This window comes from Stegodyphus dumicola, chromosome 10 (genome assembly GCF_044657685.1).
Source record: "Stegodyphus dumicola isolate Sdum_Otavi_A_Nest chromosome 10, ASM4465768v1".
In the NCBI taxonomy this organism is placed as follows: Eukaryota; Metazoa; Arthropoda; class Arachnida; order Araneae; family Eresidae; genus Stegodyphus; species Stegodyphus dumicola.
This window is the reverse complement of record NC_140777.1, coordinates 133,522,077-134,098,792: the sequence shown is the minus strand read 5'-3', so window position 1 is coordinate 134,098,792 and position 576,716 is coordinate 133,522,077. Positions and strand designations below refer to the sequence as shown.

Below are 576,716 nucleotides of genomic sequence, written 5' to 3'. Positions count from 1 at the left end.
AAGTACTTGTGCACATGTTGTGCTAGAACTCAGAGATTACCAGCGACCGAGGCTCCTGTGTCTCCGTCCGTAGAATAAGTAAACTTTGAACAAATGAAGCACTCGTGTGGTGCCATCTATTAGTAGGGATGAAAAGGATTTTAGTTGACTGGAGCTCTGGTGGCGCTATCTCTTGCAGGATGTATTGTAAGGCATTTTTAAAATTTCATAAAAATTATTGTTCTGATAAGCAATAATTGGCATGAAGTAAAATGATGAAAAACACAATTTGCAGTACATTGAAACACGTTTCACAAGAGTAACAACCATTTACACACAAAGTCTGCCTGTTTTGGCAGGAACAAAGTCCATAGCGCTTTGTAATTTGATATGCAAAACTATAACTAAAGAAAATGAAAAAAAAAAATCTTGGCTAAATAAGAAGAAAACGAAAATATATAAATTACCACCGACTATTATGGTAAATAGTGCGGGGCATTTTGTGACGTTGTTCAAGTATGAAATCATAATTTCCTAGTTTTTTGATGATATTCTTAGGGTGACTGTCACATTTCGTAAAAAAGTTATGAGAAGCTTTTAGAATTTCAGAATCCGTGGGTTTAATTTTTGAGTTATTGTGAAGAGTGCTGTTTCGTACGAACCAAGGCGCATTTGTAATATTCGGCTGGCCTTGTTTTGAATTCTTTGTATTTTTTCGGGGTGAGTTCTTGCAGTTGCAGCCCACGCTGGGAAAGCATACAGTAAAATCGGGCGGATCAGCTTCTAGATAAATAACTCTTTTTGTAGCGAAACTAAGTTTAGAATTTCTCCCTGTGAGTGCATAGATACTGCCTATTGCTTAGTTGGCTTTTTTACAGATATTTTCGGTATGGCTTTTGAAGGTTAGTTTTTGACCGAGGTAAACACCTAAATATTTAACACATTTTTCATTTGGGATGGAGATATTATTAATTGTGATATTGTTGAAATGTCTTCTGGAGGGTTTTGGAAATATATTGTAGTGGATTTGCTTTCACTGATTTTAATTTTCCAAACGTTAAACCATGGGAAGATATAGTCTATTGCATTTTGGAGGTTTCGGATGACTCCTTGCGGATTGATGGATTTTCTGAGAATTGCAGTATCGTTTGCATAACAGACGATAATGGCATCTTTGTGGCTGGAAAGGTCATTTATGTAGATGTTAAAAAAAAAAAAGGCGAAAAATTCGAGCCCCGAGGAACACCTGCTTTCATTACAATGATATTACGTAGATATTCGTAGATAGCTCGTTCTTAATATGAACTTGAAAAGTTCTTTTTTCCAAAAAACTTGAAATTAGGAGGATTAATCCAGGTGGAAATTTGTTTCCGATAAGTTTGATAAGGAGGCCTGGGTGCCAAACCTTATCAAACGCTTTTTCAATATCAATGAAGATCCCAGCAACTGTTTCTTTTTTATTAAAGGCTTCACCGATGATTTCAGTAATTCTTGTAACTTGTTGGGTGGTGCTAAATCCAAATTGATGTTCCTTAATAATATTATTGTCTTCAGCGAATTTAGTGAGCCTATTGATGACTAATATTTCAAACAGCTGAAAGTAAACTGATAGGTCTGCAATCTGAAGTTGAAGATCCATTTTTCTCAGGTTCATATTATACCTCAGAATGCATAAAATTTATATCATTTGAAGAATTATCTAATCGTTGCCACATGTCCTATTCAAATACCATAATAAATCTAGAACGATGTATAAAAGAAATTACGCAAACAAAACAAAAAAGAAAAGGATTTTCACAGACGATTCAGTATTTCTCATTCAGTTAATTCAGTTCTCACTTTGCGACAAGGCAAAAATATATAAAAATTCAAAATATCTATATTAGAAATTACGAAGCAAATCTTAAACACTTATTTCCTCGAATAAATTCCAGAAAGGATTAGCATGATTTAATTCGCAATAATAAATGAAGGTGTTATCTTTGTTCTTGCGAAGCTTAGTCTCTCTAGATTGGCAACAAATCTACTATTCTGCTGTTTCAAATGTAAACAAATATGTCCGCCATGTTATTTAAAAATTAGGCTTAACCGCACCCAAACAGATTTTAAATTGTTGATTAATTGTACAAATATTGCTTGCATATTTACTAAAGGCATAAAAACCTTAACCGGAAGATAAGAACAACATAATTCAATCATTTTTAAAGCAAAAAAAAGCACCCAACGATTAGTATTTTACTGTGTTTTATATTATACATTTTATTTCGCGTGTAGCCTAATTTTTCACCCTTCAATGTCATTGTTCTTTGTTTTGTTTTTTTTTTTTAAACTGTGTTGAACTTTTTCTTGGAGCCACAGTTCCTGGTAACTTTTTGGCGAGCTAACTACAATTTATCTTCTCATTTCCTTAATTTTGCAGCATATTGCGCAAAAATTTTTTAGACCAAATTGGTCTTTTTATATAGTACTTACTACCTAGCATTTTAATTAAATAAATATATTTATATACGTTTGGTGCGGCCGATTGCTACCAAAATACGAGATGCATATCTACATATTATAACAATCCTACATACAAAATTTCAATGTTCTGAGGCTACTCGTTTTTGAGTTATGCGAGATATGTACGTACGTACAGACGCCACGCAAAATTCTCTTCAGAATTCATTTTAAAGCAGTTTTATAATTTTTTTTTGGGGGTGGGGAAAGAGTCTTTCATTCTATTTAATAAAGACACCTTTTTTTTTTTTTTTTTTTTTTTTTTTTGTTGTTGTTGTTGTTGTTGTTGTTGTTGTTGTTGTAGACATTTAGGTAAACTTATGCTTCATAAAGTGTCACAATACTTCATAAAGGGTCATTTATCTCCCGCTAGTTCTTATACAAAGTTCTACAAATAGTTCTGCCTTGAGCCACATGTCTTGTCTGGTAAACATAATGTTTTTTAGATTTTTAAGCTGTTAAATAATAAACCGAGATTAATCTCGGTTTATTATTTAATTTATTATTGTTACAATGTATCTAAAGAGTTTGCGATTGATTTCTGCATCGGCGGAATCTCTCTTGTTACCAATAATTTAACTTTAAAAGCATTAGGAACATTTTATACCTTTTCAAAGTATTCGTTTGGAGACTTCTTTCCATGTAGAAGAAATGATTAACGGTTTTTCTTTTCTGATTAATAGCGTCACTTATTCTTCACTTAGAAATTTTAATATACCATGCATTTCACAACATTTTAAAATTAAATAATAATAATATGTCTCTTCGGAAAGCGCAAAATCATATCCTTCAATCCACAGCTTGTTTACATTCGAAATTTTGAAAGAAGAATAAATTTTATAGCAAGCGAATATTTCTCCTTTCAAATAATCTGTTGCCAGAAATTTTTATTTCAAAACATTTGCTTTGCTTAATTCTTTATTGAAATAGTTCTAAAAATATGTAAATGCCCTCTGTAGTTGTATATATATATACATCATTGCAATTAAAGAACTAACCAATAACTGTGTCATAACGCCTATTAATTTTAGATGTCTTAGCCAGTTTTTCGAAATAAAACAAATTTCATAGCTTTCTGTCTGATGCAATCTGCCTAAGAATGAGTGTATGTAAACACTCAATTGACACCACAATTGATATTTTTTCATATGCACTAAAACGCTTTAAAAGTACAGGCCAATTCTATCACATCAGGTTCTTCCTGCTTCTCACATTCCTTGTTTTGGGAATAGTTTTAAAGTTTCCAGATCTTAGGCAATCAAGGCATAACTGCAAAAGTTAGCTACTGTATTTGAATTGGTCGCAAAAGTAAAAAACTGGGCTTCCTATGTTTTCATGTAATCGATGGAAGGGTAAATGAATGCAGAATCATTAAAGCAATTGACAATGCAGCATCCAGTAATACACTGACTACTAATAAGTATTTGCACACCTAATGCAAATGACGATATCTGCGGTCCTAAGGTACGTCACGGACTCCGTCGGTATATATCGTGTAGGAAACAGCATCGGCTTTAGTCGCATGCATGATGCCTCGCAGTTCGGAGCTCTCTGATTTCGAGAAAGGTATAATTATCGGGTATCACAAATGTGGCCGATCCTTAAGGGACATATCTAGCGTTCTGAAGTACACAAAATCGACAGTGGCCTACGTGATTAAGAAGTGGAAGGTGAGCGGTGATTGTCGGAATGTGCCCCGAGTCGGCAGACCAACGAAACTGGGAGATAGAGATCGACGAGTGCTGTCCAGAGAAATTCAGAAGAACCGCACCCAACCGATGGCCCTCATCCGCGAGGAGTTTCAACAGGCATCCGGGAGTATTGTTTCAATGAATACCATCCGTAAGGAAGCACATCTGCTTGGTTTTCATGGTCGGGTTGCTGCCCATAAGCCTTTGATCACAAAGTCCAACCGCGCTGTTCGGTTAATGTTGTGCAAAGCACATCGAGATTGGACCGTAGATCAGTGGAAACGGGTTCTTTGGAGTGACGAATCAAGGTTCACCCTTTTCCTTTCGGATGGCAGGGTCTGGGTCTGGCGTCTACCTGGAGAACGTCTCCTGCCAGAACGCATTGTGCCAACAGTCAAGTTCGGCGGAGGTAGAATTATGGTCTGGGGGTGTTTCTCGTGGTATGGGCTGGGACCCTTGGTCCCCATTCATGGTAAGCTCAACTCCGATACCTACTGCACTATTTTGGATGACAATGTGCTTCCTACGTTGTTGCAGTTTTACGGGTTGGACCCCTGTTACTTTCAGGATGACAATGCCAGTTGTCATGTTTCGACGTTAACCAAGGCTTGGTATGGTACCAATGGAGTTCATCGAATGGACTGGCCTGCCCAGAGTCCAGACCTGAACCCTATCGAGAACCTCTGGGACGAGTTGCATCGCCGAATTCAGGGGTGCACTACCCGTGCAAAATCGGTGAAGGAACTTCTATGTCTTCTCCAAGCCGAGTGGAAGAAAATACCACTAGCTGTCATACAAAGACTTGTGGAAAGTATGCCCCGGAGGGTCCACGCTGTAATTACCTCACGTGGAGGCTCTACCAACTATTTATTTTGAATAAAGTTAGTTTTTCTTTTCTATCACACGTGTCCAAATACTTATTGGTAGTCAGTGTATAGCACATAATCATTGATAGCTGATAATAATGTTATGTCATATTTTTATTATACCCCATCGAAAATAAATACAATTGCAAAGAACCACTTATGTTAATACGACTTCAAATTCTGAATTGTATCTTGATCCATTGTATCGACCGTTGCATAATAAAGACATTACCTGGTTAGTATTTATTACAGGTAATATAAACTTGAAATGATCTATTGGAACTTGATGCCTTATCAAATGGTAACGGAAATTTCATCTTTAGTACGAAAAATACATAGCTAGTTCTTTTAACCAATTGATGCTGATTTCAGTCATAATTCAGACTGTAAGATTTGATACATAATTGACATAGAATATTATGTATTTAAGCACTGTGGATTTTCAGTCTTACAAATAATTAGGAATTTAAGCTTTTCAGTTCCATCTGTGTTGACAGCTGACATCACAGTTATTCTATGTTACTAATTTTACCACTTGCTACAGGTCACTTTTGAAAGTTGAAGTCTTTGGGGAGGAAACTTAGAAAACAAGACTGACATGTTTGCCCTGTGTTAAACACATGCCTTACCTATAAATTAATTTTAACATCTTTTTGTGAAATACAACACAAGAAATTACAACGATATTAGCGATCTCATACAATTTTATATGCAATGTTATACTGTGGTTTGAAACATATAAGCCCTTTTACACTACATGTGTATGTTCATTTGCTTTGACTCCTGAAACAACTCAGTTTATCAGCAGGTTTCTTGCTCAAGCGTCTTAAAAATACAGCCTGCATTAAGTCTTTATATACCCCTGTTTTCAGATGCTTTGTTCTGTAGAGAATGTTTCTTTACATTAAGATCAGCGCTGTTTTTGAAATGAGACATTTATTTTTATTTCATACTCAATTGCGATCGGCTATGTTGCACACTTTTTAAAGTTTTGTGACTTATCTCTCTCAATCAGAAAAAGTCTACGAACTTCATCATTGTCAAAGGTTCTGGCTGTTGTTGGATTAACCCTTGGGTCCCCAGGTCAATTCCAATTTTGGAGAATTCCTCTGGGAGTCTCTCCAAGGCTCTCCTAAGCCCCCTTCTCTTTCCACCAGCCTCTGGAGAGGAATTTATTCGGACAGTGTTTTAATGTCCTCATATTCCAAAAACATTATGCACTTACGAACATCCCTACCATCTTTGGAATTCTAACATGGGCCCTAGGTTATGATAGCTGGCTTCCCTATCACCATACCAACAGTGCAGCCGCTTTTTTGATAACTTTTATTACCATTTAAAGGTAAAGATTTTGTATTTTTCAATTTATTCCAGATTTTGTATTTTGTTTCTGCATTTGGTACAACTGTGCCATATTTACAAAATATGATTTCCAAGGACAGAGATAATTTCCTTGGAGAAAGATTAACTACTGAAATAGAATGTCAAAATTTAGCTATTAAGTAAATGAAAAGCTGAAGCCATTGAGATTTTTTCATGAGATTCAACAATATTTTTCTACAAAGAACTCCTGCACTTTGAAGAAACTAGAGATAAACTTTTTTGATAACATAACTGGATGATCTTCTGTATTGCTGGTGTAAGATAATACATTTTTGATTAAGTCTGTAAAGTTTGGGAATCAAGATTTGGAATTTTTAGAAAAATATTTTAACCATACGCAAGCCAGAATTGTGAAAATCCTTTGGAAATAGTGTATTTTTTTTATGTTTGATGACTCATAACTGCTCTGTTTCGGAGTGATACAATGATATCACTTTTGGTGGAAAGATAATTTAATTAAGAATATAATGCATCCAAGTGCATTCAGTTATCTATATTCCGTCGTAAGTTACAGCCAAATAACCAAAAAAAAGAGCAACTTTCCTAGTTGTTTCGACAATGAGACAATCAGGTCACAATAAGATTCAACTAATGACGCTGTTTCTCAAAGAAAGACATTTGTCAGTACTTTAAAAAACTGCTATCAAGTTGGTTGGAATTTTGTGTTTTTAATTTAGTGAGCTTTAAAACATAATAAAATTAGAAAAATGGCGCAAAGAGTTGACTGGTCACCTAATAAATTGTAAATGTGAACAAGGCCATTCATAGTTCTAAAGAAACTCGAAAGGAAATTTGTAGAAACTTTACTATAGGTGGCATTTCATAATTTTTGAAGAGGTATAAGGAGAATCAGTCATTATAAAATCAGAATTGAAAAGGTTTAAAAAAAGGTTCATAAAGAGAGAAGAGAAAGTAAAACATAAATTAGGAAAAGCAACACACTTCTGTTTGGTATATATTTTTAATCAAAACACTATCGATTTCGAAGGTGAACAGGTGCAGGTTGCTCATCATTAGGGAAAAAGAAATTCTGCAAAGCAGGAAGCCATGTTTATGCCAAAGGTGTAGTCTAACTGCATGACATTAAAAGGTATCCAAAAATATAAATAATATAAATGCCACAAAAAATATAAAATACGTATATGGAAACGCCCAAAAATACATAAAATGAAAAATCTTGAGCTTTTGCAGATGATTTTTTTGAAGATATGAAGCATCTATATTTAATTTATTTGAGGATTAATCACTTAATCAATTGAGGATTTAGCCTCAAGTAATATTACAAATACAAAAAATTATAAAAACCAAAAAAAAAAAAAAAAAAAAAGTTATACAAAAAAATCAAAACTTTTGACTTAATGATTTTTTTCCTATACCTAAACTCTCTCGAGCTAATGTGGCTCCCTCTAGCTTACATCAAACTAACTACTTATGCAATTTTCCTTTTCTGCTCACTACTTGGGTATTTTTATGATGTAAAGATACATAGTTTAGAACCATAGGCACTCCGAAATACTTAATCATTGGCATTGGCAAGTGATATAACTATTATATGCAAAAATTTGTTTCAAAATAACCATAACCCATTGTTGAATGGTATAGAAAAATTCCAGGCCTTCATCCCATCATTGAAAGTCTATAAAGCCAACTAAAAGAATTTCAGCAGAAAAAAAAATCCAGTTAACAAAATAATTCAATCTTGGTTTTGCATTATGACAGCAACAGACTTAAATAAACGTGGTTCACTCTGGGAAGTCGTTATGAGTTTATGAATAATGCTTAAGGTTGCCCAGCTAAGTATTAAATGACATGGTAAGAAATTTTTGTATATTTCATTTTCCTTCTTACAGCTGCTGTTCTGATGAGAAAGAATCCTTCATAAATGTCATTAAATTATATTCCCATTAACGCAAAATTTTATGATACTACTAAAAAAATCCTGATGTGTGGAATGACTTCCTTGTATGGAATATTAAATTAGCTAATCTTCACTGTACAGTACCCCTTGGTTTTTGTCTGAAAAAAATCGCCAAGTGGTATCGGTTGTTCGTAAAATCTGGAAACCCGCTGTGTGGAATAGATTTTTCGGTGTTTATAATGTTGCCGAAACTAGCTTTGGAGGAATTTTTTTAATAGTTTTTGTTATTAAAAAAGGGTTATTTCTGCAAATATCGCCAATGTTGTAATAAATTTAGATTTTGGTTATTTTTTGTAACAGTAACCTTTCGATGTTGATGGGATGTGATGAAGAAACAGCTTTCACATACTATTCAGCGCTGCTTACCTAATACGCATACACTACTCGTAAATATTCTCCTTTGTCCGAAACAAACTGGCAACAGTATTTTCTGCTAATATGAAACACTTACTTACTCGAATTACATTAGAGATGTATTTCTGATTCAATGCATTCAGTTCTCACTTCGCGGCAAGGCAAAATTAATAAAAACACAATATATCTTTATTAAAAAATTAAAGATATAGAAAAACATAAAACACCAAATACAGTTAAAACAAATTAAAGAACAATTTTTACAATTAAAATTACAATTCCCAAACAAAAACAAGCAATTCGGTCAGCGGGCAAGAAGACAGATTTTTTGGTGCAAAAAACTGAACGTTTACTTTTGGTCTCACTCGGCAAAAAGACAGTGAAGGTGTAGAAACTGATTTAATTTGTTGTGGATGCTATGCTGAGTCATTATATATGGGATAATTTAATAAATTAAATGATAATTCTAGAATGGATTAAGCATAATTTAATTCGCAATAATACAAGAAGACATTACATTGCTGTTGCGAAGCTTAGTTTCTCTAGATTGGCAACAAATCTACTATTCTGCTAAGTTTCAAATATGGTTAAAAAAATGGTAAAAAAAAAAAAAAAAAGGCTAAGCCGCACTTAAACAACTCTTAAATTATTGATAATTCTACAACTATAATATGCAGGTTAACTAAAGGCATAAAAACCTTAACAGGAAGATAAGAACAACGTAATTCAATCATTTTTAAAGCAAAAACTGCACAATTTACAAACATATACGAATAAAGAAACTGAGCTCACTGAGCAGGGTAACAGAGTGGATATATATATATATATATATACAAATTTAAGAACAGGTTTGCTAATCTCTATGCACTTCCAAAGTTTCATAAGACTCCTGTTAATTTCAGATACATAGCTAACAGTACCATAGGTTATTTAAAGGAAATGGATTATCTCTTTGTGCAAAAACTTTATCTCATTCAAGACGTTATCAATAATTATGATTTTAAAGGTCAGCATTGCAGCTGGATGATATCAAGCAACGAACAAATTCTTAAGACCTTAAATTCACTTAAAATAGAACATATCCAATGATATGACTTTGAGAACCTTTATACTACTTTACCACTTGAAGAAATTCATAGCAGCTTGCTTACTCTTCCTAATTTATTTCCCAAGATTACTACAATATTATCTACTGAAGATTGGCAACTTTTTCTTTCAAGCGTTCTTTTTAACAATTATATTCAATTTAATAACAACATCTTTAAACAACTACAGGGAATACCTATGGGCGGCAACTTTTCAACAGAAATCTGTGAATTATTCCTTTTCACAAGAATTAACTTCTGTACGTTCACTAAAAATTGAAGATAAAAAATATTACCAACACATCTTTCGTTATATTGATGATTTAATTGCCTTCAACAACTACAACAAAATTGAAAAAGCTAATATCTACTCTTCTTGCCACGAACTTAATACTACTAATACTGTTCAAAATGATATAGTTTACCTTGATTTGCATATTTTAGATTACAATTTTTTGAAAATCTACGATAAACGCAGAGATTTCAACTTTCCAACATTTAAAGTAACTAACTGGAATTCCAATATTTCTAAAAGGGTCATAGGCAATACAATTAACGCACAACTTCTTAGAATTAAAAGAATCTGTAATAATACAAAACACCTCCAAGAAACACCTATATATATATAAATATACAAACATTCCACTCTTCAATTTATATACAGCTTCCAAATATGACTTGAAATTTTATAATTAAATACCTCATTCGATTTTTGCTGTAGAGAAGTCACACTTTTCATTTGGACAAATGAAAAAGACTGGGGTCCATATGAAAATTTTAGACATCATTTTAACAAAATTGACATTTTTTACTTGTTACGAAGTTTGTGTACAAAGTGTTTGGCCTTCTTACGAAGAGTATTTGTATTAATTTGAAGGGCATCAAATTAACACAGAGCGGCATATACTGAATAATTTTTGTTTTGAAGAAGCAATATGAAAACATAAAATTTTAAAGGTATTTCACAACATCTTGTATATCAGTGATAGTATCTAAAAACAGGATTCTGAAATGATGTACGTACTTCAGATTTAAACAGATCAGATTTAAATGTCAGTACTTCAAATTAATACTACGTACTTCAGATTTTAAAAAAAAAAAAAAAATTGTGCCATTTAGAACAAAAAGAAAAATCGACAATAATTTAAGTTAAAAAAAAATTTATTCATTACTCTTCTTTTTACTTAAATAGCAGTCACATTTTAAAACTTCTCTGACAGCCATGGTAGCATAAGATGAGGATGGAAGTTTCAATTCTAGTTTTAGAGCTTTCAAGGAGCCATCTGTGAAAAAAATTACAAAATAATTTAAGTGTTCATTTAGTAATGACAAAACTATTTCTTAAAAAATAAAGTAATGTGCTTTTAAAAATTTTTCATCATATTTTATTTTAAAACAGGATACTCTATCTTGTCATAATACTCTATCTTATTGCACTTGTAAATTATCTAAATCAGTTATGAATCAAAAACTAGCATCATAAGAAATCATTTAAAAACCTATTAAGTAAACTACATATATTATTATAAAAATGATGTGAAATATGACAGCCAATATTTTTATACTTACTTATTGGAGGATCACATAGTGTCACTCCTTGTAAAACATCCAAATCACTAAGAGCCAAAGGTTTACTGACATCATCATATGGTAACAATTCCCATTTGACATCAGTTGGGGTTATTATAACTTTTCGATATGCCCCACTCAGAGAATAAGTTCTAGAAAGCAAACAGATGCAATGATTTTGTTAAATATGCATTATGAAATGAACCTACAAAAATTTTTACAAAGCATTCACACTTTACTAATAAAAACAAAATATCAAATTTTAGATGTTTTATTTTTAACAAAAACAAAAAATACAAATAATTGTACATGGAAAAGGAAAAATTTTTAAATTAAAGAAAATTAATTAATCACAAAATATCACAGAAATTTCATAAAACAATGAGAAAATTTAATTGTGAGGCATAATTTTTGGCAAAAGCTACAACACATTATCTTTTTTTCTTTCATATCAAATGATCTATGAAATTTTAAGGTTGAGCAATGACTTTTTTGAAAAGTTTTTACATAAGTTTAGGAGTAAATTCTTTTAAAGATTTTTCATTTATGGAAATTACCATTAAAGATCTATATTTGGTAAAACAATTTTGTAGCCAACAATAAATTTATTGAAAACAAATGGCATTTCCTGACAATTGCTTAAATATTAGGTTATCTACAATGCATTAGCCAAATTTAAAAGAAACCAGACAAGATCTTAATTCTCAGGAACAGAGAGCTTAAAGTCAAAGCAACTTTATGGAATGTAACACATGCAGATGTCTTGGAATTAATAAATAAGCAAACAAAATGAAAACGAGCTCACAAGGAGACAAATTCCACAAAGGGATAATGTAAGTCCATAAAGCTCACCACTGGTTAAGACAATCATTACTTAAATTTAATCATTTACAGTAACTTTTTTGTAGATATGAGATCTCTCTACCTTTTATACTGATTATTTTTTGGAAAATATTTTGCACTCTAATTTTTTAATGACCTAAAAATATATGTTATGACTTGAAGGCTATGAAAATAACAGAACATACATTTATTAGAGAATAATAGAATAAGAATTACTAGATAAAACAATAGGGCAGATATGATGGGAACTTGACATACTCTACTCTCCATATCTGAGCAATACAGCAGTGAAGTATGAATAGTAAATATAATCTGAATGATATTGACCATAGATTCAAAGTTTCACATATAAAAACTGTGTGTAACACCAGCACTTATAAGTTCTAGAACCTAAAGTAGCAGTGACAAAAATCAAATGCATAATTAACAGTTTCAATATGCTTTCAAAAAAATCTTGAAGTACATGAGACCCCAAAATTTGGAACTTCACAAGTAATAAATACATCATTGAAACAGGTTCAGAAATATAATTCCTGCCTCCCACAATTTTGAAAATTTATGTATTTATTATACATACAGCAAAATGGTGCACACCAGTACTTTAAGAGCCTCTCCAAGTTTCACATATAACCAACATGTATTCAGTATGTTTGGGCTTGATACTGCAGCAGACTTGGCAATCTTAGTCTACCTGTTCATTTTGCATGACATTGGCAACCAAGTCTCTTAAACTTGTACCACATATGAATAGCTTAAATTTTAAGTACTTTAAACTCTGAAAGATTATTCATATACTGCAATGCATTTTTTGCTGTACTGACTATGGTTTTTGAACTATATATTTTCAAAACCCTGGAGAGAATTCTGAATCACCCTGTATATTAATGCTTTTTTTTTAAACAAAAAAATCAACATATACTGTTAGAATTAGAGTTTGAAATTAAGTATCCTGAAATCACAAAACTAAATATTTGAAACTTTTGCACAATCTACAAGAAGAAACTATTTCCCAAGAAGTTTTCAGATGGCTGCAGTACACTATTCTTCAGGAATCCTGTGTATCTATGCAGGGACAGCCTCTTGAAATTCTTCCTTGCTGGTAAATATTCAACCACACACACACATCTTTTTCAGCTCATTAAAAAGTGCATAGTTCATAATCCTCAGCTAAAAAAGTTCTTAGTAAAATGTGAAACAATTCCTAGCATAGTGTCACACACTGTTACTTCTGTATGTTAGTGAGTCTCTGATCACATCCACTGAGCACAATTTTTATGCATTTTCAAATCTTTAGGCATGAGTACAGTTCCTCTGCTAATACCATTCTCATGTTGTACCTCAGCAAAGGTAATGCTATGAATTGTTAATGTCAAACTGGGCATCTGCTTTACTCTGTATGCCTCACTACCGATTAACCGCTACTTATTCCTTTTCCTACATTTTCATTTCTTGTGTTCAAGTTCCTAATAATACAATTAAATAAAAAGCTTCATGCAGCAACTTATTCATCACATCTAGCAAATACTTGCTGGCAAATCTGTGATGCTGACTGTCCCTCTTTCCAAAAGAACACAACACAGTCTACTTTTGACCATGTGCATTGCTCCTCATTGAAATATGTGTACACTTGTTCACAGTCTTTTGCACCATTCTTCATGTTATGAATCACTAGTACTCTTGTATAGGAACTACGCAAACTGTTTTATGATAGAATGTTGAACTCATATCACCATCTGAAACAAACTTTGCCACAATGTTCAGCTGTTTGTTACACAGGAAAAGTAGTGTCCAAATCATTATGAAACATACTATTAGAGTCTAACCCCAGATATAATTAATGAACTTTTTTCTCCTGTCCAATTTCCTATACATTTAATGTTATTTTATACTACTATAATGAACCTCTGAAGGTATAAAAGGTATCGAATATAAGAAACAGTGTGGATATCTTCAGTCGAAACATTTTTTAATAATATTCACATTTTTTTAAAGAATTTCTGAAAACTTTAACAAAAAATTTACTAATCCTTAAAATCATCCACATTTAGGATTTTAGAATCTGCATTTGATCCACAGAAAATAAAATACACCTTTGTGTTACTTCTCTTTTATTTTACTTTATTCTATTTTTAATTTGAGATAGTAAAGATATGTTCGGAAAGTGCACTGAATTTTTTATCTACAACGACACTAAAAGTCCTGTAAAATAATATGTAAATCATGCATTGTATGATTTAAATGAATTGTAAATATAATCCATTTAAATTTTAACTAGACTCATCATTTAAGTATGCTATCTCTTATGTAGTTTTAGAAACAAGATAAAACGCTAAATTATTTGCTGGCAACCTTGGAAGAAGACAGGTAACAAATTTTACCTGATTAATTCAGAAATTAACAAAGAGCTGCAATTCAGATTAATGGGACACAGTACCAAATCACTGATGTTAGAGGGATAGCATTTTGTGGGCAAATTCAGACTCTGTAATTTATTATCATAAATACAAATCAACATCAATACCTTAGTTCCTACAATAAAGTTTCATGTAAGAAACAATATACACAGTAAACAGCATAACTTTTAAGAATAAATTAATGCCACTGATCCTTCTTTTAATTCAGATGAATTATCTATGATAATAACAATAAAAACTTTTTTGGGGGGAATTAATGAAATCCATGCATTATTAAATTATGTATATTAAAGAGAGTTCAATGAAGGAAGGAAACACAAATCAGTTAAAATAATTCTGTTACTTATTACACTGACAATATGCTCTGTCAAACTTAAACTGAAAGGTGCCAACTTGACGCAAGACATGTAAATGAGACAGTTAGCCATATAGCAACAAGAATGAAAGTAATATCAAGAATAAAATTATCAAAAATAATACTGACAATGCTGAATTTTAAATTATCACAAATAATGCTAACAACAATTGTTAATTTCAACTGCATATTTTAAAGTTATGTTTCAAAATTTAAAACTAAAAATCATAACTTAAAACTTCAAAAATTAATTTTCAATTTCTCATAGCTAATACGGCACCTCTTTTGAGGCACATACCTGACTTGTCCTGCTCACCTTGCAAGTCACAGACAACAGGGGGAGCAAACAAACAATAGAATGTGTTGCCATTTATCAAATGTAGGCTCACGACCAGACACTGAGCCACGAAAGCAAAACGCAAGGTACCAAATAAACTTAATGAAATTACTAACCTTACATATTAAAGTAACATGAAACTATATAATAGTTTGTCAATAGATGACATTAAGATTTAGTAATTTTATGTCTGTATAGATAACATATGACATGACACTTTTAATAACTTTTTTTTATGTCTTTATAGATAACACATGACATGACACTTTTAATTTCTGAGTTTAGCTCAGAATTTAATGTTATCTGCAGCATGACCGAAACTTGATTATGCTAGACTATAGCATGGAAGCAGACCCAACCAATATTTCAGTATGAGAACTACAACACCGAGTCTCAACTAGAGCAGTGGCATAGCCAAGCCTTTTCCTGACACTCTCAATGCATACCAGAAAATAAAATCTATAAAATATTAAAACAACATATCAGGATATAAATAAAAGTTATATGTTATTTTTTTAAATAAAACTTTAATTCCAAAATATTAACCCTTTGATGGTTATGAATGAGTTCAGCTCGCAATTGAATCGTGCTTCATAATGCACGCAAACGAGTTCCACTCGGGAGTCAGATTTCGAGCATTACGAACTCTCGAAACGAGCACTACTCGCGTAGTGAAATTTTCCCCAAATGAGCGCTGACGAACTGAGCTCATTCGCCAATATTATTTTGCATTGATTATGTTACAAAGGAATCCTACTCACAAAATTTAAGTAGTTTTACTGTCTACAGATGGCAGTATGGGTTCCATGAATTTCTTTTCATAATGAAGGGGGAACTTTTTTTACCTTGTTCTTTTTATGCATATTTTGGCACGTTTTTTAGGGTGTTTGTAAAGTAAAATGGTTCAAAATCAAAAGTTAGATAATTATGATGGTGATTATGATTGTGATACAGAAAGCTTATCAAGTTTTGAGTGCACTGAAGACTTTGTTCACAGTATATCAAGCTCAGAAGACGATTCAAACGATGAGGAAGATTTTTCGAATGTTTGACAGTGGTGTAAAATTGATTCAAGTTCTCACGTTCCTAGCCAATTTACTTTTACTGGTTAGTTTAGTTTATGATTTAGTTTTAAAGTATATCACACACAAAAAGATTTTTAGGTAATTACTGTATTTAAATGCTTCCGAAAGTTTTACATTAGTTGTATTTATTTAGTCCTTTAAATTTAATATTTGTCTCATATTTATAATTAGCTATTATTATTTATATAATTGATTATAATCATTTATAATTTACTATTTAATAATTATTATTTATTAATTATTTTAAAGTACGTAAAAACTGTTGTTTGTGTACTACAAATACTTTAAGAAATTTTTACATTAATTTACTATTTAAGTTATTACTAAACATTTAATTAATTTACTATTTAATAATTATTATTTATTAATTATTTTAAAGTACGAAAAACTGTTATTTATGTACTACAAAAACTTTAAGAAATTCTTAAAACGCGTGAGGCGAGCTATCTACGGCATCGCCGGAGAAGGATGACATTTTCGGAAGAACGGCGGGGAAAAACAGCTGCCACTTTCGACTACTATTTACTCATAATACTGTGTGAATTAAGTAAATGAAAACTGCTCATTTCCTTAAACGTCAAAGGGTTAAAGTACTATTTTGCTTGTTTATCTTTAGCTGAATCATAAATAACATTCTATCTTCTCCAGACAGCAAGGTGTTCAATTTGGTCTTAACGTGCTTCTTAAGTGATTTATATCCAGGAAAACTTCTCTCACCACAAGTAATACTTATATAGTGTCAAGAAAATTCAAAACAGAATTATATTTAGAATTTCACTTTGTAGATTGTACTTAAGAATAAGCTGGAAATACTTAAAGCAACTCCTATGTAAATTATTCTAAACTACTGACATTGAGCTGTGCGTTCAAACACACAACTCAATGTAAATAAAATTGTCTTCTTAATTCAATTTCACATTACAATTTAACATTTTGTGTTTCTTCATCTCACCAGTAACAGAGTAGATACGATACCTGAATATTAGTAGTTTGACTTAGAGTCAAACAACAGGCTGGCTGCTTTATGTTGCTTCATAGGATATGTAACATTGTATTCATGATTGCATGCGCATGCGGTGGCATAGCGAGCCACTTCTCTTATTTAAATTCTCTTAATTTTGCACACAAGTGATGTTTAGTTAGGCACAAGTTCTGAAAATAATATTAACAAATGGCTGCATGAGGTATTGTGCATTACACATACAAAAAGAAAACATTCAGGATTTCACAGTATTCTGATAATGTTATTTTTTATTTTATTTTATTTTTGTAAAAGATGTTGATGAAAAAAACGTTGCAGGTTATTTTAAACATCTGAGCTACAACAAGCCTAGAGATTTCTTTATATATAATAAGAACAAATAGCTAGCTAGCAAATACAAAATTAGGCAAAGCAACTACCTTCTTTAGAGTGAATATTTTAACCAACACTTTACCGATTTTGACAGCAACAGGTTCAAATCCTTCATCATCAGTATAAAAGAAATTCTACAAAGGAGGGAACTGTATTTATAAAAAAAGCAAAAGAGTAAAATAAACAAGAAGGTAGCACCATGTATCCATATAAATAGTAATGAAAACTGAAAAAGTTAATAGAATTTTAGAAGCATTAGAAAGAATTGGATTTGAATTAAAGTTATTAATTAAATAAGATAAATCTTTGTGAATGTGAAATGCTTCAAGAAAATCCAAATCAATTGAAGAAGCCTTTTAAATAATTTTTACAGACCCAATGTCTCTGCAAATATAGATTTAGTGATGTTACCTGGGCGATGAAATTGCATTATTTTTATGACACTTTTTATTTTTTAATTGCTTTGCAGTTTTCCTCGAGATGTACCTGTCACTTTGGAAATATTGTCAGTAGTTTAGAATAATTTTAACATAATTCGAAATAATTTCAAAAGGCCATCGGAAATGCACAAATAAATTGTATAAAATATGTATATTATACACACACACATATATATATATTATATATGTTTATGATTATAAAGTTATGATTTCAAAACACTCTAACTTTAAAACTACCAATCAGAACTACCAGAACAATTGTGAAGCAATGGAATTTTGTTTGTCAAAAAAACAAAATAATTCCAAAATGTACTGATAAATGGCACTGTCAGGGTAATGTCAAGGGAAAGACCTAAAGGGATTCTTTAAACACATATATGTTGTTAGCCGAAAGGAAATGATAGACTCCAAGGGTTTACTACAAATGTATGAGCAAAAAAACAAGAATAGATGATTATGGCAAAAACAGTGATAGTGACAAAAAAAAAAAAGAGGAGCTTCATAAAGCAAACACCTTACAGATGAGATTACCGTAAATTGTTCAACATGGCCTCGGCGTTGTTCCGCTAATAGTTGGAAGCACAAAATGTCATGTTTCACAACAGACCTGAGAGTATCTGTGCTGATGCTATGAATATGATATGTGATGCTTGCCTTCAAGTTGGCCAGATTCGCAATTTGCCCGCTGGAAACGACATTCCTCAGGTATCCCCAAAGCCAAAAATCATATGGGTTTAAGTCAGGGGGAGTGTGGTGGTCATGCTGTTGGAAAGTGGCAGCTTATGATTCGATCATCTCCAAAATGAGCAATCAGAAGCTGCATCACACGAGTAGCAATGTTCTTAAGTAAATATTGCACGATCCACACACTAAGGCTGCTGAAGTGCCGGATGGACATGGTTATGCAAAAGTGCTTCATATCGCTTGCCAGTAATGGGGTCCGCAGGCTTGATCTCCTCGAAGAACAGACCAATGACAAAGCTTGCTTTTCCTTGACAATGACCTTTTCAGACTGAAAAGTAGATGTAGCCAGAAAAGATTCTTGGTCACCCATATCCTGCAATTTTGCATATTTCAGAACCTTACAAATGGAAATGGGCTTCATCAGACCACAGAATGCTCCATGGCCATCTATTGTCCACTTCCATCCAGGCAAGAAATCATAGTGCAGATGATTCATTTCCAATCGGATGAAGATTGGACGAAGAAACTGATAGTTTACTTATTTCATACTAATAGCATTGTACTTAAATTTTATTCATATACAGTCAAAAGTCCTTAATCTGGACACCCATAATTCGGAATGATCTATAATCCGGCGTTGATGCATGCGCGTATTACCTTTACGCATGCGCATATGCATGCGTGTAATACGTTTACGCATGCGCGTTTAATGTATAACCGACGGTATAAGCTAAGCTAAAATTATCTAATTATCTATTTCAGTTAATGTTGCAGATTGCATTGTTCCTTAATCTGGCTAATTATTTTTTTCAGACTGTTAGAGCAATTTTATAAAAGTAAACTTGAACTTTCGATTATGTCAAAAAGAATTTCCGATTCTGGAGCTAAAGGATCTACAAAGCAAAAGCATGTTTCGATGTCCATCAAAAAAAAAGTAGAATTGCTGTAAAAAATGGATAAAGGCATATCCTTTGATTCTCTAATCATTCCGAAATATGTTTATCAATTTCACGGTGATCTGCGGAGGGGGGGGGGACGCACATGCAATGAACTGGAAGTTGATCTGTCAGCACTATCCTTATCTTCAGGGCAGATGTTTTTATTTTATTCGGGTTATAATTTCTTACTAAATGTAGTATTTCATCTCGATGTACTCTGTCTTTGATATGATTTAAATCAAATTCCTCGTCATTATAAATATCACGAATACACATCAAATAGTTTTCTGGATGCAGTTTTCTAATTTCGACTATGCATAATGTATGCTTTACACATGCGCACGTTGAAAGAAATGTTTAATAAAGTAAACAAATAAATATTAAGCTTTTTTTTTTTTTTTTTTTTTTGTAAATTTTGATGCCCTTTAGATCATAATTGCTCTTTATTTCATAAATTACGGTTTCATATTTTTAATTTTATAATTTCTGCATGCTATCTTACCAGATTTAAACTGATGATCTATAATCTGGAATCACCGAAGTCCCGACGAGTACGGATTAAAGACTTTTAACTGTATTAGATCCTTTGGTATTCTGGAGAGAATTGTAAATATTGTCAATTACTCTGATCACCTGTATTAATGCATCACACTGCACATTTTGCAGTGGATAATTGTGAACTAATTCTCTGGCTCATGGTGTGACATCAATGCTACCAAAAATAATAACAACAATAAAAATCTGAAAGGTTTCAGATTTTAAATTACGTCCAAAGGGACTTTTTTTAACCTTTTTTGTGTTACCTTTATTTATTAAATATCATGTTCTTTGCACTTAAACCGTAAAATTCAGTTCAATAGCAATGTCCCCAAATAATTTTAAAATTAGCATATCTTTAGAATTTCCGATACACAGTTTCGTGCGCTGGAAATAAAAATGTCCCCCCCTGGCAGAGTGTTGCCATTGCTCGATTTGAAATCCTTGAGTTTGTTAATCAAAAATTCGTTAAAGTTCCACAAAATATGAAATCGATAATAAAACAAATTTCAAATTTGGTCTTCCACATGCCCATATTCGCCGGGGGATTACATCATTCAAAATTTGATGGCTCTATGTACCGTTGTTTTATTACAATGCAAGAAATATACATACATTTATGCAGATTTTTCATCACTTAATTTCTTCAAATATAATGCAGGACTCTAACATTTGTAGCAAGAGTTTGAAAAGTGAAATGGACATTTATAGTCATTCAACGCAAAATCACAAAACGAAAACAATAGTTCCTTCAGGAACAAAGCCCCTTTGGACACAAAAAAAAATATCTGGCGATTATCTCCTATGAGTTAAGTTACATTCAACTTTTTAGTGAATGTAATAAATGAGAAAATTAGTTTTAAATAAATACAGAAATTTAGTAAGAAATACTGCCAGTTGTATGGTCATATTAATACATAATTCTTAACAGTTCCACACAGTTGAGATATTTTACTATAACAAATTTTTAATTTTAATCAAAAATCATTTATTCTTGAGTTATAGGTAAAGATTACCAAAAAAAAGTAAAATAAAATGCTAACCCCCCAGAAAAAGAAATAAAAATTTTAAAATGCAAATATAGTTTTCTGAAAATATCATACTTGACTTTTGATTCAAAATTATTCCAACTCATTCCATCACTTTTTAAGCAGTCTTCATACCAATCTTTTGCTGAAGAATAAATAATAATGATAATAATTAAGTATTTCAATGTACTATATTACACCATCAAGAACTTTCAAAAAGACTAAAATATAATTCAAATATTTAAAAACATTTTAAGGATTTCACAAATACTTTCACTCTATTTTTTAAGTATTCTTTGTGAAACAAATAATGAAGGTTATTCAAAGCAAGCTATAAAAAGAAAAATACTTTACTAAATTGTCATATAACATCTGCTGTAAGATCTCATAGCACTTAATATCTACCTTTCTAATATCTGATACAATGCCCTCAAACAGCTAACTTCCTTTAAATTTTCATAAAATATTATAATAATATGTAAATCAAATTAGTTTTAAATTTCATATAATAGGAACCACTTTTTTTTTATTTAACTAAAATTTAAAATGCTAAGAATGATGAATAAAAAATTGGTATAAAAATAATAATTATTAAAACAATACGTTATGAGAAATTACAATATTAAATAATAAATATATTATAAAAATTAAATCAATCATGAAACAAATCTAATATAAGTAAATTAATAATTTGATGGGTTACAAAACATAAAATGCAGATAAAACCGTTTTTCAGCCCTAAGTTCCTCTCAGGCAACCCAATAATGTTCTTGACACAAATAAAATATTAAAATTTTCAACAGAATTATTGTAGGAAATATCATTATGATCACAGCAATTGCAGAGGTGGTCACCAGTCATGTCAGGCAGGCCACATAACAAGCACATTGGTGAGTTTACCAAATCCATACAATGGAGATGTTTTTGCAAATAGTAAAGACCTGTTACAGCTCTAGCAAAGTTATGAGGAACTAGCATTTTCAATTAGAAATACCAGGATTTCTCCCCAATGAGTTCTTCAGAGAGGTTTTTTCAATACAGACTGATGCTGGAGTCTATTGTCAGGATAAAAATAAACAAAAGAATGTGGTTGAATCAACTCAGAACCAGCTTTGGCCATGCCAACTGCCAGGCCATTTTTAAACATGCTACAATGTCTGAAGTTCCATTATAAAATAATACATCATCCACTTTTCAAAAAAGAGTTAAGAACAATTGGCAGTCATAAAACTTTTTTTACCACAAAAGGACACAGAAAAAAGTACCTTTATGGTAGCCTGGGAAAGATAACATCTGATTTCATTCTCTTACCAGTTTCCTGAAGAGCTAAAAAAACAACAGTTATTTTGTCATCAGAGATTTTTCAGACCTTACCAACAATTAAAATATGTTGAGCGTATTCCAGCTTCAGTGTGGTTTTAAAGGCATTTACAGAGTGGAACCATCCAAGACAATTTCAGGGAGGGTACTTTTTAACAACTGCAGCAAAACCAGCCATTTTAAGATCAGTATCTGGACAAAATTTCTTCTTTATGGCAAGAATTAGATTTAGTCTACTCCGGTTAACTACACTGATATGTTGTCAACAGATGGTTGGATTAAGTACAAGATTCCTAGTAAGGATAGGCATGTTAAATTTGACTGCTAATTCTTTCGTTATGACCTAGAAGTTTTTCTTTTAATCTATGCTGAGCATGTATGCATGTCAGCAAAAATAAATTACCACAGCTCAGAAGTTTTTCAAATAATTTCAAAGCAGATCGTTGCTTTTGTTCAACCAGTGGTTCCAGACCAATTTACAGTTGCATAGCTGCAAATAGAGTGAAGTGAGTACCAACTATGATTATTCAAGGACATGGTTTTGAACAGTTTTTAGCTTTCAATGGGTGGTCTCAGATGCAGTTATTAATAGCTCAGCTCCATATTCAGTAAGAAGTCTGATGTAGGTCTTAAAGAGGCGACAAAGCAAATTCAGTGAAGTGAATTCTTGCTTATCTCTTCAGTAATTTATTTCTGCAGGTACCAATATCCACAATCTTAGGAGAATACCCACTGGATTTAACCAGTCAGTTCTATTACAGTTTGCATATACTATAATATATTTAGGTTTTGCAAACAGAGTAAAAACTTGGATAATTAGTTTTATTAATATTTATAATCATTTCATTCTTTCCAGCTCATGCTAAAAGACTGCTAATGTCCTCATTCCAGAAGTCCTGGATTTTTTATTTTTATTCCTGTCAATGGACCACAGTACCAGATCAACTGTCAACAGAAAAGCCTCCACTGCATTATCTAATTCATAACTATGTGAACCATATCACTAGTCATGATACTGAACAGGAATGGACTTATTCCAGCATTAAATATATGAGCTCCATGACAATCCATACCGATAAGCCATCAAACATGGTTCTGATAAATTAGGACTCCAGGAAGGATTTAATCCAACTATGCATATTTTCACATATCTCAAACTGATCATTTTAATTTTCTTACAATGATCTTTCCTCCACACTCAATTAAAAGAGTTTGAAAGTCAATAAATATAGCTACACAGCTCTGTAAAGTCAGTTTTAATTAATTAGCTATTTAAGCCACAATATTTCAATTGTGGGATTGAAGTCAATCTCCTACTCATGGTGGCCCTAGTTTTATCAAAGTACTGATATCTGTTACCTTGCGCAGGTCTTATTGTCTTACAATGTCAAAACTGAAAAAAGGAATATTTTACAATGTATTTAAAATAATTTTAATTAAATTAGTAATTAATTTTATTACATAACATACAATGTATTATAACGTATTTTATATATAAAATACAATTAATGCAAAATATATAATAAAATATGCATAAGCCAAAAAATCATGTTTGTTTACATGGAAATTAAAACGAATAAAAATTCAAAAACACTTTCAAATTGATTTGTCATGTAATAGGAATGAATCAAAAAGAAGAAAATAAAATGCTTACTTTCATTATTTGGATATACTACACTGTGGCCAGGTAATGGCATCAAAATATCATTTATTGTCAATCTGTTTATATCTTCATCTGAAACAAATTTGACCATGCTAGAAAGTGCATGTTTCTTAGGATTCTCAGACCTCATAGCTTCAGATTCATCATCCAGGAATTCTACTGTTTAAAATAATACAAAAAACAACAAAATTAGAATAAATACAGACAAAGTGAGAAATTTTGAATAAAAACAAATTAAAATGAAATTTTTATCAGAAAAAATTTTAATTACACATTTCATAAGAATGCATCCCACATATAGTTTTAGAATAATACTAAAAGAATACATTTTGATTTATATTTATTCTAAAGTGAAAGTGATAATCAAATTTTTAATTCTGATAAAATGAACAAAACTCCCATGTTGTTTGATTTGCCTCAAATTACATTGTTATATATTAAAGGTTCTAAGATCCTTTTTTATGATAACAACAGGTCACCATGAAAGCCAGCTTAAAGTGATTTTGCACTGTATGGCATGATGAACCTTTCACTAGCTTCAGGTAACCCCTCCTACAACACGGCATCTTGTAACACGATTTCGCTATAGCACGATTCATAAATTGCGAGAACCCTCCTACAACACGGTTTCTCTCTAACATGATACGAAAACTGCCCAAGCAATATGAAAAAATTTAATGAACTCCGCGTAAAAATTTTCCATATTGAGCGAACCACCCATATAGTCATTTAACACATAAGAATGCTTGTTTCGTAAATTCTGCCAGTTGTCTTCCAAGATCCTGTACCTGTAAGTACAAATGTCCTCAGGGAAATGAGCCACGTGATGGAAAGGAGTGAAATTTTAACTGGTAACGGATTAAAATAATTTCCTTCTACGACCTTCAAAACACAATTGCACAACAGAAGCAATACCCAGTTTCAAGAGAGCACAATCACCAGATAAGAATGAAGAAACCTCACTATCACAGAAGGTGAACAACATGAGGTCACAATAGTGCTCTAAAATGCACAACCTGCATGTTTGGCTTCCAATATTCAAATCCTCATCTCCATGGCCTGAAAACAAAAGTGTCTCATGTTGTTGGTCGGCAGTCTGCTTCTAGCCATGGTGTGTTAAAAAATAACTTTTTCATCTTTAAGACATTAAGTTCAGTCCCAAACCATATCTGATAAAGATAAAAAACAATGTTTACGAGGAAATTCATTTCTTTAGAACAAGATACAAATTTTGCATCGTCGTTTAAACAGAGAAAAGGCATCTCATATTGGAAAATGTTTTAATTTGAATGAAACAACAGTCCAGGCCATTAAGAAAAATGAAAAAGAAATAAGAAGTGCAGTTGCTGCAGCATCTTCAACATTCGTAAAATGCGTAGCTCCCCCCCCCCCGGTGCAAATAATTGAGAAGATGGAAAAGGCCTTCAGCATTTGGATTGATGATAGCTGTCAAAAAGAATTTCATTGGAAGTTTATATCATTAAATAAAAAGCACTCAAAATGTTCAAGCACCTTAAAGAACATGGAGAATTAATCTGTCAATGCGGATTTTCTGGTAAGATAAGGTTTGTTCGAAAATTTCAAAAAGCACCTTGCAACTCATAAGAATTCAAGGAGAATATGCATCGGCTGATTATGAAGCTGCTAGGGCATTGATTATGAAGCTAAAGTTTAGCTTTTAAATTGCTTTTTGCCAGTCTCTGAACATTATTTAAACCAGAAAATTTTTAGCTTCAAGGCTGTATTACTATTAGATAATGCTCCATGTCAGCCACAAGATTTGAATCATCCCAATGTCAAAATACCGTTCCTACCACCTAACACTATTTCGTTACTCCAACCATTGGATCAAGGTATTATTTATACCCTTAAAACATATTATTTAAGAAGAGCATTACACTGGACTTTAGACATAACCAATTCAAAATCAATTAAGGTAACAGAAGCTTGGAAGACCATTTTTCAATCAAGCACTGTATCGACATCTTATTTTTGTCTCTGAAAGAACTGAAAGCATCAACGTTAAATGCATATTAGAAGAAGATACGACCCTCTTCATCTGAAATAGAAAACGTGCTCGAATCATCAGAAAATGAAACTGCTGGCTTATTAAAACTTGCTAAATCAATTGGAGGCGAAGGTTTTGACGACATGACTATTCAGGACATTCAAGATTTATTAGCGGAAGAAGAAATTGACGAAGCAGATTTGATGGAAATGACATCCGAAGTTGTACATCAAATCAATTCTGAGGACCCTAGCCCTGATGAAGACAGTGCAGTTAATAATTTAACAAAAATTAAAAGAGCTTAAGCTTATCCGAAAAACTCGAATTATTTTTAATACAGACCCTTTCGCTGTAATAAGCCGAAAATTCAAAAGAGAACTGCAAAACTATCTAGCTCCATATCAAGAAATTTACAATGACCCGGTAAGAACTAGTAAGCAAATAAAATTACAGCTTTTTCTATATATATGATATTCTATTATTATTTCTGGTATATGTTTGATTCCATCAGCAAGATACAAGTTTCACCAACATCAGATTTTTTGTTTTGTCAACAAATCAGCAATATAAACAATATTGAAAATAAAAGAACTCATTTTCAAAAGACAAATAACTTATTTCATTTAAAATTTATTTTTTCATAAGAAATATAAACTTAAAAAATTTTAAAAAGTGCAATATTTGGCGATATTTGCCAATTTAACACCTGTGCTTGGCTAACAGAAAGGTATCTATGTTTCTGGATTAGTGGATCCACATATAAGGCACCCCATGTAATTTAGCTTCAGAAATAATTTGCAAAACTCTCAACTTATACACAGAAATATATGGTATAGATAAGCATCACAACATCTACGCTTTCCTTTGATGTAACCCCGATTAATTCTTCATAAGGTAATGTTTGTTTTTACAACCAAGGGTATAAATTAACTATTATTTTGCTATATTTTTTGTTTCTTGTATTTTGAAAAAAAAAAAAAAAAAAAATTAGTTTGATGGCTGTAATTTGTGGCTACACCCTAGTTCAATAACAGCTGATCGAGAGAATTAACATCTGTCGAATAGGGGGAAAAATTAGTTTGATGGCTGTAGATTCACATTTGTGGCTACATCCTAGTTCATTACAGCTGATCGAGAGAACTACCATCTGTTGAATGGGGAGAAGTACAGTTGGGCTGACAAAATGGTAACAGACTGGAACAATCATCTGCAGGAAGCTTATACTGTTATAAATAGAACTTTCAGTTAAATCCAAGAGCCTAACAAAATAGTAGAAATTGATGAAAGCCTTTATATGAAGTGCAGAAATAAAGTGGGGCAATACTTCTGCAGCAGTGGCTACTTGGTAAATTGCATAAGGACGAACATAGGCTTCATTGTAACAGCTGCAGATAGAAGTGCAGCTCATCATTCTGCAGAAACGACTGGTGCAGTTTTGGTGGGATCTCAGCCAACTTTCATCGTTCAATGGTTGCCAAATTTAACAATTAATGGGATTATATGTAAGAGCCAAACTTTCTATACCATGATCTGGCTCAGACTTATGCTATGTGCAGGATAGGTTAATGTCCAAATGTTCTTCAACCCTATATAGAATGTGTTCTACCGTTTCAAAAGCTGCAATGGAAGTGTGAAATCTACTGGCATTGTATATTCCCATTTCAAGTTAGCAGTACAAACATATTTTATAATCCTGCACATGACTAGTGGGAGAGTAATTAAGAGTATAATTTTCTATCTCCACTGCAGTCCTCCTAATAAGTTGTGCAAGACAGCTTTTTTAGTATTTGTAAATCAATCAAACCCACAGAAGTCAGTGTTGTGATTGATAAGGTTTCTGAAAATACTTGTTTATAAAGAAAATCATAAAAAACTTTCTATTGCTTCTTTCTTTGAGTTTTAACTGTGCATCATATTTTTACAAATAAAATTTGAATACATTTTACCACCACTTAAAATCTTATCCCTTAAATTGAAAACACTCTGTATATATGTTCAGATTTACTCAACATCATATATAAGACATATCGTACCACATCATATATAAGAATCAATCTCCCTTAAAACAATTACTATAAAGATTAGTATGAGTTCATTGAAAAACAGTTTAACTATTCTTTCTTCCATATTTCAAGTGTGCTATATTTATATTATTTTAAAAACTCACCATTTATTTTACTCACCATTTATTATTAATTTATTCCAATACTTACAAATAAAATTGATTTGTAATAGATTTGCTAAGTAATAATATATAATATAAAAAACGGGACAGTTTCAGTCACAATAAGTTTTATAAAACATAAACTGCATAATATTCACCATTTGGTACTTTTGATATTAAATCTCCCTTTAAAACATTTAATCCATATTTCTTGATTCGTCTGGATACAACTTGATTCCATATAAAGCTCTGGTAGCTATGAATGTACATTAGACGAGTGTTACGAGGAATCTAAATATAAATGAGGATATACAAAGCTACATTTAAAGAATAATATATTATTAAAATCAATATATATTTTGGTGTAAGCGCATTTACTAGCACATATACATCCATATTTGCATCAGTTTAGAATTCACACATACATTTAAACTTTTCTAAATCTGCAAATCTGAAGTTTAGCTGAAACTAAATTAAATTAAATTTTAATCCAAAATCTAAATTCCATTTTAATATCACTTGAAAAGAGGCCATGATATTCGAAAAATGGAATAATTTGGGCAGAAAATAAGAGGGAAAAAATAACATACTGAATCTAGGTGTAAAACAGAACTTATGATTCCAAATGGAAACAATGTTATGTCTGTGGCAACTAAAATGAATTTTAAATACCTAGCCTGAATGATGGAAATCAGAACTGCTGAATGACATGCAGTGTGGCAATGGACTGATATCAAAATACACAACTAGAAGACATTCTCATTTAACAATCAAATACTTTGCAAGAGAACAAAATTGCCTAAAAATTTGTGTGTGAATAATGCATGTGTGTCTAGAAAAAATAAATGAAAATAACATCCTGTAAGATGGAAAAAAGATCTACATTGCTTATTAATTTCCTTATAATTTCATATTATTATAATCAATGTTTAAATAAAATTAATTTGAAAAGTTGGAAAAAAGTAAAATACTGTTTGAAAGTGATGAGTTCAGCAAGAAAACATGAAAGGTAGTAACTTTATTTAATTCTGAACTAATATGCTTTACCTGCATCCTTCTCTAATTCTTACAAAGGTATTAACCACTTTACTAAAACTGTCTTGATCTTCACAGAACCCTAGAAACTACTCTCATTTGCAAAAAAAAAAAAAAAAAAAAAAAAAAAAAACATTACACAGAATGTGTCAAACTGAGTCAAGTTTCAGAAAGCAAATCCCCCCCCCAAAAAAAATCAAGACCGAGTTGCATTAGATCATTGAACATCAACAAAATACACTAGGGTTATTTGGTTAACAGAATGGATGCCTTTATGGAGGACTTTTCAAGGGAATCTGGCCTATATTTATTTTACTATATTTCATTTTGAAAACACAATGCAGACAGTACATTCACTAATTAGGAACAATTACTACATGCTTTAGCCATTCAGTCATTGGTAGGCAGAAATAATATAGCACTAAATTAATGCTAAACTATGCTACAGACATTTCTAAAAGACAAAATTAATCATCATTCAATTTAAGGAAAGATGGAGATGACCATTTACATTTCTCTTTCCAGCAGAACATCACGAGAATTGAAAAGCTAACTTACAGAAAATGCAAAATATCCACTTCAACAGATGATACATTTAATTAAAACCTTTAAATTTTAATGCTTTTTTAAAATTAAGCAATGATGTGTATAATGACAGGTTTTTCTAATTAGGCAGAGTACTCTTGAACTATACAAATTTTATTAAATATTTTATATTTCTTCTAAGCACCCAGAAATTCAAAAATTAGTTGCATTTGTCAGTTTAATGCCAGGGATAATAATAAATGTTAAATAAATTTCTAAAATAACTCAAACATAATATTTAAATTAAACACATTTTATTCTTGTCACTGCAAATAGATGGTATGTTAAAAAAAAAAAAAACTGCTAAATATTACAGATATTTGCATTTGCTCTTCTTTACTTCCTACTTTTCTAATACAAACTATGTTTTGCATAATAAAGATACCATTATTTTTACATATCACAGTAATAAAGATGATACATTAAAACTTCTCAACTCATACTCATTAAAATTACTATAAATCAACTCAAAATGAATTACCAAATGTAAATATTCACTTCACAATACTTACAGCATTTAAAGCATTAACCAGATTATTTTCTTCACTCGATGCAAGGCCTTGGAGTAATTTACCTTCAATACTTGATTTATGCCTCAAATTTTCTAGAGCTTTTCTTGCATCATTTGTTTCTTGCCAAATTCTTCTAGACTCTGATAAGTTTTCATCTCCTAAAATTTATTATTTATAAGGCAAATTTAAATGTTTAATTCAAATCCATTTTTAGTGTATATGCATACTTATTATAATATATATGCAATGAAAGAGACATAGCAGTGTTGATGATGGAGAAAGTAGATCCATACTGAACAGGAAACTTTGCAGTTAAGTAAGAGTAAATAAATATTCAACTTTATATCAATTGACATTCGCAACCATAATTTATTTGGCACTCTAATCATGCCTATTAAAGAACATTTACATTTTTGATACTGTTGTCATAGGAAGAGAGCACAGTGAAATAGTGTCTTAACAAGAAGAGAAGTAGACGCTAAAGTTCACAGTTATCCAACATGGAAACTTGCCAAGAGAAGATTTAAGTTGCTTATTAGGAGAAGGTTTCAATTCTCAAAGTTCTGGATTAGCTATATCCTCAGCATTACGCAAACCATATTATGATATAGATTATCTGGAAATGATGCAGACCAGAAAAAGGCCTTACTATTGTCAGAAGAGAGAGGAGGAATATTTGCTAGTTTAAATTATAATTTTGATTTGCATATTTATCATATTTACATCCATATTTTTTCTCCTAGCCTTTTAGTAGAAGTTTCTAAAACATTTTTAAACATTCACTTAATTTTCCCCTTCTTTGAGGCAATCAGAGAGCGAGCTTTCCTGAATTTCAAAATTAATTCATCCCTATAGTGGTTGTTTCCATCTTACTAACTGATTTGCTCATGGATTTTGGGTGCATGTGCTTTGATTGATGAAGCAATTATAGTGAAGAGCTTCAGAAAAATGGAAATATCTAATGCTCTTGATAGTTCTGAAAACTGTTGCATGAAAGAAGACTGATTGAATGGTGATAAAGACAATGACAATGGTGACGATGATGACAGCTTTCAAGCTGCAGTAAATGACAAGGACAGCAGTTCTAGCAGCAGCCAATAATTAATTTGAGGCTAGTAGCACTGGACAACAATAAGAGCAAGTGACAGTCAAGATGCAAGGAAGTAAAAATGGAGATATCTTATTGGATATCACAATGTTAATATAATTATGCATTCTTATTGAAAGTAGGTTTCTTTTAAATAAATAATATTTTGATAGCTGTAGGTAATTTTCCCATAAATACTTTTCACTTGTTATGTTCTGCTTCTTCTAGACATCAAATTATTCACATGGTAAAATTAGTAAAAAAAAGGAGAAAATACACAAATGTAAATATAATATATATTTTTTCTAATTTTTAAATGCACTTCCGAATCATTAAATTCTAAAAGCAGTCACTAAAATGAGATCAGCAACTATTACATTATATTTTTTTTAGTCAAAGTTTAATTATATCATAATGAAATAAAAGTAATGAGCATAACAATCTGCATGAATACACATGAGGTCAATAAACAAAATATAATGTTCCTCCCTTTGTTTTTTAATTAAAACTGCTAACACTAACATATCAGATTATAAATGCTTGCAATCTGTCAGCCTAAAACATGCACATATGGAAATAGAGGTAATTAAAAGAAAATTAAATATGTCAGAATTTTAAAAAGAATGAAAAGTTTGGAGAAACAACATTTATATGGCAATAACAATATTAATTACATTCATAACAACTTTAATTATATTTATAACAATATTAATTACATACTCTAATTTATTAAAGATGAATATATTCAAATATTGCTGCTTGAAACATTTTAGGATGATTCATGCTCTAAAATTTACATTCTTGTCAATTAAGAAATAATACCTATTTAAGTAAAAGAAGCAATACTACTTAAGAAGCTTAGAGTTGCCTAAAAATTTTCTTTCATACCTTAAAATCTATATATATTCATATATTGAAAAAAATTAATACCTTCTAATCTTGGTTTCAAAATTAAGTTTATGGCAGTCTTCCAGTTTCCCATTAAGAGAGCTCTAAAAAATTTTTCAAAAGATTATTCAAATTACAAGAATGTACAATTTTGATAAATAAGAATACACTAACAAACCAACAACTGCAAACATCATGATCGTTCCATAATTAAACAAATGAAAGCAATAAATGGTAATGAATATTACATGCTTGAAATTTTATAAAATATTCCATATGGAGCTTTTTTGTTTATAGATATTTTTCTTATTTTCCAAATGTGAACATCAATAAATCACAAAGATATTCAAATTACCAATATCTGATATGACAAACCTGTTAGTCAGCTGTTAAGTTACCTTTACATCAATTATCTACAAGATGTGTGCTTGTTGCAACTCAGTAACGCCAGAGATGAGCAAAAATCTCATAATAAAATGAGATAATATGCTATGATTACTCATTTTAATGCTAACAGTGAAAGTAATATGTCTCAATATACAAGCATATCAATCTTTATAGAAAATGACCTCATACAGCCACTTTTCATATTCATGATAATCTTCACATTAAAAGTAATTAAAAACAAACAGGAACATCTAAATTGGATTTAAATGATTAGTAAGTCATCTAATCCACTGAAACTTGCTATTGATTTTTCCACTAAGACAGCCAGATATATGCAGACTTTTGTTTAGTCATGCAAAGGAAGAAAAAACAAATTGATGAAAGAAGTATGATATGTGATGAGCTATAGAGGGTTCATGTGAGCCCCTTTTTTAAATTTGCTTTAAATTTGCAAGTCTCTTGTTCTTGTTATTTGAAAGCCTATTTGTTCCAAGAAAAACATACATCATAATCCCACTTTGGCAAACAATAAATTTTATATTAAAGCATGTAATAAAAATAAATTATTAATTAAAATAATTATTAAATAAATTATTTTTTGATAAAGAATTATTAACTATTTATTTTGCTTTTTATTTCCATAGACTTCCACTATTTATGATGACAGACTGTTTTTTAAAAAAATAAGAAAATAAAAATTTTAAATAACAACATGGTCTATATTAACCCTTTGCAGTACAGTGTGTCCGGTCTGGACACACCAAAAAATTTCCTTCTGTATGCACAGAAAAATTGAATGAAAAAAAAATTATAGGTTACTATAAATTAAACTAACCTTCTTTATTTATAATAGATGGCAGCTCAACACAAACCAGTCCATATATTTTAGCCATGTTTAGTTTTTTAAGACCCTCATTTTTCAAAGAAAACTTCCAAATTTTTTTAGGGTATAAAAGGAATTGTTTGAAAAGAAATTTCTATGTTATTTTTTCGGCTGTATGCTAATCTCCTTATTCTAGATTAGTTTTAAATTTTTACCTTGAAATCTAGCCTAAAATCAAACGGCGAACCCTAAGTGTGCCCAGACCGGGCTCACCGATAATCTAGGATAACTGAGAGTCTGTATTCTTTGTTTCTCCGCATCTCATCGGTCAGTTCATTGACAATAATGCTCATTTCAGCACTCTTTTTGAAGCTCTATTCAATCAGTGACACTCCCAGAATTAAATCTATAAATTAATTTGGGCACACTCACAGAATTAAAACAATAAGTGCTATTTTCACAAAATTTTACTTGTGTACTCCTCTAGGCCTAATTAGACTGCCTACCTTTTTTTTTTTTTTTTTTTTTTTTTTTTTTTTAAATAAAAACTCCGACTTTAAAAGGTAACATACTGGAAAGGGTTAAATCACAACTTTCACAGCTGGATACAGGCCATCATTAGAAACTATGACTAGATATTTTAAATATGTTTATTATTTAAAAATGAACACAAATTTAAGAGATAGGAAATATATCATATGATATGAATTTAAAAAAATAACAAATATATTCTACCTGCCAATAGAATGTGTAGAGATGGAAGATGTTCCAAATCTTTGCATCCCATAATAATTTATAAAGCCTTTTGAAGATAAGGACTCTACTGCCTGCTCAACAGTTTTAGTATCGCCTTCAACCTGTCTAAATAAACAAAGATGAATAAATAAGTAAATATGGACTTTCTAACAAATGATTCTACAAATCTAATTAACATGCTGACTAAGGATTCTTGGAGGCGTTAAAGCAATAAGTATCAACATAATAGTATTTGCAGGATTTACGATCACAATTCCAATCTGCCTTTATTCCCAGTTTTTAAGGAAATTATTTCATAGCTGTTTTCCTTTTTTATGAATAGATGGTGCCAGTATTTTGGCTTCCTTTCTTTCATTCTTATCGCTTGAGTACAGGCTTCTCTTTCATCATTTTCACTTTAGCAGCTGATGAAGCAGGTTTGATATTTATACCTTCAAAATTAGTCTCTAATGCTCAGTATGCTGATTCTGGTTGCCTTAACACCTCCAATAAATAGTTCTAAAGCCCATACTTCCCCTAAAGAAATTAATGCAATGAGTTTTGATATTTCAATTTCCAAAACTCCCAAAGAAAATTGTTTTAACACATTTATAAACTTTTACATGGAATTATTACATGGAGTTGAACATTTTAAAAGCATTTTATTTGATGCCTAATCATCAGTGAATTTTTATTATAAGTTTTTAAAATTTATTCTAATCTTCCTTCTCTTAAAGTTCTTTTTTTAAAAAGTTTTGTTTGTTTTCCCCTTTCTTGATAGATAATATGTACACCACATTATTAAGCACAAAAGGCAATATTTTTATCTCAGTAAGATATATTTTCTAAAAACTATACCTCTAATAATAATAATAAAATAATATTAATAATATAATATTAATAATAATAATAATAATAATAATATTAAAATTTAAAAAATATTAATATATTTTTTAACCTTATTTTTTATATTAAAAGAAAGCAAATTTAGTTTTTAAATGTAAGAATTAAATGCCAGCCTTTTCCTGAGAAATACGTAATTTTTCCTCTTCTCTCAAGGCTAATAAGCAAACAAATTTAAGGACAATTACTCCCAAAAGCTTCCTAACACAAAACTCGAAACCAGTTTAAGAGTTTATGCTATACTGAAACTCAACCTCCCTGGAAGTTAAAAGAAAGTGCAAAGATCCCAATGACCATTCATTCTGGCTAGCAGAGTTGCATACAGTTGCATGTACAAATCAAAGATAACATAAATCACAAAAGCTCCTAACCATTGTTGACAATTCCTAACGAACGTGATGCCAGCAGACATTCATTGTTGATGAATTAAAATTCTATGGAAAAAAGGGTAACATTTAGTTCATATTAAAAAAGTTATGTATAATTTACACAAATTTAAATATTATCGTTATTAAAAGGGGAAAATGGAACAAATGTTTATTGAATGCATTTTCTATTATTGCTTAAAAAGACGGTACATGACACAATTATTTTTTTTAAATAGCTGGTGATTTTTTTCTTTGAACAATGTTTGATGCAACTAACGAAACATTTCATGATTAAGGAGTGCAATGTTTTTTAGTACCCCTCATAAAGTGTCTTCTTGGGACAATGTCTGACACAACTCGTTAAACATTTCCTGGTAAGGAGTGGAAAGTTTTCGATACCTCTCATAAACTGTCTTCTTTTTTCTTTGTTTGGATCAATCACTATTATAAAATCAGACAATTTTGGCACATTTTTTTCCCAAATCATTTAGCTTCTTGTATGTTAAAAGTTCTTTTTCACTATCACTGCTTTCACTGTAGACTGGTGTTATGAGATCACTCAATTCTTCATTTATCATTTTACTACTGTCATTCTTCACTAATTTTTTTTTTTTTTTTTTTTTTTAATTTTTTCTTTTTCTATATCTGAAAATTCTTCACTGCCAATTGCTTACACAATTTTGTATGATTCCCTTGCCTTCATTTTCAGTCACTGGAAATCCTTTAAAATTGTTGACAACTCCTAACCAACATGATATGAGCCAGCAGACATTCATTGTTGATGAATTCACTTATTGCCATGAGAGTTTAATCATTTTTATGCAGTGTCTTATGTTGAATAGCTTACCAAATGTCATTTGCGTGTTAAGCTTTCCTTAATCTAGCATTTTATTTGCAGAGATGTAAACAAGTTAACATAAAAGGTTTTGAATTTTTTTAGGATTCATTGATCCATTGGTTGGATTAAAAAAATGATGTTTACCAGAAGGAATAAAACCTCTACATTTGGCTGCAATGCTGCGAGGGCTTCAGTACCATGTTCTAGAGCATTATCGAGAATTAGAATTTTAAAGCTCAGGTTTTTTAAAGTAATTTTTGACCTTTTTAATGAATTTTCAAACCAGTTACTAAAGAGAACTATGGCAACACAGCCAACATTCTGCAGCATGCACCATAAAATTGAAATTCTCACACTGGACAAATTAAATGCAGACAATTGAAAAAACATGTATATTCAGAATCATTCTGCAAGTCCACATTTATTAAGGGTTTACGGTATAACAACTGCTTTCAACTGAATATACACTGTGTTTATGATGTTAGTGTATCTGTATGTCTTTTAAAAAAAATCAGATGTGTACACCACGACTTCCTTGTATGAAATATTAAATTATATGCATTCTTTCTTGCATTTCATTTAAACTTACTGGATTGAATTAAATCTACTTCGTCGATAGTGCATAAACCACAATAGAATAAATGCACTCTTTAAAATTCATGATATTTGTTTACCATAGCAACACTCTGGCACTAGGTTCACTTAACAGCATTATATTTCGCTCATATTATAGCTCAGAATGCACAAAATTTATATTATTTTAAGAATTATCTAATCGTTGCCACATATTCTATTCAAATACTATAATAAATCTAGAATGACGTTTAAAAGAAATTAAGCAAACAAAACAAAACAAAACAAAAAAACAGTTTTTCACAGACAATTCAGTATTTCTTATTCAATTAATTCAGTTCTCACTTCACAACAAGGCAAAAATACATAAAAACTCAAAATATCTATATTATAATTACGAAATAAATCTTAAACACTTATTTCCTTGAAAACATTCCAGAAAGGATTAAGCATGATTTAATTCGCAATAATAAATGAAGGCGTTATCTTTGTTGTTGCAAAGCTTAGTCCATCTAGATTGCAACAAATCTACCATTCTGCTGTTTCAAATGAAAACAAACATGTCCGCCATGTTATTTATAAATTAGGCTTAACCGAACTTAACAGCTTTTAAATTGTTGATAATTCTACAAATATTGCTTGCAGATTTCCTAAAGGCATAAAAACTTTAATCGGAAGATAAGAATTTACAAACATATAAGAGTAAAGAAATTGAGATCACTGAGCCGGGTAACAGAGTGGATATACAGGGGTTGGACAAAAATATGGAAACACCTTTAAAAAAACATGTTTCTTTGCTTAATATGGTGTAGGAAACCCGTTGGCATCCAAAACAGCTTGCAGTCTTCTCGGAATGTCAGATAACGTCAGATAACGATGACGTTAGATTCTCGTCAGATAACGATGTTGGCGGTGGATAACGAGAACGCACTTTCCGTTCCAATGTAGACCACAAAGGTTCGATAATATTCAGGTCTGGTGACTGTGGTGGCCAGGGGAGATGGGACAACTCATCCTTGTGCTCAGAAAACCAGTCCTAGACAATGTGAGCTGTGTGAACAGGGGCTTTGTCGTCTTGGAAGACACCATCACCATCGGGGAACAAAGTTTGTACCATGGGATGAACTTGATCGGCCAAAATGTTCACATAAGTCTTGGCAGTCATGTGCCCTGACACAGTTATTATGGGGCTAGCAGAGAACCACGATATGGCTGCCCAAACCATAACAGAACCCCCACCATGTTTCACTCTTGGCAACAAGCAGTCTGTATTATAGGCTTGAAATGGCGTTCTCCAGATATAAACTCGGTCAGAAGTGGGAAACAATGTGAAAGAAGACTCGTCAGACCATATTACTCGCTTCCACTGCTCTATAGTCCAGGCTTTATGACTTAAACACCACCTTTTCCTGTTACGGGCATTAGCATCCCTGATGAGTGGCTTCTCAATTGCAGCATGGCCAGCAATTCCCTGTTTATGAAGCTCCCTTCTAATTGTTTTGGTACTCACAGGGTTCAGTAACACAACATTCATTTCAGCAGTAACTTTTGCAGCTGTGGTCTTCTTATTTTTCATCACAATTGCCCTTAATGATCGTCTGTCGCGATCACTCAGGACACACTTTCGTCCGCGCTGTGATTTAGCAGATGATGTTCTTCCTCTTTTCAAATATGCGGAATAAATCTTCGATACAGTACCTCTTGAAACACTAAACACTTCGGCTACCTTGCTTACGGAAGCACCTACCATACGTGCTTCAACAATTTGCCCACGTTCGAAGTCTGTTAACTCTGACATAATGCAATGACAAACTCACATAACAGTACTCCGACAACAACTCAACTGTTTAGCACATTTACGAAGTTGTATAGGTGGTGTCAGTAGTCAAAAATGCCAGCGCCACCTACATATTTCATTAAAATCAATCTTTCTTTTTAAACATGCATTTCACAAGGTGTTTCCATATTTTTGTCCATCCACTGTATATATAAATATATTTATATACTAATGATGATCTTTATTTGTTATGTATTTATTTGATACATCACTTCAATATAGTTGGAGCAAGCTAGCTTGAATGCATAAAGGTGTATATTCTACAGATAATGTACTTCATAAGATGTTTTAGCAGAAAAACTTTAGTTATTGTGCATTATTTAAAGAGCTATCAGCTAATGACAACAATGAATCAGTTGATCATTAATACACACACACATGTATATATATATATATATATATAATATTCCATAAAAAATTGCGGTAAACTAATATTTTGGTGCGGCCGATCGCTACCAAAATACGAGGTGCACATCTCTATATTACAGCAGTCCTAAATACAAAGTTTCAACGTTCTGAGGTTACTCGTTTTTGAGTTATGCGAGATACGTACGTACAGAGATCACGAAAAATTCTCTTCAGAATTCATTTTAAAGCAGTTTTATAATTTTTTTGGAGGAAAATAGTCTTTTATTCAGTCCTTGTGTACAGATGTCATGCAAAAACATCGCATTCGATAGCGGTCAAAGTGGATATTTTCATTGAAATATGCTGCCTGAAACTTTTTGCGATTACAATACTTCCTTTTTCCTCTTTTACTTCATACAAGAAAGTAAAAATGTGTAGATAATATTTAGGTAATATCAAAATGTGCAGATTATTTATTTGCAGATGAGCTTCTAAATAGGAGATTTTATGATCGCACGAATAAAGTATAATCCATCTTTCATTTATACAATAGTTCACCGTTTCAGTCTATTCATAGAATTTCACAAGTGGATATGCATGATAGGTAACACTGGAATGAAAAAAATGAGTCTTGTAGTTGGATCTGATATCGAAAGCACTAACTGTAAAGGAAGACAACTTAGAGTTAGGTTTCTTCCAGGACACTAAAAGAAATTAACAATTATGCACCCGTGGAGCTAAGTGAAGGGGATAAATTTATTAGAACAGTTTAACTTATTTGAAAATAAATGTTTTATTATTTCTGCAATAAAATGCAACATAATTTAATAACTTTCTTCAAAAATTCAGTGAAAATAGCGGTAGAATTCTTATTTGCGTGTTGATGTCATATTTACTTCATGTTTTTTTTATCAACCATAAAGACCCAATAAGAAATGGCTATGATTTTATGATTTATAACTTTTAAAAAAAATTAACTTTTTAAAATTTGTATATTTACATATTTTTATGAATATTTTAATGTTCTAGGCAAACCCCAATTTACACAATATTTTGTTTTGCTTCTTTTCTTTGTTATTACATAATAATGTAAATATTAAAATTTATTGGTAATGTAAGAGTGTTATACAGTCAAAAGTCTTTAATCCGGACTCGTCGGGACTTCGGTGATTCCAGATTATCGATTTTTCCAGATTATAGATCATCAGTTTAAATCTGGTAAGATATCACGCAGAAATTATAAAATTAAAAATATGAAACCGTAATTTATGAAATAAAGAGCAATTATGATGTAAAGAGTATCAAAATTTACAAAAAAAAAAAAAAAAAAAAAAAAACTTAATATTTATTCTTTTTTTTATTAAACAGTTCTTTCAATGCGTGCATGCGTAAAGCATACATTACGCATAGTCGAAATTAGAAAATTTCAACCAGAAAACTATTTGATTTGTATTCGTGATATAAGGATAGTGCTGACAGATCAACTTCCAGTTCATTGCGCGCCGTGATGTCCCCCCCCCCCGTGCAGAGCAGCGTGAAATTGATAAACAGATTTCGGAATGGTTAGAGAAACAAAGGAGACTTTATACATTTTTTTGCAGCAATTCCACTTTTTGTTTGATGGACATCGAAACATGCTTTCCCTTTGTAGATCCAGCATCGGAAATTCTATTTGACATAATCGAAAGTTCCAACTTACTTTTATAAAATTGCTCTAACAGTCTGCAAAAAATAATAAGCCAGATACAATCCGAAGATTAAGGAACAACCGAAGTAATCTGCAACATTAACTGAAATAGATAATTAGACCATTTTAGTATAGCTTATACCGTCGGTTATACATTAAACGTGCATGCGTAAACGTATTACGCGCATGCGTAAAGGTATTACGCGCATGCGTCAACACCGGATTATAGATCATTCCGGATTATGGGTGTCCGGATTTACGACTTTTGACTGCATATGAATAAAATTTAAGTATAATAATATTAATATGAAATAAGTAAACTATCAGTTTCTTCGTCTGATTTTCTACTCCAGAGAAGAAATTCACCAATCCTGTCGAAAATACACCATTTTCAAAATCTTAACATCTCCCTAATGCAATTTGCAATACATTAAATCTTCTGTGATTTAAGAAGATCTGTCATTTCTTAAATTTCACATGAACTATGTATGTAACATATAATTGAGATTGAGGTTCAGCAGAATTAAACAGGGGAATTTTTCTCATCTTTTGAATTTATCTATTCAAAATTGCAAAACAAGTTATTGCATGCAATAGAAAAAATTTTTCTGTCTGTCTGCCTTGTTACACTGGTTTTTTTAACGACATGTTTCAATTTAAAATTTTTGTCTTTTTTAATTAAATTCCCATGTCTGTTCATTGTAAACAGTTACATTACTTTGAAATTCCTCTTGTTTAAATAAAATGAAATTTCAAAATCTATCTAAATTTACCAAAATGACAGCAAATTTCATAGAATACACACACACATGTGCAAATATAAAGGTTTAAAGAAAAATCAGGTAAATTAAAATGGCCTTTAATTTTATACAGTCCTTTGACTTTTTTTAATTTAGTTGTTTTCCTCTTTCCATCCTTAAAACAGTAAACTGGTTCATTTCAAAATTAATCCTTCTCTCAATCTTCTATAACACCAATACTCACGTAATACTGAGAAAAATTTTATATTTGCAAAGGCAAAATCGCGGCATGTATGTACATACAGAAGTGATGAGAAATTATCTTTTGAATCCATTTTACAATCTGTTTGGGGGTAAAGATTCCTTTATTCTGTCCATACGTACAGATGTCAAGCAAAAACATCATTAAATTGCATTCAATAGCACTCAAAATGTATATTTTCATTGAAGTATACTGCCTGAAACTTTTCACGATTACAATACTTCCTTTTTACTTTGTACAAGGAAGTAAAAATGTTGACATTAAAACTGAATGGTGTGTTAAGCTCTCTTTTAATATTCGTTTTCCTTTCTGTTTCTTTCACTAATAAAAAAATTATATATATATATATATTGCAGTAAAATTTTTATGGTAATATTATATATATATATACACATGTGTGTGTGTGTGTGTATTAATGATCAACTGATTCATTGCTGTCATTAGCTGATAGGCGAGTGGCGTTCGGACCCCCGAGGACAAATGTGCAGAATCAACCACGTAGCGGGAGGAGAACTGGCGTTTGATCTAAAGCCCGAACGCCGGTTCCTGACCCGGGAATGGATGTCCGGAACCGGCTGGAAACCACTGTAAGCAGCATGAACCGTGAGCAGGAGATTGTCGTAAGCAGTGGCGGAAGGCAGGAGACCTGGCGTTTGATCGATGGGCAGGGACTGTGGGAATGGCTTCAAGCTTGCCTGTTTGCATCTCCCACAGCTCAGCGTCAGACTCCTCGTGGCCCTGCTGGAAACTATACGATGCCTTGATCTAGGCCTTGGCTCATATAGGCTAATGACGCTGAGCAAACCAATCCCAGGGGATCGACTGGTGGGAATTTCCGGAACTGACCATTTATGGGAGGAGACCAATGGTTCTCCCAGACCACTGGCTGGACTTGTGTCCTGCCAGCTTCGATTTGTTGGGTATATAATTGGACTTCACAAGACTAGAACCATAGATCCATCCTATGGTAGGTGTGGGCTTGACAGGGACGTAGTGGTACTGTCGTGTCCATTGCCTTTGTTGTGGGGACGCTCTCATGTAGATATTAAGCACTGTGCCGGGGGGCGGCTCCCTGCACAACCCTCAGTGTGATGAATTCTGGCGATGAACATGAGAAGTCCCTGTGGGCTGTTTGGTGGGTTGGCGCCCCGCTGGCACAGTCGTCCGAGGGAGTATGTTGAATCATGTTAAGGCGCTCTATAAGCTGCCAGGTAATGTAGCCTGACTTGGTTTTAATGTCATTAGCTGATAGCTCTTTAAATAATGCACAATAACTAAAGTTTTTCTGCTAAAACATCTTATGAAATACATTATCTGTAGAATACACACATTTATGAGTTCAAGCTAGCTCGCTCCAACTATATTGAAGTGATGTATCAAATAAATACATAACAAATAAAGATCATCATTTTGTTTGCTAGTTGAAAAACATCCAGACATTCATGTGGAGAACAGTCATTCAATAATTCAAATAATTTGGATACTATATATTAGCAGTTGAGATTGCTAATATATAGTATAGTAGTTAATAATAACATATAAATTTTTGGCTTTATGTTTAATTTTATTAAAATGAGTTATTATAAAGTTCATATTTTTCTCATATTTGGCAAAAAAATGCATTATTAAATAATAGTAAGCAACGGTTTTATAAAATAAGAAAGAATATAATTTTGAAATGAACAAAATACATGAGTTGATAATTTCTTTTAAACTAATATTACATACATTTCACTTTAATGATAGTAAAGATTTAAAATATGTATATTACCTGAGAATAATGACAAAGGAGTTTCCTAATAAATCACCCAATTTCATTTGATCATTTTTATACCTACAAATATGAAAAATAACTCTTATCTAAAACACAAAATGAAAATAAATAATAGCCATACTAATTAAATAATGATAATTTAACAATTTTTAGCTACTTACACAATATTTCCCACTTTGATCATATTGAATCTTTTATTCACACTAAGAAGTTTTTCTGGAGCCAATCTGTAAGCAGAAACAAGCTGACTTGTTTTACCTCTCCTATCTTTAGAACCAGCATAAGAAAACACTTTTGGTTGAACCCTAAGAGAAACAGATAACAGATGTTTCTTTTTGAAATCGCTAATAATCATTCTATTGATTCAAAATCAGAAAATTATTACAAGTTAGGAACTTATAAGCACACAATAGCATTTACTAAAATAATTTACAAAATTTAGGGTAGGAAACAACTTAGATTTAGAAGTCCATATTAATTTACAAAATACCTCCTAATTAGATATGTAACAAATAATACACAGTCAATGAAACAAGGCAAGTCTAAATTGCATGGGAAATATGCACCCCAAAACAAAATAAATTACATCGCTCAGCCATTGCACCAGTTTGTCTTAGGTACAACTAAGTGAGCAAGTTTAACATCATATCACCATTTTCAGAAAATGGTTAGTCATTAAGATTAATCACCGAATATAAGAAGTGAAGTGATGATACGGTCAGACAATATTTTCACCAGCAGTTTTCCAATGAAGCTTGTTGGCATATATACGCTGACAAATTCATAATCTGCCATTCAGAACCTTTAGCCTGGATTTAGGCTTGGATGACATGTGTGCAAAAGACACACCAAATGTTCTTCACTCCATGATGATATAAAGCAGATAAATGCAGAAATGAGTGAGACAACAGAAATTCACCATTGGTGGTACAAGCACAGTCCCAACATACTAAATGCACAGCTCTGCCTAAGTTTTGAGGGAGAAAACCATGGAAATGGATCCAAAGAACTCCCACCCCTCTTTCCCAACCACTTGAGAGGGTTTTCAGCTACCCAGTATCTTAAGTGACACATGCCACAACAGACACTATATGTTTTTAAATATCCAGGCCTTCTCTGGGATTCAAACCCAGGCTAAAGAATGTGGCAACCAGCATCAATGACCACTGCATGATTTATAATGGTATTGTTATGGAGGTGTTGTTTTAATGCATATCCTATCACTCCAGGTGTTACCAAATGGAAAACCATTATACATGATACTCAATTAGTAATCCTTTGCAGTGATTTAATAGCCCAAAGATGTATCAGCTACATATTGCAATTTATTATTATACTGCCAATAATGACATCTGCAGAGGTGAATATTTTCAGAGAATGGCACTAATCATGCTTGCAAGAATAGGTTTTAATGCATAATAACATCCTAGGTGAGGAAGGTTTTTCTATAACTTTTGTTCTAAAAGTATAAAGTTTCCATTTCTGTAACTTCTGTTGATGACAATGGCATTAAATGACATTGTATTTGTTTACTGAATAATTCTTTATTCTTAAAAGAAAGTAGCAACTGCTTAAGTCTGCAGCTTTGTATTTGTTACTTTAGAGCACCAAGCAGTTCATCTATATCTATTCCATATACAGTTTTTGCTAATTTATATAATATTTCCCTACAGAACAGCAAGGAAGCATTTAATCTGAAATTTTCTTTTTAAATATGCTGCAATTTTTTCATGTGTATCTTTTCTTCATGTCTATGAATAGACCTGTTATGTTAACATATTTTATTCCGAGTCCATGGTTTTCAAAAAATACTGCAGAAAACAGATACAGCACTTTTCAATCACTTTATTCTCTCTAGAACCAAAACAACAAATAGTATAATAGCTTTCATATATACCCAGCCATATATATGAAAGTTTCTATATCACTACTTCTATAAGACAAGATATAGACATTTCATATATACCACTATAGCAGTATACGTTAAAGCTTCTAAACCAGCAGCTTTTTTACCACTAGAAGCCTATGGAGGTAGAAAGTATAGCCATTGCCCTTAGTGCTTCCACATGTTTTCTCCTCTTTAAAATCATTACCATGTACCAAAAAAGTATATTGATCACTTGAGAAAATTAACACAACACTTTCAATCTGAGTCATTTGTCACTCTATATACTGCTTAATTTTCCCCTATTACTAGGCTTTGTTTATTTAGCTGTTAAAACTAACAGACCTGAACAAAATTAGTTTAAGGATTATAATAATATCTAAATAACCAAAGTACACCAATTTTCTTTATATATTAACTCAGAATGATAATTACAGAAAGTGAAAATTACGCTGACTTCAGCAACCTCTAAATATAGTCAAATTAACATGAATTTTTTTGCAAAATATATTTAGATACACCAGAATAATATAGAAGGATCAGACAATATTTCAAAACTAAAAATAAGGATTATGTTAATATACATGTAAAATAAAAAATACGAAAAAAAAGCAAACTTTTAAATTTAATTCACTATAACTTCTTTTATTTTTTATTTCATTTGGAAACTTCATCGCTCTGTCCTAAAAATAGCACTGTAAGTCTAAACTGCTTCATTCAAATTAATTATGCAATCTTACGTAACCCTTAATGCAGATGCCTCTTGACTAATCACCAAATTGCAAACGACAACTTTTCTCCTCACATGCTTCCATCTTGAATAACTACGTACTTCAGCTTTGCTCTCTGCTGATCTAAGATGTAATTTCGCTGGCTATCTCAACAATATCAAAAATGTAAATCTTCTTTGGAAAGGCACAACTTCAGTAGAATTTAAAGAAATCACAGATTTGTAATCTTGAATGAACCTCAATTATTTTCTTCTTAAAACATAGCGCTGGCTTAAGAATGGCAACTCATCAAACACAGCAAAACCTCCAATTTTACCTTCCTACGTCAAACAAACATCTACATCATTGGAATTTCAGTAACTCCCTCTTAAGCTCCAAGCGCACGCTTGGAGCTTAAGAGTGAGCCCTAACTAATTTGCGTTCGCACTATCTCTCATCTCAGTAACTAAAAATACAATTTGCACAACATCAAACAAAGTGCTTTAGTAAAAAAAGCAACTGCAGGATGAAATAACAAACATATAACAAATTTTATATATATTAAAAAATTTTTCTTTGTTCCCATTTTTATAGCTAAACTATTCAGAACACTTAATCTTCATTTACCCAATTGAACTGGTTTGTGTTGAAAACTGTAGAAATATGAAAAAAGGAAATTCTATATACAGAGTTTTTAAACTAAAGAGATTCTTATATATATTATGTGTATAAAACTAGATATCTTAAATAGATCTGTGTGCATTTGTTATTAATAGCAATAAAAATGTGGCAAGTGGATTCATATCAGGTATAAATGAAACATTTCTGGCACATAATACATAGAGCCATTTTTAGCTGGAGTGCACCAGAGCTCTAAATAAGATGAGCTCCGATATTTCTTTTTATAAAACTGAACTACTGAAACTGAACTACTGAAAAAATTTAGAATCCCTAACATTTTAATTTAACAATAAGCAGATTTTGCAATACTCTATTTCCCTAGAAATACGAACTCATGAGAACATGAGACGTTCGAGTAAAGTCTCCTCACTCACATGCAGAAACCTTTCCCTTTTAAGAAAAGCAATAAATTTGGGGGAATTTGTTTAGGAACACGTAAATTTCTCACACTACCATTCTATCTTGTGTATTGTTATTGATGCTTACAGTTAGTTATCCTCACAGGAAGGAAAATTTGTGGTATTAAATGTGCGTTAAGTGACAGCGAGTACAATAAGAGTGAAATACTGATATAAACTGCCCGAGCACGTCCTATACATGGTCTTCCCACAGTATCCACTAATGGGGGGAAAGCGTAACCAGCAACTTTACATTCATCCTTAGGGGTCAGATTCAGGACTCATTTTACCCCTTGCACATATCTGCTTGATGGCTATAATTATATCAGCAGAGAGCCGTTGTCAAAGAGAACATTCTCTCTCACCAAGATTCCCCTCATTTTTTGCTTCCACCCACTCATACCCTCATTCTGTTTCACCCTGGAATTTTCATCAGCTATACTTTAAGTATATTTAATTTTTGTGATGATAAAAGAACTTTTTTCCCACCTTATGATCAGAGCTTAAATTGGGCCAGAGCCCACCAGATCTCGGCTCTGGTGCTTCTTAGTTTTTGTAATAAATCATAATTCTAGCCAGAACGTGCCGGAGCCCTGAATAAGAAGACTGCAGCACTTCTTATATGTAATTAAATAACAATTTCAGTAGAAATTTTATCTCGCAAATTTTATTTTAACAATAAATTAAAATTTAATAACAATAAAATTTAATTTCAATTTATCTTTTTCCATTTTATTTAATTACTTCCATCTTTTAATTATTTCAATTAATAATAATTAATTATCTAATAATTATCAATTAAATTATAATTAATAACTTATCTAATAATTATTGATTAAATAACAATTTATAAACATTGATTAAAATAGCTATTAATTAATTTAATAATAATTAACTATTGAATTTTAAAATTATTAATGAGTTTAATACTCATTTTATTTGTTTATTTACTCTTGTTCCTCTTTGCTGACAGTCTTCCATAGGGCTCCGGCACTTCTAATCTTAAAAATTAAGCCCTGCACTTAGCCTGTAAATAGTTTTCCAATATCTTTTCTTTTACTGCCTAATTTTCTAAAGATTAGCAATAACAATAAATTAATCTTAACTAATATCCTCCTGATATTTAAAGAAGGTTCTCAGCATTTCAATGGTCTTCCCCACTTCATTTCTAACAGTTTTCAATCAGCCTGCCAGTTCTTTTATTTTATGATGTCTGTAAGCATTCTATAAAAAGATTTTTATGAAATATCTATATTAAATCTATTCTTGACATCACTCCACTTCTCCAAATTTACTTCATTCACTTGTAATTTATGCACTGTTTCAATAGTCTTTTATTGCTCTTCTTCAGTGCTTTTATGCTTAAATCTTGTTTTCAGGAAAAGGTTCTTCACTCTCTACAGTGCAATATTTTTCTCCAAGCAGTCAGCCATCTTTGTTGTACCCAAAACACAGAAGATGAAAAGGCCTTTACAAGCAACTTTTCAAAATTTCTCATTTATATCCCACACTTACACTTTGAATAATCCTTTATTCAAAGGACTACAGATAGATGTAGTGCTAGGAGTAAAAATACTTTAATATATTTTTTAGAGTAAGAAAAGTAGAGTATTTGTAGGTAATGATGGAAAGAAGAAATTTTTGCTTTCAAGCCCACTCTTTGATGAATTCATTTCAACAAGTCAATGAAGATTTCATTTGTTATCCAAACTTTAGACTTAATTTTGCAAATTATAATAATAATTTCATTTTATAGAAAGCAGCTGACTGAGGAGTTTTTTTTTTTTTTTTTTTTTTTTTTAGTTCAATGTATGGCATGTAATTCATTTAATCCTCCAAATGGCATAGCTTTTTGGATCTGCTCATCAAGAATTATATTTAAACTGTTTCTATTAGCTAAATTTTTACAATTACTTGTTTTAATCTGTGTTTTCAAAAACTTCTGTTCATTAAGATGATATTTACATCATTAAAGAAAAGAAAATAATTTAAATTATAAGCTAATATATACCAAGAAATAAAAACTCTAATAACTGGATCATGGCAGTTCTTCCACTCATCCTGCCACATATTAAGCTCAGTGAAGCTGTCCTTTATGCAAACCCTTTTTTAATTTAAAAAAAAACTTCAAAAATGCTGGGTTCTCTTGCATGTCAAATTTCTCATATTTATGCCAGCATAATTTATCCTACTTTTCTAGGAAAAAAATGCCTGAAAACACTCTTTATGCAACAAATATAAATGAAAACAAAAAACCAAACCCTACATAATGTTTTTTAAAATGGCATTTCTTGCATCAAAAAATATTTTAGTTAGTTAATTCTAGTGTTATCTAGATAAACAGCAGGAAAAAAATTTTCCAAAATTATCTCAATGTGACAAAATAAGAAATTAAAAACTATGTTTTTGTGAGATTTCCCACAGTACCCATACAAATAATATTCAAAATAAAGCTCCACAGTAAACTTCAATGTTGTTATTATTAAACCCTTGAAGATAATTTCACTTTTAAGTATAAACTCACCTTAGAAAGGAAGAAATTGTATTTATTGTATCCATTGTATCTTTATTTTCTTTGTACAATACAAAGTGAATATAATTTCCTAAAGTAGATGGCTTAAATCTTTTACCTGAAGAAAGAAATAAGAAAATGCAATATCTTTTATAACATTAAAAATGTTTTAATAACAATGTAGTTTAAAAAATTAGATAAGATGATTAATTAATATTTACTTAAGAATTCCCAACTATTCACAAAGCAAATCGGTTAATTTTTAGGTTAAGAACAACATCACAAAACATAACCTTAAAATAATTATATATGTATGAATTTTTAGATTATAAAAAGCTTTAAGTGGTACTGCCTTAAGTAACAAACACCAAAACTTACTTTGTTACATATAAATAATTAAAACTAAAAAATGGCTTAAATATATTACACTTTAAGCAGAAATAGTTCTTAAGCCAATTCATTAGAATCACAGCAAAAAATTAATAGCTTCGACAGAACATATTTAAATATTCATACAATAATATGGAATCATAAACAAACCTTTAGCTTTGGAATCAAGTTTCTTAACCACTATGACTTTCCTTTCTTCTCTTTCTTCAGTACTAGATTCGAGCCCTTGAAAGTTCTGCCTTATTGCAACATGGATTTCTTTTCTAACATTCTTTTCTTTATTTGTAACCTTTTACACAGGAAAACATTATTACAAATATTCAAGTAAGTTTTAAAGTAAAAAAGCTGGTGAAAAATATTTTATCTGACTAATAGAATTATATTCTTATTAGACCTACATTCTTAAATAACTTAAAAGAAAAAAAAAAACATAGGAATTTAGTGGCTTTTTAACATGCTATTCATAATTTTTTTAACTGCAGTTATATTTCATTACAAAATGTATACATGCATTAATATTTCCTCTTCCATATTAATCAAATTAATCGTACAAGCAGAGCATATTAAATGTATAATCGGTTTATTAAAAAATGCATTTAATCATGCATAAGTAGTACATTATCAAGAAACAAACCTGCACAAATATATTGCATTATTATCAATTTTTATTTATTTATTTATTATATGCTCTACCATTAAGCACTACATGGAAAGGGATAATATATTTTCCTTATCAAACTAGGTATAGCAAACCACCATTTACAGGAAACTAAACTTCCAATCCCTTGAAATTTGTTACAATGGCATTCGTCTGTAACATTGTCAAAAACTGTTCTTCCACACAATGAGAATTATTACCTCTATTATAACTTCATGACATTCATCTGTGTTAACAAGATCTTGCAATTTTTTCACTGTATCTTCATCCAGAATCTCCTTTACTTGGCAAGTATTTTCTGAAATAACAGGTTTATCCATATTTGTAAGTCTAACAATATTGCCCTGAATGTCAATCTCGTTCACTAAAAAATCGGAATACCTAAAAAATATCAAATATTTTATTACAAAGAAAATACTTTACCACAATCAAAATAAACCAAAACCATTTCTGTATGAAAAATACTTTCATTTTTTGTTTCACTGTCAACCTCAGAGTCACTAAATAGTTTAAAAATCGCTAAAGTTTTTACTGTTCTCTGAATCTATGGCATAAATGATTTGTTTGCACTCAAAAATTTGAAAATTTAATTTACAATTTTCTACATTTACCCATTCCAAAACATCATTCTTTTAGCCTTGCAAGCATATCTATAAATTAATTATCATTTGGAAGGGTTCTCATTTTTTATGCATGTAAACCACAATTTTTACCTGAATTTACATAGCAAGGCCATTAAATGAGCTTTGTTACTTAGAAAGACCAAAAGATCAATCTTTGACAAAATTTGTGACTAGTTATTTTCATTGTATTGTTATTATATTTTCCCAATACCTTTTTCAAACTGACTGCCAACTCATTTAACAGAGGCCTCACTTGATAAAAGTTGGGTTAATAGAGATTCTACAATATTTGGACACATTGATTACCTATACTCTATACTTGTTTTAAGACCCTTTGTTCACATTTTCACTACTTGAATCAAATTTGATAGCCAGATTTGGAATTTTCTAAATAGCTATGCTCATCATCAGATTAAGAAGAGAAAAGCATCACCTTTAGTTCCTTCAATGTATAATATACAATATTAATCTGCATGCTGAAAAAATCAGAGGAAAAAGCACTTTAGGTGAACTATTAAAGGATATGAAGGTTCAGATAAATAAGAGTTGAAATTGCACTTATTTATCTATCCTATAATAATTCATCTTACATAATACATAAAATAATAGTTCATCATTGTGTCAAAATTGCACTTCAAGATCTTATAGACTGTCAAAGTTGTCTTGAAGGTATTTTAGGTTTTCTTTTAATGCTTTTGAACTTATACAGAACAACTTATATATATAAAATAAATTTAATTATCAAAATTTTCTAATACACATTATTCAACATCAGTTCAATTCTAATAATATGGCATTTAAAATGATACCAGTTGGCATGGTGTCTCTTTAACAGAAAAGTACTCATATAAAGGAAGGATTATTTATGATTAAATTAATCCTACTATTAAATTTAACGATATTTTTTTAAAAATAGAAAAAAAAGTATTTTATTTCATATAGTACATATTAATGAATGCAATATGGTCAGCATAATATGGCCAACAAAACAGTAACAGATTGGAACAATTAGCAACAGGAGGTTAGTACCCATAATGTTCTAAGCAAAGCTTCCAGCAAAACTGGACGGCCTAACAATACAGTAGAAATCAACAAAAGCTGTTTTATACAGTGCAAAATGAAAGTGGGTTGGTTATTGATTGTTTATTAAATAAACAGGTGTCAGTCCGCAGGAATGATTGACGTAATTATGAAGACATCTCTGCCAACTTTCATGACCGATGGTATAATACTTACAGCATGCAAATATGGATTCAAAATGACCACTATTTCTTCATAACTGAATATAAATAATCTAGTAAAATATTATTTTGAAATAGATATTCAACACACATTTTGTTTTGTTATTTGAATATGGCAAAGCCAGGAGGGCTATCTGCCTAAGATATATTCTGACTCATATTCTCAGTACACATTGGAAAAAACACCCAAACTAACCATGCAGCCAGGCCATTCATCTGAGTTTAAACACAAACCAGGTCAAACTAACAATATCCATTAGTCTTGATTGCTCAGTTACTGGTACGGCCAGCATTACTTAAAAATTTATTAGCAAAATTTCTACACAAAATAAACCTGATAAATTAGAAAATAATACCTATTATACAAAATATTTTCAGACCAAATTACAATATATTCTTACCTTTCTTTCATAACCGCATAAAAGCCAGATAGCTTACTGACATATTCAGTTATACCCACATCTTCTTCAGTAGCTTTAGTACTGCTATCTTGATTTTTTGCAGTATTATTAATTGCTTCAACTTCTATTTCAGTACACTTTTCACCACAAAATCTTTTCGTTTCTTTACTTTCAGTATTTTCACTATCAAAGCTCCGCTTCTGGAGTTCATTCACAGCTGCCATTTCTTAAAAAATTGTTTGTGAAGAGTTTCACGCAATTGTAATATTGATAGGAAGTGAAACTTAATAATAGGAAGCTCTAATCCCACTTATGCTCAACAGATTTCTTAAAAAGAAAATTCTGAAAAAAGAAATACATTATGAATATATTATATACTTCATATTAAAATTCTCATATAGATAATATACTAAGTTTTAATAAAACAAATACATATTCATAATTCTCATTACAATTTTAAAAAGTTCGAATAATATTAATAACATAATTTTATAACAAATGGCTAATATTTTTTTTAATTCTTCATTCATTCAAATAACATAAATATATCACTAATGGATATTCTGTAAAACAGCTAGATAAAAACTAAAAAAACCTTTCAGTTTATTTAAAATATGATATACGTAGGGACATTTGATACTACAATGCATTTAACTTTGCTTTGAAAGGTTTAAAATCTTCAAGTTGTTGAAATCTAGAATGTTCACTATTACATCAGTATTCTACTCATTTTAAAAATCAATAGTATCAAATTTTTTATGAAATAGAAAATCTCAGAACTTTTGCAATAGATGCATATAAAATTTAATGTTACTTAGTATTAGTTTCAATAATAAAAAGATTATGAACATCATATCTTCAACAAAGAACATCTTATCTTTTGAAGCTCACTTTAAAAAACATCGCAAAAACTTATAAATCAATCTATAAAAATAAAATTTACGTAAATTAAAATAATATGTTATAAATTAAAATCAAATATCTTCCTTTTTATAAATAACTGATAAAAAATAATATTTAGATAATTTACAAGTTAATGCCTTTTCTTATACACAAATTTTGACTTAAATGTTGCTTACAAGTTTTCGATAAAGAAACACAATGGGTAGTGTAAAAAACAAACTGCACAAAGTCATTAAATAAAGTTGATAATAGTGCATAATTTTACTGCAAATTAAGATTTTTAGATATACAGCTCCTTGTAAAAAGCTATCTCCATAAAGATGCTGGTACTTTTACACCAGAATACTGTTTTATGGAAATAGAATATATAGCAGTACTCCAACAGAGATGCTAGCAAGTTAAAGAAAACAACGATTTATTTGATTTCTTCAATATGGTTTTGAGATATTTACTTACAACTAGGAGAAATCAGTTATTTATGAAATTCTGTTCTTAGGAAAGACCATAAGAGTAAAAGTGAATGGAAATGACATCCATCAGCTGGTAAAGCAAAATGTGAAGACCTAATTGCCAGTGAAATTGATTTGTATCCCAAAAAACAGCAAAAGGTTATAAGGGCAGTTTTGTTTGTTTTTTGTTTTGTTTGAGAAGGATAGAAAAAAAAGATAAAGAAATCCCTTGATTTAAATGAGATTAAGGAGATGCATAAAATGTGAAAGTTTTGTTGAAAAGTAGCACCTGAATAAGGCTATAGCAGTGCAAACAAATGAATTCGCTTATAAAGACGATGTATCACATTTCCCCCAAATTCTATAAAGATCGCAAAATCGTCATTGGGTAATTGCTGTTATTGGCAAGTCGCAGACTCAGAAAGACTCCATCGACTCAGTAGACAGCAATTATTTTAGTTAGGCACGAATAATGTTGCATGTAAAATTTAAAGTAATGTTTGTGTATCCTAATGCATGTTCTGTAATAATTTTTATATGAATATTTTCAGCTTGTAAGACGAATCATATAAGTTCCATTATTTCTTACAAAGGAATCCGCTGTGCCATGCAACTGATTTGAATTACGAACACGTTTCAGGAACGAATTATGCTCGCAAACTTACAAAGGAATCCGCTGTGCCATGCAACTGATTTGAATTACGAACACGTTTCAGGAACGAATTATGCTCGCAAACTAAGGCACCAACAAACATCTAATAACATTTCTAACCTTTCTTAATATTCGATAATAAAGTATGACTCTATTTTTAATGAATGCTAGAAATTAATAAAGCAGAAATATTTAAACCATAAATAACAATTCAGATGACCAATCATTATTTAAAGCAGTAAGAAAAAAAGTGCTGGAAAAAGATGTAACCATACTAAACAGAATCTGACTCTTTTTTTCGAGGGGGGGCAGTTTTTTACCAATATGAATTTAAAAATCACTTAAAAATTAAGTATGTCATTCAAACGCAAGCTGACATTCACAATACTTTACATTAATAATTCCAGAAAAAGAAATACTTACTAAAATCACATGTTTTGGAACTGTGATATGTGATTTGCCTAAGTCTTGATATTAAAAATCACATAGAAATACGCAAATATTTGTATTGCACTGCATTAAAAGTTTTTATATGGTGCGCAACTTAATTTCTTAATTACGCAACTTAATTAAGTGTTTAAAAGTGTATAGCACGAATACTACACTTCTTGCCGAAAGGCACATGTTAGTTTGTAAACAAACGTTCGATACCAGTTATTCATCGAATCGAGGCAGGGGGGGCCCAAGAGCGATGCGCAGTGCAGGGAGAAAGTTATGCCACATATGCATGACGTCATGTGGGTGACAGAGTTAGTTCTTGGCGTTTGTTTACTTTCGTTGCATCAACAGTTTGATTTGATTTGTGTTGTTAATTTGCTATTATACCTAAGCGGAAGTGGCAAATTGTGCTATAGCGTTGTGTCAGAATTATACACGTTAACACTTTTTTTGGCGGAAAACACTTTTTACAATCAGATAAAATAACTATTTTTTTAATGAATTTATGTAGTTTTCATACATAACTGTGATGCAATTTTACATTTATTTTTCATTTTACTGCTATTTTACATTTAAATTGAAAAATTTCTCATTTTAAATCATTTTTTATCATAATCTTCATTTTGTGTATGAGACTTACATCGTAGTGAGATATTTAAACTCAGTGTCATGTTTACCAATACTGAGTACCTAAATGATTAGTTAATAAATTTGCGTATCCAACTTCATTCACATGTTTTGGTTACTTTCTTTACATCCCAAACGTAACTCTATGTATTGAAGCAGCGTCTGGGTTAAGCTTTCGAACTAAGTAAACTAATACATGCTTCACCGTGAGGAAAGGACAATTTCTCGACCACACTATGCTGCAAACATCGAATGAGTGAGTGACATATTTCCTTCAGTGTTATTTAACTGATGCATACAGGTATGTGTGATGTAATTTAATTGATATAACTTACACATGCTTGAACCTGAAGGAAAACAAATCTGTGTATAATGCTAGAATACAAATAGCGAAAGAGAAAGTAAGATATTCTGTTCAGTGTTATTTAACTGCTGCATATGTTTTAATTTTGATTCCATATAACTTGTTTTTAATTATAAGAGAAAGAAAAATAATTCAATATTGAACACATATTTCGAGTATAACAAAAGTATTTTAAGAAACAAGCTAATAAAAATACATTAGTAATTAAAAATATTTAATTTGTGTACAGACTGAATTGAAATTAAGATGTGGTGGTGTATTTAATTATGGCAAAGCACACTAGGGCTATCTGCGTAATAGGTGTGATGCCTTCGTGGAGGACTTTCTCAGGGAAACTGGCTCGTATACACGTTACGCATGAGGAAAACCACGAAAACACCCATGCAGCCAGCCCGTTCGCGGGATTCGAACCGAACTACTCAGTGTTCAGCGACTTTACCGCTCGGCCGCTGGTGGGCCGAAACTAAGATGTAAGGCAAGTTTATTATTATTATTATTGTGTGTATATGTGTAAGAAAATGTATTTTAATTGTTCCATTTTTAATGTATGAAAGGAAGAATAGGATGCCAATATCGAAGATTATTTACTATAGCAAATAATCACGTCAGGATAAATGTTATATAGAAATCTTGGGAGTGTAGGGATTATAAGAGTACTTTTAGATTATACTGAAAATATACGCACTTCTGCTAAAATCTGAAGTGAATCAGTATGAAGTGACTTTTCACTTTAAAAAGAATGTGATAAGTATACTATTTAAAAGTATAATGACGGATATTAAGAAATTTGTAGAATTTTATGGTATTTAAATATGAATTTGTTAAGTCAAATCTTTTTATATATATTTTTGCTTGAGATATGTAATTTGAACTGAAAATCACGATCATATATTTCTCATGGAAAGTGCATGAGCAATGAAAATAAATAGAATAATACTTTTTGATTATGTTTCTACCATGGTCTTAGCAGTTATGCCATCATGTGTTCTGTTCAACAAGATTTATTTAGTGCAAACAATACTACGAAAAATATTGAAAAATACCTTGCTTTACAATATTTATTTCCCTTAATTAACTTAAATATCGTTTTTCATTTTCTAATGCTTTCCTTTACGAAAAGAATTTAATGTTTACAATTATTTTCAGCATTCGTACGAATTCTGTGCATAAAATAAACATTTTTTTTAACAAAATACTTAATCGGAAAGTATATACCCGGTATTTCCGGTATATCTACCACATATAAAATGATCATTTTGCTTTAGTTTACATTTTTTCCATTACCAAAATCATGTAGCAGACGCGTCGGCCGATGCGTCTTGTCTCCCGGGTGACGTCACTACCAGCAACCAATGGCACGCTTTTTCCGTTCCTGGCCTAACCTTAGTATATTAAAGAACCTTGGAATCGAGGAATGAAACTCAATCCTGAGGCTTTGTAAAATTTCGAAGCAGTTTTTTAGTACTCAAATAGTCCTTTACGGAAGTGGGTAAAATTGTCGAGAAAACTTCTGTATAGAAAATCTAGGCGCTTATATGAAAACACTGCAAAAGTTTCTTTTTATATAATTTTCTCGCAAAAGAAACACATTATCAACAAATGAGATACATTCCGCAAGAGAAGAAGAGGAAAAATGTGGTCACGTGGTTTAATACAAGTTACAGTGGAGTCGATAGCATATATTCCGCTGAAATTAGTTCATTTTAGAATTTAGAATTTTATTTTTGCAGGACTAGTTTTTATAGTTTAAATGCAGAGCCACCTACTTCAGCTGCCTAAGTGCAAATAAACGGGCTAGAATATGGTAATTAGAATGACTAGAAAGAAGTCAAGTTACTGGCATCTTCTATTGATGAAACAAGAAAAGTAAAACATAATTTACTTAAAGACTGGGGTTAAAGATGCATTAGAATTAGGGTCGTTAACTAGAACAGAAAGATTTTTTTTTATGAAACACCTCTAGAAAATCTAATTCAACAATGGAAGATCTTTTTGAATAATTTTGGTTGCAGAGGAAAGGAAAATGTGATCTTCTGTCCAAACAGTGCTGGGCAACAGGGGATTTCTGTTTCCTAACCATATGCTATGTTCTTTAACGCGAAATTTTAAGGCTCTCTTAGTGTGACTAATGCAAATTAAATTCCAATGGCAAAGAATCATGTAAATAACCCAGGAATTTATATTCGGAATGGAGTCCGTAACTATGGAACTGAGAATTTTATTGATAGAAAAAAAAAACTCGAAAGTTAAATTTCTGTAAAATACGTGCAATTTCATAGCTAAACTTGCTCAAACTAAGACAATCTTAAAATTTCGCTTAAAGAATATGAGGTATATGTTAGGGAAAAGGAAGCACAGAAATCCAGCTTTGCTCAGCTCTGTTTGTCAGAAAACCCCACTTTCCGTTTTTCTGCAGCCAAAATTATTTAAAAAGCATTCTGCATTGGTGAATTAGATTTTCTAGAGGCTTTTCACATTAAAAAGAATTACTGTTCTAGTTAGCGACTCTAATTCCAATCCATCTTTACCCCTTAGCCTTTAGGGAAATTATATTTTAATTTTCTCGTTTCATCAATAGATGGCCCCAGTAGCTTGACTAGTCATTCTTATCACCAAAGTCTATCTCTTTCACTTGCACTTAGGCAGCTGAAGAATATGGTTCTGTATTTAAACCGTCGAAACTAGTCCTGTAAAATTTACAAACAACGTTGATTCTTGTTTAACTTCTCCAACAATGAGAAGGTGTTCTTTAATTCTTTCTTCATGCAAATTTCAATTTAACTTTATTGTTCATATATTAGGAAATTCAGATGTAACACGGATATCAAACTTTTAGATTGTTTGAGTGCATGTATTTAGTTATTTTGTCATTAGAAGTATTCTTGCGGCCTCGCCTTCCAGTGGTGGGTTTCTTCCAATGTGTTTGAAGCATTCCGTTTCGTTTGGGATTGAAAGTCCGGTTCGCTTATGGGAAGACCCTAAATAATGATTGGCAGCTGACTAATTTGCATTTGAGTTAAGTTGCAGACTACTTATCACTTATCAGATCAGAGCACTGCGAAGTCAGTTTTAAAAGTAAACAGAATAGCAAATTATGCATATTCAGCATCATAAACTAACTAAAATAGTCAAGTTACTATCTTCGTGGAATTCAACACACTAAACAACTTTCGTTCAAAGCTTTAAATATTCCACATCTTTCGATTGCCACATGCAAGAAACAAAAATTTAAACAATAACTAAATAATATTAAATGAAAATATTCATAAATTATAAACTTCATGTCATATGAAATCCAACATTCTCCCACCAACAGCAGCTTAACCTTCTGCAAATATTTATATAAATATAATATTAAACATATATATAACAATAATATTAAACAGTGGAACTTTTAAAAACAAACACAGTATTTCAAAATTAAATTTTTAAAAAAATCCGGTTACACTAAATTCGCGCTCTTACAGTTACCGAAATAAAGCTCTAGGTTTGCCACAAGAAAACATACAGCCGGAAACCACAACCAAATTAAAATCGCGCTAAATAAAAAACTCTCGCCAAGCTTGGCGCTCACCCTGATTACGGAATTTTAACCGCAACCTGAATATTTTAGTTAGTTTATGATGCTGAATACGCATAATTTGCTATTCTGTTTACGTTAAAAACTGACTTCGCAGTGCTCTGATCTGATAAGTGCATACATTTATTTACTCAATAATTATTTACAAGAATTGTTCATTCTACTATTTTATGATGAATTACACATATATAGGGCTATGTTTTTACTTGCAAAGCTGTTGGACTTTGTTTTACTCATCTACTATTTTATCATCTCATTTTACTACTCTGTTTACATAAAATAACGACGTTTCACTACTGCAAAACTTAAAAGTTACTATTCTGTTTACATTTAAAAATCACATTTTAGTGCTTTCATTTAGTGCGCCTAAAAAATTCACCAAATTTTGAAGACCAAAATAGTTTGGCGCCAACTTAAACTGCTTATGGAATTTTAGCCAATTTTTCTTATGCATGATGCTTTCCAGTATTAATAATGTTTTCATTATGCATGATGCTTACCAGTGTTAATAATGTTTTCATTAAGAATATTAAGTGTATATCAGTTAATTGAAAACTATTTCCGAGACCTTGAATAACGTTTCCTAAACTTTTAAATGTAAGTGTAATAATAGTATATTCATACTTTATGAATAGTTGTTGTAAATTACTGAAATAGCCGAATTCGTGCAAGATCTGTTTATCTGCAAAAACATAAATGCAGAGCCAATTTTCTGTTATTAGTATTAATTATTGTCATAGAGTATTTTATGCAGCTAAAATTTTATTAATTTCATCAGGATATGTTTTAATATTTTAGCTATTGTAATTCGTTTTTAATGAATACACATAAATATCGGAATGTTAATTTTTTAATACCTTCCATTGTAGATATTAAGGATACCAATAGTTGTAACATTAGAAGCATCAGTAATACTGAAACATTTTAATATAAAAGGATGCTTTTATAAGAATTTGTACTGAATTCTAAATTTTCATGGGAGATTGCTGAGTTTTTTAGTTTAAATATTAAATTACCATGCATATTTAGTCCTTGAAAATCAGTGGTTGTGTCAGTCCTTAGTTTGAGATAACATGTGCCTTAGGTATATGCATTAGAATTACACTAGTCTATTTCCTATGGTAGATCTTTTCAATAAATACACTTGAAAATCTTCTTGAGTTACATGATTTTAAAATAAAAAATTCTGCACATAAATTATGTAACTTACAAGATTAAAAATAACTTCAATTTTTTTTTAATATTCAAAATGTATACAGAATTTTTTAATATTTGATATATATTTTTTATTATTTATTATTAGAAAATGAAGAAAAATGTATTATGAAACTTTTTGACACTTATATTATAGTATACAAAATGTGTTAATTTGAAGTTTATACTATCAATAAGATAATAGTCAGTTGCTAGAAATTACATTTATACATTAAGTTGTATAAAAGTATATATTAATTCTGAACTGCGCAGAACATTGGCATCGTTTTCCTTACATGATTTAAGGACCAACTGCATTTACAGTGCTCCGGAAATTTGACTATTACGATTTTCAGAAACCAACTATTTATATTTACTGTTCTGCATGTTAAACTGATAAAATTATGACTTAAAAATATTTATAGTAACTTTCTTTTCAGTGTAGAAGAGCAATCTATGTAAAGATGATTTTATGCATTTATTTTTACATTTTTTATAAATGAATTAATTATCAGATCAAGTAAAGAATTCATAAATAAATATTAACAATCAACACCTGGTAAAGCGGCGAACAAAAGAGTATCATGAAGATATCAATAACATATAAGAATTACCAAAATTATACTAAACAAATGAATGAACAGTTAATTAATGGATGAAATAATAATTAAAGATGAAATGCAAATTTCACCACTAATTAAAAATAAACAAAATTTCCGAATTTTCAACACATCTACCACAGCACAAGCTTGTTTGTTTACATTAGCAGTTCTTACATCACGTGACCTGCGACGTTACTGGAATGTATCTCATTTAAGTTGAGTCAAAGTCGCGATAGATTGCCTTCATTATTTTGAAAGAATGCATCAAACAATTTTCTAGTCAAAATACAATTTCCTGTCAGACTTTCTGCCATAACTAGGTAGCTTCAATGGCTATGAACTTGATCATGATTTTACTGTGTTTCCTTTAAAAAATCTATTTTGTAAAACCCATAAAAATTAAAATTGGCCTATTAGGTTAAAATAATCATATAATAATAATAAGCCTGCGGAAAGGGGAGGAACAGAAAATGTTCCTTCCCTTTCCGCAGGCTAAGACTCCAAGGGTGAAGGTAATTATTTCTTCCAGTCATAAATAATTCTGTTGGTCGATTTCTCGTAATTAACAGCTGGTACATTTCGGCTGGGTTTTAGATTGCTAGTAAGTCTAGTCCACCCTGACTAGAAAGACCGTGACTGTTTGCTCACGGTCTTTCTGATGGAAAAGGAAGGTAATACCCGAAAGATATTTATCCCGAAATCTTACCAATAAGTTTGATAGACACTGATGAAATGTGTCGTCAAATATATACAACGCATTTTGCTTCTCGAAAAGCTACTCAACTGAAGGACAGGCGCTAGGCTTTTTGCCTCCCTATGCAAACACTGCGACTCCAAAATTCGCCCCCCTTCGATGCTGTATCTGTACTATTAACTACGAATACTATAGTAGCTATCCCTATTCGTGAGCTATGAATCATTTGTGTTTGCAAGTAATACAATATGAAGGAGGATTCACCTTCTGTCAATAGCAGAATGTGTAATTCCACTCAAATCCAAATCCTAGTTGCATGGCCGTTTTGGGCGTTTTACGCTAACATAGCATGAATAGGAATCATTTTCTAATAGAAAACCCTCCTCAAAGACACCCTTCAATTTAGGCAGACAGCCCTTGCGTTTTTTAGTAATGAATTGAACAAATAAACCTGAAAAATAATTCACTGTATGCATTCAATATTAATGATGTTTGCAGTGCTTATATATGAAATTAAAAAGCATAAGGTGAATGCATTTTTATATTGTGTACTTATAAACTGGGAAGCTTGTTTAAGTTAAAATAACACTTCGATTAACGATTATTGGAGAAGTTAAACTACAAGGATCAGTGTAATGTTTGTAAATTTCGCAGGACTAGTTTTTATGGTTTAAATGCAGAGCCACCTACTTCAGCTGCCTAAGTGCAAATGAACGGGCTAGAATATGGTAATTAGAATGACTAGAAAGAAGTCAAGTTACTGGCATCTTCTATTGATGAAACAAGAAAAGTAAAACATAATTTACTTAAAGACTGGGGTTAAAGATGCATTAGAATTAGGGTCGTTAACTAGAACAGAAAGATTTTTTTTTATATGAAACACCTCTAGAAAATCTAATTCAACAATGGAAGATCTTTTTGAATAATTTTGGTTGCAGAGGAAAGGAAAATGTGATCTTCTGTCCAAACAGTGCTGGGCAACAGGGGATTTCTGTTTCCTAACCATATGCTATGTTCTTTAACGCGAAATTTTAAGGCTCTCTTAGTGTGACTAATGCAAATTAAATTCCAATGGCAAAGAATCATGTAAATAACCCAGGAATTTATATTCGGAATGGAGTCCGTAACTATGGAACTGAGAATTTTATTGATAGAAAAAAAAAAACTCGAAAGTTAAATTTCTGTAAAATACGTGCAATTTCATAGCTAAACTTGGTCAAACTAAGACAATCTTAAAATTTCGCTTAAAGAATATGAGGTATATGTTAGGGAAAAGGAAGCACAGAAATCCAGCTTTGCTCAGCTCTGTTTGTCAGAAAACCCCACTTTCCGTTTTTCTGCAGCCAAAATTATTTAAAAAGCATTCTGCATTGGTGAATTAGATTTTCTAGAGGCTTTTCACATTAAAAAGAATTACTGTTCTAGTTAGCGACTCTAATTCCAATCCATCTTTACCCCTTAGCCTTTAGGGAAATTATATTTTAATTTTCTCGTTTCATCAATAGATGGCCCCAGTAGCTTGACTAGTCATTCTTATCACCAAAGTTTATCTCTTTCACTTGCACTTAGGCAGCTGAAGAATATGGTTCTGTATTTAAACCGTCGAAACTAGTCCTGTAAAATTTACAAACAACGTTGATTCTTGTTTAACTTCTCCAACAATGAGAAGGTGTTCTTTAATTCTTTCTTCATGCAAATTTCAATTTAACTTTATTGTTCATATATTAGGAAATTCAGATGTAACACGGATATCAAACTTTTAGATTGTTTGAGTGCATGTATTTAGTTATTTTGTCATTAGAAGTATTCTTGCGGCCTCGCCTTCCAGTGGTGGGTTTCTTCCAATGTGTTTGAAGCATTCCGTTTCGTTTGGGATTGAAAGTCCGGTTCGCTTATGGGAAGACCCTAAATAATGATTGGCAGCTGACTAATTTGCATTTGAGTTAAGTTGCAGACTACTTATCACTTATCAGATCAGAGCACTGCGAAGTCAGTTTTAAAAGTAAACAGAATAGCAAATTATGCGTATTCAGCATCATAAACTAACTAAAATAGTCAAGTTACTATCTTCGTGGAATTCAACACACTAAACAACTTTCGTTCAAAGCTTTAAATATTCCACATCTTTCGATTGCCACATGCAAGAAACAAAAATTTAAACAATAACTAAATAATATTAAATGAAAATATTCATAAATTATAAACTTCATGTCATATGAAATCCAACATTCTCCCACCAACAGCAGCTTAACCTTCTGCAAATATTTATATAAATATAATATTAAACATATATATAACAATAATATTAAACAGTGGAACTTTTAAAAACAAACACAGTATTTCAAAATTAAATTTTTAAAAAAATCCGGTTACACTAAATTCGCGCTCTTACAGTTACCGAAATAAAGCTCTAGGTTTGCCACAAGAAAACATACAGCCGGAAACCACAACCAAATTAAAATCGCGCTAAATAAAAAACTCTCGCCAAGCTTGGCGCTCACCCTGATTACGGAATTTTAACCGCAACCTGAATATTTTAGTTAGTTTATGATGCTGAATACGCATAATTTGCTATTCTGTTTACGTTAAAAACTGACTTCGCAGTGCTCTGATCTGATAAGTGCATACATTTATTTACTCAATAATTATTTACAAGAATTGTTCATTCTACTATTTTATGATGAATTACACATATATAGGGCTATGTTTTTACTTGCAAAGCTGTTGGACTTTGTTTTACTCATCTACTATTTTATCATCTCATTTTACTACTCTGTTTACATAAAATAACGACGTTTCACTACTGCAAAACTTAAAAGTTACTATTCTGTTTACATTTAAAAATCACATTTTAGTGCTTTCATTTAGTGCGCCTAAAAAATTCACCAAATTTTGAAGACCAAAATAGTTTGGCGCCAACTTAAACTGCTTATGGAATTTTAGCCAATTTTTCTTATGCATGATGCTTTCCAGTATTAATAATGTTTTCATTATGCATGATGCTTACCAGTGTTAATAATGTTTTCATTAAGAATATTAAGTGTATATCAGTTAATTGAAAACTATTTCCGAGACCTTGAATAACGTTTCCTAAACTTTTAAATGTAAGTGTAATAATAGTATATTCATACTTTATGAATAGTTGTTGTAAATTACTGAAATAGCCGAATTCGTGCAAGATCTGTTTATCTGCAAAAACATAAATGCAGAGCCAATTTTCTGTTATTAGTATTAATTATTGTCATAGAGTATTTTATGCAGCTAAAATTTTATTAATTTCATCAGGATATGTTTTAATATTTTAGCTATTGTAATTCGTTTTTAATGAATACACATAAATATCGGAATGTTAATTTTTTAATACCTTCCATTGTAGATATTAAGGATACCAATAGTTGTAACATTAGAAGCATCAGTAATACTGAAACATTTTAATATAAAAGGATGCTTTTATAAGAATTTGTACTGAATTCTAAATTTTCATGGGAGATTGCTGAGTTTTTTAGTTTAAATATTAAATTACCATGCATATTTAGTCCTTGAAAATCAGTGGTTGTGTCAGTCCTTAGTTTGAGATAACATGTGCCTTAGGTATATGCATTAGAATTACACTAGTCTATTTCCTATGGTAGATCTTTTCAATAAATACACTTGAAAATCTTCTTGAGTTACATGATTTTAAAATAAAAAATTCTGCACATAAATTATGTAACTTACAAGATTAAAAATAACTTCAATTTTTTTTTAATATTCAAAATGTATACAGAATTTTTTAATATTTGATATATATTTTTTATTATTTATTATTAGAAAATGAAGAAAAATGTATTATGAAACTTTTTGACACTTATATTATAGTATACAAAATGTGTTAATTTGAAGTTTATACTATCAATAAGATAATAGTCAGTTGCTAGAAATTACATTTATACATTAAGTTGTATAAAAGTATATATTAATTCTGAACTGCGCAGAACATTGGCATCGTTTTCCTTACATGATTTAAGGACCAACTGCATTTACAGTGCTCCGGAAATTTGACTATTACGATTTTCAGAAACCAACTATTTATATTTACTGTTCTGCATGTTAAACTGATAAAATTATGACTTAAAAATATTTATAGTAACTTTCTTTTCAGTGTAGAAGAGCAATCTATGTAAAGATGATTTTATGCATTTATTTTTACATTTTTTATAAATGAATTAATTATCAGATCAAGTAAAGAATTCATAAATAAATATTAACAATCAACACCTGGTAAAGCGGCGAACAAAAGAGTATCATGAAGATATCAATAACATATAAGAATTACCAAAATTATACTAAACAAATGAATGAACAGTTAATTAATGGATGAAATAATAATTAAAGATGAAATGCAAATTTCACCACTAATTAAAAATAAACAAAATTTCCGAATTTTCAACACATCTACCACAGCACAAGCTTGTTTGTTTACATTAGCAGTTCTTACATCACGTGACCTGCGACGTTACTGGAATGTATCTCATTTAAGTTGAGTCAAAGTCGCGATAGATTGCCTTCATTATTTTGAAAGAATGCATCAAACAATTTTCTAGTCAAAATACAATTTCCTGTCAGACTTTCTGCCATAACTAGGTAGCTTCAATGGCTATGAACTTGATCATGATTTTACTGTGTTTCCTTTAAAAAATCTATTTTGTAAAACCCATAAAAATTAAAATTGGCCTATTAGGTTAAAATAATCATATAATAATAATAAGCCTGCGGAAAGGGGAGGAACAGAAAATGTTCCTTCCCTTTCCGCAGGCTAAGACTCCAAGGGTGAAGGTAATTATTTCTTCCAGTCATAAATAATTCTGTTGGTCGATTTCTCGTAATTAACAGCTGGTACATTTCGGCTGGGTTTTAGATTGCTAGTAAGTCTAGTCCACCCTGACTAGAAAGACCGTGACTGTTTGCTCACGGTCTTTCTGATGGAAAAGGAAGGTAATACCCGAAAGATATTTATCCCGAAATCTTACCAATAAGTTTGATAGACACTGATGAAATGTGTCGTCAAATATATACAACGCATTTTGCTTCTCGAAAAGCTACTCAACTGAAGGACAGGCGCTAGGCTTTTTGCCTCCCTATGCAAACACTGCGACTCCAAAATTCGCCCCCCTTCGATGCTGTATCTGTACTATTAACTACGAATACTATAGTAGCTATCCCTATTCGTGAGCTATGAATCATTTGTGTTTGCAAGTAATACAATATGAAGGAGGATTCACCTTCTGTCAATAGCAGAATGTGTAATTCCACTCAAATCCAAATCCTAGTTGCATGGCCGTTTTGGGCGTTTTACGCTAACATAGCATGAATAGGAATCATTTTCTAATAGAAAACCCTCCTCAAAGACACCCTTCAATTTAGGCAGACAGCCCTTGCGTTTTTTAGTAATGAATTGAACAAATAAACCTGAAAAATAATTCACTGTATGCATTCAATATTAATGATGTTTGCAGTGCTTATATATGAAATTAAAAAGCATAAGGTGAATGCATTTTTATATTGTGTACTTATAAACTGGGAAGCTTGTTTAAGTTAAAATAACACTTCGATTAACGATTATTGGAGAAGTTAAACTACAAGGATCAGTGTAATGTTTGTAAATTTCGCAGGACTAGTTTTTATGGTTTAAATGCAGAGCCACCTACTTCAGCTGCCTAAGTGCAAATGAACGGGCTAGAATATGGTAATTAGAATGACTAGAAAGAAGTCAAGTTACTGGCATCTTCTATTGATGAAACAAGAAAAGTAAAACATAATTTACTTAAAGACTGGGGTTAAAGATGCATTAGAATTAGGGTCGTTAACTAGAACAGAAAGATTTTTTTTTTATATGAAACACCTCTAGAAAATCTAATTCAACAATGGAAGATCTTTTTGAATAATTTTGGTTGCAGAGGAAAGGAAAATGTGATCTTCTGTCCAAACAGTGCTGGGCAACAGGGGATTTCTGTTTCCTAACCATATGATATGTTCTTTAACGCGAAATTTTAAGGCTCTCTTAGTGTGACTAATGCAAATTAAATTCCAATGGCAAAGAATCATGTAAATAACCCAGGAATTTATATTCGGAATGGAGTCCGTAACTATGGAACTGAGAATTTTATTGATAGAAAAAAAAAACTCGAAAGTTAAATTTCTGTAAAATACGTGCAATTTCATAGCTAAACTTGGTCAAACTAAGACAATCTTAAAATTTCGCTTAAAGAATATGAGGTATATGTTAGGGAAAAGGAAGCACAGAAATCCAGCTTTGCTCAGCTCTGTTTGTCAGAAAACCCCACTTTCCGTTTTTCTGCAGCCAAAATTATTTAAAAAGCATTCTGCATTGGTGAATTAGATTTTCTAGAGGCTTTTCACATTAAAAAGAATTACTGTTCTAGTTAGCGACTCTAATTCCAATCCATCTTTACCCCTTAGCCTTTAGGGAAATTATATTTTAATTTTCTCGTTTCATCAATAGATGGCCCCAGTAGCTTGACTAGTCATTCTTATCACCAAAGTTTATCTCTTTCACTTGCACTTAGGCAGCTGAAGAATATGGTTCTGTATTTAAACCGTCGAAACTAGTCCTGTAAAATTTACAAACAACGTTGATTCTTGTTTAACTTCTCCAACAATGAGAAGGTGTTCTTTAATTCTTTCTTCATGCAAATTTCAATTTAACTTTATTGTTCATATATTAGGAAATTCAGATGTAACACGGATATCAAACTTTTAGATTGTTTGAGTGCATGTATTTAGTTATTTTGTCATTAGAAGTATTCTTGCGGCCTCGCCTTCCAGTGGTGGGTTTCTTCCAATGTGTTTGAAGCATTCCGTTTCGTTTGGGATTGAAAGTCCGGTTCGCTTATGGGAAGACCCTAAATAATGATTGGCAGCTGACTAATTTGCATTTGAGTTAAGTTGCAGACTACTTATCACTTATCAGATCAGAGCACTGCGAAGTCAGTTTTAAAAGTAAACAGAATAGCAAATTATGCGTATTCAGCATCATAAACTAACTAAAATAGTCAAGTTACTATCTTCGTGGAATTCAACACACTAAACAACTTTCGTTCAAAGCTTTAAATATTCCACATCTTTCGATTGCCACATGCAAGAAACAAAAATTTAAACAATAACTAAATAATATTAAATGAAAATATTCATAAATTATAAACTTCATGTCATATGAAATCCAACATTCTCCCACCAACAGCAGCTTAACCTTCTGCAAATATTTATATAAATATAATATTAAACATATATATAACAATAATATTAAACAGTGGAACTTTTAAAAACAAACACAGTATTTCAAAATTAAATTTTTAAAAAAATCCGGTTACACTAAATTCGCGCTCTTACAGTTACCGAAATAAAGCTCTAGGTTTGCCACAAGAAAACATACAGCCGGAAACCACAACCAAATTAAAATCGCGCTAAATAAAAAACTCTCGCCAAGCTTGGCGCTCACCCTGATTACGGAATTTTAACCGCAACCTGAATATTTTAGTTAGTTTATGATGCTGAATACGCATAATTTGCTATTCTGTTTACGTTAAAAACTGACTTCGCAGTGCTCTGATCTGATAAGTGCATACATTTATTTACTCAATAATTATTTACAAGAATTGTTCATTCTACTATTTTATGATGAATTACACATATATAGGGCTATGTTTTTACTTGCAAAGCTGTTGGACTTTGTTTTACTCATCTACTATTTTATCATCTCATTTTACTACTCTGTTTACATAAAATAACGACGTTTCACTACTGCAAAACTTAAAAGTTACTATTCTGTTTACATTTAAAAATCACATTTTAGTGCTTTCATTTAGTGCGCCTAAAAAATTCACCAAATTTTGAAGACCAAAATAGTTTGGCGCCAACTTAAACTGCTTATGGAATTTTAGCCAATTTTTCTTATGCATGATGCTTTCCAGTATTAATAATGTTTTCATTATGCATGATGCTTACCAGTGTTAATAATGTTTTCATTAAGAATATTAAGTGTATATCAGTTAATTGAAAACTATTTCCGAGACCTTGAATAACGTTTCCTAAACTTTTAAATGTAAGTGTAATAATAGTATATTCATACTTTATGAATAGTTGTTGTAAATTACTGAAATAGCCGAATTCGTGCAAGATCTGTTTATCTGCAAAAACATAAATGCAGAGCCAATTTTCTGTTATTAGTATTAATTATTGTCATAGAGTATTTTATGCAGCTAAAATTTTATTAATTTCATCAGGATATGTTTTAATATTTTAGCTATTGTAATTCGTTTTTAATGAATACACATAAATATCGGAATGTTAATTTTTTAATACCTTCCATTGTAGATATTAAGGATACCAATAGTTGTAACATTAGAAGCATCAGTAATACTGAAACATTTTAATATAAAAGGATGCTTTTATAAGAATTTGTACTGAATTCTAAATTTTCATGGGAGATTGCTGAGTTTTTTAGTTTAAATATTAAATTACCATGCATATTTAGTCCTTGAAAATCAGTGGTTGTGTCAGTCCTTAGTTTGAGATAACATGTGCCTTAGGTATATGCATTAGAATTACACTAGTCTATTTCCTATGGTAGATCTTTTCAATAAATACACTTGAAAATCTTCTTGAGTTACATGATTTTAAAATAAAAAATTCTGCACATAAATTATGTAACTTACAAGATTAAAAATAACTTCAATTTTTTTTTAATATTCAAAATGTATACAGAATTTTTTAATATTTGATATATATTTTTTATTATTTATTATTAGAAAATGAAGAAAAATGTATTATGAAACTTTTTGACACTTATATTATAGTATACAAAATGTGTTAATTTGAAGTTTATACTATCAATAAGATAATAGTCAGTTGCTAGAAATTACATTTATACATTAAGTTGTATAAAAGTATATATTAATTCTGAACTGCGCAGAACATTGGCATCGTTTTCCTTACATGATTTAAGGACCAACTGCATTTACAGTGCTCCGGAAATTTGACTATTACGATTTTCAGAAACCAACTATTTATATTTACTGTTCTGCATGTTAAACTGATAAAATTATGACTTAAAAATATTTATAGTAACTTTCTTTTCAGTGTAGAAGAGCAATCTATGTAAAGATGATTTTATGCATTTATTTTTACATTTTTTATAAATGAATTAATTATCAGATCAAGTAAAGAATTCATAAATAAATATTAACAATCAACACCTGGTAAAGCGGCGAACAAAAGAGTATCATGAAGATATCAATAACATATAAGAATTACCAAAATTATACTAAACAAATGAATGAACAGTTAATTAATGGATGAAATAATAATTAAAGATGAAATGCAAATTTCACCACTAATTAAAAATAAACAAAATTTCCGAATTTTCAACACATCTACCACAGCACAAGCTTGTTTGTTTACATTAGCAGTTCTTACATCACGTGACCTGCGACGTTACTGGAATGTATCTCATTTAAGTTGAGTCAAAGTCGCGATAGATTGCCTTCATTATTTTGAAAGAATGCATCAAACAATTTTCTAGTCAAAATACAATTTCCTGTCAGACTTTCTGCCATAACTAGGTAGCTTCAATGGCTATGAACTTGATCATGATTTTACTGTGTTTCCTTTAAAAAATCTATTTTGTAAAACCCATAAAAATTAAAATTGGCCTATTAGGTTAAAATAATCATATAATAATAATAAGCCTGCGGAAAGGGGAGGAACAGAAAATGTTCCTTCCCTTTCCGCAGGCTAAGACTCCAAGGGTGAAGGTAATTATTTCTTCCAGTCATAAATAATTCTGTTGGTCGATTTCTCGTAATTAACAGCTGGTACATTTCGGCTGGGTTTTAGATTGCTAGTAAGTCTAGTCCACCCTGACTAGAAAGACCGTGACTGTTTGCTCACGGTCTTTCTGATGGAAAAGGAAGGTAATACCCGAAAGATATTTATCCCGAAATCTTACCAATAAGTTTGATAGACACTGATGAAATGTGTCGTCAAATATATACAACGCATTTTGCTTCTCGAAAAGCTACTCAACTGAAGGACAGGCGCTAGGCTTTTTGCCTCCCTATGCAAACACTGCGACTCCAAAATTCGCCCCCCTTCGATGCTGTATCTGTACTATTAACTACGAATACTATAGTAGCTATCCCTATTCGTGAGCTATGAATCATTTGTGTTTGCAAGTAATACAATATGAAGGAGGATTCACCTTCTGTCAATAGCAGAATGTGTAATTCCACTCAAATCCAAATCCTAGTTGCATGGCCGTTTTGGGCGTTTTACGCTAACATAGCATGAATAGGAATCATTTTCTAATAGAAAACCCTCCTCAAAGACACCCTTCAATTTAGGCAGACAGCCCTTGCGTTTTTTAGTAATGAATTGAACAAATAAACCTGAAAAATAATTCACTGTATGCATTCAATATTAATGATGTTTGCAGTGCTTATATATGAAATTAAAAAGCATAAGGTGAATGCATTTTTATATTGTGTACTTATAAACTGGGAAGCTTGTTTAAGTTAAAATAACACTTCGATTAACGATTATTGGAGAAGTTAAACTACAAGGATCAGTGTAATGTTTGTAAATTTCGCAGGACTAGTTTTTATGGTTTAAATGCAGAGCCACCTACTTCAGCTGCCTAAGTGCAAATGAACGGGCTAGAATATGGTAATTAGAATGACTAGAAAGAAGTCAAGTTACTGGCATCTTCTATTGATGAAACAAGAAAAGTAAAACATAATTTACTTAAAGACTGGGGTTAAAGATGCATTAGAATTAGGGTCGTTAACTAGAACAGAAAGATTTTTTTTTTATATGAAACACCTCTAGAAAATCTAATTCAACAATGGAAGATCTTTTTGAATAATTTTGGTTGCAGAGGAAAGGAAAATGTGATCTTCTGTCCAAACAGTGCTGGGCAACAGGGGATTTCTGTTTCCTAACCATATGATATGTTCTTTAACGCGAAATTTTAAGGCTCTCTTAGTGTGACTAATGCAAATTAAATTCCAATGGCAAAGAATCATGTAAATAACCCAGGAATTTATATTCGGAATGGAGTCCGTAACTATGGAACTGAGAATTTTATTGATAGAAAAAAAAAACTCGAAAGTTAAATTTCTGTAAAATACGTGCAATTTCATAGCTAAACTTGGTCAAACTAAGACAATCTTAAAATTTCGCTTAAAGAATATGAGGTATATGTTAGGGAAAAGGAAGCACAGAAATCCAGCTTTGCTCAGCTCTGTTTGTCAGAAAACCCCACTTTCCGTTTTTCTGCAGCCAAAATTATTTAAAAAGCATTCTGCATTGGTGAATTAGATTTTCTAGAGGCTTTTCACATTAAAAAGAATTACTGTTCTAGTTAGCGACTCTAATTCCAATCCATCTTTACCCCTTAGCCTTTAGGGAAATTATATTTTAATTTTCTCGTTTCATCAATAGATGGCCCCAGTAGCTTGACTAGTCATTCTTATCACCAAAGTTTATCTCTTTCACTTGCACTTAGGCAGCTGAAGAATATGGTTCTGTATTTAAACCGTCGAAACTAGTCCTGTAAAATTTACAAACAACGTTGATTCTTGTTTAACTTCTCCAACAATGAGAAGGTGTTCTTTAATTCTTTCTTCATGCAAATTTCAATTTAACTTTATTGTTCATATATTAGGAAATTCAGATGTAACACGGATATCAAACTTTTAGATTGTTTGAGTGCATGTATTTAGTTATTTTGTCATTAGAAGTATTCTTGCGGCCTCGCCTTCCAGTGGTGGGTTTCTTCCAATGTGTTTGAAGCATTCCGTTTCGTTTGGGATTGAAAGTCCGGTTCGCTTATGGGAAGACCCTAAATAATGATTGGCAGCTGACTAATTTGCATTTGAGTTAAGTTGCAGACTACTTATCACTTATCAGATCAGAGCACTGCGAAGTCAGTTTTAAAAGTAAACAGAATAGCAAATTATGCGTATTCAGCATCATAAACTAACTAAAATAGTCAAGTTACTATCTTCGTGGAATTCAACACACTAAACAACTTTCGTTCAAAGCTTTAAATATTCCACATCTTTCGATTGCCACATGCAAGAAACAAAAATTTAAACAATAACTAAATAATATTAAATGAAAATATTCATAAATTATAAACTTCATGTCATATGAAATCCAACATTCTCCCACCAACAGCAGCTTAACCTTCTGCAAATATTTATATAAATATAATATTAAACATATATATAACAATAATATTAAACAGTGGAACTTTTAAAAACAAACACAGTATTTCAAAATTAAATTTTTAAAAAAATCCGGTTACACTAAATTCGCGCTCTTACAGTTACCGAAATAAAGCTCTAGGTTTGCCACAAGAAAACATACAGCCGGAAACCACAACCAAATTAAAATCGCGCTAAATAAAAAACTCTCGCCAAGCTTGGCGCTCACCCTGATTACGGAATTTTAACCGCAACCTGAATATTTTAGTTAGTTTATGATGCTGAATACGCATAATTTGCTATTCTGTTTACGTTAAAAACTGACTTCGCAGTGCTCTGATCTGATAAGTGCATACCTTTATTTACTCAATAATTATTTACAAGAATTGTTCATTCTACTATTTTATGATGAATTACACATATATAGGGCTATGTTTTTACTTGCAAAGCTGTTGGACTTTGTTTTACTCATCTACTATTTTATCATCTCATTTTACTACTCTGTTTACATAAAATAACGACGTTTCACTACTGCAAAACTTAAAAGTTACTATTCTGTTTACATTTAAAAATCACATTTTAGTGCTTTCATTTAGTGCGCCTAAAAAATTCACCAAATTTTGAAGACCAAAATAGTTTGGCGCCAACTTAAACTGCTTATGGAATTTTAGCCAATTTTTCTTATGCATGATGCTTTCCAGTATTAATAATGTTTTCATTATGCATGATGCTTACCAGTGATAATAATGTTTTCATTAAGAATATTAAGTGTATATCAGTTAATTGAAAACTATTTCCGAGACCTTGAATAACGTTTCCTAAACTTTTAAATGTAAGTGTAATAATAGTATATTCATACTTTATGAATAGTTGTTGTAAATTACTGAAATAGCCGAATTCGTGCAAGATCTATTTATCTGCAAAAACATAAATGCAGAGCCAATTTTCTGTTATTAGTATTAATTATTGTCATAGAGTATTTTATGCAGCTAAAATTTTATTAATTTCATCAGGATATGTTTTAATATTTTAGCTATTGTAATTCGTTTTTAATGAATACACATAAATATCGGAATGTTAATTTTTTAATACCTTCCATTGTAGATATTAAGGATACCAATAGTTGTAACATTAGAAGCATCAGTAATACTGAAACATTTTAATATAAAAGGATGCTTTTATAAGAATTTGTACTGAATTCTAAATTTTCATGGGAGATTGCTGAGTTTTTTAGTTTAAATATTAAATTACCATGCATATTTAGTCCTTGAAAATCAGTGGTTGTGTCAGTCCTTAGTTTGAGATAACATGTGCCTTAGGTATATGCATTAGAATTACACTAGTCTATTTCCTATGGTAGATCTTTTCAATAAATACACTTGAAAATCTTCTTGAGTTACATGATTTTAAAATAAAAAATTCTGCACATAAATTATGTAACTTACAAGATTAAAAATAACTTCAATTTTTTTTTAATATTCAAAATGTATACAGAATTTTTTAATATTTGATATATATTTTTTATTATTTATTATTAGAAAATGAAGAAAAATGTATTATGAAACTTTTTGACACTTATATTATAGTATACAAAATGTGTTAATTTGAAGTTTATACTATCAATAAGATAATAGTCAGTTGCTAGAAATTACATTTATACATTAAGTTGTATAAAAGTATATATTAATTCTGAACTGCGCAGAACATTGGCATCGTTTTCCTTACATGATTTAAGGACCAGCTGCATTTACAGTGCTCCGGAAATTTGACTATTACGATTTTCAGAAACCAACTATTTATATTTACTGTTCTGCATGTTAAACTGATAAAATTATGACTTAAAAATATTTATAGTAACTTTCTTTTCAGTGTAGAAGAGCAATCTATGTAAAGATGATTTTATGCATTTATTTTTACATTTTTTATAAATGAATTAATTATCAGATCAAGTAAAGAATTCATAAATAAATATTAACAATCAACACCTGGTAAAGCGGCGAACAAAAGAGTATCATGAAGATATCAATAACATATAAGAATTACCAAAATTATACTAAACAAATGAATGAACAGTTAATTAATGGATGAAATAATAATTAAAGATGAAATGCAAATTTCACCACTAATTAAAAATAAACAAAATTTCCGAATTTTCAACACATCTCCCACAGCACAAGCTTGTTTGTTTACATTAGCAGTTCTTACATCACGTGACCTGCGACGTTACTGGAATGTATCTCATTTAAGTTGAGTCAAAGTCGCGATAGATTGCCTTCATTATTTTGAAAGAATGCATCAAACAATTTTCTAGTCAAAATACAATTTCCTGTCAGACTTTCTGCCATAACTAGGTAGCTTCAATGGCTATGAACTTGATCATGATTTTACTGTGTTTCCTTTAAAAAATCTATTTTGTAAAACCCATAAAAATTAAAATTGGCCTATTAGGTTAAAATAATCATATAATAATAATAAGCCTGCGGAAAGGGGAGGAACAGAAAATGTTCCTTCCCTTTCCGCAGGCTAAGACTCCAAGGGTGAAGGTAATTATTTCTTCCAGTCATAAATAATTCTGTTGGTCGATTTCTCGTAATTAACAGCTGGTACATTTCGGCTGGGTTTTAGATTGCTAGTAAGTCTAGTCCACCCTGACTAGAAAGACCGTGACTGTTTGCTCACGGTCTTTCTGATGGAAAAGGAAGGTAATACCCGAAAGATATTTATCCCGAAATCTTACCAATAAGTTTGATAGACACTGATGAAATGTGTCGTCAAATATATACAACGCATTTTGCTTCTCGAAAAGCTACTCAACTGAAGGACAGGCGCTAGGCTTTTTGCCTCCCTATGCAAACACTGCGACTCCAAAATTCGCCCCCCTTCGATGCTGTATCTGTACTATTAACTACGAATACTATAGTAGCTATCCCTATTCGTGAGCTATGAATCATTTGTGTTTGCAAGTAATACAATATGAAGGAGGATTCACCTTCTGTCAATAGCAGAATGTGTAATTCCACTCAAATCCAAATCCTAGTTGCATGGCCGTTTTGGGCGTTTTACGCTAACATAGCATGAATAGGAATCATTTTCTAATAGAAAACCCTCCTCAAAGACACCCTTCAATTTAGGCAGACAGCCCTTGCGTTTTTTAGTAATGAATTGAACAAATAAACCTGAAAAATAATTCACTGTATGCATTCAATATTAATGATGTTTGCAGTGCTTATATATGAAATTAAAAAGCATAAGGTGAATGCATTTTTATATTGTGTACTTATAAACTGGGAAGCTTGTTTAAGTTAAAATAACACTTCGATTAACGATTATTGGAGAAGTTAAACTACAAGGATCAGTGTAATGTTTGTAAATTTCGCAGGACTAGTTTTTATGGTTTAAATGCAGAGCCACCTACTTCAGCTGCCTAAGTGCAAATGAACGGGCTAGAATATGGTAATTAGAATGACTAGAAAGAAGTCAAGTTACTGGCATCTTCTATTGATGAAACAAGAAAAGTAAAACATAATTTACTTAAAGACTGGGGTTAAAGATGCATTAGAATTAGGGTCGTTAACTAGAACAGAAAGATTTTTTTTTTATATGAAACACCTCTAGAAAATCTAATTCAACAATGGAAGATCTTTTTGAATAATTTTGGTTGCAGAGGAAAGGAAAATGTGATCTTCTGTCCAAACAGTGCTGGGCAACAGGGGATTTCTGTTTCCTAACCATATGCTATGTTCTTTAACGCGAAATTTTAAGGCTCTCTTAGTGTGACTAATGCAAATTAAATTCCAATGGCAAAGAATCATGTAAATAACCCAGGAATTTATATTCGGAATGGAGTCCGTAACTATGGAACTGAGAATTTTATTGATAGAAAAAAAAAACTCGAAAGTTAAATTTCTGTAAAATACGTGCAATTTCATAGCTAAACTTGGTCAAACTAAGACAATCTTAAAATTTCGCTTAAAGAATATGAGGTATATGTTAGGGAAAAGGAAGCACAGAAATCCAGCTTTGCTCAGCTCTGTTTGTCAGAAAACCCCACTTTCCGTTTTTCTGCAGCCAAAATTATTTAAAAAGCATTCTGCATTGGTGAATTAGATTTTCTAGAGGCTTTTCACATTAAAAAGAATTACTGTTCTAGTTAACGACTCTAATTCCAATCCATCTTTATCCCTCAGCCTTTAGGGAAATTATATTTTAATTTTCTCGTTTCATCAATAGATAGCCCCAGTACCTTGACTAGTCATTCTTATCACCAAAGTCTATCTCTTTCACTTGCACTTAGGCAGCTGAAGAATATGGTTCTGTATTTAAACCGTCGAAACTAGTCCTGCAAAATTTACAAACAACGTTGATTCTTGTTTAACTTCTCCAACAATGAGAAGGTGTTCTTTAATTCTTTCTTCATGCAAATTTCAATTTAACTTTATTGTTCATATATTAGGAAATTCAGATGTAACACGGATATCAAACTTTTAGATTGTTTGAGTGCATGTATTTAGTTATTTTGTCATTAGAAGTATTCTTGCGGCCTCGCCTTCCAGTGGTGGGTTTCTTCCAATGTGTTTGAAGCATTCCGTTTCGTTTGGGATTGAAAGTCCGGTTCGCTTATGGGAAGACCCTAAATAATGATTGGCAGCTGACTAATTTGCATTTGAGTTAAGTTGCAGACTACTTATCACTTATCAGATCAGAGCACTGCGAAGTCAGTTTTAAAAGTAAACAGAATAGCAAATTATGCGTATTCAGCATCATAAACTAACTAAAATAGTCAAGTTACTATCTTCGTGGAATTCAACACACTAAACAACTTTCGTTCAAAGCTTTAAATATTCCACATCTTTCGATTGCCACATGCAAGAAACAAAAATTTAAACAATAACTAAATAATATTAAATGAAAATATTCATAAATTATAAACTTCATGTCATATGAAATCCAACATTCTCCCACCAACAGCAGCTTAACCTTCTGCAAATATTTATATAAATATAATATTAAACATATATATAACAATAATATTAAACAGTGGAACTTTTAAAAACAAACACAGTATTTCAAAATTAAATTTTTAAAAAAATCCGGTTACACTAAATTCGCGCTCTTACAGTTACCGAAATAAAGCTCTAGGTTTGCCACAAGAAAACATACAGCCGGAAAGCACAACCAAATTAAAATCGCGCTAAATAAAAAACTCTCGCCAAGCTTGGCGCTCACCCTGATTACGGAATTTTAACCGCAACCTGAATATTTTAGTTAGTTTATGATGCTGAATACGCATAATTTGCTATTCTGTTTACGTTAAAAACTGACTTCGCAGTGCTCTGATCTGATAAGTGCATACATTTATTTACTCAATAATTATTTACAAGAATTGTTCATTCTACTATTTTATGATGAATTACACATATATAGGGCTATGTTTTTACTTGCAAAGCTGTTGGACTTTGTTTTACTCATCTACTATTTTATCATCTCATTTTACTACTCTGTTTACATAAAATAACGACGTTTCACTACTGCAAAACTTAAAAGTTACTATTCTGTTTACATTTAAAAATCACATTTTAGTGCTTTCATTTAGTGCGCCTAAAAAATTCACCAAATTTTGAAGACCAAAATAGTTTGGCGCCAACTTAAACTGCTTATGGAATTTTAGCCAATTTTTCTTATGCATGATGCTTTCCAGTATTAATAATGTTTTCATTATGCATGATGCTTACCAGTGTTAATAATGTTTTCATTAAGAATATTAAGTGTATATCAGTTAATTGAAAACTATTTCCGAGACCTTGAATAACGTTTCCTAAACTTTTAAATGTAAGTGTAATAATAGTATATTCATACTTTATGAATAGTTGTTGTAAATTACTGAAATAGCCGAATTCGTGCAAGATCTGTTTATCTGCAAAAACATAAATGCAGAGCCAATTTTCTGTTATTAGTATTAATTATTGTCATAGAGTATTTTATGCAGCTAAAATTTTATTAATTTCATCAGGATATGTTTTAATATTTTAGCTATTGTAATTCGTTTTTAATGAATACACATAAATATCGGAATGTTAATTTTTTAATACCTTCCATTGTAGATATTAAGGATACCAATAGTTGTAACATTAGAAGCATCAGTAATACTGAAACATTTTAATATAAAAGGATGCTTTTATAAGAATTTGTACTGAATTCTAAATTTTCATGGGAGATTGCTGAGTTTTTTAGTTTAAATATTAAATTACCATGCATATTTAGTCCTTGAAAATCAGTGGTTGTGTCAGTCCTTAGTTTGAGATAACATGTGCCTTAGGTATATGCATTAGAATTACACTAGTCTATTTCCTATGGTAGATCTTTTCAATAAATACACTTGAAAATCTTCTTGAGTTACATGATTTTAAAATAAAAAATTCTGCACATAAATTATGTAACTTACAAGATTAAAAATAACTTCAATTTTTTTTTAATATTCAAAATGTATACAGAATTTTTTAATATTTGATATATATTTTTTATTATTTATTATTAGAAAATGAAGAAAAATGTATTATGAAACTTTTTGACACTTATATTATAGTATACAAAATGTGTTAATTTGAAGTTTATACTATCAATAAGATAATAGTCAGTTGCTAGAAATTACATTTATACATTAAGTTGTATAAAAGTATATATTAATTCTGAACTGCGCAGAACATTGGCATCGTTTTCCTTACATGATTTAAGGACCAACTGCATTTACAGTGCTCCGGAAATTTGACTATTACGATTTTCAGAAACCAACTATTTATATTTACTGTTCTGCATGTTAAACTGATAAAATTATGACTTAAAAATATTTATAGTAACTTTCTTTTCAGTGTAGAAGAGCAATCTATGTAAAGATGATTTTATGCATTTATTTTTACATTTTTTATAAATGAATTAATTATCAGATCAAGTAAAGAATTCATAAATAAATATTAACAATCAACACCTGGTAAAGCGGCGAACAAAAGAGTATCATGAAGATATCAATAACATATAAGAATTACCAAAATTATACTAAACAAATGAATGAACAGTTAATTAATGGATGAAATAATAATTAAAGATGAAATGCAAATTTCACCACTAATTAAAAATAAACAAAATTTCCGAATTTTCAACACATCTCCCACAGCACAAGCTTGTTTGTTTACATTAGCAGTTCTTACATCACGTGACCTGCGACGTTACTGGAATGTATCTCATTTAAGTTGAGTCAAAGTCGCGATAGATTGCCTTCATTATTTTGAAAGAATGCATCAAACAATTTTCTAGTCAAAATACAATTTCCTGTCAGACTTTCTGCCATAACTAGGTAGCTTCAATGGCTATGAACTTGATCATGATTTTACTGTGTTTCCTTTAAAAAATCTATTTTGTAAAACCCATAAAAATTAAAATTGGCCTATTAGGTTAAAATAATCATATAATAATAATAAGCCTGCGGAAAGGGGAGGAACAGAAAATGTTCCTTCCCTTTCCGCAGGCTAAGACTCCAAGGGTGAAGGTAATTATTTCTTCCAGTCATAAATAATTCTGTTGGTCGATTTCTCGTAATTAACAGCTGGTACATTTCGGCTGGGTTTTAGATTGCTAGTAAGTCTAGTCCACCCTGACTAGAAAGACCGTGACTGTTTGCTCACGGTCTTTCTGATGGAAAAGGAAGGTAATACCCGAAAGATATTTACCCCGAAAACTTACCAATAAGTTTGATAGACACTGATGAAATGTGTCGTCAAATATATACAACGCATTTTGCTTCTCGAAAAGCTACTCAACTGAAGGACAGGCGCTAGGCTTTTTGCCTCCCTATGCAAACACTGCGACTCCAAAATTCGCCCCCCTTCGATGCTGTATCTGTACTATTAACTACGAATACTACAGTAGCTATCCCTATTCGTGAGCTATGAATCATTTGTGTTTGTAAGTAATACAATATGAAGGAGGATTCACCTTCTGTCAATAGCAGAATGTGTAATTCCACTCAAATCCAAATCCTGGTTGCATGGGCGTTTTGGGCGTTTTACGCTAACATAGCATGAATAGGAATCATTTTCTAATAGAAAACCCTCCTCAAAGACACCCTTCAATTTAGGCAGACAGCCCTTGCGTTTTTTAGTAATGAATTGAACAAATAAACCTGAAAAATAATTCACTGTATGCATTCAATATTAATGATGTTTGCAGTGCTTATATATGAAATTAAAAAGCATAAGGTGAATGCATTTTTATATTGTGTACTTATAAACTGGGAAGCTTGTTTAAGTTAAAATAACACTTCGATTAACGATTATTGGAGAAGTTAAACTACAAGGATCAGTGTAATGTTTGTAAATTTCGCAGGACTAGTTTTTATGGTTTAAATGCAGAGCCACCTACTTCAGCTGCCTAAGTGCAAATGAACGGGCTAGAATATGGTAATTAGAATGACTAGAAAGAAGTCAAGTTACTGGCATCTTCTATTGATGAAACAAGAAAAGTAAAACATAATTTACTTAAAGACTGGGGTTAAAGATGCATTAGAATTAGGGTCGTTAACTAGAACAGAAAGATTTTTTTTTTATATGAAACACCTCTAGAAAATCTAATTCAACAATGGAAGATCTTTTTGAATAATTTTGGTTGCAGAGGAAAGGAAAATGTGATCTTCTGTCCAAACAGTGCTGGGCAACAGGGGATTTCTGTTTCCTAACCATATGCTATGTTCTTTAACGCGAAATTTTAAGGCTCTCTTAGTGTGACTAATGCAAATTAAATTCCAATGGCAAAGAATCATGTAAATAACCCAGAAATTTATATTCGGAATGGAGTCCGTAACTATGGAACTGAGAATTTTATTGATAGAAAAAAAAAAACTCGAAAGTTAAATTTCTGTAAAATACGTGCAATTTCATAGCTAAACTTGGTCAAACTAAGACAATCTTAAAATTTCGCTTAAAGAATATGAGGTATATGTTAGGGAAAAGGAAGCACAGAAATCCAGCTTTGCTCAGCTCTGTTTGTCAGAAAACCCCACTTTCCGTTTTTCTGCAGCCAAAATTATTTAAAAAGCATTCTGCATTGGTGAATTAGATTTTCTAGAGGCTTTTCACATTAAAAAGAATTACTGTTCTAGTTAGCGACTCTAATTCCAATCCATCTTTACCCCTTAGCCTTTAGGGAAATTATATTTTAATTTTCTCGTTTCATCAATAGATGGCCCCAGTAGCTTGACTAGTCATTCTTATCACCAAAGTTTATCTCTTTCACTTGCACTTAGGCAGCTGAAGAATATGGTTCTGTATTTAAACCGTCGAAACTAGTCCTGTAAAATTTACAAACAACGTTGATTCTTGTTTAACTTCTCCAACAATGAGAAGGTGTTCTTTAATTCTTTCTTCATGCAAATTTCAATTTAACTTTATTGTTCATATATTAGGAAATTCAGATGTAACACGGATATCAAACTTTTAGATTGTTTGAGTGCATGTATTTAGTTATTTTGTCATTAGAAGTATTCTTGCGGCCTCGCCTTCCAGTGGTGGGTTTCTTCCAATGTGTTTGAAGCATTCCGTTTCGTTTGGGATTGAAAGTCCGGTTCCCTTATGGGAAGACCCTAAATAATGATTGGCAGCTGACTAATTTGCATTTGAGTTAAGTTGCAGACTACTTATCACTTATCAGATCAGAGCACTGCGAAGTCAGTTTTAAAAGTAAACAGAATAGCAAATTATGCGTATTCAGCATCATAAACTAACTAAAATAGTCAAGTTACTATCTTCGTGGAATTCAACACACTAAACAACTTTCGTTCAAAGCTTTAAATATTCCACATCTTTCGATTGCCACATGCAAGAAACAAAAATTTAAACAATAACTAAATAATATTAAATGAAAATATTCATAAATTATAAACTTCATGTCATATGAAATCCAACATTCTCCCACCAACAGCAGCTTAACCTTCTGCAAATATTTATATAAATATAATATTAAACATATATATAACAATAATATTAAACAGTGGAACTTTTAAAAACAAACACAGTATTTCAAAATTAAATTTTTAAAAAAATCCGGTTACACTAAATTCGCGCTCTTACAGTTACCGAAATAAAGCTCTAGGTTTGCCACAAGAAAACATACAGCCGGAAAGCACAACCAAATTAAAATCGCGCTAAATAAAAAACTCTCGCCAAGCTTGGCGCTCACCCTGATTACGGAATTTTAACCGCAACCTGAATATTTTAGTTAGTTTATGATGCTGAATACGCATAATTTGCTATTCTGTTTACGTTAAAAACTGACTTCGCAGTGCTCTGATCTGATAAGTGCATACATTTATTTACTCAATAATTATTTACAAGAATTGTTCATTCTACTATTTTATGATGAATTACACATATATAGGGCTATGTTTTTACTTGCAAAGCTGTTGGACTTTGTTTTACTCATCTACTATTTTATCATCTCATTTTACTACTCTGTTTACATAAAATAACGACGTTTCACTACTGCAAAACTTAAAAGTTACTATTCTGTTTACATTTAAAAATCACATTTTAGTGCTTTCATTTAGTGCGCCTAAAAAATTCACCAAATTTTGAAGACCAAAATAGTTTGGCGCCAACTTAAACTGCTTATGGAATTTTAGCCAATTTTTCTTATGCATGATGCTTTCCAGTATTAATAATGTTTTCATTATGCATGATGCTTACCAGTGTTAATAATGTTTTCATTAAGAATATTAAGTGTATATCAGTTAATTGAAAACTATTTCCGAGACCTTGAATAACGTTTCCTAAACTTTTAAATGTAAGTGTAATAATAGTATATTCATACTTTATGAATAGTTGTTGTAAATTACTGAAATAGCCGAATTCGTGCAAGATCTGTTTATCTGCAAAAACATAAATGCAGAGCCAATTTTCTGTTATTAGTATTAATTATTGTCATAGAGTATTTTATGCAGCTAAAATTTTATTAATTTCATCAGGATATGTTTTAATATTTTAGCTATTGTAATTCGTTTTTAATGAATACACATAAATATCGGAATGTTAATTTTTTAATACCTTCCATTGTAGATATTAAGGATACCAATAGTTGTAACATTAGAAGCATCAGTAATACTGAAACATTTTAATATAAAAGGATGCTTTTATAAGAATTTGTACTGAATTCTAAATTTTCATGGGAGATTGCTGAGTTTTTTAGTTTAAATATTAAATTACCATGCATATTTAGTCCTTGAAAATCAGTGGTTGTGTCAGTCCTTAGTTTGAGATAACATGTGCCTTAGGTATATGCATTAGAATTACACTAGTCTATTTCCTATGGTAGATCTTTTCAATAAATACACTTGAAAATCTTCTTGAGTTACATGATTTTAAAATAAAAAATTCTGCACATAAATTATGTAACTTACAAGATTAAAAATAACTTCAATTTTTTTTTAATATTCAAAATGTATACAGAATTTTTTAATATTTGATATATATTTTTTATTATTTATTATTAGAAAATGAAGAAAAATGTATTATGAAACTTTTTGACACTTATATTATAGTATACAAAATGTGTTAATTTGAAGTTTATACTATCAATAAGATAATAGTCAGTTGCTAGAAATTACATTTATACATTAAGTTGTATAAAAGTATATATTAATTCTGAACTGCGCAGAACATTGGCATCGTTTTCCTTACATGATTTAAGGACCAACTGCATTTACAGTGCTCCGGAAATTTGACTATTACGATTTTCAGAAACCAACTATTTATATTTACTGTTCTGCATGTTAAACTGATAAAATTATGACTTAAAAATATTTATAGTAACTTTCTTTTCAGTGTAGAAGAGCAATCTATGTAAAGATGATTTTATGCATTTATTTTTACATTTTTTATAAATGAATTAATTATCAGATCAAGTAAAGAATTCATAAATAAATATTAACAATCAACACCTGGTAAAGCGGCGAACAAAAGAGTATCATGAAGATATCAATAACATATAAGAATTACCAAAATTATACTAAACAAATGAATGAACAGTTAATTAATGGATGAAATAATAATTAAAGATGAAATGCAAATTTCACCACTAATTAAAAATAAACAAAATTTCCGAATTTTCAACACATCTACCACAGCACAAGCTTGTTTGTTTACATTAGCAGTTCTTACATCACGTGACCTGCGACGTTACTGGAATGTATCTCATTTAAGTTGAGTCAAAGTCGCGATAGATTGCCTTCATTATTTTGAAAGAATGCATCAAACAATTTTCTAGTCAAAATACAATTTCCTGTCAGACTTTCTGCCATAACTAGGTAGCTTCAATGGCTATGAACTTGATCATGATTTTACTGTGTTTCCTTTAAAAAATCTATTTTGTAAAACCCATAAAAATTAAAATTGGCCTATTAGGTTAAAATAATCATATAATAATAATAAGCCTGCGGAAAGGGGAGGAACAGAAAATGTTCCTTCCCTTTCCGCAGGCTAAGACTCCAAGGGTGAAGGTAATTATTTCTTCCAGTCATAAATAATTCTGTTGGTCGATTTCTCGTAATTAACAGCTGGTACATTTCGGCTGGGTTTTAGATTGCTAGTAAGTCTAGTCCACCCTGACTAGAAAGACCGTGACTGTTTGCTCACGGTCTTTCTGATGGAAAAGGAAGGTAATACCCGAAAGATATTTACCCCGAAAACTTACCAATAAGTTTGATAGACACTGATGAAATGTGTCGTCAAATATATACAACGCATTTTGCTTCTCGAAAAGCTACTCAACTGAAGGACAGGCGCTAGGCTTTTTGCCTCCCTATGCAAACACTGCGACTCCAAAATTCGCCCCCCTTCGATGCTGTATCTGTACTATTAACTACGAATACTACAGTAGCTATCCCTATTCGTGAGCTATGAATCATTTGTGTTTGTAAGTAATACAATATGAAGGAGGATTCACCTTCTGTCAATAGCAGAATGTGTAATTCCACTCAAATCCAAATCCTGGTTGCATGGGCGTTTTGGGCGTTTTACGCTAACATAGCATGAATAGGAATCATTTTCTAATAGAAAACCCTCCTCAAAGACACCCTTCAATTTAGGCAGACAGCCCTTGCGTTTTTTAGTAATGAATTGAACAAATAAACCTGAAAAATAATTCACTGTATGCATTCAATATTAATGATGTTTGCAGTGCTTATATATGAAATTAAAAAGCATAAGGTGAATGCATTTTTATATTGTGTACTTATAAACTGGGAAGCTTGTTTAAGTTAAAATAACACTTCGATTAACGATTATTGGAGAAGTTAAACTACAAGGATCAGTGTAATGTTTGTAAATTTCGCAGGACTAGTTTTTATGGTTTAAATGCAGAGCCACCTACTTCAGCTGCCTAAGTGCAAATGAACGGGCTAGAATATGGTAATTAGAATGACTAGAAAGAAGTCAAGTTACTGGCATCTTCTATTGATGAAACAAGAAAAGTAAAACATAATTTACTTAAAGACTGGGGTTAAAGATGCATTAGAATTAGGGTCGTTAACTAGAACAGAAAGATTTTTTTTTTATATGAAACACCTCTAGAAAATCTAATTCAACAATGGAAGATCTTTTTGAATAATTTTGGTTGCAGAGGAAAGGAAAATGTGATCTTCTGTCCAAACAGTGCTGGGCAACAGGGGATTTCTGTTTCCTAACCATATGCTATGTTCTTTAACGCGAAATTTTAAGGCTCTCTTAGTGTGACTAATGCAAATTAAATTCCAATGGCAAAGAATCATGTAAATAACCCAGAAATTTATATTCGGAATGGAGTCCGTAACTATGGAACTGAGAATTTTATTGATAGAAAAAAAAAAACTCGAAAGTTAAATTTCTGTAAAATACGTGCAATTTCATAGCTAAACTTGGTCAAACTAAGACAATCTTAAAATTTCGCTTAAAGAATATGAGGTATATGTTAGGGAAAAGGAAGCACAGAAATCCAGCTTTGCTCAGCTCTGTTTGTCAGAAAACCCCACTTTCCGTTTTTCTGCAGCCAAAATTATTTAAAAAGCATTCTGCATTGGTGAATTAGATTTTCTAGAGGCTTTTCACATTAAAAAGAATTACTGTTCTAGTTAGCGACTCTAATTCCAATCCATCTTTACCCCTTAGCCTTTAGGGAAATTATATTTTAATTTTCTCGTTTCATCAATAGATGGCCCCAGTAGCTTGACTAGTCATTCTTATCACCAAAGTTTATCTCTTTCACTTGCACTTAGGCAGCTGAAGAATATGGTTCTGTATTTAAACCGTCGAAACTAGTCCTGTAAAATTTACAAACAACGTTGATTCTTGTTTAACTTCTCCAACAATGAGAAGGTGTTCTTTAATTCTTTCTTCATGCAAATTTCAATTTAACTTTATTGTTCATATATTAGGAAATTCAGATGTAACACGGATATCAAACTTTTAGATTGTTTGAGTGCATGTATTTAGTTATTTTGTCATTAGAAGTATTCTTGCGGCCTCGCCTTCCAGTGGTGGGTTTCTTCCAATGTGTTTGAAGCATTCCGTTTCGTTTGGGATTGAAAGTCCGGTTCCCTTATGGGAAGACCCTAAATAATGATTGGCAGCTGACTAATTTGCATTTGAGTTAAGTTGCAGACTACTTATCACTTATCAGATCAGAGCACTGCGAAGTCAGTTTTAAAAGTAAACAGAATAGCAAATTATGCGTATTCAGCATCATAAACTAACTAAAATAGTCAAGTTACTATCTTCGTGGAATTCAACACACTAAACAACTTTCGTTCAAAGCTTTAAATATTCCACATCTTTCGATTGCCACATGCAAGAAACAAAAATTTAAACAATAACTAAATAATATTAAATGAAAATATTCATAAATTATAAACTTCATGTCATATGAAATCCAACATTCTCCCACCAACAGCAGCTTAACCTTCTGCAAATATTTATATAAATATAATATTAAACATATATATAACAATAATATTAAACAGTGGAACTTTTAAAAACAAACACAGTATTTCAAAATTAAATTTTTAAAAAAATCCGGTTACACTAAATTCGCGCTCTTACAGTTACCGAAATAAAGCTCTAGGTTTGCCACAAGAAAACATACAGCCGGAAACCACAACCAAATTAAAATCGCGCTAAATAAAAAACTCTCGCCAAGCTTGGCGCTCACCCTGATTACGGAATTTTAACCGCAACCTGAATATTTTAGTTAGTTTATGATGCTGAATACGCATAATTTGCTATTCTGTTTACGTTAAAAACTGACTTCGCAGTGCTCTGATCTGATAAGTGCATACATTTATTTACTCAATAATTATTTACAAGAATTGTTCATTCTACTATTTTATGATGAATTACACATATATAGGGCTATGTTTTTACTTGCAAAGCTGTTGGACTTTGTTTTACTCATCTACTATTTTATCATCTCATTTTACTACTCTGTTTACATAAAATAACGACGTTTCACTACTGCAAAACTTAAAAGTTACTATTCTGTTTACATTTAAAAATCACATTTTAGTGCTTTCATTTAGTGCGCCTAAAAAATTCACCAAATTTTGAAGACCAAAATAGTTTGGCGCCAACTTAAACTGCTTATGGAATTTTAGCCAATTTTTCTTATGCATGATGCTTTCCAGTATTAATAATGTTTTCATTATGCATGATGCTTACCAGTGTTAATAATGTTTTCATTAAGAATATTAAGTGTATATCAGTTAATTGAAAACTATTTCCGAGACCTTGAATAACGTTTCCTAAACTTTTAAATGTAAGTGTAATAATAGTATATTCATACTTTATGAATAGTTGTTGTAAATTACTGAAATAGCCGAATTCGTGCAAGATCTGTTTATCTGCAAAAACATAAATGCAGAGCCAATTTTCTGTTATTAGTATTAATTATTGTCATAGAGTATTTTATGCAGCTAAAATTTTATTAATTTCATCAGGATATGTTTTAATATTTTAGCTATTGTAATTCGTTTTTAATGAATACACATAAATATCGGAATGTTAATTTTTTAATACCTTCCATTGTAGATATTAAGGATACCAATAGTTGTAACATTAGAAGCATCAGTAATACTGAAACATTTTAATATAAAAGGATGCTTTTATAAGAATTTGTACTGAATTCTAAATTTTCATGGGAGATTGCTGAGTTTTTTAGTTTAAATATTAAATTACCATGCATATTTAGTCCTTGAAAATCAGTGGTTGTGTCAGTCCTTAGTTTGAGATAACATGTGCCTTAGGTATATGCATTAGAATTACACTAGTCTATTTCCTATGGTAGATCTTTTCAATAAATACACTTGAAAATCTTCTTGAGTTACATGATTTTAAAATAAAAAATTCTGCACATAAATTATGTAACTTACAAGATTAAAAATAACTTCAATTTTTTTTTAATATTCAAAATGTATACAGAATTTTTTAATATTTGATATATATTTTTTATTATTTATTATTAGAAAATGAAGAAAAATGTATTATGAAACTTTTTGACACTTATATTATAGTATACAAAATGTGTTAATTTGAAGTTTATACTATCAATAAGATAATAGTCAGTTGCTAGAAATTACATTTATACATTAAGTTGTATAAAAGTATATATTAATTCTGAACTGCGCAGAACATTGGCATCGTTTTCCTTACATGATTTAAGGACCAACTGCATTTACAGTGCTCCGGAAATTTGACTATTACGATTTTCAGAAACCAACTATTTATATTTACTGTTCTGCATGTTAAACTGATAAAATTATGACTTAAAAATATTTATAGTAACTTTCTTTTCAGTGTAGAAGAGCAATCTATGTAAAGATGATTTTATGCATTTATTTTTACATTTTTTATAAATGAATTAATTATCAGATCAAGTAAAGAATTCATAAATAAATATTAACAATCAACACCTGGTAAAGCGGCGAACAAAAGAGTATCATGAAGATATCAATAACATATAAGAATTACCAAAATTATACTAAACAAATGAATGAACAGTTAATTAATGGATGAAATAATAATTAAAGATGAAATGCAAATTTCACCACTAATTAAAAATAAACAAAATTTCCGAATTTTCAACACATCTACCACAGCACAAGCTTGTTTGTTTACATTAGCAGTTCTTACATCACGTGACCTGCGACGTTACTGGAATGTATCTCATTTAAGTTGAGTCAAAGTCGCGATAGATTGCCTTCATTATTTTGAAAGAATGCATCAAACAATTTTCTAGTCAAAATACAATTTCCTGTCAGACTTTCTGCCATAACTAGGTAGCTTCAATGGCTATGAACTTGATCATGATTTTACTGTGTTTCCTTTAAAAAATCTATTTTGTAAAACCCATAAAAATTAAAATTGGCCTATTAGGTTAAAATAATCATATAATAATAATAAGCCTGCGGAAAGGGGAGGAACAGAAAATGTTCCTTCCCTTTCCGCAGGCTAAGACTCCAAGGGTGAAGGTAATTATTTCTTCCAGTCATAAATAATTCTGTTGGTCGATTTCTCGTAATTAACAGCTGGTACATTTCGGCTGGGTTTTAGATTGCTAGTAAGTCTAGTCCACCCTGACTAGAAAGACCGTGACTGTTTGCTCACGGTCTTTCTGATGGAAAAGGAAGGTAATACCCGAAAGATATTTACCCCGAAAACTTACCAATAAGTTTGATAGACACTGATGAAATGTGTCGTCAAATATATACAACGCATTTTGCTTCTCGAAAAGCTACTCAACTGAAGGACAGGCGCTAGGCTTTTTGCCTCCCTATGCAAACACTGCGACTCCAAAATTCGCCCCCCTTCGATGCTGTATCTGTACTATTAACTACGAATACTACAGTAGCTATCCCTATTCGTGAGCTATGAATCATTTGTGTTTGTAAGTAATACAATATGAAGGAGGATTCACCTTCTGTCAATAGCAGAATGTGTAATTCCACTCAAATCCAAATCCTGGTTGCATGGGCGTTTTGGGCGTTTTACGCTAACATAGCATGAATAGGAATCATTTTCTAATAGAAAACCCTCCTCAAAGACACCCTTCAATTTAGGCAGACAGCCCTTGCGTTTTTTAGTAATGAATTGAACAAATAAACCTGAAAAATAATTCACTGTATGCATTCAATATTAATGATGTTTGCAGTGCTTATATATGAAATTAAAAAGCATAAGGTGAATGCATTTTTATATTGTGTACTTATAAACTGGGAAGCTTGTTTAAGTTAAAATAACACTTCGATTAACGATTATTGGAGAAGTTAAACTACAAGGATCAGTGTAATGTTTGTAAATTTCGCAGGACTAGTTTTTATGGTTTAAATGCAGAGCCACCTACTTCAGCTGCCTAAGTGCAAATGAACGGGCTAGAATATGGTAATTAGAATGACTAGAAAGAAGTCAAGTTACTGGCATCTTCTATTGATGAAACAAGAAAAGTAAAACATAATTTACTTAAAGACTGGGGTTAAAGATGCATTAGAATTAGGGTCGTTAACTAGAACAGAAAGATTTTTTTTTATGAAACACCTCTAGAAAATCTAATTCAACAATGGAAGATCTTTTTGAATAATTTTGGTTGCAGAGGAAAGGAAAATGTGATCTTCTGTCCAAACAGTGCTGGGCAACAGGGGATTTCTGTTTCCTAACCATATGCTATGTTCTTTAACGCGAAATTTTAAGGCTCTCTTAGTGTGACTAATGCAAATTAAATTCCAATGGCAAAGAATCATGTAAATAACCCAGAAATTTATATTCGGAATGGAGTCCGTAACTATGGAACTGAGAATTTTATTGATAGAAAAAAAAAAACTCGAAAGTTAAATTTCTGTAAAATACGTGCAATTTCATAGCTAAACTTGGTCAAACTAAGACAATCTTAAAATTTCGCTTAAAGAATATGAGGTATATGTTAGGGAAAAGGAAGCACAGAAATCCAGCTTTGCTCAGCTCTGTTTGTCAGAAAACCCCACTTTCCGTTTTTCTGCAGCCAAAATTATTTAAAAAGCATTCTGCATTGGTGAATTAGATTTTCTAGAGGCTTTTCACATTAAAAAGAATTACTGTTCTAGTTAGCGACTCTAATTCCAATCCATCTTTACCCCTTAGCCTTTAGGGAAATTATATTTTAATTTTCTCGTTTCATCAATAGATGGCCCCAGTAGCTTGACTAGTCATTCTTATCACCAAAGTTTATCTCTTTCACTTGCACTTAGGCAGCTGAAGAATATGGTTCTGTATTTAAACCGTCGAAACTAGTCCTGTAAAATTTACAAACAACGTTGATTCTTGTTTAACTTCTCCAACAATGAGAAGGTGTTCTTTAATTCTTTCTTCATGCAAATTTCAATTTAACTTTATTGTTCATATATTAGGAAATTCAGATGTAACACGGATATCAAACTTTTAGATTGTTTGAGTGCATGTATTTAGTTATTTTGTCATTAGAAGTATTCTTGCGGCCTCGCCTTCCAGTGGTGGGTTTCTTCCAATGTGTTTGAAGCATTCCGTTTCGTTTGGGATTGAAAGTCCGGTTCGCTTATGGGAAGACCCTAAATAATGATTGGCAGCTGACTAATTTGCATTTGAGTTAAGTTGCAGACTACTTATCACTTATCAGATCAGAGCACTGCGAAGTCAGTTTTAAAAGTAAACAGAATAGCAAATTATGCGTATTCAGCATCATAAACTAACTAAAATAGTCAAGTTACTATCTTCGTGGAATTCAACACACTAAACAACTTTCGTTCAAAGCTTTAAATATTCCACATCTTTCGATTGCCACATGCAAGAAACAAAAATTTAAACAATAACTAAATAATATTAAATGAAAATATTCATAAATTATAAACTTCATGTCATATGAAATCCAACATTCTCCCACCAACAGCAGCTTAACCTTCTGCAAATATTTATATAAATATAATATTAAACATATATATAACAATAATATTAAACAGTGGAACTTTTAAAAACAAACACAGTATTTCAAAATTAAATTTTTAAAAAAATCCGGTTACACTAAATTCGCGCTCTTACAGTTACCGAAATAAAGCTCTAGGTTTGCCACAAGAAAACATACAGCCGGAAACCACAACCAAATTAAAATCGCGCTAAATAAAAAACTCTCGCCAAGCTTGGCGCTCACCCTGATTACGGAATTTTAACCGCAACCTGAATATTTTAGTTAGTTTATGATGCTGAATACGCATAATTTGCTATTCTGTTTACGTTAAAAACTGACTTCGCAGTGCTCTGATCTGATAAGTGCATACATTTATTTACTCAATAATTATTTACAAGAATTGTTCATTCTACTATTTTATGATGAATTACACATATATAGGGCTATGTTTTTACTTGCAAAGCTGTTGGACTTTGTTTTACTCATCTACTATTTTATCATCTCATTTTACTACTCTGTTTACATAAAATAACGACGTTTCACTACTGCAAAACTTAAAAGTTACTATTCTGTTTACATTTAAAAATCACATTTTAGTGCTTTCATTTAGTGCGCCTAAAAAATTCACCAAATTTTGAAGACCAAAATAGTTTGGCGCCAACTTAAACTGCTTATGGAATTTTAGCCAATTTTTCTTATGCATGATGCTTTCCAGTATTAATAATGTTTTCATTATGCATGATGCTTACCAGTGTTAATAATGTTTTCATTAAGAATATTAAGTGTATATCAGTTAATTGAAAACTATTTCCGAGACCTTGAATAACGTTTCCTAAACTTTTAAATGTAAGTGTAATAATAGTATATTCATACTTTATGAATAGTTGTTGTAAATTACTGAAATAGCCGAATTCGTGCAAGATCTGTTTATCTGCAAAAACATAAATGCAGAGCCAATTTTCTGTTATTAGTATTAATTATTGTCATAGAGTATTTTATGCAGCTAAAATTTTATTAATTTCATCAGGATATGTTTTAATATTTTAGCTATTGTAATTCGTTTTTAATGAATACACATAAATATCGGAATGTTAATTTTTTAATACCTTCCATTGTAGATATTAAGGATACCAATAGTTGTAACATTAGAAGCATCAGTAATACTGAAACATTTTAATATAAAAGGATGCTTTTATAAGAATTTGTACTGAATTCTAAATTTTCATGGGAGATTGCTGAGTTTTTTAGTTTAAATATTAAATTACCATGCATATTTAGTCCTTGAAAATCAGTGGTTGTGTCAGTCCTTAGTTTGAGATAACATGTGCCTTAGGTATATGCATTAGAATTACACTAGTCTATTTCCTATGGTAGATCTTTTCAATAAATACACTTGAAAATCTTCTTGAGTTACATGATTTTAAAATAAAAAATTCTGCACATAAATTATGTAACTTACAAGATTAAAAATAACTTCAATTTTTTTTTAATATTCAAAATGTATACAGAATTTTTTAATATTTGATATATATTTTTTATTATTTATTATTAGAAAATGAAGAAAAATGTATTATGAAACTTTTTGACACTTATATTATAGTATACAAAATGTGTTAATTTGAAGTTTATACTATCAATAAGATAATAGTCAGTTGCTAGAAATTACATTTATACATTAAGTTGTATAAAAGTATATATTAATTCTGAACTGCGCAGAACATTGGCATCGTTTTCCTTACATGATTTAAGGACCAACTGCATTTACAGTGCTCCGGAAATTTGACTATTACGATTTTCAGAAACCAACTATTTATATTTACTGTTCTGCATGTTAAACTGATAAAATTATGACTTAAAAATATTTATAGTAACTTTCTTTTCAGTGTAGAAGAGCAATCTATGTAAAGATGATTTTATGCATTTATTTTTACATTTTTTATAAATGAATTAATTATCAGATCAAGTAAAGAATTCATAAATAAATATTAACAATCAACACCTGGTAAAGCGGCGAACAAAAGAGTATCATGAAGATATCAATAACATATAAGAATTACCAAAATTATACTAAACAAATGAATGAACAGTTAATTAATGGATGAAATAATAATTAAAGATGAAATGCAAATTTCACCACTAATTAAAAATAAACAAAATTTCCGAATTTTCAACACATCTACCACAGCACAAGCTTGTTTGTTTACATTAGCAGTTCTTACATCACGTGACCTGCGACGTTACTGGAATGTATCTCATTTAAGTTGAGTCAAAGTCGCGATAGATTGCCTTCATTATTTTGAAAGAATGCATCAAACAATTTTCTAGTCAAAATACAATTTCCTGTCAGACTTTCTGCCATAACTAGGTAGCTTCAATGGCTATGAACTTGATCATGATTTTACTGTGTTTCCTTTAAAAAATCTATTTTGTAAAACCCATAAAAATTAAAATTGGCCTATTAGGTTAAAATAATCATATAATAATAATAAGCCTGCGGAAAGGGGAGGAACAGAAAATGTTCCTTCCCTTTCCGCAGGCTAAGACTCCAAGGGTGAAGGTAATTATTTCTTCCAGTCATAAATAATTCTGTTGGTCGATTTCTCGTAATTAACAGCTGGTACATTTCGGCTGGGTTTTAGATTGCTAGTAAGTCTAGTCCACCCTGACTAGAAAGACCGTGACTGTTTGCTCACGGTCTTTCTGATGGAAAAGGAAGGTAATACCCGAAAGATATTTACCCCGAAAACTTACCAATAAGTTTGATAGACACTGATGAAATGTGTCGTCAAATATATACAACGCATTTTGCTTCTCGAAAAGCTACTCAACTGAAGGACAGGCGCTAGGCTTTTTGCCTCCCTATGCAAACACTGCGACTCCAAAATTCGCCCCCCTTCGATGCTGTATCTGTACTATTAACTACGAATACTACAGTAGCTATCCCTATTCGTGAGCTATGAATCATTTGTGTTTGTAAGTAATACAATATGAAGGAGGATTCACCTTCTGTCAATAGCAGAATGTGTAATTCCACTCAAATCCAAATCCTGGTTGCATGGGCGTTTTGGGCGTTTTACGCTAACATAGCATGAATAGGAATCATTTTCTAATAGAAAACCCTCCTCAAAGACACCCTTCAATTTAGGCAGACAGCCCTTGCGTTTTTTAGTAATGAATTGAACAAATAAACCTGAAAAATAATTCACTGTATGCATTCAATATTAATGATGTTTGCAGTGCTTATATATGAAATTAAAAAGCATAAGGTGAATGCATTTTTATATTGTGTACTTATAAACTGGGAAGCTTGTTTAAGTTAAAATAACACTTCGATTAACGATTATTGGAGAAGTTAAACTACAAGGATCAGTGTAATGTTTGTAAATTTCGCAGGACTAGTTTTTATGGTTTAAATGCAGAGCCACCTACTTCAGCTGCCTAAGTGCAAATGAACGGGCTAGAATATGGTAATTAGAATGACTAGAAAGAAGTCAAGTTACTGGCATCTTCTATTGATGAAACAAGAAAAGTAAAACATAATTTACTTAAAGACTGGGGTTAAAGATGCATTAGAATTAGGGTCGTTAACTAGAACAGAAAGATTTTTTTTTTATATGAAACACCTCTAGAAAATCTAATTCAACAATGGAAGATCTTTTTGAATAATTTTGGTTGCAGAGGAAAGGAAAATGTGATCTTCTGTCCAAACAGTGCTGGGCAACAGGGGATTTCTGTTTCCTAACCATATGCTATGTTCTTTAACGCGAAATTTTAAGGCTCTCTTAGTGTGACTAATGCAAATTAAATTCCAATGGCAAAGAATCATGTAAATAACCCAGGAATTTATATTCGGAATGGAGTCCGTAACTATGGAACTGAGAATTTTATTGATAGAAAAAAAAAACTCGAAAGTTAAATTTCTGTAAAATACGTGCAATTTCATAGCTAAACTTGGTCAAACTAAGACAATCTTAAAATTTCGCTTAAAGAATATGAGGTATATGTTAGGGAAAAGGAAGCACAGAAATCCAGCTTTGCTCAGCTCTGTTTGTCAGAAAACCCCACTTTCCGTTTTTCTGCAGCCAAAATTATTTAAAAAGCATTCTGCATTGGTGAATTAGATTTTCTAGAGGCTTTTCACATTAAAAAGAATTACTGTTCTAGTTAGCGACTCTAATTCCAATCCATCTTTACCCCTTAGCCTTTAGGGAAATTATATTTTAATTTTCTCGTTTCATCAATAGATGGCCCCAGTAGCTTGACTAGTCATTCTTATCACCAAAGTTTATCTCTTTCACTTGCACTTAGGCAGCTGAAGAATATGGTTCTGTATTTAAACCGTCGAAACTAGTCCTGTAAAATTTACAAACAACGTTGATTCTTGTTTAACTTCTCCAACAATGAGAAGGTGTTCTTTAATTCTTTCTTCATGCAAATTTCAATTTAACTTTATTGTTCATATATTAGGAAATTCAGATGTAACACGGATATCAAACTTTTAGATTGTTTGAGTGCATGTATTTAGTTATTTTGTCATTAGAAGTATTCTTGCGGCCTCGCCTTCCAGTGGTGGGTTTCTTCCAATGTGTTTGAAGCATTCCGTTTCGTTTGGGATTGAAAGTCCGGTTCGCTTATGGGAAGACCCTAAATAATGATTGGCAGCTGACTAATTTGCATTTGAGTTAAGTTGCAGACTACTTATCACTTATCAGATCAGAGCACTGCGAAGTCAGTTTTAAAAGTAAACAGAATAGCAAATTATGCGTATTCAGCATCATAAACTAACTAAAATAGTCAAGTTACTATCTTCGTGGAATTCAACACACTAAACAACTTTCGTTCAAAGCTTTAAATATTCCACATCTTTCGATTGCCACATGCAAGAAACAAAAATTTAAACAATAACTAAATAATATTAAATGAAAATATTCATAAATTATAAACTTCATGTCATATGAAATCCAACATTCTCCCACCAACAGCAGCTTAACCTTCTGCAAATATTTATATAAATATAATATTAAACATATATATAACAATAATATTAAACAGTGGAACTTTTAAAAACAAACACAGTATTTCAAAATTAAATTTTTAAAAAAATCCGGTTACACTAAATTCGCGCTCTTACAGTTACCGAAATAAAGCTCTAGGTTTGCCACAAGAAAACATACAGCCGGAAACCACAACCAAATTAAAATCGCGCTAAATAAAAAACTCTCGCCAAGCTTGGCGCTCACCCTGATTACGGAATTTTAACCGCAACCTGAATATTTTAGTTAGTTTATGATGCTGAATACGCATAATTTGCTATTCTGTTTACGTTAAAAACTGACTTCGCAGTGCTCTGATCTGATAAGTGCATACATTTATTTACTCAATAATTATTTACAAGAATTGTTCATTCTACTATTTTATGATGAATTACACATATATAGGGCTATGCTTTTACTTGCAAAGCTGTTGGACTTTGTTTTACTCATCTACTATTTTATCATCTCATTTTACTACTCTGTTTACATAAAATAACGACGTTTCACTACTGCAAAACTTAAAAGTTACTATTCTGTTTACATTTAAAAATCACATTTTAGTGCTTTCATTTAGTGCGCCTAAAAAATTCACCAAATTTTGAAGACCAAAATAGTTTGGCGCCAACTTAAACTGCTTATGGAATTTTAGCCAATTTTTCTTATGCATGATGCTTTCCAGTATTAATAATGTTTTCATTATGCATGATGCTTACCAGTGTTAATAATGTTTTCATTAAGAATATTAAGTGTATATCAGTTAATTGAAAACTATTTCCGAGACCTTGAATAACTTTTCCTAAACTTTTAAATGTAAGTGTAATAATAGTATATTCATACTTTATGAATAGTTGTTGTAAATTACTGAAATAGCCGAATTCGTGCAAGATCTGTTTATCTGCAAAAACATAAATGCAGAGCCAATTTTCTGTTATTAGTATTAATTATTGTCATAGAGTATTTTATGCAGCTAAAATTTTATTAATTTCATCAGGATATGTTTTAATATTTTAGCTATTGTAATTCGTTTTTAATGAATACACATAAATATCGGAATGTTAATTTTTTAATACCTTCCATTGTAGATATTAAGGATACCAATAGTTGTAACATTAGAAGCATCAGTAATACTGAAACATTTTAATATAAAAGGATGCTTTTATAAGAATTTGTACTGAATTCTAAATTTTCATGGGAGATTGCTGAGTTTTTTAGTTTAAATATTAAATTACCATGCATATTTAGTCCTTGAAAATCAGTGGTTGTGTCAGTCCTTAGTTTGAGATAACATGTGCCTTAGGTATATGCATTAGAATTACACTAGTCTATTTCCTATGGTAGATCTTTTCAATAAATACACTTGAAAATCTTCTTGAGTTACATGATTTTAAAATAAAAAATTCTGCACATAAATTATGTAACTTACAAGATTAAAAATAACTTCAATTTTTTTTAATATTCAAAATGTATACAGAATTTTTTAATATTTGATATATATTTTTTATTATTTATTATTAGAAAATGAAGAAAAATGTATTATGAAACTTTTTGACACTTATATTATAGTATACAAAATGTGTTAATTTGAAGTTTATACTATCAATAAGATAATAGTCAGTTGCTAGAAATTACATTTATACATTAAGTTGTATAAAAGTATATATTAATTCTGAACTGCGCAGAACATTGGCATCGTTTTCCTTACATGATTTAAGGACCAACTGCATTTACAGTGCTCCGGAAATTTGACTATTACGATTTTCAGAAACCAACTATTTATATTTACTGTTCTGCATGTTAAACTGATAAAATTATGACTTAAAAATATTTATAGTAACTTTCTTTTCAGTGTAGAAGAGCAATCTATGTAAAGATGATTTTATGCATTTATTTTTACATTTTTTATAAATGAATTAATTATCAGATCAAGTAAAGAATTCATAAATAAATATTAACAATCAACACCTGGTAAAGCGGCGAACAAAAGAGTATCATGAAGATATCAATAACATATAAGAATTACCAAAATTATACTAAACAAATGAATGAACAGTTAATTAATGGATGAAATAATAATTAAAGATGAAATGCAAATTTCACCACTAATTAAAAATAAACAAAATTTCCGAATTTTCAACACATCTACCACAGCACAAGCTTGTTTGTTTACATTAGCAGTTCTTACATCACGTGACCTGCGACGTTACTGGAATGTATCTCATTTAAGTTGAGTCAAAGTCGCGATAGATTGCCTTCATTATTTTGAAAGAATGCATCAAACAATTTTCTAGTCAAAATACAATTTCCTGTCAGACTTTCTGCCATAACTAGGTAGCTTCAATGGCTATGAACTTGATCATGATTTTACTGTGTTTCCTTTAAAAAATCTATTTTGTAAAACCCATAAAAATTAAAATTGGCCTATTAGGTTAAAATAATCATATAATAATAATAAGCCTGCGGAAAGGGGAGGAACAGAAAATGTTCCTTCCCTTTCCGCAGGCTAAGACTCCAAGGGTGAAGGTAATTATTTCTTCCAGTCATAAATAATTCTGTTGGTCGATTTCTCGTAATTAACAGCTGGTACATTTCGGCTGGGTTTTAGATTGCTAGTAAGTCTAGTCCACCCTGACTAGAAAGACCGTGACTGTTTGCTCACGGTCTTTCTGATGGAAAAGGAAGGTAATACCCGAAAGATATTTACCCCGAAAACTTACCAATAAGTTTGATAGACACTGATGAAATGTGTCGTCAAATATATACAACGCATTTTGCTTCTCGAAAAGCTACTCAACTGAAGGACAGGCGCTAGGCTTTTTGCCTCCCTATGCAAACACTGCGACTCCAAAATTCGCCCCCCTTCGATGCTGTATCTGTACTATTAACTACGAATACTACAGTAGCTATCCCTATTCGTGAGCTATGAATCATTTGTGTTTGTAAGTAATACAATATGAAGGAGGATTCACCTTCTGTCAATAGCAGAATGTGTAATTCCACTCAAATCCAAATCCTGGTTGCATGGGCGTTTTGGGCGTTTTACGCTAACATAGCATGAATAGGAATCATTTTCTAATAGAAAACCCTCCTCAAAGACACCCTTCAATTTAGGCAGACAGCCCTTGCGTTTTTTAGTAATGAATTGAACAAATAAACCTGAAAAATAATTCACTGTATGCATTCAATATTAATGATGTTTGCAGTGCTTATATATGAAATTAAAAAGCATAAGGTGAATGCATTTTTATATTGTGTACTTATAAACTGGGAGGCTTGTTTAAGTTAAAATAACACTTCGATTAACGATTATTGGAGAAGTTAAACTACAAGGATCAGTGTAATGTTTGTAAATTTCGCAGGACTAGTTTTTATGGTTTAAATGCAGAGCCACCTACTTCAGCTGCCTAAGTGCAAATGAACGGGCTAGAATATGGTAATTAGAATGACTAGAAAGAAGTCAAGTTACTGGCATCTTCTATTGATGAAACAAGAAAAGTAAAACATAATTTACTTAAAGACTGGGGTTAAAGATGCATTAGAATTAGGGTCGTTAACTAGAACAGAAAGATTTTTTTTTTATATGAAACACCTCTAGAAAATCTAATTCAACAATGGAAGATCTTTTTGAATAATTTTGGTTGCAGAGGAAAGGAAAATGTGATCTTCTGTCCAAACAGTGCTGGGCAACAGGGGATTTCTGTTTCCTAACCATATGCTATGTTCTTTAACGCGAAATTTTAAGGCTCTCTTAGTGTGACTAATGCAAATTAAATTCCAATGGCAAAGAATCATGTAAATAACCCAGGAATTTATATTCGGAATGGAGTCCGTAACTATGGAACTGAGAATTTTATTGATAGAAAAAAAAAACTCGAAAGTTAAATTTCTGTAAAATACGTGCAATTTCATAGCTAAACTTGGTCAAACTAAGACAATCTTAAAATTTCGCTTAAAGAATATGAGGTATATGTTAGGGAAAAGGAAGCACAGAAATCCAGCTTTGCTCAGCTCTGTTTGTCAGAAAACCCCACTTTCCGTTTTTCTGCAGCCAAAATTATTTAAAAAGCATTCTGCATTGGTGAATTAGATTTTCTAGAGGCTTTTCACATTAAAAAGAATTACTGTTCTAGTTAGCGACTCTAATTCCAATCCATCTTTACCCCTTAGCCTTTAGGGAAATTATATTTTAATTTTCTCGTTTCATCAATAGATGGCCCCAGTAGCTTGACTAGTCATTCTTATCACCAAAGTTTATCTCTTTCACTTGCACTTAGGCAGCTGAAGAATATGGTTCTGTATTTAAACCGTCGAAACTAGTCCTGTAAAATTTACAAACAACGTTGATTCTTGTTTAACTTCTCCAACAATGAGAAGGTGTTCTTTAATTCTTTCTTCATGCAAATTTCAATTTAACTTTATTGTTCATATATTAGGAAATTCAGATGTAACACGGATATCAAACTTTTAGATTGTTTGAGTGCATGTATTTAGTTATTTTGTCATTAGAAGTATTCTTGCGGCCTCGCCTTCCAGTGGTGGGTTTCTTCCAATGTGTTTGAAGCATTCCGTTTCGTTTGGGATTGAAAGTCCGGTTCGCTTATGGGAAGACCCTAAATAATGATTGGCAGCTGACTAATTTGCATTTGAGTTAAGTTGCAGACTACTTATCACTTATCAGATCAGAGCACTGCGAAGTCAGTTTTAAAAGTAAACAGAATAGCAAATTATGCGTATTCAGCATCATAAACTAACTAAAATAGTCAAGTTACTATCTTCGTGGAATTCAACACACTAAACAACTTTCGTTCAAAGCTTTAAATATTCCACATCTTTCGATTGCCACATGCAAGAAACAAAAATTTAAACAATAACTAAATAATATTAAATGAAAATATTCATAAATTATAAACTTCATGTCATATGAAATCCAACATTCTCCCACCAACAGCAGCTTAACCTTCTGCAAATATTTATATAGTGGAACTTTTAAAAACAAACACAGTATTTCAAAATTAAATTTTTAAAAAAATCCGGTTACACTAAATTCGCGCTCTTACAGTTACCGAAATAAAGCTCTAGGTTTGCCACAAGAAAACATACAGCCGGAAACCACAACCAAATTAAAATCGCGCTAAATAAAAAACTCTCGCCAAGCTTGGCGCTCACCCTGATTACGGAATTTTAACCGCAACCTGAATATTTTAGTTAGTTTATGATGCTGAATACGCATAATTTGCTATTCTGTTTACGTTAAAAACTGACTTCGCAGTGCTCTGATCTGATAAGTGCATACCTTTATTTACTCAATAATTATTTACAAGAATTGTTCATTCTACTATTTTATGATGAATTACACATATATAGGGCTATGTTTTTACTTGCAAAGCTGTTGGACTTTGTTTTACTCATCTACTATTTTATCATCTCATTTTACTACTCTGTTTACATAAAATAACGACGTTTCACTACTGCAAAACTTAAAAGTTACTATTCTGTTTACATTTAAAAATCACATTTTAGTGCTTTCATTTAGTGCGCCTAAAAAATTCACCAAATTTTGAAGACCAAAATAGTTTGGCGCCAACTTAAACTGCTTATGGAATTTTAGCCAATTTTTCTTATGCATGATGCTTTCCAGTATTAATAATGTTTTCATTATGCATGATGCTTACCAGTGATAATAATGTTTTCATTAAGAATATTAAGTGTATATCAGTTAATTGAAAACTATTTCCGAGACCTTGAATAACGTTTCCTAAACTTTTAAATGTAAGTGTAATAATAGTATATTCATACTTTATGAATAGTTGTTGTAAATTACTGAAATAGCCGAATTCGTGCAAGATCTGTTTATCTGCAAAAACATAAATGCAGAGCCAATTTTCTGTTATTAGTATTAATTATTGTCATAGAGTATTTTATGCAGCTAAAATTTTATTAATTTCATCAGGATATGTTTTAATATTTTAGCTATTGTAATTCGTTTTTAATGAATACACATAAATATCGGAATGTTAATTTTTTAATACCTTCCATTGTAGATATTAAGGATACCAATAGTTGTAACATTAGAAGCATCAGTAATACTGAAACATTTTAATATAAAAGGATGCTTTTATAAGAATTTGTACTGAATTCTAAATTTTCATGGGAGATTGCTGAGTTTTTTAGTTTAAATATTAAATTACCATGCATATTTAGTCCTTGAAAATCAGTGGTTGTGTCAGTCCTTAGTTTGAGATAACATGTGCCTTAGGTATATGCATTAGAATTACACTAGTCTATTTCCTATGGTAGATCTTTTCAATAAATACACTTGAAAATCTTCTTGAGTTACATGATTTTAAAATAAAAAATTCTGCACATAAATTATGTAACTTACAAGATTAAAAATAACTTCAATTTTTTTTAATATTCAAAATGTATACAGAATTTTTTAATATTTGATATATATTTTTTATTATTTATTATTAGAAAATGAAGAAAAATGTATTATGAAACTTTTTGACACTTATATTATAGTATACAAAATGTGTTAATTTGAAGTTTATACTATCAATAAGATAATAGTCAGTTGCTAGAAATTACATTTATACATTAAGTTGTATAAAAGTATATATTAATTCTGAACTGCGCAGAACATTGGCATCGTTTTCCTTACATGATTTAAGGACCAACTGCATTTACAGTGCTCCGGAAATTTGACTATTACGATTTTCAGAAACCAACTATTTATATTTACTGTTCTGCATGTTAAACTGATAAAATTATGACTTAAAAATATTTATAGTAACTTTCTTTTCAGTGTAGAAGAGCAATCTATGTAAAGATGATTTTATGCATTTATTTTTACATTTTTTATAAATGAATTAATTATCAGATCAAGTAAAGAATTCATAAATAAATATTAACAATCAACACCTGGTAAAGCGGCGAACAAAAGAGTATCATGAAGATATCAATAACATATAAGAATTACCAAAATTATACTAAACAAATGAATGAACAGTTAATTAATGGATGAAATAATAATTAAAGATGAAATGCAAATTTCACCACTAATTAAAAATAAACAAAATTTCCGAATTTTCAACACATCTACCACAGCACAAGCTTGTTTGTTTACATTAGCAGTTCTTACATCACGTGACCTGCGACGTTACTGGAATGTATCTCATTTAAGTTGAGTCAAAGTCGCGATAGATTGCCTTCATTATTTTGAAAGAATGCATCAAACAATTTTCTAGTCAAAATACAATTTCCTGTCAGACTTTCTGCCATAACTAGGTAGCTTCAATGGCTATGAACTTGATCATGATTTTACTGTGTTTCCTTTAAAAAATCTATTTTGTAAAACCCATAAAAATTAAAATTGGCCTATTAGGTTAAAATAATCATATAATAATAATAAGCCTGCGGAAAGGGGAGGAACAGAAAATGTTCCTTCCCTTTCCGCAGGCTAAGACTCCAAGGGTGAAGGTAATTATTTCTTCCAGTCATAAATAATTCTGTTGGTCGATTTCTCGTAATTAACAGCTGGTACATTTCGGCTGGGTTTTAGATTGCTAGTAAGTCTAGTCCACCCTGACTAGAAAGACCGTGACTGTTTGCTCACGGTCTTTCTGATGGAAAAGGAAGGTAATACCCGAAAGATATTTATCCCGAAATCTTACCAATAAGTTTGATAGACACTGATGAAATGTGTCGTCAAATATATACAACGCATTTTGCTTCTCGAAAAGCTACTCAACTGAAGGACAGGCGCTAGGCTTTTTGCCTCCCTATGCAAACACTGCGACTCCAAAATTCGCCCCCCTTCGATGCTGTATCTGTACTATTAACTACGAATACTATAGTAGCTATCCCTATTCGTGAGCTATGAATCATTTGTGTTTGCAAGTAATACAATATGAAGGAGGATTCACCTTCTGTCAATAGCAGAATGTGTAATTCCACTCAAATCCAAATCCTAGTTGCATGGCCGTTTTGGGCGTTTTACGCTAACATAGCATGAATAGGAATCATTTTCTAATAGAAAACCCTCCTCAAAGACACCCTTCAATTTAGGCAGACAGCCCTTGCGTTTTTTAGTAATGAATTGAACAAATAAACCTGAAAAATAATTCACTGTATGCATTCAATATTAATGATGTTTGCAGTGCTTATATATGAAATTAAAAAGCATAAGGTGAATGCATTTTTATATTGTGTACTTATAAACTGGGAAGCTTGTTTAAGTTAAAATAACACTTCGATTAACGATTATTGGAGAAGTTAAACTACAAGGATCAGTGTAATGTTTGTAAATTTCGCAGGACTAGTTTTTATGGTTTAAATGCAGAGCCACCTACTTCAGCTGCCTAAGTGCAAATGAACGGGCTAGAATATGGTAATTAGAATGACTAGAAAGAAGTCAAGTTACTGGCATCTTCTATTGATGAAACAAGAAAAGTAAAACATAATTTACTTAAAGACTGGGGTTAAAGATGCATTAGAATTAGGGTCGTTAACTAGAACAGAAAGATTTTTTTTTTATATGAAACACCTCTAGAAAATCTAATTCAACAATGGAAGATCTTTTTGAATAATTTTGGTTGCAGAGGAAAGGAAAATGTGATCTTCTGTCCAAACAGTGCTGGGCAACAGGGGATTTCTGTTTCCTAACCATATGCTATGTTCTTTAACGCGAAATTTTAAGGCTCTCTTAGTGTGACTAATGCAAATTAAATTCCAATGGCAAAGAATCATGTAAATAACCCAGGAATTTATATTCGGAATGGAGTCCGTAACTATGGAACTGAGAATTTTATTGATAGAAAAAAAAAACTCGAAAGTTAAATTTCTGTAAAATACGTGCAATTTCATAGCTAAACTTGGTCAAACTAAGACAATCTTAAAATTTCGCTTAAAGAATATGAGGTATATGTTAGGGAAAAGGAAGCACAGAAATCCAGCTTTGCTCAGCTCTGTTTGTCAGAAAACCCCACTTTCCGTTTTTCTGCAGCCAAAATTATTTAAAAAGCATTCTGCATTGGTGAATTAGATTTTCTAGAGGCTTTTCACATTAAAAAGAATTACTGTTCTAGTTAGCGACTCTAATTCCAATCCATCTTTACCCCTTAGCCTTTAGGGAAATTATATTTTAATTTTCTCGTTTCATCAATAGATGGCCCCAGTAGCTTGACTAGTCATTCTTATCACCAAAGTTTATCTCTTTCACTTGCACTTAGGCAGCTGAAGAATATGGTTCTGTATTTAAACCGTCGAAACTAGTCCTGTAAAATTTACAAACAACGTTGATTCTTGTTTAACTTCTCCAACAATGAGAAGGTGTTCTTTAATTCTTTCTTCATGCAAATTTCAATTTAACTTTATTGTTCATATATTAGGAAATTCAGATGTAACACGGATATCAAACTTTTAGATTGTTTGAGTGCATGTATTTAGTTATTTTGTCATTAGAAGTATTCTTGCGGCCTCGCCTTCCAGTGGTGGGTTTCTTCCAATGTGTTTGAAGCATTCCGTTTCGTTTGGGATTGAAAGTCCGGTTCGCTTATGGGAAGACCCTAAATAATGATTGGCAGCTGACTAATTTGCATTTGAGTTAAGTTGCAGACTACTTATCACTTATCAGATCAGAGCACTGCGAAGTCAGTTTTAAAAGTAAACAGAATAGCAAATTATGCGTATTCAGCATCATAAACTAACTAAAATAGTCAAGTTACTATCTTCGTGGAATTCAACACACTAAACAACTTTCGTTCAAAGCTTTAAATATTCCACATCTTTCGATTGCCACATGCAAGAAACAAAAATTTAAACAATAACTAAATAATATTAAATGAAAATATTCATAAATTATAAACTTCATGTCATATGAAATCCAACATTCTCCCACCAACAGCAGCTTAACCTTCTGCAAATATTTATATAGTGGAACTTTTAAAAACAAACACAGTATTTCAAAATTAAATTTTTAAAAAAATCCGGTTACACTAAATTCGCGCTCTTACAGTTACCGAAATAAAGCTCTAGGTTTGCCACAAGAAAACATACAGCCGGAAACCACAACCAAATTAAAATCGCGCTAAATAAAAAACTCTCGCCAAGCTTGGCGCTCACCCTGATTACGGAATTTTAACCGCAACCTGAATATTTTAGTTAGTTTATGATGCTGAATACGCATAATTTGCTATTCTGTTTACGTTAAAAACTGACTTCGCAGTGCTCTGATCTGATAAGTGCATACCTTTATTTACTCAATAATTATTTACAAGAATTGTTCATTCTACTATTTTATGATGAATTACACATATATAGGGCTATGTTTTTACTTGCAAAGCTGTTGGACTTTGTTTTACTCATCTACTATTTTATCATCTCATTTTACTACTCTGTTTACATAAAATAACGACGTTTCACTACTGCAAAACTTAAAAGTTACTATTCTGTTTACATTTAAAAATCACATTTTAGTGCTTTCATTTAGTGCGCCTAAAAAATTCACCAAATTTTGAAGACCAAAATAGTTTGGCGCCAACTTAAACTGCTTATGGAATTTTAGCCAATTTTTCTTATGCATGATGCTTTCCAGTATTAATAATGTTTTCATTATGCATGATGCTTACCAGTGATAATAATGTTTTCATTAAGAATATTAAGTGTATATCAGTTAATTGAAAACTATTTCCGAGACCTTGAATAACGTTTCCTAAACTTTTAAATGTAAGTGTAATAATAGTATATTCATACTTTATGAATAGTTGTTGTAAATTACTGAAATAGCCGAATTCGTGCAAGATCTGTTTATCTGCAAAAACATAAATGCAGAGCCAATTTTCTGTTATTAGTATTAATTATTGTCATAGAGTATTTTATGCAGCTAAAATTTTATTAATTTCATCAGGATATGTTTTAATATTTTAGCTATTGTAATTCGTTTTTAATGAATACACATAAATATCGGAATGTTAATTTTTTAATACCTTCCATTGTAGATATTAAGGATACCAATAGTTGTAACATTAGAAGCATCAGTAATACTGAAACATTTTAATATAAAAGGATGCTTTTATAAGAATTTGTACTGAATTCTAAATTTTCATGGGAGATTGCTGAGTTTTTTAGTTTAAATATTAAATTACCATGCATATTTAGTCCTTGAAAATCAGTGGTTGTGTCAGTCCTTAGTTTGAGATAACATGTGCCTTAGGTATATGCATTAGAATTACACTAGTCTATTTCCTATGGTAGATCTTTTCAATAAATACACTTGAAAATCTTCTTGAGTTACATGATTTTAAAATAAAAAATTCTGCACATAAATTATGTAACTTACAAGATTAAAAATAACTTCAATTTTTTTTTTAATATTCAAAATGTATACAGAATTTTTTAATATTTGATATATATTTTTTATTATTTATTATTAGAAAATGAAGAAAAATGTATTATGAAACTTTTTGACACTTATATTATAGTATACAAAATGTGTTAATTTGAAGTTTATACTATCAATAAGATAATAGTCAGTTGCTAGAAATTACATTTATACATTAAGTTGTATAAAAGTATATATTAATTCTGAACTGCGCAGAACATTGGCATCGTTTTCCTTACATGATTTAAGGACCAACTGCATTTACAGTGCTCCGGAAATTTGACTATTACGATTTTCAGAAACCAACTATTTATATTTACTGTTCTGCATGTTAAACTGATAAAATTATGACTTAAAAATATTTATAGTAACTTTCTTTTCAGTGTAGAAGAGCAATCTATGTAAAGATGATTTTATGCATTTATTTTTACATTTTTTATAAATGAATTAATTATCAGATCAAGTAAAGAATTCATAAATAAATATTAACAATCAACACCTGGTAAAGCGGCGAACAAAAGAGTATCATGAAGATATCAATAACATATAAGAATTACCAAAATTATACTAAACAAATGAATGAACAGTTAATTAATGGATGAAATAATAATTAAAGATGAAATGCAAATTTCACCACTAATTAAAAATAAACAAAATTTCCGAATTTTCAACACATCTACCACAGCACAAGCTTGTTTGTTTACATTAGCAGTTCTTACATCACGTGACCTGCGACGTTACTGGAATGTATCTCATTTAAGTTGAGTCAAAGTCGCGATAGATTGCCTTCATTATTTTGAAAGAATGCATCAAACAATTTTCTAGTCAAAATACAATTTCCTGTCAGACTTTCTGCCATAACTAGGTAGCTTCAATGGCTATGAACTTGATCATGATTTTACTGTGTTTCCTTTAAAAAATCTATTTTGTAAAACCCATAAAAATTAAAATTGGCCTATTAGGTTAAAATAATCATATAATAATAATAAGCCTGCGGAAAGGGGAGGAACAGAAAATGTTCCTTCCCTTTCCGCAGGCTAAGACTCCAAGGGTGAAGGTAATTATTTCTTCCAGTCATAAATAATTCTGTTGGTCGATTTCTCGTAATTAACAGCTGGTACATTTCGGCTGGGTTTTAGATTGCTAGTAAGTCTAGTCCACCCTGACTAGAAAGACCGTGACTGTTTGCTCACGGTCTTTCTGATGGAAAAGGAAGGTAATACCCGAAAGATATTTATCCCGAAATCTTACCAATAAGTTTGATAGACACTGATGAAATGTGTCGTCAAATATATACAACGCATTTTGCTTCTCGAAAAGCTACTCAACTGAAGGACAGGCGCTAGGCTTTTTGCCTCCCTATGCAAACACTGCGACTCCAAAATTCGCCCCCCTTCGATGCTGTATCTGTACTATTAACTACGAATACTATAGTAGCTATCCCTATTCGTGAGCTATGAATCATTTGTGTTTGCAAGTAATACAATATGAAGGAGGATTCACCTTCTGTCAATAGCAGAATGTGTAATTCCACTCAAATCCAAATCCTAGTTGCATGGCCGTTTTGGGCGTTTTACGCTAACATAGCATGAATAGGAATCATTTTCTAATAGAAAACCCTCCTCAAAGACACCCTTCAATTTAGGCAGACAGCCCTTGCGTTTTTTAGTAATGAATTGAACAAATAAACCTGAAAAATAATTCACTGTATGCATTCAATATTAATGATGTTTGCAGTGCTTATATATGAAATTAAAAAGCATAAGGTGAATGCATTTTTATATTGTGTACTTATAAACTGGGAAGCTTGTTTAAGTTAAAATAACACTTCGATTAACGATTATTGGAGAAGTTAAACTACAAGGATCAGTGTAATGTTTGTAAATTTCGCAGGACTAGTTTTTATGGTTTAAATGCAGAGCCACCTACTTCAGCTGCCTAAGTGCAAATGAACGGGCTAGAATATGGTAATTAGAATGACTAGAAAGAAGTCAAGTTACTGGCATCTTCTATTGATGAAACAAGAAAAGTAAAACATAATTTACTTAAAGACTGGGGTTAAAGATGCATTAGAATTAGGGTCGTTAACTAGAACAGAAAGATTTTTTTTTTATATGAAACACCTCTAGAAAATCTAATTCAACAATGGAAGATCTTTTTGAATAATTTTGGTTGCAGAGGAAAGGAAAATGTGATCTTCTGTCCAAACAGTGCTGGGCAACAGGGGATTTCTGTTTCCTAACCATATGCTATGTTCTTTAACGCGAAATTTTAAGGCTCTCTTAGTGTGACTAATGCAAATTAAATTCCAATGGCAAAGAATCATGTAAATAACCCAGGAATTTATATTCGGAATGGAGTCCGTAACTATGGAACTGAGAATTTTATTGATAGAAAAAAAAAACTCGAAAGTTAAATTTCTGTAAAATACGTGCAATTTCATAGCTAAACTTGGTCAAACTAAGACAATCTTAAAATTTCGCTTAAAGAATATGAGGTATATGTTAGGGAAAAGGAAGCACAGAAATCCAGCTTTGCTCAGCTCTGTTTGTCAGAAAACCCCACTTTCCGTTTTTCTGCAGCCAAAATTATTTAAAAAGCATTCTGCATTGGTGAATTAGATTTTCTAGAGGCTTTTCACATTAAAAAGAATTACTGTTCTAGTTAACGACTCTAATTCCAATCCATCTTTATCCCTCAGCCTTTAGGGAAATTATATTTTAATTTTCTCGTTTCATCAATAGATAGCCCCAGTACCTTGACTAGTCATTCTTATCACCAAAGTCTATCTCTTTCACTTGCACTTAGGCAGCTGAAGAATATGGTTCTGTATTTAAACCGTCGAAACTAGTCCTGCAAAATTTACAAACAACGTTGATTCTTGTTTAACTTCTCCAACAATGAGAAGGTGTTCTTTAATTCTTTCTTCGAATGCAAATTTCGATTTAACTTTATTGTTCATATATTAGGAAATTCAGATGTAACACGGATATCAAACTTTTAGATTGTTCGAGTGCATGTATTTAGTTATTTTATCATTAGAAATATTCTTGCGGCCTCGCCTTCCAGTGGTGGGGTTCATCCAATGTGTTTGAAGCATTCCGTTTCGTTTGGGATTGAAAGTCCGGTGCGCTTATGGGAAGACCCTAAATAATGATTGGCAGGTGACTAATTTGCATTTGAGTTAGGTTGCATACTACTTACTGCATATAGAACTAAAAACCTATTTATTTAAATATACGAGAACATTTATTAAGAATACATTTAGAACAACGGAAAATTAATATCGAATGCATAGGAACAATTAATATGTAAGTAAAGTTACTATCCTCATTATGAGAGGATTTCATGGATTATGAGAGGTTCTTCTCTGTCTTGCAGCTTTTATGCTGTTTTTAAAAATATTTTTAGTCCAATGTGGCGTTAGGCCAAATGCTCTGGAAACGTGTAAATGAGAGGGGGAATAAATAAAAGTCTGACGGTTTCAGATTTTAAATTACGTCCAAAAAGGCGTTTTTTTTTTTTTTTTTTTTTTTTTTTTTTTTTTTTTAAATTTTGTCTGTTACCTTTATTTATTAAATATGACGTTCTTCGCGCTTAAACCATAAAATTCAGTTCAAGAGCATATCACAAAATAGTTTTAAATTGAGTATATCTTTAGAATTTCCGATACAAAGTCTCGCGCGTTGGAGATACAAATGTTTTTTTCTGTACAACGTTGCCATTACTCGCTTTGAAATCCTTGAGTTTGTTAATCAAAAATTCGTTATAAAGTTTTACAAAATATGAAATTCATAATAAAACAAATTTCAAATGTGGGCTTCCACATGTCCATATTCGTAGGAGGATTACGTCATTCAAAATTCGATGGCTCTATGTACCGTTGTTTTATCACAGTGCGAGAATTATACATGCATTTATGCCGATTTTTCATTATTTAATTTCTTCAAATATAATGCAGGTCTCTAACATTTGGTGGCAACCGTTTCAAAGTGAAACGGACATTTATAGTGAGCCAATGACCCCCCCGGGGGTCGACGTAGAGAACTCTGCGAAGCTACTGGCTAGGATCTGTACCTAGGCAGTCTCGGCCACGGGGGTATAAAATTAATGAACTTGGTGGTTCTGAAGGCTCTGGGAAAGGTCACTTATTGGCCGGCCTCGGAGTCTGGCACGTCCTAGCGCGGCGTGGTGCTAGTAACCCATGGGGTTTTCCCCCGGGGTCGCTGGGTAATGTCCCGCTGCGACGGGCTCGCCCGAGCGACTGGCAGGAGCAATTGACGACCGGTGCTGCCTGGTGACGTATCCAGGTGGTGCGCGGCTCTGCTGGAGGGTAATAGTGGAGGTTGAACCTCCACGACGTGCCCGAAGGCAGAGTCGACCTGTAGTGAGATTTAGTTACTCGGAACAGGGAAGCCGAAACCCATAGTGAGCCAATGCAAAATCGCAAAACGAAAACAATAGTCCTTCAGAGACAAGCCCCTTTGGACTTATATATATATATATATATATATATATATATAAAGTTTGGGCGTAATTACAAAATTTGAAAGCTTTCAGATTTTTTTTTTAAATTTAAATTTTTAGTTTTTTAATTCGTATGTTACATTTAATTAACACAAAGGGACTTAGCCTAGAAGACTTTCGAGACTAATAAACTAGCCCAGAAGGTTAGTCTATTAATCTCGAAAGGAGTATAACCCAGAAAAATGAAATAAAGTAAAGCACATTTATAAGGAATGTAATCTATAAGGAGTATAAACCAGTAAAATAAAATTTATGCACTAGGGCCTCTTACAAATGTAGGAAAAATAAAGGTACAATTTTGCACCCACACCCGAAGGCGAAATGTCCAAATGTGACAAAGTCAAACAATTAAATATTTATTTAAAATTGAAAATTCCATGCACAGGCAAAAATTCAAAATGCAAGACGCGGGGATCCAACCCATTTTGCGTCCAAGAAACGGCATTTTGCGTTGGCTCACTATAAATGTTCGTTTCACCTTTCAAATTGTTGGTACCAAATATTATCTCCCTGTATTATATTTAAAGAAATTAAATAATAATGGAGAATCTGCCTGAAAGTATGTTTGTTCCTCGCACTGTGAAAAAACAACGGTATCTAGAGCCATCAAATTCTGAATAACGTAGTCCTCCATCCGAACATTGTCAGAATCGGAACATGGAAGCTTGAATTTTGAATTTAAAATCTGTTTTATTATCTAGTTCATATTTTGTAGAACTTTAACGAATTTTTGATTAAAAAGCAAAGGCAACACGGTAGGGAATAAAATATCCTTAATGCCAGCGCGAGACAATGTTTAACGGAAACTCTAAAAGATATGCTTTTTTTTAATAGTTTGTGATTTTGCTGTTGAATCCAATTTTATGTGGCGTATATGCATCCTGCTATGCTGCTTTCAAAATTTTTGTAATTTTGCTATTGAACTGCATGTGGCGTAAGAACGAAGAAAATGGTGCTTAATTATAAAGCTAAAAAGACAAAAATAAAGTATGTTTCTTTTTGTCTTTTTAGCTTTATGATTAAGCTAAAAAGTAGTTCATGGCTCTGTTAATAGGAGTGAATGGAACAGCAGGCTAGTAGACTGCGAGCTGAGCGACAGCGTAAGAAACCTCAACAAACCCCTCTGGGAGATTGTTAATATCTGAAACCTTCCAGATTTTTTAATTTTATTTAATTTCATTTTTAGTTTCTTAATTCAGTATGTATGTTACCTTTAATATTCCATTTATTTTCATTTTAAATTTTTGTATGTTTTTTGTTTTTGTATAGCAAGAAAATTAATGTCTGATTATTTAAATATCGACTTGCAATGAAATAAAATTCATATTAATTGTGTATCATAAGTTTCTGGAGAAATACAGAGTAAAATTTCTTTTCTCGATAAAGGACAAATTCGGAAAAATATTAACTATTAGTCCAAAAGCTGCATTTTTGAGTTTTGTGCAGAACTAATACACTAAAAGAAGAAAGAACTAAGTCATTAAGAAATTGCCCTAATGAATGATTCTACAAATAATAACATTCAGTTTTTTCAGACAAGACTCAAACATAAAAAAGTAGTTACTTGAGATTTAATGAAATTATATGAGATTTAGACCCAGATTCTAAATCGTCCTATAAACGTTTTTAGTCCAAAGGTATTTGAATCCCGAAGGACCATTACTTTCGTTTTGGCATTTTGCGTCGGACTCCTATAAATGTCGGTTCACTTTTCAAACTGTTGCCACAAAATGTTAGAGTCCAGCATTAGATTTGAAGAAATTAAATAATGAAAAATCTGCATAAATGTATGTATATTTCTCGCATTGTGATAAAACAACGGTACATAGAGCCATCGAATTTTGATTGACGTAATCCTACTGCGAATATGGGCATCTGAAATCTCAAATTTGAAATTTGGAATTTGTTTTATTATCGATTTCATATTTTGTAAAACATTACCGAATTTTTGAGTAACAAACTCAAGGATTTGGAAGCGAACAATGGCAACAATCTACGGGGGTTGGGGACCCTTTTATCTCCAGCGCGCGGAACAGTGCATCGGAAATTCTAAAGATAGGCTCATTTTAAAATTATTTGGGGACATTGCTATTGAACTGAATTTTATGGTTTAAGTGCAAAGAACACGATATTTAATAAATAAAGGTAACACACAAAACGTTAAAAAACCGCCCCTTCGGACGTAATTTAAAATCTGAAACATTTCAGATTTTTTTTGGTAAATCATGTAACATATTGAGTGGAGAGTAAGCTTTCCAGTGAATTGAATGAATAAAAATGTTAACTTCCGTTAGGTTTGCTTCAAAAGCTCCGTTAGCTCTGTTTCATCCTGTTAATTATCTGGCATACTTATAAGGTATTTCTCCCGCCGTCTTCGCATGCCCCTATAGTGTAGTGGTCAGCACACTGGGCGCGTATTCCAGAGGTCCGTGGTTCGATTCCCGGCTCATTTTTCATCTTTCCTTCTTAAAAAATAATCCTAATGTCTCTATATAATATAAATTTAAAAAAATTCCTTTAAGGAAAGACGTTCTTCTCCGAAGCCTATACCAAGCCTCAAGGTATGTATCAACAGCGAACAAAAAAATTAATAAAACTGTTCCGCATTAAAGAGATACTTATAAAATTTCATACCAGTCTAGATATCAAATTCTGCAAGATAATTAATCGGAAAGCTACACAATTTGCAAGAACAATTAGAATTTCTCTATCAATGTTTCAGGCATTTCATATTTAAAAGGCAATTTTAGGCTTTGTATTATTCAAAACAACTCTGCCTGTTTTGAAGGAAAATTAAATTATTTATACATATTATTCTTTTTTAATTTAAAGTCCTAAACACGCATATGTAAAATAATATTAAAGCTAACGCTGGTTTTAATTTTGAGAACACAAAGCATAAGATCTTGCGAGAAAGGACCAAATTTGATCGCAGTCTCCCCCTCCCTCCTCCGACGGATAAAACTGAGTAAAAAAATATAAGCAATATTATCTGCTCCCCTCTACCGAACTTTTCCCTCAAATCTCGGACAGGATGACTCGGTAGCAATTGCATGGGTTGCAGTTTTGATTTCCACCACTGGCATCGAATTCATCTCTAGCACCAGACTCTTGGTTTTGAACTCCCAGGTCATTTTCCTCTCATTTTCGACCTCAGCATCCCGCGATTCCGTTGGACAGAAATAGCGACAGATGCTATCAGCGCTCGAAATGCGGAACAAAAGCCTGATGTTGAGATGACCCGTCTGCGCCCTCTTATGGGGCTCTTGTTTACATCATCAGTGGAGTCGACCGTCAGATACAGATGCGCGCTCTAAAGTTATGCCTTCATATATTTATGTTATCTTCAAGTCAGTGGGAGGTTATGCCTATACAGTGAACACAGAATTGCAGCTGTCTCTAATAGCGCCCGCATTTGTTAATTCCTTCTAATTGGCGGTTATCTTATAACTGGCAGTTTTCCCTTTCATTTTGATTTTTAATGAACTTGAATTCATATTATTCGACTACAGCAGGTCAAATTAAGACGAAAATTGGACATCCAGATCTTGATCTAAGCCAGTGGTCTTCAAACTTGTCGACTGACGGAACGCTTAGAACTGTAAGGTTTTTCGAAGAACCCCATCCTACCCTTAGAAAAATATGTCTCAAATTAATATTTAAAGCAAATCAATATGTTATAGGCATTTTTGGGGACGCCAGGGACTTCGTCGATGAATGTATGCTTACCCGGAGTGCAAGAGAGAAATATAGAAATAATTTTAAGGAAGAATTTAAAAGGAACTATTCAAATTTGAAAGATTTAGCAGAGACAATAATGAAGATTATAAATACGAACAAAGACAGAATTGGAATTCGGCACTGAGACTCAGATTTTAGACTTTTTGTCCCTGAAGGACTATTGTTTTCGTTTTGCGATTTAGCGTTGAATCACTATACATGTCCGTTTCACTTTGCAAACTGTTGCCACCAAATGTTAGAGACCTTCATTATATTTGAAGAAATTAAATAATAAAAAAGCGGCATAAATGTATGTATGTTTCTCGCATTGTGATAAAAGAACGGTTCCTATAGCCATCCAATTTTGAATGACGTAATCTACTGCGAATATGGACATCTGGAAGCCGAATTTTGAAATTTGTAATCTGTTTTATTATCGATTTCATATTTTGTAAAACTTTAACGAATTTTGGAGTAACAAACTCAACTATTTAAAACCGAGTAATGGTAACACTCTAAGGCGGGGCAGGGGGGAAACCTTTTTATCTCCAGCGGGGCGCGGAACTGTGAATCGGAAATTCTAAAGATATGCTCATTTTAAAATTATTTTGCGACATTGCTACTGAACTGAATTTTATGGTTTAAGTGCAAAGAACACGATATTTAATAAATAAATGTAACACACAAAACGTTAAAAAAACGCCCCTTCGGACGTAATTTAATGTCTGAAAAACCTTTCAGATTTTTTATTTTATTTTATTTTTTCTGGCTAGTCCCATTTTTTGATCATACAGCCAGCATGTGCCGGCTAGTAGGATCAGGACTGTGGCCTTATATTGATAATGGTAATGTTATAGGCACTTTATGTAAAGACAAAGAAAAATTATTGCATTTTTTAATAAAAAAGTAACTTAAAATTAATATAATTTACTCATTAATAGCGTTCTCCAGGTATCACGTACCATTGCATCATACTGCAGTATGTTTGCAATTTATACATAAACTGTCGAAATCTGGTTCTACTGTTGTTATCTGCAGTCGCATTTTATATTCTGCATTTAATTTGTTTCTACATTCTGTTTTTGTTGTCATATAGGTTGAGAAATATTTTTCACTTAAATACGTTGTTCTAAAAGGCACTAAAATTTTTAGAAGCTATGTGAGAAATTCCTGAGTATTCTGAATGCATGAATTTAAGAGCCAAAAATTTAAGATCTGCTCTTTACCTTCTTTCATTTAGATTTTAACATCAAATCTGTTGATATGTCAATTAGTTTTCCCTTTCCATCGTTGGCAAGTCTTTGGATTCATCACAGCACTTATTAGCATTATTATTTATTACGTCCTCCTCCATTTGGCACTATAGGGAAATGATATACCTTTTAAAGAGAAACTGATTCGTAGCCACGTTACACATGAAGAAAACAAATAACAATGAAAATACCCATGCAGCCAACCCGTTCGCTGGGACTCGAACTCCGAACTACCAGTGTTCAGCGGCTTTTACAGCTTGGCTGCTGGTGGGCTCATCACAAAAGTCGAATTTTTTATCCAATTATACTTAGTTTTGTCTTCTGGAAAATATTCTCTTATAATTTTCTTCAACTGAAAAAGCTGACCCATTAAATCCTCATACTGTGATCTATCATAAATGTAATACGTTTTCCACTAGAAAACTGCTTAGTTTTGCAAATTATTTCACGTCATTCGCTTTAACATGTGTCGAATTCTATCTTGGCTTGCGGAACCCCAAGGACAGATTTGCGGGACTCCGGGATTCTGCGGAACACAGTTTGAAGACCACTGACCTAAACCATATTATTAAAATTGAGTTGAAATTGGACATTGAGTTGAAAATGCTAGAATACAGGCTTAAAAAAAAAGTTTTGATAAAATTATAATGGTGATTTCAACTATATGAAGTAAAGCATGAAATAAAGTTAAAAAAATAAAATTAAGTGGTTTAAAAAAATAAAATTAAGAAATTTTTCTTATTAGGATGAAAAATAGTCCATATAATATTTTAGTACTGAGTAATACTGAATATTTATTACTGAATTTTAGTACTGAGTAATACTGAAAATTTGTTCGAATTCTTATTGTGTAAATTGCCGAAGCAGGAAACATTAAATGTGTAGTGCCCTCGTTGTGATTCGAACTCTAGATTTCCCGACTGGCAGCTGGACATGTTTCCAGTTACAACTAGTTAAGAGGGAGAAAATACGTTACATCCTCCCCTCTGCTTAAAGCACGACAAGGAAGGGAGGGATAAAATCGCCAAATCTTGGTGATGATGAATTATTATCACCAGCATTTTCATTCAGAATAAAATTTCATTTATAATTTTTTTTGGAGGCAGGAAATGCGAAAAATCAGCTTTGAAATTCCGCTGCCGGTTGCTAGCTTGACATGCTTCCAATTACATCCCAAAGGCACATGGTACGGAGCGCGAAAATAACATGCATACTAATATTTCTTAAAACTACAGCTGGAATTCAGTGATATGCAAACTCGGCTGGGGTTCATTTTAGGGTGTAGCAAAAGCTCTCCAACTTCTGCTTTGGCTAACAGAACATTTATTTCGGGGTTACATAAAAGGAAAGGGTATGAACAAATATTCTGAACATTTTCTCAAAAATCAGTTGATTCTAAATTTCTTTTGAAATCAACTGATTAACTGATTCTGGGTAACAAAAGTACAAACACTGAGTTATAAAAAACATTCCCGTGCTTTTAGTTTGTTGCATTATAAAAAGTTTAAAAGCGATGCTTTTTTCTCATTCTAGTAATGGAATGATGAGATACTTCCCTTCCACTTCTTTTAAATTAGGACGAATAACGCCAATCTGCGACTTAGTGGGTTATCATTTTTACAAGTAATCACATTCCAGAACAGCCAAGATAGCGACTCGATCATAAATACCTTGGGATCTTTAAGAAGGTCTGAAAATTACGCTTGTTTGCAATGAATAAAAAGACAAACATATATCTTCACAATATTTAAAAATTTGGAAAGTATTTAGAATGTTTGCAAACACAGAAATACTCTCTGAGGCGCTATAATTTCTAAATAAAAGAATAATGTAGTGTCAAATAAAAGAACGTGAAACTGTGTCAAATATCGGTTTATTTTCAATGAATATCCAAAAGTCTACCAAAAAATTTGGATCCAGAATTTGTATTCTGGAAATTAAATATTTTCACCGCTTCTGGAGGACAGCTTGAATACTATTTTAATGACATAAAGGTGATGCTAAAAAATTAAGAACATTATTTAGCTCGTTTTATGGAAATCATGAATTTTTATAGATGACATATGCAATGTAAATATATTCACATTTTTTTTTCTACTTAAAAATGGAAATTTATGAAGCGTTTACCTTAAGCTGTTTCACAGTTACCAATTTATTTAATGATAGCTTCCTGACAAGCAAATCGAGGAAACAAAATTCTAAGGCAGCTAGTTGTCGAACGGCATGCTTAGTCTAAATAGAACTTCTCTGACCTGATCTTTAACATTGTCGCATAATATGTTTTCTTAGATATGTTTTAAAAGGTACGCACTTGAATTCATTTGCAGCAACCATTATTATTCGTACTCGCCTGAAATATCTCTCCTCATTCGTTTAAGTATCTCATTACATCTTAAGAAGTGTGATACTAAAGCTAATCTGCAGCTCCCATTTCTGAAACAACTGGGAGTGTCTGAAGATAGAAAGTGCCGGGAGCAAGGCATCATCTACATCTTCTCATTCCCAGTTATTTCCTGTGACCACAGTGGGGCGCCACTTTGCTAGTTAAGTGGTCCAGAAAATCCCTTAGGTAAAAAAAACCACCCATTTTAGCACTTTTCTTCTCCATTTTCTATCCATCACCATTACAGTAGCTATGCATCTTGCAATCAGTTCCGGGAGAGATTCACTTGCATGGAGGTAGGAAGTAAGGCCTTTTCCTACCTCCATGTTCACTTGAGGGGAGAGGAACGTCATTATCGATTCTTTAAGGTTGTTCTTATGTAGAAAGATCTGTATACAAGTAAAAACACTTCTTTGTTGAACTGACATGTCATTCATTGTAATTTTAATTTAGTAGATGTCAGAAAGAGTCTTTTTACTCAGCATTTTTTGAATGCCTAGTGTTATATGCGTATGTAGGCTCTGTCCCCCCCCCTCCCTCCAAAATGGGACAATTCTTTGCAAACACAGAAATACTCTCTGAGGCGCTATAATTTCTGAATTCTCCTGTTCCGCTAGGCCGATTGATGTTTAATTTGGGTTTTTCATGCCTCAAAAGCTTGATATAGGATATATATTATGTTTATATATATCTGCATAAGTATTCTGACCCAAAATCGGACTTTCCTGAAATGACATGCCGACTCTTTTTTTCCATTTTTCAGTTCTATGTCTCGAATTATAGCTAAATATTAAATTTTGTAAAATTTGGTGAGAAATTTCATAATTTATCTTGTACACTTTTTCCAGTTTGTGCCGAGAATAACGGACGTCGCGAAATTCTTAATTTATAGTAACCTATTTTCCCTTTCATTGTGCACGAGTAGAAAAAAAGGGGCATCGTTCATTTTTTTCAAATAATTTTAACAAAGTGAGCAAACCACATTTCGCGTTATTATCCCATATAAAAATATGCCAACTTCACGTATATGATGAGAAATTTTGAATAAAAATCTGTAATATTTTGCAGGTTTACGTAGAAATACATCCACTTTAAAGCGGAATTTTATAGTTTATAATTCAAAATTTCTTTCAAAAAATTTACGAAAAATTACCCAAAAATAAAAAGTTAAAAAAATAAATCAGAAACTATCTGAGAATTTTATTTGGATTGAACCTAAATTCGAAGAAAAGAATTGAAAGAAAGAATCAAGTAAGTTTAATAATAATAAAAAATGTATTAATAAATATACCATATTCAATTAACATTTAGGAGCTAATTTTTTAGAGCTTATTTTTTAAAAACTTCTCTTGAGATTTTAAATAAAACATGACAATTTGTCATAAGTTCAGTAGCAAACTCGAAATACGTAAAAAAAAATCGGTGAGTCCTTTCAGAAAAAGTCCCCCCCTTTTTTTTTTTTTTTTTTTTTTTTTTTGTGTGTGTGTGTGTCAAAATACCAACGTTTGATCAGTGCCAGGTATAAGCCTAATATATTTCCTAAGTTACGCTTTCGAGACATCAAAAACGCAAGTTAAATTTTGGCAATCGACCCAGTACAAAAAAGATATAGAACTTTTTTTTTTTTTTTTTTTCACATATAAATCTATATTTGTGACGCTTTGTGCTCATTGTGAAAGCAACATGGAGCCTTCGAAAGCACTTTCAAGATTGCGTTTGACATCAGTGATCTGTTTCGGCTTATAGCTTGCAGCAGTATATGACACTAGTTTGATTTGATTTATAAATGTTCAGTTTTAAAATTATAAATATAAGTTCAAAGATGATTATAAATAATAATGAAAAAGTCATTTCCGCTTTAATATTTTGCGTAGTGACTTTTACAAATTGTTCATTTTTCATCTCTCCTGCTTTCAAAAATCCTAATGTCTCTATAGAGTTAGTGGTGATTTTCAAAAATACTTGATGAAAATAACTGTGCAGTTTAAAATAAGTAAGAAGTAAAAATTAAAAATTAAAAATTAGCGGAAGTAACGATGAAAGCTTCGCTGACTACAGTTTCGTTAGAAGTACTCTAATATTTTCAAAGCTTTGTGGTTTATCATAAACACAGTAGAAATCATAATGCTTCACTTGGAAGTTGGAATGTTAGATCGAAATTAGAGACGAGGTGCAAAGACGTTTTTTTCCCTCCTCTGATAGGAACAGACTGGAGGCTATGTCATTAACTAATTGTTGTGCAAACAATTTCCGAAACTTCAAGATTATCTAAATTGAAAGGGGAGTAATTTTAGTTCATTGTCAAAACCATAGTTTTCGAAAATGGAAAAATGTGGTTTTTATCCCACCATTAGGAATCAAACACTCTTATCCTTCCTGTTATTTCCCACATCTACGAGATCGCTTCATATGCTCCTTCCCCCTGAAATTTTAAGATCTGCGAATTTGTCCTAATACACAATACCGCACTTACAAGAAGTTTTATACATGCCCCAATGAAGTTACAGTATTTCGTCTTTTCAAATGAGAAATTGATTTTGTTGATAAGTTTAAAAGAAACTATAAAATCCTCGTGTTTGAAGCATTTGGAAATTTTTAGGGATAAATGGCAGGTGATGAAATTGAAATGGCTTTTTGTAAATAGGACTAACCCGCAGACCTTTAGAATTTACTATAGGAACGCATTAGATATGTGAAACAAAAGGAAGTAAATCTGTCTTCAAGTGACCTCTCGAATGGCTGCCAGTTCCGCTTAGAATGCTCGGAGTTGATTTTAGACCAGTCTGTAAACGAATTCGGGTATTCGGTTTCTTCTTGTCTTTCGAATCTATGGAATTTAATTCTACTGTCGGCAAAATGCTAGATGGCCGTAGATTATACGGCCGTGATTTCTTTTTGTATTGACTTGGGATGAAAGTTTGACCTCTGTACTCTAATAGCTGATTCAATTTTATCATCCTAGTGGTTTCTATTTCTGCTCTGAGGTTAAAAAGAATTATACCCGTTAGAGCGTTAAGTGCTACGTTTATAAGGTATTTTCTCCCTCCTTTCTGCATGCCTTCGTGGTGTAACGGTAGCACACGCGACGCGTGTTCGAGAGGTCAAGGTTCGAGTCCCGCTGAAGGCACTGCTAATTTTTTACTTCTCCAGTATTAAAAAAAAACCCTATAGACTCTACACTTTAGACGTCGTCCGAAAGGCTCTAGTAATTTGCAACAGAAAAGGCATTTGAATGCCGCGAAGGTTTCTTACTTTTTTTGCATTCATGGGTAACGCCCATATTGCGGCACCACATGTTAGCATTTTGGTTATTGCTGTTTTTAATAAAATTTTTATTATATGAGGGTTCAGTGTTTAGTTGTAACCTTACATGCGGCGCAGTGGGAATCCTATTGTTGCAGTACGCAATTTAATGCTCTGGAGATGAGGAATCCAAGATAATTTCAGGTCGATAATAATACAAAGATAGTTTATTGTTTTAACTGCTTTGGTTTTATTGTTTTCAATATTGAATGCAATAATGAAAATCTTCAATGTGGAATGTTTGATTCTATTGTATTCAATATTGAATGCAATAACGAAAGTCTTCGGTATAGAATGTTTGATTCTAATGTCTTGAATATTGAATATATGTTTTTGAAAATCTTCTTGTATGGTTTATGTATAATTAGTACTGAGACTTCTCGTGAGGCATTTTCAGCTTTTGTGCCATACAGAGATTGCTGAATTTATGGAGCGTTTCGTGGCTTTTACTCTGTTGCCAGAGGTCACGAATGCTACATCGTTCACGAAAACAAATATTCTAGAATGCACTGATCATTGATGATCAACTATGCTAATAAATATGATGTTCCAAAGATCCGCACTCATGAAAGATTCCTGGGGACATCCTCCTGTCTATTCTCTGGAAAATATGTTATTATTTTGTAACATTATGCTTTTCCTTTCCTGTAAATAACCCGCTATTATAAGAAAAGTGTTTTGGGGACCACAAGTGGTCCTGCAAGCGGTTCACACAAGCGGAACTGCGGACCACAAGAGAGACTCAAATGCACACTCTAAATCCAGGCACAAAATAGTTGAATGCAGCTGGTTTATATTGTTCGATATTATTTGCTTCAAGAGCGCGTTTACTATAAGAATTGTAGAGAACTGGTTGTAGAAACTGTATTGCACCAGATGGCGCTGTGTGCGCTTGAATTCTTCGGACTAGTTTAGAACCTTGATGATTGCGAAAGATGTAACACCAACGCGAAATATTAACCAAAGTTTATATGTGCTTCTCTTTGTTGTAAATATATTTAATTGTGTCGTAAATAAAGTATGTAGAAAATGATAAAAGGCGAGAATGCGTTTGACAGGTGAGATTTCTTTATATTTTGATTTGAATGAGTTTTAGCGACAAGGAATGTATATGCGTATTTACACTGGTTTCTGAAACCATACTAGTGGGCACTATTGAATACATTACTGTGGAAGGGATATTTGAGTTTTCCTGCTATTCCTTTTGCCAATATTTCACCAAGAGCTGGAAGAAAATTTATTGACCGATAGAAATTGGAATCGTCTGGCCTTTCATTCTTTTTGGTGAACAACACAATCTGACCAACTCTTAAACTCATTGAGAACTGTATGTAGTTCAAATCTTTTGCTCCAAAGAAAGTTCAAAAGTCAGTGATTAAATTATTGCTGCCTGCATGAATGAGTTTCATAATCTGGGTATCTAGTCCGTCGGGCCCCGGTTTTTTTTTTCCTGGTTAGACACTTGATTATGTGCGATATCTCTTTTGTTGGGAATGGAACCTCGTCTGCAGTCTCCGGGATGGTTTTGCAATCACGTATTTCTTTCTAATCTGGAGTGTCTTCATTACGAACATCCTTAGTGAATACTGTGATAATGTGGTAATTTTTGATTGCTTGGAAGATGAGGCTGTTTAAATTAAAAAACCTCCTTTAGCTGCTATTTTATATAATAAGTCATTTATAGCTTTGCTGTTTGTACATCACTGACAACTCTTAAACTTTGCTTCTGTTATCATCTTTTTATAGTAAGCTCACTGTTTATTGTAATTAGTCGAAGTTAAATTTTTTCTTTCCTCATCTTTGGTTGATTTTAGTTGTCTTCTAAGGGATTCCTCTTATTCTTCTGGGATCTAAGCATTTTAGGCCACCAATTAATTTTGCTGATTGAATTATTAGTTCTGGACTTGAACGTATTTGAGCATATCGCCTGAAGTTTTGCTGTCGTTAGTTCATTTGTATTCTTCATTGTCGGAGGAGTTGTTCATTAAGTTAAACAAATTTTTAGATTCTTTTCTCATTAAATTAATGAAAATCGGCTATAAATATGAGAGAAAAGGGACAATAAATTCTGATTACCACATACCTGAATTTTCATGATGCGTTTTTTTTTTTTTTTTTTTTTTTCCTCCTCACATTCCTTCAGTATTTCAGTTCCGTAGTAGCCCGGCTCTCTTATTCAATTCCTAAGAGAAATTGCCATTTCACCTGGAATGCCCCAGTAACATCAAATGAGATGGGCCGTAGCATATCTTTGAGATTACATTGAATCAAACTATAAAATTCAGGTATTCTTATAGTATTCCAGTTAGCTCTTAGCATAGCTATACTAGCTCTGAATCAATGTTTCATTTTCTCCAGAAGGGCTTTGAGACGTGTTGAATGCTTAGGGCAGCGGTGCCCAACCTTGATGCTCATAGATCGTTTCGTATGTGCTCTCCAGCCAGATTAAGTACTATGAACAAAAATTATTTTAAAAATAACCATTCATTTATATTTCTTAATTGTTAAAATATGGTAAGCATTTAAAGTCGTAAGAGATATCTTGCAAGACGTTATAAAATTATTGATTGCTAACTGATGGACTTGATAGCGAACATGGAATCTTATTACTTATTACTTCATTCCGATGTTAGATGGCTCAGCAGGGAAAAAGTACTTCAACGATTTGTAGAATTTCTTTCGTCAATAAAGCAGTTTTTGGAATCCGGAAACGAAAGCTATGAAGAATTGAACGATAATAATTGGTTATCTGATCTGTATTTTCTCACGGATATAACAGCTAAACTGAACACACTGAACGAAGATCTCCAGGGAAAAGAAAAATACCCTTTTTCAATTCACTGGGACTGTAACTGCTTTTCAGATAAAATTTGTGGATAAATCAGATGAAAGAAAAATATTTCACGCATTTGCAGAATTCATCAAGCCGTATTAATAACCACAAGGCAATTGAAACAGAGAAATACTCGGAAAACCTAAATGCACTGAAAAATAATTTTGAACTCTGCTTCTCTGATTTCCATAAAGTTCAACTAATACTATTATTCATCTCAAACCCATTTGCCGAAATTAATATTTCAGATGTATCACATAAGACTGGAAATATGCTTAACAAAAATGTTGATGTTTTGGAAATGTGCTCGCGAGAGGCCAAAGGTTGGGCACCACTGGCTTAGGGAATGAAAGAATCCACTCGCATGTCGGAAATGTAGTATTTACGAAGCGATGGAAATGCAGTCTTTCAGTAGGGAATGCATTGGAGGTCAAACGAAACTGTAATCAATCATATCAGACGGGCGTATTTTTAGATTACATTTCCTTATTCATTGGTATTTTTATGTTTATTTCATAATATTTTATAATGGCATACAGATAAATTTAACTCATTTTAAAAGGGTTTTGAAAAGCGGCTGCCTTCTTTCTGTAAAACTGCTTCATCCCTGCTTAAAAAGTTCATCCCGGCAGTAAACTATAGAAACTGAATTATTTATCTTTTGCTTTTTAATTTTTAAATTAGCGTATGGCGAAGGTTTTGCATTTCTTTTGAAATCTTTGTACTCATAATACATTAAAAAATAAGTTACTGCTTCTTAAAAAAGCAACTCGCAGTGCAATATTATCTTTAATTGTATTTTTAAATTAAACTCATACAGACTATTAGATTTTTCGCAATAAGAAAAGTGAAAAATCACCTGTGTGGGTGCTGGGGATTCGAGCTGTGGATTTTTCGATGCTAGCTGGATGTGTTAATCATTTACATCAAGGCAGCATGCAACGAAAAATGCTATAATCCTTTATATTCTCTTGTTGGCCAAATGGGGAGAAGCACAAGATCCAGTCGACGAAATTCTAAGTGAAGGTGAATTACTGTAGATTGCAGTTAAGTTCAGGTGACACTAAAGAAACTCATTAGATTTTAGAGAATAGAAATCATGAGGAGATTCAAACCATAGATCTTCTGAGCGCCGCTGGATGTGCTATTTACTCCAAGGGGGAACGTGACACCTCTTTTTGAAAGTTGCTTATATTCATTTCAGCTGCGTTTAACTTCACAAAGAACCTAATTTTATTCAGGAAAGTTACAGAATTTAACTTAATTTTAAATTTGGAACTGGTATGTTTATTTTTCATGCATTATTATACCCCCTCCATTATCAGTAAACATATTGGCCTATAGAAAAGTTAGTTTTTATTTAATTAAGTATTTTTATGTAATAAAATACAATAAAACTCCAATTATTCGGATCCAATTAGGTAGAATTCTGTTTATATTCAAAGTGCTTGTTAAATGATTTTTTTTTTTTTTTTTTTTTTTAGAAAATGTTTTTTACGACTAGTAACACTTATGGCAATGGAAAGGGAAGTTCGCAATACTATTGAAATATTCAGAACTTTTTTTTGAGATTATATTTTAGAATAAACTGCAAAAATTCAAAAGAGCTGTCTTTTCACGTTCTTGTTTCGATTTCCCTAGAAAGGTCGAAAGTAAAAGTATGAACTATATCTTCCTTAACAAGGAATTCCTCCTTGTTTATGTCGTAGCCATCATATTTTAGTTGATATTCGTAATTTGCATTCAGAAGTTTCGAGGAAATAAAAAAGGTAAAACAATGAGTCACGTGATGATTTTTGTAGAGTTTCACCTTCTTGGAAAGCATAAACTAAATCAAGACTCAAGCTGGAACTCAAGCGACTTATCGTTATGTCCAATAAGAAGACAGAGAACATAAGGAGAGTGTAAACGATTCTTTTATTAAGAACTCATTTAATTTAACAAAAGGTATTCTTGTGCTTAAAAAAATCCAGCCAGCATTTATGGCGTAACTCACAATGATAGAAATTCAAATTAAAACTGAGTTAGCCCAAAGGCTACGCAGAAATGATTAACGCGCAAGTTGGCTCAAACGGACACCAGCGTGACAAGCACTGTTGCTAAGAGTAACGCAGCGCTGAAGATAGACGGCTATCTTTTAGAATTGCAATTAGTAACGTGGTTTTCAGCATGCGGGACACACTCTGATTAAATAATCCAAAAACTTAACTTTAAATACCATCTCTTTTTACCCCATTTGAATAATCGCGAACTATAATTAGCAGTCTGCAGGAAAACGGAAAAGGAGAATACCACTAAAGCTACTAAACATGAAATAACTGGTTATATAAAATAAATGAATAATTCACAATTTCTTTGGACACTTTATTTATACTAAAAACACTTTTCTTCTCGATTTAATTCCATATGACAATTTAGAATCTAATTATTCTTCACCTACCTCGACGATCTACCTGACTAACGTCTATAAAATAAAATTTCAAGCAAAAAATGCAGCCCCCTAAAAATGTGCCTCCCCTCATGATTCAAACATGTAGTTCAAGTAAAAAAGGCAATAGCTTAAAATTTATTTTAAAGGAGACATAAACAAAAACTCCGTTTTAGATTTACTCTTCAATCAGAGATATTAAACATAGCAACGCAGCATGTCATTCTGCTTATTCAATTGATTAAATTAACTCTGGTGTCTTTCTCGCCGTGGCTTTTTTGACAGTTGTAGTCCCTTTCTTTTTGACCGCACCTGTTTCGGAAAAAAGCAAAGTGAAATACTTCTCCTTCTCAAAACACCGTTCTTGGAATACAACACTTTGTCTTCCCCATGGGGCGGGGGGTTGCAAGCACTTTACACATTGCAGGGTGTAACGGCGTCTTTTCTTAAAAACTGCTGTTTTCCGTCTTCAGTGGTGTATTAGGGGCCGTAACTGATATACAACGAATAAGTTTTAGATCTAGGTTCTGTAAATAGAGCAGATTAAAACATGAAACTATGAAACAAAAAAAAATCCAAAAGCTCTCAGATTTTATATTACACCCAAAGGGACTTTTTTTTATTGTTTTGTGTGTTACCTTTATTGATTAAATATCATGTTCTTCGCACTTAAACCATAAAAATCAATTCAACAGCAATATTACAAAATATTTAAAAAGAGTATATCTTTAGAATTTCCGATACGCAGTCTCGCTCCCTGGACACATTTTTTTTTTTTTTTTTTTTTTTCCGTACACTGTTGCTATTGTTCGCTTTGAAATCGTTGAGATTGTTAATAAAAACTTCGTTAAAATTTTACAAAATATGAAATAGATAATATAATAAACTCCAAATTCCAAATATTGGCTTCCAGTTACCCCTATTCGACTGGAGGACTACGCTATTCAAAATTTGATATCTCTAGATACCGTTGTTTTTCCCAATTGGAGAAACATACATACATACATGCAGACTCTTCATTGTTTAATTTCTTTAAATATAATGCAGGGCTGAAATATTAGATGGCAACGATTTGCAAAGTGAAACGCCGTTTTGTTGTGGGAGACGCAAAATGGCAAAACGAAATTAATAGGCTTTCTGGGCAAATTGTCCCTTTGGGCTAGTTGCAAATTTAAAGCAGAATTATTTCATAGATACCGTACGATTTTATTCGTTAAAATCTAAACGATAAAGGGTTAAATGAACCGTGGTTTCATATTTTTAGGAAACAGTGTAATGTTCTCTGATAAAGGATTTAATAAGTTTGTAGTCAAAGTAGGCAAGCAGCTTGAGAAAAACGAAATCCTGAACGAAAATGAAATTATATTACATATTGATTCTAGAAAACTATAGGGAATGAATGACGTCAAATATATATATATATATATTTAAAAGTAAATTCTTCAAGCTATTGCCTATGAGCTAAAGTGATACTGCGGTTCCTTTGCAAAGTAGTTTAAACACAAAGTAAAGATCCAATTGTAATTCATATTGTAAAAACTTGGGATCTTTTTAATAAATAAAAAAAAAAAAAAAAAAAAAAATTGGCGATCAATATCAGTTTGCTTTCTGTTTGACGAAACGCGTTCTGGAATTAGCAGAGTTCGAAGCTCACCATGCATTTTCCTTGAGAAGTCCATGGTGCTATTCGAATTAGGCTAATTTTCCATTTACCGCTGCTTTGTTGTTGTTTTTCAACATGATGTTTTTGTAGTATTTTTTCTAATATGTTTTGTGATAGTTTAAACTTTATTCTACATGCATATTAAGTTAAGTTTGAATAAAGTTAAGCTTTCACGTTACACATACCCATATTATACTCCGCAAAATTAGAAAAGCTATTCCTGGTCTGTTGAAGAAGGATTTAATATTTAAAAGTAGGGATTAATTTACGCTTTATAAGATAGGCTCTGAATGGAATGAAAGCGTAGAAAACTAATATTAATGCAAACTTTTATCATGTGAATGAAAGAACCGTTATGAAAGAACCACACTACATGATTCCATGCGTTATTCTTTTCAGTTAAAACGTATGATGATGGGAACTGATATAAAAGAAAATGAATGAAACAAAACCACTCAATTTCAAATTAAAAAACTGAGCGAATTTCAGACTTAGACGATTTCAGTTTTACGAAACATTTCAGTTTTACAAAGCAATGCAAGAGAAAAACATCGTCATATTAAACATCGTGAGAGAAAAGAAAGCAAGGAGAAAACACCGCAGTTCTAAAACATCGCAATGTAAAGCATAATAAGTTCAAAAAAAGCAGTAAAATATTTCGCCGTTTTAAAAAGTCGCCTTAGATAATATCGTGGTAGGAAATAAAATCCCCTCTAAATCATCGTATGATGATAACAGCGCAGTCGCGTATTTTCAAACTTTAACAGTTTTAAATGTACGTTCGCACTAATCTAACTTTATAAAATATTACTGTTACTTCAGCTTTATAAAGAGATTAATTAAATAATTACTTCTAATATTTAAGCCCTTAATTGTAAAATTTGATTAACCCCTATGCCATGTCGCATTAATATTCCACTCATTTTCAGTTTTTGAATACTTAAATTTCTTTCTTGCTTTTTCAGTAAAAATGCATTAGTTCACCCCCCCCCAAAAAATGCAATACAGAGGCAAAAATATTCCTTATTTTTTCTTATGTTTACAAATCATTATATGAACATGCATTTAAAACTTTTAAAAACACATCTGCGATGACTTAGAAATACCTTATTTTTTAGCACGGTATTTTCCACCGCGATATTTTAAAACTGAAAGTTTTTGAACCTCTTTATTGTATGCAAAGGTGTTGTACATCACGATGCGATTTTTTATCCGCCCGTTCTTTTCTCTCAAGATGTTACGTACGATGATGTTTTCCCCTTGCTGTGTTTTCTTCGCGATGTTTTCCTCTGCGATGTTTTTGCCTCGATAACAGTAAAACACATAAACAAATAGTTCTATATTTATCGGGTTTGGATAGATTCCGTGTTAACGTACTTTGATTTAAGATATGATGCTTATTGTTCGGAGTTGTCTTCGAAATTTTCATGTAGCAGTTTTATATTTGGTGATTAGTTGTTGCGTTGAGAAATACTTTATGTAACCTAAACGCTTCATGTAGTGACTCAAAACAACTTATATTATTTCAGTTAACCTAACGACTTAGACCTTTTCATTAATAAATGAATAAGATTTCTCGAATTTAAGAATAAATGAAAATTTCTCGGATAAATAAATGAAGATTTCTCGGATTTAAGAATTCTTTTTAAAATACATCAGAGTTGTAACATCGAAATTTTAATTATTTCTTCCTGAATTTCTTATATTTCTCACGCAGTAAAAACTTCGAATTTCTTTAAAATTGTGACAGAGTAAATAAATGTAACTAACTAGCTGAAAAAACGAAGGAATTCTATTTAATTAACATAAAATGTTGAATATAAGAATGTTTAGAATGTAAGACGAAGCTTATATGAATGCCACTCGCTTCCTTTCAAAAAGATCTACTTCATAATTTAAATTAAATTAAATCAATCAAGGAAAATAAACTTCTTGTAATTTCTAGTAAATACAAATAAATTTCTAGTAAATACAACAAGAGGCATTAAGTTACTTCCGCTCTAAAAATGTTACAGTTTGCAGTTTCTTAGAAAATATTAACTAAGCCTTTTTCGTTCATTAATTCTATAAAATATTCCAATATTTGTAGAAAGAACTAGTACCATTTTTGTCGAAATAAATAAATAATAATAAAAAGATAATTGGACACGATGGCTCACAGTTAATCAGAGTATGTTAACTAATTATTTAATACATATTTCTATATTACATTATTTATCGTTAAGGCCTACATTTGAAAATTATTGAATAAAAGAGAATAAAAATTAAGTACGTTTTTCTTTCGCTAAACAGTAAACGCGACATTTCATTATATTTCCAGAATTCTCTAATAAATAGTTTGTCATCAATCAAGCAATTTCTCTCGCCGAACTTTACGAAAAGCCATATTTTACGAAGTTCGCGAAAATTATTTAAAGGAAATCAGTGTTTGCAAAGTAAAGATATTTTCCATATACATACAATTTAGTAAAAAAAAAATAATAATAATAATTGCGAATAAACATAAAGTTTCTTTCTTTCTTTTTTTTGGGGGGGGGGAGGGGATTCTTAATTTTACACAAGGTCTAAAAATAATTTTCAAACATTCATGTGTCTTTACGCAACTAGAGTGTAAAGGGAAGAGGGATTCAAGCAAAATATTCAATCGGAAAAGAAGCTCATATTACGAAATCGGAGAAAGGTGGCATTTGAAATGCTTTTAGGAATAAAAGCATCTGGCCGTCACTTAGAGGTAGAGAGCAGAAAGGAGATTAGAGGCAGGCGGAAAATGATCGGATGTTAAATCTGTCAGAGTGATGGTGGAAGAATTTCGGAGATAAATTTGACTTCCGCTCCTTCAAAGAAATAGAATCAGAAGCGCTATGGCCAGCCGACAAACACATTCAACAGCAATGAAGCGGAATTTATATAACAACCGCATAAGAAGTAATTTTCACTTTAATAAAAATAATTTAGCGTTTGTTTTCTACGTGGAATTATCGACGGAACTGTTTTATCATTTGTACGAGCACATTTGTATGGAATTTGTATGTACATAGAACTGTTTTATCATTTTTACAATAAGAAGTTGTAAGTAAAAGGGATAATTTACCTTTTCTGTAATATAACACAAAAAATTACATGTGTTAAAGTTAATCTTAACTAATATTATATATCTTTCATGCACAAATATGATAGAATCCTTTATAAAAAAACCGACTTTGCTGCATATTTTTTTATCATTTAAGCAACTTAAAGGCTTAATTAGAGTTCAAAAAGAAATTTAAAAAAATATTTCAGCAGAAAATTTCAGATACCTCGAAGAGTTTGCCTTTTAAGTTTTAAAATATTAACAAAATGTTTAAGAATTTTAAAAATATGCGAGACATAAAAAGCTAAAATTAAAAAAAGTATTCTAAAGGCTATTTCCATTAGCTTGATTCGTATTAAAAAGCATGAAATGGAATAATTATATGACTTCTCTGTTACAACACTCAAAAACTGCAGTTGCTCTCAACATATTTAAATTTATGTTAAAATAAATATAAAGGTATTAAGAACAAGTGCAATTTTTTCCTGCAAATGAGTAAATTCTAAAAAAATTAAAATTTTCAAAATTACATTAGGAAATTTTCAACCTTTCGAAGAAATTTTGCCCTTTGTAATAAAGCTTGTGCCGATAAAAGAGATGTTGCTGCCAATCGATGATGCTCACAATTCAAGAAGTTGGGAGAAAGTTAAAATCACTTAAAACCGTCATTTTCTTTGCACTCTTTAACAACATGTTCAAGTGTATTAGCCCACAAGAGCGTTAGCCCAGAAGGGCTATTAGTCTCAAAACGGGATTTTGTGTTTTGAATCACTATAAAAGTCTGAAACATTTTTCAAATTGTTGCCACCAAATATTATCGGCCTATATTATATTTAAAGAAATTAAATAATGAAAAATTTGCATGAATGTATGCATGGTTTTCGCACTACCACCCGAATATGAACACCTGGCAGCCCAAATTTTGAATTTGTTTCATTGCGTATTTCATATTTTGTAAAACTTTAATGAGTTTTTGAATAACAAATTGGCCGATTTCAAAGCGAGCTATGGCAACACTGTACGGGGGGGGGAAGTTATCTCGTTAAGCTGTTTTTAATTTTTTTAAGAATTTAAACATTAACTTAAGGAACCAAAGGAACATTAACTTAAAATTTTTTTTGGAAACGTCTATGTGTATGTAAATGAAAAAACGTCCTTTTCGGCGTAATGTAAAATTTTCTTTTCTTATTTTTAATTTGCACTCTTTAGTAACAACATGTAAAAGTGTTACTCTATATTATTTACACTGAAAGTGTTACAAATGAGGTAGGTTTCTAGCATCCCGTATTAGGCCAACTGAAAAATTTTACTTCCTGTATATACTAAGTCTGCATTGAAAATAAAATATAGCTATCATGCAAAAATTTTACAGTAACATGTAGATAAGTAGCCTGTGTAATAATTTATTTATTTTAAAATTTTATTTAAAGGGTATAAAATTTTTTAAACTTTAGTCGTATAAAGAACTTTTGCCTTATCACTAAGTACCTGCGTGGTATTAAGTGGTATAACATCCTACTGGCATCGGAAGTTATGAAGTTTGAATCCCGACAAGGACATAGCTGATTTTCCCTCGTTAACTCGATCTAAGAATACTAAACAGAATCTATAGTCGCGTCCGTTTAAGATTAGTAGAACAATAATTCATCACCACTTGGATTTCGTCAGTAGATTTCTTCTCTTTCCAATCGCTTTTAAGTGGAGAAGGAATTTCGTCCTTCTTTACTACTTGCCCTCGCGGTGTAAGTGGTAACACATCCAGATCCGTAGTCGGAATCCCAGCCAAGGCATAGCTGATTTTCTCCCGTTATCTCGCTTTTAAAATTAAAAGTAAATTCTACATTGGTGCCTGACTAAAATTCAGTTCAAAATAATTCGTCATTCCCAGGATTTGGTGTTTTTCCGTCCAGTAGTCTAAGTGGGGGAAAAGTATAGGAAACTTTCGCCTTCTTTTCTGAGTCCCTTCGTGGTGAAAACGGTAGTAGTTCTTTCAACTGTTCTAATTCTGGTGAAAGCATCGATGATTTCTAAAATTTTTCACTGAAAAAATTCTAGACGATGATTATTTTTTTTTTAGTCATCGTATAGAATAATGGATTTTTCTCAATAATGGCAACTTTTTTTAAAAGTATTTTCATCTATTTTTGTGGATGCCATTTTTTAATCAAAGAAGAAATGCAGAAGCTTTTAAAACAGAAATAACTTTTTAGCTGAGTTTTAATTTTTATTTTTTAAGTCCAGGTGATAAATTGTAATCTAAAATTTCTAGATCTCATGTTTTTATTTGAGAGTGTGGAGGATTAAAAATGAAACGGGAGAATATAAAATTCTTCTTTCAAGACAAAACTAAAAGGAAACCAGGCAAAAGAACATTTTAGCCATGTTTTTATACACAGAAGTAAACATATTGTTTGGCACGTTCGGGTTCGCAAAAGATTTAATACACACAGGACCGATTATAGGTTATAAAATTTATTTTATCAAAAGAAACACTTCAAAGTTTTGGAATTTTCCACAGAAATACTGGTACAAGTGTTCACAGTGTCACAGAGTACAATCAATAGTTACACTTCAAACTACTAAGAACGTTAAACACAACTCAAACCAAAGCGTATCTGAACAGAAAGCTAATCCGGGGATATCTCAGCACTCTGATCTCACACTGAACTAACAAATCGCAACAATAAGAACAACTAGGAATAGATGCTCTCTCTGGCCTTATTAATAGTTTAAATCCGCCCCCTGAGATATTTTTAGTACTTTATGCTTTTCGAAATTATTGGAAGCCCATATGAGTGTCGAATTACTGTTGCAGCTAATATAGTGATCAATTGCATTTATTCAGTTACAACACTTATTTCGATGATACAGGGACCGGACCCCCACGCAGCCAAATAGTCGCCACCTGTGTGCGACTTCTGGCGATTTTTCACCAAATTTGGGGACAAAATAAGTAGCCAAAAACCATTGCAAGTTTGCCGATATCTCGTTAGATTACCGACATATCCATTTACTCAATGTTAAATGGACTTGCCCCTGTGTTCTTATTTCTTTAGCATAGCTTTTCTCTGTAGATTTTTCATGTTATATTACCCAGAAAAATACAACAATATCACATACAACTGCAGAAAAGTCATCTCTTTATGTACAAAATTCGCACCATTGCCTCCTTTCCAAGGACTGCACGTCCCGGGCAGTACAATCCCTGAACAGGAAGCCTTCTTTACAACTTCAGTAAATAAATATAAAACAAATCAAATACTAAATCGACAAATGAGGGCACAAATTTACAATTTAGAAACAAGTAGGATCACAATCTTAGTATCTATTTACATTATATACATTATGGGGAGTATGTAGTATGGTCATAGTAAGGCCATAGGCTTAGAATTCGGTGACTTAACGGATCCGAACAACGACGTCGTTCAGGCTATTTAGGACTGCGCAAGGATTGTAGTTCAGAATAGATCCCAAGGTGACTTTAACGCCATTGTGAGAGCTCCCGACCTAAGGGTTAACCTAACGGGATTGTAGCTCCCACAACGGAAAAGGATGTACAACTCTAGCTATCCCAAGGTGACTGTAGTCCAGGAGAGAGTCGTTTCCAGCGAATCGGATTCCGCAACCATATCTTGTCAACTTCGTTGAATTGACGTATTGTAGCTCTCGTGTCGTATCGGGTCTGCATCTTCTCCGACTTGCTCTCGTGCAAAATTGTGCATCGCTTCAGACCGCGCCTGGACATCTTGGATCTACTCCTCAGGCGTCGAAGGCGCATTCGGAGGGGGGGGAGAAACGAGAGATCACAAGGAAGACGAAGATTACGACGGAAGAGCATTTGGATGAGGAGCAGCCGGTAGTCTCGTTCACAGCACTGAGATAGGCCAACAACAACAGTGGTAACTTCCAGCCCCAGTCCTTTTAGTTTTTGGAGATCACCAGCGTGATGTTATTAAAGATGGTTCAATTAAACCTCTCTACCATACCGACTGGGGATGTAAATGTGTTGTTTGAGTTTCGTCAATGCCAAGTAGCTTGCAGAGTTTCTTAATTACAGCCGAGATAACATTTCTTCCTTGATCGGAATGTAACTGAAGAGGCGCTCTTAACCTGGAAATTTAATGCTATATCATTACCTCTGTTACCGTGACGGCCTCTTGATCAGGAATAGGATACGCTTTAGGCCACTTGGTGAAGTGAACAATGACAACGAGGATGTATTTGTTTCTATCATCAGTTTGTGGCAGAGGTCACAGGATGTCCAAAGACGATGCCGTTCAAAAGAGTTGCCTACATTGTAATGTTGCCCATTTCCTCGGCTGCGTTTCTTCCGTCCTTTCCGACCCGCACAAGCATCGCAAGCTTGGCACCATTTTTGCACCTCATCCGTTGCATTATTCCAGTAGAAACGCTCTCGAACACTCTGCAAAGTCTTCATTATTCCGAAGTAGCCTCCTGTAGGGCTGCTTTGTAGTTCTTTAGGGACGTGCGGGATCCGGAATCTTGGAAGTATCAGCTTTTCCTTCATCCGATTCGAACTTCTGGAACAAGACGCTGTTTCGAATATGGAGGGAGTATTAGAGAGGCAAGTATTGTTTTTTCGTAGGACTATAGGTGGAAATCTCCTGCCAGGAAAGTAAGGAAATTCTAAGGCATTTCTAATGAAATTCTTATTTCAAGACACCATTAAACCAGTTATGAGTTTAACGTCGCCGTCTTTCAACTGGTCTTTCCTAAATTCTTCGTCCCTTCGGCAGCTTTCTGAGCAGTGCCTTCCAGACAAAGCGTCCGCATTTTCCATGTGAGGATCCCATCCGATGAAGGATACTTATATCCACAGAGGCTGACTGCAATTCGTAAAAGTCCAAAGAAAAATCGTATTCCTTTAGAAAGTCCAATTCGAATATGCAACGATCTGTAATATCTGAACAAGTGCTGTGTGATGGTAGACGGCACTTCCAAAAGTAATGTTTAAGCTTAACTTTTCATCAGTTTCGATTTTACCACTACAAGCATTCTGAAGGGTGACGCAGGATGGCGTCCAAATGAGTTTACCTTTAAACTGTTGAGCTAAATCTTTCCGAATGAAGGTAACATCGGCTCCTGTATCGATGGTCATATTGCAAGGAACTACAATGAAATACCCCATGATAGAGAGTCCGTTATTACCGCCACTCACTACAGAAATCCGAAGCGTTTTAAAATAGGGGTTCTCATTATCTTTAAAACTCCGCTCTGCGAGATAGCCACTAATTTGTTTCTTACGTCCTTGTTGGGGAGTAATCTTCTTATCGATGCTCTGGGGTGTTCTGAAGTCCTTCGTACGTGGCCTTCAGTACCGCAGTTTTTGCACTTTGGGATTTGTTTCTTGTCATTTCTATTCCGTATCAAGGCATTGACTTGTCTGGTTAATGCGTCTAGATGATCTACTGGTTCTTGGACTTAAGCAGCTCTGATCGGTTGGCAATCTCTATGAGTTGCCTGCTGGGCTGCCTCGAATGTCATGGCGTACACTAGAGCGCTTATCAAATCTTTGACGTCAACCATTCGTAGAGCTTTCTGTATCTCAGGATCCCTGATGCGTCGATTAAGTACTGCAGGTACAGGACATCCCTTGTTTCTGTCGGACACTCCGAAAAGGCGAGATGAGACAACCTTTCAACATCTGTGACGAGCTCCTGGCTTTCTGCTGACGTAATTTTGGCAAAAGCCAGCTATAAGCATTTAAACACTTCTCTCCAAAGAGCAGCTCCATCGCATTGGATAGAACTTCGAAATGTATTTTCGAAATAAAATATTTTTATCTCCAGGGCGCGAGACTGTCTATCGGAAATTCTAAAGAAACGCTGTTTTTATATATTTTCAGCCCAAAGTGGCGTTAGCCGAAATGCTCTCGGAACGTGAGTCTGTTTTTAAATGAGGGAAAAAAAAAAAAAAAAAAAAAAAAAAAAAAAAAAAAAACACTCGTTTGGGCATAATGTAAAATTTGAAAACTTTCAGACATTTTTTTTTTTAATTAGTTTATTTGTTTATGTTTTTATTCGGATTAAAAATGCAGAATACTGCCCATTACTTTTGTCCGTCTCTTCTCGTCCTCTCATGCTGAATACCAAATTCATAAATTTAATTAATATTTCTGTGTAAAATGTTATACATTATTTGACTCACTTTTCCAAACCATTGTCGCCAAATCTGTAATCGAAATTTTCTTCAGCAGTAAGTTAATGTTTCCCTAAAACCGATTGTTGAATTACGTTTTCTTTCTTGTAAAAGAATGTTAACCCATTTTATTGCGAATTAGGATATATTTGAGCTTACTCTTGAGCTCTTATTTGAGCTAAAAATACAAATGTTGTTATTGTTTTAAATTTTCTCACTCTTAAATAAAACATTTTTGTTAAAAAAATTTTCCAAAACACATTTTTATTGTTTTCGAAAGTTGGATTAGGTGTAAGATATTTTTTGTTGAGCCTAATTTACCTTTTGATTATCTTTTCCTTCAAAATCTAGAAATATGTCTGTATAGATCAGGGGATCTCAACCATCTGGGAATTTCATACTTTCAGAAGGGGATGCGGTCAGCCTTTTATTTAGCCGGTAAGCATTCAATTTTAGTTTATGAACATAAAAAAAATATTTTTATTAAATTTTTGGTATTTATCATAACTTTCTATACTTTTTCTTGTTAAAAATAGTCTATATTTAAACAAATATATGTGTATTTTTCGAGTTTGGAAAGGAAGGAGGGGGTGAATGATCGTCTAGCAATGATGAAACTGATGCATGGTGCAAAAAACGGGGAGAATCACTGGGATAGACTTTAAAACGATTGAAAATTTGTATCAAGAGTTTAAATTTAATCGAAATTTAATGAAATCGAAATCGTATTCCGAATATTTTTCCTTATATCTTGATATGCATTTCTGTTACTAATAAAAAAATATTTTGAAAAAACGAAAGTATGACATTTTATTGGGTATAGCAGTCTTTTTAATTTTAAATAAAACCCATTGGGTAAAAATTCTAGTATACTGTAGAAAACCGTTATTATTTTACTTCATTACGTCAATAAATATTAAAATAAGGAACGCTAAATTTCATGACTTACTTGTAACAATCGTTAGCAATTACTATATCGTATTTACATATAAAAGAGTCTAACTGTTGCTGAAGACAACTCACTTTTAATAGCCATTGGCCAATGAGCGCAACATTGTTTACATGATTCAACAAAGAACAATAATAAGAAAAGGTTCCTTCCCGAAATGTAGCAAATTTACTATTCTAGCAGCCTCCTTAATTATAAGTAAATTGAAGGACTGAATACCAGCGTCATTGAAAAATATTGAAATAAAAAAGTAAATTTACATTAGACGTTGTTCTTTTTTCTGTTCTCATTAATTCCAACAAATAATTAACCGTAATAAATCTAGGATATTTCCCGTGTGCATTGTGAATACGAGCCAATTTCTACTTAAAAGTTCTCCATGAAGGAATCCTTCCAAAAGCTTATAGCCCTGACGTACTAAGTTGATGTTATTACCAGTCTCACTTGTCTAACAATGGTCAGTACAAGCCTACGAAATCCATCGTGGCAAGAAGTTAAATGTTGGCAATAGCCTTGAACACCATGTACTGACAGCCCGATTTTAGTTCATTTCCGCCAGTTATTTTGAGAAAGGGGGGGGTGTCAGATGGTCTCTCACCTTTCTTTCCGTACAAACAACCTCTTGAGAGGACTTTCTGTTCGCCGCATATTTAGGGTGCTCCCTTGCTACATAGACAATATACATTTACAGATATCCATAACTTCTACGGGATTCGAAACCGAACCCTTCGGTACGGAAGTCAGAGTCATTAACCACTATCACATTGGTGTCCACCGAAAACATCGCCGGCGAAAACGTCCCGGAAAAAACAACAAGGAGAAAACGTCGTGGAACAAAACATCGTGTGAGAAAACATCGCAAAGAGAAAATATCGCAGTTCTAAAACATCGTGGTACAAAATATCGCCGTCGGAAATAAAGCGGTTCAAAAACTTCGCAGTTTAAAAACATCAGTTTATAGTTTGTATTTTGGATAGTACCTGAGTCTCAGGCAAACACTAAAAATGTTACACACAAACACAATTATCTTTTTTTGGAACATCTTCACCGCACTATTTTGAATATCGTCCTAACCGTTGGCTTTTCCGGAATTCAGCGTTTTAATTAAAATTCTAATTTCACTTGGCTTCGTAAAGTGAAGCTTATCCGTTAAGCACAATGAAAGACCCTTCAGAGGCATACTAAGTAGAAGCTGAACCTTCCCCTGATTGCTTCCTCCCTTTCCTTTTATAAGCGAAACAAAGCTGCCAGTGTAATCTTTCCTCCCAGAATCGTAAAATACGCGACACAGATCGCTGAACGTAGCCGCTAGAAACCTCCCGTTCAAACTAATGCTGAAAGAAACACGTTTTTGGACAAATTTCTTGTGTTGCGCGTCACTAAGTCTGATAAGGCCATTAGAGAATGTATAAGGTGCCGAAGTAAAATGTGGCGGACGATAACTCGCCAGTACATAGATTTTTTTTGACTGTATTTCGTTCTTTTCCCAGACGACTTTTAAATGGGTAAGAATCTAATTAATTACGCATTCCCATCGAACGTAATTTGGTGTAGGTGGTTAGTAAAAGGAAAATTCGTAGTTTGAAACTTCCAAAAATATCTGCATGTTTACTTAATTCCTTAACTTGGTAAATTCAGCACTGCAGTGAAATTTAAGTCACTGCTCTTCGTGGTTGATTTTTAGCATGTTTATCATGATCTCGCAAACTGTAAACAAAAGTGCGCAATGTAACAACAATCCTGCCCAAAGAGCCTTTTTTGCTGAGGAGGTGCTCCCAGCCACCCAACCAGGATAGTGATTAGTGACTCCGACTGCCGTACCGAAGGGCTCATGTTCGAATCCCGAAGAAGATATGCATGTTTGTAAATGTACAGTGTCTATGCGGCATAGGGACACTCTGAGCTAGAGTTGGGCTTTCACCTATATGGTACTCAAGGCGCATTTGCTGTTCCTAGCTAAGATGAATGTCGTGGGCATATGCTGACCATTGTCAAACAAGTGAGAATGGTAGCAACAGCAGGAATTGCTTCCAAGAATAAGAGAAAAGACAAGGCATTTCAAGTAGAAAATGAACTGCTTATTTTATTACATGCAGCGGAAATTTTTAATGCCACAGTGTTTCCAGGTCTGTGCTGAACAGATTTTACGCCGATTATTCATATGATGATTCTTTATATGAGATAGGTTACCGGAAAGCAAGATCTAGCGTAACATTCGATTCGATTGCTTTGCTAATATTTTCAGTAACTCAGTTGCTTTAAAAAAAGAAGCCTGAAAAAAATATGTGTATAAAAACTGAAAATTCGAACTAAGACATGACATCCATAATACTCAAGCTCACAATTTCTTTGTGGTGTTTCCCTTGTGGTATCACTATCCTTTTCTAACCAATAACTTATTAAATGTTAATTTTAATATAAATGTGATTTAATACGCAGTGTAAATTATTTTAATGAATTCAAGTCATTTTTTGCTACCTTCGCTAAATTTTCATTTACTGAAATTTTCTTAATATCTGAAAGATTAAAATATTACATTATTCGGTTCTCAAATTAAATACATCTTGCAAGTTTTTTTAAATGTAGCTTTTATTTATTTGGTCGATATACCTTCCTCCTCCTGAAACGACTTTATCTGGGCATTTGCATAAAAGTAAACGTATTGTTTTCCCATGTGCTTTAAAAGATTCTGCGCTAAATTTTCATTTATTCAACTTTTCATATGTCAAGGGGCAAATTACTGTTCTGTTCTAAAATTACGAATATTAAATAATTAAGTGAATAATCCAATAAAGCATCATTTACTTATTTATTTTTACATTTCCTTTAATTTTTATTAGCCCGGCTATTAGTCTTGAAACGTGATTTTACGTTGTTTCACTTTTTATTCGAGTCTGTTGCCACCCGGAAAAAAGTAGGATATTATTCTCTCATAATTTATCTCTCTGTTATTAATTAACAAACTAAAAAATTCAAAAGCAATATACACAGTTCTTAAGAATTTTATTATTTTACTTTTTAATCTGATTGATTTAAATTGAAATATATTTAATTCGTCATTGTATATCTAATTAATAAACATGAAATATATTTATGGATTAAAATCACATATTTTTTCACTTTTTACATATATAGAAGATATATAACCTTCCCACGCTAGTCTAGATGAATATTCATTTAATATCCTATAAAATGTTTCACTGTTCCACCTGAGCCATTTCTATAGATAACCTCTGCCGATAAACCATATCAAACTTTATAAGAGCTCTTTGGTCGATCGTTAATATCTTAACACTGTTCTGACTATTTTATGTAAATTTTTCTATTTTTAGTCCTAAGGGGCTTTGTCCTTGAAGAACTTGTTTTCGTTTTGCGATTTTGCGTTGAATCACTATAAATGTCCGTTTCATTTTTCAAACTGTTGCCACCCAATGTTAGAGTCTTGCATTATATTTGAAGAAATTAAATAATGAAAAATCTTCATAAATGTATGCCTGTTTCTCGCATTGTGATAAAACAACGGTATCTAGAGCCATCTAATTTTGAATGATGTAATCCTCCTACGAATATGGGCATGTGGAAGACCAAATTTGAAATTTGGAATTTGTTTTATTATCAATTGTAAATTTTGTAATTGTAAAATTGTAAATTGTAATTTTGTAAAACTTTAACGAATTTTTGAGTAACAAACTCAACGATTTGAAAGCGAGCAATGGCAATAATCTTACGGGGGGGGGGAACTTTTATCTCGCGCGGAACTGTGCATCGGAAATTCTAAAAATAGGCTCATTTTAAAATTATTTTGCAACATTGCTACTGAACTGACTTTTATGGTTTAAGGGCAAAGAACATGATATTTAATATATAAAGGTAACACACAAAACGTTAAAAAAATGGCCCCTTGAACGACATTTAAAATCTGAAACCTTTCAGACTTTTTTTTGGGGGGGGGGCTTCTTCATTTATTAGCCTAAAGAGACAATTTGCCAGGAAGGGTTATTAATTTCGTTTTGGCATTTTGCGTCGTCCAATATAAAACGGCTTTTCACGTTTCATATTATTGCCACCAAATATTAGATCCCTGCATTATATTTAAAGAAATTAAATAATGAAGATTCTGCATGAAAGTATGCATGTTTCTCGCACTGTGAAAAAACAACGGTATTTAGAGAAACTTATGATGTCCTCCACTCGAATATGGGCGTTTAGAAGCCCAAATTCGGAATTTGTTTTATTGTCTATTATATATTTTGTAAAACATTAACGAATTTTTGATTAACAAACTCAACGATTTCAAAACGAGCAATGGCAACACTGTACGAAAAAAAAAAAAAAAAAAAAATTATCCCCAGCGCGCGAGACTGAGAAATTCTAAAGATATGCTCTTTTAAAATTATTTTGTGATATTGCTGTTGAATTGAATTTTATAGTTTAATTGCGAAAAATATGATATTTAATAAATACATACAGCACAAGCGCCTTTAGGCGTAATATAAAATCCGAAAGCTTTCACATTTAAAAAAAAAATTTTAATTTATCTTTTCCGATTTTCATTCATTTTTCATTTTTAATATTGGCCGATATGCATTTTTTTTTTTTTTTTTTCGTAATGACCTCCGGCTGGGTGTCTGGATAAAAGCAGACATATTGTTTTCGTACTTGCTCACTTGCCACTACTAGATGATGCCCGCGATGCTTTCGAATCTGAGGATGTGTTGTAATTGTACAGTCGGTGTGATGCCTATCTGCCTAATTGGAGTTCTGGAGTAATGCTGTTGATTTGCGTTTCATGTGTTCATTATGCACTCATAATGCCATTGATTAAATGGATCGAGTGTCGGAGAAACAAGGATTTGTTATCTGGGTGAGGAAACATTTAATCTGAATTCTACGAATTGATCTAAAGCGCGCTAAATCCTTAAACCTGTCGTTTGAGAGATGTAAAAAAGAAAACTCCTTGAAAAGTGGCTCGTTAAATTTGCCTTATTCTGCTCTATGTTGAGACGGAAACAGTATCTTAATGCAAACAAACAGCAAATGTTAACAAAATCTTTCACTGTACCCAGTAATGTTTTTACATACTAGCAATGGCACTTTGTTTCACAATAGACCCAGTTCACGTCCAAGTTTAACCGTTCAGTCCCCACAGTCCGAAAGTGTCATTTATCACTCATGAATGGTCCCTCGGACAGTGCGATGTTTTGTCAGAAGACGGGCAGCGTACTAAGAAGCCCCGCCCACTGATACGGCGAGCGGCGCGCTCGTTTCATTCAGGTTTCAGTTATCGTGGAGTGACGGTTCGGAGCGGAAGGCTATAGTGGAGATAGGAAATGCTCCGTTTTGGTGGTTCCGAGTGGCTTTGGATTTTATCTGTGATCAGCCTGTTATCGGTGGCATTGCCTCACGAGAAAGAGCAGACATACCTCGGTGAGTAATCGTCCATTTCCGTTTCGATCATTCTGTCATTAATTCGTTTAGAATTGTGACAGCTATTTTAATATTAAATAAGTCGAACGTTTCACGTATTTTATTTACGTGGTTATTGATATACTGACATATATGATTAAAAGTGAATGTCAAAAATAAAACTGTAAGTTTCTGTTTCATAAAAATGTCTAATTAATATTTCAAGAGTTATTAAAAATGTGGCAGTGTCTTGGAATATATATGCATGAAATGTTAATTTTTTTATTTATTTTTTAATTTTTTTTATTAATTTTTTTTTATTTGCTAGGGAGGATAAAGATTCTAGAGAGTTGCTATGAAATTAATTTTAGCAAATTAATCTTAAATTCGGCCTGAGCCTGGTTTAGGTATATTTCTCAGTTTTTGAGTTAAATTGTATTTCCAGACGGTAAAAAATAAAATGAGTTGGTCATTTTCATGCTACTCAGCTATTTATTATCAATTTCTTGTTTTTTTAATAACTGTGAATATTTTGATTGCTAATATCCAGCTGTCGATTTGAGCATAACCTGTAAACACACCTGTACAACTTCACAAAAACAGCTTGGAGGATTTCTTCAAATTGAAAGCTGATTTACTGTGTACTAGGTTCAGAACATCGGAAATTATTTAAGCAAGCATCGTTTCCGTATTACATGACAAATTTTCGCGAAAAGTTTTGATTTAAACTTTCGATCTAAGCAAAGTAAAATTAATATATATACATATAAAACAGCTTAGATATCTACAAAAAATTATGGAATTTATACCAGGAAACAGACAGATACAATAAAAGAGAGAATCATACAGATCGGACTTCACGTAGCAGTAGTAGAATGAGCAAAATATTGAAAAAAATTACAAATACTGGATCACTTAAAATTAATAAAATGTTTTGCCCTATAAGGTATTTCTCCCTTCTTAGCGAGCCTTCGTGGTGTAGTGGTCTGCACGCTCAGCGCATTAATGAGGGGTCCGCAGTACGATTCCCGGCGAAGGCGTTACTAATTTTTCATCTTGCCTGCTTCCAAAATACCTAATGTCTCTACAACCCTTAGGATAAATTGTTGAGCAGAATTTTAATTAAGAATTCATGTGAGCAATTAAATAAATTTTAAGAAAGTACTATTAACATAGTGAAAATTGGCCTGAATTTAAATATTGCTCCTATATAATAAAATTCAAAGTGGAAAGTATTTTTTATTACTTTTATAATTTATTTTTAGAACAAAGTAAAAATCGTATCAGACATGTTTCTGCTACTGTGCGATGAAAAATTAGCAATCGCCTTCGCCGGGAATGGAACCACGGACCTCAAGGCACGCTCGGAAGGCGGGAGAAATACCTTATATACTCTCCCTTTTAAAGGGCGACTGCTCCAGTCACCCTTTAAAAGGGATTTTAGGGGACCCAATCACCAAATCCCGGGTAAGGAGAATCATCATCCATCACCCTTTTAGTTCGGGCGCCATTGTAGAGACATTAGGTATTTTTTTGGAAGCAGGAGAATTGAAAAATTAGCAACCGCCTTCTCCGGGAATCGAACCACGGACCTCTGGAATACCGGCCCAGCGTGCAGAACCACTACACCATGACGGTACGCTAGGAAGGCGGGAGAAATACCTTATATGTATACTAATTAATAATATATGTAGTCTCTCAAAAGTCTATTTTTATATTTGTTAATTCTAAGCTTATTATTTATTACGTTTCGAAAATACGCATATATGTTGCCCAAGTTTAGCGAAATTATCAACATAGATCCAGAAATATTTGCCAACTACACACATGTGCTACATGCTTCTAATGAATGTTCTATTAAAATAAGTAACGGCATTTCAAGTGGCCTTTGTACATAGAATAAAGGTGTTTGCGGGTCTTCATCTTAAAACCCAACAGTAGGCGTGATTAAAGCCATCGAGTACTGGTAGTTTTGTTTTGTGATCAATATTTGAAGATATATTTTCTGCAAAGAAATTTTTGTGTTTTTATTGGTGTGCAGCTAAAGAATACAGTTATTTTACATAGTTTAATCACAGCATCCAGGTCTAATGAACAGTGTTCAGTTTGTTGTAATCCATTACCTCTTTTATTTTGTCTTTAAAGAACAGGCAACACTTTTTTTAAACTTCTGTAGAAAATTTCATAATAAATTTTATATTTTTTCTCAATAGCCATTGCTAAAGATGCCTTCTATACTAAAGCCAATTTGAGCATGGTATTTTAATTGGATAATAAACATATAATTTGTTCATTCTGTTGCAAAAGAATTACGATAAGCTCTATAATAATATTGCATTTAAAGTTGCAAAGAACTAAAATAAATATGTAAGAAGAATTTAAAGTATGAATTCTGTACATTTATGGCCGTTATTGGCATAATGAAGATTCCGATATCTCTGACAAAGTGTCTGGTTGCATAAATTTTTTTTTTCCCCCAATAAAAGGAATACAGCTTAATTTCTGATGATTTCTGCTCCCTTTCCATCAAAATTTCATGATAGTCTGAAGGATGGCATGTCTTTCTCTCCTTTTTCCTGTTGCGCTTCGCTCCCAGCCGCCAGTTTATCAGTAAGTTTATCTACGTCTATGAAATGCCCTAGAGATCTCTTGTCTATGTTTCCAGTAAAGGAATATTTTATCTTTCTTCTTTCCCTTTTAAAGTGTGCGTCAATTCTTCAACCTCTTAATTAGAAAGAGAAGCCACATACGTTTTCGTAATTGTAACATCATTAGCATTTTCTTATTTCAGTTCGATCAAATCTGTTCTTGTGTTATTCTTACTCGACATTCTACATTGGTAAGAATCGTGCGGAGAAAATAAGCTGTTGCAGAAGTTTGTCCCTTTTCCCATTCAAGCTCGTTACGGATCCTCCCGAGATAATCGGATTTGAAGAAGCATGGTGATCCTTGAATTGTAAAACGGATATAGGAGCTTCCAAAAACGGCACTAGATAAGTATTTTGAATTCTGGGAAGCTCTTCTCGAATTACCAGAGGCATGCGAGAAATAGAAGAAAGGCATTTGGTTGACAATTCATTCACATGACAAAACAACACGCAGTTGGAGGGAATGAGGAGTTAGAAGATTTTAAATCCGCGGGCTTTGGAGAACGATGCGCTACGATTTTGCTCTGGGAATTTTGGAGTAAAACTACGAAATTTCGTATCCCTAGGCATTTTGATACTTAAAACTTTGTAACCAAGCTAATCTTCCTTTGGATTATGGAATTTCTCTTATTAAGAGGAAGTACTATTTCAACTCCAAATCCATCTTGAATTTTTCTAGTGTTTATCTATTAGTCTTAGTGGAAGGTTGATCCTGTTCAACCTATCACACTGTGTACCTCAGAAGAGATAAAGCTAACAGCTTGATTAATGCTATTTCAAAAGAAGTATGATCTTTATTTTGCGAATACCTGTCTGGGCGTTAGTATAACTATTTAACCATCTAACTGTTAATTCTAATACATGATTTCTGAGGAGTAATTAAAGACTAATCATTCAACTAAAAAACATGTATTTTTAGACTTAAAATTAAATATAAATTTCTTCTGAAATTGAAACTCGAAATCCTAACGATATCAGCGTCATAACTCGGCGAGAAATTCGTCACCGACGAGCAAATCAGTCTAATATACCTGACCCAGAATTCCGTATCTGAGTAAATTCTGTAGTAAAAGACTAATGAATACAGAATTAAAATTAATGAATTCAGAACTGAAATTAAATAATAAAGAATCTGCATGAATATATGTATGTTTCTTGGCATTGTGAAAAAATAACCTAGTACCCAGAGTCATCAGATTTTGAATGAAGTAATCCTCCGGCCTTGGACCTGGAAGTTCGAATTTGTTTTATTATGTATTTCATATTTTGTAAAACTTTAAAGAATTTTTGATTGACAAACTCAACCATTTCAAAACGAGCAGTGGCAACAATGTGCTGAATGAAACATTTTTATCTCCAGTGCCGTTCGTTTGTCTATTGGAAATTCTAAAGACATGCTGTTTTTAATTTTGTGATTTTGCTGTTAAATCGAATTTTATGTGACGTAAACGCTAAGAATGTGATGTATAATAAATAAATACACATAACGTTAATAATAATAATTATAATAAAAATGTTTAAAGCCGAAAACTGCACATTCATGTGATAAACTGTGAAAAAGACTGCATCGGGTATTCTAAACGTGTACTGCTATGCGGCTTTTCAAATTTTTATAATATTGCTATTGAATTGCATATGGCGTAAGTGCGAAGAAAGTGGTAAAGTTTAAAAAAGTAAAAAAAGTTTAATAGGGGGAAGCGTAACAGCGGACTGGTAGATTGTGAGCTTAGCAAGAGCATAAAAACCTTAACAAGCCCTTTTGGCTGACCGTTAATATCTGAAACTGTTCAGTCTCCCCCCCTTTGTGTATGCGTGTGTTAATTAGTGAACAAAACTGCTCGCATAATAATGCCTGCAGGTGTATGGAAGTTGCTAGTTTCAAATTAAACTTGGCATTCATAATTGATGACAGCTCTTATGACGGGATGCAGTTATAAAATAATACCTTATAAGCTATCCTATTTATTCTCAAAAAAGGCAAACAATAACATCATTTATCATTATGAAAATGTCCAAAAGACTATGCTTATTGTAAATATTTCTTTTAATCTCTTGAAAATGGGATTTCGTTAATCATATCTGTGGCAGAAATATTTTAAGTTCTTACGCAAGATTTCTTGTATCACCCAAGCCTTTCTGTGTAATTTTTAGCAAACTGATAAGCAAAGCTTTATCGAAGCCTTTTTAAACGTGAGATGCAGATTATCTTCATTTCAGGCTAATGATCTCAGCTGTGCTTTCGCTCGTGAGGAAGAGATTATGTCATGATTTATGTAGTAAATAGGTGCTGTTGAAAATAATTGGTAATTTAATAAAGAACGAGCAGTATACTGAATTTCAGTGTGCCTGAATACCAACAGTCAGATTTTGTAAGGATTTAAAATGACTGCTGTGCTTGATAAAAACAGAACAATGTACTGATGTACAATTGTAAAATTCGTTGACTCATCTTTTGATAAATTTGTGTCGTGTTTAATGCATTGCGTGTTTACGTCTTAAAATAAGTGCAGATAAAAGTGTATTACACTAGCAGTTGAAAGGCCCCAAAATGGGGGAAAAACAAAGCAAAGGGAGAAAAATTAAAGAATTAGAATTTGCGTAGTACCGTGTTCTTAAAGAAAAAACGTGTAAGAATTGAAAAGCTTTACGACTAAGATGAATGATGATTTGAGTCAAGTTACGAAATTAAACAATTACTATAGTTCTCTGCCAAATTTTAATAGGCGTAATATTAAAATAATTTTTTGTATGATATTATGAAAAATAGAAGTAACATTTCGAGGTATTCCCTCCCTTCTTCTGCATGCCTCTGTTGTGAAACTGGAAACATACTCGGCGCGTATTCGAGAGGTTCAAAGCTAGTCCCGGCGAAGGCACTGCACATTTTTCACCTCTCCTTCATCCAAAACCCTAATATGACTCTTCACTTTGACTTATAAACTGAAAGCTTCCACAAACAGAGTTCCCGTCTTTTAGAGTTTTAGAATCAAAAATTATTTTGAAAGGGAATGGTACTTACTGACAACAATTTTATTTCTCAAGAGAGTTTTTTTTTTCTTCCTTTTACCAATTTCATTTGGAAAGGTTTTCATTTCTGCGCTTACCACAAAGGGAAGAAAGATTCATTTAGTCGATAATGTTGCCAGATAATCCCCATGACCGGAACGCCCAGGTGAACTATCGGATGTACCAGCAGCTGGTATTAATTACCGAGGGGACCGCGGTTCCGGCTTAGCAGCAGATACAGTAGAGTGTCATCTGAAGCGACATGCGACCGCACGATCCTTCACCGCCACCCAGAAGAATAAATGGATGACTATTCCTTTGGGTATGGTAAAGTTTCCTTTGGGTATGGTAAAGATTTAAAAGAATCTTTTCAAGGATCGAATCTACCAACTGCCAAGATTGATGGTAATGCATGAGTTTTATGGGGTTATTTACAATCACATGTAGTTAAAATACTTTTAGAATGAAACACGTTAACTCGTAAATTTTAGGTAATCGATTATACTATTAGCAAACTAGATTCAAGAGCAATCCTTTTACAAAAATAATTAAAAAACATAATGTTGTTTATAATAAATTGCAAATGGAAAGAGGAAATAATGAAAATGTTTAATACACTTAAAACATTTCAAACTGAATTCAAGAATTCGAATATTAATCATGCATATGAATTAAATTCTGAGTTTTATTTTCATTTTCAAATTTACTGCTCTTTTTTATGTGGAAACTCAGAAACTTAAATAGTTTTTATGTCTAGTGACACTCTGTTAAGTTATTTGCTTAGTTTTTAAAATTTCTTGGACGTAAAAAACGCTTTCGTACTTGTACATGGAGCACTTATTATAACTCTGCATCTTTTACCCACTTTGGAAATTTAAATTGCACATCTAACTTCTCTCCTCCAATTTCTCAAGATTCGCTGTCATCTGTTGTTGAACGAGGCGAAGTATTATAAATATTCGGATCAGGGTAAGCCTATTCAGAATATTTAGCTCATAATATCTCATTACAAAGAAAATCAGTTGATTTTGGAATCGTTCTCATAATTTTGTATGCAAAATTGCAGTTAGCTGAATAGAAATTTACTACTATTTTTATTTATGATTAAGTGTAGCAATTGCAGGTGATATTATAGAGACATTAGGCTATTTTGTAAATAGATGATGGGGAAAATAAACAATGCCCTCGCCGGAACTCGAACTTCGGAACTCTCGAAACGCGCCGAGTGTGCTGGCCATTATACCACGAAGACATTTTAAGAAGGCGGGAGAAATATCTTACATACTCTCCGTTTTAAAGGGCGACTGAGGATTAGGGGATCCAATCGCCAAATCCTGCTGGTGGAGAATCATCATCCACCAGCTTTTAGTTTGGGCACCACTGTAGAAACTTAGGTTATTTCGAAGCAGGAGACATGAAAAATGAGCAATGCCCTCGCTGGGACTCGAAGCTCCGGACCTCTGGAATACGCACCTAGTGTTCTGGTCATTACACCACGAAGGCATGCTAAGGAGGTCAGACAAATGCCATATAATATTACTAGATAAACGTGAAAATTAATTGTCTCAAGTGTCTTCTGTGGGAGAGGAGTAATGTTGACAAATTCTCTAGGAGAAATCGGTATAGACACACGAATGTGAAGAGAATACATTATAATCAAACGAGCATTCCGTTTCCATTCCCGTTTGTTTACCACTTTTGACTTGAACACTCCTATCTCTGCTAATCTAAGGGGGGGGGGAAATGGAATTAGACGGATTTTCTATTTTGCATTTAATTTATTTAATATGCTTACATTGTTATTATGTGCAAATCATTATTATTTTTAAGACCTTTTTTTATTGTTATATGTCTGGCTTGTGCGTTACTTTATATTGGGTTTCTATTTTATGAGTTTGAATATTTATTCATTCGCTATTGTTTTAAAATGTCTGTTTTATGTAACACAAATCTTTAATTAATATCGTAACACACTATTTTCATTTCTCCAATTTTTGGTCCCATATTTATTTATTCTTTTCAGTCTCATCTTAAGAATCATTATCTTACTTCCCTACATATCTTCCTTTTCTTCTTACTCTCTGATATACATATGTTGATAATTTCCGCAGAGTTGTTTTTCTCTTTATATGATCGTCTTTTACTTTGATACCTTTTTCACACCATTTAATGAGCACCAATATACTAATAAACGAATGTGGTGTCATTATCACCATATCCCCCTTGCCAGAAAGCGCTTAAGGTAATTAATTTCCATGTTTGTCTAGCACAATCTAAACTGGCTTTATTAATATGGTAAATAAATTTCCAAACTTCTTCCTGAAATGAAACATTTCTTACATATTATCCAACTCATTCTCTTTAATAAGACATAATAAATAGCATTACTCAATATCACTTTTGTTCATATTCCATTTTCATTCCTGCAGCCTTATTATGGATAAAAACACCTTGAAAACTATTTCCTATAAAAGTATTCTGATCAAAGCACTGTTTTATTCCTGTAGAACGATTTAAAATTTTATTTTATCATTTACGTGCAGGAAAAGCTGAGTTCAGTTAGATGTACGGATAATGTGCTGCTTGTAAAAAGTTCTTGAAAGCTTAAAAAAAAAAAAAAAAAATCTAATTCAAAATTCATTTCATTTTTTTTTTTTTTTTTTTTTTTTTTTTTTTTTATATATATATATAAAGTGAAGAAGGACAATAAATGCGATGAAAAAGTGTCCACTTAACATATCAGGTAACCAAGAAAGTTCATGTGGTATTGAGAACAGTTACTTTTGGAACGTTTGGTGAAAATGTTTTGGTCAAATTGATTCTGATGACGTCATATGTTTACATTCAGAGTTGTTCAATGCATCGCACGTTTCGCTATCAGTTCTGTAGGAACTGTAATCTTAGAAAATACATATCGTTGGAAAAGGAGATTTTGATGCCTAATTTGCGAGTACAAACTAGGAAACAAAACTGCAGAAGTTGGCAGATGCTTTGCGGTTGGAGAGACGTCAATGAGTGAACGGACTGCTCAAAAGGGGTTCAGCCGATTTTCTTCCGGAGACGAGAGGCTTGAAGACAAGCCTTATGTTGGTCGTCCAGCCGTCCTCGACAAAGTTCATTTGGAAGAGAAAATCACACAGAATCCTCATCAAACTTGCCAGGAACTTGCACACAGGTTTGGAGTATCTGACAAATCCATTCAATCATATCTTCATAATTTTCGGACGACATGGAAACTATGCATATGGGTTCCTCATGTCCTGTCGGAGAAAAACAAGCTCCAACAGTTGAACATCTGCTTGTTGTTGTTGTCGTGCCATAATAAAGCTACTTTCTTGGACAAATCTTGATATGTGACTAAAAATGAATCATGTATGATAAGCAGAAGATGAAACATCATTATTGGTCGACCTCATTGGGCGTAAAACCGGACATTCACCAAAAAAAAAAAAAAAAAGGTAATGCTGCGTGTTTGTGGACCAGCGCTTAATATCTAGAAAGCAAAAACGCCATAACAGCTGAGGTCTGCTCGTCACAACTGCAAAGAGTTTCAGCTGCGCTGCACCAGAAACAGCCAGCACTGGTCAACAGACGAGGAGTTCTCCTCAACGATAATGCCAGATCTCATACGTCAAAAGCGATTAAAGAAAGCATCAAAACACTGGGCTAAGAAGTTCTGCCTCTGTCACCCTATTCCCGAGGCACCTTCCCATCAGTCTAATTACCTGTTTTCGGCTATGGATAACCACTTGTGGGAACGAAAGTTCCGAAAACGCTACGATGTCACAATGCCTCTTTCACGATTTTTAGACTACAGAAAACAAGAATTTTTCAAAAAGGGCACTGATGTCTGATTGGAAACAGGTAATTGAAGCCAGTGGTGATTATTTCGAAGAATAAAAAGTAATAAGGAAAGTTTTGAACCCAAAGAAATAAAACAACCCTTGGATTTTGTATATACTGATTCTTCTCCTTCCTGTTGTATACAATAAAAGAATGAGTAAAACAATTTCGTATGAGCTGAGATTCGGTAGAAGATGAAGTACTCGGGAAGGTCGACGATTATCCAAGAGATAATAATAGAAGATTAAAAGACAAGGAGACAGCAGCAAGACTGGAACTATCTAAAGCAATGGCTTTGCATATTCTACTTGAACAAAGTCTTTGCAGGATGAGCACCCGACTTTTTTCAGCAATTCAGAAACAGCAGTGTCGGTTTAAGGAGGTTGACTATCCTCTTTACAGACCAGATTTAGCTCCTATTATCTGTTCCTGAAACTGAAATCTGAACTTCGTGAAAAAATATTTAATGATGATAGTGAAGCGAAAAGAGCAGTTATGGAATATATGAAGAACAAACCTTCAGCTTACATTTTCAGGAACAAAGAGCTGCTTATTAGACGCCGTGAAAAGTGCATCAAAGTACAAGTAAAATTATCTGTATTTATTCTAGAAGCACCTTTAGGCCGGAATTTTTTTCATCTATGTGCTTAAAAAGGTTAAAGGCAATAGGCGTGAGCATTGAAAAAGGCAAATAAAAAAATTTTACAGTTTTACCTGAAAATTTTATAAAACAGGTCTACGTTTTCGGTTTCAGCAGGATTTACTCATTGTAGAAGTAGCCTTCTTAAACGTAGCTTGCTACGGTTCCAACAGTTTTCTAAAACACAGAATCAATAGTCGTATGCAGATTATACTAGATATCAACATGTATATATTAATTGATTTTTATCGGCCATATAGCTATTGTAACCACTCATCACTGTCTTGGCTATAGCTGTATCAGTTGAAAGACACATAAAATCTAGCGAAATTTTAATCTTCCGATCATTCAAGTAAAGACTAATGTCATATATCGATAGCTGAATATTCAGGTAGCAAAACATCGAAGAGATATCGATTGAAACTTAAAAAAACTTTTTAGAAGAAAGTAAAACTTTGAAAAATAAAATGTTTAAATAGATATATTTAAGCGTTAAGAAACTAATAAAATTTCACAAAAGTACGAATACTTTCTATCATCAGATTAAACTTCTTAGGTCATAAGTCTTAAAAAGCGGAAACTTGAGTAAAGTTAGTGTATATTTTAGGAGTTTATAAGGTATTTCATCCCTCCTTTTTGCATGCCTTCGTGGTGTAACGGTAGCACACTCGGCACTTCGAGAGGTCCAGGTTCGAGTCCCAGCGAGGGCATTGCTTATTTTTCACCTCTCCAGCTTTAAGATAACCTAATGAATCTACAAGTTTTATCCCGGAGCTTTTAAATTCCAACTTCTCAAAGAAGTAAACTACTTATCTAGGTCCTACTGTAGTTTGCTGATAAGGCATTTTTTGGGGAGGCGGGAAAGGAATAAAAACTACCTATGTAGACTACTGACTTGTATCATTGCCTCAGTTCGTTACTGATGCAATATGTTTGAAAAAAATCTATTAGGCCGGAATGTAACTAATGGATTATTTTGAATGTATCATACAAAGAAACATCGCTTTGTACAGAACGTGATGTGAAGCAGATTCTGAACTTCTGAGGCAGTTTCATCAAAAGCAGTCACGATCACATATTCCTTCCTATTCAGATTGCTAGTATGTTTACTACATCTGAATCCATGCAGCATTTAGCTCTGGGATCTTGTAAAATACTTCATCTTTTGGACGCAATTTGTCTAAGGGATTATATGGATAGCTTTAAAACAGATGTGGAACAAATTTCTAAAATATAGATAATTATTACAACAAAGCATTCAATGACTATTTCTTTAAGAAGAGAGGCCTTCGTGAAGAACCATCTTAGGGGAGTATAGTCCTATTACATTTCAGGAAAACTTCGAAAAGCAATTTAGGCAACCCATTTAGCCATTATAGAATATAATCCATTACGAACTACTAAGTTCTACTTGGATATTGGTCTTGTGCATTGATTTATGCACAAACCCAATGGCCGTTGCGAATGTATTTGTCAGCTGGCGTCACATTTCTACGAATGAGTAACATTGTGCTGTGTTGTGCCTTGAACAATGCTATCTGGTAATTTTGGATACCCATTACAAACAATTTCAACTCGATTAATACCTTTAGTTCACATTAGCATCAAATTGATCTTAACAAAATCATGATACTCTATTATTCGTATTTGATTCTAACTACTTTTCTCACACTGATTATTAGCGATTAGTAACAGAGCTTAGCTGATTACACCAAGTCAGTAGCCGATGTTTAAATATAATCAAGGTTGAATGACAGTAAGTTAGAGAACTAATTAGCATAGATTCTGAATGTTTAGTATCTTTGCAATATAGCTACTGGATTTTTTTCCTATCTCCTTCAAATCTCTTTTGAGTCATCTGAGACGTTTCGGTACACACTTCACATTTTTCAGCGTTTTGCCTACTAGTTCGAAAATACTTCGCTGTTGAAATGAAGTAAGTTTAATACGATTCTGCAAAAAGTAACTGTGTCATAGATTTATTAGTGATTTAAATAGGCTTTTCAAATTGCACAATAGAAAATATTTTCTCAAAGTAATTTCTTTTAACTACTGCCGAGCAATGTTTTCAATAGATTTTACGATTTGAAAGGTTACTAATGAATGAAAGTCTCAGTAATTCTTTAATTTATGTCACTAATATTTGTTTTCTAGGGAGCATCACTCGTGCCGTTTACTTCTCTACGTCACGATAAATTACGTAAAATCAGCGATGACCGAGATCCTATCTCCTACTGCAATAAATTACTTGCAGACAGCGCCAATGTTATCAGAGCAATACTGTGTTATCGCGTGGTCCATAAATATAGTACGAAACTACTGTCGTCATTTCGGCACACCCTTAGGGGTATAAGGAGGCCAATCGCTTGAGGAAATTAGTCACTATGTAGGGTCGAAATCACTGGTCTTTAGTGCGTGAGCGTGCGTTTATTTATTCGTTTGGGACGCACAAGATCGTAAAAAATGTTCTGAGACGTGGTTGCTACATTTTTATGATTATTTAATGTGAATTAGCATGATGAATCACTATGGAGTACAACCTCATTTAAACATTTTTAGCTGGATGGGAATACATAAATAGGTCTCCTTATCTCTCAAGATTCATAACTTCCACGATAGACAGAAACTCAGTTTTGGGTCAAAAATTATAATATAAAATATTTTAAATATTATTTCTTTTTAATACTCTGCTGAAGCGTAAACAAGCAATCACACATTCATTTTTGAGGGTTAATTTTATGCTTTCACAAATCAATGATAGCAAATAAGAAATTCTTCTGTCCGTATGTTATCTAAGTAATATATCTTACGTAATTGGCCCTATATACTCTACCTGAATATAAAGTGAAAAAAGCTGATGTGTACGCAACATAACTTCCTTGTACGGAATATTAAATTATGCGCATTTTTTCCTGCATTTCATTTAAACTTATTGGATTGAATTAAATCTGCTTTGTCGATAGCGTATAAACCACAATATAATAAATGCACTCTTTAAACTTCACTATATTTATTTACCATAGCGACACTCAGGCCCTAGATTCACTTAACGGTGTTACATCTCATTCATTTTATAACTCAAAATGCACAAATCTATATCTTCTGAAGAATTATCTAATTGTTGCCACATGTTCTATTCAAATACTGTAATAAATCTAAAACGATGTATAAAAGAAATTAAACAAATAAAAAAGAAAGAGTTTTTCACAGATGATTCAGCGTCGCTTGCCTAATGCCTATGCGCTACTAATTAATTCAGCTCTCACTTCGGGGCAAGGCAAAAAAACAAAAACTCAAAATATTTTCATTAAAAATTTAAGGATATAGAGAAACATAAAACACCGAGTACAGTTAAAACAATTAAAAAATTATTATTAAAATTACAGTTTCTGAGCAAAAACAAGCAATGCGGCCAGCAGGCAAGAAGGCAGATTTTTCGGTGCACCAAACTAAAAGTTTCCTTTTGATCGCACTCGGCAAAAAGACACTGTAGGTGCAGAAAGAATTAATTCACTATTCCGCTAAATTTCAAGTATAAACAAATATGGCTGCTATGGTTAAAAAAAAGGCTTAGCCGCACTTAAACAACGTTTAAATTAATTTAGAAGTTAAACAACAGAAATCAGCGTTATATTTTCAAATTTCACTGAAAATTTGAAAATATAACGCTGATTTTTGTACTTTGATTTCTAAATTAATACTTGTTCTGCGTATTAGTGTATCTTAACGTTTAAATTGTTGATTAATTTTACAAATATTGCATGCAGATTAACTAAAGGCATAAAAACCTTAACCGGAAGATAAGAACAATAGAATTCAATCATTTTTAAAGCAAAAAACGCCCAGCTTACCAACATATAAGAATAAAACCTGAGGTCTCTGAGTCGAGTGACAGAGTGGGATAGCTATATATATATATATATACACATCTACATGGTTACACCAGTCCTATATTCAAAATTTAACGTTTTGAGGCTACTCGTTTTTGAGTTATGCGAGATACATACGTATATACGTACCTACAGTACGTGAAAAACATCTCTTCTGAATCCATTTAAATCAGTTTTATATAATTCATTTGGGGAAACAGAGTCCTTTATTCTGTGCTTCCGTACAGATGTCACGCAAAAACATCGTTAAATTGCATTCGATAGCGGTCAAAATGGATATTTTTGTTGAAATATCGTACCCGAAATTTTTCCTGTTTACAATACTTCCTTTACTTCGTAAAAGGAAGTAAAAACGGAATGTTTCCATTCCCAAAATTTCCTTATTTTAGTTTGAAAAAGTTGTGTGAAAAAGTCCTTGATTTGCATTGACTACCAGAGAATGATCATATGGTGGTACCTAATGCGCATGGATTTGTAAATCGAATTCTGATGGGAATCTGTCAGCACTCAATTTTATCTCATTTTCTATCATTTCTCTTATCTTTCTCAGTCAAATTTTTTAATGTATTTACATTATAGTGTCTTTAGGGTTTTTTTTTTTTTTTTTTTTTTTTTTTTAAAGCAGGAAAGATGAAAAATGAGCAATACCCTCGCCGGGACTCGAACCTTGGACCTCTCGAATACGCGTCGAGTGTGCTACCGTTGCACCTCAAAGGCATGCTAGAAAGAGGGAGAAACTACCTTATAAAGTTACTTTATCCGACTGAGTTATCCGAAATTAGTAACTTATCAAATATTTTCGACTTAAAGGATGAATTCGGAACAGTTTTTAAAATTACGTGTGTCTTGATGTTGGGAATATAATTCCTCAATTTAATTCACTTCGCTGCTGCTAAATTATGCGTTCGCTCGTTATTTAAATCAGGCATAATCTAGTATATTTTGGTGCGGTTGACGGAAGAAATAGAAGTTAGTCAAAAGGATCAATGAAATATAACATCTAAAATAAACATTATAGGTAAAAATTTTCATTTCACTAAAATTTTCAGAAATTTTTTCTCAATATAAATCAAGAAACATAATACATGTAACGCATTTTAAAATGCTCTAAATTTTTTAATTAAAGAATAATCCAAAAGTATTTATTAGAATAATTAGTAAAGAGAATCCAATTCAACATGTTTTTGACAGATTTGCAATAAAAAGAGAGCAGCAGGTCGAAGTATACAAAGCAAGTGTGTTCTTCTCAAGATGAAATCTTAATTTAGACTCAGTTAGTTGGTTGTCAATGCTTTTTGATTGGATAATTAATACTGCTGTAAAATTATTATTCGCTGTTTGAGTTTTACTTCCATTTACATCATTAGTGTTATGTAAAAGTCATATGAAATGAATTAGTTCTTGAAATGACACAGTGCAAAAAGTGGTTATTATTTTTAGAACAGAGAATGGAAATCAATTTAAGCATTAACAGGCTATTGTTAATTTAAATTATAATTTATCTTATCGTATAAGGTATTTCTACATTACTCTTAGCATGCTTTCGTGGTATAATAGTCAGCATGCTCGGCGCGTATTCGAGAGGTTCAAGGTTCGAGTCACGGCGAAGGCATTGCTCATTTTTCATGTATCCTGCTGAAAATAATCTAATGCCTCTACAGTGGCGCCCGAACTAAAAAAGATGGTGGATGGTGATTCTTCTCCACCAAGATTTGGCGATTGGGTTCCTTAATCTCCAGTCTCCCTTCAAAATGGGGGAGTGTATAAGGTATTTCTCCCGCCTTCTAGCATGCCTTCGTGGTGTAATGACCAGCACCATCGACGCGTATTCGAGACGTTCAAGTTCCGCCGAGGACATAGCTCATTTTTCATGTCTCCTACTTAAAATAACCTAATGTCTCTACAGTGGAACCCGAATTAAAAAAAAGGTGATGGATGATGATTCTCCACACCAGGATTTAGCAACTGGTTCCTCTAATCTCCAGTCGCTCTTTAAAAGAGGGAGTATATAAGGTAGTTCTCTCTACTTCTTGGTGTAATTGTCAGCACGCTCGGCATGTATTCGAGAGGTCCGAGGTTCGAGTCCCGGGGAGGACATTGCTAATTTTTCATGTCTCCTGTTTCGAAATGACCTAATGTCTCTACAGTACCATGTCCTCGGAGAATTGAGTATCTAAACTGAGGAATACTGAAAAGGACCAGAAAATGGAGAGAAAGCGCATGGTGGGGACACTGCTATTGAGACCAAGTGAAAAATGCAAGGAGGAACTTGCTGATACTAGATCGAAGGATCTTCCTACTTGTAAAGGAGCTTGCTTCTGTTTGGTCGTATCGGACATGAAACTCCGTGCCTTCGAATTCCCTAGGACGAGAATTGTACCACTAAAGAGGTCGCTCGAGAGCAAGAGAGAGGATGCTAAAGAAGAGGGCGCTTATGGAAGCCGCTACCTCATAATAATGAAAAATGAAATATGAAATGTGTTACCGTGAAAGACCGAAATCGGAGAATGTCGACTTTCACCGGAGAATGTCAACATTCACCAAATGCGTCGGTGAAAGATCGAATATTGCATTACATTCTTGTACATTCGGACCTTCACCGGTGTATGTCGACAATCACAGATATACTGTGGTGTAGGTCGAAAAGATTGACTCAAATTTGGTGATACTTAACGAATACAAGTCCCTGATGTCGACCGTGGTCGTACAGATAACCGAAAAGTGTTAGCGGTTGTTTGGATAGAAGACTCCGACTTCTATAAACTTGCAAACGAAAATGATGTCCTCAAGCAGTTTTACACACGTAATCAGTTCGTAATTTGAGAAGAAAAGTTACTTTCCATAGATGACATTTATTTTCAAGAAATGTCGCTGAGAGAAGCAGCTGCAGCTAATTCGAGAAGCGGTGGGCAAGGCTATACACGCTGTCATTGCAAAAGGAAGTGTTCCACAAATAAATACAGATGTAAAAGTAAGGGCCTCTTGTGCAGTTCAAAGTGTCGTAATAGTTTAAGTTGTTGCAATAAATAAGATTTGTATCACATAATTTAGTAAATTTTTTGTTACTATTATTTTATTTTCTCATTTAGAACGTACTGTATCATTGAATAATTTTTTAACTTCTATTATTTTCCTTTCTCATTTTGAATGTACTGTATGTTTTAAGTTCTTATATTCTTATTTTAAGTATCAAATGTGTTTTTTCGTGACTGAATTACGGAGAAGGAAATATAATATTCTTATATGTTCAACATTCACCATTAGTACATGGTGAATGTCGACATTTACAGGTGTAAGTCAGAAATAAGAGTATTTGGAAAATATTTCTGACATACACCAAACGACTATGTGAATGTTCCATTCACCGGTGAAAGTCGACGTTCTCGAGATTTCGGTGTTGCACCGTAACATATACACGACATATATAAAAATCATATGAAAAAACAACTGTTTGCTTTCGATTATTAGCGTTAAACATAGCAACTTGATTCTTAACGGAAACGAATGGATGGCACAAACTTCCTCACATTTTTTGCGAAATAAATCTTAACTGATTTTTTTTAACATGATGTTCAGATTGAGTTCACAGTAGACTTGAATATCAAAATTCATGTTACGTATTTTAGTCAAATACAGATACCAGCTAAAGTTATGATCTTCCAATCCTAATAGTCATCTTTCTTGAAAAAGTCAGGCTTAAGAAGTGTGAAAATCTTCATTATTAACAAGCTCGTTTTGTTAAAATTCTTTTTCAATTATTTATAAGTCGCTAAATCGAGCAGTTGAGAGATTTCCTCTTGGAGTTGTCCAAAAATCCTCCTTTGTTTACATACCGTCCACTTCGCTAAAAATACAACTAGGAACCTTGAGAACCAGCAGACGCTCTAGTGATCACATGGAATTTACAAGACAGTAAGGTTTTTTCCAAGAAGCACGAAAATGAACTTCTTTCTTGAATTACTAAAGATAAATAAAAAGTGAGGATTTTACCGAGAACTTTATTCAAATTAGGAAATTAAGAACACTCGTGTATTACACTACATTACACCAAATTGTTGTTGCTATTGCTACAAATAACACAAATCTCAGGAATTCTTGCTGATAAGATACATATATCAAAATAAAACTTCGGGCATTGAAAATGTAAAATTCAGGTAGAATTTTATCGTATGCCTCAAAACGTGCAGTGGAATGAAGGCGATGAGGGTTGATATTTATTACGTCTGCGTTAATTTTGAAGAAGCTTCATATTTGAGTTCGTTTCCAATTGCTAATTTATATATAGATCATCGGGATTATTTCAGTTTTGACATTTAGAGCAAGAGAAGAACTTTCACTTCATTTATCCATTGAAGAGAATTAATTATTTTCTTATGGAATTATTTTTTAATGATATATTTAATTAGTATTTCTCACAAAGCATGGTACTTTTATTGAGCTTATTTATAATTAACATTAAAAGCTTCTCTTCATTAACTACTTCACAATTAGTTTAAACCTTGGAAAACATTATTCTGCAAAATCTGTGTTGTTTGGATGCACATTTCCATATTTACGGGGAACTTGCATCTTCCCCCCCCCAAAAAAAATCTGAAAGGTTTCAGATATTAAATTACGTCCAAAGGGGCGTTTTTTTAACATTTTGTGTATTACCTTTATTTATTAAATATCACGTTCTTCGCATTTAAACCATAAAATTCAATTCAAGAGCAATATCGAAAAATAGTTTTAAACTGAGCATATCTTTAGAATTTCCAATGCACAGTCTCGCGCGCAGGAGACAAAAATGTTTTTTCTGTACAACGTTGCCACTGCTCGCTTTGAAATCTTTGAGATTGTTAATCAAAAATTTGTTCATGTTTTACAAAATATGAGATGGATAATAAACAAATTTCAAATTTGGACTTCCAGATGCCCATATTCGCAGGAGTATTACATCATTCAAAATTCGATGGCTCTAGGTACCGTAGTTTTATCATAATGCGAGAAACATACATACATTTATGCAGATTCTTCATTATTTAATTGCTTCAAATATAATACGATAGTATTGGGTGGTAACGATTTGAAAAGTGATACAGCCTTTTAAAGTTTTCAACGCAAAATGCCAAAACGAAATTAATAGTCCTTCAGGCAAAATTGCCCCTTTGGACTAAAAGAAAAAAAATAGGTAATTTATAATGTGCCTCTGGTAGTCTTTGCTTCAAGGTTTGTTTCGAAACACGTATAAGAATTTAAGCAACCATGGGTTGTGATAGGTTTTTGAATAAAACCCATGTTCCAAATGAGATTTTTTTGTTTTTGTTTTTTGTGCTAGTTTTCTTCAAATCTTACTTTTTTTTTCCTAATTTTTTAATTTTACATTGCCAAGTTCCCTTTCTAGCTTGACATATATGAGCTTTGAAAATGCGCTTAAGAGGATATGGGGTTTTATCTTAATTTTCTAGCAGTTAATTTTATTTTGGAAACAGCCTTTCCTTTAAACTCATATTTTCCAACCCACGCTTTCTTATTTCAGTTTCACGCTTTATGCAAATTAGGATAGGAAGCTACTATTTAAGCTGAGGTTTGAATCGCTTCAAAGGGAGCTTGTTGACTGCGTGTTTACTTTCGGCCGCAGTTGTTTTGCTTCTAGTTAAAGCTTGCTATTTTACGGTACTGGATATTAATTGCCTGTTAGGCCTAAGTCGGGGATATTAGCCAAGAGCCAATTACGCATTAAATAGCTCTGTGCAGTTTCCGCTGATTATTCAATTTAGATTTATTTTTCATTTTGCGTTTTATTTTTGAGTTACCTGTTTTTGAGTTTTAAAGTGTTGACGCGATGCTGTAAGCACGAGAAGTGCGTGCTGTGAGTGAATTTAAGTGTTTTGTTACCCTGTAGTTGCTATTGATACAATAGAACTTGGCGTATAGTCGCTTCACAGTTTTATAGTAAGTTCTAGCTTCAAGTAACATTAATTTGTCTAGAATCTTTTAAGGAGAGTAAATGAATATGTATGTATAATTTTGGAAAAAGCTAAGCAAAAATAAAATGTATTAAAAATAGATCCTAACTTCAAAATATTTCCTTAATTTACTCATGGAAAGCACAGCGATTGAAAGAAAGCATAAAATCAGTAATTATAACAGTTCAAAAAGGAAAATGAAATGCGAATGTGAAGTATAGATCATTCTTTATACTTCAGATTATTTCCTTCCAATATTTACACTTTTCTCTTAATTATATTATAAGGACAAAAATAAAAGTTGAAAAAACTTATGCTGATACGCATTCTAAGTTTAAAAAAAGTTCTACGACTTTTATATGATGCGAAAAAAATAAGATAATAGTTTCCCTGTTCCCTCTCGGAGTGAGGCTTATTTGCTTAAAACATGCTTTTAAGTGAAAGAAAAAAGCCCTGTTTTTATCAGCAAAAAACAAATTGCTTAAACAAGCTAATAGATCAAGTTCTAAAAAAATGAAAATAAAAAAGAACTTCCTTCCTCCCAGTTAACATTTAGATGTTTTCTATTAACATTTTTCTGTTAACAAAACATTTAGATGACGAAATTTTAGTGTCGCATTTTAAATCTCGAAAAATAATCCTCTTTTTTCTTTTTTTTCTCTCTATTTCTTTCTTCTCTCCATACCATTTAGATGTGCTTCTACAATTATGGTCACTGCTTTTCAGTATCGAGAAAAGATTACTAACCTTTTTGATTTTTGTAACATTATTCTAGCCATAAAGACTAACTTTATGGAAGCTTACCATATTAATGCATTGGAAAGATCGCTCAATTTAATAGCATATCAGATGAAACAGGATAAAAAATTAATTTAATGATATACTAAACGAAAGAAAGATTAGGCTTAAATTTAATATCTATACAAAAACACGTTTGGACTGAGAATTTTTTCTGAATTTTATCTGTACTGAATAATAAAAAGCATTTTAATAATTTTTTTTTGTTAGTTTTTAAATAGATTTCTAACTGGCAGTGCTATAATTTATGTTATAGTCATTTAGTTACTTTAGAAATTATATAAATTCTAATAATTCAATACTTTTAAAATAATTTAACAGCACATAAAATTTTTTCATAAAAAATGGTCAAGGACGTATCGAGGCATGCTGGAGTAAATGTCGACCTAAACCAGACAAGATTGTGTCACCAGAATACTCCGCACAGATCATGCATCATTGACTTGGCTCTTGAATTTCAATAACATCGAAAGCCAAAAGCCAGATTAATACAAAGACTCCAGGAATATGACATCATTATTATCATCGGAAAGGATCATAACCTTTCCACCGAAGCCCTGTCAAGAAGGCCCTATCCGGGAAGTTGCCAATATTATTTCAGGGTCGAAATGAAATACCGAGCTCCTTAATCCGGTCACACGTCAGCATCATTTAACTCAGATCCGTAGAGCGGCGAAAACGTCAGAAGATACCAGTCGGTAGATGGCTACGGTAAACCCATAATTGAATTAATAAAATCTTCAAATAGGAAACATATCGGGCAGAACATTTTGATCTATAGTCCTACGGCAAAACAACAGCTCTCTGGGACGCACGAAATATTCAAAATGGCGTCTTCTACTGGAAGTTGGAATCGGATGATGGAAAGACATTTGAATGGCAGCTAATATTTCCAAGATTCCAGATCCCGGACGTTCTTAAAAACCTACTCAGTAGTCCGATAGGAGGCCGCTCCGCAATAATAAACACTTGTTCGAGAGCGCTGCTACTGTATGTAAGGCAAGGGATAACTTGTAAAAGTGATGCCAGTCTTGCGATGCCTATGCGGGCCGGAAAGGACCGGAGAAACGCAGCCGAGGAAACTGCAGCTTTACAGTGCAGGAGCGCCTTTTGAACGCATCGCCTTGGATATCCTGGGACATCTATCTCAATCTTCTAATGAGGGAAAAAAAATACATTCTTGTTTTCAATTGATTACTTTTCAAAATCGCCTGAAGCGTACCTTATTCCTGATGAAGAGGATGTCACAATAGCAGCGGTAGATACCGCATTGGATTTCCCGGTTTATTCCTTCAGTTATATTCCGATCAAAAGAAGAAATTTTATCTCAGCTGTAATTAAAGAGCTCTGTGAACTACTCGGCATAGACAAAAGCGAAACGACACTTCCGCAATTAGACGGCATGGTAGAGAAGTTTAATCGAACCATCTTTAAGAACCTCTCGCGGTTTCTAGAAACCATCAGCGAGCTGGCCTGGGATCAGAATTGACCTCAGCTCTTACTGACCTATCGCAATGGTGTTCAGGAGACTATTAGCTATTCTCCATCCCAGATGCTCTTCGGTCGGGATCTTAGTCTACGTTGTGTTCTGTTGTCGGGTCACCCTCCGGATGCTCCTTCACCATCTGAGGAATAAATTCAAAATCTCCAGGCCCGGTTTGAAGTGATGCTCAGTTTTGCCCGAGAGCAAATCCACTTTGAGACGGAGAGAATGAAGAAACGTTGTATACAAGAGCTATAATACAGCGATTCAACGAAGGTGACAAGGTGTGGTTATGGAATCCGATTCGACGGAAGGAACTTTCTACTAAATTACAGTCATCCTGCGATGGTCCTTACACAGTCCTAATCAAGTCTGAACAGCATCGCAGTTCGCACAAATTCTAAGCCTAAAGTCGTTCATTATGACAGGCTAGCCCCTAACTATGATCACAGTACCCCATTGCGTATATAATATAAATAGTATATTAAAACCATGAATCCTATTTGTAAGTTCATGAATATATATTTTGATTTAGTATTTAATTTGTAGTATGCTATTTATTGAAATTATTATTTTAGTAGTGCATTGCTTGTAATGCTTTCCAAGCTTCCTATCAAGAATTATACTGTCCGAGACGTCCAGTCCTTGGGAAGGGGGCAGCATTACGGATTTTGTATAATGTAACCTGAACGGCCTTATTTACCCGAAAAATAAGATTACAGGGGATAGTCTATTTAGCGTTGAAGTAAATGGATATCTCTCGAAATTGATGAAATATCGCCAAGCTAGCGATGGTTTCTGGCGACTAATTTTTGTCGCTAAAATTGGCGAAAACCGCCAAGAGTCGCCAAAACTGGCGACCATTTGGTGACATTTTGTCCGGTTCCTGTATAACTGTAATTGATTCTGTAACTGAATAACTGTAATTGATCCCTATAACTGTATGCGTCATTGCTATCATATCCGGCCCTGATATGTAACTTTGCTCGTATAGTATACCTTCCAATAATTTCGAGAAATGGAAAGTACTGGAAATTCCTGTGCGGGCCGGGGGAAAACTATACAAGACCGGAATGAGTATCAGTTCTTAGTTTCCGGTTCACAGTTGACTTCGGAGTGTTGAGAGATATTTGAGCGAGTTTTGTTCTTTAGTTGCTCTTTGCATTGAGTTATGTTTAACATTCTTAGTAGTTTCAAGTGGTAACTATTGATTGCGCTCTGTTATACTGAGAAGAGCTGTACGAGTGATTGTGTGGAATGTTCCAGACTGTTAAAGCGTTTCTTATAAATTTTATCGAACTATAATCGGTTCTGTGAATATTTGGTCAATTACGAACCCATACGCATGCAATAAATTGATTTAGTGATAATTAGCGGATTGAAAATTTTGCATCACAGAGGGGGAATTTTGCTGTGTAATTTACATTGAGAGTACTATCGCCATTTTAGTTATTTTTCATGATACACAATTTTATGCTGTGGGAAGTATTGTTTTCTTTGGGTCATGAGAGAAATCAATTGGTAAATGTTACAAAGTGCCACATTCTAGTTTTAATTTACACTAGTGATCTTCAATGTCTGGTATGCTCACTTCTTGTGGCTAAACGGTAAAATTCTGGGTACTCAATGACAGCTTTAAGATCTTTAGATATAACAAAAGAGTTTCTAAATGCCGGCATTTGACTAATTAATTTCTGAGTCTCGTTCTTCAATTTTAACTTCTTAAAAAAATATGTAAACAGGCTGGCTGAAGATAGCTTGAAATTCTTCCCCAATAAGGATCCGGATAGATTCAGCTCCTAAAAAATTTATCTAAGTCTAAATAAGTTAGCTATTTCACAGATTACTCAATAAGATGATGATAATTTTAGAAGGTTTACTAAACTTTGTTACATTGTAGAGACATTAGGTATTTTTTGAAGTAGGAGAGATGAAAAATGAGCAATGCCCTCGCCGGGATTCGAACCAGGGACTTCTCGAACACGCGCCGAGTGTGCTGACCACTACACCACGAAGGCATGTTAAGATGGCGGGAGAAATACCTTATAACATGATATTTTTTCGTTTATCAACATATGCAATTTATAAACACACAATTTAAAGTGTATGTACATTTTTTTAATTTTAAGCATCCGTTGTTATACCGTGTAACTAAAGTCCAATTTATCTATGGTAAGGTATGCCAACTGTGCACGTATTTTTAGTTGGTATGCAAAGCAATGAATTTTAAGATCCATTAGACCATTTCTAGACCAAGATTTCTGCATAATGTTTTCTGCTACCTACACATTAAGACATCTGATGTTTCTTTGTTATTCCTGAAACTCTGAAGAGACACAATATTATTTTATGACAAGCTTGAGATTTTCTAGTGTTTATCTTGGCCTATAATTTTTCTGGACACTGGCAGTGATGTAATAATGGCATTACCACGATGTAGAACTAAATCAAAACTTTTATCTCTTTATGGCGTTTTCATGTTTACCAAAGTAACGCAGAAGCAATATCTTTTCCATTTATCCATTCAAAATTGTAAGCAGTGAATACAAATCAATATGTGATTCAATTATTCTAAATCAGTGGCGTAGCTAGGGTGGGGCAAGCGGGGGCATCTGTCCCTGGGCGCAGCATCCAGGGGGCGCAAAATTGATGTTACGAAATTTTAAAATGTTTTCCATTCTTGGCACACAGAAAGGGGCGGAAATTCTTCAGTTCCCCCCCCCCCCGGGCGCTGAAAACCCTAGCTACGCCTCTGTTCTAAATGCTCTGAATAGTTAATAAACGACTGTACTTCAAAATAATAATGGCGCTACAGTGCCGTCAAATATTCTTGAGAACTTTTCTCATGGATCTTAATCTATTTCTTTACAAATGCTTCAAGATTATGCAACTGAAGAGGAGGTAAGATTAGATTATTATTTAAGGTTAGAATTCCAGTCGTTAAATGGAGAAATTTGTAGGGATTCATTTAATTTATCTAACAGCTAATTTTATTTTTGAAGCAACCTTTCTATTATTTTCGTTTCCAACCCACGCTTTCTTGCCAGAATGAGTTAGCCCGCGTGTATTCAAATGAGGCAGAAAGAAGTTAGTATTAATGGGAAGGTATTGGAAGATGAATTCAAAAACAGGGAGTGTGTTCTGCTGAAGGCTACGCTGCTTTAATTTACTAGCGATTAGATTTCTGTGACGTTGAGCGCTTCAAGCCATTAAGCCTGTTTACGCCGACTTTTACGAGTCAGAGCCTGCTTGAGCGTTGAGTAACATGTGAAAGGCCGTTAGGCTAATTTAATTCTATGTAAGTTACTTGTTACCTTTTGACTTAAGCCAGAAGTATTGGTTTTTGTAAGCACGAGTCGGTGCCATCTGTGAAAGATAAGGTTAATAAAGGGTTCTTTACATCCTTCTGTGGACTTCGTCGTACTTAAGACTTGAGGATGATTCCTCACACAGTTTTCTAGCATCTCATTAGCTTATGCTTGCTAAGAATATGAACCACTACAAGCTTTCTCTTTGTACACATCTGTCATGATTTATTTTATACGAAACCGTTTGACGCATTTGTCTTTTAAATGCTGCAGCATTTCTAAATGAGTATAACTATACATTTTAAGGCAAGAATGAAAACTTTAAATTGAAAAATACATGTTTTGTTACCCATGATCAGAAATAAGATTTTTTGTACGTGTCTATCGCATAGAAGTCATATTAAAGTTAATCAAGGAAAAGTTTCTCAATTTATTGAATAGGCAGACAGATGTGGTGGAATAAGAGATGTATTATTATAAAAATAATACCTAAAAATATTTTTTTAGCTGCGGAACACCATATAATTACATTCGATAAGTTGAATTTTTCCTAAATATTATTTGCTTTTGAGGAATTCCATTAAAATGCAATTATTATAGGTAATATTTAAACTGCTTTTAAAGAATATCACTGTTTGGAAGATTTTCATTACGTTATACTAAAAAGAAAATTGTCTCACTCTTATTAAAAGAATACCAAACTAAAACTCATTTTCAATGTTTTGTAGAGATTTGATCAAACCTTTTCCAGGTTGTAATATTAGTTCATTCGTAAAATTACGCGTTTTTTTTTTTTTTTTTTTTTCCATCTGTATAACTTGCTTTTATAAAATATAATTTTTGCCTTATTGTCACTCAGTCAAGAATAGAGAATAATTAAAAATAAATTTATCTATAAGTGTATGTGTGTTTGAGTACTTTATTTCAGACTAGAATTTTAAGAAATAAAAAAAATCTGATGTGTACATCACATGACTTCCTTGTACAGAATATTAAATTATACGCATTTTTTCTTGCTTTTCATTAAAACTTATTGGATTCAATTAAATCTACTTCGTCGATAGCGCATAAACCACAATAGAATAAATGCACTCTTTAAAATTCACGATATTTGTTTACCATAGCGACAATCTCGCACTAGGTTCACTTAACAGCGTTATATTTCGCTCATATTATAGCTCAGAATGCACTAAATGTATATCATTTGAAGAATTATGTAATCGTTGCCCCATGCTGTATTCAAATACTGTAATGAATCTAGAACGATGTATAAAAGAAATTAAGCAAACAAAACCAAAAAGAAACAATTTTTCACAGATGATTCAGTTTTTCTCGTTCAATTAATTCAGTTCTCACTTCGTGACAAGGCCAAAATACACAAAAACTCAAAATATCTATATTAAAAATTACGAAGTAATCTTAAACACTTATTTCCTCGAAAAAATTTAAGAAAGAATCAAGCATGATTTAATTCGCAATAATAAATCAAGGCGTTATCTTTGTTGTTGGGAAGCATAAAGTTTCTCTAGATTGGCAACAAATCCACTAGTCTCCTGTTTCAAATGTAAACATCAATGGCCGCCATTAAAAACAGGCTTAGCGGCAATTAAACAACTTTAAAATTGCTGATAATTCTAAAAATATTGCACACAGATTATGTTGTTCTTATCTACCGGTTAAGGCATAAAAAACCGGTAGATAAGAACAACCGGTAGATAAGAACAACATAATTCCAACACTTTTAAAGCAAAAAATGTACAATTTACAAACATATAAGAGTAAAGAAACCTGAGGGGGTAACAGAGTGGATATATGTATAAATATATTTATATACGTTTGGTGCGGCCGATTGCAACGAAAATACGAGGTGCACATCTACATGTTATAGCAGTCCCTATATACAAAATTTCAACGTTCTGAGGCTAGTCGTTTTTGAGTTATGCGAGACACATACGTACGTACAGACACCACGAAAAATTCTCTTCAGAATTCATTTTAAAGAAGTTTTAAAATTTTTTTGGAGGAAAAGAGTCTTTTATTCTGTCCTTACGTACAGATGTCACCCAAAAACATCGTTAAATTGCATTCGATAGCAGTCAAAATGGATATTTTCGTTGAAATATGCTGCCTGAAATTTTCGCGATTACAATACTTCCTTTTTACTTCGTACAAGGAAGTAATAAATATTCCCAGTTTGCTATGATTTCTATGCGATTCTAATAAATTTGGTAAACTATTAATTTGTTTTATCACTGCATGAGATTTTTCAAAGTAAACATTTGTGATCACGTATTTAGAAAATGTCAAAAGTGATATTTTGATCTACCTCCAGTATACAAATGCATCTTAAAAAGGAAAATCAACTTTTGGTTCACTGTGTAATATTATGCGCATTTCAGATCAAGTAAGGTGTAAAAAAATTTAAAGTAACGTTTTCGAAAACATAAAATGAAAGGATTTATTGTGTGGATAATAAGAGGTGGGAAAATATACATGTAAAAGTAAATATTAAACTGATTGATTTGTAGTTGTCCGTTACCCTTCATTGTCATATCTTAATGATTAAGAAGTTATTGTTATTCTCCATATTTTATTCTTTCTGCTCATTGAAATTTGGCAAATTCTGGTTGATTCGCTTGATTTATAAGGGCTGTTTCACAGAACCTGAAACCTTTCAAAGTAAGCTTCAAAAGAAGCATGAATTACTAAGAAGTCTTCACAATCACCATCGCTTCTGTTAACAAAGCATACTTTGTGTGAAGTCGGCTTCATCAATCATATCCACAACAACAAACAAGCACAGCTGTATAATTTCTTTACGTGCTGTTCCGATGAGAATGGTAGTTACAAGCCACGATTTCTTTTCTAGCTTTTCTTTTTTTCTTGTTCGCATCTTTCATCAATCTAAAACATAACTCGACTATGATTTCATTTATCACCTCAGATATTTCTAAAGCTGAAATTCTGAGTAATATTTTCGTAAAATTATTATTAACCCAAAGGGGTATTTAGCCTAGAAGGGCTATTAATTTCGTTTTGGCATTTTGTGTTCGTTCACTATAAACGGCGTTTCTCTTTTCAAATTGTTTGCCACCAAATATTAGAGTCCTGCATTATATTTAAAGAAATTAAGTAATGAAGAATCTGCATGAATGTTTGTATATTTCTCGTAATGCGAAAGAACTAAGGTGCGTAGTGATATCAAATTTTCAATAACGTATCCTCCACTCGAATATGATCATGTGGAAGCCCATATTTGTTTTATTATCTGTTTCATATTTTTTAAAACTCTAACGAAGTTTTGATTAAGAAACTCAACGATTTCAAAGCGAGCAATGGCAACACTCGACCTTTTTGGAAGAAGTAATGAAATAATTTTCTTATTGTAGACTCTATAGCGTTTTTGATGCTGTAGACGTGAAAATGAGCAATGCCTTCGGCAGACCTAGAAGGTGAACCTCTCGAATACGCGCCGAGTGTGCTAACGTTACACCATGAAGGCATGCTGGAAGAACGGAGAAAATACCTTATAGCATAAAAATAAACTTTATTTCTTAACCCATAATATTTTGTAAAATACTAAAACAAAATACTGAAATAAATAAATGATGTTAAAGCGAATGTCGTCAGGTCGGTATGTTTTTAAAACAGTTTTAAAAGTCGAAAGAAAAAAAAATAAAGTGTATATAAAATGATGGAAGTACGCGAAAATCTTTCATCGGGTTGAATGAATTTTACCCTAATCAATCAGACACCAAAGGAGCAATGCCGTATGTGCACGGAAACATTGAATAGTGGCATTGATTAAAATTGTACTATCGACGGTTATTTGAAAGAATGTAACAAAATAGTATTCGGAATTAAAGAAAAATATTAGTCTCATGTTAAATTATAAACCGCTGGTGGATCTGTAAGTCGTATTATATGCTCATACAAAGAGTGACTTTCAAATATTTATAACCATGAGAAAATTGTTGCAATCCATGCTTACAATGAATGATAGGATGGAGACTATTTTGATAGTGAAGGAGGAGAATAAAGGTACGTCATTAAATTCGTATTAAAATTTCTTCGAACTTTGGGTAGCCTTCATATATCGCACATAATTAAGTCATAGCACGACCTTTACTTTTTTTTAAAGCGGAATATGCTGCATAAGATATATCAATTGAGAAATATGCTAGCATGAATATGATAAAAAAACTGCTTACAAATTCGAATTCGGTTAACAGTAACTTAATAAAAGTATAAGAGAATATTCACACCAAAAAGGTAAAGTTTTATTTGCGCAAATGGATAATTACTGAGTTCAAGAAAGACTTCACAGAGTCGCACTATTCATTAAAGGGGAAAAAAAATTCATCTTCTGGCTTTGAGTAGGAAATTTCAGATTGCTCTTTGTCTGATGAAATTGGCTTGCTGATACATAAGCATTTATCACTCATTCCTGGAAATATAAACTAAGAGTATAATCCACGTGGGTAGAACAGTTACGCCTCTGGTTCTCAACCTTAGTTGCCTCATGCACACCTTTCTCCATTGTTAGACGGTCATCCCCGCTCATTTTCAAAATTTGAAGTTCCCTGAAAGCCTGTACTTTTCTAACAAAATGATATCTATATGGAAAATTTTTCAAATTTGTGGATTTATCTACTCTTTAGTGATACGACAGTGACAAACACATAAGTCTTAATCCACCGGTGCGTAATAGTCACTTAAGGAATGAATATACCGACAAGGCGGCCTTTCTTTTCAGAAGTCCAAAAATAAAATCCAAAGCACCGTCGAGGGAGAAAAGTTTTCCTGTCTTTCTCAGTGCCGACATACATCGTCAATACACGAAAACCTGTAACACAAATCTGTGGGCCAGATGGGGTCGAAAACAATCTTCAGTACGTAATTCTCTTTACTGTTTATCAAAGCCTGGCATATTATTTTACTTTATATGATATATGCACCAGAAGCTATTTAAAGGGATCAAGGTATACTGACGTGTTGCTAAATATAATCTGAGTACCCCTGAATACGGGAAAAAAGTCTGAAAAAGGCTGCTGAATTTATTTTGTAGAATCTAAATTATGAAGTTTTGCTTTGCTTTAGTTTCATTATCGAAAAGCTCACGAGGACTATCTGCTTAAGGCAAGGAATGTCTTCGAGAAGGACCTTTTGAAAGGGAACAGGTTCGCCTTCACATTACATACGTGGAAAGAAATGAAAATTATTAGGGAATGTCAAATATCTGCAAATAATATCCCCCCTCCAAAAAAATGAAATGTTTCAGATTTTAAATTACGTCCAAAGGGACTTTTTTTTAACATTTTGTCAGTTACCTTTATTTATTAAATATCACGTCTTCGCACTTAAACCATAAATTCAGTTTAAAAGCAATATCGCAAAATAGTTTTAAATTAAGCATATCTTTAAAATTTCCGATACAGAATCTCTCGCGCTGGAGATAAAAATGTTTTTCCTGTACAACGTTGTCATTCCTCGCTTTGAAATCTTTGAGTTTGTTAATCAAAAGTTCGTTAAAGTTTTACGAAATAGGAAATCGATAATAAAACAAATTCCAAAGTTGGGCTTCCACATGCCCATATTCGCAGTAGGATTATGTCATTCAAAATTCGATGGCTCTATAGGTACCGTTGTTTTATCACAATGCGAGAAATAAACCTACATTTATGAAGATTTTTCGATATTTAATTTCTTCAAATATAATGCAGGACTCTAACATTTGGTGGCAGCAGTTTGAAAAGTGAAACGGACATTTATAGTGATTCAATGCAAAATCGCAAAACGAAAAGAATAGTCCTTCAGGAACAAAGCCCCTTTGGACTAAAAAAAAAAAAAAAAAAAAAAAAAAAAAAAAAAGCAAATCTGCTGTCATGATATTGTTAGCTCAATCAGCTGCTTGCTAAATGAATATTAAAAATTGACGAATTTCTTGAATTCAAATAATTTTTTGAATGACATTTAAAATTTCTACAATCTTTCAAACTTTGTTGAAAGCTTCCCCAGATACTAAATCATAAAAATGAAAGCAATGCTGTCTGTGATTTAACGAGTAATAGCGCATTTTTCCGTGTAGTTCTATATTCAAAAATTTTTTAAAATGGCGCAAAGTGAATGTTTCGTTTTGAAGAAGAATGTTCGTATAGGAAGGATGTGAGTAATAATTTAAATAACTGCATAAATTTACAACATATGCTCTGATGATAACGATAACAATCTGCTTGACGGCAAAAGAACGCTTTTCCTTGCAGATTAACCTATTTTACAGTGCGCGGTTTGAGACAGACCATATAAGACGATAGCTTTGGAAGAAAGAATTCTAGAGTAAAAGAAGATATACTGAATTATCATTCATCAGGGACAATAGACACAGAGGCGTGTGCGGGGGCTGTTGAAAGGCGGATGCAGTTTTGTATCAGTTATCTCAGTTAAACGTTGTTGGAAAAAGACTTCAACAAATTCTGAATAAACTTATTCATTTTGTGAAGTGCTCTTTTCCTCTTCCGATACTTAGGAGTACCTAGAAAATCGAAGCAAAATTCTGATTTCTGTGCGGGATCGAATTGCGTATGAATTTGAACGCAAGTTCTACTGAAAAATATCCTCAGAATTTCGCAGTTAAAATTTCATAAACAATATAATTTGGAGCTTTTAGTAAAATTATTCGAAAAAAAAATATACGTAACTCTGCCTATGACAATAATGCGCGAATTTGCGATTTCTTCATGTATATTTTTCATTGATATTAATGTTAAGGAACTCGTGATTAGTAAAATTCGTGTAAATACAGTGGTGAAAAACTATGAAGATGAAACTGCATTTTTTAAGCAATAAAGTCACATGCATCAGTTAAAAGAAAACTTAGAATTAGCATTTAGTGAAATCAATTGCATGGTATTATAATTGCAATGAAATATTAAATTCTACTTTTAGAATCACCCGACGACAAAAAGTGATGAAAAACTTCTCTTACATGGTGTCTGCCTCGCTGATTTTTAATAACGTTTCATTCCAAAACAAATCCAAAACTTTTTGCCCAAAGGCTATTAATTTTGTTTTGGCGTTTTGCGTCGATTCACTTTCTGCGTGCATTCAACTTTTCAGACTGTTGCCACCAAATATTACAGCTCTGTATTATATTTAAGGAAATTAAATAATGAAGAATCTGCATAAACGTATGTATGTTTCTTGCACTGTGATAAAACAACGGTACCTAGAACCATCAAATTTTGAATAGCGTAACCCTCCGCCGAATATTCGCATCTGAAATCCCTAATTTGGAATCTGGAATTTGTTTTATTATCTGTTTCATATTTTGTTAGGCATTAAAGAATTTTTGATTAACAAATTCAATGATTTGAAAGCGAGGAATGGCAACACTGTACCGGGGGGAGACACTTTTATCTCCAGCGCGCGAGACTGTGTATCGGAAATTCTAAAGATGTGCTAATTATTTGCGATATTGCTGTTGAATTGAATTTTGATACTTAATAAATAAAGGTAACACACGAAACGTTAAAAAAAAAAAAAAAAAAAAAAAAAAAAAAATGTAATGTAAAATGTGAAAGCTTTTAGATTTTTTTTATGAGATGAATTTTTTTTACTTATTATTCTTAAAATATTATGCTTTCATTTTAGCCAAAAACTATATATTTGCTATTATTACTACTTACATTTTAATAGCATGTACACAATTATGATACTATGATCGTACTGAGTTTTATGTACAGGACTGCTATATGGGGTTTTATATATACGGTTGTGGTATAGAGTTTTATGTACACTATTCGTAAAACTGTGATCACTACATCGTTTTGTCAACGGAAAGAACATTAGGCAAACGACAGCGTCAATTTGAAGAACAGTAGAAACTAAAATTTAAGGAAATACTACTCAGCGATATTCTTGTTCTTCGCGTGGGACAAATCGCTGACTTATGCAAAGTTTGACAAAGGGTAGCTGAATATAGGCGTTTCTTAGATGGCAAGTAATTAAACTGAAAATTTGGGTTTCTTTCTAAGACTAATCTCTTTTGTCTTTTCCATTTGAGTTTTTGTCCTTATTTTTATTTCCTATAACACCTTTAAAAGAGTTTCTTATTTTAACATTCTGAAGCAACGATCAAGGTCAATAGAAGTTACTTAAATAACCATGAATATTTTATATGTAGATATCCTGCAGTTAGTTATATGAGCGGGAAGTTAAAACAGATGCACATCTTCATAGAAGAAAGTGCTTTTTAAGTGTAGGTAAATGTACAAGCTGGAGAAAATGCTAGTTCTATGTCTCATCCATAACCTGGACTTTACATAATTAGAAAATCGTATTTTTCACAAAAGTGTTTATAATTCCTCAAAATGAAATGTGAAAAAATAAAAAAATCGTTCTTTAATAAATTTCAGTTTTCTGTATTTGTAAGCTGAGATATTTCTGAATATGAAAATTGTCCGCTGCATGTTCTATTAGTATATGACACTCTTAAATCTTATTTTGTAAAGTATTTAAGAGCTGTACGTACTTCATTCTATGTGGAAGAATGTCTTAACTCGTTTCCTTTTTACTAATAATTTAGAGCAGTGATGGCGAACCTCTAGCACGCGTGCCACAGTCGGCACGCAAAGCCTCATTAGCCGGCACGCGATTAAAATATTTCTTCCTTAATCAATAATCATAATAAAATGATAGTGTGTAATTTAAATAAGTGTTTTAGTCTGTTCTTGAACGTTTCATTACTTACTTATCGCATAATGCCACTGGCATAGGGCTTAAGCCTAGATATAAGATTTTCATATATCGCCATAGAAATTATATACATATTTATTGACCCAATTTAAGACGTTCCAATTGTTTGGGCCAATCATATTACCTGTTACATGGCGCAGAATACGCCAAAGGTGAAGCAGATAATGTTTCTAAACGAATTCAGATTTATTGCAGACTTCCGGTGATTTTTAATACTTTCATTTTAAATAGATTTCAGTTTTCAGATCTAAGCATTTTTAGGTAACTTATGGGAAAAAAAAAAAAAAAAAAAAAAAAAAAAAAAAAAATCTGAAAGGTTTTAGATTTTAAATTACGTCCAAAGGGGCCTTTTTTTTTTTAACGTTTTGTATGTTACCTTTATTTATTAAATATCATGTTCTTTGCACTTAAGCCATAAAATTTAGTTCAATAACAATTTTGCAAAATAATTTTAAAATGAGCCTATCTTTAGAATTTCCGATAGACAGTTCGACGCCCTGGAGATAAAAAGGTTTCCCCCCCCCTTAAAGTGTTGTCATTGCTCGCTTTTAAATCGTTGAGTTTGTTACTAAAAAATTCGTTAAAGTTTTACAGAATATGAAATCGATAATAAAACAAATTCCAAATTTCAAATTTGGGATTTCAGATGCCCATATTCGCAGTAGGATTACGTTATTCAAAATTGGATGGCTCTAGATACCGTTGTTTTATCACAATGCGAGAAATGTACATACATTTATGCAGATTTTTCATTATTTAATTTCTTCAAATATAATGCAGGACTCTGACATTTGGTGGCAACAGTTTGGAAAGTGAAACGGACATTTATAGTGATTCAACGCAAAATCGCAAAGCGAAAACAATAGTCCTTCAGGGACAAAGCCTCTTTGGACTAATAATTCTGATTTAATATCTTAAACGGAATGGCTTAAACGCCCATTCTATTTTGGGCACGCAGCCCCTAAAAGGTTCGCCACCATTGGTTTAGAGGAATAATTATAAGCAAGATATTATCACACACTCCTGAACAGGTACATGCGAACTAAAATATTACTCAAGATATAAAATTTTCGCAAATATAAAATTTCAGCTTTGCTAAAGTTATGTATGTCTATATGTATAAAGTTATGTATGTCTATATGTAAAAAGTTTGGTCATACTCTTAGCTATCATAAATTGTAACCAAACTTTAGATAGACTGGTAGAGAATTATCTCTAAGTCTTGTAAGATTCTAGCTAAATTAATTTTACTTTGCTGGCAAGACCTTTACTTGAACAGTGAAGCGACTATTCGTTAAGTTCAAACTGTATCAATGACAAGACGTAGGAAGGCTAAAAAAGACCCTTTTATTCAACTCAAGAACAAATTTCCAGGCGGCACTCCTGGTGCTTACAAACTTAGCCAATACGTTTGGCTGCAACTGAGAAAGAAATATGAGGTAAAAATTTACTCTACGGTACCCCTTGGCGCATCGTTTCTTTTTTGACGCCAAGATCGGCGCCAGAAAAGATCGGCACCAAGTTCAAGATGGGCCTTACGCAAAACCAAAATAAGAAGTCAAAGAGTTGCGCAAACTCGGTGTCCATGTACACATCCACCTATTTTAACTTAAAAAAAAAGAGAGAGAGAGAATTGCACAAACTGGGCAATGCGCACTGCCTTAACTTTGTCCATGTACACATCAATCTATTTTCACTGAAACAAAATTAGGAAGCTAAAACAAAGTTAAAACTATCATGGTAACGAGAAAAAAATTCGCCGCTGTCTTAATACACAGAATGGAATAAATAACCAAAAATATATATTTCCCAACATAAAAACATTAAACAGCAAATTTTTTAACAAAAATTAACACACAGAGACAAATAAGTAAATGAAACGTCAGTTTTTTAACATACCTTTTTTTTCACGTGCATACGTTTAGGCTTTCCACCACCATCTCTTCCATCCTCCAGGTAAGCAATTCAATTAAATTTTTCGTCATTTCGGCTCATTCATATCTATTCGCAATTAAACCAGCTTTCATTCAAAAATCAAACGTCTTTTGTCCATCATCAAGCCCATACAAAACCTCAAATTCACAATTTCATCGTAATCCAACGCATCAACATTCATCCTCTTAGTCACCTCAGACATACTCAAATGATGGTAACCACAGCAAAATAATAGCAAGTTCAAAAATACAAGACCATACCAGGCACCAAACACACCAGTTGAAAAGAATGGTAAGAACCAAACACTAGGGTCCATACGAAAGGATTACTATTACAAAAAATAGCCAAAATCTGAATTTAATCACAATATGTTTGGTGATATTCGCAGAAATACCCCTTTTCAATAACAAAAACTATATATTAAAAAAAAAAAAAAAAAGTTCTCCAAGGCTATTTTTGCCAACATTAGGATTACCGAAAAAACTATTTCGTGCAGCGAGCTCTTCCATATTTCACGAACAACCAATACCACTTAGCGATTTTTTCAGACAGAAACCAAGGGATACCGTACAGTAAAGATTAACCGAAAATGAAATTAAAACTAAGTTAAATAATCAGCCGAAGCTGCGCAGAAATAATTAACGTGAGTTGGCTGTTAGCCCTACCACCAACGTAGGCAAACTGGCAATTAATATGCACGGCTAGTATCTTTCTGCCCTTCTTTGCATATCGCGCAAAACTGAAATATCTTTTTGGCTGGAAATGAAAACGAGGAAAGATATGAAAGATAAAAAGATAAATAACTGAACAAAAGTGGTTAGTTTAAGATAAAGTGCCTTTTTTGCAGCCTAAATTAACAACTGAAACTTGAGTGTAAAAGACCTTTTTTTTAAAAAACTAAGCAGAACAGTAGGGGCATATGATGCAGCACTTATAGCGAGATAACTCAGAATGAACAATCAGATGTAAACTTTAATTCAAGTAGCTAGTAGCCGAAGACTACACAATTCAATTTAATGCGAAGTTGGCTCGTAAACCAAACCGGCGTAGATGTTCAAATATCGACAATTATAATATAAAGCTGAAGACTACAAATTTTATCTTAAGCTAGCAGCAACTTAGTAATGTGGGGCCTAGAGAGGCAAAGCACGCTATGACAAATAACGTGTGCGCGCATTTAGCGAGTTCTCTTTTCTCATGAGAAAAACCCTGTCGTTACCGGATAGCGCTAGATTAGGCCAAGTGAAGCTAATCGAGGCCGATTTTTTGGACTGCATCCCGTTTTCTCGTTTTGTAACAGAAGAACAAGGAGTCGTCTGAAAGATGCCGTTGAAGTAATATGCGTCTTACGTCAGGGAAGCTTTTGACTTTCCCTTGTTTAAAAATATTACTGTAACGTTTTGCATGCTAATACTAACCTTGTTATAAGCTAGAATTCACTTGTTAAGCTTTAAAATAAATCTAAAAAAGCAACCTGTTTTAATGTCTTCCACCCCGAGAGTTCGGCGACTTTACAACGCTTTGTGTTACAATCTAAAAACCTTACTTTTTAAATACACGCGAGCTAATTTGCATTCTGGCGTGGAAACGGAAAGAAGAAGTGACAGTAAAAGTCTAAATCATAATAATTGGTTCATAAATATTATGGAACCTTACGTTTCGCAAACAATAAAGAATTATTTACATAATAATGGCAACTTTCTTAAACCAACTAAAAATTGCCGCAAACAAAGAAAGATATTATTCTAAGATTTTGTTGATTGCTTTGTAGCTCTACAATCCTAAAATAATATTTCGTCACTTAATATCATTTCTTCACAATTAATATCAAAATACGGTGTTAGTCAGTTAATATCGTTTTTTCACAAAGCTAGATTAGACTCTTTATTATGATCTGTTTTGTTAATTTGTGGGCTTTTTCATGCAACATGCTTTCCTTTTTGAATATTTAGAATTATTTTTATGTGGTTTTTGATGCTCATTTGATAGACTGTCAGCATACAATTAACTTTTAAATAAAATACTTAGAACACTTTTTAATAAATTTTTTCCTTTTCTTTTTACTTTCTTGTACGAAGTAAAAAGAAAGTATTGTAATCGCGAAAAGCTTCAGGCAGCATATTTCAACGAAAATATCCATTTTGACCGCTATCGAATGCAATTTAACGATGTTTTTGCTTGACATCTGTATGTAAGGAGAGAATAAAAGACTCTTTTCCTCCAAAAAAATTATAAAACTGCCTTAAAATGAATTCTGAAGAGAATTTTTCGTGGCGTCTGTACGAACGTATGTACGTATCTACGTACATATCTCGCATAACTCAAAAACGAGTAGCCTCAGAACGTTGAAATTTTGTATATAGGACTGCTATAACATGTAGATGTGCACCTCGTATTTTGTTTGCAATCGGCCGCACCAAACGTATATAAATATATTTATATATATATATATATATATATCCACTCTATTACTCGGCTCAGTGATCTCAGTTTCTTTACTCTTATATGTTTGTAAATTGTTCATTTTTTGCTTTAAAAATGTTTGAATTATGTTTTTCTTATCTTCCGGTTAAGGTTTTTATGTCTTTCGTAAATCTGGAAGCAATATTTGTACAATTGTCAACAATTCAAAAGCTGTTTAAGTGCGGTTAAGTTTTAAATAACATGGCGGACCTATTTGTTTACATTTGAAACAGCAGAATAGTAGATTTGTTGCCAATCTAGAGAGACTAAGCTTCGCAACAACAAAGATAACGCCTTCATTTATTATTGCCAATTAAATCGTGTTTAATCCTTTCTGGAATTTTTTCGAGGAAATAAGTGTTTAAGATTTACTTCGTAATTTTTAATACAGATATTTTGAGTTTTTATGTATTTTTGCCTTGTCGCGAAGTGAGAACTGAATTAATTGAATGAGAAATACTAAATCGTCTGTGAAAAACTGTTTCTTTTTTGTTTTGTTTGCTTAATTTCTTTTATGCATCGTTCTAGTAGTTGAATAGAACATGTGGCAACGATAAGATAATTCTTCAAATGATATAAATTTTATGCATTCTGAATTATAATATGAACGAATATTAAGTGAACCTAGCGCCAGAGTGTCGCTATGGTAAACAAATATAGTGAATTTTAAAGAGTGCATTTATTCTATTGTGGTTTATGCGCTGTCGAAGAAGTAGATTTAATTCAATCCAATAAGTTTAAATGAAATGCAAGAAAAAATGCGCATAATTTAATATTCCGTACAAGGAAGTCATGTGGTGTACACATCAGATTTTTTTATTTTTGCAGCTACCACGTTTGGTCTCAGGTATTATATAAGGAGTCATAATTCTCTTCGGACTTCGAAATTTCACAGTACATAACTTTCAGAAATATATAAAAAAATAGCACATTTCAGGTACATGAAGAATCTCTTTAAGTTTCTGTTACTATGCAACTGTTCAGTATATGCATAGTTAGTGAAGAAGTAGACTTTGATTACTACTGGTTTGTTCGCTTTGCATAACAGCACGCAATTAGTTTCATTACACTTGCTGTACAAAGAACAAATTTTCTAATTTATAGGTGTGTAGGTGCTGCTGTTTGGTATTTTATATGAAATCTACGTTTATTATTACAATCGACTGATGTTTATAGAATTCTATGATACAGTAAACTTTCTGTTCACCAATGTATTCTGCCAACTAGCGTTATACGGCTGTATTTACATTATAGGACCTATCATTGGTAAAAGATTCTGTATGTATTAGAATGCACCTTTTCTCTGTATTTGTTATAGCTACTATACTGTAAAATTTCGAAATCCTGATGCGAATTATGAATCAACCGGTGCTGTCCTTTATATATTTATTAACAGCGCCCGATGGGGAATGGTGGTCAGTGACTCTGACTGCCGTACCAGAGGGCCTGAGTTCGGGCTGGGGTTTCCCCTTGTGTGTTCTCCTTAAAAACTGGGGGCAGAACTGAGCAAAGTCGTACTGTCACCTGCCGTGGTGCCCAAGATTTTTTCCAACGAGAGGTACAGTATTGCCTTGTTGCCACGATGAATTTCGTGGGTAAATTAGTCACATAGTCACAGTAACAAACATATTTATTAACAAATTAAAGTGTTTTCCTGTAATTCCTGATCGGCCCTCGGATGTTACTTTGTTATATTCCTTGTACATTATATATACATATATGCATTTATTTATATATAAGTACTGCATGAGCTAAATGTTACACTATTTATTTTTCCCGCTTGTTTCGCTTATCATAGACAAAGAAGCACATGTACCTTTTTGTGAAATGATGACGAAATGAGTAAAAAGTATACCTTTATCAAAAACAAAACATCCTGATATCTCCTTTCCCCTATTTTCTTAAGCATCTCTGAAATGTTATCTCGATCTATAAATGCTGTTTTCGTGTCACTGAACTTTGAAGTTTCAGGTAAATGATATCGCTTCTGGACAGGCGCCTCATCATCTTGGGTACATAGTGTTTGAACCTTGTTTTTATCTCCCTTTTGCGTCTGCTAGACTCTGAACACTTAAGCAAATGACAAGTGGGAAGGCCTTCTCGATCTTCAACATATCTCAACAGTTATTCATTCGCCGCAGATTCCAATAATTACTTAGAGAATGTTATTGGATTGATGCATCTTATGTTACCATCTTGTGATATTCATTACATATACTTTCTAGTATTCGATAATAGTTCTGAATAGCAATATAGTGTAGTGCCTATGTTTTTATCATTGGTAAGATACCTGCTTCACAAAAGCGAAACAGAAATGATGCTAACCCTAATTTCTGCTTTGAAAGTTCAAGAAATTAGATGCCTTGTTATTATGTACACAATATTGTCTCAGGTGATTAAGACTTGGAAGTTAATATGCATGTATTACAAATTTATATGTAAAATAAGTTCTGCCATGTGAATTCGTTTGAGAAAGAAGCAAGAATACCGCATATAAAAGGTGCCGTCATATTTGCTTTCAGAAATCAACGTTGAAATTTAATTTTAGAACAGCAGAGAAAGTACGGACTTTATGTCTGAAAATTTTCTTTCGTATACTAACAATATGTTCTCTCTCCATTTCAGTTCAAAATTTAGTTATCGACATTTCTACCTGAAAACAGAAGAAACTGCGTTGTTCATGTTAGCATTTACACTTTCAATAAACGAACTGAAAAAAGGATTCATGCGCTTTTATAATTATAGTAGGCCATCCTCCATTCTGCTAAAAATAATAACAAAACGTATAAGCTATAAATGAATTTTTGTTACATTATAGGACATATGATTGTTTACTCCAATTATCTTGTGATTAGAGCTCATTTCCCAGCAATTAAATTGTTTAATATGTATAAATCAGTTTATATTATATCGTCTCGTAATTTCTATAGCATAAACTGTACGAAACGTCGAATTGTCACTATGGCTTGTAAAGTATCGTAGCGACAGGGAAAGGGTGCCCTTTCATTTAACTCAAATCAAAGAAAACGAATTTGACTTAACTAAGTAAAAGATAAGTTAGCTTAACAGCTACAAAAATGGAGTAACGCGCGAGTTGGCTCTGACTTAAGGTCGGCGTGACAAGCCTAATGGCGAGAATAACACAGCGCCACAGAATACTACTCTCAAGAAAAACAAATTAGCAAAGTGGCTATCAGCGGGCAGAACACGCTCTAATTTTATCTTCTAAAACCTTCCTTTAAATACTGTGTCCTTTGTACTTCACTTGAATAGCGCGCGAGCTAGAAATTTACACTCTGGCAACTGGTTAATAAACTAAACGAGACCTTACTGCATGACAGCAACTAAACTGTAATGATGCCATCCAGTCAAATCATTTTCACTTGCTCGTTACAATGTTCTACAAGAAATCATTTCTAATTGATGGATAATATAGAAAATTTAGATTTCGTTTACTTCAAAACTGGTCTTAAGTGCTTAGTTTGATTATTAATATACCAGTTTTGAAAAATAAAATGTTTTGCTGTTAGAAACAGCTTTACGAGAGTCTTTCCAAAATTTTTAAACTATTAATTACGTTCTGGAGCTCTGGCATGCATTTTACTGTAGCTAGTAAATAATACGAAAATGTAAATTTTAAAGAAATAATGCAGATGTTTGGTGACCACTTTTGCATATGTTCCTAGATTCCTAGATTAAAAAAAAAAAAAAAAAAAAGTTTCAGATTTTAAATTACGTCCAAAGGGGCGTTTTTTTTAACATTTTGTGTGTTACCTTTATTTATTAAATATCATGTTCCTCGCACTTAAACCATAAAATTCAGTTCAAGAGCAATATCGCAAAATAATTTTAAATTGAGCATATCTTTAGAATTTCCGATAATTTTAAATTGAGAATATCTGTAGTCTCACGCGTTGGGATTTTAAAAAAAAAAAAAAATTCTGTACAACGTTGCCATAGCTCGCTTTGAAATCCTTGAGTTTCTAATCAAAAATTCGTTAAAGTTTTACAAAACATGAAATCGATAATAAGAAAATTCCAAATTTGAAATTTGGTCTTCAACATGCCCATATTCGCAGTAGGATTACGTCATTCAAAATTCGATGGCTCTATGTACCGTTGTTTTATCACAATGCGAGAAATAGACATACATTTAATGCAGATTCTTTATTATTTAATTTCTTCAAATATAATACAGGGCGATAATATTTAGTGGCAAGAGTTTGAAAAGTGATACAGCCATTTATAGTGTTTCAACGCAAAATCTCAAAACGAAAACAATAGTCCCTCAGGGACAAAGTCCCTTCAGACTAAAAAATGAGCAATTGATAAATGCATATCGGATTTCTTAAATGATAATTAAACAATAAATTTGGATCTAAATATAAATTTTTACAAATCTAATTTTAATTTCGGTACATTTTTTATGCAATTATGTGACTTTTTTCTTCCATATTCTTTTTCTCAAATAACTCTCTGTTCTTAAGAGAGGGTGTCATTTACGTAAATTTTAAGGTCCCACAGGTAATGAATGTCAAATGATTAAAAAACATATTTAAAAACTATTTCCATTGATGTAAAGGAAACGATGTCTATATGGGATTGTGCTTGTAACTAAATGTAACTTGTGGCAAATCCTTTAATAAACGTGTAAGCGACTTACTTATCGCTATGTATAACTTGAAATAGAACTTAAGAAGGTTGTAAAAGACCCTATCATTCAGAACTCAAAATAATTTAACAGAAGGCTTTTCTTTTGATTACAAACCAGCCAGCATTTATGGCGTAACTCAAAAGTAATGAATTCAAAGTGAAATGACTAACGCGCAAATTGTCTCAAACCTATATCGGCGAGACAAGTACTATTGTCAAGAATAAACGGAACGCCGGAGACAAACAGCTGAAGACAGACGGCTAGTAAAACTGCAACTACTAATGTGGCCTTTATCAAGCAGAACACGCTCTGATTAAACAGTCTAAAACCTTCCTTTAAATACTATCTCTTTTCTACCTCATCTGAATATGACCGAACTAAAAATTAGCATTCTTGCAGGAAAACGGAAAGTGCGAATGCTAGTAAAGATATTTAACATAAAATAACTAATTAGGTAAAGTTAAATAAATCCTTACAACTACAAACGTAAAAAAATTAACGCAAAGACTTATAATATTAAGTCTCTGTATGTGTTTTAAAGCTTAAGTTAAAGATTAAAAACTTTCTATCACTATGAAGAAGCTTAATTTGATAAATTAATTTATAATTTTCGCTTGTGCCCTTTTGTAAATAAATTAAAATCATAAAATTAAATATTTCTTAGATATCATGATATCATCTTATTGCATATTAAATGAGTTCAAAATAATAACCACAATCTTCTGGACGATTTTTCTTCTTCTTTCTTCTCTGAAAAAAGTACTAAATGATTAATTCATTTTAACGAAACATCGCAATAAGATATAAAATTTGTTCTAGAATTTATGTATATGTTTTTAATTACAATTTCATTTTGTTTCACAAGCAGATCTTTATTGTAAGCCAAGTCGATATGACTCGTGTTTTAAGGGCCGCAAACATCTCCCTACGCTTTCTCATATTCTTGATTTTTCTTTTGTAAAAGCGGAGAAAGTGAATGTTAGGTGTTTCGGAAAGAACATTATATTGAACACTCGGCTTCTGTAAGTTAATTGCAGTATTGAAAGACAGATATGTTCTGATAAAAATTGAAAACCTTTTCTTTCGATATATAATGATATTCTTAATGCGTGTTTAAATATCTTTAGTATCATTTCAAAAAACATATTTTGAATTTTATTTGAAGCGCATTTTTTCTTCTTGAATTCTTCCGTTTCTCCTTCTGGTAGTGAGTGATGAAAACTTCTTCAACGGAACATGCGGACGCCTTGTACGGCTTTCACTTTTTTTCCTCCCCAACTCTCATTCGAAATACATTTCTTCATTTTAGTTTATGAAGCTATCAGGAACTGCTTTGTTTTACAGAGAAATAAAGCAAATGGCTGTCAAATCCGAGAAACAATAATAAGAATGCTGTTCAGAGGGAATGCGCCCTTTGTATAATCGGAAACTGTTGAGCATCGTTATCTCGGAGTAGAAAGCAAAATATTAGTTTGACATAGAACACTGTGAGGCATTGATACTGGTTTTGATGGAAGTGCTCTGTTGGTTTCACACGCGGAAAAACACTTTTAAAAAAAAAACTGAACAAAAGCCTTGATATGGAATAAAGAATAAGAATGCTATCTGTACGTTTTCTCATTTTTATATGTGCGGTGATTTTTTACTTTCGAGTTGGTTCAGTTGCTTTCCCACTGAGAATTTCTGATATAAATTTAAAATGGCGCCAATCCCAACCCCCCACAAAAGCGGGCACTAGCCATTATTAGGTATTGACCACTACTAATGCCGGAAGCGGTGGTCATTTTGTAGGTTAATTAGTTTTTTATGCTGGAAACTTGAAAATGTGCACTGCCCTCGCCGTGACTCGAAGCCTGGACTTCTCGAATACGTGCCGAGTGTGCTACCATTACACCACAAGGGCATGCTGGAAGGAGGAGGGAGATACCTTATAACCTTATTATAGAGGCACTTAATAGGTAGGCCACCGCTGCCTCCTATGAAGGGACAAATAATTTACATCCATGCCTACTCCGGGATCCGAACCCGGGCCTTTCGATACGGCCTTTAGAGTCACTAACCACTTTCCGATCTGGCGGCGTAAATTTAGAACCTGTATTCGCTTATATTTATCTTCCATTTGTTTGGATTTCTATTAATAATTTTAATCCAGCCCAGACAAAATTTGGGTTGGCTAAAAAATTTCTTGTTTCAGTTGCTCTTCATGTTCAAACATAAGCTACTTAATTTGTGGTTATTATTAATATAAATTTAAATTCTATTTATAAATGTGTAAAACATTCTGTATAAATTCGTTTTGTTTAATGTATTGAAAATTACTTTATTTCGAAACATAATTTTGTGGTGTATCATGAATTATGCAGGTAATATGTGCAATACTTTTATTATTATGATCGTTTATTACCGTAAATATATATTTTAATATGAATAATTTCCCTCACCTCACAAGTTAGTAAAACTTTAAAATTTAAAAAGATAAAAGAAAAAAATCTGTAAGCATTCAGATTTTACATTACGCCCTAAGGGGCGTTTTTTTAATGTTTTGTGTGTTAGTTTTATTTATTAAATATCATGTTCTTCGCACTTAAACGACAAAATTCAATTCAATGGCAATATCGCAAAATAATTTTAAAATGAGTATATCTTTAGAGTTTTCGATAGACAGTCTCGCGCACTGGAGATTATCCCCCCCGGTACAGCCCTTCCTCGCTTTGAAATTGTTGAGTTTGTTAATCAAAAATTCTTTAATGTCTAACAAATTATGAAATAGATAATAAAACAAATTCCAAATTAGAGCTTCCAGATGCCCATATTCGGTGGAGGATAACGTTATTCAAAATTTGATTGCTCTAGGTACCGTTGTAGGGACATTAGGTATTTTTTAGAAGCAGGAGACATGAAAAATGGTCAAACGCCTTCCCCGGGAGTCGAACCACGGACCCCTGGAATACGCGCCCAGCGTGCAGACCACCACACCACGAAGGCATGCTATGGAGGCGGGAGAAATACCTTATACCGTTGTTTTATCACAATGCGAGAAACATACATACATTTAAGCAGATTCTTCATTATTTAATTTCTTTAAATATAATACAGGGATGTAATATTTGGTGGCAACACTTTGAAAAGTGAATCAACGCAGAAAGTGAATCGATGCAAAATGCCAAAACGAAATAAATAGCCCTTCTGGGCTAATGGTCTTTGGGCTAAAAATATATTTTTATTATATATTTTAATCTTTCTGAGCTTTTTTAAAAAATGAGCTTTTATTTGATTTCATGATGGGTCTTCTTTACCGAAATATTTCGCAGTCGCTTCAGCCTTAAAATGTTAGCAGATGCTGTGGTTTCATTTGCTGAATATGCAGAAGGGTCGTACTGGAAACACTGCGATCATCTATAGAGGGGATATAGAATGGATTTCCTGAGTACTCATTTCGATAAATCATTCTTGTGCACTTCAACACGAAATTTTATGAATCATAAGGAAACTTACACATTTCGCATGCAGATTTATCTTGCATAATGCAGACATTTCAACTGAGAATCGGATAGTTGGCATTCGTTAATTATGAACCTATAATCATAATTACGGGTTCTTAAAACACATTTTGTACAGTCCAACTTCCTCGAAAAGTACGAAGACTCAACGATGCCGTCGCCGGGTTTTGAAGAAAAGACTTTCCGACTTCTAAAGGGACACGCTTCCACTTACACGCGAAGGTAAGCGAAGAAGAATGAGAAAACTCCTTATGATTTAAACTCGTTTGTCACGGCGAAACATGTGATGGCTGTCTATATAAGCAAACGAAATACAAAGCAAAAGGATGCCTTCGTGGATACCTTCTAAGGCAAACTGGCTGGTATTCATGTTACACACAAGGAAACTACAAAAACGCCCAAGCAGTCAGCCTGTTGATGGAAATTCGAACCTGCGTCAAGCTACCTGTATCCCTGTTTAAACTACAGACAAAAAGTTTCAAGTAAAACTTCCTATTGAAAAGAAATTTAGGAAGGAAGATAATGAAGCCATTAGTTTAGGAGTATACAAAGGCTGCTTACATATTTTTTAGACGATTTTCATTGTATTTACAGAAATATTTTATAAGTTATTTCTCCTACTTTCTTAGCATTCCTTCGTGGTGTAGTGGTCCGCACGCTTGGTGCGTATTCGAGAGGTCCTTGGTTTGAGTCCCGGCGAGGGCATTGCTCATTTTTCATGTCTCCTGCTTCGAAATAACCTAATAGCTCTACAATTGTACCTAAATTTTTTGCGTTTTAAGCTTTCTATTTGATAATCCTAATTATTCACTATCATTCTACGTAATTTCCAAGACAATAAAGGCCTTTTCCGAAGGAGATATTTTACCCCATTTCTGTAGAATAGCTTTCGAAAGTCCAAAGATGATTCTAGGTCGATGTTTGGACAATCCGATTTTTTTTAAAGTCCGAAAGCGGTTCAAAAATCCGCGGATTTAATAAATCTGTGGACAAAAATATCTTTGCAACATCAGAAGATTTAGTATTGATGTGAGTAAAAGATGTCTTTGATACCCGTTTCTTGTTCCCCGTTTTCCAGGAAATTAGCAGTGAATTTTGGACGTGTGGTTGCTGGCTCTGTCTTGGTGCAGTTCTAATGATTGATAGCACTGTGGGTAAAGAGAAGGTATTACGTATTTTAAAATGGGTATATAAAATATGCTTCTGGTAATATGCGGAGTTACGATGTTAGCATTTTTCTCCACTCTTTTTGTTTTTAATTTGCCGTTATATGAAAAACCAGCAACAATCATAAATCTTTTTGAAAAACTTTCTTTGAACCATGTTTTAAGATTTTTTTCCTCCTCTTTGATGATAATAAATGGATCTCTTTTTTTTTTATTTCTTTCTTTTAAATGCACCAAAATTCCTCCATTGTGACAACATTTTCTCATTTTTGTCCGGATAAAAGTTCCTCATAAAGACTTCTGCAGTACGTTCTGCGTTCGGCGATATATCGTAGAGAAAGTTGACAATTTTTCTATTTGAAGTCAAACTTCGAATTTCTTGAGCCTTTCTTGTTGACAGTATTACCCATCTTTGCTGTAGATATCGAAAAACCATGTCTTTCAGAGCGTTTTTAATAACTAGATGCGAATAATTTTCTTCGGAAAGAGCACAAGCCTAATCTTCCATCCATTGCTTATTTAAAAGAGTCATTTTGCATGAAAACAAAACTGTAAAGTAGAAGACGATAATTTATACTTTCTAAAATATAGTTCCAATTAAAAAAAATTCCTAGCAGACGATTTTTTTATAGCAAAGCAAAATCATTTAAAAAATGTACGAACAGCTTTTATATTTATGTACTATGTAACCGTGTGCTAAGAATAAAGTGATAAATAGGATCGTTACCTATAACTCTCTCTCTTTTTCTATTACATATAAAATGGCATGAAATATATAATGACCTCAGGTATTATGTATGATCATCTATTAATCAATTAGTTACATCGTATGCAACTTAAAGCTAGTTTATATCAGTGTGTGACAAGAAACGAGTATTGTTCTGAAAGTGCAAAAGCAAATTTAAATATATTTCGGAAAAAGAAATAGATAAATTATACGTGATTTGTAGCTGTATTCTTCACATAAGATATCAAAAGAGAAATTTCTATTGCGGAAGTTCTTTAACATATCTGTAATCGTCATTTCGCCCACCACTGTTTCGCCTACAGCCGTTAGTTGCTGTTACTCGCTCGGAATCTTAGCTCGATAAGAATTCAGAAGTAAAAATTCTACCTGAGTGTCGCAATGGCAATTCATGTCATGACCAAATCGGGGATAGTAGGTGAGTTGCGAAGGAAAAGTCAACAGGTTCCTTGTGGAACGTGGGCGGAAATCAGCTCTTGCTTATGCCCCAACATAGGAGGCGCCGCGGGGTGCTGCTTCATCCAACACATCTGTTTAGAATATTCATTAGCGTAACTCAAATTTCGCTCGTTAGCAGAATTTCTCTCAATCCATCGCCACAGAAATGTCAAAAATAAATTGTATGATCTCTGTTTTAATTTCTAAATTACTGTTAAGCGACATATATGGCAAAAATAAGCGTTTGTTTTGTTATCCAGGTTAATGCTCTGTAGCTTTGATTTTAAACTTCCGTGTTGTGAATAAATGCCTACTTGCATTCACTTGCGTCAATAAATTCAGTTTTGAACGAAATTCAATTGTTTTAAAAAACTATGTCATGAATACTTTGATATCATTAATGAACGGTGAAACTTATCATGCAACTTAACTCTTACTAATTCAGAAGTCAAACAACAAAAATCAGCGTTAATTTACAAAATTTTCACAGGACTAGTTTCGATGGTTTTACCGAACCATCATCTTCAGCTGCAAAACCGCAAATGAACAAGATAGGAAAAATCTTCAGCTGCAAAACCGCAAATGAACAAGATAGGAAATTTTCCTATCTTGTTCATTTGCGGTTTTGCAGCTGAAGATGATGGTTCGGTAAAACCATTGAAACTAGTCCTGTGAAAATTTTGTAAATTAACGCTGATTTTTGTTGTTTGACTTCTGAATTAGTATTTATTCGGCGTGTTATTGTGTCTTAACTCTTGTTTAAGTTCCAACTTACAAGGAGCAGCGAAGTGATTTTTTTTTTTTTTTGAAGAGCAATACCCAAAGCGGAGTTTCTCATACAAAATAAATAAATAAATAAATAAATGCTTATTTTTAGTATCCATTGAATGCAGTTTTATGTCTGAGAAACAGACTGCTGTAACTGTAATTAGTATTAAATTGACAGAGAGGTCATTAGTTCATTCTCCCCTTCCCTAAAATGTATTTATTATATTTAATTATGTTTTGCTAAAGATAGGGTATAGTTTTGTTTGATGGCTTCTTGTTCAAATTAAATCGGCATCGATGGGAAAAATTTCTTTGGGGTCTGATGTCTAAAGTTGAGTCCTTTTATTTATCATGGCCTTTTGCACTCACATAGTTACATTAAGTTACATTGTTTTACTAGAGTGCCAGTTCATGTGGCATGAAAAAGACAGTTCCCATACTTGTTAGCCAGTGTTGAGATATTTAGATCCTTAATTTATCTTTCTTGTATATCGTCAGTTTTAAACTGCTGCTTATCTTCGGTTGGAATGTTTTTATTATTATTATTATTATTATTATTATTATTATTATTATTATTATTATTATTTTTCCACTAATAAAAATAAATTATGTATCGTGTGACAAACTGAACCTCTCAAAAAATAATATGCATACTACTAAATTACTTTTTGCTTTATAACGTCTCGTATGCTTTGGTAGCATAAACTAAGCTCTACGTTGGAAGACTGTATAGAGAATTATTCAGTAGTAAAGAATTGTATCTGCCATTGTTCTCGTGACTCTATAGTCACGAGAAAGTTGTAAAGAATCCTTTATTAACTCAGATAAAAGTTTACGGATGGCACCGAATTGTGCTTGCAAAAGCCAACACTTTTGGCTTAACTCAAAAAGGTAATGATTAACTTAAAATGGAGTTAAGATTAGCCTTACGGCTTCACAGAATACTTAAACGTGCAGGCTGGCTCTGTCTCGTAAAAGTCGACGTAAACAAGCCTAATGGCAAGAAGTGCTCAAAGCCACAAAAATCTAATTGCTAGTAAATCAGAGATAGTAACGTGGCCTTCAGGTAGCCAGAACACGCTCTAAATGCACCTTTCAAAACCTTATTAGACACATTTTAATTTCTGTTATGTGTTCAAAAAATCCGAAATGCCTGAAACATATTCTTCACAAATCATCTGGTAAAGAATTTCTAAAGATATGCTGTTTTTAAATATTTTGTGATTTTGCTTTTGAATCGAATTTTATATGGCATAAGCTCCAAAAATATCATATATTCAATAAATGAAGTCAATACGCAAAACATTAGTAATAAAAAGACAAAAAAAAAGTTTTGCAAGCTCATCTTAGTAAGTAAACAGAACACTGATATGATAACATTAAACTGTGAATGGAAAAAAAAAAAAAAAAAAAAAAATGTATACCAACATTTAACGCTGCATCGGGAACTCTAAACGTATACTGCTATGCTATGCTATGTAATTTTGCTGTTGCATTGTATATGGCGTAAGTGCGACGAAAATTATGTTTAGTAGTGAAGCTAAAAAGACAACAACAACAAAAAATGGGTTAGCAGGAATGAATGTAACAGCAGAGTGGCAGACTGCGAGTTCAGCGAAAGCGTATAAAACCTTAGCAAACCCTTTTGGGCGGCCGTTAAAATCTGAAACCTTTCATACTTTTTTTTTAATACTCTCAAGTTATTCAAAATATATTCATAAAACTGGCAGATACAATGGTGAAGAAGTATGTATTTTAGCCTTTTTGGTTGTGTTCAAGTTTTTTCTTCTCTCTTCTCCCCCCCCTTCAAAAATATTTATAATTGTTTAAGTTTAATATTGTACGTTTCTTAGAACAAATTATAAACATAAATTGGTTTAAAAATTTTATTTCAACGCCCTACAGTTTTCCCCTTGGTAATAAATTAATCTTTCTCATATCTGGTCTAGTTCTGATAGTTTCTGTAAACAACAGTACATATAATAAACAAAGCCAGTTAAAAAGATTTTAAAAAAAATCATATTATTTTCTTATTACTTTCATTGCATTTAAACATTCCTCTCCTCAATGTTGCAGGCTAGACTGTTACTACATGAATTTGTGAGACTTCAATAATATTACAATAAATACGCCGTAGATTAAACACTGACTAAATGCAAAGTCATTCTTAATTTCATTCAGCTGCACGATACCGAAATGTAACGAAGAATGAAGAATTCGTGTGATCAGTTATTATGCAAGCATCAGCTATCTTGAATAGCTGTTTCCTTGTAACCTCAAATAGTCCCAGTATGTAAAGTGACGGAAAACAATAAATCTTTATTTGCATTCTCAAGGAGTGAGAATTAAATACCGAATGTATTTCAGTTTACTTGAATGCCAACTATTTACGCTAGTTGTCCAATAGTAAAGGAAAGTATGTTTGCACAAAGATCATCTATCTCAGAGGAAGTCTGCTGGCTTCTATTTATTTTGTCTACAGTTTTGAAAGTTTCACAACGACACTGATACTTGTTTTGAGAATTGTCTGAGTCGGAATTTCCGCAGTTAGAAAGTCAATCAACAACGATAAGAATCGAATTGCTTGCAAAATAGTTCAAATTATGAATATCCTACAGAAATTACGCCTTTACCTCGTGATGGAACGGATTTTAATCACTCCGACAATATCATAAATTTTCAGTAAGAGTGATTTTGTTTCATCTTCGCTATATTCTCTATTTTAATATGTTATGTTATAACGATAAGGAATGGTCTCAAAATGACGGCTCCGGAAACAGTTTTATTCGGGTCTTATTTGGCCTAATATTCGGAAGATTTATTTCATTCCGGGTTTGTTCGGGCCTAATTCGGGACATTTCAATTATGTATTTGTTACAGATCCGACATTGCAAAGATTTTAAGATTTTAGTTAGCCCGCGTTTCTGTTATCTTCATTTCCATGAATAAGGCACCAGAGAATGCGTTGACTGAATTAATTAATTTACAGCTTGATAGAAATCTTATTAACAGATTTGAAGATACAGAATTTTTTTTAACTCGGCTTTATTAACATATTCGCTCTTACTACTTCAGAAGTCAAACAACAAAAATCAGCGTTATATTTTCAAATTTTCAAAGGAGTAGTTTCGATGGTTTTACCGAACCACCATCCTCAGCTGCAAAAACGCAAATGAACGAGATAGGATCTAATGATCAGATAAGATAACAAAGCCTCGACAGAAAATAAGCTAGTGGCGCCGTCTGTTCATGAAACCAGAACTAAAACATAATTTTTTTAAAGGCCGAAGGAAAAGATGGATTGGAATTAGGATCGTTAACTAGAACAGAAAGATCTTTTTGAATGTGAAATGCCTCTAGGAAATCCAGTTCTCCAATGGAACATGTTTTTTGAATAATTTTGGCAGCAGAAAAATTGCAAGTGTGATTTTCGGACCAACAATGTTGGGCAACAGAAGACTTCTGTTTCCTTTTTTCTAACATATGCCTCATGTTCTTTGACGCGAAATTTTAAGGCTCTCTTAGGCCAATCCATCTTTGCCATCGGCATTTAAAGAAATTATGTTTTAGTTCTGGTTTCATGAACAGATGGCGCCACTAGCTTATTTTCTGTGGAGGTTTTCTTATCTTATCTGATCATTATATCCTATCTCGTTCATTTACGTTTTTGCAGCTGAGGATGGTGGTTCAGTAAAACCATCGAAACTAGTCCTGTAAAAATTTGAAAATATAACGCTGATTTTTGTTGTTTGACTTCTGAATTAGTATTTGTTCTTCGTGTTATTGTGTTTTAATCATATTCGCTCTTGTCAAAAAATAAATGTTACGAATTTTACACTAAGAATAATCGCTTTGTTTGGGAATACATTTATATGTGAATATCCCCCCTCCCGACAGTTGAAAATTAATGAGACCCGATTCATGGATGAGTATTTACTACAATCCATGATGAAAATAATTTTTATCCAATGTTACAAAGTTTATCGGAATCGAGACGCCATAGAGTGCCAAGCTATAATTCAAAATTATTTAACATAACATACAAGCATATGTATTTTTATTCATGCATTAGTGAAAAATTTAATAATTAAGAGAAAAAAAAAACTGGTCTTCTATTTATTCTCAAGTTTTGCTCCCCTTGGTAAAGTTTCTCTGAAAATGCCGAAAGTTTTCATAATTTGTTTAATTTTAGTTTAAAATAAATTATTTAATATTAATTACACATGTTAGTATTATTTGAAAGAAATGTTAGTATTAATCTGATATTTAGCTGTCAATATATTTGAACTACAAGGTGTATCCAAATGTGTAAAACCAAGCAAAAATGTCTTACAGCTACCAAACTTACATTTCAGATAGAAAATAAATTTAAATTATGTTTTTTTCTTTTACGTTAGTATTATTATCAGTTATGTATGTTTTAATAAATGCCTAGTAAGCGAAATTTAAAATTTATTTAAATTATATTTACTTCTTTATACAAAATCAGTGTAGTACAATACAGAGTAATACAATACAGTGTAATCGCGAAAAATTTCGGATATCACATTTCAGCAAAAATATCCATTTTGATCACTCTCAAATCTATTTGAATGCTTTTTTGCGTGACATCTGCACGTACCGACAGAATACTGGATTTTCCTTTACAAAACAGATTGTAAAATGGATTTAAATGGATTCAGAAAGGATATTTTCGTGACATGTGTACGCCCGTATGTATTAGCCGTCGTAACGATTAGCCATCGACTGTTGAAATTTTGTATGAGGGACATGCTATAACATCTAGTTGTACACCTTCGTTTTTCTTTCTTTTCAATCGGCCGCACCAAACGTATATATACACTCTTAAACATAATAATAAAAAAAATTATATAAAAAAAAAAAAAAAAAAGGACGCGCCAAGAAGAAGTTATCCGAATGGGACGAAAATCGGTAGAAGTGATGTACATGTACAGAAAACAAATTATTACAGTTTGAGAAAAATTGAAGGATTTATTGAAGTGATAGAGCTTCACAAAGTGAAAAAGGTCAGTAACGCGTTTGTCCACCAGTTATTCAGCTTGGCATCAACTAATAGAGATTGCGGATGTCCTCCTGAAGGATATCGTACCGAATTCTGTCCAACTGGCGCGTTAGATCGTCAACATCCCGAGCTGGTTGGAGGGCCCTGCCCATAATGCTCCAAACGTGCTCAATAGGAAAGAGATCCGGCGACCTTGCTGGCCAGGGTAATGTTCCATTTCGGGAAGCAGTAGAAACATGTGCAGTGTGGGGGCGGGCATTATCTTGCTGAAATGTAAGATAAGGGTGGCGTGACATGAAGGGAACACAACGGGCCTTAGAACTTCGTCGACGTACCGCTGTGCTGTAAGGTTGCGACAGATGACAACCGAAGGGGTCTTACTATGAAATGAAATGGCACCCCAGACCATCACTCCTGGTTGTCGGCCTGTCTGCTGGAAGACATTCAGGTTGGTATCACACCGCTGTCCGGGGCGTCTCCAGACTCGCCTTCGCTGGTCATCGGGGGTCAGTTCAAAATCTCATCACTGAAGACTATCACTGAAGACTATTCTACTCCAGTCAGTGACATTCTAGTGCGAATGAGCCCGATACCACAGCAAACGGGCTTAACGTTGTACAGAGGTCAATGGTAGTCGGCGCAAGGGGCGCCGTGACCTCAGCCCCCTTTCTGTGAGCCGTCTATGAATGGTCCTTGCAGTCACTGAAGCACTAGTTGCACGTACAATCGATGATAATGATGCATCTGGGGCTGTGAGTGCTACTCTGACGATTGCTCGGTCTTCACGTTCTGTCATTTCTCTAGGCCTACCGCTTCCTTCTTGACTCTGTCTGTGGCCATGGTTCACTCATTCCTGCCAACATCGTCTAATAGTGTCATCGTTCCTGCTCAAATTTCGAACTATTCGCCGATAAGACCAACCGGCTTCTTTGAGCCCAACTACACGACCTCTCACTCAAATTCTGACATCTGCGCATATCGTTCGCAGTTGCGCAGATCAGATGCACTGTAGCGACAACTGTTCATTCATTGGCAGCCAAAATGTAAAATTTTGCATTTTCCGTCGAAACCTGTATGCATATCAATTTGTGTCCAATTTGCTTTACATCCTCTCGGTGCAACGTGGTGCGTCGTTTTTTTTTTTTTTTTTTTTTTTTTTTTTTTTTGTCTAAGAGTGTACATATAAATATCATCCACCCTCTTACCCGGTTCGATGAGCTCTCTTTTTTTTATTCTTATATGTTGGCAAATTGCGCACTTTTTTTTAAAGCGATTGAATTATGTTGTTCGTATGTTCCGGTTAAGGTTTTTATCTTTTAATTAATCCGTATAGTCGTAGAATTATCAACAATTTAAAAGTTTATATGGTACTAAGCCGAACGTCGTCGCCATTTCTTTACATTTCAAACTCTTAGTAAAATAGTGAATTAAGTCAGTTGGTGCACCAACATCAGTACGTTTTTGTCCGGGAACAAAAAATTAACTTTCAGTTTTGTGCACCGGGAATTTTGTCTTCCTGCCTGTTGACCGAATTGCTTGTTTTCCCGCACAAACGCTAACTGTAATTATGTAAAAATTGTTTTTTTTTTAACTGTTTTTAACTGTAATTGATGACTTCAGTTTTTCTATATTTTACAATTTTTAATGAAGATGTTTTGAGTTTTTATGTATTTTCCCCTTCCCACGAAGGGAGACCTGAATTGAATGAATGAGAAATATATCTCTAATGAAATTCGGAAACATTAGTTTACAGTAAACAAAATACCAGGAATTAAACAAATACCAAGAATTAACAAAATACCAGGAATCTTAAAACATAAGTTATGATACTACATTTGTGTCATCATTTGTATATTTTGAAAATTATAAATAATTTATGACACTTTTCATATTTTGTTAAATTTTCTGTAAATTCCTATTGTTTCTTTCCTGCAGATGAAGATATTTTGCGAGGATTGTTTCCCAATGTCTTTAATCTCGCAGCAACCTCTGTTATCACAGTTAATGCCACCTGCGGAGAAGCTGGTCCGGAAGTGTATTGTAAACTTGTGGAACACGTTTACTTAAGGTTAGTTTTATTTTATTGTATGGAAATACAGAATCCATTACTTTCTAATTTTTCTAATAAAAAAAATTTTTTGCATGTGATAAAAACATTTATCATCAAAAGTATTTAAAAAAAAAAAAAAAAAAAAAAAAAAAAAATTAAAATAATTTATTAAGATTCGTTTCTAAGGGCTTTCAATTGTTTTATCTACACAGTCGTGCATTTCTGTTTCAGTATGTTCGAAACCAAAAATTTTCTGCAAAGAAAAATTTTCAAAAAGAGAAAGAAAATTTCATGGTCTCATTTTATTCGACCTCAAGCTGACATTCTTATTTGAAATAATGTTACGGTAAGGACCATGGGTGAAATTCCTTGACTGCTAAAGCCCGAAAATGTTAAAATCTCGGCCTCAAGCAGAGTAAAAGTAGCGGAAGCGTTTACTTATATGTATTTATGAAATATATTAATAATTTATGCCCTAATGAATAATATATTAGCTACACATACATAACTGATACTAAGTAATAACTAAACACCTATCTGTGGTACTAACTGATAAAATATAAATGATATATTAACTAAGTGACATATTTATCCGTAAGAATTTGTATTCTGAATAATTTGCAACTGTGCAATATCCCTTTTTGTGGCAGCTGACCAGACCGGAGAGACATATGAAAAGATGTGCCTTATCATATCCGTGTATATATGCCCTTTCTTATTTATGTCGAGCTTCGAACATTTACATAGTAGGAAATTTAACCTGCTACTAACGGCCTTCCTCTTGACAATCTTGATGCGACTGGTCCAAGTCAGAGATTTATTAAAGACTACTCCAAGATAAGTAGTTTTTTGCACGATTGGGATCTCCTTGTTAAAAAGGTGTAATCACTCAAAAAATAAGGTATTAGGATGCCTACGTCGAATGACCAGTAATTGAGATTTATGCGCATTTATTGTTATTCTCCAATTTTGGCACCATTCTTTCCAAATTCGGCATGATATTTTGTAGTTTATGAATCGCATAATTTAGGTTTCTTGATTTTACAGCAATAACCGTATCATCGGCATAACAACCAAAAACGTGGTTGTGGTCTATATGCAACTTAGGTAGGTCAGAAACATAGAAAGGATAAATTATGGGACTTAAAATCGACCCCTGAAGCTGCGTTCAGACGGAGGCGTAAAGGGCATTAAGTGGTTAAAGCCGAGCTCCGTTGCCAAGGCAACCAGTCTGTGCTCCGTCACAAAAATCTCGTTTAGGGCTCGTGGCATAGGAATAAGCCGAGTTTGGGATAAGCGTCGACCAATCAGAGCGAAGCTAAAACGAAGCGGCGTTCTGCAGAAGATTTCGCTGTTATAAAACAAGCAGAGCGAAGCTAAAACGAAGCGGCGTTCTGCAGAAGATTTCGCTGTTATAAAACAAGCAGAGCGAACGCGGGAAATCAATCGAGAAGGAGAACAGCGCGGGAAAGTTGTAGACACATCCAGGCATTCACAAATTTAGCTTGTCTCATTGGCCACGGCTTATACCCCTTCTCGCAGGTGTGAACGGAACTCCCGTATTTTATACCCTTATGACTATGCCTCTATGCCCTTTACGCCGTCGTCTGAACGCAGCCTGAGGGACGCCGGCCCTGATAGGCTTCTTGTCTGAAGAGTCTTTTCCAATACTAACATAGAAAGTCCTATTTTCAATAAAAGATCTGAAGAGAAGAATCATTTCTGCAATAAAACTGATTTGAATAAGCTTATAAATTAGCCCTTCATGCCAGACGCGGTCGAAGGCTTTCGCCACATCTAGCATGAGTAAAGCGACACATAATTTATTATGGAGAGCGCTCTCGATAAACTCCATTAATCTCACGAGTTGCTTCGTGGTAGAAAGAGAGCGTCTAAAACCAAATTGTTCCTCAGGGAGTAAACTGAAATAAAGCTACAGTCCTGTGGGTATTACTTTTTCAAAAATTTTTCAAAGGCCTGCAAACAGGCTGATGGGCCTGTAACCTTCTGGAGCAATTAAATCTTTTCCCTGCTTTGGCAGCAGGATAACTTTGGCATTTTCCCATGTACTCGGAAAGTATGACTTTTCCAGGCAGGCATTTAAAATTCTCGTAAACTTTGTAATTACATTCAAAAAAAGATTTTTTGTGACAAGGTTAGAAATGGTATCGTGCCCTGGCGCTTTCCTGTTTTTCAATGTTTAATAAAGTTTCTAACTTCACTAAAAGTAACGAAATCAGTCTTATTCTTTACAGTAGGTGCTACAAGTATTTTTTAATAAAATTGTCCACGTACTGGACGAAATCAGAATTGCATGGGTTCTCATTAGCTGAGAATTGCCGTTCTAAATAACCAGCCAAGACAGATGTTTTATCCTTATTATTGAGTGCCGGTTTTCCGTCAGAATAAATAGGTTTGCTGATAGTGAGCTTTCTTTTCAAATTACGAGCGAACGACTAAAAGTCATCTTTATATTCATTAAAATTTAAAATTTTGTCTTCCCATTTTTCACTTCTGTAAATTCTAATGTCTTTCTTAATAGCTCTAGTTAAAGCCTTTAATCTATTTTTTAAGCTGGGGTCCCATGTGCGGCTCCAATGCTTCCGTAACCTATTACGTGTATTAATTTTCTCCCTGTTATGAGAAGGAAGCCTGTCAGCGTATTGATCCATAGGTTTAGTTGCATTAGCAAGTGCAGAGCTAATTTTTCTCAGCTAGCAGTCCGACGGCATCATCTATGTCACTGGTAGTTTTAAGGCTGAGAAACTAATGACTCCGGTCTTATATAGTTTTCCCCGGCCGTGGAGAAGTTTCTAGTACCTTTCAGCTCTCGAAATTACTGGAAGACATGTGAGAGCTGAATACGGTTACAGTTACATATGGGATCAATTACAGTTATTGAATTACAATACCCATTACTGTTATACAGGGACCGGACCAAAATGCCACTAAATGGTCGCCAAGTTTGGCGACTTTTGGGGATTTCTCGCAAAGTTTGACGACGAAAATTAGTGCCAAAACCATCGCCAGCTTGACGATACCTCACCAATTTAGTGAGCTAACCATGTACTGAATGTTAAATAGACTTTCCTCTGTAATTTTATTTTTCTGGTCGAGCAGCTTCTCGTTCAAGCATTTCATGTTACATTATACAAAAAAATACTACAATTCCATATATAATTTTGCTAAAATTGTATACATATGTACAAAATTCGCAACAATAATACACATTACTTGAATGCAGTATTTGAATCAAGCGAAAGACAGGTGTACTTAACGGAGTTTGGCATAATGACTAGAGAGAAAAGAGTATTGGAGAAAAAAGAGTTCAGAACCATTCGTCTAGACTTCAAGGTGGTAACGAAATGATCTACACCGAAAGTTTTCAAAGTTTACTCGACTATAAAATATTTTAACAGTGTTTGAAAGTATAATTTAAAGTAATTGCATGTGCAATCAAATATTGCGTTGGTAATATGCATCAGAAATCAGTTCATTCTTTTTAACATTTAAAAAACATCCGAAGCGTCCTGCTACAGACTTGGGCTCAGGTTCAAATACAGAGAAGGCATGATGGTTTGAAAATGAATAATGCTTTTGCGTCGTGAAAGCACAGAAAATACTATCGAGTCTAAATGCTTCTCGAGAAGTTCGTAGTAAAGAAAAAGAGATACCATTTTAGGTGGGACGGAGCATTTTCTTTCTCGAAGGTATAATTCGATATCCTCCTGTGGTGTATTCTGAATAATATTACCGGTGATAAAACGGATAAATCACCGACGAATTCGGCTTTTAGATTAAGTGTTCGATCATCTGGAAAATAGTAACAATTTTTAAGAAAAAACCAGTAAACAGTGGTTAGCAGTGTTTATTGTGAATTTCAAAAGTGTTAGAATTGATATGAAACAGAGATAGTTGTTTGATGTTGTAGAAAACCGAAAACATTTTGAGAATTTATTAATTTGCTTATGTGTTGTTTTTCAACTTTATTTCATGTATTTAAATATTATGTAGTTATTCATTTTTTGTTGGTTAACTCATTGTAATAACATTAGTTTAAAAAAAATCTGATGTGTACACCACATGACTTCCTTGTACGGAATGTTAAATTACACGCATTTTTTTGCTGCATGTCATTTCTTTCCTTGAATTTCATTAGAGATATATTTTTCATTGAATTAATTCAGATCTCACTTCGTGGAAAAGCAAAAAAACATAAAACCTCAAAATATCTTTATTAAAAACTGTAAAATATAAAACACCAAATGCAATTAAAACAATTAAAAAACAATTTTTACAATTAGTCTCTACGGAAGAACCAGGGATTCGGCCAGCGGGCAAGAAGGCAGATTTTTCGTTGCACAAAATAAAGAGTTTACTTTTGGTTCCAATCGGCCAAAATGACACTGAAGGTGTAGAAACTGACTTGATTCACTACTTTGCTAAGTTTCAAATGTAAACGAATATGGCTACTTACGTACGTACAGAAGTCACGAAAATATCTTTTCTGAATCCATTTTAAATCCTTTTGCAACCCATTTTGGGAAAAAGAGCCCTTTATTCTGTCCTTACGTGAAATGAGGTGAGGATGAGTCTTCAGTCTAACGACTTTTACTCAGAAGTTATTAACCTACGGGGTACGTTGTAGTGAAAAAATAAAACTCCACTTTATAATAAAAAGTGAAAAATTCTTGTGTTTTAGTTGCTTGGTGTTCTTCCTTGGGGAAGATAGATGTGGCGCCATCTTCTGATCGTGGCAGGAACTATTGAAGAAGTAGTCAGCTATTGAGTAGTCGCCATCTGTTGGTAGGTAGGATAAGCGTAATTTTGAAGAATCTGAGCAATTGAAGTAGGGCATAATCTAGATGAAGGTAAAAACAAAGTCAAATAGAGCAATCTTAGCGTTTAAAGAAGTCCGAAATAAACTGCAGTCTTTAAAATAAAAGGTAAAAAATTGTTGCTGCCCGACCAATCGTAAAGTGCATAGAAGTCACGTGCCTCGTATTCAAAGTTCGTCTCAAATGCTACTATCTAATAATAAATGAATATCGGAACATTTGAAGAGATTAAGAGATTAAACTTAATTTTCTTCAGCAAATTTCAACATTATTTCTGCTGTTCGAAATGCTAATAACATTTTTTGAGTGGTATTTCGAGAACTGCGGATTTTCTGTGTTATTTCTGTGAGAGTATTGATGAGTCATAAAACTTTGGGGTCTTGAAAGATTTTTTTAAATTGATCTTCAGGTTTAAGATTATTTTGCAGAGCAACACTGTAGGAAAATCTTCTGCCATGGGTGATGGAGGAATAATTTTTACATCTTCTGTTTTTTCAGATCTTTTCTTGCAAATCTTACACCTACGATAAGAACTTACGTGTTCTTCCGAACAAAATAGACACTTAGGTTTCTGATTTTCTTTGAGGGTACATGTGTTACTTCTGTGGTAATCTGTGCATTTAACACATTTTACTTGGTTAAAACAGTTAGCCTGAAAATGTCCAAACCCTTGACAGTTGAAGCACTGTATGGGGCGCTTTCTGGGTGTGTATTTTTCGATGATGATATTAAAATCGAATATATTATTGAGTTTATGAATATTTTCGCCTACTGGGTTGCTGTGGAGTTCCAGAAAAGATTTTTTGGTTGTCAATTTTCTTAGAGAATTGGCGCACTTAATGATGGCAAAGCCTTTATTGGAAAGATTGTCTTGAATTTCAGATTCATTAATGGTGTTAAAAAGTTGAATATTTTTGCTGCTCGTGGACCAAGAAATAGGTTAATAAATAAATTAATTAAATTGAAATTTAAAAACTTGCAAGACGATTAAGCATAGCTTACAGTGTTATCAAATATATAAATAAATTAAAGAAAGTTGCAGGAAAAATAAGCATAGCTTACAGTGTTATAAAAAAATTATGAAAGGTTTCAGGTTTTAATGATCGCCTAAAACAGCTCTTTTAAAGTATAATTATGGCTTATCAGCAGAGATTATCGATAGAGATAGTCCAAGTGGGATAGTGAAACATTGTAGAGGATATTAGACGAATATGCATTTGGACTACCATAGCAACGTTATATATCATCTGTACATTTTAAAAGGGAAAAAAATATGCGATGTAATTCTGTAAAACATTTAATGCTTTTATTTAGTTATGTCATGAATTAATTACTTTTTTATTTACATTAATCTAATTCAAAAGTAAATAAAATATGTTCTTAAGAATTTCATCTATACTTTTTAAATAGTTTAATTTGTTCATTAATAACAGATATACCTATAAACTATACCTCACAACCACGTTAACGAATGTAGCGGAGAAAAAGGTCGATCCTCTAATTTGCTAAATTCCCTGTGCGCCGTCATGACAGCACGCATTGCGATTGTAAAGAGGGGAGGACTGCTACGACCTTGAAGCGCTATTTAAAAATAATCGACTGTAGTAAAAGTCTTTATAGTCTGTTAAAAAAATAGCACATTGAGGTCTTTTCAACCTCCCTTTTTTCGCTTGACGTCGTCAAAGCACAGCATTTATTTTCTCCCCTCATTTGAAACTAAAGTCCTTCCTTCCTGCCCTTTTCACGAAGCAAAACACGCTAACTGGAAACTACATACAAAAACGTACAGTTAGGGAACTCGACCATCTGACGCAGCTATCATTGCCATGGTTACGAGATAAGACAGGCGGAGGAAAATTTCCTTGAAGGCGGAGGAAAATTTTCCTTGAAGTACTTCTGGGAGGTTGTAAGAGCAAGAATGAAAATTTGTGGAAATATCTAAAATAAAATGAAATATAGATTGGAGTGTATGACTGAGTGGGAATGTGACCCCCAACTAAAACTGAGAGAAAAATGGACTATTATTGTAAGAACATGCGAGACAATAATGAAATTTGTTTATGTCAAAAGAGTGGTAATAGCCGGGTATGCATATTTTTCTATCGGAAAGGATGTGCTCTTTTGAATAGCAATCAACCAGTTTTTATGATGTTTGGCAAAGATAAAATTTGATTGCATTGTTCCTGATACAGTTATTTATGTACTGGATTTTCAAATGTTATTTTTAAGTGTTTATGTATGACAGAGTTCTTGATATACCAGGAGCCGATTGTAGTCTATCACGAAAACTATTCTTTACGCGTATGTACTGGAGGAGGTAGCCATAGTAACTGAACGTATACATTTCAAGAAGGAATGAATCAGATGAAAGATTTATTGCTATTTTCAATTTTGGCTAATGCTGGCTGCGGGAAAGACAAAACAATGGTATAGCGACTGTTTTAATTAAAGCAGAAATCGAAAAGCGTATATCGCCATTTCGTCATTAAGTACACCAGGACGGCAAACTTAAATGCATTTTTCCAAAACACCGTATGAAAAAGGGGTTAGGGCTGGTTTCTGCGGCAACAAATAGCTGTGGACATTCTCTCAGAAGGCTTTTGTGGTAGACAGACAGTGTATTCTTGTATCAGTGTGCCAAGACAAGTTATTTATGTATCACTTCTTTCTCTCACGAGATAAGCGTAATAATTATTCCATGTAAAAACAGTAAAATGTAGATTTAGGAAAGTAGAGGAAAGATAGCAAAGGAAAGGTATATTTCCCCCTACCATTTTTTCATGTTTGGGATCGTAAAGTATCGCAGTGGCTAATCATACCGACGGTGCGAATAGCTAAAACCACCTACGTTCGCGCACGCGCACAATCAGCCCAGGTACCATAATTTTACGCCGATTTCCGTAAGGCGAGCGGTAGCGAGAGCGAAGGTTGTTAACTCTAACTCTACAATAGAAAGGGTTGTTAATAGTTCACCAGCAAGAGAATAATTTGAAAGTAATAATTATCAGTTACAAAGACAAGTTCAATCTATATACATGATAATGTTCAGGAAATGATTAGATAAAATAGGGATTTAATGATGGTTCTAATTGCAAGCGAGGACGTGTAATTAGTTAAAAAAATCTTTAATGTATAGACAAAAAGGCTACAGAAATTACTTAAATTCTTTTATTTAACAGAGGAACTTTTATGCAAACTTAGATCCTAGTCTTATAGCATACAACTGTCAGAATTTATTATTCAATAAGAAAACGTATTGAAAATTATAATATTCTTATATATTCATTACTTTTTCAGTATCCACACATGTTTATAGGTTCAAATGCCATATTTCGAAATCAAAGTTATTTAGGAAATAAAACCTTATAAAATCTGATAAATCATTTGTGTGTGCAAATTTTGAAATCTAAATCTCTTACATTAAATTATATCTGTCTTTTAAATTACATCCCATTATTTATTTCAATTTAATTTATTAATGTGTTTGCACTAAAATTTCAAAGTTCTTTGAAGTACTTTTTGTGCCCTGAAAATGCCAAGTATTTCCATAAATAAACAGGCATACAGAATTGTTAATAACCAGTATTATATTATTAATTGTTTATTTAATAGTTGAGTTAATCGCTTTTAACTTATTTCATGTCTAAATTTTCTACACAAGAATCCTCTGTCTAATTTTTATTAACTTTTCTCGGACGAAAATTTTCAGAGAGGAATGAATTAAAGTCTTGATTGCGCAAAACACATCTTTGAAGCTAAATGCGTTCTAAGCAGTACAAAAAATGTAAGCAAAATTTTGTCCTCCCCCCAAATCAGTCATTTAAACTATTCCAACCGTTCAGGAAAACGATAAACATTACGAACATAAAAATCTGCCTTTTTTTATATATACTTTAATAAAAGGAAATGTGTTCCTTCTTTTTTATAAGAAAAGGAACCCATGTTCCTTTCTAAACTTTTGAAAGTCGCCAATGCTTAAAACATATATATATATATATATATATATATATATATATATATATATATATATATATAAAAGATTCACTACAACACTTAGGCAGTTACGCGTACGTAGAATCCGTTTTTTTTTTCGATTGGGTTTAAATGACGGAGGCCGCCCAACCGGTATAGTGGTTAGCGTTGCTGACTGCCGTGCTGAAGGGTCCGGGTTCGAATCTCGGAGACGGCATGGATGTTTGTAAATGCTTAATAAAAAGTTGTAAAAACGTTTGTTGTTAATTTCAATATTAATCCTCACGGATTAGAGCAAATTGCGTTCGCCAAAGTCCTCATCTTCTTGCTTAAAAAGCAAGATAGATACAGATACAAATGACGGATCTGACACCTCAGTGCGCATGCTTGAGGTGTCAGATCCGTCATTTGTCATCCGTTGTTGTAATGTTGGTGGGAATAGCATCGGCTCGTAAAGTAAAATAATTTTCTGTAAGCAAGGTATAAAACAACTCAACTTCTACAAAAGATACAAAAATTCGCGCCAGTTCACAAAAACGTAAATAAAAGTCAATTTTTTTTTTACCTGTGATACCTTATAACTGATCTTAAATTCGTTATCTGTTGAAATAGGGAAATTGGAAGCACTTCGGCAGAGAACCCGGTAAATGTAAACATCGCCAACTTTAGCGATAATAGTTCAAACCTGGTAACCCAGCCGATTTATCGTTTTCGCTTGTTCGAAGTTTGCAACCATTTCTCTTGCGTTCATTTTGTTGAAATATCACTGTTGTTGTTCGCATTTGCAGATTTACATTATTCTTCTCTTTTTTATTATTATTTTTTCTGAAATTTTAACAACGAATAGATAGAAATATTTTCGTAGATAGAGACCAGTTCTCGGAAAGGAAGAAAATACGGCGGGAGGGGTGAATGCTAATTTGTAACACGGCTGTTCACGTTGTGTGTTCTTATTATTAACAGCTTTAAGAACCATGAGGTTTCCAACCTCTAAAATAATTTGTTTCCGTAGGCCGCAAAAATATGCATGTGCATTTTAAATAATTAAGTAATGCTTTATTTTTATTATTGGTTATTGTCATCTAAAATTATGAGAATAAATCAATTTTTATGGCGTAAAATTTTAACAAGATAATATATTGTTAATGCTTTTCTAACAATAACCTTTCAGAGGGTGGTAGGTGTGACATAAATAGATGATTAAATTGAAATAAAAAAATATTATTGATTATCTAAGATGACAATAGTTTGATGCATCACCATGGTCATCAAAATTAGCAAACCACTGCTGATGTAAGGAATATATTGTTTTCTGTGTTAATTGGAATTTAAGACAAATTTTTTTCGTTTCTCACGTTTAACCGGTTAATTTCAATGCATTAATACTAATTTATAATTTTAAATGAATTTTTATTTCCGTTATAAATGCTTATATATTGTCTTATGCTTAATATATTCTTTTCTGTGCTAACTTGAATTTAATTCAAATTTATTTTCGTATATCACGTTTAACCGGTTAGTTTTACATCTACATGCTTATTATCTGTGAATTTTTACTACCATATGCTTGTTTTGTCTGCTAACTTGAATTTACATGCACTAAAAATCACGTTTACAAAATATCACATTTACGGCTCGGCTCATCGTCGAAGAACCGCGAGCTTGGCGAGTAAAAATGCAACTGCGCCAACGTATTCTTTACCGAAGCGCCAACGGGTTCTTTGCGGATGAAAACTCGGGAAATTTATTCAAAATATATGTGAATCTTTCAGCCTGAAAAATGACTGTAAAATTGAAAACAATCGGGATCAAAACGTTTCAGTACATTAAAGCTGTTCCCATTAAACTTTTCGCGATTCTTTGTGCTGTTGTGACATCAGAATAAAGTTTTTCTAATTTTATATTACGCAGTCCTAAATCATTTCATCGTTTTGCAACCATAGGAGTGGAGTGGGAATGTGTGTGTGTATATATTCCCACTCTGCTAACTGCATTTTACCATTTACAAAACACAAATTTGGATATTACAAAAAATTGTATTATTCAGCTTTATAAGAATGTAAAATAAATGATGATGAGAGGTTTCAAAATGATGATTTAAAACTTTGTGTTTAATCCCAGAGGGCGAGGGTAAGCAAAATAAAATCATACAACCTTTAATTTTTTTATATGAAAGTAATAAAAACAAGAGATATAAACATTACAAATTCATAGAATCCAATTTTTTTCATCCGTCTCCTTCAGAAGTTTGTCTACTTTCTCCTGTCTTTATAAATTTGTTAATTTCAATTTCTATTAGTTTTGTTTCTAAGCAGTAAGTCTAAAAATTATCAAGGTTATTTTTCATATTACACATTTGGAAGTTTACACCTGTAAACACTTATTTAGAAATGTTCCCTTTTTCAAAATGGGGCATAAATGTTTGACTTCAAGTATTTTCTTTTCTTTACATATACAATAATTTAAGTAATTTTTATTTTCTTTTTATATGACTTTCTTGAAAACATTATTACATAGTTATTTTTCAGTCTTTGAACTTTCCAGATTCTATCATGTATTCGAAATCTCTAATATAATCTCTTCGTAAGAAATTTATAAACCTACCAACCATTCAAGAGTTGACAACATTTTTGGAACAAGGCAGCAAGACATATTTTCTTGATTATATTCATAAAATTTTGTGTCAGCTTATATCTGGATTCTTTTCCTCATTTTAGGCTTCTGTGATGGGGTTGAACACAAATTAAACACACATATTACATGTATACTATAAAGATATTGGGACAACTATTATTACTCATATGTATTTATGACTTGAAAGTTTAAAATTTAATTGGTATCCAAGTTTAGTTGATTTAAGAGTATTATTTTTTTCTTTGATTATGCATTTTAATACCATATATAAAGTACATTATGTGTTTTAATCAATTTTGCAATCATTAGCATTATTCCTAATTAAAAATCATTGCCTAAATTTTATATTATCAAATTTCATCATAAAATAGTAAATAATTAGGAATTTAATGATAAACACTAAAAAATAAAGATTGAGTATTTCTTAGAATTTAGAAGATAAATAAAATAACAATACAAACACATCAATGCTTGATTAATCTTTGTTAAAATATCAATAAACTGTGCTGGAAATGTGTGAAATATGCAATCAAATAATGTGTAAAATAAATAAAATAATATATGAAATATGCAATAAAATAAAATATAGGTTTCCTGGCACAAAATACATATATATTATTGCAAACTATTAAATATAATTTATAAATTGCCCAATCTAAAATTTTTATTAAATTTTAATATATATGATTGTTGAATTTTGCTGGAAAATTGGCGATAAATTGTATGCTAATATTATTCACCGAAAATTTCTGTTAACCAATTAAGCATATCTTATGGAAACATATCTTATTTTTGTTAAAGGCTCATTTGTAGTTGAATTGATATGATCATTGAACAGTCTGATGTGGAGTCAAATTCTGATGAATATTCTGGCCTTAGGTATTTACATGTTTTTCCATGTATAGTATAAATATGAGCTAGTTTGCCTTAAGAATTCCTGCACAAAAGCATTTTCCTTTAGGCAGCTAGTTCTTGTTTACTTTGCCATAATAGAAAGCAAACAAACTTATGTCAAAATATTTATGTCAAACTTATGTCAAAATAAAAAGTCGAGAATATTAACACTAGCTATTTTGAATTTAAAATAACACAAATTTTTCGCTGAAAATGTGTAGCAACATATACAAAAATAGTATATAAAAACATATATTGTTGAAAGAAAAGAAAATTTTTAAGTAAGAAAATATTAAAATCATATGTGCTGTCATTATTCCTATGCACACACATTGTTATAAAGATTGAAGATCGATAAAAACCAGCTGGATTTTTTAATAAGACTGAATTGTATATTTAACTTTAATTTTTATGTTGAATTATTATGTTGCATTTTTCTGCTGCATGAAAATTACTTTATATGAATGTACATTACATGATATGATTATCTAAATGGAATTGTATATCCATTATAGAGAAAATGTTAACACTAAACGTAGTAAAGAATCTCAAGAACAGTGTGGAGTATGTGATGCAAGAAGTTCTGACAAAAAGCATCCGATTGAAAATGCAATTGATGGAACTAATCGTTGGTGGCAGAGCCCTACTCTTCAAAATGGGAAACAGTATGAATGGATTACCATCACATTAGATTTAAAACAAGTAATACTGAAATTTTTTGTGTTTAATTTTTCTTACATACTTATTCATCAAATAATAACTTTATTGCTTGATAACTTACTGTTTGATTTGTAAAAACATGAAATGATTAAGGAATTAGGAGAGAATATATTTGCATTAACAAGGGATTTAGTAAATTCTCATTTTATCTGTTATACAACTGACAATAAATGTACAGTCAAAATAAATTTTAAGGCTAAAACAAAGCTGTTAATTAAAGAATAATTTATTAATCCAAAATATAAAAGCAATATTAATTTTACAATAGGTATATTTCATTAGTATGACTTAGTTTTAATTATTTTTTTCATTTATCATATATTACAGTTGATTGGATTTAAATCTGGAATCTCAGCTGCTACATACTTAGATGCACTTGATTCCATTACTGAAATTTGATAAAAATTTTCTAAAATTCATCTTTTCTTAATTTAATAAAATTTGTCTTTTAATTACCATTGCAGTATTTTCTGATTATTTGGACTTGCAATGAAAAGCTGCAAATAAGGATTGGTAATTCTGATACTAAACAGTATGGGAATACAAATATGCATGTGCAGTTTCATAGTTTTCAGCAAAAACTTGGGCTTAATTTTCTGCATGCATACATATGGTCAAGGCCGATCCTTGTGTGAAGCAGGACAGTGCAAGGTATGTGGGCAGCCAAATTTAAGGGCAGTGAAATGATTCTAAATCAAATTATATTTCTGTAAAAAGGGCAGTCAGTTTCGATTTGCACATGAGCAGCCAACAGTCTGCGATCGGTACTGGATATTGTTCACTTAAAGCCATATGTGCCCTTTTTTCCCCTTCTCATTTTAGCATTTTATTGCTGAAGTTGTGCATGATGCCATGTGTTTTCTTAGCAAGAAAACAGATTGCTGTGTATGTGGGGAAAATAACAGGGTGAAAAAACAAAAAGGGTGCATGTCTTGTATGGAAAAAGAAGGTAAAAAATAGGTGGCACTGGATGCATTATTGAAATAGGCATAGAAAATACAAAAATTTCTCTACAAAATCTGCTACGTTTGTAATGTTTTTGGTAGGGGTGCAAATAAACAGAAAAGAGCAAGATTATAATACTGTATGATTCAATAAATTGCAACAGATTACAATTTAAACAATGATTAAAAAAATTGGTTTATAAAATGATAAGAAAACACAGATAACATTAATTCCAGACCAAATTGTAAATGAATTGATATCCATACAGCATTAAAGTGAGGTTAAATAATTTATTCCAACTTTATATGAATATAAGCTATTTAAGCTTTGTAAGGGTATGTTTCAGGGAGGATATTTAATCTTACTGGGTATGTTTTCAGGGAGGATATTTAAAGAAAAATTGTCACCGATTTGTAGTACACATGGAAGAAATCATGAAAAGCTTATTTAGTACCAAGAAACAAAAACAGGATTGATTATTTATATTCAGTGTGTTTAACATTTAAGTGCTGTTCCAGAACTTTGATGATCAGAAAGTTTAGCAAAAGGTTGTCATGCTTCTAGATATTAATGATCAGTCTTGAAACTGGTATCGTATTATCAGTTATACCTTGATATTATAATAATATTTCTTAGGATACAAATTAACGCAAGAAGTAAAATAAGGTAATCATGAACAATGTCTCATTTTTATTCAGGCCCACCAGCGGCCGAGCGGTAAAGTTGCTGAACACTGGTAGTTCGGTCCGAGGTTCGAATCCCGTGAACGGGCTGGCTGCATGGGCGTTTTCGTGGTTTTCCCCATGTGTAACGTGTATACGAGCCAGTTTCCCTTAGAAAGTCCTCCACGAAAGGCATCCCTCCCTTTAGGCAGATAGTCCTCGAGGCTTTGCCATAATCACACACACACACACACATTTTTATTCAATAATGTCTCATTTTTAGATTGAGTTTATACTCCCTGCTGCAATTATGTTCCCCTTATACTTGCAGCATTGATGTGTTAGAAGATATATCAGTTGTCCTTTGAAGGTGACATATAGCCACTGACTAAAATTATATTACATTTCTTTAATACTAATTGCATTTGAACTGCATCAAATTATGAATTAAAACTCATCATGAAAACTGAAATAATTAAAAGATTTCTCAAAGTATTTATAGCAATGAACTTGACAAAACATAAAAAGATTTCAACTACAGAACATGCAGTGGTACATACTGAAAGAAAATGGTCCTTGTGTGTACTGTCAACAAGTATTGATTTGTGGGCACACTTTTAAAATATGAAAATGACAATCTGTAATTTATGCTCCGTAATAGTAAACGTATATACAATTTAATATTCAAAATGTAAAAAGTGGATTGTCTATAATATGATAAGATTTTTGTTATGATGCATAGTTGTAATAGTTATATAATAAAGGGAATGTTTAAATGTTGCTTTAAAAATGTGAGGTCAGCATAACTTTTTAAATACTATACTTTTTTGTCCATTTGCCTCTGAATGCATCGTTACTGACCCTTAGACTTGTAACACTTCCTAGAGCTCTTCAGCAGTGACACTGGAAAACTGTGGTAAAAAGGATTTCCATTTTTCACTGAATTCTGAAATCTGGCATGCCTAAAATTATCTAATTGATGGTGATTTCTCCTTATGACATTAAATAAGAGCTTTTTCAATTAAATTGTTGACCAATAAAGAGTTAATTTTGGCAATAATGTGTAAAACTTTTGCCATGATTATCCCAGTGAGGATATCAAAATGTGAAATTAAAATAATTTGATAAAAATAAACTAAACTTTAATTTGTATAAAACTCTGTATTTTATATAGATTTGAACAAAGAAAGACTTCTTGCTCAGTATTTAATATTTGTTATCAGTATTAAAAATGACTCTGTTGTATTTCTTTGAGAGCATCATTAAATGCATTTTAATAGGACTTTCTCAGTTAGTATCATTGTCACATTAATTAAATTCAAAATTATGCAGGTTTATCAGATAACCTACATCATAGTAAAAGCTGCTATATCTCCACGACCTGGCAATTGGATATTAGAGAGATCATTAGATGGCATCATATACAAACCATGGCAGTATTATGCTTTGACCGATAGTGAATGCTGGGAATCCTATGGCATAAGACCTACTGTTGGAAAACCACATTATAGAACTGATGATGAAGTTATATGTACATCATATTACTCTAAATTGAATCCACTGGAAAATGGTGAAGTATGGAGTCAATTAAATTATTATTTTTTAATAACTGGTGTAAATATTATTTTAAGTTCATAAATTTTGAGCACTTTATTTTTTATTACTGAAATATATTTGATAAAGCTGAAGAAGTTTGTTAAACATAAATTTAATGCTTATCTTCCAAAGCAATTTTATGGTTTTGATTTATTTTACAACAGTAATTTATTTAATAATTTAACCCTCTGAGTAGCATGACCAGCTTTATCGTAGCATGAGTTTTTCATCAGTTTGGTATATATTGGCTTAGAAAGTAAGGAAGCAAAATATCTTAAACTATAAGATATAAATTATAATGTAAATGTCAACTTGATAAATGTAATTTTATGAAAATAGAGACTAAAGTTATTATAAAATTTAGCTAATAAATGCTATTTAATAGAGGTCTTCATGACAGAACCAAAAACTTGTACCATTCAGAGGGTTAATAATGGTGTAATTCTATTCTGTGGCATTAAATATCCTGTGATTTAAGATGCTGATACACTTTAATTTTTCCTCCCCCCCCTTTTTAATTTTTTTATTGTTGTTTTTATGTGTGTATTGCTTTGTTGAATTCTCCTAAGAATTTGATATTACTGTAGAATTTATTTGTTTGTCTTACAGATTCATACATCTTTGGTTAATGGAAAACCAGGTGTGGATGGTCCTAGTATGAAACTTATGGTAAAATTTTTATTTCTTACAAGATATTTGGTTACTGCTTTTAATTGTATATTCGTTTTAGTTTGGAAATTTTTGTATTATTTGTTATATTTTCTGAAAATTTTATATTTGTTTTATTTTATTTATTTTTTGTTTATTATTTTGAATGTTATATTTGTATTATTTTTCATTTATTTTAAATTATGCTTATTTAAAGCATAATTTAAAATAAATGAAAGTTGAAAATAGTTACATTTGCATTTTGCTATTTTTTTTCATTCATGGCACATATTTGAATATTCTTTATCATAACACGATGACAACAACAACTGTTTTTATCAGGTTATTAAATATTTGCTGTACATGTTTAAATATCATTAAATTTTTTATGATCATTTAGCAATATGAACTGATTTTTATTTCTGTTTGAATGATGTCTTTTTAGGACTTCACCAAAGCTAGATATGTGAGATTGAGACTTCAGAAAATTCGTACTCTGCATGCAGATTTAATGAGTATGAAAACTGACCCTGAAAGCATAGATAAATCTGTCACCAGAAGAGTAATTTTAAAATTATTTTTTATTTTATTTTAATCAATTTTTTTTTTTTATAATTACAAATATGTCCAGAGTCTTTCATTCATTAAGTGTTACCTGAAAATGCTTCTGCTGCATTTTTGATGACACAGAATATTAACATAGTTTCATTATGTAGGCATAATATATACAGCACAAAGTCTGAGATCTGGACCCATCGAGACTTTGGCGATTTTGGATATTAAATCATTCTCTGTATTGTTTCAATCTAGTAAGATCACATGCAGAAATTATAAAATCAAAAATCTGAAATAGGGGTTTATGAAATGATGAAGCATCTATAACGTTAAGGGAATCAAAATTTACAAAAAAAGGCTCAATATTTATTTGTTTGCTTTATTGAACACTTCTTTGAATGTAAATTGTTCAAACTGCTTCATTTTTTGTACTTACACTTTCTCTTTAATTCTGTAGACAGACATAGTTTCTTATTCAGTTACAAAGTTCTATTGTTTGTCTTGTAACGGCCATATCAAGAATTCAAACTAAACTATCAATCAAAATTTTTTCATTCTCAACAACCTCTCTATCACTTTCTTCACTACTGGCAGCGATATTTTATGGATTTAGAATCATACTACAGATTTCGCCATCTGTTAGTTGATTGATGGTTGGGGCTTTATAATCACAATGAAAAACTTCTCTTAAATCATCATTTATTACCACTTCACATTTTTCACAAATTTCATTAATTGGAAAACTTTGCTTTTTGTTTGCAATGCCTAAAAACCTTCAAATTTGAGTTAATCACCATAAAGCATAGCTAGCATCTGCTGTACACTACTGGGTATGTATCATGAAACTGGTGACAAAAGGTATTTTATTTCGCTAAATTTTGTCTTGCTTCTGAAAAATTAAAGCCTGAGTTATTTATTATATTAGTTATTTATTATACTAACACTATTTCCTACGCATGTTTAAGGCTTAGCTGAGTCCTGAATAAATACATTTCCACATATGCTTAAGGCTTATTCAGGGCCTTATTGTAATTAGGATGGAAAAATCTAAATCATCCTACTTTGAAAAGCAAATTGTAGTGTTATTTAAACTGTTTAAACCACAAAATGCTGTTATTCATGGTAGAGCATCTTTGCAACATACCTGGTGCGATATTTTCTTATTCTCCGATGGCAGATTTCCAAAGACACGGAATTACAAAGCTGTATATTGCTCATCCTAAATCAATCTCATTTTCCATATGTGATGACTGTTTACTTATGTATTATCTGTGAAATGTTGCCATGTACATGTATAGGTACATTTACAGTTTTTCTCTTATTTGATTCTATGACAACCTATTGTTTTGCGAAAAATTATTTGCCTTTACATAATAATCTTAAGCTGCAAAGTGAATTCATTCTTGTTCTTGTTTGACTTGTCTACATATATTTAGTTTGTAATCAGATAATCAGAAAGAAATCCCCCAAAATAATTGCATGTTGTGAAGTAATCATTCTAAAATAATATCATTCAGTGTGCATACAATTGTTATAACTGCTGAGCTTATAATGAGCTTTATAATATGAAAGAAAGATAGATAGCAGCAGATACATTTTTGGATGAAACTGAGCTTTGATTTTTATAGAAAGTCAGCTTCAGTTAATTTAATGGATGAAGAGAATTATTGATTGGTTAAAAGTATTGTCATATGATATCATCATCATTTTTATAATGAATATAAATTAATCTAGTCATCAATATAATGGGAGAAATTATTTTCATCCACACCAAAAATGTGCTTATTTTACTTGAAAAGCTAAATGGTAGGATACATTATCCTTTAATACTTATTATACTTTACTCTGTTATTTTTATGCAGTGAAATTTTAAGCATTATTTTCTTTCATACTAGGCTTATTAGTTTTCTTACATAATTTATTATTATTGTTATTTAACAATATATCTGGTTATAATGAAAGTTTTCCACCAAAAAACATTCTTAATAAAATTAGAATAATAAAAATAAAATGAAGGAGTTCATTTACTGTGGGTAGTAATCACCACCCAAATTTATGACTCTCTGCCAAAATTTTGGTAGTTTTTCAAAGCTTTTGGCCAAGAAACTTGGTGGCTGTGAGTCCAAAAAAGTACAAATTTCCAAAAAAGATCCAGAATTTTGTCTTTGCATTGATATTCGAGCAGATTAGTGCAGGCCCGGACATATCTGTGGTTATCTGCATAAGTCACCTCGTACTGCTCCCAGAGATTGAATTTTGATTTGTCAAGTTTATGTGATGCATAGCATGACTAATGGACATTAAACTAATGCCTAACTTCTTAGCAACCTCATTAGTAGTTGTGTACTGATCCTTTTCACAAGTTCTCACAGGCAGGCCTCATAAGCATCAGTAGGCTGGCCAGAGCACTCTGCTTCTTGAATGTCATAGTCCTTGTTTTTGAACTTTTGGTATCAAACCTTCACAGTGTCAAATTATAATTTCATACACCTTGTACTTAATGATAATAGTATTTTTTTTACAAATTTCACAATACAGTGTTCTAAAGCAAGTATCTTTCTTTCAAATGCCAAAAATCGTTTGACAAAATATGACTAAACACGCCAATGTGAACTGTTTGCACAGATGATATTTGGGGTGCTGGGAAACTTTCTTTAAAACCTGATATTAATAATATATTGTTAAAATAATATATAAAAAAAGAACGTTTCTTTGTTTTCTTAGTTATTATTTTACTGTTATTTTCTGTGTTTATTTAATTTTTTTATAACTTCTTTTTTTTAAACTTCTTCTTTCAAATATGAAATGCAAATACATAATTTTGCTTAAAACTGTAAGTTTTTAGAAAAAATTCACATGATTCTTCTTAATTTTTAACCTATTAAATGAACAATTTTAAATGTCAGTAATTGAAGTGTATGTTGATACCTATGTGTGGATAAGCTTAAAAAATTTTCAAGCTCTAAGTATGTTTTAATTTTTTTCTGCTATTGCATTGAAAAGTCTCTGACATGTTTTGTTATGATGGATTAAAAGAGAGCAAATAATATAATTTAATTCCATGTTTATAGAAGACTATTGCAAAAGTATTGATTGCTAAATGAAAGCATTGAGTTGATTTATTTTATAAAAAATGAGTTAATATTATAATTATTGAATTAACTTATTAATTAATTTCCTCTTTAGTATTTTTACTCCATTAAAGACATTTCTGTTGGGGGCCAGTGTGCTTGCTCTGGACATGCAGCTAGTTGTGAAACTGATCAGAAAACTGGAGTATGCATTTTAAATCTTTTTTTAAATTATTGTTATAATCATCAAAACAGGTATTAGAACTGTAAGTAATAGAATTCGACATTTTTATAGAATCAAGACTATTGCAGTGTAATATGTCTCAATGTCATTGATTCTGATATTTATTTTTAACCCTCTTAATTACTTTGTAGTGCTTACTGGGCCAAAAAAGGTTTCTTGTAATTTATCCTTTTAAATTTAAAAAAAAAAAAAAAAAAATTTTTTTTTTTGGACTTTATTGCATTTTCAGCTTTGTGCAGTTTAATAAAACAGCTTTTAAAAAGTATTTTCCTGCTGAAACAAATATGTACTTTCTAATACCTCTTAAAATTGGACTTGCAGGAATTTTGAATATATATGGACAGATCTGTGTGATATTTCATATGTACATGTTTATATCATTAAATATATAAACAAGAACTAGTTTTATGTGTCATTTAAAAGAGGAAATTGTCACTTTTGATTTAATATATATATTATTCTGCAATGTATTTAACTAAAAATAGTTTGATATTTTTTACAGCCAGTTTTGCTTTCTGCTGATGGTTTGTGGTAGTAATTCTTCCATCATTCCATAATAAAGAAACATAATTTTTTTTGACATGGTCAGTGCAAAATCATCTCTAATACCTAGTTAATCCAACTCTGTGAAGCAAGTTAAAAGAATTGTACAACTGTGCAGCTTCATCTCAATGATTGACACAACATTGGAGCTTACTGCGGGTGTATTATTATCAATTTCAACAATTTAGTGATATCTGCTTGGCATGGATTGCATGCATGTGTTTCTTTGCACATGATTTCCCTGTTGGAAAACCATTAGATGCCTGTGTCTACAATCAGCTTATTAATGCAGCCACTGGCACGACAACTAGCAGCAGGTCATTTTCCTTGATAAATCTCAATTTAGTTGGAATATAATGATGGTCAACTATGAGTTAGACAATAAAGAAGTGAATGTTTTTTCTGAAGTACGTTATTTAATTTCATTCTTCATAATTTCATTCTGAATGATTAATAAGCAGGATGTCAGGGGCATCATCGAGTGCAATGCGCAATCTCATCTGATAAGAATTATGAAAGTATTCTTGCTAACCAGGGCTGTGGAGTCAGGTAGATTTTTGGGTAAGAGGAGTCGGAGAAGTCACTAAAAAACACGTCGACTCAAACTCCAGTTTTTGTTGAACAGTTTAAATTTAAAATGAAGTTAAAGTGAATTGAAAAAAAAATAATGACAAACTGAGTTAAACTAGTTTCTATTTTATTGACATGTTAGTAAATAAATATAAGGGAGCAGGATGGATATGATATTTGCCATTATTGATTAAACTGATTTATTTAGTTACTAATCTCATTGGTGAATTTAGGCAAGCAGCTTAGAACTCCCAAAATTGATGCCATTCATAGGAAGCGAGCAGGAAAAGGAGCAATGCAATGGAGAAGTACATATTTGATGATATAGTGGTTGTTAGGATTAAGAACTTTTTCAAAAAATGTAAATAACCCTAATATTTTGCTAACAAAAAGACTGTGGAATGATCCTTTCAGAACTGGAAACCCTTCTTTCAACACTATATATAGCCACAAAAAAAGCTGCAATCTGAAGAATTAACAGGAGACAAGAATGTTAGAAGATGTAAATAACCCTAATGTTTCACTAACAGAAAGACAGTGAAATGATCTTGCAGAATTGGAAACTTTTCTTTCTATACCATATATAGCCACCAAAAAGCTACAATCTGAAGAATTAACAAGAGGTAAGACTGGAAGAATGTGATGTTTGTTCTTCCTGAAATAGAGGGTTTATTGCAGAAGGAATCATTCCTTCAATGAAGAAAAGAGAAACTAGTTTGCTAGACAATAAGATTGGGCTAGGTTCAATATATGTAGATCCAAAATGCTGAATTTTGTTGGATGACAAACAAATTAAAAAGGCAAAGAAGGCCATATGTGAACTTTCATTAAGAATGAAATTATTATCAGAACAACTGGAGTATTCAAATCAGAACAATCAAACTGCAGATATTGCAACTGAGTCTCTATCATCCTCTTCCACTGATGAATTAGATTTTGAGAAATATTTGGATAATATTGAAAAGGCTAAGGCAAAGCGAATGAAAACAAATAACCAAGAGCCTTTAGATATAAAAATACAAACAAGATTTGTACATGGCCTTTGAAGAAATATATAAATATGATTGCTCTTGCAAGACACCTCTTTTAGAACTTATAAAAATCTATCCTGAAAAGTTAAAAGAAGAAGCCCTAACAGTAACAGCTCTTTTTTCTACTCAAGTCATTGTGGAAAGACTTCTTAGATCTGAAGTTTATCAAATCGAATCTATGGTCCTCTAACAAAGAGGATCTTGCCGAAGTTTTACTGTTTCTTAGAAATTACTAATGCCAGTTTTTCCATTTCATAATAAATGCTTAATTAATATAAAAAAAATTTGCTATGCATCAATTTTTTTCTGTAGCATCTATTACTTTTTTATATTAAAAAATAAGCTATACCCATCTGTATATGTTTACATATATATGAAGGATTCAAAGTCGAAGTCAGAGTCAGAGTTGGAATCGTTAAAATGCCAGTAGTCGGAGTCAGTCATTTTCCCTACTGATTCCACAGCCCTGTTGCTAACAACCGCTACATCAGGGAAGATGCGAAGCTTGAAGTCATACTCTTCATTCAACACATTCTTGGCGGTATATTTCAACAGAGCTGCACTAATGTTGTTAGAAATATTTAAGACTTCTTAGAATGCTGGGTAATTCTTCTTTCTTAGCTTTTCTGTTAACCAAGCAGATACTGAGCATATCTGAGATTTTGTGGGTGGGAACCTTGCTCATGGCACTTGTCCCACAACTAATATGAATCAATTTTAGGCTCAGATAGAAGCAACATGGAATCTTATTCCTCTGGTACACATTCAAAACCTGTTTGTTTACAATGGCATGATGAGTGCAAGTTCTTCTTTTAGCGCAGGGTAACTTTACCCAATATTGATTTTTAGCATTTGATATTCCTTCTGTAAATTTAATAAATTTTATTTGGCATTACAAATCATATCTATCATAGTAAAGTGCATTAAATTCTGGTGGTTGCTTCATGGTGTTGCAGGTTTCACAAACAATTATGATGTGACATCTTCATGTATATTGTAACAATTTTGTTGCATTTATATTGCTTAATTATACATGCACTGATTCTTGGTTGTTCTTTCATTATGATCAGCTAACATCATTTGAAACATTTAATTAGAACACCATTTGAAACATTTAATTAGTAAAACTTTTAATAAATAATATATTTTTGCATTTGTAAATATTGATTTAATTGTATAGAATTAAAAAAGTATTTAAAATTAATTATTGCACTAGTATAAATTACTTTTATTGCATTTGAATTTTTTTTTAATATGTTATCCATTTAATTTATTAGCCCAAAGGGGCTTTGTCCCTGAGGGACTATTGTTTCGTTTTGTGATTTTGCATCTAATCACTCTGAAAGTCCCTTTCACTTTTCAAACTGTTGCCACCAAATATTGCCCTGTATTATATTTGAAGAAATTAAATAATGAAGAATTTGCATAAATGTATGTATGTTTCGTGCATTGTGATGAAACAACGGTATCTAGAGCCATCCAATTTTGAATGACGTAATTCTCCTACGAATATGGGCAGGTGGAAGCCCAAATTTGAAATTTGGAATTTGTTTTATTATTGATTTCATATTTTGTAAAACTTTAATGAATTTTTGTTTAACAAACTCAACGATTTAAAAGCGAGCAATGGCAACACACTAGGCAAGAAAAAAACCTTTTTATCTCCAGCGCGTCGAACTGTGTATCCAAAATTCTAAAGATATGCTCATTTTAAAATTATTTTGTGACGTTGCTGTTGAACTGAATTTTATGGTTTAGGTGCAAAGAAAATGATATTTAATAAATAAAGGTAACACACAAAAATGTTAACAAAATGCCCATTTGAAAGTAATTTAAAATCTGAAACCTTTCAGATTTTTTTTAATGATTTCACTTGAAAAATTATTAATTATATTTTATACTCTTTTGTTCTATTTCTTGCATTACCAAAATGGTAAGAAAACACATCAAAGCTCTTTACTGTGTTTAAGAATTTAAAAGACTCTGGAAACAAAAACAACCCCCAAGCTTCTAAATTTAAGTATCAAAAGGGAAGATTTTAGTAACATTTAAAAAAAAAAAATAATGCATTAGTGAAATGTTTATAGAAAGTGTAAGTAACATAATTAGCATTCACATAACAATGATATTTATCATTATTGTACATGAATAGGGAAAGCATCAGAATGCTGTTCTAAAAATTAAAGAGTTTCCTTAAGGTTTTGACATGGTTAATTTCACATTATCTATTTTTGTTTTATTATCATCCTCAACATCTCTATAATTTTTATTTTTCTCAAAATCTATGGTGCATGTGATTTCTTTGCCACTTGAAACTTGATTTGCTGTTTTCTGAATTTAAAATACTATATTGAGGGATGTCTTTGCATTATTTTAGTCTTTGAAACATGCCTGTGAAATCATTGTTAACTGGTGTCTGATTATTTGCATTGCTTTCATCTTCAAGGCATGTAAACCGTGTTTTTTACTTTAGCACACATTAAGAAGGTCATTAAATGACTCATCACTGATAAGAATGATCAAAAGATAAATCGCTGATAAGAAAATTCACAAATATTACTAACTTTTGTTTACCCTTTCTAATATTACAATATTTGCCCTCTGATTTCTTTAAAGTGATTGCTGACTCAGTTAATAAAGACCTTGATTCTTGATCAATAGAGGCTCAGTTTATGTAGAGGTTATAATGTAAATAATTATATGTTTGAAAAATGTACTCAAAGATATTATTTTCTTAATAAGGCTTTGTAGAAACCTGAAACCTGGTCATTCTTGTCATGTGCAAATTTTCCCCTATAACAATTAAAGCTTAAGTAATTATTGTTCCTGAATTATATTTAATTTGTTCTTGTTTTGCAAGTTAAGTAATCGTGTGGTTTATCAGAATGGTGAACTGATTTAATACACAAATTGATATATTGATGCATAAAAGCTAAATGAATATGTGCATGTGCAGTATGTTCCTAATTTTATTATAAAAAATAGTGTTTTTTAATGTCTTTAAAACATAAATCACTAACTATGAAGCCAAATTAATTTATTATTGAAATAAGCCACTCACCACAATTACTCAACATCATTTTACTTTTATTTGCCATTGTAACAATGTTTTTTAAAAGTAATTTTTTATGTAAAATAATGATAATAATAATAATAAGTAAACAGTAATGTGTATTTATTATTTAAAAAGTTAAATTCCGTTTTAGTTTTAACATTTTAAGCATAAAATTTTTTATTTTTGTAGATAATTTTGAACCAGATGGATTAGTCTGAGGAAATATTCAGTCAACATCACAAAAATCCACAACAAAACTAGAAATGCTAAACATTTACTTACAAAATATATGGGCATCTGAATGACCATTGTAATTAATTGTTTATGAAATAATAGTTAAAAAATATGACATTAATTTATGCCAAAGATTACACACAGTAAAATTGTGGTGCAAGACATTATATCGTGCTCCTTAAAACAAAGGCATTGATGAATCAAATAGTTATGTAGTTCCAAAATTGTCCTTTACCATCTTTTGTTTTGCAAATATTTATATATGGTATTAAGCTATTATAGTTAAAAAGTAATAGTTGTATTTTTTGGTAATAAACTAAAGTTGTGTATTATACATGTGTTATTTACTTACTGTACTATACATTTGTTATTTATTTTGTACTCTAAAATTTTAAAACAAAAGAGGTGCATTACATAATTTTAACTTTTTGTTCACAAAATTAACGGTTATTATATATGCAGGTTTTTATTTCTAAAGTATTTTAAATAATTCTTAATTTTTATTATAATTTTATTATTTTATAATCCTGCCAGGAAAAATTCTGAAAAATTGTTCATAAGGCATGTACAGCAAAATATATAACATGCTTCTGATGTAAAAATTAGTAAATACTACTCTTTGATTATCATGCACAAATATGAGCTCTTTTCTGCAAAGTCATCACCAAATTTCTTATTAAAGTGAATGTTACCAAATATAGTAGCCACCAATATAATATAATTTTCTTCTTTTTTAATAAATGTTATTATAGTTTTGAACATAGTTGAAAGGTTAGTTACTTTTTGGTTATATTTAGAAGAATTTTCTTGTTTGGTTAATATTTTAATCGTATAGGATTTGATTCTAATTTAACAGAATTGTTGAAGCACATTTTCTTGGAGAAAAGTTAAAGCTTATTTTTCTTGCTCAATAAATGTTAAATTTCATAAGAAATTTGAGATTTACTGGGACAAAATAAGCTTTATCTTTTCTCTATAAAAATCATATTTGAGTCATAGATTTTTGGAAATAATTATGATATAAAGCTGTTGGGGGGGGGAGGGTAGAGAATTTTTTTTTCTCATGCAGAATTAAGTACAACAAACTAAATTATGAAAATTAATTTTAAAGCAGTTACACTCAAAATTTTGCTCACAAGGAAACACCTATGACCTTTTAAGATTTAAATTGTATTTCAAAAATACTGCATACTGCATACTTATTTTTGAAATTTTTTGTACAATTTTCATGTACAATTTCATGTGCTGTACCTTAAATTCTCATATTTGGCCTCAAGTCTTGGAAAGATATCAATAACAAACTTTAATAAATTAATTTATTTTCAACTGCCATCGAAGCTTTTATTCTTCTTTGTCTGTGCTTTTCTTGGCTAGGTTGCTGTAGCCAAATATTTATTGATGAATATAATCAGAGATTATACCTGATTGTATTCGTCAATTAGGGGATCACTGGGGGGATCAACTAAAATGGTGGCACTGAAAAATAAGTGCTAACATTTAAAATTTAAAACAAAGATTTAAAACAAAGTATAATTTTTAAAAAATTAACAGATATTTTTCACAGTAAATTTTAAACAAATTAAAATTGCATAAAACTGATGATCTTTTAAGTGATAGTTGCCCAATATTAGATTTTTCCTTTCCTTTAATTAAAATTTTTTCCTTTAATTAAATTTTTTTTTCAAATTAAAATTTTTTATAATTCAGCTTCAGTATAATAGTGTATAAGTTTGCTTGGAACTGTCAAAAAGAATATTTTATTAGCACACTACTATTTTGCTAAATTCAATATTTTAATTGTTAATAATGAGGTCATTTTAATTATTTTTGAAGTAAAATATAACCTTATACTGGAAAGAAAAATAATTTAAAGTATTTGTTGTACCTTAAGGTATTTGTTGTAATTTAAGGTATTTGTAAGATATTTGCTTTAATTACATTTGTACATAATGTAATTAAAGCAATTTAAATGGGAATTTAATTTTTTAAAAATAATTTTTGTCTTATGTTCTGTCTTGTCTCTGTTTTTACACACTTTTTCTAACTGTAACCAAAAGTGTTGAACATTACTAAAAAGATTTAAAATATCTTCTTAAACTTCTGTTGATTGTACAGTTATTTTATCTGACTAAGTATGAATAATTGAGAATTTAAAGTGTACTTATTGTCAGTTGGACTTCTGTTGTAATAAAAATTACATATATGATATATTTTTATCCAGAAGTTACAATGTAAATGTGAGCATAATACTTGTGGAGAGAATTGTGACAGATGCTGTCCTTTATACAATCAGAAGGCTTGGAATCATGGTACTAGTGATGATGCTCAGATATGTGAAAGTAAGCAATATAACTGTAATTATATAAAACTTATATAATATAAATATTAATAGAATATAAGTAAATATATTAAATATAATATTCAAAAATCTTCAAATGCAGTATTTTTTCATTTCTTGTGTGTGTATATCTCTTTCTCTATCATTTTTTTTTTAAAGTATTTATGTATATTTTTAAGGAGGAGAGAATTTTGAAAAATCAAGCTAAATCCATCAGTAAACTTAAAATCAACTTCTGAGTTCTGAAGCTCTAAAAATTTATAAAATTTTGGCTGCTTTAAGTTGTAGATTAGAAAAGTAGTGCTATAAGGTATTTTTGAGTGTGGTCAGCACACTCAGCGCGTATTCGACAGGTCCAGGGTTTGAGTCCTGGTGAGGGCATTGCTCATTTTTCACATTTCCTGCATTAAAATATCGTTTCTACAGTGCAAGCTTGTAAAATTTCACGTTTTCATGTTGTTTTGCCACATCAAGGTCTTAGTTGTTTTAAGAAAAAAAGATTTAGTGAGAATATAATTTCACATGAATTACAATTTTTTCACTTAAAAAACCTGACGAAAATAAACAAATAAAATAAAAATAAAAAATAAATGTAAATGTAAATATTTCATTCCATCTTCTGATATTGTTCTTTATTTACCTCACCATAAAATTAATTAACCTTTTGAGGCTGGGGCTTTGGTAGCAGTAAAAGCAACAAAAGGACGGGGAATCTTGAACCGAATGCTTTTCCCCATTTAAGAAATCACCTTTTATTTGCAACAAAGATTCTTGTGTGTAGTTTAATGGATTCTCAGAGGGGTGCATCTATGTTGCAAAAGGAAGACCTCTGAAAGAGATAAGTGGTTAAAACCCAGGGATGTCAAATTTGACATTTCACCCCACTTTTCAGTCTGGAAAATGGAGGATTCATCCCACCTTCTCATATTGTTCTTTCTTTACTTCACCATAAAATTAATGTTTTGTAATCATTCTGTTGTATTTTTAAAGAAATAATACACCAAATATAAAGAATAGAACAAGTACAATTAAAACTGTGAGTAACCACTGGCAGAGAGAGAGAGAAATAGGGATGAGATTAAGGTATTGTATAGAAAGCTAAGACTGGCACTAGAGCTGATACAACCTGTTGCTGTGTCAGGCAGCGGGATTTAAAGTGGCAAATTTTTTCAAATTTAGGGAGGCATTAGGTAGAATTATTTACAAGCCACGGATATTACACCAGGTGGCAAAATATGAAGTGCCAGTCCTGTAGAAGGCAGACAAAAAAAGAAAGTGAATATTATGTGCTTATATTTTGTTTTTTATTGTAAATAAATAAAGTTAAAAAGGAAAAAAGTTGGGAAGGCTGTCTTATTCAGAAAACTGAAAGTGCTAAGATCTACAATCATAACAATACATAATTAATTTTATTCTTTGATATTGTAAGTGGATGCAGATTTTTATATTCCATAGGCTGTTTGTCCACTTTAGTTAAGAATGTGTTCAAGAAAATAGTATGGATAAGAGAAATGATACTTTGACAGCATGACTATATTATGTTACTTCACAAAAATGACATTTCAGCTAATATTTTATAATTATATGTATAATAACAAAGGTATTGCTTTATAATTAAGCATTCTTTATTCAAATCTGAATCTAAAACCCTTAAATATATATATATATATAATATTATGCCATATAGAATATTAATTTAAGTAAAGAATGCATTAAAAAAGGTGTTTTTTTAAAGTTAAAAACAGTAATCATAATTTTCTTTGGGAAAATGTGAAAAAGTGCTTTTCTGAAATAGTGAGTACTTTTTCTTAGATCTAGTTTAATGTAAGAAATGATCACAAAGTTGCTAGTTGTCAAAACTTGTCCTAATATCTGAAGTGAGGAAACACTCATTAAAAAACCGAATAACCTGTTACAAATTTGGAGCCAAATTTTATTTGTGAATAAATATTTATTTTCATTAAAATCTTCAGGAAGATATCCAGTGACAAATATAATGTCTGAGTTTGGTATCAGATTTTGGTTTCTGTTTATGTGTATTTAAGATATTCCTTTATTGGTTCCTCATGGATATGAAAAAGAATAATAACATTCCAGTGAATATTTGTCTGTTTACTGCAACTTTGTATGAAGCTGCAAAACACTTATGAAATTGAAAGAAATAGCTGCGAAGAAGCAAATAGAACAATAATATAAGTGCATTCATCAGAAAACAACTACATTTATACATTGTTCTATCATCTACTGAAATATTTATTAGAAGCTTATGCCTATCAAAACCACAATGACAAGTTATTGTCAGCAAAATCAAAGCAGATGAAAGTATTGTTATGGATTTGGTATTTAAATAGCTAATGTTAGTTGAATTATAAATTAAATAGTTTTTATTCCCCGTGCAGTGGAGTGCGTGATGAATATTAAAGGAAAGCTAAGCCAAAAAAAATGGAAAATACAAGAGCGCCTGCATTTAACATTAAATAAATATCTCATTTTGATTTAGAGAAAGTTCCAGAAAATTCTCGCGCACAATTTAATATCTTATAAAAGGAGGAAAACCTCTCAGTTCGTATTTAGTTTAGTTAGTTTGTTGTTGTTCTAAGAGTTTGTTTAAAAAACTGCTCTTGTTGACTGTAGCGAATTCGCGGATTAGCTTTCTCTAGCTGTTTTGAATTAAGTTCTCTTGAACGTTTGAGTAGTTAAAAGATAACTACTGTGAGATATTGTAATACTGCACAAAGATTTTAGGAAATTTAAGCATATTTGTTGTGATAATAATAAATTTTCGTTCATTTTTCATCGGACTTGTGCATTCATTTCATAACGAACCCGTATGCACGCAACAAATTTTGTGTCAGAAGTGGGATTTGAGTGCCAATTACTAGAGTGATGGAAGAACAGTTGAGGCAGTTCATCAGTGCTTTTGCTGCATTCCAAGAAAAGATGGAAGCTGGCCAAGCATCATTTAAAGAAGAGATGAAAGACTCTGTTAAAGAAGAGATTAAATCCATTAAAGAGGAGATGCAAACCAGTCAGGAAAAGATAGAAGCAGGACAACAAAAGATTGAAACAAGTCAAGAAGAGATGAAAAGAGAAATTACTTGCATAATAGAAAATAAATTTGAAGCTATGGAAGGCAGAATTGACACAGTTGAAAATAAAGTTGGACTAATTGAAGAAAAAGTTTTTTTCGTAAAAGATCAAATTGAAGATTGAGTTTCTTCATTGAAAGAAGAAATAGAAGAAAGAGTTTCTTCTGTAAAAGAACATATAGAAGAGAGAGTTTCTGCTGTGGAGGAACGAATTGAAGGAAGAGTTTGTGCCGTCCAACACCAAATCGAACAACAAATTGATGATAGGGTTTCTGCAGTAGCCAAAGAAGTGGATATTTTAAAGAAATTCGGGGCAATGGGAGGAAACAATATTGATGGTTTAAAATTTTTACACATGCCTGCTCGTCCTTCTCTGAAGTTATCTACATATGATGGGAAGACCTCTTGGCACGTGTATAAATCACAGTTTTCTATAGTGGCGGAAGCGAATGGATGGGATTCCCAAGCTAAAGCCTGTCATCTCACTGCTTTTTTGAGAGCAGACACAGTTGATATCCTTCAGACTCTTCCCGAAAACAAAAGGTTAGATTTCGAAGCTCTGTCCGGTGCGTTAGAGCTGCTCTTTGGGGGAAGTGTTTAAAAGACTACAGCAGGCTCCAATTAAAATCTTGTCAACAGAAGCCTGCCGAAACACTTCAGGAGCTCGCCACGGATGTTGAAAGGCTGTCTCATCTCGCCTTTTCGGAATGCCTGACAGAAACAAGGGAAATCCTGTCCTTGCAATACTTCATCGACGGCATCAGGGATTCTGAAATACAGAAAGCTCTGCGAATGGCAGATATGAAAGACATAAAAAGTGCTCTGTTGTACGCCATGAAATTCGAGGAAGCTCAGCAAGCAACTTGTAGACATGGCTACCCAGTCAGAGCTGTGCGAGTCCACGAGCCAGTGGATCAATTGATGGCTCGTTTAGATGATTTAGCCAGAGAAGTCAATGCTTTGATACGGAGTAGGAGTGAGAACAAAGTGGCTCTAAGGTGTTGGAAATGTGGTTTTGAAGGGCACATACGACAGCACTGCAGAACACCCCAGGGCACGGATAATAAAATGGTTGATTTGACAAGACCAGTGAATGTCTTGAGACGGAATACTGGTGAGAAGAAACCAACCCTAAAGTGTTGGAACTGTGGTGTTGAAGGCCACATACGAAGGAACTGAAGAACACCCCAAAGCACAGAAAATAAGAGAGCAGCTTAAACAGACAATTAAATGCCATGAGACGGAAAAGGACTGACAAGAAACTAAAGTGCTGGAACTGTGGAGCTGAAGGCCATGTACGAAAAAATTGCAGAACACCCCAGGGTACGAAAATTGAGACCATTTCTCAGCAACGGCACAGGAAACATATTAATGACCATATTGAGGAATGGAGGTTGCCAGATAATGAAAAACCTTGTTTTAAAGCGCTCACGATTTCTACAGAGAATGGCAACAGTAACGGACTGTCCATCAATGGGCATATTGATGGAGTTCCTTGCAATATGATCATTGACACAGGATCTAATGTTACCATCATTCGGTGAGATTTAGCTGAACAGTTTAAAGGTAAACTTATTTGGATGCCATCCTGTGTTACCCTTCAGACTGCGTCTGGTGATAAGATCGACATAGCTGGGAAGTTAAACAGGAACATCACGGTTGGAAGTGCCGCCTACCATCACACAGCATACGTGGCAGATATTGCAGATCTATGCATTCTCGCATTGGACTTTTTAAGGAAATACAATTTTTCCTTAGACTTTAAAAACAACAAATTGCTTTCAGCATCTGAGGACATGACTATCCATCCTCAGAGAGGATCTTCACCTGTAAACGCCGACATCTTGTCTGAAAGACCCTGCTCAGAAAGCTGCCAAGATCATACTAGAGTCGGAGAGAAACACCAAATTACTGGCTATCCTCCATCCCAGATGCTCTTCGCTCAAGACCTTCGTCTGTCTTGTGACCGCCTGTTTGGTCGCCCTACGGATGCGCCTTCATCGCCTGAGGAACACATTCAAGATGTCCAGGCCCGGTTTGAAGTGATGCACCGTTCTGCATGAAAGCGAATCAATTTGGCGACAGAGAAAGTGAAGACCAGATACAACACGAGAGCTACTGGACATAGATTCAACCAGAGTCATAGCTAGGTTTTCAGCGCCCAGGGATAACTGAAGATTTCGTGCCCCCGACTGCTTGCCAAGGATGGAAAACATTTAATTCTAAAATGTCGTAACATCAGTTTGGTGCCCCTTGGATTCTGCGTCCGGGGACAGATGCCACCCCTTGCCCCCCTCTAGCTACGCCCCTGGATTCAACAAAGGAGACAAGGTGGGGTTGTGGAACCCAATTCGGCGAAAAGGAGTCAGGCCTAAATTAAAGTCACCTTGGGATGGTCCCCACACAGTCCTAAACAGGCTGAATGACGTCGTGGTTCGGATCCGTCGAACTCTAAACCTAAAGTCGTTCATTACGACAGGTTAGCTCATTACTATGGCCATAGTATGTAATGTAAATAATTGTAAATAGTGTAAGACCATGGTCCTTTTTGTTTCTAAATGTGTAGTATTTGATTTGTATTTTGCATTTAATTTGTATTTAGTATTCGATTGCATTTATTGTTCATTTATTTATTTATTTATTATTTTTTTATTATTATTGTAATGTAATGCTTATTATTGCATTTATGCCACAGTTGTAAGCTTGGCTTCCTGTCCAGGGATTGTAGTGCCCGGGACATGCAGTCCTTGGGAAGGGGGCAGTGTTATGAATTTGGTATTTAAATAGCTAATGTTAGTTGAATTATTAATTAAATTGTTTTATTCCCCATGCAGTGTAGCGCGTGATGAATATTAAAGGAAAGCTAAGCCAAAAAATGGAAAATACAAGAGCGCCTGCATTTAACATTAAATAAGTATCTCTTTTTGATTTCGAGAAAGTTCCAGAAAATTCTCGCATGCGATTTAAAATCTTATAAAAGGAGGAAAACCTCTCACTTTGTATTTATTTTAGTTAGTTTGTTGTTGTTCTAAGAGTTTGTTTAGAAAACTGCTCTTGTTGACTGTAGCGAATTCGTGGATCAGCTTTCTCTAGCTGTTTTGAATTAAGGTCTTGAACGTTTGAGTAGTTAAACGATAACTACTGTGAAATATTGTAATACTGCATGAATATTTTAGGAAATTTAAGCATATTTGTTGTGATAATAATAAATTTTTGTTCATTTTTCATCGGATTTGTGCATTCATTTCGTAACGAACTCATACACACACAACAGTATATTTATGTGCCAAGCAGAAGGCATTTGAGGAGATGTCTCAATCTTGTGCCAGAGTTTTCAGATATTGACTGCATGTTAAACGATTGCTAATTGGTTTACTTTAATTATATTTTATTTGAATTAATTTTTGATGCAGAAACAATGGGTTCATATTAAATTGAACATCTCAGTTAATAGCTCACATAGCCAGACTTTTAATCAGCTATTGTTAGGAATGGCCAATTATCAATCCATATGTGAGTAACGATATGTTGCATACCAAGGAAAATAAGCAAAAATATTTCTATCTTGTACAACTTGCATTTAAATTTAAATGAATTAATTGATTAATTTAAATGTATATGCAAAAGAGAATGAAAAGTTATTTTTGGGAATAGTAGCATTTTAAATTACAACAAAATGTGTGATTAGTTTCAGATTAAATTAAAAAAAGTCCGGCTAATCTTTGGAATATGGTAACAGGCAGTTTGGCAATAGTTTGGTAAGGTGATAAAGGTTACTAGCTAGGACTTTAGCAGTGTACATGGATAAAGTTAAGAGTGTGTGCAATGCCACTTTTGTGCAATTCTGGGATGTTTTTTTAAGTGAAAATAGGTCAACGTGTACATGGATGATACCATGTATGTGCAATTCTTAAAAACGTGACAAGCAGTGGACGATTCTGCACTTTCTCCCAATTTTGCACCTAATCCTTGTCATGATTAAGCACTTTTGTTCCATAAAAGTTCTAGCATAAGTGTAATTCGGCTAGCAGATTGTTGGAAAAAAATGTTGAGGGGGGGAAAGCCTTTACTTCATGAAAACAAAATGGCGTCCAGACAAAAACTAGCAGGTTGCTGTAGCTGGTTGTGTTGGTCTCCAAATTTTCGACAAAAAACCGCCAAGTTACCATAATACAAAGATTAACCAAAAATCCTATAAAAACATAGATGTTAACTGGATATTTCAGAATATAATGGATCTTACTTCAAAAAAGCATCCTTTTTTTTAAGGAAATTTATTGCAAATTGTAATTAAATGAAGAAGCCTTTTTTCCCAGGAACTTATAAAACTTGGAATATCATTGAATTATGCTAATAATTTGTAACACAATTATATAGAGTATATATTTATTTTGTTTTACCAGACAATGCAAAAAAGTTTTCATACTCTTATTTTTAAATATTTTTAAAAAATTTTTTTTTAAGGTAATCAAAATATTGTTTGTTATGATGGTTGTAAGCAGAGAAGAAATCCTTCATGTTTAGCATTAACAAATTGATGCATTACTTATCATTATTAAACTTTCATGTTGCAGTATTTTTTGATTTCAAATGAAATTAGTAGAATTTGGTAATTTTATCAAAATTTTGATATAAATTAACCAAACTTTTATTTTAGTTTAAGCACATCATTTTATATATGGTCATTCTACAGCTCAGAATTTTGTTTTCCTATATTTTGAATGTAAAATTTTTGGAAATAATGCTATTTGTTTAAAAATATTATATAAATTTAAGCATTTTTAAACAATTAAAACCAGCTTTAAAGACTAAAAAGAGTTTCAGATAAAAACAATACCTGAAAATCAACTCTCCCATTACCTAAAGTCAGACACGAAGTCTTCGTTGTACTAGTCTGATATGTTAACCAGTGTATTGTAAAATTACATTTGAGAAATTTTCTTAATGCTTTACATTCTTCATACCTAAAGAATGATTAGGGGAAAGAGGAACTTAGTTGAACAACTAGTTCAGTAGATAATTACCAGTGACAAATATTTAAAGTCTCGGAGAAGTTAAAGGAATTGTAAGTATTTAAAAATAAACTGTGTCTTCATTTGAAATTGAACATAGAATCTTCATTATGCTGTACTAACCACTGTATCACAAGTGAACATAAAAGGAAAGTTTTAATTCCATATGAAGTAATTAATTTTTATTATGTTACACAAATCGTAGTTCTTTCTCATACAATTAATGATTATTTAATTTTTTTCTTGCTTCTCCTCTTCAAGGAAGAATATTAAAAAGTAATGTAATGTAAACTTTTCTTTAATTTTTGCAATATCTTTTGAAAACAGTAAGACTTGGAAATTCATTTCATATTTATTGTTATTATTAAAATTTGGCAACCTTTTCATAATCTGGCCAAAATCTGGCTATTGTATTTTCTACGTACATGTGTTTCTGAAGATAATATATTAAGAAATTATTAAATGGCAATAATTATACAGATTTCTTTTCCAGAATGTGAATGCTATGGTCATGCAGATGAGTGTCATTATGATCAAATTGTTGCTGATAAAAAGCTTAGTATTAATACTAAAGGCAAATATGAAGGTGGAGGAGTATGTGTTAGATGTAAAGTAAGTTTTAACAGTTTATGGTCGGAATTTATATTTTAAATTTGATATATATTGTTAATGCATATTTATTTCCATGCAAAATGAGAGATATTAATAGATGACACCATTTGACACATCAGATTATTGGTATATCTCTACAGACATGATAGGTTATAGCTTCATTTGATAAACATTCTTTGTATCTAAAAGAAAGAATTAACATGAAGTGTTTCAAATGTTAATTTGTGTAAAATGTAAATTATTCTGAGTGGCTGAGTGGTAATAAAAGCATGTAGTATCAGTGTTATTATTTTAATTCAATTTAACATAAATTACAGTCAAAAGTCTTTAATTCGGACACCCATAATCCGGACCTCAAAGCTAAAAACTTTCTGCGCATGCGCTGCGTTGACACATGTGCTCAGGCGTTTACGCGTGTGCGTAAGACCTCTTACGACTGCGCATTTGGGTGTGCGCAAGCGCAGAATACGTTTTCGCGTGCGCGTTTTATGTATAACGGACGGTATAATCTAAAATTATCTAATTATCTATTTCAGTTAATGTTGATGATTGCGTTGTTTATCATATTTTTTTAAATCATATTTTCCTATCCAGTTGATCAGGACTTTACAAAAAATATGGTTCAAGCAGTGTAATGATTTAATCAAATAGTGGTTTATTGAAGGTTGACTGTAAAATATTTAGCAAAAATAAACCAGTTAAGATTTCTGAGTACTTTATGTGCCCATGACAATATTTTGACTAGATAAAAATCACATTAGGCTAAATTTTGTATTGTAATTTATTATTTGCATGACTCCTAAAATTCTTTCCTTTCTTTGTTGATTCTTTATGCTTTTGCAATTTTTAAAACTGATTTTTTTATTTTATGTAAAAACATTAATCATGGGCAGTCTTTAAAGTGTCAGTCAACTAAATTTAAATTGTTTTTAACAGTTTGTGGTACAGTCAAAAGTCGTTAATTCGGACACCCATAATCCGGACCTCAAAGCTACAAACTTTCTGCGCATGCGTCGCGTTCACGCATGCGCACAGGCGTTTATGAGAGCGCATATGCCCCTTACAGCTGCGAATATGTTTGTGCGCATGCGCGTTTAATGTGTAACGGAGTTATACGTTAAGCTAAAGTTATCTAATTCAGTTAATGTTGCAGATTGCGTTGTTCCTTAATCTTCGAATTTGATCCGGCTTATTATTTTTTGCAGACTGTAAGAGCACTTTTATAAAAGTAAACTTGAACTTTCAATTATGTCAAATAGAATTTCCGAATCTGGAGCTCCCAAAGTATCGTACAAAACGAAAGTATGTTTCGATGTCCATCAAACAAAAAGTGGAACTGCTGCAAAAAATGGATAAAGACATGAAGAATGTGACAGAGAGGTTAGTGAAAACGAAATAATTTCGATTGACAAGTTAGTCGGTATTCTCGTCACAGCAATTACGGGACTTGAACAGCGGAACTTTGTAACTGAACAAGAAATTATGTCTGGTGCTACTTTGGTAGATGGTTGCACGGATTTTTGGCGATTTACTTTGGCGCAATTGTTGGCGCGGTTTTTACAATCGTCAGCTATCTTGAAAAACGCCGTTTTTACGTTATTTTCCGCATAGTAAAGTATTTGAAACTTTAAAAAAATAAATATCGTTAAAAATAATGGATTAATTTTTTTGTTGAAAACGTTTTTTAAGATGGCAAGCAAATGTAAATAAATACATTTACTATGTGTATAAAATACTAAAGAAAGGTTAAATTATTACTTAAAAAATTACTTAACATTATTACATATAGCACAGAAATAGAATAAAAATACCGCTATAAAAACATTGCGCCAACGTTTAATTGGATTAAAATATTACGTAAATTGAATATCGAATTAAAAACCATCATACCAACGTTTAAAAGAATTAAAATATTACTTAAATACTTTAAAATAAGTAAATAAGAACGCTTCGTACACTAGAGCTAAAATGACAGCAATTAGTTTATTTTCGGTAAAAAAGGAGGAATGTCTAATACTTTCTTACCGTTACAGCGATTATTTCTTCAACCTTGAGCACAATACCATATACGGCCGTCATCAGAATCGACTCTTCTAACGATCTTCATCTGTGATCTACATTTTCGCACTTCATTGAAGAAGCAATTAGCGAGGTTTCCTCCAAAAACTTAAAATAAATTTCCTCTGACTCTTGTAAGAATTTATAAATAAATCTTTGATTAGGAAAGCCAGGCTGGCAAAAATAAGGTCTCAAAGGACAATTTTTTGATTCCGATACCAATAATTCTTGGTACTTATCAAAAACAACATTCATCTTTGAAGGAGACATATTTGAAGGAATTCAAAGATATGAATTAAATTTTAAAATGGTGCGGTAAGGCACAAATTTTCAGCAACCTAATACAGCTCGTTAATACACAAATATTCTATAACCAATCAGAGAGCTGATTACATCACACCTAGAATTAAAATTATTTAAATAATCATACATAATAAAATCATTTAAAAAAAGAAATACAAAATTAAATTGTATTTTAATATATAACAGCCATAAATAAGGTTTAAAACGTTAGATTAAATTTATAGATATTATAACCAATTACTTTTAAAGTAAGGTGACATCATTGATTACATCATCCACAGCATAAAATTTCATAAAATATCATAAACAGTAAAATTTTTATTTCAAATAAAAATGCAAAATTAAATTGATTTTTAATAATTAGAACCCATAAATAATATTTAAAACATGGACTTTATGCATAATAACACGCATTATTTTTAAAATAAAATGACAACAAAGTATCGGTTACCATAAATAATTTATCCAGCAATGGGTTTACCATAAGTCGTATTACTCGCCAAAATCCGTGCAACCGTCTACCAAAGTAGCACCGAAATGTTGGTGTAATAAAGTAAACAAATAAATATTAAGCTTTTTTTTTTTTTTTTGTAAATTTTGATACCATTTAGATCATAATTGTTCTTTATTTCATAAATTACGGTTTCATAGTTTTAATTTTAGAATTTCTGCATGCCATCTTACGCGATTTAAACTGATGATCTATAATCCGGAGTCGCCGATGTCCCGACGAGTCCGGATTAACGACTTTTGACTGTATCTTATATTAATGTACTTATATCATCAAAGTTTTATTCATAATACAGGATATTTGTTAAATGTTTTCACCCTATTTAAAATGTAATTTCAATGTACAGAAAAGCTGTTTCTGAAATCGAAAAAAATGAAACAAAATTTCATCAAGAACTGACAAAGATGCTATCTTTGCATCAGATGTTTTGTATTAAGAATAAAATTTGTTGAAATTATTCAAAACTCCTATTAACTTAAACCATTGAAAATTTATGTTATACAGTCTACTATCAATTCAGCAGACTCAGGGGCATAGCTAGAAGGGGGCAAGGGGGGACCTCTGTCCCTGGGTGCAGCATCCAGGGGTTAGTCAAACTGATGTTACAATATTTTTGAATTAAATATTTTCCATTCTAAGTGTACTGGAAGTGGGGGGGGGCACAAAATCTTAAGCTGTCCCTGGGCACTGAAAATGCTAGCTATGACTTTGAGCGGACCAGTCAAAAGTGACTTAATAAGGGGTGATGGTGCAGGTTAATGAAATTTTTTATTTTAATCAAGACCACACGCACATTCTAGAAGTATAATAAGTATATATATATATATATATTTATATAAAATAATCATAAACGTTAAATATATATATATTTAATGTTTCTGATTATAATTAAAACTTTATTCATGCAAATACTTTTCCTAAATGTTCACAACAGTGCTACTTAGAAAATTAACTGCATTATACAGATCAAGAAATAAATTCAAAAGTTGCTTCTTGTTTTATTTTAAAAAGTCTTTAATGGTTGCTTATTTTAAAACTGTTTTGTTACTTTCCGCTATAAAAAAAAATTTCTTGCCACTGTGGAATCTTTGTTGTTTATTTTTTCAAAAGAACTTATAATTTTTTTAACAATATTTATTGCAGTTATAGCAACTTTATATGTCAGCAATCCAGTTGATCTAGAACTCAGGACAGCTTAATTTTTTTATTTTGAAAACAAATGTTGGCACTGAAACTTCTCTAAAGATCATGATTACTTCACTATCCACAGATAAATATTCATCCAAATTAAATTCTAGATCATGTGTTTTTAGTTCATAGCCTAAGTCCAATAAAGGGACATCATCTTCACTTTCACTGTCTTTGAATTGGTTTCTGAAGAATTTATTTTGAAACCTGCATGTCTGAGGCAGTTGACAATTTTAGTGGAAACAATGCTTTATCTTTTCGCTATGTAGAAAATCGCATCAAGCACAACAAAAAAGGAGTATTTGTCATCAACGGTAGTTATAAAATTTTTCATGGAAAGTTTTCTATAATTTAATGTAGAACTATAAATAATTCCTTGGTTCATAGATAGCAATACATTAGTCACATTTAATTGTAGGTTGACTATTTTTATGGCTTCTAAAATGCTTACTGTGGTGTGACCTGCACAGTTGTCAATAACTAAAACTATTTTTCTAATTTTCTGGGAAAATTTTTCGTTTGAATTATGTACTGCCTTTTCGCATAGCTCTGAATTATCAGAGCTTTGGGTTTGGCAATGTAGTTCACTGGCAAAAATTTTATACCCTTAAAATGTCAGTAGTTTTTTACTTTCCTTATTACAATAGGTTTCAACTTCTTACTGCCATCAATATTAGATTCCAGAAAAAGTCTTTTCTCACTCTTTTTTCCCACCAATGCACTTTTTTTTCTTGAAAGAAAGAGTTTTGTTGGGGAAGATTCTATAAAACAATCTGCATTCATTCATATTAAAAACATCACTTGGACCATATCATTCATATACTTCTTTTATCACTATGTCTTTCTAGTCCAGAACAACCTCCGGATCAATATCGGATGCTTCTTCCTTGAATTTTTGAATGATAAGTCATGCCTTTTCTTCATCTTTTCCAAACATATTAGCTGAAAATTTTTATTACCAAGTTCTACAGCACAGCAATTTGAAGAGCTTTTTCTCTCAAAATTAAAATAGAAATCTGCTCATTTTGTGTCCTGGCATATTTTATCCGGGAGATTAAAGCTTTCTTGATTTCTTTAAAGACACTCTTTGCTTTTCTTTTTTGTCATTACAATATATGCTGTCTTTTGATGAAAAATTTCATTTAATGATGTTCAAGGTATTTGCCAAGCTTTTGCAAAGGCAGCTTCTAACTGATTTAATTTTTCAAAATCCACAATGATTTTCTCTTTTACCAAAGATGTTGAAATTTTATGCTTTCCTGAGATTCTGCTGGAAAATTCAATTATCCATGTTTCCACTTTAACTGAAGAAAACCAGGAATGAGTCATGAAAACTTTGAGTTGAACACATGTACAAGATTTGCCTATCTGCCTGTTTTCCCACAAGTGTCAGTTATTGGGTGAATGGAGTGGAAGAAGGAAGGGGGACTGACAATGCAAAGTAAGCTCAGTTTCTCTGAGGCTGAAAGGACCTTAACCTTGAAAAATAAATATATATAACATGTCTTATGTCTAAAAACTGGCATTTTAAGCAGGTATAACAGTTTTAAAATGATGATTTATCATATTTTTTTAAATCATATTTTCCTATCCAGTTGATCAGGACTTTACAAAAAATATGGTTCAAGCAGTGTAATGATTTAATCAAATAGTGGTTTATTGAAGGTTGACTGTAAAATATTTAGCAAAAATAAACCAGTTAAGATTTCTGAGTACTTTATGTGCCCATGACAATATTTTGACTAGATAAAAATCACATTAGGCTAAATTTTGTATTGTAATTTATTATTTGCATGACTCCTAAAATTCTTTCCTTTCTTTGTTGATTCTTTATGCTTTTGCAATTTTTAAAACTGATTTTTTTTATTTTATGTAAAAACATTAATCATGGGCAGTCTTTAAAGTGTCAGTCAACTAAATTTAAATTGTTTTTAACAGTTTGTGGTACAGTCAAAAGTCGTTAATTCGGACACCCATAATCCGGACCTCAAAGCTACAAACTTTCTGCGCATGCGTCGCGTTCACGCATGCGCACAGGCGTTTACGAGAGCGCATATGCCCCTTACAGCTGCGAATATGTTTGTGCGCATGCGCGTTTAATGTGTAACGGAGTTATACGTTAAGCTAAAGTTATCTAATTCAGTTAATGTTGCAGATTGCGTTGTTCCTTAATCTTCGAATTTGATCCGGCTTATTATTTTTTGCAGACTGTTAGAGCAATTTTATAAAAGTAAGCTTGAACTTTCGATTATGTCAAATAGAATTTCCGATATATATTTACTACAAAGCGAAAGTATGTTTAGAAATCCGAAACCTGTTTATCAATTTCACGCTGCTCTGCGGCAGAGGGGGGGGGGGGCAGAAACGTCATTATTAGATTATGATAGATTAGAAAGATTATGTCAAATAGAATTTCCGATATATATTTACTAATATGTAATTTGTATCTACAAAGCGAAAGTATGTTCTGAAATCTGTTTATCAATTTCACGCTGCGGATTGGAAGTTGATCTGTCAGCACTATCCTTATCTTCAGAGCAGATGTTTTTATTTTATTTGGTTTATAATTCCGTACTAAGTGTAGTATTTCATCTCGATATACTCCGTCTTTGATATGATTTAAATCAAGTTCCTCGTCATTATAATTCGCTTCCGATAGTGAAGAAAGTGACCCAGAGGTTATTGAAAACGAAAACATTTCGATTGACAAATTAGTCGGTATTCTCAACACAGCAATTATAGGACTTGAACAGGTGAACTTTGTAACTAAACAAGAAATTATGTCTGTTTAATAGAATTAAAGAGAAAGTATTATCACATGAAACGAAGCAACTTACATTGAAGGAAATGTTTAATAAAGTAAACAAATAAATATTAAGCTTTTTCTTTTTGTAAATTTTGATACCCTTTAGATCATAATTGTTCTTTATTTCATAAATTACGGTTTCATATTTTTAATTTTGTAATTTCTGCATGCCATCTTACCAGATTTAAACTGATGATCGATAATCCGGAATCGCCGAAGTCCCGACGAGTCCGGATTAACGACTTTTGACTGTATAAGAAACAAATATGTGGGTAGTTCGGCTATGTATACATAATGATCAATATGCAACTATATGGATAATTCTGCCATTTGTGCATGACAGCTATATGAAAGATATTAACATTGCTAATATTCAACTTTCTTTCAGCCTTATGCAATACAAAACTTGATGAGATGCTTGAGATATTTTAAGAGAACCATTTGATTGAAGTTTTAATCTTAATGTTTTTTTTTTTTTTTAATTATTTATTTCAAATACAAAATGCCTGTGAACAAAAGCTTAGAAGTAGAACTGGAACTGAAAAGTTTCAAGCAAAAATTTGATGCAGTGCAAAATTTCCATCTAATCAATGGTCAGTCTAATAAATAAACAATGGGCTAACTATGAGCTCTATTGATAACTAATGCTATAAACATAGTTTCACAAAATAATATTTTAAAAATTGTTTTGAGAAAATTTCTTATACACAACTGTGTTTCAGCATCACACAACTGGGATTAACTGTGAGCAGTGTGAAGATGGTTATTATCGTGCTTCTGATATTCCGAGAAACCACACAAAGCCATGCAGAAAATGCCAGTGTACTGGTGTTGGTATGACTGGATTTTGTGTAAAAGATGATGGTCATCTTATTGAAGGATTGGTAAGAAAAATTTCTATCATTGTTTATAAAATGCATTGTATGCCTTTATAATTTTATTAAACTAATAATTATACAAGCAAAATAAAAAGTTTCACACATCTTGGATTTTTAACTGGGAAATATTCACGAACATTTAAATCACAAGTGCTCACTTTAGTCATTATATTTATGATAGTCTAATGCATAGTAGAATGCAATGAATCTCTCCAAATTTGCACTCATAATAGACTTTATTACTTAACTGTAGGTTTAGCTAAGTGACAGTTGTAATATTATTTCACAGTATAATGTAACCATGGGATTCAGTAATGCATACCTAGCTTATTGCATCTTAGGATTTGTTAAATGTAAATTTGTTGTGGTGGTACAATGTAGCTGTTGAATAGAAGCAGTTCATTTAGATTCATTCATTTGTAGTGCATTGATTTGTTGCTTGAGAACTAAGAATTTTCTACATAAAACTTAAAATTTTGTTATGCGCATAAGTTTAAGATTTTAGTATTGCAGTTTTCTAATAGCTGCCTTTGTATGACATTAGCTATAGAGATGTAGACTTTTATCACAGTTATATCATATTAGCAAATTTGCCAAACGGAAAGCTGAATATCTCATAAGTATATATCAATTTTATGAAAAATATTTGTTCAAAGCTTTTAAAAAAGCATTCTTTTTAGCAGCTTAATTTTTTAAGCCAAATAGAAATAAGTGATGAATATATTGCAGTGGTAAAGACAGATTTGTTATTTAATACAGATACTTAAAGGTAATTAAATTAATTTTTGACATTAATTAGTATGTAAGTAATTTGCTCTTATGTGCAATTTTTAACAATAAAAACAAATTCATATTGTAGTAACAGTTTCTATATTTTTTTAAATTTTATATTAAATAAATGAAAAGACTGGAATTATATTTTTCATTGTTATGGAAAACATTTTTCATGTCTAAGGAATAAGAATCTGAATAATATCAGATAAATCATTTTAAATTTCTATTGCAACCTTCTTTTGTGTTATTCTGATAACATTAATTAAACAACTAATTAAATTTTTTTCCAGGTATTTAAAATGCTAAATATACATATTAGTATAATTTGTTGTACTTAATACAAAAATTACAGTGAAAAGTTACAGTTTTCAAGGTAATTAAGAAATTCTCAACAATATTTTACTCACTGGAACTTGCACAAAATTAAAGTTAATACAATATTCTTTGTGCTTTGATATGCTAAATGCAAATAATTAAATTCCTTTATGTGCAGAGTTCACAGAGATATTAGGAATACTTTCTTGGATTTTATAAGAAATTTAATAGCAAATGCTATTTTATCCAATAAGGAATCATGAATCACACAAACAAGTGAATTCTATATTGTAGTTGCTTCTTGAATTGTTTGAAAACTATGGAATATTGATTGCTAATATGCATTATAGCTGTGATTGTCAGACTTCTTTTACATTGTATCCTGTGGGCTTGATTAAATAAATGAAAAATACCCTCAAGAAAAGTTTTAAAATTTTTATGACTTAGTAAATTATCAGTGCTGTTTGAAATCAGCAAATGAAACAGAGCTGTTTTAGGAATTCTACTTTTACCATTATCTCTTATTAAAAATATTCTGACCAGTTAAAAAAAATTAAGTAATTTCCTATTAGTAACATCTCCAGAGAAAGGTGTTATTTCCAAGCAGAAAAATTAGCTAATTGTTGTCAATAATGGAAGGAAAAAGTTGCTGAAAGTAATTTTGAAAATTTTCAACAGAGTTGATATTTATACTGTAAAATTTTCAATAAAGCTGAAAGTATATACATTATATACACTTAGATATGAAAGTTTGTAATATTAAATTTAATTAATAATGTACACATCGAGGCGTAGAAGTCATAAAATTGAATACATATGGATTATGAGAAATCTATACCTGTAGTTTAAAAATACTTTTAAAACTATTTTTAGGTTTATATTACTTTTACTTGTATATAAACAGCAAATTAATCTTAATGCCATTTAACAAAGGAGGAAATACATTAACCAGACAAACTCATCTAGCCAAATAGTTTAGCTTCTATTCTTGGGTGTATTAATAGAAAACTACCAACATTAATTAAAATTGTCTGCAGAAAAAAGTATAAACTTTCTTTAATAATTCACTTAAAAATACAGAAAATAGGATACTTGAATGTTAATTTTAGAGCTGAGTCTTTATTAAGTAAAATTTTTACAGTGAAAAATTTGTGCCTGCATTTCTTGATGCAACTGTTTAAATAAGTTCACTTATAGAGATATTAATTTTTTTTGGGGGGGAGAGATGTGTGTGGAAGTGGTAGTTAAGAAACAGGAAATATGAAAAATTAGCTATGCCCTTTTTGGGTTTTGAATGATGGAATTTCCAGTTTTCTAGCTGGATATACTATCATTTATGCCATGAGAGCTTGCACAGGAGAATGTGATAATTCATATTCTCTCTTATTTAATAGGTGACTGGGTAGAGGCATAATGTGGAATTCACTAGAATCAAGTAGTAACAAATTAATGTATGCCATACTTTAGTTTGAGTGCCACTGTAGGGGTATGGGGCTTTGCAAAACCAGAGAACATAATAAATCAACTATGGTCTCACTGAGATCAAAATCACAGATCTTCCAATTTGTTGGCTAGACATGTTACCGCATACACCACAAAAGCACATTTTGTAGAATTTTATTATTCCTTATGCATTCAGCCATATCAAAATATCAGCAATAAAAATCTGTCTGGTCAATTACTGATTATCTGTCCTTAAATTCACACTTGTCTTCAGAAAAGGAAACTTAAATGTCTTATCTCTGTTTATGAAAAACAAGCTAGACAAATTTTCTTTGTAAAGATATTGGTATGGAAGAGAAGACTGTGTTCGCTATACATTTTTTTCTAATGATATTGCAAATAATCTGAATCTTCACATTAATGGTCTAAGTATTACTCTCATATTATTTTGGTATTTTCTGGAGACTGTAGACTTTCTTTGAAGAATGCAGTGGATGAATTTTGCCCTAGTGCCACCTTTATTGAAAATTTTTATCAGTATACCTGTATGTCACATCTTGTGCACTATCAGTACAGATCACGGCATACACTCTTCCTGTATAACATTTCCTTCTTTTAATTACTGAGCTGTCAAATCAATCAGATATCTCCAGTTTGATACGAAAACTTCTCTCAAAATACATGAATAGTAATGTTTCTAGTATAATGAATGGGAGTTTGATTGCTATTGCTTTATCCTTATCTTTCAATATTGTGCTTAAAATGTCAAGCATTCTCTTTCAGAATATGTTTTTATTTTGTAGTATGATTATCAAAGATGTTAAACTAACACTTCTGGTTATGATTTCTTTTTTGAATGAATTAAATTTAAAACTACTTGAACCACATATATGAATTTAAAAGACGTATATTTTTTCCATATTTATTAGCAACTCTGATAAAAAATAGATGTCTTCATGTGTTGTAAAATAATTTTTAGGCTTTATATAATGTTCATCAGACTTTCAGTACCCATGATGACAAAAATCCCCCTTAGCAATAAATGTCAGAACTAATTGAGACATATACTGTTTTAGTCTGCTTAAAGAGAAATAAAGAGTGGTCACTAATACTACCTCTGAAGAAAACTGTAGAATAATTTAAGGGGTTATAATATAAAACATACAGCCTTAGAAAACAGAGAATGATAAAATAGCAATCTGGTGAAAAATCTGTCATTGAAAGTTTTAAGAAATATTTGAAAATGCACTATGAATATTTTATTAATTAAACTTTTACTATGCAGATACCATTAAAGAAGTTAAGTTTATGTTATATTTACACAACCTTTTCACCTACAGTGTACAGTGCCCGTCCACTGTTCTTAAAAATTTCTATGACTTATTTCAAGACATTTTATAATTGATAAATTATATCTATATTCAATATTTAAGGTAATATTGTAGCTGTTTTTTAAAAAACTCACTGTATGTGTGATAACAACTTTGAATATGATATAGATGATAATGCAATTAGATGGATACAATCACAGCTTTTCATACAGATTCAATCACAGCATTTTAACTAATCATCTTTATTTAAGCATTACTTCTAAAATAATAACCATTATGAAACACTGAAAAGCAATGTGATAAATGCACTTAGTATTTACTTCATATATTTGCAGTATTATAACTGATGACAGAAGAACAAGAAACTGCAGGATACATATTGCATAACACAAGCAGAAGAATAATTAAAATTATTTATTAATGTTAGATGAAGAATGGTGAACTTACTTTAATTCTCAATAAATGAATAGTATCAGCCCATTACTACTTATTATTTGATAAACTATAATTTTGGTTTGGGTACTATTGGGTGAAAAACTTCACCTTTGCTTTTGCTGTTATGTAAGTGCTTTGTGATTTGCATTAAATAAGAATCATATAGTTACATACTATGTAGAGACTTAGGATTTTTTTTTTCGGAAGCAGGAGAAATGAAAAATTAACAATGGCTTCACCGGGAATCGAACTGCGGACCTCTGGAATATCAGCCCAATGTGCAGAACCACTACACCAGCGGTTCTTAACCTATGGGTCGCGACCCAAAATTGGGTCACGAAGCATATTTTTTGGGTCGCGCTAAGTCAAATTAAAAAAAAACTTTTAATATACAAAAATAAGTAATACCAACACCTACTAGAAGAGTTTTTTTCTAATACAAGTTATTCTCTAAAACAATGCATTGGTTTTACCGCTCTTCGCGAATGGCCTTCTAGAAGTGACATCCAATTCCTGTTTTATAGCTTTCTTCTATGAGGTGTTGGTAATACTCACGCCATTGCTTTACGTGCGCGCAGACACAATAAGGTTGTAGGTAACATAGTCTTCTCTGGTAGTGACACCTTTTGGTAAAAATTAAAAGTGCTTTCAATCAGCTACTTTTACTTCGACTTTTAAGAAACCGGGGAATTTCCGTTGGTTGTAAACATGTAAGCAGATATTATCGATTTAACTCGTGTGAATAAAGAAGTAATAATGGAAAATTGTATTCTGTTAATTTCTGTTTGCATATTAATGATATTTACGTAAAAAAGTTGCACTCCGCTGCAAGTTCTTTGTCAAAAACTCATTTCTGTGTAATAATGGAAAATTGTATTCTGTTAATTTCTGTTTGCATATTAATGATATTTACGTAAAAAAGTTGCACTCCGCTGCAAGTTCTTTGTCAAAAACTCGTTTCTGTGTATTATGTTGTGAAGAACAGTGGAATGTGTAATAATCATGGAACGTGAATACAAGCATTTTAGAAACAATTTTTGCCTGTTTATTAAAAGTCCAGTGATCAAGCTGCAGTGCGTATTGTAAAATTGTAATCACCCTAAAATGGCAAAACGTGAATACAAGGAAGCATTTTTAGAATTAGGGTTTACTTGCATTTATGATGGAGGAATGAACAAGCTACAATGCGTCTTGTGCAGTGAAATACTAACTAATGAATCGATGAAACCGAACAAACTTAAAAGACATTTTGATGCAAAACATAAAAATTTTTCCTTTGAGGGAAAAGATCGTACTTTTTTCAAAAGAAAAGAAGCCGATTTAAAAAGACAGCGTTTAGATGCACCAAGTAGTAATAGTTTTCTAATTTCTACCAAACAAGCTACACTTGCTTCTTTTTATGTGGCTTGGCATATTGCAAGACAAAAGAAACCCCATAATATTGCTGAAAAACTTATAAAACCTGCTGCCATTGACATGGCACGTATCATGTGCGGAGATGAAATTTCAAAGAAATTACAAAAGGTACCATTATCAAATGATACAATTCATTTACGAATTAATGATATGTCATTTGATATTAAGAATCAACTTATTTCTGCTATAAAAATTGCTGGTTTATTTAGTATTCAACTGGATGAAATGACAGATGTAAGTAACGATGCTCAACTAATGGTTTATGTGCGGTATCCAGGGTTAACAGATATACAGGAGGATTTTTTATTTTGCAAATCAATGTCAACAAAAACTAGAAGTGAAGATATATTTCTCATTGTCGATTTGTTTTTTAAAGAAGAAGGATTAAATTGGAATCAGTGTTTCAGTATTTGCACCGACGTATTCAGTATTGCTGCCATGACAGCATCTCAAAAGGGTTTTTCGACAAGAGCAAAACAAATGAATTCACAAATTTTATTGGTTCATTGTTTTTTACATAGACAAAATCTTGCTTCAAAAATTGCCTGAATTAAGTATCGTTTTGAATGAAATTGTTATGGTAGTCAATTTTATAAAATCAAGAGCTCTTAACTGTAGAATTTTCCACGAACTGTGTTCAGAATTTGGTGCAGAATACGAACATTTATTATATTACTCTGAAGTTAGATGGCTGTCCCGGGGCAAAGTTGTTCAAAGAGTATTATCATTGCGGACAGAAGTCGAATTTTTTTTTTAGAGAAAAGAAACACCCATTAGCATCTAAATTCTCCGAGTTGAAGTGGATTACTCAAGTTGCTTATTTGGCAGATATTTTGTTTGAAATAAATAATCTAAATACGTCTATGCAAGGACGTAATCATACTATTATTGAATTAACTGAAAAAATTACATGTTTTAAAAATAAACTCAAATTATGGAGAAATAAGGTTGAAGTAAAGAAACTTGCTTCATTTCCGACTCTTAATTTACTTGTTGAAGACAAGAATATTAATATCACAGATTTTGAAATACAGAAAATTATTATCAATCATTTAGAAAAACTAATAGTAGACTTTGATCGGTATTTTCCTGCAGATGATGTTTTTAAATATAATTGGGTTCGAATGCCATTTGATTTTGACGTAAGTGATTTGCACGAGGAATTTGTTAATATTAATCAATTTCAAGAACAATTAATAGAAATTCAAAGTGACCAAGCACTTCGATACAATTTTTACAAAAACACTCAATCTTTATGTGCTTTCTGGTTAAATCTAAAAACCGAAAAGCCAATAATTGTTAAAGAAGCCCTAAGAGTATTACTGCCCTTTTCAACAACATATATGTGTGAGGCTGGTTTTTCGGCTCTCTGTGTAATCAAAAACAACCACCGGAACAAGTTAAATCCAGAAATAGATTTAAGGTGCTCTTTGACAAGCATTCAACCCAGGTTTGCAGATCTTTCAAAATGTATTCAAGCACAAAGTTCTCATTAAAAGCGTATAAAATGTTATTATAAGATTAAATTTCAATTATTTTTAAAAAGTTTTAAATTTATTTAGTTTGGTCAATAAAAATATTAAAAACACTTGATTATTTATTAAATTTTTCTTGGATCAAAAGTACTTTTGTTTAACTTTATTATTATAAAAAAAATAAAAATTTGTAAGTTAAATAAGTCATCATTGTAAGATTAAAGGTTTTTACAAATATGCTCTAAAATAAAGCAATGAAAAAATATTGACTTTTTTTGGGTCGCGACATAAACATTTTTCTCAAATTTGTGTCGCGGCTCAAAAAGCTTAAGAACCACTGCACTACACCACAAAGGCATGCTAAGAAGGAGGGAGAAATACCTTATATACTCCCCCTTTTAAAGGGCAACTGGGGTTTTTTAGGGTACTCAATCACCAAATCCTGGGTGTGGGGATTCATGATCCATGACTCTTTTAGTTCGGGAAAATCACTACACTACAAAGACGCTTTAGGAAAGCGGGAGAAATACCTTATAACTAATTTTGGGATGAAGTGTTTTAAAAGAATTTATTGTAAGCATTTTTAGGGTAGACTTCAAAAGAAAGACTTCAGGAATGGCTACAAATTAAAGTTAGAATTTTGTATTTTATTTATGATTAAATTTCCATCTCCATCCAAAGTTTAATTTTAAAATGACTGTAACAAAATATAATATTTTTTAGTGACATTTTTTTTTACACTTGTATCCATGTTATGTGTCTAGTTTTTTTTTTTTTTTTTTCTTTTCCAAAAATATGATTTTTAGATAACTTTATTTTCAACAAATGTTCAATTCTAGTTTATTGTACTGTGAATTTTGTTTATATTTAAATATTGATGTGTATATATTTTACACTGTTTAGCGACCAGGATTCTTTGTTATTTCCAGTTTCTCATTTCACTGTGGGGTAAGGTGAATGACTATTCTAATTTGTGTGCTTTGAAAATGCATAGAAGTCTGCCTGCAACTTGTGTAGATGCACTGCTTGTGTAGATGCACCCTTTATGTTTGCCTGATTTTTTAAATTTTTTATTATTGCACTGTGGAACCAATTTTGTCTTGTTTGCCATATTATCTTTGCAGAATCTGCATGTTGTCATGGGCTTTCAATGTTTGCATGCTTTACGCTAGTCTTATTTTGTGCATTCATTGTGGAAATATTTTTTTTAATTGTGAATTCTTTTCTTTTCTGATTTTAAATTAAGTTGCTTTACATGGCAATTGTACATTTTTAAATAAATAAATAATTCAACACAGTTGGATAGTAGTACAAAAGAAAAGTATAAACCTCTCTACCTTAATTATATTTCTTGTAGCTCGGATTTCAAATTATTGAGTTACTTTGACAAATAATGTTTTTTCAACTAAGGAAAAGTTCAAAAACATACTATTAATACCTAAAGCACTGGAATGCATTCATTTAAAAAATAATAGAGATTTTACTTGTTTGAAAAAAAGTATTTGCATTGAGTATTAATAATTTCCCTTTACCTTCCATTCACAAACTGTTTTCTTGAATATTGGTACAGTTATTCTTAAACATATTATTTTTATTACTCTTCTGAAGATTGTCAGATGTGGTTTATTAATATATTTATTTCTTAATCTTATGAGTAAATTTCTGTTTTTTTTTATTGGCATTTTATTACTTGTATGAAAAATGAAGCCAATGGAAATATTGTTTTTATTTTTAAATACAAATACTTTATTTTTGGAGGGTGATAACTTTTTAAAGAGAAAAACTAAAGCTGAAATGAAAAGCACAAACTTGATTCTTATTTTAATAAGTTTGTTAATTAATTGTAATTAATTATTTGTTGAAAAATGTTTAATATTGAATCTTAGCAGAATAACATTTCAATATTTATAAGTTCAATCAATCTGAATATTTTAGCATGCAGAATGCATTCAGAATTTATTAGTTTAGTTAATCTAGATTTTTTTTTTATTATGGAAGACGTTAAATTTTTATTAAATGTATTTGTTTTTGAACTAAATACATTTTAAGCTGTATGGTCATTTTATTTCAATCTTGCATTACTATTCCAGTTTTTTAAGTCACTTCTTTAAATAAAACAGTACAGCTTATTTCATTAGATAGCTATTCTATTGTTATATATGAAGGCTTTATTTGAGCTTGAAAAAAAATCGCTTCAGGAAAGGAGGAAAAATCCATTTTTGCAAAATATATGTATTAGTTTTATTTTAAATTAATTCTTAATTGTTACAATTTCTAATTTTTATTCACTAATTTATTAAAATCTGAACCTTTTATTTACTCTTGAATGTTGCATTTCCTTTTTCATTCATCCTTAAAATTTTCCTTATTAATTTGAGGAAAGTATGACAGGCTATTCAAATTAAAGCTAAAAATAGTAGTAATAATAATCTGTTAAAATTTTCAAAGAACAAATTAAAAAATAGACAGAAATTTTTTGATGTTTTATATAGTCAAAAGTCGTTAATCTGGACTCGTCAGGACTTCGGCAATTCCGGATTATAGCTCACTAGTTTAAATCTCGTAAGATGGCATGCAGAAACTCTAAAATTAAAAATATGAAAATGTAATTTATGAAATAAAGAACAATTATGATCTAAAGGGTATCAAAATTTACAAAAAAAAAAAAAAAAAAAAAAAAAAAAAAAAAAAAGCTTAATATTTATTTGTTTATTTTATTAAACATTTCTTTCAATGTAAGTTGTTTAAGTTGCTTCGTTTTATGTGATAATACGTTTATGTGATAATACTCTTTAATTCTATAAACAGACATAATTTCTTGTTCAGTTACAAAGTTCCGCTGTTCAAGTCCCGTAATTGCTGTGCCGAGAATACCGACTAACTTGTCAATCGAAATTTTTTCGTTTTCACTAACCTCTCTGTCACCTTCTTTATGTCTTTACCCATTTTTTGCAGCAATTCCACTTTTTGTTTGATGGACATTGAAACATACTTTCGTTTTGTAGATCCTTTGGGAGCTCCAGCATCGGAAATTCTATTTGACATAATCGAAAGTTCAAGTTTACTTTTATAAAATTGCTCTTACAGTCTGCAAAAAATAATAAGCCGGATCCAATTTGAAGATTAAGGAACAACGCAATCATCAACATTAACTGAAATAGATAATTACATAATTTTAGCTTATACTGTCCGTTATACATAAAACGCGCACGCGAAAACGTATTCTGTGCTTGCACACATGCATCTGCGCAGTCGTAAAGGTCTTATGCACACGCGTAAACACCTATGCGCATGTGTCAACGCGGCGCATGCGCAGAAAGTTTTTAGCTTTGAGGTCCGGATTATGGGTGTCTGAATTAACGACTTTTGACTGTATTAGTATGTAAGATATGCATTTAGCAATGTAACCATTTCTAGACTATATATCTATGAATGAATACTTTTTTTACATTTACTTCTTCCCTCTCAATATTTGCAGGAATAAAAATTTTATGTGCAATACTCAAGTAAAGGAGATCAATGCTAGTAATTTTCTGTAATAAAACATAGTATTTTAAAATTAAAAAATGTTTAATTTATTTTCAAAGAAAACTTCGTAATAGTTAAAGATATATTAAGAATTCATAATGTACAAATTTTCATTGCTTGGGAAGAAAGTGTTAACACTCTGCACCTGCAAGAAATTTTTGTCTTATTTTGCTTGAAACCACCTATCTGTGCAATTATTTCTTCATTGCATGTTGCTTTGCATTAAGCATTCCATAGCATTTTACATATTTCTGTTCTTGCATTATGTAGTTTTCTAATACAATTTTTTATAGTTTTCAATGTATTATGAATCTGTTTTTAGGCTGTAATTACTGTAGGATGCTTGTTTAACATTCATTAAAGCAAAATATCATGTTAATTGTTTCAAAACAAAGGAAGGAAAAAGAAACATGTCAAAGTTTAATCATTTTTCTAATTTTTGCTTCCATATTCATTTAACATATGAATGGTCATTCAGTCTAAATAAATTTCTGCTCTACTATTTTATGAGTTTTTATGTTTAATGCAATAGTAATAAAATTATATATCTAGAAATTTTAATTTTTTCCAAATTTGTACTGTTTAATTATATTTAAATATAATTAAACAGTACAAATTTGGAAAAATTTATAATATATCACTAATTTTTAATTTTGGTAAAGAGATTTATATATTGAGTGGAGAATTTCCATTTTTAATGCTATTAGTTCATCACTGCATATTTCTATATTTTTGTACTATTAGTTCATCACTATAGCTTTCTATTTTTTGTGCTATTAGTTTAATATTTTCATTATCCTATCAGAGCTTAATTTATATAGTATATATGTTACGGTGAAACACCGAAATCTGGAAAATGTTGACTTTCACTGGTGAATGTCAACATTCACATAGTCGCTTGGTGTATGTCCGAAATATTTCCCAAATACTCTTATTTCTGACTTACACCGGTGAATGTTGACATTCACCATGTACTAATGGTGAATGTTGAACATATAAGAATATTATATTTCCTTCTCCATAATTCATTCACGAAAAAACACACTTGAGACTCAGAATAAGAACTTAAGAACATAAGAACTTAAAACACATAGTACATTCAAAATCAGAAAGGAAAATAATAGAAGTTATAAACTTACCAAATTATGTGATTCAAATCTTATTTATTGCAACAACTTAAACTATTATGACACTTTGAATCGCACTAGAGGCCCTTGCTTTTACAACTGCATTTATTTGTGGAACACTTCCTTTTGGAATGGCAGCATGTACATATACTCTTCTCTTTTCTACCTTCACCAGAGCATATCTGTGATTGTCGATATACACCGGTGAGGTTCCGAATGTACAAGAATGTAAAGAAATATTCGCTCTTTCACCGACGTATTTGGTGAATGTTGACATTCTCAGGTGAAAGTCGACATTCTCCAATTTCGGTCTTTCACGGTAACATATATATATATAATGCAATATTTTGTAATAAATATTTTATAAGTTTACGCAAAATAATAAATTGTTTCAAAAAATGAAATGAATCTAAATCATTTAGATTACAGAATCAAATTAAATAAATTTTCACAAAAGATATTTTTCTTTCTTCCCATGTTTCAATACTCAAAAGCATCATTAAAGGAATTAATTTCTATCTTCGATTTCGATTACAAACGGGTAACTTAATTTTCTGGCTTTTATATTAACTTTCAAATCTTTTAGAATTACAATTGATTAATCTAACTTATTTTTTTTTTAAAGATGTCATTTACATATAAATTTCATATAAAACAATTACTTGCAATGAAAATTTACTCATTGTTCTTTACAATTTTAGCAACCTGGGGACTGCTTCTGTAAAACTGGATTTATAGGTAAGAACTGTGATAGTTGTGATATTGGATATCGAAATTATCCACGATGTGAACCTTGCCCTTGTCACAGTGCTGGAACAATTGGAGGAACAATATGTGAAGGAGAATGCATCTGCAAGGTTTGAATTTCACCAACTATTTTTATTTATTTATTTTTTAATGTAAGCAATATATAGTAAACTCTTGCTGAGTATGGATTTATGGAAACTCATTTTACTCATGTTATCAGAGATATAAGCACATATTTATCATTGATTATCCTGTTTTCATTTTGTATTTGTACTTTTTCCCCCATTTCAAAAATTCAATATGGCATATAAGAGGAAGAATGAAGATGACAAAGCAAAAACACACAAAGTTTTGACATTATCTTAACTGAGGTTTTAGGTAAGTTGAAAAATTTCAACACGTCCAACAGAAGTAGCTATAAATCAATTAAGCAAAAGGAAAACATAGAAGGATAAAGAATAGACTCAGTCTAGTGTCAAAGCTTCAGACAATACTTTTGGAAAGTTTACTGAAGTTGCAAGATAAATTTTGCAGTCCGAAAAGATTAATTGAGAAATGATGAATTGAATAATCTTATAACACTAGCTGAATGTGAAAACAGTAATAGTGAAAGAAGTTAAATGAATTATTAAAAAAAGGCACAGGAACTGTCATTTTGCATTATAAGCGAAGAAAGAGAATACTTAGAAGCATTAAAAATCTTTGCATTTCTTACCACAAAACTGTTATTAAACAATTGCATTAATCATTTTCCTTAACAAGAATCATCATCTGTATAAAAAATAATTGCATCATATACCTACTTACTAAGCAGTAATAGATAAAATCCATTCAATTAAAATTTGTTTAATTTTTGTCCTATTAATTATAACAGTATAAAGGATTATTTAAATTATGCATATTTTGATTTGAACCTTACATTTTATCCATAGAAAGTTAATTTTCCTGAATGTTATTTTACCATGCATGCGATATATTTATGACATAACCCCCACATTTGATAAGATTTACTGTTTTAAACTATAAAGTAACAATAGCATGTGAAAGACCTCTTTATGCTTCTTATTCTATAAAACATTTCTTTTCTCTCTTATGAGCTTTAATGACTCGGTTATTCTTTTGGCTTGAAGATTATTAAAAGATTAGTGACTTTACCTAAAACAAAGTAATAATATATGCTCTGAAAAATTTTGTTATCATTTGGAAGGTTAAATGTTTACAAAAAACTAATTATGAACTAGGCTTTGATATTTTGTATCAAAATATCAAATTATGTATCAAAATGTATTTTATCAAAATATCAAATTATTGTATCAAAATATCAAATTATGTATGAACTTTGTATCAAACTATGAATTGTATCAAAATATCAAACTAAATCATGAACTAGGCTTAGATATTTTGTATCTATAAATTAACTAATGATCAGCAGTGTATTCTGAAGTAATAGTAAAGCATTATTTAATATGTTAAGTGTGTTACATTTTGTAATGCATTAGATCCAACAATATTTTCATAATTTGATGACCTTCTATTCTATTTTCTTTTAATTAAAATATGTTGTCTGTTTTTGAGCAAGATCATTCACGTGCATGAGTATTTTAATTGTCTGAGTTGCACACTTTTTCAATCTGCTCAAAGTATTTAAACAATATTTACTATTTATTAATGCATAATTACTAACTTTAGTCTCTGCTTTCATAAACTTGATCACAAAGAAAATTAGTATGATGAGATCACAAAGAAAATTAGTGTCTTCTTAAATAGCAAATCCTGAAAAAAAATATGCAGAATTTTTATATTATGAAAAGTTATTACAAGGTGCAACAAAGAACTGTCCAGATTATATCATTTTACAAATAATTATATGGAAAGTTATTGGTTTTCTGTGGTGACAAAGAATATGAATCCCATGTATGTTATGTTTGCTGTATGAAAAGTGGTTCATGCAACAGATAAAAGTGACTGGCTGAAAAGTATTGCATTTCACTATGCTAAAAGGCATAATTTAATGAATATATAGCTTTGAAGATGTGCTCTGTGGAAAAGATCTTATGATACTAATGGTGTGCTTTTATTTAGAATACATGGTTGCCTCCAGAACTCGGGTTAATTTATTATACTTACAAAAAGACTGTTTTTTATATTGTCTAAGCTAGTTGCTTTGCAGACAGATTAGAACTGCTACAAGCAAGTAAATGTAGATCCATGACTTTTGAAGGAACACTGAAAAGAGTATTATAAATCATGGAGTAATGCTCTCAGAAATTATCATTGCTACCAGCTTGTCTCAAAGTTGCATGACTATAGCGAATGTTGAGCTGCAGAACTAGACTGTTTAAGATGGAAATAAGTTATGAGCACTGTATTGTAAATAATGTCAAAAAAAGAGATTACTTTTTTGATTAACTGATACAAATTACTGAACTACATGTCACTAAAGTCCTTCCTTTATACTAATTTGCTATGCATAGTCTTCATTGCAAGCAGTGTGCATATACTGTTAATGAAACCAACCCTTGCATTTTCTTTGGAAAAAATTAGGTGGCTTCTTGGTAGCCTCCCATTTAGTAGTTTACATTCAGTATTGGTATCTCTTTCTTTAAACAGTTTCATTAATCTGTGCACACTGCTGTTTTCGATGGTATTGTCTCCATAAATATTCTATAGTAATTGGTGTATGTTCGACTGACTGCATTTTGGGGGAGGGTCAGGAATTCAGTGGTGACATTTTATTTGGACTTTTTTTATCCATTATTTGCTTGCAAAAGAAAAAAAAAATACATGTATAAATTGCATAGAAAATGAGTCATCTACAATACATCTGGAGTTTGAATGATCTGCATCAATTAATAAAGAAATCTGGACAGCCATAGCATTATTTTTGGTTTGACTGTCATATTTGCTTGTAAGAGCTGTGTGTCTGCTTGTATTGGTATGAAGTGAACTTTAAATACATCGGATACATCGTACGAAGCCTTCTTTGTCAAAATGCTCTTAAGTGATTTTTGTGTTCTGAGAGCATTTCATTTATTAAAAATGGGTCTTTTTGTACTTAATTCAAATTATTAATTATATTAATTTTCCAGACATTAGTGGCTTCCCTTTTGTGCACTGTCTTTGGAATGAATGCACACATCTAGGCTTCTAAGGTAGCATCTGTAAACAGGGCAGTAACTAGGAGTGACAGGCATGATGAATATCCTAAAGCATTCTTGTATTTTTATTTTTCAGTAGAATCTTGATATAAACTCCATAGTAAATTTATAGGATTATTTAAAGCAATAAACGAATGGCAGGCAAAGCCATTTTATCTATTTATATTAATTATGGATTTATTACTGTAAGAATATACAAAAATTAATGTTACATACCAAAGTACTATCAAACTGATGCTATTTGACAAGACAGAACTGCAGCTGCTTTTGTGGAAAATAGAGCATTTTGAAGTAAACTGAGATTTTTTCACTAAGAGTGAGTGATTATTTTGCTCAGAAAACTTATATATACTTGTATATGCACACTGCATTTATATTTACCTTAAAAGCTTAGGTTTGATATATTTGTATGTGATACCTTATTTAAAACAAACTATGATTTAAGCATTCATAATATTATTAAGAAAATATATATGTATTCATATTCACTAAAATATATGATTTTTACAGGCACATGTAGAAGGACCAAGATGTGATCGCTGCAAGCAAGGATTTTATCACTTATCTGCGGATAATCCAGATGGATGTTCTCAGTGTTTTTGCTTTGGAATTACAGATGAATGTACAGAAGCAGACTGGGGAGTCACAATAGTGTGTTTGCTTAATATACCTATTAAATTACAATAAGATAAAAGTTTATCATATATTTTTTAGATTTTATTAATATATCAAATAAATTCAAGTTACTTATTAAGAAACCTTTTTTTTTATGACATGATCAAAATTGCTACTTTCATAATTTTTCAATTACCATTAAAACAACCTGTTTTGTTATTAATAGTATGTAGATACTTTATTATTAATTAAGGGTAATTTAAGCTTGTATATTAATTTTGTTGATACATGTGAAATGGTTTAACTCACCTTTGATAATAGCAATTTTACTTTCACTTCATTACATATGGCTTTATTTCCAATCAAAACTGATGATGCTACTGAAATACTTTAGAGATCCAGCTATTTAAAGTATATATATCATAAAAGTTACCTTTACATTATTATTAAAAAGAATAAATTTAATATTTAGAATAATTTTATATAGAAAATTTAAAATGTTAAAAGCTATAAATTTTGTGATTATAATTAGAATTTATAATAAAATAGTGGTAAACTGTATTTCCAAATGTATAACACACTAAAATAATACATTAAATAAATTAAGAAAAAATCAATTTGAGTATTTTAGCATACATTAAATGTTTGAGTATGGGGAATATGAATATTTTTTACAAATGCACATGGGAGGGAGATCTAAAGAGCTCTGATTATTAATTTAATGAATCATAAATTAGACTTTATGTTTTATGACACTAGCTGCTAAAGAAGAATCAATTTTCAGTTTTGATGAAATGCTGTTTTTGTATCAGAAAATTTCCTCATTATCATCTGTTTGAGTTCTGCAACATATTTGCTACAGTATCCTAGTTGAGACTGATTTATCAGCTAATATTGTGTACCAAGGCCCTAGTTTTCTGGTCGGAGGAATGCAGATGGTTTATCAAATATGATTTGCCAAAAGTTAAACTCATTTCATGCTAGTAGCTATAATCAAGGATTTAGAAATTGCAAAATTAAGGTATTAATTATTAAAGTTGAGCAGTATGTTCCAAAATTAATTAAATTTTAGTTATCTGTAGATTTTATATTTATGTATACATACTATATAATGCTTGCACATATACTAAGTTATAAAATGATGTAAGTTATATAAAATAATAACCACTGGTGTCTGTTTTTGATAAATCTGGGAATTGTGATCTGTCCTTTTCCAAACAAGACTTATGGTGACTCATTTTGAAGAGGCAGCTATAATATAGTACAATTTAAATTATTGAAATTTTCTTAATTGTTAACATTATTCTAATATAAAAGAAAACTTATAAAAAATTTATTTTATTTTAAATTAGCTTGAATTTAATTGAAGCACAAAATATTGATTCATATATAATTGTTTGTTAGCAATGCTAGGAAAAAATTTATTATGTTGACAGAATGCAAAACTTTTATTATTTATCTATTGCTACATATGTAAGCTTTGATCACATTATAAAAAATATTTTATTACTAGTAAATGTTGTATGCTATATAAATGCCTTATGAAATGCTTTTTGAAAATTATACAGGTACACTGTGCCCCCCAAAAGGACAGTTCTGTATTTCCCGTTCTACTGGGCCAATTGATGAAATTCAGTCGGCCCAGAAACATATTATTATATAATCAGATATATTAAATTATTATTATGTAATCAGATATATTAAACACATACAGTATATTAAGATAATTTATCCTTTTAATTTTGTATTACGGGAAAACATATTCATGTAGTTCTACTTCAAAATGTAATATTTAAGTTGTTTAATTATTTTTCTCCTAGAATACCTTCATCATATTCATATAAGGCATCTAACATGCAAATTTATATTTTTTGTTGCAAAATTCTTCAAAAACATGGGATTATTTCATGTGTGAGGTCATCTTATATTTGAATTAATAAAATATACACTTATTGATAATTTACAAAATAATGTTGATTTTTAAAATTTAATTGAAAATATGTAGATGACAAATTGATTTGTTGATTATAAATTTCAGCTTTTTAAGACAGAAAACCTAACAGTTTATAGACATTTATAGAAATAAAGTACTAAAAATAGTGCTTGCATTTATCAGAGAACAAATTTTATTTGCAGACAATAAAAACAATGTAAGTACTAAATTTGAGAGACTTTGATTTTCTATTGAAATGGTAACAGAGGAAATTTTGGGCAAACTTGTAAGTAGCAGTAAAAAGTATCAAATATTTATTAATACAGCAGTAAAAATTTAATGAAGTATAATAAGTAAATTTATCTTTTAAATGTATTTAATTATTTATTGGAATACAAAAAATATTTCAAAATTATGAAGTTGTATACTTAGTTAATAAACGATTTCGCATAAAATTCAAAGTAAAGTAAAGCATGCATAATAACTAATTTTATATATTTTTAGTATTCAAAATTTTCATATACCTTTGAATTGATATTTCTTTTAAAAAAATTTCAACTTCATTTCTTTTAAGTGTTTATCAGTCATTTTAACACAGTTAAGTTTGTATTTATGTTGATAAATTGAAAAAAAATTATGTAGGTCCAAAATGTTGAGGATTGGCGAGTCTCTGATCTGAAAGGAAGTCGTATTGCAAAGCCCACCCTTGAGAATGGGAATGCTGTAATAGCCAATGATGATGTATCAGACATGAATACTTATTATTGGCTTGCTCCACCAGATTATCTTGGAAAAAAGGTAATCAAATTTTTAAAAAATGCTTTCCTTCTTTATATGCTAAGGAGTTTTAATCATTTGAAAATATACTTCAGTTAAATAAATTTTGAAATTATTTTATTTACAGAGAGTGCTTATACATTTTTAGAACAAACTTGTTTCCATTTAATTAGTGTTTACCATATTTTTTTAAATGTTCGATCTGCAACAGGCATTTTCTAGACTATGTTCATATTGTGATTTCTGTAAATAGAAGGGCTGGTCATAAAATTTTCAGGGTTATTGATTTCCATTTCTCTTCTACTATTATGCAGACTACATTAATGATGGTAATAATGGTGGATTTGTGCTTAGAAAGAGTGAAAAACCCACCATGATAGTCATAAGTGAAATGTCAGGAGAGTTTGCAGGAACACATTGAAAAGGTATCAGGCTTTATTATTATTTGTTTTCAAGGAATCCAGTGGTACTTTCTGAAGTATGATTTGTTGCTTTGTCTTGATAAAGATTCATTATTTGAAAGTTGTTGGGATCATGAAATGGAATTTCTTTTGTAAATATTGAACATTGAATGCTCTGTTGATAGTATGTTGAATCGATCTGAAAATTTTTTTTGCACTCCTCTTACTTTTAACTTTTCATTGTAAGAGAATTCTGCGACAATCATAAAATCCTACTGAAACATTCTTTACCATTGATGGAACCAAGTTTGTGCATTTTTTTTCCTCTTCATATTTGATAATAAATAGACTCCCCTTTTTTTGTTTTGTTTTGTTTCAGTCATTTAGGTAAAGCCATGCTACATCAAGGATCACAGTGTATTCCCATGCATTTCATACTAAATAGTTTTCATAGGGTTAATCTACAAATTGTTCTGCATTGAGCCGCATGTCTTGGCAAAACTTGGTGAACATTATGTTTTTAAGCTAAGTTGTAAATCTTGGTTTTTCATTATATTTATTGTTGCTACAGATGTACTTAAAAAATTTGCAATTGATTTCAGCATCAGTGGATTTTCTCTTATTTTCAGCAATTTAACTTTAAAAACATAAGATACAATATGTAAATGTTTTAAATTATTCATTTGGAATCATCTTTTTATGTCAAAGTAATGATTGATAGCATTTCCCTTTATGATTAATATCATTGCTTATTTTGCTCTTAAAAATTTTAATAGAATGCATTACACAACATTTTTGAATCATGGAAAAGGAATATTTCTCTTCAGAAGGCACAGAAACATATGCTTCAATCCACAGCTTGTTTTACATGTGACATTTTGAAAGAAAGAATAGTAACTTTAAAAGTAGCAGATGATATTTCTCATTTTAAATAATAAGCTGCTGCCATATATTATTATTTTAAGTATTTGGTTTTTTAAAGTTCTTTATTGAAATCATTCTAAAAGTATGTGAACACCCTTTGTAATTTTTGAAAGTTTTAAAACCCACTTCATTCTCTGTGTGCTATTCCAGCTTTATTCGTATGGATCAGATTTAAAGTTTACAATAAGCTATGTTGTAGCAAGAGGTGATACTTCTGGTACTTTCACAGAAAATGCTGATGTTGTTTTAGAGGTAAGTTTTCTGTTTAGTTGTAAGTTGTTGTATTTTTGTTGTATACTTTAGCATTTTACTCGGTGTAAATTTCATTACATTTAATTAGTATTTAACTTTTAATCAATGACAATAAAATTTTTCAAGTCAGTAATATACAAAGTGATTATAATTAAATGACCCAATTTACTATATCTTATCTCAGCAGCAGCTTTGAATGAAATTTGTTTACGTGGCACTGAAATTGTTGGGAAGTTGTTTCAAAAAGGGGGAAAAAAAATTTCATGTCTTTGTCACTGAAAACAGAATGCTGCAGGGATTACAGTTATAAGACAAAAAATCTAAATTTTATAATAATTAAATTTAATTTTTCAAAATATCTGGTTCATTCTTGATTATATCTTAAAATCACAATATATTGTAAAATTAAATGCATTATCAATTGTGGTACAAAGAATAAGAGGCATATTGCAATATGCTGACCTTCAGCTCGAACAAAGATTACATACTTTCCTGACATATGTGATCTTTTAAGTATCCTTGTAAAAAGTGTAAAATCCCCGCCCACTCAAACAACATACAGATTTTTTTTGGTGTGACTAAGGAAAAACAAATGTTTTTTTAACAGCCATTTGATGACTAATTTAAAATATATAAGTTCCTAATTTTAGTAGGCTGATTGTTTATGTTCATAAATTAAAATTAATTTTCTATATCAATGACCATAGACTTGAAGTGCTCATAAATCATGCCATTTTCAAGATCTAGGTGTTAATATTCTTATTACACTGTTACATCTTTTATTAAACTAATATTATTTCAATCCAAAGTGAACAAAATGTTAGCCTTCATAAGACTAATAAATTGTGTTAAATATATTAAATATTTTTAAAGGATTTTTTTCCCCTTTAATAAAGGAAAGGTAATGTTGATAAGAGTTTCATAAATGGCCCTTTTCAAAGTCTAACAATCCAAATTATTTGTTACATTATTCTAATTAATAAGAGAAATAAAGAAGCTTCTTAAAGTGTAAATAAACAAGAAATTAATTGCAGTAGATTATTTTTACATTAAAAAAAACTTTTTTTTGGCACATTAGCTGATGGTATTAGTTGTGGTGTCTATGTTTACTTAGTAGTTTTGAATTCATATGTTAGGATCTTGTGAAATAATTAGTATTTTTCTAAGGTGCATTATAAGACAATTTGTAACCAACCACATACAATAAAATAATTTATCAATCAATAAATAACAGTGGCATTTATATTTTCACTTGTTAGTAATGTTAGAAAATACATTCAGTGGGATGGGCTGAAGTCCACAACTAGCAATGTTTTGAAATTTAGCATAAGAAAAAATGGATGCAAACATAATGAATTACATTATATATCAAATTACATTGTTATGACCATTATATATAAACACCAAATTATATTGTTATGACCATTAGATAAGGCTGCTTTTGTGCAGTAAAACTCCGTAAGATGTAAACTCATAAAAATTCTGATTTATATTTTTTTCATAATCGGCAGTTCAGTTTTTACACCATGTGAACCATTTTAAAACACCTGAAAAAGTAATAATAATAGTATAGATACTTCTGATTCTGATATTAATATTACTTTCAATATAAACTCTGGATTTATGTACTGGGGCTTGGCAAATGCATAGTTAACATACTTGAGCTCAAGAACTTATTGAACTATAATTCAAGGCATTTGCAATTCTGTCAGCTAGAAAGATTTTGCTTCATTATGTACTGTGAATGCCTGGATGATTAGAGGCAGAACATTACCAATGAAGTCAACTGTATTGATTAGGTAGATCTCCAATGAATGGCCAAGAATATGGATGTATTCAGCTTCTGTCCAGCAGAAGAGAAAAAAATTTCATCTTTTAGTGTAAATGTCTGAAATCTCCCATAGATAATCTGCATTTGAGATATAACAAACTACAGCTTTATTTTTGTTTCAATAAATAGGCAATAAAAAAAGTTTAATATGAATCACCCTGTAAAATCATCATGATGATTCAAACCAACATATATGTGCAATACATTAACTTTTAACTGACATTTCCTCTAAGTTGTGAAACTGTTTGGCCACATTCTGATATATTAGAAGTTGCACCAATGCTTTAACTTTTCTTACATCTGTTAGTCTATTAAATATCAACATTAAAAATATTTATGAGAGAAATAATATACTGCTAGAATTATACTTTCGCATTGTGCTGATATTCTTTTGCATCATGCAGCTATCTGAAAATTTGTTGATCTCAGCTTACTTATTTTGAAATGTCTAGTACTGCTTAATATATTGCAATTTTTATATCAGGATTAGATTGCATTGCAAATTTAAATCGATTATTGAGAAAAGTAATCACAACTTTCTATTTTTCAAATACATTTATTCTTTTTGTGTATAGCTTAAAGCAATTGAATGAATTAAAGTCGTATATTAATTAACATTTTAAAAATTTTATTCTTTCATGCATGTGCTGAAATAAAATTAAAATTTTATATATCTGGAGGAAGAAAGATGAGATAAAAATACTAATGTTTGGTTTTTATTAAAATTATTTTGTTGTAATTATTTAGTCTTTCTGAAAGAATGTCTATTTTTAATTTCTCATTTCTAGGGTAATGGCCATCAAATTGGATATAACTGGGGTGTGCGACCAGAATATGATAATGTTGCTATCTCTGTACCATTGCGTGAACAAGGGTGGTTTCTTTTAACACCTCGTGAAGATGGCACAAATTCTGTCAGTAGAGAAGACTTCACTTTAATTCTGAATAATTTAACAAGACTGCTTATTCGAGCAAAATTTCATACAGATCAGATAGACTGCAGGTTAGAAAAAGGGATACATGTTAGTCATTCTAGATTTTAAAAATTAATGCACTTATTAAAAATTACCAAATTTGTTTAATGCTTACCTTTCTTAAACTGTCTTCTTATACTTTTGTAAGCTATGTATATGTGTGTGTGTGTGTGTGTATGTGTAATTATTTAGTACTTTCCAAAAAGAAACTAGAATAAACTTTCTAAAAAAATCTGAAAGGGTTCAAATTTTAATTTTCGTGTATTGCTTATTATTATTAATATTTAAAAAATAAGAGCATTATTGTCATCTTGGGAAGATTATATAATTTGTCTGGCAACACGATTTTAATAAGGATTTCAAGACAATGTTAAATTTAATATAAGCTTCAAGATAGGGAGAAAATTATATTTTGAGGTGGCTGATTTTTTGCTAACAGTGGTATGGAATTATATACACTTGAAATTTTATTTATTTGATTAGGATACAAATGTTAATTAATTCCTACTGTCATTGCTATTTTACATCTGAATAATTTGAATGTACATTTGTTTCATGTAGCATTCAGTAGCTCCTTAGCCAGCTCTCAAGTGGTTGCAAAATGATCTTCTTCCACAAGTTCTTGCAAGTGGGCCTCATAAACATCAGTAGGCTGGCCAAAGCACTTTGCTTCTTGAATGTCCTAATCCTTGTTTTTGAACTTTCAGTGCCAAACCTTCATAGTGTCACATGGTACAACATTAGTACCCTAAAGCTGTACACATGATTCTGATACTAGATTACGGCATTGAAAAATAATGGGTTTCAAAACTACCATGGCTTTGACAGCAAAAACGTTAACTGTTTATTCTTTAATGTTTATTCTTGTGTCCCTTATTGTGTGTTACAATTACCATGTTTAACATTATTTTGCTTAGTGTTATGTTTTTGAGGAACTCAAGCCAGAATATTAGTGTACCTTAAAAGTTGCTATTACAGGAAGGCAGAATTTTGATTATATTGACAAAGAAAACTGTTCAAAATAGATTAGTACCTTTTATTCAGAACTGCTTTCGAATAATGAACATATTACAATTCAAATGTTAAATTGACTAGAAAAAAACATCATGATAGTAAATCACATCTTATGCAGTTAATGCTTTTAAATCACAAGCTGAGTAACTCAGTGGAATATTGTCATTTCTAGATAAAATTTTTGACATAAGCAAATTGTTGTTGATTTGCTTCATTTTTTATGCTGTGAAGATGATATCTTTAGAATTAGTTTAAATAAATGTTTTCTATGAAATATTGCTAAGAATTCATTGCCTCTCTTCCCACAGGAAATGCAGCATGATCTGACAAGGTCATTTCATGATTAAAAGCCTTCTATTTGATGTCGTGTCTGTTTACTGCCCAAGATCTAGATTTTCTCACATATGCATCTTTTAGATATATTAAGCAAATTTAAGTGTGTAGTTTAGATTTTTTTTAAAAGTTTTAAAATAAAATTTCTGTTTTTCTGTTCCAATGTTTTAATTAAACAGTATATTTAGAATTTCTTTTTGAACTTAGTAATATTTTATGTATAATCATACATAAATATTATAGAGTTGAATTATAGTTATGTAAAGCACAAAATATTAAAAGGTCTTAGCAATTATATATTTAAATCAATGCTTTTAATTATCCTCTTTTAAAACCATTATATATGTAGCATTTTGTTCATATGTATAGGCTTCATAATATTGGTATGGAAATAGCAGCGAAGGATTCAAAAAGTTTGAGAAAAATAGGATCAGTAGAGAAGTGTGTTTGCCCTCAAGGCTATGCTGGTTTATCTTGTGAAGTACGTTGATACAATATTTTACTGAAGCATTATAAACATAATTCATTTTATTGTTGTTTGTTTTCCAGTTTTTAGTGCTTGGTAATATTAGTATTAAGAAATATTTATTAATCACAACCTTTATACCATTTTCTGGTACAGAACATGATTAACCAGTAATTTTTAACATATTAAGGATAAGTTAGTGTTTCCAGTTCCATTGAAATTGCATCTGACATAAACAGATTTTGTTTCTAATAGATGTTACCAGCAAAGTTTTGAAATCTGGCATTTTATAGAATGCCTAAAACTAGCCAGCAATGTATGAAATGATTAATATTTCACAGATTTCCTAGGCATTCTGTGGAATGCTAAATGAGAAACTGGCAAAGTATGAAATACATCTCTGATTCGTTTCGAATATCACATGTATTTTAATTCATTCAATATTTCAAACATTCTATTTCTGATACCTTTTCTGTGTGTTTAAAGGAAATGAGTGATGCACTTGCATGCAAATATTTTGTCAGAACATTTGTACCTTCTGTGGCCATGCTAGTAAAGATGATGAAAGGGATAATTTGTGCACCCTCTGTTTCAAAACTGAAAATGCTATTGAAGGTAAAGTAAATTCTAAAATCAGTCTGGAAATACAAGCCAAAGAAATGAAAAGGAATTTGGAAAAATAATTTCCCACTTCTTCTTTGGGATCTACTGTGCGAGTTCCTATTCCTGACATCAACAAGGGGCAAGGTGATTCGTGCAATATATTGCATAATTTATATTCTATATTCTATAGAATGCCGGCATTTCATACTTTGCCGATAACATAGCCTATCAGGGACCTTTTTTTCATAATTTGCCTAAGTAGCATTTGTCATTCTATAGATTACCTAGGTATTATATACAGTACCTAGGAAAAGTATGTAATAATTCTCATATTTCATACTTTGCCTAAAAATGCCCAGCATTATATACAATGCCTAGGCATTCTATAGAATGTTGGCATTTCATACTTTGCCAATAACTTAGATAATAATGAATAAGATCTTTCACTGTTATTATTAATCTACATAATTGAGTGCAGTGTTAAGTTTTCCATTTATAAAATCATCTTATATGAACTTTACAGATTTTACAACAACTGTTATTTTGTAAAATATTTAACCCTAAAATTAATCTAGTTAACCCTAAAATAGACTGAGAGCAAAATTTCTATTCCTTTTTAAACATCTGAAAGGAAATTTTAGGTATTTATTGTTTCCAGTTTGCAGATTTGGTGTCTCAGTGAAATAGACGACATTAACATTTGAAGGAAATATCTGTTGCAAGCCTTGGGAACAAATGTGCAAATGAAATAAATGCACAACTACATCCTGAATAATTATTTTCTTTGTTAATAAGTGCATAAGTTTCTGTATGGCATTAATTTATGATGAAGTAATATCATAACAATTTTTTTCTGACAATTTGTATTTACTAATTCAAACAGCTCATTTTAAATTTTGAATTATATGTTCTATATCTTTAATTTTTGGTAGACTAATTTTGAAACTAGAGGTATATTGTAATTGATTAGCTTAAAACGTTTTTCAAATATTAAACTGAAATTTGCATACCAAGATTAAATTGAATTTTTTAAAAATCTTAATTAATTTTTTTTTTTAATTTCTTTTTCTACTTTTCAAAATTGTTTTCAATTGCATTTTTGAAAAACAAATTCTAGAAACATTGTTTTACTTTTTAAATATTTTTCTATTTATGCCATTTTACATTAAAAAAAATAATTCAGAAGCAAATGTCAAAGGTTTTAAAACTGAAATTCTTTTTGAGTAGAGTTTTAATATTATTTGACTGTAAAGATTTAATTTTAAAAAATGCCAGCAATCAGTATTATCTTTATTTAAAATAAGAAACAAATATTTATATAAATTTTTTATATTTTAAAGTTTTTAATGCATTTTAATAAAATTAACTTAATGGTAAATTCTTTCTGAGGTGGTGTATTGTAGAATCGCATTTTTTTTATTGCTTTTTTTTCGTTTTCTTAATTATTAAAAGACATATTAAAATTAATGCATAAAATAAGTTTAATTATAAATACAAAATTTATATGAAAAACCTTTTTTCCTTAGCAAGGGTATTTACAATATTAGTAAGAAGTGAACAGTCTAAATGTCTTAAAAAGTTTCTTCAACGCCTTTAGTAAAACCATTTTTTAAGTTTTTTGAAACTTTTTTAAAAACTTTTTATAGAACATCTCTTATCTTTAACTTGTGGATTCATGAATATGTCTAAATTAACTATATAAATTTCAAGGGTAATATAACATTATTATGATTAAATGAAATAATTATTCTACTTTTGATTTAGAAAATATCAATTTGTTAACTCTGAAAGAAATTGAATCTGTTAGTTTTCAGTTTTATCTCTGTTCATAGCTTTGTGCACCTGGCTACAGATCTGTGACTGGTCCAAAAATAGGTCATATTTGTGAAAGATGTGATTGTTACAATCATGCTGAATCATGCGACAATGTTGCTGGTCGGTGTGAGGTAATTTTCAGTTTTCAATTCAGAAATGTTTATTTTAATATATGAATGACTTTATTATACAGTTTTATATAATAATGTTTAAAAATATGATGTACTTAATTGCTTTTTAGAACTGTATGCACCATACAACTGGACGAAAATGTGAGCGCTGTGTACGTGGATATTATGGGAATGCAACAATTGGTACACCTGATGACTGCAAACCGTGTGCATGTCCACTACAAATACCTGAAAACAATTTTTCTCCCTCTTGCACTGCAATTCAGTCTGCAGCTGGTGAAAATGATTATATCTGTGACCAGTGTGCTGAAGGATATGAAGGAAATAAGTGTGAAAGGTATACTGAATGCACTTGCAAATCATCCCGTCCAAGGACGGGTAAGCGTGATCTTCTTTTAATCAAGCTTTGCTGTTTACTAATTTTTCTAATCTTTGTGATTACTTTATAAGTATGTAGAAAACTTTTTCATGAAATCTGGAAATTATAACTTCTAAATTTATTTGGCTACGAAAAAGTATTTCTTATAACCCCATAATTGCAAATGCTGTCTGAAGGTAATATAAAGCCTAACAAGTCTTTACATTGAATTGGTATCAGTAAAATGGTAACTCAGAAATTTTAAAAATAAAAACAACAAGAATTTATGAAGATAGTTTTTCAAAGAATGAGAGAATCCTGAAAATTATCTGCAATAACAGCCTTAATAACCCTGAAATGCTTTCCTGTAATCAATTAATAAATCTAAGAAAGTAAGTGCTATTTTAATATTATTATTATGTAGACCTGTTACAATTTAAGACACATATTCTGGTAAATTATAAATGAAAGGTCTTAGATGGAGTTCACATTTTTAAAAAAATATTTTTTACTGAGGAGAACATTAAAGTATCATATATATATATATATATTATTGAAAAGTTTAATACAGTTAGTCAAACCATTTAAATTTTTTTAAAAAAGTTTTGTAATATATTAAGACTTTTCCTCAAGTTTTAGTTTAACTTTTATAGTCCTTGAGCTTTTCTTTTGGATAGAGAGAAAAAACAAAAATAATCATATTGCAGAGTTCTTAGGACATAAAGATGATAAAATTTGTATATGCAGGATCAAGTCTGAAATCGAGATGTCCAAAATCCAGAATGATCTAAAATTTGGACATCTCAATCACCAACAACTTTTATTTAGAATTTCTTGTATGCTTTTTGTTTGTCAGTTTGGTATTTTTCATAATAAAATGTGGGCAGTCCTGATTCTTAATTTCACTTTGACCCTATTGCAAACCTGTCAAATGACTATCATGACTATCAACACACTGCAGCTTGGGAACTCATGCCTGCATGCTATCTATTTTTTTTTTTTCTTTTAAATATTAGTAACTGAATACCAAAGAGCTTGGTAACCTTTCATGTTGACATTATGCTTGGTGATGATTATAGACTTCAGTTAACTGTGCTGCAAATAACTAATTGTGTTGAAGAGAAGAAATTTAACAGAAATTTCTTTCCATATGCAAAAATATATTTTGTAAATGCTAAAAGTTATATGCCAAAAGATTACATGTACTGTTGTTTGAATTGAGAATAATTCATTTATTATTCAGATATGTCCAGTGCCAGAGCAGGTGTGGCTAGATCAGGTGGCAGAATTTAGGAGAAGTCGATTTAATTTACATGTTGCACTGTCTGATTCTGGCACTTCACAGATGGACCCTAGTCCTCCGCATTGAGTGAGAGGTAGGAACATCATCAAAAAGCACCCACGAAAGGGCATCCTCTTTGTGTACTCATAAATGGATGCAATGGGATTCCACAAAGGGCGTCTTCTTTGTGTACTCATAAACGGATACAATGGGATTCGCTTGCAGTGTGGTAGAGTTTAACTTTTGAAATCTCTCTTAAGCACCCCTCACTGAAACAGCAACCCTGGCTCACCACTCCCAGGGACATGGAGACCGTAAAGAGTGGGGAAGCTTATTAAAGGACCTGTTATTGGCTGTCACGTTATTCACTCGGATGGCCTAAGCCATGACCATTGGGACAGCATAAGCTACTCTTTCTGGCTGTAGAAATTGGGTCTGTGTATTTTATACCTCTAGTGCTGAGCTGTTAGAGTACAGATCTCTGCCAGTACACTAGTTGACTGCTGGAGGGGGAGGGGAGAATTTAGAGAAAGCAAAATTTGTAAAATGTAGAGAAGTACCAAGCAACAGAATCATGAGATGGCAAAATCTTTAGGATTTTGGGAAGGCAATAGGATAAAAAGGGCATGATGATGCAAAATTTTTAGAATTTAGGGAAGTGCTTGGCAGCAGAATTTTGGACTCACAAAAATTGCACTTGGCTACAAAATTTCTTGCACCGGCTCTAGATGAACCTTAGGTAGAGGGTGTAACAAAACTAATAGTCACACATGTAAGGGATGGTAGAACTTTCTAAAACAAACAACTTTCTCCATACAGTATGGGGTCGCAAAGCAAACGGCGAGCTACGAGAATGTGCCTGCTTGGTTTCAAATGAACAACAAAGAACACAAGGAACAAGAATTTTTCAATCCAGAAAGACAAGGAATCTTTATTATTGAGAACTTATGACAAATGCTGAAATGTGCGACCACCAGCTGCAATATGGGTATCACATCCGCAAGAATGAATGACACACACTAGCATTCACGAAGATTCCTGGCTTTTCATGAACATCTGCAGCTGCGATGCTTTGACTTTATCCATTTTTTGCAGCAGTTCCACATTTTGTTTGATGGACATCGAAACATGCTTTCGCTTTGTAGATCCTTTGGTAGCTCCAGAATCGGAAATTCTTTTTGACATAATCGAAAGTTCAAGCTTACTTTTATAAAATTGCTCTAACAGTCTGCAAAAAATAATAAGCCGGATCCAATTCGAAGATTAAGGAACAACACAAACTGCAACGTTAACTAAAATAGATAGTTAGATAATTTTAGCTAGCTTATACCATTCGTTATACATTAAACGCGCATGCGTAAACGTATTATGTGCATGCATAAACGCATATGCGCGTTTATGTGTGCGCAAAAAGTTTGTAGCTTTGAGGTCTGGATTATAGATCATTCCGGATTATAGATGTCTAGATTAAAGACTTTTGACTGTATATCCTAGCGCATTTTATAGTAAATCAGGTAGCACTTGCTGGAATAAGGTTATGTATTTCAGTCTTGTAAAAGGTAATGATGATTAAGTGATAGTGAACCCTGGCTACACATTCATGGAGAACCTTTACTGGGGGCAACTTGAATGTGTAACATGTGGATTAAACTGTAGTCCTGTCATGACTGTTAAGCATATTAAATATGCTGTCACGTGTGAACACAGCCTCATCCATAAACAGGACAGGTGCTGCAAATTGTCGCTATTTGATTTATCATTCTTGCACTCCTTGATCAACTTGTACCACACCTTTGGCAGCAGAATGAGCTTATCTCCAAGAGTTGCCTGTGCAAGCATTAAAATGTTCTCAAATCAAACAGTGCCCTGTTTGGAAATGACTTCTGGTAAATTCTTACCATCTGCGGCATTGTCGTTTACATAAGTTGCATATGAGCCCTCTCCATATTCGAATATTGCTACATATCTGGCAATGAATAGGAGCTGGAAGACGAGTTCTGTGAAAATAATGTTTCATTGACTCCAGAGAAAGCGCCTTCTCACAGCTCACCATTTGCTTTCCAACCAACTATGTATAGTGAAAGTTGTTTGTTTTGGAAAATTCTACATCCCTTACAGTTGTGACCATTAGTTTTGTTGCACTCTGTATTTGTGAGAATTTATGTATTCGTGACTCGGATGAGCTTTAAGCTTTTTACCAGATATAGACGTAAGTATAATAAATAAATAACATTATTCGGGCTTAACTTAGTGTGCGACTGAAGCAAGACAAAATTTAGCAGAACAATATGTCTTTAGTCGCTAATCTCATGGTACCTCCTCAGTAATGTATAGCAAACACTAGCTAAGTTTTATAATAGTGGCAAATTTGAATTACAAGATTGTGTTCTGATATTACAAAGGGAAATTTCCCATTTAATGGAATTTTTAAAGAAATGTGGCGAAGTGATAATGAATGAAGATGATATAACAAATTTTTCATTGCAATGCTAGTGCTCAATCATCAATTGATTAATGGATGACGAAATCTGTAGTATGGCTCTAAACCCAGAAAATAATGCTACCTATAGTGAAGAATGTGAGAGAAAGGTTGTTGAGAACGAAAAAGTTTCAACTGATTGGAAATTCTCTAGAGGGCAATTTAAGGATTTAAACAATGGAACTTTGTAATCTGAACAAGGAATTTGTCTACCTATAAACTTAAAAACAAAGTATAAGCACAAAAAAATGAAACCGCTTAAGGAATATACATTGAAAGAAAGGTTTAATAAAGCAAACAAATAAATATTGAACCTTTTTTAATATTAATTTTGATTCCCTTAAGTTAATAAATGCTTCATTATCTCATAAATCACTATATTATATTTTTACTTTTATAATTTCTACATGTCATCTTACTAGATTTAAACTGATGATCTAATATCCAGAAAAATCTCAAATCTGGAATCGCCGAAATCCCAACAGAGTTTGTACTATATTATTAGTTAAGAATGATTTTCTAATTAAATTTGCACTATTTGAAATCATTATTTGGATAATTTATTTTTCTTTCTAAGATAAATAAAATTAAGTATGATGGTAAATTATTTATATGTTTTTATTTATAAATTTAGTAATTAAGCTTAAATTTTATTATTTTCCATCAGTAAAAACATATTGTCTTAATTTCATTAAACAGAAAGAGGATATACATGTTATTTCATGTATTTGTAAAATTTGTTTCTGTATTTTATTTTAGTATAAGAAAAATGAAAAGAAGATAATGTGTGTAGTTTTAAAGCAATGGTTTTCAACTTGTAGCTTCATGTGAGCCTATTGGTATTACTCGCATTGCCTAATTGAAAAAGGCATAAAAATGCAAAAAAATTTAAGCACATGCAATCAGGGCCAGAGCAAAACCTCTTTTGAAAGCCCATCATCGTCTACATCTTCAATGTAGTAAATAACTCTGAACTATATAAAGCAGTGGTATTCAAAGTATAGGTACGGTGACCATATTTTTTCGGAGAAAATAAAGGACACTTGTAACGTGACATGAGGGGGGGTATGGTAATTTAAATTCATGCTCAATAATTTTGTGTTAGGGGTGGGGGTTTGTGCGTTCGTGTGACGTCACAAATGTTAATTTGGGATCTTCCAAGGTGTGACAAATTGTGACATGGGGATTGGGGATGGGCAGGGTCAAAATTATCCCAAATATTGCGTTCATTTATGGACGCCTCCTGATAAAAAAAAACTCCAAAAAACTTAGTAATTCAAAAGGTTTATTAAAACAATAGAAGCAGACATTAATATGTTCAACGAGTTTTAAATAATGTAATATGTAAATATAGGATATTAAATAATTTATTGCTCATACTTTCCAGATGTATGGATTTTTCGCAAAAGTGCCGGTTCACGCTTCAAAAAGTCGTGAAATTCGACGATTTCTCAAAATAAAGGACAATATGCTTATTTGAGGAAATAAATAAAGTTAGAGGACAGAGCCTTCAAATAAAGGACTGTCCTCTGAAATAAAGGACGTCTGGTCACCGTAAGTATAGGTCATGTATCTGGATGGGTTTTCAAAAATTTATAGTGGGGTCGCAAGGGAGATAAAAACCCTAAAAAATCTGCATTTATGGTATAGGTCATTTCTACGACTGGGGTCACAAATTTTTTTTTTTTTTTTTTTGGGAGGGGGGATCATTTGAATTTTTATAGGGTCACACCGTCATAAAGTTTGAATACCACTGATATAAAGTATTTCATGAAACCTAAAAATTCAAGTATTTTTTTCATTTAAACAAGAAGCATATTTTCCCATTCTATAATGTTTTACTTTTATGGTTTCAGTTTCTTACGTATTGAGTTATGTGCATGCACATGGCACCTGCACATGATGCAGGAGAGAAGCAGGCAGTTGTGTGTTCCGTCCCATTGATGCAGCAGTGCGTGTGAGAAGATCATGGCGATCGCATTGCAGAATTCGACAAATGAGAAAAAGCTAGGTGTTATTAGATTTCTGACTGTGGAAGGGGTTAACCTAGCTGATATTCATTGCCGAATGGTGGCCGTATAAGGGAAAAACTGTGTGTTCAACAAGTCAGTGAGAAAGTGCAGTGCCAGTTTCCACGAGGGCCGGGAGTGTTTGAGTGATAACCCGAGATCAGGCCAAGCAAACACGGTAATTACAGCTGAACTCATCGACAAGGTGAATGATTTGGTAAGAAATGATCGAAGTGCTACAATGAGAATTTTGGAAGTGAAGGTAGAGGCCAGCATTCGAACAGTGCGAATACCTAAACAACAGTTCTATAATTGCTGTATCAAGAATACTGACTAATTTGTCAATCGAAATGTTTTCGTTTTCAATAACCTCTGTGTCACTTTCTTCAGTATCGGAAGTGAATTATAATGACGAGGAAGTACAGATACAGACAGAGTACATCGAAATGAAATGCTACATTTAGTAAGGAATCATAAGCCAAATAAAATAAAAACATCTGCCTTGAAGATAAGGATAGTGCTGACAGATCAACTTCCCATTCATTGCGCCCCCCCCCCTGCCGCAGAGCAGTGTGAAATTGATAAACAGATTTCGGAATGGTTAGAGAAACAAAGGATATGACTTTATCCAATTTTTTGCAGCAATTCCACTTTTGGTTTAATGGACTTCGAAACATACTTTCGCTTTGTAGATCCTTTACATATTAGTAAATATATATCAGAAATTCTATTTGACATAATCGAAAGTTCAAGCTTACTTTTATAAAATTGCTCTAACAGTCTGCAAAAACTAATAAGCCGGATCTAATTCAAAAATGAAGGAACAACGCAGTCTGCAACATTAACTGAATTAGATAATTTTAGCTTAGCTTTTACTGTCCGTTATACATTAAACGTGCATGCATAAATGTATTATGCGCATACGCACACGCATATGTGCAGCCTTAAAGGTCTTACACGCATGCATAAACGCCTATGCGTATGCGTCAACGCGATGCATGCGCAGAAAGTTTGTAGCTTTGAGGTCCGGATTATAGATCATTCTGGATTATGGGTGTCCAAATTAACAACTTTTGCTTGTATTTTAAAAATTGATATTTGCATTTATAAATCAATTAAATTTTGGATGTGTTATCAATGCTGCTATATAATGTAGAGATTCCCCTTTAATTGGACACGATGAAATAATATTTTAATGCATTGTATTGTGCATACATATATATTTTTTTGATGGAATGTTTTCTGCTCTGTAACGTATTTTAAAATTTGAAGAAAATTTTTCAGCTTCGAGTGTTTCGAGGTACTGATAGATGACGTATGACTATTTTAAGCTTAAGAAGTTTGATTTGGTGTATTTGAATATGGCAAAGCACTCGAGTGCTATCTGTCTAAGGGGAGGGATGCCTTTGCGAAGGACTTTATAAGGGAAAGTGGCTTGTATATAAGTTATACATAGTGAAAACTATGAAAAAGATCATGCAGCCATGCAGTTTATCAATTGCACTTACCTTACGTATTAATTGCTCAAGTAATATTTTATGAAATAAAATACAAATAGCAGTATATATATATATATGCTGCTATAAAAAATCTATTGTAATGTATAAATAAATCTATTAAAATCTATTGTAATGTATATACATATATATATATGTATATGTATACATTACAATAGATTTTTCTAATTTCATAAGGAAGCACTAATGATATTTAAATTTATTGTTTTGGAATTCTATAGTGTAACAGCTTTTAATAATCAGAGCTAGCTGCAGCATTTTATGAAAGATTTATGTTACAGAGTATTTGTTTATAGTTTCTCTGTGTCTCTATGTCTCTTAGAGGTTTCTCTATGTAATATTCATTACAAAGGTAAGACTGAATTCATGAAAGTAATGTACCTGGAACTGCTACTGATGCTATTCCAGCATATAAATGCTATTCCAGCATATAATAAGATTTATTTGTTAAATACAAGTATTGGCTATTCTGCCCACTTCTTATATCACTGCAGAAAGAAATTTTTTTTCAGCTTTAGATGGTTACAGTTGTATCGAACGAAACAGCAAATGAATCTGAATTAAATAAACATAGCTTAGTAGCTATTCACCAGAACATAAATAAAATTAATAAGGAAAATTCATTTGTGTTACAAAGAATCTTCATTTTGTTAGCAACAAATTATAATTTACTTAACTGTGTAGCAAAAAGAACTGAAAATAAATATGCTGTCGACTGTATGTGATATATTCTGTAATATTTAATTTTTTATTCATTTTTGTAACCTAACAAATTATCAATAATTTAACAATCATACAGTTCCAAAGTCATATTTATGTTAATAGCTTTTTAGTTATTAGGAGTTCAAACAACAGCAATTATTATTCATTTTTAAAACTTTGTTGTTCTAGTTCCAAAAGTTTTATCATAGAATCCTCTTCGTCAGTTGCAAGAATTAAAAAAGGATGCACCTTTTTTTCACTCTTGCAGCTCAAGAAGAAGGTTTTGTAGTAAAACTTTCAAAACTAGTATTGCGATTTTTTTAAAAATTAGCAGTAATTGCTGTTATTTGTATTGCTGACAATTGTTATTCAACATGTTACTTTTACTTTATTGGATTAACTTTTCAATTATTTCAATTACATAAATGTTATGCAAATTGCTTTTCAGCATTTTATTTTTCAGTTGTAACTATAGAAGCACACATTTGCATAATTTTAAGCAAAATTATGTGTCATTGCATGTAAGCCATCCATTGTTTTCGTCTCCTTCAAAAAAATCCTAAATATACTCCGGTCATGAAATATATCAACTGCTTTTAAAGAAACAATAGTATTTATACAAAGCATTAAGTAGACATTAACACAGAAAATTTCAGTTATCCTGTAAAGTTAGAAATTAAATTCAAATATCTTATAAAATATAACTAGAATTTTGATATAAGTATGCAACATAAAATTATTAAAACTGTGATACAATACTTTTAAAGTTAACATATAATTGCACATATAAGTGTATAGTTAGCATATGTAAGTATTATAGTTATTTTAATTATAAAAATATATGTGACTGTATAAATTTTTAACTGAAATTTATGGATAAATGAAATAAAACTTGAATTATATTATTTTAAGTATTTTATTTATTTAAAATTTTTCCTTTTATAAGCATATGTTTTCCCATTAGATGCTCAGACGGCTACTTTGGAAATCCTCAAGTTCCTGGAGGATACTGTCAGAAATGTGATTGCAGTGGAAATGCTGACACTTCTGCTGAGGGTTGGTGTGACAGTTTAACCGGACAATGTCTAAAATGCCTGGGTAACACAGGTGGATGGAACTGTGATGAATGTCTTTCGGAACATTATGGCGATGCCAAACAACGCTTTTGTCAACGTAAAGCAATTTTTTTTTTTACATTTTCATCTCTAAGAAGCTAATAATTTAATTCAAACATCTAAATAAAGAAATTAATATCATCTGTTGTATTTCAATTTACTATATGTTATATAAATATATCAACATCTAAATAAATAAATTACAAATTATCTATTGTATTTCAATTTATTGTTATTGTTAGTTTAATTAAAATATTTCCTGGCAGTTTTTTTTTTTTTTTTTTTCCTTTCAGAAAAACATGCTTACACAAATGTTTAAATACTTGATTATGTTATCAAAAAAGTTTTTTGAGTTTCTCTCCAAGTGCATCATTATAAAAAACATAATCAATCAATAATTGGTTATATTTTGAACTCTGAAAATGTAATGTAGGACTGCTTTATGAAAATATCAAATTAAAATGTATAAGTATTCTAAGATTTTATTCAGGGAAGATTATTAATTTATTAAATTTTATTGTTATTAGTAAGTATAAGTTTTGTCAAAAATTTTGAATTAATGTTAAAAATTTTAGAATTATTTTGCTAACAAGATAAGAATTTTGGAGTTATTTTGTAAATAAGATTATTGTTTAAAAATGTGAATTTTAAGAATTTTCTAATTATTTTGAGAATGATGTGTATATGAAATATAAATGAAATAATTATTAAATGGCAGAATATTAAATATTGTTAAAATTAATATAGAATTAGCAAAGATTCAAGAAATTGAGTAATAGTAATAAAATTTATATGAGAATTTAATTTAATTAAGAGTAAAATGTATTAAAATATGTTTGAAAGAGTACTGGTTCAGAAACAGAGGCTTGTTTTACCTCTGCATATTTGTTCCATCTACCCTCCCCATATAATATAAACTTTGAAGGCTCCTATTTTTTAATTTTTTATACAGGATTTTTATGTTTTCATATAATGGACTGTGATTATTTTTTTAACATAATAGAATGTATAGTGCAGTTCAAAAGGTCAGTTACCTTTAAATAAGAAATGGAGGCCTTTATAAATAACTGCCAAAGCAACCTTTAACCACTCATGAAAATTTAGTACATGAGTTCGTTAAAGTGGTGATGCCTAAATAACTGGATATGTATGTGCTAGGAGAAAGCTGTGGGGTCTTCCAGTTTGTGTAAAATTAGAAAACTTGTAAAATGTAATAATAAAAGTAAAAACCATAATTTCAATAATGCTATTACAAATGATAAAGTATTACTTATAAATGTGAAAAATATGATGTAAAATTTTAAGATTTGTGATTATTCAAAATAATGAATGGGTATATAAAATTTTTATAATTGTGATACTGTCTGAAAATATTTTTAGAAATCCTTCCCTGAAGTAGCAAAATTGTTTCCCGAAACAAGATCTTTTTACAGATTGGACTCAAATCTTAAGAGGACTTTAAAATTCTATTTCAAATAATAATTGTCTGATTAATCTTTTGCATATGTTCCATAGAACACTGTTGGCCATAACTCTTAATAGTTAACGGTTCTCAATATTCTTTTACTGCATACGTATCATTTTCATATTATTTCTATTGTGCTTTATTGATGTGGTTGAGTTTTTTTAATTATCTTACTGTGTGTTCTCTTTTAGTTATTTTGAAATTTTTTATGTAAATATGTATGTATTTATGTATGTTTTATTTTTCACTTACAGCTTGTGCCTGCAGTCCACTTGGTTCTATAAGTCCTCAGTGTGATGTTTCTTCTGGACAGTGTGTTTGCAAACCTGGTGTTATTGGCAGAACCTGTAATCGTTGTGCTGTGAGTTTCTTAACTTTTGTGCAGAATTTCACGTTGGTCCTATATTTTTTTTAAATTCATGCTCTGTAAAATCCAATGCCATAGTTATTATGAAATAATTTTACTTATTAATTGATCAAATTATGCAGAGTAAAATGTCTTGAAATTCCATAACATAAATGGTAAAATAGTGCATTTTATTCTTTAAATATGATTGTATTATGAGCTTATAATTGAAATTTTGTGCTATGAAAAGATGCATGCTATATTCTAATTTTTCATCTTTTTTTTTTTTTTGTAAAAATATTATATATGGCACAATGCATTATGTATTTTGTGAACAGTGGTTTCAAAATCAAACTGAATGTGGGCCAAATGCTCGATTTGAAAACAGATGGCAGGTCAGAACTTTTTTTAGCAAAATTAAAAAGAATAAATAAATTAACAAAACAATAAAGTAAAATAAATTATAAATTTTATTTACTGAATATTTATAAAAATAAGCATAAACAATAATAACATTAAATTTTATTTATTTTCTATCCAGTCTAAAGGCTGGTATCTGCGAGAAATTATATTGGTTGTGCTTTGTAACTCAAATGCATTGCCATCTAAATACTAAATTTTAGACAGGTAATTCCAGTATGTTCAATTAATCACTAAATAACTTATTTTTAATCTTAAACAGAAAACCAGAAATTTCAAAATACTGAAGTGCTACCAGCTGGTGGCTGGGAAACAGACTGTACCAGTGGGAGAAATTCCTCTGCATCACCCCCCTAGTAATGGGGCTTGATCTATAAGTATACAGTGATAAAGGAAAAGCCACAACCTATTAATTGTATATTTTTTCTTCAATAGCAGTCATGCATATAAGCTCAGTCCATATTTTTATATATCTAAAACTATAAGTTCTGTATTTGCAACAAATGCCTAATTAAAATGTATTCACGGGCTGTATAAAATTGCTTTTGCGAGTCACGAATTTTAGACCACTGCTTTAGAAGAAAATTCTCAAACATAACTGGTTCAGAAGATTTTTGTAGAAATTGTTATAAAATTAATCATAAAAATTTCTCAGAAACCTCCCTCCCTTTAATTAATATTTCAGGAAGGGTACTGAAACCATTTAAAAGTCCTTTATATGAGACTGAATTATTTTCAGCTTCACAAATTAAAACTTTTTTTTTTTTTTTCTTTTCACTTTCAGTATCAAATTTTATCTTTCACAGTTTTGTTCATTTCATTCAAGGGGATGAATGCCAGAAGTTATGTTTATTATAATAATGCTATTGTTGCATGTGTACAGGTTTGTAATAGATTGAATGCACTCAGGTCTGATGATAGGTTAATAAAAGTTATCTTATCAACAGAAACACTTCAGAATTCTGGAATTTTCCACAGAAATACTTGTGTAGGTGTTCACAGTATCACAGAGTACAATCAGTAGCTATACTCCAAACTACTAAGAATATTAAACACAGCACAATGCAAAGCACATCTAAAGAGAAAGCTAATGGAGATATCTCAGTACCAAACCTTCACACTATCATATCATACAGTATTAGTACTTAAAGCTGTATACATGATTTGGTGACATTCTGTAGCTAACTTTTTGCAACAGGACTGGAAGTAAATGATGGTTTTAACGTAGTGTGATAGTTCCATTTCAGACACCTTGTATTTAATGATAACGATATTGTTTATAAATTTCACAATACAATGTTTTAAATCAAGTCTCTTTCTTTCAAATGCCAAAAATCGTTTTACAAAATATGATTAAATATGCTAATGCAAACTGTTTGCGCATACGATATTTATGGTGGTGGGAAACTTTCGCTAAAAACCTGATACTTATAACGTACTTGGTATTCATTGCAATAACCTCTCACATCCTAAAGAAAAAGGATATTACAGTGAGTAGTGGTATTACAACATAAGTAGATTTCATGTACTGTTATAAGTTTCAAACTTTTGTTTTCCGATGGCCATTGTAATGGCATAATCACTAAAATAAATACTCATTTTAATAATCATTTTGTATTATAATTAATATAATTTTGTAAATATTTTCTTTTCTAAGAATCTTCTTTATGGTTTAAAAAATTGTAAATGCTGTAGAACGACTATGAAGATATTCATGTCAGTGTTTTAACACTAAGAATGGCGGGAAAATCTTAACCTACTGGAACGGCGGTAAGGTGTCATTTTGACCCTTCGATTAAAGTACTGAAATAACAACGGTAGAACAATTTTAAATGCCATATATTGCCACAAATATGTACTTTATGTGCATTTCATAATTTATGTTTAATATCACATGATATTTATGTTTAATATCACATTTATTGACTTTTTAAATTATGTAAATGTATCAAGTACATGGCAATCAATTGGGTTATACTACAATAACTCAATTAACTCATTTGATATAAGAATTGATTTCAAATAAATGGTTTCACAAATTAAAACTAATGTTAACTAAAATAAAACACAATTTATATAATAATATTTTTTATGTACTTACTAGGAGGAGGATTCACTCTCTAAATCCAGAAATGAGAAATGTTCTCTAATTTTTCAGTTAAATCATTATATGTGTAGCTGAATGGAATATGTAAAGCATTTTGTTTCAATTCTATTTAATGTTTAAAATATTAGAGATTATACATATGTATTAAGAATTAATGCAGTTGATACAAAAATAATCTTTAACAATTTTTTCCAGTGCATTTTCCGCACACAACTTTGGAACAAGATGCACAATATTCTTGAGATTTGTTTCCATTGCATCTCTGTACTTGACACTTTTTTTCTCTTTATATCCAGTTTCTTTTCATGTGTTTTTTCTGAAGACTCAGGAAGGATCTTTGGGAGTTTTGAAGCCATATGTACCACTCTTAACTCCTCTCCTAATTTCAGTAGAAATTCTCTGCTGTTAATGGTGTTTCCTGTTACACTTTGATAAATTATCCAGATGTTCAAAGCTGCATGATTTAAAATATTGAAGAAGATATGTACAGGCCATTGTATAGAAGCCGATTTAACTGAATATTTTTGGCTCATCTGATCACGAATATCCACACCATACTTTGTTGCGTTATAAAATGCTATTGAATCGGGCGACTTTTCTTGAGACTGTCTTCAATTTTTACAGTACAATTTAATGAGCTCAGTAGAAAAACGCTTTTGTTTCTTTTTCCTTGATAGATGGTAAGTGTGATATTATCATGTTCTACTATTGTTGATGAATAAAGATTACTACGCATATTTTTCAAAGATATAGGAATTTTTCTTCTGTTTTTTTCATTGCGATGACCATAGTTGTATTTTTTGATTTTAGCATTTCTGCTAATTTAATGCTAGTAAAATAGTTATCCGTGGTAATATTCCTCCCTTTGTTTACATGTGGCTCCGTTAATTTTATGACAACATTTTCAGACAAACGTAATTGAGGATTTGTTGTTTCATCTTTTCCTAGATAAGGAAATCCATTCAAGAGGTATTTAGTATCAATGTCGACAGATAACCAAAATTTTATTCCAAATTTGTCAGGTTTATTAGGCATATATTATGTAAATCTACACCTAGCTTTAGACGGGAGTAATTGTTCATTAACTGTAATGTTTTGTTCTGGCCGGTAGCACATTTTGCAGTTTTCAATAAATTTGTTCCACATGTCTGATGCAAGAGCAAATTTGTCAATCTGTAATATAGTAGATCTTGTTGTCTTTTCATCAAACCTTAAAAATCGTTTTATTTCTTTGAATCAATCTCTTGATATAGTTTCTTTGCAAAATGGTATTCCCCTCGCTTTGGCCCACAAGGAATATAAATCTAAGCCCTTTGGCTCCCATTACTCCTCAAACATACAATATAAAGACAAAAGCGTCTAACTCAGCCAGAGATAACTTCTAGTCTTTATTTCCAAGTTGCCAATGAGCTTCGGATTCTGTACATTTTTTATATGCAGCAAGATATCATCATCAATGAAAAGCTTGAAAGCACTAGACACTTTGTCCTCAGAAACACAACTCTTTGCAAAAGATGTTGGCCCTACTGTTTCTTTTAGAACATTATAAGCAGAAACATGGCCACAGACTGAATTTTTGGAATTTATTTCATTTCATATAGTGTTACCAGGAGCTGTAAAAACAGTTTTGCAAATACCCTGATCCATTTTTGCCCGTTTATTTCTGCTGAGTTCTTTGTTTTCTTCGCTGTCCTCGGATTCACTAATAGTTTGTGTCTAGAATTCATCTTCAGTTTCTACAGAAAAATTATCAATTTCACCTCCGTCAGACTCATTTTCAGATAGCTCCTGCAACAATTTTTTTTAATTTCTTCATCCGTAAGACCTCTTTTCCGCTTATTAGACATATTTTGTAAAAGTTTAAAAAGGTTGAAGAATATCAGACTATCAGAAAAGATAAGGAATATATTTTAGCATAGGATTCTCACAGCATAAAGGAAAGGTCATAATGAACTTGATGGCAGAATTCATATGTACTGAAATACTGATTTAAGATTATCAAGAAAACATCTGTCCTAACTGTTATCATCTGCAGTAAGTAAGCTGAACTAACAAATGGAAAAATACATCTGTAAAATAAACTATTTCTGAAAAGAAATGTAAGCATGAAAAACCCTGCATCTACCTTCCTTGCAATATTTTCTTCAAAGGAATAGATAATTACAAACAAAGGAACAAGAACTTATGTAGACATTACAAAGTTGTGAGATCACTCAGATTTTTATCCCTCTGGGAGATAGTATGAATGCAATCAAAAAATTCTTATCAGTGAATGCTTTTCATGAGTTATTTGACAATGTCTCGAGCAGAAAGAGGGATAAAAGTAAAGGGGTCAAAATGACCTCCATCCATCGTTCTAGGAATACATGCCAATATTTCAAAAACACCTAGAATGCTGAAGATTTTTTTACAAATATTTGTTATCTATTTAAGAAAAGTAAAAAAATTCCAAACGATTTCTTCCAATAAAACAAAAGTAATCAATGGTTAAAAGTGTTCAGGGGTCAAAATGAGACCTACTGCCGTTCTAGTGTTCTGTTTTTATTATAAGAAACAGACTATTTCAAAAGATTCTAGGCATCAGCAACCTTTTTGGGCTACAATTCAAAATCAACCAAAATGTGTATATTAGAAGACATTTTGGGTCAGTGGTATTTTCATTCTAAAAAGTATTTTTGCTGAATAATAATAAGAGTTTTATTGAGAAAATAAACATCATACACTTCAAACTTTAAACTTAAAATTAAAAATTTTAATTCTAATTATTATAAAAAAAATAAACATAACTGAATGACCTTTATTTTTCTCTTTGATATCAAGAGTACCCTGATTATGAACGACTTGTGATGTCAATTTAGTCAAGTCTGGCTCATAGTTAGTCATCTTAAGACAAATACAAGCAGCTGAATTTTCAGTAGTTAACCTGCTCCTATTCATACTTAATGTAAATTTTATGTGTAGAATACTTGCTTATATTTGTAGCTTGAAACGAATGTGGACAAAATGGCAAAGCAGTTTTTTGAAATTATGGATTATCAGTCACTGCTGCCAAAGTTATTGATTTCTCCTTGAAATTATAATAATGCATATTCATTGCTGCAACCTTGCAAAAATATTATTATTATTAGTTATTTTTCAGTTAATATTTGTATGTATTCTTTAGGTGTTTATTTCATATTTATATTTCATATTTTTATATATTATACTTTATTTTTGAACTCAGGTAGGTCACTTTAAATTATGAAATGGATCATCAGTAATCCACAGGTCATAGGTTGCTGAGGTTTGGTCTAGACATTCACTTCAAAATAAAATAGTATTGTTAAATTTTTTTAAAAGTTAAATAAGTTTTTTTAAATGAATTACTTAACAGAAAAATGTTTTCATCAAACAGAAAAATGTTTTCATCAATTCAGATATTCATTTCAGGTAATTCCAGTATGTTCAATTAACCACTAAATAATTTACCTTTAATCTTAATCAGAAAACCAGAAATTTCAAAATAGTGAAGTTCTACTAGCTGGGGGCTAGGAACCAGACTGTACCAATGGAGAGAATTCCTTTGCATCACCCTAGTAATAGGGTCTGATCTACAAGCATACAGTGATAAAGGGAAAGCCCTGAAACCTGAAAATATAAAATTAAACCTGAAAATATAAAATTTGATGAATGTATATGCAAATTTTTTCCATAAGTTTGAGGAAAAAATTTTGAAAACTCCTTGAATTTATTTCATTGAAAATTGGGTAATACATATATCAAGGTAATCAATGATATTAATTTTGTTGAACTTGGTAGGCCATAGAGGGCATTGTTATACAATGTTTGAAATAGGTATTTTGCATAGTGTAATTATTTGAATGAGATATTTAATTTTCATAGCATTAATTCTTATAAATATTTTTTTAGGATGGTTATGGAAATTTAGAAGCTGGCTGTGAGCCATGCAAATGTAATAGAATTGGATCAAGATCAGAAATCTGTGATCCAGTGTCTGGCTATTGCAGTTGCAAGCCTGGAGTATTTGGTATTATTTGTGACTCATGTTTAGAAGGATACTTTGGATTTTCGATGCAAGGTTGCCAAGGTTTGTATATCATTTTATTATTCAGTTTAAAAGTTGCAAGAAGTACATTTCAAATTAAACTTTAATAGCTGATAAAGTTTATCTTTTGCTTGATGCAATTTCAGATTTTAAAAGTATTGGTGGGATTTTAAGATATAATTGAGTCATCTTTTGCAGAAATAAATTATTCTATGCAAATACATTCTTCATTCAGTCATCTTAAATACATAATGTAGCAAAGGAGTTGGTAAAAAAAGTATTTATTTTCCTCTGTAAATCTAATTAGCTATTATTATATATATATATATAATACAATTGACAGTTAAGCTAATGTGCTTATGAAAAATTATGCCCTTCTGAAACTGAAAACTGTATCTTGAAGAGAATTTAAAATTGTGTGGGTTTTTTTTTTTTTTTTTTTTCCGAATGACATTAATGCAGAATGGAAGCCAAGTGTTACTAACATCATTTGGTTTCTAAATATTTCAGATTTTCCTTTTTCTTTTGTTCTGAATATTGAATTCTCCATCAGTTATTTTCATCAGTGTTATATATATATCAGGGAGGTTTATAGACATATTATTGTCATCAGTGCATATTTTATCGTGTTTTCTTGCTTCTTTTAATAGTTACTAGCAAATTAATTGCAGTATTATATTAACATGTATAATTTTAAAAAAATGTAATGTACAGTGTATCATATTTAGCTGAAAAGGTATTAATTTGTAATTTTCTTGCTTTACCTTTTAGCTGGTTTTATTCAAATAGATATTCTCAAAATAGAAAATCAGCATAAATATCAAATTTTAACATTTATTTTTAAAAAACATGCACTTAGATTATCCTAGCCTATATAAATGGCTGAAAAATTTTCTTTTTTCGTCAAGAAACTGTTTGAAAGCATTTTTAAAAGAAATTGTTATATTCTAAAATTTTAATCAGATTTATCTGAGAAATGAAATGTTGAAGGATTTTTTAATTCACTAAAATATATCACATAAACTGGTTATCAAAGGTACTGATAAAGCATCGCAAAGAAATGAGTTGAATTATTTGCCACCTGTAACAATTAAATGTGTCAAGAATCCAACAATTTACACGTGTTTGTGCACGTTCTGTTTTAGTATAATAATTTAGAATTTCAGTCAGGTAACTGGTTTACTTGAAAAAAAAATGTATGTTAAAAGTGGGAATGTTTCTATGTATAACAAGCTAATGTTCAAATGTGTATTTAACTTTTTCATTTGGCATGGTTAATCGACCATTATCTTATATCAATATTTTATTCTTCAAAATTGCATTTATTTTTCACAGTGCTCTGGTCATATGCAGCAGCCATCTTTTGCATTTTGACACAGGCGATTTTATATTTATGTGTATACTATTAACAGTTTCTTAAACAAATTTTATCCAAAATACTGCTTTTCTTCACACTTTTATCCTGTCATTTCTGGGCAGCTATGTGCAGTTTAATCCAAGTTTTTCTAAGTTTTACATTACAAAATTTTTGGCCTTACTAAATTGTTCACAAACAGGTTATTATTTTTACATTTCTTGAGGAAACAACCCCTTGATGAAGCTGTCATGAGAAATGTAATTTACCCCCTTTTTTAATGATATCTTCATTCTTTGATTTTTTGCAATTTTTATTTTTGTTTATATACCACTTTTCTCAGTTTTATGCAAAAGTGTTAACTGCTTTTTCTTCTTTTCTCTCTCTCTTTTTTTTTTCTTTTTGTTTGTTCTACACTGCTGTTTCAATGGAATATGGATTTAAATTTACTATTTAATTAAAAAATATTTCACTGTATATACACACATTTATTTATTTATGTTTATTTACATTAAAAAGCATTTAAACATTTCTTGTTACTTTTCTTATCTTTCCTGTTTTTATTTATTTATTGGTTAGCAAGGGAAGAAATATTAACAGTGAAATAAAAAAAACCAAATAAACATTTATCATTATTTTCTTAAAATAATTGCATGAAAATGGGAGTGGAGGCAGAAAGGTTTCCAAGACTGGCTATATAGAATTCATGAATAGATCCAAATTTTATGATACAACTTAAAAGCTCAAAAGCAATACTGATGATTAAATTGTCTGGATTTTATTTCTCTCCTTAAAATCTAGAGCACTGCATATACTCATATTTAAATCTGTTAAGGAAGAAATTATGTTTTTATCGTTTATACAAATAAATATATTTCCATTAGACAATTTTTATTTAATGTATAGGCAAATATTTTTATCTAATTTAAATTATTCCCAGTTTTAGAAATGATATTGACATTTTTAATTTGGTATTAAATAATATATTAATGTAAAAATGATATTTTTAAAATTTTCCATGAATTATCTATGAAAATTTTCAACAACAATAGTTTTTTTTTTTTTTTTTTTTTTTTAAGTGCATGAGCATTTAGTTTAAGTTAAATATATAATCTCTCAGTTTTTTATTATATTAATTCATAAATTAATTTTATTTTTCAGAATGTAGATGTGATCGTTTGGGATCTTTAAGTGTTCAGTGTGATGAGAAAAATGGACAGTGCTCATGTAAGCCTTATATTGTTGGGAGAACATGTGATAGATGTGAAGTATGTATACATATATTCTTTTTAACTTGTGTGAATTAAAATTAACTTAAATGTATTATTTAGTATATTTATTTCCATTTATGAGCAGAAAGAAATTTTGTTTTTTATTCATTGAATTTAAACAACCAAATTAAGTACATATTAATGCACTCAAAAGGCAGCTATTATTTCTATGAGTGTTTTGTTCTTTGTATTTTTAAAGAATAAATTTTTTGTAACAGCAGAAGTTTACTATTGGTTAAAATATGACTAAATTTGTAGTCATACAGATACACCGATGGTTCATTATGTTGCACTATGCTATATCTTAAAGTTTGGAAAACTAGCATTACCCTATCATTTTTAATTTAGCACTACCCCATACCTACCAGACTAATATTTAATTATTTATTTGGTAAAATGTAGAGCACTGCATATATTTAGGTCTGTTATCGAAGAAATTATTTTTCACCGTTTATTGAAATTAAAATATATTTCCATTAGAAACATTTTATCTAATGTATAGGCAAATATTTTTACCTAGATTTTCTTCTTTGTTATCAACAATATTTTTTTGCTATGAAAATTCACTAAAATTTGTCTATGAACTCAAAAACTTTAAAATTATAGTTTTTTTAAAAAAATATTTTTATAGGATGGTTATTGGAATTTACAATCTGGTCGTGGCTGTGAAGAATGCCATTGTAATAGGACAGGATCTTTAGCCTCAGTATGTGATAAAAATACAGGTCAATGCAATTGTAAGCCTGGTGTTGGCGGAAAATTTTGTGATCAATGCTTACCTGGCTATTTCATGTTTGGATCTCATGGATGTAGACGTAAGTGCACTTGTACTTTATAGTATTCATTTGAACATGATGTATAATATTGCTGGCTAAATCAAAGTGGAACATGCAATCTTTATTTACTTTGTTGCCAAAATTTAGTTTGTTTATACATTAAAAAACTATAAACTATTCTATAAACTTGTATGATGTAAATAATTTAAGAACTTAATTTTCAGTAAAGTGAAATTATGTAAAATTTTAATAAAATTTTAAAAACATGAGAGTCATTTTCTCTTGAAATTTCAACTTGTATTTGTTTCTTATTGCTAAACTGCTTTGAATTAAGCGAGCCTTTCCTAGATTATTTAGCAATGCTGCGTACATGGATATGAGTTAGCATTCATTATAACATCTCTTTGCATTCTAATTTAAAGTATGTTGTGCAGAATGGTCATGGCAGCACAAATGAATTTAATGTATTCTTATTAGTATAGGGCTTTTTGCATCAGTTTGATTTGCTTAGTGCTTTTAAAAAAAAAAGAATATTGTGATACCCAGAACCCTGTCATAGTAGATGCTGTCATTCTTGATTTAAAATTAATGCACTGTGGGTACGAGATCTTGTACTCCTTGATACCTGGGCATGTAGCCATAAAAGGTAATGAGCTAGCAAATGCCATAGCAAAATCATCAATCGATTTATCCAGTTGGGCTGTCCCTCCTGACAATATTAGCAGGGTTATCAAAAAGAAATATTTAATAAATGGCAGAAACACTGACATGGTAAGATAGATAATAAGTTAAGAAGTGTGAAAACTAGAATCGAATACTGGGATGCTACTAGGAAACAGAAAGAGGAAGTCCTACTTATTTGACTTAGAACTGGTCACTGACGGAATTACACACAATTATTTACTAAAAGCAGAGAGTGAACTGATTTGCCCCTACTATAATGCTATAATCTCAGTTCATCATTTTTTAACTAAGTGTCCATATTTTAAACGACCTTGGTTGACACATTTTAACAAATGCAACTTGCCCCTGATTGAACTTGGCTGTTCAATCAGGAAAGTGGTGAATGCCAGTTTGTTTCAATACCTGAAAAGATTATTTATTATTTAATTTGATTATGTTTTGATGTTGCATCTTTGTGTCTTAATAATATCTATTTTAATAAATTTTATGTTTTGGATTTGACACCTGTTCAAATCTGATCTCATTATCTGAATTATAAGAAACTTCATCTCAGCATTCATCATTTTTTAGCTTCTTTAGATTTTATGCATTTTCATGGTTTTAATCTTGTCTGTTTGTCTATTTTGGCTGTATGTCTCTCATTTGTGTGTGTGAAAGCATATGGCATGTATTCGGCACAGATAGCCTTTTAGGTTTTCTGCCAGTAAACTCACTAAGACTACCACCACTTTGCACCATTTCTTTTGATGGAGTAGTGGCTATAATGATTGTTTGTTATAATGAGCACTGACTGTAATTACAACTGATTGCTATCTACATGTACATTATTCTTTTGAAAAAAGTGAGAGAAAAGAATATTTATGAATGTCAATGTTTAACTGATAATTGTTAATAAGTTAAGTGTAATAATATATTTAAAAAACAATTTTTGAAATTTTTCATGACGCACAAAATGAGATTGAACAGCGAGTCAAAAGACAACATTTAGTGAGAAAAATTAGTTGTCACGAAATGTTGTCTTTTGACAAAACAACACTAAACGTTGTCTTTTGACTCGCTGTTCAATCTCATTTTGTGCTGTTTACTTTTAAATATTAATAATAAAAAAAAATTATTAGCAAACATTTTTTTAAATCTTGTTTCTTTTTAACTCAGAATAAATGCTTTTCCTCCACCCCTTTTTAAAAATTTTATTTAATACAGTTTGGTTTATAGAATTTTATAAATTTTCTATTAGATAATGTCAGAGCAACAATATGAAATATTTCCATCTTGCCTTTTTCAGACTCTATAATCTAATTACAAATATTTTAATATATTAATATGCCTTTGCAAAAATTCAAAATATCAGATAATGTCTAATCAGAAATAGCTGTTTGCTACCAAAGAAAATTCCAAACCTGTATGAAAAATTGCATTTTTTTGCAAGATGTTTTGATATGGTATCGAAGATATATGAGTAATAAATTCTTTACATTTAAATTAAATTTTGCTTTTTTCTATTATTAATATTTCATAAATCAGTTAAATGAATTTTAATCAATCTTCAGAACTGCAATGAAACATAACTGAATGAAAGGCATGTCAATTTTGTTTTTATACATTCAAGACCAACCAACTAACTTCTTTGTAATTGATGGTATTTAGTGTATATTCTGTGTTACCAACATCCTATTCAGTTATTAAATCTTTTTCATTACTTGAACCCTATTTTGAATGTATCTCAGTTTAGCACATATAAATCTAAAGTTTTTAATTACTACAATTACATCCTTTTCTAAATGTATATACATATTATATGATGAATTAAATGGTTCTCACAGAGTTTCTGAATTATGTTTTTAAATCAAGAAATATTTTGGAATATATTTTAATGAAATTAAACAGAAAGATAGGCAAAATGTAATAAATAAAACATGCTTTTAAGATTATTTAACTACTTTATATATAACTTATGCTTTTAATTATAGGTTTTATTTTTAATTATAGGTTGTGAACCTTGTGACAGACCAGGCCATATATGTGATCCAACCAATGGACGTTGTGTTTGTCCTCCTTATACAAGTGGATCCAGATGTGAAAGATGTGTTCGAAATGCATGGGGCTATGATCCACTTAATGGTTGCAGGGTAGGAGGAAATATTTCTCTCTTTATTTATGGAGTGAAACATAGTGTACCATTATAAATTAATTTTTATAAGTTTTTGATACAAAAAATTAAGAACTGGAAAATTAGATATGAATATAAGCTGTAAATGAAGTTAGTAGTCATGGTGGCCTAGTTAAGTCATCAAATATTACATGATTACTGAACCTGCTCCAGGCACAGGCAAGATGCCTAGGGCACTGATTTTTGGAAGAGGACTGCTGAATTATTCTTCCAAGTGACAAGCTAAGTAAAGATGTATTTTGCTTTGGGTTATTAATATATTTCATTCATAAGGGGTGCAAATTGTCCTGATCACCTAAAGCACTGGTCTGAAACTTATAGTCCACAATTATGTATTTGTTGCAAATATAGTGTTGTAAAGTTTTCAAGATTTTATTTGAAACCCTACTGTATATTATTTTCATTATCATTAGAAACAAATGGGAGTAATGCACCAAAGAATCTGTAAATGGTGTTAATTAATTTATAATTTCATATAAATCTTATTCAAAGATTTGAAGATGCAGATTTCGTTAACTTTCATTCATACTTGTCAAAAAGTGAACAAGATCAGTTACAAATTTCTGTGCTAAGTATAACTGCGTTGTTTGAGAATGCATTAATATGTGAAAAGCTTTTTTTTTTTTTTTTTTTTTTTCCACGTTTGAAAACTGGTAAGGAAAGAACTCAACTGATGGCTTGGCATAAGGGTACAAACTTGATCAGAATCAGTACGGCATTAAGTATCAAGCTATAGTAAGAAATGAAGAGGTTTATTATTATTTATGTGTCAAAAATATACATTTTAATTTACATGTCAAAGAAAAATTTAATAAATTACAAAATAAATAAATAAAATAAAAATAAATTGCTTTATTTATTCTTATATTTTGTCTCATTTGGAAAGTTCATAATTTGTTTATTTTTAGTTTAAATTAAAGAACATTATTTAATGATTAATTAAACATATTAGAATTAATTGGAGTAAGTGCCAGCCTGAATAAATAATATTTAGTTATCAATATGTTTGACTTACAAAGTTGTAATCAACAAAATGTTTATTTAATGATTAATTAAACATATTAGAATTATCTGAAATAAATGTCAGTCTGATATATTAAAATTTTGTTGTCAATACGTTTGACTAACAAAGTTGGTGCAGGTACCACACTTTAGATTTTCAATTGAAAATGAATGTAAATTTGAATTTTTTTCTGCTTTTGTATTATTATTATAATATAGTTATGTTTTAATAAATATTTAATGAGCAAAATTAAAAGTTTAGTTTATTTTTTATTTATTTATTTATTTATTTTTTTGATTGAAAATTTTTTATTTCACTTAAAAAAAGCTGGACTGTTAGCATTTTAATTCATGCATTCAGCCTGCATGCAGTCTGAGTTTGACCTAATGTATCAAAATTGCTAGAAGCGGGCCTGCATGCTAACATGTGTTGCCAATTCACATTGGCTTACACACTACTAGATGTACGAGGTAGAAACTGTCTAATTTATTTGTGATATTAAAATTAGACATAACATTGTACTTTGTACATTATAAATATATATATATATTTATAACATGTATATAGTATTATACATATGTATGTATGCATTGTATATATATACAGTACAAAGTCTGTAATCCGGACACATCAGGACTTTGGCGATTCCGGATTAGGGGTTTTTCCGGATTATAGATCATCAGTTTAAATCTGGTAAGATGACATGCGGAAGTTATTCAATTAAAAATATGAAACCGTAATTTATGAAATAAAAAGCAATTATGATCTAAAGGGTATCAAATTTTACAAAAAAAAAAAAAAAAAAGCTTAATATTTATTTGTTTACTTTATTAAACATTTCTTTCAATGCGTGCATGCATTACATGCATGCGTAATGTATGCACATTCTTTACGCACATGCGTAATGTATGGGCATTCCTTACATTATGCATGCGTAAAGTTTGTGGCTTTGAGGTCCAGATTATAGATCATTCAGGATAATGCACGTCTGGATTACGGACTTTGTACTGTATATATTTATGTTAATTTAATTTATATATATAAATTTAAAGATGATTTTTCTTTCAGCCTTGTGACTGTAATCGTCAAGGCTCACCTCAGCAAAATTGTGATCCTGTTACAGGGAACTGTGTTTGTTTAGAAGGTTTTGAAGGCAGAGATTGTGATCAATGTCAAATTGGATTTTATAATTTTCCAAACTGCCATAAATGTGATTGCAATTTTGATGGTTCTGTTCCAAGCCAATGTCGAGATGGTATTTGTCAATGTAACAATAGAGGAGTCTGTTCATGCAAAGTGAGTTTAATCTAAAAGAATTTTTCAAAGTTGTATTGCTTGTTTATATGAACTTTATGCAACTGATAATAAATGGAAGAAGCATGGTAAAATATACATTTTTCGCCCCCAATGCAAACTTTGCGACTGCAAAATTCTGATGCCAGTTCCTTTCTGAATTCTAAATATTTTAGATTTTAGTCCCTAGATTATGCTTCCTGGTGCGATTACACCAGTTACATATTTTCCTTTCCTACTCAGGATTTTCTCAGCATAAAGGTGTAAGACAATTACAAATTTGAATTAGCCGAAGAACATAAAATTTAGAATATCTATTTAAATATTAATATATTTTACATCGGAATCATGTTATAAATAATTCAGTAACCTGAATCATGTATTATAAAGTGAATCTTTTGAAATGGCTTTGCTGTGCAGCACAGAAACCTTCTGATATGTTCTCATCGTTTTCATGTTTTTCTGGTTTTCCTTCTAGTTTTCATGTAAGAACCACCTAGTTTTTCATATTTCAAGTTATGTAGTATTCTTACTACATGGCAGTTAGGCAGTTATGTAGTATTCTCACTGGACCTATTATAAATCTTAGATTTAAATTTTCTTGAAACCATTTGCTATCTTTGAGAACACAAATCTTTAATTATTCTGTAAATTAAGATATATTGAAGAATGCTACATTTTGAATTGAAGTTACAAAAGCATGCTTTAGTTCAGGTGTTTAAATTAACAAATTAGAATCAGTTATTCATGTAATCTGAATCAAGGTATTAGAATTTCATTCTTTGGGAGAAGTGAAAGCCATGTTACTGAAAGAAAAATTGAAGTACAAGGTATGTGAGAAATATTAAAAGAAAAGGTTTAATGAGCAACTGTCACTAGATTAAAAGTCTGTGATAATCTCAAAAACTGAGCTGAAGAACATATTGTGTTATGAAACAACAAATAACTGTAAGTTTATAATATTTTATATAATGAAAACTTTAGTCATTTTCTCTCATAATTATAATAAACCATAAAAAAATCATTTGGTTTGTAATACTGCATTTTTTAGTAATCTAAATTTTTGATCAGTAGCAGTAATGGAAACTAAAAATTGAGGAATTATTATTGTGTCTGCAATAAAAGTGTGTGCTTCCTACTTTATAATTATGATGCAATAAAATGCACTTACTAATGTTTACCAGTGATAGAGTGGTGAAAGTCACTATCTTGTCTTCAGTTCCAGAGACTCAAAATTTAAGTTGCATGGCGTTTTCCAAGTTTTTTTCTATATGTTTGTAAATATGAATAAATTTACAGTAATTAATTCTCCAGGAGGAGATTGACTTTATTGAACTAATATGATCTAGAAGAAATAAAAGTTATCAGTGAACTTTGAAAGAAAATGACCAGTTAACATTAGTCTTAAAGGTCTAAAAGAATGCATTTTTAATTAGAAGTCTATCCTTAGTCAAGGAATGAAAATCAGTCTTTCTGGACGATTTTAAAATAAATCTTAAGTATTTAAGATAATAAATTAGAGAGCTTTTAATGTTATATCTCTTTTCCTATAGCAATTAGTGAAAGGAAACAAATGTGATTCTTGTGTTGAAGGATCATTTGGTCTTAGTGCTGAAGTTACCAAAGGCTGTTATGAATGTTTCTGCTTTGCTAAAACTCGAGTCTGCAACCAGGCATCCATGTATTGGTCTAAGGTATATTTTAAAAATTATTTAAATCCAAACTATTATGATGCTTTTAAATTAGAATCTATTAAACATACTTGGTTGTTAATTCTTCTCTTACTTAATTATAAAAGGTTCTTTATACGATTTTTTTTAATTGTCATGCACATGCTTTTAGTGAGGTTACAGAGAATATGTGATTGCATGTATCCTATTTTATATATTATTTATTAGCTTCATATCAGTCCATTTCTTTTAACTGATGCTCGCTAAAACTCATTTTGTTTCTATTCCTTGCAATTTTCATTCTTATATTTGTTATATCATTGCTTAAGCTTTGTTATTGTACAATGTTATGTTAAAAATATTTGCCAGTTTTAAAACAATTTTTTTTGATAATTGCTCAATTCCTAAAAATAAATTTATATTGAGAAATATTTTTTATATGTTTCCAATTATTGCATTAATTAAAAAACATTTTAAAAAGTATTGTAATCTTGTAAGGAGTAAGATTTTCTATTATCCTAATAAAATTTTATTGTCATTTCTTCACAAAAGTTAGAATTATAGATTAAGAGGCAAATAACATATAGCTAATGAAAATTATATACAGTTAAATAAATAAAAAGAATAAATCAGATACAAGGGATAACCAAAAAATATTATTATTATTAAATTTTAATGGCTAAGATGAAATTATGAAAACAAAAACTTGTCTTATTATTTTCTACTGTCTCTCTGTATGTAACTGTTTTTTTTAATGAGTATAAATATAGTAATGATGTGTGATAAACATAGAATTGCATTTAATGACTCTTTTTTCCCATTTCAATAATAAAATTTAGTTTTTAAAACTCTGAAAACTGACCATAATTACCCACTTTAATAAGAGCATATTTAAAATCATGTTTAACGATATTATGTTACCTTTCCAATCTTAAGTAAATTCTATTTGATTTTGAGTATGTTCAGTTTTACTACATTATTAAGTAATTAATTTTTTTCATAACTACTGTTTTTTGACTCATTGATATTGATTTGTATGTGAAGATAATATTTATTACAATTGCAAAGTAGATTGTCAGTTGAATTTTAATTTATTAAAATTCAACTGACAATATAATATAATTATATGACAATATAATATAATATAATATAATATATTAATATGCAATTTTATGCTGTATTGTTTATGATTATTAAGCATTTAATAGAATATTTTTTAATCCTTATAGTGGAGCTGGGATAAGGGTGAGGGAAATGAGGCACTTGGCTCATGTGAATGGTTAGAAATGGCACCATATTAGTTGTGAAATTTTAGAAATGCATTTAAAAATTAATTATGACTTTCAATTTTGAAATGTATCAAGAAACAAAATTTTAAAATAACAAATTTAAATCAATAAAAATGACACTGTATTCTTGAGCACTTGCACAGCTCATGTGCTTTCTTTGATCATTTAGCCAAATCGAATAAAAAACAGAATTAATTATTAAAGGTTTAAAAATTAAAATGGAATGTAAAAGCCATTATCATACATTTTATGGAATTTTTAACTCATTATTTTATATTTATATAAAATTCAAACTAATCAAAGACAAATCAATCCAATGGGTTCAACCTAAGAGCTTTTTTATGCAATTCAATTTGCTATGCACCTTTGCGGAATTTAAAACTGCAAGAAAATGAAAGGTCAATAGAGCCTTGTAATCAAAAACTTTAAATACACCTAAAGCTGCATGCATTAATATCAGATGCCTGTGAATGATTTGTCTGTGTACATGTTTTCATTATTTATTTATTTGAAATATAATGTGGACCCATAGGAAGTCCTCCATAAAGGCATACCTCTCTTTAGGCAAATAGCCCTTGTATGTTTGCCATGCTAAACTAAACAAACAAGTATCGCAGAAGCATTATCTCTTTCTTTATGGAAAATGAGAGAAAATACTCTTGACAAATGTGAAAATTTAGCTTTAACCCTCTCACTACGTACATTTTTTTTTTATCAAAATAGGTTAAACAATTGGGTATTTTTTATTACATATTTCAAATATACATATATATTTTAGAGTTTAAATATACAAAAATTTTTGTAAAAGATTTTTTTTTTTCAATATAGAATTAGGTCATAGAAAAAGGTTGTCAGAATACTGAAATTGAAGAATAATGATATGTAGCAAAATTTTGAAAATTAATATTGGTTAAATTATGATTTCTTTTATAAAATATAAAGGTAAAACATATATGCTAATGAAAATATTTGCATAATGTAATATTTTGCTTATCAATTTTGCACCGTCAAACATTTTCAATAGAAACTGAATTTTCAGATTCATCACTATCTGCAGAGGAATCCGAGAAATTTTCATCAGTTTCGCTATAACTATCTTCAATATATATTATGTATTCTCGTACTTGAAATCAGAGTCAGAACTACTATCAGTGTTGGAAATATCGTCAGGAATATAGGTTATATCACTCGCGAAACGCTTCCTGTCAGACATCTTTGAGCTCTGAAAAGCGTGCACAAAATGCTATATAATGTATTCTTGTATATTTGGCAGAAATGTGGACAACTAATGCCATCTCTTAGCCCACATCTAAATAAACAATTAAACTTCACAGAAAAGCCGAAAGGAAACCTTGAACGGGGAAAGAGTGGTTGTACAGTTAAAAAGATGGCAAAAATTTATGCCCATGGAAATCGTGGGTTGTGCAAATTTTGCTACATTTAGTTGCCTGTGGAAATCACGGGATATGCAGCGAGAGGGTTAAAGGTGATTGTATCAACACAATATGATGAGATGGTTAATAAATCTTGCTGTCAAAAATGAAATAAAAAAGAAATATTTATGTATTTTAAAAAGGACCGTCATTAGCAACATAGCATTTAAGTATCGAAATGATATGAATACTCCAGATATTCCATCAAAAATATCTAGTTTCAGAAACTACACTATTTCAGTAATTCTAGTTACTAAATCCAAATCAGATCTTTAATAAATTATTCAGAAAAGTAGTTTAGTTTAATCATATCTGAATTTGAAAATTCTGTAAAAATATTTTTAACATTGGCCAATTACTATTGTTAAGGTGAAAAACGTTTCAGGAAACTTAAAATAATAATGATAATAATAATAAAGTGCAAAATCTTCTTGTGGCCTTAAAAACCATTCAGGTATCACAGTTTTCTCTATAGAACATAAAGAACATAAATAAGTAGTCAAATCAATTTTGAAGATAATCATTGTCAATTACTTCATTAAAACCAAGAAAAATTAAATTACGAAAAGGCTTGACTATTATATTAATGTAATGCTTTTTATATGTATTATTTCAGTGTTATTAGCTATTTATTAGAAAGGTACTTTTTTAATGTTTTCGTTTAAAAATTAAAAAATACTACACATATTAATTTTGTGAATACATAAAGTTATGACTGTGAGTTAAGAGTTATGGTAGGATTTATTATAGCTAATTTTTTTTGTTGTTGTTGATTTTAAAAATATAGCAATGCAGTTATATACCAGGGGTTCATATTTACCTTTTCACCTCAGGTAAAAAAGTACCTATGCATGACTTAGACTTACTGTACAGAAATTTTAATTAAATTCACATACTTGAATTTTTATCAAAATTCAATAAATTTTATCTTGAACATATCTTCTAGTTAAAGCTGATTATTGCTTAAAGCACAAAAACGAAACTGATTCAAAGTCTTTAATGGAAATAACTATTTTAATTTTATTTTAAATGCAATATTAATATAAATATCTTCAATAATTGCAACAATATAACATATTAATACAATGATTTAAATGTGATTTTACGTGAATCATGGCTTTTCAATACTCTCTTAAAAGATCAGCACTTGGATGCACATATAATGTTTATTATATAAATATTTGTTAGAAATTCTTAGAATTTTATAGTCGAATAAAAAATACAGTCATTAATTATAACATCTGACAGCTCTATAAAGCTGTCAAATCTTATAGATTTAGGGGAAAAATCGTTAACTGTATTATAAAAAATGTAGTCATTAATTAGAATATTTGACAGCTCCACAAAGCTGCCAAATGTTATAAATTAAAAAAAAAAAAAAAAAAAAAAAAAAAAAAAAAAAAAAAAGTCATTAACTATATGATGAAGATGCAATCATTAACTGTAATATTCAATAGCTCCATGAAGCTGCCAAATATTAGACTTAGATTTTTAATAGAATGAAAAATAAAGTTGCTTAGACCATTTTAAACATAGTTCTTTATTATCATAAACATTTCTGAAATGAAAATTGGTGGCTCAAAGAATTTCTGTTCAGAAAAAGTCTTGTATTATTGATAATTTTATTTATATTTTATTTTTAGACATCATTTCCTTCTCGTGATATTTTTATGGAAGTTGGAGTACTTGATATTCCATCTGTGCTGGGTTTTCAAGTTTTTCCAGAAGAAATTTCTGTGAAAAGAATTAATGTGCCATATGTATTGGACAAACCCTTGTATTGGAGTTTACCAAAAGACCAACTTGGTGATAAAGTTAGTAAAGGTTTTCCATCAAACAGATCTTATATGTATTTGTGTGATTTTATTAAAATAATCATTACAGTTATTTTTTTATTCCAAAATATAATTTTTGTCAATGATGTAGCATTTTTTACCATTTATTAAATATGAATTATTTTGTTATATTCTTTCTTTTTATAAAAAGAAACTACTAACATTGTCAGACGATCATTAGAAAGATAAAGTAAATTTTTAAAAGGATAGATAAAGGTTATATCTGCTTAACTGCATTTCAGAGTTTACTTTTTAAATTTATCTATGCTTTATGTATGAAAATTAATTATGTGTCGGTGTATGAGTAAATTAAATTTGAATTAGCATATTATATTATTGATAAAATTTAACAATTTAAAAAACAAGTGATAACATTTTTTATAACTAAGGAATGGTTAGAATTACTACATGTGCCAAATATTATGTTTACATAAAAGTGTGAAGTATGATTATAAATCCTCCTTAGTGGAGTATCAGTATTAAAACAATAAATGTATTAACTTCAGGTTTGCTTTTTCATTTGTTTTTACAACCAGAATATGAATACCTGGATGTATGTAAAGCATGTGCTAGTTTAATTTCTGTATTCGCAAAAGCTGGGATTACTTTCTTTGCATAAAAATTAGAAAAAGATATATTGTTATTATGGTAACTAAACCCCATATCATGAATAAGAAACAGTGTAAGGAACTATTGTATTGCCTTTAAAATAATTTAATAATCATCACAAATCAAAAGTTAAAATAACAAATAAGTATGAAGCTTATTTGTTATTTTAACTTTAATCACTGTATCAAAGCTAACTCTGTATCAAAGCTAATGGGGAAAAAATGTAAAATTCTGTTAGTGTTTTTAAACATTCTATATGAATAACACTTTTAGGCTTTTAGGCATCTGAAGGAGATTAAAAATCTCACAGCTATGTTCTTAATATGGAATATTCGTTTTACAGTATATAAACTATATACCGTAAAACAAATATTCCATATTAAGATATTTATATATAAAACTTGGAACTACTTGGGAACTTTGAGAACTATTCTAAAAATTTTTTTACAAAGGTGCATTTGTTCCATAATTGTGTCATGAAAAATCCTTCGCCATTCTTGGTCTTTGTTTTATATTATAGATTTGTAGAGGTAGGGTAATTGTTGGTTTGTGCAGATATATCGGGTCAGTCCATAAGTTTGTGCGCATTAGGAGTATGCATTTACTAAAACAATACAATTTTGAACCTGTTGAAACTTGTCATCGTTTAACTAACATATTATTCAGTTCATCACCAACTTTCATAAATATCGAACGCATTTTAGTACCCATAAAAGATGAATATAGATATTCAGTACAAACATGCTGTGCTGCATTTTTTATTTTCATGTGGTGAATCTGCCAGGTTTGCAGCGATAAAAAATAATAGCGTGCATGGTGAACACACTATTAGTGTAAGGACTGTCCAGAAATGGTTTAAAAAATTTAAAGTTGGAAAAAGCAGCATTGATGATGAACCCCATTCAGGATGTTCTGAACTGTTAGAACCAAATCAAACAATCAATTCAGAAGTTTATAGTGAACAACTTTTCCATCTAAACTCAGAACTGATCAAAAAACGCCCACGATTGGTGAATATCAAGAAAGTGTTGTTTCATCATGATAATGCTAGACCGCATACGGCTCGAACAACGCTGCAAAAAGTGAGTGAATTTAATTGGGAGCTTTTGACACATCCTGCTTACTCCCCAGATATTGCCCCAAGTGATTTTCACTTATTTCGTGCCTTACAAAATTTTTCACTGGGAAAAAAATTAAATTCTTAACAGGATGTACACAATGAACTTGATGTACTAATTTTTTTTGCATCAAAACCAGAGTCTTTCTACAGCAATGGCATAAAAAAGCTGTCTGTAAGAAAGCGAGACATTGTAGATAATGGAGGAAAATATATAATTGATTAAAATGTTTAATTGTGTTTTTTATATTATTTAAAAATTTACCAAAAAGTGTGCACGAATTTATGGACAGACCCAATACTTATTCAAACTGCAAACAAGAAATATTAAATCAATTTAGTTGGTGGCAAGATGTATAGAAATCCTGACTGAAAAAAATTTATTTTTTTTTTAAATTAATTTTTTGTGAAAGGTATGTATTGCAATTCTTCCTTTCATGAAATAATGACTTAGTCATTCCATTGATTGAGTCATTATTTCCATGTACTGTTTTGTATAAAAACACATTTTTTGAAGTTTGTGTGTTTTTTTATGCAAAAACACTAGGTGGAAAAATCATGACTTAAAGTTTCTCAGCTGAGTTATTCCTCCCTCTTCATGTGGCTTCAAAGAATTGTCTAACTTTGATTAGTAAACACGAAACACTCTCGACTGACACAGTTGAAATTAAATAAGGCCTGAAAGTTAAGCTTAAAACAGCAAAAACAACAACATTTTTCATAATTTGTCTTTATTAAATACGATAATAATAATTTGCATATTAATAAATGCATAAACAATATTATTTATGAAATACAATATATTATACTTTTATATGATATTAATATTAAATATTCTCATTTTATATACTGTTTGGAATATCATGCTTAAATTAAAAATCAACTATACAAGTGACGTCTGATGCATGGAGAGAAAGGAAGAATGAGACAAAAAAGGCAGAGAACCACTGTCCTAACTCATTTCTCAATTTGCTGTTTGCTCACCAGCTTAAATTTTGAAAAATTTTTCTACATATTGTGAATAATGTTTTGATAACATTTACGTATTTCTTCTAAGCATTCTATTAATGCAGCCATGGTTTTCTACCAATCTAGTTTAATTACTGATTGGAAAGTCTTTTAATTAAATAATGAAGTATTAAAAGATGGTATTAAAGATACAAATTTGAGTAATATATACATACTAATTTAGTGTGTGCGTGCTTTTCTTGCAAGAATTCTATATCTTTTATTTTTTCACTAATTAACAATCAATATGAAAATATGCTATTTTCTAACATACAAAATTTTGATTAAAATAATTAAAGTTTGTGATTGCATTCATTCAATTAAAGCTAACTCTATGAAACATACATATTTTGAAATTAAACTTTCATGAAGTAATATTGCAGTTGCTAAGAATATGAGAATGGTGAAATTATAATCCTTCTTTGTTTATTTTAGCTTATCAGGCAAAGTAAAACTGTAATTGTCTATTTTGCTTGTAATCTGAATTTCTGTATTAACTTTCATACTGGATGGAGTCTTTCAGAACATTCAGAGATTATACATGGTATTTTTATCTCCAAAATATGCAGTGAGAAATCATAAAATGTAATGATTACATAAAAGTTCACTAGGCTGAAATTTTTATGTTGCAATTTTGAAAACAAACTTGTACAGTTTTTGCATATTTCTCAGTTGTGAATGTTTTTTATTGTTGCATTTTTTATGAATCTTTAACAAATTCTAAGAAAGAAATTTTAAAAAAATGCTAGTTATATAAAAATATTACCTCTTTAAACATCTCTAAATACTCCCCTTTGCTTTTGAGGATTAATTGAAAGCAAATTGTAAAACTTACCTGAAACCAATTATTGAAATACGTCAAATAAGATTTAACAAACAAACGAAAAAAAACATGTTCGTATGTTTCTATTAATGGATTATAAAATTAAAGATCTGTATTGAATGTTTACATTAACAAAATTAAGAATGCATGAAATGGCAAACAAATTTTCTTTGCATTCAAAAACATTAAAATGTACAATTAGATGTTTTGACATCATCATAAACTAAGCATTTTTATAAGATTATTCTTTCTCAAGAAAATTCTCCTTGTGTCACCAAAAAAGAGGGCAGACTATGGAAATGTAGTTTGTGCAACAAAAAGGAGGAAGGATATAATTTTTTGACTAATTTTAGGATATTAATTTTAAATGTAACTATTGATTCTTAAATTTTATTTTCTTATTCTTTATTTTTTTTTTTATTCTTTTTGTTTTTTTTGTTTAGAGGAGTACAAGTTGATTATAATCCGAAGATTTTATTGACAATTTGGTTATCTCTCTTATGATGCTAGTTTAGATTTCACAAAAAGAATTACATTATTCATTTTGCTTTAAAATATATTTGAATTTCTATAATTCTATATTATTTTGCATTTGAGAAACATTTATTCTTCATAGAAGCATAATAAAGCACTATTTACACATATTTCAAGTAACCAAAACAAGGCATATAAAGGAGAAAGGCGTACAATCAAAATTTTAGTTGACATTAAGATGATATGCAAGTATTTTGGCCATAATAATTAAAATAAAGGCGATTGCTATTGATATTATGTGAATTTAAGTTTGTGGTTATAGTATTTTTATGTATATTGTATGTGTAAAAATGTTGAAGCATTTCATTTTTTAAAATTGCCTGATTTCAAATTATATAACATTTAACGCAGAGAAGAAAAAAATTTTAGTATCCTTGTACTACATTGTCCATTCCTTAAAGGCATTACAAAATTAAAAAATTTCTAAACATCTTAGTTTTTTACAATTTTTCTGTGACTGCAGGAGATATTTTCTTCCTTTCTATCAGCATTTGGACATATTGATAGAATTTACTTTTCATGAATTCATTGTATTGCTCACTTTTAAGCGTTTATTGCAAGCATGAGATAAAAGATGACTATTTCATAAATGTTAAAATGTTTTTCTGCTCGTAGCCATCCATTTTTTTGGAACAAATTCTTAAAATAATGTTCTTATGACATGACATGACATTCTTTTCTTATGACATGGCATGAGATTCCATAGCGTAATTTAAATTTTTGTAACCACCCAATTTAAAAACAATTGTTTTTCACAGTAATGTCATTTTGTTTCCTCTTTCGTCGACAACAGAATATTTGAGTAAAAAACTTGAGCAAAACATATCCTGAAACTCAGGAAGTTTTCTGCCTTGAGTATACAACTTCTTTGAATATTTTTTCTGCAAGTATTGCTTTCTTTCATTTTTCTGTTTTCAGAATTGTTTGTTTTCAGCACTGACCCCAAAAATATACAGTGTTTTTTAACAATTTCGCATTTATTCATTTTGCAATCTTTCTTAAAAATTTTTAGTTTTGGCTTTTCATGAGAGTGTCTTTTATTTTTTATGCATTTTGATAAAAAGGTGTGAAGAATAGGCACATAGGGCAAACATCTGAGTTAAAATGTGTGTTTTCATACAGAAATAAAGTTTGCCCAAATGGCAAATGTATCTGTATGCTTCTGAAAGAAAAAAATAATACCTGGAGGAATTATATGAGATGCAATCATATTTATTTGGTTAAAAGCTGACCATAAGAAATTTGAATATAAATCCTAATAATTAACAAAAGAATCATACTAATCACATTATTGATACTGATTTTAAGCCAAGATACATTTTTTTAACCAAGGAAAAAATTATTAAAAACCAATTTGCAGTTGGATAGATTTGGTAATCATTTTTCTGAATGGCTATATAAATAATGTTTTCATTCCTATTTTTAGGTATTGTCTTATAATGGCTTTTTAAGCTTCAATATAGAAAGCCGTGGGAACTCTCACTTTCCTGATAAACTTTTACAGAGGTATCCTCTCATCATTCTTCAAGGAAATCAAAGAATTGTGTTAGTTCACAGCCATGGCATAGTGCATCCTCATACAAATTATAGAGTGAGATTGCATGAGGTTAGTTCATTCATGTTTTAGTGCTCAGATTTTTAATATTAGTATCCATTTAATATAAATTTGCCAGACAATATTGATGTAACCAATATTAATCAAACAAAATAGTCTTGCCCTTTATTTATTTTAGTTGAATTTTTTTTATATACTAGTAGGCCTAATTTTAGGTATAGGTGGCATAAGTAGCTGCCTAGGGTACTTATTTATCAAAAGTACTGTCTAAGTTATTTTCTGAAGTGGGTTAAAATGTGTCATTTAAGCATGGAGTACTATGTCATTGAATACGTTTACAAAACCACCGGTGTCTGAATGTCTGATGTGAAGCACAGGCTATGATAAATGAATATTTAAAAATGAGTGCTGAAATTATTTAAATATAGGATTGTCTTACATTTTTATCCTTATAATTTTACAAGTTTTAGAATATTTTTCGATCTTCTTTTGGACTAAACAGTTTCTTCACTAGAGAAATGATTTGAACAGCTCACTGCCAAAAAATTGCAAAAATTTGCATTATGCTTTAATGCAAACAAGTTGAAGCATTATGGTTCAATAATCAGCCACCAATTTGATATTAATCTTGAAGATACATTTCCAGAGAAGCATCTCATTTCCATAGTAGAAAAATATAATAAGAAAAGTTGCTTTCTACATTCATATGTACTCTTTATAAAATATTTATCTTTAGTAATTCATATTTCAGTTTTTTGACAGTTCTGGTATCAGTATCTACAGTGAAGGTTAAAAGAAGACTGAAAATAATTACTGAAGTAAAATTAGTAACTGAATTAAAATTAGTAGAATGAAAGTAAAATTATACTTGAAGCCATGCTTAGATCAATAAAAGATAGCTTTCCTTGTATTTCTATCAATAGAAAATTACAATATGGTAACATCATTGGCAGCTTTTTCTTACAAAAAACATGAGCTTATTTATAACAGGTTACAAATCATAAAAAATATTGTGTTTTAATTAAATAAAGGTACTTTTTTAAATATTAACGTGTTTAATTTTTATGGTGCACCAATTGAACTGATTGTTAAAGTGTCAAAAATGTTGAAGCAAGGACTGTGTATAAACATTCTAATTTATTGACTGAAATTAAATATATTAGCAGATAGTAAAGGATGCCATCTGAAGCTACTAGTGTGTGCCACTAATATTCAGGAATAAATAATATTTTATAAAGATAGAAATTAGCTGGACATATTAAAAGACCAAATGATAAAATAAAAAAGGGAAAGAATGAATGTATGTTTAGAAAGAGTGACATCTCAACTCTTATTAAAGATAGTAAACTGGGTGTTTTGTCATTTGCATGTCAAAATTTCAGTCATTTTCATTTACTGAGAAGGCATTGTACAAAAAAATTTGCTTTAAGATGGAACAATGTTATAACATTAAATTTTGTTACAAATCAAGTGAATCTGCTACCAAAACATTAGAGATGATTAAAACAGTATAAAGTGATGCACCATTCTCATGAAAAGGAGTGAATGAGTGGTACAACTGCTTTAAATGTGGGCATGAAAGCATTAAAAGATGAGCCAAAGATAGGATACTCTAGAGAAAATGTGTTTTTTACTAAAAGCTGATGAGCATGTAACAACTCAACAACATTCAGACATACTTGGAAATAAGCAAAGAAAGCTGTAGGTTAATTTTAATTGAAAATCTGAAAATGAGGAAAGTTTGTGCTTGATTTCTGCTTCGAATATTGACAGCACAGTAAAAAAGAAAGCAGAAAAGTTTGCTGTGAAGATTTGCTGACTACTGCAAGGCAGAACAGCAGTTTTTTAAAGTGTATCATGGAGAGAAATTAAACCTACTGTCTATAATATAACATTAAGACAAAAGACACAATGGAAAGCACCCATCTTCTTCCATACAAAAAAAGGAGGGTTGTTGAAATTAAAAACTAAGGCAATGTTGATTGCATTTTTTGATTATGAAGGACTTATTCATCATGAATTTATCTCTGAAAATCAGTTAATTAATCAGTATTTTTACTTAAAATTACTTTTTCATTTAAAAAAGAGAATATGGTGAGTTAGGAAGGAATTTTTTTATTCTGGGCTATGGTTTCTTTCACATAATATTGCCAAGTCCCATATAGGATTGTACGTATAGCAATATCTTTTTAAGCATTCTGATGTAATGATAAATTACCCACTATATTCTCCCAACTTATAGCCAGCTGATTTTTTCCTTTTTACGAAGCTTAAAAATGGCCATGAAAAGACAGAGATTTGAAAACATCTCAGATATTAAATCAAATGTTACATACGTTTGAAAAATTACATACGCTCCTCCGGTGATTAGTTTAAACAAAATAGATTTATTTGAAGGATGGTAATCTTTTTCTTATTTATTAGAAATTGTTCAATTATTTTATGGGCATACTTTGTATATTCAAATCTGTAAATGTAAAAGTGATATTCAAGAATACTAAATATTCAAATGCTAATTATTTTAAAAAAGTAAAACTTTGGTTCTGCATATTGATGCATCTCAAATAATATTCATTAATTATTGAAAAATTAAATTATAATTTAATTGAGAACATTAATGTCAAGCTATTAAAAATGTGCTTTTTTGTTCTCTGTTTCACTCTACATTAAATAGATTATAAAATAATTGTTTTATATTTGTAACATTTTAACTTGTGAGAAATATTACACGAAGCAATGAAATTAAGCTGTGTAAAAGTGTTGTTATATTTTAAAGTAGATAAGATGCTTCTGTTAAATTGTACAGCATATTAATAAAATGTACCTTTTCAGGATGAATGGAGAATGTTTGATAATCCTCTTTTACCAGTAACCAAAAGTGTTCTAATGGTTGCTTTGCAAAATCTGCAGTATATGCTTATCAGAGGTACAGATGGTCCTGATGTGAAATATGCTAGGTATTTTTCTTTAATGGCAGTAAGATTTTATTATATTTAATGATTATAGTTGACAGCTCATATTAATAACTCCCATCAGCTTAAGGAATGTTAAGGAAACTTGCACCGAATCAGGTGTTAAAAATTTTTTTTAACTAATTATTTATTTTAGAACTTAACATTGGCAAAGCAACTAACTTTGATGATTCATTAAAACTAAAATTTTTGCTCTGAATTTTAGAATTAATTTAACAAAAATGTTGATAATTTAACATAAAATGTTATTTTTTAATGTTATTTATGAACTACTGAAATTATTTTTGTGTGCTTTAATTTGTGCATTAATATTTAGGTATATGCTGATTTATTTGGAACTGTGTTTGTTTGAAGAAATTTTAATATCTTTCACAAAATTAATTTTGTTTTGAACATAAAATAGTTTGAAATTTTAGCAATGCTACATCACACATTTTGTAAAATTTAGATTGCATAATGTCTCAATGGATATTGCATCATCAACATATACTTCATTAGCTGAAGGTGTAGAAATGTGCCGGTGTCCTCGACAGTACATTGGAACTTCATGTCAGGTATGTGCACTATATATACAGGGTGTCCATAATTAAACTTGAAATTTGCGAGCAGTCTGTACCAAAATATATACAGCTGAATTGCATGAAAATTGGGTAATGGCAGAATGAAATTATGGGAATTTTATCGATGGGGGGGGGGAACAATGAGTTTCCAAAACCACCCCTAGTTGGCCTAGCTTTATTGAGAACATATAAATAATCTACAAAAGTTTAGAAAACATGCTCAATATGATGTCAACCATTGTCTGCTACCATCTGAAAGCGTAAAATCGCATGTTCGACTGTTGAAAGCAGCATGAACCAATGTATGTTATGCACATGGCGTTCTATACTTTCTAAACATCGGATACAGATGTGATGGGATTGCAGTGGACCATTGCCTTGAGGTATCCCCACAGCCAAAAGTCGCAAGGGTTCAAGTCGGGGGATCTAAGAGGCCAAGCTGTAGGAAATTGCCAGCTGATGATTCTGTAATTGCCGAAATGGCGGCGGAGCACTTGTTTCACTCAATAGGCAATATGTTAAGGAGCGTCATCCTACATAAACACTGTGGTTGTATCGCATCACCTTGCCTGAAGATCCAGAATAATGGATTGCTCTAATAATGAAATGTATTGTTGACCAGTGACGGTGCATGTCACAGGCCCTGTGGCACTGTGCTCTTCAGAAAACAAATGAACCTACAATGAAGGCTGCATAAAGCTGCACCAAACTGTTACATGCAAAGAGTGTAATAGATATTGTAGGAAATGATGTGGGTTTGTAGCAGCCCAAATACAGCAATTGTGCATGTTAACCGCACCTTCCATATGAAAGTGGACCGCGTCTGTCCACAAAATGTTACATGGTCATTCATCCTGTAGCTCAACTCTCGCAAGAAACTGCAACGCAAAAGTTTGCCGACTACCTAGATCAGCTGGTAAGAGCTGCTGCACTAGTGACAGTTTATAGGGATAGTAGCATAAGACCTTTTGAAGAATCTTATGAACTATGGAATGAGGTTGGTCAATGGATGCTGCAATATGCCAATTACTAGTGCTGCCAATGGTTTGCAATCTGTCTTCCTCCACTTGCATTGCTACATCATTCACTATCTGTGCTGCAACACACTTTCGTCCCCTTTCTGGCTGAATCCCAATGTTCTGTTGCTTCAAATTTCCTAATCATGTTTGTTAGTCCTTGACTAGTTAGTGAACCTTTTTGTAACAGCTTTAAAGACCAAAATTTCCACAAAGAGCCTCCATTTTGGTAAAACTATTTCAGCAGTAAAGCATGTTCATGAAGAGTTAACGTCATCTTCCTTGACTTGGAACCGACTGACTGCGGTTTGCTTCTCGCATCTTTAATAGGGTTGCTGTGCACGCACAAGATTAAGGCTTGCATATGCCAATAGTTTACATTGCACAATGCCATCATCTAGTGGAGGTTTTTGAAGCTCATTGTTTCTTTCTCCTTGATAAAATTCCCATCATTTCATTCTGCCAGTACCCAATTTTTATGCAATTCTCTTGCATAGCTTTTGCTACAGACTGCCCACAAATTAAGTTTAATTATGGACACTCTGTGTATGTGTGTATATATATATGCAATCAAAGCTTATAATTTTGACATTATATTGAAATGTTTTGTTTCTTTTAATGTTTAATATTAAAAATATTTTTAAAAAATTAAAAAAAATTAAATCCTTATAAATGATGCTTTTTTTACTGCTATGATATATTTGTATCAAAATTTCTTTTATTCATAGCCTTTTTTCATTTTATTAGGATCCTGCACCAGGATATTATCGAAAACGAAAGCCAAATTATCTAAATAGTAAAGATGTGGTGGATTTAGTTGGATGGGCTGAACCTTGCGCTTGTAATAATCATACAAATCTGTGTGATAAGGAAACTGGAATTTGCATAGTAAGATTTTGTATAGTTTCATTTAATGATAATTTGCTTCTGTGGTTATATTAGTAAACATTCTGTTCTGAGGATGACCTTTTAAATTGATCAAGGTGATATAAAATGAACATATAATCAACACCATACTGACACTAAGATAGCAGATATTGCATTGCATGCAGTAAATTATTTTTGCATTTTTTCGATATACCTGTAAAGTAATAGAGAATAAAGTGTTCAGTATACCCTTCCTGCTTGCGTCGTCTATTCCACACATACTGGAACATAGCTTTAGTAAGCTCTCTGTTCCTATCCAGGATAAGTTATATTTCCAAAGCAAGTCAAAAGACATAAAAGTCCTGACAACCTGGATTTTCTCCTAGTGTTAATGATGGCGCCTGACGCGTGGCGACTGTAGCTGCTACAAAGACATGCATGAGCAGCGCAAATTGCCTGCGAGAGCCGTATCAGACTTGCGAGCCGCACTTTGGTCACCCCTGGTCTAGAGTTAAATAATCTGTAAACATCTGTAAAAGACTTATTTCTGTGTATGGGAAATTCTGTATTACAAAAGATTGTGAAAAAGTAGCATACACAATCAGTTCTTAATGAAATAAGTTGAGTCCTATCATTGGTTATTTTATTCATAATAACATTTCCACTGTCATTGGAGAGATCAATATATGAAGAAGAAAATTTATGAAGATCATCAAGGAAATATATGACTAAAAGCAAAGTGCTTAACATTGGAATAAATATTTTCATGAAAAGGGATCAGTGTCTAATATGATACTCACATGGTATGTTGGACAAATCATTCTTTTGCAAATAAAAGTTAATCACAAAATTTTCAATGAGAAATTCTGTACCATCTCATAAAATCTGGACTAGATGCTCTAAGAATTTCACAGCATTAAAAGTATTTTGGAGTGAGGGCTAGGTGCAAATGATAGGCATTTAGAAAACTGTCATCAGTTAATTCAATGACCTCATGCTAGATATCTTCAAAGACAGAATCATCCAGCTCATCTATCAGTCATGAAAAATTTTTAATTTCAGTTGGAATGATATAAGAAAGCTATAGTCTATTGAAAAAATATTGTTATTGAAATGTCATAAAATTTTTATTTTTTTTGTGATTCAAGTATTTCTTACTGAATAAGATGCTCTTTTATTGTAAAGGTTTAAATCTTTTTTTCATGCTGAGGTAGAGAGAGAGCATATTTCCTCTTCAAAATGTACTTAGCATCATTTTCATTATTTAAAATAATGCTAATACATGGTTAAATTTTGCTTTTAATGAATTGAAAGATATATATGCACACATTTATAGAATTTGAATATAAAGTAAAAGAATTTTGAATATGAATTTGGACACTGTATGGATAATTTATTTCTCATTTATTTTTCTTTGAATTTCCTGCTCAAAGACCCTGTAACATGGCCATAAAACCAAAATTCTCACTTATTGTCATAAAACATTTGTATTTACAAAAGTTGTATCCTTTCTTCCAAAAACGTCGGCTGTATAGTATTTTATTAAATTAAAAAATAAATTAGTCTTGATTGAAAAATAACAATTGTTTTTATATATTTTACTCAAAAAGGGAGAGGAAGGAAGTACTGCGAATGTAGTATTTTTAACATTGTATAGTCAAATCCATTTATAACAAATTCAATTCCAATGAATTTATGACTTTAACAAATTAAAATATCATGGTTTTTTGCATTAAAAGCAATATTAAATTTATTTCAAATAACAGATATCCACCCTTTTTTTATTCCTCTAAATTCAACTAGTAGGGATGAATGTTGTACAACTCATTTTAGATTCAAGCAATAATTTTTCTCCTCTTCCTGTTTTCTCCATAACTCTTCTCTTCATCAAAACAGCCTACTTCTCTTTGTAAAAGGGAGATTTGGTTAGATTAGGACAGTGTTTCCCAAAGTGTACGTGTACCCCTAAGGGCGCAGGAAGAGTTTGGTGAGGATATGCACTGTACCATGCTTAGCTGTGCCTAATTTTACATTCATCATGAGTCAACTCAGCCTTGTGAGGCGCAAGATGGTCCAGTGTGACATGGCAGTAATATGTCACACTTCGCTACAGAGACAACTTTGTTAATAGTTAGTGGCTTCTCCAGTCACCTGTGTATTTTTAGATTTTGGGTGATTATTCTTGTGGGAAATGTTTGTTATGTGCTTTAGTAAGTCTCACTGATTTTGATTATTTTTATATAATATAATTTTTATCCCTAACATAGGTTATGGATCGCTGGTTGAAATCTTTTCTTATTGTTTTGTGTATGTAACAAAAAAATAAAAAATAAATATATTTTGATTGTTATTAAAGTACATCCATTTCTTATGAGGGTTACGAAAATTATAGAAGGGATCTATACGAACGTTTGACATATGAAATATATGTCAAAGGTTTGGGAAACACTGTGTTAACAGAAAAATAATTATGAGGAAAAACAGGAAGAGGGGAAATTATTTCTTACATGAAGATTGTTTCAGTTAGCTTTGTTCACAAGAAGTATGTTTGCATGTTGTTAGAAATCATACAGAATTTCTGTGTTCTGAATGGTGATATATTTGACTACCTTCTCTTGAGCGAGTTCATTTGAAAGTTTATTTAGTTTGATACCGTTCTCTAACAAGCTCAGTTTGAAATCTTGGGAGGTCATGACTATCTTGAATTCAGCACCATCTGTGAAGGAATTCTGAAGTCTTGATAATATTAAGGGTTTTTAGCCTATACTTGTTTGTATTCTCAAAATGGTACATAAAAATATTTATCTTATATCAAGTTAATGTGAAAGTGAAAAACAAGATAAATTTGTTGATTAAGTAGTCGGCGAATAGAAAATGTTTGCTGACTACTTAATAATTCTGCGTTTTAATTAATTTGTTTGCTTTGTTAAACTATATTTTTATAATGAATTTAGTGAATCTATTTTCACTGCAGTGTTTCTGATTTCATTACTAATGGGTTTCACTGTATTTTCATTTTTTGTTATTTTCAAATGATAAAATTTTTAGTTTTCCTTGCTTGAGTTAAATTTTATTTTCTTAGAATTGTGGAGGTAATACAATGGGAGACCACTGTGATCAATGTATTAAAGGATATTATGGTGACCCAACAAGGGGTCCTTGCAGACCTTGTGCTTGTCCTCATCCCACAAACAGGTAAGTAAATATAAACTTTTCTGGCTTTTTCTATTGAACTTTATTTTATATGGAAATATTTATTTAACATAATTATTATTAAGGTAATGATTGTTTTATATAATGTGTAACTTAAGTTTTATATAATTTTTTTCTGTATTTTGGGAAAGACAAGTATTGGGTCATTTAAAAAAGCTTTGCCTTTTTTTCATGTTAAGTACGAATAAAGTAATACAAAAATATAAAACTCTTTCATTGAATCACATAAGCATCATTTTATTCTGTGACTTTTTGCTATCTCTCAGACAGCTAGAATTTTTTTTTTTTAAGTCGTTAGGTTTATCTGTAAAGCAGTTATTAATATGCTGATTGACAGTCTCCAAGAAAGTTAATTCCAGGCCACTCAGAGAATTTTGAAGTGACCTGAAGAGTTGAAAATACAGCAGGGTAAGGTCTAGTGAATATGGGGAGTGACACAACACATCTCAACTGTACTCAATAAGTTTTTGAGTTTATTTTACAAAATTTTAAAAATTAAATATGAAATCAGTTTCCAGATATAAAATATTATCGGAAAATACTACTGAAGAATTGAAAGATGTAGTCGGTTGGGACAACATATTAGAATATCAAACTTTAAGTAATAATGTTATTTTATAAAATTTAAAAAAATTAAATATGAAATCAATTTCTAGATATCAAAAATTATTGGAATGTACCATTAAAGAATTGAAAGATGTAATCGATTGGGAAGAAATAATGAAATATCAAGAACTGAGTGAAAACATTTTATATAAACATGAAGATAAAGTTAATTGGCGTAATTCTGAATTACATAAACAATTATCTGAAAATTTTGTTAAAAGACATTTCGAGATAATTCTTATTAAATTATTGGCACATATATGTGCAACTCTTAATAAATATTATTATTGAGCAAGAAAGCAAAATGTTCAAAAAAAAAAAAATAATTCTAAATAAATAGAGATGGAAGAATTCAGTAGACTCAGATCTTATCCCAAAACACTAAAATTAAAGGATTTAGATCCTGGAAATTGCGTTCTGATCTCATTGAGAAAAATTCAAACAAAATATGGAGATTCTTTCAATGAACATAAAGAATTTTTTTTTTGCTAAAAAACGTGGAGAACTTTCTGATAAAGGCCAATAAGGAAATTAATAATGGAAACTATGTATTCTACTATAAAGGGATGAAAAATGGGCAATATGTATATAAATTAAAAGAATTAGAATAATTTCTTGATATTTTTTACATAATTTTCTGTACTTTAATTTTTTATACATAATAATACATTTTCAGAGGGGGGACATTTCCCTACCTGTATTTTATTTTATTTCTTAAAATCCAGGAGCCTAGTTGATGACCATTGATCCTATTAAAATCACTTTTTTTCTTAATTGTTTAGTACTTTTTCATCTTATTTGATTTTTTCTCAAATTAGGGGGTGTGAAAAAAATGTAAAAACATTTGATTTTATTACTATTTTTATACCTTTTTGACCTTTTTTAAAGTCTTTTATAGTCTTTTTTTATTAAAATTAAAGAAATTTTGGTCCCAAATTTTGGACGTCTTAAAAAACGTTTAAAATTATGTAAAAATGCAGCATTTTTCACTATTCATAAAAAATTGCCATGTGTCTGTGAAAATTTGATCATTTGGTGCATTTTGATATAAAAAAATACTGAAGATGTCCAAAAGATATGTATCCTGTAGTGTCAGACATATGCAGCTTCTGACATTCATCAAAATGTAAGGGTGAGCTTGATCATGATAGAAGACAGCACCTTGGCAATTAGTCAGTTCTGCTCAGATTTCTGCTTTTAAAGCTCCCACTTAGAAATAGTATTTTTTCAATTTTATTATCTGATTTGGTGACAACAGTTCATATTATACAATTCCTTTGTAGACATGCTACACACATAGGATTACTTTTCTGGGATGCATCTCCCCTTTCATTGTTACTAAAGTATGATCTTCTGACTTAACCTTTGATCTTTTCCTTTTAGCGTTATTGTACAGTAACCACTTCTAATCTTCAATAATGAGCCATTTCACAACAGGCGCTTTTTTATTTCTTTTCCACAAAGAATGAAGTGCTGAAACTCAAGTAACAATATTCTGTTTTGTTTAAGTGAAGAGTACCCACACATTGTAGCAGTCTACATATCTAATCTTTAAATGATCCTGTACTGTACTTTTTGGAATATTTAGTGTGATAGTTCTTGAACTGCATAACTTTGATTTTCAATGATAGCTTCTTTTAAATTGTCCTTGTTTATAGAGAATGGCAACCATCCTTTATAAGTTTTGTATCTTCTTTGAGGCTGAAACTTCTATGCTTCAATTTCTCAAATGCCTTCAAACTCAGAAACTTTTTCCATATATGGCAAACATTTTATATGCAGTCTGACTAGAATTTTTTTCCTTTTTTCTTCCTTGTATGAAGTAAAGGAAGTATTGCATTCATGAAAAATTTTGTATGTCATATTTCAAATTAAATATCCATTTTGACCGCTCTAGAATCCATTTGAATGATATTTTTTGCATGACATTCATACTACAGACAGAGTAAAGGATTTTTTTCCCTTCAAAACAGATTGTAAAATGGATTCAGAAGGGATTTTTTCATGATGTCTGTATGTGCGTGAAGACATATGTATTTCGCTCAACTCAAAAATGATTAGCCGTAGAATGTTGAAATTTTGTATGTGGGACTACTATAATATCTAGTTATGCATCTTACTTTTTATATCAGTTAGCTATACAAGTACAAGGGAGTGGGTATATCTTATATATAACTATGTATGTAAGATGTAAACATATGAAGAAAAATGTATTACAAAATTAAACTTAATTGGAGTGATCTTTTAAATTCTTAATTTTATTTGCACAAATCCCCTCTTCAAGGCTGCATATCACATCATGTTACATCACTCTTTCTCTGCTGTAACCACAATGCAAAATCTTGTGCCTTGTTGCTGCTGAGGTTTAAAACAAAGACTTTAAGCTTATAAGTAGTACCATAGCTAACTGTGCATCCTCTTTCTTCACTTCACGTTCTTTCTAACAATGTGGTGCTTAACCTTTGCTAGCTATTCTTCCTTATATAAGATGTAATTGCATGTCTAAAATTGAGGGTCATGCACCTCTAGTATTCTACCAGTTAAGAAGGTATAGGCTAAAACATTTGTCACCCAAAAGTAAATTATGTTTAACTACAAGGTGGTCAAGCTTCTTTTGAAATTTCATCCATTCGCAATTTCAGTAGTCTGACTATGCATCAGTTTTCTCGGCCGTGATTAAAAAATTAATTGATGCCTTTCCCAATCAAGTTGTTATTTAATATCAAGTTATCTATAACAAAATAAATCATCACATATATCCCCCACCTTAGCCAACTCAGTGATCACTGTTTTTTTATTCTTACATGTTCGTAAATTGTGCATTTTTAATTTTGAGAGTGATTGAATTATGTTATGTTCCGGTTAAGGTTTATATGCCTTTAGTTAATCGGTATGCTATAGTTGTAAAATTATCAAAAATTTGAAAGTGGAGCTAACAAGGTGGAATTTATTTATATAGGAAATTCATAGTAGTATACCAAATTAAGTCAGTTCTTGCACTGACTTCAGAATCTCTGCCCAGTGGGACCAAAAGTTAACTTTAAATTTCGGTGCACGGAGAATGGTGCCTTTCTGTCCGTCAATCAAATTGTTTGTTTTGGCATACAAACTCTAATTTTAATTGCAAAAATTATTTTTAATTGTATTCAGTGTTTTAAGAATTTTTGTATTTTACAATTTTTAATGAAGTTTTGAGTTTTTATGTACTTTTGCCTTGCTGCAGGGTGAGAACTGAACTGATTGAATAAGAAATATATCTCTAATGAAATTTGAGGAAATAAGTTTAAATGAAGTGCAGCAAAAAATGTGTATAATTTAATAGGCTATACGATGAAATCATGTAGTGTCCACATCGGATTTTTTAAAATAAAAGAGAAAAATTTGGAAAAAAATGAACTCTTGGTTTCTTCGTTCTTAGCACTGCATTGAAACAAAAATCATGACGTGCTGGAATCATGCAATGTGAGTAGAAACAGCTGTTTTAAAACATACGTTTTGATCAAGGTCACTCTGTATCAGCAATAACAAAATAATTAGATGAAAATTCACTTCAATTTGAAAAAACACAGAACTTTTTGGAAGGCCCAATACGTTTTCCGAAATAATTTGCAAGAGTATAAGAATATAGACAGTTGAAATTTTGAGGGGAAAAAAACAAAAAACTTTGGTACTATTTTTGTTGGTACTATTATCTAATTATTTTTAATGCATATTAATAAATGAGGACCTATAATAAAATGGCCATTATATTAATATTTTGTTATGCATATCAGTTTCAGTGATACATGTGTCCCAGATGCTCTAGATTATATCTGTATAAACTGTCAATCTGGTTATACTGGTAGACACTGCGAAAAGTGAGTATTTGCTTTCATTTTGATTAAACGTAATGATTATATGTTAGTTATTATTTACATGAAATTTGTGTTTTATTATGTAATTAATTTGAGCTCTAAAAGGGAAAGGTATTGAAAGTAACATTATTAATTTATTTCAATAATTAAATGAAAATGCATATTAATATGAATTTATGTGTTTAGATCCACTCAATGGCAGTTTGCTATTTGTAAAAAAAATAATAATTTTGATTCTCTTTGTGATATGGAACCTCTCACAGTTGTGAATTATGTGACCCCATAAATACATTTATTTCCAAAACTATGAGAATGATGTGATTATGCTAAATATAAATGGCAACTTTGATACTCAAAAATGTACCAACTTATAATGTTTGTTCAAAGATGAAATAGATTTGCTAATAGTCATTTAAGTACTTCCCATAGGTTTGTCAAACTATAAATTAAACCTTGTTTCTTTTGAAAGAAACGTTTTTGAGATCAATAGTTTTTTCATGTTTAATTGTATTCTTACTTATATATTTATTATTAATGAAAATTGATCAGTTAGAAATGTAAAATTATTGGATTGAAAAAGACTGAGTTTTTTTAAGATGCTTTTTGTCTAAATTTTTTAAGTTGGAAATGGAATTATTCTAACTCTTTAAAGAGACTTTAATCATAAATCTATCTCTTTTCAAAGTATACTGTGAATTGTTGTAATGTTAACAAATGTTTTAATTTAGAAGTAATATCTCATTTAATGGGGAATGGGAACAAGATTTGCTAAAATTTATATTGAATATAGTATATAATGAGTATTAAAAAATTAGATCAAAATTTAAAAAGAACTAATGATCAGCTCTGTGTTAACTCTTCTGAACTTTTATAGCTTTAAAGGAGTTTTTTCAAATTATACATTTAAATGAAACAAATTCAAAGTTTCTTACATACTTATGAAAACTTTCAAGCTTTTACTTTATAATTTTGTTTACAATCATTATCTTGAAAAATGATTTTTATAGGTTTTAGTAGAAGGATGCATGTTATGCATACCATTAATGTAGTTGTTTTATATACCAGAATATTTAGTGTTTTCTTCATATCATAGGCATAAAAACTGAAAGACAACTTAAAGGTAACAGAATTTTGTTGTTGCAATTTTTGTATTTTATGAAGTATATGTTACATGGAAAAATGTACTTAAACAAATAAAATGAACAATCTTGTGTTATAGTTTAACAAATTTTAAAACTACTTTTACTTTAAAAGGTTTTTACTGTATTTCATAAATTTGACTATATATCTCAATACTTTGACATAATTCATATTATAATCTGAATTGTTTTAAATGGATTAAATATAAAATTCTCAGTGTTAATTTAGATTATGAAGAAGATTTAGAAATAACGATAATGATTGTAAACAAAATTATAAATTGAAAAATCGAAAGTTTTCAAAAGTATGTAGAAAACTTTGAATTGGTTGCATTTAAATGTATTATTTGAAAAAACTCCTTTAAAGCTATAAAAGTTCGGAAGAGTTTACAAAGCTGATCATTAGTTTATTTTTAAATTTTGATCTAACTTTTTAATGCTTATTTAATTTTAATCTAAAACTATGAAATTGATTTTGCTCTTATATATATTTAGGTGTGATATTGGTTTTTATGGAGACCTTTCTAGAGAAGATGGAAAATGTCTACCATGTAACTGCAATCCATATGGTTCAGTCCATCGTGAATGTGATCTTAAAACAGGCCAGTGCCAATGCAATGAAGGAGTTGGAGGACGTGATTGCACAATTTGTAGTCCTGGTTTTATTTTAACAGAATATGGATGCAAATGTGAGTGCATTTTTTTAATATTGAGCTTCAATATTATATTACCTAAACATAAAATATTGAAGAATAGTGTTTCACATAATAGCTTGTGAAAGGGAGCATTTAATCAACAAAAAGTATAAAAAAGTACATAATATAAAGCATTGTGTGCATTCAGTATGTAATTTCAGATTAATAAAATACTGAGATGTATAATTTTTAGTGAAATAAATTATAGAGCTTTTTTTTTTGGGGGGGGGTATAGTAAGCAAGTAAAGAAATTAAACATAAAGTTTAGCAGAAATAAATGCTCAGTTTATTGCCAACTACAGTTTCATAAGAACTCTGTCCATTTTTTCCTCCCAAAGTATTACGATAGAAATCATAGTGTTACACAGAAGTTCAAATGCTTGATCAAAGCAGTAAAGTTCAGAAGAAGTTTTTTAGTACCTTCAACAAGATTTAGCATTCAAAGCATGGAAAGTTCTTAAAAGGCCAGGGCAGACAATGATACATTTTCTGAAAAAACAGCATTATTCATAATGATGTTTGCCAGATCTTTTATGAGTTTTAAATTATGTAAATAGGCATAAAACTAGTTTTCTCTAAGAATTTATAATGTCCCATTTCTATAGTTTTGTTTAACCTCTTTCCATTTTTTCTAATAGAGATATTATTTTTATAGTACATTTGAAAATTAGAATTTTTTATATTTTAACTTTTAATATTTAATGTATTTGTACAGTGTACTGCCTGATAAAAAAATGTCATGCCATTAAATGATGATTGAGAACATATTAAACTTTGTACATAAACAGATAATCACACATTTAACAAATGATTTAATTTTCAAAGATGTGTAACTATAAAGCAATTAAATGCAGGGCATCTATAAGATGTTACAGTCCCTTTTCAGGGAATACATTCTTGAACATTTCATTACATCAAACTAACAAGTATCTAAATTATGTCCTATGATACTATGCACCATGCTTGGTTGAAATGACCCAAGAGTTTATTTTGTGCAGGAGGAATCAATCAATGCTCACTCATGTTTTACAAATGTTCAGCTAACAAGAGATCAGGGAAATAATTTAACAAAGAGAGCTAAATGCATACATTGTAATACATTCAGGCTATAGCATATATTGTAATACAGGGCAATACATCATAATACAATAGCATACATTGTAATATATTTAGGATAATGTGAGGGATAGGTGTTATCTTATTAAAAAATGATGCTTGACCTGTATATCCAATAGAAATAAAATGCAGTTCAGTTCTAATGTAAAAATTAAAATGCAGAAAAGAGGGCTGCAGCATTTCATCATCATTGTGGTATTTTGTTTACATTCCTATATGCACAGTAGAAATGAATTGTTTTTAGCACTAATAGCACACTAAACTATAGTTCATTGCAGACAGGCACTGTGTTGCTCAAAAGTGGCAGAGATATTCACCAAATGGGCATGTCACCTTGTCACCCTCATATGTCAATCATTATTTTTGAGTAGAAGTGAGATTCAGCCTGACTGTACTGTCCTATTCAGCACTCAAATCAATTCGATTGTGATGCCATTGTAAATATCCACACTGATGGTTTACTGTTAATAAAAGCTTTCATAAAAGATGTCTGAACATGAAACTTATATCAGCTAGTTCTCAAAAAACTGTCCCTATTAATATTAGAACAGTGAAAATATTTTGTGTGCTTTGCAAAATGTCTCCAGTTACGAGAAACCAATGATGTGATGTTAAATGCAACTTGTGATGAGCAATGGAGATTTTAACAAGAAGCTCAGACCTTTATCTTATAAAAACAAAATGTAAATTATAGATAAATGTTTTTTATGTTGTACAAAAGCAAAAAATACAAATTATTGTGCATAAAAAAATTAAATACAAAAAATCGCAAAATAACAAAAATCACATAAAAATAGGCCCACCAGCGGCCGAGCGGTAAAGTCGCTGAACACTGGTAGTTCGGTCCGAGGTTCGAATCCCGCGAACGGGCTGGCTGCATGGGTGTTTTCGTGGTTTTCCTCATGTGTAACGTGTATACGAGCCAGTTTCCCTTAGAAAGTCCTCCACGAAGGCATCCCTCCCCTTAGGCAGATAGCCCTAGTGTGCTTTGCCATAATTAAATACACCAATACACACCATAAAAATAATAAATAAATTCAATTATACAATACAGTTTTTTTTAGAAGTTTCTACTCATTATTTCTTTCTTTCACATTATTAGGTTAGCACACAAAAGTTATCTTCCTAAGGGGAGAACTTTTAAAGGAAACTACTTCACATTCATGTTACATACAAAAAAAAAAAAAAAAAAAAAACTTTGAAAACTCCCATGCAGCCAGCAAATTTGCCGGGATTCGAATGCGGGTTACAATACCAGTTTAAGCCAGGTTACTGCTGCGCTGCTGGAGGGTTAGATCAGTTGATTTTCAAGGAGGTTTTAGGGCCATGCAATTTTTTTTTTTAACAATAGCTTTTAAATGAGGTTTAGCATTAAATTCTGTTAAATATTTCTTATTTAAGGAGATTGTCATTAAATCTAAAATATATTGCACAGTCAAAAAAGATCTTCATCTTGTATAATTATTGTTCATCGAACTGAAAGGCTGCACTTGCTCAGGTTCGAAAAGACTGGACTTACTGAAGAAAGATCAAGCTTATTCAGCATTACTAATAGCAATATTCCATGTAATCAATTTAGCTTTATTTATGGTGTTAGAAAATTCATTATGCAGTTTTCCTGTTCAGACCATTTTAGAAAAATCTCAAAAATAACTTATTTTTATTTCTAAATTTAAAATAAAATTAAATTATCTATATCTTATTATTTTCTTCTGGCCATGATCATGTTCCATGTCTTTGAATAACAAACATTAAAATTAGCTTTTATTTCTTCATCATTGAGCTTTTCACCATTTTAAATATACATAATTTTATAATTGCTTTGCTGCAATAATCTATTTTTTAAATACATTGAAGGCAGTTCAGTAATTTTCTTCCCTATAATTTGTAAAAATTCTTACTTTCAATCTTAATCCTTAAAACTCTTTTGATGTTCACGTAGAATTAAATTATTTGTTATACCAAACAAAAAGAAGAAGGGGCTAACAAGTTAAAGACATTTAATAAAAGGGCTTGCACAAGCCTCCTATAGCTCATCACTCTATGCAGCATTTAGTATGCTTTTTTTTTTTTTTTTTGTGTGTGTGTGTGTGTGTGAACGTTCTATAGCACTCTACACTTCCTTTTTAGATCTATTGTAACCAAATCTCCAAAAGTTTTAACATTAACCTGTGTTTCTTACACAATATGAGGTAAGGACCAACCAGTGACAGAGAGGTCTATCTAACATGAAGCTCTTTATTCATTTCTGATACTGAATATGACAAGATCTTAAATTCATTATTTTATCATTCATCAGACTCAAATACAGCAAAAAAATCTTACATATGTGTTATTTGGATACTTCATTCTACAAATCCTGGATATTCTGTGATTTGCTTACAAGTCCTAACTTGTACAAGTGCACTAACAGATTTTACATTACAATGCATTTGTTTCTTTGTAATAGGATGTCTTCCCTACCAATTAGTGTATGTCTGTTGTTTTCTTATAAATGAAAATTATGTTATAAGTGGAAAGAAAAGTTTCAACAAGTTTTCTGTCTCTGTTTAAGCAAAATTTTGGAATTTAGGGCATCTGATATGATGACGACAGAACGCTTGAGAGCTTTAAAATCCAATACATTCGAAACATTAGGAGTGCTATCCAAAATAGTGCAAATAATACAACTATGTTATAAAATATTTGAATAAAGTGATGTAGGAGGAAAATCCATAGATGCAGTATCAGAAAATTGAGATAATGATGCAGAAGAATTTTGAACAGCTGATGTAATGCTAACAGAGCACTTAGCTGGGAAATCCTATGCATCCAAAGCCCACCAGCGGCCGAGCGGTAACGTCGCTGAACACTGGTAGTTCAGTCCGAGGTTCGAATCCCGCAAACGAGCTGGCTGCATGGGTGTTTTCGTGGTTTTCCCCATGTGTAACATGTATACGAGCCAGTTTCCCTTAAAAAGTCCTTCACGAAGGCATCCCTTCCTTAAGGCAGATAGCGCTCGAGTGCTTTGCCGTAATCTAATAAACCAAACCAAACCTATGCTTCCAAAACACTAGGATTGCTATCCAAAATGTTAATAGTAAAACAGCCATGTCTTAAAACATCTGAATAAAGGGATTTAGGAGGAAGATCCAAGAAATTTATAGAAATACTGACAAAACACTTGAAATGTGGAAAATCCGATAAACTCACGTACATCTGAAACACTAACATTGCTATCAAATCAGTGCTAATAAAGCAACCATGTTTCAAAACATCTGATAAAATAGTTTGGATAAAGCATGGAACAAAGTAGTCTGTAAGTTACTGCGTGCAACACCGGAAACTAAAGAACTGAAAAGAGGGGTTTGGGAAACTAACTGGGGCATCCAACAGCAGGGCCACACCAAGATTACCATCCAGATGAGGTTTTGCAACAGAAAGATTATCGCATAAACCTGGAAATTTACTGTTAGAGGATGCCAGCAAAAATATGCAGATCTTTGGAATGAATACGTATTAAGTTTTCTGACTATTTAAGCAAAATCCTAGATTTTCTTAAATTTTTTGTTTACATTTCACTTTCTTATTAATCCTTGCATTTAATTTATCTTCATATTATGCATTAATTCTTATTTCTAATTTCTTCCCCTTGCTCTTTGATGATTAGCTTGTGAGGATGAATGCACTGGGATACTTTTAAAAGAACTATATGATATGAAACTGAAGCTGGACAACACTAATTTAACAGATCTACCAAGGTTACCTTGGGGCTATCTGAATATAATTTTAAGTGAAGAACAAAGATTAAGGGTATATATGCAAATTTTTAGGAATTATTATTCATATATTTAATTCTATACTTTTATAAAATTACATATTGCACTTTATTTTGCATTATTATTGCTTACAACTTTTTATTAATTTTTCAGCTTCTTGTGGACGATTATCAAAGAAATGTTACAAAAGGAAAAGATCTTGTTGATAAATTTACCTTTTATTTGGACCTCGAAGCTAAAGCTGATGTACTTCTAATAAAAGTAACCTCAATAAATAATGTTTCAAAAGGATTTCATATGAAATAATTTAATCAGATGACATGAATTGTCATATTTTTAAAATTTAGCTTTAAAAATGTATCACCATTTTTTTACTAATTTTTCTAAATGTACAATAGTAGTTGCTACATTGTCAAGGCTCTAAGTTTTAAAGAGGTTTTTTTTCTAAAACGTACCTTTATGCCAAAAGAACTGAAATATATAAAGGTTATTTCAGTGATCAGGAACAGAATACTTATTTCTGACAAATAATATTTGTTTCTGAGAATTTAAAGAGTATTTTTTGAATTTCTTCCCAAACTATGGATGGATCTTTCTTGATTTTATGTTTGTTACATCGAGTTACTTTGGATTTTTTCTTAACTTTCTTTAGTTAGTAAGGCATGTACATCATTTATCAATTGATTTAATATTTTGTTGCTGTTATTTAATCTTTATAGATATTTTCATTTGTTCATTTACTAAAGATCTATTCTTTATCATTTGTATGTGAAAAGCTCTAAACATGTTCTCATACTACAACAGGACTTAATATTAAAAACTAGAAGTGCTGGAATTCTATGGAATGCCCACAAAAATGGGAACAAAAAAGGTGTAAATAAAATAATAGATAAAGCAATAAATAATGAAAAATTAAATAAAATATAAAGGGATGAAAATATTGATAAATTAATTTAATTAAAAAAATCTGAAAGCTTTTAGATTTTACATTACGCTCAAAGGGGCGTTTTTTTACATTTTGTGTGTTACCTTTATTTGCTAAATATCTTGTTCTTCACACTTAAACCACCCAAAATAATTTTAAAATGAGCACATCTTTAGAATTTCCCATACACAGTCTCGCTTGCTAGAGATAAAAATGTTTTTTTCGTACAGTGTTGCCATTCCTCGCTTTGAAATCGTTGAGTTTCTTAATAAAAAATTCTTTAATGTCTGAAAAAATATTAAATAGATAATAAAACAAATTCCAAATTAGAGCTTCCAGATGCCCATATTCTCTGGAGGATTACATTATTCAAAATTTTATGGCTTTAGGTACCGTTGTTTTATCATAATGCAAGAAACATACATACATTTATGTAGATTCTTCATTATTTAATTTCTTTAAATATAATACAGGACTGTAGTAGTTGGTGGCAACAGTTTGAAAAGTGAATCCACACAAAATGCCAAAGTGAAATTAATAGCACTTCTGGGCTAACGCCCGTTGGGCTATTAATTGAGTAAATAATGAATTAAACTATTCTAAAAATTAAATGAAAAGGGGTAAATGATAATATATTAATATAATTTCAAAAACATTAAGTGAAATAATTAAAGAAATGAAAGGTAATTAAATGAAATAATTAAAGAAATGAAAGGTAAGGTTGATCATCATAATAAGATGTGATACAGAGGATAAAAAGTAGGTTTCCTTTTTCTCTTCTCCTTTTTTTTTTTTTTTTTTTCTCAAATAGTCAGACACATACTTCTCATATATTTGTTGAGAATAGCCGAGATAGTTATTTATATAACTGTCTCATCATCGAAAAAGCAATATATACAGAGTTCACTATCAGGGATGCTCTGATATTAAGCTCATGAGAAGGGTTAAGAATCTTACACAGGATTGAAACCCTTACCTTGCCTTTCAGACTAGTAATCAGCCTCCGCTAACTGCTATATACTCCACACATATATCCTAGTGCAATGAAAAATATTTTTCTTCGTACTGAGATACATGTGTATTTTTATTTTGGCTTCGAATCTATTTAAAGATATTTTGACCCAAGTGAATATAACCCATAAAAATTCCTTCTTCAATTCATGTTTTTACAGGATGGATTTTCTCCCTCAGCTGCTGAAAATCTTCCCATTCAGTAATTTATTCTGTTTTTTTTTTATTACCAATATCAGTTTTACTAACTGCTAAATAAAATATGACATTAAATATTTTCTGTTAAAAGTATTCTCCACTAAAACTGAGATTCAGGTGACTAGTGGAGTTTGTCTGATTTTGAAGCTCCAGTGCACTCTGGTTAGAATTATAATTTCATTCAAAAAATTTAGAAGCACCGGAACCCTGTATTCAACCCTGTATTCTGAGCAAAACTTTTCATGTCTTAAAATAGATACTATAACACAATAAGCTTATTAAATTCATAACTTACAAATGATCACAGCAAAAGAAAAACTTTTCTTAACCATCATAAACTGTTAATTAACTGGTTTTCTTGCACATTGTGTAGTTTGATTATATCTTATATTTTTTACTGCACATGTATGCTAAGATTTATCATTTTAAAGTAATTTTTATTTTTCAGAGCATGATCATAATAAAATATTAGTTGAATTCAGTCCTTTGAGTTCATGTAAACTGCTCTGTTTCATCATCAGCTATGCTTCTAATTTCTTAAAAAAAATATTCATATAATACTACAGGTTTAATGCATTATGATGCAGAATTTTGAAAGATACCTAGAAATAAAAATAAATATCTATGAAATAAGTCAGCTTTCATTTAAAAACTTTATACAAAACTGAATAACTTAAATATTGAAGAAAAAAATACTTGCCTTGGAAGTGTAATTGTAATCCCTCAAACATGATATAAATTGAGCTAAATTCAATGCTAAACAACAAATACTCATTTCTTCCTGCTTGAATATTATGCTGAGCCAGCATGCAATAAGGGGGAAACTAGTAAACTGTCTTGCATTGCGGAAGAAAATGAGGAATAAACTTTTCCCTCTGCCCTTGCAAAATACATTTTATCATTAATGATGCTGTCATATACAGAGAATGCAGAGGCAGAATTAGCAAAGACACAACAGCGTGCAACTTATCCTGTTTTGAATTTCTGATTCTAAATAAAATTGATGATGCCATAAGAAATAATAATTCTTTTTGAACAATTTCAAATTTATAGGCATGCCCTGAGATAATCCCTCTAATTTAAATATGTTCTACAACTTGAACAAAAATTTCATTTAATGAAATATGCATTATGGTATTAATACTTAAATACAAAAGATTCCATGCCTTTATGTGCAGAATTAACAAAGATATTTGAAAACGAATGTGTTTAACTTATTAATGCATACTGTAGTGTACTGCAAACTGGAATTTTTACATGATCGATATTGAACAAAAAATTAGATTTTATATTTATGGAATTTTTCTGCCCCCATTGAAATGAAATGTTTTCATAAAGTTTGCTATTTAATTTTGTGAAACATTTTAATCAGAAGTGCATCTAGAATCAATGTGGTTTTTTTTTTTTTTTTTTTTTTTTTTTTTTTTTAATATGAAGAAACGTCTGATTTTTTAAAAATTATTTCTCTTGATAAAATAAAACATAACAACTACATTATACTGCAGGCAAAGGAATATATAACAAAAGCCAATTCTGTTTCTGTGGATGCAAAAGATACCTTGAATGAAGCTGAGAAATTGCTTGCAGAACTTCATAAAATAAAGCAAAGTATTAAAGGTAAATTTTTAATGCATATCATTTAGTTTAGTCAATATGCATATTGTTTATTCTGAAAATTTAATATTATAAATGTATATCATTTTAAACAAAACCTCTATTCATTTGAAAGAATTTAAATTGTGAGTAGTTTATGATTTTGAATCTAGTAGTCTTTTACAAATTTTTCAAATGTTATATGCTCACTATGATGTTGAGCTAAAAGTTTCACGTTGCCTGAATCATATAATGCAGTTTATATTTCTTTTGTAATTTTTATTCTGTTATATGTCCTTTGTGATGTGTTGTCTTTAAGTGTTGTAATGTAACGACCCTTCAAAATATTTTTATTTGAACATATTTCATTTATTACAGTTAATGCAAAATTTATTTCAATTTTTAAAATTCAATTTATATTGAGAATCTTATCTTCATCTTCCTTTTTTTAGAACTAGTGGCTGAATTAGAATCACAACCAACAGGACAAAGTATTTCTGTTGAAAGGACATTGTATGAAGCAGAAAGAATCCTTCAGGAAATTAAAGCTAGAAATTTTAATCCTGATAAAGATGATGCTGAACGAGAATTAAGGTGCATTTTACAATTAAATACAATTTAAGCATATTTTACTCTTTCTTTAATAATAAAGGTAATTTATAGGGAAAAAATGAAAACAGAATAATGAGCATTAGGTTATGTTTATAAATGAAAATTTCTAAAAGGTGCATTTTTAAATGTGCCTCAAATTAAGAAAATAATCTACATTATATATATTTCAAATAAAAAATATTTTTATGTATGAAGAGTGTGATGTTTTCTGCTGTAAGTGCAGAGAGCAATAAGCAAATGAAGAGTGAGAAAGAATATTTATTCATACTCTTCAACTAATATGAAAGGTTTTATTGCTTAATATTTTGACTGCTTGTGGAACTGGAGTTTTTTTTTTTTTTTTTTTAAATATTGCAAAATTACTTTTTTTCCACATTAATGTACTTGTAGAATGTTTTAGCATCATGCAGCTATAGCTTAAGAATTAGAAATGTGCATGCTTAGAAAAATCAGAAAGGTTTAGAGTAAAAGTCTGATAATTTGGCAATAAAAAGTTTGACACACCCAATAATCTGGCATCCCTCTGCTGACATAATTGTCATAAGATGGTATAACAAACATTTTATTCATCAATATTTAGTAAGACCCAAGAGATGCATCAATTCCACCCCCCACCACCATTCAATTTGTTCTTTGTTTAAAACTTCACATTCTCTCTCTCTCTTTACATATATATATATATATATATTGTTTAAAACTTCACATTCTATATTGTTGCTTGCTTTAATTATTTGAAAAGTTTTAAAAGAAAATTTAACTAAGATCATTAGCTGTAAGACTGAAGAAGCATTAGATGTAATTCACCAAAAAATTTAAAAGTATAAAATTGTAAAAATTGGGTTCATCCACCCTCTTTTCTTTCTTCCCTCCCTTTTTTTTTAAAAAAAAGAATGGAATTTCTGAAGCAGGTGGACATTAAGCTTTAAAATATTTCATGCATTATAATAATGATGATTTCAAAGTTCAAACTGATTAAACATAATTATGCTATAAATAAATTTATTTGCTAATAAAATTTTCATATTAAATGCATTTCCAATATTACTGTATGCAATGTTTTCATTCCCTTGTACATTCAACATCACCTCTGAATTAATTTTTTTTATTAACTACGATATTGGTCTGGCATTATACTAGTCCTGAACATGTCAAATTATCAAACTTTTACAATATAATTATTCTTGATATTAATTTAATAAGGTCTTTAATAACACATTTCGTCATTTAGGAAAGCTCAAAATTTGCTGAACAATTTAAAGAAATTGACTTTGGATCATGGTCATGTGGATGACCTGAAACAAAAAATTGCTGAATTGGACACAGCATTAGCTGATTTAGTTATCAAAATTGATGAAAAGGTCAGGAAACCTTCAGAACGAGCCCTTGAAATTTCACGAGCAGGAAAAGCTCGAGAGAAAGCAGTCCGAGTAATTCTGAATTATTATTTTGTTATTTGCTTTTTAAATTGTAGCCTTAATATCAACATGAATCTGAAAAACTGAAAGAATAACATGTATGTCCTTTTAAGTTTATGCATTAATTTTTCTAGGGAATAGTTGATGAAATCAGTGGCTACATTGATTCTTCTAACATGACTCTAAAAGAAGCTGATGATCTCCTTTCTAAAGCAAAAAGTGCAATTATTGATGGTGCTGTGAAATTTGAGGTAATCATATAACTCAGTCAGTTATTGCAACAGCAGCATAAATTGTGGAAAGCCTAAAACCTTTATAATTTTTCTTTCAAATTTAGTCAATCTGTGATTGATTGATTAAATGAATGATAAAAATGATGATTAAATGCATGATAAAAATGATGATTAAATGAATGAATTGATTGATAAAATGAATGATAAAAAGGATTATTAAATGAATTATTAATTGATTGATTAAATGAATGATTAAAAAAAAGAAGGATTTAAAAGAAACAAACATAATTTTTAATAACTTATATCTGAATTATGCTTTTTAAATAACCTACCTAAAGGATACAAATTAAGATATATGTCATTTATAATGTATATAATTAATAATTTTATAAGTATTTGCAGATTATTGAGAATAATCGTAATTACTAAAAGATGTTCCCAACACTATGTATTATGTAACTGATACACACACACAAACAAAAAAAAGTTTTATGATGTTTTTATTTATTTAAATTTTCAATGGAGAATTCTTCTTTAAATTGTTATACTGCAACCTAAAGGCTTTGGATTACAATTTTTGGCAATTAAATAAATGACTGCATTGCAAATCAATGTTTGATTAATTAGAAAGTTATATGCAAAATATTTTAATATGCATTTATTATTTATGCCACTTGAGAAAACTATAATTAGAATGAATGTATATTTAATGTTGATGATTTGATAGTTTATGAAATTGCAGTATTATTTCCATTTTAGTACCTTCCAAGGCTACTAAGAGATCTTAGCAATGCTACAGATAGACTGGATGAGCACAGAGGCATTTTAACTCATTTAAATCCTTTATACAAAGAAAAATATGTGATTCCAGCTCAGAAACATGCAGATCAACTTGAAAGCCAAAGTGAACGTTTAGCAAAGTAAGTCTGCAAGTCTTGGCAGTAAATGGATTTTATTGGAAAATAAATTATTTTTTTCATTGTGTTTTAAATTAAAATTGTTTTGCAAAAATGTATGCTAAAATATTTAAAATTTTGTTGCTTAACAGTTTACCTATCATTCTTAAAACAATGTTATGTAACACACATATTAAAATCTATTTAGTAATAATGAATTTGGAATATCTTCTTTTCCTTAAGTACTTAAATTTTACTTTTCTTTGTTTTAAAAGAAAACCTGTCATATTTATATAATTTAAGTCTATATTTATTTTCCATTTAATAGATTTTTATATAATTTTGCATGTTTAGTTTATTTTTAGCTACCAAAGAGCTGTCTCAATTCCCTCTGCAGGCTGCAAAAGCCTATCAAAACATAGTTGATGCAATTCTTGCAGCCGAATTAGCAGCACAAGAAGCAGAAACTGCTGCTGAAAGAGCATATCGACAGGTAGATAATTTATCTGTATATCAAATTCAATTTTTCATTTACTAGTTGGGAATAAAATATATCTAAGAGAACATTAATATAATAAATTTCTTATATCTGTACTTCTTATTTATGCATTAATTATAATAATAAAACTTGTGTAGGCATATCCTGAAGTTGGAGATGCTTTGACAGAACAAGCAGATAAAGCCAGAGCAAAGAGTTTGCAGTTACTTGCAGAAGCTCAAAAGTTGAATGATGAAAAAGTTCCAGGTAAACATATTTTCACAATTTTGAGCCTATAATTTCTTAAATAGGAGGCATAGGAAAGTGGTAGTAATTTCTGTAAAGAGAATCTTTCCTAAAAAGTTACTTCCATAACAAGGAAAATTTACCAATAATGAACCCTTGATATGTTTGTAAAAAGTATATATACAAATTAGCTCATCTAAAAATACATGATGATAAAAAATTAGCTGTTAAACTGCTGTAAATAAGCAAATATATATATATATATATATATATATATATATATATATATATTAATTACTACAAATTTTAGTGATTCAGTGCCATCTGTAATTTTCCAGAATTTCCAAATGTTGCTTTTAAAATCTTTGCATGATCAATTCCCATAACAAAAATATGAAATAAGAACCATATACATGCAAAACATTAATTTCAGTCATTTCTATTTTATTTATTAATTATGATTATGATTAATAATGTCCCCTTTTAGTTAGTATTTGTTCATACTTTTAAAAAAGTTCATGCAAAAAGATATATGCTCTTTTTTGTCTATATGACATAACTTAACAAAGCTAGAAAGCAAGCAAAAAAAAATCCAAGGTTAAAAAAATTTGAAAAAATTCAGCTAAGTTCTATAAATCATCTTTTTTATATGAAAATACTTTGTAGTAATGGTTCATGTTGTGCATATTATTTTATCTGATAATTAATACTTTAATTTTGGATTAAACATGTAATAAGGATGAGGTACAGTAAAGAAATGATCAAAACAATAGTATATTTTACAATAATTACATACACTGAAGAGCCAAAACATTATAATCACCTACTCAATAACACACTGCGTGACTTTTGGCCTGCAAAACAGCTGCAACTCACTTTGGCATAGAGGCCACAAGTTCTTGGCAGATGACTAGCCACAGATTGTACCAAATGTCTAAGCAGCAGTCACGCAAAGTTGAAATGATCCGACATGATGGTGTTTGAACTCTGAGCTGCCACTCTATGACATCCCAGATGTTCTCGATTGGCTTAAGATCCAGCACATTAGGTAGCCAGGACATTAATTGGAATTCATCCTTATGCTCCTCGAACCATTCCAACATAATTTGTAATATGGGGCATTGTCCTACAGAAAGACTCCATTTCCAGTTGGGAAAACAGAGACCATGTAAGGGTGCAACTAATCTGCAGTTATTTTCACATAGTCCACAGCTTTCATTGTCTGTTCTACCACAACTATGAGTCCCAGGGGTGCCCATGAGAATGTCCTCTAAAGTATAATACCATCACCACCAGTCTATATATGACCTGCTGTATAGGGAAGGGGAGCAAATGTATACCTGGAAGACAGCATACCCTGACACGACTGTTGATGTGATGAATGAGAAATTGTGATTCATTCGACTAAGCAACTGTCTTTGACTTATCCATGGTCCACTCTTAATGTTCCTGGGCCCACTGTAAGCATAGTTGACAATGATAGTTGGTTAACTATAACTGATAGTTGGCTAACATAGGCACATGAGTGGGATGTCTGCTGCAAAGTACCATATCCAACAGTGTTTGCAGAACTGTGTGGTCCAAAACACTTGCATTTGGACCTGCATTGTATTGGGCTGTCAGCTGAGCTACTGTTTAGCACCGATTTTGCTGTGCCATGTGGGACAGTCTTCAAAGAGAAAAGCCATCCTATTTTTTATATTTTACATATATATGTAAGAAAAATAAAGAATATGTGAAAGATTAAATTAGCAACATAAATTTCCCTTCTCAATTAAAAAAAATAGTAACCCCTCTTTCCACTGCATCGTTTCTAGAAAAATCTAATTCTGATGATGTAAATGGAACTGAAACCCAAAGTTTAACCAATCACAGATTATCTGTACTTTGTGCACCTATCTTGTATAAATAGCTATAACTGCATAGTTTCTCTCTCTTTCACCTCTTCGCCTGCATGCTGACAGCTTGTCGCTCAGCCTCTGCTAGCTATTTGTCATTATTTAAAATGTAATTGTATGTCTAAAATTATGGGGTACATTTAGCACCCATAACCTTCTACAGTTATGCATTAAGAAATTCGCCATTCAAGAATAAATTATGTGTAACTATTAAGCTGGTCGTGCTTCTAAAAATTCATTTGATCATCCATTACACCATAATATCCAACCATCTACACAGCAGTTTTTCCGGCCATGACTAAAAGTGAATTGTTTTCATCTTCCGCCCAAAGTACAATTGTTATATATCTGTGTGTGTGTGTGATCCGAGTTAAGAGAAGGTCGAGTCGGAAGTTCTAACCAGTTTTTATAGTTTGCTTCTCTAATATACCCTATTAATTTCTCGTAAGTACTATTAATTCATAATAAGCCTTTAAATCGTGTCAGGTTGTATAGATATATATTCTATCTATGTTATTTAAATTCACAGTCATAAAATAAAAATCATCTAATCCTTAAAAATCATCTAACGAGTTCTCAGTTTCAAATTCAGGTGCTCATTCGTTCTTTAACTTTTCAGTTCCCTGATTTTGGAGCATTCTTATGTAGAATATTAAGATTATAAAGAACAGGTTGCCTATGAATTGGAAATAATTTCTTTGCATGTGTTTAAATTGTGTTGGGTTTTGAAATACTTGTTTAGTTATCAGCAGTGAACCAGGCATTTCATAATTTACATAGTTAATCGAATATTTTTGGAATGCTAAATGAGTATGCTTTATCTTCTGCAGTCACATAATATATTAAATTGTTTATGAAAGCAAGTGTTCTTAAAAGTAAGTTCAAGATTGATTCCTTACCTTCTCCAGCAGCAGTTAATTACCATTCCCACTTAATCACATGCCCACCAGCGGGTGAGTGGTAAAGCCGCTGAACACTGGTAGTTTTATCTGAGGTCTAGAATCCCACAAATGGGCTACTGCATGGGCAGTTTCGTGGTTTTCCACATGTATAACATGTATACAAGTCAGTTTCCTTTAGAAAGTCCTGCACAAAGGCATCCCTTCCCTTAAAAAGCCTTAGTGTGCTTTGCCGTAATCTCATTAATCCAAACCAAAGCACGGGGCCTCCACATCATCCAGAAAAGTTAATTAAAAATGCGGGGATGGTCATAATGTTTTGGCTTGTTAGTGTATATCAGACTGAATAAATGTGTCAAACTGAGAATTTTTAAACAACAGTTTGCTTTTATGTAAATGTATATAATTAAGTAAGGAATAATAATTGAATTATATTAAGCATAAATAATTTAAGGATTTTATTTCAAATTGTAGTCTGCAAATTTGGTAAAAACTTTGAGGAAGCAATTTTAATAAAGCAGTGAAAGTATTTCATTCAGTTAGAATATTATAAACTGGATTAATACATAAGCAGCACAAAAATTTCAGATGATCTTTATTATTCGGAAGTGTAAAATGTTTAAAAAAAAAAAAAAAAGGCTGCTTAACGGAAATACACAGGCATTTGAAAATAGGATATGTAATTATATTTGGTAACAAAGCACTATTTTGACAATATCAAATGCTTTAAAGTGATGCCATATTTTATAAGAAAGTTTTGCTTCTGACAATCCAAACTTCATATTCCATAATTTTTTGTAGATTGTAAATAGGTATATAATGTTTAATTTTATATATTATCATTCTTCCTTGTGTGTACAAAATCAGCCTTTTCTTTTGTTTTCCTCTTTTCTTTCTTCTTCTTCCTTTTATATATATATACCAATCAGAAATTTAAGGTTGGCATAATCAGTTCTATAATCAGTCCAACTTAACTTCTAGAACTGAAGTAATTATTCTAAAACAGACTAGACCAGAACTACTTCTAGAACTGACTTATGGAATAGAAGAATATATATTTTGCTTGGTGTTACACTGATGAAAAATGAAATCCCAACACCAAGAAGGAGGTGTGCTAAATAAATGAAATTTGGAAGGTATGATGTTGATTCAGATTTTATGCTGGATAAATAAGTGTGGCACTAGTAGCACCACTAGAACATACAAATCACATTTGCTTTATGATGAAAATTTTGTGTGCTTCTTCATCTTTCAGATTGAGCATTTTGAATGAGATTTGAGTCAAGAATGTGTTTAAAGAGATGAAAAAGGTATTATCAGCAGTTTACTGAGTTTGAATGAGGCTGAATGTTAAGGCTACTGAAAGGTGGTGGTTTTTTTCCCCCTCAATATTGCAAAAAGACTTTGCACAGATGTATGTGCATTGGCAGCAGTGCTCACTGGAAGGTACTATCTCAAGAAGTCTGGTCACAACGGGCCACCATTCAAAGGAAAGATTGTCTTATTCACCACTTTTCTGTGGTGCATTGCATTGCGTTCTGCACCAGATATATGAGCTTTTGTTGGCACTAAAGTAATTCAGTGAACTGTAATAAATCAATTACTTGGGAGGGGCTTAGAGCCAAACATGCTGCAGTGATCATACTACTAATTCCAATTCACTACCAGCTTGTGTGGTGTCAAGTTAAAGCTCATTAGAAGGTGGAATGAAGTTGTGCTCTCAGATGAGAGAATTTCTATCTTGATGCCAGTAATGGCCATATATTTATTACAAGGAAGCCAGCAAATCCTTGGAACTAAGCTGTGACATAGACAGATTCAGTGGCCTTACACTAGAAATTATGGTCTGGAGAGCAATTTCCTGTGACAGTGAGAGCACTCTTGTTGTTATACCACACATCTTGATAGCAAATTTATTCATCTGACTGATAATTGCAGCAGTTGTGCTACCATTTTTGAGCAATATTCCAGGGGAGTTTTACAATAGGATAATGCTCATCTCCATTCCACTGCTATCATCCAACATGCTCACCAGAGTATCAACATGTTGCCTTGGTTAGTAAGATTACCCAATCTTTCTTCCATTGAGCATGTATGGGATATGACTGGACAACAAATACTGCATTATCAACAACCGGCATAGACTGTTATTGATTTGACTGATCAAGTGCAACAGGCATGGAACTCCATCCCACAAAATGGCATACAGCACTTGTACAATGCAATTTGTACAATGCAATTAATGAGCATCTGCATGCTTACATTTAAAATCATGGTGATTCTAATGGTTATTCTATGTACCACCTTTGCTTATGCTTTATCTTGTAATTTTGAAACGCTAATCATATAAGTATGTTAGTAGACAAATACTTTACCTACATTTTATTTCTATAAACTGATTTCTTCTAGGTGATGGAATTTCACTATCCATAAGAGTGTATATATGTAAATATTTGTTGTCTTTCTTTTTCTTTCTTTCTTCCCCCTTTTTTCTTTTTCTTTTCTTTTTTTAGAATTGAGTATAGACATGAATTATCATTAACTGCATAATTGAAGTTTGAATGCAGATGTTTAATATGTTGCAAAAATAAATTTAGCTTGTTTATATATAGAGAAAAAGAGACAAGGTGTGGGAAAAAAAGTCCACCAAATCATCATAGAAATCTGACAGTGTAAAATATTGGAACAGGTATACCTAATTCGCCTTCAGAATAATCCTCCCTGTGATGCAATAAAATTCTAACAATGTTAATAAAACTCTTTAAAACATATGAAAAAGTACTCCATAGTAACATCTTAGAGTTTTTCTCAGGATAGCTCGGATGTGTGCAAAATCAGAATGTCTGTGTCTCTTTCGGAGTAGATTTTAGTTTTGGGAAGTGAAGGAAGTCTGGTGGGGCAAGACTGGGAAAACAAAGAGGGTGATACAAATCCGACCACTTACTTCATTCTATTGCAGTTTCACCCAGTTTGGAAACAGAATCATTGAGGGTATTAAAGCAACAAGAATCAGCGTAATATTCATTCTTGTTGCCTTAACACCTCCAATAATCATTATTCAGTGTGTTATTTTTACTTAGATTCGAAAAACATAATTTCATATTTCTCTCTTCATTATGCACTGCATTAATGATACATATTAAAAGCTGTGGAATGCATGCCATTTTTTTCATGCCAATCTGCCAAAAAAAATCAAGTTCATATTCACTGATTTTAGCTGAGATATGAAAGAATGTTTCAGACATGTTGCTGTGAGTAGGATAGTTCCCATTAGAGGATTGAATGTGATTCATCTTATTTTTCAGTCACACTTTCTATATACTTTTAGAAATTACAAATAAATGATAATTATCATTACATTTTTATTACTTTATAGAACTGGAAGAGAAAATGCAAATGCGAAGAAATGAACTTGAAGCCCTTTCTGAAGATTTAGCATTTGGAAAGAGAAACAATGATTTGATTAATCGAGAATTAGATGCTCTTCCAACAGGTGAGAAAAGAACTGCATTTTAACTTGTGATACTAATCAATTTTGTATGGGTCAAGCATTTCATATATGTAGCCAAAGAATATTATACAGGAATGCTACTGCTACTAATTTACTTTCCGGAAACAGAAGAAAAATGTAATTAAAAACTGTGTTTGATTTGTTAATATTAGTCTGTTTTCAACCGTCATTTTAATCAGTAATAAAATTTGTTATTAACTTTGGAATATATCCCTTGAAACTTTTAACTATTAATATCTCTATGAATTTTGCATGTAGAGGTGCAGAACTTCTTGTATTTATTTATTATCACCTAAGCGATATTATAAAAATTAGACATTTTGTTCCATATATATATATATATATATTTGTTTTGTTTTGTTGTTGTTCCATATTTTCAACAATTCCATGATTGCTTCCAAACTTTCATGCAGATGCATTAAAGTAAAAACGATAATTAAGAAAAATTACCTCATAAAATTTGAAATGTCTTTGTGTATTTTAAAATGCCCAGAAGACACTTAAATTGTTCTTTTTTTTTTTTTTTTTTTTTTTTTTTTGTTTGTTTGTTTGTTTGTTGATTACTGATATATCAAACAGAAGCAATCAAATAGTATTCCCAGTTTGCATCCAGTAGTTCAATCTTTTGAAGAGATTTCAGAATAAACTTTTACATTTTGTTGAAAGTGCTGAGAAAAACAGCTATGGCAATCACTGATTTAATGCTGCAGAACTTAGAAAAGCACAACATGGGTGAGGATTATGTGTCTTTTTATTATGCAGATAGTAGTTGATAGTGCAAGGTTGTTTCAAAAAATATATTCAGTAAATCATTTGCTGTGAGGAAATATTCAAATTTACTGAACGTTAATGGCTTTAATCATGTTGTACACAGCACAATTAAGTTTCCAATTGGCAAATTAGATACTGATGTTGAGAGATGAACTATAATCTTAAAAAGTGATACCATCTTCTCTGTCATTAAAATCAGTTGTGAATTTGAAGTGGATTGAAAATTTTAGGCATGTTCCATCTACATGGCTGTCATTAACACTAGCCATTTTTTGACTGCTTTAGGACTGAGAAGCAATTAAAAGTTCCTTCAATAGTATTGCCAATCGTCTAAAATTATTATCTAACTTTTTAAGGAAAAACGATCCTGAGAAAACAATGTTGCCTGAAATTTACTTTTAATTTCTTACAAACAATTACAAATATACAAAAAAAATGAAACTCGGTTCTGAAATCCATCAGAGGAGGAAAGACGACTGTTTCGGTAGTAAACCAAAAGAACTAATTAATAAATTATCTGTGCCATTATAGAAAAAGTTTGCTGAAGACTTCTACAATTTTTATAGCAATATGCTTCAGCATCTGCAAAAAAATATTTGTTGTGACAAAGGATAAATCTATGCATCCCTTATAGCATCTTCTAAACAGGAAATGCTTGAGTTCAAGGATTTTGAAAAATGCCAAAAAGTGTTTCAGCTGAATGCAAATGTTTGTATTGATGAGCTGTGCAAGAAGTTCAGCAGTCACTCAGATTGTCTCTGAAGCAGTGGAAACAAAGTAATTATGTAGCAGTCTGACCTACATTCTTTTATTCAGTACATAAGCAAAATCTATCTAATATTTCCAAATTGGTAGGATTTTGTTTTTAGCCTATTATGGCTCAAATGCTATTATAGAGCAAATCTTTTCATTCATGAAAAGTAAGTGAAGTGACACAACAAACAGCTATTTAACAGATTTAATCCATGCAGAACTCCAGGTAACAATAAACTATGAGAGCAAGTTTTGTTCAGAATTTTATAAGTTTTCAAAGGGTGATATTCAGACTTTAACAAGTGCTAAGATTTCAACAAAATACAATGAATACAATATGAATGAACAGCTCTTGAAAATTATAAATATGTAATATTTCATATTTGTATGTTTTACAAATGTATGTTAAGTAATATTTTGTGCATTCTATAAATAAATAATAGGGCTATGTTCTATAAATATGTAGCTATGTAATACAGATATGTTAGTAGTATTTTGTAAGTTATTAGTATGTTGATTATGAATATTTTACAGCCCATTAGTAATGAAAAATGCATCTATAAACAAACAAGTTGTTGCTCCTACTTATTTTTAAGTAATTTGTCATTCTATAAATAAAGCTTTCTTAATATAACTGAAAATACCCTTAATTGTTTTATTATACAGAATACTAAGTTTTGCCATTTTATTATTTAGGTAAAACTAATATTCGAATAAAATGATTTTTATAATTTAATTTAAATGTCTTTAGAATAATATTTGCTTCATAATTTTGTAATATATTATTTCCTCAAAACATGCAAGTGATTTTTTCATTTAAAAATTCAGGACTGAAGGACTTACTTGAGGACACTGCTAATACTGCAAGAATAGCTGAAGGTCAAGCTAATGGAGCCAAAGCAAAAGTTGATGATACTTTACAAAGATTAGAAAATGATCTCATTCCAAAATTTGAATCTATTCGAGCTGGTACTGTTGGTGGATTAGAGAATCTAACTCGCATAAGTAAGCTATTTCTGTTTTATCTTACAAGTCTTACAAATATATTCTCTTATACTGTTTAAAAGTAAAATTCTTTTTACTTTTAAATTTCTAATAATTTATGTGATTTTGATTCAGGATTGGCGTTAGGTAATTAGCATAAACCTATTGTAGAAATAAAATCATCTAAAGGGTATCAAAATTTACAAAAAAAAAAAAAAAAAAAAAAAAAAAAGGCTTAATATTTATTTGTTTACTTTACTCAACATTTCTTTCAACGCGAGTATGCGTAAAGCATACGTTACGCATAGTCAAAATTGGAAAATTGCAACCAGAAAACTATTTGATGTGTATTTGTGATATTTATAATGACGAGGAATTTGAGTTAAATCATATCAAAGATGGAGTACATCAAGATGAAATACTACATTTAGTAAGGAATTATAAACCGAATAAAATAAAAACATCTGCCCTGAAGACAAAGATAGTGCTGACAGATCAACTTCCAGTTCATTGTGCGCCGCTACGTTCACTCCCCCCTGCATATCAGCGTGAAATTGATAAACAGATTTCGAAATGGTTAGATAAACAAAGGATATGCCTATCCATTTTTTGCAGCAATTCCACTTTTTTTTTTTTTTTTTTTTTTTTTTTTTTTTTATGGACATCGAAACATGCTTTTGCTTTGTAGATCCTTTGGCAGCTCCAGAATTGGAAATTCTTTTTGACATAATCGAAAGTTCAAGCTTACTTTTATAAAATTGCTCTAGTCTGCAAAAAATAATAAGCCGGATCCAATTAGAAGATTAAGGAACAACGCAATCTGCAACATTAACTGAAATAGATAATTAGATAATTTTAGCTTAGCATATACCGTCTGTTATATATTAAACACGCATGCATAAACATATTATGCACATACGGAAGCGCAGAAAGTTTGTAGCTTTGAGGTCCGAATTATAGATCATTCCGAATTATGGACGTCTGGATTATAGATCATTCCGGATTATGGACGTCCGGATTAAAGACTTTTGACTGTATATTTTTTCCAACAGTATGTTCTTTTATGTTCCAGAGTATTCCAAAATAGTACCTGATTTCTTTTAGTTTTCTATTATATTAGTTTATTTATTATTCTATTATGTTCTTTTATTTCTCTATTATATTAATGCAATTAAATTATTGCTTCATATGATACTCTTCTCCTTTTTCACATCTTATATTTTTCTAACACTTGCCATCTGTGTACATTTTATATTTCAGTAGCTACTTCCTTAATTATTCTGTACTGTTCTTATGAATTTAATGAGATGCTTTTGAGAGTGCATCAGATGTAAAATATTCATTTGATATTATTTATTTGCAATCATAGTAGTATAAATAATTGACAATTAAAAATAATAGTATCAATTTCTTTTCTATTTTTATTGAAGAAATGAGTAGCATTAGTCATAGTAATCATTTGCTAATAACCTTAGGTTTTAAACATTGATAAAATATTATCAGTAATATTTGCAGTTTTGTTTTGATTGAAATAATTGAATCATTTAAAAAAAAATCCTCTCTTAATTGCCCAAGCTTAAATTTATTCCTGCTTTGCTTTCCACTCTAGGAACATTCAGATATTTAATATTAAAAACTTTTCTTCTTTCTTGTAAGATTTTTTTTTTTTTGTCTGCATAGCTAAATCTTGTTTAGTTCAAAATTTTAGAAAATGCTAATACGATTCACTTGTAAAAATGTTAAATGTTCTGGGTTTCAATATAGCATAAAATAAATAAGAACTATACTTCAGAGTATTTTACAGCAAACACATATTTTAAACATGTTATGTTTATTTTGTATTAGCATTATCAGTGTTTAGTTTGTGTAGTTCAGTTCAATATTCTTTTAAGTATAGATATTATTTAAATTTTTTTTCCTGTTTTAAAATCGATAATGATAATTTTAAAATATTTGAGCCATAGAATAAATAACTGGTAATGCTATTACTTTTTCTATTTACTTATTTTTTTTTTTTTTTTTTTTTTTTTTTTTTTTTTTTTTTTTTAGTCCAGCAAGCTCGGGAAGATACTAGAGCAGCAACAAAATTAGCAGACAATGCAGATGCATCAGCTAGACGAGTCAGAAAGCAGCATGAGTTGACAAAGCTTAATTTGAAAGAGCTGAAAGATAAGATTTTATTGGCACGGCAGAAAGCTTCTAGTGTGAGTAAAAATGTGTTTTTTAACTTTAGCATAATCACAAAATTTGTCACTTTTATAATCTATTTAGGATTTTTACATGTAATGCTTATAAATTAGATTTCTTGTTTTATTTATGGTAGCCTTCGAAATTTACAAAATCTGTTTACAGCTGTAACATCCCTAAGATTTTTATATGCAGTAACTATAAATTCTAATGTTCATTATATTTTTAATTAGATAAACAAAACTTGCTTAAGCTCTGTAGCAATGTGCCATACTTTCAATTAAGCAATCATGTGCGCCAGAAGACAATTTTTATATTTTCTTATAGTAATCGTATAACTATTTCAAATTAAAAAAAATTCTTTCCTAAAAAAAGTCATGTACGCTTTATATTACCATATTAAATATATAATTATACAGCTTTGTTTACATTTTTTGTTTGTTAAAATCAAATGCTAAAATCAGTTCTTGACCCATATTTTAAAAAATATTTTGCAGTCATATCACAATGACAATGTAATATTCCATAGTTATCTTCAAACTTCAATGCAGATTTCATATTACATTTGACATTGAAATAAATTTTTATGGATTTTTTATACGTGACCCCCAGGAGCATATCTTGAATTTTCTTATAAGGCGTGCTGCTTCATATGAAAATTTTCAAAATTATATGCATCTTTGTTTTAGAGGAAATCCTTTTTCCCCCCTCCCTTGCTTCTGTGTGTGTATATGTGAATAGGCTGACTGGCTTTTTGATTGAAACAAATTGAGAAATTACTATTTCCTTTTAAATCATTTTTGTAAACTTTTCAAACTCTAATTTATAAATAATTCTGAATAATAGTGTCCTGTGCTTTACTTTGTTCTCTTATTAAAATTCTTCAGTTTCAACCAACTTTATTTGTCTGTGGAATCAGCAGAGCTATTAATGCATCTAAATGACGGTTCTTGTTTTGAGAGAAAATTATGGAATTAATCAATCCATTTAATCTTTTTAAAACTTTTTTAATAGAAATTTTTAAGTATACTTTTTGAAGTTTTACAGCTATTTTGATTTGCTTCTTTAACTGAAGATCTGTTAGCAGTCTCTGATGTAAGTTCTAAACTTGTTCTAATATTACAGCCAGGCCTTAATTTCTAAAATTAGAAATGCTGGAGCTCCATGGAAAGCTGTCAGGAATGATGAACAAAAATAAATGAATAAATTAGTAAAATATAAAAGTAATAAATAATGAATAAATTAGTAAAATATAAAAGTAATAAATAATGAATAAATTAAATATCTCTCTTTTTATTTGTTTGTTTATTTGCATTTATTTGTTTGTCTTTCCTACAAATCTACAGTTTAATTATGATCTTTATGAAACTTGAAACACTCGACCTTCAAAACAAGAGGAAGGTCACTGCCTGCATAACATTTTTCAAAAACCAGCCCATGGTGCCCAAATTCTTTATATAAATATATTTTATGCTAATTTAATGAATGTTTGATTAAAATTCAGAGATTTAAAAGCTTTGTGTTCCACCCTGCAAAGTGTAAGATATATACATTTCAAGTTTAATCAGAAAATTCGGCAATATAAAAAAAATGTGTTCCCACTCTAGAAAATACAGTTATATTTTCTCAAATTTAATAAATAAACACATCTCTTTATGAGAAATGTGCTGCCACTGCCTAAATTAAAATATTTTAAAGTATATTACCGTTCATCAAAACATAAAATATTTAATTTTTTATGTATTAACATGTGTGTTATTGCATCAAGCGCATTTTCTTTGCTTTCTGAATTTGTAATAGTCATCACAAAACATTATTTTCACTATGAAATGAAGTATGCCACCAAAACAAAAATCGATTGCTTGATCTACACCCCAAGAATGAAAGAAAAAAGCATCACGAGCTTTAGAAATAAATGAGCAATGGGAAGCAAGACTAAAAAACATCTGAGTATGTACTGCTCAAGCCCATTCATCAGAAACAGATGAGCAATGGGAAGCAAGACTGGAAAATGTTCGAGTAAACATTACTCAAGACCATTTGTCTGAAACAGAGATCAATGGGAAGCAAGACTGGAAAACATTCGAGTACACACTGCTCGATCCAAACAAAAACTGCACACTGATTTAAACCTTGCTGCATTCCGTTATGATGATAATTATGATTACAGTCCGCATCCAAGTGCAGTTGTTGGAAAGATGGATAAATTATGAATGTATTGTTTCTTCTTGTTAACTTTCCTAAAATTCATTGTTAATGAACTTGCAAAAAAATTGCGGGAAAAACCATTATACATGGGGGGGGGGACACTTGGAAGATTCAGAGTTTTAACATGGGGGTGGTTACTGAATGGTAGCAAAAGACCTGCTGATGTTCATGAGCAGTTGCAGATAAACAAGAGAAAAAGGTAAACAAGAATAATGCACACAGTTGTGACTCATTGAACTCGGGTCATATTCTCAATGAATACTGTATATGAAACAGGAATTTTCATGTCCAAGCAGGATATGGAAGTTGGACATATTTCAAAGTGGATGTATACTGAGGTACTGCCTAACCACACTAGTGAGAGCAGTTTGTCTGAGAGCCAAGTTGGGTCAGTTTAATTGAAGGGGTGTGTGTGAAAAGCATGGGTATTTTTCCCTCTCGGAGGTCGTAGTGGTTGTAACAGCTTTAATATCGTTATTAATCTCTCGTGCATTTGAAATAGATTAATAATAAATAATGTACAGTTTACTGCCAATATTCAAATGCAGACTCGAGAGCGGCATGCATTTTCTCGCACGAAGCATGTAATTATTTTTTTAAAAATAAGTTTTTATACTTTTATTCTCTTTTTTGTATGTAGCCATTTTTTTTAGTGTAAAATAAATGTTATTGCTGTGTTCCATCATAGGAGTTTACTTCAAATTGTTTAAGAAGTATCACAGGTGAAAAGTGCAGGTATTTTTTCCTCTCGGAGGTCGGGTGTCATTTAGTGCATTTTCTTACAATCGTTGAGCATTGCTGTTACTGACCTTCTTTTACTTTCAAATCTTCATTTTTACAATGAGTTCTAGTGTTCCCAAAATAAACCTTTCTGTAGTGATTTTAAGAAATTAGTGTATAACATAATTAAAATTTGTGATGAAGAATCACAATTAGTTACGCAGCAAAAAATGTAAAGGGGGAAAAAAGGTATGGCATGTTTAATTAAAACTAAAATAATTTTTATGCAACCTTTTCTCATTAAATTGCTTTATTTTATTTATAGACCATTTGATTATATTAATAAATGTAATTTATTAAAGAATATTTAACAGATAAAAGTTTTTCATTCAATGTTTGAAAATATTAAAAATTAACTAAGATGCATTAGCTAAATTATTATTAATTTAATTATCTATTAAATATTATTATTAAATTAATATTATCTATTAAAATATTTATAAACTGATGATGAATTGTATTAAGGCAAATAGTTTACTATTACAGTTATTTTAATGGCTTTTCTTTGAAATGTCACGATCTGATGTTTCTATGCATTTTAATTTAATTCTGTAATTTTAAAATTTCATGGTACATCAGCTTAAAATGTATAAAGCTCAGACAAAAATTTTCTGTTGCGCAGCATTCGAAAGATAGTGTGTGAAATGGAAGAACCATTTAAATCTAATCGGGCTACTGCACTCACCCCTACATCACTGAAAGATATGCCCACTTCTGCCCCAAACCGGATGTTTACATAAATCTGAAATATGTGGTCGGGCAGTACCACCTAATTAACAATTCAGATTTACATTTCTATAAAGGAAAGGCATGTCTATCTGCATTCTACACTAGATGAATAAAGTGCATGTATGCATTTCAAATGGTCTATTTCCTAAGATATTCTCTTTATTGCCCTTTTTAAGAGTGCACAATTTAACAGTGCATAGTTCTTTTCCATTAATTTATTTAAAAAAAAATAATTTTTATACACCTAAAAATGCTTTTAAATTATTAAAAAATTATGGAATAGTTTTGTGCTGAAATTTATTTTGATTGAATTTCTAGATTAAAGTTGGTTTGACATCTGATAGCGAAGGCAAATGCATTCGTTCTTATGCAGCAGTTACTGAACCATCTACAACAAATAATATAATACTGAACTATGCTACAAATTCTGACCAGACAGACAGTCTTTTATTTTTTATTGGAAGTGCAAAAGAGGTATTCCTTTTACTTGAATATATTTCATTTATTTATGTATTTATTTTATTACTCATGCAATTTTCATAAATTGAAATATGTATATAATCCTATTAATTTTCATCAATTATACATTAACGCTGATTAGATTTTATTAATAATATGAGGGTTGGGGCAAAAGTCATGGCAACTATTTTTTTCTTGTAGATATGTGAACCGATCATAAAACATATATGTGTCATGTGGAAGATCTGCAGGCATAGTGTGTATGCAGAACAACAGATGGCACTGTGATAGCTGGCTGTGTGGTGGCGAGGGCTCTGAAATCAGTCAGTTGGTGAGTGTCGTGCGAGATGGAAATAACCAGTGTTGAGCAGCGTGCTTACATCAAAATAGCTGTTCTCCGAGGGAGAAATGCGATGGAATGTCACAGTGAATTTGTAGAAGCCTTTGGGAATAATGCCCTACCATATCATACAGTAGCACGGTGGGTAAGAAAGTTTCAGCAAGGACGTGAGTCAACCAGTGATGAGCAATGTTTGGGACGTCCGGTGAGTGTGCCGTCATCGAGCACCTCATGGATGAAGACAGACGATGGACATTACTGGAGTTAGAGAGGGTAAGTGGCATCGAGAAACGCACCATCCACAGGATATTGTGTTATGAGCTACAGCTATGCAAAATTGCTTCGCGGTGGGTACCGCATGTACTGACGGAAGTTCAAAGGTGGGTATGCTATGCAATATGCTCCGACCACTTTGCACACTGGCAACAGGACGGCGATCAATTCTTTTCATGAATAATCGCCATCAATGAATTTTGGGCCAGGGCATACAAACCATATCTGAAATGTCAGTCCGTGGAGTGGCGACATCCTGGATCACCAAGGCAGCAGAAGGTCCGTCAGAATCCTTTCCCAGTCAAATTGATGGTGATCGTTGCGTATGACATCAGGGGTGTCATTGTTTGCCACTTTGTTCCTCATGGCAGAACAGTGACCGCACAGGGACTCATGTCAACTTTATGTGTATTGTGTTATCATTCTTTTGCATGGTGAAGGCCATATTGCCCTGTATACTACTGTAATAAATTCATGTGTTACGATAATTCAGTGCTATTCATTGTCCACACATGTAGTTAAGACCTTGTCCTTTCATCTGTATATGTCACATTTTCCAACCGGACTGGTATCTTCAAGAAAAAAAATAGTTGCCATGACTTTTTCCCCAACCTACGTATGAATCAATATTTCATGATTTAAAGAAATTGTCTTTCAAATATCTGAATGAAAATTCTCACTGGTTTTTTCCCCCCCTCGCTCTCTCTCTAGTTCCGCATTTTATAAATATATTTTAAGATATTTCAAAGTAATTTTAATTGGGAAAACAATTGTGCTATTATTTATTTGAATCAATGCTTTAAAATTTTCTTGATTATGATTATCATTAATGATTTCCTGGTTTTATGGAATTTGACTGGTTACTTCCAGGAGGACTTCATGGCAATAGAAATGGTTGATAGGAAAATCAGATTTTTGTGGAATGTTGGTGGTGGAACTCAAGTTATCACCCATGAGCAAAAAATAGAAACAAATGATCAGCTCTTGAAAAATGAACGGTGGTTTAAAATTGAAGCAAACAGGTATGTCCAAATCTAGTTTATTAATATGAAATAAAGTGATAATGTTATTATCATTATCACTTTTAGTTATTCAAAGCTTATATTAAAAAGCATGTAAAAACATAATATTTCTTCTAATTTATTTAAGATGCCTAAAGTTTAAGTTAATATAAGTGTTTTAACTTTGCCAAAGGTATTGGAAAGACAAAATGGTTTGGAAAAAATATGATAGAGATAATTTTGCCTACAATAGTCTCTTTAATTTTGCAAGTTCATCATATATGAAAAAGCTTTTTCCCCCTGTGTCATAGAATGTACATGTACATAAAAATTTGAAAGTGGGCTTGGGAAAGGAATATTTTTAGCATACCAAGAATACTCGCGTAGTACAATCTAAGAAACCATAGAAACATTTCAATAAAGGTGAAACTGAGAACATGCAGATATGCATATATCTATCATAATTCCTGCACTTTCTGAAAGGGCATAAAAGTCCTGGGATATAAAATAACATTTGTAGAGTTTCTAAAAACTGCTTGAAAGCACTTGAGTTATAATACTTATTGAAGATTTTTATAACCAGAGTTATTTGCATAAGAAATATAAAATTTTGTCTACTTTATCATATTTTTTGCCACTGTTCTTTACACATGTTGCTATAAGATTCTTCTGTAACAATGCAAAGAATTTAGCTTATAAGAAATTAAATCTATGCTCATGAATTTACCATGTTGGACAGGAAGAAAATCTCTTTTCTTTTTAAAACTGTTGTACTGCACAATTCAATTATTCTAATTTTAAATATGACTTGTTCTTCCTGCTACTAATATAATGATAATTTGGCTACTAGTAATGGCTACTACTTTGGATTTATTAATTAAGATAAGCATGTTGCTAAAGCCATGATGCAATTGATTGTCATGACTAACAGTTTTGAGGATTGGTGAGAATTGCAAAATAATGTCAAGGAAAGAAAGTAATTCATTAAGTTAGCAGCTTTTCTTTTTCATAAAATAATAATCAGATGCAAATGAAACCACAAATTATCCCAAAGTGATATCATAAAATTGGAAAGGAAAAAGGAGAAATTTGTTACATGTTTTGAAGAGTCACTTCTCTCTGGAGTGTAGCTTGCTGTGGATCATTTATATAGTTTACTTTAAGCAATGTTAATCTTACAAAACTGGCATTCTGCTAGGCTTTAGAAAGTAAATCATTGTAACACACAGTTCACATTTTATACATAAATATGATAAGGGCTTGAAATAGGGATTTTCTGCATATATTATATGTTATAAAAACATTTCTGTCATTAGTAGAACTACAAAAATTGTATTATATACTTAATGACAATATAGTATATGATGGTCATAAATGAGTAAACCTTATACATGAACTGCAGTAAGAGGATAATCTAAACACGAAAAGAGGAAAGAATTAAAAATGCATAATAAATTTGTCATAATGTAGACATTTAGATCTAAAAAAATTGGCAAAGTTTAAGAGTTTGTATTGTATAATATAATAAGTTCTATAATCATTGTATATATCAGTGGTATAAATGCATGAATGTGCAGAATGAAGTAAGAATCTAGAACTTAAAAAAAAAAAAAAAAAAAAAAAAAAAAAAAATCCTGCATTGTACTGGATTAAAAATATGCATATTAGCTGATAGTTTGGTTAAAAGTACTAGAAAATTAAAAGTGATTGAGAAAACAAACATTTAAAATATTCACATCAATGCAAAAATAAGTAAAATAAAATTTAAATAATTTTTTTAATTCCATATTTGAAACTGAGATTCCTTTTCAGAATTGGGAACATAGGTACTTTAAGTGTAAAACGCACTCCAGATGGACAAAAGCCTGATCCTTTAGAAGTGTCTGGAGCATCACCTGCAGGCTATACAAAAATGGATTTAGATAGTTCTTCAAATTTTTTTGTTGGCGGTTTCCCAGATAATTTCCTGGTAAGAAGCTATGTCAGTGTTTAATTTTCTTCTCCATGAGTAAGTAATGCAAAAAAAATAAAATATGCATATAAATAAAAAAGAATTGCTTCCTTAACAGAAATTGGTAAATAATCTTCAGTTTTATTTTCAGGCACCAAGTGAAGTACGTGCATCATCATTTTCAGGTTGCCTCTATGAAGTTCTTTTAGATGGAAAGCCAGTAGGACTGTGGAATTTTGTATCCAGTATAGGATGTGATGGCTGTAAAGAAGGGTATGATGTATTTTATTAAAAGTTTACAACCATGTATCCTTTATATTTTGGATGATAGTCTTTATGCTACTGTATTTTATGGTGTATCTTGATGTCTTGGATTAGTAATTTATATAAAATAAATATTTATATTTTTAAATGTCTGTAGTAAAGGGAATTTTTCCCCATAATAATGACTTGACAAATAACTTGAAAATATTCACTTGAGAAACAAACAAACAAAAAAAAAAAAAACTATCAAATACCATAAAAGTGTAGATAGGTGGGTTATATTTCCTTATGCCATAGCATCCCCACAGACATTCATTAACCTTTCCATTTTGCCAACAATGGTGGCAGAGTACAAGTTCACAAATTAAGGGGAAGAGAGCAGTGTTCCTTTGGCCAGTCCACAGGCAAAAATAAAGGGAGAAAATTATGTAGTATTTTTGGTTTATTATATTCCCTTTTAACGCCCACATTCCTCAGTTTTTTTCTGATGAACTTGGTCTCTCAAACTATGACAGTTTTAGTCATGTGAACTTTTGAATAAAAATATAGAAAATTAAAACTTTGATGCATTCTTTAAACTGCATCAGTCTCCACCCCCTTCCTTGGTCCAAATTACCTGTATGATTTTGGTTATACAAATTGTGCTTATGGCAACTATGAATCTAGTTAAAAAAATATAAATTCTTAAATGCAAATTTAAAAAACATACCTTTAATACCAGACAAACATGGAAATATAAACATGAGTAACAAATTCTCACTTATAGAGGGTCGTCCACAAAAAAAAGTAGCCTACCTCTCATGATAATATGACAAGGTTAACGACATCTTTGCAACATGATTTCCTCATAATGAGTGAGTACGAATGAAAAATAAAGCTGAAATAGTGCTTTATTTGGTGACATTATGGAGTTTTACTTGATCTAGTAAAAGTTAATTAGTACAAAATCCCTAATAGACATGAAAGAAGTTATCACTATACCTTAAAGTAACTACACTCTAAAAGTCAAGGAAAGATTTAAATAAACCTTTTTATTTAAATATTTAGAACCTAAATAAGAATATAATTCCATGTTCTTATGTTAACAATATCAACCATAGCTCATGGTAATGCAACTAATGAACAGTCAAATTCAATTTAAAATGTAGGCTAATAGTCAAAGACAACACAATTTAAATATACACAAAGCTAGCTCAGCAATTCTAACATTAAAATCAAATTGTCAGTAGTAGAATAATGCAAAGCCAAATTACAGTAAACTCCCGATTATCTGCGGAATTGAGTGGTGCGGCCGCCGCGGATAACAAAAATCGCGGATAATCCGAAAAAAGCTAAAAACGGGTATAGCAAAAGAGAAAACAGTCATTCCAACTTTGAAAAATCGTTTTATGTACCATTGTAGGAACAATAAAATGTAAAATAAACAGCAGGACATGTTTAACTAATGCTTAATATTTTAGTATATCACTCAAAACTAACCTAAAATTCATTTTGTTAATGAAAACAGAAAAGTGCTTTGTACTTACGAAAGGCGTCAAGGATGCACAGAAAATTTAATACATATGTACTGTTATTATGTAATTACAAAAGCATAACTGTAAAACTACACCTTTTTGAAGAAATCAGTCATTTGTGTTTGCTTCTTGCTTTGGAAGCATTTTCTCTTTATCCAAGATTGCATTTTTCGTAGCATAAGTTTCTCGGCCAACTCTGAGTCGTCTTGTTCTTCCAAATAGCTCAGCAGTCCGTCGACTTGTTGCAAAGCCGCTTTGTGAGTCTTCTGCATCTGCACAGTGGGCTCTTCTTTGCCTTCACTTCGCTGTTCTTCATTCTCAATCTCTCCCCTTGCTTTCTTCACAATTTCATCATCTGTCAAGCGTTTGAAGCCAGGTTTGTTGACGTCACACTCCAACCACTTGTTAATGTTTTCAGCATCGACATTCTATCCACCTGGAACTGTTTTCACCATATCGACAAGAGTTGCCGTGGGCGTGTCTACATCTTCATTCTCTTCTTCACAACTCCAATGGGTTAGGTTGTCGTTGGCTTCAACATTAGGCATGAGTTTTCTCCATGATATTATGAGGGTTGACGGTTTCACTGAGTCCCATGCAGATGCAACATCGTAGATGCTGTCCAAGATTTCGTAATGTTTCCAAAACTCTTTCAGATCATAACCTTCTTCAATTTTAGTCATTAGCAGCTTGGTTCGGTATGTTCTCTTCATTGTTGCAATGACTCCTTGGTCCATGGGTTGGATTAGCGAAGTAACGTTTGGGGGGGTGAGAAACTTTGCAAAAATTTGTCCATCAGAAGACTTTAGCACGCTTGTTGCTGGGTGAGAAGGTGCATTGTCGATCAATAGCACAGCTTTTTCAGGCAGGGTTTTCGATTTAAGATGTTTACGCACTTGAAGAAAAAAGATTTTTTTAAACCATTCTTGAAAAATGTTTCGGTTCATCCTTTTTTTTTTTTTTTTTTTTGTTAAAGTAATCAACGGGCAAATTTTCTATCCTTGTGCCTTTGAAAGATCTTTTTTTTTTTTTTTTTTTTTTTACTTTCCATTGACAATAAGTCTTAGTTTATGTCCACCTGTAGCATTACTGCAAGACATGATAGTGATCTTTTCCTTGCTGCTTTTATGACCCGCCGCTTTACTTTCACTTTCAAATGCTAAAGTGCAAGTGGGAAGACATTTCCACAAAAGCCCCGATTCAGCGGCATCGTAAATTTGTTCAAAAAATAGCTCTTCTTTTAAAACAAATTCTTCAAATTCATTGTGGAAATCGTCGGCTGCTTGTTGGCCACCACTAAGTTTCTCCCCATTAAGTCCAATTTCTCAAATTCCATGTCGCTGCTTAAAACGAGTCAACGAGCCAGAAGACGTATCAAAATTTCCTTTCAGCCCCTAACAACTCAAAAAAAGTTTTTGGCCTTCACCGCAATGATAGAACCATTTACAGGAGTACCCTCTTTTCAAACTTAGCTAACCAATCTGCCAATGCCGTGTCTCGCTCATCAAAGGTAGAACCCTTCGTAGTTTTTCGCGTTTTCATTGCGGAAGCACTGTCCAACATTGATGCAAAGTTCACCAGTTTGTCTTTTTGCTTTAGAATGTCACGCACTGTTGTTTCTTCGATTCCGTAATCCAATTCCATCTGCTGCCTTGTAGCGCCGTTTGCTACTTTGGAAATTAATTCTAGTTTTTGCGCAATCATCAACACAACCTTCTTTCATTTTCCTGACATTTTAAATCGGTAACGAAAAACACAAAACCAAAAAGCACAAGTCGTTGAACAAATCGTCAGCACAACCTTCTTTCGTTTTCCTGACATTTTAAATCGGTAACTAAAAAAGCGTTGAACAAATAAAAGATAAGAAATTAACTCTGACCGGTTCGCGAACACTCTCTGGCTTAAACTAACAATGGCGAGTGGGAGGAAGTGGATGTGTCAGTAAGATTAAGACGAGAGAGGGCGGTGGAGCAGGCACTGCAAGGGTGAGTAAGAAATCACTTACTCATCAGAAGGAAAGGTTCCGAGAAGGCCTGGGATATTTTTGCCATAAATAAGCACGATGTTAGCACATTTAACAATTCGCTCAGTTTTGTGAATATTTTTATTTTCTTTACTTTACGCTTGTAAAAAAAAAAAAAAAAAAAACTTTGCACGGCAGGCGCGGATAATCGGGAGTCTACTGTTCAACTATCAAAACTGGCAGAAACTAAACATACCACGCACATGCAAGCTAGAAGCATTCTCTGTTCTTCATTTTCATTTACATTCTCGTGAGGAAATGGAAAGCAGAAGTTATAGTAAAGGCTGAAATTATAAATAACTAGTTAATTTAAATAATAACCTTACAACGTAAGCTTTAAAAACATTCAGCAGGCAGAGAGTGAGGCACTATGACTACCACCAGAGATCATACTACATAGCACCAATACTGTAGCAAGCTACTTTTCCATGGCTGTTAAGTTTCAAAATTTTTTATCTTAAAAAAGTTCACTTTTTTGTTATCCCTGATCCAGAATATTTTTTTTATTCAAAGTAAATTTTTATTATGTGAAAATTGTTTAAGTCATGAAATTTAGGCATTCTTCTTAAGGCCAATTTCAGATAATACAGAACTGCATTTTTTGACACTTATTAAAGTAATATATCAAGTTTTGTATATTTTCCCTAAAACACAAATAATCAAAATTACAGTCTGAAAAACAGCATTATTTGTATAATTTTTTTAATTCAAACCATGTTTATAATCAGTTACTCAACATACATTCAAGGATTATATATATAGTCAAATACCGAAAATCCATCGACCTGAAATCCGCGTTGCTTCTCAGAATATAAACATTCAATTTATAGGTTCCGGAAACCACAATATTGAGTACGAAATATCGAAGAAAAAAATACTTACCAAATAATGACGTCATAATTACCGAATAATAATGAGTCAAAACTGAAATACCAAATTACTGACATAAAAAAGTTTAAAAAAATAAGATAAATTAAATAAGATAAGCTTTTTTCCCTCTAATCAGCATCGAGGTAAAAAAGCAGACGATTCACTCAACTCTTAGTTCAAGTTCACAATTCACCCCCCTTCCGTTGGTGGTTATCTGAGCTTTATTATTTCATTTCACGAGATTGTTTAGTGCTGCCTTTTTACTTCTTTGTACGAAGTAAAAAGGAAGTATTGTAATCGTGAAGAGTTTCAGGCAGCATATTTGAACGAAAATATCTATTTTGACCGCTATCAAATGCAATTTAACGATGTTTTTGCCTGATATCTGTACGTAGGGACAGAATAAAAGACTTGTTTCCTCTAAAAAAATTATAAAACTGCTTTAAAATTAATTCTGAAGAGAATTTTTCGTGGCGTCTGTACGAACGTATGTATGCACGTACGTATCTCGCATAACTCAAAAACGAGTAGCCTCAGAATGTTGAAATTTTCTATATAGGACTGCTATAGCATGTAGATGTGCACCTCGTATTTTGGTTGCAATCGGCCACACCAAACGTATATAAATATATTTATACATATATCCATTTTGTTACCCGGCTCAGTGATGTCAGTTTCTTTACTCTTATATGTTTGTAAATTGTACATTTTTTGCTTTAAAAATGATTGAATTATGTTGTTTTTATCTTCCGGTTAAGGTTTTTATGCCTTTAGTAAATCTGTATGCAATATTTTTAGAATTATCAACAATTTTAAAGTTGTTTAAGTGTCGCTAAGCCTTTTTTTATGGCGGCCATTGATTGTTTACATTTGAAACAGCAGACTAGTGGATTTGTTGCCAATCTAGAGAAACTTAGCTTTGCAACAACAAAGATAACGCCTTCATTTATTATTGCTAATTAAATCATGCTTAATCCTTTCTGGAATTTTTTCGAGGAAATAAGTGTTTAAGATTTACTTCGTAATTTTTAATATAGATATTTTGAGTTTTTATGTATTTTTGCCTTCTCGCGAAGTGAGAACTGAATTAATTGAATGAGAAATACTCAATCGTCTGTGAAAAACTGTTTCTTTTTTCTTTTATTTGCTTAATTTCTTTTATACATCATTCTATCTTTATTATAGTATTTGAATAGAACATGTGGCAATGATTAGATAATTATTCTTTAAATGATATAAATTTTGTGCATTATGAGTTATAATATGAATGAAATATAATACTGTTAAGTGAATCTAGCGCCAGAGTGATATGGTAAACAAATACTAGAGTGAATTTTAAAGAATGCATTTATTCTATTGTGGTTTATGCACTGTCGGTGAAGTAGATTTAATTCAATCCAATAAATTTAAATGAAATGCAAGAAAAAATGCGTATAATTTAATATTCCCTACAAGGAAGTCATGTGGTGTACACATCAGATTTTTTTTTATCGGGATATTTTGTGGATAAATTAAGAATATTTTAAATTTCAGCCCTTTTTAAAACAATGACAGATAAGAAACGCACTCATGATTTTACTACTTGCAACGTTGTAAAACGTAAACACGTTGCATTGACGGTAACACAAAAAGCACAAATTCTGCAAAAGATGGAAGCAGGTGCTACTCCTAGATTTATAGCAGAATAGTATGGAATTGCTACATGATTGTGTATGATATACAGAAAAATAAAGGAAAGTTGTTGAAATTTTACAGCAACAGTGATTCTAACACCAGAATCTGAAACCGGAAATCTTTGTATGAGGCGAAATCGGCAAACCTCGATGCTGTGTACATATAATACAATGAATAATATAATCAATTTATATATGTAATAATAATTTAATGCATATAATAAATTATTGCAATAATGTATATAATAATTTAATTAAATGTATCTAATACGCCTTATTCATTTTGCACTTTTAGTCCGAATATTATGCTTTATCTTTTCTGTCCTGAAATCCGCAAAATCCTAAAATCCGCACAAGCTCTGGTCCCAAGCTTTGCGGATTTCTGGAATTCTACTGTATATATATTTTCCTTTAATTTTTGTTCCTTTTCAAATATTTTGTACAGTTTCATCTTTTTGTGGAGATATTATAGAGGATTCAAGTTTATATCATTATGAAGATCATGTATGAACCCAGATATAACATAAATCATTCACATGGCTTTAATTTCAAAAAAGGAAAAAAATTGTCTAGTCTGTTTATTTTTAACTTTGTCATATTCTGCAAAATATACACATTGAGTATTATTAGAGCTTATACTATCTGAATTTCCTTTATTTTATAATTTAGGCATACTTTATAACATTTGCATGTAAGTAATTATTTTCTGTTGGGAATTTTAAGTACTGCTTTTTTAAATCTGTTGTTTAAATTTTCTTTTTAGAGCAACTGAGGATATTGATATTAGTGCATATGAATTTCAAGGTGGACACAGCTATGCTATAGTACCACAGATACCATATTACAAGAAAAGTGATTTATATGCTATTTTAAGTTTCAAGACCTTAAATGAAGATGGTTTATTATTCTTGTCGTGCAATTACCAAAAAGTAATTTATAATATCTTTTTATGTGTGTCAAAACTATTTATGTTATTTTTGTTTTATATTTAATTGGAGTGTGAGACTTTGGTTCTAGCTACCATTGTAAAATATTTTTTAATCTGTAAGATAGATATTTTTTTTTGTGTAATTAATCAACTGTTTTTGACTGAAGTTGTCAGCATCCACTGGCATAAGCAGGTTCTGCTATCAATCTGGTTTGGAAAAACTTCCTTTTCTAGTGTAGGGACTGTAAATGTGATGTCTTAGCTGAAAAAAAGGATCTTTTCCAGAGAAAACGCAATTCATTTTTTGAGACTACATTCTGATTCACATTAAACACTGAAAAGGAAAAAAAAAAATAATTAACCACTATATATGCCTTTATCTCTTTCCCACTCATGGCTGTAAAATCAACTGCACACCCATACTGGCATGAACCCGAAACAGAAAATCTGTCTTATTATATCCTCCCCCCCCAAAAAAAAGGGTGGTTTAAATTTTCTGTCCCTAGTGGAATCCCTGGTGCCATCTAGTGAGGGAAATGAATACATAACAACTTAATTGTAGTTTTGGTCAAATGGAATAAATAAAGTGTTTATTTAGACAACAATGAAATTAATTTTGAGAGTAATAAATTATTAACTTTTACTATAGCAAATTACTAATTTATTTTTGCATTCTTTTTGTTTGTTATATTAATTATTTAAAAGAATTTCAAAGCTATTATTTAAAAATGCTGTGTATTCATTTAACAAATTACAGTCATTAAATTGTAGTTGTAAGTGTTTGCATCTAAAGTGTATTATTTTATACATTACTATTAATTTAAACTATGTGCCTTCCATTAGAATTTTTAGGAGATTCATTTTATTGTTAAACATTTTAAATCAAATGAATTATTAAGCATTTTAATAATTAATTCATGAAATATTTTTTACACATCATCTCACACATTTTACGTAGCGTATTCGGAAACTAAGCATTCTAGCACCGTCGCAGCGCTGTGGTAGGCATCCCATGCATGTGCACTAGTCTCTCTTGTTCACTGACAATTGTCGCCATTTTGGTTGCTGTATGTTGTGTTTTCAGTTTGCTGTGCACATTCAAAATGTTTAAGACAATTAGTTCTCCCACTGACTGTGAGATTCGTGCCGTGATTAAATTTTTGAACGCGAGGAATGTTAAACCGGCCGAAATTTATCGTCAAGTGACAGAAGTTTACAGTGAATACGCGATAAGTGATGGAATGGTGAGAAAGTGGGTAAGAATGTTTAATGCAGGTAGAACAAATGTCCACGCCAAGGCTCGCATTTGTCGGCTTTCTGTTGTCACTGATGATTTGGTAATGAAAGTTGATGAAGCAATTCATGAGAACAGATGCTTCACAATGACAACTCTTTCAGAGGCATTTCCACAAATTTCACGTACTGTTTTGTTCAAAATTGTGTCTGACCGCTTGAATTATCGCAAACTGTGTTCCCGATGGGTTCCAAAAATGCTCACTGATGTTCACAAAACAAAGTGACTTGGTAGTGCCCTGACATTTCTCACACGGTACAGTGATGAGGGAGAAAACTTTTTAAACCAAATTGTGACAAGTGATGAAACTTGGGTGTGTCATTTCACACCAGAATCGAAACAACACTCGATGGAGTGGAGACACACTCATTCTCTGAAAAAACAAAAGTTCAAAGTGACAATGTCATTACAAAAAACCATGTGCACTGTCTTCTGGGATAGGAAAGATGTTTTGCTTTCTGAATTTCTTCCCAGAGGTGAAACCATTAATGCGGCACGATATTGTGAGACTTTAACAAAACTAAGGTGTGCCATTCAAAACAAACGAAGAGGAATGCTCAGTAAAAGAATTGTGTTGCTCCATGACAATGCTCGGCCCCATACTGCTGGTGTCACTCAATCGTTAATTCGAGAGTTTCATTGGGAGCAGTTCGATCACCCGCCGTACAGCCCGGACTTGGCGCTGTCCAACTATCACTTGTTGCTGCACATGAAGCGCGAGCTTGGTGGCAAGCGCTTTGGATCTGACGATGACACGAAAAATGCTGTGGAGTCGTGGTTATTGAAACTGGTGGGAAGTTTCTTTGATGATGGTATACAAAAACTGGTCATCCGCTATGACAAGTGTTTGATCATTGGCGGAAACTATGTTGAAAAATAGTTTAAGACATGTATTTTCATGTAAAAATAAAATTAGATTCAAAAAAATTGTTTTACTATCTTTTTTTCTTTTTTTTTTTTCAAAACGGTACTTAGTTTTCGAATATGCCTCATATATAATTTTATAATATATACATATAGAAAAAAGAAAATAAAAAAATAAACTTGAAATACAAATTTTAAATCATAACTGCCCATAAAAAGGCACAAAAGACTACAGTAAGATCAATGTACGAGTTAATAAGTACATAACAAATAATTAAGTTTTGTTATAAATCAAATGGAAGTATTTAACTAGTTTCTCTCACCCAGAACCAGTTGATAATTAATAAAAGTGCATAAATGCATGAAAAATGGTAATAATACTGCGTAAACATGTAATAAAAGTAAGATAGGTATCAAATTGCAATTAATTACACAGAAAATGCAAATGTGTAAATGTTGAAGAAAATACCATTATCATACAGCAATAGCAGGCCAAAGTAAATGTAAATTTACTTGTAATGTAAAAATGACAATAAAGAAACAAATCAGTGGATAGTTATACATATGTCATGCTACAATCATTTATATACATACACTGTCTCCCAATGAAGTGTTAATTATATTTTAATTGTACATAACTTTTTAAGCTTTTTATTATGAAGATATGTAACATGCAATACATAAGAGAAATCTGAGATTAAACATTTTATTTTGGATATGCAAACTAATATGTTAAGTAAATTATGTATGATAAATGAGTGGAGAAAAATAAATTAAATGAAAAAATACTGAATAAAAGTTATGCTTTATTTCGGGAATTTGGAAAAAAGTATAATTTTCTGAAATTTTGTGTTTTCATGTGTGATTTTCATTTGTTTGATCTTTTAGGGGCATTTCATATCACTGGAATTAAGAAAAGGTAAAGTTTTATATCAACTCAAAATGAATGGTAAAATTCATATTCGTTTAGAAACAAAGAAGAAATATAACACTGGTCAATGGATTCGTGTTGAGGCAGCTAGAGAAAAGTTTGAAGGTATTGCAATTATCATGTTTTTATTCTAAAAAATATTATCAGATAAAAAGTCATTAAGCATGAAATACATACTTTATTATCACAGAAATTAAATAAAATATAAAGATATTGTTGTTAACTATGGTTGAAAATAACTATTTGCGGAATTTGTTTTTCAAATCCCTGATGTCTGTGATAAAATAAGTATTTATCCAGGTATTTAAAGGTAAATTGAAAAATATTAAATCTTTTTAATATCCTTTAGTCAATTTTGTTTTGTAGTTTATCTTTTTATTACTTAACAACTATGTTAAAACCATTATAATTCTCAGTTAATTAAACTGCAAGCTATGAATGATCACTTTTGAAACTAAGTTTTACTTAGCTATGAATATATCATGAAAGAAGTTTGTAAATCTTGCATTCACAACAACTGATAATGATAATAAATTATACATAAAAAGAATTATTTATACTTCCATTAAAAATTATGTGAAATGCTAAATACTAATAAATTATATAAAAATGAGAATTAATTAATAAATACTTCACAAATATATATTTTTATAATATTCTTTTATAAAAGTTATTATAACATATAAAAAAGAAAGAAAGAAGACTTTTTTTTAAAAAAATTCAGAGACAAGTGTCAAGCATCTTAGTCCTGACTCTGAATCAGTGGGCATGTCAAATTTTGCTTAGTTAAATTGCACACTGAAGGAACTTCAGTTTTTGAAAAACCCTAGAACAGGATTACCAATATTCATCTTTGGTATGATTTTAATTTAACTGCAGACTTGAAATCCATTTCAGGAGAAGAACTGACAGTAATTTTTATTTTTATTTTATTTTATTTAAAATTTAAAAAAGTTGTTATTATTTTATGAATGAATTTAAATAATTCTGCATATAACTAAATGAAAAAAAATAATTATGAAAAAACTCGAAATGACTAAAATTTCTGCATTGCATCAAAACGTTGCTGATATAGCTTATTATTTCAGCTCAAATCATGGTAGAAAACGAATTTTTAGAAGAAAATGCTCCAAAGGGATTGTCTTCAGCACTCGATTTGAAAGACAGTGTTCTCTACTATGGTGGTGTTCCTCCAAATTTCACTGAAGAAAGGTAGGTATTTTAGCCAAAACTTTTTTACTTTTGAAATAAATCCTGTTATAACATTTGTAACAGAATTAGTTTCTTTAGTAACCATGGGTTTCATTTTAAAATATATGAAATAACATATACATCAGTATATTAAAAACATGTCTATATTATAAAGTTAACTTGCATCTCTGTGTTTTTCCTTTAATATATAGGACTATAATAATTTGATAATTTGAAATATTATGTTAATATAATTTATATTAATTTATTTATAATTTGAAATATTATGGTTTAAAGTACTGATTGTTAATTAATGTGTGAAAATGACTAAAATTTTATATATTTCTATTGCTATTTGAAATATTGTGGTTTAAAGTATTGATTGTTAATTAATGAGTGGAAATGAATAAAATTTTAATATTTGTATTGCTAATTTATTCCAGAATCACAAATATCATACTCCCACTGATATACATATATTATTATTTAAGTTGTGAAAAACATAAAATGATAAGAATATATTATTTTTATATTTTATACTTTACATTCTTGAGGCAAGGTTTTTTTTAATTATTTGCAAATGAATAACCATAATTTAAATGTTTGGAATCTAAATTATATCACTTTGTACTAAAATACTAAAATTATACATGAATAGATTATTACATTTTATATTGCACTGGAATTATATGGTTGCATGTTATGGATTTATAGAGATCTCATTAAATAAGGGAACCAAATGAATAGGGAAAACTTAAAACATTATTAGGATGGTAACAGCTCTTACAAGCAAGGCAAACAGCTGTGAAACAGCCCAAAGGAGAAAACAGAGGTAAAGCTAAATCCTCCTTAAGCTCAAGGAACATTGTGAATCACTAGAATCAGTCACAAAGCAAAATTAAAGTAGCAATCACCAAGCAAGAAGAGCAGTAGCAAAACTGTCTGAGAATTAACTCCAAACTCCAGTGCAACCTCATATATACTTTTACTCAACCATCCAGAAAAATTATACTGCTTTGTCACCAGTGATGATCCTTTCAAGGAAACTGAAAGATTGAATGGAGTTTTTCCAATCGTGTGGTATTCAGTCCTTCTCAGCTTTTTGGTCAGATTTTAGCAACTTTGGGATAATTTTTGCACACAATTTTCTCAACTACAAATGTTCTCTTAAAATTGTGTGCACTGATGATTTTCTTAAATTCATTTCATTAGCAATCATCTGGGCAGTTAATCGATGATCAGAAAGCACAAAAGACCACATATGTTCAATGTAATCTTCAATACAGAAGGTCGACAGTCATCCTGGCCTATCCTCATCCTTGAAGTCTTCACAGCCCTTGCTGAAACACTTGATTTACTTGAAAAGGACTGTTTTCTTCAGTAGGTCATTTCCTTCCTTTCATGAATGAGAACGTTTCCCAAATTTAATAAATTTTGATGTTGATTCATTGTTCCATCTGTTCATTAATATCCATCATTCACAAGAAAAAATAATAAAAGCTGTACGCTTGCCTCAATTGTTTGGCAACTGCTCCAGTAGATCCACTGCCAGCACAGCAGCAAATGAGCACGACCTAACTGCAACTCAAGGTCACCCTACTAGCTCATTTTGTGTATTTATCAGACAGACTACATATGTTGGCACTGCAGTTAAAACCACAAACCTGCAGAATCATTATTTTGAGAAAAATGCATTAGAAGATAAATTTAAAATTTTAAGAAACTAATTCAGCATAATCATTTTAAATGTACCTCATATCTCTTTTAGCAATGAAAAAAAAAATAAATGCATGTAAGAGAAAGTAATAAATAATGCAGACTTTTGTTTCTGGTTGATAATATCATTTCTGAAGTACTATATAATTATTACACTTGCAATCTTTATTTAGATTTTTTTTGGGGGGGGAAGTACTGCACATAGGGAATAATAAAAATACTTTAACAAGAGCAAAATTTGCTGTCATGGTAAAAAATCCCAGATAAATATTGTCATATATTATAGGGTACAATTTGAATAACTTAACTCAGCACAGTTTTATTCCTTTTCATTAATTCTAATCTAATTTTCATGAACATGTTGTTAATTTTATTTTCTAATTATTGACAATATAAAGATTTTTCATGCTCATTTTACATCAGAATTAAATGGAAATATTTTTAGTTTGATTTAGAGTATTTAAAGTATAAATAAACTGCATTTTACTGAATAATGAGTTCTATAAATTTAGCCTTTATGCCCGAATGAAACTGTTTTTATCCACTAAGAACTTCATTATATGCACTTTTTAAAGATTTATTATTTATATTGTTTAATTCATGAAAACTTTATCCCTCCTAGATCTTTTAGACGCTGCTTGAGCCTTTTAAATACATTAGTTATAGAATGTTAACTCATTTTATGTTAGAATGTTTAAGTAAAGTTAAAAAATATTGAAAGGCTAGAGATTTAATGGTGTCATAACCAATCTTCTGGGCATTTGTAATGATTAAATAAATGTTAGTATCTTACATTAACTCATATATTGTTTGTTATTTTGCTTAGACTGAAGGAATGTATTAATTTTTATAGATGGCCTGACATAAAATTTACGAATTTTTTTGGCTGCATGAAAGACCTGCAAATTGACTCTACTCCCATTGATTTATATCGAAGTAGTTTCTATGGCATGAATGTTGGTTGTTCGAATAGGGTGAGATTTTAGATTTAAGATGTATGCATTAATTTTAAAATAGATGTTAAAGTATCCGAAATTTATTTAAGAGCTCTTTTTTTTGACAATTAGATTTGTTTATTTATTGTTACCAAAATATATATGCAGCATACATACATTTGTATTTCTTATTCAGGATATATATGCGATTCAAGTATACGTGCATGTGCTTCTATTCATGCAAGCATGCATGTATTTATTTAAAAATTCAAAAATAAGATCCCCCTTTTTTCAAATGTTTTTCTTTTAGAATTTAGTAAGGTATTTTGATAACTGAAATTACAGATTGATAAGAATGAGTCAAATTATCATGTTGTACATAATAATTACACCATTAAAATACTAAATAAAACAATTAGTAATTATTGTATATATAAACTTCACAACTACTGCCAATGAAAAAAGCCATATCTGGCTGAGGAATTTCAAGGAAGATCTTACATTTCAGGAGTTTTCATTTTTGATTAAGTGTGGTATGTGTGTAGTTTTCATTATTAACAATCATTTAGATATAATTTCAGAAACATGGCCCTGTTGAGAAATCTTCAGCTGCTTCTTGAAAAACACCAAGGAACTTTCAATGTTTTATATTTTATATCAGTTTTATTAATTTTTAATTTTTTGTTAATTTTACTGAATTGTTTTTGTTTTACTTCTGAAATGTTTATGTTTTGCTTGAATTTTGATATGGGTATTCCCTGAAAAGATTGCTCACCTTTCAAGATCTAATTTTGATTTACTTGTCTAGTCATAATAAAAGTTTTTTTTTTTTTTTGCCAATAAGCATTCTTAATACAGTTAGGGGGGGAAACGCAAAACGGTTTTCAAAGCCTTCAGCCTAGAAACTTGGTGGTCCTGAGTCGAAACCCATATCAACCTCACTTCTGACGTCCTGTGAAGAATGGAAGATGTAGCTGCAAGTGTGAAAAATGGTAGAAGTCCGAAGGAGCAATGTCGGGGCTATAAGGTGGGTGTGCCAAAAGATCCCTTTTGAGTCCATACAGAGTCCAGCAGGTGAATTCAAACACATGGTGGTCTTGGATTATCTTGATGGAACATTACCTTTTTGTGCTGGAACTCATTTCAATGTTTTTCCATGACAGCAGTGTCAACACGGAGTAGCATCTTGCTGTACCCCTTACTGTCACAGATTTTACCTTTTTCAAGATACTCTTTGAGGATAATACCACAGCAATCCCACTAGATACAAAGCATGATCCCTTTGTTAGTCAAATTGCACTTTGTGAAGCTGCCAAAGGACTCTCCGGGTGCAGACCAATATCCTTTTTGGCCTGTGTTGTTGAAGTAAATCCAATTTTCATCACAATTGAGGATCCGGTCCAGAATTTTTTCCTTGTTTTTATATTCAAACAGATTAGTGCAGGCCGAACACATCTGTCCTTATGCTTGAGTCAGCTCATGCAGCACCCAGTGAATGAACTTCTACATCAAGTTTATGCGATGCATAGTGACTAACGGACATGGTACTAACATCTAACTCCTTAGCAAGCTCTCGAGTTGTTGCATACTGGTCTTCTTCCACGAGTTCCTGCAGGTGGGCCTCTTAAGCATCAGTAGGCTGTCCAGAGTGCTCTGCTTCTTGAATGACCTTGTTTTTAAACTTTCGGTACCAAATCTTCACAGTGTCATATGATACAACATTAGTACCTAAAGCTGTACACATGATTTGGTGATATTCTGTAGCTGACTTTTTGCAACAGAACTGGAAGTAAATGGTGGTTCTAATCTGGTAGCATAATAGTTCCATTTCAGACACTTTGTATTTAATAATAATGGTTTTTTTTTTTTCCCACAGCAGAGTATTCTAAAATAAGTCTGATTCTTTCAAATTCCAAAAATTGTTTAACAAAATGTGATTAAACACGGCAACATGAACTGTTTGCTCATATGATATTTGCGGTAGCCAGAAACTTTCATTAAAACCTGGTATTTTCTATGTGAGATATGTGTGTGTGTAATAATTTTAGGAGAGAAGACGAAACCAATTAAGCAGTCATGGTGGGAATGGTGGCAGGTAGCTCACATACAAACAAGATGGATCATAGAAGACAACTTGAAACTGGAGCGGACTGAATTGAATTTAAAAAAAAAAAAAAAAAAAAAAAAAAAAAAAAACTTAGATTATCACAACACATCTTCATTACTTGTTGACTAATCTATTAAGATATAGCTTCTTGATTAGCAATAGCACAATGGGTCCTATCTGCACCCCACAATTTTATATACACAGATTACATTTCAGAACAATAAATGAAAATTAAAGAGCGGCAAACAGGTGAGTTATCTGTATTAAGCAGCAGAGCCTATAAAGAAGCTCAGAATGCTTTGTTTGAATCCTGAAAGTCTTTCATAAAAACTAAGTGTTGTCATCAATATAAAATCAAAATATTTCTGTTGCGTATTGAAGAAATTCTGTTAAAATTAATGTTTATTTGCTGATTTTAAAACAAACAAATTTTCCTACTCTAGAGCAATATAATTATTACACTCACACATTCAATTATTATTTTGCTATTATTATTGTAAGGTGATGTACAACTTCTGTTTGCTAAATTTGTGAGACATAACTTTATACAAGTTGTTCATCTTAACTTGAATTTTAATTTTTTTACATTTAATTTTTCAAGTATTTGTTATGAATAACTTTATGGCCATAAATAATAAATAGAAATTTTGATATTTTTATGCAATGCGAAAAGACAATTACCTTGTAAAAAGAATGGAGGTTTTTATCTCAGTTATATTTAAGCATCCCACAGCTATTAGCAAATAGTTACACTTATTCACTTATAGAGGATTTGCCCTATTTTTCATCAAAGTTTACTTTATTATTATATTGTATTGTATTTTGTGCATTTCTGTGATGCAGATTGCAATTAAGAACCATAGAGGGAAAATGAAGTGCAGCAAACAGATGATAGCTTGGTGACAGAACACTAAAAAAGTTATGTGTATTAAGTAGAAGGGCCTAAAATATAAGCTCAGAATGCAATTTTAAATCTTGAATAGTGACTGGACAAGAGTTTACAGCAATTCAGATCACTGCAGGAAAAGAATGACATCAGTGGCGTCTTTGAAGGAGGTAGTATTTAAATTAAAATTAGGGATTTTCAGGACTATTGTCAATTAAATTAGTAATTTTTTTAATAATTTTATTTCATATTTTTATATTTTACATATGCATAGTCTAAACTGTTATAAATTTTTATCAGCCAATCTCCTAGTTTTATGGATATACAAAAACACATTTCTAAATAAATTAAATTTCTAATAAACTGGTTGTGATAGATATGAGTATGTTGGCAAAAAATTTCAGAGAAAATTGAGAAGTTTGTAAAGAATTGTAAATTCATGGAATAAAAGATTTCTAGTAGAATAATAAATCTTAGTTCTTGGGGCATGATTTCAAAGTTTTGTGGCTTATATTTACAATTTACAAGGTGCATAATTAAATATCAGGAAATATATCTGCCAAGTGTGGAAACTATGAAAGTTGGCAAATTACACTAAAAGCAAAGCAGTTTGAAAAGATTCCTAGTTATCCAATTATACCAGGCTGTGTTTTTGCTGTATAAAAGTACTAAATTATCAATAAATGATTAATATCTGAAGTGATGCATATTATCAGATTAAAACTATTAGATATTTGCTAATTTCCAGTTTCTCCGTAATTCAAAATTGCTTAATTGGTCCATTCTTTCTAGTCACTTTCACTGTTAGATGAAATTTCAGAGTTCAGTTTTAGATTTACCTGCAGGAACATTTCTTACAGTTTTAGCATGCTTGATAATGTTTGGAAGAAAACAACAGAGGGAGCAACATTTTATTTCTCAGTCTAAAACATTACTTTTAATAAAAAGTTGCACAGAGATGGATTCATTAAAGTAAGAGAGGGGGGCGAGTCAAGTGAAATTTAGGGGACATCTGATCCTGAAACACAAGTTATATTTACTATTTTTTAAAAATGGTTGGGGGTTCTTTAGAATGCAAGGTCTATCATGATTGCAAGTTGTCCATATACCTGTCTTAGAGATCATATGTAGTCAAGTATGATATGTATGTCAATCAAATTCAAGAAAGAAGAGAAATGTTCGCATTTGATTCCATCTTTATCAGACTTCATAATTAACACATTTTCATTTAAATAATATTCATTACAACAGATGTCTAGGTAAATGTAATTCAGATGATAGAGTGATTACCGTGTTTGAAAAATGTATTATAATCCATTACTTTAAAATAGGAATTTCAAGGCTGTTCACTACACAATTTGTCTTATAACCGTGGGAATGACAGGTGCTGCAGATAGTTTGAGTTGTCTAATTTTTTCTATTCTGATTTTTTTTCCTCCACTCTATTTCCATTTCTTGTGAGATGAAGAAAATAAATACTGTGCTGTGATTGCTAATGGGGGAAGATGGAAATAGCCTTGAGATACCTATTTTAAAGAAACAGGCTGTAGCTTTGAACTTTATATTATTGCAAGTGCTGTTCAGCTTTGTTAGCTCAATTATGGAAAACTGTTAACTCCATTTTAGAATATTCATGGTGCTGGCAATTTTTAATTCAGTTCCAAGGATTATAATGTTGTATAAGTATTATAATTCCAAGTATAATAATAATCATATTATCTAACACTTCAGCATTTAGCGGTTCCGTTTTTCATTTTACACAGCTGATTGATTACCGAATATGCTGCTATTATTATGACTATACAACAGCATCATTTTAAGTTTATAAGAACAGTTGCTATAAAGTAAAAATTTCAAAAACATACTTTTGCATTTAAAAAATGCTTGTTAAATATCCCCTTTTAGTATTCCATAATAGGAAAAATTGAGCTGTGCTGTTGTCTTATTCCGTTGGTATTTCTCATCTAAAAAAACTACATGAACATAGCATGACATGAGTTCAATATCTATAGCCATTCTTTAAGACATATTGTGCATCTATGTTTAGTGTATATTGTTCTACCTCAGCTATATCGATAATGTATTCTCTGGAATAAAAAATGAGTTTACATGTTAGAGTAGAAACGATTTCTCAAAATTTAATAGAATAATAAGCGTCAGGAAATCAGGCACTCATTTTCTTTACCAAAAAGTCAAATTTTGATAGTCTTTACTTGAATTTTAGTTTTTTATTTTTAATCAGAATCTTTTGCAATCCTTTTTGATACTTTTCAAGCAGTACCTTGTAGAATCATTAGGTTATTTTGAAGGAGGAGATATGAAACATGTGCAGTGCCCTCGTTGGGACTCGAACATGGGCCTCTCAAATACACGCCAAGTGTGCTATCATTTTACCATGAAGGCATGCTGGAAAAAGAGAGAAAAATACGATGAAATTATGTTTATTGGGCAAGGCCTGTTATGACCATAAGACCAACTTGTTTGGTTAGGTGTACCGGGATGCACCCAATTCTGGTATCTCATAATCTTCAAAAAATGATACCATTTTGTCAAAAATATCTGGCTATATAGTATGAAAATATCTGGCTTGAAGAGTAAGGGTAGATAAACATTGTGAACCGATTTTTAATTAGCTCACTCCTTCCTGTCAAAGGACTCGCCAACACACCATCTTTCTCCAGTTGCTTCTGCTGTTCCTGTCCAAGTGTCCGGCATCTGTCCGGCCTTTGCCCACAACCATTTTTCCAAATTAAGCTAATCATATTTCATAAAATGGATTTATTAAACACTTAAAGTATATAAATAATGTGCAGTGTAAATTATAAAGCTTTTTTAAAGCTATAAAGAACGCCAATACTTTATTTCAATTTTTCATAGTATTTGTTTTTATAAAATGCACTATTTTTAAGTTAACATATACTTATTCCAGCCAATGAAAGTTGCCACTTTCAAAGGAGCTGGTCACTTAGAGTTGAATGGACAGACTCTTCTTGTAGATTCTAGCATTAGTTTCTCCTTTATGACAAGACAACAAAACGCTCTTTTGATGTTATCCACATATGTTGGACAAGAAAATGCTGATCAAGAATTATTGCAGGTAATTATTATTTTTAATATTATTAAAGTAAGATTCAAATTGTTGAAAAAAAAATTTATACACCAAGACATGTTTTGACTGAGTAATAATCATAATTCTTAAAAAAGCAAAAAATATTTACAAAATTTCTCCAGGGAAAAACATAAAAGACCCTCACAGTAATAAAAATATGGATGAGTTTAGAAGGATTAATTACACTTTTTTTGTTACTGATTTAAATGTATATGTAAATTAAATCATCATTGGTTTTATGTGCTATTGTATTTTGATAATATTCTCTCTCTTTATATATATATAGTGTATGTATATATGTTATGGTGAAACACCAAAATCTGGAGAATGTTGACTTTCACTGGTGAATGTCAACATTCACATAGTCTCTTGGTGTATGTCCGAAATATTTTCCAAATACTCTTATTTCTGACTAACACCGGTCAATGTCGACATTCACCATGTACTAATGGTGAATGTTGAACATATAACAATATTATATTTTCTTCTCCGTAATTCAGTCGCGAATAAATGCACTTGAGACTTGAAATAAGAACATGAGAACCTAAAACACACAATACATTCAAAATGAGAACGGAAAATAATAGAAGTTAAAAACTTACTTAATTATGCAGTATGTTCTAAATGAGAAAATAAAATAACAGTAATAAAAAACTTACTAAATTATGTGATTCAAATCTTATTTATTGCAACAACTTAAAGTATTATGGCATTTTATGACCTCTCTTTTCGACTTTCACCAGAGCATATCTGTGATTGTCGACATACTCCGGTGAGGGTCCAAATATACAAGAATGTAGTGAAATATTCGGTCTTTCACCGACGTATTTCGTGAATGTTGATATTCTCCGGTGAAAGTCGACATTCTCCAATTTCGGTCTTTCACGGTAACATATATATATATATGTGTATACATACATTTATATGTGTATATATATATATATATGTATATATATATACACACACAAATATAAACATTGCACAGTGCTTGAATAAAAAAGTTTATATGCTTTATTTGTTTAAATTTTAATATCAAAAATATATTTTCATTCATAAAAAACTGCCCAATAAAACAAGGAATTTAATGGAAACAAGTGGTGTGAGATAATAAAAAGTATCACTTTTGTTTCTTATTCACAATTATTTTAATCTTAAATTATGAAAATTTTACTTGAATATAATAAGACATTTAAAAAAAAGTGACTGTACAATTTATTTCATAAAATATTGATCCTAGACATGGACTTCCAACAACAAAATTTCTGAATTGTTTCTAATTATTTTCTATAGATTAAAAAAAGATTAAAAAAATGAATTGATAAAATATTCTGCTAACCAAACTGGTGTACATTAATCATCCATAGTGGCAATAATAGCAAAATTAGCAAGTTTTATTTTGTAGCTGTCCTCTTAATTTAATTCTCAGTTGTTTAGAATTGCATCAGTAATAGGCATGGAAAAACAATATAATTTAGCTAATTTCTTCTGAGAAATCGTAACAAATTTTGCATATAAAGATATTATGCATTTTGTAGTTTAATGTGCATTAGTAACATACCATGTAATGTTTGAACTTTATAGATAGTAATCAAGTAAGTTTTACAATAGAAGTATTTGTCTCTATTTTACAATGAATTTATAAACTTTGATTTAGATTTGCAAATAACTTGCCTCACATAATGTATATCATGTAGCTGATTCTAATTTTCAAGTCTTAAAATTCATATATTTCAAAATTTAAAACAAAGTTTAAAACAAATGTGTTTAATATTTTACATTTGAAAGTTACACTTATATTTAAAAAATGACTTTGAAATATTTTTGTAAAATTTAAGTTTTGTTATATTATAATGTATTTTATCTTAAAATACTATTATATATAAATAAATCTAGGTTTCAAATTATCCATGTCAATTCTTTTTTCAGACATATTATTCAATAGCACTAAAAGATGGTCGAATTATAGCAATTATTAATAGTGGTGGAGGTGAAATACTTATGTCATCGACTCGTGTTATCAGCAGTGATTCATTTCATACTGTAAATATCATCAGGAAAAATAGAAGGTATGCTATTAATTTTATTTCACTTTGGATTTTTGAACATATTTTATAAAGCAAAAAGCAATGAATGTATTAAAACTTGATAATTAATAAAAATTATTTGCAATTGAACTGTGCTACAATAGAAGACCAGAAGTCTACAATGCATGTGAATAATAGAATAGTCTTTAGCGGTTGTGCGGATTCTAAAATTTTGCAGATTTCAGGACACAAAAGGTAACTTGTAATATTTGGACTAAAAGTACAAAATAAATAAGGATAAGAAAATATACAATAAAGACATATTAAAATAAGAGACATTAATAAAGCATAAAGTACAGTCAAAAGTCTAATCCGGACTCGTCAGGACTTCGGCGATTGTGGATTATCGGTTTTTCCGGATTATAGATCATCAATTTAAATCTGGTAAGATGGCATGCAGAAATTATAAAATTAAAAATATGAAACCGTAATTTATGAAATAAAGAGCAATTATGATCTTAAGGTTTACAAAAAAAAAAAAGCTTAATATTTATTTGTGTACTTTATTAAACATTTCTTTCAACGCGCATATGTGTAAAAGTATACATTACGCATAGTCAAAATTAGAACATTGCAACCAGAAAACTATTTGATGTGCATTCGTGATATTTATAATGACAAGGAATTTGAATTAAATCATATCAGAGATAAAATACTACATTTAGTAAGGAATTATAAGCCGAATAAAATAAAAACATCTGCTCTGATAGTGCTCAAAGATCAACTTCCAGTTCATTGCGCGCCGCGACCTTTCCCCCCCGCAGATCAGCATGAAACTGATAAACAGATTTCGGAATGGTTAGAGAAACAAAGGATATGCCTTTATTCATTTTTTGCAGCAATTCCACTTTTTGTTTGATGGACATCGAAACATGCTTTCGCTTTGTAGATCCTTTGGCAGCTTCAGAATTGGAAATTCTTTTTGACATAATCGAAAGTTCAAGCTTACTTTTTTATAAAATTGCTCTAACAGTCCGCAAAATATAATAAGCCGGATCCAATTAGAAGATTAAGGTGGTGTTGGTGTATTTAATTATGGCAAAGCACACTAGGGCTATCTGCCTTTCGTGGAGGACTTTCTAAGGGAAACTGGCTCGTATACACGTTACACATGGGGAAAACCACGAAAACACCCATGCAGCCAGCCCGTTCACGGGATTCGAACCTCGGACCGAACTACCAGTGTTCAGCGACATTACCGCTCGGCCGCTGGTGGGCCAGAAGATTAAGGAACAACGCAATCTGCAACATTAACTGAAATAGATAATTAGATAATTTTAGCTTAGCTTATACTGTCTGCTATACATTAAACGCGCAAGCGTAAACGTATTATGAGCATTTGTAAAACACATGCGCAGAAAGTTTGTAGCTTTGAGGTCCGGATTATAGATCATTCCGGATTATGGACGTCCGGATTAAAGACTTTTGACTGTATTTCATTTTCTTTCAATATGTGTCAACCATTTTTCTGATAGAGGTTTGTTTTAAAACTTTAGGGTGCTCCAAAGTTTTTTTTTTTTTTTTTTTAATTTCTTGCTGTGTCAAGTTGAAAACAGAGCCAATAATTTCATCATTGATAATCTGATATCGCCCCTTCTTATTTAATTAATTTTTTTTAATTATTTATTTTTTTATTTTTTTGACTCGCCGTCGCACCCTTGTTTGGTCAAGAATTTGCGTTTGGTGGTTTGGGAGGGATTGAATCGGCTGTTCATCCAATAGGGAAGTCAACCGACACCCTGAATTTAGAGATGGGATCTTTTGCTGATGATGATGATGGGATCTTTGGTGTTAGAGATGGGATCTGTGGTGTCAGTTTGGGATCTTATCTGTTTATTTATTATTTACCTTTCACGGGACAAGTTCACAAATGGCGGAAGAGCAATGGGCAATATTGCCTAAGCTCTTTTCCTTCTTTTCATAAGAAGGAAGCGCCACTAATGTTATGTTATGTTATCTGATATGGCAGTTTTGGCTCATCTGGACACATCATCCATTCGATGATATCATCTTGCAAAGTACCCTCATTTGTTTTTTCTTTCGAATACAGAACCAATTTTCTTGCTCAAAACTCTGCTGCAGTCATCCTAAAACCAGAAAATTCACTGTCATCGCTTTCAGTTTCAATAAATAGAGAAGATGGCCATACATTACGCCAGGCATTTTCTAATGTTGTTTGGAAACTAGAATTGTGCGATTCTGCTTACAAATAGATCAGTCTTTGATGATGAATTTTTATATATATAGTTGCAAAGTCAAATAGAATAGTCTTTTGAAAGGATTTTTTTTTTTCAAAAACTCTGATTTGTAGTGGCATTTAGTACGGTGTATTATGTCCTGGTCCATTGTTTGGATCAATGGTATAGTATTTTTTTGGGGAAAAAAAGAACCACTATATTAACACGCATTAAAATGGTTGAATCTGGATGTGCAGAGCAGTTCCTAACAATAGTAAAATCTATAATTTTATGGTTAAACCTGTACTGTTACAGTGCCTTCTAATGAAATGTTCCATGAACCATTCGGTCATAAATTGATTCATGAACCAGAAATTTTTGTTATCTCTGTAAATCATAGGTAAGGATTTACTCCTTTCAGAGCTCTGAGATTGGTGCTCTTACCCACTACCATTGGTTTACATTTGTAAGTTCTAGCTGCATTGCTGCATACTAAAATAGTAACTCTTTTTTTAGCTTCTTTCACCCCTGATGGTGCACTTTCTTTGCTTATCACAAATGTTTTTCTTAGCAAACATCACTACTAAAAAAGTCTAGTCTCATTCATATTAAAAATATATTCTGAGCCAGGATTTTCTTCTACCACAGCACAAAAATTTCATCAATAAATTCTTCTGTAACATCTTTATCTGCTTAAAGTTTTTCCGTACAAACTTTCAAATAACATACACTGTGTCTCTGTTTAAATCTGCTCACCCAACTGCTGCTGAAATCACACATTTCCTCTATTTTTAAATCAGCATGACTCTGTTTTCCCTTTGTCTCTCAGGACAGTCCTGAAATTGGTACCCCATCACTCTTCCGCTGCCCAAACCACTCACACAAGACAGCATCGAGGTTTGCTGATTTCATCTCGCGTAAAGATTTCTATTGTTAGAATCACTGTTGCTGTAAAATTTCAACAACTTTTCTTTATTTTTTGGTATGTCATATACAGTCCATGTCGTAATTCCATACAATTCTGCTATAAACCGAGAAGTAGCACCTCCCTCGATCTTTTGCAAAATTTCTACTTTTTACATTGCCTTCAATGCTAAGGGTTTACGTTTTTCAATGTTGCAAGCATTAAAATCACAAACGTGTTTCTTACCTGCTACTGTATTAGGAAGTGATGAAATTAAAAATATTTTTAAATTATATTTTAATATATTAAAAAACCCGAAGCTCAGCAAATATAACCGTGTGAGTCCTGAACTTGAAAGAGAAGTTGAGTGATGTTGTCTGCTTCTTTACCTGGATGCAGATTGGAGGGGGTGATAATTCTTATCATGATACCCAATGATTTAGTAAGTATTTCTCTTTCCTGTGTTATTTCATTCTCCATGCTGTGGTTTCCTGAACCTTTAAGCTGAATGTTTACATTTTGATAAGTTACAGATTCCATATCATCGGATTTTCAATATTTGAATGTGTAATAATGTTCTTAGTTTAAAACTTGTTTTCACTGTCTGCCCCCAAGTGTATAAAATCAGTATGAAATAGCCTTTTATTTAGTAATGCATTTCTTAATTTAACAATAATGTTTGATAAAAATTACTTTAAAACTATACAGGGATCTGAAGTCATTTTTAAAACTAGTGATGTTTTCCTCCAATTCTGCTGTTTTCACCCACTTCTTACGAACAGCTTTTATTTCTTAAAAAAAAAAAAAAAAAAAAAAAAAAAAAAAATTCTCATTGACTATTACTACCCTTGCTTATCTAGATTTTATGCATCTGAAAAACAGACAGCTGTGCTTCTGCTAACACACTGTGCAAATCAACGACTCAATGAGTGTGTTAGTGGTAATGATGGGAAGCTAAAAGCTTATTTGAAGAAGGTACAGTACATAGTCCAAAATTTGGACATTCAGTATCTGGAATGATCTAAAATCTGAACCACTAGATCACCAACAACGCTTTTCATTTCTTTTTTGTTTTTTTACACTCGTGCATTTGCTATCTTTTCCTAATGAAACACATGGAGAGTTCTGATTCTTAATTTCACTTTAGTACTTTGCCAATTCTGCGATCATTATTTATTATTTTCTGCTTTCATTACTGCATGACTATTAACACACTGCAGACTGAGAAATGACTCACACAAAGATGCATGAATAATTCTTATTTTATATATTAATAATTAAAAAGAGCATGGTAACCTTTTATGTTGACATTACACGTGGCAATGATTAGACTTCAGCAAAGTGCTAACTTCGCTGCTAAGTGTTGGAGGAATTGACAAGGAGAAATTTAACAGAAATTTCCGTTCATACACACAAAATAGATTTCATAAATGAAACGCATAGGCCAAAAGATTACATTTAGGGCTGTCTTGATCAAGTATAACTGATTTGTTGTTCAGATTAGCTCATGATCGGTGCTGGAGCCACATGGAGTGCCAGAATTTAGTGCCATTATATAATAAATCATTATTTATATAGTGCCATTATATAATAAATCATTATTTAATATTTTTCATTTTATAATTTCTACATATCATCTTACCAGATTTAAATTGATGATCCCAAATTCGCAATAGCCAAAGTCCCGACGTGTCTGGATCTCAGACTTTTTACTATAGGATTTAATAAAACATTATTTTCACAAAATGGTGTTCATTTTAGCAAGTTCAAATCAAAATGTCAAGTTGCCACATTAACTTCTCTTTCTATGTGACAGCTTCTAATTCATCATTTTACTGCAGCTAATGGACTTATTATTTAAATTACAGCTAAATTACTTAAAGTTTCTAACTAAAGCCAGTGAAGTACAAGCACATTAGTATTCAACTTTACTTTCTAAGGAAAGTTTAATATTAATTTCACTTGAGGCTGCTCTAAAAGATTTAAAAACTGCAGTTAATAAATTGTCATAATAAGTTTTTGATATTTATGATAAACAGAAAGTGGATATGAAATTATCTTATTCTGAAAACAAAGATAAAGTGAATGAAAGAGATATCAAAATAACTTGCTGAAATGAGTGATTCTACATAGTGCAGGAAGGACAACCTTGATATGTTTGATAAGAATTAGGTTTTTTAACATATTCATTATTGCTGATCAGTACTGCTTTGAAATGTTAAACACTGTTAAGCTTTTTAAAAAATGTAATGTAATACCAATATAAAAATCATTGATTTAAAATACAAAATATCTAGATCAGGCCTTGCCAACCTATGACCCACGGGTCACCAAGTGACCTACCTGAGTTCTGAAAATAAAATATAATATATAAAAATAAATTATAAATATGATACCAGCACTTGAAGAATACATAAAAAATAAATTGAAAATAAATAACAACCGTAACAATTTTCATTGGATTAAAGTTGCAGTAATGAACATACATTTTTATTTTTAAAAAATAAAAATTGTAACATTTCGAGGAAAAATAAATTTGGGAACCACGATCCGTAATTAAAAAAAAAAAAAAAAAAGAAAAGTTTTGTTATTTTGTCTGCATTTTTGGTTCAACTTATAAACGCAAGCAAATATTTTCATACATGAAATTTATTTTAAGTAAGAATGTGAGCACCGTAACTATCAAAATTAAGATGTTTGTATTTGTCTTGATGACTAACTAACTAGACTTGACATTCATTGTTTGTTTTTATAATAATAATAATTTTTATTTTTAAACTTCGAAGCGTATTGTAATTATTTTCCCAATAAAATTTATCTTATTATTCGCCAAGAAAGACTGTTCTAAAATGAAAATACCACTAACCCAAAATATCTCTTTAATATAAGTATTTTGACTGATTTTGACCCGCAGCCAAAGAAAGGTTGCTACATCTGATCTACAGAATTGGTAAGTGCATAAAAAAAAAAAAAAAAAAAAAAAAAAAAAAAAAAATTAAAAATGTATTTTGTAGTACATTTAATTTAAAATCTAATTCAAATGCACTCTTGATTTAATGTTAATTTTTCTTAGTCTCAATATTAATAATTAAGGATTGTATTATATTTAATATCAATTTCAGTTGTAGATTATATATACTAAGCATAAATTTTAGTCCTTTCTTCTGAATGCATAAATTAATTTATCTTATAGATTGGTATTAAGGCTTGATGATGATGAAGAAGCAGATATTCGTTTATCCAAAGGTGCAAAAGAAGTATCTAGTCCACAGAAAGGCGGTTTATTTTTTGGTGGTGTAAAGAAAGGCATAAATGTTGGCAATATGGCAGCTAGTCAACAACCATTTATTGGAATTATTCAAGATGCAGTTTTCAATAATAAGTAAGAAATTGAATTTAATTTGATTCATTTTTATGTTTATTGGTAGTGCCATAATTTTTATCAACATTTAAACCAGCATTCAGCTTTTTTGTACAATGATATTACTTCCATAGCCTTTATCTTCCAGGAAGCACTGAGAATGATAAATAAAATACTTTAATTTATTTATAATGGCCCACATATGTGTGAGTGAAGTATTACAGATATTTATTGCATAATATGAAATTTCATTTCCTGATCACCATTCTTTTTTATATTATAGCATTTTAGGTATCTGAGAAAGAACACATTCACACATAATTTATTTACAGATATTTATGATGTTAAGATCCAATTTGCATAGTCAATGGCAAGTTTCACAAAATCAAAAATCTCATCATATTATAAGTATAAAGAGATTTTTAATTCTGTAAAACTCACCAACAACTATGCATGCTGATTTACCATCAAATACCTTCTTTCTGTCTTAACCTTCCCTAAAAAAAAGTAGCGATTTTCCTTTTTAATGGAAATTACCAACAGTTTGAAGGAATAAGGTAAAAATCCTTAATAGCAACAATGAATTTCATGCAGATGGTTGTCTCTTTTCCACTGACAGAGTTTTAACGGAAAATTTAAGTTTAATAAGATTTAAAGAAAATTGTATTTAGGAGGTTGTGACAGTTATTTGCACTTTTAGTATTAGGTAAACAAACAGAAAACATATGCCATCAAGATACAGATCATGTATAAGGTTTCATTAAGAGTGGAGTAATTTATTCTCCTTATTTATTTAGAGGCATATTGTACAATAAATTATCAGTGATTGCTGGACTCTGATCTCAAATGTGATCTTTCGACTCGATAACTCTTGCCCACACGCTTTTCACTCAGAGCGTAAATTCTCCTGGTTATCATGCTCAGTGAATTTATTATCAGCTGGGCATCTCTATGGCTCTGAGTTTCTTCCATAAATAGGAATAAGCATTATTACTCTTAAGATAGTATGCCATACTGTGCTAAAAAATATCAAGTATACCTATAAATAATGTCATTTCTCAGGCATGACTTGTTAAAACATGCTATAACAGATTTAAAACAAGTAACTTTCATGGATTTGTAAATACCACTGAGCAAAAATAGCTTTATTCAGATAAATTCTGGCTAGCAATCCACATGGGTACACTACTTTGTTGCTGTAATAACCCCTCATGAAAATGGCAGTCACACAGAGCACATCAGACACTTTACACCTTCCGAGTATAAAAAAGGCAGTACCGCAACAAATGCTGAAAGAAGTATAAAATAAATATATTTTAATATTAGTAAGTGTCAGTGTTGGTTCTTTAAATTCCAACAAGATAACCTTAGCTTAAAAGAAGCTAGACGCTGTTGTCGCTGTGTCTATTTTGTTACTGATGTGTTGAAGAGTTATTAGAAAAAGTTAATATATCATCATCAGTTGACACTGTTGATTGCCATTTGAAGGAACTTGGAATCATGACTAAGTTTTGCAGATGGCTCCACATGAACTTAATTGAAAAAAACATGTAAGCCTATGCACATTCATGTACGGAAAAAAATCTCTTTTTTTAGTTGTCTAGAGCAGAGTTTCTTAAATTGTGGCTCGCGACTCCAATTGGGGTCATGAGACTTGCAGTAGGGGGTCACCAAAAATTTAGCAATTTTGATATTTCTTTAACTCATTATAATAAATTTATAATTACCAAATATGTTTACATAATGTATCTGAAAATAGATAGGGCAATACAGACAAAGAAAAAACGAAAACATTTAGATGCTTTTATATATATATATATATATATAACAGGAATGTTCATTTTACTTTAAAATTTAAAGACAATGACCTAAAATTGCAATAATATATTACAGTACAAGTGAAGAAACTGATAGTTTCACTCACTAGTGTGTCGGATTTGCGTACTACTTATGGGGTCCCACAAAATTTTCGTAAATATTTATGTGGACCCCACATCAAAAGGTTTAAGAAACCCTGGTCTAGATACTAGTGACAAAAAATGACTGGTGGCTTGAAACTTGCAAAATTTCATTGATGGAAAAGAATACAATTTTCATGAAGCATTTGAAATGGACCTCCAAGACAGTACATTAGGTAACCGATTTCTTTAGGTATGTCAGGGAAAACCTATTACAGCACCAGAAAAAATGTTATCAATTCAAATGGGTTTAAAAATTATTATTATTTTTTCTTCAAACCCTATTTCAAAAAATATTATTTCTGATGTGACCTGATACAATGAATTGTATACCGATGAAGAACAAGTGGATATTCATTTATCCAAAGGGTGCAAAAGAAGTATCCATTCTGCAAAAAGGAGGTTTATATTTTGGTGGTGTAAAGGAAAGCATAAATATGTAATATGGCAGCTGGTCAGCAACTAGTTATTGGAATTATTCAAGATGAAGTATTCAACAATAAGTAAGAAACTGAATTAATAAATCTGATACAATGAATAGTAGTCAGCAACATATAATCATTTAAGATAAAATAACATGTAAATAAGTATTAATTTAGAATTCAAACAATTTATGATTTTTGTTGTTTGAATTCTAAATTAATATAATCATTTGCAAGTCAGAATGGTATGTTTTTCACAAAAACAAATTTTTATCAGAGAAAACTTATTCAAATATCTGATACTTGAACATAAATTTTTGATATTGTTTCAACAGTAAAATAAATCTATTGTTACTTTTATCTAAGAGTGCACAGACGAATGACAACAAATGAAAAGAAAATGTCTTATTCTTTTAATATATTTTGAAACATGAGTTATGTGCATATTGCTGATTGATGATAAACTTAATCTATTGCTTCAGTAATAAATTATCTGTTATAAATTTTGTATTATTTTATATTTATTTATGAATGAGAAAGTAATCAAAAATATTTTCAGCAGAATTATTTTTGCATTCTTTTCAGCAATAAGCTTAAAATTCTCTTAATGCTTCAAATTTAAATTTTGTCTGAAACTGTTACAATCAAAATTATGAATAAACATACAACTTAGCATATTTATTGAAGCTAATATAGTATTTCAAAAAATGTTATATAAAATCAGAGGTATGGGTGGAAGGAAAAGATAAATAAATTCACTAATTGTGCCACTTGTATCAGTTACTATCTTTTTGTATTCATAAAGTACAGAAATTTAAAAAAAAAAAAAAATCTTAAAAATCATTAAATGCATGTATGTTTCTCAATGTTTTACCAAACTGGTGTATTCCATAACATATATTGCAGAAACTGCTAGCACTGTTAAGATACAAAAACTATATTTTACCTTATATATTTTTAAATAAATTTTTGGCCAAATTCAACTATAATTTTCAGTCACTAGAATTAATTATTCAAACTGGAATTTTCTGTAATGAAATGCTTATATACTTTTTTAAATAATGAATTTTGCACAGCTTTGGATACCAAAAACCATATTTTCAGAGATAAAAATATCATTGGTGATATTAACAGAATTGCATTGCAGAATACTTTTCACAAAAATAAAATAATATATGAAATACTGCTGAAATAATAACTTGTTTACTGTTATTTATTATTAAAATTAATCTTTTAGATTATTGCGATTTGAAAATGCAGTAAGTCATAGTGGAATCGAGTTTGGAGTTCCTGATATGCAGAGTGTATCCGAAGAAATCTTGCAGCAGATAGCCCCATCTATACCAGGAGAACTTTGCGCATCAGACGTACAATTTGATGATAATGCTTTTAGCCATCAAAGCAGAAAATCTATTCAAGTTCCACTGAACAAAAAAGAAATAATAAACAAGTACTGCTTTGTCAAATGTTCATTATTATATACAATGTTAAAAAATGGTAGCTAAATACTTTATTTCCTCAGATATTAACCCTTAAGCATGTACTTCCAGTGCATTTCTCAAAATAAGATACTAAATTTTAGGATTTATATTTTAGTAGTGGGGGCCGAATAGGTTTTTAATGCAATATGTTGTATGTTACATGTAGAGCAAATAGTTTCTTATCTTTATATGCAGCTTTTGTAAGGGTATTAAAATATTTTTTTTTAAACTTATTACGTGCTCCACCCTTAGGCACTACACAGAAAGGGAGGGATGCCCAGTGGAGGTCATTTTAAGGGAAACTGGCACGTATCCACATTACACATGGAAAAAACGACAAAAATGCCCATACAGCCAGCCCATTCACCAAAACTCGAACCACTGATCAAACTACCAGTGTTCAGCGGCTTTTACTCCTTGGCCACTGGTGGGCCAAAATACTCATTTGCTAACTTTCTTTAAAAATATTCTTAGATTTTTTTCAATTAGTTATTCCTTTAATGAAACAAACTAAAAAGTAACTCATGTAAGTAAGTGATTAAGTTTTATGCTGGGGTGAAACAGTACTGGCTATTTAACTTTATAGCTGGCCATGATAAAATATTAATTACACCTATGTCACTGAACTTTACATATGCAGGGAATTTTTTGTATTTAAATCTACTAATGTTGTTGTGACTTACCTCACTTGTCTGACAGTAACATCAAAACAAACCTACAAAATTCATCTTGGCAAGGAGTGCAAGATTGCATATGTCATTGGCAACAGTACAACTTTGCTCAGTTCCATCCCCAATTCTGAAGGACAGCACTCCAGGGGGATCTCCTACCCCTGTTTCCCTACCACCTACCTCTCGAGAGGACTTTCAACTTGCCACATATTTAGACTGCCCCCATGCCATACAGATACCATACATTTACATATATCCATGATTTCTCTGGGATTCGAGCCCATGTTTTATTTAGTGGATTTCATGTTCCATAAGAACCTTATAAAAAAATAAAATTTTGTATACATAACTGTTCTATTCCGGTATTGAAACTATTCTCATAAAATCTGCTAATCTATTTACACATCTAGGATTCATTTTAAGGAAATAAAGTCTGAAGCCTTCTTTTAAGAAACCCCTTTAAACATTTTTTAAAACATCTTAAGCGATTATTACTTTCTTTTTAGTTGTTATTATACTTTTCTGTTATCCATCTCAGGTTTGCCATATTATAATTAAAGATGTTGTTTGAATGAAAACTCTGTTTGGTGCCTTCCATGAAATAAAATAACTTATAGAAACAATTTTTTTTCTTATAAATGTGAGAATATTTTTCCTTTTATTATTAAATACTTTTTATATTACTTCAGAAAATTACAAAGATTTAGAACCAAAGCTTATTTTAGATTTGCTTTCTTAATCCACTTTCGTGTACTTATTTCTAATATGCTTAATGATCTCGATTCTAATAGTTTCTCTTTTTTACAGCCTCAATATATCATTAGACTTCAGGACTTTCTATCCCGATGGAAATATTATTTCTTTATCAAATGAACATAAAAAACTGCACTGTTCAATATTTTTAGAGAAAGGTCTAGTGAAAGTAGACTTTTTGAGGAAAAAAGACAATAAATTTGCAAAAAGTGATAAAGAACTAACCATAGGAAAATGGCATCAGGTAAGATTTATATAAAATTAAATTGATAAATTTCTTAAATAAATGACTTGTTAAATAATCCAAATAATTTTGTTTATTTAGTATAGAAGTGATAAAGTGACAACTACATAATTAAAATGAAACTTCTTATCCTTGATAGATTTAAATTTTTATTAAATTCAGTTCTTTCTTTCCCTTTCAATTGTGATTATAAAGAATCATGTTTATTAGTCAAGAAGTGTTATATATGTACAAAAATATATTAAAATTTTTCACAATATTGAAGAAAGAAAAGCATTTTATAATTGCAATACTATATCATTGAAATGCATCGGTTGGTATAATCACATTAATCACCCTTCCTCTATTTGAACACATAAACTGACCATCAACTAGGACTGAAAGAAAGTATGAGGGAATTCTTTTATTCCTAATAACTCTTACTTTGATCTGTTTTATATGCATTATTAACTTAAAACATGTTTAAAAAATCTAAATCACCTTCAAGGTTATTTTTAATCATTGATAATCTAAACTTAATTTTTTTCTGAGAAAGATTTGACACCCAATACAAAAAATAATAAATGAAGAGAGTTGTGAAGCAATAACAGTGGTTTAAATAAAAATTCCATTAATATCCTTAACAGATGTCCATTCATTTTGTTGTGTACGTACGGGTTCGTAATGGATTGTATGCACACAGAACCAGTATTAGCTTGATAAAGCGTATTTTCCCAATAGAAACACTTTACAGTTCTAGAATTTTCCACAGAAATACTTGTATAGCTCTTCTCAGTGTGACAGAGCACAGCCAGTAGTTAAGAACGTTAAACACAATGCATTGCAAAGCACAACTGAAGAGCAAAGCTTGAATGGAGATGTCTCAACACTCCAAAATTTGCCCTGAATTTTAAACTGAGAATTGATGCTCTCTCTGAACTTATATATTTTCCTTGTTGCCACCAAGAAATCTCAGTACCTTTCATTTGTTAAAATTACTGAAAAGCATATAGGGTTAAAGTTACATATAAGGGACAGATACAATTACAGTTATACACTTTTCAAACAAAATGTCACCAAATGCTTGTAGGCAATTTCTCTCCAAATTCTGCAACAAAAATTAGTCGTCAAAACCGTTTTATCACCTATTTACTCAATGTTAAAGACTTACCGCTGTAATCTTATTTTTCCAACACAGCTTCGATTTTCTTAAAGCCATTTGTGTTACACTATATAAAATTCATAACAATACAATATCGATAGCCAAAATAACAACAAACATTAGCATGGAACTTATACTAGAAATTAATCAAGAAACTATTTGAATTTCTATTCATCTCAAACTTTGAACAAATATTTCTTTAACAAATTTTCCATTCATTCAACAGAAATTCTAATATTAACTAACAAGTTTCGTACAATCATACTAATTCTGTTAAATTTGCATCCTCGCTAATAGTTTTCTATCACGGAAAACCATTGTCCAAAATTCCTGCTACAACTTAATGCTATTTAAATATATTTTTATTCATTACTTTTCCTTTAAACTTTGGATGTTGATAAAAATCAAAGGAATAACAAAAAAGTTTGAATTAACATAAAGATTTCTACCTCAAATAATATCTGTACAACATACATACTTAAGTTCACTTTTGTATGAAATCTAAGAATCACAACTGTGTAAAGCTTTTGGTTTGAAAGAATTTTCTTAATTTAAATGTATTAATAGGTTCAACTTGTGAAACATGGAAAGAATTTATCAGTATTTTTAGACAAGAGGAAAAGTATATCACTAAATGTTCCAAAACGATTGCCATTCAAAAAACTATACATTGGAGGCATTCCAACAGCTAGTAAGACTGAACATGAGGTAAGTGACTTTCAGATAATTTTTTTTACCTGAAATATTTCTAGACTGAAATTCTTATAACAAATTTTTAGAACACAGTTTTCATTTCTTTTCAGTTTATCACTGTGAAAGAACTTCAAACTTTCTTGTTCTATGTTTAGTTTACTGAATTTTAAGCTTTATCTTATTTAGTTACCTATTGTAGAGTTTTAAATGCTCCACACCGATCTAAACATTATGCAAGATATGCAAAAATAGGGCTATTGATCATTATTATTTATGGCAGGCACTAGCCATTTTAAGACTTTCACCATTAACTAAGGCCAGAAGTGATGGTCATTTTATTGTGGAGGCACCTAATAGGCAACCACCATTACCTCCTGTGAGGGAACAGACAATTTGCGTTCTTTGCCTTCTCTGAGATTCAAACCCAGGCTCTTCGATATCGCTCAGCTCCCCTAGCCACTATACTGTCTGGGTAATGGGCTATTCATTATAATACATAAGAATAATTTTATAATACATCTATTACTGTTTAAATAGAATTTTCAAGCACCTTGAAAGTTATTTTTCTTATCGCTTGAAATACAGCAAAATCTCAATTTATCTTCCCCCATTGTTTTTTTTTATCTCAAATGAAGTTCTATATAATAATATTATACGTGAGTCTCCTGCAATCTACAGGTTAATAACTACCTACATAAGGTTGATCTTAAAAGTTTGTATTGCCATTACAGAAGCACATGAATTACTAAGATTGCATTACACCTGTAACTGGTACCCACAGTAGCCTTTTCAAATCATACATTTGCACAATAGAAAATTCAAGCGTCCTGAATTCAGATCTGAAGCTATAGGGCAAGCAGTCTTGAATAAAGAACTTATTCAAAAGCATATCAAAGCTCATAATTACTCCCTTTATGCAGAAACTTTGAGAATGTTCTGTAGATTTTTCATTACAGCAACTTAATAAATTCAATTTTTATTGATCACTATAAAAATCTTGGAATTAAGAAATTTGCAAAGATACCAAAATTAGTTTCCTGTAGTTTTATTTGAGAATTTTTAATGCAAGAAAGCCTCTTTTCTTTAATAAATAAGCTTATTTTGAATGTGTTTGTAACTACATATGTGAAGAATTATAACAAAAGACATACAGTTTTAATGCAAACTGCCTATTAAATTAATTATTTTTTAAAACTATTTTCGAAGTTAATCATATCTTAAAGTTGCTTATATAAATAACAAATAAATGTAACTGAGGCAGGTATGAGAAAAATTAAAAAAGAATGAAGTAATGAAGAACAATAGAAATTCAGTTTGAAAACTGTAATACAAATTCAAAAAATATTTTCAGAAAGCTCCTAACTCAAACTGTTTTAGAAGCTGAGAAGATTCTTTAATCACCTTTCAACAGCATAACAGTTAACTATCTAAACAAATGTTGAATTACAATGCTCCTATCAGTAATGTCCTGCTAATATTAATTTTATTTAAAATATTAATTTACTAAAGTGCGAGATCAGTTTATATGCTAGTTTAAAATTTTCTTGAAATATATAGATATATTGGCAATGTCTGTATTACTTATTTATTTTTTAGCTTCAAAATGATTTTAAAGGCTGTTTCCAAAATCTTATCATGAATGGAAAAAACAAAAAGCTTTCAAGTGAAAGTCCTTGCTTCAAATATGTTGAATTTGGTACCTACTTTACGGGCACTGGTTATATTACACAAGGTATGGTCAAAAAAATTTATACTGAAATATTCTTGAAATAAATTGCTAAATTATAGATTAACCCCTTAACATACAAATAAAATACGTGTTGACGCATTCTAAGAATATTATTTGGCTCAACTGTGGACACTCATGTGCAAGCTTACAAACAGAACATTTTATTTTCCAATTTACATTGCCATATAACAATAATAATATACTGCACAGCATTGGCTAAAAGCCAGTTCTTGATGCCCTGGAGACGTCAAAGTCTACAATGGCACATGCAATGAATGACGTCTCCCGGATGCCATTTTATGTCAAGGGGTTTATCTAAATTAGGAGTTTTTCAGCATTTCACACCTGAGGGCCACATCAATAAATTCATATATATCTGCAGGACACATCTGTCAAATAAGTAGCATAAGCAGAAAAATTTATAAAAGAGGAGAGAGGTTTACAAGACTACTGTTAACTGTTGAATCAATATACTTTGTACTTTTTTTTAAATTGTGAAAGAAAAGAGGTAACATGAGGTACAGTACATAAAATAGCTATAAAATCCATAACCAGATCTTTTATGCATCTTGCTACTGTCACACCAGACAAGCTAATGTTCGGAATAGGTTGAGCCTATAACTACATACTGAAGACATTTTTACAAACCTTTTTCCTTTTAACTTATTGACAAGGAAAAAGGTTGGCGAGCCATTGAAATATCTTTGACAGGCCACAGGTTGAAGACTCCTAATCTAAATGGTAGGGTTAAAAACAGATTTTAATGAAATTGAATTGTCTTTCAGATGCTGCTTTTCATTTGGGAAAACAATTAAATTTGGATTTCCAGTTTCGAACAACTCAAATGGATGGAACTCTTTTCAGTATTTTCCAAACATTTAGTGGTATATGGTTTGATCTATGTTTACAAAAAGATATGGTGAGTTATATTTTAAGTTTGATATTTTTTGCTAATAGATTTAAATATTTTTATTAATAAATAATAGTTTATGCCTAGTTTTTACATGAATCTTCAACATAGTAGCACTATTAATAGCATTTATAATTAAACTAAATAAAAGGCTATGCATGTATGACAGAGGTGGCCAAGCTTCATGACAGTATAAGGCACATTTTAAGATTCAGGCAATTTTGTTTTAAAAGGGATGAAATAGATTTTGACTTAAAGATACGTTTGAAGTAAATAAATAAAAAAATTGTATTTTTTATGTAATTCCTGTAGTTACATATAGATAAAAAGTTTTAATTCTCCAACTCTGTATTCAGAAAATACTCTACATTCTTCATTTTCCCTTCAATATATACAGATTTCATACTTCTTTTCGATATAACATGCAACTAAATGTTCTTTTTACAGACACCCCTTTTGTTTATAATTTCTGATTTTTGCAAGTACACGATTTTCTTTAACTTACACATTCTATACTAGAAATTATAAAATAAGTGAAATGGGACACTGTGCACAAGCGAGATATTGTTATTCAAGAAAGATCTGTTTGATTGCTTGTTAAGTTTTTAGTATGACAAAACACACAAAGGCTATCTACCTGAGGGGAAGGAGAGGATATCAAACGATATTATTTATTTAAATTACCTTAGAATTTAACTTCTTTTGTGCTGTCCCAATGACTATTAAATGTTCACTGCAACAATTCAAAGAAATGGAATTATCTGCCATTATGTTTGTTTCTCTGATGATTAGGTGCACTTTGGGTGTTTTAAAATCTATTAAATTATTATGCATATACAATTCAAGATATTTATTAATTAACTGCTAAAGAAGTATATATCCAAAGAGTCTCATACCACTTATGAGCTGCAGTTAAGGCACCCAAGATCCACATGCAGCTCGCGAGCCAGTTTGGCCACGCCTGATATAGGAGGTTGCTAATATTTTTATTGGGGGGGGGGAATGCTAAAATTTTTGTAAATTATCACTTTTATCACAGAATGATTTTAATTGTTTATTAATTTGGACTTCAAATCAACTAAAGCATATTCCTTTGCCATTAGTTGGAACTATACACATAAGTTTTGCTTGGCAGAAAATAAATACTGATTAAAAACAAGAAAACAAGCTACTTTCTCCAATTATATTAAAACAGAAATGAAACATCAATATCTAACTGAATTGATAGCTCAGAATCTTTGTATAGGAGAAAGCTCACAGAACAAACTGGCAGAAACTGATAATGTACAAGGTCAGACTTTAATAGACAACTATGCTAAACTATGAATGATTGACTCATCATAATTCAAATTTTGAGCAAGTGAGAACTTTTTAGTTAAAGCGCTTTCCAAATGTATTAATGTAGTCTTCTGCCATACCTGGCCTTTATTTTAACAACCATTGGTATCAGACATATATTTCCAGTTGAAAATATGTTTCAAACTATGCAAATATTCATGTTTTGGCACTTTTAAATTTAAAGAAAACAATTTTTAAAAAATTACAAAATATAACTTCTTACAACTTTTCTTCAGTTCTTTTTGCTTATGAAAATGCTATGCTCATTACAAAAATAAAAAGGAAAATTTTGATTCAGATGTAACAAACATTGACCAAGATATTAGATTTCAAAATTTATAAATTTTTATGTCCTTTTCAACTTGCTTTCATGGGCTAGTTAATTTATACATCAAAATAATTCAAAGTTGATTGTTTTTTAAATGCCACTTCTACAATTTAATAATGTGCAAAATTCTATAACTTATAATTTTGTTACGCCTGGTATGGCAAAAGAGTTTTCAAATGCTAAAAATACATTCTCATGCAATTTTATTATCTTGGAATCATAATCTAATGATCACTCCCAAAATTCATTGACCTAGAAATATTTTTATTTGTGAAAATAATAAGTAAACCCAGATGAAAAAAGTTGTTGATTTATTCAATAAAAATAACATCATGCATTACTTTAAAACCATGCTGAGAAAACACTGTATTACACAAATTGTAAACTTAGGGGGAGGGACAATGCTTTCATTGTCATTTCATTCATGAAAAAAGTTAAGAGCAGTTAAGTTTCTCTCTTTTGGCAAAAAGACCTACTTTTCCCAACCTTGAATTGGTGCTATTTTTTTAATCATTTGAATTTTTTTTCAATGTTATATGATTTTAGACGAGCAATAGATTAAACTTGAGGGTGCAAAACAGTAACTCCATAAATTATACCATTATGGAATTGATTACATTTGTTATGTGAGGCACCACTATATTTTTTAAAAATTTTTAATGGAGATTTTCTGTATCTACCCTCCTCAGTAAAGTTTGTAAGAGAATATAAAATAAATTTCAGGCAAACAGAAAAGCCAAAAACAAAACACAAAAAATATATTAAATAATTACATCATAATAACTGACTTACTGATAAGCTCAGTGCTAGATGGTCAGAAAGCAAAAATTTTTAGCTACAATTCAAAGGTGTTTACATTGTTTATTATACATATAATTTACATCATTTATTTGTTTGATTTACATAAATCACATTTCATGTTTTATGAAATAACAATCCTTTCTATAAAATACATTACAATATTTTTGTGAAAGTTTATATCACTTTTATAAAACATATTGTATAAGTGATGAACAAATCAAAATTAAGTTTTTTTCAACAAGCAACTAAACTGAATTTGTTGCTACATGCCTGCACCTATAAGTATTCAAATTTATTAAATCATGCTGTAAATCAAAAAAGGCAACGAAAATACAATCATGAACTACACTTTCAAGAAATTACAGTATTTTCTTTTTAAAACTCTTAATTATCGAAAAATTATTCATTACAACTTAACAGGGTTGTTTCCTTTTGTTTATTTTATTGATACAGGTACATTACTACTTCATACTGAATAAATAGCAATATAAATGATAAACTGATACCTTAAATATTATTCTTTCATATGCTAAATCTTCCAGTTTGTTTATGTATGTGAGCTGGAATTAACATCAATATGAAACTTGGTTCTGATTACTGAATATATAAAAAATAATCAAATATCGGGACAAAAATGTATGATACATTTACTGAAGGAATTAAAAACATATAATACACCCTTAAAAAGTACTTGATACTTTGATAGATTATGAAACATTATATACAATTTGACAACAATAATTACTCAACTGAATGTTAAATTACAGCTTCATGATTGCTATTTAATAATCCATGTTTTTAATATATAGAACATGATTCTTTTTAAATCATTAAACTTAATTATAAATACCAGGAATTAGAGAGGCTTCCAATAAATCATATATTTATTCGTTTTACATTTTTTAAAGCAGCGATTTTTTGCACTAAAATAGAACATTCAATGCAATTTGATTTTTTTTTTAAATAAAAATAAATATACACTTTTTGTTTCAGATCATTGCAACTTTGTATGGGCCTGATAATCTGAAAGTGCAACTTTATCAAGAACTGAGAACTGAAAGCTCCTGTAATTTTAAATGGCATAAAGTTAAAATGTCATTCAAGAATCATAACTTTATTTTAAAATTTGATGATTTCAAAGCTGTGGAACAGAAAGTGAACATTCCATCTGATTTTAATTTTGCTGAAATTTATATTGGAGGAAAACCAGGTAAAAATACATTGATCCTATAAAATACCACATATTTTTATTATAAAAGTTAATACACAGAATTGAGTTCAATTTATGTAAACAACATAGCTAAAATTCAGTGTTTTCTAAACTTTTCTCCAAGCAGAATAATTTTGAAAATTTTATTTTATTGAATTTAATTTTAAATACTTTATTTATAATAAAGGATGATAAAAAGGAACATTTATTCCAATATTAATATCATACCTTAAAATGATTTTCAATTTAAAATTTTATAAAAAGTTACACACAAAACTAGCTAAATCAAAAAATATTTAGTTTTCAATAAATTGGATGCATTTGTATTTAAACTGCAAATTCTTTTAATGTCAAGCACCTGATTTCTTATATATCAGAAGCAGCATTAAATCAATATCTCTATTTAGATTTTATTACAGAGTAATAAGAAAAACCTGCTTCATACAAATATGTTGTTGCAAAAGGAAGTAAAATGAGAGTTTTGATAAATTCAGATATTCTAAAAATTTATTTAATGGCAGTTCTTTAGATTTCTGTTCTATGCTGGAATCAGTTGTCAAACCAATTAAACCTTAATTTTAAAATAACAGTTCTATTGTTTTCGACTTGCAATGGTTCACTTTTCAAACTGTTGCTAACAGATTTTAGAGTCTTGAATTATATTTGAAGAAATTAAATAATGAACAATCTGCATAAATATATGTATATTTATTGCATTATGATAAAACAACAGTACATCAAATTTTGAATGACGTAATCCTACTACAAATATGGGCACATGGAAGCCCAAATTTAAAGTTTGTTTTATTATCAATTTCATATTTTATAAAACTTTAACAAATTTGTGATTAACAAACTCAAGGATTTCAAAGCAAGTAACGGCAACATTGTACAACAACAAAACAAACAAAAAAAAAAAAAAAAAAAAACAAAAAAAAAATTATCTCCAATGCGTGAGAATGTATATCGGAAATTCTAAAGGGGATATGCTTAATTTAAAACTATTTTGTGATATTGCTTTTGAACTGAATTTTATGGTTTAAGTGTGAAGAACGCAATATTTAATAAGTAAAGGTAACTGACAAAATTTCAAAAAAAAGACCCTTTGGGCGTAATTTAAAATCTGAAACCTTTCAGATTTTTTCCTTTAAAAATTTTTTTTTAAAGTTTTATCTGTTGTGGTATTGCATACTTTTTATATTTAATTAAAAATGTAGTCACTCCCCATAAAACTTTTTTTCTAGGAAAACTCCATACTACTGAATGTGTTAACAATTATTCGGGCTGTTTCAAAGGAATCAGCATCAATGATGAAATCCTACATATAAAAAGTTCTGAAACTGAAGAAAATATTGTTCAGTACATGTGCCCACAATTATAAAATGTGATATAAAATTTATTTATAACTATTTATTAACAATTTTTAAAAATAAATGTAACATTTTTGTACATTCTAATATTTATGTATAATAAAGACTTTTCATTCATTCCTTATAATACATTTTTAATTTAAGTCTAAAGATGATAATAATACATCAGGTTTTAACAAAAGTTTCCTGCCACCACAAATATCGTCTGTACAAATAGGTTGCGTTGGCACGTTTAATCATAATGTCAAGTAATTTTTTGGCATTTGAAAGAAAGATTTGCTGTATAACTCTGTGTTGTGAAATTTCTAAAAAAATATAATTGTCATTAAGTACAAGGTGTCTGAAATGGAACTATCATGCTACCAGATTAGAACCATCATTTACTTCCAGTTCTGTTGCAAAAAGTCAGGTACAGAATATCACCAAATCAAGTGTATAACTTTAGGTACTAATGTTGTATCATATGACACTGTGAAGGTTTAATACCAAAAGTTCAAAAACAAGGACTATGATATTCAAGAAGCAGAGCACTCTGGCTGTGTATCTCATCAATGTAAATCGAGTTTGATATATATCTCCTTTTATTAAATTTATTTGATTCTTCCTTTCACATTTTGAAATTTAGGTGCATTCCAAATAAAATTCAGCCATTTTTTATGATTTAGTTTTAAATGATTTTCATAAATTTTTTGAAAAACATTTGGCATTACAACCTATGAAATTTTTTCAATCATCTTAAAGCAGATGTGTGTCTAAGCATACCAGCAAAAAATTAGTTTTTTTATTAAACATTTCCTAGGATATGTGTAAATTTACATATCGGCACATTTTAAAATTTGGCATATTTGTTATAAGCGATAACACCAAATGTGGTTTACGCACTTTGTTAAAATTATTTGAAAGTATGAATGATGGATTTTTTTCGCTAGTCTGCAATGAAAAAGATCTGATGTGTACACCACATGACGTCCTTGTACGGAATATTAAATTATACGCCTATTTTCTTGCATTTCATTTAAACTTGATTAAACATGGATTAAGCATGATTATATTGAATTAAATCTACTTCACTGATAGTGCATAAATCACAATAGAATAAATGCATTCTTTAAAATTCCTCATGTTTGTTTACCATAGCGACACTCTGGCGCTAGGTCTACTTAACAGCATTACATCTCATTCATTTTATAACTCAGAATGCACAAAATTTATATTATCTAATCTTTGCACATGTTCTATTCAAATATTATAATAAGTCTAAAATGATATATTAAAAAAATTAAACGAAAAAAAGAAACAATTTTTCATACACGATTCAGTATTCCTCATTCATTTAATTCAGTTCTCACTTCGTGACAAGGCAAAAATGCATAAAAACTCAAAATACCTATATTAAAAATTACGAAGTAAATCTTAAACACTTATTTCATCTAATAAATTCAAGAATGGATTAAACATGATTTAATTTGCAATAATAAAAGGCATTATTTTTGTTATAGTCCTATATAGAACTGTCCCTTTTTTTTCACAGTGTACATTTTTATACCTACAGATATCGGGGGGGGGGGGGGAACAACTCTTCTGAATTATTTTACAATCTGTGTTTGAAAAAAGTCCTTTATTCTAGCCATACGCACAGATATCACATAAAAAAAAATCCTTCATATGGATTCAAGAGCGGTAAAAATGCATTTTCGTTGAAATAGGATACGAGTAATTTTTTTTAATTACATTACTTCCTTTGTGGAACTGAAAAGGATGAAAGAAAATGCCATTAGTTAAATTCTTCATATTGTGGTCATTCATTTATCTAACAGTTAATTTTTTTAAGCAACTTTTCATTTATTCTCGTTTTTGACACATACATTCTCGCCAGAATGTTAACAAGATAGTAAGTGTATATTAAAATGAGGTAGAAAGAAGTAATATTTAAGGAAAGGTTTTGGAAGGCGATTCGACAGTGTATTATGCCTGCTGAAGGCCACGTTATCTTTGATTTACTAGCGATTAGATTTCTGTGGCATTGACCACTTCTAGGCATTAAGCTTGTTTACAGCAATTTTTACAAGACAGAGCCTGCCTGCACATTAAGTACCTGTGAAAAGCTATTAGGCTTATTTAATACTATTTTATTTTATATTACTTGTTACCTTTTGAGTTAAGCCGAAAGTGTTGGCTTCTGTAAGCATGAATCCGTGCCATCTGCGAAATTTATATTGAGCTAATAGAGGGTTCTTTACACCCCTCTCTGGACTTTGTCGCACTTGAAGATGATTCTTCATATAATCTTTGAGCATCTCATTAGTTTATGTTTGCAAAGAACACTAGATGCTCTATTAAAACAGAATAATTATGCACCTTTTCAAGTACTTTCTTCAAAATGAGGAACACATGCATTTTGATGTAATTTTTGAACATTTTTACATTTGTTATATAACAGATTTTACTGTTTAATGCCAAAGATAGTCAACGTTGATTGCTCCATTCTCTATTATCAAATATTAGAATGTCTCTCTCAAATATATAAATTTATTTGATCTAATGGGATATATAAACATTAATTGTGTGCTCATCTTGTTACACAACACATATTTGAAAGGCATTACCATTTTGCCTGTATGCATTATATTGTTGCGTTCTACGGGTTCGTGGATTTGGAGTAATTGATGAGGAATCAAAACACAATTTATTTGCCAATATTACACAGGAGGGTTCGACATGTTTACAGTCATCGAAAAACTACAATAAACACGTTGAAATGATCAGCAACACAGCCTTCAGGCTGTTATGATGAAGACAGCTTCAAGGTAAACACTTACGTACAGCTCCCGACTCAGTCGATCGCTCGAGTTAATCTTTGAACTCAAGTCAATACTACACTACTAAATTAAAGATATTACTCTCTCTGCATACAGGCAGAGTATATATAACTTTATCCTACCTTCAAGAATTTTCTCGAGGAAAATCGCCAAGAACACATTCTAGAATGTTCTCGCTCCGTCTAAGGCATATCACTAAATGGGTGATTTCGTTCCACATCTGGCAACCCAAACCCCACTTTGCAGGGAAGCTATCTTACTACAGCCGGGCATTTTGCAACAATATCATATCTCTGTTCATGGTCATCAAAGCAATTGTAATACAGGTCTGAAAGCTTTGGTGATGCTGTAGCAGTGAGGGCACAATAACACTTTCTAACATAACTTAGCAATATCGGAGGAAAAATAATCAAAGGGTCTTGGTAGTTATCTATCTGAATAATGCTGTTTGATCTTCATCATATCAACTGACCTATCCTTCAGGTACTTCACGGTACCAATAAATCGGAGCTTCATCTCGCTTTAGAATATAAATTTTCTGGATCTTCTTTCATTTGAGAAAATCGTATCAAGATATGACATATCCACCATGGGGGTCAGGAAGGGGGGAGGCTCACACAGCTTTGTGCATAGATAGAATAGCAAAAAAAGACATTTAGTTTTGTAAATCTGTTTCTGTTCATTGAGATCACGAGAATGTTCCATGTCCATGTCTGGAGATGATGGTTACCATTCTGTACACATGAAATGTCGCTTCATTACTGAATAGCAGCAAAACCATCATCTTGCAATGTTTCTTACATATAATTACAAAATTCATATTACAAGCTATAAGCATCTAAATGTTGCCTGCAAATGGTATGGTTTCAGTAACAATTGGTGTCTTAAAAATTTCCAAAATAATTGGCTGCAGATAATCAAGTTGAAGTCTACCACAGTTTGTAGCTTTTTAAGGACTATGCAAAAAATTCTTTTCCCACTGTTTTGTTAGAAGTGCTTGCCATTCAAGAATTTTGTCTTTACATAGAGTATCAGTACTGATGAACTCTTTACACCTTCACAGTGTAACAATCTCTCAGGACTCCCCACTTTACAGGGAAGCTATCTTACCACAGCTGAGCATTTTGCAACAATATCATATCTCTGTTAATGGTCATCAAAGCAATTGTAATACAGGACTGAAAGCTTTGGTGATGCTGCTAGCAGAGGGCACAATAACACTTTCTAACATATCTTAGCAATATCGGAGGAAAAATAATCAAAGGGCCAATTCTGTATCACAATGCCCTTGAAACACACTGCACACAGCAATAGTGGACAAAAACTTCATACATTCTAAATAAAAACTATTTTTTTAATATAAGCTCACTATTTTGAACATGAAACTAATTACTACTACACATTCTCACAAGAGTGTTTACACACACAAATTTAAAAATTCAAGGTTGCCACTCAAACAGGAGAATGAAATTCCCTGACTTTTCTAGGTGTGTTTTAAGAAAATTCCAGTCTATCCATGTAGTATGTGTTGGCTGTGCTGAGATATAAATTAATTATGGTACCACCTGAAAACACAAAAATTTGCCAGTTACATATGACATACATATATGTATCTGGACCAAACCTTGTTTATAGTCAAAGCTAAAACGTCTTGGCGAAAATGCGAAAAGATCATTGCTTCAATTTTTAATACTTCTTGACGCACAGGCAAGCTACCCAAAATTTGGAAGAACTTAACTATTATACCTACTCCAGGAAAAGATGCTACCAACTGCAAAAGTTTTAGGCCTATTTCCCTGACCAGCATCCTTTACAAGATGATGAAAAGAATCATTTATACCAGACTGAAGTGGCTCACTGAAAATAAGGCCCTGCATTTTTACTAAACTGCCTACAGGGGCAAGCACAGCACAGCTGATCAGCTCTTCTACCTCTGCCAATCAATTATTGATGGCTTCCAAGATAAGCCTCACAGGAAAACCAACCGTAATCTTCCTATATCTTTCTGCAGCATTTGACACAATCTGGAGGCAGAAATTAATTTATTGTCCATACAGAGGTATTCTGGGTAACTCTCTCATTTGGATAAATGACTTTTTAAGAGAAAGAAACGTCAGAGTTAAAGTAAATGGCATGTTTTCAGAAACCCATCGCACTTAGGCAGGAGTCCCACAGGGCTCTCTCTGTATTAAGTCCCCTTCTCTTCCTCCTCTACCTTAATACCATTGACTCCCAAATCAGTAAGGAGGTAAGAATTGAGTGTTATGCAGATGACATTGCATTATGGCATACTCACTCTGACATTCATGAGTCACAAAGGATTATCAATACTTGTATGCAAGGCATTGAAGATTTGTCAAAAGAGCTCAAGCTCACTTTAAATCCTGACAAAATTAATTATTGTATTTTTTCAACTGACAGGAAAAACAGAGATCCTTTCAATCTACTATAAATCTATGTGGATGTGTAATCAATGAACTACACATCCCAAATACCTTGGCGTAACTCTTGATGATGAGCTGAGATTTTCACACCTTGAACAAATCTCTAACAAAGCCTTAAAATCCTTAAGATTATGCAGTGCATATTGGGGATCACGACCAACAACTCTTCTTAATACTTATTAATATGCTCGTTATGCCCATTCTAGAATATGTTGCCCCCATTAGAGCACATGCCTCATCTTTTGCAAAGGGTAAATTCGACACTGTCCAGTACAGAGCATCTAAGATCATTATTGGTGCCATCTCATCTACAAATAACAACAAGTAGAAACTGAATTCGGCCTAACCCCCCTTAGAAAACAGAAAAAAGTTAGCCATCATCAAGTTCACAAACAAAATTAGAAGTCTTACAGATCTTCATATATCTCCAGCAAAACCTTTAAGGCATGGAAAGAAAAAAAAATAGATTGAAATGGTCCTCCACCCTACAATTCGACAATGAAATCAGGAGAGAAATCAACTTACAACACAAAGAACCTCTTCCTCTCTATCAGTCCTTCCCTGGAAACAATTGTAAATTTAAACCTCTTGCAACCTTCTAACAAAAAACAACCAGCTGCAATAATCAAGGAGAAATGCATCCACACCATCAATGAACTTTCAAACTCGGCCCAAAATCTGGCTATTGCATATACAGATAGTTTCTCCAACTCCTACCTCGACAAGGGTGGCGCCGGCATCTATTTCATTCATGCTAATGGTGAATCTGAATCCCATAAAATACCTGTTGGTAAAATTGTCTCAAATTATACCTGCAAGCTTATGGCCATTAAAAAGGCCTTAGATATATACCATTCCAAGACAACAACTCCAGTAGCCTCTTATTATTCTCTGATTCTAAATCTGCATTCCAAGCCATCCTAAGAGGCAATACTCAGCTTACCCAGGACATTATCATGCTCATGAACAAAACTACTGGAGCCTAAAGGACCTGCATGCTACAGTGGATACCAGCGCATGTTGATATTTATGGAAATGAGTAGGCCATGGCCTCGCCAAAGATGCCCAAAATAGTTTTCAACTTTCCAACAGCTTAACCCTTACCAATGCTGACGCAATAGCCAAACTAAGATTTACCTCCCAATCAATAAAGAAGAATTATAACCATGCCATTTCCACTACCATAGACAGACTGATAACAAAACACTTTAAAGGAATGAAGATATCCCCTGATGGTCAACGAAATTATAATAGCTGTCCTCACTGTATTGATATCGAACTTTCTCCAAACCATCTCTTCAACTGTCCTGCTATTTTTGCCAAGCTCTTCAGTATTGCAGGGGTGTTTGTGGGACCCCAAAAAATCCCCTGAAACTTTTACGGACTTACTACCGACATTTTGGAGTTTCGAGAAGGGGGGGGGAGAGAAATGAAAAATTACAATTATGAAGTATTGAATCACCTAATTATAAAAGTTCAATGAATTACTTTTTTTGCAAAATTAATAACCATAAATTTTCAAATATATAAACTACTACATTTTATGTAAATATTTTAAATTACCTGAATTAATTCTTTAAAAAAAATTATCTAATTTCTGCTGCTTTTTTTAATTTTCTGATGTTTGTGGGCTTGTCTTTCTTTTGTGGTGAACTTCATAATTCCAGGAAGGTCGACTTTTATTTTCCTCATTTACAGTTGAAGAAATTTCCTTGAGAACTGCACATGCAGAGGTAGAAGCAGTTTGCTTTTCTGCTAATGTAGAATGTTTTTCAGAGACTTTTATAGGTGACTCATCTGAAATACATGTTTTTAAATCCTCTTGATATGTTTTCTTCTTATGCAGCTTCTGTTCATATTCAGTAAGAGATCTTTGTGAATTGGATCAATCATTGGATTTTTTTAGCCATATTTTTCACATGAGGTTTCTTTAGAAGCCATTAAATCATATTTAATAGTCTGCACTGCATCTAGGGAATCAATCTTAAAAGAGGTTCTATAGTCAGTGACAAGTGTATTCATTAAGTTGAATGCACTTTCCACTAATGGGCCATGGAAGCAGCTAAGGCAGGCTTTGACCAATTTAGCCAATGTAGGATACTTATAATCATTTGTGAAATCATCTTTTAAATTAAAAACTTTAGACCAATATTTATCAATTGTACACTTGACTTGATTTCCACTTTCATCAGATGTGTAGAGCATTTCTTTGGTGATATCAATATCACTCTGGTATAACCTTATTTCAGCTTCTACTTTTGACTTTTCATTATCACTAAAAATATGGGACATAAAAGATGATAATTTTTCAAAAGTTAATATTGTACTGGTTTTACCTCTTAGCTCTGGATCTAATGCTGTAAAACTAATTAGATATGAATTTTTAAGGGGTAATTTCTGTTTCATATGCTGTGCTGTATACGCTTTCATCAGAGAAATTTGGAATTCTTTTGCTATTGGATGATTTTTTTGATAATTTCTTCAGGAGAGTGGAAGCTTCTGTACCAGTAAATATTACTTTGCTAGGTAGATGGAATTCTGGATTTGTGACATCAATCTTTAATAAATTATTATAAAATGTGCACTCTATATTTTCTGGCTTCATAAAAAAAGAGAAAAAATTTGCCATCAATTTATAAATACTGGAATGTATTAAATGAAGCATTGGTTTTTTTGTTTCAAATAATTTAATATATGTGTTGAACTCTGGTAATACTGCTGAATATAATGCCATATGCAATAAAGTTTTGTTTTACATAACAAATAACCCATTTAGTATTCTTTTTTTCCGAGCTAAAGCATCCTTTGTGAATTGTTGGGAATGCAAGCAAGAATACACCCCTTCAACAATTTTTTTCTGAGCTGCAGAAATATTTCTTTTATTGTATACAGTTTCAACATAAGAAAAATAATCCCCTTTATATATAATATCAGTTTTATCCAAGTAATGAAAATAAAATGCAATAAGAGCATCCCACAGATCTTTGATTCTTTCTAAAACACATAAAATGTACACCCACCTATGGTCTGGTCTCTTCAAGGGCTTAAGTTTTTTAATGGCAAGGGATTCACAGATTTTGAAAAAATTTTCTCTTTTACTGCAGTTTTTCATATCAAAATAGATGTCATCAAACAAATCTTCTAAGTATTTATCAAAACATGAAGCAAATTTTTTTGCACAGTTATTAGCTGTGTGACATGTGTCACCATCAATATCTAATAAGTGGGGTGCTTTGGTTGATCGTAGTCTGGTTTCAACACCCTTTTTTTTTCCACGCATGGTGTTACACGAGTCCATTAATACACTAATTAAGTTTGCCCATGGAATATTATTATCTTCAATAGTATTAACAACTGCTTTAAAAACAGCTTCTGAATTGCAAAATTCCATCTTTAGAGATGCAAAATGATGAACTACAACTTCATTTGGATTGTTGTCATAAAACTGCACCAATATCGCCAGTATACTTTCTTGAGCATTGCTAGTACTTTCATCCAAATTTAGAGAAAATGGAGTCTCCTTTAAAGTTTTAATGATATTTTCCTTAATAGTTTTTGCGAGCCCATATTTCATCTTATAACATGCAGTAGTCCTGGACATTTCCAACAAGTTTAGTGCCGTCTCAACTGTTTGCAGAGTTCAATTAAATTGGGAGCTACATTGAAAGAAAGAGAATTCTCGGCGATAAACGAAGTTATTAATACCTCTTGGCATGCTTTTCTTGTCACTATATCCAATGGCCGAGCATCAGTCTACAGTAAGTCATCAGTATTTTTTGAATTAGCATAATTACTTAAAAGTCATTGAATGTCTAATGCACTTTGAATATTTTATGTGCGTCACAGTTTTAGAATGATTTGTGAAAGACTTGAATCCTTCCCCACCATACTTCAGCAGTGAGTTACAAAAAACACAATATGCTTGTCCAGCAACATTTATTTTCTTGCACCATGGGCCGATAGTATCCCCATTACCATCTCTCCGTTCAATCCAATTCCACCTAAATGCATTCCGGAGACCTTCTTTTAATTGTATAACATCACTATTTATATCGAGAAAATTCATAGTGAAATTCTCTTGCATACATAAATAAAAAAATATTTCAATAAACGAAACGAAAAATTTACACGTGCATCAATAAATGAAACGAAAATTTTACAAAAATCCCCCTTCTCTACTTATTGGCACCATGCCAGGAGAGATAAGACCTTTGAACCCAGAATCACGTGATCGCACATCTGGTCGAACGAAGTCTCTCCCTTTTTTTCTGCCACGCCTGCTTGCCGAAAAGAATCTAGAAGAGAATGTCCGAGAACCGGGGGAATGAGTCATAACTCGCAATAAGGAATGAACAAAAAAGAAGTCTTTTCACGCATTATCACTGCCTTTGGAGAAAGAAAGGAAAAGTTTTCACCACACACACTGACCTTGCGTTTTCTGCTTTCAAAGCAAACAAAATTACCCAGATCAAAATAAATAATTCATTATTATTCCTACTTTCTTTTGAACAACGATCCCTGGAATTTCCGGGTATCAAAGTTCAAAATCCTCGGAATTCTGGGGTTACCCCGGAGCATAAACACCCCTGGTATTGATATAACTCAGTCGCACCAGCTCCTCTATTCTTCAAAAATTATTGATGTTGCTGCGGCTGTTCTGGATACATTTGGTCCTATTATACTTTTGGACACCCTGGACAAGACAACATATATAATCCCCAAAGCATTGCTATTATAACTACAATAGTTGTTAAATTAGACGTTTTCTGGCGGAAAACTTTTGTTACAATTAGATATTTACATTACATGAGCAAACTCTCATATACCTAGTCCATTTTGGACATCTGGAGTGGAATTTGAGGTAAACTACTATCATGATGCTTTAACCAGCACCTGAGCAAAATACTAAGCAATTGTTTACATACATTACTTCTATTAAGTTTTTTGTTTTGAAATTTTAAAATTCCTTAATAGCAACATTCATTTTTATACAACAGGATTATAAATATAAATGTGCATGGCAGTGTAAATTGAGGAGATCTTCAAGGTGTCTAAGAAAAGTTTTATAAATAAATATTTTCAAGAAATTGCTGGGGGGCGATCATCTGATATACAAATACGGTTATTTTAAAAATAAGCACAAAAACTTTACAGTAATTTTTTCAGTACATGTTTGATAATAATAACAGAAATTAATGCAAGTTAACTTACAAGAAATCACTCAGATTTTAAAGAAGGTTCAGAAGTATGATGAAGTATTATGAAGGTGATGCCTTATTACAAAGAGTTATTTTATGATTAGAAATTAAAGTGACAGACAAAACATGACCATAATAATTTCATCAAGAAAAAGTCAAGGATTCAAAATATTTGACTGCAAAAAATATAAAATATTCCTTTTTATAGACTTTCTAACTACTTTAGCATATGCTATAAAAAATGTGAAAAATGTAGTAGTCAAAAGTCGTTAATCCGGACTCGTCGGGACTTCGGCGGTTCCGGATTATAGATCATCAGTTTAAATCTGGTAAGAAGGCATGCAGAAATTATAAAATTAAAAATATGAAACCATAATTTATGAAATAAAGAACAATTATGACCTAAAGGGTATCAAAATTTAAAAAAAAAAAAAAAAAAAAAAAAAAGAGCTTAATATTTATTTGTTTACTTTATTAAGCATTTCCTTCAATGTAAGTTGTTTAAGTTGCTTCGTTTTATGTGATAATACTTTCTCTTTAATTCTATAAACAGACATAATTTCTTCTTCAGTTACAAAGTTCCGCTGTTAAAGTCCTATAATTGCTGTGTCTACCGACTAATTTGTCAATCGAAAATTTTTCGTTTTCAATAACCTCTGTCACTTTCTTCGCTATCGGAAGCAAATTATAATGACAGGAATTTGATTTAAATCATATCAAAGACCGAGTACATCGAGATGAAATACTACATTTAGTAAGGAATTATAAGCCAAATAAAATAAAAACATCTGCCCTGAAGATAAGGATAGTGCTGACAGATCAACTTCCAATTCATTGCGTGCAGTGGCATTAAAGATAAACAAAGGATACTCCTTTATCCATTTTTTTCAGCAATTCCACTTTTTGTTTAATGAACTTCGAAACATACTTTCGCTTTGTAGATCCTTTACATATTAATAAATATATATCAGAAATTCTATTTGACATAATCGAAAGTTCAAGCTTACTTTTATAAAATTGCTCTAACAGTCTGCAAAAAATAATAAGCCGGATCCATTTCGAAGATTAAGGAACAACGCAATCTGCAACATTAACTGAAATAGATAATTAGATAATTTTAGCTTAGCTTATACCGTCCGTTATACATTAAACGCGCACTCGTAAACGTATTTTGCGCACGCGCACAAGCATATTCGCAGCCATAAAGCCGTCAACGCGACGCATGCGCAGAAAGTTTGTAGCTTTGAGGTCCGGATTATAGATCATTCCGGATTATGGGTGTCCGAATTAACGACTTTTGACTGTATTAGAATTATGTATATGCATCTTGTTTATTCCTGCTTGTATGATTCTCTAGCCCTGTTTATTACATGTTAAAATTATCTCCCATAATGTTATTTCATTTAAGAATATTAAATGGAGTATTGATATATTAAAAATATTGTCTTTGTTTATTTCTAAAAACACAACTTGAGTATTAAATGAAATATCGACATATTTAAGACACTGCCTTGCTTTCTTAAATTAAGTTTTTAACATTAGAAACTTTACAATTTAGTAATATTTTCCTGAAATATTCAGCTGTGCAGATTCTGGTAGACAATTATCATATTAACAAAATCAAAAGAAATAAAAATATGCAATAAAATAGACAACAAAACTATTAAAATAAATTTGAAATATTTCACAACTGTTAGTTTTTAGAAGGCATTTAATAGCAGTAATAAAACATATTGATCTTTGATATATTTGAGTGGGGGTTAAGGGTTGATAAGTATAAAATAAAATAACTTCTTGAAAGTTCCCAAAATTACTGCCTTCTCCAAAAATAATATGAAATATGATACTAGCAAAATCTGGAAACATTTCATTAAAATTATATCAAAAAAGGTATAATGCTATAGTTTCCTTTTGAATGAAACAGCATTTAGTTTCTATAACTTTAGTCATGAGTACGTTCGAGAGTTTCAAGTTTCTAGCGATAAGACAATTTACATCCAAAACTACGATACTTTCATTTTTCTTGAACTTGATACATATAGCAGGACACGTTATTGCTAAAAAAGATTTTAGCCCCAGAAAGTTGGAATCAGACATCTAAGACAAAGACACTAAAAAAAATCAACAAATTTATGACTAGCATTATAGGATTTTGCTGACTATGATCTCATGCAATATGCAGCCTTCAACCTACATAAATTATTTAAATATTATGCATTTTCAAAATATTATTTACAGAAGCAGATGAAAAACAGTCAAATAAATAGCTTTTAAGTTTAAATATGTGTTGGAAGCTGTTCCAACATTTAACGGTACTTTTCCGTTTTGCCGGCACAAACTAAAAAGTCGCCAATAATGGTACAACTGATGCCAAACGGAATATCTTCGTTGGTAACCTTTTACACCTCATTTTCAAAACAAGTCACAGCCATTTTTATCAGACTGATTGTCTTTCAATGCTGGCATATAATAACATAAAATTTTTACAACGTAGTTAAATTTTATGCCATAAGACCATTTGCGGTAATCACGACAATTACGATGCAATCACACAGCTCACCCGAAGGCGAAAATATAGAAAAGGCAAAATCAAGGGTTAAATTCCTCAATTCTAATGAGAATACGATAGCGAAGTAAAGTACTGCGGTTTTACATAATTTCTGAGTAAGCTATTCGTATGAATTGAAATAATTCTCGCATTTAAACTTTTACTCCAAATTAAGATTTAACTTGAAATTAATGTAGATAATTACTGAGAGAATTACATTTTTGCAGCATACTTTACGTATGATGAGATCACTTGGGATCACGTGATACAAACCAGCGAATCAGGATGTTGAACCATGAAAACATAGTAAATTCTTAAATTCATGTCTTTTTACAAATTTATTGTCTTTATTTATTGGCTTTTTACAAGATTTTAAACCATATTAAAATGTTTATGCCTTCAAAATAAAAAACTTTTTAGAACTAACATTTGTTAAAATTTTTTATGTGTATAATGTATGCTGTCGGCAACAAAGACTGCTTGGCGAGATTTGCGCCGGCGAAACGGAAAAGTACCCATTTAACTTATCTGCATATTGTTTATCAGTATGTTTTATTGAATCTGACCTTTAGAAAGAAATACAAGTGATAATCTCACGAGACATTAATTGCTCTGTATGATGCAGAAAAAAAATTTCAATAGCACAACAAACAATGTTTTCTATACAATTAAACAGACACAATTTCAGTTATTTGAACAGGAATAATCTCTCCAGCTTAAAAATATCACGTGGATTCTCAAATTAATCACAGTCACCAAGAAATCTGCAAGATTAAGAGGTTAGTAGAGAAAGATGCCCTGATATCATCTGACATTTAGAAAGCGTAAAAAAAAAAAAAAAAAAAAAAAAAAAAAAAGGAGTGAGCTGAATAAAGAGTACTAAAATGTGTTAAGTACAGTTTGGCAACAGTAGAAAATTTTACATATTCTCTCAACTACCTTGTAGCTTCTTTTTGGAAAGCACTTGACAGAAATTGAGAAAGAGGAGACATCAACGCTAATCAAAGAATAAGTTCTCTAACAATAACTAGCGTATAAATTCTAATTCTTTACAATCTCTCTGACACATTAATAAACATATGGTCACAAAAGGTATAAACACTTTAACAAAGGAATTTTAGGAACGTTTTTAAGCTACCTCACATAAAATTCAAAAATTCATTAAAATTAATTAGATTACTTTGATTAGATCAAATACTTTTCATAAGCTAACGTAGACTTAAGAATGAAATGTCACACTAAAAAATACTTTTATATTTTAGTACTGAAGAGTTTAATATTAATATTTTTTACATATCAGTATTCTGAAATCTAATTCAAGGAACATCAAAAAGTATAATTTAAAAATTTATTAACCATCTTCTAGATTATTAAAAAAGTAAAGCTTTAAACTTCATTAAAATATATACATGAGGCGTGAAACAAGTTTAAACAAAGGGAAAAAAAAAAAAAAAACTGTACTATTTGGTTTTGAGGGCCGTAAAAAATCGCCAAACTATTGTTGATGCCAGTGCTGCCAAAAGTAATTGCGGCAACCCTAACGCAAGAAAGGAAGTATAATAGTAAATAACTATCTAAATATTGATGTTTGTTAGATGAAAGGTTAATTTCATATAATATTTCGCTACTGAGTTATCACTAAAGCATAATGTCATCTCGTTGGTTGTTCAAACATAATTTTCTATAATGAATGATACCTTTTCTTTGAAAACACTTTCGGTAAAGTGCAGAATCGCCCGCTTATTTCTTTGCCGCTTTTTACAAGGGTAAAAACAATTGGAATTTTGTCAATTTTCTTTTACTTTTTAAGTGACAATAGGTTGATGTGTACATAGATGAAGTCAAGGGTACCATTTTTGTGCAATTCTGGGATTTTTTTTTTAAGTGAAAATAAGTCGATGTGAAATTCATAAAAACACGTTAAGCAGTGGGTGATTCTGCACTTTACCCAAAATTCTATCGCAGACTTTTCATCATAGGCAATTCCAAAATTGTTAAATCCATAGGATATCAAAAAAGGAATTACAAATTAAACTAGCATTTCAATGGCGTCTTAAGAAATATAGAACTATATAAACTTACGCAATTTGAAATTAGCACGTACGCAAGATTTGGCACCCTGTTAAATGGGCGTGTTTGCTAGATTTGGCGCTTTCACGCATACATTTTCGCTGCAATTTTTTTACGACCCTTGAAACCGAATAGTACCCCCCAAAAAAAAAAAAAAATGCTTCTTACAAATGATAAATCTCAGATTTAATCACAGATCCTTACAATTGGCTTTGAAAGAGATTCATATAAGACCTTAGCACTTTGATTCATAGGTTTCCAATCTGTTAATACAAGTTCAAATATTTCCAGTAACATGGCTTTAACTGTAACAGTTGAAGTTTCACAAACAATTTGCTTTCTTATTCTAGTCATCAATACATCAAGTCCACTTGGATCATTCTCTTTGAGATTCTTAAAGCACTTTGGAAACTAATAATAATAATAATAATAATAATAATAATAATAATAATAATAATAACTTGTGATTACATAGTAAAAATGCTTGATTTGGTTTATTGAGATTATTGCAAGCACAATAGGACTATCTGCCTAAGGCAGTGGAGAACTTTCTAAGGGAAACTAGTTCATATACACATTACACAAGGGAAAAACCCACAAAAACGCACATGCAACTATCCCATTTGCCTGGAATCGAACCAATGTCAGAACTAGCAGTATTCAGTGACCATTCGACTGCTGATGGTTCATGGAGAAAAAGAAAATGAGACAAGTAATATTATTGTAGATATCAATAATTTTCACATTTATCGTACTCTTCAAAAATCTTTAAAAAATTCTCAAGTGATATGTAAATATTTATTCTGTACCAAAGTATGTAATATATGCCATTAGAAAATCTTTTACAACAAAGGCAGCCCAATATTTTTTTAAACATAAGAATTCTATAGGTGGCACCATAATCTGAGAATACGAATGCATAAGAGAAGTATATAACACAGGTGACAAAAAATTGTCATGCTCACTTTTGATATTTACTTCTTCAGTATTTTAACTTTTTTTTATTTTACATGTAGCACACTGATTGAAAATGCAGAATGTTATGCCTTCAATAAATGCAGGGTAATATGTTGCCCATAAACAATTATTTATTTTTAAATTAAAATCATATTTTTGAAAAATTAGAAAAGAAATCAATTGATCACTTCGAATACTATAAAAAACTTAAAAGGAGGCACAGAATAATTCAAAATCATTTTAAAAAGGAAGAAACAGAAATACTGAGTCACATCAGTTGAATTCATGATTCTAAGCTCAAGAGTGGAAAAAAACTAATGGAGATCTTCTGCAGGGGAGAGAGGGACAGAGAAAGAAATTAAAAGCCAATACTGCAGTGACTTAGAAATAAGTTAAATATGGCTAAAGTCTTAAATGTAAGTCATAAGCTATCAAATAAAACATACATTGAAAGAAAGAACGCTTTACAGAAAGAAAAATCGAGCGAAAGATGTACGTAGGGCATCCAGAAAGTAAGTTTCCCTATTTTTTTTTTAAAGAACTCGCACTTTCAGGAACATATTTATTGGCAACAAATACAGCAACGTTTCAGCTATTTTTCAACATAGCCACCACCAGAAATGAGACATTTGTCGTATCGTGGGATCAACTTTTGTATCCCTGTGCCTGTGAATGGAATCAGTGTGTGACAGATATCTTCAGCTCTTCGTCATTGCCAAAACGCTCACCGGAGGACAGGAATTTCTTGAGATGCAAGGAAACGTGAAAATCGCTGGAAGCAAGATCAGAGCTGCAGGGTGGACGATCAAACAACTTCCAGTCAAATTCCGTCAAAACAGCTGCTGTGCGTCAAGCTGTATGTGGACGAGAATTGCCATGGAGAAACACAACACCTGCAGTAAGCATTCCACGCCTCTTGTTTTGAATGGCAAGTCGCAATTTCCGCAGTATTTCACATTAACGGTCAGTGTTCACTGTTTCACCACATGGAAGGAACTCAATGAGCAAAATGTCCTTCCTGTCCCAGAACGCTGTGCACATAACTTTCCATGCTGACAGCGTCTGTCTGAATTTCGCCCTGATTGTAGATCCACTATGCCAAAAATGCATTGACTGCTGCTTGGTTTGAGGTGAAGTGTGAGGAATTCGTTACCGTCATTGTGATACAGTTGCAAGAAATGTCAGTGCTGCTCCTAAACGTTAAATTTTGTGTTTAGGTGTCAGGTTTTTCAGCACCCACCTGGCACACAATTTTTTGAACAGCAGGTGCTTAGTGACAATCTCATGCAACAAGGATTGTGGTACCTGTAGAAAATGGCTGCTCAGCTCCGTAATTATGAAGCCACGGTTCTCCCGCACAAGCTCAACAAGATCATCATTGATAAGGGACAGTCGCCTACTGCACTCTTCATCATGGACACTTTGATGACCTTTTGAAAACTGCCTACACCAGCGACGCACCATCTGCTTACTCATGATGTTTGACCCATAGACCTGACGATGAATATCAATTGGCACAATGCTTGTGAATTCAAGAACTTCATCACCAACCGAACCTCGCAGGCGGCGGGACAAGGAATAAGCGCTTCCATTTCGGACAACTGCTACCACGCTACTGGCATAAGGCGGGACCTGTCCGGCTGGCATATGATTGATACGTCATATATCTGTTATTTGTCTGTACAAATGATACGGCTACATTTACTTTAAAGCAGAAAACGTACTTTCTGGGTGTGCCTCATATATGACCACCGGCTTCTTTAAAAATGAAAAAAAAAACTCACATACATTTTATAACATAAAATTTAGATCTACATTAATTTAAGACAAAAAATTTAATAAAATAAATAAAATCTGAAGATACAACTCTGATATACACCCTAATTTCACCAAATGTGGCAATATGTGTTCTGCGCTGGATTTTGGCGCAATTGCGTGTTGTATGGCAACCCTGTTGACATTGAAAAATCTTTCACTGGAGCTCATTGGTTCACATCATGCTCTGCATCTGAGAAGATAAAATGAAGTTCAGCAAAGGAAATATCATCGTGATCATCCTGTTGAGGGGCAGTCGGTATTTGGAGGTGTGGAAAGAGGGTCTGGGAGATTATTTTTAGTGGCTGTACATGATAGAAGTAGGGATTTGTGATTTTATTTATTTGTGAACCATAGTATGAATTTTCTGGATAGTATGTCTGGTTGTGATATAAATATGACAGTGATCATCTGGCGGTATGAAATTTGTATTTCTGCTGGTCGAAAAAGCATTAATTCATGGTAAATGCATTTTATTTTACTCTTGTTCTTATTTTGTAGAATGTTATGTTCATTGTTTTCTTAGTATGAATTTCTGTCATTATTGTTGATTTTGAATTGTTTGAAATTTATTTTAGTTTATTTTATTGATTAGTGTGTAGCGTCTAGATTGTGCAATTCGTAGATGTTTTTAAAGTTGAAACTGAACGCTGTGTACGTTATTCTTTGAAATTTATTGTTGTTATGTTAATTTATTATAGCAAGGTGTGCGTAGTTCGTAGATTCGTTTATTACCTAGATTATGCAATTTGTAGATTTTAAGCAAGATGCTGTGTACATGGTATATTCTTTGAAATTTATTGTTGTTGTGTTAATTTATTAAAGCGAGGTGTGCGTAGTTCATATATTCATTCGTTGCCTACATTGTGCCATTCGTAGATTTTTTTTAAAGTTAAAACATATTACTCTGTACATGAATTCCGTCAAATATTTTTGGTTAGAAACTTTACAATTTTGCTATCTAAATTTTTTGTTTTTGTTTCGGATTTTTAGCTTAAATTGTGTTCAAAACATGTTTTTTTTTTTTTTTTTTTCCGCATGTGCGAAAACCGCGTTTTTGGTGACATTTTAAGCTGAAAGTTCGAAATGTAGACAAAACATTTAGATAGTAATATGGCAGCATGGAGGTTTGGCGAGAAATTTGGCGACTTGAGGACGCATATCAGAGTAGTTCCATTCTGAAAGCTTTCAGATTTCACATTACGCCCAAAGGGACTTTATTTTTCTTTCTTTCTTACGTTTAGTGCATTACCTTTATTTATTAAATATCATGTCCTTCGCACTTAAATCATAAAATTCAGTTCAATAGCAAGATCACAAAATAATTTTAAATTAAGCATTGTGCGCTGGAGATAATTTTTTTTTTTTTTTCCTGTACAACGTCACCATCGCTTGCTTCGAAATCATTGAGTTTATTAATCAAAAATTCGGTAAAGTTTTAAAAGATATAAAATAGATAATAAAACAAATTAAAGATTCCAAATTTGGGCTTCCAGATGCCCAGATTCTGATGGAAATGTACGTTATTCAAAATTTGGTGGCTCTAGGTGCCGTTGTTTTATCATAATACGAGAAACATTCATACATTTCTGCAGATTCTTCATTATTTAATTTCTTTAAATATAATACAGGGCTGTAATATTTGGTGGCAACAGTTTGAAAAGTGAACCGACATATATCATGTACCAATGTAAAATGCCAAAACAAAATTAACAGCCCTTCTAGGCTAATGCCCTTTGGGCTGAAAATTGAGAGTTCTTTGTATTCAGCATTCAATCAATGTATTCAGTAATCATAATCAAAGAAGGTAAGACTTTTTCATCAACTTTGCATCCTATTGGAATATGGTCAGGATATGTATTTCTCCAAATGGAGTAAATAAACATCATTTCGTTCAGAAGGTAAAATCAGTTCAGAACACTTTATCAGAAAATTTTAAAGTTTTTCTGAAGCATGATCTCAGAAATGTACCCAAATGATAATGCAGTTTCTCCATCAAGATTCCGCACCTTCACACACTCCTAAATATGTGCTAGAATTCTTTATATAAAAAATTTCAATTCATAATGCCTTAGCATTCGAATACGCACAATATGAATATTTCTTATACAGGTATCTGAAGCAGGAACTAAAAATCAGTAATGTTTAATCAAGAAGTACTGGAAAAAGAGGTAAAAATAATCCCTTCAGAAATGATATTTTATGTGTTTTTATGATCAAAATTTAAAATGGAAATCAAGATATTCTTAACAAAGAATGAATGAAAGTACATGAATCAAGATATTCGTCATAAAAAACTAACATAAAAACCTTTTCAGTGAATGAAAGTACACGAATCAAAATATTCTTAACAAAGAACTAACACAAAAACCTTTTCAGTGATACAATAACGATTATTCTATACTAGGATTATATGTCGGATAGGAATATTTTAATTACAATGGACAATGCTTAGAAAATTTTCAGTTAGGTACCTTATAAATTGTATGAATTATTAAGAAATACATACATTGTTGTTAAACAAGCTAGACATATATTTGATTTGAAATATAAATAAAGAATTCATGTTCGTTTTATCTTGCAAAATAATTAGAAGACTAAAAGTTTAATGCAATTTACATCTGGTTTTGATCATTTTAAAACATTTCTTTTCAACAGAACAAGGAAAAAAATTGGCAGCATTATAAATTACTTGACTTTAGCAATTTTTAGGATGACTTACAAGCTTATCAGCAGTCAAGCAGTAAAGACACTGAACACCGGTAGTTCGGTTTGGGGTTTGAATCTCAGTGAACGGGCTGGCTGCATGGATGTTTTTCCCATATGTAGTGTGTATAAGAGCCAGTTTTCATTAGAAAAATCCTCCACAAAGGCATCCCTTTTCTTAGGCATGTGTATAAAATTTGCATACGATACATAAAATAAATATATCTTCCATTTCAAAATTATGTAGGCATGTGTATAAAATTCACACTTGATACACAAAATAAATATATCTTGTATTTCAAAGTTATGTACAGGCTGTTCTCTACCATCAAGAATTTTTCCAACTCACTCAAGAAACAATGCTAAAAATACCCATAATCCCTTTTACCATCATACTTAATCATAGTTAAGCTTTGAATATTTAAATTTTGCTTGTGTTGAAAAATTGCAGAAGGTTTTGCGTGGCTTTCATTCAAGATGGAATACTTCTCAGCAAGAGCCCTTGTGTACTTTGCAGTAATTAATTAAAAAAAGGATGATCAAAATAAAATCATAATTTCAGTTAAAAACTTAATGATCTTTCGATTCAACTATGTGTGAAGAATAAAATATTTGTCAGACTGGAAATTGATGAGATATATTTGACATGTGATGATTAGCAAGCCATGCAAGAGAACCACGTGAAAATATGGCTATTATTTAGAGAATGTGATCGTAAAGTTGAACATTTTTATAGAAGTGCAATGTTTTCTTTTTAAAAGTAAAGTATAAAGATAATGTGAATGAAAAAATATATAATAATAATGAAAAATAATTGAAAGCTTTGCAAATAATGAAAAATGTCCGTTAACAAGCACATTTTGAGAAAATATGCAGCTTTCATTAGCTATACAATGTTTACATTTTTACAGTCAGAAGATATTAAGGAAATGACTGTTAAATATAAAACTGTAAATTTAAATCCTCAAATACGCATGTGGTACACAAACACATGTATATGTATGTGTATCTTCAAATACATATGTGGGTTATTTATTGCCATGTGTATGCTCAAATATGCACCAAAAAAAAATCTGCAAATCTACTGAAAGTTGAAGCCGAGGATGTGGATAATCAGACAGTATCGTAATTCGAAAAAAACATAAAAATAAGCATAGTGTAATAATAATAATAATAATAATAATAATAATAATAAAAAAACATTATAATAATCATAGTGTAATTCAAAAAGAATCTAGGCACTTGTTTATTTTAAAGATGACCACTGATCAATCATGAAGTTCAGCAGCATTTATCACCGAAAGATATAATAAACTCAAAACTATAGCAAAAAAACCTAGTAATGAAAACTGTGTTTTTTTTTCCCCCCAACTCAAAATGATGATAATTTTCAATTTACCATCAAAGTGATAATGGAGTTATTGCAAGTGATGGTAATGTAAAGGCCATGATAATACATTTGATGCCATATTAGCCTTTATTGTCAATTCATGGCCACCTGAAAAATAAATTCCAACTTCTTTTCAAGTAGGAATTTGCATTTTCAGATATAAATTAAAGTGATATCTTTCATTTTTAATTTCCATTAAAATTCTTTTATTTATTGTAAAAACACTTTTTTTGGGGGGGAAGGGGGTATTGCATCAAAATTTGGTCACATTTTTTTCTTGGTACTCTAGTCGCTTATAAAACCACCAAGCACCGAATATGATGCTAATCCTTCTTTAACATCATTTTTTAATTATCTATTTTACTAATATTATTGATATTAGTAAAATATATTGATATTAATATGCTATACTCACATGCTCAACGAAAAGCTCAGTTTCTTTAAATGAAGCACCATCAACTAACATTCCAAAGTAATCAATAATGGGATGAGCTAGAACTTTTAAACAGCATCCTTCAATCTGCATGTGATGAAATATTTCACATAAAAATGCAGCGTCCAAGAGAAACTTTTCCAACTCTAAATACTTTTTGTTCCTATCTATAAAATTAAATTTTTTTACAAGACATTTACTAAAAATTAAGATCAATCATCCATTCATAAAAATTTAGTAATAACAGATATTTGATATGCTGGTTTATACATATGTACAATTTACATTAATATTCCTTTTAATTATAAAACTTTAATTAATATAAGTAAATTATATTGTTCAGAATGTGGAGAAATCTACCTTAATAAAAAAAATTATAATGAATACAAAAACCTGACTAACCTCTAATTTGTATTAACTATCTGGTAAACAAACACACAAAGAAATTAAATGCTAACAGTGTTTAATGCAACATAAATAACAGAAAATTATGAGAATATAATAAAAAGTTTAAAAATTTTAAGTCTCGTGAGGAATTCTAGATTTTTAGCTTTCAACAAGAATCATAACATTACTTTGCATTAGTATGCTATGAAGGATTTTTTGGTTAATATTCCATAATTGGGGGGAGCGCCAAACTTCACGAGTTTTTTTATTTGGCGCGATTTTGATTTGGTTGTGGTTTCCGGCTGCGTGTTTTCTTGTGACAAATCTAGAGCTTTATTTCGGTAATTGTAAGAGTACAAATTTAGTGTAGCCAGAAGATTTTTTTTTTTTTTAAATTTAATTTTGAAATACTGTGTTTGTTTTTTAAAGTTTTACTGTTTAATATTATTATTATATATACATGTTTAATATTATATTTATATAAATATTTGCAGAAGCTGTTGTTGGTGGGAGAATGTTGGATTGCAGATGACATGAAATTATGAACGTTTACATTTTTATTTTATTTTATTTATTTATTTATTTAAGTTTTGTTTCTTGCATGTGGCAAAAGAAAGGTGTGGAATATTTAAAGTTTTAAACGAAGGTTGTTTAGTGTGTTGAATTCCAGGATGTTGTTTTATCATTTAATCAATTTTATTAATTATTCTGTTTGCACATAATAATCACTGTTTACCACTATAAACAAAAATTTGCTATTCTGCTTATGTTTAAAACTCACTTCGCAGTACTCTGATCTGATAAGTGTATATATTTATTTACTCAATAACTATTTACAAGAATTTTTCATTCAACTATTTTATGATGAATTACATAGATAGGACTATATTTTTACTTGCAAAGCTGTTGGACTTTGTTTTACTCATCTAGTATTTTATCAACTCATTTTACTATTCTGTTTACATAAAATAACTGTGTTACACTACTGTAAAACTTAAAAGTTACTATTCTGTTTATGTTTAAAAATCACATCTTAGTACTTTCATTGCTGCCAAAAACATTCGCCAAATTTTGAAGGCCAAAATAGGTGGCAACTTACCTTGCTAATGGAATATTAGCCGATTTTTCAAATAGTGCGAGAAGTTGGAACTTCAGAACAAAATCAATAATTGTGATGTAAATCAGAGATGCTTAAGATATAATTACCAATTTAATGCATGTTTACATGCATATATTTTCTTTATCCATTATTCAGAACTACAAATTGCATAGTGAAACAATAAAATAAATTATTTCAATAACATTGCATTTATTCTAAATGATTTTTATAAACACTTTTTGCAAATTGAACAGTACTACAACAAATGCTAAAATTATATATATAAAGAATTTAAAATTGATTAATAATACATTTTTCGATAAAGATATAGTTTTAGATTTTTGAGGCTTAAAAAAATTTGTATAAGAAATGTGAAATATAAAAGTAATAATTATAAACTTTGAGATCCAGAATGCTGGAACTTTGGCAATTCTGGATTTTGGATATTTTCTGATTTTAGATCATCAGTTTATATTTAATAAGATGACATGCAAAAATTCTAAAATTATTAAATAGTTGCAAACTCCTCTTGTTAAAAGTGGTCACTGCAAGCACATTTGCAAAATCTGGCAATATTTAACACTAATTTTGCAATAAACAGAAAAACACTATGGCAATCTTCAAAAAATGGAAAAATAATATACGAGGAAAATATTTACTTATCTTTGTGAAAACTATAATTCGGCAGCTGCTGCTATTATAGAATCAAACAGTGCAGATATATTTAACTATTTCATAATCTCATAATAGCTAGTTCTTCAACCTAAGAGTGTATGAAATGTAAAAACCGCAAAACAAATTATCGACACAAAGATTTTTTCCCCATGCAGTTTTTTACTTGCTTCTCCACATATTGCTTTACCTCTGAATAAACTGGTAGCTATATTTGTACTTTTGCTCAGCATGCTAAATTCATATTCTTGAAGAAAAAAAAAAACATCAGCTGATTTTCCATAAAACCAAGAACAGAGCCAATGGCCGATGTTTTATTTGGTGCTACTTTGGTAGACGGTTGCACGGAGTTTTGGCGATTTACGTTGGCGCAATTTTTGGCGCGATTTCTACAAACGTCAGCCATCTTGAAAAACGCTGTTTTTACGCATAGTAAAGTATTCGAAACTTTAAAAAAAATAAATGTCGTTAGAAATAATGGATTAATTTTTTTGTTGAAAATGTCGTTTTTTAAGATGGCAGGCAAGTGTAAATAAATACATTTACTATGAGTATAAAATACTAAAGTAAGGTTATTATTACTTTCATATAGCAAAGAAGAGAATAAAACACTGCTATAAAAACATTGTGCCAACGTTTAATTAGATTAAAATATTACTGAAATTGAATATCGAAATAAAAAACATCATCCAACATTTAAAAGAATTAGAATATTATTAAATTTAAATACGTTATATATAATATAATATATATATATACATTATATAGAATAAATACATTTACTACGAGTATAAAATACTAAAGAAAGGTTAAATTATTACTTTCATGTAGCATAGAAATAGAATAAAAATACCACTATAAAAACATTGCGCCAACGTTTAATTGGATTAAAATATTATGTAAATTGAATATCGAATTAAAAACCATTATACCAATGTTTAAAAGAATTAAAATATTACTTAAATTAAATGCTTTAAAATAAGTAAATAAGAACGCTTCGTACACTAGAGCTAAAATGACAGCAATTAGTTTATTGTCGGTAAAGAAGGAGAAATGTCTAATAATTTTCTTACCGTTACAGCGGTTATTTCTTCCAACATGACCACAATATCATATACAGCCGTCTCAGAATCGGCTCTTCTCACGGTCTTCATCTGTGATCTACATTTTCGCACTTCATTGAAGAAACAATTAGCGACATTTCCTCCATAAATTTAAAATAAATTTCCTCTGACCCTTGTAAGAATTTATAAATAAATCTTTGATTAGGAAAGCCAGGCTGGCGAAAATAAGGTCTCAAAGGACAATTTTTTGATTCCGAAACCAAAAATTCTCGGTACTTATCAAAAACAACATTCATCTTTGAAGGAGACATTTTTGAAGGAATTCGAAGATATGAATTAAATTTTAAAATGGCGCGGTAATGCACAAATTTTCAGCAACCTATCAGGGAGCTGATTACAGCTCATTAATGCACAAATATTCTATAACCAATCAGAGAGCTGATTACATCACGCCTAGAATTAAAATTATTTAAATAATCATACATAATAAAATCATTTTAAAAAAGAAATGCAAAATTAAATTGTATTTTAATATTTAACAGCCATAAATAATGTTTAAAACATTAGATTAAATTTATAGATATTAAAACAAATTACTTTTAAAGTAAGGTGACGTCATTGATTACATCATCCACAGCATAAAATTTCATAAAATATGATAAAGAATAAAATTTTTATTTCAAATAAAAATGCAAAATTAAATTGATATTTAATATTTAGAAGCCATAAATAATATTTAAAACACGGAATTTATGCATAATAACATGTATTATTTTTTAAATAAAATGTCAACAAAGTATCGGTTACCATAAATAACTTATCCAACAATGGGTTTACCACAAGTCGTATTACTCGCCAAAAGAAAAATTCCAAAAACTCGCCAAAATCCGTGCAACCGTCTACCAAAGTAGCACCTTTTATTAGAAAAAAAAAAAAAAAAGGCTAAATCGCAGAATAGGCTGCATCGGTCGATGCGGTGTTTACTTGTCTTATGCTGAGGCACACCTTTTTATGACGTAATATTGGTTAAGCCTCTTCTTAAAAACATGCTATAAATATGCCATAGCTTTTTATTTGAAGAAAACTTAAATTATATTTTAACTGAATTGAAATGTTAAGTTTAAGTCTGCGGGAGATTTTTTTAATTATAAATCTACTTTTGTGTGTCGTGTGGTAATGTTAGCATTTAAAGCAATGAGTTATCGCTCACAAATGTATTAAGATACCAAATGATTGAAAACGAACATTATCAAACGATTGAAAATATTGAATGCATAATTTAAAAATTATGACCATAACTTCTCAAAATACAGAAAAGAATGTTTTTGATGAGTGTGTCTGATTTGGTGCTTACTGCAAAATGGATAATTATCTGAATCTGGACTTTTTTTTATCAGTTGGAGCGAAGAGGTAAAAAAAAGCATGATTGAGAGGTATGGAGAAACGTTTGATTGCAACATCACATAAATTCCCAATTTATGAAACTAGTAGAGTGAAAGAACTGCATAGATGGTTTTGAGTGGATGTGTAGAGTTACTGGAGGTCACAGCAAGCATCGAATTACAAGGTCTGTTCAAAAGCACTCGTGGTTTGCAAAGAGTAAATTGAGCATGTGTGGTGTCTTACAGGGGTGTTTGTCGGACCCCAAAAAATCCCCTGAAACTTTTACGGACTTACTACCGACATTTTGGAGTTTCGAGAAGGGGGGGGGGAGAAAGAAATGAAAAATTACAATTATGAAGTATTGAATCACCTAATTATAAAAGTTCAATGAATTACTTTTTTTGCAAAATTAATAACCATAAATTTTCAAACATATAAACTACTACATTTTATGTAAATATTTTAAATTACCTGAATTAATTCTTTAAAAAAAATTATCCAATTTCTGCTGCTGTTTTTTATTTTCTGATGTTTGTGGGTTTGTCTTTCTTTTGTGGTGAACTTCATAATTCCAGGAAGGTCGACTTTTATTTTCCTCATTTACAGTTGAAGAAATTTCCTTGAGAACTGCACATGCAGAGGTAGAAGCAGTTTGCTTTTCTGCTAATGTAGAATGTTTTTCAGAGACTTTTATAGGTGACTCATCTGAAATACATGTTTTTAAATCCTCTTGATATGTTTTCTTCTTATGCAGCTTCTGTTCATATTCAGTAAGAGATCTTTGTGAATTGGATCAATCATTGGATTTTTTTAGCCATATTTTTCACATGAGGTTTCTTTAGAAGCCATTAAATCATATTTAATAGTCTGCACTGCATCTAGGGAATCAATCTTAAAAGAGGTTCTATAGTCAGTGACAAGTGTATTCATTAAGTTGAATGCACTTTCCACTAATGGGCCATGGAAGCAGCTAAGGCAGGCTTTGACCAATTTAGCCAATGTAGGATACTTATAATCATTTGTGAAATCATCTTTTAAATTAAAAACTTTAGACCAATATTTATCAATTCTACACTTGACTTGATTTCCACTTTCATCAGATGTGTAGAGCATTTCTTTGGAGATATCAATATCACTCTGGTATAACCTTATTTCAGCTTCTACTTTTGACTTTTCATTATCACTAAAAATATGGGACATAAAAGATGATAATTTTTCAAAAGCTAATATTGTACTGGTTTTATCTCTTAGCTCTCGATCTAATGCTGTAAAACTAATTAGATATGAATTTTTAAGGGGTAATTTCTGTTTGATATGCTGTGCTGTATTAGTATAAGCTTTCATCAGAGAAATTTGGAATTCATTTGCTATTGGATGATTTTTTGATAATTTCTTCAGGAGAGTGGAAGCTTCTGCACCAGTAAATATTACTTTGCTAGGTAGATGGAATTCTGGATTTGTGACATCAACCTTTAATAAATTATTATAAAATGTGCACTCTATATTTTCTGGCTTCATAAAAAAAGAGAAAAATTTTGCCATCAATTTATAAATACTGGAATGTATTAAATGAAGCATAGGTTTTTTTTGTTTCAAATAATTTAATATATGTGTTGAACTCTGGTAATACTGCCGAATATAATGCCATATGCAATAAAGTTTTGTTTTGCATAACAAATAACCCATTATTATAGTATTTTTTTTTCCCGAGCTAAAGCATCCTTTGCGTGTTGTTGGGAATGCAAGCAAGAATACACCCCTTCAACAATTTTTTTCTGAGCTGCAGAAATATTTCTTTTATTGTATACAGTTTCAACATAAGAAAAATAATCCCCTTTATCAGTTTTATCCAAGTAGTGAAAATAAAATGCAATAAGAGCATCCCACAGACCTTTGATTCTTTCTAAATCACATAAAATGTACACCCACCTATGGTCTGGTCTCTTCAAGGACTTAAGTTTTTTTAATGGCAAGGGATTCACAGATTTTGAAAAAATTTTCTTTTTTACTGCAGTTTTTCATATCAAAATAGATGTCATCAAACAAATCTTCTAAGTATCTATCAAAACATGAAGCAAATTTTTTTTCACAGTTATTAGCTCTGTGACATGTGTCACCATCAATATATAATAAGTGAGGTGCTTTGTTTGATCGTAGTCGGGTTTCAACACCCTTTTTTTTTCCACGCATGGTGTTACACGAGTCCATTAATACACTAATTAAGTTTGCCCATGGAATATTATTATCTTCAATAGTATTAACAATTGCTTTAAAAACAGCTTCTGAAATGCAAGATTCCATCTTTAGAGATGCAAAATGAACTACAACTTCATTTTGATTGTTGTCATAAAACTGCACCAATATTGCCAGTATACTTTCTTGAGCATTGCTAGTACTTTCATCCAAATTTAGAGAAAATGGTGTCTCCTTTAAAGTTTTAATGATATTTTCCTTAATAGTTTTTGCGAGCCCATATTTCATCTTATAACATGCAGTAGTCCTGGACATTTCCAACGAGTTTAGTGCCGTCTGATCGCGGCTCAACTGTTTGCAGAGTTCAATTAAATTGGGAGCTACATTGAAATAAAGAGAATTCTTGGTGATAAACGAAGTTATTAATACCTCTTGGCGTGCTTTTCTTGTCACTATATCCAATGACCGAGCATCAGTCTCCAGTAAGTCATCAGTATTTTTTGAATTAGCATAAATACTTAAAGTCATTGAATGTCTAATGCACTTTGAATATTTTATGTGCGTCACAGTTTTAGAATGATTTGTGAAAGCCTTGAATCCTTCCCCACCGTACTTCAGCAGTGAGTTACAAAAAACACAATATGCTTGTCCAGCAACATTTATTTTCTTGCACCATGTGCCGATAGTATCCCCATTACCTTCTCTCCGTTCAATCCAATTCCACCTAAATGCATTCCAGACATCTTCTTCTAATTGTATAATATCACTATTTATATCAAGAAAATTCATAGTGAAATTCTCTTGCATACATATATAAAAAAATATTTCAATAAACGAAACGAAAAATTTACACGTGCATCAATAAATGAAACGAAAATTTTACAAAAATCCCCCTTCTCTACTTATTGGCGCCACGCCAGGAGAGATAAGACCTTTCAACCCAGAGTCACGTGATCGCACATCTGGTCGAACGAAGTCTCTCCCTTTTTTTCCTGCCGCGCCTGCTTGCCGAAAAGAATCTAGAAGAGAATGTCCGAGAACCGGGGGAATGAGTCATAACTTGCAATAAGGAAAGAACAAGAAAGAAGTCTTTTCACGCATTATCACTGCCTTTGGAGAAAGAAAGGAAAAGTTTTCACCACACACACTGACCTTGCGTTTTCTGCTTTCAAAGCAAACAAAATTACCCAGATCAAAATAAATAATTCATTATTATTCCTACTTTCTTTTGAACGACGATCCCCGGAATTTCTGGGTATCAAAGTTTAAAATCCCCGGAGCACAAACACTCCTGGTCTTACGAAATACCTATATGTGGTTGGGTAAGTACAGGAATGATTTTATACGATCGGAATCACTTGCTAAAATTAAAGTGACAGAATGGAAAAGTTTTTGTAGGGAAGTGTGCATAGAGTTATGCTTGAAGAAGAATGTGACAGGGTGCAAAAGGAGAGGACTGGAGGTAAGTTTCATTTATTATTATTGACTTCAGTAAAATATCGAGTGCTTGTCAAATATGGCAATTTGGATATTCGGTAGTTACTTTATTCTGGTGGCTTTATTTTCGTTTTGGGTAATTTTTCTGGAAACATTTTTTTATCACTCGAATCAATGGAGTTGGTTATGCGGGAATTTCTGGAATTATCCGATTTCTTTTAAGTGAAAGCAGATTTCTGAATATATGAGCAATGCAGAGTTTATTCAATGTCTGAATGTTTTAAGTGAAAAGAGATCACTATGTACATGGGCAAGGCCAAGGTAGTGCATGATGTCTAGTTCGTGCAATTCTCTGATTTTTTTAAGTGAAAATAGCTCGATGTGTACATGGGCAAAGCCAATGTGGTGCGCAATGCCGAGGTTGTTCGTGATGCCAAGTTTGTGCAATTCTCTGACGTTTTTTTAAGTGAAAATAGATCGCTGTGTACATGAGCAAAGCCAATGTGGTGCATAATGCCAAGTTTGTGCAATTCCCTGATGTATTTTAAGTGAAAATAGATGGATGTGCACATGGACACTGAGTTTGTGCAATTTGATATTTTTCGAGCGAATATGAATCGTTGCGTACAAGGGAAAATGAGCTTGTGGGTGATGCCGAACAGTAATGTAACTTTTTTTATGTGAAACATTTAAAATATCGTTCGTGTATTTTAAATTTGTATTGTTGTGTTAATTTTAAATCATATTTAAGACATTTTTGTTATTTAAATTGTATTTTTAATTGTTTCGTCTTGATATGTTGATAATGCTTTCTGACCTACAATAAATATCGATAGTCCAACGATCTACTGAACAGCAGCAAAACTGTAAACTTTGACCCTATTTACGTCATTGTTTTAATACGTAGTGTTTAGTATCGTAATTGCACTCGATAATATGAGTTCATTGATAATATGTGTGTATGTGAAGCATTGCTTAGTATTTCAAACTTGTAGTATTTATTTTCTTTCATTGTGAGAAACTAGTTTTTATTTATTAATGCGTAGAATTCTAGTATTCCTACAAAGAGAATATGACATGATTTAGGAATTTTAGAAACTGATAAGAAAGCCGTGTAATGATGTTCATATGCAGTAAAAAATATTCTTATTTATTAATGTAAAGTTTAAAATTTTTAGAAAATAATGAGAAAACTGTCTAATTGCTGGTATGTAAGGAATTATGTCATTACGTAGCAATAAGGTAATTTGTAAAAATGATAAAATTAAAATGTTCCTCAATATGAATTTAAATTTTAAAATCTTTTTTATTTGTATAAATGCTAAAGCTTAAAAATCTTTGAAAATATTGAAGCTGTATGAAGCACAAGTATGAGAGACTACGACGTTGTTTATCCTTTTAGTAATTGGTAGAATTGCTCACTGTATCATGATAATTTTAATTACCATGATACAGTGAGCAATTCTACCAATACTGATACTGATGATATTATAACAATTTATTATACTAATAAATTGTTTATAATATCATCAGTAAAGCCTAAGCTTAAATGTTATAAATGTAAATTAAAAGTAAAGAATTTGATATTAATTTACAATAATAAACAATTCATTATTGTTATTTTTAAGAGAAAATAGAAAGTATGTGTAGTGTAAATGCGATAAAAAACATTATGATGTCACAAGCTTAGTCCCATCTATTTATGGACGTCACACAGCTCCACCTTCTCAATTTTGTTGATGCAGCTTATTCTGCGCTTAAAAAAAAAAAAAAAAAAAAAAAAAAAAAAAAAAAAAATTCATTGGCCATTGGCTCTGTTCTTGGTTTTATGGAAGATTAGTTAGAACTTCCTAATAAATTTTCATGATACTAGAGTAGGTCATCACATTGAGGGTCGTATTAGCATGATTTGATAGCATAACTCTAAATTAAATAGCTAGCAGAAAAATTTCAGCATAAAATATATTTTTAAAAACTTACCCTTATAAGATATTTGAAGTTTTCGTAATAAAACTGTTCGAAACTTGGTACCATTAGTTGCGACGTCTCCCAGATAGTTGCAAAAAATTGCCGACAGATGTGCATTCCATTTACTTTTCACAGCAAAATCAAATATAATAGAAACACATTTTTCTAAATCCTCAGAGGTCTTACAAACAGAGCTAACAAGTTGAGTGAAAGATTTTAATTTTTCTGTTGAATCAGCCACATTGATCTGACTCATAGCAACACAGATTTCAGAAATTTTTTTTTCAATACCCTACATAGAGAAATTCACAATGTAATTTCCAAAAAGAAAACATTTGTTTTAAAATCAGCACACCTCTATATAAAGATTCAATACACGTTGACATTATCACACTCCAAACCTTATAAACATTTTATGTATATAGATACCCTCTAAACACATAAATAATTTATATATATAAAGAATATACATATATATTTTTGATTTAAGTAAGCTATAGAAAAAAGGGATACTTAGATTAGAAGATTCTTTTTTCCAACATAAACTGTCAATTTGCACAATTGATGACAAAAGAAATATACATTTTTTAATATAATAACAGACTTAAAAAAAGTCATACTGGAGACTATGTTATGCTAACAGTTAATAAAATTTACTTTCCTTTCCCTTTGGAAGAAAAAAGAAACGGGTAAGAAAATCGCATTTAAAAAAATTCATGTTTGTTTTCAAGAACTGCCCAAGTAGTACTATTTAGGCATTACAATGAAAATACATTTTTCAAAAATTTTAATTTATCTTTTGCATAATTTTAATCCTTTTTTCCTATTTTGTCATTTTTGATTTCCAAGGAAAACAATTTTTATATAGTCTGGTTATTTTTAAAAAATGCTGAGTAGCAATTTTTTTTAATAACCAGAAGCATCTTAATAGTACCTTAATAGGTATAATATACAAACAGGGATCCAAACTCCCCATATCTTACTTTGCAAAAATTCACTGTTTATTACTTCACTTTTAGATTCATTTTTATTAGCCAAAAGGAACCAAGTATTTTTATATTCATGAAGAAAGGTGAAAAGAACTGTCATGTAAAAAAAGGGGAAGACAAATTTCTGCACTAAACATTATTACTAACTTTAAATTTAAAACAGCACTTACGTGTAAAGTTGCAGGACATGCCGAGTATCATAAAGAACTAACTCTGCTTAACATTATTAAAAAGGAAATTCAGATTTTTCCCACTCTAATCAGTTACATGAGAGCTGCCTTTTGAGAGGTAGATTAGTAAACAAGGAAATTTTAAATCATTCAGAATTTCTCTCAAATTAATAAAAGAGTTGAAAGGTATTTTATACCTCAGTCTTTTTCTCAGCTACATCACTAAACTGTTGCTTGACACCGACTTCTCCAGGCCTACGTAATTCTTGGACCTGTTGAGAATGATATGCAAAACCACGACCTTTTGCTGCAGCCATTTCACTTAATTCTGAAATCCTTTCTTATTAGCTTTTAAGATAATGTTGCTTAACAATCTAAAAAAATAAATAAATAAACTTCAATCAATTAAAAAAAATTGATATAAACATAATATCCTGTCCCTACAGAAAGTTGGTTGTTAGTCAGAGTCTAACAAGTGTAAATTTTTAATGTTCATAAAGACAAGAACTGTACGTAATTCCTAATATGACCAAATTTGCTCCCGAAAATATGGAAAGGCAAAACATAATTGTAAATGATTTCAAAAGAAATTTTAAAATGTATGATTCATCTTAAAATATCTTTAGATTCTGCATTACTGCAATTCCTCTGAAATGTTGTAACAACATTTATCTGATTTCAGACACAACTCCATGTTATGGCCATTTTGTGCATCATTTTTTTTTAATAATGTATTGCCTCAAATCTCTACACAAGAATGTGCTAAAAAGTGCCACTTACATTGCAGAGCAAATAAATGCCACTGGAGCTGAAAAACTGAGAATGAAATTCTCCCTTCCCTCACAAAATAAACAAATAAAATACAAACATTAAAAAGGAGATACTTTCCAATTAAAGCTATAACATGCGTTTTACAAACAATATTGGCATATTTTTCTATATCTTTGCCTTGATACTAGATTTTTTTTTTTTCTTTCAAATCTTGTTTCAAGTTTCCTTCCTCATTTTATTAATTTTTTTTCCCTTGATTTCAGCTGATTTAATCTCTAAACTTTCTTTAAAAAATTTACATTAAAAAAGGAGAGTTGTATTTATTGCTTATTAAATGATAACAAGGCTCTACTCTTATATGCGTCCCAAGATCACCAAATGTGGTGATATGTGTTCTGGTTTTTGGCGCGATTCCGTGCTGTAGGATTGTTTGGTGGACGATGCTGTTTGTATGACAACACTTTTGATGTTGAAACTTAGAGACATGGTGGCAAGATTTCAGTCGCGTATTTTAGATTTTGTGCAAAGTAAATTTAGTATTAAAAGGTACGATGTTGGAGTTGTTAATGAGTCCTTTGTTCATGGGTGTGTTTATGCGGATAGAAGTGCATTTTTGGAATTTCTGTGGGAGTCAGGACTTTTAAAACGGAGTTTGGTGTGTTCGAAATGCAGAGCTGATATGAGAACTCAGACAAAGAATGGTGTTTCTGATAGACATGTGTGGGTTTGCAGTCAAATGGTTGCTGGTTAAGTATGTAGCTGTCAGAGGAGTTTAAGATTTGGATTGTGGTTTTCGTGTAGTAAGTTAACATTGGAGGAAGTTTTTATCGTTACTTTCAAAATTTTGAATCGCAGAAAAACATGTGATAGAACAAAATCATAGCACTTTTGTTGACAGACGTTGTGCGACTAGCAAAATTTTATTGTGTTCGAAATGCAGAGCTGATATGAGAACTCAGACAAAGAATGGTGTTTCTGATAGACATGTGTGGGTTTGCAGTCAAATGGTTGCTGGTTAAGTATGTAGCTGTCAGAGGAGTTTAAGATTTGGATTGTGGTTTTCGTGTAGTAAGTTAACATTGGAGGAAGTTTTTATCGTTACTTTCAAAATTTTGAATCGCAGAAAAACATGTGATAGAACAAAATCATAGCACTTTTGTTGACAGACGTTGTGCGACTAGCAAAATTTTATTGCCGTATGTATTATCGTAAGTGCATTTTATTTTATATAACATTATGTTCATTGTTCTTTTACTATGAATTTCTGTTGTTATTTGAATTGTTTGTAATTTATTTTACTTATTTTAGTTCATTTTGTTGATTTGTGCGCAATGCCTAGATTGTGCAATTTGTAGATGTTTTTTAAGTTTAAACAGAATGATGTGTACATTGTATTCTTTGAAATTTATTGTTACATCAATTTATTAAAGCGAGTTCATAGATTTTTTCGCTGCCTAGATTGTGCAATTCGAAGATGTTTTTTTTAAGTTAAAACATATCGCTGTGTACATGGATTCTTGTCAAATATTTTTGGTTGATCTTTACAATATGGTAACTGGTAGTTTGGCGACATTTTGGAGGCGATAAAGGTTACTACCTGGGACTTTGGTAATAATGTGAGCAATACTCAGTTCCGATTACGCATTATTTTGTGTGGGGGAAATGAGAGATCATGGGATATGTCATGTGATATTAATGGACGAATTACGGTTCTTTAATCGGAAAAGGGGGGAATTTGGACAAGTATCTGTGGATGTATATTATTTTGTATTAAGCTTCATTGTGTGTTGTGTGAAGTAGGGTTGAATAATTTTGGGATTGTATGGCGCTGTCTAAAGTGAATTGTAGATGTGATAAAGAGAATTTTTCTTTTATCAAATTCTATCAAATTCGGAAAAAAAATCGTTCAGTAATTTTATTGAATCCATAATAAAAGTGTATCCACCATGTAAGGAAGATTCGGAAGAAGATTAGGTTAGTTAGACTTTGTTAAGAATGTGAGTAGTATTCAGTTCTGATTACGCATTATTTTGTGTGAGGGAAATGAGAGATCATGGGATATGTCATGTGATATTAATGGACGAATTACTGTTCTTTAATCGGGAAAAAATCTGGCAATTTTTTATTTGGCTTTATTCTGTGTTGTGTGAAATAGTGTTTGTGAATTTTTGGATCCCATGGCCGTAACTAAAGAGAATTCGAAATGGGTATTTAGTGGTATTGAAAAGGATAGTAATAAATGTTTTTTAAGGTTGTGCGAGAGAGAAATAAAGATGTTTTATTATGTTATTTATTTTACCTGGTATCTTGCTTTGAAAGATAAGTATGATTTTAAAGATTCTGAAACAGAAGGAAGAAAAGTGTATCCGCCACGTAATCAAGATTCTGAAGAAGATTAGGTAAGTTAGTATTTTTAATTATTTGAGGATATTATTTTTATGCATTGTTGTAAATGTAAGGTGGAAAGGAATTTGGTATTATTGGGAAAATTGTTATTAGCAATGATTTAGTTTAAAGTAATTAGGATTGTAAGGTAATTTTTATTAATTGAATGTATGTGCTCATTTATATTTTAAGTAGTGTTTTTGAATTTAATTATATTTTAATGAACTGATAGTTATTTTGTGAATTTTATGTTTGTAGGAATTTGGTATACGTTTAAATTGAAATAAACATGCATGGAAATAATTTAAATATTTGATATTAAGTATTTGTAATGCTTGCGGTATGAATTCGTTGGTGACGTGTATAATGTAATAGATGATTTAGAGGTAAAAGTTTTTGGATATTCTATTTATTTTATATGTGGAAATGTTGATATTTGTAAAGGGTAAATACTTTTTCGCGATCATGTAATTTCATATATGTTCTTTTTACCGGGTTTAAAGATTGAGAAAATTGTCATGTATTTTCGTGAAATTTTTTTAATTTATGAGAAAAAAGCAGTGTACATGGATATAGTGAAGAGTGTGCACAATGCCATTTTTGTGCAATTCTGGGATGTTTTTTTAAGTAAAAATAAGTCGACGTGTACATGGTTTAGTGATATTTTAATGAAATGATAGTTATTTTGTGAATTTTATGCTTGTAGGAATTTGGTATACGTTTAAGTTGAAATAAACGTGCATGGAAATAATTTAAATATTTGATACTAAGTATTTGTAATGCTTGCGGTATGAATTCGTTGCTGACGTGTATAATGTAATAGATGGTTTAGAGGTAAAAGTTTTTGGATATTTTATTTATTTTATATGTGGAAATGTTCATATTTGTAAAGGGTAAATACTTTTTCGCGATCAGGTAATTTCATATATGTTCTTTTTACCGGGTTTAAAGATTGAGAAAATTGTCATGTATTTTCGTGAAATTTTTCTAATTTATGAGAAAAAAGCAGTGTACATGGATATAGTGAAGAGTGTGCGCAATGCCATTTTTGTGCAAATCTGGGATGTTTTTTTAAGTAAAAATAAGTCGGCGTGTACATGGTTTATGTGTATGTGTTATTTTGAAAAATGCGTAAGGAGAATGGTATTGTGCAGTTTTTCCTAATTTTGCAGTGAATATTTCTCATGATTAAGCAGTTTTGTTTGATAAAATTTCTAGCATAAGTGTAATTCGGCTAGTAGATTGTTGGAAGAAGTGTTCAGGAGATAAAAAGAAAAGAAATATGTCTTTACTTCGTGAAGACAAAATGGCGGCGGGGGAAAAAAATAGAGGGTTGCTGTAGGAGAGTTGGTCGCCAAAAAATCGCCAAGTTACCATAATGTAAAGATCAACCGATAAAATTTCTAGCATAAGTGTAATTCGGCTAGTAGATTGTTGGAAGAAGTGTTCAGGAGATAAAAAGAAAAGAAACATGTCTTTACTTCGTGAAGACAAAATGGCGGCGGGGAAAAAAAATAGAGGGTTGCTGTAGGAGAGTTGGTTGCCAAATTTTCGCCAAAAAATCGCCAAGTTACCATAATGTAAAGATCAACCGAAATTTTACGTTTTTGCTATCTAAATTTTTTGTTTTTGTTTCGGATTTTTAGCTTAAATTGTGTGTTCAAAACATGGTTTTCGCGGAGACATTTTAGGCTTAAAGTTCAAAATGTAGACAAAAAATTTAAATAGTAATATGGCACTGTGGAGTTTCTCACCAAAAATGTTTGGCGAGAAATTTGGCAACCTGAGGGCGCATATAATAGTTTTGATAATAAAATATGCAATATGTAATAAACATTGCAATAAAAAAGAATCATACAACACTAAATAGAAAGCAAAGTTAAAAATGGCATTTAGGATAAAAGATAATATTTCTTTTTAAGAATGCATGTGATGTCACTTAAAATCAGTTAAAAAAAGAATATACATGTGAGCAGGCAATGCCTCTATTATACAAACAGCACTATCTCACAAGCACTCAAGAGATTCAATCTAATGTCAAGATCAATGAATTGATAAAAACCATTTTTGATAAAATATAAGAAATCCCAAATAGCAAAGGTCACTGCAATAAAAAGCAACAGTACTCTCCTGTTATCGGCACCAGATTCAGAAATTTATGTATATATGCGTGTACGTGCATACATATGCATGTTTGTGTAGTTTAATAGGTACTCTTTGTTATTGGGACCAGATTCAGAAATGTGTGTATGTATGTATACGTATGTGCATACACACACATATGAGTACATCCATCCTTCCATAAATGCATACATACATGCATTTATGAATCTGGTCCCGATAACAGAAGAGCATCAAAACAACTTTGATTAGATGGAAAATGTAGATTTTATAATTTTTCAATATTTATCCTGAACAAAGGTTTTGGACCCTGTATATGAAATTATCCTCTAGAACAGTGACAACACAGAGAAATGATACACTAATATAAGATAGCCAGTCATGACAACAGATCTGAGCAATAGCATGGCAAAAGGAATTTTTACCAGTTTGCATTTTGATATACTGATCTCAGATACTTGAAGTTTATGTTAACTGTTGGATCATATTACATGAGCCAAGAAATTCCACAATAACTAAAAAACTTGCAAGCTCTGGTGAGGAATTAAAAAAATATTGCCAATATTCAGGTCATAATTAATTACAAAGTTTTAAACTCAACCTGAAGCTTTTGTAATTTACATCAAAATTTTGTTTTAGAAGATTCGTTCTTTCTGTTTTAGTAGCTATGACCTATACTGGAATCGCAGAGACAGTAGTCAGATATAGCTAATGCTTAATTTTAATGTCAAATTTATAGTGAATTAGACTATCAAATGCAGCATACAACTTATTTATTTTCAGAATACAATCCATATGCAGCAAAAAACTTGGCAGTAAATTCAAAATACACAGGAAAGCAACACATTTTGATGTTCTCGTATGATTAAGAATTCCAAAAGGATGCATTTTAGAGACATTTCTGCTAACAGTTAACCTTGAATTCTGCCTCTTTAATGTGTAAGTCCACTCTCATCCTAATTCGGGTCAAGGCCAATGGAGAATTATTTGTTGCTTTTCCTTAAGATAATTGTCTTAATTCCTTTTGGAACTTGGTTTCTTGAACATATTTAACTTCAGCTAATTCTTGTTTCTGTCAATAATCTTTTTATCTTTTCAGAATTTGGCTTGATATTGCAAACAAAAATCTTTACCAATGTTATTGCTCAAATAACGCTATACAGGTTGCTATAATTATTCAAGGCTAATAGCAGTTTACATTCTCATTTAACTTCAAGACATCTGTATGATATTTAACTACCCTTCATTTTCATTGTTCCCATAATCTCAACATTTAAAGTTTGATGTCTGGAATATGGGGGTTTTGGTATTCCTGAAGTCAGCTACAGCCATTCATGCAGCTTATCTTACACAACAGAATGTACTTTTCATCTATGCATAATCTTATTGGCAGGAATTTCTTTCTCTGAACAAAAATTCCAATTTTAAGGTTCAGATTTTTGTTGAATTTCTGCAACATGACTGAAGACAAATTATTTCTAGTCTTGAGCATAGCTTGTGATTCAGTACCAGCATATTTGCGAATCAATCTAAAGAAATATAACAGTGTGGTTAAGAAATGTAAATCCAGACATAAGCTATTCCTTAATCTTGCCACTATTAGAACTCTCAGAAGCTTGAATCATGGATGAATAATTTGTTAAACTGGCAATAATTGAGACTTAGCTAAAATTAAACTCCTATTCCTAGCCTATATTTTTTGACGAACTAAAACACTTACGTATTTAACCTCTCTATTAAGTTCGAAATGAACTTGAAACAGATTTACAACTGCGAAGTAGGCGTTTGAAATTATGAATGCAAGACATAACTGCGGTTAAATTTTAAGTAGAGATATACCAGCTAAGCTGCATATCTTAATTTTGACCTGATCAAAATAATTCAAGCCTTAATATAAACTAACAAACCATACTCACCATATATGCAGGAATTATTAATGGCTCAAATAAAACGCGGCAACAGAATTGTAATAAAATGCCACATGGTTACAGCTAAGGAGATTTGGAGGTTAGGCGAGATTTGAAATTTGTGGGTTACTTTGTTTTTACTGGGAAAGAACGGATTACAAAGAAATACGGAGTGCTGTTTCATTAAAACTTAGGCAGCTGGATAAAATGTTGTAGTTCTACTTTTGACAATAATAAAAAATTTTCGGACTAGTCTGTAGCGATTGATACATCATAAACGTTATTTTTCTATCAATGACTAATGGCGTAACTATGAATGAATATTCAGCACAATCATGAATTAATCAGTGCATTTTACTGGAGATAAAGATCATATCCATTTATATTATATACCAAACAACACAAATGAAGCATATTTTTAATATAAGCGTTAAATTTCGAAGAAATTGAATGTGGACTTCTTTAGTAGTATATACAATATTTCAGACCATACTAGTCTTTCGTAGCGCATTGCGAGCATTATGGCTCAAACGACTTCAGCAGTCTATTGTTTAAATTCATCACTTGTGGATATTTTACTCATTAAATATTGTCTTTTATAAATTCTCCACTTAAAATAGTATTATGTTGACGAGTAAAGGCCCGTTTATATTAGCAAAACTCTGAGTTCAGGAAACTGGGATGGCTTTTTAATACGGTTGGTTTCATGTGCTTAAGAAATATTTCAGTTTTGAAATTTTGAATTTTACTGTCGTATAGGTTGTGTCGTTGTTTTATGTAATAAATGCATAGATACTTCTCGCTAATCATGCCATGAAGGGTCGACCGATATCTAAAAATTCGAGTACATTCAATAGAACATATATGCAGACTAAAGCCAGTTAACTTGTAACGTAAATCCGTGCAGTATAATAAGAATAACAGCTATCTTTCTGTGTTCACTTGTCTTTCTAAAAGATAGATTAATAAATAATAATTCAGTAATAAAAATAATCAAACTAATAATCTGGCAGCTTTGACAAACATCTGAAGTTTAGTGGTCTGCTGCTGACAGGAGTGTGGTGTACCGCTTATTTATGTAATATAAACACAATATTTTTGAGAGTCTTCGTGATACAAGCGTATATTATAATGTTTTTTGTATTGCTTCAGAAAGTTATAACCCTTCAATTATTTTGCTCCAGTTATACTGTGTAAAATGTATTTCTTTCTCGAATTTATTTAGTTGTGCCGGTGAATACCATGCAGTTTGCCGTATCAAAAATTATTTTGTTTTACTTTCCTTTGTGATTTTTAAACATTTTTATGGAATGTGAAAGATACTGGATTACTGTTTTTCAGTATTTTTGCTTCTTAGCGAATCTCATAAATGATCATATTGAGACTAAAAATTCTGCCTTGAAACACAGTGCTTAACTTGATAGAAATGTAGAAATTTTACATTATTTCGAAGGATGTAAGGAATTTATGAATATAAAACAGATTACATGAATTTGTAAATTAGCCTTGTTAATGTGCATTTTCGTTTATAATAAAATATGCTGTTGTGCTCATTGACCGTTTACCAGCATGAAACGTTAATAGTTGTTAAGTGAGTGGATGAAAAAGATACTATAGTTAGAATTGTAAGTATAGTGTTCACACTTGCTTTGAAACTTCATGATATGTGTATCATGTGTGTGGTATTTTCTTTAATGAACATGGAGGAAATTTTTGCATAAAATTTATTCCTCATTGACAAGTAACATACTCTTGATAATTATATCTTTTAGAAAAAAAAAAGCACCTGAATAATGGCTACAAAGCGCTCTCTTGATCAAGATCCTGAGTATGAAGCCATACCATCAGAGATACAAGAAAAGCGTATCAAATTGATGGAAGACAATGGTATGCAGGTTATTTAAATTTTTGAGTTAAACTTTGATTGTTATGAAATAAAACCTGTTTTCTAGCAACTACATTACCTTTCTAGATGTAGCAAAAACATGTATTTTTTTTAATAATCAAACTGTATTAATATAATATGATGATACATATTAAAATATGGGTAATATGTCTGTACATAAGTTTAAATGTTTCATTATTGATCCCTTTATGTATGTTCATTCAAGTATTATTGAAACTATAGAAACATTTTTTTAAATATATTTCTTATCTCTTATAATTATGGTATGAAACTATAAGGTTCTTATGATAATTAGCCATTTATTGTGATTTTGATCTTTAACTTCTGTATTCCTTACTAGAATGCAAATTTGCCTTTACTGTATTTAGCTGAGAATTTGGGATCTCAGGGAGAGCTTTTGGTACTCTCATAGCTCTGTTAGACTTTTGTCAGCTCCATCTAAAAGATGTTATCCCTGCTTTTGCAATCTGTCACAGTTGCTTTTAACTTTACAAGACAGTCAAATTAGTTGAACGAGCTTATGCTTTGTTTATTGCCTATATAGACTACTTTATCAACATTTAAATTTAAGTATCTTAGTGATTGCACTGCATCATCACAGTTAGTGATTTATTTGTAGCACAAGTCGTACCATTTTTGTTACAGTTTAATAAAAAGGTTTTTTAAACCTTTGAAAGTCTACTTCATACTATTTCAGACATAACGGTAACTCGCTACTTGTATAGTAGGGTTGTAGAACTTAAATTCAAGTATCGACTCAATTACAACCTTGCAAAAAAAAAAAAAAAAAAAAAAAAAAAAGTCCTTTATTTAGAATGTCTGTCAGTTTTGTGGTAAAAATATATATCTCTGAAGGATCTCTCTAATAAAATAAACTATTTAAATGTTCAAAATCTGAAGGAAAAAGTGTTATAAATTTCTGAAATGTGTATTTATTTAAAAGCTGAATTGACTACATGACGAGGTAATTTGTTTAAAAAAGGGCAGAATATCGGTGGAATTTAAATCTTACTTATGTTTCTTTTATGGTCAATTTTTTATAAAACATATGCCTAAATCAAATAATCTTTCATTATAAGTAAATGTGCATTTATAATTTGAACGAATTTTATTGAGAAATAAACACATTAGCAAAGCTACATTTAAAATTTTCAGAAGTGGTCCACTAATATACCAGAAGTGAGTGGATCACTTGGTCCTCTGGCTGTAATAACCATAAAGCAGAATGAATTGTGAAGAAAATTATTAAAATTTAAACATTGATCATTTTAACTCGGAATGAACACCTGTAATCAGAATGAACCCTGGTACCTAATCGGAATAACTTGAGAAATAATGACCCAAAAGTAGGCTTTCCATCAGAATTAATAAATTATTAATTTTATATCTTAAGAACAATGATATGGGAAATATTAAATATAAAATAAAATAGAAGTAGAATATTTTAATGCAAAATAAAAAAGGCTTTTCAGCAAAATAAAAGTGAAATGCCTATCCCTGAAGGAAAGCAATACAAATGAGCCTGAAAAATTCCTTTCTATGACTGCTTAAGGAAAGTATTTTTCTATTTTAAAAGTAACAGGAGTACTATTCCGTTTTGAGAACCGTAAAAAATTGCCAAATTATTGTTGATACCAGTGCTGCCAAAAATAATTGTGCCAACCTTAATGCAAGAAATAAAGTATAATAGTAAATAACTATCTAAAAATTATTGTTTTAATTTATATGAAAGATTAATTTCATATAATAGTTTTTTATTATTATAATTTATATTAAAAAAGCTAACCATAACTGAATGGAAGGATAAGAGTAAGTAACTATTTCAGATCATTATTATAATTTATATAAAGAAAAGGTTAAAAATAACTGAATGGATTCCTGCATTGCTACCAAGTTATAGCTAAAGCATAATTTCATCTCGTTGGTTGTTCAAACATAATTTTCTTTAATGAATGATGCCTTTTCTTTGAAAAAAATCTATTGTAGACTTTTTGTCATGAGCAATTCACAAATTGTTAAATCTATAAGATATCAAAAAAAGGATTTAAAAATTAAACTAGCATTTTAATGGCGTCTTAAGAAATGTAGAACTATCTAAACTGCGCAATTTGAAATCAGCATGTAAGCTAGATTTGGCGCTTTTGCGCATACATTTTCGCAGCAATTTTTTTCGATCCTCAAAACGGAATAGTATCGTAACAGGTTATTGAGAATATGCCTTTATCAAATAAAGTTGTTATCAACCCTGAAAATTAATTTCTGCCACATTTCGGCAAACAAAATATATCTAAAGGTCTTATTTCTTGGAATTTGATATTACATAGCTAGATCCCGGGTTCTTTCCATCTAACTGCTTAACATATATGCAGTATAGAATCAAAAACATCAAACTCCCTTTACAAAGTTTCAGCTGAAAATCTGCAACATGAACTAGTTTTGGCTGCACATATTTCTTAAAAAATTGCCTGCTGTGTTTGTTTGCCTGTGTGATAGAGGGTTTTAATTATTTAGCTGTTACGTTAGCATTCCAGTGTGTCTTTCAAACTCTTTATTTTGTTTATTATTATTACGGTCAAAAGTCATTGATTTGGACACCCATAATCCGGACCTCAAAGCTACAAACTTTCTGTGCATGTGTCATGTTGACGCATGCTCGTAAGACTTTTACGGCTGCGAATATGTATGTGCGCATGTGCGTAATACGTTTACGCTTGCGCGTTTAATGTATAACGGACGGTATAAGCTAAGCTAAAATTATCTAATTCAGTTAATGTTGCAGATTGCATTGTTCCTGAATCTTCGAATTGGATCCGGCTTATTATTTTTTGCAGACTGTTAGAGCAATTGTTTGATCTTTAGATTATGGTAACTTGGCGTTTTTTTTGCGAAAATTTGGCGACCAACTCTCCTACAGCAACCCTCTATTTTTTTTTTTCCTGCCGCCATTTTGTCTTCACGAAGTAAAGATATGTTTCTTTTCTTTTTATCTACTGAACACTTCTTCCAACAATCTACTAGCCGAATTACACTTATGCTAGAAATTTTATCTAACAAAACTGCTTAATCATGACAAATATTCACTGCAAAATTGGGATAAAGTGCACAATACCATACTCCTTACGCGTTTTTCAAAATAACACATACACATAAACCATGTACACACCGACTTATTTTTACTTAAAAAAACATTTCAGAATTACACAAAAATGGCCTTGCGCACACTCTTCACTATATCCATGTACACTGCTTTTTTCTCATAAATTAGAAAAATTTCACGAAAATACGTGACAATTTTCTCAATCTTTAAACCCGGTAAAAAGAACATATATGAAATTACCTGATCGCGAAAAAGTATATACCCTTTCCAAATATGAACATTTCCACATATAAAATAAATAAAATATCCAAAAACTTCTACCTCTAAATCATCTATTATATTATAAACGTCACCAATGAATTCATACCGCAAGCATTACAAATACTTAGTGTCAAATATTTAAATTATTTCCATGCACGTTTACTTCAACTAAAACGTATACCAAATTCCTACAAACATAAAATTCACAAAATAACTATCATTTAATTAAAATATCACTAAACCATGTACTCGTCGACTTATTTTTACTTAAAAAAAAATCCCAGAATTGCACAAAAATGGCATTGCACACACTCTTTACCATATTCATGTACACTGCTTTTTTCTCATAAATTAGAAAAATTTCACGAAAATGCATGACAATTTTTTGAATCTTAAAACCCGTTAAAAAGAACATATATGAAATTACCTAATAACGAAAAAGTATATACCCTTTCCAAATATGAACATTTCCACGTATAAAATAAATAAAATATCCAAAAACTTTTACCTCTAAATTATCTATTATATTATAAACGTCACCAACAAATTCATACTGCAAACATTAAATACTTAGTGTCAAATATTTAAATTATTTCCATGCACGTTTACTTCAACTAAAATGTATACCAAATTCCTACAAACATAAAATTCACAAAATAACTATCATTTAATTAAAATATAATTAAATTCAAAAACACTACTTAAAATATAAATAAGCACATACATTAAATTAATAAAAATTAGCTTACAATCCTAATTACTTTAAACTAAATCATTGCTAATAACAATTTTCCCAGTAATACCAAATTACTTTACTTCCACCTTACATTTAGAACAATGCATAAAAATAATATCCTCAAATAATTAAAATTACTAACTTACCTAATCTTCTTCAGAATCTTGATTACATGGTGGATACACTTTTATTATGGATTCAATAAAATTATTGAACGATTTTTTCTGCGAATTTTTCCTCCACACTTCCTCTGCTAAATAAAAAGCAAAATTCTCTTTATCACATCTAGAATTCACTTTAGACAGCGCCATACAATCCCAAAATTATTCAACCCTACTTCACACAACACACAATGAAGCTTAATACAAAATAATATACAGCCACAGATATTTTTCCAAATTCCCCCTTTTTCCGATTAAAGAACCGTAATTCGTCCATTAATATCACGATATATCCCATGATCTCTCATTTCCCTCACACAAAATAATGCGTAATCGGAACTGAGTACTGCTCACATTATTACCAAAGTCCCAGGTAGTAACCTTTATCGCCTCCAAAAAGTCGCCAAACTACCTGTTACCATATTCTAAAGATCAGCCAAGCAATTTTATAAAAGTAAGCTTGAACTTTTGATTATGTCAAATAAAATTTCCGATATATATTTACTAATATGTAAAGGATCTACAAAGCGAAAGTATGTTTCGAAGTCCATTAAACAAAATGTGGAATTGCTGAAAAAAATGGATAAAGGCATATCCTTCGTTTCTCAAACCATTCCGAAATCTGTTTATCAATTTAACGCTGCTCTGCGGCCCAGGGGGGGGGGGAAACGCCAAAATGCCGCGGCACGCAACGAATTGGAAGTTAATCTGTCAGCACTATCTTTATCTTCAGGGCAGATGTTTTTATTTTATTTCGCTTATAATTCCTTACTAAATGTAGTATTTCATCTCGATGTACTCCGTCTTTGATATGATTTAAATCAAATTCCTCGTCATTATAATTCGCTTCCGATAAAGAAGAAAGTGATACAGAGGTTATTGAAAACGAAAAAATTTCGATTGAGAAATTAGTCGGTATTCTCGACACGAAATTACAGGACTTTAACAGCGGAACTTTGTAACTGAAAAAGAAATTATGTCTGTTTATAGAATTAAAGAGAAAGTATTATCACATAAAACGAAGCAACTTAAACAACTTACATTGAAAGAAATGCTTAATAAAGTAAACAAATAAATATTAAGCTCTTTTTTTTTTTTTTTTTTTTTTTTTTTTTTGTAAATTTTGATACTCTTTAGGTCATAATTGTTCTTTATTTCATAAATTACGGTTTCATATTTTTAATTTTATAATTTCTGCATGCCATCTTACCAGATTTTAAACTGATGATCTATAATTCGGAATTGCCGAAGTCCCGACAAGTCCGGATTAACGACTTTTGACTGTATTATTTAATTTTAAAAAGTATTCTGCACTGATTTGCCTACTTATTTAATGAATGCTGAGTAGTTTATTGTAGCAAACACTGAAAATATTTTTTTTTCACTTCAGATTTATACAGGTTTACAAGCCTGATGTTTCACATTTTATTTGGCTTTGGTCTACATAGATTGTAATTCTGTTTATAATTTTTACAATCAATTATTCAAAGTGGATATTCAATAAATATCTATTAAAAATTCAGATATATATTTTAGAGCATAAAAATTCAGAAAATTTAATATTTTAGGTTATTTTTTGGTACCAGTCTGTTATTGAGACTGGATTCAGAAATGCATATATATGTGTGTGTGTGTATACATATATTATATATATATATACATATATACTATATGCATGCATACATGAGCGCATGCATCCATTTCTGAATATGGTCCTAATAAGAGAAGGGTACTGATTTTTATTATTATTATTATTATTATTATTATTATTATTTAAGAGGACCATTTCATATAGTTCTAAAATACAGTCTTGCATTTTATATATCCCTTCTGCTATTTTAAAATTTAGAAGACTTTACATATTTGTTAATAACTTTTGTTCTGTTGTTCAGGGATGCAGTTAGTATTGAATACAAGAAAATAAACAAGTTAATTGCATTCTGGGTTTAATTGCCCATGTTAGGATGTATTCAAATAAAATGAAATTACTTAATGACATTAGTTACTTTTATTTGAACTTAAATAATGAGCTAAAACTTAAAATAATGAGCTAAAAATGCAAAAAGACTGAGTTCATCATGTTATGTCCTTGGAAAATATTTTTGCTATCATGATATTTCATATTTTTATGTTTTTAGTTTTTATCTGTTACTTTGATTTTAAATTATATACATAATGAGAACATTTTTAATATCCTGTTTAATGTTAAAGACATAAATTGCCAAAGAATATTGAACTGAAAATTTGTATTTGCAAGTCATCATATATCCATTGTACCCACAGAATAATATTTAATATATTTAATTGTATGCACGTATCATGAAAAAAGTGTTACTAGAAAATATGTTATAGAGTTTATTAGTATTTTGCTGATTATCTTTTAAAAGAGAGCAAGTTCATTAAATGTTAAACTACAAATTCTCTTATTTCCATCCATGAATTACGATGAAAATGTGATTTTTATCTAAAATTTATTACAACATATTTCATAAAAAAATGCCATTAATCGTGTAATCCGCCTGATAATTATATTATATCTTTCTTAAATCATTTGTTTTAGAAATATTTGCCTTGCAAAAACTATCAGTTTTTGAATTTTAATTAATCTTTTTTCTCAGATTATGAGGTTTATTTTCTATAATGTAATTTATTGTCATCTACTTCCTTTTGATTTTAGTGAGAAATCAAACTAAAAAGAAAATTGAAAGTATTATAAAATCGAATTTTGAACAGGAAATTGCTGCTAAAGATGCTGAAATTGATGCCATTGATGAAGTAAGTATAAAAGTTTTTTTTTTTTTTTTTTTTTTAATTTCTTCAGTAGCTTTTTTCTAAATTTCTGACAAACCATGTGAATTTTTTTTTTTTTTTTCTCATGTAAAGTACATTTAATGTGTTTCACACAAATAAAATTCAATAAATTATTATTAAAAGTAAACATTAACATGCTATTTTTTTATAATAGTACATCTCAATAAGTGTGCTGACAAGTTTCAGAATTTAAATATGTGCTTTTATCCTCTTTATTATATATGTGTTATCCCATCCTTTATAAATTCAAGAATGTTTACATATGTATTTTCCAGAATTTTTGACAGACTGAGCTATTTAAATGTAAATACAAAATATTTCAACCAATTAAGCCCCATCTATACGAGGAACTATATTTCCGAAAAAGTCTCCCTTGCAGACATGCCTGATATAAATTCAAGAATGTTTACATGTGTATTTTTCAGAATTTTTGACAGACTGAGCTATTTAAATGTAAATACAAAATATTTCAACCAATTAAGCCCCATCTATACGAGGAACTATATTTCCGAAAAAATCTCCCTTGCAGACATGCCTGATATGATATAATTTCATCTACACAGAGAAATTCCATATGATGATGTGATTTGTGTACAGTAGACCTTTATTATCTCCCCACAAATATAATAATTTGCAAGTTTACAATGTCTGTATTTTTCAAGGCTTAATTTTTCAAATAAGTTGTAATTAATAATAGTAATAATAAACAAAAGGCTTAGTAGCAGACAGAAAGTAACAGAAATGCAAACTATGAAAAATAAATATAATTGTAAATTTAAAAAAAAAATGTGAAATAGTGTGTATAAAATCTGAAAGAAAATGAATAACTTTAATATAGCAATAGTTCTTTTAATTTCTAATTTTAATTTGGCTACGTCCTCTTCCTGTATTAAAACTACTGATATCTGAATCTGAAGTGCTTGACTGAAAAGTTGATCTGAATTACACTATTATGTTAAGAGTAGAATACGGGTAGTTTTTATCCAATCACAGTGTAAAATTTAAACAAAGAAACTGACTCTATAAGTCTTCCTCTACTGATATGTGCACTTACTTTCCTACCTTTCTCTCACTCTGCATGCACATGTTATTCAGCTTACTATTGTCTTGAGATTGTCTTGAGATGCGATTAATTATTTAAAATTGTAGAAGATACATATCACATCCAAACTAGTGTGTGATTAAGAATATGGTTTCGCCAGATTGCAGCAGCTCATAATAGACAGTTTCTCACGTGGCACACAAACATCGAGCTTCTTTTTGTAGGCTGCTCTTTTCAAATGATTCCAAACTGTCATGTGGTTGATGTTTAGTGCCTCTGCTATTTCCTGACAGCTTGTGTGCCTGTCTTGCTCCACCAGTTGCAAAATTTCATAGACTTTTTTTGGTGACTGGCCTACCAGATCAAGGAGCATCTTTGACATCGAAATTTCCATAATAGAATTGAGAAAACCACTCCTTGGTTATTCTTTCACTCAAAGCATTCTCATTGTATTTTTCACAAAGAATAATAAATAATAAAATAGTATTAAAATAATAAAAATGCATCACATAGTGTATTTCTTCAGATATTTCACTCATTTTCAAATCAATATAATTTTTTACATGAGCAACGAATTAGAGATTTATCTCCACAAACAATGGAAGCTGATTTCGCCTTTTAAGCACATGTTCGTTTGAGACAATCGGGTGAGTGTTACCAGATATATAAGCATCAACACCATCTAGTGGCAAAAACACGGAGACTTTTTATGTGACCCAATATACCGCATTTATGTGAATCTAATGCGCATCCCCATTTTAAAACTTTAAATAATAAAAAAATTGTTTGTCGGCGAATGTAATGCGCATCAATGGTATGAGGAATTTATTGAATCTTATTTTATACAACAATGGATTTGTATATAAACTATCAATCAATGGTATGATAATTTTATTTAAATTTAGATACCATATTTTATACAACAATGGATTTATACATAAAGTAACAGAACATAGAATTAACCTATTAGTGGGCTATTGTTATGTGAAACAATCATTGTTAATTACCACTACCGTATATACGGTACATATCGTAAAGTATGAACATGAAATAAATGGTAACATTTCTATCTAGCTAACAGTTTCTACAATCAGTGATTAATAGTAAATGTCTTTATTCACTATTTTGATGATAACGTTTTTAGTCCCCTTCTCCGTAATGGTGTAGTTACGAGGCATATCAAACCAAATTGGCGTCTCGTCAGCGTTGCCAATTTGCCCCATTGAAAAATTCTTTTCCTTCCGAAGTGTGATGACATACCGCTAAAATGTTAGTAGTTTTCCCTCAAAATCTGCAGGAAGCTTTTGGCATATTGTTGTATGGCGTCTTAGAAATAAGCCCATTCGCTTCATAAACCGATCCACCCATCGACGACTAGCTTTAAACTCTCGTTTCGGTATTCCAAGAACTTCAGCCTCCTCTTTTGCTTTATTTCTTATAGTGTCGCTAGTCACAGGTTGTCCATTCTTCCTCCTTTCACGTACAAATTCCAAAACTTTTTCTTCAATTTTAGGGTGTCTTCCTTTGCGAAGGCCAGTGAATTTCTTTCTACTAGTTTTAGTTGCAAACAGTGCCAATTTCTGTTGCCGCCACAAGCGAACATTGCTCTCAGCTACGTTTAACTCTCTCCCAGCCTTTCTATTGCCATTTCTTTCAGGATAAAGAATTACTTTACATTTGAAAGTAGCGTCATATGACATTCTTCTCTGCTTGCCCTCCATCTCGTGACTACATACTCTGCAGTTTGTATCCTCTATGCAATAATGTGTCAACGATAAATGTAACGGTAAATGTAGTCGAGAAATGCAGTAATCCATTGTTACGATTTAATTCGGTTGACGTCATCGGCGAACTTTGCACTCGAATCTAATGCGCACCCCAATTTTGAGTACTATATTTGGCCAAAAACGATGCGCATTAGATTCTCGTAAATATGGTATGCCCTTTAAAGAGGTAGAGCATTTATTAAAATTTCAAAATAATAATTTGAGTGTTTAGTATGCATATGTGCTAGTTTTATGTAACTTTTGAAATATAGTGCGAGAACAGTGGCTGTACTTTTAAACTGTTTGGTTTTTTTTTTTTTTTTTTTTTTTTAATAATGTATATACATATATACCAGGTTGTTCAATAAGTTCGCGGAGCGCCATCTATTCATCAATATTAGACCTAAAACTTCGACGCCATTTTCATATTTGTTCTTTATTAGGAACACGTCAAAAGTTTCATTTCGATCTGTTAATTTATTCATTGTTTAACCGCCTTTTATATCTAACGTGTTGTGCCTTTTTTCAGGTATGGATAAAATTGAGCAACGTGCAATTATCAAATTCTTTGTAAAGAAAGGTTTAAAGGTAATGGAAATTTATACTGAAATGGTGAATGTGTTGGTTGAATCTGCTCCTTCAAAAACAATGGTTTGCAAGTGGGCTAGTTTATTCAAAAGTGGTCGTACCAGCCTTGAAGACGATTCGCGAGAGGGACGTCCAAAAACTGCATCAACACTGGAAATCATCGGAAAAATACAAGATATGGTATTGGAAGACCGTCGATTGACTGAAAGAGATTTAACAGAGGCTTTAGGCATTTCATTGGGCACAGTGAGCAATATTTTGAGTGTTAATTTGGGTTTCAAAAAACTCTGTGTAAAATGGGTGCCGCATTCTCTAACAATGGAGCAAAAACACATTCGGATGCGACTTTGCCAGCAACATTTGGAGCGTTTTAAGAAGAATAAAAGCGACTAGCCGTCGATTTATCACAATGGATGAGACTTGGGTCTACCATCATGATCCTGAATCAAAACAGGAGGCTAAGGAGTGGTGTGAACCCGGCTCTTCAGCGCCGAAGCGAGTTCGTGTCCAAAAATCAGCCAAGAAGGTGTTAGCATCACTTTTTTGGGATGTGAAAGGAATTTTGTTTATAGATTACCTTCAAACTGGCAAAACAATTAATTCAGATTATTATTGTAACCTTTTGAATCAATTAGATGAAAAAATTCATGAAAGAAGACCCGGATTACAGAAGGAGAAAATCATTTTCCACCAAGATAATGCACCTGCGCAGACAGCTAAAAAAACCGTTGCTAAAATAACTGAATTGAAGTACGAATTGTTGCAACATCCAGCCTATTCGCCAGATTTAGCTCCCTCCGACTTCTGGCTCTTCCCACACCTCAAACAATATCTCCGTAGAAAACGATTTTCTTCAAACGAAGATAGGTAATAGCTGCTGGGAGGGGGATATTTTGCGATCCATAAATTAGAAAACCGTTGGAATAAGTGTATTGAAGTCGAGGGAAACTATGTTGAAAATTTTTATATGTAAAAACAATTTTTATTTGTAAAAGTCGTTTTTACAAATAAAAATTGGTTTCTTCATTTCCGTTCCGCGAACTTATTGAACAACCTGGTATATATATAATTGCAAAAATTCAAATCAATTTAATTTTTGGTACTATTTGGTTTCGAGGGCCTTAAAAAAATTGCAGCAAAAATGTACGTGCAAAAGCGCCAAATCTAGCAAACGCACCCATTTAACAGCACACCAAATCTAGTGTATACGCGCTGATTTCAGATTGTGTAAGTTTACTTAGTTCTATATTTCTTAAGACCAATTGAAATACTAGTTTAATTTTTAAATCCTTTTTTGATATCGTATGGATTTAACAATTTGGGAATTGCCCATGACAAAAAGTCGGCAATAGAATTTTGGTAAAGTGCAGAATCACCTACTGCTTGAGGCAAATTTAAGAATTGCACATACTCGGTATCCATGTGCATATCGACCTATTTTCACTTTAAAAAAAAAAAAAAAACCTTAGAATTGCACAAAAACGGCACTGCGCATACCCTTGACTTTATCTATGTACACTTCGACGTATTTTCTCTTAAAAAGTAAAAGAAAATTGACAAAAATCCATTTGTTTTTTCCCTTGTAAAAAGCGGCAAACAAATAAGTGAGCGATTCTGCACTTTACTGAGAATATTTTCCAAGGAAAGACATCATTCATTATAGAAAACTAGGTTTGAACAACCAACGAGGTGAAATTATGCTTTAGCGATAAGTCGGTAGCGAAATAACGATGCAGACATCCATTCAGTTATGTTTAGGAATTTTTATATAAAATATAATAATGATATGAAATAGTTATTTACTTTTATGCTTCCATTACCCCTTAACTGCCGCGGGCGTATATATACGCCTTGCTCAGCCGATGCGTTAACTGCCCCAGATGCGCAGCTGATGAGTTAACTTTGCGAATAATTTTAGGCGTAGCAGCGCAAAGCAAATAATAGCAGTTTGGAAGGACGTATATATACGCCTGGGGCAGTTAATGCATCAGCTGAGCAAGGCGTATATATACACCCGCGGCAGTTAAGGGGTTAAGTCATGTATAGCCTTTTTCATATAAATTATAATAATAAAAAAGTATTATATGAAATAAACCTTTCATCTAAATTAACACATCAATCTTAAATAATTATTTACTATTATACTTCCTTTCTTGCCGCAATTATTAGGGTTGCTGCAATTATTTTTGGCAGCATTGGCATCAACAATAGTTTGGCGATTTTTTTACGGCCCTCGAAACCGAATACAGTCAAAAGTCGTTAATTCGGACACCCATAATCCGGACCTCAAAACTAAAATCTTTCTGCGCATGCGCCGCGTTGACGCATGCGCATAGGCGTTTTACGCGTGCACGCAAGACATTTACGACTGCGCATATGTGTCTGCGCAAGCGCAGAATACGTTTTCGCGTGCGCGTTTAATGTAAAACGGATGGTATAAGCTAAAATTATATAATTATCTATTTCAGTTAATGTTGATGATTGCGTTGTTCCTTAATCTTCGAATTGGATCCGGCTTATTATTTTTTGCAGACTGTAAGAGCAATTTTATAAAAGTAAACTTGAACTTTCGATGATGTCAAATAGAATTTCCGATGCTGGAGCTCCCAAAGGATCTAGAAAACGAAAGTATGCTTCGATGTCCATCAAACAAAAAACGAATTGCTATAAAAATGGATAAAGGCATATCCTTTGTTTATCTAACCGTTCCGACATCTGTTTATCAATTTCACGCTGCTCTGCGCGGGGGGGGGGGAGAGACGTGGCGGCGCGCTATGAACTGGAAGTTGATCTGTCAGCACTATCGTTATCTTTAGGGCAGATGTTTTTATTTTATTCGGCTTATAATTCCTTATTAAATGTAGTATTTAATCTCGATGTACTCCGTCTTTGACATGATTTAAATCAAATTTCTCGTCATTATAAATATCACGAATACAAATCAAATAGTTTTCTGGTTGCAATTTTGTAATTCCGGCTATGCGTAGGGTATGCTTTACGCATACGCGCGTTTAAAGAAATGTTTAATAAAGTAAACAAATAAATATTAAGCTTCTTTTTTTGTAAATTTTGATACCCTTTAGATCATAATTGCTCATTATTTTATAAATTACGCTTTCATATTTTTAATTTTATAATTTCTGCATGCCATCTTACCAGATTTAAACTTATGATCTATAATCCGGAAAAATCGATAATTCGGAATCGTCGAAGTCCCGACGTGTCCGGATTAAAGACTTTTGACTGTAGTATCTAATTTTTTAACACGTTTGTAATAAGTTATATAATTTTTTAATTTAATTATATTGTACCCATTGGATATGATTATTATTTGTACACAACTGAAGTATTTATTATTTTCCCTGCCAGTTTTCTGTTTTCTTTAGGATATTAAATTTTCAATATTATTGATAAACAGGATAGTTATTGTATTGTTTGCTTTAATCATTCAAGTGAGTGCCTATTTTAGAAAGATGTGGCATCTTTCTAAAAAAAGGCAATGTTAACTTCGTCTGTGCTCTTTATCAAAGATGATAACTGAAACTGTTTTCTTAACATCTTTGCTTAGAAAAAATGTTTGTTTTATTATTATGATTATTTTTGTTTTATAAAAACTTTTACATTAGAAAGAGTCACATAAGTACAATAATTTTTCAGCATTTGTATGAATGTCGAGCAATGCTGGATCGTCTAAGAGCATGTATAATAACAAAATATTATGCCACATTAGGACAAGAACAGGTAATTACAGCATATAATTTTCGTTTTATTTTATGCATTAATTTTATAGTCTGTGCATTAGTAATATATGATTTTGGAATTTATTCACTGCTACAAGTTAATACATTCGCTAATTTTGCCAATCTTAATTTGAGCATTTCATTAACCCCTTAAAACACACATTAATTTCTAATTTTCGGTCAAAAAATCACCTATTTTTTTTCTTGCATAATCATATTCATGCATAATCATATTGCATAATCATATATATGCATAACAGCCAGGGTTAGCTTCAAATTGAAATCTCGGTGGTGCAACGTTTGGTTGATTTATACTAATTTGATACCAATTCCTTGCTATATCCAAAATCTCGTTGTCATTATCTTCCGATTCACTTCCATCACTCAAGAAATCATCACTCTCATCGCTGAAACTGTCTGATAAATTGGCATATTCAAAATTGTCATCGTCAGAGTCGCTCATTATCAGATAACTTTTTTTAAATTACAAAAACACTTAGTAATATAATTTGCAGTTAACTGCTTACTTTTATTATATTTAAGTAATAAAAATGGATATATTACCTTTTCCACACCAAACGACTACTTTATAGCAAAGAATTCCTAGCAAACTTATAGCTAATCATCAAAATGCGCCACGTGGTTTACACAAGAAAAATGCTGAATAGTGGTGCCATCTATGTCAAATAAGTTTAATTATAATCTAGCCTATTTATTTTTACTGGAACGGATCTCAGACAAGCATTAGAAATAAACGCGAGATACAAGGGCGGCCGTGTGAGACACGGGCAAATGCGTTAAGGGGTTAATATTAAAACCATTATTAATTTCATTAATTTTAATCATAATTAAAACTATGATAGTTTAAGTAATAATCGTAAGGAAATAGTAAGTAGTAATAATAGTAAGGTTAATAGTAAGGAAAAAAAATAAATGTTTCTGAAATATTTTTTATTTAGTTTTTATTCTTATATTTCTAATAAGTTGTGAAAGGATGTATGGTCATCAGAATGGTAACATTTAGGGAGAATATGCATAAAAACTCCATTTGCTAAACTCAGTATTTAATTTTGTTTAAACTGAAGAAGTCCCTCCCCTTGAATGTAATGTACTTTAAATGCCTGTTTGCAGTAAGAGGATCACTAGTAAATTCATAAATTTGACAATGATATTAACAAAATTCAGGTAAAATTAACTATATAGGACTACAATTCTGTTATCTAGTTTCTGATGTATGCTTTGGAACCTCATTATTAAAACAACCCATTATAGCAATTATTACAGTGTTAATCTTTATACAGAGAATGCCTATCTAATGACAGTATATATCGAATTTGTTTTAGTTATAGCAAACACTTGTTTAAAATGCTTTTTTTCTTTTGAGTAAGATATTGTATTGAGGGTCACTTGTATGTATAATCAATCGTATACAGTTTTCTCAAGCTCCAGTGAAAGTGATGTTTGCTATTAAACAAATTTCAAATATTTTTAATTAAGAAATATTAACATTTTTTGGACCCCAGTTTTGAGAATTGAACAAAGTAAAAAATTATTTTATATTTCACTAAATTTTCATATTATTTGAAAAAAGATTAATAAAACCATTTCCTTGCTTTTTAAATTGGATCTTTCTAAAAAGAGAAATTCCATTTAACAATTTTGTTTAAACTGAAGAAGTCCCTCCCCTTGAATGTAATGTACTTTAAATGCCTGTTTGCAGTAGGAGGATCACTAGTAAATTCATAAATTTGACAATGATATTAACAAAGTTCAGGTAAAATTAACTATATAGGACTACAATTCTGTTATCTAGTTTCTGATGTATGCTTTGGAACCTCATTATTAAAACAACCCATTATAGCAATTATTACAGTGTTAATCTTTACACAGAGAATGCCTATCTGATGACAATATATATCGAATTTGTTTTAGTTATAGCAAACACTTGTTTAAAATGCCTTTTTTCTTTTGAGTAAGATATTGTATTGAGGGTCAGTTGTACATATAATCAATCGTATACAGTTTTCTCAAGCTCCAGTGAAAGTGATGTTTGATAAATTTGCTATTAAACAAATTTCAAATATTTTTAATTAAGAAATATTAACATTTTTTGGACCCCAGTTTTAAGAATTGAACAAAGTAAAAAATTATTTTATATTTCACTAAATTTTCATATTATTTGAAAAAAGATTAATAAAACCATTTCCTTGCTTTTTAAATTGGATCTTTCCAAAAAGAGAAATTCCATTTAACAAGAGAAAGCTAGGGTAGTTTCAGTTTTACGTTGTAGAGATATTAGGTATTTTTTTGAAGCAGGCAAGATTAAAAAAGCAATCATCTTCACTGGAAATAGAACCACGGACCTCTGGAATACCGGCCCAGTGTGCTGACCACTACACCACGAAGGCACGCCAGAAAGGTGAAAAAAATACCTTATAACATAAAAAATGCAATTTGGTACTTTTCCGTTTTGCTGGCGCAAACGATAAAGTCGCCAATAATGATATAACTGATGCCAAACGGAACATCTTCGCTGGTAACCTTTTACGCCTCATTTTCAAAACAAGTTGCAACCATTTCTTATCAGATTGATTGTTTCTTTCAATACTGGCAAACAATTACATAAAATTTTTACAAGATAGTTAAACTTTATGCCCTAAGTTGATTTGCGGTGATTAAGTCAATTAGAATGCAATCACACCACTCACCCGAAAGCGAAAATATAGAAAAGGCAAAATCAAGGGTTAAATTCATCAATTCTAGTGAGAATGCACTACAGTTTTATATAATTTCTGAGTAAGCTATTCATACGAATTGAAATAATTCTTGCATTTAAACTTGTATCCCAAATTAAAATTTAACTTGAAATTAATGCAGATAATTACTGAGAAAATTAGATTTTTGTAGCGTAGTTTATGCGAGATGAGATCACTTGGGGGCATGTGATACAAACTGGCGAATCAGGATGTTGAACCATGAATGCATACTAAATTCTTAAATTAATGTCTTTTTACAAATTTGTCTTTATTTATTGGCATTTTACAAAATTTTAAACCATATTAAAATGTTTATGCCTTAAAAATAAAAAATTCTTAGAACTAACATTCGTTAACATTTTTATGTGTATACTATGTGTTGTCACCAACAAAGTCTGCTTGGCGAGATTTGCGCTGGCGAAACAGAAAAGTACCTGCAATTTAAAAATTTATCCCCTTTTTTAAATTCATAATTATTAATATGTACTATATTTTATAATTCCTTTTTAAACAGGTGCTACTTGTGCCTGGAAACAACTTCTATTTATTATATATCCTCATTTTAATTATAGTTTTATTTTATTTTTAGATGCCTTCAGAAAATTCTGCGCCTTCTATTCATCCTACGGTTAAAAAGTTTTTGGGGAAAACTCCAAGGTTTACAAACTACAATTCAACTGAAGTGTCTAGTGATAATAATGAAAATACTTTCACAAATTCAAGCAAAGTTCCAGTAATAGAAAATTATTCCAATTCAAATTCTAATGATTTACCATCATCTCAGAATGCTGAAAAGGTATATATTAAATGTCCTACGTTGAAAATAGTTTGAACCAACTGTTCTTTACATTTAGATTATACACTTGAACATATATCCATTTATATTTTTTTGCTGATTTTTGTTTAAGCCCTCAAGAATTGCATTTATTTTTCTATCCTTTCTGCAAATTCAAGGATTTATTTAATATTACAATAAAAACCTCACTATTATGAAACTCACTCACTATTATTGATAGAGCATAATGATCGAACACTTTGGTCATATTGATTTCCAACATACTTCATACTGTTTTATATTGTTAATCATATGTTAAAAAATTGTATGGATATCTTCAATTGAAACGTTTTTCCATTTTTCATATTTTCCCCAAAATTCCTGCAGTCATCCGTGTTTAGGATATTAGGATCCACATTCTTTCCATAAAGGAAAACACTTTCCTGTTGTTATTCTTTTAACTTCACCAAGGAGGTTAGAATAGATGGAGTAAGCATGATGTCACAAAAATGAAGTCAAGGAAATGTCAGCCTGACTTTATGACCTATCTTGACCAGCATACAGATATGACTTTGAAACATACTGTTAAATAAAGTTACACTGACATTGAGAGCAAATATCAACATTCGCAGGTTCAGAAAACTGTCTTTAGGCATAAATTGCATAAAACACCATTGAAATTTCTATTGGTCGTCTGGGTTTTACCGTTTGTTTTTAAATTACCATTAACACATTTTCATGTCCCTAAATTTTATTAAATTTGAAACAGTTATTTGCAATGATTTTCCCATATATCAAGTAGAAAATCTTTTTTTCTAAGTGTTAAAATTAGAATAAGAGACTTCTCTGACAAATAGCTAATGTTCAATGATGAATAGGTAACATGTAGACAATATTGATTAGGATGTAAACAAAACCAACCAGAACTCTATGTATGGCAGTGGCCATGATAAGTAGTAACGTCAAACCGTGACACTTCGTGGCTTCATTTTCATTGCATGGGGCATATGGGGAAGGCTTGCTCCATTTATTCTAACCTCCTTGATCGTCACCCCCACTTTTCTCTAAAAAAAGGCTTTAAAAGGCATATGTGACATCCAACTCGAGGAGAAACAAAGATACAATGAGACCATATGGTGTACATGACTATTGAACTAATAAATCTTAATGGGTTCTCCATTCAAGTTCTTTGACTGAATTGCTAGAGACAAATGTATTAAGGCAAATGTTATTATGAAAATTTTGAAATTTTCGCTATTCAGGGAAAGAGGAAGCAGTGAATCATATGAGCTTGCTATTTTATAGTATTTAGGGAATGAAAAGTTTTGATTCTAATCATTTGTTTTGTCTGAATATACAATGGATGGACAAAAATATGGAAACACCTTGTGAAATGCACGTTTGAAAAGAAAGATTGATTTTAATGAAATATGTAGGTGGCGCTGGCGTTTTTGACTACTGACGCCACCTATACAACTTCGTAAATGTGCTAAACAGTTGAGTTGTTGTCGGAGTACTGTTATGTGAGGTTGTCATTGCATTATGTCAGAGTTAACAGACTTCGAACGTGGGCAAATTGTTGGAGCACGTATGGTAGGTGCTTCCGTAAGCAAGGTAGCCGAGGTGTTTAGTGTTTCAAGAGGTACTGCATTGAAGATTTATTCCGCATATTTGAAAAGCGGAAAAACATCATCTGCTAAATCACAGCACGGACGAAAGTGTGTCCTGAGTGATCGTGACAGACGATCATTAAGGGCAATTGTGACGAAAAATAAGAAGACCGCAGCTGCAAAAGTTACTGCTGAAATGAATGTTGTGTTACCAAACCCTGTGAGTACCAAAACAATTAGAAGGGAGCTTCATAAACAGAGAATTGCTGGCCGTGCTGCAATCGAGAAGCCACTCATCAGTGATGCTAATGCCCGTAACAGGAAAAGGTGGTGTTTAAGTCATAAAGCCTGGACTATAGAGCAGTGGAAGCGAGTAATATGGTCTGACGAGTCTTCTTTCACATTGTTTCCCACTTCTGGCCGAGTTTACGTCTGGAGAACGCCATCTCAAGCCTATAATACAGACTGCTTGTTGCCAAGACTGAAACATGGTGGGGGTTCTGTTATGGTTTGGGCAGCCATATCGTGGTTCTCTGCTAGCCCCATGATAACTGTGTCAGGGCACATGACTGCCAAGACTTATGTGAACATTTTGGCCGATCAAGTTCATCCCATGGTACAAACTTTGTTCCCCGATGGTGATGGTGTCTTCCAAGACGACAAAGCCCCTGTTCACACAGCTCACATTGTCCAGGACTGGTTTTCTGAGCACGAGGATGAATCGTCCCATCTCCCCTGGCCACCACAGTCACCAGACCTGAATATTATCGAACCTTTGTGGTTTACATTGGAACGGAAAGTGCGTTCTCGTTATCCACCGCCAACATCGTTATCTGAACTTGCCACCGTTTTGCAAGAAGAATGGTATAATATTCCCATGGCAAACATACAGGAACTGTTTTTATCCATTCCGAGAAGACTGCAAGCTGTTTTGGATACCAACGGGTTTCCTACACCATATTAAGCAAAGAAACATGTTTTTTTAAAGGTGTTTCCATATTTTTGTCCAACCCCTGTACATGCCAAGTTCACCCGTCTGATCAAGAGTTTTGCATTATTTATGTCTTTACAAGACAATTGATAATTCTTAATGAAGGTTATTGAATCTTTGTATGTCAGCCATACACATCTTGGGAGAAATGATTGTGTTCTCACAAAACACTGGGTAAGACATAGGTTATCTTCCTTTTTCATCTTTTCCAGAAGAGCAAAATTCTTGCATATTCTTTCACCAAACTCTTTGCACTATTTCTATAATCAAAAATTCATCTTCATGGTGAACTGTATTGAAGATAGGCTCTGCATTGTTCTGCTCTGTACAGGCTCTGCATTGAAGGTAGAGGAACATTGAAAAATATAAAATGGATGCAGCCAATTTGATATCTTGAAAAAAAAAAAAAAATTATCCCAATCTGTAGTTGGTACTGTATAAAAAATGTAAACTCTATAATTTCTGCTCATGGGGGGAAAACTGGATATGAGGAAGAATTGAGAAAAAAGGATCATAGGGATGTTAATGAAGCATTGCTGAAGTGGTTCAGAGAAAGGCTAATGAATTTTTCAGATACTCTGAGAAGACTGGAAAAGAACAAAAAAATTTAATAATAATTGCAATCAAATCTTAATGCTTTTTAATTAGATTTGTTATTCATTTCTGCTATATATACCAGTACTAATTGGGTTTTTTTATTCATTATTCAGTTTTTGCATATTTTTGTGAGATATTCCATTTTTTTTTTAGCATATCAGATACAGCAAAGCAAATTTCTGGTCCCTTGAAGCTCATTACAGCCAGAGTACAATTAGATATTGTTTATACATAACAAAATATGAGGGCTGTTCAAATGAAAAGGTATAAAATGTCATAAAAATTAATCCGGTTGAAATTTCAATATGCTGCTTTGGCGTAACGTAATAAGATATCTAAGGATGCGAATGCAGTGTCTGGCGTGGTTGTGTGCATATGCGGGCGCTCACGCATCTCATGGGAAAGAAATAGGCAGTTGTGTGCTCCATCCAGTTGATGCAGCAGTGCGTGTGAAGATGTCATTGCTTTCATATTGTAAAATTCGGCGAGTGAGTAGCAGGCAGGTGTTATCAGGTTTGTGATTGTTGAAGCGGTTACACCGGCCGATATTTTCCACTGGATGGTGGTTATATATCCTCCGGGTCGTGAAACAGTGGGATAGTTGTGCTTAGGTCTTTGGTGATTGCTTATGAATAAAAAGTAATATATCCATAGTGTCATTTCATACCTTTTCATTTGAACACCCTTGATATTTATATTTAAAATTACATTGCTACAATGAAATTTTTAAACATCAGTTGGCTGTTAGTATTCTTGTTATAATTATTAGTGCCTGAAGTAAGTGTTTCATTGAATTAACAACATAAAATCGATTTAAATTTTCCACTTGGTTGCACTTATAACTAAATGGATCTGTAGTTTTGGGATAATACTTAATTGTATTAAAATGTTTCAAAATTACAAGTCAACACGTAACTCAAAATTACAAGTCAACAACTAGTAAGTTGAGGTACTATACTTAATGGAGTATTACACATAAATAAAAATAGCTGCATGTTACACATAAATAAAAAAAAAGTAATATGCAGGTATCATCTCTTAATATGAAATGGAAAATAATTAACATATAAAATGGAATCATTACAGGATTATGATGCTTCAGTACTTTCAAGGAAAGTGTATCGTATATTCCAAAAAGTCAGTTTACTTTTGGAAGTGTCTTAATATGATTTGATCAGTAGCCATATCTTTCTGAGAGAATTTTGACATGATGTTAGCAAATTGTCATTGAGGTATGTTTCATGCACAGCTTCCCTTCATAAAATTTTTTTGAGGGAGGGAATAAAATGCTTTTATGTGCTTAGTCCTTTGATGAAATTATTAATTTTATTCTAGCTTTATAGCTACCTGCAAAATCTACTTGAAATATAGGCACTTCCTTCAGATTCAGTATCTCTTAATAAAATCTGTGAAACCAATAATAAAATCTGTGAAACCAAAAGATTTTGGGTGTCTTTAATGTTATTACAATTTCAGCCTCCAAAACAAGTAGTTATTATGCTCTATCTATCATTTGCCAAGTGGTAACTCTTTTTATGATACTAGTTATAATTGTTGTAAGACTTCTCCTGTACCTGTCACTTGATAAATGATATCGAAATACTGTATAACAGCTATTTAAAGAAACATTGTCTTCACTCTTTCTGTATCCTCAACAGATAAGTTTCAAGTGACCTAATAGAAATCACATACTGTAGATTAAATCGGGCCTTTTATCATCAAGTACATTAAAATATCAACTGTCTGGCTGTAGGGTAAATTTGTTCTTTTGTTTTCTTTGGTTTATGCAATCTCGGCTGTTTCATTATAGATATTACTACAGGCCTGTGGTTTTCAAATCCAAATTGCTTATGAATTGTTCCAGCATATATAAGTATATTAGCTCCCATTCTGGCTGTACTCTAGGGGAAATATCTCTGTTACTATGAGTTTCAAGTCCTAAAAAACAAGAGAGTTCTATAAAACTTTTTGAATGTATTAAAATTTTATGAAATAAATATTTTAGTGTATGTTATTTATTATTTATACATCTCAAAACTGTAAATTCCTGCTTGTCTTTTATATCAGAAATGTAGCTGTATATAATTTCTTTTAAACTGATTTTTGTGGTATTAATGTGAGAAGTTTTGTATATGAAATGAAGTAACTAAACTACTTAGAAAATATGGTTTTTTAAATGTAATCTTTTAATATTTTATAGATCGGGCTGGAATTATCCAGCTCTGCTAAGAATGATGACATTCCTACACGAGCTCCAAGGTTTAAAACAAAGGCAAAAATAATTGTTGGAAATATATCAAAGTAAGTGATAATTATGAAATGTAATTTATTTTTGTGAATGTTATGGAATTTTCACGATGTTTTTTATTACAGAATTTAATTTGAATTAAAATTTTAATAGCAGTATTTCAAACAGAAGGAAATCTCACTATAAAGTAAAATGACAATTCTTTCTGAAACTAATTTAAAAAAATATTTTCCTTAAATTGTATATGAATATCTGTTTGATTTTCAGTTGTCAAAAAGTTTTCTGTAATAAATCTGCGAGGAGGAAAATGTATTAGATGCTTTTGATTTAAATGTAATGTATTGTTTTGAAATAAAAGATTTATTAGACTCTGTTGCATAGTTGTAAAGTATATTAGCTCCCATTGTGTGGATAACTTATAATGTTATATAAAACATGATATTCATGCAATATACTAGGATAGAGGTTTGCAATCTGTGATCCGCAGAGCACAAGTGGTCCTCAAAGCCTGCCTGCCCTTGTGGTCTTTGTAGTTTTCTAAAAAAAATGTATTGGCGCACATCACACTATAGCTGAAAATCTTAAAGTTTGGAAATTATACTTGACAATCATTGCATGTGAACCTTAATTACGTTTTCTCCCAAGAAAGACATTTTATGAAATTTATTGCCAGTTACCAATGGATTTACCACTGCAGTCTTAGTAGCAAAAGAGGGATTTAGTGATATGAATGTGGTGCTTCTTGCCATCCTTTTGCTGAATTCTGGTGCTGAACTTACAGCCCAGCTGGATAGAATCCCAATTCATCACAGTGCACCAAAGCACCCAACCTGCTTTTCATGTGTTTGAGACTTTCCTAATAGTTTTAGAGATGTACTGAAATGTCAGTCTGATACGCTTCTATGTTAATATTTTGATTTTTATTTTTACAGATGATGGGAGAAATTTTAAACTCTGCCTGTTTTAAAATCTGGAAAGTAGAATCCAAAAATTCAAATTAGAATACTTTCCTCTTTCCACTTTTTATAGCCAGTCATAAGCAACATATGAAAAATGATAAATATTGTTGATTCATCACTTGTTTCTTATCCCAGCTGTTGTGTAGTTTGCTTAAAATTAGGTAAAACAGTGTCCTGATTGTGGCGTAGATAGTAAGTAAAACTTGAGTTGATTTCAAGGGATGGTGCGTTAATAAAATTTTATTTAATATATACACCAAAATAATTTTTTCTTATTTTAATTTTTATATTGTCATAATTTTCATGCTATTTTATTTCCTTTGAAATCCTTCTTATGTGAGAGATGTTAGTAATTGCCTTTTTCACTTAGTGCATGTTATATATAAGGGAAAATTAACTTCTAATTCTTTTTTTTTGGGGGGGGGAGCATGATGATAGTCGTCATTATTTAGGCAATGCTAATAGTACAGAATGTGTATGTATGACATTGATATCAGTGATTCTAATATATTGAAGTATGTTGTGATACTTGTAGCTATTCAATAAAACAATACTTTTGTAAATATGGCTAGAGTTATGTAGAATTTGGGTTTACATAACATGGCAATAAGAACGAACCAAAACCTTGGTACATAGCATTTTATAAATAGCTTCCAAATTAGCATATGGAACCTGCAAAATTGAAAAGTATCTTAGAGACGAAACATAAAAGTGTAAAAAGTAAACTTGTTGAATTTATCAGTGATTTGTTGGAAAACTGAACAAAGTAATCAAAATTGTTCCTAATATAATAGTATTTATATCTATCATTCAGGCTTAGTTTGACTTGATTTCAGCTGGATTACAGCTATTGTTGCTGTCAGAAGTAGCAGCTGTGTGTACTGAATTCTACACAATGTATAGTCCAAACCACCTGCAAATTTAAGCACCATTATTTACGCACAATAAATAAGATTTTGCTATTTGCTTTCATTCCTGCTATAGCTGCTTTAATGGCAAACACTGTATAATACAGATTACTAAAATTATTTAAATTTAACAATTCCTGCAGTTCAATGACCTTAGATATTTTGACCATTGTAAGTTACCTGCAAAGTAATAAAATCTTGTTTAGGGCAGTCAGATGTAATGTCTGTGAGAGTAATGAGTATGCAGAAAGTGTCTTAGTCCATAAAACAATGGATCATCTTAAAATTTTTAATCATAGAAGAAATGTCAAGTTTCTGAAGTTTAATGCTTTGCAGACTATGAGGCGAACAATATCTATCACATATTGGCAGCTGGAACATGCTATGATATTCCTGTTATAATCCAGTTATCGTCTTAATTATTTCCCAGTGTCAACACAACAGTTCAAGAATGGATACCCTCCCAGAACAAATATCTTCTTTGAAGAGGAGATAGAATGGGCAGCAAGATTCATTCTATCACTAGGGGATTACTTTGAATAATGACTTCCCATGCAAGTATTGGGTTGGCAACTAAGTAATTGCGGATTTCACTCATAGATGCCTTCAGTTGAATTTTTAGGGTTGCAGACGTAGTAGAAATGTAAAACACATTTTGTTATTTGGCAATTCAGCTGTCAATCAGTAAAAAACGTTTTTTGATCGGTTGCATAGTTTTTGTTTGGCGTTCGTGGAAAAATGGAAAATCAAAAGGAACATTTTCGTCATATTTTGCTTTTTTATTTCTGCAAAGGAAAAAACGCATCGCAAGCTCATAAAAAGTTATGTGCTGTTTATGGTGACGAAGCCTTAAAAGAACGGCAGTGTCAAAATTGGTTTGCCAAATTTCGTTCTGGTGATTTTTCGCTCAAAGATGAAAAACGCTCTGGTTGTCCAGTTGAAGTTGATAACGACCTAATCAAAGCAATAATCGATTCGGATCATCACGGTACCACACGTGAGATTGCAAAGAAGCTTCATGTATCACATACATGCATTGAAAATCACTTAAAACAACTTGGCTATGTTCAAAAACTCGATACATGGGTTCCTCATGAACTGAAAGAAACGCATTTAACGCAACGCATTAACAGCTGCGATTTGCTAAAGAAACGTAATGAAAATGATCCATTTTTAAAACGACTGATAACTGGCGATGAAAAATGGGTTGTTTACAACAATATCAAGCGGAAAAGATCATGGAGCAAGCCAGGTGAACCAACTCAAACAACATCAAAAGCTGATATTCATCAAAAGAAGGTTTTGTTATCAGTTTGGTGGGATTACAAAGGAATTGTCTACTTTGAACTCTTACCACCCAACCGAACGATCAATTCTGATGTCTAGATTGAACAACTAATGAAATTAAACAATGCAGTTGAAGAAAAGTGGTCCGAATTGACAAATCGAAAAGGTGTTGTATTCCATCATGACAATGCAAGGCTACACATATCTTTGGTCACTCAGCAAAAATTATTGGAGCTCGGTTGGGATGTTTTGCCACATCCACCATATAGTCCTGACCTTGCACCATCTGATTTTTTTTTTTTTTTTTTTTTTTTTTCAATCTTTACAAAACTCCTTGAATGGTAAAAATGTCAATAATGATGATGATGTCAAATCGTACCTGATTCAGTTTTTTGCTAATAAAAACCAGAAGTTTTAGGAACGTGGGATTATGATGCTGCCTGAAAGATGGCAAAAGGTCATTGATCAAATGGGCAATACATTACAGAATAAAGTTATTTAGTTCCATGAAAAAATTGTCTTTGATTTTCTTAAAAAAATCCGCAATTACTTAGTTGCCAATCCAATACATAACCATTACACTTTTTCAATTGTTTCATTCTTCTGCATCATATTTGAATGGTATTACACAAGTACATATTGGCAACCGGAACATGCTATGATATTCCTGTTATAATCCAGTTGTCGTCTGAATTATTTCCTAGTGTCAACATAACAGTTTAAGAATGGATACTCTCCCAGAGCAAATATCTTTGAAGAGGAGATAGAATGGGCAGCAAGATTCATTCTATCAGAAGGGGATTTGAATAATGAAATAATGACTTCCCATAGAAGTACATAACCATTACACTTTTCAATTGTTTCATTCTTCTGCATCATATTTGAATGGTATTACACAAGTACAGTATAGTTAATAAGTTGCACACAATAAGTCAAGACCTGTGCTAAAATAATAATGAAGTGTATAGCTCTTCTTTCCATTTTTTTTTCATTTATTACAAAATAGATTTTCAGCAACTTGAGTGTATATGATGTTCAATAATATTTTTGCTAAGAGATTATGTAGTAACTCTTAAAAATGTTTATGTTAGATAACTGTTAGGCATCATTTTTATTAAAACGATTGTGATAAACAGTTTCTCTAAAATGGTTGCCAAATTTTGAGAAACTCTTGATTTAGTGTATTTGCAGCAGCTATGCACTGTACATGCATTGACAGGAGATGGAGATGCCATTATTCTTCCAAGAAGTTAGATGGTATTGTCTTGTGTCTTTGCATATCTAGCACTAGGGAATACATCCACAGTAGAAGAAGCTTAGCACACTTTATTGTAATGATGTGTGGCCGTGTTCAAAGAAACTTTTCATAATATAAATTTAGAGACAGGTTTTATGATATTTATCCTACAAGGTATTCTGGGTTCTAATTTCTGGTGATCCAAGTTAGTGAGAGTTGATAATTACAGTTTCTTATTCCGAAGAAAACTTGTCCCAAACAAATCCTTAGATCCTAATTATGTATATTTATTTAATGTTTTACAAAGAGACCTTACTTTGTCAATTATAACCTATCTTTGCCAAATTCAATTTCATTTTGGGTATTTGCTAAAAATATATTGTTTGACTGCTTATAAAATACAAAAATTTATTTGAATAAATAAACTTCTTTTAAAAATAATATAGCATTATCTCTTATTGTTATTACTTGTATCAAGAATAAATTGTGGAATATTTTTTAGCTTTATTCCTATCTGGAAGCGAGAAGATCAGTCAACTCATAGATGGATGGTTTATGTAAGAGGTGATAAAGACAGTCCTAATATAGAAAGTTTTGTAAAAAAAGTTAGATTTCTTTTGCATCCAAGCTATCGGCCAACTGATGTTATTGAAATAAGGTATGTAGAAGTAAAACTAATTTAGTCTGCATATATTTGTAATAAATGTATATGTCTTCTATTTTAAATATTGTGTCATATGCATATTGTGAAAGCCTTCATCAACAAAAACATTCTGAAAGTGCAATTTGCCATTTTAAAAATCTGTAGGAGTCTTTTGGCTTTATTATTTAGTTTATAATTTATTCGAGCAACATACATGAAAGGTTGTATGCCTGGCAGATAAGCACCTTTCAAAAAATTTATGAGAAGTTCATAATTTATGTTTATTTCATGCCAAGAAATATAATCACTTCAACCCTATACAACTAGTTGTTCAATCAGAAACTATATTTGAAGCAAAAATATTGGGCTACTTTTCTGCTAACAAGACAACACTTAATGCCAAACATTTTGTAGAGTTCCTCACTTTTATTCTGCTAAATTAAATGTTGAGGAACCTAGTGAACTGTTAAGTGAATTATCGCTTCGTTCAAAGAACAGAAATTGTAAACTCAAAAAGGGTTAATTACTCTTTATTTCACTCAAAATAAGATGAACAGGCTTACAACAAAGCCTCCACTTGGGCTTAAATTAAAAAATAAGAACTAAATATATCTAACTAAGAGATTTAACTAAAGCTAATACAATTCTAACGTAGTTGGCCTGTAATGTACGGCCAAGCATATTAACAGCATTTAGAGAAACTTAGCCCAAAGGCAAATGCATGCTACTTAGAATTCCTAGCTCTCCTTCTCTCAAAGTAAGTTGAACTTCTTTAGTACTATTTCTTCCTCATTTGCATTCAGCACAGTTCTAAAATCTCATTTGGGTAGGGAATTGTAAGTTAAAATGAAGCAAGATAGGAAAACACAAATTAAAAATAACAGTTATAAAATTAAAATATACTTTACAATTTAATGTGAAATCCAACAAGATGGTGACAACCCTAACAATACATGAAAAGAGTGAGTATTTTATTAAATCCAGAATAAATAAATAAATGAATACAAAAGATTTTGCCAGCATTACTTCAGATTACTCAGGAGGTATAAAGCTACCAATGTCATTTAACAATGCCAAAAAAATTTATGTTTTTCATGCAATTGCCCCTAGTTGAATTCATTGAGGTAAGAATGTAGATGTTGGCAGCCAGTGCATTATTCTGATGATGTTTATTGTGGCATTTTGCACATGGCATCCATATCAGGATCAATAACATTAAACTTGTGGTTAATTTTTAGGTGTTCGTATCCAACAGCTGCCCATTTATCTTCATTAGGAATTGAAAATCGTGGAGAAATAATTCCTGGATTAATGTTCATTCTTTCTATTTATACACACTGTCATTATTGCACAGCTGTTCATGACATGATATAAGCAGGTTACCACATTTAGCATTTTGCTAAGCGACTGACATCCCATTAATAGAAAACTACCATTATCAGTCACTTTTTTTATTAGTTATTTATATAGGTTAAGTTCTTACCTTTTAATTCTATTTCTATTTAATTGCTGTTACTCTTCAACTGTTGTGGCCAAATTATTTTCACCAAAATTTAACTTAAAATGAATTTCCAAGTAAGTGAACAATAAGTAAAATGTTTATTGATAATCTTCCGGATATATAAATTAAAATACTAAGTATGAAATTTACTAGAATAATCACAACTAACAAATTTTGAGGCTTACAAGTAACATTACTTATGTAAAGGCTTATTAAACTCCACCTGTATATAGCTAAATATCTTTTCAAGCTCTCTACTCTCAAGGGATTAATTTGCTATATTAACTCTCATCAAACTATGAACTACAAGAATTTGACTTTTGCTGTCAGTTTACATACCAAAGGTGTCAGGAGTTCTCTGTCGGTATTTTCTCACACTGAATCTGCTCAACTTGGTGAATGCAGTACTGTTTGCTAAAGTGCACTGTAACTGCTTGTAAATTCATTTGCATATTCTGCAGTGTGAGATGTGATTTCGGGAGGGGGATAGATCTGAAAAAATAAATAGCTGTTCCTTTTTTATGTCTACTAGTCAAACTTTATTATGTATAATAGTGCTTTTTTAAAATATATGGCCGCAAAATAATTGAGGGATTTGCATAGTTGGCTAAGCATACAGTGTTGGTAATATTATTATCCTTATGCTAAATAGTAATTCTGTGTTTCATATTTTTTCTGCATTTTGTATCTGTGGGTATGCTTTGTGAAATATATATAATTATGTAATTCCATGTAGAAATGTTAATCATATGTAGTAATGAAAAAATTATTTTCTAAGCATTAGCAGTTATAACTATGTAAGGTTAATTATGATCATTTGTCAGTATTTCCCAAGTATCTAGGTATTTTATAAAATGAAATTAGAATTCCTTGGCTTCTAAGATTATTAAAATCGCCTTTTGTTTTAAATGATTTAAAACTGTAAAAGCTTGGCAAAATCTTACCTTGCTGTATTTTTTGTGTTTTCTGCACATGTATAGATTTGAGTTGAGCACATGTATAGACAATTTTTCCTGTCTGTCATTAGAAACTTTGAATAATTTAAAATAGCATTCCATATATAGTTTCTAATTTGTGTAAATGGAAATATCAATTATCATTTATATTTTCAAGAAATATCTAAAATGTATATTTTGTGGCAGGACATATTTTGATGAACATAATGAATTCTGATTATATTAATGTATACTACTATGTCTGGAGGATTATTTCCATCTCTGGCTATTTATATTTAGCATGCCTGAGAGATTAGAAAGGCCTTATGTTTATATGCATTTCAAATATAGAGAAGTTAAGAAAATAAATAGATAATTTTGTGTAGTGAAACACAAGGCAGCTTTGGGGGGGGGACTTTTAGTTTTGCCTTTTCGTGTATTGATGAGTGTGCGTATGTATATATGCATACAATGATTGTTTGCAAAAGGACTTTTATCGCATTTAGCCTGTATAATATCTCTAAATGTTTAAAATGTAAAAATTGTTAAAAATAAATAGATCTGATATGTATTCTGATATATATGTACATTAATAAATATCTGATATATATGTATATTAATAAATAGTTATTTTCTATTTTATTGACGTATTAATAAATAAATATAAGGGAGGAGGATGGGTGTGATATTTGCTATAGCTGATATAAGCATCATAAATGTTTGTTTTGTAAACAAAATATGTGTGTCAGTATAGTGCTCACATTTATTTATAAAATATGCTCTTATTTTTGTTATGTAGCAACCCTCCATTTCATTTAAAGAAATATGGTTGGGGAGAATTTCCTGTCCGTGTGCAGTTACATTTCCACGATCCACGAAATAAACCTGTAGATATTATTCATAATTTAAAGGTAAGTGTTGCTTTTCAAGGAGAAAATCTTAAATTTCAGTTTCTTTGCATGCAGATTTAGGTTTATTCTGTTATTTTACTTATTTTCATCTTCTTAGAACATGCATTTAATTTTTTTTTTGGAGTGTTCATGCAATATTTATTTTACATGCTATTTTTGTTAAATTATGTTTCTTATGTGTTTTAAAAATTATCATATAGAGTCTGCAATATAGAGTGTTTACACATTTTTAGAATGATTTTGGAGTCATTTAATTAATGTTTAAAATACGAAGAGTATTTTTTGTAGTGTTTAATCTCATAACATTTTTTCTGGGCTATAAGTCTGCATCATGATTTCCATGATAGAAGGGCTTTTCACAAAATTTCCAGAAGTATTGATTTCCATTTGTCTTCCACTACTTTTCAGAGTCCATTAATCATAGTGGGTTTGTGCTTAGAAAATGCTCTTTTCAAGAAATCAAAGGCACAATATTTCATAGGCAAAACATTCATTGCAAGAATATATTGAAAAGTTATAAGTGCAGTACCTATATCAGCCATCATTTTGGGGGGGAATACCATGGTACTTTTTGAAGTATGACTTTTTGCTTTGTCTTGATGAAGTTTCGCTCTTTGAAAATCACTGGGGTAAAGAAATTAAAATTCTTCTGTAAATATCAGACCTAAGCTTTTTCTTGATTGTACATAGAGTTGATTGTAACATTTGTTTTCACTCTTATTTTTAATTTCCATTGTTAAAGAATCCTGAGACAATCTTAAACCTCTTACTGAAACATTCTTTGCATTGACAAAAGTAGGTTTGTACATTTCTTTCTCTTCGTTTTCAGTAATAAGTATACACTTTTTTCTGCAGTCATTTAGGTAAATCTATGCTTCATCAAGGGTCAGGATGTATTTCTATTTCTTGCTTGCTAATAGTTTTCATGCAGGGTTCTACAAATTGTTCTGCATTGAGCTGCATGCCTTGTCAAAATTGGTGAATAGTACCAGGGCTGTCGACTCAGAATCGGAATTGGGCAGATTTTGGAGTAAAAGGAGTCTGAGCTGGAGTCGCTAAAAACAGTCTGACTCCAGTTTTTGTTGGACAGTTTGAATTTGAAATGAAATTAAAATGAATTGAAAGAAATTAATGACAAGCTGAGTTATTATTTTTATTTATAGACTATGTATATTAATAAATAGTTATTTTCTATTTTATTGACGTATTAATAAATAAACATAAGGGAGGAAGATGGGTGTGATATTTGCTATTAGTAATTAAACTGATTCATTTAGTTACTTCATTTAATTATAAATCTCTCTGCTAAATGTAGGTAAGCAGCAATTGCAGCAAGAATTTCCAAAGTTGATATCATTCTTAGTAAGCTAGCAAGAAAAGGAGCAATTATTGATCAAGCAATGCAATAAGGATGTCATTCTTAGTAAGCTAGCAAGAAAAGGAGCAATTATTGATCAAGCAATGCAATAAGGATGTCATTCTTAGTAAGCTAGCAAGAAAAGGAGCAATTATTGATCAAGCAATGCGATAAGAAAGTACATATTTGATGATAAAGAGATTTTAGAACTAAGAACTTTTTTTAGAAGATGTAGATAACCCTAATATTTCACTAGCAGAAAGACTGTGGAATGATCTTGCAGAATTGGAAACTCTTCTTTCTACACCGTATATAGCCACAAAAAAGCTGCAATCTGAAGAATTGACAGGAGGCAAGAATGGGATGTTTGTTTTTTCTGAAGTGGAGGGTTTATTGCAGAAAGAATCATTTTTTCAATGAAGAACAGAGAAAGTAGTTTGCTAGACAATGAGATCTTGCTGGGTTCAATATATGTAAATTCGAAACACCAAATTTTCTTGGATGACGAACAAATTAAAAAGGCAAAGAAAGCCATCTATGAACTTTCATTAAGAATGAATTTATTCTCAGAACAATTGGAGAATTCGAATCAGGACAGTCAAACTGCAGATATTGCAACTGAATCTTTATCGTCCTCTTCCAGTGATGAATTGGATTTTGAGAAATATTTTTGGATAATATTAAAAATGTTAAGGCAAAGCAAATGAAAAGAAAGAACCAAAAGCTTTTAGATATCAAATGAAAAAATACAAACAAGATTTCTACACGGCCTTTGAAGAAATAGAGAAATATGATTGCACTTGCAAGACATCTCTTTTAGCACTTATAAAAATCTATCCTGAAAAATTAAAAGAAGTAGCCCTAACAGCTCTTCCTCCTATTCAAGTTAGTGTGGAAAGACTCTTCTCAGCTCTGAAGTTTATCAAATCAGATCTATGGCCCTCCAATATGGAAGATCTTGCTGAAGCTATGCTGTTTCTTAGAAATAACTAATGCCAGTTTTTCCATTTCATAATAAATGCTAATTAATATAAATAATTTGCTATGGCAACATTTTTTTTTTTTTTTTTTTTTCTGTAGCGTCTATTACTTCTGTTATACACTCACTTCCAAAAGTTAAGCACGAAGATGTAAAATGCAAGCAAATACTGCTTTGATTGACACAAAATTCAGCAGCAAAGTAACATATATATTTATGCATAAAACAAACTCAATAATTATATACAGAAATGAAAACAATATTAAATTTTTGTAAGTTATCAGATAATGACATATTGGAGACTTAAATAGAATTATGTATAAAGTGAAAACAAACAGCATAAAATGAAAAAAAAAAAAAAGGACATTAATAGGGTATGTGATTTCCCCTCATCTGTATACAAAGTTTACACCTTGTGACCATGCTTTCAATTAGGTGGTCAACCGCTAAAGAATTAAGCAATCGCCATTCTTCTTGTAGAGCAGTTTCCAGCTCCAGAGTGGCTGGAGGTGGGAAACGGGAATATACAACATGGCAGAGAGCATCCCAAAGATTTTCAATGGGATTAAGGTTGAGCAAATATGCTGGCCATGCCATTCGCGCAATCCCTTCACTCTCCAGGTAGTGTTCGGCAATGTCAGCTCTATGGGGATGTGCGTTATCGTCCATTAAAACAAAAGTATGGCCAACTGCTGCAGCATACAATCTCACAATGGGTTCTAGGACTTCATCTTGATACCGGACAGCCATCAAAGAACTCCGTTTAAAGATGTGCAGGTCGGTGCGGTATCCTAATGAAATCCCTGCCCACACCATAATGCTTCCGAGTCGCAATTGCATGATGTTCGGTGATGTTTTGGGACTGATTGCATGTTCGTTGTTCATGCCAATCCTTATACGCTTGTCACCTGGCTCCAGAGCAAATCTTGACTCATCAGTAAGCATGACATTACCCCAGTCAGACACATTCCAATTGACATGTTCCGTCACCACTGTAATCATGACCCTCTTGATTGGAGGGATAGAGGAACACAAACTCGAGGTACCCGGGCGTATAGTCTGCTCATATGTAATCTTCGGCATACAGTAGCTGCAGACATCACCTTAACAATGGACGCTGTAACCATAGATGTCACACGTGTGGAAGTTGCTCTGCGATTCCGCTTGGCTACAATAGCAATATATCGATCTTCCGTGGTGGTTGTAACCCGTGAGCGACCGGCTACAGGCCTTTGGACAACTCTCTGTAATTGTTTCCATAAACTTGAAATTACAGAATGATGAACACCGAAGAAAAGAGCAACATCTGTGATCCACTATCCTGCTTCAATGCGATCCACAGCACGTCAGTGCTCAGAATCTTCCATTCATCTTCTGGAAGTCATAGAAACATATAGTCTTAAAAACAAATTGTACGAAAGTTTTAAACACCTTCTATCAGCACTTACAATCAACTTCTGTAACCTTTCATAAAGCTAGCTTCTTATAAGACTGCCCTTTTTTGCATATTTCTTGACATGAAAGCACGATTGGCTGTTACCTAACATATTTGAATACTTCCATCTACCTCTGCACCGAATTACATCCTCTTCAATTCTGATTGTCTTCCAGAAATTAGCATTTTTCTCTCCGTACTTTATTTTTGGAAGTGAGTGTATTAAAAAAAATAAATAAGCTGTAGCCTATGTGCATATGTTTACATGTATGAGAAAGTCGGAGTCTTTAAAATACCAGCTATTTAACATGGATATTTTTAAAACGATATATACCTTTTTCGGGTATTCATTTGGAGTCTTCTTTACATGTAGAAGTAATGGTTGATAGTGTTTCCTTTCCGACTAATAATGTTCCTTATTTTGCACTTAGAAATTTTAATACCATATTTTTCACAATGACTTTGAGTTATAGAATGGATGGATTATGGGATAGAGCATTTCTCTTTGGAAATCAAAAAAACATGTTCTTTAATCCGCACTTATTTACATGGGACATTTTGAAAGAAGAATAAATTTAAAAGTGATTAGTTGGTTGGTGATATTTATCATTTTGCTAAAAATATATTCCAGGGTGCCTCTTGATGAAAACTGACGATTTTTGGTGATTGGCCAGCAAGGCACGATTTCAAGATAGCAGCTACACAAAACCAAAATAACAAGTCAAAGAATTGTACGAACTTAGTGTCCATGTACACATCGATCTATTTTTGCTTGGGAAAAAAAATCAGAAATTTGCACAAACTGGGCATTGCACACTCCCTTGACATTTTCCATGTACACATTGATATATTTTCACTTAAAAAAAATCAGGAGAATAATGATGTCATATAATGTTTAAATAAATTTACTCATCACCAAAACTGAACAAAATTTGTAGCCAATCAAAGCTTAATAAACTGAATTTTAAATCACCCCATGAAATAACATAATACATGTTATCGCATATATGCACTACAAAAAGGAAATATTGACTTACCTTATTTAGAAACTCCTGTGTCTTCAGTTTATGGCACACAAAATTTCTGAAAAGCATCCCCAAACTTTCTAAAATTATCTGAACTAGAATATGCATACTGCCATCACCACATAAATTCACAAAAATAGCAGTAAAAAATATCCTCCATAGTCCCGAACTGTCGGTAGCATTTCTTGCATGAACCTTACATGCGACAAACCCATTCAAAACCATTTGAATTATCTTTACGCTTGACCATATGCATTTCCTTCATACAAAAAGGAGACTTATAATGAATACTAAGTAAACCTTCATTTACACACCAGTCAATGCTTTTTTTTCCTCTTTTTATCTAAATCATACAGTAACTTCAGATTAATCTCATTACATACAGCCATACAGCACAAAATAAGCAGCATACTTCCTAAGTGACATCAATGCAGAAATAAGCCCTTACAAATATTTTCCCATCAGTCAAATTCACTGCAATCACACAACCAATCACGTCATAATAGGATTTCCATAACATTCAACTACTCGGGTTACCATAAATGAAACAACAACTTGGTCATAATCCAAGGGGCACCCTAAAATATAAACTAACCCTCATTTTTAGTAACAAGCCATTGGCAGAAATTTTTATTTCAAAACTTATTATATGTATATAAAATTTTTTATCAAAATTATTCTAAGAATGTGTAAACACATCATCTATAAACACATCTGTAGACTTATGATATGCATTCTTTAAAAAATTCTGTAATGTAAAACATTAGTTGTAATGTAATTCTTTGTTTAATTTTTTTTTTTTTTTTTTTTTTTTTTTTTTTTTTTTTTTATGAAGTGTGTAATTTTTGTAAAATGTTATTAGTTTACTCTTCTGGGGATTAAGATGTATAATCTGAAAGCTGCAGTTTCTTTATTTTAATGTAGCAAACTTGATGAATTTACGTGCTTTATAAAATAGAATATGTGCTTTGCTTTAGCTCATTAAGCTGGAAAGTACCTAAACAACAGTTTATGAAAATATATGTCCTGAATTTATTTAACACTTGAATCTGACTGGTGTTTTTATTAAGCACTACTTTTACCTATTGAACAATTTTTGTGTTTCATACATTTGAACAGTTTTTACACTACGTGTTCTATTTCAATAGTTTTTCTTCCAGTTTGAATTTTTATTCTTTTTGTAATATTAAATTTTATAAAAGTACACTTAAAATGGTACAGATTTTATACAAAACACTTGATTAAGGATATCTGACTTAAGTTCATCTTCACAGAACAATATTCAACTCTCAATATCATTATTTACAGTGGTATGTTCTCTTTTGTATAATAATAAAATGTAATCTTTTTTAAATTGATTATTATTTAGAGTATTAAAATGAATTGCTTGGTTTATTTTTTTCACATTATTTATTAAGTTTATTTATTTTTTCCCCAGCTGGATAAAACTTTTACTGGCTTACAAACTCTTGGTGCTGAAACAGTAAGTTTTTATTAAGACATATTTTATTAACTGTGTGCAGAAATAACACGCAGTAAAGTTTAGATCACCATAAAGTTTACTGGTTACTGTGATCTAAATTTTTTGTTTCTGTTTTTATTACATTCTGAATTTCTGGAGGGGAAGAAAATAAAATATCAGATTTAAATAAATATTCTCATTTGAAATCTTCTTGTGGTGCTGAAACAGTTTTATATTAGGACATATTTTATTAACTGTGTGCTGAAATAACACACAGTAAAGTTTGCTGGTTATTGTGATCTAAATTTTTTGTTTCTTTTTTTATGACATCCTGAATTTCTAGAGGGGATTCTCATTTGAAAGATTGAATTTTGAATATTTTATTTATTTTTTTATGAAAATAAATTGAGCTATAGATTATATAAAATTTAACTTTTAAAAAGTTTCAATATGGTTTTTCATATCATTTCCTTTTGTTGTTTTATCTTAACATTTATCTAAAAATTCTTATGTGTATACCACATGACTTCCTTGTACCGAATATTAAATTATACACATTTTTTCTTGCATTTCATTTAAACTTATTTCCTTGAATTTCATTAGAGATGTATTTCTCATTCAATTCAGTTCTCAGTGTGCAACAAGGCAAAATACATTAAACATCAAGATATATTTATTAAAAATTGAAAGAAAAATATAAAACACCAAATACAGTTTAAAGAAACAATTTTTACAATTAAAATTAAAGTTTCTACGCAAAAACAAGCAGTACAGCCTGCGGGCGACAAGGCAAATTTTTCAGTGCACAAAACTGAAAGTTTATTTTTGGTCCCACTTTGTAAAAAGACACTGAAGGTGGAGGGACTGAATTTATTATTCTGCCAAGTTTCAAATGTAAACAAATATGGCTGCTGGGGTGAAAAAGTTAGGCTTAGCTGCACTTAAACAACATTTAACTTGTTGACGGCAGTGCAGATATTCGTTGCTCTTTTCGTGTGTCCGTGCTTGAATTAACGATCTGTTAAATGGGGTGGCCACTGTTTTTGCATACAATGATGCTAAAAAGGAAGTGAATCTATCCGACCAAATAACTTTATAGTTTTTTACGGAGAACAGTGAAGTGGTATATTGTTATACAGCTAATACCCAGAATTTCTCTCATGAATGCTTGGTACATTCATAAAAAAGGGGAACTAAACATATCAAAATTTTAAAATTTACAGAAAAATTATTGATCATCTGTTGATGGATGTTATGAATCCCTTTCGAGAAGTAATAATAACAAACAAGAAAAACCATTTTGTAAATTCATACGAAGGATCCATGAGGAAGACAAGAAAGCGATGCAAAGAATGCTATAAATGCTCAGCAAGCCTAAAAGGTACTAAGTATGCCACTAATAGAGCAAAGAAAGTAACAACATATTGTAATAATTGTAAGGGCAAGCCGGCACTTTGTTTAGCTTGCTTTAAAAAATTGCACAGAGCAAATGAATAATTTTATTTAATTTAGAAGTTACATTTTAAGTTATTTGTTTTGTATTGAATGTTTGATCATAATGTTGAAATGTTAATGTGTACTGTTAAATAATTAAAATAAAATAAAATTTTGTGCTAAATACTTTTATATACTAGTGTGACCCATCGGTGGGTCATGCCAATCCTCAGAACAATCAAGCATGACCCACCGGTTTGTCTTGCTGCCTCACAGAACAGGCAAGTATGATCCACCGGTGGGTCAGGTCGATGTCAACGTGTTAAATTGTTGATAATTCCACAATTATTGCATGCAAATCAACTAAAGGCATAAAAACCTTAACCAGAAGATAAGAACAACATGGTTCAATAATTTTTAAAGCAAAAAGTCTACAATTATATAAAGAATTATAAAAACCAACATATAAGAATTATATTTTAAAAAAAAAAAAAACTGAGCTCACAGAGTAACAGAGTATATACACATTTGATGTGGGGCTGATTGCAATCAAAAAAGGAGTTGCACAACTACATGTTACAGCAGTCCTATATACAAAATTTCAACGTTCTGAGGCTATTTCCTTTACTTCGTACAAGGAAGTAACAAAAATAAGCAAAATGAAGTTTCCCTTCCGTTTTTTTCTCTTTTTTCCTTTATTCTTTATTTATTTATTATTATTATTATTTTATTTTAGTTGGCAAAAAATTAGGAGCTTAAATCAAAGTTTTACATAAGCCTCTTATATTATTTTTTTATTTTTTTTTTTAAGTTTTATTTAGAAGACTTTGAAAAACCAGTTTTTAAATTCAGTATAGTACAAAGTTTGTAATCCGGACCTCAAAGCTACAAACTTTATGTGCATCTGCGTTTAATATATAACGGATGGTATAAGCTAGGCTAAAATTATCTAAGGCATTTCAGTTAATGTTGCAGATTGCGCTTTTTCTTAATCGTCTAATTGGATACGGCTTATTATTTTTTGCAGACTGTTAGAACAATTTTATAAAAATTAAGCTTGAACTTTCAATTATCAAAAAGAGTTTCCAATTCTGGAGCTGCCAAAGGATCTACAAAGCGAAAGAATGTTTCGATGTCCATTAAACAAAAAGTGGAATTGCTGCAAAAAATGGATAAAGGCCTATCTGTCTCAAAATTATGTGAGAAGTATAGCATTGGAAAGTCCACTATATATCACACAAGAAAAAGGATTTTTTTGAATTTTTTGTGGAAGCATCTTAAATAACTTACATTGAAAGAAATGTTTAATAAAGTAAACAAATAAATATTAATTTTTTTTTTTTTTTTTTGTAAATATTGATACCCTTTAGATCATAATTGTTCTTTATTTTATAAATTATGATTTCATATTTTTAATTGCATAACTTCTGCATGCCATGTTACTAGATTTAAATTAATTATCTATAATCCGGAATCGCCAAAGTCCCGACGAGTCCGGATTACAGACTTTGTACTGTATTCCAAAAAACTGGTTTTAACCAGTTTTCGAATTTTTATCAAAAAAATTAGAATAGGCAAAAATAGTTTATTTAATTTATATAAAATAACAGAAAATGAAATCAATGTCAAAATCAAAATATAAAAAAATTAAGGATTACATATGCATATTACTTACACAAAATAACAAAATCAATATCAAAGTCAAAATATTTAAAAAAAATTAAGGATTACATATACATATTACTTACACAAAATAATGAAAACTCAAACATTTCGAGTAACATTTATAAGCTTGATAAAGACATCACTTATGTCGAAACTTTGCAAAAGAAAATATGGATTATTTTAACACCCTGTGTTTTATTTAAAATCCTATTAGAAGCAAGAACTTTTTATTTACTTAATTTTTGAGAGAAGAAATTTATATAATAAATTTAGTTTTAAAATGTAAAATAGAAATTACAAACATAGAAATTAGAAACATACTTTATGCACACGTTATTTTTACCAAATATAACAACTATGTATTTTTGTTTCCAGTTCTCACTGTATAATATTAATCGAACATGTTGTGACTCATGACAGATTGCACATATGTACTAACATAAACTAAATTGGTTAGGCACATCTTTTCCACGTGCACAGGTGCAGCACAATGCACAAGCACTGGCCAACGTTGAAAAAATGTGTTTGTTGCCAGTTGGCTAATAAATCATAATAGTCAACATCTGTAGAGTGTTTTAAAGATATTCAGTTAATGTTTAATGAATTAAAAAGGAATATTTTTATTTAATTTTATATCAATGTTATTTTCATTGTATTTAAAAGCATGATAAAGAAAAGCTTTCCTTCACAGGCTTTGTAAAGGATATATATAAATATAAATGAAATAATTCAATATAAAGGAATAAAATTTTAAAAGGAAGTTAGCCAAAGAATCTTTAATGAAATATTAATATATTTTATGTCAGAATCATGAAAATAGTGCAGTTACTTTAATCATGTGTTATGAAGTGATTGTAAATAAATTTGAAGTTCTTTTCATTGTACAATGTTAAAACACCCAAAAATTCCTACTTTTCATGCAAGAATCTTTCAAGTTTTCATATTTCTGGTTTGGTAGTTATGCAGTATACAGATAACCACTATTTGGGATAAAAAGCAGAATTTATTTGTAGACAGACAGAAACATGGTTATAGAAAGAGTTCAAAACTGAGTTCTAAGTTTCTTTTCAATGTACCATAGACTCCTGACTAACTAGCCTCTATAGGTCTTAGATTTCAGTTTTTGTTTTGAAACAAATTTATACGATTTTTTAATGTAGTGGGCTCTCCAACTGGCGGCCCGCCAAATTATTTTTACGGCCCGTGAGTATGTTTACTATGTGAAAATTTAAATCTAATTTGAATTTAAAGTAGGTACTATTTGGTTTGCCTAACTTCACGAAACCTGGCTGAATACAGCAGCAATCCGTTGATCTGATGATGGTTGGTTCAATGTTGGCGCCACATTTTATTTTTGTGGTTGGTTGTTGTTTATTTATGGTTGCCACACGTGATGCGCACACTACCCTGCGCTATTTGGTTGATTCATGCAATCGTGCGAGAGCAGTCTTGTCTAGAATTTGTTGAGGTGTGACTGTGTTATAATATTATTAAATTAATTTCATATTTATTAAGTAAAATAATTATTGAATATTAATGCTACTAATAAAAGAAAAATGTACCTCAAAAATCGAGAATTTCAAGATTGCTGGGAGATAGATTATTTATTTATTCTGAACAAGAATGATAAACCACAGTGTTTGGAATGTTTACAAATCATAGCTGTGTGTAAAGAATATAACTTGAAGCACCGTTATCTTTCTATGTATAAAAAAAGTATCATTCGTACACGTGAGACATGAAAATACCTCTAGTTGAAAAAAATGAAAAAGCAGCTGGATCATCAAACGATTTATTTTAATCAAGAACCAAAATTTCAAGAAGTATCTGTAGCTCCATCGTTTGAAGTTTGTTTAAAAATAGTAAACGCAAAGAAGCCATTTTGGGATGGAGAATTCATTAAAGAATGTGCCATAAAAATGGCTCAAGCATTTAATGACAACGAAATGGTAAGAAAATTTCAAACATCACTTTCTCACCAGACTGTAAGCCGATGTGTAAACGAGATTAGCATGCATGTCACTGATAAATTAGAAAACCTAATCAATAGTTGCTGCTATTTTTCGGTAGCATTGGATGAAAGCACAGACATGCAAGTCAAATGCTTATCTTTATAAGAACTGTAAATGAAAAGTATAATTATTCAGAAGAACTTTTAAAATTGCAATTATTACGCAGAACAACAAAAGGTGAAGATATTTACAAACAATTAAAATGTTCAGTAGAGCAGTATGGCGGATTTGGCAAGTGCACTGCTATTGTAACCAACGATGCTAGAGCTATGACGGGCAAAAATATTGGGCTCGTGGGACTTTTGCAAAAAGAAGGAATAACATGTTGTATGTTAGTTACACTGTATTATCCATCAGGAAGCATTATGTGGTTTATCTCTACAACTAAAAGACGTAATGGACAAGGTTTGCATAATTACCTAATTTAATTTGCGGTGGAAATCGTTCTCTTACACACTGAAAATTTAAAACATTTTTGGATGAATTGGAAACTATGAGTATGGAGATTGGCTTTTATGTAGTAACGTTCGTTGGTTAAGTGCTGGAAAGGACTTGAGGAGATTCTTTACACTTCGAAAAGAAGTTCATCTTTTTCTCACCAAAATTGCCGTCGATGAAAATTTCACGGCAAATTTAGTTGATAAAAATTTTATTTATTCACTTGCTTTCCTAATGACCTTACAAATTATTTAAATATTTTGAATAAATCCTTGCAAGGACAAGATCAAAATGTGTGTTGCCTTTATAAATATGTTACTGGATTTAGAAACAAGTTAAAATTGTTAAGGTTTAATTTGGAGCAAAATAATTTATTTCAATTTGAATCTTGCAAAGAGATCTTTGAAGAAACTGTCTATTGATTTATTTTGTGATCAATTAATATTGATATCAACTCCGTTGATCTTAAATATCAAATAGAATTATGCGACCTGCAGGCTGACCCATTTTTTACATCTTGTGGAGTAACTGGAATAGAAATATTCCAATTTTTAGATAAAGAGAAATATCCAAAATTGAGAAATTTTGGACTTCAAATTGTATCAGTGTTCGGAAGTACATATATCTGGAAGCGTGCATACTTTGATATGAAATATATAAGGTCAAAATATAGAAACAGTTTGAAAGATTCCACTCTTGAAGATATAATTAGCCTTGCCACAACAAATATCGATGTGGACATAAAAGATATTGTTGCTAAACAATTACAGCCACAATGTTCTCATTAATATATTATGAATATTTTAAAGTTTCTTTTTTAGTATAAATAAAATATTTTTTTAATTAACATAAACTGATCTTCATTTATCAACCTTCTTGGCCCCTGAAATGCTTGGTGAAGAAAATATGGCCCGCGGGCTATGATAAGTTGGACAGTGCTAATGTAGGCAGTGCAGAAGAAAATCCTGTATTTTGAAATTCAATGTATAATTTTTCATATGTTGTGTTCTTGGTGTTTTATTGATAATCTCGTTCTTTTTGGCTTCTTCATGGTGCATTTTCTTGACAATTTACTTATTGAAATCTTGAAGTTTTCAATTTCTCCACCAATCATTCCTCACATTTTTTCCGGCATTCAGTCTTAATGGTTCGTGGCTATCTCTAAAACAAAGTATTCAGTTGACAATGTGTTCAAATAAAATAAAAATTCTTACCTGGCTCATGATCTGATGAGCTTCTCAGACAGTAAATGAGGATATTTTAGACATTATTTGTTTATTGGCATAGTATAATGAGCGACAGCTTTACACTTTAGATAATACATAACACATCTTAGCTACACTAAAAACATTAACTAAAATTAAAACAGTTGTAACATATCAGAACTGTCTAGAGTTTGTGGCAGTTTATTTTTAGTATATTCATGTTAACAGCAGAAATAAAACACTTTGAGTTTTATTTCTGTTGTTAACATGCTCGTTTTCTTTCCCTTTCTTCCAATTAGTTCATCATTTCAAATTGGCATAATTAAAAAATAGGACTAATGAAAAATGGTGGTTGTGAGCTGTAATGTGCAAATATTACAGTCACTGAGTCATAAGAACTGTTTAATGGTGCTTTTATTTAACTATACTGTTTTTTCTAGTAGAAATAATATGTTGACTGCTATTCCTTTTCTTTGAACTGGCAATGACAGTTTGATTTATAGAGGGGAAAAAAATGATGAAAGTTTGGCTGGTTAAAGTCCAGACTGTTTTGTGGCATTTATGTTTAAGATTTACTAACGAAATACTATTTAATTTACATCTTTGCTTTCTGTCTCATATTGCCAGGAGGGTAACTCATTCCAGAATTTATGTAGCTTAGAGTGGCAAGCAGTTTTACTCTAAAGTTAGAGGAATTACGAATAATTGTGTGAGAGTTTTGGCCTGCTAGTTGCATTTGCCTTCCCATGTAAAATTTTGTTTTATGGTGACTCCAACATGTTTGAATTGAATATTGTAGAGTAAGGATAGATTTGAGTTTGGTAAGTGGTGTTTGAATTTCTGTCACGGTCTAGGTCAAGCCTGCTAAGGTTAGATTAAATTGTTAAATGCATAGCAATTGTGAAAGAAGCTTGTGTTGAAGCCCGGTCCACTGGGCTGGTAATTTTTTGTTCTATATTTTAACCCCTCACAGTTGGTGAAATAGAATACATTTTAAGTTATTTTATTTCTTTGTCTGTCTGTTTTAGAGCTAGAAATTCTGATAGTGATAATTCACCTCACAGAACCTACATTGCACCTTATTGTATTTGAGCTAACTAATTTTATTTGAGTTCACAGCAGGTGTTACAAGGTAAAAAAGAATCTACAGTATTATAATTTTATACAAAATATATTAAAATTAAAATCTTATTTATTAATACTACTGCTATTTAATACTGTGAAAAATATTGCTGTCTTCTTCCCCTGCCTTTTATTTTAGATAAAAATATAACTGTGTTGCTATAATAAAACTGATAAAAGTGTTCTGGTGTGGCTAATAAAGAAATGTGGCTTATATATTATTAACTGGCACATTAAATAACACACTATACACTTGCCCTATATACTTTTGCTCTAAGAAAGTAAAATAAATATTGCAACAGTAGAGTATGTCGATGGGTACTTGTGTGGTATTTATAAGTATTATAGTAGTTAAAGTACAGCAAAAGGAAATGTTTGTAATGTATATGAAATAAGTACATGAAGTTAAGATTAGAATATATCATTGGAATACCCTAATAACACTGCATCTCAAATTGTATTAATTTCATTAAAGTTTTTCATTTATATTAAAGTATAAGAATTATTTCAATATTATTAAATTCACTGTGAGCTTGTTAGTCTTAGTCAGATGCAGTAAATAACCTGGAAGCTATCTACCATCAGAAAGGACTTTCTGAAATCATGAAAGCTACTGATGGTTTGTTTTAAAACTATTGTAAGAACACAACACTGTATGTAAGCATTTGATATACACATATACACCAAAGGGCCATTACATTTTGACCACCCTGTTAATAACATGTAGGACCCTCTTTAGCCCTCAAAACGCCCATCATCCATTTCTGGTCCATCACATTGATGGACCAGAAAACAGGATTTGGCGGACCATGCAACTTTCTTCCATTCTTTTAATGTCCAATTCCAATGTTTCTTGGCCCATTGCAGATGCAGCTGGCGATGACGTGCCATCAGTGCAGGGGCATGCTTCGGCTTCTGGCTACATAAGCCTATACGCTGCGTAACACTGTCTGGGTCACCACTGTTGTAGCTGGTGGTGATTTTCGGCTGTCGTAGCTTTTTTGTCACGGCGAACAATGCTTAGCCATCTTCGCTTTCCTCTGCAATCAATGCACCATCGACAACACACTGCTGGCCAACGAGTTGTCGTTTCACCATCCATATACCACCTTTGATATGTGCTCACAACAACTGCACATGAACAGCCCACTAAACGAGCCATTTTTTATATTGTTATGTTTCCATTTGCCGAGCCATAATGATTTTAACCTTTATTTGACCTTAGTCTGATAAATCAGCTGCTTTTCCCATTATGTCACTAATCATGCTGTGTTTGAAAAGACAATGCATAGCTGCTTTATATACTCCAAAATTAGCCACCCACACATAATGGTTTCATTCCTAGGCAAGCCCATTGTTATAGATGGAGGTTGGTCATAATGTAATGGCTCTTTGGTGTAAATCTCTTTGAAAAAGAAATTTTTTCCTTGGTATTTATTTTAAATATGAGCAATGATGTAAATAGGTATGAAAACTATAAATCTGATCAATAATTATGGTTTTAAAGCATATTTTGGATTGCTTAAAGTAAACATAAAGAGATGACTCTGATCATTAGGATATCCACCAGTGGCCAAATGGTAAAACCATTGATCACTACTTATTTGACCCCAGATCATTTCTCAGGAAGCATGCTGACTACCTGCATTGGAGTTTTTGTAGTTTTCCTCATATGTAGTATGAATATGAGCCAGTTTCTCTTAAAGTCTTTCACAAAGATAATAGCTCTTCTCTTAAGCAGATAGCCTTTGGATGCTTTGCTAGAATTTAAATAGTCTTAATCCTGATCTTTAGAATTAGGCAAGTAACTCATAAACATAATTCTGATTTCTGTATGGGGGTTGTAAGAAATTGCTGTAAATTTAAGGTTTTATCCTCTGAGTGGCATATAGCCTTTATCTGATCATGAGAGTTTTTTTTTTTTTTTTTTTTTTTTTTTTTGTCACTTTGTGCATATTAGCTAATGATTCAAGATATTTTGCTTTCTTACTTTCTTTAATAATGTATCAGCTTAATGAATGTAAGTTTATGAAAATATAGGCTAAAGTAATTATACAAATTTAGCTAATAAATGCTGTTTAAATACATGTTTTCATGATAAATCTAAAAACCCATGCTGCTCAGAGGATTAAATATTCTACACATTTATAAACCACAGGCTAGATGTAATTATTAATCTTATTGTTTTTTACATGTAACAAATCCAGAGCTAACCAAGCCAGAGAATTCCGGTTTCTGATAAGATGTTATTGTTAATTATCCATGTTTTTTATTAAATGGTTAAATTATATTTTTTAATGTATGTTAATTTTGAGCTGCATTGTATAAATTGCTGCTAGATGTTAAGATTTGAATTTATTGTTAACTGTTGTTATACCAGATTTTTTTTTTTTTTTTTTTTTTTTTTTTTACAATTGTTTCTACACATCATTTTCTCTTAAGGCTAATTTAAAACTATATACAGTATCTTTTAACACTCCGGAGGTTTTGAAAGAGATAAGGTATTCTTTTGTAAAGCGTCAGCAGCTTTGTCAAGAAATTGCTTCAAAAAGCGTGGAAGGTTTCTGTCAATGTAGCCACTAAAAGCGTTAAGCAGTTTTTTTACCCTCCCTTCACCTGCTGAGAATCATCCAGATGAACTAATTAGTGACGACTGTAAAAGTATGAATCACTGTCAGAACTTTGCCCTTCCGGAGTTTTCAAGAAGGAGAATGCTTCGAAAGCGATCTGACCTTGTAACAGTTACTGTTAGCTTTATGCTATGGATTTTGTTATTAAATGAAAATTTTGAGGGAAACTGAAAAATCAAGATTTTAAAAGAAAAAAAAAATATGTTTAATTTTTTTCCTGTTCATAAACCTCCATTTTTATTTATGCATGTATACATGTGTGTGTGTGTGTGTTTATATGTATATATATATATATATATATTTAAATTTTATGGAAATCAATGTGCATATGGCAGTAATATCAAAATATTTTTGTGTTTCTAAATACCCTTCACTTTAGTTATTGAATTTACCTCTTATATAAGATTGCTTGCTAGCATAAAAGGAATATTTTCTCACTGAAACAATGTGATTTGCGATAGTTCCCAAGATAGTTTACTTTTTTTTAATAAAGTAAAATATCTTTTTAACTTAGAAAATTTCTTATTTTATTTGCAACTTCGGGTATTTTTGATCCAAAGTTTATTTGATGCTACGGATATAAGTAATATTTCAAAATTTACTTGATATAATGACAGAACTAATTAACTAAACATGAAGTAAAAAACTTGTTTATTTGCTAATCATAATTACAGACGTCTAAGTTTTTGTCATGCAATTTTTCGCTTTTGTGTATAGCCATGAGTAAGGAAAGCAGCGAGTTTATTAATTGTGCCATAATGATATTGTTTTCTTTAAAGTCTAAGAAAATATTGGTATATTTTACTATTCCACTACTTATTTGGGAAAGCAAAGAGCAAAAAACAGGTGCTCTTAGAAATTCCTGCTTTGAAAAATTATAAGAGCATTAATGAGAAAAGACATCGGATTTTGACAGATTGATGCTTATGGTTTTATTAATCTCTAAAGCTTTAATTCTTTCTCTATGTATAGAAAGAATTAAACAGAGACTCTAGTCAAATGCTCATGATGCTTACTTATTTTTTAATTTTATTTAATTTGACTATGGCAAAGCACTCGAACGTTACCTGCCTAAGGGTAGGGATGTCTTCGTGGAGGAATTTCTGAGGGAAACTGTCTCATATACATGTTGCACATGGGGAAAACAAAGAAAACACCTACGCAGTGAGCTCATTCGCCGAAACTCGAATTCTCAGCCGAATTATTAGTGTTCAGAGATTTTATTGCTCGTTCGCTGATGGGCCAACACTCTTCATGCGTTTTATTGAATATACGTTTTGTACGTGCAGTCGGAAAATTTAAAATATTTTTTCAAAATATTATAGTTAAATAGAGGCAATGCATAGTTTTACTAAACATTTTCTATCAGTGTTACTTTCAGTGAAGTTACCTAATGCAGAAACATATAGTTTTATAAATATTTATATTTATAATTTGGCTTTCGATATAATGAATTAAGATTTCCCAGAATTCTATACATTCTTAAATTTCATTTTTCAGTATAATAATATGCAGTTATTTTTAAAGGGTGTAAATGGTGAAAGTTTTGAAATATGAAAAGAAAAAAAATTATGTTTGCACTCAAAAAAATGCAAATGATAACGAATTTTAAAATAAAATCGTGTAGATCTGATCATGATTAGATTCATCTTCTTTCAGTTAGGTTATTCTCAAGAATATTGATGTGTTCAAGAATACACATGATCAAAGTGTGAATATTAGAAATTATATAAAACATGCACTGAAGTAGAAGTAAGCAACAGAAATTCAACTAATTTCAATGAATACCCGGGATAATATGATCACAATCTATCTGAATATTTAAGAAAGTCTTGGCAACAGGTTTGCTTCCTGTAGGCTCATATTTAAATATTATTACGTACATGTGTGGAGAATGTTTTTCCCATCTAGGGTTTGCAACAAAAAAATTAAAGATTTTAATTTCCGTAAAACAGAATACAAAACAGAAATTCTAAGGCAAAACTGAAGTGTAAAACCCTTTTTATTCACCAGAAAGCACAATATATTTCTACTTCAACTAAAAGAAGCAAAATTAAGTTTTGTTCTCATGGCTGGCTGGCTCAGTTAGAAATAAATATATAATCTTTTATTCCTTCTTTCCTCTAAGAAACTAAAATTCAACAAGATACTTTTTTTTTTTTTTTTTCAAAACAAAACGCATAATTTATTCATTTTCAATAAAAATAGTTCATACTATTTGGATATTGCAGAACATAGGAGATCTATTTATTGCAAACATACCAGGGCTGCCATAGTGAAAAGCTTTCTGAGGGAAAATGACTTTGCACGAAACACCAATGATGCAGTCATCCCATTCACCTATGTTCGAATCTAAATCAAACTATCTGCAAGTGTTTTATCATTCGGCTATTAGCAAGGTTCAACTAGATGAAACCAACTCAAAACTTTTATTCGCATATGGTACTAAACGCGACACTCACAATAAGAGAATTCTAGTCTTACTATATTTCTTGTGCTCTGTAGTTAGCTAATTTTAATGCAATTAGCAGGTAATATCGATATTAGAAAACTTTTTAAGTAAATTGCACTTTCAAATTTTCTTTAGCATCATTCTAAATTTTACAGTGGGAGCCCAGTTATACGTACAGAAACAGATAATAGGTTCATAATAATATATAATAATTACAGATAATAGATATAGGTTCAGAGGGTCCAGGCGAATCAACTTTTAAATTGTTGCCACCAAATATAATCGTCCTGTATATTTAAATAAATTAAATCATTAAGAATCTTCATGAATATATGTCTTGCATTATTAAAAATACAGTCATCAAATTAAGAAGAACGTAATCCTTCACTCGAATATGCACACTGGTAACTGGAATTTTTAGTTTGAATTTGTTTTATTATCTCTTTCATAGTTTGTAAAACTTTGACGAATTTTTAATTAGGAAACTCAGTTTCAAAGCGAGCAGTGGTAACACTAATGAATAAAATATTTTTATCTCCAGCGTGCGAGACTGTTTATCGGAAATTCTAAAGATATGCTGTTTTCAAATATTTTATGATATTGCAGTTGAATTGGAATTTATGTGCTTTAATTGCAAAGAACTTAGTATTTAATAAATAAAGGTAACACACAAAATGTGAAAAAGTCCCTTTGGGCGTAATATAAAATCTGAAAGCTTCTGGATTTTATTTTAATGTTTTTAATTTTATAATTCCTAATTTTTAAAATCCAAATGAGTGTTAGTACAGAAGGGCTATTAGTTTCGAAACAGCATTTTGCGTCGAATCACTTTTCAAACTGTTGCCACCAAATATTATCCTCCTGTATTTATTTAAAGAAACTGAATAATGAGAATCTACATGAACGTATGTATGTTTTTTGCACTGCGAAAAAACAACGTTACCTAGAGTCATCACATTTTGGATCACATAGTCCTCCACCCGAACAAGGGCACTTAGAAGGCCGAATGTAGAATCTGGACTATGTTTTTATTGTCTATTTCATATTCTGTAAAACTTTACCGGATTTTTCATTAAAAATCTCAACAGTTTCAAAGTGAGCAATGGCAACACTGTAAGGAATAAAACATTTTTGTCTACAGCCTGCAAGCCTGTGTATCGGAAATTCTAATGATATGCTGTTTTGCTGTTTCTAAATATTTTTAGCCCAAAGTGGCATTGACCCAAATGCTCTCGAAACATGCATGTGTCTGTAAATGAAAAAAATGCCCGTTTGGACCTAATATGAAATCTGTTTTCATTTTTTATTTATTGTTTTTGGGTACTGAAACAAGTTTTACATAACTTTTCAACCAAATATTTTGCGCTAGCATTATTTTCTTATTTTTTATAAAACGTTTTAGAAAATTATTTAAAATAAATGGATCTTATATCAACAAGTTAAAGAAAGTGCATAACTGTCATAAGTAAAACTGAAGCAAGGAGGATGAAAAGTTTCGCAGGTCGTATTTTTAAACTAATCTAATTAGCTTATTATAAGAAAAAGACTGTTATTATTTTTTTTCGATGATAATAATAGAAAAATAATGGGAATAAAGATGCCTGCAGATTTCTTTATGTAGAGTAATATATTTATATTAAAATTAATTTCATAATCGTTAATTTTAACAAAACAGAATTATATTTGCATGAGGTTTGCATATTTCATAAAAAGCATGTGCATATTTGTATTCTATAAGATAATTTGTTAAAATTCTACAGGGTATTTGAATGGGCTCCAGACTTGCTTGTTTGTTATTTCATAAAATAACAAGGAAATATTTATATCATATACCACAATGCCTTTAATACATCAATTTACCAAATGCACATGATATATATATGCAGTCAAAAGTCGTTAATCCGGACTCGTCGGGACTTCGGCGATTCCGGATTATCGATTTTTCCGGATTATAGATCATCAGTTTAAATCTCGTAAGATAGCATGACGAAATTCTAAAATTAAAAATATGAAACTGTAATTTACGAAATAAAGAACAATTATGATCTAAATGGTATCAAAATTTACAAAAAAAAAAAAAAAAAAAAAAAAAAAAGCTTAATATTTATTTGTTTACTTTATTAAACATTTCTTTCAGTGTAAGTTGTTTAAGTTGCTTCGTTTTATGTGATAATACCTTCTCTTTAATTCTATAAACAGACATAATTTCTTGTTCAGTTACAAAGTTCCGCTGTTCAAGTCCCGTAATTCCTGTGCCGAGAATACCGACTAACTTGTCAATCAAAATTTTTTCGTTTTCACTAACCTCTCTGTCACCTTCCTCATGTCTTTATCCATTTTTTGCAGCAATTCCACTTTTTGTTTGATGGACATCGAAACATACTTTCGTTTTGTAGATCCTTTGGGAGCAACAGCATCAGAAATTCTATTTGACATAATCGAAAGTTCAAGTTTACTTTTATAAAATTGCTCTTACAGTCTGAAAAAAGTAATAAGCCGGATCCAGTTCGAAGATTAAGGAACAAAGCAATCATGAAAACTAACTGAAATAGATAATTAGATAATTTTAGCTTATACCGTCCGTTATACATTAAACGCGCATGCGAAAACGTATTCTGCACTTGCGCACACGCATATGCGCAGTAGTAAAGGTCTTACGCGCATGCGTAAATGCCTGTGCGCATGTGCCAACGCAGCTCATGCGCAGAAAGTTTTTAGCTTTGAGGTCCGGATTATAGATCATTCTGGATTATGGGTGTCCGAATTAACGACTTTTGACTGTGTTCTCTTTTTCGAGCTTTTATAAAAGGAAAGTTATATAAACCATTTAGTAGGAATGAAACTTTTTTACAGCTCTCAGCTGATATTATGATGATGCATTATAATGTTGTGCTGCCGTTATTTACTTTCTTATACAACTGAATGAATTTTAAAATATTTATTCGTCTTGAATTTATTTCATAGCTCTAAAATTATTTTCGATTATATTTTGGCGAAATATATAGTTTGTTTTGAGAAGGAAAAATTATATCTCAAATGATTTTATCATTTCTATTTTAGAATAATGCCTGTTTATCCAGGAACATCTTAAAAAGAGTACAAGCGGTTATGATTTTAATGTAAGAAATTAACTGAATAAAATTAGGCTTTCAGTTATGGACTATTTCATCTATGAATGCATGAGAAACTTGTGAAATTTAAGTGTCTGCAAAGCGATTGTGCAAAAAAAAAAAAAATGCCATTGAATGTGTCGTTCCTTACCTTGCTAAAGAAAATTTAGAGAAATAAGACAGTTCCTAGCACTTATAAAAGATGCTGAAACGATCGAAAACTGCGTTTAAAAACTTTAAAATGCAACTTCTGTGTAGTTAGTGCTTGAAAGTAATATTTAAAATCTCTCCTGCAAAATTTTGATTAAAAATATATATCAGTTAATTTGTGTCAGACGAGTATGGATTTCTTATTCTAATAACACACTGAAAAACATATTATTCATTGACATATTTATTTCTTTTGCTGAACGAAAAGAAATTTGCTTCATATATTTGTAATAAAATGAGTCAAAAAACTGTCGTTGTGCTGAAGCCTATTTTATTTTTATTTATTTATTTGAAATTGGAACCATGGCTCTGCTCAGAACGGTGAAAAAATTGTTTAGTCGTGCAATCTTTTTGAAACATGTGTACATTACAACTATCTGGAATCTACTACCAAAATGCACTTTAATTAATGATAATTGCACATTCATTTAGTGAATACTGTATCAGGACTTGTGTTCCTCTTTACTTGCTTTGGAAACATGAACTGTCCTGACTCAAAACAGGGAGCTTACTAAAGCTATGTTCAATAAATTGGGAAGTAGACAATACACACAGGAAGGGTATATGAAACCCTTTATTTTTCTATCTTTACAGCGATTTCCGGAACTTCGAAATACAGAGACCAACCACTTGTGGTCTGAACGTAAGAATATAAAAATACTAATTAAAAACTCTTAACTAAAACTAACTTTAGATTAAAGATTGGCCGTTATTTAACAAAAATCCGTATGTAGTACAGAGAGCTGCTAAAACTACGATACGTTTAAAATTATCAAGAGGATTAAACCTCTGGTCTTGAAGGCAACCAGCAAACGAGTAAAACTACTCTGGCCAGCGGCCTGCTTCTAATAACTCCTTCCTCTCTCTTGCTTGGCAAAAAGCCACAACTTAAGTACTTGGCATTAGCAAGACAAATTTGCATAAATTAGTTAAAGATTTTAATTCTGGCCGGAAATAGAAAATAAGAAGTGATAGTAAAGATTTAAAATAAAATAAACGTTAGTAAAACTTAGGATCCTTACAACTGCATCTTTTTGTTACTCTATAATATCAAGAATACATTTTTAGAACTGGGAAAGAAAATATGAATTTCACAAATTTTTCGCATTTTACAAAATATTTAAGAATTAATAAAGCAATACTGAAATAAAATATGAAAAGATATTAAAACACAAAGTAAATGGTAACAAATGACCCAGATATAAAATAATTTTGCTTTTTTATAATACTTATTTCATCAATTCTTTTTTATTTGTCCCCAAATTGATTTCTTTCTCAATGTATTTTTATTCCGAAGGTGAATACCAAATCGTACAATTTGTATCATTGACAGTGACAAGAATAATATTACCACATTTGTATTAATTACAGAAATATGAGCCAGTTTCGCTTAAAAAGTTCTCAGTTAAAACTTTACTGCTCTTAGGCACAGTGTCAAGAATATTAATTACGAGATTAACATCACTGGAAATGCAAATTACAATAGTAAGCATTGATTGTTATTGATGTCTATTAAAACATATAATATTATGATAATTATCTCAAAAAGTGATACGCCCACCAACGACCAAGCAGTAAAATTGCTGAACACGGGTAGTTCGTTTTGAATCCCAGCGAACGGGCTGGCTGCATGGACGTTTTCATGATTTTTCCATGAAGGCCTGCATCCTTTGGCAGATAGCCTTCGAGCGCTTTTCAAGTAAACTAAACCAAAGAGAAATATTTCAAACGAAGCATAGATATTAAATTTTAAATAATTCTATTTTGTTCTTAGGCTGTGAAATTATTTGAGTGGACGTGAAGGAAGGATGCCATAAAAACTGCACATAAAATATTAATAAGATGTGAAAACTGATTTCAAGAAATACATGCATATAATTGGCTTTTTTAGTAAAAGAACCATAAATATTAATTAATGAATTTAAAAATAAAGGGTAAGTACCTAATTTAACATAGCTCATCAGTCCTTAGTCATAAATAATGTCCACTAGCGGCCGAGCAGTAACGTCACTGAACACTAGTAGTTTGATCTGGAATTGAGTTTTCCCACTTGTAACGTGAATACAAGCCAGTTTTCTTTAAAAAGTATTCCAAGAGGGCATCCCTTCCCATACAGAGACATCTCTCTCTTGTTTTAATTAACCGTAGTCTTAAATAACAAATTGTTTTCCCATCCCCCAAAGTCCTCAATGAAAGTTAAAGTTGTCTATCTTTATCTGAGCATCTAATTGTGTCATTTCAAATCTTGATATAGACAAATAATCAGAAATTCTTATTTCCTTTTTCGAAATTTTTTACATCACCCAGATCGCCATCATATTTTTTCCACCTTCGTATAATGCTTGCGGTGATTTTATAAAAAGCTATTTACATGTCTTTTCTACTAACAAGTATTTTTCATAATTATTTACTCTTACCTGCTGAGAATTTTATGTCCCAACCATTTCGAAATTTGGAAATAAACACATCTTCATAACAGTAAAATATTCATAGTCAAATATCGTCCGAACCCTTTTATTCGATAACACTTTCAGTAAAATGGAAATAATTTGCTTAGGGTAAAAAATGCATCATACGATTTCATGTACTTTCACTACTTTATTTTATCAACGCCAAAAAGCGATCTAATCAAATACGATATTATTTTGCGAATGATTTTCATATTATGCCAAGGAAGTTTCTTAGTAGTTCGTTTTAAACGAGAAATCAGAAGAGTAACAGGAGGTCGGAGGGAACGACAGTACAGAATATTCCGTTGTCAATGATTTTGAGACGGAAAATGTAAGGCAGAAAAGATTGTTTGAAACACTTTTGGATTCACCAAAACCTGGCAAAATAATCCGTGTGAGACGATTTGGAAAGCCATCTTTCAATATGGAAAAATCCGTTCGTAACGCTGAGAGGCTTAATCCGTATTGATATATAGGGATTAAAAGATACAGAAGGCAGTTTACTGAGAAGGGAAAAAAAATTATGGTGGGTTATTTTAAAATTTACTATGTAACTACTTTGAACTCATAATATGGAATAGAGCTGACCAAATCCAGATGCTGCACATATGTCTGATTTAAAATAAATATATCTGTACCAATTATCAGTCTTTTGTAATGCTATTAATATTGAACTTTTTTGCTATCAAACTGTACAAAATAACCTTCTGAGTGGCACAGGATTTTAGATCCATCATGAAGACCAGTATTTAAACAGCATTTATTAATTTAGTTTGTATAATTACTTATTTTAGTCTACATTTTCATAAAATTACTTTCATTAAGATGATATATTCATTATTAAAGAAAGTAAGAAAGCAAAATTTCTTAAATTATAGCCTAATATATACCAAGTAGCAAAACTTCTGATGACCGGATAAACCTGGTCATAACGCTGAGAGGGATAATAAAGATCAAACTGTAATAAATAACTGTGATTAAATGAATGTTTTTGCTAGATTTATCACTTTTCACACATATATTTTTGCTACAGCTTTCTGCATTTCATGTAAAACTTAATGTAGATAAGAACTTGTTGTTTTCCTATCTCTCTAGGCTTTTAAGTTTTTGTGTAATGTCTAGTCCTTTTTAAGCTTTTAGTGTTTTGCTATCTTGCAAAAGCATTCAGTTATAAATTTAATTTTAAATTTGTATTGCAGTTTTCTTTAAACTGATGATTTGTTAAGAATACTTAACTAAAATTGGTTAAACATATAAAGTAGCTTACTACATTCAAAGTAAATTTTTTACATAATGGCCTGTTAAATGCCCTGGGAGGTTGAAAGAAAGATATAACTAAGGAAGAAATTCAGCGAGAATAGTAAAATGTGATTTTCTTAATTTGCATTTTGTAATTGTTTTACAAATGAGTGTAAGTTTGTTATTCTAAATATTGAATTAATATTTAGAGTTTATTTTGTTCAAACAAAAATCTGTAATTGTGTAACTTTTCATTTTAATCATAAAATGATAATTATGAGTAATAATCATAAAACTATCATTATGAGTAATAAGAAAACAATTATTTGAAATGTAAAAGGTGTCTCTTATTTTAAAGTGTTTAATTTGACACATTACATTCTTTCATATCAAAGTTGATTCACTAACTATTTTTTAGGTTGTAGAATTGCAGTTATTTAAACAAGATGATAAAATGACTATTCCTTCTGCATTACCTTTTACCGAAACTTCATCTATTTGTGAAATGCATGGAAGCCAAAGAAATTATAATTTAAATGGTACAAATATACTTGAAAATGAAACAAGTGCTGATGAAAGTATTTCTTTTAAAATGGAAATGGATATAGATTCTTCAGACAGAAGTACAGAACTTCCTGCGTGTGTCAAAAAGGAGGTTGAGGGTGATACAATATCAAATGACAATGATAATATCTCAGCCAATATAAGCGGTGATAGTGAAAAACAACAGTGTTTAATATCTCAACCTATTACTGCCAATAATAGATCTGTTTTATCCAAAATAGCAGTTCCTAGCACTTCACTTAACAATACTTCTGTAGATATTGCTCCAAAATCTAAAGTGATCCCAAATGGTGTAAATACTACATATGTCAAATGTACTGATGCTGAAGGTAGAGTGTTGCTAGTCCCACAGTCTTCTCTATTATGTATTAAATCTGAAAAACTGAATGTTTCAAAGTCAACATCCAACATGGCAGGTAGCAATACTTCTTCCTGCATTAAACCTATCAGTGAGACACTTACCAATTCAAATGCTACTCTTCCGTCATATATTTTAAAGTTTGTTCCTGACCAAGACAGTGGACAAAATCAAGTTTTCCTTATTCCTGTGACAGAAAAAAAAGTACAGTGCACAGAGACTAATTTGCTACCTAAAGTCAAAAAAGAGATTTTAATGAAATCTAGCAACTCTTTAGAAAAAGGTCGTATCACATCTAAAGGAGAGATTCCCATTAAAAGTTCAAAACCTGATATTGACTGGGAGCAAGAATTAGATCAAATTAAGTAAGTACAGCAGTTTTTAAATGGTTTTTGTTTAGAATGGATATATTTTTTAATTGCATAATCTAGCAACTAGTATCTGTAATGATATAGTCTGTCCATGTTGGACAAAAATAGGAAGAATAAATTTTGATTCAGGCCTTCAGTTTCCTAGGTTATGTAAACAACCAGTTTTTCATGTGCTGACATAAAGTGCATGAAATGAAATTCTTTTGTGTTTTTTAATACCATTATATATGTTTATGTTAATGGTAACAAAAGTATATAATGTATATGTTAAAAATAGTATGTTTAATATTTCTTATTATCAGCCCATTTTTTATTGGGGGAGCATAATAGTTGGAAATTGTTAAACACATTGAAGAGCATGAATAACTAGAGATTCCATGTTTTAGCTAGCATTTATGCAACATTTTTAAGTAATGAAATAGTAGGATTATTGAAATCTTGATTTTCTAGATCAGTGGTTCTCAAACTTTTTATAGATTGAAACTATTATTAGTGACTAAAAATGTAATGGTTACTTACTAAATGGGTACTGATTATCCCTGAGTGATAAAGTATACTGATCATCAGCACCCCCGCCACGAAAAGCTACCGCTTTTTCAATTAGCAAAATGCATTTGTTTGGCTATCATTGTGGCTTGTAAGTAACATTCATAAAGAATAATAAAAAGGAAGGGGAAATATATGTGTGCCCATATTTACATTTTTATAGACAGTGTTCAACTTTGGCCTTCCAAAGTACTCAAGCGTGTGTGTAGTACTTACATGCATGGGTTGGCTGTTGCCTCATGCATACCAAGAAACACAGCAGTTCTACCAAATATTGAAACCAGTAATGCAGTTTAGAAAGTGCAGCATAATGTACTCTCTAAAGTAACATCATCCCAAATTTTGGTTTAAAAATTTTTAATCCTTAATCTTGAAATTATTGAAAGTGTTTGCCATCCACTGAAGAAATATATACTAACAAAAATGTCAAATGTGATGAAACTAAGTAAATAATTATGACTTTTACTGCCAATATATTATCTGTTACTAACATTTGGTATGATAAATTAGAGGTTCCTAAAATATATAATTTTACAAAAACAAAACGAAAAAAAAAAAAAAAAATGTGGGAAAACTTTTTTGTTACCTTCATTAATTTGCCAAAATAAATATGAAAATAAATAAATAAACTCACAGTTCCTCTCTTCTAGTTGTCTTCTTTTTGAATATTATGTTTGTAGTTTTAATGGAACTGTAATTCTGGAGTTAGAAGTATGGAAAGAATTTGTGCATGATTGACTCAGATTTCTGATGTCTGGTTATTTAATTGAAACTTTTGAGAGGACTAGCTACAAATTTAGCTTATTGCAATACTTATTTTTAATCAAATCTAAAAATAAGTATTGTAATAGATTTAATTTGAGTCATAATACTCTCTTTCAAACATGAAATATGGGGATGAATGTGTCTGTAAAGATATAGCAGGGAATTTTGTAGCAGGATGCTCCAATAAGAGAACATATTAAGAAACAGATTTCGTATTCTGAGAAATCACATTACCATGCAATCAATTATAGTTTGTGCCTCCCCAGTGTAAATTCCAACATGCTTCTCTCAGTATAATTTACAAAGCCATTAAAAGTGCCAAATAGCTATACCTTTGTAATATTGTTTTGGAGTTTGTTCCCAGAATAAAGCACGTTCTGCCACAGCAAGGGTGAAATCAATTTATAAAACAATGCTAAACAGCTTTATATTTTTTTAGTCCATGTGTTTTACAGATTTCAGTCTGTATGCTTTATGGTGAAGCATTTTGTGGATTTCAGTTTACTGTTGAATTACACCTATAACACATTTGGCCACTCTTTTTCCATAAGGCACAGAGTAAAAATTGGACAGTGTAAAAATAATAATAAAAAAAGGGCGACAAATGATGAAAAATTTTTAAGAGTGTTATAGAATGGTGTACTCATGAAAGATTTGTTATATGCATTTTATTACTTTTAAAACAAAAAGAGGAAGTAAACAATGTAAAAAAGAGACCTTAGGCCTCCCCAACAAAACGCATGTGGCTTATTTCACTTTTTTTTGGGGGGGGGCGGGCCCTAGAGCAGTAATACTAATTTTTAAAATAGTTATTTTTTTCTGTCCTGTAATATCTGTTTAAGTAAAATAAATCTGAGTTTATATTTTGAATTGAGTAACTGTTATGTGATAGATATATGAATTTGCACCTCTCTGTGAGGATAATGACGATAGGATTAAAATAGGGAAATGACCCAGTTTCAAGCTGGTATTATAAACTTTCCTGAATTAATTATAACAATGATTGGATTTGTGACTAGTTTTTGCTCTAGACATCATGACACCCTTAAACGCTTTTAAATTGATGTTACAAGCGAAAAATGCTCATGGTAAGGTAATTTGCCTATGATATCATGTTATTTGCATTTGACATTGTGTTTGGTAATAAGCATTAAATATGACTCTCTACCAAAGTAGTTTTCCAGCTCTTTCATCTCTTAAACTAATTTTCATGATTATTAATATTTAAACTAATTCTTAAACTGATTTTCATGATGATTACAGTCAGTCTTATGTTAGCTAGAATTTTATCTGAAAATAGTTTTTGCTAAAGACAGATTAAATAAATTATTGGAAGCTGTTTTATGATAAATAACTCTTAGATATGTAGCTTTTATTAATTTTTTTTTTTTTTTTTTTTTTTTCTGTAAGAAAATTCTAAATATTCTAGTGTGCAAACAGTTAAGAAAGAAAAACAGTGAAATTAATAGTTAGAACTGACTAAAAGAACAATCACGAAATTTCCGGACTCCAATATTCTTTGACATATTCATATACTCATCATGACATACTCCAAGCATGCAAGGAGGGTTTAAAACTCATTTTCCTGTGAAGGTCTGTTGCATTTTTTTGAATTCCTTCCTTGGTCCACATTGTAAACTTTTCCCCATAACCATCTCGGTTATATTATGCTATATTTTTTTCTTATTTCCAAAACTGCTCTTCTTTGTTGATCTGAAAACCTGTTCCATCCTTAATGTTTACCCACCAGAGGATAAACTGGCGCCAGCATCAAGTAATAAAATACAGGAACAGTATTTTATTACTTGATTCTGGCGCCAGTTAAAACATGAATAAATTATTATTATTGTTTTTATCAAGGCTGTGGAGTCGGTAGGGAAAATGACCGACTCCGACTCCCTCATATATACAGTGGCGGCCAAAATTGTGGACACTTTTGGAAATTTCTATGTTTTTGAACTTTGTATGCTTATAGAAAATGTTACGTTTCGCAAAATGCAAACTTGTATATATCATTTTAAAGAGAATTTATTACTGAATTCAATACAAAACACAAAATTCAATTATTTGCAATATAAAAAAGTTATATGTACTTTAATATAAATAAAAAAACACAGTTATGAAATGGTTTGTAATGTCTAGCTTTCCTGGCCAATCACTGTTCTTGTTCTGAAAACCAATCAAATGTTAGTAACTGCCAGTAGAAGCTGACATCATGTTAACACTTGAAACAATTCATTATTTTGCTTTGTTCTGTAGAAGGAGGACCTGTTTCTTATACACTGCAATTACAAAATTTTGTAAAAATTTTTAATATTTAGTCAAGAAGCAATGACATCAAATAAAAGAGTAGAGTGGACACCTAGAAAGAGATGTAATATTATTGTGTTACGAGAAAGTGGTCTTCCCTATGCTGAAATTGCAAGACGGGTGGTTCAGTGACTACATTTTGAGTCCGAAAGTTTTGTTTATGATATCAGGAGACAAATTCAATAAAAAAACAAAGAAGGAAAAGGCCGAAAAAGATGCACAACATCTATTGATGACGGAAGAATAAAAAGACTATGTCTCCAAGATGGAAAAATCTCATCAGCAGCCATCAGAAGTGATCTGAATGATGCTGGCGTTTCTGTCAGTTCAAGAACAATCAGGAGAAGATTAACAGATGTTGGACTGAGATCCATGAAAAAAGCCTTATCTTAATTTCAGCAAAAAAAAAAAAAAAAAAAAAAAAGACTACAGTGGGCAAAGGAACACATTAATTGGACAGATGATCAGTGGTCACAAGTTATATGGAATGATGAAACTAAGATATCGTTATTTGGTAGTGATGGGCGAAAATATGTAAGACGTAGAATAGGAGAAGAGCTACATCCTGACTGCATTCAAGCAACTGTGAAGAACCCAGTTAGTTTTATGATTTGGTCATGCATGTCAGCAGATGGTATTGGTCGCCTTCATGTCATCGATGGGACACTGAATGCCAGAAAATACATTTGACACTATTCTAGAACCAAAACTTCTACTTTCCATCAGAGATCTCTTTCCCAACAATGCTTTGTTTATTTTTCAGCAGGATTCTGCTCCTTGCCACACAGCCAAAATATCGAAAGAGTGGTTTCGTACAAAGAGCATTAAATTGTTGTCATGGCCAGGAAACAGTCCTGACCTCAATCCTATCGAAGATTTGTGGCACCGTTTGAAAACTCTTGTCCGAATGAGGTGCCCATCAAATAAAAGGGAACTAATTGAGGCTATAATTGTTTCCTGGCATCATGTAATAACGAAAGAAGAGCTTAAAAATCTTGTCAGCTCAATGAAACATCGATGTGAAGCTGTAATCCAAAATAATGGGTACCCTACTAAGTGCTGATAACTTACTGCAATCATCACTATCTAATGTATATCGATAACTATTATCGTTTAACTTTTTTTTTTTTTTTTTTTTTTTTTTTGTATTGCAAATAATTGAACTTTGTGTTTTGTATTGAATTCAGTAATAAATTTTCTTTAAAATGATATATACAAGTTTGCATTTTGTGAAACGTTTTATAAGCATACAAAGTTTGAAAACATAAAAATTTTCCAAAAAGTGTCCACAATTTTGGCCACCACTGTATATATATAAATTTTTTTAAAAGAATAAATAGTAAAATTAAATTTAAATAATTCTCTTGTGCCGTTGCTGCAAGGAATGAAATTTGAATTTAGCAAACATTCTCTATTCGTAAAAAGCAAATTTAAAGTTAATTAAATTTTAAATAATGAAATTTAATTACCAACAAATAAATGATTAATTTTTGCTGCAAACTAATCTACAATATTTAAATTCTGAGAGCATATGTAAATCAATTGCAAGTATCAAAATTTATGAATAAAAATATATAATTCCAAAAAAATTTTTAATCCTAAAAAATTTATAAAAGTGCAAAAGTGAATAATTGTTGAGTAGGCAGGAGACAGACTTATCAAAGGAAAGTTGCCTCCAAACCTAACTCTTTACTTTAATTTAAAAAAATTTTCAAAGTTAAAATTAAATTTATTTAATTTTGCTTCAAAAAAATTTTTTTTTACTTTATTTCAAAAACATTTTCGATTTTTTACAATCCTTAGTAGTTTGCAACCATTTTTTCACATAACGTTACAGTTAGCATTTTAAAATTTTGTTACACATTTTTACAATACTTCACAGTTAGCAACAATTTTGCAACAGAACACACATTTTACATTACTTAAAAGTTTACAGAATAAGTTTTTAAAATAGATCTAACAGATAGCAGTTTAACACTCAACCATATATTAGCACCCTCTATTTATAAAGTTAGCAGAAACACACTACTTAACATCACTTAGTTTGGCAAACGCTGCTCCACTCTAAAAATACAAACATAGTTGGTAAGTTAAATTAAAACTTACTATTTACTTGCCTTTTTAGTATTATTTATGTATTTTTTATAGATAGTATATACAGTCAAAAGTCGTTAATCAGGATTCGACGGGACTTCGGCGATTCTGGATTATCGATTTTTCCGGATTATAGATCATCATTTTAAATCTTATAAGATGGCATGCAGAAATTATAAAAATAAAAATATGAAACCATAATTTATGAAATAAAGAACAATTATGATCTAAAGGGTATCAAAATTTACAAAAAAAGCTTAATATTTATTTGTTTACTTTATTAAACATTTCTTTCAATGTGAGTTGTTTAAGTTGCTTCGTTTAAGTGATAATACTTTCTCTTTAATAAACAGACATAATTTCTCATTCAGTTACAAAGTTCCGCTGTTCAAGTCCTATAATTGCTGTGTCGAGAATACCGACTAATTTGTCAATCGAAATTCTTTCGTTTTCGAAGAAAGTGACATCGGAAGTGAATTCTAATGACAAGAAATTTGATTTAAATCATATCAAAGACAGAGTACATCAATACTACATTTAGTAAGGAATTACAAGCCAAATAAAATAAAAACATCTGCTCTGAAGATAAGGATAGTGCTGCCAGATCAACTACAGTTCATTGCGTGCTGCGATGATCCCCCCCCCCCCACATACACACACGTAGAGCAGCATGAAATTTATAAACAAATTTCGGAATGTTTAGATAAACAAATTCATTATCCTTTATCCATTTTTTGCAGCAATTCCACTTTTTGTTTAGTGGACTTCGAAACATACTTTCGCTTTGTAGATCCTTTACATATTAGTAAATATATATCAGAAATTCTATTTGACATAATCGAAAGTTCAAGCTTACTTTTATAAAATTGCTCTAACAGTCTGGAAAAAATAATAAGCCGGATCCAATTCGAAGATTAAGGAACAACGCAATCTGCAACATAAACTGAATTAGATAATTTTAGCTTAGCTTATACCGTCCGTTATATATTAAACGTGCATTCTTAAACATATTTTGCGCGTGCGCACACGCATATTCGCAACCATGAAGGTCTCTGCGCATGCGTCAATACGACGCATGCGCAGGAAGTTTGTAGCTTTGAGGCCCGGATTATGGATGTCCGAATTAACGACTTTTGATTGTAGTTTCTTTTTGATTTACATGCATAATTCGTGTCGGGGAAGTTTTCTGTGGGCAAGAGTTTAAATTACTTTGGTTTTCTATAAAATTTGATTTTCTACTATTAATTGACTTTTTTAAATTTTAATTCTAGTCATTTACTTGCTAATTTCTCAAAATTCCACTTGTTTAAATTTCTTTTTAGTAATTCACAAAATTTGATTTTACATTTGGTTTAGAATTTTACTTTTACCCTTGCCTACATGGATGACAAAATATGAATTTAATAATTGAAGAGTTAGGTTTGAAATCAACTTCCCCTTGATAAGTGTGTCTCCTGCCTGCTCAACAATTATTCACTTATGCATTTTTATAAATTTTTTAGGAATTATATATATATTCATGGATTTTGATACTTGCACTTCATTTACATATGCTCTCAGAATTTAAATGATATTGTAGATTAGTTCGCAGCAATAATTAATCATTTATTTGTTTGCAATTAAATTTCCTTATTTTAAATTTAATTTATATTTACTTTTTACGAATAGAGAATGCTTGTTAAATTCAAATACAGTACAAAGTCTGTAATCCGGACACATCAGGACTTTGGCGATTCCGGATTAGGGGTTTTCTGGATTATAGATCATCAGTTTAAATCTGGTAAGATGACATGCGGAAGTTATGCACTTAAAAATATGAAACTGTAATTTATGAAATAAAGAGCAATCATGATCTAAAGGATATCAAAATTTACAAAAAAGAGCTTAATATTTATTTGTTTACTTTATTAAACATTTCTTTCAAGGTAAGTTGCTTCGTTTTTTGTGCTAATACTTTTTCTTTAATTCTATAAACTGACATTATTTCTTGTTCTGTTAGAAAGTTTCACTGTTCAAGTCCTGTAATTGCTGTGACGAAAATACCAACTAACTTGTCAATCGACATTTTTTTGTTTTTTTATAACCTCTCTGTCACTTTCTTCACTATAGGAAGTGTGCATGGGTAAATGCTTTATGCGCATGCGTAGCAGATGCGCGCATTAAAAGTGCATTGCGAGATGCACGCATTAAAAGCGCATTGCATAAATGCTTTACACTCATGCGTAAGTTTGTGGCTTTGAGGTCCGGATTATAGATCATTCCGGATAATGGACCTCCAGATTACAGACTTTGTACATATATAAACATATGCACATGGGTTACAGCTTATTTTTTAATATAAAAGAAGTAATAGATGCTACAGAAAAAAAAAAAATTGATGGGAATGCAAATTATTTATATTAATTAGCATTTATTATGAAATAAAAAACTAGAATTAGTTATTTCTAAGAAACAGTATAGCTTTTACAAGATCTTTGTTGGAGGGCCATAGATCTGATTTGATAAACTTCAGAGCTGAGAACAAAGAGTCTTTCCACACCAACTTCAGGATAGATTTTGTAGGTTGTAAAAGATGTGTCTTGCAAGCGCATTCATATTTCTCTATTTCTTCAAAGGCCGTGTAGAAATTGTGTATGCATTTTTTCATTTTTATATCTAAAGGCTCTTGGTTCTTTATTTTCATTCGCTTTGCCTTAGCCTTTTCAACATTACCCAAAAATATTTTTCAAAATCTAACTCATCACTGGAAGAGGATGATAGAACTCAATTAAAATGTCTGCAGTTTGACTGTCCTAATTCGAATTCTTCAATTGTTCTGAGAATAATTTCATTCTTAATGAAAGTTCATAGCAGCAAGATCACATTGTCTAGCAAACTAGTTTCTTTTTTCTTCATTGAAGAAATTATTCCTTTAAATTGCAGCTTTTTTGTGGCTATATGCGGTGTAGAAAGAAGAGTTTCCAATTCTGCAAAATCATTCCAGTCTTTCTGTTAGGGAAACATTAGGGCTATGTACATCTTCTAAAAAAGTTCTGAATCCTAACAAAATCTTTTATCAAGTATGTGTTTCCTTATTGCGTTGCTTGATCAATAATTGCTCCTTTTCCTGCTCGCTTCCTAAGAATGGCATGAATTTTTGGGAGTTCTTGCTGCTATTGCTGTTTACCTAAATTTACCGGTGAAATTTGTAACTAAATGAATCAGTTTAATCATTAATGGCAAATTTCACATCCATCCTCCTCCCTTATATTTATTTATTAATATGTCAATAAAATAGAAAATAACTAGAGGGTCGATCAAAAAGTCATGTCGTATTTTTACTATGTCTTTCAAAGCCAATTTATTCCTAAAAAAATAAGAATTAAATCAATAATGCATTGGCCATTTTGTTCGATGACCTTTTTATCATTGTTCAACAAGGTTCATAATTCCACACTGGTAGAAGCGAAAAACTGTACCTGGTGCCAATTTATAACATCATCAGAATCGAATGTTTTATGATTCAACGAATTCTGCAAAGAGCAAAACAAATGGTAATCTGAAGGTGCAAGGTCAGGTGCGTACGTTGGGTGGGGCAACACATACCAAACAAGCTTCCTCCAACAGCTCTTTTGGCGGGTAACCAAACTTGTGTTTGGTCTTGCGTTGTCTAGGAGAAACACAATGCCTTTACGATTCGTGAATTCTGGCCAATTTTGATTGATTGCATTGTTCAATTGCTGACAGTACACGGCTGAATTAATCGTTTGATTCCTTGCTAAGACCTGAAAATGCACAACACCTTTGAAATCCCACCACACTGACAGCATGTGCTTTTTCTGGTGAGTGTTCGCTTTGGACGTGGATGGAGGTGGTTCATCACACTGTTTCCAAGACTGCTTACGTGCGACATTATTGTACACAATCCATTTCTCGTCACCAGTGACCCTATGCTTCAGAAAAGGGTCATTTTCTTCACGTTTAAGATGGGAATAGCAGATGTTCAAATGCTTCACCAAATGGATCTCCTTCAGCTCATAAGGAACCCAAACTTCAAGCTTGCTTACAAATCCAAGCTTCTTTAAATGGTCATGAATGGTTGATTGAGCAATGTGTGGTGCCTCTGCAATCTCTCATGTTGTGTACTGTGGGTTATGTTATATATGTAACTGTATCTATTATCTTTAATCATAACTGTAAAATAGAATAGTAGATGAGTAATGTAGAATAAACGATGTTTGTGTACATCTTGTATTCATCACTGAGCACATACCCAACACGTATAAAAAGCAACACAAGCCGAGTCGTTGATTAAAGAAGAAAATCTTTATTGAAGAACCATGCAGCGTGGGTAAAGATATTAAATCGAAACTTATATCGCTGGTAAGTGAGTTGTTTATTTTTATTGGAAGTGGCTAAAAATACGTATATATAAACTTTTTAAATGTCCTAAATTAAGTATGGATGGATTAAAGCCACCAAGTAATCTAAGTTTCGAAGGAAATTTAAGCGAAAATTGGAAGAAATGGAAACAAAAATTCCAAATTTATATGTTAGCGTCTGGTGGTATTACTAAATCACCTGAAATTAAAGTAGCTATTTTATTGCATATTATTGGTGAAGAAGCACTTGAAAATTTTAATACTTTTAATTTAAGTGAAGAGGATAAGAAGGATGTTGACAAAGTAATTGAAGCTTTCGAAAATTTTTGCATACCGAAAGTAAACGAAAGTGTTGATAGACATATATTTTTCTGTCGAACACAACATGTAGGTGAATCGTTTGATGATTTTTTAACCGTTTTAAAGAAATTAAGTAGCAACTGTGGATTTGCAGAATTAAAAGATAGTTTAATAAGGGGTAGAATAGTAAGTGGAATTCTAAATAAAAATCTCAAAGGTAGATTATTAAGGGAAGATCAGTTAACATTGGAGAAATGTATTAAAATGTGTAAAGCTTCTGAATTAGCAGAACTTCAGCTGAAAACTTTAACTGAAGAAAATAAAATAGAAGCTATCAAACGTAATAAATTTCGACCTTCAGAGGAAAAAGGTCAGCCTTGTAAGAAAGACTATCATGTAAAACAAAAGCAACAAAGTACTAATTCTTCTTCAAACTATCAAGGAAATAAGTACAATAAACCAAAACCATGTAGAAAATGTGGAACTTTTCATAAGTTATACAACTGTCTTGCTTATAATAAGATTTGCTTGTACTGTAAAAAGAAAAATCACTTTTCTAAAATGTGCACTTATAAAAATGTTAATGTTGTACAGAATAATTTAGAGCATGAGTTACATAATAATGATAATGAATATATTTTAGGGTCAGTAGAAGATACAAATCCATTTTCTAAAAATAAAACTGAATGGTTTGAAAAACTAAAAGTAAACATATCTAAATATTTATTTGTTAAGTTGGATACTGGAGCTCAGTGTAATGTACTACCATTGCCTAAATTTAAACAATTAAATTTAAGAGATAAATGTTTGACTGAATCAAAAGTCACTTTAAATAATTACAATGGTACTACAATTGATGTAGTTGGAAAATGTAAATTATTATGTTAAACATCGAAAGGGGACAAGGATGAAGTAGAATTTCAAGTCGTAGCATGTGATAAAACTGTTCCAGCTATTTTAGGTTTACCTACATTGCAAAAATTAAACCTAATTCAAAGGATTTGTACAGTAAATCCTGATTCCAATGAAAAGTTACCAGAATCTTTAAAAGGATATCAAGATTTGTTTAAAGGAACTGGGAATTTAACTGGATATACATATCATATTAAATTAAAACCAGGAGCTGTTGGTAAAATAGAACCCTGTAGGAAAATTCTTTAGCTTATTAAATCCATTAAAAAAGGAATTAGCAAGAATGGAAAAAGATGGTATTATAAAGAAAGTTAACCAACCAACAGAATTTGTGAATTCATTAGTGGTAGTAAGGAAAAAGGATGGAAATTTAAGAGTGTGTTCAGATCCTCAGCACCTTAACTAAAATATACTGAGAGAACATTATCACATACCAACCTTTGAAGAAATTTCATCTCAAATGACAAATGCAAAGATCTTTAGTATTTTAGATGCAAACAAAGCATTTTGGCAAATTAAACTGTCAGATTCAAGTTGTGAATTTACTACATTTAACACTCCGTTTGGTAGATATTGTTTTTTGAGGTAGCCATATGGACTGAGTTCATCACCAGAAGTTTTCCACAGAAGTTTTTCTGAAATTTTTAGTGATTTAGGAGTTCAAATATATATAGATGACTCATTAGTTTGAGGTAAAGATAAAAAAGAATATGATTTAAGATTAAAGAAGTTGTTGGACAGAGCCAGAGAAAAGAATGTTAAATTTAATTTAAATAAATGTAAATTTGGGCTGAATGAAGTGAAATATATGGGACATATATTTTCTAAAGATGGTTTAAAACCAGATGAAGACAAAATTAAGGCTATTCTAGATATAAAACCACCAAAAAATTTGAAAGAATTAGAAACTTTCCTAGGAATGATTACATATGTTTCTAGATTTATACCTAATGTATCAGAATTGACATCATGTTTAAGAGATTTGTTGAAAAAACAAGTTATCTGGAACTGGAATGCAACACATGAAAAAGTATTTAGAAGACTAAAAGATGTCTTAGTAAATAAACCAGTTTTACAGTATTATGATATAAAGATGCCAGTAGTTTTATCTGTAGATGCATCTCAAGGACGACTAGGAGCAGTCTTACTTCAGAATAATTTACCAGTAGCATATGCATCTAAGGCATTAACAGATACACAGAAGAATTATGCTCAAATTGAAAAGGGAACTTTAGCTGTTGTATTTGCATGTGAGAAATTTCACCAGTATATATTTGGAAAAAATATTACTGTGGAAAGTGATCATAAACCACTGGAATCAATTTTCAAAAAGCCATTAAATAAATGCCCTGTAAGCCTACAAAGAATGCGTATAAGATTACAGCCATATAAGTTTGAGATAAAATATAAACCAGGAAAAGAACTTTTTATAGCGGATGCACTATCAAGATCATTAACTGATGAAGGATCTGATTTCTTTGAAGGAGATATAGAAGCTCATGTGGGACTGGTTGTAGAATGTATACCAATGTCTAATGGTAAAATGGAAGTTTTTCAACTGGAAACAGAAAAACATGAAGAACTACAAGTTTTAAGAAAATTAATTAAAACTGGATGGCCAGATGAAAAATGTATGGTTCCAGAACTGGTAAAACCATATTTTAACTTTAGAGAAGAACTATCAGAAGCAAATAAATTAAAATTTAAAAATCCCTGTGTTGTTGTACCAAGAAGTTTACGAAAAGATATGTTAAGCAGAATTCATTATGGTTATTTAGGAGTAGTAAAATGCAAGATCAAACAGGGTTGCCACGCTACCTGGAGAACCGGGAAAAGTCAGGGAATTCGAAAATTGACCAAAATATTCAGGGAAAAGTCAGGGAATTTAAGTATTTTTGTCAAAATCTGGAAAAGTCAGGGAAGTTCATACAACGATCCCGCCAAAAAAAGCGAAAACAGCTGTGCATGTCTGATATATCTGTTGCCAAAGCTCGAAACCGGTGTCGAAGTTCGAAGGTCACGTTATCAAGAGTTCATAAAATGAATATCGTTTAAAATTTCTTTAACCACTTGCTCTTAAAAAGACGTGCCACGCACGTCAAGATGCTTTTGTCTCAAACCGCGAGCGACGTGAACACCACGTCGATAAGCATTTATCGCAAAAATGAAAATAACGTGGTGCACACGACGCCTAACAACGAGATTGTTTATTTCTCGAGTTACAGCTCTGGATTGCTCTCGCAGATGCGGAGCGGCGTAAATGAGACACTTTACGGCTTGTTATATTGTAGCGCACGGCACCGCAACCGTGAAGTTTAGTCTTAGCGCAAGTGGTTAAACTCTAATGGAAAAGAAAATACTTTTTGGCGCAAATAAATTAATTCATGGATTAGTTATTTTCAGGGGAAAAACAAACTACGAAAATCCGTTTTTAAAATTATTGCGAAAAATCCAAGAACAAACGTCCTTTGATAAAACGTTTCTTCTTGGATTTTTTCGCAATAATTTAAAAACGGATTTTCGTAGTTTTCTTTTTGTCAAAAAGCGTTTCTTCTTAACACGTGTTTCTCAATTTCCTGTACACATCGCGGAGAGGGAAATTCTGGCCGCCAGGTTCCGTCGCCAAATCCCTTGGCAAATTTTCCCTCCGCGTTCTAGCGGCGTAATAGCATTTTACTTGTATGGAACCTTTTCTTCTTTACATAGACGTTCTTTGGTTAGATAATAATGGGATTTGGCGACATCTTGATGCGCAGTAAACGGGTCATTTTGGTCTTGGCGACAATTTTCAAAATCGTGCCAAAGCCTTACCGTATACTAGAATTTTACCGCAAAATCTTTTTAAACCTTTTTTTTCTTTTTTTTTTCTTTTTAATAAATACTATGCCACTTTGCAATAAAATAAAAAAATAGTAATCAGTCATCTAGGCTAGCCATGTAATATAACTATATTCCCTAAAATATCGTTGATTATTCTAATTCAATTTTTAAGTAATTATTTTTATGTTATTCATATAATTTAATGTTGCTTCTTCCCTCTAAATTTATTTATTATTAGTAAATAATATTTCCAAATTTCAGGAAATTTTCTCTGGCATAATCCTGAAATTAATTATAGCAGTATGATGACATACCATCACGAAATTTAATGCACATATTTTTTCCTTATGTATGCTGCGAAATAAATATAAAATACTTCAATTTATTAAAATAGATTTCTTTCTTTCGTTTAGCTGCAGAATGTCTGCAAAAAAAGCCTTATTTTATTCCAGATTGGGAAGATTCTAATCTCAATCTTCAGTGGAGAAAACAACAACTATTATAATTATATTTGTGTTTTCAAGTGTTAAGGTGCCTTTTAAGAACATACCTCACGCAAATTAAATTTACCTAAAATCTAACCTAACTATTTAGCATTGCGTTGTGATTTATAAGGACCGGATTAGCCTCGTGTTAAACTGGTGATGATCATGAGTAATAATTAAATAAAACATACATTTGTTATCCAATATATATATCTTAAATTTTATTAAGTTTCTTAAGTGGAAAACTAAACAAAATTATCAAACAAAGTATACCAAGAATAATTAAGAATAAATGTCCTCTGGGATTTATTGAATAATTAAGTGAATTTGCTACACAATACAAGTAATACCATAATTAATTTACCTCTTAGCACAGCCAACGTACATTACGCGGATAGACTGGAATTTTCTTGAAACACACCTGGAAAACCTGGAAAAGTCAGGGAATTTCATTCTCCTGTTTGAGTGGCAACCCTGATCAAAGCAAGAGAAATATTATATTGGCCAGGAATGTCGAAAGAAATTGAAGATTTGGTACTGAATTGTCAAACATGTTTAAATTTACAAAAAGCTAATACTAAAGAACCAATGATATCTAAAGAAATACCTAATGGTCCATGGGAAGTATTGGGAACAGATCTCTTTGACTTTCAAGGAAGGGATTATCTAATAGTAATAGATCATTTTAGCAAATATGTTGAAATTGGACATTTGGAAGATTTGTCAAGTGTAGCAGTGATAAAGCAATTGAAATCAATTTTTGCAAGACATGGTATTCCGAAAATAGTATATTCGGGTAATGGTCCACAATATAATTGCAGGAAATATAAAGATTTTGCAAGAAGATGGAATTTTGAAACCAGAACTTCAAGTCCAAATTACCCACAGTCTAATGGAATGGTTGAAAGACATATTCAAACTGTCAAGCGAATGTTAGAAAAAGCTGTAGTTGACAACAAGGATCCATATTTAGTTTTACTGGAATATCGTTAACTCTCCTATTTCAGATGAAATTAAGTCACCTTCTGAATTGATGTTTGGAAGAAAAGTAAATGGATTGATGCCTATAAAAGAGAATTTCATCCAAGCTAAACGATATGAAGACCATAAACAACACTTACTGAAGAGACAAACCTTACAAAAAAGTTATTATGATAGGAATGCAAGACCATTAAAACCACTGAAAACAGGAGATCATGTTTACATAAAAGAGAAAGGGAAAAAACTAAATGAAAGAGGGAAAATTATAGAAGAAGCAGAAAGACCACGTTCATATAGGATTATAAGAACAGATGGAAGAATTGTAGAAAGGAACAGAAGAAAACATCTTAAAGGAACTAATCAGGAAGAGTTTGCAATACAAAACAACTATGAGAATGAAGTTATAGATGAACCCGAGATACATGAAAATAGTAGGAGCACTACAAATTTAGATGTGCCTGTAAGTCCTTTAAAACCTAATACAAGTGTTGTGTCACCAAATAGTGAAAGAGGTATAGTATCATCAAATTTTTCAAATGGATATAACTACGTCACTCGATCTGGTAGAACTGTTAAGAAACCTTATTATTTAAAAGAATATGTTTAATTTTACTACTATTATTATTTTTTATAAAAAAGGGAGATATTATATATGTAACTGTAACTGTATCTATTATCTTTAATCATAACTGTAATATAGAATAGTAGATGAGTAATGTAGAATAAACGATGTTTGTGTACATCTTGTAATCATCACTGAGCACGTACCCAACACATATAAAATACAACACAGGTTAGGCTTAACCATTGCCTTTATTTCATCATCGGCAGCCTCCCATGGTCTTCCTGACTGAGGCACATCATTCACATCAAAATCGTCAGAACAGAATTTCGCAAACCAGTGCTGGCACCGACGTGTCATTAGAGCATTGTTTCCATAAACTTTATGGAATTTTTCACAAGCTTGCGGAAAATAAAAAAGCAAAATATAGCGAAAACCAACAGTTTTTTCCCTCCATTTTCAATTCCATATGAAATCTATCCAACTCATTCGAATCGAAAATTTTCTGTTTATTGAATGGGTTAGAAATGTGACTTTATATAGTATTTCAGTGAGGTGCATGAGCATAATGCTCCAAAAAATGCACCGACGACATATGTTAGCAAAATATGACATGACTTCAACCCTATATTAATTATCATGATCAATGTTAATTAATGATCAACCCTATATTAATTATGATCAATATTAATTAATGATCAACCCTATATTAATTAATGTATATAGTCCATGAATAAAAAAAACTCAGCTTGTCATTAATTTTTTTCAATTCATTTAAATTTTATTTAAAATTCAAACTGTCCAACAAAAACTGGAGACGGAATCAACCTGTTTTTAGCGAATCCAGCTCCGACTCTGATTCTGACCCCACATCCCTGGTTTTTATGGTCAATATTTTGACTAGGGGTAGATTTATTTCCCACTTTGTTTTGTTTTGTGTGATTATGGCAAATCCTCGAGAACTATCTGCCTAAGGGAAGGGATACCTTCGTGGAAGACTCTGTAAGGGAAACTAGTTCATATACATGTTACACATGGGAAAAACCACGAAAACGCCCATGCAGCCAGCCTTTTCATGGGATTTGAACCTTGGACTGAACTGTCAGTGTTCGGCGACTTTACCGCTCCGCCACTGATGGGCTATTTCCCAGTTTGAATCATTACGTTTTGAAAGTTACTGCAGGACTTTTTATTAAATCACATATCCATCTTGGTTCCCAAACTCATTTTAACCATTGGCCCCCTTCTTAAAACGAAAATTCGACCATGAACTCCCTATTCTATTATGCAGTATATAAGTGAAATAACTCTATATACTGCATAATAGAAAATTAACAATTTAACTTTCACGTCTTGAATGGTTAATGGTGGTGTAAAAATAAAATATAAATAAAGTTTTTTTATGTTTAAAGTAGTATTTATTGAAATTATAACTTTTGTTTTAAAATAAAAAAAGTTATTTGTCTCCCCCTCCCGTGAGATTGTAGGAACCTGATGGAACAATATGAGATTATTTACTTTTTGCTCTACGTTTCTGAGCATTTGTAAATCTTCATGAGCAATAATTTCTTGTCTTCCACCCCCTTCCCTGATGAGTTTCATAACTGTACTAAACTGCACACATTGTATTAGGTTGGAAGTTATGGGTGTATGGTGTATTGAGAATACGGCAAAGCACACTAGGACTATCTGCCTAAAGGGAAGGATGCCTTTGTGGAGGACTTTCTAGTGGAAACTGGCTCTTATACACGTTACACATGCGGAAAACCACGAAAACGTCCATGTAGCCAGCCCGTTCACGGGATTCGAACCTCAGACCGAACTACCAGTGTTCAGCGATTTTACTGCTCGGCCGCTGGTGGGCTGGAAGTTATGGGAAGGCAATTAGCATCTTCACTACAGTGACCCATACTGCAGAATGTAAAACTCCTATTTGCTTTTGTAACCAGAAATTCCGTTATCCTCATTCAAACATTAACTTCAGCTCCTCTTTTATGGATGGTAATTCAAAAAATTGCTCCTGTATTTGTATGGATTCATCTGAGGTTCTGAGCCTACTTACAGAAGGATCCAACACCCAGTTGGATTAACCAAGTTAAGAATGCCTTCAGATCTTTGGCTGAAGTCAATGAAGAACTATTAAGTAATAACAATAACCAAGCAAATGTTCATCTCATTTTTGAAGTTTTGAAAGATTTAGAAATTGGAAGCATTCTCCTTTTCCCTTCTTTTGTTTGTGTAGAAAAATTTTACAGTAAATGCAGATGTTATAATTTTTAAATTGATTAAATTTAATTGATCAGCTTCTAGCTTCAAATTGGTTTCACTAAAATTGGCAAGTGAGTTAATCATGTAAGTTATATCACTTTCTAAATTAAACTGAGCTGCAAATTATTGTTTTTAATTTTCAAGAATTCCAACACTGAATCAAAGAGCACATAAAAGTCAATCCAAACATACACTTTAAAGAACCAACAAAGTGCCATGTTGTATCATATCCTGGTAATGGAATAAAGCCATGTTTTAAATATTCTGCCGTATATTGTATGCATTTTTCCTCTGGCTAACTCATACTGTTATCTGTAATAAAAGGGCACAAATTGTTTTATTTTATTCAGGATGAAAAAATTGCTTCACATTTATGTACTGATATTTATTTTTAATAATAATGAAAATGTGTCACAGTTATTTTCTCTTATAGTAAACCAACACAGATCCCTCATTGTTCATGCAGCCTCAAATTAATTTCTCACAGATCCCCCCTCAGGGGTGATAGACTCCTGGGGGTGCATAGGCACTGCTTTGAGAACCACTGATCTTGACTAATACAAGAAGATATTAGGCTTCAGATTTATCTTTTTTGAGAGGAAATGAAAATAAAAAAAAAGTTCATATCTCTGTTTATAAGTACTAATAACCACAACGATCCAAGGCTATTAATCAATGAAGACAGTAAAAAGAAAGTATAGTGTTCATATAATAAACTACTCTTTGCTTTCAATGAAAGTAAATTGCTATGATGATTAAATTCAGTATTTTAAAAATCTTTGAGAACTTTAACACATCAAACTTTAAGAACATATTTAAATACACTTCTAAGATATAACAATAGTTTGACAATTCAAGTGTGAAAATTTGTCAAGTAAACAAAGCTGAAAGTTTTCATGTCATGTTTGGTTTATTTTTCAATCAAAGAGTTTTCTAAACTGTTTTATAAACTGGAAGTGTTTATGAAACTTTTAGTTCACTCTCCCCCTTTAATAACCACATTTTAAAGCCCTTTATACATTTCTTATTTATTTTTGGTTTTTATATGGAAAAATAATTTTTTAATTTCATGTGATTTAAAAAAGGGAATATGTAGAAATGTATTGATATTTATTAATAATATGTTCTTGGTAATTTTTTTAGTGATGTGAGTTCAGTCTGCTTCATCAGACTCGTAATTACATTGTAGAGTCATTAGGTTTTTTGATGCTGGAGATATGAAAAACAGGTATTGCTGTTACTGGGATTCAAACTCTGGACCTCCCAAATACGCATCAAGTGTGCTTCCAGTTACACCACACAGGCATATGGAATAGAGGGAGAAAATACCTTATATACTTCCTGTTTTTAAGGGTGATTGGTGATGAGGACATCCACTCTCTAAATCCTGGTGGTGATGAATTATCGTCCATCAAATTTTAGTTTGAGTGCCATTGTAGACTCATTTAGAATTTTCTAGATGTTGGAAAACTGAAGAAATCCGCAGTGCCTTTTTCGTCGGGATTCGAACTCTAGACCTTTTGAATACACATTGTAATATGCTTCCAGTTATATATGAAGGCATGCAGAAAGAGGGAGAAAATGCCTTATAACATCTCTTTATCTCTATGTTATAGTCAATGTGATTAATCGATTGTTATTAGTAACCACCAGTTACTATTAATAATAACCAACTGAGCTTTAATAATATCCAATGAAGTTTGGCCAATATATTAATAATTTTCAATATATTTGGCTAGAGATTTTAAAATGGTAATTTCCTGTGCAACCAGCTAGACAATGTCAGTTACTTTTTTACTTTATATATAGATGCCCACACTTTGAGTGCATTGTTCCTTTGTTGTGTGAATACTTTGTGCTTGACGGTTTTGATTATTTTTATATATATGCCAGTTTGACATAAGTTTCTTTGTCAGTTTTTGGTGTGTGCATTGTTCTTTTAGGATTTTCACAAATTTTACTGTAATTTAAGTACAATGGAAGATGATTTATAACTCATGAAATCACATTTTAGCGATCATTTGGACATGCTCAAATCAAAAAAAGGGGGGGGGGGTAAAAACTATCAGTTATTTACAAGAGAACAGTATAATTCCTTTATTGCGAAAGTTAAGGAAAGCAACAAAAAGAATTCTGGCAAAACACCAGAAGACTATCATTGAGTATCAAGATATGATATTGTTAAAATTGGTATTGTCGAGAAACTCATTGTTCCAATGCAAAATGATAAAGATCTGATTGTGTATTATACTTGGATGGAGGAGAATTTTCAACTAATCCATGAGATTCATATTGCAGTCAGCCATGGAAAGCCAAACAGAATGATGAAAGAAGTGAAAGCCAAATATAAGAATATTACAATTGAAATGGTAAGGATTTATTTGAATCGTTGTGGACCTTGTCAGAAGAAACAAAGGGTTTGAAGAAAAGGCCATTTGTGAAACTGGTTAAAAGCAGTGAATTTAATTGAAGGTATCAAGTTGACCCCAGTGACATACAATCACAAGTGGGTTTGTCAAGATCATCTACCAAAATTTATTCAATTAAGAGCGTTGAAAACGTAATGGGCCAAGGAAGTTGCTTATCACCTATTGGATCTGTTTACCATGGTTGGTGCATCCTGCAAAGTGACAATGGTCAAGAATTTTCCAATAAAATTATTGAATATTTGTAGAATGTGGAATGAAGTCAAAATTGTTCATGGAAATCCAGGATATAGTCAGTCACGAAGTTAAGTTGAAAGAGCAAACCAAGATATAGAAAAGATGTTATCTACTTGGCTTGAAACAAACAATATAACCAAGTGGTCAGAAGAAGTAAAACTCATTCCATTTATTACAAATAGAGCACATCACTCGGGAGTAGATCACAGTCCATATGAAGCTATGTATGGCTGTAAAGTGAGAGTATGTTTAAGAACTTATTTGCCAACCGATACCTTGACAAGAATAAGTGAAGATCTTATTGTATTAAGAAACCAGTCTGGTAATAATGCTCAACATCAGGCAGCAATCTCAACCAATGATGAAGATACAGCCGCAGTGAATGAGGGCAATATGGAAGTGCAACTGGGTCATTCGAGTGAAGATTTGGAGTTAATAATTGAGGTTGAAATGGAGGAAAGCTCTTCTCTTGCAATACATGCTTTCTCAAAGAATATTCAAGGAGCTCGACTCTCTGCTAAGCAGTCACCAAATAAACAAGTGGAAAAAAATTAAGTCTTTCAAAGTTAATGTCTCTGACAGCAAATGTAGGAGAAAAGGTATGGATAAGAATACCAAAGATAGACAGAGGTAAGGTTGATAACTGGAATATTATAGATGTCATAATTTCTAAGAAAATCAAAGCTTACATAAAGTTGGTACGAAACATGGAATTTTAAAACAACTATACACAAGGACTGATTTTACTGTCTGCAAGGAAGCATTTATTTCAGTGAATGAAATAAGTCTCAGAGAATGCACTCATCAGCATTCTGTCTTAGGTGGTCAAGGATTTAAGTGTTGCAATTGTAAAAGCAAATGCTACTCAAGCCGCTGCTAATATAAAAAATTAAAAACACTTTTTAACTCAAAATGTCACAGTAGCTCATCCTGCCAAAATAATTTGTTACTGCGGATTCCATATAGTGTGAAACAAATTCAAAATATATAAAAATAATAATAATAATAATAATAAATCCAAGTGTGGTAAAAAATACTGTAATATGGATTTTTAAAGTTGTATCATGTGAAGCTTTGCTGTAATATATTCTATTGTAAATGCATTGAATCATTCCATGAGCTGTTTCTAATTTTATAGAATTTATTAAATTTGTATTTCATTTCTGAGAACAGTATTAAAATTTATGAACTCAAGATTTCAAAAATTATCGCTCATCAATAAATATGACTGTATATATTAAAAAATTAAACTTTCAAAGCTATTATTTTAAATTAAAACATAAGTAAAATCCATATTTCAGGTAAGCCATATAGGGTGAAACAAATTCAAAATTTAAAAAAAAAAAAAATCCAAGTGTGGTAAAAAAATACTGTAATATGGATTTTTAAAGTTGTATCATGTAAAGCTTTGCTGTAATATATTCTATTGTAAATGCATTGAATCATTCCATGTGATGTTTCTAATTTTATAGAATTTATTAAATTTGTATTTCTGAGAACAATATTAAAATTTATGAACTCAAGATTTCAAAAATTATCACTCATCAATAAATATGATGATATATATTAAAAAATTAAACTTTCAAAGTTATTATTTTAAATTAAAACATAAGTAAAAGTCCATATTTCAGGTAAGCCTTTATTTTTTTTTAACTCTAATGTCTACAGTGAAAATTAATCAGTTGACTTCATTGGCAATTTTTAATAATAATTGGTTAATGTGATTAATGTTCATTTATCACATTTACCAAAAATTGTGGCTATTAATACTAACTGCCAATTATTAATAATAGCCAAATTTATTACTTTAACTGTAATATATATACATACACACATATGTGTGTGTGTGTGATAATAAAACTACTTTTGTGTGCATTGTGTTCATTAGGTTTGATTTGCAAATTATGAGATAAATTATTTTGCTGTAAATAGCATAGTTAGGTACACTTTCTACTACGGCAAACTAAAGGCCTGGATAAAATTTTAATAACAATCTTTTATTTTTTTTATTTATTTATTTATTTATTTATTTTATTTTATTTTTATTTTTATTTTTTTTTTTGTAAAATCTGTAAATGATATACAGCATATTCTAGAATACAATTGCTAAATTGTGACTGAAATTAAGTGATAAATGTCCTATGAACATATAACAGGAATTGCATTATTTACAACTTATAGGGCACTGAACATCTATGGCAAATAAATATAAAAGCTAATTACTATACAAAGTGTCACCCACTATATTTGTTGGTATGTCTTCCATGACCATAAATAAATAAAAAGTACCTACAGATATACAGAAGGAAATAAATAGTTTGTGAGCTGTGAGCATCAGTAGGTGCAAAGGCTAGCTGCCTGTCTTCTCTGCAGAGATGCAAATTCATTGGGCAGTGCCCTTGATTTGCTGCTAAGATTTGTGAAAAGAAATATGTCTCATCCCTCACTAACTATAACCTCGAAACAGGGCTGAATCCAGAATGAAAAAAATCGAATGGGAATTGGAAGAACTGAATTGAATGACTAACTCCTCGGACTAAAGACTAACTTCTTTCAATTGTAGTTTTTCAGTTCTCTAAAATCTCTTTTCTACATAGACTAAATAAAATTCAGGAATTAAAAAAATTAGGAAATTAGGATTAGTTGGAGAATGTTAAAAGTTAAACTTGTCTATAATGTGGGTGGAGAAATGCAGGTACTTATGTTTAATATAACCCCCTTAGTAAAAGTCACCAAATTTTTGGAATGTGTCAAACTGTGGTAACTATGGGCATGGTAAATTCTCCAGGTAATCATGACCATGTGTATGATTACTCTTCAGTTTTAGCAAGCAGTGTCACCAGTTTCTCTGACTAAGATGGTGATGCTGCTTGTTGTATTCCAAGTGTTTTTATAAATAAAAAAATAAAATAAAAAAATCCTCTTTAACTGAGCTTTTAAAAATATGCACTTAGCAGATTTATTAGCAATGAAAGAAATACAGAAAATTTTCTACAGCAATGCAGTATTTTGCCTCGAAGTTGCCTTGAATCAGAACAAACAAATCCAAAATTTGCTATTAAATGGGTTTATTGATTTTTCAAAATAAATACTTAGCTAAAGTGAAAATATACATGTAATAATATGCAAGTACGTAATAAATAATTTTTTACAATATGTCCCCTCCTCCTCTCTCTTCTTGACAAAAACTTTACCAAACAACACCAATACGTAAGTACTGAAACATTCCTTTCTCCCCCAAAATGGGAATCAAACTTTGCTAGTTAGCTTCTAATAAGAGCTGTCTGTGGGTGAACTCTAAAGGAGCTATTGCTTCCTTTTATGAATCACTGTTCACTTACTCAATAAAGTGAGTTAGTTCTTTGAAGCAATTGGCTAATGAACAAGCTCATCTGTACTTGTTACTGACCTTCCTTGTCCCATAACTGTTAAATATGCATTTTCTACAATACTTTCACAAACATTTTTTGCTTATCTGTGGCCATAAAATGCTGCCCCAGCATTTGACAGTTTTGTTTTGTCATGCCCTATATACTGTGAACATATCTGCTCAACAGTGAAAATGCAACACCAAGAAGGAAAAGCCACAAGACAATGCATTATTAATTTATTGCAAATTTTAAGAATATTTTATTAGTATAGTTTATTTTGAAGAATGCTGTATTGTACGTCTATAAGATATTTTTTATTCTTATGCTAGTTGTATTATTTGCAGGCTAGACTATTATAAAACCTTCGTAGAGCTCCTTAAAAGAGTTTGTAAAATATTCCCTATTGTAAAAAAAGGCGTAGGTAAGTTCACTATTTTTTTTTTTTTTTTTTTTTTCCTTTGTCCATTGTATTTTCAAGCATCAGTTGAAATTAAATTTTTTATATCTTCCCTTCTTTATGTAGACAATTTTTACATTTGATGCATTAACTATTTTATGAGATAAATCAGGTGAAATAAATGAAAAATATCTGAAAGCTTTAATGAAAATATTTTTAAAAAATTATACTCTTTTTGTGTATTTCCATTAGTATTCCAAAGTATCTAGTTTTAATTTTTCATAACATTTTGAGTAATCATATATAAAATTTTATTGTATAAAAAATTAAATATGAATACAGTCAAAAGTCGTTAATTCGGACACCCGTAATCCGGAATGATCTATAATCCGGACCTCAAAGCTACAAACTTTCTGCGCATGCGTCGCTTTCACGCATGCGTACAGGCGTTTACGAGAGCGCGTAAGACCCTTCCGGCTGCGAATATGTTTGTGCGCATGCGTGTTTAATGTGTAACGGAGTTATACGCTAAGCTAAAGTTATCTAATTCAGTTAATGTTTCAGATTGCGTTGTTCCTTAAACTTCGAATTGGATCCGGCTTATTATTTTTTGCAGACTGTTAGAGCAATTTCATAAAAGTAAGCTTGAACTTTCGATTATGTCAAATAGAATTTCCGATATATATTTACTACAAAGTGAAAGTATGTTTGAAATCCGAAATCTGTTTATCAATTTCACGCTGCTCTGCGGCAGAGGGAGGGCAGAAACGTCATTATTAGATTATGATAGATTAGAAAGATTATGTCAAATAGAATTTTCGATATATATTTAATAATATGTAATTTGTATCTACAAAGCGAAAGTATGTTTTGAAATCCGAAATCTGTTTATCAATTTCACGCGGCGGATTGGAAGTTAATCTGTCAGCACTATCCTTATCTTCAGGGCAGATGTTTTTATTTTATTTAGTTTATAATTCCGTACTAAGTGTAGTATTTCATTTCGATGTACTCCGTCTTTGATATGATTTCAATCAAGTTCCTCGTCATTATAATTCGCTTCCGATAGTGAAGAAAGTGACCCAGAGGTTATTGAAAACGAAAACATTTCGATTGACAAATTAGTCGGTATTCTCAACACAGCAATTATAGGACTGGAACAGCGGAACTTTGTAACTAAACAAGAAATTATGTCTGTTTAATAGAATTAAAGAGAAAGTATTATCACATGAAACGAAGCAACTTACATTGAAGGAAATGTTTAATAAAGTAAACAAATAAATATTAAGCTTTTTCTTTTTGTAAATTTTGATACCCTTTAGATCATAATTGTTCTTTATTTCATAAATTACGGTTTCATATTTTTAATTTTGTAATTTCTGCATGCCATCTTACCAGATTTAAACTGATGATCTATAATCCGGAAAAATCGATAATCCGGAATCGCCGAAGTCCCGAGGAGTCCGGATTAACGACTTTTGACTGTATATATTTTTATATGTATATATTTTTGTATATTTATTAGTCTTCCAGCTAATTAAGCTTTATATATTTTTAACACACTTATATAAATACTATATATAAATTTGAAATATGTCTGGATAATTACGGCAGCATTTATGTCTGAACAGGAAAAATATCAAGGTATAATGTGAAAGTAGCATTCTGAAATTATAATGATAAGAAAAAGAAACTTCTGTCTTCTGATATTTTTAGAACTTTGTGAACACCAAGGGTTTAGGTGTCAATTTTTTTTCCCCTTTCTGTAAGAAAAGGTATTAGATTTTCGCAGCCTCTTTGTTGAAAAGTGATATAAATACAAATAACAGATAATTGCATTCTAATTACAAGAGAAGTGTAGAATGCAAAATTTAAAATTTGGCAACAAAGCAACCTTACATTGAAATAAAACTCTGTCAATTTCAAGGGTAATCAGACATATGTCTTTAACAAAAATGTAAATGTGGTAATGCACTCTATCAAGCAAAACAGTAATGTTATATGAAAAAGCTGAAATATTGAAATTTTTTAAGTAATGGGGAAAACTGGGTTGAAAATAACATTATTAACTAAAGAAGATAAACTTTTTTGAGTGAAAAAGGCTTTAAAGAAATTCAGTTCACCAGTTGAAAAAGCTGTGAACATCTAATTCCAGCAGAAATAAATGTTTTGTCTTACTTTTAAACCATTCCTGAATGGCTTCCATCAAATGATGGTTGTAGCTGTAACATGAACCATACAAATGCTGCAGATCCATTTGTGAAATAAAATGAAAGCACTTGAGACCAGATCTGGTTGATACAGTGGATTGGGAAGAAGTTGAAATCAATATTGCTAACTGGCAGTTTGAAAATTTGAACCTTGTGTGCTGGAATGTTATAAAGCAAAAGCAATATTTTTCTGCCGAATTTGCTATATCATTTTACAGTTTTTGTGTTTTAGAGTTCATTCAACAGGTTAACTTAATATGCTATTATGCAGCTTATTATCAATAAGCAATTGTTTCTTTTCATCCCCAAAAATGGTGCCCTAAATCTTCTCAGCAGATTTCTTCAGAACACATAGGGATAAGAAGATGGAGAGAAAAGAGATCTATAGTGATCAACATCATGCTCTTTTTTCATTTGTAGGTCACAGCTACGAAGCAATGCTTCATTTCCTTTTGAATAAACATGCTAACCCTGCTTTTGACAGCAGCATAGAAAGGTACTGTATCATCATAAACTATAGCCATGTTTTCATGAGTATTTATGGGTTTTGTCAAGAACTCCATCATTCTGAGATTTTTTATATTAATGAACATCTCTGAGAAGCCCGGTGGCACAATGGCTAGTGCATTGCACGGCAGCAACACAGGTACGAAGTTTGATCCCCGGGCTGGGCAAGGTTGACTCAGCCTTTCATCCCTTGAGTGAGTCGATAAAATAAGTACCAAGTTTGCTTTGGAGACTAAACACCAGGGGTTCTGCGACAAGCTGACAACTCGTTTAGGGCATATGCTCACGCATCCCGGGGCCCACGGTCAAGAAAACATACATCGGGGCACTGCTAGCCTTGGCACACTAGGGCTGTCGCGCCACTGAGGGTTTTAAAGTTTAGAATCTGAATGACAACCCATAACAGCCTCTCAAATATAATCAAATAGCAAAACCTAATGTGTTTTTCTTTTTTCACTTCCGAAGGATGATGCCATTTCACCACATTCACTCCACAACTACTGCTTCATGTTTAAGCTTAAAATGTATTGAAACCTGACGTAGTTAGTACACATATCTACTATTTGATGATTATAAGCACTAGTTTGAATCTCTAGCTAGATTGAAAAGCACATTGTTGCTTTCACTTATATATCCCAATTTTATTATAGATTTACTTAAAATTTGTGTCATTTTTTAAAATAATTAAAATTTTTTAAATATCTGTATTATGTGAATCAGCCCATTTAAAATTTAATTGCTTAATAAATATGTAAAAAATTATGCTTTTAATACAGTTAACCTACAAATATTCATAATCACTTTATAACTATTTTATACAAGGAATTATTTTTCTCCAGATCGAAGTATATTCCCTTTCTGTGCATCTTCAATAGAAGAGTTCCAGAGGTGGAATATTGGCAAACAACGAGCATCAGAGGTTTGTTATTAATTTAATTTGGTTTGTTATTGATTGAAATATATTACTAAAGCAATGATTAATAATTGGATGTTATAACATACTTAAACTACATATTTTGTCTTTTACTCTTAGTGGAGGCGTGCTGGTATGGTACGAACAGCAATTTTAAATCTTCTTAATGAAAAAATCAGCTCGCATTTGAATGTTGATACTGTTTGGTCCAGAAAAGCTATAATGTCGTGGTGTAGGAAAAATGGTTTTGTTCCAATGACTTCAGGTAATTGTGCACTCAATAATCTGTATTTTTAATTAAAGTTTTCCATGTGCTTATATCATTCAAAGGAAGTTATAAGACAGTGCAATCAAGCTTAATGCAATGAAGTTTGATAGGTACTCTTTGTTTATCAAGACTAGATTCAGAAATGTACATATGTGTGTACCTATATGTGTACACTATATATATATATGTAAAATATAATAATATACTATGGCTATACTAAGAAATGATTGGCAACCTTAATATTGACTACAGTCAAAAGTCGTTAAACCAGACTCGTCGGGACTTTGGCAATTCCGGATTATAGATCATCAGTTTAAATCTGGTAAGATGGCATGCAGAAATTATAAAATTAAAAATAGGAAACCATAGTTTATGAAATAAAGAACAGTTATGATGTAAAGGGTATCAAAATTTACAAAAAAAAAAAAGCTTAATAATTATTTGTTTACTTTATTAAACATTTCTTTCAATGTAAGTTGTTTAAGTTGCTTCGTTTTATGTGATAAAACTTTCTCTTTAATTCTATAAACAGACATAATTTCTTCTTCATTTACAAAGTTCCGCTGTTAAAGTCCTATAATTGCTGTGTCGAGAACACGGACTAATTTGTCAATCGAAATTTTTTCGTTTTCAATAACCTCTGTATCATTTTCTTCTTTATCGGAAGCGAATTATAATGACGAGGAATTTGATTTAAATCATAGCAAAGACGGAGTACATCGAGATGAAATACTACATTTAGTAAGGAATTATAAGTGAAATAAAATAAAACATCTGCACTGAAGATAAAGATAGTGCTGACAGATTAACTTCCAATTCATTGCGCGCCGTGGCGTTTCGGCATCCCCCCCCCTCGGGCCGCAGAGCAGCGTGAAATTGATAAACAGATTTCGGAATGGTTTGAGAAACGAAGGATGTGCCTTTATCCATTTTTTGCAGCAATTCCACTTTTTGTTTAATGGACTTCTAAACATACTTTCGCTTTGTAGATCCTTTACGTATTAGTAAATACATATCGGAAATTCTATTTGACATAATCGAAAGTTCAAGCTTACTTTTATAAAATTGCTCTAACAGTCTGCAAAAAAATAAAGTTAACAAAAAATCCCACTGGTGATTATTGCAAATTCTTCAGTGTTGTATTTATTTTCCGAAAATAGAAAAAAACTCCTAATGTAAACAAGGTCTCAAACAAAGTCAATTGCAGAAAAAGCCAAAATGGCTTCAATAAGTATAGATAAATATCAGTGTGCAGTATTTGATGGACAAAGTTTGAATATTCTAGTAGATAAATATTTTTTTATTGTTTGAGAAAGAATGTACCAGCAAAAATATTACTGACATAGAGAAACCATTGGTGTTTTTAGAATGTCTCCAGGCGAGGCTTTAGCATTTTATATACAGGAATGTGTAGATTAGAGTAGCAAGTTTAAGGATAAATTTCGTACTTATTTTGATAGTGTACAGTAACTTTTAATGATCTTGAGGCTATTCGAAATTCAACAATATTGATAAATATTTCCGACAAAAGTTGAGATTTGCATCCAGTTTAAAGTTAAATGACAAAATTTTATTTGAAGCTCTAAATCAGGGACTACCGAAGCAAAAGAAAATGTTGCTAACTGTACAAATATCACTTCTTTGCAGGATTGGAATGCACTGGCACGAAAATTGTTCCCTACATCAAGTTCACTGGGAGAAGTACACAATATAAAAGAAACACCAAAATTTTCAACTCCGAGGCAATTTTTACCAACCTAGTTATCGTACACTCAGACCATTTTATTATCCTAGGCAGTATGTACCTCAAAATCAGGCCTGGAGGAATTTCCAGCAACAATAAGTGGCTTATCCTTATCAGTCATTTTTTTAAGCTATTACTGAAATCCGGACTGATTGGGACTTTGCCGATTCCGGATTTGGGATTTTTCCAGATATTAAATCATCAGTTTAAATCTAGTAAGACGGCATGTAGACATTGTAAAATTAAAAATATGAAATTGTGGTTTATAAAACAATGAAACATTATGATTTAAAGGCTATCAAAATTTAGGAGGAAAAAAGCTTAATATTTATTTGTTTACTTTATTAAACATTGCTTTCAAAGTTGTTAATTTGTTTCATTTTTTGTGCTAATACTTTCTCTTTAATTCTATAGACACACATAATTTCTAGTTCAGTTAAATTCCATTGTTGAAGTCCTGTAATTGCTGTGTCTAGAATTTTGACTGACTTGTCAATAGAAATTTTCTCGTTTTCAGTAACTTCTGTGTCACTTTCTTCACTATTGGTTGTGGTATTTTTTGAATCTAGAACTATACTACACATTTCTCCATTCATTAATTGATTGATGATTGAGAAGAATTGTCATCACAATGAAAAACTTTTTTTATATCTTCTTCATTTGTTACCGCTTCTCCGCATTTCTTTTCAAAATCTGTTACATAGAAAATTTCACCTTTGTTTTGCGATATCTGTAAACCTTTAAAATTAGCGGCTATCATCATCAAAATTAGCTATTCTTCACTATACCTATTTGGCTATGCATCACGAGCTTTGGCAAATAACGACAAGTTGTTTCATTAAATTTTATCTTGCTTCTATAGTGCACTGAGACAAGCCTAAATTGTATCAGTTTGGTTATTTATTATACTTGATGACTATTCCTTGTACATGCTTAAGGCATATCTGTGTCCTGAATAAATAAAATCCCATCATATATTAAGCCTTATTTAGGGCCGCCGCTAGATATCTTACCACCTGATGCAGTCTCTGTAGGTCCTAAATTCTGCAACTCGATGCAGCCATACGAGCTCTGGCACTGGTTCTGAGTTTATGTGAATAACAAATCAGTTATTCTTAATTCAAATAGCCTTAAATGTAAGCTTTGGGTCTATAAGTATCATCAGCAAAATCTATTTTTAGCATATGGAACGAAATTTATGGGAAATTTTTCCTCATCAACATTTTTTAGTGTATTTAACTTAAATCTGTAATCATCGCCAAGCGAAATGTCAACATAAAAGGTTATTACACTCCTTTATTATTCAATTACTAACATAAAAATAGTGTTACTCATCATGAGTCATTCCAGAATTTGTCATGTTTTGATAAAAATGTGGTGATGAAAGGAAATTATAATAAATAATGATTCGCCAGGTTGGCGTTAGATCAACGACGTATCTATGTGGAATGTTTCGGTTTGAGATGTATGCCAAGCAGATACACAACAACAGAGTCAAATTGCTGATCGTACAAATTTATGCTAAAATGACTGTTTCTTCAATAACAATTTTTTTTTTCTTTAGTGTCGAAGTGAAATTAAGATTCAGGACTCTACTGATGTTTTATTATGCACTGAGGGAGGAATCAAATGCATATGCATAAAGCCTACGAGAAAACGTTGGTGGTGGTTTTGAGGTCCGGATTTTAGGTCATTCCAGATAATGGACGTACGGATTTCAGACTTTATATTATATAAGGAATCTTCTCAAAAACCTGCACCTAAGAAGTGAAAACATTTTAAAGTAAATGTTCAATGTAATCAGAAAAATATATTTAAGATAAAAAATACGAAAGGAAACTTTTAATTTTAATTGGCTATAACCTCTTTATCTTTTTATTTAATTTGGGGACTTCCTTTCTCTATCTTAAAATTAGCCCTATAAGTCTAAACTGTGTCATTTAAATTAATCATGAGATGTTAGGTAACACTTAATGCAGATACCTCTTGCCCAATCACTAAATAATTGTAAACCAAAACTTTTTAAACTCGAACTGAAACTTTTTAACACCCTCCCTTCTTCTCCTGAATTGCTGCGACACTTTTGCTTAAGCTCTCCTCCTGGGAAGGAGGAAACATTCTTTGTTCACTGAACTGATAAAATTGTAGGGCGCAAATGACGTCCGTTCATATGTGAACCAAATACAGTCAAAAGTCTTTAATCCGGACTCGTGGGGACTTCGGCGATTCCGGATTATCCGTTTTTCCGGATTATAAATCCTCAGTTTAAATCTGCTAAGATGGCATGCAGAAATTATAAAATTAAAAATATGAAACCGTAATTTATGAAATAAAGAGCAGTTATGATCTAAAGGGTATCAAAATTTACAAAAAAAAAGCTTAATATTTATTTGTTTACTTTATTAAACATTTCTTTCAATGCTGACATGCGTAAAATATACATTACGCATAGTCGAAATTAGAAAATTGCAACCAGAAAACTATTTTATGTGTATTTGTGATATTTATAATGACGAGGAATTTGATTTAAATCATATCAAAGACGGAGTACATTGAGATGAAATACTACATTTAGTAAGGAATTAAAAGGCGAATAAAATAAAAACATCTGCTCTGAAGATAAGGATAGTGCTGACAGATCAACTTCCAGTTCATTGCTCGCCGCGATGTCTCCCCCCTTCCCGCAGAGCAGCGTGAAATTGATAAACGGATTTCGAAATGGTTAGAGAAACAAAGGATATGCCTTTATCCATTTTTTGCAGCAATTCCACTTTTTGTTTGATGGACATCGAAACACGCTTTTGCTTTGTAGATCCTTTGGCAGCTACAGAATCAGAAATTATTTTTGACATAATCGAAAGTTCAAGCTTACTTTTATATAATTGCTCTAACAGTCTTCAAAAAATAATAAGCTGGATCCAATTAGAAGATTAAGGAACGACGCAATCTGTAATATTAACTGAAATAGATAATTAGATAATTTCCGCTTTAGCTTATACCATCCGTTATACATTAAATGCGCATATGTAAACGCATATGCGCATGAGTAAAGGTATTATGCACATGCGTAAACGCATTTGCGTTTACGCATGCACAGGAAGTTTGTAGCTTTGAGGTCCAGATTATAGATCAGTCCGGATTATGGACATCCAGATTAAAAACTTTTGACTGTACTTCAAATCCAGAATTGCTTCCTCAATAATAAAACTATCTTGAATCCGGCCATGTCTATTTTGCCAAGTTTCTTCACTAGGCATCTATTATGCAATCACCTAGTTTCAAATCATTCATATCATGACATATATATGTATACATGCACATACATACATATGTATATATATACATGCATGCATGAACACATGTATATAATTCTGAATCTGGTCCTGATAGCAGAAGAGTTTTGTTTGATTTATGAATCACATAAGCTAGCCACTACCTAAAGACTGCAGCTGCTCATTTCCTTTAATCAGTTTTTCTGAATTTTCCTATACAATAATTATCTACAAAGTAAGTGGCTGTGTTTATCTACAAAGTAACTCTGTTCAGCAGTTAATATACATTTTGTTGATCAGTTCAAATTTTTATTTTGAAGGGGATAATAATAAAAACCGCCTACCAGTAGAATTTCTGTAGATTAAATGTTTCAGCTTTATTTAATTTTTTAAACTATGATCCAGTCTTTCTTTGCTGGAAAGCAGGAGCAGAAAATTATAATTTTGGTGTATGTGTGAAAAATTTTTCAACTTTTAGTATAAAATGGGAAATTCTGCTTGTAGTTATAATTTCAGCGTAATTTTAATCTAAAAATTCATTTTTCAGAATATATTCTACATATATATTGTAGTTTTTATGAATTCTATGCACTGCAAGTTTTTTAATAAGAGAAAATTTTAATGAAATTCCTTTTTTTTTTTTGTTCCCCCCCTTAGAAAAGATGACTCTTTTGCCAGAACCTAAGTGGTCAGGTAATGTATCATTTGCATAATTTTTTTTCTTCTACATTAGGTGAACTCCATTAATAATTTCTTTTATATTAACATTGTTATTTATTAGTTTATTGTAAACGCTGTGATGCTTTCATCCATCTAACATTTATTAAAATAAGTGTATGTTATATTATATTTCAGATTTTATGGGTTTTATGCACTGAAATACTGCATAAAAAATTACTTTTTTTAATTAAACAATATGTTAAATCATTTGGAGTGTAGCATCATATTATATCAACAGATAAAAATAATATAACTGTAAACGTTATAAGTTACCATCTTTGTATTGTTGATAATACAGTACAAAGTCTATAATCCGGACTCATCGGGACGTTCGGCAATTTCGGATTAGGTGTTTTTCCGGATTATAGATCATCAATTTAAATCTGGTAAAATGGCATGCAGAAATTATACAATTAAAAATATGAAACTGTAATTTATGAAATGAAGAGCAATTATGATCTAAAGGGTATCAAAATTTACAAAAACAAAGCTTAATACTTATTTGCTTACTTTATTAAACATTTCTTTCAATGTAGGTTGCTTCGTTTTTTGTGCTAATACTTTCTCTTTAATTCTATAAACAGACATAATTTCGTGTTCAGTTACAAAGTTCTACTGTTTAAGTCCTGTAATTGCTGCGTCGAAAATACCGACTGTCAATCGAAGTTTTTTCGTTTTCAATAACCTCTCTGTCACTTTCTTCACTATCGGAAGTGCGCATGGGTAAGCGCTTTATGTGCATGTGTAGCAGATGTGCGCATTAAAAGCACATTCATAAATGCTTTACGTGCATGTGTAAGTTTGTGGCTTTGAGGTCCGGATTATAGATCATTCCAGATTCGAACAGAATTTCGGATTACGGACTTTGTACTGTATAATGCACTTTTAACAATGAATGAATGCATTCTTATGCGTCCATCATATAGGAGTGCATTCACTATTTCGAGATTATATTTCCATATTCAAAAAGTGTGCATCTATATTTGGAGGTAAATAGATGTAGATTCTTATACCTGTAAGCCATTTATACCTGAGAATACATGTAATCTTTATTAAACATTGGATTCTTTTTTTAAGATATCAAGATTAGCATTTGGGTGTTAGAAAGATTTTAATGTAATATTTTAATTCTATCCTAAGTATTGCAACTTTTAACTGACATTTGCTTCCAAAACTATTTTAGGTATTGAATTATGTTCTGTTACCAGTGCTGATGACCTTCTTTCTACGCTGAAAGAAGAAAATAACTCTAAGCTAGTCTCAAGTGATGATGAAGAAATTGAAATTGTGGAAGTGGTTAATAAAGCAAAGCAAGTGTTAAATAATCAAACTCAGCTGCAAGCTTCACATTTACCTCATTTGAATGAAGCAGCAATATATGTGAAAGAAGTAGCATCACAGGTAAGTTCATTGTTAAGATAAAGTGGGCATGAGGAAATCAGTGGTTGGATTTAGATCAAGTTTTAAGAACTGGTTTACTGCTTGATAACAAAATTTGCTAAGTTGGCAACGTTTCCCTAAATAAATATTACATTTTTAATTTTAATAACTAATTCACTAAAATGCAAATCATTTTAGTAAGTGGTTGTACTGAACTTGTGTGAATTGACTGATTTCCAAAATTTCATTTTAAAAATAGCATATATTATTTATATATGTTTTAAATTATTTTTCTTACATTTTTAGATAAATGTTAACTTAAAGCCGATTGAAATTGAACCCTGTATATATGCTCCTGCAATTGAAGAAATGATACTTGCTGTAAGTTTTTTCCTTTCTTTAACTGAAATTAATTAATATTTTCCTGTTAATGTAGGTTTCAATATAAAATGCAGAGTGGTTTTCTGCTTTGTTATAAATGCTAATGGACTAAAATTTTGTCAGTTGTTTCACCAAAAATGAAATAAATGTTTTAAAGTGTTAAAGATCTAATCTCTTAATATTTAGTGAACTGATTTAAAATCCATGGTTGGAGTTATAGAATTGTTCAAATATTTTGAAACTGCTAATGGCTGTCAATTATACTCTCAGCCAGTTTTTGGTCTTTAAGAACTTCTAATACCTATCAGGAATTTCTTAACACTGAAGTTTTAAATCATTCATTCAGGGCTTCGAAGCATTATCTTCATTGATCTTACTTTTAATTTCTTTGTTCTTATTTTCAAGAGTTTGGCTTGATGGAGTATCTCCTGAAACTGCCTGATTGTAAGAGATTCTTTCTTTCACTATTGGGTGGAAATGTCAGTTTGACTTAATATCTTTAGTATTATTTGCATATTCAAGGATTTTTGCCTCATGTATGCTTTGTTCTGAACTGACAAAGAAAATTTAGTAAATAATAATTAATATCATATAAAAGTAACCAGAGAAATTAAATTTTTAAAATTTAATAAATTTAATATTATGACATAAATTTATTCAATTATTCAGAATCACCTGAAAAATATTTTACAAACAATTAATGTTCAGTTCACAGGTGCATGTAAAAGGATAATAATCTCTATCACATCCTTTGATATCATTTGTATTTATTAAAGCAGCCTTTCATGATTAAATTTCTTTTAAATGCTAGGATGATATTATTTGTATAAATCATTTAAAATAGGTCAAAATGTCTTTAAAATATCCATTTATCCAAACTATATATATGCTTCTAAGTGCTCTGCTTATATATGTATATATATATGTGTGTGTGTGTGTATATACATGCATCCATATATCCATAACGTTTACCTTTAAGGTTTATTTTAAAGTATGTCCAAACTGTTAGCCTTCCAACCAGCCAAGGATTCTAAAATCTGAAAATTCCCAAAACTTCAGGGGAAGGAGATCTGTTCATGATTATAACTTTAAATGCCAATGTTTATTATATATATATATATATATATGTCCCCCCCCCCCCGATGAACTACTTTAATTGTTTGGACTCATTTCAAGATGCATGTATCTGTACTTATTTGAAAGGCTTATGAAAAATATTCTTCTTGGATTTAAAGTAGGCTTAACCTGTTTAAGGATTAAGGAAGCATATTATGGTAAAAGATTCTAGTGTAGAGGGGTAGAAAATATTATATTTGGAAAAAAAAGTCTTTCTTTTAGATTAACAGCTTCAGAATTTAGTGAGCAAATTCTTGGACATATGAATGATTGACTGGCTTCATTGATGATTAGCAAAATGTTGCAGATGTGATGTTGAAGCATTATAGAAGAAACTTCCAGACATGGCCAAATTAAATACAGTACAAAGTCCAATATCCAGAATGACCTAAACCTGGATCTCAAAATCACCACCAACTTTTTTTAAAATTTATTTATTTTTGTGTGTGATTTGCACATACGCATTTGATTCCCCCGCGCATGTGGAGAGTCCCAATAATTTGGCTCTGCATCTGCTTGGCATACATCTCAAACCGAAACATTCTACATAGATGCATCATTGATTTTACACCTACTAATATTTTATATCTCCGATGCCGACCTGGTGAATCATTATTTATTACATTTTGCTTTCATCACTGCATGTTTATTAACACATGACAACTCATGAAGTGATGCCTAAACAGTTATTTTATATGAGTAATTGAATAGCAAAGAGTATGGTAACCTTTTATGTTGACATTATGCTTGACGCTGGTTACAGATTTAAGTTTAATGCGCTAAAATTTAACAATTTTTTATGCATGCTAAAAATAAATTTTGTTAATGATACTTATAAGCCAAATGATTACATTTGGTGCTATTTAAATTAAGAATAACTGATTTGTTATTCACATAAACCCAGAACCGGCGCCAGAGCTCGTATGGCCACACCGAGTAGCCAAATGGAGGTGCTTAGTTGCAAGAATTTAAAGCCTGCAGAAAGCCTTAAGTATATGTGGAAATTTATTTATTCAGGACACAGATATGCCTTAAGCATGTACAAGGGATAGTTATCAAGTATAATAAATAACCAAACTGATACAATTTAGGCTTGTCTCAGTGCACTATAGAAGCAAGATAAAATTTAATGAAACAACTTGTCGTTACTTGCCAAAGCTCATGATGCATAGCCAAATAGGTATAGTGAAGAATAGCTAATTTTGATGATGATAGCCGCTAATTTTAAAGGTTTACGGATATCGCAAAACAAAGGTGAAATTTTCCATGTAACAGATTTTGTAAAGAAATGTGGAGAAGCGGTAACAAATGAAGATGATATAAAAGAAGTCTTTCACTGGTATGATAATGCTTCTCAATCATCAATCAATTAATGAATGGAGAAATGTGTAGTATAGTTCTAGATCCAAAAAATACCACAACCAATAGTGAAGAAAGTGACAGAGAAGTTACTGAAAACGAGAAAATTTCTATTGACAAGTCAGTCAAAATTCTAGACACAGCAATTACAGGACTTCAACAATGGAATTTAACTGAACTAGAAATTATGTGTGTCTATAGAATTAAAGAGAAAGTATTAGCACAAAAAATGAAACAAATTAATAACTTTGAAAGCAATGTTTAATAAAGTAAACAAATAAATGTTAAGCTTTTTTTCTCCTAAATTTTGATACACTTTAAATGATAAATGTTTCATTGTTTCATAAATCACGTTTTCATATTTTTAATTTTACAGTTTCTACATGCCATCTTACTGGTTACCGGATATTAGATCATCAGTTTAAAAACTGATGATTTAATATCCGGAATCGCTAAAGTCCCGACGAGTCCAGATCTCGGACTTTTTACTGTAATGTCAAATCAAATCATAAGAACAGAAAAAAGAGGGATTTTACGTTATCAGAGATTAAGGACGCTGAAGTTATAATGATATGACATGTGCAGAAGAAATGTTTTCCTTCTGAAAGAGAAATTACACACATATGTACATTAAAGTAGAAGAAATGAAAGCTTTTATAATGGACAAAATTGATAAACAAGTGTTTATATTGCCAATCTTATTGTCTAAAAATTCTTCTGTATTTACACGAAGATTTATTGAGCATTTTCATTGTGAGAATTGTCATGCAGGGACTCAAATGTTACTTAGTATCCTGTGCAAAAATTATTTGATCCTTGAATATAGGAAAACAGTTTGAAATGTCATGAAATATTGTATTAAGTGTCAAAAGTAAGTTTCACTCTTTAACAGCAGATACAGCCATAGTGCCTGCAGACAGAGTTGAAAATGTGCCTATGTTTGAGATTGTGGGATTAGATTTATCAGGATCCTTATATGTAAAGCATCATGACAAATTATGGATTGTTTTGTTTACATGAGCCAATACAGAGCTGTACACTTGGGGGCAGTTTCATCTGTGTCAACAGAAAACTTTCTAAAAGGAAACAAAGTAAATTAATTGCTTTCTTCTGGGTATTAAGTAATTTTAGTTTACCATGTTCCATAGATGTATCTTTTGTGGTTAAAAGGCATGCGATTCGCCTGTTGAGGGCCTACCCTGGTTTATACTATCCTGATTTGTAATGAAAATACAAGCAGAGAAATTCAACATATAGGCTCAGTGTCCTGAAAACTATCAAAAAGAATTAATGAGCATAAAAAAGACATCTTCAAGCCTTGTGCCAACCATTTTATCAACAAAAATAGCATTTTTTTTCTTCTCCCCCCCCCGAATACACTCCTTTTTTTAAAACAAATCGAAGCACCAACAAGGACTTTTGCGATTGTGACAAAATTTGATATGCAAAAACATCTTGATTGAACATGCAAATGATGAAAGTTTCAAGGCAAATGAACAGGAATTGCGATCATAGCGCGCATTTCTAGCGCACATTTCACAAAGTATAAAACTAGTAACAGAAGCGGAAAATTTATGTTTTTTGTTGCTGCCATAGTAATTTCGTAAAGAAGCAACTAAAGATGCCATTGTGACGATATCGAAGACCTTACAGACAACTAAACGACTTTGAACATGGTCGCATTGTAGGGTTGCATGAAGCTGGGTGGTCATACCGAGCAATAGGCTGCCATCTGCAGCGTACAAACACTGCTATGCAAAGATGTTGGCAGCAATGGTGGCTACAAAGGAAATTGCCAATAAAATGAAGGCTCTGGAAGGCCAAGGAGCACAAATGCAAGGCAAGATAGGATGATTGTTCGCCAAGCCCGAACCGCCCCAACAATATCATTGTTGACTATTCAACGCACTGCAGCCAAGTCTATACCGCCCGTGGTACCGTCCACCATCTCATGGTGCTTGTCTGAAGTGGGGTTATGGTCACAGAGGCCTTTAAGATGTTTGCTTTGACCCCACAATATTGGCGGAGTTGTCTGGAGTGGTGTCACAGCCAATCATCATGGCTTCCATCAGACTGGCATCGTATAGTGTTCATCGATGAATCCTGCTTCACTCTTGAAGCAGATGACCACTGTGTTCATGTCTAGAGACGACGGGGCCAGTGGTCCCAATCAGCCTTTGTTTTACAAAGGCATACAGCCATAACCCCTGGTGTGATGGTGTGGGGCACTATTTCTTATGATAGCAGGTCACCTTTAGTCATCCTCCATACATCATTAACAGGTCAACGATATGTTGATACCATTCTGCGACCGGTTGCATTACTCTTCCTGGCACGTTATCCTGGGGCTTTTTCCCAACAAGTTAATGCCAGGCTACATACTGCTTGCATATCTCTGAACTGTCTCCATGCGGTTGATACTCTTCCTTGGCCAGCAAGGTCACCAGACCTTTCATCAATCGAGCATGTTTGGGACATAGTGGGCCGCCAGATTTGGACGCCACAAAATACCGCTGATCTGGAGTGACAACTGATGAATGTCTGGTAGAATGTGTCGCAGGATGGCATTAGGAATCTCTACCACTTCTTGCTTCGATGAATTCAGGCATGCATTGCCGCCAGGGGTGCTTCGACCAACTACTAATTTGAACACTCAGTGGGTGATTATGAGATGTGAACAGGTACTACAACCTTGATTTTTTTAATCATTTTATTATCTGTGTATGAGCTATACATATATTCAATTTCATCAAAAACAACCACTTCCTTCATGGTGCTTAGATTTTTTTTGCAAAAAAGTAAGCACCCATACTCAACAATTGAATGGGATAAGGCCAAACTGCCAAACCTGGCATAAAAGTAGCCTCAAAATTAGAAAAGTATTTGAAATCACCACCAAACCTTGTTGCAACAGAGACCTTCCTTTCAGTCTTCATTATGATTGAACATCATATACAGTGGATGGACAAAAATATGGAAACACCTTGTGAAATGCATGTTTGAAAAGAAAGATTGATTTTAATGAAATATGTAGGTGGCGCTGGCATTTTTTACTATTGACGCCATCTATACAACTTCGTAAATGTGCTAAAGAGTTCAGTTGTTGTCGGAGTACTGTTATGTGAGGTTGTCATTGCATTATGTCAGAGTTAACAGACTTCGAACGTGGGCAAATTGTTGGAGCACGTATGGTAGGTGCTTCCGTAAGCAAGGTAGCCGAGGTGTTTAGTGTTTCAAGAGGTACTGTATCGAAGATTTATTCCGCATATTTGAAAAGCGGAAAAACATCATCTGCTAAATCACAGCACGGACGAAAGTGTGTCCTGAGTGATCGTGACAGACGATCATTAAGGGCAATTGTGACGAAAAATAAGAAGACCACAGCTGCAAAAATTACTGCTGAAATTAATGTTGTGTTACCGAACCCTGTGAGTACCAAAACAATTAGAAGGGAGCTTCATAAACAGGGAATTGCTGGCCATGCTGCAATCGAGAAGCCACTCATCAGTGATGCTAATGCCAGTAACAGGAAAAGGTGGTGTTTAAATCATAAAGCCTGGACTATAGAGCAGTGGAAGCGAGTAATATGGTCTGACGAGTCTTCTTTCACATTGTTTCCCACTTCTGGCCAAGTTTACATCTGGAGAACGCCATCTCAAGCCTATAATACAGACTGCTTGTTGCCGAGAGTGAAACATGGCGGGGGTTCCGTTATGGTTTGGGCAGCCATATCGTGGTTCTCTGCTAGCCCCATGATAACTGTGTCAGGGCACATGACTGCCAAGACTTATATGAACATTTTGGCTGATCAAGTTCATCCCATGGTACAAACTTTGTTCCCCGATGGTGATGCTGTCTTCCAAGATGACAAAGCCCCTGTTCACACAGCTCACATTGTCCAGGACTGGTTTTCTGAGCACGAGGATGAGTTGTCCCATCTCCCCTGGCCACCACAGTTCCAGACCTGAATATTATCGAACCTTTGTGGTCTACGTTGGAACAGAAAGTGCGTTCTCGTTATCCACCGCCAACATCATTATCTGAACTTGCCACCGTTTTGCAGGAAGAATGGTATAATATTCCCTTGGCAAACATACAGGAACTGTATTTATCCATTCCGAGAAGACTGCAAGCTGTTTTGGATGCCAACGGTTTTCCTACACCATATTAAGCAAAGAAACATGTTTTTTTAAAGGTGTTTCCATAATTTTGTCAAACCCCTGTATGTGTGCAACAACCCTGTGGAAGGAAAAAAAAGATAATCCTGATCAAACCATCCATTCCAGCACCAGCTGTCGAAGTAGCCTGGTCATCTGCAAAAGCTCAACTTCTATTTATCTTTAAATATGGTTCTACCATATCAACCTAAAGAATTTTATTTCATTCAAAGTATATTAATTTTGATCAAAACAATATTTATAGTTTTAAAGTAGTTACATTTGGTCCATATGCAGGTTGCAGCTAATTTTTTTTGAGTTGCAGTTGGCTAGTGTGGGAAAAAATTACTTATGTATTACATGAAAAAAGAATCAGTCTTTGTTTTACAAAGGCATACAGCCATAACCCCTGATATGATGGTGTGGGGCGCTATTTCTTATGACAGCTGGTCATCTTTAGTCATCCTCCATACATCTTTAACAGCTCAACGATAAGGACATTCATGTTGAGCTTTGAAGAAACTCAGAATCTTATGGCCAAAGTTTACAGTTTATTACTGTTTAAATAATACTGATGAAAATTCTTCTGTCTATCAATGATGTATTATGCACGAAGCAATAAAAAATAGGTTATCTTACCAGCATATGTAATGGAATCTGTTTTTGTTTTGTTAAAAAAAAAAATTTATTTGGGGTTGTTTTTGTAATTTGCAATTTTTTTTTTTTTTTTTTTAACATTTAATTTATGATATGCCACAAAAACAGCCCTTAATAAACCAAAACTGTATCTACTCATAAAATACCTCATGATGAAAAGTACAGAACAAACTAATGGTTAGAAAATGTATTTAGTAATTAGAAACTATTTAAACTGGAATCTCAGAAGGTTGATCTCATTGTTGGTAAAATCTGGAGATAGAACAGAGCATGTGTAATTTAATAGGCTTTAATGGTGACTTGTAATTTGAGATGTGTTTGTTTAAATGGGACTAGAAGTAAATCAAAAATTAACTGCAGAGAATTATTAAGGAGAGATCCAAAACCATCCAACTTGGATATTTTAACAGGAAATATCTTTCCAGACTCTGCTTCTTCTACTATGAAATGGGTTCTGTCTTGTAATGTTCGTATGATGACGTAGGCCATCACATAACTGAGATTTCAACCTTATGGAAAATTCACAGAAGAGATTTTTCATATGGTATGTGCATTTATTGTTTGAGTGAATTAGATTCTGTATTTTTAAAAATCACATAATTTTTATGTTAAGTAGAGCGTTTACTATAGCCATCCAAGTATTGATAGATTTAAAGGAAATAAGTATTCTAGAATTGTAGACTTAAAGGTAATGCTTGTAATACCCCATTTGTAGACTTGAAGGAAATACATATTCTAGAATTTAATACTGTCAGAATATGTATGAAATAAATTTATTGAGAGGTTAATTTTTCAGGACTTTTTGGGAGGGGGCATAGCTTGTTGTTTAGAGACCAGTAGCTATTTCATACGAATTTTTGCCCCTCTATAAATAAAATTTTGGAATATCTGCAAAAATTTTAAACATACTGTATGTCTATATCAAGCAGGCTAAAGTAGTCTCAGTAGGGATCTGCAGTTTTTATATGAACTATTGTGAGGACATTTGTGTTCATTTCGTATCACATGTACTTCAGAAGACAAACATTTTTCATTGTCCTTGGTAATTGCTTGCATACTTTAAAAGCTTTTAAGTCGAGGTTGGTGTATGATATTTTGACCACCAAATTTGATTCTGAAGTAAGCATTATATACTTTCTTTCCTTCTTACCCCCCCTTTTTTTAATAAAAGAATTGCATATCAAACAAATATAAATAACAACACAGTGCATCTGCAAGCGTTTGGGATAGAATGCATTAAAAAAAAAAATCAAGAGTTGAAGGAAACTAATAATTAGTTTTCTTTCTATATACATTTCTTTTAATGTACACCTTGGTATGTTTACAAAGCTTTTGTAAGAGTCAAGTTTTAGAATTCCCCAATTCCTTCACTGTGTTTTTCTGAATTTCTGTAATATTTGCATCATAGTGTATATTAAGATGAACCTTCACATTAGGAGCAGAAGCTAATTGGCACAGGTACCAGATCTATCTGAGAGAAATTATAAAGCCTAGTTGCATATTTATTTGCAATAAATTGTTTAACAATATTTGTATTATATAAGAAGAATGTTCTCTCTAAAGAAAGTGTTCTAACAAGAATTTTCTATCTTTAAATTCCTAACAGTAGATATTGTATATAAAATCAAACAAAAAATACCATAGGTAAAATTTTAACTTTAATTTTCAATACCTCTAAAATCTTTCAATTTTGTAATTTTCTCTTCATGTTCGTAAGATTAATAATGTATTTATAAATATTCTCCATGGTGTGCATCATTCCTAAGTTAATGAGTTTTATTTTCTACTACCATATATGTTCTTCACATGCAAACTTACGTAACAGTAAAATGAGAATATAAAGTGCTTTATTTAATTATATTCATATCAAAACTTTTAATGACTAATAATGATATTGTGATCCCTTCACAAGAAATAAATTAACTTTTCCATTTTATATACCGTATTTGATGGCATATATACTTTTTTTTCCTAAATTTGGTCTCAAAAAAGTTACCTGCATCTTATACGTGAAGGACACAGATTAACTTTCAATACTGAATGCTATTTTTAGCCCGGATAAAGGTCTAGACACACATAACTTTTTCTATATCTACCATAATTATTTTGCGCATGCGTGAAATATCTGTCGCCAAAAAGTGCCAAAGCGCGAAGCTGTTGTCGAAGTTCAAACAGGTTCGATGGTCACATTACGTCTATGGAGCCTTTCCTTCTTTACATAGACTTTCTTTGACTCCACTGGCACATGTGTCTGTATTGGTGCTACTCTGTATAAACATGTCGGTATCGGTGCTTAAAACTATTTGTTTTAAAAAAATACCCTGGAAAATATGACTACAGAAAACAAGAGATTAAGCTATACAATTCAGTATAAACTAGAAGTGTTAAACTATGCCAAAGTGCATGGAAACAGAGCAGCAGCAAGGTATTTTGGTCCACCACCTACCGGAAAAATGATACATACTTGGCGACTGCAGGAAGATCAACTGAAGACTGCTAAAAAACAAAAACATAACCTTCGATGCCCAGCTCCATCTTGGCCTGAACTTGAAAATGCCATAAAAATGTGGGTGATAGATAAGAAGAAATCTGGGATAGGTGTTTCAATCAAAATGATAATCAATAAGGCCAAAGGATTTGCAGAAAAACATGGGAATCAGAACTTTTCAGGGTCTGAGGGCTGGTGCTACAGGTTCATGAAAAGGCAAGGCTTATCAATGCGCACAAAAACAATTATTTCACAGAAAATGCCAGCAGATTATGAAGAAAAAATACTAGCATTTCATAGGTTTGTTATAAATGCACGCAAGAAAACTTCTTTTGAGCTCGGTCAAATAAGAAATATAAATGAAATTCCACTCACATTTGATGTACCATCCAACAAGACTGTGAGTATTAAAGGGTCTAAATCAATAACCGTAAAAACCACAGGTCATGAAAAAAAAAACGATATACAGTAGTTCGAACATGTTGTGCTGATGGCACAAAACTACCGCTGTTTTTCATATTCAAAAGAGAAACTCATCCAAAAGAAAAACTTCCAACAGGTGTAATTGTTCATGTTCATCTGAAAGGCTGAGTGGACGAAGCTGGAATGAAACTGTGGTTACAGAATGTATGGGCGAGGCAACCTGGTGGACTCTTAAGAAAACCCTCTCTTTTGGTTTTGGATCAGTTTAGCGCCCATAGAACTGAAACCATAAAGAATATAGCGAGAGAATTAAAAACCCGGATAGCTGTCATTCCTGGTGGACTGACTAGCCAATTGCAGCCTTTAGATGTATCGGTGAATAAGCCATTTAAGGAAAAAGTGCGAGAACGATGGAACAAGTGGATAGAAGAGCCACATCATGCCCTCAGGTAGAATGAAGCGACCCTCTATTTCACAAGTGTGTGAATGGGAGTGATTAAAGTTTAATTTCATGATAGGCAACGTTTTCCTTGAATCTGTGTTTTTTGTTGTTTCTGCTTTATTTTGTATTATCTTTGATTGCTTGCCGTTCATTCATTTATTCATTATTGAAATTTACCTATCATGTTCAAAATAGCTCGCCATTTGTTAATTTTCCTTAATAAAAATACATTTGGTAATTGCATTCAATGATAGTTTATTTGGCTTTTACGAAATGTGAGAACTAAAAAGAAACCACATTTTAAGTTATTGTGGTACCACGCTATCGCACGGACTATTGAAACTTTTATTCCTTGTGTGTGGCTTTCTAAAATAGGGTGCGTCTTATATGACGTCAAATACAGTACTCATCTAACTTAATTCTTCCCTTTACTAATATATTCATCTAATCTAATTAATTCTTTCAGTTTTCTCTGACTTGTTGATAAACTTGTAGATTTTGTGGTTGTAATTTTACTTCCTTGTACAAAGTAAAGGAAGTACTGTAATCACAAAAAATTCCGGGTTTCATATTTCAACAAAAATATCCATTTTACAGCTATCAAATGCAATTTAATGATGTTTTTGTGTGTCATCTGTATGTAAGGACAGAATAAAGGACTCTTTTTACCTAAACGAATTTCAAAATTGATTTAAAATGGATTCAGAAAAGATTTTTTTGGGACGTCTGTGCATACGGTATGCTTGTATGCATCTTGCATAACTCAAAAACAAGTAGCCTCAAAACGTTGAAATTTTGTATATAGGAATTTTATAGTAATAATAATATGCACAATAAGAATGTAAGATAAAAATATGTAAATCAAAATTATAATTTTTAAACTAATGGTAACCCTTTAATTCTTTTTTGTTTTACAAATCATAATAACTTCTCTGAATTGCATCATTACTAGATCATTTCATTGTGCATGGCCTGCACAGCACTGATGATGTAATAATTGGAAACTGAAACTTTTTATCTCAAACCAAAACTTTTCTCTTTGTGTGCTTCCATCTTGCATAACTATGCACTTCAGCATCTCTCTCTGCTTGGACGTTATTTCACTATGCTGCTTCCTATTGCAGTAATATCAAAAATGTAAATGTTCTTAAATAGCTATGGTTAAAGTGCCAAGCAAACTGTGTCCACAAATATCAACTGCAAATAAAAATGGAATTCAAACTACCTCGACTACCAAGTTTTTTTACATATTATGAACTCGGCACATTAACTTACGATGCAATCAGAATGCTTCTTCTTCAAATCTACGTTCTATTTTATATGCATGTTATGCATCACCAGTGCTCTGTTTTTCCTTGCTTTTATTGTGTCATATATATATATATATATATACTACTCTATTAACTCTGTTACGTCAATAAGCTCAGTAATTCTTTCTGCACCTTCAGTGTCTTTTTCCCGAGTGGGACCAAAAGGACACTTTTAGTTTTGTGCACCGAAAAATCTGCCTTCTTGCCTGCTGGCCGAATTGCTTGTTTTTATGCAGAAACTAATTTTAATTGTGAAAATTGTTTTAACTATATCTGATGTTTTATGTTTTTCTATATCTTTCAATTTTTAATGAAGATATTTTTAGTTTTTATGTATTTTTACCTTGCCACAAAGTGAGAACTAAATTATGAATTTAAAATGAAATGCACGAAAAAATACATATAATTTAATATTTCGTACAAGGAAGTCATGGTTGCTTACACATCAGATTTTTTAGTACAGTCGAAAGTCTTTAATCTGGACTCGTAGGGACTTCGGTGATTCCGGATTATCGATTTTTTCAGATTATAGATCATCAGCTTTAATCTGCTAAGAAGGCGTGCAGAAATTATAAAATTAAAAATATGAAACCGTAATTTATGAAATAAAGTGCAATTATGATCTAAAGGGTATCAAGATTTACAAAAAAAAAAAAAAAAGCTTAATATTTATTTGTTTACTTTGTTAAACATTTCTTTCAACGCGCGCATGCGTAAAGCATACATTACGCATAGTCGAAATTAGAAAATTGCAACCAGAAAACTATTTGATTTGTATTCGTGATATTTATAATGATGAGGAATTTGATTTAAATCATATCAAAGACGGAGTAGATCGAGATGAAACACTACATTTAGTAAGGAATTATAAGCCGAATAAAATAGAAACATCTGCCCTGAAGATAAGGATAGTGCTGACAGATCAATTTCCAGTTCATTGTGCGCCGTGGCTTCTCCCCCCCTTATAAAATTGCTCTAACTGTCTGCAAAAAATAATAAGCCGGATCCAATTAGAAGATTAAGGAACAACGCAATTTGCAACATTAACTGAAATAGATAATTTTAGCTTAGCTTATACCGTTCGTTATACATTAAACATGCATACATAAAACGTATTATGCTCATGCGTAAAGTTATTACGCGCATGCATCAATGCATATATGTGTTGACGCATGCACAGAAAGTTTGTAGCTTTGAGGTCCAGATTAACGACTTTTGACTGTATATATGCCACTTTCATGCTTTCCACTTGTCACATGCTCCATGAGCTGCTCAGATTTTATTACATGTGTTATTTAAAGCAGTTAAAGCTATAAGTATTTTAAGGGAAACATCTATGTGGAAAAATTAATTTATTTTTCATTTGATCAAAAATATATTAGTTTCAAATGAAAACTCTTAGCATGCTTTCATTTTATGCCCTGTAAACTTGGTGGTAGAGGAACCAGTCCTCATAGCCTTAGGCCTGGGTTCAAAATCCCAAAAAAGACAATGTGTGTTTGTAATTGTATGATGTCTGTGTGGCATAAAGTTACTTAAAATATTGTTGAGCTGAAAATCCTGTCAAAAGGTTGGTGGTATGAGAAGACCACTGGGAGATCTTTGAATTCATCTCCTGACCTGTTCTATGTCAAAACTTGTATGAAACTCTGCCTTCTCACGGTTATAATGCAGTTGGCCCATTGCACCGCTGCATAAGGTTCTTGGTGACAAGATGTCTAAATTACACATGGTTCAGCTGTTGGAGGGAAAAAATTCTTTTATTTCTTTAAAATACCTGAAAATACATATGACAATATCTTTATATTAAAAAGTTAATAGCATAGATTTCTTTATCATTTACAAATGCATTGCTAGTAATTTATTCATCAAATTCAAACTAAAATGTATAAATGTTTACTTGCAAATATAAAAGTTTCTCTTTAAAACACATCAAAATCATCCCCAAATGTCCACTCTTAAAAGCCAGATCGTTAAAATCAAATATTGGGCACTTAAAAGTTTCATGAAAAAAAAAAAAAGTGCTTGGAAAAGTTTTACCTTTATTTGTGTATTTATTGTTAGGGTGAAAGTATGCTAAGTTCAGCACAAATGAAAATTGATTGCATCTTTTTATTTTTTCAAATGTTTAATATGCATTGTATGATATCATTACATATGCATTGGATGCATATAACAATAAGGGTAAATTTTTACAACTTTATGAACCTTTATTTTCAGAGGCCTAAAAAAAAAAAAAAAAAAATTGCTCAAAGAGTGAAATCTGATAGGTGACCAGAAAACTTAGCATTATCTTCAAATTTTTTGCATTAAAATATACTTTTTTTATTCTACTTATTAATTTTACAAAAGGCCTGTGTAATGATTATATCATATATTATCTATATCATTATATATATATATCATTTTCCCTAGACATAGCTAAAGATTCTAAATTTAGTAATGCTATACTTGCATTAAGTTATGTATATTTCTTGTAGGCTTGTAAAGTATTGGCAAGTGACTTGATAGGGTCAGCTGTAAATGAAGGTTTCAATAGACTGGGTGGAAAATTGTAAGTATTTTTATGACTGAGATATTTGTAGAATATTTTTCATACTTTCAGTTTTAGTGTTTCTTTTACTTGTTATATAATATATATTAAATATAGTTTTGTGCAGTTTTTCAAGTTTTAAAAATTTGTCTGCATTATACTGTCTCATTGCTGAATATTCAGTTAATAATAAAAAGTATATGCAAAAACTTATGACTTTTTGTATATAGTGTGTAATTAATGAATTTGCATACTATCTTTCTGTGGCTTTGTTTACTTGATTAGTTATATGAAAACTTTTTTTTTTTCACTCCCTACTTTTAAAAAGTGAAACTAATTTTCTAATATTTTACAGACTACAGTAAATTAAAATTTAGAATTATGGTACAAAATTCTTTCTCCTTGCCTGTTGTTTTTAAGTCATTAATTAATTTATTAATTTTTTGACTTCACATTAATGTTATGAATAGTTAGCAATTAAAATTTTTGTGAAACTGAGTTTTATAAATAAAACTAATTGGTTATTCCTAAATTAAAAAATACAGTGTAAATCTTTACACTTTCTCTCATAAATATCATAATATAATAAATAACATTAATTGGTTATTCCTAAATTTTAAAATGTGGTGTAAAACTTTTACTTATTCTGTCAGGCTTAATTTTTTGGCTTACTTGGAATTAGCCAGCTGGTTCTTGCTGTAAGTTTGAAGTTCACAAATTCTGTGATTGGTTTGAAATTTCTCAGCCTAACACGATTTGCTTTAAGTATTGAATCTAATTTTTTTATTAAACATGAATGTTGTTTTTATTATAATATTAGGAACTGATTATCCTAGAAAATGATTTTATAAAAATTTCTTATAGGCAGCATGATAGACCTTTTCATTTTTCACTCTTCTCATCACTTTTTATGAAGAACTTCCATCTTCATTATCTAAAATAATGGAATTTTTCTTTATATCTGAAATAGCTGGTTTTCTAACTTGTAAATTTCGGTCTGGTTTCACCTTTTTATGAGCATATATATGTGTGTGTGTGTTTTAGAAAAATAAAAAATATATAAAACGATTAAATTAGCAGTGTAAATTAATTTCCCTTCTCTATTCTAAAAATAGTAACCTCTATTTGCACTGTATCATTTCGAGACTAATCCATTTCATATATCATGTCATATGACATAATTCTGATGATGTAAATGGAACTAAAACTCAAACAGCCAATAGTAATTTTATAGCAATATTAACTCTCTAATCAAAATGCATTGAGAACCAAAACTAAATCAGTCTGAATTTAGATGTCACCCTGAACATAATGCACTTGCTTTCTACGCTTTGGCCCAACTGCACTGCAGTCTGTCTGCTCCTTGTTACTGCAAATTTACCTGAAATGTAAAACTTTTTGGTATAGGCACAATTAATGTGCCAACTTGATTGTTTCTGCAGCATGTTTACTGAAATAAAAGTTGAATTTAATATACCTTGACTGCCAAATTTCTTATTCATTGTGGATCGACGTTTCAACGTTCTGTGACATCAAAATTCTGGCAGTTCATTACGGATTCAACCGCCTGTGTTTTACTACAGAATGTAATACATATATATATATATATATGTAAAATAAAAAAATATTAAAAAAAAATATGATGGCTTTGCTCTTTGCGAACCAGCAACCTTTAATTAATTTTCTGCAATTTAGGATCTTCCCCTAGACCAGTGCCTTCTAGAAGCTACTCTGTTACATAACCTTTCATATAAATGCTGCATCATAAGTTCGCCTACACAGATGCCTTCTCACCTTCGTTCTGCTAACGCCTCCGCTATGCTCCTCTTTCTTTGTTAGAACGTATTAAAGTCAGTCGTATCTAATAATTCAATTACTTAATAAGTTATTTGAGTAACTTCATCTGGAAAAAATCATCTGCTATAAAATAAAATAAAGATATGCTGTTAAAAGGGAAAAGTCCTGAGTCGTCATTTTTCTCCGTAGTGCAATCATCCCAGCTTCATCAACCATCTGCCAAAACATGAAATGGAATAGCCTCACCATTCACCCACGATGTGTTGAAATAACTGAAAACATTACATATATATTTATATTTTATTAGTAGAAGATTTTGTCCTCCATCATCATAACAACACATTTTTTTCCTACTGGACAGTCTAATGAAATAAAAAATAATATGCTTGGATGTACAGAGAATCTGCAAATAGCATCAAAGAAAATGAAGGGAAATGATAAAATATTTGTTATTGTTAAAGAAAAATTCGTTTTACAGAAAGACATCAATGTCACTGCAAGAAAAGAAATGCATTCCAGGATGAAGCAATAATTTATTGGGTAAATAGAAAAGGATAGATGTAAATATGGTGCATTAATTTGTGGGAGCTGTATGCTTGCCATGCCATATATGATGGCATGATGTAAAATCAAATGAGATGAATGTATGTAATATGTTTATTTGTTTATGATAAATTATTTTTATTGCAAGCCAATATATATGTTACATATTCATATAAATTTAATAGCATTTTTAAGTATGAATATACTGTACTGTTTTATGTTTTTGTATTTTTTAAATCAGTAAATAAATTTAAAAAAATCTGAATAAATTAAAAGCTATCTTCATTTTTAATATCTCTGAAAAACAAGTAACGTGGATAGCTGGAGTTCAGTAGCAATTGCCTTTTTTTATAAAGGAATAAATGTTAAATATTACAAATAAAATTCTAACTGACTATATGTAATTAATTTTTATTTTGTATGAAAAATGTGATCTTTGTAAATGTTTTAAACTTCACAATTTATATAGAATTACATTTTTTTAAAGGTGCCCTGAAGAAATAACTGTATCTGATGTGTATTCAACAATTATGAAAACTCCACAATTTGACTTCTTAACGAATAGCTATTTAGGAGTTCCTAAAGATTTCCAGAATGACACTTGACAAACATTTGCTATCTTGTACAGTGAGACAAAAGCATTTTAATGTCTTAAATTAATGAATTTACTTCACTTTTTAAAACATATATTGTGGTGCATTTCTTGATATTTAAAAGACAAAAAAGTACAAAGTCAACATAATAATATTCTATTTTCTATTTTTAAAATCAGAGTAATCTTAACTCATGTTGACAGACTTTTAGAATCTGAGTATTGGTAGATTTTTTAAATGATCTGTGAAGCATTTATATTTTCTTTCCTTTTAAAATTAAAAGAAGAGTTGGCCAAATCTCTTCTTAAGTTTTTATTTATTATTACCCCTCTAGCTTAATAACATTTTCTGGTCACAAACGTTTTCTCCCCATCATGCTTATTACATTGTTCCATACAATATTTTACTGTTATTGTAATATTTGAAAATAATTTTTAATTATCTGTGAATAATTGAAATAAATTATAAAGTAAAATGTTTGGCAAAACAATGTAATCAAGCCCATGGAAGAAACTATATTTTTAAAGTGTATCATTCATTGTATATATTTAACATTTAAAGCAAATCATTGTGAATATTTTCATCAAAGGTGGATGTTCAAGCATACATTTTAATAGAGGATAATTTTTGTTTAGTTAATTTTATTCTTTATATATGTGCTGATCAGAATAGTCTTTCCCCCACCCAAGAACCTCAAAAGTTTTTAGAAAATAGGCGATTTTGATTAATATGCTTTACATTTTTAAACAGTCATTGTTATAATTTATATGAAATTTCTATTTAGAATGATTAGCTGTCTCAAAATTTGTTCCACTGGAGAATTTTTCTTATTCTTTTAAAGGCATTATTAAAAAAATGCAGCAGCCTATTATAAATGTAGAAAATTTAAATAATCAGAAAAAAGAAAAGTTATATAAATAAATATCTAATACTTACATAATAGTACTTAATTATCTGAGTAAATTGTATTGAATAGAGATAAATGAATGGTTCGTTCTCCAATATTAACACACAAGAATTAAGTAACTGTTCCTTTCCCTTGTGGTTAATGTAAGATGATATTTTAGCATCTCGTATAATAATATAAACTTTCTTTCTAAATATTTTTCCTGCAGGTTTTTTTTTTTTTTTTTTTTTTTTTAGTATTTTGATGAGAAAATTAAGGAAATGTAAATATATTTTGCAGTATATGAAACAAGCTTAGGATATATGGTAGAATAGTTAAGCATGTTTTATTTTAGTTTTTTCATAATTAACTTTGTCATTCAAAGAAAAGTTTTTTATACCTTGTTTTTATCATAGCTTTTGATTGATTGTACAATGTATACCATTTTCTTTCCATTCTGCAATGGCAGTTTTGATTCTTCAAAATTCAAGCTTCAAGCTTATCTTCAAAATTCAAGCTTCAAGCTTATCTTCAAAATTCAGTAGTATTAAAGCTTAGTTTCAGAATTCTTCAATTCTTATTCTTTTGCTCTGTAAAACAGTGAGTTTGTAGTACAAAGTCCAAAATCTGGATATCCAATATCTGGAGATTTTGACCAGCACCAATTCCACCCCCTAAAGAAATTTTGTGTGAAAAGGGACACAGAATTGGATTCCAAGAATATTATTTAGCTTTAATGTGTGCTTAGTGCTTCATGCATGTGCAATTGACATTTTTTTCATAATGAAGCATGTGGAGGGTCCTGATTCTTAATTTCATTTTGGCTCTAATAAAGCACCTCTGTGTTGAAAAAACATAATCATTTATTAACATAAATCTTTATTGATCAAAAATTTGGTTCTATAACCACCTTTTTGCTTAGCATTCATCTCAAACTGAATATTCTACCAAAGTTCATCGTTGATTTTACATCTACCGAACAGCTTTAACCTTGATGTTAATTTGGTCAGTAATTTTTTATTTTTTACTTTCATCACCACATCACTGTCAGCTTATGGCAGCTTGAGAAATAATTCATGCAGCAGTCTAAAACTTATTTTTTTTAATATTAGTAATTGAATATCAAACAGCATGATAACCTTTTATGTTGACAAAAAAGCGATGTTAGCGATGATTACATACTTCAACTAACTATGCTGCAAAGAATATGAGAAATTCAATGGAAATTTCTCTCCATATGTGAAAACTAGATTTTATAAATGATGTTCATAGACAAAAGATAGCATTTACTGCTGCCTGATAGTCGGGAACTTGAAAGTTTTCAGATATCATAATTTTTTTTAATTTTCAATTAATGAAATTTGTGGAGAAGTGCTAATAAACAAAGATGATAAAACAGAAGATTTCCTTTGCGATAACAATGCCCCAATAACCAATCAACTAACAAAATCTGTAATATAGTTCTAAGTCCAGAAAACATTGCTACTGACAGTAAAGAAAGTTACAGAAAAGTTGTTGAGAGTTAAATATTTTGATTGACAATTTAGTGATAATTCTTGATGCTGCAGTTACAGGAATTGAACAGTGGACCTTTGTAACTGAACTATAATTTATGTCTATCTGCAAAATTAAAAAGAAAATATCAGTATAAAACATGAAGCAACTTAAACAACTTATATTGAAAGAAATATTTAATAAAAAAATAGTTCTTGAAATGGCTTTTTCGGGAGTGGGGGGTGAATTTTGATTTCTTAGGAACATGAATGCTTTATTATTTCATAAACAGCTATTTCAAATCTTTAATTTTATAATTTTTATAGATTCAAACTAATATTTAAAATTCGGAAACACTTCACTCCTATCAAGTTGGATTTCGGACTTAGCACTGTATATGCATAATTTATGAACATCAGTCAAATAAATTGTAACAAAACTGTTATGAATTAAACCTGCATAATAGCATTGGTTATTTATTTATTTATGTTTTACTTCGTAGTTTATGTGTTTATTACACAGTAAAATAAATGTACAATCTCCCCCTCCTAAATAAAGTTTTATCTCATATTATCAGATGATAAGTAATAATTACTGACAAAATATTACATTTTTAATATGTTTTGAATAAAATAAATTTTACTTATTGAATTATCTGAATTATGACATCAATGTTTCTTTCTTTTTCTTTTGGAGTTAAAATTGTGTTGAGTTTCATATCTGGTGAAGAATCAGAGAATCTTGTTATATGTACATAATTATGTTTTGTGAAGTGTAGGTGTATTGGTTTGACAAAATTTACTGCATAGTATTAAATGAGAGATAAAAGTAAATCATTATTATGATAATAATAGGTCTATTATTATGATTAATAGAAAATTTAACTGCTCATTGAAACTGATGTAATCATCAGTTATGCATTTTGAAATGCTTGAAAACACTAGGATTGCTTAACACTTAACCATTTTTTAACCTTTTAACTACAATGCTATGAGAGTTTTATTTGTAACCTTTTTCTATAAGTGAAAATTAAGAAATGTTTCATGACTTATTTAGGATAGAAATTGATCTATGGTATTAGAGTGTTCGCCTAGAAAGTGAACGAGTAATAAAATACAAAAAAATCGACAGTTTATATATTGTATTGTAAATATGGTTTTAAAATTTTCTTTCATGACTCCTTCAAATATCAGTTTCTGTTAGCCACCAGCCATTGAAGCAGCCTAATGAACGAAATGTATTCACATGTAAAGCAAAATATATATATATATATAATAAATAAAATAAAACTATCATAATTCAAAATTGGCCACATTGTACAATAAAATAATTGCTTTATCAGTATATTTATGCTAAAAGTCTAAAATAGTATTTCAAAAATTATAATAATCTACTGGTAAATAAAACTACATAAAAATATTTTCCTCTGAAAATTAACTTACAGATTCATTAGTCATGGGAGTATCATTGTCAAAATTTACTGAGCAGTTTGTAAAACTTCTTGTATAAACTCACATGTAGGACTCTTTATTATTTTTTGATGCACATTTTGACTATAGAATTAAGTAAAACATGAGTCTTGTTTTATTGTTATGAAAATACTGAATAAAATAATTTTGGGGGGTGGGAATGGTTTAGCTAGTGTGTATGATGGTAAATAAGGTGATGACCTATAATATGACTAATTTCTAATTCTAATCATGGTTTTTATCCATTGTATTTATGGATATATTTATTTATTTATTTTTATTGTTCCCATGTTTGATTACGGCAGAAGAATTTTCTGTAATTCATTTATTCTCTCATATGTCATAATGACAATTCTAAAGCTTATGGATAGTTGAGATTCTATTTTGTTAAAATAAATCAATTTTGCTGTTTGTTTCTTTTCTTTCATAGGAAATTATGTGTTAAAAAAATTGTATAGATTGTATTGTATGCAATATATGATCTAATTACATGTCAGTGCTACTTTTTTCCTTTTGATTTTGATTTAATGAAATTCTTTTGCATTGTTTATGCATAACTAAAGTAACATATGCAAATTAAATAAGGAATATTATGAAATGTAGTAAAATATTTTGTAAAAATTATATTTTCATTGTTGTTTATTTTAGGAGTTTATCTGTATCTACTGAAACACAAAAGTTTTAATGAGTATTTATTTTTTTTGCACTTATTTCTTACATGAAATTACTGATTTGACTAGAAATATTTTGATTCAGTGTTAAGTAAAAGTATTACCTAAGCTATGCAACTAAAAGTCAGCATGAAAATATTGTGTGCCTAGCATATTTAGAATATAACTGGTATTGCTAAAGCTATGCAACTAAAAATCAGCATTAAAATATTGTGTGCCTAGCATATTTAGAATATAACTGGTGCATGGTGCAAAGTTGACAAGAATGCTGTGCTGTGATCAGTATTTTTTTACAAAATGAAATATACCAGTAACACTATTCACAGAACTCTTATTCTGAACATTCATTGAAGTTATAAGTTCCATTTACCTTTTACTTATTTATTTATTTTCCATTTTATTTTATTTATTTATTTATTTATTTTATTTGACAGTTGTCAAAATAAAGCAATACTATGAGTAGGGGAATAGTACACACAGCTGTAAAACTAAACTAACTTTACTCCTTTAGTCTTTTCTTGAATTTGTTTGAGCAATATTTATAAATTACTTTTTTAGCATTGGGATTTAAGCTTTTAAAATAATTTATCATGACTGACATACAGACAGTTTCTCTGAAATAGAAAAGGAGAGAAAGATAGTTTTAAAAGAATGTATATATATATATATAATTATTAAGTATGAATTAATAAATTAATGAACTCACTGGCCTTGACCCAAACTTTGGGAACCACTGGATAAGAGATAAAAAAAATATATATAAAAGTGTATGGCATTCTATCTAACATACCCACTAAAACCATAACTATGCCTTTAGGTTGTTTGTTGGCATAGCATTCAGAACTAAAAAATATTGATAGTTTCATTGTAATTGTATAAACTAAATGAATTAAAAAAACTAAGCTGTATTGTTTCATTCAGTGTATTTGTAAATATTTTAAGAAAGAATTATTAATTGAGTGAATTAAGCCTATACAAACTTAAGCCAATTCCCATATAATGGGTTGTGCATAATGTATATTAATTCACATAGGTAACTTCCAGTAGCAATAAAATGTTTTAGAAAATGTCATGTTTTTGCATAATTGGTAAACACTTGCACTTTTTATATGAATTTATAATTAAAATACTAATTTATGTTATTTTGTGAAGCATTCCTCATGAATTAAGAATATAATTTTAAGGTATTTATTTCTGTTCAATGAAATATTTATGCTGAATGGCATAAATTCTGTCATGCATAATTAAGTATAAGTTTATTATTAGTAGATTTGCAGTTTTGCTAGCGTAATGTACAAATGTAAATCACATATGTTTAAATCATTTTTTTTAATCTTTACATTGCATTCAGAATGCAATATATTTTAAATAGCCAAACGAATTAAGTATTATAAATTAAAAATTTATCAAACCTAAGATTTTTAAAACACAGATTTGATGGAAAAATTCATATATAAGAGTGAGTCAAATGAACAATGAACAAGATGATTTATAGCATAAAAATAGTTTTATGTATCAGAAATATGTATCATTAAACACTCCTTCCACTATGTAACAAGTGTAGATATTCCACGCTTATCGAAGTCCTTTGGCATCTGTCCAGAATTTGGTGATTGCATTTTGTACTTCCTTATCTGAAGAAAATGTGTGACTTTTCAGCTTTCTCTATAGTTTAGTAAACTCTAGTTATTTAGAGAAAGAATCTGGTTGTAAGGAGAGTCTTAAAGTGCAGCAAGGTTTATCAAGTTTCAATTGTCTCAGGAACCATATGTGATTATCCTACAACAAGTTGAAACACAATGTATCGCACTGTTTATTCATGATTATCTGATGCAGATGTTAATGTTGCCCAGTAATGATCAACACTGACAGTTTATTCATGCTTACCAAATATGAAGAATAAAGGTCTCTTAACATTGAAAAAATCTTTCTTGGAGCAATTATTATCTTCTTTCTCTAGGGCAGTGTGCTTTCTTTGCAGGCTTTGATATCATGCTGATGGTCTGTAAAAAATGCATCCTATATATTTGTGGGAACTTTTTGATGCAGAAATTCATGAAAACAACTAAGGCACCCATTCTCTGCTATTTGTTTTCCTTACTATTTTCCATGTTGATGATGATCATGTGCATGATGCTGTGGCTAATGATCAAGTTTGAAGCTGAGTATTGAGACATCAGTTGTTCTTCTTGCATTGACCTATTTAGTTTTGTATGTCCTGGTTGTATGTAATTTTTACAATTTTCCCTGAAAATTTTGTACTTTTATTCCAGAGTAGACAAGAAAATGAATTGCTTACCATTTACTGTAGAATATACATAATAATGCATGATCCATACTTGGCTGCATAAAAATACTGAGAATGCAGCCTTATGAGCTAGTACTGTATTTCAGAGTAGACAATAAAATGCATTGCTCACCATTTTAAGTAGAATGTACATAGTAACACATTATCCATGCTTGACTCCATAAAAATGCTGAGAATGCAGCCTTGTGAGGTATTGTGTCATTCACATGATTTCCAAAATGCTTAACAAAACCATTTGAATTAGAAAAGAGGCTCACTTTCATTTGACTCATTCTTATCTTATATACTAATGTACAATGTTGTCGTAAAAAAACTTCCCCAATATATGGGCCCCTAGTGGCCTATACACTCGACTAATTAAAATGAAATTTCAGGTGTTTGAAGTTGATTCAGATACTGTTATTCAAGATTGATTTCAGATATTATTATTCAAGATTGATTTCAGATATTATTATTCAAGATTGTAATGATTTAAAACAATACAGCTGTCATGTTATGGTTACAGTGAAAAATTTTCGAGTGGCAACATTTACCTGTTTTTCTGTGCAAATTTATCAATGCATTGAAAAACCATAACTGGCATTAGAACAACAGCTGGTATAAAATGTTTTGCAAAGAGTATTCTAAAGGATCAGCGACAGTGCAAAAGAGAAGAGGGGGGGACTTTTATTAAAATTTCAAATGCCCCTTCTTGCAGGTGATAATGCATTGTGTACAGGAGAGTCTTGACAGCAATGACAAATGTAATATCGCAGGAGGGATCTGTATAACTTCATGTAACTATTCATGTGGATAGCATCTTTCAATTTTGACAAATCTCATAGATTTGATGTGTACACTTAGATTTCAGATAACCCCAGAATCACAAGTCCACTGAAGTGAGGTTAGAGGATCACAATGGCCACGCAATTGCAAAGTAACAGGAAATAGCTCTTATCTTGAAGTGCCGTACATGTTGAAAACTTGTAATTCCAGCAAAAGCTTTTTCCCTTTCTTCTCTTTTGTTGGCATTGGTCCTTTACAATGCTCTTCTTTGCAAATATTTTATGCCTGCAACTTTCATCATGTTGTATCATTACAATCTCATTTACGGTTTTTCAATGTGCAAATATTTTATGCCTGCAACTTTCATCATGTGTATCATTACAATCTCATTTACGGTTTTTCAATGTGCTGATAAGTTGGCACAGGTAAAAAGTGGGTGTTGCCATTCGCAGGGTTGCCCTGCTACCTGGAAAACCAGAAAAAGTTGGTAAATTTGAAAATTGACCAAAATAGTCAGAGAATTTAAATATATTAGTCAAAATCTGAAAAAGTCAGGGAATTTCATACGGCAGACCCCAGATTTAACACCAACATTGGAAGTGATCACTTTGTTGGCGAATTATAGTGTATCACGTAAGCGTCATTCTGGCAGCTGGTGTAGAGCCAATTTTCGCAGCTCCTATCAGATTGTCTAGAAAGGCAAGACAAAGTTTCCAGCAACTTTGGTTTCCACTAACCTTGAGAATCAAGAGACTCACATGCACATGTGCAGTGCATGTTGAACAAAAAAAAAAAAAAAAAAAAACTTCCCATTCTTGTATAAAACAAAATCAATTTAATCCTAGTATATAGTACACATGGTATTTGGCGACATTTTGATGAACAGTAAACCGAACATTTATGATGAGCAGTAAACCAGACATTTATGATGAGCAATAAATGGGTCATTTTGGTGTTGATGACAATTTTCAAAATCATGCCAAGGTCGTGCCATATACTAGGATTTTACCACAAAATCTTTGAAACTTTTTTTTTAATAAATCCTTATTTGTCATTTTGCAGTAAAATAAAAAAAATGTAGTCAGTCATCTAAGCTAACCGTTTAATATATTCGCCAAGATATTGTTAATTATTGTAATTCAGTTTTTAATCTTTAAGTAATAAACTGTATTTTAATGTTATTTGTATCATTTAATGTGGCTTCTTCATTCTAAATTTATTTATTATTAGTTAATAGTGCTTTCAAATTTCAGACTATTTTCTCTGGCATACTCCTGAAAGTAATTCTAGCAGTATGATGACATACCATCATGCAATTTAATGCACATATTTTTTACTTATGTATGCTTCTAAACAAATGCAAAATACCTGAATTTATTTTGAAATATCATTAAATAAATTTCTTTCTTTTATTTAGCTGTAAAATAAATGTCTTCTAAAAAAAAAAAAAAAAAAGACATTTTTTAATCCAGATTGGGCAGATTCAATCTCAATCTTCAGTGAAGAAAAGAACTCCTATTATAGTTATAATAGCAACGTGTTGGGATATAATTGCAAATTTTTGTGTTTTCAAGTGGTACCATAATTAATTTACCTCTCAATGCAGCCAACGTGCACTACGTGGATAGACTGGAATTTTCTGAAAACACACCTGGAGAACCTGGAAAAGTCGGGGAATTTCGTTCTCCTGTTTGAGTGGCAGCCCTGCTTTCAAAAATTTCAAAATGTTTTCACTGTAACCATAGCCATGAAAGCTGTATTGTTTTAAATCATTACAATCTTCAGATAACAGTATCTGAAATTTTATTTTGATTGGTTTAGCAGATAGGCTTCTAAGGGTTCATATATCAGGGAAGTTTTGTTATGATCAATCTCTATATGCATAACTGTTTAATTTCTAGTGAGTGTGCACTTTGAGCTTATTTTTTATAAATAAATAATGTTTATATATTTAGTTCATTTACTATTTTAAGTGTTGAAGAACTCTTAAAACTGAATTTCTGTTTGTGAACTATGTAAACATAAAATCAAGTTATTACAAGAAAATATTAAAATATGCCACTTTCTGCTTTCAATAATTGCATTACATTATTAAGTGCCAATTTTTGTTTACTATTGTATTGAATTATAAGTTGTACATTATGTAAATTTGAAAATGAGCTAGTAAAATATATTCTTGAAATGAGTCTTTTAAGCCTGACTTTGATAAATGTATTTTTCAAATAAGTATATTCTTAATTTAACAGTCTCTTTTCTTAGAAATCTGAGACATAGTACATTCATTTTACTACTGTATAGTTACACTAGACTTGTATGTAAATAGATATTGCCATAAATACTTGTCATATAAGACATCTGAAACAAAAGTTTGTCAGTTATTTTATATTTATTTGTAATAAGAAATGATCTTTTAAGGAAAACTGAATTTTAAGTTCAGTAACTAAAATACTTTGTAAAAAGTTTTACATATACATATTTGTATCTTTCATACTGTAATAATTTGTATAAATGTCATTAAATTATTAAACTTTGCTTCATATGTTCATTCTTTCTAAAACTAAAGAGAAAAAATTATGACAGAGAGTTATGTTTGGTTAATATATTGTATATTAGATAGTAGTTTATGAAGAAATTTATATTCAAAATACACTTGTAAGATAATGCTGTAGCAAATGTTCTTTATATGTTGCCTCTGGAAAAATGTGATGAAGTAATTTTTAATGGTTGTTTATATAATACAAACAGGCCAACATTAGATTTTTCTCAGTAACAAATTGCAAAATAAGTATGATGTCTCAAGATACAAATTTCTGCATAAAATCCTTCAGCAGTTTAGAAATTAGCCTGTGCAGAAAATCAACTTTCATTTAACAAAGTTATTTCAGCATTTTTAGATTTCCCTCGTGACTGCTAATTGTTTTGCATTTCATGTAAATTCATTATTAATATATCCCATTTGCTTCTGGCTAGAGTTAAAATACATTTGAAAACATTTAATATATATAACCAGTAGTGGCGTAACTAGACATCTTGGACCCCTATGCAAAAATTTTTCCTGGGCCCCCCTCAATAAATTTAATGTGCTTAAAAATAAAAATTAAAATTTTTAAAAAGTTAAAAAAAATCAAGGATTTCACGAGCCAGTGTTTTTATGATGAATTTTATTACATCTGGATTATTTGTTAAAAAATAAAAGCACATCCTTAGGCAATCAGTTGAAAGGTACGTAACATGAAGAAAGAATAAAAAAGGAAATATTTTCCCTTGATCAACTGTGAAATTTGCTTTAGTCTGGGTATTTGATATCAGATGATTTCAATCAGTTATTTAAGACTTTTTGTGTGCGTGCAAGAGACAGACTTTTCTCTCCTTTCACTGAGATACATACTGATAATAAATGAATAAGTCTATACAGTCAAAAGTCGTTAATCCGAACTCGTCGGGCGATTCCGGATTATAGATCATCAGTTTAAATCTGGTAAGATGGCATGCAGAAATTACAAAATTAAAAATATGAAACCATAATTTATGAAATAAAGAACAATTATGATCTAAAGGATATCAAAATTTACAAAAAGAAAAAGCTTAATATTTATTTGTTTACTTTATTAAACATTTCTTTCAATGTAAGTTGTTTAAGTTGCTTCGTTTTTTATGTGATAATACATTCTCTTTAATTCTATTAAACAGACATAATTTCTTGTTTAGTTACAAAGTTCCGCTGTTGAAGTCCTATAATTGCTGTGTTGAGAATACCGACTAATTTGGCAGTCGAAATTTTTTCGTTTTCAATAACCTCTGGGTCACTTTCTTCACTATGGGAAGCGAATTATAATGACGAGGAACTTTATTAAAACATATCAAAGACGAAGTACATCGAGATGAAATGCTACATTTAGTAAGGAATTATAAGCCAAATAAAATAAAAACATCTGCCCTGAAGATAAGGATAGTGCTGACAGATCAACTTCCAATTCATTACGCGCCGCGGCGTGAAATTGATAAACAGATTTCGGATTTCGAAACATACTTTCACTTTGTAGATCCTTTACGTATTAATAAATATATATCGGAAATTCTATTTGACATAATTGAAAGTTCAAGCTTACTTTTATAAAATTGCTCTAACAGTCTGCAAAAAATAATAAGCCGGATCCAATCCGCAGACTAAGGAACAACGCAATCTGCAACATTAACTGAATTAGATAATTTTAGCTTATCTTATACCGTCCGTTACACATTAAATGCGTATGCGCACACACATATTCGCAGCCGTCTTACGCACACTCGTAAACACATAAAGGTCTTACGCACACTCGTAAACACTTTTGCGCATGCGTGAACGCGACGCATGTGCAGAAAGTTTGTAGCTTTGAGGTCCGGATTATGGGTGCCCGAATTAACGACTTTTGACTGTATAAAAAAAGGAACATGTCACGTAAAGTATAGCATTAAGAAAAGTAAGAAAGCTTAGTTATACGGAGATTTTAATATAAAATCCAAGAGGTTTTACATACAAATATATTTGGAATTTTTATATAAAATCTGCACCCATCTAAGTTTTTTTCGCTTAATTTAGCAAACTTAAATAACTGGTTATATTATAAAACATTGAAAACAATATATTCTGTGAAAATAGAAGAGAAACACGCCGAGTGAAACAAATTTAGTAACACAATAACCTTAAGTTTGGTGTAGATTTATGTTAAGATCTCAAACAATTTCTAGGGCAAGCAGGTTTAGGTCCCTCTTCGTCAGAAGTAAAGAAATCTACAAGACTGAAGAATAGTCATATTTTTCAATTGCGCCAAAATATGTGTAAATATTTATTTTTGAATGATTTTTTTTTACCAGGGCAACAACTTTTATTTTATAATATTAGCTATAATTTTATAAAAGCTCCTTGCCTTCATTTCCGAAAACTCTCGAACATATTCAGAAAGATCAATTTCTTTAGGTGTATCTTGCTCTATAGAAATTAGAGGAAGATTTATCAGCCTAGTCTCCGTCATAGAAGATCTTAAACAAGTTTGTATGTATTTTAATTTTGAAAAATATCTCTCTCCATTTGCAACTGTTATAGGAAAGGACAGCAAAATTCGAAATTCCACTCCAGTATATTTGCAAAACATTCAAGATTTTATACATATTCTAAAATGACAAGGTGCTCTGCTCCAGGAACGATGTATTTTGACAGATCTTCCAGTTCATCACAAAGTTCCGAAGCATTCAGATTACTCGAATGTTTATTTGTGAATTCTTTTCTTCAGAGATGAAATCTATTAAATTATTAAATTATTATTATCACTTCTACAACTTTCTAAAAATGTTTTCTCATTCTGCAGAGCTCCGACAGCTGACTGCAGATTCGTCTTTATACTTTGCAGAATTTACTCGCGTGGTTTACATGAATGAGTATATCATTCCAAATAGCAACTGAGACGAAAAATTTAAAATTTTGTCTGTCAAGGATGACGCCGAATGCCATAAGAAACTAGAATAAATATTTTCAGCAAGCTATAATAGTACAAAATAAATTTCCTCCACAAATAAAAAAAAATGAAAATGTAAACAATGATTTGTGTTAAATTTTATTTACTTTTTGTTTAAACCTTTAAAAAATTTTGTAAAAAAAATAGCTCTTTCTGTAACATTATTTTATTGGCAATAAAACATTGAATAAGATGAAAATAAAAGAATAAGAGCAATTAACTTAAAAAATTTCCACTTAAATAACCAAACAGACAAAATGTTCTGCTTCTGTGCTATGATTCGGGGGAGGGAGCGCCATATAAGTTATCCATGAAATAAATATATAATGAAAAGGAAATTAATCAAGCCAGAAACGAGACAAGGGTAAAGCCAGTGAGAAACTTACTGCAAGTAAACGGCTAGAGGGGCAAAATTAGTTCATACGAAATTTACAAAAAAATCTGAAAGCTTTCAGGTTTTACGTTACGCCCAAAGGGTCATTTTTTTAAAGTTTCGTGTGCTACTTTTATTTATTAAATATCATGTTCTTCCCGCTTAAACCATTAAATTAAATTCAACAGAAATATCGCATGAGCATATCTTTAGAATTTCCGATACACAGTCTCGCGCACTAGCGATAATTTTTTTTTTTTCGTAAAAAATTTCCATA

The 576,716-nt window shown here is 31.2% G+C and overlaps 4 protein-coding genes across 6 annotated transcripts; 2 read left to right on the top strand and 2 right to left on the bottom strand.

The window, feature by feature from the left end:
- Positions 1-10,918: 10,918 nt before the first annotated feature.
- Positions 10,919-56,096, bottom strand: Pus7 (pseudouridine synthase 7). Of its 2 annotated transcripts, none has more exons than XM_035363419.2 (15): positions 55,823-56,096; positions 53,396-53,737; positions 51,331-51,511; positions 50,623-50,761; positions 50,095-50,200; positions 44,058-44,201; positions 43,894-43,956; positions 34,567-34,692; positions 32,664-32,725; positions 30,647-30,804; positions 28,673-28,805; positions 24,334-24,498; positions 21,435-21,504; positions 11,345-11,496; positions 10,919-11,058 (listed from the first exon to the last, which is right to left on the bottom strand). In XM_035363419.2, exons 2-15 carry the CDS (start codon positions 53,617-53,619, stop codon positions 10,937-10,939), a joined length of 1,845 nt encoding a protein of 614 aa, XP_035219310.1. In that variant the 5' UTR covers positions 53,620-53,737; positions 55,823-56,096; the 3' UTR covers positions 10,919-10,936. The 2 variants fall into 2 exon arrangements, with proteins under 2 accessions (XP_035219310.1, XP_035219309.1); XM_035363418.2 differs by having other exon boundaries at positions 24,334-24,501; positions 55,823-56,095.
- Positions 56,097-149,111: 93,015 nt separating this feature from the next.
- Positions 149,112-407,550, top strand: LOC118179400 (laminin subunit alpha lam-3-like). 2 transcript variants are annotated; one of them, XM_085825563.1, is made up of 65 exons: positions 149,112-149,263; positions 206,188-206,320; positions 219,156-219,342; positions 222,300-222,542; positions 223,173-223,232; positions 223,657-223,773; positions 226,953-227,042; positions 234,736-234,853; positions 243,447-243,565; positions 251,154-251,315; positions 259,402-259,446; positions 263,855-264,010; positions 267,569-267,709; positions 270,249-270,404; positions 271,859-271,960; positions 274,580-274,794; positions 276,482-276,593; positions 279,014-279,127; positions 279,238-279,464; positions 288,439-288,647; positions 290,309-290,415; positions 296,837-297,014; positions 299,488-299,594; positions 300,229-300,412; positions 303,047-303,186; positions 305,299-305,526; positions 307,077-307,217; positions 311,559-311,729; positions 317,268-317,447; positions 320,229-320,353; positions 320,817-320,922; positions 322,692-322,832; positions 325,894-326,006; positions 330,404-330,487; positions 332,119-332,312; positions 337,084-337,226; positions 337,346-337,453; positions 340,832-340,943; positions 341,372-341,513; positions 342,760-342,958; positions 343,081-343,197; positions 343,939-344,099; positions 344,430-344,568; positions 344,712-344,820; positions 350,973-351,089; positions 353,460-353,636; positions 355,665-355,819; positions 359,838-359,993; positions 361,462-361,613; positions 363,405-363,561; positions 363,695-363,816; positions 370,651-370,816; positions 373,862-374,009; positions 374,993-375,116; positions 377,665-377,785; positions 383,669-383,836; positions 385,775-385,914; positions 392,207-392,395; positions 395,992-396,204; positions 397,714-397,903; positions 399,612-399,752; positions 401,334-401,469; positions 402,252-402,385; positions 405,837-406,053; positions 407,298-407,550. In XM_085825563.1, exons 1-65 carry the CDS (start codon positions 149,167-149,169, stop codon positions 407,432-407,434), a joined length of 9,492 nt encoding a protein of 3,163 aa, XP_085681689.1. In that variant the 5' UTR covers positions 149,112-149,166; the 3' UTR covers positions 407,435-407,550. The 2 variants fall into 2 exon arrangements, with proteins under 2 accessions (XP_085681689.1, XP_085681690.1); XM_085825564.1 differs by lacking the exon at positions 259,402-259,446.
- A 14,216-nt stretch (positions 407,551-421,766) lies between these two features.
- LOC118179393 (MIF4G domain-containing protein A-like) lies at positions 421,767-448,508 on the bottom strand. Its single transcript, XM_035348565.2, has 5 exons — positions 448,359-448,508; positions 441,363-441,539; positions 440,019-440,298; positions 429,786-429,970; positions 421,767-422,913 (listed from the first exon to the last, which is right to left on the bottom strand). The coding sequence occupies exons 2-5, from the start codon at positions 441,480-441,482 to the stop codon at positions 422,689-422,691; spliced, it is 810 nt and encodes a 269-aa protein (XP_035204456.1). The 5' UTR covers positions 441,483-441,539; positions 448,359-448,508; the 3' UTR covers positions 421,767-422,688.
- Positions 448,509-449,401: 893 nt separating this feature from the next.
- On the top strand, positions 449,402-573,106 carry D12 (YEATS domain containing 2 homolog D12). The gene is made up of 18 exons (XM_085825561.1): positions 449,402-449,974; positions 450,122-450,236; positions 457,188-457,285; positions 464,375-464,458; positions 467,803-468,009; positions 473,387-473,487; positions 478,328-478,483; positions 481,704-481,815; positions 488,050-488,094; positions 508,459-509,327; positions 534,116-534,192; positions 537,725-537,804; positions 537,919-538,063; positions 543,740-543,775; positions 544,986-545,203; positions 545,489-545,563; positions 559,996-560,069; positions 562,876-573,106. The coding sequence occupies exons 2-18, from the start codon at positions 450,143-450,145 to the stop codon at positions 562,991-562,993; spliced, it is 2,589 nt and encodes an 862-aa protein (XP_085681687.1). The 5' UTR covers positions 449,402-449,974; positions 450,122-450,142; the 3' UTR covers positions 562,994-573,106.
- Positions 573,107-576,716: the final 3,610 nt, after the last annotated feature.

Coding starts and splice junctions, on each gene's coding strand:
- Pus7 (XM_035363418.2), bottom strand. CDS start 53,619: ATGGCAGCTGTGAATGAACTCCAGAAGCGGAGCTTTGATAGTGAAAAT. Junction 51,512..53,395: donor TATGCGGTTATGAAAGAAAG/GTAAGAATATAT, acceptor GATATTTTTTAG/GTATTCCGATTTTTTAGTGA. Junction 21,505..24,333: donor AGTATATCCAAATAATGAAA/GTAAGCATTTTA, acceptor TTTATTCTTCAG/CAAAAGATTGGTATGAAGAC.
- LOC118179400 (XM_085825563.1), top strand. CDS start 149,167: ATGCTCCGTTTTGGTGGTTCCGAGTGGCTTTGGATTTTATCTGTGATC. Junction 305,527..307,076: donor GAGGAGTCTGTTCATGCAAA/GTGAGTTTAATC, acceptor CTTTTCCTATAG/CAATTAGTGAAAGGAAACAA. Junction 377,786..383,668: donor ATGTTGGTTGTTCGAATAGG/GTGAGATTTTAG, acceptor TACTTATTCCAG/CCAATGAAAGTTGCCACTTT.
- LOC118179393 (XM_035348565.2), bottom strand. CDS start 441,482: ATGGCTGCAGCAAAAGGTCGTGGTTTTGCATATCATTCTCAACAGGTC. Junction 429,971..440,018: donor ACTTCAAATATCTTATAAGG/GTAAGTTTTTAA, acceptor TTAATTTTATAG/ATAGGAACAAAAAGTATTTA. Junction 422,914..429,785: donor CTGAGCTTTTCGTTGAGCAT/GTGAGTATAGCA, acceptor TATTATTATTAG/TTTCCAAAGTGCTTTAAGAA.
- D12 (XM_085825561.1), top strand. CDS start 450,143: ATGGCTACAAAGCGCTCTCTTGATCAAGATCCTGAGTATGAAGCCATA. Junction 537,805..537,918: donor GCAAACAACGAGCATCAGAG/GTTTGTTATTAA, acceptor TTTTACTCTTAG/TGGAGGCGTGCTGGTATGGT. Junction 560,070..562,875: donor AATAGACTGGGTGGAAAATT/GTAAGTATTTTT, acceptor ATTTTTTTAAAG/GTGCCCTGAAGAAATAACTG.